The following is a 535,342-nucleotide window of genomic DNA, read 5'->3' as shown; positions in this document are numbered from 1 at the left end:
AGCAGCTGTCCACAAGATCCACAAAGTAACAGCATGAGCTTCTGCAATTTGAAGGACAGCACTAACCATCTCAATGTCATTATTCAGGAATGCTAGCAAGACACACCTCTGCACAGCACAATCATGAAGCTAATCTATCATTCGGTAGCACTACTCCCAGCCTCTGAGTTTCTCTCCAACTACTGTTTTGCTGCATTCTTCACTCTTTACTGCACCTTATCTTAAAATCGTAAATCCATTCTTTTAATTTGCACCTCTCCAGTACCTACTAAACTGGAACTTAAGCCTCACTAGAGCTCATTGGAACTACTGGAAACATGCAAAGAACAACTACTTAAATGTGTTCCTCCCAGCTCTTTCTCTTCCACTAGATGTGCACCTTCTTGCCACACATACGCAAAATTCTTTTTGCATAAGAATGTCATTATGAGCTGGTCTCCATAATCTTTGAAAACCTGCAGAAATCGCATGATGTGACAGGGCAAAAGGGCAGTATATCGTGCCTCTTTCTAAAAAGGCATTGAGGACCACCTGGGGAATGACAGACGAGTGAACCTTACCTCAGTCCCTCGTAAGTTTCTGGAGCAAGTTCTGGAAGCCATTTCCAAGTATCCAAAGGACAAGAAGGTGACTAGGAAGAGGCAGCCATATTTAACGAGGGAAAATTATACCTATTAATCTGACTGCCTTCTAGGATGAAATGACAAGCTCTGTGAATGAGCGGAAGGCAGTAGATGCTGCTTACGTGGACCTTAGCAAGCCTCTTGTTGCAGTCTCTTAAAGCATCCTCACAGCCAAGTTGGGGAGCTATGGACTGGACGCAGCTCAGTAAGAAAGGTCAGCAAGACACTGGCTGAACTGTCAGGCTCAAAGAATAATGAACAGTGGTTTGAAGTGTACATGGCGGCAAGTTATGAGAAGCATGCCTCAGAAGACAATACTGGGATCGATGCTGTTCAGCATCTTCATAATGATGTGGAGAACAGAACAGAGCATACCCTCATGGAGAACAGGAAAAAATGCTGTATACAGGGGGAGCTGCTGATACGATAGAGGGTGGTGATACCACCCAAAGGGACCTTGACAGACTGAGCAGACAGAATCCTCCTAAATTCCAACCAAGGTAGATGCAGATTCTTGTACCTGGGACAGGTTTAAGGAACCTGCCTTGGAGGAAAAGAGATGAAGCAACGTACCTAGTTCATTCATTTAAGAATGCTGCAAATATTCAAAACTGAACGAAGCTACTGAAGTATGAAGATGAATTTAGATAAACACCCTGGAGGAACAAGATGAAACATGACATGTGATTCATATAGCTTGTCTGCCAGTCAGGAGAATCAAATTTGGTTGAGAGCCTGACTGACCTACAAATGGATTCCAACATAGAAATAGGAAAGACAGGGAAGCTACAAATTTAAGTCTCCAAGCACTTCCAGGAAGCTGCCATAGCCGGAAGCATGATTAATCAAGACAAGGCCTGCTATAGTTACTCTTCAGTAGCACAACAGGTACATTCAACCTTTAAAGGCAAGGAGGACCTCCTAGGAAGCTTACAACCTTACGGCTTACTCAGATGAACAGTGCTACTGACCTCAATAGGAAAATCTGATGATAATTTATCTTTCACTGCCCCCAGAGAAAAATCATGTGAAGTCTGGTGTCCTTCCTCCCAAGAAGGAGATGAAGGCTGTCGATTCCCTAACACCTCTTGTAAAGGTTTTAAACTGTCCTGCCACCACAAAAGGAACAGTATTGCTCTGACGAATACTTAGAATATATCTTGCTGTATCAGAATTGTTCTAAAAAAGGGCAACATAGAAGATCAGATTTTAAAATTTCAACTAAATGCTTGGTAACTGGAATGAGTCTGTTAAATAGACTCAAACCAAAAGCGGTTGTGGAAGAGCCTTCATGAGATAAACACTGAATTGCACAAATGCTCTTTCAGGGGACCACTCTCTGCAAGTTGGGTTACAAAACTCTAAACCAAAAATTTATTTGCCAGCTGTCAGCAGAATGCGACCACCATTGCCTTCACTGTGCTCACAAGTACAAGATAGACAATTGACTACTTTTCAGGTTTCCTTCCTCTTTATAAATTCTAGATCACAGGCCCTCCAAGTGTTGAGACTTTGTCCACTACCTCTCAAGCATCACTGAGCCAAGTGCTCCAAGTACAAAATAAGACAATCCAAGGGCTACTTTAAAACAGGAACACTCCTCATTCCACAAAGCCTTCACTGCTTGTCCCATAAGCCAAACTGACCTCTGTACACCTTTGGCAAGGTAAAAAGGCTTTCCCTGTTCTAAATAGTTCTAAAATGTACCACTAAAAAGAAATAATATTTTGAGGGGGATTTGCATGGGCAGATCTGACAGTTTGCTTGGGCTGCAAAATACAAATCCAATTTGGATCTCTCCCCAAGAATAAGTAGGTATTAGGGGATCAGACACAGGCCGTTGTGTCTGTAATATAACTGTATTTGTCAATCATGATTTAGACTGAGCCGTTCAATTTTTTGTTTTGAATATGTTATGACCATTTAGAATATTAATACATAATTAAATATAAAACACTGCCTTATAGCTTTGAAATCAAATCTGTCCCTCAGCTATTTGATTTATAAAGGAGAGGCAAACACTGTAAAACCACTAAAAACACTGCAAAAACCAGTAAAAACAGTGCTAACTGCACCTCCACATTCAAAATGAATTTTACGAGCTTCAGTTGTCCTGTCTGGAAGCTCCACCCAGAGAGAAAAGCAAAAGTAATTGTGTGCATACAAATATATCCTATTTTTAAAGGACTTGGGAACCCATGAGGCCACTGGCCCTTTGACACATGCTATACAGGTATATATCCTAAAAATTTAGCCCAAAATAAACTCCAGGCAGAGTAACTCAATAAAAGTACGTGTAATGTGATCAAGAATAGATGAAAAAGAGGGGAGAAATCACTATCCATATTTTTTGCAAGAGAGAAGGTAACAGAGGACCAAGTGAAAGCATTACAAAGAGAACAGAATCTCTTCTGTGTATGCTGCAGAGTAAAATACAATCAACAGCAGGTGGAGACACCTCCAACAGATAGAGCAGACAATACTTTTTTGAAGGGAGGGAGAACATTAGACAGAAGTGGTCTGATCAGCACCAAGAAGGCTTTGAACACAAGTGACACTTTAAATGTTTTTTGTTGTTGTTGTTGTTCAGTTACATGGTAACTTTGATGGAAAATGTCCTGGGAAATGCAGACAGTCTCTTTTGAAGTTAAACACTGAGAAACAGAAGTTTGGTATAACCTCTACCATACTTGAAGGATATTCGAGGGCCCAGGTTCCTTTCCATGACACCAGCTTGCACATTTATGTCCAAGTGGTTCTTCCAAATCCTTATCCAGTAGGAGATTTAGGAAAGAACATGCAATACACAAAGCAAGACGAAAGACATTCAGAACAAGGAAGAAGGAAATGGATCGTGCTGTCAGTGAGCCTGGGGCAATTTCTGAATGGACAAGCACTGTATTTGCTTCACTAGAAGCAACATGGTTTGAGTTCATTCACACATTGCCTAAAAACATTCTGCTACTACAGAATTCAGGTTCCATGTTTCATCTTGTTAGCATTCCCTCCCCTAATTCCCCAGTCAAGAAATCTTCAATGGCCTTGGAGAAAGCAGGGGAAGGACTTTTGCCTCTTTGAGTGGCAGGGGGTACTTTCACACAGAAAATGCCAAATGCAGCAAATAAGCAACATGTCCATGGGTGAATATAGATCAAGATCTGAAAATCCAAAAGATTCTGTATACAACCCAGCACATAGGAGCTGGCATCAGGGAAGGAGATGAATGCATAATAAATACAGCAATAGCAAGAACAGTTTAAAAAGTCACTGCAGTCCCAACACTGATTACCTTTTTTTAAACACAGATTCACAAACATCGTTTAGATATGTGGGGCACGCAGATCTATCTGGATGATGGCACACATCACGTGCCAGTACTGAAGATATCACTACTGCCAAACAAGATGTTTGATGAAGACATACACCAGAGTCAAACACTTCCAAAATCCTGCAAGCTTTTACAGTTGCAATGGTTTCTTTTAGCTGTATCCGGGGCTCTTCTCTGGCGGCATTTTAAAAAAGTTAGTGGAGGGAGCAATAGTGGCTTTCTCAGCTGCTGGTATTTTCCCTGTCCACTCAGAGTTCTGGGATCTCAGGGATGTTGTTGCTGGTAGGTCTGACTCTGCAGCATCCGTGTGCACAGATAAAGTCGCTGGAATATAAAATTGCAGGAAAAGGGGAACAGAGGAAGAGAATAGGAAAAGGAGATTAAAAAAAACAAGTTAGAACAAGTGATTTCACGGCAAACTCCTCATATATATCATTACTTATACGAGGGTGTTATTGATTGAGTTCCTGCAAGTTCTGCCCCCTCCAAATTCTTTTGAAATACAGGTTCTTGATAGCATTAGCATCCTTGCCCTGATGATTCCCACATTTAGAATTCCAAGCTACCAGTCCACTAAGCGGTTCCCTTAGTCAGAGTTCCTATTGAAAATCAACAAGTCTCTGAAAGCTTGACAATTTTCAAGGTTGAAAAGCTCAGTTAAAGAAGAGAATATAGGTCACCACCAATACCAGTGGTACCATGAACCTCCACATATACCCAACATGGTAAATCAGCCTATTAGAACAAGAAGCTACTTGGCTAAGATAGGCTGGAATCCATTCTCATTTTCTCAATACAAACACTGCTTCAAAATGGGACAGGCTATAATTATCGGGAAGGATTTGCAGATCCACAGCTCAACCAAACAGTAACCCAAATTTCTAGAATGACTGCAAGAAAACCTAGAAATATGACGGTTTGCTCCCATTCTCAGTATACTGAATCATGAGCAGAATAATGAAATAACTGTTTGTTTTTATTACAAGCTGCTTCTGCTGCTCTGTAGTGGATGAAGGATAAAGAGGCCATAATAAGCCTCAACTAGAGGACTGACTGCTTTGAAGTTTAAATAAAAAAAATAGTATCAATGGCTGAGGTTCCACACTCAGTAGACCTGGAACCCAACAGTCTTGCTCCTGCAAATCCAAAAGAGTGAGTCATTTCCACACAACTACAACAATACAGCTGATAACAGTATATGCTGTGTTTTACTTGTAGCCCATTGATTTCCTCCATCTGAACATGCAAAAAAAGAAAAAGTAAGCAAAAGCCCTTGAACTAATAATCACCACCGATATTACACTAAGGACCTTCACTAACAGCCTCCCCACTTGGGCTCTTCATCCTTGATCAAAGAAAAAAATACAGGCTTCTTATTATGGGGTGCCATCACAGCATGGCAAAGAGCGAATGTATAATCAAGAAATAAAGGGCAAAATTCACTAAATTGCCACTACTCAGACTGTTCTCTAATACGCAGTTTCAGAAGCAGTTGTTACCTTTTAGAATTTTTTGAATTATTTTACAAGTATGAACGCACGTCAAGACAGACAAAATCTATTTATGAGGATTTTTCGTCCAGACTCCCCACTGCAGTACCTGAATAAGATGTGAGTTACCACACGCACTGCTACGTGTATAGGTGACTGAAGCACACAACTGCTGAACACCTCAGTGGAAAGCTGGACAACCGTTCACTATATACGTCATGACCATCTATACTTGTGGTCTGCTCTGACAAATGGAAGACAGATGTGACAATCTTCATGAGATCCCTTTCAAGCTAGAGAATAACTACAATGAGAAGGAAGCTTTAAAAAGTATTTCTCAAACAAGCTCTTCTATGCCCCAGGGGACATTATTCCAAATATATCTCACTGAAGCTGAGCCTAACTGAACACAAGGACACTATCCTTGTGTTTTGAAGCCCCTAGCCTTAGATCACTGAAAGTCTGAAGGATTTTTATCACCACAGACTTTCCTCTTCCGTAGGCATGGTTGTTGGTCAATAAATTGGATGAATTTTTCATCTAATCCAGCACAGCCAGTCTTTCTCACAGCCAGATTTTCTTATTCTACTGCCAAACTACACCAATCAGACTTTTGTTCTTGCTTTGTGGAAGCTTCATGCTTTAGGGCTCACACACTGCTGAATCATGCAGCACAGACAGTACTAACTTTAATTTTCAATATCTCTCAACACTTGCATGTGACAACTTATTTTTGGTAGTAACAGTCACTCCCTGACATGCAAGTGAATTTTGAATTTTCTGACTTTTTTTTTGTTGCTCTCAACATTCAGGCCTTTTTCCAAAATGTTTTTCTTCAACCACAGCTGTGGTATTTAGGCTAATTAGTCTCAAAGGGTGGACAAATAATGGAAGTTTAATGCTATAACAATAGAGACCTAGGCACTTCTGCTACAACAATACATGTTTTTTGATGTTTACACAAAGGTCTCTAACAAAGCATCCTTTACCAGAACCCATAACTACTGTCATAAAAGCATGTGAGAAGACATGGAATAAACCTAGTTTGCTTAGCTCCCAAATAAACCTATCTCCAGCTCCCTTCTCTCACTCCTGCAATTAGAAGTGAGCCAGCATCCACATCTCATATTCCTTTTATTAGCATCTTCTGATTTCAGCCAAATTCAACTCAAAACTTTCAGTGGATGGCGGTGGCGGGGGAAGCGACAGGGGAAGATTTGTAGCTGCATGTTTAAGAAAGAAGCTAAATTCATCACAATGACAGGGGAGAATGTTGGCAGAGATTTGAGCTATTTATTCTTTTAGGAAAATCCTATAAAGAATGACATGAGGAAGCCTCTATCTGCAGTCTTGTTCATCACAGTAGTGAGGAGTCCGATAACAGATGTATGCAGTAGCGTGATTTAGTGCCGGGAGCTGGCCCCTGATGTGTATTAATACAGCGGCAAAGCGGAACGAGCCCCTCTTCATCACTCATCTCTATAAAAGAGGTGGAATCCGAGATGGCCCGATGTTCGGCAGAGCAAGCCCATTTGTTCTGCTGACTGATGGAGCCAGCTCAGGCTGTGTCCTTCACCTCCATGGGGCACTCAGGTTGCAAAAAAGGAGATCACTGAAGCAGGACCTGGTCAACAAGTGAGACGGGAGCAGTTGGACTCAGCTAAGAATCTATTTAAAAGTGAAGAAATCCAACACTGTGTACGCCTGCAGTGACAGTCATTGGCTTGCGTTCTGATTCACCCATGTTTCATATTTTGAAAAAGGAATAAGACACCACAAACAGAGCCTCTGTAGTGAGAAAATGAGGCTGCCATGATTCCTCAGTGACAGGGGAATTCAGGGTAGGACATTTATGTAGAGATGAGTAGGTGTATACAAGGCAGAAAAAATCTATATCTGCCTCACCAATGTCTAACAAGTCTAAGAGGCTTCAGTTAATTCTACATTACTGCAGAGTAATCCTGGGTTATTTCTTCAGGCATTTAGTCATTCTGCAGTCAGATCACCTTCAATGGAAATAATATCAGTTTTTAGAAGTTTCCAAGTTACGTGCCCAGGTTGTACTCCAGCTGCATTTGAGAGACTGCTGTAGAAAGTTAGCTAGGACTCAGCTTCAGTTACCCTATCACATGAGTTTCTTTCTGCAAGCACTGTAGCAAACCCTGCCCATCTGTTAACATTGCTGGGGCTGTTTAGAAACAGGGTGTAAGGCAGAGCTCTTTACCATTTCTGCCTTTAAAGATCCTGCAGCACTCTTCTCTTGATGATCAGCACAAGCTTGTCCAGATTCCAGCAACTACACTCTCCTTCCTTAATTTGCAATACTGTTTTTCACCCTCTTCCTCCCTAAAAGATTGTCAGACATCTGTGCTATATTCCATTGCTGAGTTCCACTCCAGATGCAGCTTCAGCTCTGTAAAAAGACGTTCACTATACACTTTGCCTAGTCAGTTAAGTAAAATGCACATAATATTTTGAAACATGCATGCATAAAAGTAGAAGCTCTCCCTATAGAGCATGACCAGCAATGCAGTACAGAAATTACACTTTGAACAAAAGATACACAGATAGGTAAAAATGTCTCATAATGAGACACTTGCATTCATACCAAGAAAACCTAATACCTCAGAACTAAAATTCTGTGGCTACCATATACAATTTTACAAACGATTTCACTTCAGAAGTTTGAGTACCCTAACACGGGATGCTCAAAAGCTAGGAAAGGACATCCTAAATAAACTGTCAATAACAAGTACAAGTAACACTTCTGCTGAGCAACAGATTGTTAATGTTCTTTTCTCTTCTTTTTTAATATGAAACCTTTTAGGCAGTCTGCACTCCAGACCTATGACCTGAAGAGATAGTACAACATTCATCCTTACTTCTTTATTCTACTGTCTATTACCAGCCCAATGAAGAAACCCAAACCTCATTTCCCCCTATTCATCACCAGTTTCTTTGGCCATCATGGTTTTCACCATCACCATTTTTCCCATCAGTTCACCCAATTCTTTGTCACTGGATTACAATCATAGTTTCCTAATGAGCTAGTTGGGAGAACATCAGTCACTGATAGCAGGCAAAATATTTTAAGAGGTGGGGTAAGGTGAAAGGCCAGAAGGCAGTCTCCTAAAACCTTCTGTGTTCTGTGGATTTACACTTTTAAAGATTCTGATGAATAATCACTTTCCAGAATTAAATGATAGGAAAACACTACATCCCCAGAGCAAGAAAAAGAAAAAAAAAATGACTACTTTCACCCACAACAGTAAGACAACTCCAAGGGAGTTAGGTCTTCTCAGCTAATGATCATATAAAAATTACCATATTTCTGCTCCTGCCAAAGTGTCCAGAGGCACCCTGAAAAAGGGCACAAAGCCACCAGCTAATGTCAGCCCAACACTGAAGGCACACACTGTGTACACCAATCACCTTCTTATTACCATATACTGCATAATTTAGGAACAGTGGAAATAACACCTTCTGGCAAAACAGATTATTAGCCCCTGCACAGTGGAGCATTAAGTTATGTTAACTTACTATAGCCACGTTATAAAAGATTAGTTTACTTGGCAGCTTTTGATGCTCCACAAAAAACACATGATATTCTCTTACATGTTGCCTTTCTCTCACTTGTATTTTTTGTTCCAAATCAAGGTAATGCTATTTTTGACTGTTCTGACTCTGGCACTCTGCCCAAGAGGGACACAACTTTAGACATGCTGGCAGACAGATAAATCCAGGTTACCTGATGTTGGGCTGGATGTGGAGGCTGCAGCTGGCTTTCGTTTCCTCTTGATGTCCCTTGAACATGGTGGTCCCAGGTGTACATTTGCTTGCCTACAGAGAAATTAAAACAACAGCCAGTTAAACTCTGTTCCAGGGTCACCTTCCCACAAAACTCTGGCCAGTCATCCCTCCAACCCTCCTCCGCATCAGCCTCTTAATCAATAGTCAATGTGAACCAAGAGCTTCTCAGGGAAGTTTTCCTCAGATTTTTTGTTAACATAACATTATGCTCACACTTCTTTTAAGAGCACACAAACATAAACTGAGCAAAATAATAATTCTTTCCTAGCATTTTAAGGATCTAGTTTTGTATTCACTTTTAACTAACTTTTGCATAAGTAAAGACAAGATCAAGCAGAGATATGAGACACCCTATCATTACTTCTATACAAGTCTAAAAAATGTCTGCAAGGTTGCACTGAAGAAATTACAAGATATTTATTCCCTTATTCAGAAACTAGCTTACAACATATTTAAAACTTTAGTCATCTTACGAAGTACCTATAGTCCAAGTGTCCGTGAATACTATTTCCACTATAACTGTAAGTTCACGTAGTTAGAAATGCAAAACTGTTTCATGAATTTTCAAAATGATGACTTCCTTATAGAAAGTGCAGTGAAAACAGCTGAATCTGGCTTGCAGCATCATAGCCTTGCTGCACCTGTAAGATAGCTGAAAGGCTTAATCTGTCCCAGTCATATCAGCTGTGGAGTCTGAAGCCTACCAATGACCACTTCAGTTTAACCCTTTGCCAACTAAGAAGAAACCTGCCTTACTAGGACTTGCTTGAACAGAGCAACCCTCCAAGTTCTAGACTTAGGAAGAAGTGAAGTTTAATTCAGAAAAGACAGCCTTGGCAGCAGTTCAGAGAACCTTCTCAAATACAATCCATAATGAATACAAATGGATAATTTAGCAATGATGTTGGATTCAAACCCCTGCTTTGTCTGAGATAACAGAATTTCTTTGGCGAGTTGTTTGGTTGCTCTCTGCATCAGATGTGATGTGACAAATGCAGAACTACTGTGCAAATAAAAACCATTAAGGACTGTGAGGTGTTTACATCATGTAAAGATTGGAACCATATACATTTTGACAATTAAGTGATGAAATGCTTCTGTCTTTAAAGCTTATTTTGATTTCTTTTCCTGAACATTTATCAAGTGCTGAACTTTTACAAATAGCAAGAGGGAAAGATTGCAGCTACATACCTCATGCCAAAATTTATTTTAAAAAACACCATATTTGTAATATATACAATTTCAGAAGCTGAATTTATGCAAATAGGAAGTTTCCTGTTGTAGCTATACAGAACAGGGTAGGGAGCACAAAAAATTTCCTGTACAAGCCAAAACTATAAATTGTTTGAATACTACTGGGTCTACCTACTTACCTGTAACAAGCATGCAATCACAAAATAAGAAAGAAAACAACAAAATAGCTACCATTCTGTATTCTGAACTACAATTTTGAAGTTCTACAAGATTTGTCATCTTAATTTGACATTAAGGAGTAGCTTAAAATTTTTTAACCTGTGTTAAATTCCACTGAGGGCCAATTTTTCAAATCCTTAATTTCTGGGAGCACATATTAACATAATCAGAACTAAGGGCTTGGAAAAATACCAGCACACCTGGAGACTGCACATACAAATCCTTTGTTTATACACATAGATGACTAACTTGTAAGTGACCTCATATATGCTAAAAAAGTGTTTTTGTACATGGTTGTGATAGCAGCCAAATAGTGTTTTGGCACAGTTTTACAATGTATTCTGAAACATTTAGGCACACATAGCCCAAGGAAAATATAGTGTCAATCAAGTGGAACATCAGGTTTTTATTTAGCATCACTGTTACAAGATTAGATTACTAACTAGATGACTTTATGATTACATACAACAATCCAAATAATCTTATTACATAATAAAGAAAAGGTTCACTTTTAATTTTATGAGCTTACGCTATATAAGCTAACTGATCCTTGGCAGATAATCACTACAAACTACAAAGAAAGTATGCACAATCATTTCTAAGTGACTTTATGCAATTTTTCCCTGTTCACAAATGTTACAGCTAAATTTAGAATTAGAGCTCCTGGTTCTCAGATCCATGCTCAGACCATATCTACCTCTACCTCACAATTACACAGAACGAAAGAAAAAAAAAGAAAATCTGAGAATCTCAAAATCCCTTCTTGTACTAAAAATAAGGGCAAATTGTACTCCATCTGGAGACTAGTAGCAAGGATGCTGAATCTATCAGCCCTGCCTCTAACGCACAAAGGCTCAGAGGTCATAAATTGTCTCTGTAACATGTATTTCATTCAGGTTTATCCCTTATTGATCACCCAGACTCCAGTCAGTAAATCAGGAACCTATTGATTACTCACTGGCTCTGACTGCCCTGGTGGTAAAAGTGTCAGTTTCAAGTGGTTGGTGCACTTTATGGGCACCGTAAATCTGCATACAGGGAATCTCCAGGTGGTAGGTACCTTGGTAGAGGAAGAAAGAGAAGAACGCACACAGGAATGATAGACCTCATTAAGACATGGACAGGAAGGGTATCTGAGGCACATTTTATGAAATATGCATTCTTTGGTAGCTAACACACCTTTCAATTTCTGATTATGGTCACTAGTGGGGTCCCTCAAGGCTCCATTTTAGGGCCAGTCCTCTTCAATGTTTTTATAAATGTTTTGGATGGAGGACTAGAAGGTGTTTTGAGCAAATTTGCCATCGACACCAAACTTGGAGGAGTTGTGGACTCAGATGAGAGTGGAAAGGCCTTGCAGAGAGATCTGGACAGATTGGAGAGCTGGGCGATCACCAACCACATGAAGTTTAACAAGAGCAAGTGCCGGGTCCTGCACCTGGAACGGGGCAACCCTGGCTATACGTACAGACTGGGCGACGAGACGCTGGAGAGCAGCCCTGCAGAGAGGGATCTGGGGGTCGTGGTTGACAGCAAGTTGAATATGAGCCAGCAGTGTGCCCTGGCAGCCAGGAGGGCCAACCGTGTCCTGGGGTGCATCAAGCACGGCATTGCTAGTCGGTCGAGGGAAGGGATTGTCCCGCTCTACTTTGTGCTGGTGCAGCCTCACCTCGAGTACTGTGTGCAGTTCTGGGCACCACAGTACAAAAAGGACATTAAACTGTTGGAGAGTGTCCAGAGGAGGGCGACGAAGATGGTGAAGGGCCTAGAGGGGAAGACATATGAGGAATGGCTGAGGTCACTGGGCCTGTGCAGCCTGGAGAAGAGGAGGCTGAGGGGGAACCTCATCGCAGTCTACAACTTCCTCGTGAGGGGGAGTGGAGAGGCAGGTGACCCATTCTCCGTAATCACCAGTGACAGGACCCGTGGGAACGATGTCAAGCTGAGGCACGGGAAGTTTAGGCTAGACATCAGGAAGAGGTTCTTCACCGAAAGGGTGGTTGCACACTGGAACAGGCTCCCCAGGGAAGTAGTCACTGCACCAAGCCTATCTGAATTTAAGAAGCAATTGGACTGTGCACTTAGTCACACGGTCTAAACTTTGGGCAGACCTGTGCGGTGCCAGGAGTTGGACTTGATGATCCTTATGGGTCCCTTCCAACTCGGGATATTCTATGATTCTATGATTATTAACCTGAACACAGGTGCTATATTGGTAAGAGAATAGGTTGGCAAATACCAGTCTAACAGCAGACTCCTAGAAACACCAGCACCGGGAATGTAAGGCAATGGGTACGCATAGCATACCACCTAACATCAGACAGGCTGAATTATGAATTGTGAAAATCTCAGTTACAGGCTGCAACAATGAATTAGTTGTTCTGTGAAAGGTGAGTTTTAACAACTCCTCTGAACAGTTCAAAATGACTCAGAAGTAAAACAGAACAAGACCAAGAGCAAAGGATGACAGCAAATACACGTTGGTACACTGTCACAAGCCTCTGCGAAGAAGTCAGAGGTAAAGAGTTTGGTGGGATGACAGATTTGGGCCTAAACTGAGAAAAGTAGAATGGTACTTACTCCATCCTTACTGGCTTTCTATTTCTTCTGCTAGGATTCTATAATTTCCTTGATGTTGCACAAACAATAACAAGTAAATAATTGCCTGATAACTTTTGGACGATGGCTGGTGGATCATAAGTAAAAACAAAGTTGCAGTGCTCAGTCACTCTTGGATCTGATAGGTGACCACAGAAAACCTACCTTATAGTCCAGAAAGGACTGAAATTCTACCCTGGGAAGAGAAAAAGCAGAACACATCTGGAGACACAAAGTAGGCTCCAAAGTACAGCTACCTGGGTAGCCACAATATATACAACCAAACACTGTGGCCTCTCACTGACAGTAGTTAATGAATGAAAAATTACATATGTACAGAAAAAAATGGTTTTATATTAAAAAAATATAGTTTGTTTCTGACAGCGATGTGCCTTTTTTTTTTTTTTTTTTTAAATCATAAGCTAAATCCGTATTTCCTGGGTAATTTCTTATCTTTTGTTTGTACCATAGCACTCAAGGTACCTGATTCTGCATGCAGGTCACACTGGAGAAAAAGCAGGCTTTGCTATGCACAAAGCTGGGATTCATTGTTGTCTTTAATGTGTCAGAAGTATTTTGAGCAATGCTTCCTTTCTTTTCTCTTCGACATATTTATTCTATGATGTTTTATTTTTATTTTCTTTAAAGGAACTGTAACTGCATACACTGGAGTGTCCTATTTCACTCCTACAGTTCAAGCTGACTGCATGTTGGACTACCAGGGTCATTTGAGCTTGCTACTGTTTAACCCTGTCATAGATGTAAAAATGGAAAATTTGTAGGTTTTAAGACTGGCAAACAATACAATCTGTGGAAAACAATGCAGAGCACAAGCAGACATCAGTTCACAAAGAACCTGACTGAAAGAATCAGGCCCCTCACACCTTCTCAATCTGTAAAGAGAAGTCTAGATTGTAAAATGATGTCCACTCAAAATCCAGGGTAAAATACACCTCAGTCTCATAACAGATGCCTCTAAGAAGAGCCTGCACAGCTAACTGGGACAGTCTGTGGCCTTCTTGGAAAGGGGTGGCATTATCAGACACCTGGGGGTATATGCCTCTCACTGTAATCTTAACATTATTCAGTTTCTCTGCTGACAATCTTTATTCTACCCCTATCCCTGGAAGATGCAGAGCACGTGGATTGTGTAGTGAAAATAAGGTAGCCATTAATCTACTGTCATACAAACAAGGGGTGCTATTATCCTCATGTTAAAGTAAATGTTCAACAAGGAAACCGCTACCAAAAGAATTCCACACAGCCCAGCTGTTGCAGTTGCGATGCTGAATTCCCAGCAAACATAGGCCAAATGAAAGGTTCTTCCTCTAAGCCCTGAAGTGTTACCTGAGGCTGTTTATGGTGGCTTCACAAAATTAATAGTAAGAGCAGAGTTCCTCATCCTCTTTTAAACTATAGACCCAGCTGGGCACCAAAGTCTGATCTGCACACAACATTTGTAAATCAATACAAGTTGCTCATCCAGTCTGCATATAAAGCTGCCATTCAAGTAGCTCCTGTTACCATATCACTACGCTGATATTTGTCTGCAGCAGTCTCCTCTGCCCCGCAGAGCCTCATGAGACAACTGCTAGAGCACATTTTCAGATTTCAAAATCACTAACAGGTCAGTCCACTTCTTAAATCATCTGAATGTCACGGGCCTTCATGCAGCTGCACTCTGTTCCCCAAGTAAGCATTCTAACAAGAGGGAACGCATTTTTTTCTAGTTTCCCAAGTAAGTGTTCTGAATAGAGATGATGCGATCCCATATATTGTGTTCACTATTTTCATACTGACTCATGATACATGTGCCAGAAACAGCCCTAATATTTGCCAGGCCTACTGAGTACATGGATTTCACAATGGGAACATGCTTCATAGAGGAAGAAAGAGAGAGTAAGTAAACAAGATTCTGAAGCCAAGGGGAATTTATTTTTCACTCTGGAGAATTAGGATTCACCAAAATGGAAGCATTAGGCCTTACACAACTGCATATGACACTAGGCTGATAGCTGCTGTTCACTGTATGCCTGTCAGAAGAATTCAGTTATATCCCCAACTGGAATATTAGCTAGGCTTTAGAAGCAAAAGAAGACATGAAAGTGTTCCGGCTAAGTGGTAAAAAAAAAAAAAAAAAAAAAAAGGAGAGAAAGATGCCTAAAGCAGTCAGCAGCAAAGACAGTTTTATATACAGACATTCCAGGAAGATGAAGATGTGTGGATAGGTCACATGAAATGAGCAAGACACTGTCCTGGTCAAGTGGGACAACACAAACCTGTGAACAATCATTCACTCATTCAGCTATCTCAGGAAAGGCTTGACATTGCAGGCAATCCCTATACTTCCACATGCTTGGGTAAGAGGCAGAAATGCCAGGATCTCTGCACAGAGGCAAAAAAAAAAAAAAAGAAAAAAAAAGGAATTTACTTAAACATGCATATTTCTAGAGCTAGAACTAGAATTAGAGACCTCTAAGCCTTTTCACTCCAAAAGCACCAACAAATGCAGGGTTTGGGACAACTGGCAGTTTACTAGAAGATGATCACCAACCCTTTTGGATTTCTATCCCATGTTCCAGGCAAGATTCAAGTCTTGCTTCTAAACCCAATTAAGCCTCTAGGTTTATGGTTAATATTAGTTGAGAGGGCGTGCAAATGATGTATTCCTCATTTCTTTGAGGATTTAGCTGAACTGTTCAGAGGTCTCTCTAACATAATTCTTCAAATCTTCATCTTGAACATCTACTTGCCATCTCACTGGGCACTGAGGTCCACTTTTCTTATAAACCCCGGTCAGAGCATTTAATTAAGTTTTTCACCCATAGCCCTATTTTCAAGGCTAGACAAACCACAAGTGACATTAGGGACAATTTATCATCTTCTACCTTCCTCTCTTGTTCTACCTGTTATTAAAACTTAAATTGAAGGGAACATTGGCTCTAGGCTCTTTTGAAACTCTCATCCTGCCTCAGTGGAATAACATTCCACCAACCCACAACCTATAATATCTTTCCACTGATAGAGCCATTGGATACCCAGAATCCAATAACATTCTGCTTGAGCCTGTACAAAATCCTCTTCAGGAGAGTTAAAGACTTAAAGAAGAAAATTCTGTACAGACCACTCCTTTCACCCAGAGAGGCAAATGGGTAGAGGGTAAAGAGGGGAATGATCACTTGGGCTGTCCATACAAGTCTCTGCTAGCCTGCTTTTAACAGCCTGCATCGTCAAGCAGAAACCTTAACAGACAAGACATGATTAGCAAACGCTTTGTGCTCTTAAAGGAGAGTAATTATAGGCATGTGAAAAAAGGAAGAGATCCCCGAGGTACTCTTCCTCGCATGCCTCCCGAGAGGCAGCAGGGCCATTAAAAATTCCATGATGAAGAGGAAAAACAGCCTGGGAACAGCCAGGAGGCAATACAGCAAATTAATACACCAGCTGTCCCTTGGGAGGACTGCAAGAAAGCAGGAAACTCTCCTCGCTTCACAAAATAAAATTATACCACTAATGATAACAGTCACCACACACACAGAACTGCTTCTAATGATGGGTGTGAAATTCCCAGTGCTATGCACACACTTTGAATGAAATCTCTTCACATCACAGACATAAAGCAAGAAAGGTAATCTTGGTAGTGTACAATTCACACAGCCTTTCAAATAAGACTTCCCAAGGAACCCTCCACATACATAGAACTTCCTCCTTGACACTGAAAAGCCTTTCTTGAACACCCCCATCTGCGCTCAGTATTCTGAGCAACAGATCTGGTTAAATGAAGCACTGGGTTACCAGTGACATGCTGCACGTCCAGATGAACTACACCAAAATCCACCACAGAGGAAAAGAAAACATTTCCATTGGAGGGGGCAGACTCCACCTGGTAGTTATACTCCATCGGACACATTTGTGTTAGCAGAAGATTAGCAGAGAGGTAATTTTCCATCACACAGTTGGCATCAAGTTGAAGAAACAATATTAAGACGGGTTCTTCTATTTCACATAATTCTCAGGGCATTAGTATGCCCACCCCATTCTGACAAATCTCTGAGTAGAGTTTCTTGAGGACAAGATGCAAGCTATTAGGACCTTACTAAAGCACAAACTGCTGGAATTGACTCTGTCCATGAAAAAAAAGAGGAAGAGGTTAACCGGGGCAATGGTTGAACAGAGCTTACAGAGATCACCTGAAGTTCCTGTAAGCAAATGGACTGCCAATAGACTTAGCTCTTGAAGTACCTGAAGAACTACTATTGTTAAGAGAATATACCTGTGAAGGAATCGATTTCCTTCTGTGCCCTTGGCAGCATCTTTACATAAAACAGGCACCTTGTACTAAAGAATTCAATCCCTGCCACATTATGGGGCCATATAACATTTTTTATTCTTACCATAGTTGCCCTCCACTCCCCCAACCCCACCAAAGATGAGCACATTTCACACTATAATAACGAAATGCTTTCCCAAATGACAGGCGCTTAAAAATGCAGTCACTGCTAGGATGAGACAAACAACTTCTCTGCCAACATTCAGTAAAATTCATCAGGGATATTGTTTGTCAGGACAGCAGTCACCTGCTCCTTAGAGGAAGGAACCAAGCATATGTCCATTGGTTAACTAGACTATATATGCAGTAAAACCAAGCAAACATGATCACTCCAGCTTCAGAAATCTCTTGCAACACTCAGTAGTTTTGGAAAAGCCCTTCACTGATCATCATAAAGGCAGAACTTTGCTATGTTCAAATTTGTGGGCAGGAGCTGTCCAGATCTCCTTTCTAGAGGACAAACAGGAAACAGCTGGTCTCACCTGTAATTTCTGCATAGCACAAAGTGAAACACCTGAGGCACAAGAAAGGTTATCCTCACTGCAGATGAAGAGGTCAATTAATCTTCTTGCTTCACAGGCACAAAACATCCCCAGACTGGGGCAAAAGCACAGAAAGGAACCAATTTGCTGATGCACAATCTTCTGGATTCTTTTTATTCTCATCCAGCTGACTGTTTAAGAGTTGATTTCCCTCCCTTCCCCCTACCTCCCCTTCCAGCTTTAGCATGCTGGCTACAGCAGCATGAGGTCATGGTGCGACATCACAAAATTCCCTGCAGTAGCCAGTGGGAGGAGAGGCTTTGCTGGGTGGGTGCCAAGCTTTCGTTTAGACACATACAACCTCAGTACATTTTTCATGCTCTATTTGCTAATTAACAAGGGGGAAAAAAAAACATGAAGCTTAAAGTCCAGACAGTTCTTTCAGATTTGGTCCTTCGTACGAGCACGTAAGCAGAGCTGCCCCCAAGCAAGTCTGTCTCCTTGTACAGTGAAAGAGCTCAACCTTACCTTTAAACAGTCACCTGCAGCACAAGAACAGGAGTCACCTCCAAGACCAACGCTTGGATTTCATTTAGGATTAGTCAGCAAAAGGTACCCAAAGAGCATGTTAACCCCAACCATGCAGATTCAAATGTTAACCCCAACATTTGGCCAGACCAGATCTAAATTGCAATAGAGAAAGATACCAAGCCACTGGAGGTCACCTCAGGTGAGTTCTGAATCTGTTGAGAGAGTCTATTTTAGGCACCCAGGATACCAAAATGCCTCAGCAAGGCACTCACACTAGTCTGTCAGCACTTTCCCTCTCATCTTGTTCTGATTTGAATATTGGGGAACAATACTGTGCCCATTTGCACCTACACAACAGACTCGCAGCAAACTCGTTGCACAATGAGAAACAGATCACATTTATTTCTAAAAAGACAGTATATTCTGCCTGTCTGTCACACACTGTTTCAATATATCCTGAGTGCTTAGAGTACAGAGCCTGCCAGCTAAGCTGCATTGGTATGTTCTATGCTAAGTTTGAACACAGGCCTTGCAAGGAAAAGCGCATTAACTTCCAGGCCTGTGAGTACTGTTCAGACTGCATAGTACTCCTGAAGGGAAGTATGGGAGGAAAGTCAGACAACCCCAACAGAGCAGAGTTACCTGGCGGTGCAGTGTGCTGGTGAGCATCTTCGGTGGGAAGCATCAGCAAGCACATCCAGAGAGTACAGAGGAGATAATGGATTGAACTGGAAAGTCAAGAGATTTTATTTAAGCAAGGCATTAAAGGAAATAGTCTCCAGATACAGCTGCTCAGACCTACTTCAGATCTATTCCCTGTAGTTGTTCATACAGTATAAGGAAACCTTTTCAGAATACCTTTTCAGAATACCAAGGGATGAGGCTAGGTGAGAACTGACTCTCAATTCAGATAAAAAGCTAGCACAGGGTGCAACCGAAAAACTCATAACCATCTTCTCCCAACAGACAGCCCTACAAGAACACTCCTCTTCCAACTCGTATTATTACATATGCTTGTTGACTGAGAGCATGCTTGAAGGGCTCCACTGCTGCACTGCTTGTGGTAACAACCACTGCTCCACTGCTTGTGGTAACAAGCAAAAAGTTCACCTCCGTGTAAGTGAAGTCCCCTGTCCACATTCATATTGCAGAATGAAAAGTCACTGCTACAAACAGTGCAATCATAGAACTTTCCAACAGTGCCAATATTCCCGGTGGCCATACATGTCACTGAAACATCTCTAGAAGGCTCAGGCCCACGAGGCTCAGTTCACAACGAGCTCCCAATTCATTCCACAGCAAGTGAGCTGCTCCTCCCGCTCACAAGCTTCCCTTGCAAACTGCTTAAAATGATTTTCTGAAACCACGTGTGGTCAGGCTAATCTTGCATCCTTTGTAAGATAGGCACTAGACAAACCCTAAAGGCATCAAGCCTGTTTAAGACAGTTCACTGTAGAAAACACAACTCTAAAATATTTTTTTACAGGAAAGATATGGAACAAATCTACTCATACAATGCACAGCAAAAGCTTTGTTTGGTACACATAGAAGATTTAGAGTGGTCTTTAGTCTGGGGTGCCCATGTTACACTTCCATTCAGGGTCTCCTCTGTGTTTATAATTCACACCACAAGCAATTAATTCATTCCCATCTGCTTTGCAAAGTGCTTCACCAGTTTCCAGAACACTTGTTCTTGTATTACTAGGGTGACTGATACATGCATTTCTGGATAGGGATAATCCACAGCTGTAGAAGACCTCTCGTCAGAAATGCTTTATGCTAGTCTAGAACTCAGTACTAGGCCTTTGCCTTCAAACTTTCTGACAAAGAAGAGGTACTAAGTACAACAAAGCTTCTGTTATCGGGGAGCTCCTCCTTAAATTGGACTATAAGTTTACCATCAGTGAAATAACACCACAGCTGCACAGTAGGGAAGAATCACCAGTAACTCTCTGCAGCTGATTCAAGTTCAGTTATGAAAAATAAAACTGATTTATATAGGTCATTTTAAAGCTTACAGAGTTATCATTCTTAAAAATATAAAAGTGGTATGTGAAATGCTGCCATTAACAAGAAACGCACAGTTGCACAAAGGCCTAGAAATTACTTTGCAGAAAGGCATGGAAATAATTCCTTGCCACGTATGTATTTATAGTCACTTGAAGGGTAAAACAACTTTCAGTCCTAGTGTTCACCAATCAAAAACCAACTTGCAATGGAGCAGAAGGGAGTATGCATTACTAGGAACACCATTACAACATGACTGCTCAATTGGAAGTTGTTTTTTTTGTTTGTTTGTTTGCTGCTATTGGGAACCTGTGCTCTTACACTGTAAGTAAAACAGCCTCCTACCACTGAAGCTATGCAAGATTTACATACAGAGAATACAAAGCAGTATGAGTACCTACACAAGAGCTTCAGTCAATTACAAAAGTGCCTATTTCTCTTGCTAATCACCTCTTACTTTTTCCTGTTGCAGTTGTTTATTTAATTAGTCAGATGACTTTTTTTCCCCCATTCTCTGTTGAAGAGACTATCAGGTAGAAGCCTGAGCCAAGCAAGGAAAAACAAAGCATTCAAAAAGAGAAAAATGTTCCAATTATTATAGAATTTTGTGAGGCCAAAGTTCCTCCTGCCAAGAGTTACTCTCCCTCCCACTCATTATTGGAGAGGTAGGCATATGCTAACCTGAAACAGGGAGATAAACAAAAGGAGTTTGTGAGCTATTCAGTTCAAACAGACAATATAATGCCAGTGACATGAGTTGCATTCAAAGCCCAGAAGACATCAGTTACCGAAACAAAAAGGGACAAGGCTACCTTACCTCACGTGCAAACGCCACAGTGTGAGGGAAATCAGAAGCCAGCACTTTGTTCTTTCTAGAGAGAATGAAACCAAGAAAATAAAAAAGGTAGAGCACAGTCAGCTTACCTGGTTGCGATCTCTCTTCCCCATGGATGGTAACCAAAAACTGGAAGGAGGCAGAGTCGGAAGGACAGGTGGGAGCATCGCCAAGGAAGGAAGGAACGCAGAGGGAAAAATGAGGGTTGAGGATAAGGACAGAAGGGCAAGAGAAGAACAAAGATGGAGGGAGAAAGAGAAAGATTAAACGTCAACAGGACTCATTAAAAACAAGGAATTTCAAACCCAGGGAAAAAAACTGGATACCAACTGGTGATGAATCAGGCAGGACCCACTGCACTACACTCAGGAGGAGCCACCTTTCCTGCTTTTACCTAGCCATAGCCCAACAAGAACAACATTAGAGAGATGCCAAGGAATAGGAGCCACGTCTATTTCCATTGGTGAATACGATTTTAAAACACAAACTGGGGAAGGAGACAGAGAATACCAAAGAAAGAATACAATTTCACTACTGCCTTGTCAGCATCATTTCTATAGTCTGGGTATGCAACAATAGTGTGAGTCCACAAAGAAGCTTTTTAAATAACTAACATACAGGGCTCAATCTTCTCACACTGTGCAGGAGATATGCAGTTATTACAATGGCACAGTATAAGAGAGGGGAAAAGAAAAAGCTGACTGGATCCAAAAGGACATTTGAGCAGTGTCAACATACTGGGGCAGCCTAGTAACTAAAATAGTCAGCAACTGCAAATAAGAAAACAGAGAAGCTGTCAGCAGAGGCCTGTCTCCCATTCAGCAGGTCACTGCATTCTTAAATTACCCCAAAGCTCTTCATTCCCTTCAATCACAGAAGGGAAGAGGACCCCATAGTTCTTCCTCCCCTCCCAAAGCTCTACCCAACAGCTGTTAAGGGCCTTACTCTTTCTGGCGCGGATCACTAACAATATGACCTAGCCTCTCGGTGCCCACAGTGCTCATGGAGGTCTCCTGAAACACAAAGACAGGTAAAAGGTTGCAGACTCATGCAATGAGCAGACCTAAAAGTTTGCTACTGCCCGTAAGAATAGATCTTGCTCCCCCAGCCCACTCTCAGCTAAACGTATCCACCCTCTCCTTTTAGAACCTCAACTGAGTTGATTTAACTACTAATGGCAGAAGACCATTTGGTTTTTGTTGTTGTTGCCATTGTTATTTATTTATTTTACTGTTTTAGTTACTACATTTGCTTGCACAGGGGTGCACCAAGGACTGAACCAGCATGAAGTATGCAGCACAAAGATGCAGTGAAGAACAGGGAAAATGGTTGAGGAATACTTGTTTCCAGTTTGCTGGCGTCAACTGAGCCAGACACAGGCTGAGAGGTCAGGACATCACACTACTCACCCTACTAACAGAAATCTTCCTCACAAAGGTGCATCCAGCCTCTCCAACCAAAGGAGAAGAGGATTCACAAAGAGCAGGTGAATGAAACAAGGAGGAAGCATGAAGTTTGCCCTTCCTGAAACAGCAATTTAGCATGAGGACATCTAGCATCTATAAAGAAAACGTATATCCTAGAAGAAAGGACTTGCTCTGGGAGCATGTTTTTCCCTGTGAGACACTGCCCTGTGTATGTGCTTGAGGCTGGTGTACACATACACACACAGCCTGAAGCACCAGCTGTTCATATCTGCATAGCAGCTCCCTCCAGGAAAGAAACACATTTTGTGGTAAGGGTCTGAAGATGAGGGTAAAAGGTTTTCTCAGTTAGGAATTTTCAGTTTCACTCCGGGTTACATAAGCAAAACACATTCAAAGTTTAGGGGGAGTAGTAACAGCAGGGGTAAAAGATGGGCTATTTGTTATAGCAGGAAAATTATTAACTGAAAGTGCCGTAATGTTTAAATTTACGGTTTATTACTGTGTAAATTACAAGCCGTACTTTTGGTAATTAGCAGCTCGCTGGCGGGGAGCTCTGAATGAAACTCATTATTTATGATTACAATTTAGAGAGAGATGGGGAAGGGGGAGCAGTGACCTCCGCTGCAAATGACAAAGATCCCTTTAAGGTGATGAAGATGAATTAAACAAGTAAATATTATCCTTCTCATTTGGATCATTAGAGGTGCTGCCAACAGGCCCAGCCACTTGCAGGTGGCCTGAGGAACCCTACCCAAAGCCAGTCTCTTGCCTGCTGAGGATTCATATTTTAAACACTTGTTACAACTAAGCAAGGTGAGTGGAAGGAAGAAGGGACAAACAACGATATTGAAGTATGACAACAGCTTCTGAAGAAGAAATCACACTCGCCTAGAATCCAGGCCCCTCTAACACACCTTACAGTTAACAAACTCTCTAAAGCCAGCCAAATCAGAATATAAGCTGGTATCTTCCAGGTCACGTCCTAGTAAAACCTAGCACAGCAGACTCTCAGAAACATCTTTTATAGTACACAACTGTACTCCACACTCCAAGATCCAGACCAAGCATCCAGACCATCTGCCAAGTATCATTTATTCCTTTAAGAATGGGATTAGCATTTTGTTTGCCCTATGCCTAAAAAAAAATGGTTAATGTCCACAAAGAAAAAGTCAATGGCTTTGGGTAACATTACTGTATATACCCTTTCACTCTATCTCATCACTAAAAATGGAACAGCTGAAACACCCTGCTTCTGCAGCCATTTATGTCAGTCTGCTTCCCAACCTAAAATTTTACCTTCCTTCAGCTTTTGCTTGCCTCTCTGCCCTTGTACTCCCAAATTACAGGCATGTACAAGTCTCATGCTATCATTATTTTCCCCTATATACTGTCTAAATCTTCTTGATATTCATGTTCTCTGTCATTCATCTTCAGACCTCCTTTCATACTGATTTTAGCACTAATCAACTCTCTCTGCCACTCCAAGCCTGTCTCAAAATCCAGTTGGTTACTCAATCAACTTTCAGCAGTGAAAGCTGTTAAACCAAATCAAAGACTATAAGAAACAAAAATGTACAGGGCTCCCTTTCTGCAGAAAAGTATTCAAGTGCAGTCTTAGAATAGCACTTCAGCAATAATCAGCATTGGAAATACAAATGAATTATCTTGCAAAAGGGAATACCTTGCCAACAAGCCTCCTTCGACCTTTTCGGAGACAACGGGCAGCAGCTCCTGGAAGGCGATTCAGGCGAGCATGAAAGCCTAAAAAATCAAACACAGGAAAACTGAAAATTCTTCCTAGCAAAACAGCCAGGAAAAATAGTTGGTTCAGTGGTCAAATCAATATTTCTCTCTCTGTGAGGAATAAAGAGTATTTTTGTGTGTTCTCCATCAGTGCAGCTATTTTTAATTGGATTACTACAGAAACAGATCACTAATATCAGTTTACGTTGCAGCACCTGTGAATAAAATCTACTCATCATCACATCAAAAGTTAACAATCACAAGTCATTCCTTGTGGAGCTCACCTCTCTGAGCCGGTCGCGAGGGCAAAAGAAATGTGGAATCTGAGAGCTTTTCCAGTCCTGAGTCAATCCGCTCCACTTCAGATCGGTGGTCAGCTCCCCACTTGGGAAGGAGGTTGGGGACAGTGAATCCCGGGACACATTCTCCTTCATAAAACCAATCGCTCTGCTCATCGTCTCCTAAAGAAACAGGATAGAATTATCAATGAGAAACACCAACATGCCCTGTGACTGTCCCACGAAGTACTACAGGTAGGCATTTTTGGATGTGGAACAACAGCTGAAGTCTCATTAGGAATTCCTTCCTGAAGAACCTCATATTTGTATTCTGTTTCAATCATCTGCAGTAACTATGGGGCCTCACTAAATGCTTTAAACTCTACAACTCAGTCTACAAAATTTCCCTATAGAACAAAGCCTTCTTTATAGACCTGCCTAGGGCAGCTTTAGCACTCTGTTGCGGCTGCATCTCATCAACCTTAGTTCAATGCTGTGTGATGTCTAATGCACAACTCTTTCTCTGAAGTAATTACTGTGACAGAAGTAGAGGCCAATCATTTGGCACACGTGTTCTAGGCCACCACAGGAAAGATTTCACAACAGGACACCAGGCTCACAGAGTAAGCAAAAGGAGCACACTCACTGATGATGCAGATCCCTCGTCTCCTAATACAGCAGCAAACAGGAAAAAAATAAGGCTTTGAAATGGTCACTCTGAGTGTAAATACTAACCATACAGTTAGTCTGGCTCAATCAAAATTCCTTAAAATCTGTCAGAACTACAACCTCCCTGCAAAACTAGAGCAGCAGCAGCAACAGAAGTCATTACCAAAATGACTCCATAAAGCAGGGCCACTGTAATTAATAGTTGTAGTCTAATACTGAACTGCATCGGACACCATTCAGGGTAAACCTGCCTGGCCAGAAATCCCCTGGAGGCAGTAGCACGTGAGCAGTGTAAGAAAAAAGCAGGAAGATGACAGGGACACTTAGCTCTTCAGCATCCCATCTAAGAAACAGTCCTGTGTAATTGCAAGGTATTTTACCTTGCCTTAAAATATTAAGGCACCTGACTTGGGGAAAACTCTCATTTGCTTAATCATTAAGACACAAGGATTCCCAGTTATTCTCTCTCTCTCTTCACCAAGTCACATTATCCCTGACTGAACTCCATTATGCCTACCCACACACCTTGCCAGCCAAAAAAAAGCAGAAAAAAACCTCATCCTAGTATGAATCACTTCACACATAACAGAAGAAGCAGCACCCAAAACCGACTCCAATCAGCAATGGTGAAGATAGCCAGAACATTTCAACCCAAAGCTATCACACTGCTTTTTATTTCTGTGATATGTCAGTTGATCAAGAATGCTTATGACAAATATCTTTTGAAATATAGACATACCCCTACCCACCTTACATCAAACAAAAACTTAGTAATGTTGTCTAGGTCTTCTAAGTGATCATAACTTAGGCAAAAATATCCCTTACAGTTTTGGCTCTGTGAGCATAGAGCAATGTAATACCTCAAATCACTACTTCCAGAAGACAAACATTAACAACCAGGATCATATACTGATAGCTCTGCAACATTTGCCTTGAGAGACTTCTGTGCATTTAACAAAAACTTGCAATCCAATTATACACTAGGATAATTCTCCACTCACTGCAATTCCAGCTACCAGTGCATTTCCAAGAAAACTCATTTAATTAGCCACAGCAAATATATATTACACAAGATAACCTCAAAAGAAGGGGAAAAAAGCTCTATTCAACTTAAGTACATTGCTATTTCAAATTACTCAGTTTGGGATTGCCTAGAAAACTATCTTTGATATGATCTATGACAGAAAAAAAATGTTTTGTGTTCTCTCCACCTCGCTAAAGCAAAGACCTGTTATTTACTTCTTTATGACCAGAAATTGTCAAAAAGGGGGGAAAAAAGTTGTTCCTTATTTAACCTGAAAATGCAACAACATCTGATTTTCTAAGATCTCATCAACCCTTTTAACATAAGTTAAAACGTCTTTTACCCACAAAACTGTTACAGTATAAACTGTTTAAACAAGCAGAGGTGACCACAAACCTCTTACAGGTGTGTATACATGCACACGTGTATACGTGCATATCATCCACACCAATCTTGTCTTGAGCGATGAGGCAAAAATGCAACACTTCAGTTACCACACTGCTTCATCACCTAGTATGCAAGTGCTCACTAATTTCAGCTCCCCCAGAAGAGTTACCAGCAAAAACAGGGGACAGGAGATTTGACCTTCCTGTTGATTTTGAAGTATGGGAAGCTGGAAATAGTTATTTCTGAGCAAAGGCAAAGCTCATCTCTGAAATTCACACTCTCAGGGAAAGTACTCCAGCCATCTACGGTCACAACAAATCAGCCCTACAGCCTAACACATCATCATTACAAAAGTGTACGTATGCTTGCTAACATCATACTGCCTCACAGAGACACCTGGGCTGGTAACAACTCAGTGGAAACAATATTTTCCTACTGAGTTACTGGTTCTACTTCCTTTAGCGCTCACATATTCCCAGAAGAGATCTCATCCAAATCTTAGCTTTTGAGATGTGACAGAGTGCACACCTGCACAAGCTGCATGGCCTTACAGGTCTCTAGGGTTATATCCCACCTGTTCCAAGCGTAATAGTCCTGAGTGCCTACGTGCCTACTGCAACTGCTTTTGCACTTACTTCCACCACATCCCCCAGAAACTGAACACTATGCTGTCACTGATAAAATCACCATACAGTCCACACTCAAAACCCCTAAGAAATCATTTCTGCAGTAGACATTGAAGATATTAGGCTCAACTAATGCACACAAGAGCAAGGGAAGAACAGATATTTACAGAAATAAAATCTATCACACATTACTGGTTTTCTTAGTAGTGAGTAGTTGCCTAACAAACTGGTAACTGATTTTTTGGAGTTTTCTCTTCCTACCCATAGAGAAAAAAATAACAGATTCAGGATGTAGTGGTATGGAGACAACATCTAAAACACCTGCAGCAATAGATCTTGAACTTTGTTCTTTTACTAGGGAAAGCTCTAAAACTTCTCTTCTATTTCCAGGCCTTGCCATAATAGTCATTTCTTATGTATATTAAATGTTATAGATCTGATATACAAGAGTGTACTGTTACCAAAATCACACCTTTCTAGCTCTCTCAGATCATTTTCTTAACTTCTAGCACCTCTCAGCCACTGGCCTCTCCCCCTTACTTCCCTCTCTGTCTGTCTTCAAACTTAGATCCTTCTTTGTCTTTATAAATTAACAGAAATTCTCCAGTAACACTTGAGGAAAATCACAGGACGGTTGTTACCTTGGCGGCCCTCATCATTGGTAAACAGGCCAGTATCACTGCTGCTGCATACACTGCTGGTTTCACTGCAACAAAAACAAACAAAAAACACTAAAAAAAAGTTACAATTCCAGCAGATACAAAACAAAAACCACTTTCTTACATTTTACGAGCTTCTCTGAGCCCAATATGCTATACATATTTCACAGAAATTAGGTATCGTTGCATTTCAGATACGTGGCTGGCTCTAGGAGGGGATATAATATCTTTCTGTTAAATCCTAGCAATGCTGCATCACTTGAAAAAGAGTAGAATCCTGTATCTAGTCTAGTTCTAACGTATCAAAAAGTAATTAATACAATGGCATTTGCCTCGGGTACTAGAGTTAATAACCTGACTCTGACATTGTCTGGAATACTCACTAGGAAATTAAGTGCAGTTAACTGTCCTTGGGTCACTTAACAGCTACTGAAAAACATCTGAAGTTTTGTATTTCAGACTTCTTTTTCTCAGATGTGTTACAGAGCTACATAAAGCCCCCTTCAATCTACAGCAACTTTTATTTTCTTTAGAGGGAAGAGCAATGGGTACATTTGTAACTCCCTGGCCAAATACCTTAGCACAGCACGACTTGCTACTGCTCAACGCAACCTTGTCACAGCACGCTTTGCATTTGCTGAAGCGGTTACAGGAGACTTAATTCCTGAACCAATGAATTAAACTAGAAATTAATGTGTAGAAAGCCGTTAATTGACTGTAAAACTAGATGAATATTTGCAGCAGAAGTACATGCTCAGGTCAGTCCCAAGCATCTGATGGCTTTAATGCTGATATTAAATCAATCTTCAGACACTTCGGGCAGTACTTCCCCCGATTTAGCTGAGAGATATAAGAACAAGCAGAGCTACTTTCTGCCCACCCCTTTAGCACTAAGGCCTTACAGAAGATGTGAACATCAGATGTAAGTCAGCATCCCAGTCAATCCCCAGTCGGGGAGAGTTGTTAGAAAGCATCCCTTGCCCACTCCAAGGGGCTTGGGTCATACTAGACACAAAACCCCTCTGTTTTCAAAGCAGAAGGATGCGTTATCACAAGAAGTGTAATCCCAAAGAACTGCAGGAACATAATAAACCTATTCTTGAGTATATTATTGCTCTTGGAAAATACACTCTGAAGTGTAACCAAATTAACTCATCATGTGTGGTATCTATAAACTCCGCATCTTCATCATTGCATAAAGGCCATTTAAACTGAAAGGATGAATGGTCTGTATATTATTCCCACATTTCAGTATGTAAGTTAATATCAAATTCCCAATCAATTCATTACAAAGTTTGGCCATCCACTTGCCCTCCCACATAAACACAATAACAATTAAGGCCAAGGACTGATAACCACGAGTCATTTGTTTCATTCCTAGCTCTCCTACCAACTCACTGTATGACCCTGGGCAAATCTCTTAGCATGGCTGCTTTCCCTTTTGAAAGCCTGGATTAATAGTCCTCACAAGCAGCAGATGCAAGGATTGAGTGACTGCTACATAAGGGTTTTAGCATCCTCAGAGGAAAGGTGCCTGAGAAAGGAAAACGCATTAAGTCAAGATTCCAGATCACGTTAACAGTACTTTTAGCATCCTGTTGTACTGAGCGCTCTTTAGTTCCTTACAGATAAACATGACTGCCAGTGCCTTACTTGAATGAATTTTTGTGGACCTCACTCACCCTCTTTACTGCCCATTTTACACTTCAGGGCTGAACACAAACTAGACTCCTCCACGAGCCTTTCTGCAGGTCCAGTAAGCGCTGATTAATGACCTCCACTTGCAAAGGAGGCTACTTACCTTAACCATGAAATAATGAATCCTATTGATCCAACAACCTACTGCTATAGAGTGTTATTGATCACCCAATCTTTGGTTAAAATGGTCCTCATTTAGCAATTTCACTGTCACAAACACCTGGAGCAAAGCATGCTTATAATTAAATAGTTTGGGGGAGTTAAAGTGAGAGGTGATGGACAGAGATCTCAGGTTTCCCCCATTTATTCTTTCTCCTGAGCTATTGTTTGTGTCAGGAGAGATATTGATTTTCTATAAAAATAAGAAAACAAGAGGCACCGAGGGGCTGCAGAAGGTCAGGCTGGGCTGGAGAAGGAGGGGATGCTGAACACTCTGTCTTTGTCACTTGCCTTCCAAGAGAGGAATTTTTTCTTTACTGAGAGACTGGCCTCCAATTCATCAGCGTAGCCAGGCTCTCGAGTGCCACTGCAGGCTGTCATCAAAACAGCTCCCTTCCAGCAGCGCTGGTTACACTCCCAGGCCAGAATATATCAGCATCAGCCAGCGAAGTCACAGCACTGGTGGGTCAGTGCAATGCAGTTTGAAAAAGTCAAGTTACAGCACTTGATAGCAGATTAGCCAAACCAAACATCTCTCACTAGCCAGCACATCACTCAAAGTGATCCGTCAGACAGCTCTTGTACCATGGTTTGTTCTGTCCTCAAGCTGAACCCAGACCATTCTGAGAGTACTCAGCTTAGATCAACAAGAGAAAGAACTTCAGCACTCAATATATAATTTCCCTTTGCTTTATTATGGCTGCAGGGAATCTCAGAGCATTAGAAGAGAGAGAAGGTTACTTCTAACAGTCTTAGCAGTTAATTCTCACCCTTGTACAAATATACAGATGACTATTTAAACTAACATCACTTGCTTCCTCTGTTGTTTCCACAATTATTTACAAATTAGGCTTTGAGTCATGTCATTACCCAACTTAGAAACATCACTTTCCCTCATCATGTTCCTGCACATCTTTCCTTCTCTCAGTTCACCTCTTGCCACATTTGGCAATTTCAAAAATTTCATGCACAGTTTGAACCACAATGATGCAGCACATCTTCTTCCACAAAAAGATGAGGTGAAGCCTTACAAGCAAACTGGAAGTACTACCTCCCAGTTAAGTATACATTTCCAAAGCTTTCTCAATGAATGGGAGTTTATCTACTGAATACAGTAGGCTTTTGATCTGACTTAGGATAAGGGGCTTTGTAGAAAGCAGAGAAAATGCAGGTATGTTAGCATTTAAAGAGATTCTTTCCTACATAACAAAGAAAAGCAAGTGTCATTGGAGTGGAGGAAAAAGAAGGTGAAAGAAACCATCAGTTCTGAAGGTACAACTTAGTTGTCTAAAAACACATTAGTTTTGTGAAACTCCCCATCACCAGGGGTCTCTTTTCTCAGGTGAAAAGCAAAGGACAGGAGGCAGGGAGGTGGTGCAGTCAACATCCCTGGAGGTATTTAAGAGATGTGTGGATGTGGTGCTTAGGGACATGGCTTAGCAGCGGACTTGCAGTGTTAGGTGGTTGGACGTGATGATCTTGAACGTTTTTCCAACCAAAATGATGCCAAGAACAGCACCGGAACCAACACAGTACCAAAACACTCCATAAATTGCTCGATCACGATGGGCTGTTTCCAAGTACCGTGAGTTTTATCAGTCACTTTCCCTCCCCTCAGCTTGTGATGACACCCATATGATCCTCTCTCCTAGGCATCCAATTTTCTTCTCCTTTCCTCAGGCTATGTCCTTGTTACACATCTGTGCAAAGTACTCCTCTCATGGTACCAGGAAAAGCAGCTAGAGCAGAGTAAGAGCAGGGTGAGCACAGCCAGCTTCGCTCTGCTAGCAGCTATATTTGCAGCAGCAGAAACCAAAGCGTGATCCTTCACTGCTGCGAGGGATAGTCTGCAGCGAAGAGGGTTGCGTGTGTTTCTCTCCAACTTTGACCCTCCCTAGTGAGTCACAGCGCAGATCACACATGTGGTGTTGGAGACATCAAATACTCTGAGAAATATTTGATTTCTCAGAAAGAGAATCCCAAGGATTTGGCAGCAGATGGTAAGTGTCATTTGATGCAGACACTTGCACAATAATTAGTTTGAGAGCAAGGGACAACTGAGACAGAACAAAGCGATATCCTCAGCATGGTCCTTAAGTAACAGTCCAGACAAAGCTGTTTGCTTACTCTTTTAAAGTCTGGCACAAATAAAGGCTGGATGAAAGCCTGCTGGTTTAAGTTCAAGTTTGACATGATGGAACAGGCTCTGACTGGTGGAAAAAAAACCTCAAGGAACCCTGTCCATCACTGCCACATCAAGTAAGGGTATCTCTCAGTCCATCACCAGTGACATGCAACATTCAGGGGCTACTCGGCGTGTTTCCTTTCCTGGACTACCAGCAACAGCACTGAAAAGACTGAAGTGCTTTTAACAACTCATAACAAAAACACATCCACTGGTCTCTTGAAAAGGCCCACTCTGTACTCACTTTTTAACCTAAAGAGAGCCACTTTTCAAGAAAAAAAGACCTTTTTTTTTTTTTTTTTTTTTTTTTGCTACTTCCATCCTCTAGCAGTCACATACAAACCAAAAAAGCAACAGTGGTTCCCGGGATCAGGACAGTGAGGACGTATCACAGCCTGTGCTTTTCAGAGTCTCGCAGAAAATACCTTTGAGGAGTTTGCAGCTATTACCCACAAAGCCCTCGATAACCAAGTGCCACTTGTCCGTTCTGACAAACTGCAGCAGCTAGACAGCCAGAACACTTAAATGAACCCGAACATACGAACAATTACACTGGAGCAAACAACTATACTTGTCAAATTCACTGTCCTCTCTCTGACGGTGCCTATTATAGTGGATGCCCAAGGAAAGAATATAAGATCATAACACCAATTGACTATTTCCTCGGTATGATCCTATAGCTTCCAGCAATTTCAGGACTTCCTGAGCAAGATCTTCCACCTGGGCTATAATGCTTAACAGCCCCTGATAAATCCATCCTCCACATGCCCCTTTTGGATACAGAAAAGTTTCTCCAAAGTGTCCCACAGCAGAGTTCCAAAAATTGTGTGTATGAAAAGTAATACAATTTTTGTATTGAACGTCTCCTGCTTCTCACACAATGACAGTCTCTATTCCCTTTTAGTATGCCATTCGTTAAGAAATCTCCTCCATTTGACTCTCAGCAGTTGTTTCTTTTCTAACCTGAAAAGTCTCTTTGTACAGAAGCAGCATTACAACCCCAAATATTCTAAAAATGAAACTCAAGGGAAAAATTCTCAAGAGCAACACAGGAACAAACTCAGACCACAATATTTACATTTCTTATTTTCATCTCTTTACATTTCTTATTTCATCAAAAGTTCTTCAAAACTGGACACTGGACACAGACTCCGCTGCTTGTGCGGACCTATCCTTTAAGTATAAAGAAGCTGGGTGAAACTGAAATAATCTTCTCACTACTTTCTCCCAAAGCTAGCTTTCCAGGACCTGATTCCAGATCCACTCAGAGATGCAAAACTGTAGACAAGATGTTTTGACTGAGGTCCATACAGTACCTGCACAGAGGGGTAGTGGTCACGATAGGAGATCTGACCTGTTCTCTGTTACTTATGGTAAGTTCTGAAAACAAGAAGCTAAGATCAGTTCAAATCAATCAGACAACCCAAGTGCCCGCAGTGGATTTAGCTGCCAATTCTCAAGCCACAAGCATGCTACTTTGTAGCAGCAGGGCCACAGACTTTTCAGAGGGGTGCTTGTATAATATAAGTCAGAAACATAATAACTTCGCCAACTTTTCAAAGTGTTTGGGTCATCAGTACAGCACTAACAGGAAATGCTGCTGGAAAAAAATCCACAGTTTAAAAGTAGCTGAGGGATTTCCCCTCTTCAAAAAGAGAACAGCACTGAATAATTTTGATAAGAACTTATAAAAGCAAAGCACAGGATTTACAAGCAGGTGCAAGCAAGGCAGCCATCTAGCTCTAACACAGGGAAGAAACTGAGATCTCACCATTCAGACATATTTTCATCTGAGCCCTGCTTCTGCTCATCAGCTTCACACTCCATCCGCTCCTTCCTTCCCCCTTTGCTGAGGAAGGGCCTGTTCTCTCCTGTTTCACAAAGGCCACGACTAGATGATGTCCAAGGGGTGTTTTCCTTCCAGCGTGAAAGACGTTGTTTCTTAGCTGACTTGAACCTGCAGCCCCTCTCGTAGTTCCACTCCGACACCCTAAGCTTTTGCTGGAGACTGGCAGCCACCTCTGATGTCACGCGTTTGACTTTCCGACGGCGCCTGAGAGGTCGACACGGCGCGTTCTCTGTAAAGGAGTCTGACTCATGCCATGAGTGTTGCTTGCTCCTCAGGGTGGCACTGAGAGCTGGATGTCGTTTGACCACTGCTGTGTCATCAGAGTCACTGAAATTGGCTGTCAGCACCTCCCGGCAATCCTTCACAGCTTCATCCAAGCTTGACTCTGAGGCCTCGCTGTAGCAGCAGGCATGCTCTGCCTGATGCGTGAAGTCTGAGCGTCGTTTGCGACCCCGTCTCTTGCGAAGCTGACGTCGCTGCTGCCGTGGGCTTAGGGCCATCTCTTCCCATAGCTCATCCAGCTTGTTTTGTTCTGAAGTCTGCTCTAAGGCTGAAGCCAAGTCATGCACCAGTTCATCCATTGGCAATACCTACTAAAAACGACAGCAAACAATTAGCACCAGACATAAGTGTCACTACTAACACATTGCTAAACCACAGTATACTATAGCCTTTGTAACATTAACTGAGTTACACACTTACTTTGAGCTGCCTAGGAGAAACAATGCAGCACAACTGCTGTTTCTTGGGCTAATGTTCACTCCTTCCTTCCTTTTGCAAGAGTTAAAACCCGCTTCTAACCATGGTGGCAGAGACTTCGCTACTGCGGCAGCTGGGTCAAGTGTTCTGCGTCTGGAAAGGCCTTACGGCTGCATCTTTTGCTTTGAAGGAATGTGCTTTATTACACATCTTAAGGGCAACAGAGCCTGCAACTAGCTCTCTACCTGATGTGATTGTGTTGGTTACTATAAGCCCCAGGGATCAGCCTGCACGGCAAACAGACTGAAGTCTTCAAGAAAGTAGACAGGCAGTAAAGCTGGGAGCAAAACAAAAAGTAAAACAGGCAGTTTGCAAGTCAGCACCAAATCAGCAGCAAAACAAGACACACGGACCCTGTGCTCCTTACAACAGCGTGGGTAAGACCAAGCCCCACTTGCCACAGGAAGAATTCCCACCCGCCCGCCCGCCCTACCTCTGGGCTGTCGGTGTCCTAAGCTCCTGGCCAAACTCCTAACCCCACCACAGTCACCTCCCCCTCCGTGCCACGCCGAGGCGGGATTTCCCTCCCCAAACTGAAGGTTTCACACTCAGCCACCGGGCCCGAGCCTGCAAACACCCGCAGCCCCGTCCCAGAGCAGCCCCGGCTGCCGCAGGCCGCCCCCGGCACCCCCCCCCCGGCCGCCCCACGACGCCCCTCCGCCCCGAGGGGCAGCCGGCGCCCTCCCGCAGCCCGCCGGGCAGCCCCCGGCCCCGCAGCACGGGCCTGCCGCGCACCGAGGCCCGGCCGGGGAGCCCACCGGGGCCCCGCCGGCCCGGCCCGGTCCCTCCCGGCCCGGCCCGGCCCCGCCGAGCCGCTCTCGGCCCCGCCGCCCCCTCCCGGCCCCACCGCCGGGCCGCGGCCCCCCGGCCCCGCTCACCGGCCAGCGGCCGCTCCGCCCGCCCCTCGCAACGGCGCTTCCGGCCTCCCCGGGCCGCTTCCTCCCCGCCCGCCCCGCCGAGGGGCGGGCCTGGCGCCGGGGGTTGGCCCGGGACGGGGCCGCGGCGCCTCCCGGCCCGCCCCTCGGGGCCGGCGGGGTGCTGTGAGGGAGCGCCGTGTAATGGCGGGGAGATCGGACGGGTGTCCCCGCCGCAGTGCTCCTGTTACTGGGCTTAAGCTCGCGGAGTTGTGTCCCCTGGTCCTCTTCCAGGCGCTTTTGGGATAGGGTGGACGTGAGGTGCCTCAACGTGGCACTGCTTCGTGGCGGGGTGTCTGTGAGGTGCTGGGGCTGCTGCCACGCCACCGAGGTTCGCTGTCACCCCAAAGCACGACCACAACTTGTCCCACATGAAGATCCCCCCGTGTTTTCATGTTTCACCCCAGTGACCACTGAACACCTGCAGACACATGGCCCAGCGTCTGAGGTCCTTCCTGAAGCTCGGCACCCAGATCTCTAATCTCGACACATCCCTTGATTTAGTGCGTGTATATTATCAGGTGCCGCGGGTCGGTTTATGAAGTTCTTATTTATGGAAATATCAGCCACCGGCTTATCTGACCTCTGGCCTGCTTGCGAATGAAAGTAACATCTGCCCTGTAGAAGGCCCGGTGTTCCTTATCGATTTTCTGAAGATTTGTGCTTTGGTAGGTCCTGTTGTCGGAGTCCCAGCCCGTGTCTCTACAGATCATTAGCTGCTAATAGAAGCTGTATGTTCGCAGCTCTTGTCATGCGCTCACTCTTGCGCTGCTTGATTTTTATTTTTATTTTTTAATTGTAAGATGTAGGTAACCAGTAAACTATCTACCAAAACTCCTCCATTTCATTTCAGTGCTGACACACCGATTTTATATATCTGGATGAAACTTTGTTATTTCTCAAGTTAAACCTCTCTGTGTAATTCCCTTGTCCTTAAGAGCTGTACCTCACTTCGTATTGTCACAGCATATTCTTATAATCTTCCCCATTTTCTAGATCACCAGCAGCCATCAGTAAAGCCAAGTGTGTCCCCACACTCACGTTTTACTTAGCGTTTCCTTTTGTTTCCGGTCTTTCCGTTTATTTAATCCATGTGGCAGCATTCATATTCAAGACAATATTGGTTCATTTTTCAAGTAACATTTTACGAGGCAGTATATTAAAGGCTTTGCTGAAGTCCAGATATATTATGTACATGGCATTCTCTTCATCTGCTAATTTTGTAAATTAAATCAGAGAAAGTAATCAGGTTTGTCTGACATGATTTGTTCTCTATAAATCTACACCGCTGCTTATTGCTCATGGATCTATTATCTTTTGTATTTTTGCATATTTTTTTCTGCCTCTATTCTGTCATGTGGCCAGGAACAGAAGTTATTCTGAAAGGGTGATAATTGCCAAGATCGCGACTTCCCCCTGCTCCCCCCTAAATGACTGGTACTGTGCTTGCTCTTCCTCAGTCCTCTGGCACCCTCCCTAGTTTGCTAAGATACTTCAGAAATAACCGTAAGAGAATCCTTGAGCTCGTGGCTGATTCCTACACCCCTCTAGGACAATCGCCATTTAGCTTCATCAAGTTCTCTCCATGCCATTTCTCCAACTCGTCCTTTATTTTGTTCTGAGCTGTCATTTTAACATTTTCATTACCTTTTAGTTGTCTGAGAAATTTCCGTGGAAAAAAATATTAAAAGAAGAAAAACAGTCATTCAGTAGATCATTTTTATCCAATTCTTAATGTCTGACTTCAGTTAAGTTACTTTCTCTGCATCAATTCATCTCTAAATGTCTGTGCTTTTGTCTTTTTAACCCTTTCTATGGCATTAACTCACTCTATTTGACTGCAGCATTTTGTTTTCCCTGTCAGTTTCCTATTTCCAATACAGGGGTTTTCTTTTTACTCTCGGATCTGAGAGCCAATCCCTCCTAAAATCTAATCCTGTTTTACCACTGCAATCCTTTTTCATGCTTCAGGATATAAAACAGCTACAAAATGTCTGGGTTAGAGAGAAACGCCCCTGATGGGAAGGTTATTCTGTAAACATCCACTTCAGAGCTTCTTACCCCTTCATTTCGATCACTCCGTGCTGGCTGCGGTTCCGGGCAGGACAACAAATTAGACAAACAGTTGTGTAAAAGCATTCCTGTGTTGGTGTGTCCTGGGCAGATGCACAACAGCAGATGCCCAGTCTAATTTCTCTTATTTTCCATTTGTTTTCCCAAACAGCTCTCTGCTGTTCTGTTGGTCAACAAGCTGTTTTGCCACTGATATAAATTTTATTTCACCTGTCCTTTTTTTTTTTTTTTTTTAACAATTTTCAGCATTTTAAACTAAATTTCAATAGATGTCAGCAGCCTTTTTCCTGATTTGGGGGAGGTGGGGTTTGATTTTCTGGAAGAAGGTTAAGGGTAGCAGAAGTGTTTTTGCAATTTGCAAGAGTCACAAGAACTACTAATACAATCCAGAAACAGTTCATTCACAGTACAAGAAAGAAAAAAAAAAAAAAAAGGCAGGAGGCGTTGGAGAAATATAATGGGGCAATTGGAGTAATCTAGTTTTGAGCAGTTTATGATATTTCTGTTCTGTCTCACAAAGTCGAGAAGTGAGACAGTGACTATAAATTCTGAATCCTTGCCTGAGTTCAACTCCATCCCGCATCCCTGGCAAACTGTTTTATCTTTGTGTAGTTTGTGGTTTTCCTGCGTGGACAACAGGAACTGACCCAGCTTCTCAACACTAATTTTGTTTGTGAAATGCTCTGGGGGTGTAAATGTTCAGCACTCTTATCCTAGCTGGACTGTTAGCCTTTCTAGTTTGCACATGTAGCTATTTTTTTCCTGCCCAAAGGCTGTTGTGACCAACACCAAACTGTTTCTGGGACTAGAGATGGGAGCGGAGATGTTGGTGGTGAGGGACATTCCTGAGGTGAGCAGGAAAGGAAGGTCCGTGGGATGCTTACAGCACATTGTTGCTGCTTCTTTGCCCAGCTCATGCTCCAGCTGGCAAAGGGAGAGGTATGGCCTGGTAGGACGGGAAGAGTAAAGGGGTCGTTGCTCTACCCCAGCAAATGATCTGAGTGGTCCCATGGTGCTTCTCAGCAAAACCTTCCAGGGGTTAAAAGGAAAAAGAGAGAGACAGAAAGGGGACAAGAGACAAAGGGAGGAATAAAGTCAAAAAATGTGCCGTGAAGCTTCTTGCAGCAAAATGCGGAGAAAGTCATTTCCAACTTCTTTCATCTCGGAGATGAAGCCACTAAATAAAAGGGCAGCGCAGAACACAAGGGCTTTTAATCTGTCTCATCTCCTTCATAATAACTGCAAATTTTCCCTGGGCTCCTGGGAGTGAGCCTCTTTCCTCTGTCTTTGCCTTATCTCCCCCCTCCATATTTCACAGCCGGCTCGGCTCCCCTCACTCGGCTGCCCCCGGCCTAGTCTCCGAGAGGCCTGTGGGAGCCGCCAGCTCCCAGGGCCGCATTGTTCCCGGCTTGGGAGGAAGCTCAGGGAGGGAATTGAAGGCAAGTCAAAGGGAAACGGCATCATCGCTGCTTCATTAATGGGAACCTTTCAGCAGAAAACATATCAGAGCGAGGTCTTTTCAGAGGCAGTAATTAGCAATTTGGAGCCTTCCCCCCTCAGGAGATGCAGCTGCGATCTAACAAGTGGGAGCAGTGCTCGCCTCCTTTTACGCTTCGTATTTATTGTTTTTCATTTTCTCCATCTTCCTCCCATTGTCCAGCCTCCTCCTCGCTGCCAGATAAGGGCCCTTTATTAATCGCTCCCTTTTAATTCTTCATTAATGATAATAACTTTCTCTGGCGCGCGGAGAGGAGTTAATCTTTCCTGGGTATTGAGAAAGGACAGGGCTGAAAGGGAGGGAGTGAAGAAGTGCATGGTGGACAAGGCTGTACCACCACGCTTCCCTCCCTCCCCACCACCCGGAAGGAGTTTCTGGAGACTTTGGCTCTCAAGCCATGAGATGCCCATTGGAAAGCCCTGGGCTGACAGTGTGGCTTTGGTAGGACATACCCTGGCTCAGGGAGCAGGCCCTCACCAGAAACAGGTATACTTGGGCCAGATGGAGGCACTTTCTCAGTGTCTTTGCTAAAAAGCCAGTGGATTGGTGTAACTGGTGGCCTGTGCCTACTCATCTTGTAAGAACAGTCCCTCAGGCACCTTCAAAGCCCAATTTCCAAACTGCCAATATTGCCCAAATTTAAATAGCACCTGAAAGTGGAAAAAGAAATTGTATCTGGGAGGCTCTGCACAGGACAAGACCCTTCTTGGTGCCTCCCTCCATCAGATGTCAGAGTCTGTTCTTTGTGAGCACTGAACGAAGTTGCAGATCCAACCTCAGTCAGGATTCATAAGGGATTTATGACTGCAAGCAGCTGGCTGAGCAATGACCACGTGTGGGGGACGTGGTGAGAGTTGTGACAAGGGGCCAGTCCTGCTGATATGGCCAAGTCAAAATCCTATCTACTGTGGAGAGGGCGCCTTAAACAAATAGGTGTAAGACAGCTTAAAGCAAACATGATTATTTCTGTGATAGGCAAGAGACAAAGTGTCATAGATGCAGAGTTCCCCGGGAAAGAAATTTAAAAATTAAGAGAAACCAGTTTTACTTGGATTCTTCCATGGCAAGGATATTTGTATATAGTGTGCAGGGTGTTAATAGTGTTGTAAATTGGAAGTAAGAACTAAATAAAAAGAGAAACTGAGGGCAAGAAAGACAGGAACCGAAGAACCACTAAACAAGTTACAGGAATACCCCTAGTCTTACAACCAAAAGCCTGATCATGAAGCTGCTCATCTCTTATCTAACTCATTTTATTTGGTGATTTGGCGATAGATCACTGCCTCCTGTATAACTGTAACAGTCTGGGTTCTCGCTATGGCTGCCTGTCCCCCAGCCATCACTGGTTTAATAACAGTGGCCTCTGAGCCACTCAAAGGGACACTCATCAGTCTCCCAGCAGGCCTCAGGGGCCCAGCTAAATTCTCTGAGGATTATTTGATGCTCAGAAAAGAAATATGTTCACTGTGGAAGCAGAGACCTGGAAGTGGCACTGGTGATGCTGGTGGGCGCTGGAACATCATGGACATTAATGTCGGGTGGCAGGAACTGGATGCTAGCTTGCCGTCAGCAAGAGCAAGCAGCATTTCAAAAGCTGCGGGCCTCAAACACAGCCAGCAGAGCCAAATGCAGGGATCACCCACAAGGACTGGTGAAGCCTCGAGGAGAGTAGAATGATGACTTTTTCAGTTATAATAATTGCAGGTTTTGCTTCCTGAAGGCCCTCTTGCTCCTCTCCTGTTGTCCTTGCACCTTGTCATTATCTGCCTGTTGCAGTGAGAGCAGCTGGAATACGGGAATGCAGAAGGTCTTCGTAGATAGCGCTGCAGGGCATGTCCCAAGTCTGCATAAAGCAGCCAAGCAGAAGTGCCAGAAGGCCTCACTGGTTGTACTGTCATTCCCAATTCAAGGGGAAGATGAATATGTTCTGCTAGCTGCATGTATGAACAGGGCTGGGTGTTTCAGCCAAGGGCACACTTGGTGGAGGAGCCCTGCAAGTTGTCTGGCATCTGTAGGTTGGTCTGGGCCTGGTGTTGCTCTTTACACGTGGATCTCTTATGCATATGCGTCTATAAATGCACAGCTTTAGAAAGCAACCAAGATGACAGCGATCCCTGAGTCACAAGTGTTACTAACACCTTTGCACACAGCAGCAGCTGTATCCCTGTCCCAGGATGTACCAAACCTCCCTCTGCCCTCCAGTCCAGCCTGCAGCCAGGACTCCCCTCCCTTGTCTCCATGTGGGTGCTCATCCCTTCTACCACTGCTTTCTTCCTGCACCGCGCATTTTCCTGGTCCTTACCTCTTGTTGCTCGGGTCCTGAGCTGATCTGCGAGCCCCCGCCCCTTGAGCAGATCCTGCTCACTGCCTTACCTGGCTTTTGCGTGCTGGGTGCTGTGACTTTCCATGGCTGTTCCCAGCATGGAGCCCAGGCACCCCCTCCTGCTGCCCCGTGCAGCGGCCAGGGGAGCCTGCGGTGCTGACATTGCCAAGCCTTTCGGAGGTTTGAGAGCGCTTCATGGTAAGGAAGAAGGCGGCAGCATGGATCTGCGGGGAGGGGGAGGGGAGCAGCCTGACAATCCCCTTCGAATTATAAACATATCCTCTTTAAATACATTTCTAAGGATAACATTTGTATTACTGCGTCCTGTGGCTGCTGATAGGGCCCTGCTTATCGCCTTGGTCTCTCCTCCTTTCTCTGGGCCCTGCTGGGAAAGGTCCCTATCTGGAGCCGAGCTGGCAATCCTCCGCCAAGCAATTGTTTCAGTCCAGGGGAAAAATTAATTTCTGCCTATCGTTAATTGAGAGAATTGTGTGGAGAGCTGGGAGGGGGGCTGGTGCGGGGAGTGGGGGATGGAGTGGGGAAGAGAGAGATCGTGTTATTAACAGTGTCCCTTTCATAACCAAATACCCTGATTTCCATCAGTGAGATGAGAGGCTCATTACAGCAAGAAGGTGATTAGAGAACTTGGAGGAACTATCAGGCTAAGCAGGAGAGTGGCAGGGAATTCGGGAGGGACTTGCAGCAGAAGGGCAGCCGCACCAACCAACCATCCCCTCTCACCCTCACTGCCTTCTCCTCCACCCCTCTTCTCCCTGTCAGGCCGTGACCCCCTGCACACATCGCAGGAAAAAGCCACGAAGAAGTTCCAAAGATCAGCAGTTTCAGTGGCTGGAAAGACGCTTTATGTGGGGGCAGAGCCTGCACACTCATAACTGAAAACCCACTGGAGATGACCAGGTCCTAAAGGCCCAGCTGAGAGTTCATTTGAATGCCTTTTGCTGGTAGTCAAAGAAGAAGATGTAAAAAACATTGGCCTCCTTCCAAGCTACACGGGGAGGTCGTGCATGGCCATTCAGGGTGTCTCTCAGCTGCTTCCTCAACAGGTGGCTAAAAACTAGGACTCCTGACCATCTTGCTCACTAAAATTACATACAGGTGGAAGAAAACTAACCCTGATACTACTCTGATCCAGTTTTTGCACCACTCTTCGCATGCGTGTCCCCTACAAGATATTTCCCCTATTTTAGAGGTATCCCTGCTGTGATACAGCCCACCAGCCCCCAAGCCATCTCACGCACCATGTGTATGTCTTCATGAATTTGCTGTCCTTCAGCTCAGAATTGCTCCCCTGACAAATAGCTGCAGAATCCCCTTGATTCCTGACATTGCTAGAAATAACTTTCTCCCCCTTCGGGAAGGTAAGCAGCCTTGAAAATTCATCCAGCTCACATAAACATTAGGGGATGGGACTCGGATAAAAAGTTGAACTTCTCCCACCCTGCATGTAAATGATGCAATGAAAAAAAAATCCATCAATTTAATTTTCCTTCTTTTTTAGTATAAATCTTTGGCATCCCAGAACAAATTTGTAGTGGACAAGATGATAATATTCTACTTAATTAGAGCAATCTATCTAACCTGTTGCTCCCGTTGTTAATACTAGTTAATGCTTTAGTTATTAGGGTTTTTCTGTTATTAGTCCATTGCCAACACTGCACTTAAGACTGCTAAAAATCCTGTTCTGAGATGACAAAGAAGTCTTTGGCAAGTTCCAAACTGGAGAGAAAGGGTGCAACAGAGAAGTCAGAGTATCAACTGAGCAGACACAGATTGAAAACATTATGGGGACTGAACTCTCCCCTTCCTTTGATGAAAACCACTCCTCTAGGGTAGAGAGAGGAGCAGAATGTCTCACTCCTGAGACTCCAGGAAACTCAATATAGTATGGCACTCGCAATAAATTGATGTGAAAACAGAAATACTTTTAGAAGGTAAATGGACTTCTTTTCCTCTAAATCACACAGGAGAACATGAAGGCAGACAGAAGTGTTCGGTTTCACAGTACACAGAGCTCTCAATAAAGTAGCACAAACAACCTCTCCTAGCTCCCACCCCATGCAGATCTCCTACCTCTTCTTAGCCTAATCCCATCTACCCATGACCATGTGTTGAGCTCTAGTAATCTCCAGCTCCTCAGGGAGATCCAGACAGAATCCAAAGCAGACCCTCCACACAAGGCAAACCTTCCCATTTGAGCACTAAGTTTCATTGCTGTCAATAGAGGAAACACCCAGAAGTATATGGTCTCTTGGAAAGCTAGTTGGAGGGCAGAGTGGTCACCATGGTCCATTCGATCCTTAGCAATTTCTCTTTGTTCACTTATACCCATGAGACAATTACCAGCAAACGGCAAATTGTTAAGACTGTCTGTGCCAACGGTTAATAGTAGGCACAGAGCCAGACTTAGAAAACTTTGAAGTCAGAATGATTTGTGAGAATCTGTATATATAGCCTTTCCTCTTCAGCAAAGTCCATTTCTTGCCACTTTCTTATGGAAATCACCAGTAAAATGGAAATGGAGAAGAAAGCCTGTTATAGTTTTTTATATTTGTTAGTCATGTCATCTTCTTCTAAAGATGCTGAGAGCTCTGCCTTGAATTTCTAGTTTTATCAGTCAATTAATGAATAAAGATGATCCCAAATTCGTAGGTAGCTTTGGTCTAACACAACTGATAATTAGGCCAACACAGACTTTGTGGCTTTTCAGCTACTCTGACCAGAGGGGCCCTGGAAAAAAAAATACACTCACACGACTGGCAGTACTCAGTCCTGGGCAGTTGGACACAAGCATCCTCCAGCCAAGCCATAAAGAGCTGCAAGCTGGTGGTAGCCTCTGGCTGTGGATGCCTAGCCTGAACTATTGCTCCACACTTACATAACTGAGGTTGCCTTCAAGTGGCGAAATCAAGGACTTACATCTCAAACCAAAAATGATCAGGCACTTGGAAAAGCCCGAGCTGCTAGCTGCTTTCTGCCTCAGACAGTATTCTGGCACCAGATTTGTGAGGCTGCAGCAATGAGGTCTGAGGAACAGCCTGCATGGCTGCCTCTCATCCTCTCACTCTCTGCAGCACATCAGGAAAATGGTAAAGAGGGGAGAGTGCCTGCTCAGCCTCCCACTAAATCCATCCCAGTCGATGGCTCTGAAGTGTCAATTAGACTGACTAGTGTAGAACGAGACCAGGAAAGGGGACAACTGGAATACATAAATGGAACAGAAAGGGAAGATGTCTGGAGGAAAAAGATCCAAGTAGTGACAGTGAACCAAAAGCAGTGACTGAGATAACTCCAGAAGATGGATGGGAGAGAGAAGAGAGGATTACAGCTTCTCAAACAGGAAAAAGTGCTGAAAAGGAGAAAAAGAACAGACAGAACTTTAATATTAGAGATATAAGATCTATGTGATCGTTTCATTAAATGGGTCAATGAGAAAACAAGATAGAAGTTGACAGATGGTATACAAAGAGAAAAAATTAAAAGCAAATTAACTGAGGGAAGGTGGGAAACCAACCAAGAAAGTACCTGCAGCTTCAGTGCTACTGAACTGAAATGACCGACGTTCCTATCTATTTTTACTTTCTTGGCCATCACCTGTATCTAACTTCTCTTTGCTTCTTTTTGTTGAGTCCGTCAGCATGGGATTCAAAAGGGACAGTGATTATTTTGACCATATCTTTCTGCATTATCATGAGTTACTCTAGATCTCATAATGAGACAGCTAAAGAAGAAAGGAGAGCATAATTGAATGCCACCAAAGCATGCTGAAGCATCTCAGCAATTAAGAAGAAAGCTCCTTCCCACATACACAGCTGGTCCTGCTGAAACACTTCTTGGTGCTCACAATGCTTGGGTGATGTTGAGGGCCAAACTGCAGTTAGCTGGAGCCCTCGGAGAGAAAGGGACAAAGGTGGGAGTGCTGAAATCCAGTTCTTAGGGCAACTCCAAGATGCTCTGATGATCTCTGGCATCCCAGGGAGTCCCAGGGCAGTGTAATCTGGGACAGGCCCTGCTCTGTCACAGGGAGTATGCACTTCCCAGCATCTTTCCTCCAGAACATTAGTTCAGCACAGAGAGAGAAGTGAGATCAGCCAAATTCATTGAACGAAAGAGAACATGACACCTGTACAAAGATGGACAGACAAAAAAGCAGAGCTACAAGCAGAGAACGTGAGAGAATTTCAGGAGGAAGAGTTTGAAAAACAGAAATGTGACTACAAAGAGAGGAGAGTGAGGGTGAATTAGACAGAGAGAGATGGAGACATGGGTCTTGTTTGGAGGAAAGAGCACGGGGGGAGAAAGGAGGGGGCAAAGTCCGAGACACTCAGCGAGTTCAGAACGATCTCCATTCTCCGCAGCGCTTTCTGTTTAAAAAAATAAAAAAGGAATGATGGAGAAGGGGAGAGAGTCAGACAAGTTTAATGATGTGTGTTCAAAGCTCAGATTGGAAAAATGACAGAGAAAAGCAGCCTGTTTCGGCTCTAATAAATTGTTCTTTGCTGTAAGAGACGCCTGTCGCAGCATTAATACAGGGCCCTAATACACGGGTCAGGGTTAAGTAATTTTCTCCGGCAACTTAAGCGAATAATGAAGCTGGCAGCGGCTAGTGGCGCGGTGGGAGAGATGGCCCGGGCCGCCAGCACTTTGTCTTCATTTATTATGCCAGCTCTCATGATTTGGGTACTGGCTGCAGCAACGGGAAGCCTCCGCCGAGGAGATATCGCTTCATTTCGGCAAGGTAATGAAAGCTGGGATGGGGGGAGGATAAACCAATTTGCTGGCTGACATGGGAAGGAGTGATTTGCAGACCTGGGTGAGGGAGGGGGGTGGCCAAGCAAGAGGAAGCACAAGGCTAAACCAAGGGGGGTGCTCAAGGCCCTTCCCTGAGGTAACAGTACCGTGTGTTTGTGGGGAGGGCAATGGAGGACTGGGCGGGAGGGGATGGTGGGGCTGGAGCCGGGAGATACCAGTGCCTGAGGGGGCAGGGAGCAAGGAAGAGCCACCAGGAAGGACAGCAAGGGTAGGAGAGAGGCAGAGGCTGCTGGAAGAAGCAGTGGCTGGAGCAGGTTCAAGGGCTGGTGGAGCAAAGTTGAAGAGCATGCAGTGGTGGGATGAGGAAAGACAAGCAGTGAGCAGCCATGTTGGGGAAGGCAAGCACAAGAAGCAGGGTGAGAGGGAGAGCACAGGAGGTCATCCTGTCATTGATGGTAAGGGAGACTCATCCTTGTCTGAGGCATGGACACTCAGGAACTCGCTGAAGTTCACCCCCACCAAGCTCATCACTCCTGTCATGAGGGAGAAAGTCCGGATGAAGCAGGAGGCTACCCTGCAGCCACAGCACTCCAGGGAGAAGAGGGAACTTGTGTCTCCTGGACTTTCTCCCCACCACACGGGCTTAGGCAATGCTGCTCCAAGCCTACTTCTTCAAAGCAGATTAGCAATGACCGATTTGGTGACTTAACTCCCCAGCCGTGGGCGTCACTCAGACCAGGCCGGGCATACTGTTTGCGTGCTCTGAGTAGCTCTGCACTGCTGTCTTCTCTTTTCATCCTACCTGAGAGGATATATCCCAGCAGCTGGGATGCCATCTTCATCCCTATTCCAAAATACCTGCACCTCTCAGAGCACATCCCTACCTTCTTCAACCCCCATGCTGCCCGCTTCCAAAACAGCAAAGGGAACAGAGGGGACAGAGCCCTGCCAGAGTCGAGTCTGGGACTCTTGCCTTTCCCCCCTCCTCCCCCTCCTCTTGATGTGGGTTAAGGATTTTCAATAAGGACCAAGTGTTGGAGGCTTAACACTGCAGTCTCTGGAGAAGCAGGCCAATTTCACACTAATCTTCCCCATGAAGGGAGAGCACATCGGAAGCAAGAATTACATCAAAGAGAAGTTAATGCTGAGAAGCAGACGACAAAAAGGAGCTGCTTTCAGTTTCAAATGAATACACACAGCTGGATTAAGAGATCAGGCAGCTCAAAGCCTGTATCACAAGCTTTGGTACCCAGGATTTAGCCAGCAGGGAAGAGTTCTGATCTGGGGGCTCTTTTGAAAGGAGAGGAGGGTCTTTATGGAGCGCTGCAGGTATTTCAGAAGAGCTGGGTAGAAGACACAGAAGGCTGATCTCTTGGTCTGGCCTCTGCTGACCTCTTCTAATAAATATCATGACAGACTCAGATAATGAGATGGGCTTGTGCAGCCTACATAGCTCCTGAAGCCTTCTTTCGGTAAGCAAGCAGTTACCCTGCTATTTCCCCCTGCCCCATGTGCTGGCAGACACAAAACCAGGGTCTCACAGCCCTCCCTCTGCTTTTAGTCTGGGGCATTTCAGCTGTGTGGGGAATAGCCCTTCAGGTCCTGAGATGCAGGCAGTCCTTTCCCTCCTGGCAGGAAGCACATTCAGCTTCAAGTGTGAGTAGCAAAGGCAGCTGAACTCCCTGTAATGTAAAATGCACCCTCTGGAGGAAAGGAGAGCAGAGGCTGATTGCAGTAATGTGTCTGTTGTCCCATTTTAAGTGGTGCTGAAGTGAGTCCCAGCACGCTCCCCCCACCGGGAGGCTGACAGGTGTAAATCCCGCGATGAATGAAGGCACCGAGCCCTATAAAGCTGGTGTCTCTCCACGCATCTCCGCTCTGATTGACTTGTCCGCTCTCTAAGGCTGCCTCTATCAGCTCCTTGCTGCCTCCAATTCCAGGTGTGATTTAGTTTGGAGATGAGAGGTGACAGTTAACATTGGTACTCGTCAGTGTAGATCAGACACAGTCACGCTGTCTTCTCCTGCCTCACTCACTTGCCTCCTCCCCCGTGCTCCCCACCCCTCGGGTATCTCCCACTCTTAGCTGTTGCTCTCATTCTCCCTGCCTATTCTCATCCAATCCCTCTGTTTACCATCATTTCTTTTTGCCTCCCATCACCATTGCCGCAGCTCGTCTTCAGTAAATCGTCCCCTTTTGCTTCTCTTTTCTGACCCAGAATAACAGATTCTTAATGTCTTCTTCAAGGAAACTTCTCTTGTGCAAAGACTAGGAAAAGCTGTTTTGGCTTGTCCTTTCCAGCCCCCTGTAAAGCCAAGCAAGTAATATCTCACAAATACTCTATTTGCCGAACTTAACCTATTTCTCCATTCATGAGTTGCTCATTCAGGTTTAATTTTCAAGTATATTTGCTGTTTGGAATTCACCAAACAGCTTTGAGGAATGAGTCTGGGCTTGATGACAGAAGAAAAGAGGGGTTTTGCACTTGGTATGTGAGTTTATAACTGCCTTCTTTGGTTTGGAAGGGTTTCTTGTAGTCTACGTGCTGTAATATCCTACAACAACCCTAGGACCAAGGTTTCTGATACAAATGCTCAGATTTCGTATCTGGAACTTCTTAATTTAAAATTTCCAGTTCACCAAACAGTTCCTGCCAATGCCTACTGTCTGTAACCCTTATGGAAAGGAACACAATGGAAAGCAATCCCACTTATTAGAGTTAATAACTGCAAAAATGTAATCACATAGCTCCTTTTAACCCAATTAACTTAATAACTCTATATCAATATTGGTCCCCCATTTCCCACTCATGTTCTATTTCAGTCCCTAGTACTTTGCATGAGAGGTTTTCTTTAAGCCACACTAAAAAGACAACAGCTCCAGTATGATCAAAGAGGAGATGACTCAGTGGACAACGCACTGGTTAGGTTCATCCTTTTTTCTTCCCACCGTTATAATTTTCAATAAGTTTTGTAGCTGATTTCCAATGATGTATACTCTTCTGTTTTCCAGATGGTGGTCACCCATCATCAAGAGTTTTATCACAAAATAATAGAACCATAAATTTACAGAAGACAAGCTGGAAGAGACTGCATGGACAATGGAGAACAGGCTAAGAACCTCTCTGGACAGTGAAGTTCAAAAAAAAAAGTGAACCCGCCAGAAGGACCCAGGGAAGCTGAGCAAGAGTGATCAGAGATCTAGAAAATCTGGCCAGCAAGGCAGATTTTTTAGTCTAGATGGAAAAGACGACTGGCGGGGTACATGATGACCACCTTCAGATACATAGCAGGGTGCTTCAAAGAGGCAGAGTCCTTGAAGAGTGGAAATTGTCCCCTTAAACTTCATGAAGGGAGATTTAGAAAGCTGGGAGAACTTCTTAGCTGTCTCTGCAGCAAAATCCTAAAAGAAAGTGGTTAGAGAAAGTGGAGGTAGTGCCATCATTTTCCTAAAGACCAAGTTGGGCAAGCATTTGGAAGGAATCACATAGGTATTTTGGGACTGGATTAGATTAATTTTCCCACTGTAATTTCTCTGAATCTGCAAATATATTGATGACACTGCTAATGTGACACAGACTACCCATAACTCACATAGTCCCTTCCAGAAATAAACACACTGCTGAAAATCTGCAGTGGAGCCACATTAGCGTGGAAATTATAACAATATGAGGCATTAGGTAAGTTCCTATCTATGATTCCCAGCATGGTTATGACAAAATGGAGAGGAAAAGGAGAAGAGCCACTATACATGTACCATGACACTGCCGAGAATCTGGAGGAATGTGTCGTCTTCTTTGCAGGAAAGACCAAGATGTATAATTTGGAAACTGTAGGTTGCCTGTTCCAGGTATTGCTGAGTTTCGTGATTCTTTCTAAGTTTAGGTATTTTAATGATAAAGTAAATTATGAGCCCTTGCACTTCAATGTGGTGTGACAGTAGTTCTGTCCAGGCTTGGTGAGAAAGACACTTATCCTTTAAGAATACACTTAGCCTTTAATTCAAACTGGATGAATAATATTTACTCTTAGCTTATTCAGTGATATTTCCTCTAACCATAATTTATTCCTCTGGTTGAAGATCTGCCCTTAGAGCTATACCAGTGTGGAAATAGTGATGCTATGAGAAGCTACTAAGGTCAGTTGATTCCTTCACATTTGGTCTATTTTGGATTGGTTTCATTTTATTACATAGATTTTGTTGACATCTATATGTAACCACTCATCCTCCTATAATAGCGGTACCACAAATAAGATCTATCCCAGCCCTATGGATCACCAAGAAGTCACATCTCTTCCTCCTGACCCATATGTTTGCCCCTTCAGTCTGAAGGGCTGTCCTTCCCTGTACTGTCAAACAAGACGAGGCAAAAGCTCAAAGTGGCACTGTGTACAGCTCTCCCCATCACCACCCTCAAACTACAAAAGTTTATGGGAAGACCTTAATTGTGGAACACAACAGACCTGTGGACAGAAAGAGGAAATTCAAAGGTCATTCAAAAATTCAGCCTACCTGGTGCATCTGGAAGACTACTCAGGCAGCCTCAGCTTGTCCACAGAAGACTCCAGACATAGGAATTGCAGAGGAAAGTGGGCAGCGCCAGCACTGGGTGACTGAGCCTACCAAACTCTGTCAACTGAGCCCCAGCAGATCTTACAGGCCTATCATTTCTGTACACCTGAAGACACTCCTGCCAGTGTAGTGTCATCAGTGTTGGGATGCAGCAGCAGAGAGGACTTGCAGCACTTTAGTGACCAAAAGCCTCTCCAAACAGAGGGCTACCTCCTGATCCCAACAGAGATCCCTGCAGCTTTCCAAATGCCCTTTCTCTCCATCCTGCCCTTCAGAGGCAGGAAGTTCAGTTCTGGGGAGCAGACTGGCTTTTACACTTCCTACTTTCTCTTGAAAACGCAGAGCCCGTTTCGCATAACTCGCTGTATGTCCATCCGCTCCCCCTCCCTGCTCCAGCACCTCTTTCCCTACCTCCAGCCTGGGTGACGATCCATGAAAGCCCCCAGCAGTATGTCACAGGAGTGATAATTACATCCCCCACTCGCATCATGCTGCCTGCTGCTGACCTCTCACCCCTCCTCTCTTTTAATCACCCCCTGGCATCAGTCACTCTGACAGGGCAGCGGCACGGCACACGTGACGTGTCAGCCTGGGGACATGACTTATAGGGCCCGGCCAGTGGACAAAGGGAAGGGAGATAGGCAGCATAAATCTCCAGGGTGAATAAAAGAGAGTGATGGGGCACTCTGCCGGGGCCTGCGTTAGCAGATTCTCGGCCTCTTGTTATTCAGCCCAGAGTTATGGTGATGAGGAAGTGGCCGAGAGTGACACGCGCTGGTCCCAATCAACCTTGCGAAACCTGCGGAGACCTGGAGGAGCCTTAATGTCACACATGGCTGGAGGGCCCCAACGAGGCACAGGCACATGCAGGCCAGGGGAGCAGCCGGGGCAGTCCCCAGCCACCAGAGGCATCTGACCAGCAAGGGCTTCATCTGTCAGGGCAAGGCACTAAGTCACGCAGAACAAGGACAGAAGACCCCAGGTTGTACCTCTCCACCTTGACTGAGCATGGCTGGGGCAGGATCTGCACATCAGAGCATCTGCTGCTGGCCCAGGACACTTTTAGCTTCTCCCCCAGCTCGCACACCAGCCCTCTGCCCACTCACGGGTTCACCTGCCACACAGCTCCTTTCCACCTCCTCCTTGCACTTACCTGTTGCTTGGGATTAAATCACCAGTGCCTCAGTCAGCCGCTGCCACTCTGAAGACTTAGGACATCCAGGGTTTCCACCAAGCAGCAGTCCCACACCACTCCTCTGGTGGGACAGAATTGCTCCTCTTGGGACTGCAGAGAACTTTTACTTCTGTGCAGTAGAGTGTGTTGCCTACCTAAACCTGTTAAGTTGGGTGCCTCAATGGAGGAAGACCTCCATGAGGAGGTGTCTGGACTGCCATCGCTGTACCATGACAGTCACTCCCCAGGGTCCCTACAGGTCATTGCATTACCCTCATACATCTTTCTCAGGAAGGACAGTGGCAAGGCAGAGCTGATGTCCCCAGTAGCTCTGTGACTCCTCTAGCACCACACCTTCAGGGAGGAGGGAGAAGTCCAGGAGTGCCTACACCAGCACGCCCCAGGTGAGGGGTCTCATTGCAGGGGGCTCAGCACAGCCACAGCAGCATCCCGCATGTCCTGTGGGGGATACCCTCTCTCCCCATTGAGTGTCCCCATCTGGGCTCCCCTCCCTGCCTACTGCCCCCCAGCAGCATGAGAGGAGACTTCTGGTTGGGCTGGGACCTGCTCAGCCCCAGAGACGAGACTGAACATGGCCCCACACCTCCCACCCCGTCCTTCCTGAAGGCCCCATCCCTGCATCACGGCTTCTCTCTGGGCTGACGGGGAAGCCCTGCAGCCCCCTGCCTCCTCACCAGCTGGGTCCTAGTCTCTGAGATGGGAACACACCGCTCCCTACCCTCCTCCCCCCCATCTGCCTTTTAACAATGATGGAAGCTGCTGTCAGCATGCAGCGACAGTAATAAACACTCTTCTTAATAACACAGGGTGTCCCTCTTATTAAAATGAATAGACTTCTGTGGTGAAGCCGGGCTGCCTGCCTTGCAGCCTGGTGGGGACAGCAGCCCTCGAGCAGAGCAGTTTATCTGCTGTAATTACTACAGCAGCTTCAGCTCCAGGACATCCCTAGTTACAGCACGGTACTGTAGCCCCAGACTGAGGCACGGGCACGCAGACAGACCAAGGTACCTTCCAACACATGAACACAGAGAAATGCAGGCAGATAATTACCTGCATGCCTGCAAACACCTACAGTAAGTGCCAGGATGCACAGACACAGAGCAGGGTTAAATGCACTCACAGTCAGGCTTGTAGGCATCCTAAGCCCCACTCCTTCCTCTTCTCTCCTGCATAACAGGTATATTAACACACATCCGTAACCACACTGCACTGAATACAGGTGGAAGAGAGCAAACACTTGGCCCAAGGGTGTGAATCCCCTCCTCCAACAGCTCACAATATGTGTGCTCAATCTTTCCTGTCCCCTGGTCAATGAGAGGCACAGGATAAATGTCCTTCAGGTTTTATATACCAGAGTTTCTCACCCGTATGGAAGCTGTCCATTTCCCACCCACTAATTTCACAGGATCTCTGTATCCCAAGCACCATCTTTCACCCTGCATGCTGCAGCCAGACACCGAGTTGGGCAGTCATGGGACAGGCAAGGAAAACATCCGATATGAAGCTCGACAGCAGTTCTTTTGGAGGTATGTTTGGACTGGCTATTACAGAAGACTTCTTGCATGCTTTCTGGCCTGGGAAACCAAAGCATTCTTCTCCTCTGACTATTTTCACAGCATTTTCTAAGCTCTCTTGTTCTGCAGATGTGCCCAAGGGCTACATGCATGTGGAAGAGCTGCACTGGGAAGCACTTTTTCCTCCTTTGGAGGATTATCCAAGGGGGAAAAAAAACTACCAGAAAGACAAATGACAGTAGCACGTCCCCAAATCCAACAGTTCTCTGGACTGCAGAGACCCAGCAAGACCAGTCCAGGTCCACTGTATCTCACCCATCCAGGAGTAAGCACAGGAGACCAGTCCTCATCCACTGCATCATTTCTCTGCACCCCCAGTGCATTCAGGCAGCTTTCTGCATTGCTGTCATCATCAAGCCCTGAACAACTCCCTCCCTCGCATGCCTCAAATGTTGAGGAACACCTAACCTTGCAGTGCTCCTCACAGAAGGCCCAGCAGCAGGCAGCAAATCCAGCAGTTGTCAATTTAGCAGATCCTTACTATCTGAGAGACTGGCCCTTCCCAGAAAATATGGACATTGCAACCTTGCTGTTTTCATTGGTGTTTGGTACAGGAAGAGAGACTAGGGCACTGGAACAAGTAGGATAAAAAGAATGCAACAAATAATGATGAATGAACCAGTCTTTTGCAGCCAGTGGTTTCCCTGGGTTCAGAAGCCAAATGCATCACAAGAAAGCTGCAGACCTGCTGCTTATGCACATTTCTTAAATCACTCACGTGTCATGTCCTGAATTATCTGTATTTCTGCTCAGAGGAAGGTTGGCAAGGATATATTTTGGGGGGTAGCTGATGAATGCAAAACAAGACAAGGATCTAATAATGCTTCCAAAGACTCAGTAGTACCCCAGAATGAATCAATCTCTCTACCTACTTGCAAACAGACTACAACATGTTTGTCAACATTACTTCCACCTTCCCAAGTTCTGGCATGGACATTCCAAAGCCCACTTCTCACCAGCAGACCTAGATTTCCTAGATTTCCAGATTCACACAGCTCACCTCGCTGCCAAGGGCTGCTAGCCAGGGCTTTCTGAGCTGCAAGCCTCTGCTGGTGGAGAGGCCTGGAGCAGCAGGGAATGGGCACCCTGCAGGGAACTCCAGGGACCAGAGAGGTCCTGATGCATCACCTACATAGCAGTAACAGCTGCTGCATACCACTGCAGTTGAAAAATAAAGCAATATAGGAATATTTTTTCCTTCCTTCCATTCAGAAAGCAGTTGAAACTTCATTCACTGCAGCACTTGGCTCAGGCACTGACATCAAAGAAGTGCTAGTCTCAAGTCACCGGGCAGTAGCTCATGGCCTGTCACCACACAGCGTATGGAAAACATATGGAAAAACATATGGGAAGCATAGGGAAAGAGGCTGCAGTGTCCTGAGTGAAAAGTTTCTCAAATATGGATACTCCAAGTCCTGAACAGGCCTCCTGCTTCATGTAGCCTGCAGAGGAAGTTTTTGCCTGAGGACATGGTTCACCATTGCTACAGTGAAGTGAGTCATATGGGACAGCAGAGAATCAGTCTTCCAAAAACCTCAGCACCAGTGACACCGTTTGCAGTGACACCCAAGCAGCATCAAGGTTTTGCTGCTGGTGCTCCTTGCTGTGGGATGCTGGAAGACTTCATCACACCCATCATCACACAGGAGTTAGAGGCATGCACAGAGAAGAAGGCTGAGACCTGTGGCCAACAGCCTGGCCAGAGGACGAGGAGACAGGAAAGGACCAGCTCTTACTTATCTCTAGAAAGTTCAGACCATGGTTTTGGCAAATCAGTTTCTGAGCAGGTGCCTTGGTGGTCGGACAGAGGGCAATGGGTGCCACCCAGCTGCAGAGCTCTGTGGTGCTGAGCAGGGTGCTGGGAGGAGGTGGGCTCTGGGGAGAGCTGAGCAGCAGAAGGCACATCCCAGACAGAGACTCTCAAGTGCTTGACATCCAGAGAAACTGAGCCATAAGGATTCAGCCCCATGAATTCACCAGGTTCACATGCTCTTCGAGGCTGTGATATGTCAAGAAGCAGATGAAGAAATTATTCCGAGCAAGTGTATTTTTCTCCCATTACCCTGCAGACAAGCACATACAGATAAAGAGAGACCTCTAGTGATGCTGGAGGGACTTTGCCTGTCCTCCCCCTCCAAGCATCCCTCACAGCCAGAAACAACTGTCTCGGTTGCTCTGACTAGTGCAGTAATCGCCTTCCTCCTGAGCCAGAGAAAAACAGGGGCTGATCGTAAGAATATTTGCTCAACCACAGAGCCGGAGAGGTGCCACTCTGAAAAATGGGTTCAGATCCTGGCCACCTCTGCTTCTCCAGTTGCAGCCTCCCAAACTCCAGCACAGTCCTGGGCTTACACTTCAGCAGGCATGTGAAGAGCAGGTAATTGCCAGGGCCGGGAGACATGCACTTGGGCTGCAGTTTTGAACATGTGGCTGAAGCTTGCATCTGGTAGGACAGGGAGCTCAGCTGCTGGCAGCTTAGCATGGCTGGAGGCAGGAACAAGTTCTGGCTGAGCTGTCACACCAGGAGACACTGTATCCCCCTTGCACAGCTCTGACAACAGCAGCATCACATACAGCTGCAGGACAGAAGAGCATTTTGGTTCTTGCTGGATTCAAACCCAAATTCCCAGGGTGCAGCCACACAGAGGGTGATGGACTGTATGTATGGGCATGTTCATGCCAAGCTCCCCATGCACACCATAGAGAGAAGGCAATCAAACACCACCATTCACCTCCTCAACTCTGCCCAGAGAAGGGCAGGACAATAGCCAATAAAATAATTTCTAAGTCTATTCAGAGAGCAAACTACTACATCAAGCTTTCCAGGTATGAAAAGGATTTGAGAGGAAACACCAGAAGAGGCACAAGCTAGAGGCACACCTGGCTATGGCAGAGACACGGCAATTGCTCTGTACAAAGTGAAAAGGCAGATAAATATAACCTGTCCTGTATACCCGTGGCAAGAAAAGAAGGGAAGAGCTCCTGCCACCTTCTCCTCAGGTCAGAGCCTTGATTGCTCAGTTAGTACCTCCCGTAGTGCCTGCCTTCCACTCCACGGTCTCTCCTGTTGCCCAGCCAGCACATAAATCGAGAGGGAGCAGCTCTTTTCCTGGGCTTCCTTTCTCTTGTGCTAGTCCAAGCCCTGGTGACCTCCTGTTGGGAGGAGGGGGGCAGTTCACTGGGGCTGTCGTATTTTGCTGGAATGTTTTATTTTCTGTGCCGAATGAAGAGTAATTGTGGAGGGGAGGGAGAGTGCAAGCACAAGAAAGTGCGTGTGCTGCCAGCCAGGCTGATGTCCTTGTCCCACAAGGTTATGGAACCATTTTAGCTCAAATAATAATAAAAAAGCCTCATAGAAGCAAGGGATTCATAAAACAAAATATGAGCTGGGCATTTGGCAGCAGCTGCCCACAAAGTGGGAAGCACACACTGAAATCTGGAAGTAGACAAACTCTGTACCCTCTCAACAGCTCTGCAATTTCAGCAAACTGGCAGGGTTTATCATAGCACGTGCACGTATGTGTGCACACATGTAGGAAGACATAGCTGGCACAAGCCCGCTTGCTTTCCTTGCATACTTGACTAATGTTACTTCAGATATTCAGTCCCAGAGAACTGAGAGGCGCTCAGACTAAGGAGCACATCTGACCCATGTGTGAGCAAGGTGAGAGCAGCTTGCCCAGGGAGCTCCCCCCCTGGGTCCCAGCACACTACACAGGCACAGCAGAAATGAGGCTTTAACGACTGCAGGAGGCACTTGCACTGAACATTTCTTTCCTATTTAGAGGACAAACATCACGAAGTACAGAATAACAAATCAGCCTACACCAGAGACAGAAAAGCCTCCCCTATTAGAATTCAAGAACTATGGGGACTTGCAAACTTGGGATGAAATCCCAAGAGATATAAAAATTCTTCCAAGTGATAAATAAGGCCCTGAGGACCAAATTCAAGACTTTCTAGGGAAAGAAACAACAATTGTACATTTTATTTTGGTGAGCTATGATAATAATTACTATTTCTTTGTTGTAACAGGCCAGGCACACGTGAAGATTTCCTGACTACAGAGGCTATGCTGCTTGCTGTTCTCTAGTCTGTCAAGACAGATGTTTAGAGCAAATTCAAAAGGACTGGGGATGAGCTAGGACTACCTGGTACTTTGGAAGAGTCCATTGTTAATAAGTGATGGTTTAACAAAAAAAAGCATACTGAATAATATAGAAAATCAACCTGTGTTGTTAAAAGACAAGATCTATTTCTTCCTGATAGAAGTTCTTACATTAAAAAGCCTACAGTTAATTATGAAAGCTGAAGCAACCTGAGCAATCAGGTGAGTTTTGAGTTTACCACTCAGAGCACAAAAAACTAGACTACTGACCAGCAACCACCAGCCTACACTGTAAGCAGCTATGCCCATCAACTCTCCAAGGTCAACGACTCAAGACCAGAGAAAGCAAACCATAGGAACAAATAGCAAGAGAAAGTAAGAACAAATCAGAAATGCTTTTCTAAAAGAAAACCAGCTATGATTAGTCTACAAATAATCTTGAGCAACATTACAAGAGAAAGAAACATTACCAGGACTTACAAAACAAGGATGCCATCTTGAAGAGGCCAATGATAAAGCTGAACTACAACAAGGTGAAGGCAACAATGAAATTTGAGCAGGAATCACAAGGAATAAATTGCAAATTTCAGCACAGCTGACAAACAGATTTGGGATGCCAGGATGGGAACTCTCCAAAACACCGCTTGATGCATTTTTCATGGACTAGGGGCTTAGTAGAGCAGTGGCAAAAATCATTGGCTAAATTTAACTATATTAGCAAATCCATGCCAGAGAAGCAGTAAACTTCAGAGACGGAGAGCAGCAGGCATGCACAGTACTGAGGGATGCAAGGCCACACACATTCACCTGTTTGCTGTCTCCAGACCAACTGCAACTGGTAATCCATGTCAGCAAGCAGTGAGGACAAGCTATTCCTAAGGGAGGGTGACCCCAAAACCAGGGGTAACACCAGCCCAGGCAGGGTCTGGACCAGGGCACAGTCCTGTAGCACAACAGGCAGAGGCAGGTACTGGTAGCAGGGCCCATCAATAGGCCCAAGCAAGGCAAAGTGGTGAACCTGGCCCAGCAGCCATCCAGGGATCGGGGTCTGAAGCAACAAAAGACAGGGCTGAAGTGACTGCTGCAGTACAAGCATAGGATCTATCCAGGAGAATAAGTCAGACACACAGCTAGAGACACATAAACCTACAGCAAGACTCAAAAAGCAAACATGACCCCAAGCTGGGCTTAAATGGGCCCATGGGCAGAGGGTGGGTGGGGGTGCTCCAGGTGAGACCACTCAGGGCAATTAAGGCCTGTTGGTGCCCTCAGGGCTTGGCCAGTTTTGCTTAATCTACAGATGCTCTTCACATGAGGTAGGATCATCCACTTAGGGAGCTGATGTGGCATTGCACATCCTCACAAGCTGGCCCTTAGCGACAGCCTTCATTATGTGCTCCTGTAACATGTCTGCTTGAACTCAAATGTTCAGCAGGAAAATGTACGGGGGAAAATGTATGCTCAGTCTCTGAGGAAAGGATTTAACAATATTCATGCAATAACACTATAAAACAAACAACTACATATATATATATCCCCTCAAACTGAATTAAAAGTAATACTACTGTATTTCAGAGAAACGCAGAATGGCTGAAGTTGGACAAAATCCCACTTGCTCCGGTAGCCCCACAGTCCGCTGGCCTATGTCCCCGATCTGACGCCAGTAATGGCACTAAATTCCACCCACAATGCTCCCCCAGCAGCTGGTTTCTGGACATAAAGTCTGCAGGACCCTTCCGGATCCACAGAGCTGTACCCCCCCAACTACTGATGCTGGCACCCCCACTCACGCCAGTGGCTGCACCACAGGCCAGGGGCGTCCGCTCCTGGCTCCTGCAGCCGTGACCAACCTTCACTCACACACTCACAGCCCGCGCCTGGAGCTGGCATGTGGTCTTCGCAGCATGCAGACACGTGGGAGAGAGTGTGAATACACAGAAAGAGAGCTAGGAAAATGTTTCAGGAGAAAAAAAAAAAAAAAAAGGAAGACAAGACAGGCTGCAGAGGACCCACACAGGGCTTGGCCAGACAGGCGTCCCATCTAAACTTCCCCTTGGACAGTATGGCTTCTCTGAGATGGCCTCCTACAGGACAGGAGAGCTGCATCTGCCATCTGAAGCAGACTGGTGGTGGCCACGTCACACCTGCAGCCACGGCCCTGATAAAGGGCTGCCAGGCTGCGGCCCTGTGTTGGCGCGACCTGGTGAGGTGAGGAGGGTGCAGGGGGCTTCGGCTGGTGGGGCTGCTGAGGGAGGAGGGGGCCAGTGCTGCAAGCCCACCCTCATCCCGCTTCTCCCTCAGGTTTGGCAGAGGAGCGTCTGGAGAAGAAAGCAGGGTCTCTCCAGTGCTTGCTGTCAATGTGTGCCATGTTCCCAAGGAAGCAGAAGGCCTCTGACTTGAGCGAGCCAGGTGAGAGCACATCACCCCTCCTGCAGCTCCCTGTAGCCAAATACACAACTCCCCAGGGGGTCAGTTGGTCTGCCTTGGGCACAGGGGACAAAACAGGAGGCTCTTCCAGAAAGCGCCTTTTTCATAGACTTATAGAATGGCTTGTGTTGGAAGGGATCGTATAGATCATCTAACTCCAACCCCTCTGCAAGGGCCCTCCTCTGGACTCTTTCTAACAGGTTGACATCTTTCTTGTGCTGTCAGCCCCAAACCTGGATGCAGCACTCCAGGTGGGGCCTCACGAGGGCAGAGCAGAGGGGCACAATCCCCTCCCTCGACCTGCTGGTCACTCCTCTGTTGATGCAGCCCAGGACACAGCTGGATTGCTGGACTGCAAATGTGCAGTGCTGGCTCGTGTTGAACCTTTCGTCCACCATAATCCCCAAGACCTCTCCACAGGGCTGCTCTGAATGAGTTCGTCTCCCAGTTTGTACTCCCGTCTGGGATTGTGTCGTGGCCTTTTTTACCTGTAGTCTTCAACTGTGGCCACCTAGAGCAATTCAGCACTGGGGGATATGTCCGTTCTCATCCCTGCCTGGGCAGTTCACATGCTAAGGGGGGGGCAAAAAGTGCTACAGGATGAAATATCAAAGAGAAGCAGCAGGGAGAAATAGTGGGGATAGGTTGGTGCTGCGAGGGTGCCTTGTGCTGCGAGCTGCACAAAGCCCCGTCCTGATACCAATAAGCTGGGTGAGACCGAGGAAACACAGTGTGGCCAGGGGAGCTCGGGGTCTGCTGTTCCCCTCCTTGGCACCACGCTCTCCCCATCCACCCCATGGGCTCTGAAGGAAGCAGCATAGCAACTGCCATGCCCATAGGCGCATTGGTCACTTATTCCCCCGCTGCATCTAGCTATTTATTTATTTGATGTAGAAGCTTTCGCGTGCTCCCCCCCCCCCAACCCCTCGCCTCTTTTCGCCATCTGTCCGTTCTCTTGGAAATCTGTTCCATCTGACCTCGAGCTGACCAGCGCATCCCTCGTCCCTCCATCCTGCCACGGGCTCCTCCAGACGTCCCCAGCTCAGCTCAGGGGCTTTTAGCTGACTATGCAAATGTCGCCCAGCCAGCTGGTGTCTGCCTCCCAGAAACACATGTTCCAAAGCCCCCCGGACAGCCGGGGGGGAGGAGGGACAAGTCCCTGCGCCCCGGCCCGGGGGCTGTGCAGAGAAAGTTACTTAGCCAGGAATTATTCAGCAAGCAGATGGGAGGAGGGAGGGAAGGAAGGGGAGCAGAGAAAGTAAGAGCACGGCGCCTCTGCGCGAGCACATGTGGGTGTGGGTGTGCAGGGTCCCAGGTAAGCACGTGGAGTGTAAATGAAACCACCGTGTGAGGGTGTGGGGTGGTGGAAAGGGGTGTGAGGGAGGCGCGCAGGTCAGGGGAGGATGTTGCCGGTTGTTTTATGGCCCTTTCCTCCTAATGACAGCTTGTGCAGCATGCAGAAGGGGCTGTAATAGTGCAACATAAAGGAGCTGCAGCTGTCAGAGCCAAATATCAGGCCCTCAGAAAGAGCCCCCCCCAGAGAGGTACTAAAGCATGGCAAGGCCAGAAGGGGTCATTTAAATTATTCTTCAAGATCTCTCTTTTCTCCATCCCCTAGTATGTAACCAGCCACCTCGGCTCTCTGGGTCCCCATTCACACAGAGGGAAAAGGTAGAGATGTTGAAATGTGAGCTGAGGGTTTGGGGAGGGTTTTGGGGCTGAACCAAGTAGGGAAGAGAGCAGGAGGTCATTGCCACAGCACCCCACCAGGGCTGGTAAACACGGCAGGACACATGCCCAGCCAGAAAGCCACCCATAGGTAGAAATCCAGCTCCTTTGGATATCTTTACAGGACAAAGACTCTGACACAGGCATTTCCTGAGGTGCTGGCAAGGAACAGGATTAATGTGATGATACTTGCTAGGTCTTTGCCATGCGTAAAATGAGAGGAAGTATTGGAGAGACAAGGACAAAGCACCCACAGTGCCTCTTGTGGACCCCCTTGGCCAATTTGGCAGCTATGCTGCTACACCCAAAGGCTAATGCATCCCATTTCTCAGGCAGAAAGGAAAGGTTGGGTCCGTACATAATCACACGGGGCTTGGCCTCCCTTTCTCCACAAAGTGCAGAAACTCCTTTTCTTTACCTCTTTCGGGTGCACTCCCTCAAGACTTCAAGCTTCTGCATATTTACTTCTGGACATTTACTGATAACATTTGAACAAGGGGAAACCAAGTCGCATTTCACTGCCTCCTCTAGGCTTAAGACAGATCAGGATATTGGCTCTTGAAATTTAACAAGATTCTTCTTTGCAATAACAATTAAAACCAGAAGCCAAGGTACCTCTCTTTCCCAACCTAAATTTCTCCTGTCACAACAGCAGTTCTGTCCCTCCGATAAGGACCCCTTGGGCTCCTGGGGAGAAGGCAGGATGGCAGCTCCAGATGTAGCTGACAGATGATGCTCTTCCTGGCCATGGGCAAGAAGTGCGAGATGGTGAGCTGCCAGGAGCAGCTTAAGGAAGAACTGCAGTATGTGTGTGCAAGGGAAACCAGGAGGTAACAGCATCTATGCAGTGCACAGGAGAACTGCTGGATGATGGAGACGTCTCCCTTGTATCCTGACTACAGGCGACAACGAAACCTCTGTCTCCGAGTCAAACCCAATGGTAATGAAAGTGCCCATTGTGTGAAACAAGCCCAAGCAGTGCCTTGTGCTCCTTCTCAGCAAGGCTAACAGGACACCAACCAAGGTAACCAGGGCTGAGTTTGTTCCCCTAAATGTACTCAGAGTGTGGGGTAAGGAGAGCCACCATCCAGAGATGGAACGGACTGTTCCTGCCTGCATTTGTGGCCATCCGATCTGGATTTGAGAATATCACTGGGTTTTACAAAGAGCAAAGTGAATGTGAATGGATATTGCCAGTCCTTAGGTTATGTTGATGTGTTTGGGTTTGGTGTAAGAAATAAAAGTGTTTGTTGGTTGTTTTTTTTTTTTTTACTGAAGAAGAAATAAGGATTATGTTTGCTCTACAGCAAGGCTCAACAAAGGCAAAGCGAGGGGAGACCATAGAGCAGGTCAGCAGATCTGAGCATGCGGCCAGGTTTGAGCACACAAACCAGGCTCTAACTCCGGCACTCTGAACGTGTGCCGGCTCCTGTTGGGGTGTGGGCCCCCACCAGCCAGTGTCCCCCCGGCCCTGCCCGACCGTGGTTTGCAGGGGAGCACACTGCTACCGAAAGGAGAACAGATGGGGCCACGTTGTTCTGTGGTGGAAGAGGTGTGGGGACATTTCAGTGTGCGCCATGCCACACAGCTTGAATTTACTCGTATAGGCAGCACTGTAGAAGCCCATCAAAGGGTACCAAACCCCATTTCAAGAGAAACTCAGAAACTATGAATCAGCACATGCCCTCCGATCCTCAGTGCACAGCCGGACCCACCAAGCATGAGCCAGCACCTGGGCCTATAAATCCTCATCCTACCCATAAAAACAGAACTTGGGCATCCACTTGGGTGCAGCCTCGAGCAGTAGTCCTCTCCTCCTGGCTGCCAGCGTACGGCACCGGCTCGGCCACACAAGGAGCCCAGGGCCAGCAGCGCTGCTGCCACCCGTGCCACCCCAAGGGAGCGGGAGCGGGGCCGCGTCCCCACCGGGCTCCCAGCCTCCGTGGGGAGGCTGCGAGGCAGAGCGCAGGCGAGGAGGGGGAGCGGGCTGCCTCACGTCTCCTCTCCCTTTGTACGTACCTCCCGGTACGATTATTAAACGCAAATTACAAACGATGTGACCCAAGCGATCTTTATTTCTTCTTTCACCAAGTGGTGCCTGCGGGGTCCTGATTCTGAATTCCGTTTCAATTACCGATGCCATTTTAACACAAAGCGGCTTCTGTCTGCAATTACCGGCACCGACAGCAGCGCAGAGACAGCTCGGGTGGCAGAACACAAAAGCCTGGCATCTTCCGCCTGTTTAGAAACTTTCATTTGCTGTGATTAAAGGCAGGAGGCGCGGGAGGTGTCTGTACGCAGCAGCGTGCTGTCGGCTGCAGCGCTCCTTCGCGGTGAAGTCCCTGAGAAACCAACCCTCAGCACTCACCTCCACCAGTCGCTTGAATTGCTTGCTAGGAAGGACTTCAGCTGATGTTGCAGCCGATGTTATGCAGAGGGACTGGTGGCGTTAACCCCACCGTGCCTTAACTTAGCGAGCAAACTCTCTGCTTTCAATGCTGGTAAAGCCAAGCAGCCTGAGTGGCAGAGCAGAGGCGCCAGTACAGGCTGGGGAGCAGGTCGGTGTAAAGATGAGTATTTTTCCTTTACGCTGGCAATCTCAAGCACTTAACACTTTACAAAACACATTCTCCTCACCTGCACAGGCAATGCAGCCTCCTGTAGGTAGAAGGGTAGGAAATGCCACATATATTCCTGGCACGGATTAGCACAAGCAGAGGTGAAGAGGAACCCCATACCCATTGATACCGGTACCAGAGCCACACACATTTGCTGGAGTTGGCAATTGCTTAAAACAATGGGGATGACCCCAGGACTCAATGGGACAGGAACCCAGCCTTACATTGTGTTCCAAAACCAGCAGCTCCAGCAGCAGGGCATACCCTGATCCTCAGCAAAATTCAGAGTGGCTGTGGCTTTGACAGCCCAAGTCAGACGGCGGAATTGGAAGCGCGCATCCCTGCGTGTGGCTCCCCGCAGCCGCACGAGAGCCCGGCTCGGCCTTGAGCCAGGGCTCCAGCTGAGCGCCGACCCCCAGAGAGCCGCAGCCCCAGGCAGGAGTCAGGTAACTCCTCTCCGTTGCCCCAATCACCCCGTTTTTGCTGCTGCTTTGGTACATCTGCCTGTGCCCAGCTCTCCGAGGGGGGACAGTGCCCAGTCAGAGGAGAGGGAGCAGAGGGACCCTCAGGAAGATGCTGTCATGCCCTTCAAAATACTCCCAGAGCATGCATGGAGCAAGTCTTGAGGCTCCTGGACCAAAAACCAGGCTTAGGTAAGCGGTCTGTGGGGTCAGGAAGGCAGCTGGCCCCCGGGTGCCCGTTTTTGAGCAAGCCCCCAGCAGGGAGTTGAGTGGGTTGCCCTTAGGGTAAGCCACTAGAGAAGGGGAGTTAAGTTCCCCTTCTCTAGAGGTTCGTTAGGAGTTGCTAAATCCCACAGCCTCCTGTGAATGCAGCTGGGACAGCTTTTGTCCCATTGATGGCTGGCAACCAAAGACCCCCTGGTTTTCCCCACCCCACGGTGCCGCGCCGTGGGGCAGCAAGCGCCGCCCAAGCCCCGTCCCCGGGAGCCGTCAGGGGGTGAGGAGGGGACAATTTACAGCCCCGGTCGCAGAGCCGTTTGTCACGCCGAGCCCTGGCACCTTGTTCTACCCGTGTTGTGCGTGTTTTATTGGTGTTGAGCAGAGGGAGGCCGGAGCAGAGGGGAGCCTGGGAGGAAAGGCACTCAAGTGAAAAATGAACCAAGGCAAACAGGATTGAGAACGAGAGAGAGGGAGAGACATGCAGGAGAAGGGGGCGAAGGGGCCAGATTATAAAACACAAGACAAATGTCCTCACTGGCAGCAGGGTTAGGGAAAAGAGGGAGAGGGAAGAAATGAGGGGGGCAGGGGAGGGAAAAGAAAGAGAATAAAGACGGTGCCTTGTGGCCAGCGCTATCCTAGTGGGATCGGGGATGCTCGTGTAGTCAGAAAAATAATTCTCAGGCTAACAAAGCAAGAAGAGGGGGGCGGGAGGGGAGGAAAGCTACAGATCCAAATGGAAAGTGCCCCAGGGTGTCCAATCTGCTGGGTTTAAAAAAATCATTTTGCCTCATCCCCCTCCCTCCCCCACCGCGGAGCCAGCTCCTTCCCCGTCCCCCCGCCGCCGCCACCAAAAGGAGCAGGCCCAGGGAGGGAGCAGAAGGTCTGTTTAGAATTTCACATCCCTTCCATCCTTCTCCCTCAGTGCTAAACTTTCAAGACAAAAATCATAAAACGAGGCGCTTTGTTGGCGAGGCAGATTCAGAGATCTTCCTGTTAGGAACAAGAAAGGGAAGAGAGAGACAGAGAGAAAGACAGAGAGATAGCTAGATGGAGGGCTGGCTTTGTGCTTGCAACAAGCCACTAAAGGTGCATTTTTAATTAAATTTATACAAAATGTGTCAGTTTTATCTCTATGTTTCAAACCTGACTCTTTTCTATCAAAGTAAAGTATTGATCTTCACTGCCCCGAAGCTACCTGACTGAATTAAACAGAATAAATAGAAGAAGGACTGAAAGGGCTTAGAAACAACTGCAGAGAGGCGAATGTTTAATGGCTCCATAGTCATTTGCTGCAATTAAAAAACAAAACCGTTTAGAGGGGCTGTTAACACCTTGAAGTCTGAAAATCCTCACTTCAAAAAAGCCCCAAAACAGCTCCCAGGCAAAACATTTTAATTGCCATAAATACTTCCAGCCTCTGCCACCGCTGGTGCGTGCGCATGTTGTGCAGACAGCCAAACAGAGCCCTGGCCCCAACAGGACAGAAACGTGGAGCTGGCAGGGTACAGGTAGGCTCTGTATGGTGCAGGCACCCCCAGCCAGGGAAAGGAGTGTGCCCAGTGGGACCAGACACACATCCACTCTATGTAAGCAAAAAACACCATTAATTGGGCAAGTTAAAGGTGGATGTTTTAGACCCACACACACATTCCAGGGCCATTTGCCTAATGTGATGTTTTTCTCAAAGCTGGCCATACCCAACTGCATATCGTGTGCGTCATGGGTGCCTTACAGGGCCCTCTCTGTGCCTGTCTCATGTCACAAGAAGCTGCCACGGACTTTGTGCCACAACTGGTCCCACTCGGTCAAAAACTGAGCTGGGACTGGGACCCCTGTGACGAGAGCCCCTGGGACAGGCAGGCCCAGCAACTGCATTAAATGCTCTTGATCACCACGCAACTTACGAAAGAAAAAGAAAAAAAGAAAAAAGAAGGAAAAAAAAGAAAGCACATTTATATTTACTTGGTTAATCTTAAGGAATGTGCTACTTACCCAAAAAAGAATTACCAAAGCCTTTCTGAATGGCCTGCGCATCCCTCAGCATGGAGATCTCCCATCCCTGCTCTGTGGTCCTGCTAGGGTTGGGCTCAGCAGAAAGGCTCGATTTGGGGACTTTTTAGAGGGAGACAAGCAGGCTGAAGAGCCCTACCGGCTTTGGGCTTCCAGAGTTTGCACTGGAAGCGTTTGGCACCTCGACAACTCATCCTTCTCCCTGGGTATTTCGGGGACAAGAAATGGCATACGGCAGGCAGCTGTTTTTGCAGGAGGTGAGCGTGGTTTCCTGTCTCAGCCAGGGTACCACCAGGTGGGCAGTGTGCTGTGCTGCTCCTGGGGAAGGCATTTTGTTTTGAAGTTTTATTTTGTGTTTGCAGTTCTGGAAGGAGCTTCACAGCCCGAAACCAGCTTTTGGTTGAAAATCAAAATAAACAAATGCACCAGCCTTGCACATCCCACAGCTGGAGGAGTAAGGTGGCTGAGGCACTGGATGGCAGCCCGGGGGGACTGGCTTCAGCTCCCAGCTGTGTCACAGTCTCACTGTTGGACCCTGAAATTGCATTATTAGTCCATGGCTCTAGTCCCCATGTATGAAATGAAGACCAGCCAGGATCTTAATTCTGAGGCAGCACAGGTTTGAAAGCCATGGAAATGAATAAGAGTATCTCCACGGGGCACAGAGCAATTGAGAGGAGCTACATCTGACCTAGCTTTAAATGAGCCAGCTCAGATCCCTGAGGAAGAGGAGCCACGGCGCTCAGCTGGGCAAGTGCAGGCTGTTCTCATCCCTCTGGGTTAGATGGAGCTTGCTTTCTGTTAGCTGAGGTATGGCTACAACAGCCTGAACTGTTACCACCCTTTTATTCAGTGGGTTGATTCACCGAGCCACCCGCACACATAACCCTGCAGGCCATGGGGCTTAACTCCACTTTGGCTTTGGAGCTCGAAGCGCTGAGAAAGTTGCTTGATTCGGACCAGATCCCCTTGTTAGTCTCCCAGGACACTTTCCTGGCTTCGTGGGCAGTTTCACTGGTCGGGGCGATGATCAAAGCAAGCCTCCAGCCTATCGCACGGACTGGAAGTCCGTCTTTTTCACTGCTTCAGAATGTCCCACAGCACCAAAAAAGGTGTCCCCTGTCATTTCTGTGCCAAAAAGCATCCTGAGAATTTCCCTTACTTGGATCTGGAGCGGGATGACTTTTGCTGGAGGAGCAGGGTCAGATAATAAAAGCTCAGACCAGCTATTAGTGCCTTATTAGTTTAGGCAAGTGAACTCCGCATCTTCTCGTCTTTCAAACATTTTGTTCGGTTCAGTAATTGTCACTCGTTGTCTGCCATCAATAACCGGCTATAAAACAGCCACACTCTGTAGTTTATTTTCCCGACATTTTCTTGGGTGGAAGAAAAGCGAGGGAAAAGATTTCCTGGGAGTAAGAGGACATTTCACCTGGAGGCTACAGCATGACTGTCACCATGCACAGCTCCTGCCTGCCGTTGGTAATGAACCCCGTGTTTTCAAGGCTTAGCCATACACGCGGGTCTGTACTGCTGCAGCTCCTAACCAGCACCTGAGCTGCAGGTGAACGCTCATCGCAGTCAGCTGAGACGCTGAAAAGCAACAGAAGAGCAGGGACAGAGAGCAGCCCGCTCTGCTTGACAGCATTTCAGAGCTGTGCTCCCACCTGAGCACCAAGTTCTGCCCCGTCCCCTTCACGGGCCTGCAGCCTCTCAGGGGTGGAGCAGCCCTACAGATCTGAGCCAGGTGCCATACTCTGTAGCAGAGGGTACATACGCGTTCAGTCAACACCGCGGCGTGTGCATCCCAAACGAACCGTCTGGGAACCAAGGAATGCACGTTCCTAGCGTTAAGGTTGAATGCTCCTGCTGCTCCCAGCCAAGCTCCCGCTGCTGCACTTCAGAGCGTTTTGCTTCGTTACGGCCCCCTGATTAACACTTTCTAAGCATTTCAGCCCACACTCCGGTCACTTTACAGGTTGCAATGAATGCAGATTTGAGTTTATGGGTTCATAAAAGCGTGAATTAAGTCAACAATTTTTCCCCCAGCCTATTTGCACAGCCCTTCCTCGAGTGACCCGGCCCTTCAGACAACACAAATATTTCAGCTCAAGCGAACTGCCCAGCAAGGCATTTTTAAGAGGCCAGCCCCAGAGCGGTGCCCAGGAAGCGCTGTGCAGCCCGGTGCTTGCAGCTCTTCCAGCCTCTCCCCCGACATCCCCTATCTTTGGGCTGTGGAAAACGCTGTCACCCAGTAATCTGCCCCTTTTCCTGCTCACCACGTATCACTGCTGTGATCAGCCCTATCTCTGCTAGGAGGAGGGGCTGGCTGACCAAATTTCTTTAATTAAAAGAAAAAGGATCAGGTTTATTCCAGATAAGCAGGCAGGATTAAAACAGACAGAAAGAATAGACAAGGGGCAGCTGTCAGCACTCCAGCCGATCCAGCGCGATTATTAATAACGATAAGCAGGAGAAGAGGGCTAATAAAGGGATAATGAAGTGGTCCTGAAAGTGACAGGAGATGCAGCCCGATAAGGGGCCATGTGGCCCGGAGCTGCTCGAGCCCCAGAGAGGTTTGCTGCAGAGCATCCCGTTGGGGCCAGCTCGGGGAGCAGACACCCAGAGGAATGGTTTCAGCCCCCTGGGGACTGCAGCAGAGACATCAGTGGGCTTGGGAGCTCTGGACATCCTTGCTGTGCAGCATTCATACTGAATCCATCAGGATGCTTGCCAGGTGCAGGAAAGACTGGGAGCATCTGGCTGGGCTCAGCGACCCCTGGGCTTTGGAAGGTGCCGCAGACACAGCAAGCTCTTTGTATCTACGAGACCTTCCCAGTGAGGGATTTCTGCTCTCAGCTCTTGCAGTCCCCCCATACTCTCTCAGCACATCCCCAATACGCAGGCTGCCTGTGTCCTAGTTCACACTTGTGGTTGTCCGAAAAGGTGGAGGGATGTGGCTGGAGAAAGAGCGGCCAGTGGAGGTTTGGCTCTGGGTGTCCTTTCCCGAGGGAAAGCACACGTGCAGGGCACAAAGCACAGGCAAAGACTGCTGCAGCCTGAAGGCAACACACGCACCCACCTGTACCAGCTGGGTGAAGGTCCTGGCCACAGTGCTGCTCGTCGGAGGGGAAATACGGTGGGCAAAGTTCTTTCCTGGGAGCCATTAAACAGTGAATGAGAGCCTGCTAACAGCAAATCCAGTCTCTGTCCTCTCTGTTGGGGAGGGGCTCAAATCATCTTTTGGGATACCCAGCAGAAATGGGAAACAAGAGGGAGAATGAGGAATCGGCGCCTCACAGCAAGCTGCAGAAGGCCAGATGGCTGGAGAAGGGTGGGCTTGCTCAGGGAGCGCTCTGGGAGGAATTAAGGCTGTTTGGGACAAATTTGGTCTCTCTTCAGTTCAAGCATCCCCTTTTCACCCCCAAGCCTAGAGCATCTTCGTCAGAGAGAGGAAGACTCTGGCCATGGGCTGAGCCCCCCCTGCTCCGCCGGGGCTGGTGGGGAGCAAGGCCCCAGCGAGGAGCGGGAATTGGGCTCTGGCTCGCGCCGCCTCGCTCCGCGCTCCTGCCACTCCAGGTCACCGCAGCAGATGCTGGGAGCATATGCCATGAATTAATTCCGCTTTCCCTGAGACGCTCCGGCAAGAGGAACGGCAGCGCCTTTCCAGCTTATTAACATAGGAGCCCCTCCACCTCCCGTCACTTTGTCACACTTAATAAAACAACCAGCCAGAGTCCCTTTAAGAGGCTCCAGGCTGGCAGGCAGGCTCTCTAATGGAAAGTTGCTAGGTCTGGCCTTTTTTCAGCTTTTATTTTCTACACTTTCTTCCAGAGCTGTGTGTGCAGACTGTCCCAACACCCCCCCACCCCTCCCCAACAAACTGTACTCTAGTAAGGCATCTCCACTAAGAAAGTCTATAAATACTGTATCTATTATAAACAAAACCAAAGATTCCTAAATATGATAGGACCTAGAATTCTTTTTTTTTTTTTTTATTATTTGTGCATTTCTTTTGCATTGTCTGTGATGAGGCTAACTGTCTGCCCTGAATAGAGCGCTGAGCTCCAGGCCTTTCAGGGGCTCTCTGGGGGCAGGTACGTACAGCAAACCCCTCGGCACACACGCAGACCAGCTCAGTACGCAGGACTTGCTGTGGATGGTGCACTTCGTTGGGTTTGCACCACTCCCTCAGCAATGTAGGACCAGAGCAGAACAAAGAGCAAACAGGACACAAGGCCCTCCACAGTGAATTACCACCTTCAGACGGAAGATGGGGAACACTCACCAGGTCTCGGAGAGGCAAGTGTGAATTAGGAACTGAAGGGCACACTGCTACACCACACTTCACCCTCCGTGATGCAGGTTTGCGGAGGCTGACAAACTTCACAGGATGGCTCTGCAGCCTTACTCATCAGCACTTGTGAAACACGGAGAATCTCCCTTGATAAAAGTGGTAAAAACCAGGATTACTGCTCTATTCCTCAGCTAGGCACAGCCCAGATGGCTGAGGTGAGCAGGGCACACGGCTCTGCCCTCACTTCACACTATGCCTGAGGACCAACCAGAGCTACACCTAGAAAAAAAATTTACACCTGCTATTTCCTCCTCTGCACACTCTTTCCACAGGACTTTTCAGAGATGCTGAGCAGCTTTGTGGCAGCCTGCACACACTGGTGCTTCACCAAGAACTGGCCTGGGCTTGCAGAGGCACCTCCTTGTTTCTTTCCTGCAAGGAGAGTAGCAGGAGTGGGTTCTCCCCTGACTGCACCAGGACCTGAGAGGGGAGAAGGCACGATCTCCGTCACTTCCCAAGCACTGCAACCAAAACACAACTGCGGAAGGAAGGCAAGAGGGAACGGCTTCCTGGAGAAAGGCGAGGAACCAGACAGCTCACCTCCCTTCCTCCAACTGGGGAAGTAAATGAAAAGACACGGAAACAAGTCTCAGTCTATTGAGTTTATTGAAGGAAATTAAAGAGACAACTTGATCACGGTGCACATAAATACTTGAGCAAGTAGAAAATACCTGACAGCATGGTTTAACTGGGAAGGTGAAAGCATAATCAACTCGGGGAACAGAAGATGAAACAAAAACTGAGTCTAGAAGTAAAGCAGATTTTCAATCACAAGGGCAGTTACCTGCTGGAATAACGAACCAGGGAAGACCTTCAACGATACTGCCTGTCTTTCTAAAAGGCAGGCAAAGCTCGGCCACATCTCACTGGACTCTGCCATGGCCTGTATTATAGCAGGTCAGACTAAATGATCAAAGCCACTCATTTTCCCTTAAAACAGATGAGGCTGTGGTTTTTTTCAGGCCCCACTCTCAAACTGTGCCCAGGTACGTGTCGGGCTCCCAAGGTCCCAGCCTGGGCACAGCCTGGCCCACGCACTCTTGTCTCCCTCCCGCCCCAAGGCCCCGAGGCAGGGGGATGCTGACAGGACTCTGCCTCAGGCACACTCCTCTGGGAGATTTTGAGCAGCTTTAGAGCAGCTCCTCCAGCACGAAGTCACCACAGCTCACCAGCAAAGGGCTCGTTAAATCCCACTACGCTTCTCTTGTGCTCTGTTCTCTCCCGCCTCTTCACCAGCACCTGCTCTGCCCTCACTCCCCTCCAAAAGTTACACAAACTGTGTTCCCAGTCACCCACCCTCCTTACTCCTCTTGCCTCTACCTTTGCTCCAGGCCCCCCCTGCCCAGGAAGATCTCTGGGGGTCCCGTATCGCTCCTGCTCTTGCTTCAAAGGGTGCTTTCCTCTTCCTCTTGATTCCTGAAGGGCCCGTGTGCCCTCCGAGGGGCTGAGCACCGCTGCAGAGCCCAGCTACACTTCTCCTCCCTCCCTCCTGGGGCAGCAGCCCCACAGGGGTGCTCTGCCCGCCCAGGAAGCTCAGAGCAGCTCTCAGAGGCAGAAGGTGAGAGAGGCAGGATGGTTGGTGCCGCACACGGCTGCTGGAGGAGCAATGGGCTTGGCATGACTCCTGCCTGGAGCACTTGTGCTGCCTACATCAGTGGCTGCCATCCTAAATGCTGCTCAGCTTTCCGCTCTTAATGCTCCGAGTGGCCAGCAATGCCACCTCGCCAAGTCCCTAAAGAAAACTCCACAAACAATATGCCATATGTCACAGACCCAGTCTCAGGCTGGACAGCCAGAGAGTTGGATTCGCAGTTCACCCACTCTTGTGACTCAGGCATCAAGAGGATGCCTGGGCATCCTCTCAGCTTTTGTGCTCGCTGAAAACTGGCTGATTTGCACTGAATATGGTGAAACCAGGCGAGCAGCTGAGAGGATCAGTGTGGATTAGTGCCTCAGCTCAAGTAGAAGGGAGAGAGCTCACGCTCGATGGTCTGTCATTTAACTGAGAGGAGAGAGACTCTGCTTTCTCTGTTATCCTTGAGATAGGAACTGCACAAATCTACATCCCATTTCTCCCTCTCTTTACCATTCTTTTCCTCTCACACAGGCTTGTAGGGCTTGTCTAATTTACTAAGCTACTTTAGTTTCCTAAGCTTAGTGTTTTGGTTTTTGTTTGTTTGTTTGTTTTGTTTTGTTTTCCAGGAATGTAGGAAGAATCCTAAATTCTCTTTGGCCAAGGGCCATGGGTGTCAGAGAAAAAGAGACACTGGCCCAGCTGGGAAGTTTCTATAAATACCAAAACAGATTTCTCTGCTCATAGAAAGATTTCAGGACTATCATCCACACAGTGGACCCAAAGCATCTTTCTCACCTAATTTTCTAGTTAGAGGGGAGATTTCTTGGTTTTACCAAACTTAGCATCTCCTTGAGACAGATGATCCTTCTATTTTGGTGGCCCCAGACTGGGACCCAGTTGCTTCTCTCTTGCTGGTAGATTTTTTTTGGCCTATCAACTCCGATCTGAAATGTTGCAGAGTACTGAGCTGTCCTGCTCTCAGTGCAAGAATAAGAATGCAGTGCTCCATTCGACCTACCAAACAAGCTAAGAAAAGCAACACAATAAGCCTTCCTCCCAGCACCTGCACTGCCCCCAGAAGTATATAGCGATATCCTCCAGCGGGACAAGGCTCTGAAGGACATTGGCTTAGAAGTAATATTACTGTTTCCTGCAAATAATGACCACAGTTCTGTGGGGACAGGGCATTAACAGCTAAATGGATTTTTTTTTAGGTGACAATGAGAGTGGGTTACTTGGTTCCAAGGAAACACACACCAGGGAGTTACCCTGTTTCAGAGCAGCAGGCTTCATTCTTTCACGTGTGGAATAAACGGTATTTTCTTTGCAAGCTACCTACTGCCTGGAGCCATCTCCTTTCAAAACTGCGATCTCATCTGATTGCAAAAGCTAAGCAGGTGAGGCCTGGTCAGCCCTTGGCTGGGATTCCTCAAGGGAAAAAGAGGTGCTAGAAGAAGCAGTGGTGGCAGTTCAATCCGTGATGCTGTTTTCTTCAAGTCAATACAGAGGTGATGTCCCAGGGGAAGGTTAAACTAGCAAGGGATGGCTGGAGGCTGCTGGATGAAATGTAAAGCACATATCCTGACAACTTGTGGCATCTGTTGTGGGCAGATGATAATCTTGATGTCCTAGGCAAACAAATTGTATCAACCTAAGCTCCTCTGATAGCTATCACAGAAAACCACACTCCATTCTGTGGCTTTGTAAGACAGTCCCCCAGAGAGGCTGAAATTTTGGTTGAAGAAAGATTGACTGCTGCAGTTAGCTGCAGAGGTGCTGCAGTGAGGTGGAAGTGACTGCTCATAAGCAGATATTTTGTTGTGTTTGGAATTCTTCATCTCTTTGGAGAACAAAGAGTCTCATTATAAAATATCCACAACTCCTCCCGAGCCAGTTTTCCTATGGAGCAAGCTCCTATTTATTTCCAGTCTGAAATTAATTCTCAAATACAAACACATGAATAGAAAATTAAAGTGATAAAATATTTACAGTGAATGTGTGTATGAGGAGATGTCTGGTGTGCCAATGCTCTAGGGCAGACTGAGGTGGTCCTCTCTCTCAGACTGTCCCAGCTCCCACTCAGTCACTAGTTCTGAGGATACCTCTGTGAAGAGATGGTCCCAATCCCAGCTGACATCATCCTACCAAGAGGAAAAAGATTAAACATGCTGTAATGTTGCTGGTGACTCCCAAACTAGTGACTCGCTCTGAATGATGCCCCTGCCATGGAAGGCAAAGATTTTGTTGGCTAGGATAGGAACCCTAGTGAGAATGAAAGGTGAGTCCATGCTACAATTTAAAGATTCTGACAGAATGATTCATGTTCTCAAATTCAGTAAAGGATATGTTTTTGATATCGTTAAGCTTAGATACTCTCAGGCAGAGTACAAGGAGAAGCCATAGAAATCTTCCACCCTTTTACATGTCTACTTAAGCATCTGCAGTTCTGGGCTGCAGAAATCCTTTGTTTCGAGTCCCGAGCTCCTGCCTGTCCGTTTGTATTGAGGTTCTTCTGTTCTGCTTTAAAACTGCCCTCTGCACCAACCCTAAATGCCGCCTGCCTGGTTCTTCTGTACCACTCTGAAGAACCACCTGGAGAGCATAGTGGCTACCGAAAGACTATACAACAGAGCACTGTTTCTGTAGGGATCTGTGGCAGTACCAGGCTCTTCACATGCTCCTTATTACCTCTTTAAGACTGAAGGAGGTCAATCACAGTGATGCCATAATCTCACACAGAGATTTTGTCATCTCCTACATACAGACCTACATCAGCTTTAACAAGCTTCTCTTCACAGGCTCCTCCTCACATCTCCCTCCTCCATCGCACCAAAAAAAACCTAATTTCCGAGTACAATCTGAGACATATAAGAAGCTTTTATCTTACTGGTGTTTCCAGAAAAGTCTCACCTCTCGTAGTTCATGTTCTGGAGCCAAAACTTTGGTGAGAAGCTTCAGGTCAACCTCGCCATCCTATGAAAACACACACAGTCATAGCTTTACAGATGCAGAGAAAGCATCATTTCACCAGAGATGGTGTTGCTAGAGATACAGACACAGTATTTTGCCCCATAAGTTATATAAGCCTTATCTAGAACAGCACCTCATACCAGGTACCTCATACAAGCAACAGATACTATAACCACACAGTCTGCAGACACTAAGAAACTAAGAAGAAAAGACTTGCAGGCAGACCAGAAGGTGTTTGGATCATTGGCTGTGTATTTTATGCAGCTGAGTATCACTGTCGAGGATGAAGGGGAACTGAAGGAGAGGGAGTTGCACTGGTCACCCCACTGCAACAACCACTTACCAGAGTCTGAAAGGCAGCAAACTTCATAAGATCTTTGTCCAGGTCATGGTAGGTCATCACTCGGTTCACCTGCACACTGCAACCAGATATAGGCAAAACACAAGCCTGGGTAAGTGTGGAATCACATCTGAGGAGAATGGTGGCTTCAACAGGAGTCTTGGGGACACCCATCTCAAATTCACCACCCAACATGGACACTTGAGGTCGGTGTCCACAGACAGAAGCACATCTCATTCAGCAAACAAACAGTCATTGACAAATCTGTGTGCTGGGTTGTACACGTGCATAAAAACAGGACGTGGAGCAACCAAGGACTTCTTTGGAGAAGCTGGCATGCCAGAGAGAAAATCCACAAACTAGATGCAAGGGCCAGAAAGAAAATAGGAAGGTAGTGAACATTCAAATATACATACTCAGCACAAAACAGCCAAAATGACTCTCCTAGCTGGGAAGTAAAGCATTCCCTAAGAGCCTCGCCATACAAGCTATAGAACAGTAGGGACTTTGAAATTTCCATGTCTGAGCTGAGTAACAGCTATCAAATACAATTTCTTAAAATGTAGGCTCCAAAGACAGTCAGGGGGTAGGAAGGCAATATACTGGCATGCCATGCTTCCCTTTGCAGGTTATGCAATGCTGAGAAGACCTGTATTAATTTATCTTCTGCTTATGTTTGCCCGTGAAAATTACTTGTCTTCTATTGCAGAGTGACTATGGATACAGGAAGAGCAGATGGGATTATACAAAGAGAAAACAAATAAATGAACTCCGGTGAGAGAAAAAGTAATTTTTGATTCACTACTGTAAAGTGCCACTTAATTATAATAATCATAGAATCATAATAACAGCTATTTAATTACAATACCCACTCCATACTTGTAAGAGAGGCATATGTTGTCAGGAGTAAGATATCCACCTCTTCCAGACAAAGCTCAACAGAAATCCTAGGCCATGATCTTGGCCATAGGCCCAATAGCAGAAAGAAGAATTTTCTGATACTTTTAAGATAAAAGACCCCAAACTTTTTTTTTTTTTTTTTTAAACTGACTGGTCTCCTAAGAGCTAATCCCAAGACTACTGTGATAACACCTTCAATAACACCTTCAAACAGGATTGCACTTTGCAAATTAACCAGGCACTTGAGTGAGAAGGATATCCTGTGGAGGGCAAAACAGTGTGTAAACAAAATGTTCGTGAAAATACGTGTGTACCGGAGGCATTTGTTATACATGCAACCTTAAATCAAGCAACTCATAACTTTTCAGTTAGATTTTGCAATATCAAATGTGTTGCTCTAATGTATTTTTTTGTATATATAGAGAGAACATGCAGTAATTTCTATCTCTGTGTAGTAGGAAGCAAGTTTCCCCTGTTCAGCCTGGAGCCCCACCGCCACAACACACAGCATCAGTTGCTGCTGAATGGCACTGCCACCAACACCCACAGCACACGAGATAAAATGGAGTTTAATTTCACCAGCCATTTCGCACTGCAGATGAGAGCCTCCAGAGCACCTGGCAGTGCTTTTACCTGGGGGGAGCTGCCACTTGCATGGCCAGATCTTCCTCCTGGACTTCCTCCAAGTCGGGGATCACAGGAATGTCTGCAACAAGAGAAAGCAGCAGCTGTAAGTGGGAAGTGTTGTGCTCTCTTCTTGCTAGAGACAAAGGCTCCCTTGCTTCACAGATATGAAACAGCCTGTCTCTTATTAGAGGAAAACATGAGGCAGTTATTTAGCAATGATTAAAAATATATTGTTTAATATTAAAGGAAGGTAAAGCTTTAATGCTTGGAGTCAAAAGGAATCTGACAAGAGAAGCAGATTCAGGCTGGGTAGCACTCAATAGCCATGGACTGAATTTGAAGACAACCTTGAAGCTGAAAAAAGCTGGCTGCCTACCTGCCATTGTCCTAAGACTGGCAATAACTTGCCTCCTATGAGATGCGTTATCGTTTGCTTAGCTCAGCCACCAGTTTCCTAGAATCAGTTAGAAATGAGACATGAGGCAGAAACTGGGAGAAGCCATGTGAACCTACATGTTGAAAGAAATGCTGGCTGGGACTCAGACTGTGCAGAGACCTGTGATCTTCATGATAATTGAGGAAGGAAGTGCTGGTGGTCCAGCTGATACAAAGCCTAGGGAAGATGCACCGAGTTGTAATGTCATAAATCTTTTATTTTTTTCCAGTGTGAATCGGGAATAGCTGATAAAGGTCACTAGATATTCCCAGCATGAGGACCATGGCTGCTCCACCAAAAAAGGATGCTAGAAACAAAAGAAGGATGGAGAGCAGGAAAAACTGGGTGCACAGTGAATCCTGCCAAAAGAGCAAGGCTCAGGGAACACTGGATGCTTTTTGGTCTGTCCTGTAAACATCTGGAGATAGAGAGGGCAAAAAAAGAGAGAGGAAGAAAAAGGAAAGTAACTGGAGGAGCAAAGGACAGAATATGCCAGCGCAGAGCTCCTTTCAAGACTGAAGGCTACTAAAGTTCTCCATGGTCCCTGAGCACTCAGACCATGGAGATGCTGGTGGTCAGCTCTGGGAAGAGGTTTCCCTCACACATGGTGGGGACAAAGCTGGCCCCTCCAGCGCTGGGGCAGGCAGGCTGCTCCTGCCTCTGCCAGCAGCGCGGGGCCGTGTTACTGCCGGGCCACAGCAGCGGCCGGGCCTGACTTTGCCCAGTTCTGCAGCCCAGGCTGAGATGAATATTCAGGAGCTGGAGAGACGTCCCCACCTGTGGCGCTCTGGGCAGGGTCTCTCTGAAGAGCCCCTTGTCCGGCCGCCTGTCAGAGCTCCGCAGGCTCTCAGCTGCCCTCTCCTGCCTGCCGTCCCCTCTCCATCCCCCAGGCTCGCTGGCCGCCGGGGTGGGAGGCAGCCGTGGCCCAGCTGCACGGGCCACGGGTCAGCCTGGGCTTCGTCGCGGCGGCCGTTCGGCGCCGGCCACACAGTGGGATTTCTCACTAATTGGCTGCCTGGTGGAAGGGCTGAGCGGGACAGCGGCTGCGGCGAGAGCCAGGCCGAGGCGAATGGCGGTGACAGCTTGGACGATCTCAGCAGAGCTGTGCCTTCGAGCTCCCCAGCCACCCGAGGAACAGGTGTCTGCAAAGCGGCTTTCTGGCTACGGCGAACTTCCCAAAGACGTTTAAAGGAAAACCGCAGCAACAGGCCCGCAGGCTGTCCCTTAGATGGTGCATGCAAGAAATGCCTCGCCAGCGTGTCCCTGTGCCTTTGCAATAGGTCTGCCCCCCTCTGCATGTAGGGACATACCCAGCAGAAGCTGCTGTCCCGCCGGCTCTTCCCTGCAGGGGCTCCCAGCTCGGGGTAAAACTTGTAACAAAATGCAGTTACAGGATAAAAGTATCTCCATTGTCTGAGAGACTGACCTGTGAAAGAAGCTGCTCTGAGATAATGTGGGAGAAAGTCCCTGTATACAAGCAATAAAGACCAAGGGGGGTACAGACCGGTGAGGCTGGCCCAAGGGCAGGAAGCAAGCACTGTGCCTACGTGCCCTGCTAGGGGCGGGCAAATGAGCATGGGGGTGAGAAACACCCTAATCTCTCCAGATCTATTTCACCCCTTTCATCGGGAGACTGTGAAGGGTGCTCAGCAAACAAAAGTAAATGAAGAGCAACCTGGGAGCCGAGCTACTCTCAACCACCGGGCAGCATTTCCTGTAAAAGGAGAGGGTCAGATCCTTATCCTCTTTTGGCAGCACAGCTGTGGAAGGTGTTCACAGCAAACTGAATTTCTTCACTCAGTGCTCTTTTTGGGGTCCCTTCTTCCTGTTTTTTTTTTTTTCCTTTTGTTGATCTCTTTTTGAACTAGAGAAAACCGTAAAGTTAGTGTGTCCTGATCAGTGATGCACCCTCCATTTTTGCAGGTTCCTGAAGAGTCCTGGATTTGCCAGTGCTGACTTTATCTCATTGCCGCTGAATTCCATGGAGAGATTCCCAAACTCTTTGCCCAGTATCCTCTACTCTGTATTACCAAAATGCAGGCAATCACATAGAAATTCTTTCCAAAAGAAATTCAAGGCTCCAATGTTTTATAGACTCTTTGAAAATACTACAGACAGAAAAAGTAGAAATGCTCTGGGGGCTCCTTCCAGCCCCTCCAACAAAGGCAACTGCACGATTGTTCTTACTGCAAAGTGCAGGCGATTTTGTCCATTTCTAGGCTGAGGCAATGCCCTTTAGGACTGACAGAGACTGACAGGAAACAGAACAAAAACATGGCAAATTATAAGAAAATATCAGCTCCATAAACTAACTGCTATCAATAGCAAATCAGGCCTGAAATATCTGGGTCTTAATTTCACTTGTTACTCATAACCTCCCCTTCCCTCTGCTAATTCCTGTGGTGCCACGTCTCCACAATTCCTCTCCTTTCTCTCTCCTTACAGTTCTCAAAATGTCTTCTTTTTCACTTTATCAACAAGTAGCCAACCTTCCCCCTCACTCAGCCTCCAGCCCCCTGATCGCTCTCGTTACTCTTCTTAGGGTTTACATCTCTTCTTTTTTTTTTTTTTCCAGTAAGCTTTTTCTGGTAATGCAGCCAAGTCATGGCACTATGTCAACTGTACCACATGGGCTACAGTGCTGCAAGAATATAGGTATATTCTTTATTGTAATATTCCCATTAGGTGTAGTGAGACTACTTAAATGTAATAGTAGTACCTACAGAAACGTTCACGGGACCATGTTCTCCCAGTCTTGCAGTGCAGCATGCATTCAGCTGGAAAAGGCTTTAGCTTTTTCCAACAACAAGGCTCCATTACAAACTCCCATTCTGTGTACTTTGCCCTGTGACCCACTGTTCTCCCTCCTGTTGAGTATGTGGGTTTCAGCTCATTCTCCAAAACACTGACAAGCCTGTGTTTCCGGTGAGGAATCTTACCACATAATTTACTGCCAGGCTCCTGTGCCTGGATTCAGTCCCCGTGTAAGTCCCCATAAGCTTTAGAAATGATTTCACAACATACCTACATGTTAAGGAGCTGCCTGTGTGCAAAAGGGAACACCTTCACGGCTACCACATCACTGCAAGCAAGTGAACAAATGGCCTGGGCATTACGAAAACAAAATGTTTTGAACTTGAAAAGAAGGGATAGCTTCAAAACCTGGAAAGGAAAGTGATTCTCTGCAGACTAGCTTTAGGTTTTTCTTTTTCCTATTTCTTTCTGCGTAATTTGGCTGCATTTGGAGAAGAGAGAAGACCCCATATCATTTTAAACAACTATTTTTTTTATCAAAACTGTAGGCAAATCTCAGAAACCACATGAAAATCTTACAGCTTCAGCTTTTCTTCTCTCACTTCCACATTCTTTCCTGCAGACTTTGAAATCAGAACAAACTGATATGATAATAATAGTAAGAAACATTAAAATAAAACTTGAGTTACTAGTAAAGAATTTAAAATAGGGAAACAAACTGGGTACAAACCACATTACTGACCTTGGTCTTCCAGCTGGCCTATGAGCCCTGTGCTATAGGGGAATGCTTCTTCCTATGCAGCCTCCCTCAGACGGTCTTCCCCAGACAGAACTGTGAATCCCAATTTCATATGGCAGATAACAGAGAGAATGCTCCTAAAAATAGCACTCAACTCCCCCTGAGTATCCTAATTTCATTTTAGTTGAAGGGAGGGGAGAACTGGTGGGCACACCTGCCAGGTAGTGCTTTAGAAGCAGAAGAGATGTGTATGTAATAGAAGGTGAAGGGGGTAACAAAAAACTCAGTGTGTACAGTGACCTTAGAGAGAAATGGATGAGGCTTCTCCTTATTGCTCAAAATGACTGGGAACACAATAAAACAAAGCCTTCCCCCACAGACTTCTCGGCCCAAAAAGAAACAAGATATTAGCTTCAGAAACAGCTCGTGGTAGAGATGTAAAATACTGAGCACCAAATGCTGGATGACCATTGCAGACTCCCCTCTGTCCCCTAGATATGTTGAACAAGAGTAAACTATCAAGAAATGAAACCAAAATCAGTGCATCCACGAAGCGTTATGGTGGGGTAGGAAACACCAGGACCAATTATTGGCTAACAGGGGAGTTGTAATATACTGTCTCCAAACACCTAAATCCCAGGGTATAATTAAAAGTAGTATTTTTATTACAATAGCTAGACTGAGGTAGATCTTACCCAAAAACTTCATGGCTAAGTTACGGCAAGACATTAATAACATAAGGCAGAAGTGTACAAATGGAAGGAGGAAAAGATGGAGGGAAAAAAGTGAGGGTGATCCATGCTGTAAATGGGTGGCGAAACAATAAACAAGGAATAGCCATTTTTAAAGCATTTTTAAAGCAGGGCTCTGTGTGTTCATGCTAGAGTGCATGCAGTGCCAGCACCATCACCTTTTTGCCCCTTGGCAAACGACTTACTGACAGCCGAGGACAACAACGGCAGGAAGTGATGAGCAGGAGATGGAAGAGCCTGTACCACCCTACAGCCCAGTTGCTCCTGCAGGTTGTGGAGTTGCACTTCCCCTCCCAGGTCGAGCTGATTTTTGGTTTAGTAGCAACACCTGCAGGCTGGGTCCCTCAAAGTGCTGCAAGCTCACGGTAAGATCTGGTCCTAGCCCCACAGAACCAAATTCTTTGTTAGAGACAAAGCGGGGGCAGATGGAATCTGTTCAAGGTCAGGCAATAAATCGGTGTACGTAAAAAGCAAGTCCCGGGTCAGGCCTGCAGTTATTCAGCTGTGTGGCTGCCACTTACTTGCTCACCGAGCTGCTTTAAGAGTCACCTGAGCCAAAACCCTGACACACCTCAAAATGCCTCCAAAAGAATGCCTCCATCGCACTTCGTCTGATCCACTTCTTCCAGCCGTGTGCATCTTCCAGAGGCCAGCTCAGAGCAGGCATTCCTGCAGCAGGGACTGAGCTGTCCTCTCTGTCTGCACATTGCCACCTCCAGAGAACAAAAAGGGCAGCGGCTTCTGGAGCTGGCAGTCCCCTGCCGCTAAGCAGGCATGAGAACGAAACTAACTTTAGTTTAAGTTACTTGCTCCTAAAATGTAAAAACGAGATAATTACAATATCTCTGCTGCTGCAAAACTTTGTTTTACTGAACGCTGTTACCTTCTGCATCACGTTTGGGGAATTTTAAACAGGCAAATGGAAGAAGGTCTGATTGAAGATGAAGTTAAGTGAAAGAAATTGGTCTCATTTAGCACATGACAGGATTCATCTGTGTTCTCAAGTCCACTGAGGTAGCATCATGGGCGTTTCATATTCATGAGCTGCTGCGACACTGTGTCCCCTCATTTACAAAGCACCGTGTTCAGCAAATTCTGTCCCTGTGGACACTCCGTGCATTTTATGGTCTTGTCAGAGAGACATCAAACACTTCAGTAACCAAATACCAGAAAATGGCTTTAATTAGCGCATCTCAATGCAAGAAATAATTTTTCTCTCTAAGTGGAAAAATGGAGAATTTAAAAAAAAAAAAAGGATTTTTTTAAAGAAAAACGTGAAAAGCAACAGGCAAAAAAATCTTCAAAAAAACATAAGGAACAAGGGACACATACAGCTTCTGCTGAACACACAAACAAGCTTGAAGCCTCTTGGAAGCTTTCTCAAGAGAGCAGCAGGCAAATGGAGAGGATAAAGAATACATCTTTGGACGCTAGGACATTAATTTCACAGGGATACCTTTCCCTGATTGAAACTGCCCTAGCAGCGAGCTGATACTGAATGGCGTACGTGCCTGATCAGCCAGCAGGGAGATGAAAACAGCAGGGTAAAAAAGCAGGCGGTACCACAGCTGCCACGGCGCTGCCTTAAAAGCTGAGACAAGCAGAGGATAACCTGACTGTCCCATGCCCCAAAACACCCTTTTGAGAAGAGAACAGTAACAGCACAACCTAGGCAGCTGAAAGGGAAAAGTCACCCAGTGGGCATTTGTCAGGGGATTCACAGGACGTATGTGGGTCATGCAGTAGATGCAGTGATGACCGTCCAGCCTTGCCTTACAGAGGCATCAGACAAAATCATTTTTAATTCAGCCACAACGCTCTGAGGATATTGCTAGCTAGATGGAGGGCTGCCTGGGAGGTCGGGTGGTTCACTGAGACATCCGACTTGCTTTGATAAAGCGCCTTGCTTTCTCAGACTGCTCAGCACAGTATGACTTCTGCCTCATGTGACACTTTGCTGGGACAGGCGGCAGGCACATTTGCTACTGCCACAAAGCCTCTGCTCGGTTTCAGCCCCTGGGAAGCACGAAGAGAGATGCAGAGATACACTGCTGCAATGCCAGGAGCAAACCGAGGAATGGTTCGCTACAATGCAAACCAAGGAGCCGTGGCAGATGAGTCCCTGAGCTCTGTGCTGGGCTTCAACAGGCAGTAGCCTGTGCTGTATTGTGCAAGAAGACCAGGCACTGGCAGCTTTAAAAGACGAGGAACCTCTTAATGCACGGGTTTTTCACCAGCAGCATAGGACAGACGGAGTGGAGGCCAGGCTCAGGACCCAGAGTCCAACATATTCCTGAGGTTATCAGCATCTGCAGTGCCCAGACACCGCCTAGCCTTACCAACAGCCCACTGACAGAGTGCTGTCCCTGCCCTCCTTTCCAGTAACATCTGCTTTCCTCTTTTCAAAGCTGTTCCCAGCTCCTTTGCAGTATTCCCCCGCTGGAACACACTTAGGAGGTGGTGGGGCAGCAGATGAGAAGGCATGAGGTACCGAGGGAGGGTCTGGTGGACTCAGGAGCACAAAATCCTCCCCAATAACACTGGAGATGAGTGATTTTGTGTTAGAGCATTAGTGTGGCAGAGAAAGAAGCTTCTCAAATGCTCCCGTGGAAGTATGTTCAGGAGCAGCCGTATCTGATTCTATTTCATCCTCTTCATGTAACGCTGGAAAAACAAGACAAACTACATTTCTTTTATGCTAAATCCTTAGGTTTTTTTTATTTTTTCTTATATATATTTATTAAAAAATGCCTCTTTGATCGGCAGCACCCATGACATTTCCACATCCAGCAACTCCTCAGAAGCCTCCCTCCCTCCACAGAAGGCCACCGCTGCTGACAGCCAGCTGGGTTTGATCAGAGCCACTCAGAATCGGATTTTCATAAGACAGATGAGGAATCTTACTGCTGCTCTCTCTCATATCAGATGAGAAACTAAGGGGGAGGGGGAACGGGTCCTGAGGGAACGACACTACAATCAAGGGCTACGCGGTTCTCTCTCTGTCCCTCCACTGCTGCAATTTTCAAAGAAGTTTGCCCTAGGCAGTTTTAAATGATGGTGTCTCAATTCTGTAATCATCTTTCAAGAGGTTTTTCTTAAAGGGTGTTTTAGGTAAACCTAGTCCGTCAACTACACTTATGGACTCAGCAATCACAGGACCAATATGGCTCTGTATCTACCATGTCGCAAAATTAGTGGTGGAAGATGCTCACCCAGACCACCTTTTTCAGCCCCAAACAAGCTGTGCTTGCTCCCTTGCAATTAAACTGCCCACTGCCCCCCTGACAAGTGGTTAGCCACTCCAAACAGCACTTCAGCCACATCTCTTGGGATATGTTATCTGCTCCACCCCATTCACTGTGCCTGCCAAGGCAGAGACTTCCCCGAACACCAGAGGCTCTAGATCCCAATGTTGTCAGCAGTCCCTGGAGGAGTTCAGGCTGGCCTGGACGAGCAGCAGAGGGGAAACCTTCAGGTTGGTCTGAGTTTGCCCTTCACTGCCCTTGCACAGAGATTCAGGGCAGTGCTGTACAGGAGCAGCCAAGGGGAAGGGTGCTGGTGTGCTGACAGCGCCACACACAGAGTCACAGTGCAGAATCCAAGAAACCCAGCAGTTTCTGTCACCCTGCCCCAGGCTCCTCTCAGCCCACTCACACAACGTCCCAAACACCTTGTTTTCCTCTCGATCTCCATTGCACTGATGCACAGTGCTTTGAGTCCATTTAGCTCTGCTCAAACTGTTCCCAGTGCTGTCTTCCGAGCGTCTGAAGCTCCCACTCACCATCTCCCTGACAGTTCCTGCAGTTCCTCTTACCCTTCTGCCTAATGCTTGGCCAGTAGAGCTGCTTTCTCTGTCACAAACTCCTTGCAGTCACAGTCCCTGGAATCCACCAGCACTTGGTGCGTTCTGTAAAAACAGCAGCTCTCCGGGGAAGCAACCAGCAAACTTTGTCAGGAATGATGCAGGCAGCAATAACCCACACCCTGCTCTTACTCTCAGCTCTGTTTGGAGCAATTTCATCATTGGTGCATACCTGCATGCAGTTTGTGAGGTGTTTGGTGTTTTATGGCTCTATTTATTCCAAGTGCCAGATATCCCGTAAGGGCTGCCTCCCACCTGACAGGCAGATGTCACTCCCCAGGAGGATGCAGGGACCATGGCATGTGCCCATTTCTTTCTCTCTCTCTCCCTCTCTCTCTCTCTCTTCCGTTTTTTTTTTTTTTTTTTGATTCTGTTCAAATGCAAAGGAGCTACTGCCACATGCTAGAAGGGTAAGAAGTCCTTCTAAAAGTTTGACATTGTATAGAGAGGTCTCACCGTTAGCTCTGCTTCCTTGAGGAGGCTTCCCAGCAGGCAGGAAGGGGTTTTGCCTTGAGGGCACAGATCTAGTGACTGTCTCCCTGCAGCTTTCCTCACCTGCAGGTCAGGTTCAGGTTGTCTGCATAGCATAGTCAGGCTTTCATTTCAATCAGCTCTCTCATTCACACACACTATCAGCTTTAAAATAACAAGCCGTTGTTCCCACAGACAGAGAATCGCACGTGTCACAGCCCAGTCCTCCGAGAGAAGCCCTGTACTAGGAGCTGTGCATCCCCTGAGTAACAGACAGAAAAGGGGAAGGGACTTCTGAAGACGGGGAAACAGTCTGTGCAGGAAGGAGAGCTTGCAGAGAGGTGCCGATCTCAGCTAACAAGCCCCCACTGCAGTGCTGAGGGGAAAAGTCCAAGGGCAATGTATTGAAGATACAGGCGTTGGGGGAGTGCAACCCAGCAGTGCAGAACAGGTGGACAAGAAAGGAACAAAGGGGAAGCTTTTAGCCAGCATGGTGAAGTAGTTTGCTGGCGGAGAGGCAGAGAGAAATGCCAGTACTTCTCACCCCAACAGGAAACAGCCCGTTGTAGCTGCATGTCAGAATGAGACACACAAACCGAGTAAAGCCAAATGAAATACCCAAGCAAAGCAGAAGCAGACACTCTACTGTCCTGCTGGAGAAAGGAGCAAAGGGAAGGGAAAGCCCTTCAACGTGAACTCAATTGTCTGTTCTCCCACTTTATGACAAACAGTCTGTACTGGGGAGAAGCAGATCTTGAATGCTGCAGAGAAGGAAATGGCGCTCTGCAGACAGCACTTCTTAAACTCTGCTGATAGTCTCCCATCTCCCATCTCACGCAGTTTCCCTGCTGCGCAGCGCTCAGTCACTGCTGCCCATTTTCCCTGTTGACATGGACAGAAAATTGAGCAATTACCCTTAAACTCCTCTCTCTCAGATTGCCCAGATTGCTACATACATAGCATTAAGCCCCCAATTGCCCCTGGCCAAAAGTGACTCAACTAGGCCTGTCCTCTAGGAATTAAACACCTTTTTGTTGCTTATGAAGGTTTATTATTCCTCAAGTTGTGCTGCATTAAATCCTGTTAAAGCAGGAGCCCATGGTGCCGAGGAGCTGGGCCCCACCATGCCAGGGTTCAGTTGGACACGCATCAGCCTAGCAAAAATATGTTGTCCATTTTCTATGCCTATGTACTAACAGGTCCCAGTGTCTGTTCAGGAGGATGGGCGCTGAGCTCAGAGCAGGTGCTGTAGGAAACCCAAAAACCCGTCAACTGGACACACCAGAACTATTGCTGGAGAGACTTTTTCAAATCAGTCTTTCCACCTTGGAGTTTTACAGGAGCAAATGGTGCTTTTAGTAAAACACATTTATTTGCTTCCTATAAACTCAAAACTGGCTCCTTTTTAAAATGGCTCTCTTGGCCTGGATAAGAAGAATTGCTATATGAATTCCTATCTTCCTATGTGAAGAAAAAATATGGATTAAAGAAAATGAATTCTGAGCAAAGCCTGAGCCAAGGTACTTACTGCACTTGTAGGATTTTGACAGTCTGTATTGTGCATTATAGATGACTTGCACCTTCTGGGTTTCCCTGTGCACCTGCAAGGAGTGGCTAGAACTGCTGATGGTTCCATGCACGTCCCTGTCTGGACCACTCACTTACGACCTTCCAGGTTATTTTGGTCTTTCCTCAGCCTTCCCACAGTCTGTGAAGCAACTGTCCTGTCCCAAAATCCCATGGAGATGAGTAATCAGATGCTATTTCATGCACAGTACGAATGGTAGTGAGAGAATTCTAGTTTTACTTCTGAAACTACAAGGCGTAATAAAACCTAAAGTCTCCACTTGGTTGTGACACCTTCCCTCCGTTCTCCACATGCCGAACCGTAGGCTCTGTCCAGGGCCTATGCTTTTTTAATGCTTCCTCCAATAGACTCCAAATTCTGAGCCTCTGGTCATTAGTGCCATACAAATGATCAAAACTGAGCACACTTCAGATACATAGCACTATCATTTTAAGTGCACACAGTTTTGTCTTTCATTCTTTCAATAAAAGGTTGGACGGGGGACAAGCAATGTTAATGGAATGGTAGAGCTAACCTTTCTAACAGGTTAAAGGAAGGCAATCCAAACGTCTTGGTTGACAGCAGCAATCAGCAGGCAACCACACCTGTTCATATTAAGGCGTACAAGCTAACACATTATGCAGCACAAAATAACCATGACCCATCCTTGAGGACCCCCACACCAGGAAGGTCTGCGTGAAGGCAGGCCTATATGGCTCAATTTACAGCACAACTGCGCAGTGCTGCTCCCTGCCTTCTACACTGGGCAATTATTTATATCTCTCAGCTTATTCACAAAATTAATTTTAATTAGGTTCTGGAGTTTGTTTGTACATCAGTTTTCTTGACTGCAATTACTAAGCCCACACAGAAAGCAGCTCTCCCAGAATTAGCCTGTTTGCACTCCCTGTAGAAATAGGACCGCAAGCATGCAATGCACTGATCGTTTAGAGATTTTCCATCTGGAAATTAGATCTACAACCCAGCGTACCTGACTGTACTAGAAACTGCCTGGGTAGGAACCACAGCAAGATTAGCAGGATCCTTCTAACACATACATATAATCTAAAAATGAATTCTGAATAGCAAACAATCCAAAATCAACTATTAACCATAGGTTATGTACAGATAAATAAGTGTATTATGACTTACCATGTCTTCATGGCACATTCTGTATCAATTCTAGTCTGTACTTATTACCTGAGGTGTGGGAGCACTAAAAGTCACATGCTGCTAACATGTGGCAAGCATTTTTACACTTAGTTAGCAAAGAAAGTTATACTCTGCATATAAGCCCAAGTTTCAGTGAGAAGGACAGCACATATGCAAACAGTCAAAGGGCTATTCAGAACAGGCTATCAGCCTCACTGATGTATGCTGAAGTCTATGAAGCCCAAGAAACTTCCCAGAGGGGAAATTAAGTCTATTCTGATGATGCCAGTGTTGTGAAGGTGCCACTTCTGGCAGTCATATGTTGTAATGCTTAATTTGTCTGGAAGACCCAAATAAGCCTTCTACTCAGTCTCATTAACCATACTGATGTCTGATCCTTTGTGACTCCTACTAATTCTTCAAATACTTGAAGATATTTTACAGATGCAACATTTTATACACAGTATAAAATTCTTAGCCTTTGAAAATTTAGGAAGCTCCTAGAGACTTTAAAGAATTTCTATGTCCATAGTCTTATAGTACTTCATACTGTGGATTTTTCCTGAGCATTTTCTTGGTTTATCCAGTGCTAGAAGAGTAAGTGATATAAACTATAAAGAAAACTAGTGGTAAGTCAGGAGTCCAGTAGATTACACAGCAGCCTGTAGAGGGATGGGGTGGGATAACCTACCAGTACATATGTTTAGCTTATGCCCTCAGATATTGCATTTGGCAAGTGGATTCTTTAAATGAAGAATTCTCTCATGACAGAGGCCCCAAGAGAACTGTGCAGGCACTCGTCCTGACTGGCACAAGACTGGGGTGTTATCATAAAACACAAGAGGGGCTTTAAGTAGAGCCTGCTCTCACCTAAACTAGGGGACAGCAGTGCTTTCTATCCCTGCTCTTACCCTTTTATTGGTCTTTTAGCTCTCTTCTTACCCCAGTGCACTATTCTCCATATGGAAGTAATCACAGAGAAAAGTGTCCCCTTGACGCTTTCCTTCTTCCCCAAGGCTTTTTGTTATTCTGTTTTAATGAAGAGCCAGACTTAGACTGCAGGCTCACTTCCTCCTCCTCCTCTCTATCTCCTTTGCTCTCTCTCCCCATTTCAGCAGCTGGGAAACTTAAGCAGCTACCACATTTGTTTCCCTCCAGGGTGGTTCATTCCTTTGCCATTTCTAACCAGATGCCTCTGATCACTTTACTGGAGAACCCCCAGACATGCATGAAGGCAATTCTTGCAGTCAAGTAGGTAATCCTTACCTCCTCCATCACTTGATACCTCCAGGCTCTGCTGTCTGAGACGATGGCTGCAGCAAAACACAAGAAGGAAATAATTTCAAATGCAAGGCCAGAAAAGCATCCTGTGACCCCTTTTTCCCCACAAGCCTTGTACCTGAGACAAACCCCTAGGTTATCACAATGGCTTAGACAGCAGTGGCTGGTGTGAATCTGCTGGGAAAGCAGATGCTTCTCCCTCTTTCCATTATATGGGAGTGACAGAGCCGTCATCTTACTCCACACCCAGGGAACTACAGAGTGACCAGTCCTGACCCATACTGGGACACACGACATGAATTCATGCCAGGTTCTGCATCCTTCCCATGTTCCAGATCTTGGTGTACATGAATTTAGAGTTGCATGCCCCTTCTCCATGAAAACAGATATAAAGTTGTAAAAGAAGTCTTAGCAACAAGGGGAACTTACTCTTCTACTTCTTCCACATGCTTTTTTCCTGACCTGTAAGACAAGGAAAGGCTTATGTTTAGAAAAGGCTAGAAAAACTTTTTAAAAAAGCACACCTTTCCCTATATCACTCTTAATGTGCAAAACAGTTCCTGCACCTGGGTCTGATATCACACAATGCTCCTTTAAAAAGTAGTTCTGAGTAACCACTGAACCAAAGTCCCTGAATGCATCAGGTTAAAGCTGAATCATTTAGATCCCAAAAACAGCCAGACACGGGTACAGTGAGAGCAATACACACTGTTTTTTTGTTGTCTTTTTTTTTTTTTTTTTGAGTTTCTCAGATCCTTTTTCATCCTCTCTGCCATCAGCTGTGGGTAAAGCTTGCCTTACCTGAGTACGGAGGTCAGCATATTAGGAGTGAAGAAGAAGGCATACTTTGTCTATCTACCCCCGAGAGATCGACAGGTTCTTCCTGCCCCTGGTTGTGCTTAAAGATTATCTGGTTGCCTTTGCAGGTTAGGAGCCCCACTTGAGCTGGCCAAGTTCAGGTCAGACACACTGTCGCTGCAGTAAATCAGGGTTGATCCAGCTGAGTTAACAGGAGTTCATAATAATAACGTTGAGGGGGGAAGGCACTGGCAAATGGCAGCTCCCTTGCTCTCCACCCCAGCAAGCCCAGAAGTAATTCAGTTCCGATTAGGGACGCTTGTTCAATATTCAAAATGTAAAACATGGAGGTTGCTGAACCAGCACTTTGAAAAGTTAATTAAATGCCAGGTTTCTTTTTAGCAGATACTCCATCACTCGCTGATTGCTTTGGCCATTTTGCAGAGTGAAGTTTCATCTCTATGTGTTGGGAATAAATATTCTCCCCTCCCTTAAGTCAGGGCACCATGACAAGGGATACACGGGGCTCTCCCCTACCACATGCACTGTCCCAAGACACACCAAGATGCAAGAGAAGCTGCTTCATTGCCTTGCACAGCTCCTTTCAAAGCAGTTGCGTGATATGGGGCAGACTTTTTATCAGTTCTCTGTTCTGGCAGGCCACCATCCTCATCTAGTTCTCCTGTGAACAGTCTGCTCTTGTAAGAGCAAGGAGCAGGATACAGAGGATATCTAGCTATGAGAAGGAGAAAGCCCTTTGTCTCCACTGCTCTCCTTGGAGCTTGCAGTCTGTGAGAAGCTAAAAATGAGACCAAATCAGTGATCTGAGCTCTATAACATCCACTGCTATGGTCAGAACTGCAGCCATATAAGTGACATCTGCACCCAAGCTTTCAGCTACATCTGCACCCTTCGGTTCATGACAAAGCAGAAGTACAATGGAGTTGGGGAATTCAGGAGCGTTCTTTCAGTGAGGAGCAATTGTCCAGTTGCATCCTTTTCCCCAGTTTTGTGAAGCCCCTGATACTATGGAAACAGGAAGGAATGGCTCTAGAGAGCCCACTGCCAGCTCATGCTGGTGTATGGTATCTGAAAAGACAGATATGAAAAGATGATGCAAGATTTATCTTATCTCTCCCCCTTCTGCCTTCACAGAACTGCTTCCCACACCCTGTCTTCGGACCCTTGCCCTCACAGTGGGATCATTTCCTGGAGGTTCAATCTAGCCTCTTCTTAGCATGATCCCATACTCTTGATAATTGTCCAGCCCCAAATAACCCTTTTCTTTCCATCAGTACTCACACTTCTTACATCCTTGCTCATTGCCTGTCCCCAGGCAAGAGTGCAACACTCCAGATGCTTCTACTTCCCAGGAGAGGGCCTTGCTATCCCCGTAAGCAATTTCTGTTTCTTTTTCCTGAGCTCCCTGTCATGGCAGAAATCCAGGTGGCCCAATGGGAAGGCAGTTGTAAGTTAGTCCTAGAGGCAGAGACTATTACGCTCATTCTCAGACTTAAAACGTTCCCAGCTTTTCCTGGTTATGTTAGAAAAGGATTCATCGAGGGCAATAGGCAAACATACACAGTGAGAATTCACCTTACTGTTCGAGATGACTCCAAATCTGGGCAGCTTTGCTGCAAGTCCCAATGCCCTTGCTTAGGTTTAATCTTCTGCTCTCACTCACATTTTCATATTTTGTACAATACACTCAGACTTCTACACATTTCAAGTAGTGTAGTTTCAGCATTCCCAAAACTATCTGCAGATTTGCCAGATAGCTTTACTTCATTATGAGATAGCTGCACTGTACTGGAGAAAATGGTAATTTGGGGAATAAAGTCATAAGCAAGGAAAGGACAAGAGTACTGCCCACTTTAATGCTAGAGTCTGGGTGTTAGGACTCTCTCCCATCAAACAGGACAGTTCTCTCCTGGGCACGCTAAAGCCCCAGTGTCAGCCCCTCCAGGGGAATACCCCAGCCCCCATGCTTCAGGGCACAAAGGTGGCAGTGGATGATGCCAGCCTCTCGTGTTGACAGTACCATGGTTTACACAGAGCACTTAACTGCCAGGGGAAGTAGAGCAGGAGCTAGAAATGACTGCTGTTCTGTTTAGGAGAGACATCTGCTTTCAGTCGCCTGCACTACAGAGGTTTGTTAATATATGACTTGGAACAGCATCAATTGATGAAACTGGCATTTCAAACCAACTCACAGGTAGAGAACTATCTGGGATTTATGGTATGAAATTTCTGGAGTGCCAGCAGAAATTGCAGGAAACCCTATGTGGCCTTGATGACCAAGCTACTAGGTAAAGAAGATACCGACCAGCTTACTATTTCCTTTTTTTTTTTTTTTTTTTTTTTATGGAGCCTTAAACACAGAGTCTTCCTTTTGTTTTGTTTAATGACATGTTACTATTTAATTCCTTGTTTCAGGCTGGAAAACAATTACAAAATATTTTTGATTTGTTCCTGACTAATGTTTTGCTTTTTTGGCCCTACTGCATTATCTAAATCTACCTAACAAAGTGACCCTGAGAGAAAACACAAGCTTTGCCCCATGTCTTAAAGTTAAAAACCTTCAAGGCAGCAAGGAAAGAAAGGTGTTAACAGACCCTTAAAATGTGCTCTGCCTCCAACCCTGTGGACTTCATAAGCTTAGCTGAGGGCTAAGCAATAGATGGAGATACTGTTCTGGCAGAACCAGCCACCTGCCTGTCCCTTTGGTCTCCAGGTGCTGTTGAAAGCCCTGCAGGCATTCTTTGTGAAGTTACCATGCTGCTTTAAGTATAGTGGGGTACCCAGTCCTGAGAAGTGTCTCAGCTTATCAATGCCAACTGCAACATGCTGAGACCAACATTTCATCCTGTAGGAATACCATGCCTGGCTACACAGCATCCTCCCCATCCACCACAAGGGCACAGCTTTCTAGTGATGAGTGGAAGCAGGCACTGAAGAACCCAGACTGTAAACTCAAGCCAATATCGATAGATTTCCTACCTTTTTCTTGTGCTCTCAGCAGCAAGTGCACTTGCCCTGGTCTGTTTGCTCCAGCAGGAGGCACAGCACAGGGAAGGCAGCAACAAGCATCCACAAAATGAACAATTGTGTAAGAACTACAGAATACAACACAATACAACAGTTCCGCTGGAAGGGACCTCCAAAGATCATTGAGTCCAACTGCCTGACCACTTCAGGGCTAACCAAGTTAAAGCAGATTATTAAGGGCATTCTCCAAGTGCCTCTTGAACACTGACAGGCATGGGGCATCAACCACCTCACTAGGCAGCCTGTCCAGTGTTTGACCACCCTTATGGTAACAAACTTTTTCTTACATCCAGCCTGAACTTCCCATGGCAGGGCTTTGTGTGTATAGATACATCCATTCACGTAAGGGCAAACAAAATAAAGCAATCTTGCGAGCAGTGCTCAGAAATGCATTGTCCGCTGTATTATATACCAACGACCATCAGTTTTTGCAAGAGCGATACCTCTGTTTCTCTCATTCCTTCTGATAGGCCCACTGCTTCTGGATGGCCAAAGAACATGGACTGACCCTGTCATCTTTAAACTTTGTTTCATTTCAGGGCTGTCTGTGCTCCCAAACAGAACCAAAATCCTAGAGTATTCCCTCAGGCTTTGGCCAGCTGCTGATCCCCTCTCTGTTTCAGGGTGTCGGACGGCTGAGAAACTGGGCAGAAGACCCCCGACAGACCCCAGTTCACCTTGCTATACAACTCCTACTACGCAGCACCTATTTCTCTCCAAGCTGTGTGCTGCGGCAGAAGATACAAATCCGATCTCACTCTCGAGCGCTGAGTTAGCTCAGTTGTGGCCAGCAGCAATCCTCCCTCCGTGTTAATGCCAGGGGGCTGAGTCTCAAAAACGAGGCTTTCCCCCAGCGGCACCCCAGCACCCAGCTCAGCCGGCTGGGAGCTTCCTAGAGCCGTGCTGAAGGGTGAAAGGCAGGTCTAATGTAGACATGATCTCCGTTAAACTGTTTCTTTCTCATTTAATGGCCTACCACGGAGATCTAAATGGAGATAAAGTAGCAAGGCTCAGAGAACAGCCAGGATGCTATCTTTATGCGGCATGACAATGTGCAGTGCTTAATTACACACCGTTAACCTATTTTAAGCAGGGGACATAACTGGGATGAATGGGGGGAAACGTCCTTGAAACCTCCTAATGCCCACAGCTCGCGGGGGCCGCGGCTGGCTGAGGGGGGCCGGAGACCGGCACCTCACCGCATAGGGTTCCCCCCAGCTCCGCCCCGGGGCCTGGAGGCAGCGGGGCCCCGGGGAGGGGGGGAGAACCGGGCCGCGGCCGCTCGGGGCTGAGCCCCGTGAGGCGGCGGGGGGCGGCGGAGGCCTCAGGCGGGCCGCGGCCGCCCTCTGCCGGGCGTCGGCGGCGGCTGCCGGGGCCGTGAGGGGACTTGTTGCCGCGGGGCGGGCGCGCCGAGGGCGGAGGGTGCGGGTGTTTCACAGGGCCTGGCGTGTCTGAACCGCTTCTCGGCGTGAATCACGCGGAGCCAGAAAAGTGCTTCAAGCTGCCCTCTTGCTAAAAGGAAAAAAAAAAGGGGGGGGGGGGGGGGGGGGGGGGGGGGGGGGGGGGGATGTCCTGGTGTTGGAGATGTGTCTTGTTTTGAGAGAGCAGGGCGATCAAAGGGAGAGCAGAGAGGGGCTGTGTTCTGGGCAGCGTTCTGCCTGCGTGCTTCCGTCCCGAACCATACCCACCGGTATGGCTTGGCTCGGTCTGCAGGGAAACACGAAGCCTTTTGCCTCTGGGGCACTGACTGTAATTCAGGTCTAGGCCTGAGGGAGGGGAAAAACATGATTTAAAAAAAAAAAAAAAGGACATTGTACGCTCTTGCTCAAGTATTTTTTTAGTGCCCATCACCGCAGCAAGTGGGTGGTGAGCCACGAGTTGCAGCTTGTTCAATAGCCTAAGGCACAGCTAGTTACACATCCACAGTGACGCACAGGCGTGAACTGATCGGCTCTCCCAGCTCTCCAAGTGTGGGCCTCGGCCACTGCTTGTTTGCTGAGGCACAGGGAGTGAAAAACACTCATCAGAGCTGTACAGGACCACAGCCCATGCTGGAAAGGAATACCACAGCCCGTCTTCTCCCCTATTCCATTTCACCTTCCTTGGGGCTCCCTTCAGTTGTTCAAGTTTCTACCCCCTCTCCTGTGGCAGCCTGGAAAAGGCAGGTTTGTCATGATAAAATCAGGGAGTTAAATCTCTACATCTCCTAAAATCAAGGCAGGCTTTGCCGTCAATTTCAGCAGAGCCAGGACTACAAGGAGCCTTTATTTCTGTCACTGCGTGGCACCTCACAGCCCTCTGCTTCCAGACACTGGGACACACGGATGTATGTCTGCATCTCCTCAGTGGGGTTTTGGGCAGACACACGTGTGTGGAACCTGCAATGGTCCCACAGATGACTTTCCAGCACCTCACAGGCTCCCTGGGGTGCCTGGCCCACATGTTGAGCACACTGCCCAGAGCACTGCATGGGAGGAAGAAGGACCCGATAGATGCTGTGGCTAACCAGCTCCAGCTGAAAGGAGCTTATGAGGCACTCATTATTCAAACTGTAACAAAAAATGTTCTTTCTCCTCATGTCCTAATACACAGGCTTGCTTAACAGAAGCAAGTAAGGAGGAAAGCTCTGGCAAGCAGGACTTTAGGAACTGGCACAAGGGAACAAGCGGACAGACGGAGTTCACAGGGGTCACTGAACCTCAGCCTACTCAGTGCAGCGGCCCCGTAACAGATGTTCCCAGGGCTCCCCAACTCGCTCACTGGTAAAGAGCTGACCAGCAGAGCTGCTCAGAGCTCCCACCGAGCAACAGAAAAAACAACAACACTCAATACAAATTCCTGCTGTGTGGGAAAACAGCGCTGCAGTTTCTGGAGGTATCCACCACACATCTTCGTTCCCTGAGAACAGGGGCTCCTGTCCAAGAGATCACGTCTTCGGTCTCCAGTAACCACCAGGGCCAAGTCTCACACCAAATGGCTCCTGAGGTTACAGGAGCATTGCAGTTTCCATTTAAAGGGAAACATACACTGCTGATCCCCATGGTTACACAGAAAAACTGACTGCTAAAGGGGACAGAACTAGAAAGGAAAGAAAAAGAACCCAAGCTTGCTTGCCTTTTTTTTTTTTTTTTTCCAAATCCCACAACAGAAAACAAACTCTTCAGTCTGTAGGACCTGGCCAAAGTCCTTTTATTTGTGATTGGCCTCACTGAAAACATTTAAATTAAAAAAAAATCCAAAGAACTAGGCATTTGTTACCAAGTGCCACCTTGTGCTATCATCTGAGAGCCACAGTTCTGAAAGAAGGCATTTTAAGAACTTGGGTTAAGGACTTCAGAATAGTAGAGGGGTGATATGGGGATAGGGGAGGACAGAGAGGGAAATAGGGTCAAAGCAGCAGATCAGATCATCTTAGGTCTCTTTCCACAGGTACACTGCATTAAGTCAGACTTCACAGTCAATTTAGAGGTGACCTACAAAGGCCAAACAAGTTTTTAGCCTTGGCTTTGATGTATACAAAAGGGTTGGTTGCAAGTTGTCTTCAAGAGGATTTTGGTTTTTTAAACTCAAAATATTTGGGAGAGCAAGAATGGTCTCCCGTGGATGTGCTGGTAAATTCCTTGGAGATGCAAAGAACTAAGGAAGGAAAATCAGAGAGACTTCACTGTGAGCACACTTTGCCACCTCAGCAGCTTACCTGGACTGTTACCAAAATGTCAGACTCCCAGTTTTGTCATGCAAATTCCATTGTCTAGGGTAGGTAGACTTTACAACCTTATTAGTTCTTCAGCTGCTTAGTATCTTTCAGGAAAAAGCCAAAGAAAACTTCACTAATAAAGAAAAACATCAGCAGAAATATAGCTTAAAAAAAAAAAAGAAGAAAAAAGCCCAACTCTTTTTCGAGGTTCCTCTGAGCATTGCAAAGACACAAGTATGGGCATAAGCCTAGCATTTTCCCTTTGCAGGAAACCCTTGCAAGTCACACTGTGCAGGATTAAAAGGAAAAAAAATCCCCCATCACAGCCATGCTACTGAGGGATTCTCAGGTGACTCTTTTGTCTTTTAGGGAGTTTCATTTTTCTGCCAGTTATCTTTACTGAGTCTAAACAGAAACACCAAGGAGAGCTCACCCAAGCAATGACATGGAGGGACAAGAGGACAAGAGCCTGTTAGCATTCCTGGAACATCCAGCTTATTAAAAAAAAAAAAAAAAAAGGAGGGAGAGAGAAGGAGAGGAAAAAACCCACCCTGGGCCTGCAGCTTACCGCCATCTTGATGTCCTTGATGCGTGCTGATGGTGTGGAGGCGGCTGGCACCAGAACAGCCCAAGAGAAGGAATGAGAGGCCAATGGAGATTTATGTGAGGAGAGTGAGATGGACAAGGTAAAATTGTCAGGAGGAGTTGTTAGAAAGTAAAATATATTGTGACAATTCCACTCCTGCCGTTCATCAATAAACTGACAGATCATTTAGTGTCAATTAGGAGTGATAGATGGACAAGTCCCCATGATCCTGGGCCAAAATTAATGGCTGGGAGGGAGAGGGTGATTGAAAATGACGGCTGACATTGAGAGGAAAGTCCTGAAGGTCCCCAAGGGGCCATTACTTGCCTCATTCCCTTGCAGATCAATGCAGGGACAAACCCAAAAACAGACACTTCAAGACAAAACTTAATCAGACTTCCTTTTCTTTCGTCTCCTTCTAAGTTGTGCCCCCTCACTTGGTAGCCTCAGTCCTTTGTACCTCTACTGTGCTCATCTCTGAGGACATCCACAGATGGCTGCAGGATGCAGAGGGAAGCTGCTGTCTTCCCCACAGCCAGAAGCCTGGCTCTGCTCCTAACATGGCAGCGTCACAAGGAAGCCCAGCCTGAGATTTATCTCAACATTGCTGGACTGGGAGTAGAGGGCAGACACAATGACACGAGCTTTCCCCTGCCATGCCAGATAGAGAAACTCATGAGCACTTTACTACTCCCACTTGCAAGACAGGGATGGCCAGAGGTTCTATAAACCAGACACTCTTGAGGATCATTTCATATAGATACAACACAGGATAGTTTAAGCCCATCTTTTTGAAACAGGAGGTTTTTAACTTTAGCTACCTCTAGAGACCTTGAATCATAAAAAACCTTAATCTCTTAAATAACTTTCCTCCAGCTCCAGGGTGCAATCTCACCACTGCCCACCCTCCAGAGCCCTAAATTATGTCTACACATTGCTTGGGTTACCAAAACTGTTCCGCTCTAAAGGTCACCCCAACTGCATCCACTTCCTTCTGACAGGGCCTTGATATCCTGTGAAATGCATTCCTGGACACTGCACCAACACACGTTCCAAATTGTTCTGGTCATTCTCCTAAACAAGCCTTGATTATTCCAACTCGGTATGACCTACCCCTCAGAAAGGAGAGATTTCAGCTGTGGCTGGAGCACCTGTTGCTAAAATGCCAGGATCCCTACAGAAGAGAGGAGATACACGTGCAGGCGCTGGAAGGGATTTCCTCCTGAAAGCAGCACTTCCTTTTTGCTTGGAGGGCCACCTGAAATGAGCTGTGTTTATTCCACAACAACCCCAGCTGCTGCCTGGAGAACTGCATGAAATTTAAGGGGCTCACCACAGGGAGGTTTCAAGACCAAAGGGAACAAGGACCCAGGTAAACTGGAAGTGTCCCTAGAAGAAAAGAAAGAAGAAAAAAAAAAAGAAAAGAAAAAGAAAAGAAAGAAACATACTAACAGGGACAAAAATGGAAGAAATTCTGCAAGGATAATCAGCTATAAGTAAAGTCTGATAGATGAGATCAGCACAAGCTGGAATTAAACGGATCTTGGAAGCACCTCTCCTTTGTCAAATCCTCACTAGTGTGCAAAACTGAGTTCCCATTTCCTTTTCCCATTGGCAGGCACTTTGTGTTTCTTCCTTCTGATGCAGGAGATAACTCGACAATAAAACCTCTGCTTTGCTTGTCACAAGTGTCAACACTGATGTCATTAAGGACATCAGCACAGCCTTCAGAATGGCACTTGGGCTCCATCCAGTGGTTGGAGAGCTGCTTCTCTAGAAAAAATCTGATGTAATTACTGTTATTTATATAATCTCAGCAGGGTACTAGGACCCAAGTGGCTGCCTAGGTTCTTGGCTGGTCCCCTTTCCTGTAACGCTGCGGCTACAATATTGCTGGGGCAGCAAGGGGACTGCCTCTTCTCACAGAGAGCTGTTGTCTCTCTGTACAAATTAAAATAAGTACAGCAGCTTCAGTTGCAGAGGGCCCTCTCAGCAAGGAATAAAAATTCTTCTGTCACTATTTTGCACCATTTATTTGCTGATAGCAGAGGCCAAGTCTGAGGGTTTGCTCAGACACTTATCTGCAGCACTCATTATTACCCATATTTACAAAATGGAACTCCTAGTAATGACAGATGTTTTACAGAGGTTCTGGAAGTTCAAAGAAATCTCTCCATGCTTGACTTTTGAAAATTTATCCAAAAAAAAAAAAAAGACACCATTTCAATAGTTCAATAGTTGGGAATTTAGATATCTGACACTATGCTATGGGGACTTGTGATAAAATTACCTTATCCTACTTCCACACAATCTGTGCAAATTAATTTTAAAACCAGTTACAGGCTGGAAAAGTTTAAGGGGTCTCCTCCTCTTCTTATCTTGGAATAGTCTGAGACAGCACTAGTCTGATGGAAGGAACCAGCAAGATGGTGAGAATATCTGCAAGTTTACCTAGGTATGACAAGATCTGGGCAGGTAAGGGGACTAGAAAGGAGCAGCAAAGGTAGAAAAAACAGAAAACCACATTGCAAATGAAATTCTACTCTAACACGTCCCAAATGGAAATACAATTTCAAATCATCATTTCACACTGATAAGACTTTGAACTAGAAATACAGCAGAAAAGAGTTTAAGTATCCCTGCAGGGAAAGCAACAAGTATGCAGTTGCAACTGGCTGAATCTGTCAGAAACAGAACTAAAAGCTTAGACCTCAAATAGGGAAGAGAACACACAGACAATGACAAGAGTACTTCACAAGTGGCTGCAGTATCCCATCTGACCTACAACATATTCACACAACATAGAAAATTGAACTGCAGCCACTCTGCTCACCCTTTCTTTCTAAGCAAAAGATCACGGATTTCAATACTGTCAGTTTGAAATTACTTAAAATTACTGAAAGCAGTATGCTTCCCAAGCGTAGGCTCAGTTACACTGGCACAGGAGTCCTTATAGCTGCACCAGATATATCCAAAGAAGCATGTTATTCTAGTGTAATTACATCTCCCCTAGTGAAATTGGAGCAAGTCAACACGATGGGCTTCCAAACTGAGTCAAATTGGTAGAAAAGCTGTGGGGAGATAAAGCCTGAGAAAACAGAAACAAGAAAGCTGCAGCAACATTGGTATGACATCAGCCGATGACTCAGACTTTTCACATGAGGGCTTTACTCTGGGATATGTCACAAAGACAGCCGCACAGGCCAGCATCTCAGACTTTTCTGAGGAAGAGAAGGAGAGAGGGAGAGAGATCACCCTGTTGAGAATCCGCCGCTGAAGGAAAGAACTGTCAGGGAAATGGTTGTACAAGTCTCATCCCTCCTATGCCTAAAGAAAGTCAGAACAAGACTTGCCATCATAAAATGCATTCCATAAAAGCTCTTAATACAAAGGAAGAGAATGCTGTCAGATAAGGCATGATACTGTATGCGTGAAAGAGCAAGGGGCACGTCTTCATCTCACATCCCACTGGGCAGGGTCATACAGGTAGAAAGGTCTGCAGCCCCCTAGCTCCTGTTCTGCTTCTTCAGCTGAATTGTGTCCAACCTCGTAGGAGCGTTTACTCCAAGCACCTGCTGTATCTATAAACCGTGCAATTGGGATGCTAGAGAGGTATCACTGACAGCTACTGCAATCTATCAGATGAGGCTGAAGTTAAACCATGGAAAACATCCTAGAGTAGCACACAGCACAGTGCCATTACATTAGGAACCCACACACTGTCCTTCAGGGCACATTAGGCTCAGTCTTGAATAACTATATTAGCTCCTATCCAGTCCCTCACGTAGCCACCAATTACATGATTTATTTTTCCTAAGCAATGCAATTCACCCTTGTTCTCTGCTATCACATTTCCATAAAGCTTCTACTTGGTTCTACAAAGAGCTGATTTATTCTTCGGAGACAAACAAAGAGCGATAATTTTCCCAGAAAAGTACTGTTTTCCAGAATATCGACAACCTTTCTCACCTCCTAAGAAATACTGACTACGTAACAGGTCTCTGGATGCTCTGTCCCATTCTCAGGGTTCCAGGAAAGAAAATATATGACTTTTCCAGAAATCTGAGTGCCTCCAAAGCACATGTCCAGACATATACACTCTTACTATAGGCCTTAATGTATACAAGCGATCTCATACCGCTCCATGGCAGAGGCCTTCAGTTCAGTGAATAGAAAATATAACACCAGCATAACTTCACAGCTTAAAAAATAATTAATAGATTGAAATCTCCTCCTAGTCTGAACTATCTTTTGGTTTTGATACCCATTCTATTAGCATGTCTGAATATTTCCTTTCTATTAGATGTCCTTCATAAGCATCAGGCTTCTCAACATACATTACACCATTTGTACAGTTTTTTCTTTCATCTCTTCTCTCTGACCATCTCCATCCATCTCCATTATAGCACAACCCCATACACACATACACATTGACAAATTTGACCTTTACTGTCAAGGCTAATCACTAAATCCCGAACTGTTCATTGCACGCTTGTAAGTGGGACACTGTCATGTGTCACTCTCCTGGAAAGGATGCAGGCAGTCAAATCCCACCCCACCAGCTCCTGTATTTAACATGCTCATTATGTTCTTGGGCTCCTTGCAGTTACTACACCAGGTGAGGAACACACCGACTCCCACAGACATAGGCGTGTACACACTTCTGAGCCCAGCCAGAAGTGTCAAATTATAAAGAGCATTTGCTAGTGGAACCGTGCAAGAGCAACACTTCAAATGGTTTCAAGGAGTTACAAGGATAGTGGAGATACAGGCCATCTGCAAGATTCAGAATATTTTTTTCCAATGCCTGCGGCAGTAAAGCCCAACCAGTGATGTTCAGTTAATCCATGCCTAAGCTCTTAATAAAAAAAGAGGTGAGTACTCACTTGGTAGGTGCCAGTACAGGATCATCTGCCCAGCCTCCTTGCCGGCGTGGGGGTTTGGGTGGTGGATCCTTTAAAAGAGGAGAGACACGTTACAGCCAGCTCCAGTCAAGCTGAAGTCAAGCCATTTCTGACACCAGGTTCGCACATACTAAAGTGACAACTTACCAAACTGAGAGACAATGTTTAAGATGCTGTTTAATCATAAATAAAAGGAAGAGATATATTGCAGGACAGTTTTTTAAGTGTCTTTGTAAGCAAAAGATGTACCACTTGTCAACATCTTGACAAGTTGCAGGTCTGTGTGTCTTTGACTTGCCCAAGACACAAAGGAGATTTGATCCGCAGAGGACGCCCTGTTCAAGGCACGTTTCACGGGGAACACCTTCATTACCTACACTCACATTTCAGCTAGGAGCATTGCATTTTACATGTTTGCTAGGGCACAGGTCAGTCAGCACACCTTTTAGACAACTCATTTTAGATGAGGAATCGTTCCCTCAAAGTGTCTGCTTTTCTCCATGGGCTAGAATAGGAAGTTAGACAAGTTCAGATACGGACAGACACACCAAAGACCTCTAAAATTAGGGGAGACGAACCCTAACACCACCACCACTTCTGAAACACTAAAGGGAAAGTTCATTTGGAGCTTAAAGACACTCCCTGCTATGTTCTTGCACTGTCTTGTGTGGCACTCCGCCACATGGCAAGAGAAGACAAGCATTCAGCTTGGGGCTTACGATGGGAATTTTCAAAGACTGGGCGCACCGTGTGGGAGCTGCCCATCGTCTTCTGTAGTCTGGGGCTCAGACCCCTGCCTGAAGCACCTCGTACAGCAGTGTCTTCAGTGTTTTGTGTGGCAGGCAGTGGTGAAAGCAGGGGAGCAAGGTGAACCCCGTGGATGAACTTAAGTTTATGTAGCTTCCAGTTGATGGTGCCCAGCTGCACAGACCTGTGAAAGGACCATTGGAAGAAGGGATAATTGGGTAAAAGTGATGTCTGAAAGTGAGGAAAACATGGTCAATGCAAAGGTGTCTAAGCTAGAGAAATGGAGAGGGGACATGTGGCTCCCACAGCTTTTAAGAAAGGGAACGGACTGGGTGACTCCTGAGGGTTTCTGACTTCACAGAGGGGAGCTTGCATGTGTGGTGGGGTCAGCCCCGAGCCAAAGCCAAATTGTCTCTTGCCACAGATGAGGAAGGGGCTGAGCTAACCCCTGATGGTAGGGGTCTCCCGTGTTTATTTCTTGAAGCAGAAGCATTGTTTGTGAGTGTGGGAAATGAAGAGAGCCTGCCAGGGGCAGCCGCTGCCTGCTGCAGGGAAGGGGCACGACCCTGCATAGCTCCCTGATAGGAGCAAAAATAGTCATTCTCCAAAAATAAACAGGGAGCAGGAATGAGGCAGGAGCCGCAGTCCCAAAATACCAGCTTTCTTCGGCAAAGGGAGCACAGGAGGGCAGAGGGACAGGCAGGGAGCGTGAAACGCAGGAAACAGCCTCCTTATATGGGCTCATCCGCAGGGGACAGAGCTCAGCCGACTGGAATGGCCATGTCACAGAATGTGAAGCCTTCGGGGGCCCAAGTGAATGGAGTTTTCTGATCTTTAAATGATTCCCCCAGATTCTTAAGATGCCAAACCAGAGAAGAGGCTGCAGTGCCAAAAAAGGAGCATTTTGAATTCGGTTGATCTGGACACACCCAGAGCCCAGGAAAAAGGGGAAAAACACACCACATATGGGCGTGCGTGCCCACATAAACATCCCTATTCCCATTACACACACCCCTACCTCAAAAACACACTCCCTCCCACGCTGATCCTTCCCATGCAAACAACTCTTCTCCCTCCTCCCCGCACGCCATCCCCCAGATCAGCAGCGGCCCACGTTCCCTTACAACTCCTCGCAAAGGCACACCGAGGTACACACGTGCTGCCAAAGAGCTTGGGCAGAAGGCTGAGGGAAAACAGCATCTCCAGAGCATTCCCATGTACTTGCAAATTCAAAAACCCCATCCCCAAAACTAGTCTTTAACTCCAAGATAAGTCAAGCTGGGCACTCCAGATGAAAGGGTGCTGAGAATGACTGCCCCAGTGCTTGCGCAGGACATGGCTCCATTGTGATTAGGGGCTTGATTCCAGCATCCTCCCAATTTTATAAAGTTTTCCCAACGATCATACGCATCAGGCAACCGCGAATGTCTGTCAGACCCTGACAAACAGCTCACATATACCTACAGGCCTTCTATTCCTCTTGCAATAAATCAGGCAATTCTTTTCGAACTGCCCACAGGAGCACTAGCAACAGGAAAGGCAATGTTAACTGTCAGCCGAGGATAAATAGTTTTTCTTCGTCGGTTGCCTGTAAAGTGCCATAATAAGGTCACACGCCACATGCACTTTTGTCAAGTAAATAAACTTACCTTCATATGCCTTCCCGTTTCTAAAATGTAATTTACAATTGAGAATGCAACGTCGTGCATGGCGATAATGTGGTCATGGTTAGGGACCTTGCAGCTGCAAGCAAGAGCTTGAGGGAGAAAGTGAGAAGAATGTCAAGCCCAGAGGGAGCAGGGCAGAAATGGCAGATGTAGTTCTTCTGTAATGGAGCAAACAGGCTCCTGAACACACTTTTCTGATGAAAAAGACTGTGGGCTTTAAATGATTAGCACCTGTTGGTACTATGTGCTATATCTTGGGCAAGAGTTTTATTATATAAAGCTATGAACCCAAAGCAATTTAGCATTCAAAACACTGAGACTCCACCAGCTCCTGACAACAGTGTCCTCTCATGTCCTCTCTCAACCACACCACTAACTAACCACTTGTTTGCTGTGGTTTGCTTTTCTGCTTAAGTTTTCCAGTTATCTCCAGAAGATTTTCCGTACCTTAGTTTCTGCAGATTGTCTGCTTGTATGGGCATGTTGCCATGGTCTTATTTTATTTCTTCTCAGAAATTCAGTTCAGTGCCATTTTCATGAAGGCAGGATTTCCCAAGCCTTCTTCCCAACACTTTCATACTACCACCGTAATCAGGATTTTATCTCTCCCTTTGAAAAATGACTGGCCTTGCTCAGTGAGCCTGAATTCCATCTCTCTTACATTAATGCAGAAACGCTACCTTCTTCTTTATCTGTAGTCAGGCCCCTTCTTATCAGACAGGTGTTCGATTCTAATTTGGCTTCCTCATTAAGACAGAAATTTCCAACATACTTGTCAGATCATGTCTGCTGTTTTGAAGGTGCTAGTTGGATATCGCTTCCCTCACGGAAGCAACTAACCCGTGTCTCTGTGGGTCCTGAGGATCCAGCAAAGTTTCTGTTAAGACCCACCACAACGCAGGCAGATTACGGACACGTTGGGTCCCTCAGATTCTCAGGAGGGTCTGGAAATGTGAATTAATTTACCTTCATCAACACGACAACTCCTTTGTAACAGCAAGCACCCTGTGCAGGGAAGCAGGGACTCAAATGACATTGACAGTATGCAACAGAGGACATACAATCTTTCTGCCATGCTGTACATCTCCTTAAAATGTGTAGGATCTGTGGTCTGCCCCATATGAAAACACGGTGAGATTTGTGTGTGGTTTGTGTCCTGTTTTCACCTAGTCATGACCATGGAGCAGAAAGAAAGAAAAGAGTATGTCCAGACTAGAGCTTCCTTTTCTCCAGTAGGTTGCCACAGTTTCCCCTGACTGAGGAAAAGCAAATGTTCACAAACAAGCCTGATTAATTAGTTTTGACTGTTGCCAGTTAAGGAGCTGTAAGTCAAATAGCTTCTAAGCAGCTACATAACACTCACAATCCACACAGATCTCAGAGCACAAATGATATCAAAAAGGGTTCAATTTCCAGATCTAGGCAAGCCCAGTTTTTTTTGCAAAGAGCAGCCCATCTCTGCTAGCCCTCTTTATCACTTCCATAGACAGTAGAAATAACACATCTGATTGTGATGAATCCCCTCCAAGGACTTCTGCATGTCTTAAATGCCTAGTAGAAAAGACTGGATTTTCATTTCTTTCATGATGTGTCATTCTTCATAGTCACTGACCTTCCTTTATAAGGGAAACTGCTACTGAGACGGAAACATTTCTTGGGGGGGCTTCAAATATTCTCCATTATCCACCACAGCAGGTAATGGAGGAGCTCATTGTTAAACAGTTGTCAAGAGTTTCTTCCCTAAAACAATGGTCAGCTCCATCTAATTAGTCCTTTTACGTGTGTACCTGCTGAGAAGTTGGCACATTGCAGCATACGACACCTTAACCTGCCACAAGAGTTATTGCTCTTTCCTGCATGAAACCACCACAGCATCACACAACAACCTGATTCTGTGAACAGGGCATTACCAGGTGGAAATCCCTCAAAACCCACGGTTACAGGGCTATGCCCCTTCTATCCCCCCTAGAGGTAAACATCTCTCACCCAATTTGCTCCTACCTTGTGCTACCTACTAACAGAAGCGTTCCCATCCATCTACACCACTTCTACAGTTCTTTTACTTCCTTCAGTTGGGTCTGGGAGAATTCAAAGCATGAAATAGATGTGTGGAAAGAAAAGGAAAAGCTTTCAATAAAATTATTTCCTATGCGAGTGTCAGGGTCTGTCCCTAATCCACATCAAGGTAGCCAAGCAGGAAGGACACGACTAGAAAGGCTGGGAAACACAGCTGACCAGAAATGCTATTTCAGTAGATGTCATCAGAAGGCTAGCAGATAACCTCAGAAAGCTGAAAATAACTGCCCTGCCTGCCAGCCACTTGGGGTGCACGGGAGAGAGGCAGCGCGAGGCCTTGGGGAGCTCCGGGCCACACAGTGCTGGGGCTCACACTGGGGAAGTTGGCCTAATTAGGGAACAAAAGTTCAGCTGCATTTTTGAGATTCCTCCTGGAGAATCTGGCCAACTTCCAGCTGAGCGGTCCCCGGGAACAGGCTCGGAGTCTGGCATTTCTACAAGCAACCAGAAGACCACTGGAAAAAAAAATGAAAAAGAAAAGACGCAATCCCTATAAAAAGTAAGCAGGTAAAAAAGCCAGTGCTTCCTTGGATGCCGGTTCCCATCAGTGGAGGGTGTTTATTAACAGAATCCAAACAGAGGACAGAGACTCTTGGACACAGAGGGACAAATTCAGCCGAGCCCAGGACAAACACACAAAAATGGCATTCAAAACGTGCACCAGCTACAGGAAAATCTGCCTCAGAGAGCCCTCCCAGGTTCCCAGAAAGGCCTGTCACTTCAAGAGCTACCTACTGCCAGTCCACCCCACTCCCAACTGCATGCCTAAGAAGGCAAACCCTGGCAACAAACCATACAGAGAAAGTAGCTATTCCCTGGTGAGAGCTGTTCCACAAGCTGAAGATCACAAGAGAGAACAGGATGCTAGAGAAAACACAGTAAGACCGCAATGTCTTTGGGATGTGAACTATTTGTCCACCATTCCCTAGATCTTACTGCCACACAAGCTATAGATCCCAAAAGGGCTACAAGAGACTGTGTTATTATTATACAGGTCCTTTTAGGTCTTCTTAGGTAACGAACTCTCTAACTAGAGTGGCTGGACAGTGCCTATTTTGGCCTAAATAATGTCCCCCAGTGAACACACAGCTGAGTGCATCCAGTGTCGGGTTCCTCCGTCCCACGTCTCCGAGCCACAGGCAGGAAACATGGGGAAGATCACCTGGGGAGTGGCTGCTAGGCAGATTGAGACCAGACCAGACAAAGCAATGAGAGTTTGGAGCTGGGTGCCAACCGCTGTGCGAGGGTAAGAACTGGGTCAGGAAAATACCGCTCTGATTAAAGGCCCTGATCATACAAAGCCCAAGGCCATGTCTACACCACAGGTGCAGACACACCTGCAAGCAGGATCCCTGTGAGTCAGCTCGAGTCTGGAAAGGCTCTGGCTTGAGTTGCTTCTGGTAACCACGCTTGTACCACCCCACAGCACTGCCCAGCTGGTGCAGGTTGCTTCTCACCGGGGGATCCGTGTCATCTACCCTGTGTTTTACAATGCAAACACACAAACCTCACCAAATAAGCCCACCACTGGCTTCACATTTCAGGGACTTAAACATCTGATGACTGTTCTTCCAACAACCACTCACTGAAAGCATTTGCTCCTGACATGTCTTCTTAACCTAAAAAGCAACCACTGGGACCTAGAGCTCCAGAAGGACTTCACTGCCCCTCTGGAAAGGTCAGATCCTCAAATTCTCTTTGCAATTGTCACTTTAAAGCATGTCATCGCTCAAACTTTGAGTGATAAAGAGGCATAGATGTCAGCATCCACCTAGTTACGGGGCAGAAATCAGGTGTTCTCCCTGCTATAGCCCATGAAACACCTCAAGGCTACCTATGGCATGCCTGCCAGAAAAGAACTATAGAGCAAAGTCCCAGCTGGATTCACTAGGACTAAACCAGATGTCTTCCTGCTCAAATGTTGTTATCTTGAGATAAGAAAGTCCTTCCCTGCGGCCCAGAACTTCTTTCAGTTCCCTTCTGCAAAGCAGAGCAGCTTCAAGAGAAGGGACTGAGAGCCTTCTCAGACCAGAACAGCTCACAGGTTTGTCATTAGACATAATATTCTCTAGGGAAGTGGGAAACATGACTTGATACATCTGTCAGGAGGAGAAAGAGGGGAATAAAATCAGTATCTTCCAGCCTGGAAAGGAGATGGTGGGTTTGATCTTTGAGTTTATGCATAAAACATGTGGCTTCAATGTCAAAATCAACACCTCCATCCCTGGTGCTCCCTGAAGAAGAAGGTCCTGCTCCACTGCTGATGGCTACAAAGCACCAGGATGGGGACCAGGATCCCTCCTTGCTAGTGCAAGGACTTGCTCTCCTACAGCTCTCACAGAGATGCCAGGACTCCGCAGAAGAGCAGGGTTTCAGCCACACTGCAGTCCCCAGTCACTCTTTACCACCTTAACAGATCCATGGTCCCATCCTGATAGTCTACATACCACACAGTTTGGGGACCTAAACGGGATAAAATAGTGGATCTTGCTGTTAGGGTAAGGGATCTAAATCCCTCCGTGGATCTGTGTTTAGGGAATCCCCACTGTTTTCCTGCACCAAGTTCTATCCCTCCTTTCAGGCAGGAGCTAAAGTAAACTGGAGAAAGGACTTCTCCAAGGCCCCAGAGCAAATCTGTGGCAAAGCCAGGAAGAGAACCCAGCAAAAATCTTGGCTCCCAGCCACGTTCATACTCCTCCTGCTTATTCTGCCTCTGCAAATTAACTGAGATATTAGGATACACCCTTTATTATACCATTGATCAGCCTTACAGCCTTTGGAAGGTGCAGCCAAATGAGTGATTCAGCTGGCAAAAATTCAGATGCAAGATGAGTGGTTTGCCAGGGGATGCAAAATGAGTCTCAGAGCAGGCAGATGGCTGGAGGGCAGGACTTCAGCAGGTACGTTCACATCAACAGCACAGATGGGGCTGCGTGCTACTATTCGGGCAGCCACAAACTATCTGCACAGCAGCAAGAGGAAAGGGACCAAATCCAGGAAGAGTTCAGATTGTAACACTCAGCACAGCCCAAAGGGAGTTCAGAAAAGGGTTGCATGAGCCATCAGGGGGACAGAGGGGCCAACCTCGGACAGATGATTCAAGAAGCCAAGTATTTCAGCTTGGCCAGGCAATGACTAAGGGAGGGATATACTGCAACTAAACAAGTTTTGGATCACACTTTTTATTATAAAGTTCCACTAATAATTGGTTCAGAAGGGGCTTGCGATACAATTAATAGAAGTTAGGAAGCATTTTAAAGTCATAAGTATTAAAAGTTACAAGTCAGATTTCTCAGTGTTCCATTAACCATTTTGTTACCCTTCACAGGCATGTCCAAGTGGAAAAATACTTTCAAGGGTGACTGTGCTGCTTAAGAGCATAAGCCTGAATAAAGGGTGCAGGAATTATTCAGACAGGAGGGGTTTCAAAGAGGAGATCACTTCATACCAAGGAAAATCTCCTTCCCAGGGACCATTGCACAACATCCGTGAAGCAACAACAATTGCTCATGCAGAAGTCACATCAGTTTAATTGTTTTGAAGAAATTCAGCAGCCAGGAGCAAGAAGACACCTGCAACATGTGACCAGCCACCACTCAGTACAGCAGACTTTGGGAATCAAAGAATTAGGACAAGGCAAGGAGGTGGAATTAGTTCCAATGAAATGACTGTAAGGACTGGTTACAGCGAGGTAAAAAAATAAAAAAATAAAAAAGAAGGCTTAGGTCAAAATTAGGAAAAAATGAGGAAAAAAATCTGTTGGGTGACCAGTCCCCCAACTAGACCCATCCACAGATCTGTTTGTCTGATAAATGGAAAAGTGCGCTAGATATAGTTGTGAACCATCCGTCATTGATTAATAAACTCAGTGGATCTTTCTTACAGTATCATCTCCGGCACTACCGAGAGAAAACTGAGCGTATCTGAATAGTCCTAACTCCTTGTGATAAGTATACCCCACCAAGGCCAGAAATAATGAGATGGTCGATACAGGTTTCTTTTCTGGGCTTTGAACTTCACAAATGGACCTAGTACGCTACCACTACAGGGCTGGTGCTTCAGCAGAACGAATCAGTGTGTGGGAAAGGATGCTTTAATTATCTAACTTATACAGAGAGCTACTCCAGCCAGGAAAAGTCAGCAACACCAATTCCATCCCTCAGAAGAGTGCAAGACTACTAGCACAGAGACTTTAACATAAACAGACACTAGTTCGTACTTTGTTCTGAACAGCACCACCTTGTCTCCTAATGCCAAATGAATGCCGAGATGTATTTTAGCTTTGCAGCATGACGAGAAAGGATAAGTGTATTCCTTTCCTCTGTGTAGCGGGAGGTAGTAAGAAGCATTATGCCATCCCGTTAACCACAGGTATAAGCATTCCAGAGCAGGTACAGTAAAGAGGAAGGGCTCACAGGAAACAGACAAGCACACATCCCTATTACTACCAGCTGGCCTTCTCGTCTGGGGCACCAGCAGGACTCCATAATCCCTTAAGACAAGTTTTCATGTTATGGGAGCGAGCTAAACATAGTGGACAGGGCATCTAGGTAGGCTCAGATAGGTTCTGTACTTCATTAGCTAATTGTTGCCCTGACTTTTAAAATGAAAATAGAACATCTTTCCAGTGGCCACGTGTAGGTCTGTGACCCCAGTACAAGATGCAGCAGCTGATAACAGCAGCTGTTAGAAAGACAATTAAAAACAAAAACAACAACAACAAAACTGTCAATAATAGGAACAGAGGATGCAGGAGAGGTACTGCATCTCAGGCATGATTTTTTCTTATTCTCCAGTGCTAGAGTCCCCTCCTAAGGTAGTCTCCAGACACATGGATAGGTTGGTCCTACTAGTCCCCTTCAGAGGAGCCAGCATCTATCTAGAAAGCTTCTAGTCTTACATGGTCAACCTTTTCCTCAGGGTCTTCATCCTAGAAGGATAAGGAGGGAAAAAGAGAGAAAGAAGTTAAAAGGAAAAGCTACAGAACTCTATGCAAAATAGCATGGAAGATCGATGTGAATGGCTGTTCCTCAGCACACACTTAGCAACCTTCATCGCTTGAACGAAGTACAAAGTTGATCCCATTGTTGTAAGATTTTATATCCACAGTCATCTATGCGTATACAAACTGTAATACTACAAAGCATGCCTGTTTGACTGCAGAGGCAGGAAAGTCTGCCAGCAGTCATATCCTTGAAAGGAATACTAACAGGAAAAAAAAAAAAAACACAACTACAAATGAAAGTGAGAGGAGAATAAACTTAGTTCTAGTAGCATGAGAAAACCCAGATTTTTCAGTCACATAGGATGCTAGAAAGGTTTGAATGGACAGACACTGCAACCGTGCCAGAGCCCACAAAGGATGCCAGACCAGTCATGCTGGGGGTTATACACCATAGCAGGTTGCACCTCTATTTTCAGAAGCCACTGTTTCTCAGACCAAATTCAGATCCTCCACTGGGAGCAGGAGCTGTAGCCGCTAGCATAAGTTAGACTTAGCTGACGATAGTGTTGTGTAAGTGCATGAACTTCAGTTAACCCCATTGTATAAGGGAGCAGCTTAGTTATGGGGCAGATGAGTAACTGCAGTAAAGCAGCCTCTTAATCACTGCGAAACTTGTGAGCTGGTTGAGAACCTTCTGATGAGCAGACTGCCAGAACCAGCAGCAACCACTTGTTAGGCACCAAATACGAGGAGGAGGCAATTAAGAATCTGGTAATCTCTACACAGTCCTAGAATAACAGCATTCACATCATTCAGGGAGAGACTATAATGTATCCCACAACCCTGCACCAGAACTAAGCACAGCACGGCTGGAACCACTATGCTAACCTACCTTTCTTCTGGACTGCATCTTCTCTCCTCTGGAACAGGGAAGTCATGTAATTTACAAATTCCTTGTATCTCTGATTAAAGTGTTTTGGTATTTGAGTTCACCTGGTCTCTGTGCTGTCATTTGGCCTTATGGTCTTACTGTGACAAGAACAGAGGGAGGCTACATGCAGGTTAGGGCAGCAGGCATACTGAAGTGTCCGTATCAGTGAGCAGTGTAAATGAAATCGGATTCACCTAACTCGTAAAATCTGTCAGAACTGTGTATCTGTCAACCAGGGGCCCCTCGTTCTCCCACCTGAGAGCAAAAAGGCTTCTGCAGGGCCCAACGTGACCTAAACTTCTCTGGACGTACAGATCCCAGGCAGTACAGGACTCACAGTCGCACTGAAGGAAATCCAGCTGGACAACGCGTGTTGAAAAAGCATTTAAATAAAAGCATTTAAATAACCACCTCTTTGAGCAATCTTCCATCTGGATTTCACCCTCAGCAACTGCTGTACAGTTGTTTGTTCACTTGGGTTAGATAACCAGAGTAACATTTAAATGCAGCTTGGATGTCAGCCTCAGGAACGTGGCCAAAAGTCACTACCATGAGTGTCTGTAAGCTGGGTGGTAGAAATCCAAATAGCTGCTCTGCAAAAGCTACCTGCGGGAACATCCTTCCAACGTGCAGTGGAATCACCTCGAGCTTTTGTCTGTCTGCATGAACCTTGCCTATATTTTTGCAGCAAAGAAATAATCATTTTTAAGTATCACCCATGGACCAGAACTGTATAAGCAGGCTTATAGATATTAGGTAGGACAATAAGCGAAGAACATACTTTCAGAAGTGAGAGCACAGAGACTTTCTGCAGGCCTTGGTGAAACATGTGGAAGAAGCCCATCAGGGATCTTAAATGATTTTGAACAAACCGTGACATTAAGTGAAAGAGACCCTCTCCTACCTGTATGGAGATATCCTCAGCATAGCCTGGAAAACCCTCATCCTTTAGGCTGATACACTGCCTGTTAAAAGCAGAGGATCTACAAAGTGCTGCCAGAGGGACATCAACAACACCATGTTGAATTCATAAGAGGCAGAAACCCAACGAAGTCTTGGACAAAGTCCCAAGAGAATCCCGTCACTGTAGGATAAAAAGAAAACTGACTGGAAGCAGAATAACATGAAAATCCTTTTGCATACTAATTTCTTATGGAACAACAAATAGTTCACTCTTGCTGAGAGGAGACACAGAAAAGGAAAAAACTGCTGATATATCTAAATGAAAGGGTTTTCCACTCAGCTTTCCAAATTAATCCCATCAAGAGCTCCAAACCTGGCTGAACAACTTCTTTTGGTGGATGTCATCAAGCCAGCATCCAGGCTGTTGGACATAGCAATGCTAGAGCCAGGAAAAAGGTTTGACTTTTATTCTAGACAAGCGTCCAGAAGTCCTGGTAGAATGCGAGAGCAAAGATCTTCAATAGATCTCATTATGTGATCTGCCCCTCCCATTATACAAATAACATGGCCAGCTTGAGTCTGTCTGATTTTGTCAGAAACCTGATAGCATCAAGATGAGTGAAAAGTAACACAGCAAGCCAAGGGATGGGAAAGGCCTCCCAATGGAAAAATGGCTATATTACCCCTCTGAAAATGAATGTTTGAAATGCAGAGTTCTGGCATGCTGCTAGCAGATTTATCTCTAGGAATTCCCATTTACGGCATATTCCCCAGGGTGCCCGAGAAGTGCCTGCTAATTTGCCAAGGAGCTCTAAAGGCCAGGAACGCACACAGCCATTGTTGCAGAAGGATGCTGACTGCACCAATTACAGCAAATAATCATGTTCCTTCTTGCCTCTTGAAATAATACATAGCTGCAATGTTGTTTGTTAGTACTTGTACTTCTGAAAAGGCAGGAATGCTCTGCGTGTCAATGGCAGGCTACGAGCTTTTTGACACTGAGCTCTTTGAGGAGCCAGAGGTCTGAATTTGAAGGTAATGCAGATGCTTTCACACAGGAATGGGAATAGAGTTAAGGAATTTATTGTGGGAGAGTGAACACCATATATATACAACAGACACTCAAAAGACACTAAAATACTATATTTTTATAGAGCTTGAGGGACATATAGCCTGCTACAAGGCACAAGAGATTGCAGCTGTGCCCTAGGAAAAAGGTTTTCACAACACAATTGTGAAAGAAGACAGACAGGTGATGAGATGTACCATTGTTTGGGGTCTCTTTTGGAAGACAGAGTCCAGGTCAACAAGAAATCAGCAGTAATCTGATAAGATCTACGCTCCAAGTCAGAAGATTTGCATATCGACTTGAAAACAAAGATCTTTTTAATTATGTTAAATGAGTTGTTCACATCTCAAAGTGATTTCCTTGTAATAAGCCCAAATGTTGAAACACAGATAGACAGACAGGTACTTTCTGCTTCCTTCAAGCAAGCTGCTCTGACTAGAAAACACATCCAGGATGGTTCTCACTGTCAAGAAAAGACCAGAACATTAAGACAAATGAGATGTTCACATCAAAAGCTTGAGCTAAGTGGAAGCTGAGTGGATTGACATGGAAATATAAAAAAATAAGAAGTCAAGATGAATCTTAAAATAGTTTTAAAACCCTGAGGAACAACCAAGAACTGAATCATTACCCTGAATGTGAAACTGCCCATGAAGGTGTCAATAGGCAAAGGTTTAGGACAAATCTCTTTGTCTTCAAAATCACTAGTAGGAATAAACCCTCTTGTGATGAAATTAATTACTGGCCACTATGGCCAGTTCTAGTAAAAGTATGGTTTTTATTTAGTAATTTTATTTTGAGTTTTTTTGGGGAAAGTTCCTTGAAAGGGTTTCAGGATGACCAGATGGTTGTATGAGACATCCATTGTAACGGCTGACCCCACCATGGAGGCAAGCCAAGGCCAAGCTTCCAGAAAAGTAAAAGGTGGCTGCCAACCCATGGTGAAGGAAAATGCAAGCTTAGATCTATTAAATGCTCATTTTGGTATCAAATATGACCGTGTATGAAAGGCCTCTGATTCTGAAGCAAAGGAAAAGGCTGAGGCTTATACATAATAGATTTTGTCTCTTCTCCAGTAGCTCCAAGGTTTCCAGTTAACAGCAACACTTAGCAACAAAGAACTGTCTGAAGGGAGAATATTGACACAAACATTTCTTCCTGGTGGTTAAGATCCAGTAATAACATATTTGAATCGTTTAAGGCGTGGAAGGCCTCACCCTTCTGCTGCTGAAAAGCTCACTGCCTTCAGTCAGAAGATTCTAACTATTTCTTAGGCCTCTCCAGGGATGCCCAAGGACTGGAACCTTTATGATCTCTTCACAGCTATTAGGATGGCTGTGATGTGAGACGCACCAAGTACAACTGCAGTAAGGTACAGTCAGTCGGTACCCCTACAACATGCTTTGGTCACTTTCTAACCAGGGAATCGGTCCATAAATGAGGATGGGCAGTTCCAGCAGAGAACAATCTGACAGTGAGCTGCCTTCATCTGGAGGTTAACCAAGGTTAACACCCACGTGCAGCACCGGCTGTTTTTTTCAAGGCTTTCTTTACCTATGGGCCCCACTGTTAATTTGATTGCTTAAATTACAAAAGATCCTACTACTGGATGTGGATAAAGAGCTCCATTTGCTTTGCACAGACCTGGTATTTCCTATCAGGTCTTTCCAGTGCTGCAAGGACGGATGGAAGAAAGCAAAGGCAAAACCATCTGATGTCAGTGTCCCTGTGTCCCTTGCTTCACAGGAGTTTCACAGGGCTCACTGATGAGGCACAGAGCCAGCCTGGGGGATCACCTCAGATCTCCTGAACTTCTTCAAATGTATATTCAACTTCTTACTATGCAGGAGCTAAAATTTCAGTATAATTTCTGCCAGTCACATTAAACAGGCTGGGCATCACATCTAGGCAAGTATCAGTTACTCCACTTACTGTAAATGCTCTTCCTCATTCTCTAGTACCCACAACTGTGCCAAAAGGAGTTGGTTTGATTTGCCTGTAGAAAGGGATTTAACCCTAGAGACCAGAGCACTCCATTTTGGCTAACGTGGCAGAGAAGTACTGCTACATCAAAGAGGATGAACTCTGCAGAGTTTAGGTGACCTCTGAGCATGGGCCTTTTGCTCATTCCAGAAACTCCCTCACAGGATTCCTCCTGAGCTCCTAATACAACCAGGGAAGGAAGAGTGCATGGGTGGGAGGAGATGATTCTCTGTTATGCCTATTAAAAGAGAAAACAGCATACTCTCTCCAGTGGGGAATAAAAAAAAAGCTACATGAAGTGTAATTGTAAGAGGAGCTGTAACGGTGTGTTTTCAACAGCATAGCAGGGACTCCAGGGAAACAACCCCTAGAAACACATTTTGGCACAGATGACTGGGACACAGCTACTCCACGTGAGAGTTTTGTCGTGACACAGAGTATCAAAGTAGCCACTCCTAAAACAGACCATCCCACGGCTGGGAGCACAGAAGCTTCAAGTACAGTTGGTGCCAGGGTAGTCAGCAGGGCAAAGTGGTTTTGCAGTTCAAAGAAACCAAGAATGCAATATGTTGGAGAACGCTACTGGTATTGCAAAAAGCTAAGTATTATCTCATATAAACAAATGCCACTGTCAACGTGCTGGAAGTCTGATGACCCTTTTATCCATTTGAAGGTGTAAGGGAGAACTGTCTGTATGTCATTTCCTGACAGATAGATGCTCCTTTCAGCAGGAGATGCCTGTGGGGAGCAACAGAGAGCAAACCTCCAGGATTTCAGGATTCTGCAGCAGTAAGCAAGAGAGTGAATCTAAAGGGTTCAGATCTTATCTTTCTGGGTATTCCGGGATGTTGCTTCACCCTCCTGTGAAAGAGGGGTTCTATACAGTCTTCTGTATTTCAAAGAGGTACCAACAGAACAGAACCTGAACAAAAGTCTTTCTCCAGAGCCAGGTGGGAACTGAGTTTGCACATGACTGCCCATGAGACAGAGTCTCATGCTGCGAAGTTGGCTCCTAGCATGACCTTTGTGGCTGTGTGTGGACGAAAGTAAAAGTAATGTTGCTGCACAAACCTGATACTGACCACCAGAAGCTGTACTCTGGCTCTAACAAAAGCAAAGTTCAAAGGAAAGGCATCTGCTTACCTGTACTCTGCCTCGCTACCATGGATGGTGACAAAACTGGCAACAAAATGATGACCCTGTTTATATTTGATACCCATGGGAGATACGCATGTATGGGAGGGAGAGGCCCCAAGGCTGCTTGATACAACTCTCCATGGATCTGAGAAACCACAGCCGCAGGGAAGAGCCTGCGTGAAAACCACGCATCCTGCGGAAGGCAACACGGGGAAAGGGGCAGGGCAGCCACTTGGGTACTGGCTCTTAGCACAGACTTCAACAGGGAAAGCCCCCCGTGAGGGAACAGCTCTCGGCCGGCACGGGGACCCTCCCGGGGGGACAGGAGCAGGACCGCAGACGCCGCCGGTTCCCCCGGGAGGACACCCACCTCTCCGGCAGACGCAGAAGAGGAGTTCTTCCTGCTGACATTCTCGTCCTGAAGGAGGTCCTGGCGTGCCCGGCGGCCCATCCTCGGCACCTGTGGCGGAGGGGGAAGCGGGAGGAGCACACGGTTACCGACAGGGACAGCTTCGGGAGCCGGGCACGGGACGAAGGGGCGGCCGCTCCCCTCCCGCGGCCGCTCCCGGCCCCGCTCACCCCCGCCCGGCGCGGCGCCGCCGCCCGCTGCCGCTCGGCCTCCATCCGCCGCCGCCGCCGCCGGTGCTTCCGGCACACGGCCCGCCCCGCCGGCCTCCAACCGGCCTCCAACCGGCACCGGGCCGCGGCCGGAGCCCCGGAGCCGGGCTCCCTGCCCGGAGTTTCGCTGCCGGGGCGGGGAGGAGGCGGCCCGCGGCCGCCGCTCCCCGCAGGCAGGGCTGCTCCTGGCTGTACTGTGTTAGCAGCGACAAAGAGCGACGGCGTAGCCCTACAGCTTTAAGCCCTGCAGGAATACTTCGTGCCGGAGGCAATGCAACGCGCCCCGTACACCTGCTCAGCTTCAGCTGGGGCTCGTGGTCTGGCCGAAGAATTTAAGAAGTCGGAACAAATTGTGACAAATAATTCTCCCCTTTTCCATTCCTCACCGGCATTTTCAAGTAGTCACGCGGTGACTGTGATGATCTAAGGATTAAGTGAAGTAAGATTTGTAGGCAGAGGCAGTAACTTTTTATTAGATATAACCAGGGAAAAAACATACAAGAAGAGTTTCTGTGCCTGAAAGCTTGTCTGTTTTTTCCAGCTGTATCAATTGGTCTAATAAAAGATATTATCTCTCTTTACAAACCTTGACATGTTCAAAGAATTCAATAAGTGAGAGGTTATTTTCCTTTTTTGAAGCCAGGCTGGTTAGGCTCTGTGAAGTCATCATCTTCCAGATATTTGGCTCTTCTCTTTTGATTACGGATTCGGGTACCCATCAGGTAGAGCGGGCACTTCTCACCCAGCCCCGTGTTCCACCACGCAGGAATATGGCCCTGCACTTCCCATCCACTCCTCTGACGAGCTGCGGCTGTGCAGACACAAGGAGAGGGAAGGGACTGCAGCCCCCGGGTTGCATTAGCGACTGCAGGATGTCCGAGTACAAGTGTGCCATCACCACTGGCTTCTTGCTCAGAAAATGGCACCCAAAGAGGAGTGTGACTGTATCCACAGCAATATCTGCTTAAGTGGCATTCCCTGGGCAGTTGTGACCCCAAACAAGTATCTGGTGGGGTGTTGCTACTGGAGGAAGGGCAGGAACAGTAAAGGGTGCCACCTCGAGCTGACAGATCACAAAACAGCAGGACCCATGGGTTCGCTCATCCTGAATTGTCCCTTCCCAGCCCTCCTCGTGATCTCTCCCCGGTCCTCACCCCAGGCACAACCCCACCAGCACATCCCAGCCCTTCCCAGAGACGTGGGGTGCTGCCCACTGCAGGGGCACCAGTCTCAGGCTGACTGAAGGAGGTGATGGAAGCAGTCCACACGCGGGAAAGAAAACAGTTGAGCAGTTGCGGAACTGAGCCTTGCCCCAGAACTTTGACTTGTGACTTCAGAAATTCTCCCTGGGAGAGAAGAGCAGATATGTAGAAAGAATGAAGCCTAAAATCTGTCCTGCCCTGCTTCTCTCTGTGTTCCCACACAGATGCATCCACTCCTCAGAATGGGCTTTGTCACCCGCGCTATGTTTTTGCCTGCTTGGGGGAGACAACAGAGGAGAAAGAGTTTTCATCCCTCGTTCTGTGTTGTGGTTAAAATGTATCTTGCTTGCTTTAAACGTCGATGTCACTCATTCTGAACAGCGTAATTCTCCTCTGTGTTTGATCCTGGACCTAGACTAGCCCCTACTCAACCAAGAAGGAGAAAGAATGAACAGGACAAACTTCTGTTCCTTCTGTGGCTGTCTAAAACCACCTTCTGCACTTGCTTTTTGTTCAGCTTAGGTCTGTGGTGGCTGGGTTTCTCTTTTCCAGTGTATTCTCAACTCTCACCCTGCCTTACTTGTTCGGTTTTGTCCCCACTATAAATCAAAGTACTGCCACCCCCTCTCCTCTGAACAGCAAGTAAGAACTACGTAAGCATTCCTTTCACACACAAGTTCTCACACCTAAGCATGGACTCCATCCATCTGGTTTCAACCCAAATCCAATCACACAGAATAGGACTAACAAAGTCCCCCGCTAGCACTGTTTGCTGTTGATTACTTCTTGACTGGGCCTATGAATAGAGCTTGTGTCTAGTCCTCCTTCTGCCTAAGAGAAAGCCTGGAGAGTCTGGGAAAGCAATCACGCTTGAGCATTCCCACATGCTTCTGGTCCTAGACCACCTTTAAAGCAAGTGCACACACATGCAGTTAAAGCTAGAGCCGTGGTGGAAAGCTCACATGGTAGCACTACAGTGGGAGAGAACAATGACAACCTTATTCAGAGCAGGTAAAGGTTTTGTCGAGCAGCTCACAGTCAGCTGCAGAATTTATGGGATGTGGGGCACCTCCAGTAGCAAGCAGTGACACAGAGCACTGCACCTTTCTTCCTCACCCCTCGCATGAGGCAGCCAGCCAGACTCCTGATTTTGGCACAGGACAGTTCACTGTAAATGTTAAGCTCCCACTGGGAAGCAAAGCGCCGAGCAAACGGTAGCTGCCAGACCTGCTCCACCCTAGCACCACCCTAGCAGCTCCAAGCACCTCACTTTGATTTTTTTTGCAATTTTTTCTCCAAGCACTTGAAAATACGTGCTCCATCTCTAAGGGTTTTTGGTGGAGGAGAAAAACTACAAATATTGTTATTCACAGAGGTTCTGGGCCAGTACCTCCTAACCATTGTGAAGCTTCAAACACAAGATTCCTCCCTCTGAAAGGAGGCAGGGCCTTTGGTAGAGAGAAAAGGCCCACGCTTTCGCCTGTCTTGATCTCCACGAGAACAGCCGCTGTTCGAGTTACATCAGCCCCAGCTCAGACCGACAAAACCCAGGCAGGGTTGCCAAGTGTGAAATATTTCCTCCAATACTCACATGCTCGGTAGCCCTGTCAGGCTCTCCCTCAGACCAGCTGGATTCCAGCACATCCAAGATGTGCAACCTGTTAGCGATTGCTGTTTGCAGCCACCAGCAGCGGTTCCAGCGCGTGTCAGACCATGGAGCTTCTTCTCCTCGTCTTTACAACCTAGACAGAGCAACATGCCGAGCGGGAAGTGAGCGGCCCGATACTGCAACCGGCACCGTTCCCACATCCTTCTCCTGTGCTACTACTCCCAAGCGCTAAGACCCCACTGTCCATTCGCAACAGCAAAGTCAGCTCGCAGCCATTAGCAGCAAAATCGCGCATTTTCTGCTATTGAATTTCATCCCATTTTTTCCATCTCAGCCATCAGAATTACCCACCCCCTCCTATAGGACATCGCAGTCCTCCCCTGTATTGACAAAGCCTCCCGACTTTGGACAAGCAGCCAATTTCATTAGCACATTCATTTCAGCATGCCAAGATCATTAATGAAAACTGGGCCCAGGACCAGCCATTGGGGAACTCATTTCATAATCTTTTATAATTCCTGCACTTATCTCCATCTTAACTAATAACTCACCATGTGGCACTGGAGCAAATGGATTACTGCAGTCCAAAGCAATCAGTTCTACCGCATTTAGCAATGTAACGCGTTGCTTAGAGGAGTTCCCAGAGTGGAAAAGGATCCAGAATTCATCTCAGAAGCACCTCATGAGCATTAGAAACATCCGTCCCCATCCCCATCCCGCAGACAGTTAACAGCAGTGCTCAGAATTTGCAGTCTTAGTTTGCCTGAAGTCATCTTAGAGCCACCAGACCTTGTTCCACCTTTGTCTGCGCAGCCTTCTGAGGAACCATCTTCCCAAAGTGCTCTTCCCAAGCAAAGCACACACAAGCTGTGGCCAGCTCACCCTTTGGTCTCCTCTCTGAAGGGTCACACAGCCTGTGTTCCCCAGGGAGCGCTCCTTGTGTCCAACGCTCCCAGCTGCCCCGTGGACTTCCACTGCACCTCTTCCACACTCGGCGTCTTCACCGGGAGCTGGCTGTGCTCACCCCACAGCAGGACCCCAGGCATGCCCTGGTGTTTCCAGCCCCGCACCTTCGCAACTCACCCCCCAGTTTCTTTGGGAAGGCGGCCAGCGGGCACGAAGCCCCCAGCCCACCCCAATTCTCCAGGACCCTCTCCAGCTGCCCCCAGCATGTCCGCAGAGCAAGGCCCGGCGGGGGGCTCGGGGCACGTCCCACCTCCCGGAGAGGCCCCGTGGAGCCGTGGCAGGAGCGGGGTGCGGGCAGGGGACGGGCGCTGACTCCGGGCAGCCCCAGGCAGCTCCGGGCGGGCCGGGGGCCGACATTTTGTCTCCTGGCCCCCTTCGGAGGGCGGCGGGCGGAGCGGGGCAGGTGCTGGGGGCTGCCACCGCCGGGGCCCCGCGGCCACCTTCCCCCTTGGGCCAGACGCCGCACCGGGGGGCTCCGCGGGGCGCTTTCGGCCGCTTTTACCGCGGTCCGGCAGCGGTTACCGGGCGGGGCGCCCCCGCGGACCACCGCGAAGGGTCCGGCCCGGCCCTGCCGCTGCCCGCCCGGCTCCAGCGGGGGGCGCCCGAGCTCCGCCGCCGCGGAGGCTGCGGCGGCCACGTCGGAGGGCGCCCGGTGCCGCCCCGCCGCCGGGGGGCCCGGCCGCGGGGCTCCGGGGGTGCCCGGTGCCGCCGGCCGTGCGGGGGGCGGCGGGACCCGGCGGGTGGTGGTGGCGGGGGGGGGGTGGCGGAGGGCGGGCGGGCGGCGACCGCAGTAGCCGCGGTGCTGCGGGCGAAGGCCGGGCTTGGAGCTCCCCCCCCCGGTGCCGTCCCCCCCCCGGCCGAGCCCCGTCCCGGGGACGTCATGGGAGGGAGGTATAAAATCGCGGCGGCGAGGCCGGCGGAGGGGCAGTGCGCGGCGGAGGGCAGGCCGGGGGACAGCGGGGCAGCCCGGCTGCAGCTGCTGCTGGTGCCGGTGCCGCCGGCGGCGGCGGGGCGATGCCGGTGGCGGCGGGGGCATGAATGGTGCAGCGAGAGGGGCGGGCGCCGCGCTCCCCCCGCGGCGGCGGCGGCGGGGCGGCGCGGCCCGCTGCTGACACGTGCGGCGGCGCGGCGCGGCGGGGCGCTCCCGGCTCCGCGGGGCGCGGGGCGGCGCATGGGGAAGGAGCCCGGCGCGGCGAGGCACGGCGCCCGCCGCCGCTTCTCCCCGCGGAGCGCTGCCAGCTCTTCCTGGAAGTCGTGAGCGGCGCGCGGCGCGGTGAGTTCATGCACCTCCTCGCCAAGCCTCAGCCCGCGGGATCTGGGGAGGCTGCCGCCGGAGCACCGCCCGGTCCCCCGCGCCCGCTCGCCGCTGCCCGGGGGGCTCTCCCGGGGGCCTCCGCCGCCCCCTCGCACATGAAGATGTACGTGCAAAGGGCTCTGGTGCTGCTCTCGCTGCTGAGCTTCGCCACCGTGAGCCTCGCGCTGTCCTCCTGCACCACCTTGGACCTCGACCACATCAAGAAGAAGCGGGTGGAAGCCATTCGGGGGCAGATCCTAAGCAAGCTGCGGCTCACCAGCCCCCCGGAGACCGTGGGGCCGGCTCATGTGCCCTACCAGATCCTGGCCCTCTACAACAGCACCCGGGAGCTGCTGGAGGAGATGGAGGAGGAGAAGGAGGAGAGCTGCTCGCAGGACAACACCGAGTCCGAATACTATGCCAAAGAGATCCATAAATTTGACATGATCCAGGGCCTCCCCGAGCACAGTAAGTGCCGGGCTCCCGTGCGCGCCGGCCCGGCGCGGGGTGCCGCACCCGGGGGCAGCCTGCCCGCCGCACCGGGAGCCGAGGAGCGGCGGCCGCCGGGGATCGGGGAGCTCGGGGCCGGGGCCGGGGTCCCGGCGGGGCTGGGGGGCGTCCCCGCCCGGCTGCGCGCTGGGGTGCGGGGCTGAAAGGGGCCGGGGGGCGCGGGGCTCGGCCCCCCGCAGGTGGAGGAGGCTGGGCGCTGGCAGCCGGCGGGGCAGCCAGAGGGGTCCCCGGCCGGGGAGCTGCAAGGGAAGGCCGGGAGGGGAGGGAGGGTGAGGTGGGGAGGCGGCAGGAGGGGATGCAGAGGGGGCTTGGGGTGTGTGCGGCGCATGGGGTTAGGGAAAAGAGGCCGGTCCCTGGTGCCGGGCAGGTGGCCGGGCTCGTCCCTGCCGCAGATCCAGGCAACCTGTTCGGTCAGCCGGCACCCGAGCCGGCTCCAGAGAGGGTGGCGAGGCACTCGCTGGGAAGGCTCCCGCATGGAGGACGGCCGTGGAGGATGTTACGCTGACAGCGGCGAGGGATCGGAGAGCGAGAAGATAGCAGGGATGCCGAGCAGGTGCAAAGCAGACAGTGATGCACAGGGGACCCCCTAGGGAACACAGGCACTGAGGAAACGTGACAGATGTTGAGCAGGTGCAGAGCAGATGATGAGCAGGCCCAGATGCAGACACTAAGCAGATTCAGGTGCAGAAGCTGAGCAGATGCAGATGCAAAGACAGAGAGTGAGCAGACATGAACCCCGAGTAGACTGCAGATGCTGAGCAGATGTAGGCACAAGCAATGCTTTCGGTCTGTGCTTTGGATTCTTTAGGGTTGGAAGATGTTGGTGGGCATGCAGTCATACCCCCATCCAGGGTGTCCTCCCGTGATGTAGTGCGGTGTTGGGGACACTGCTTGAACGCCTGCAGTTCTGGGGAGGAGCTGTGACTCGGTGCAGGCAGCCTCAGAATGCAGTTACTCTGCCAGGTTTATGTTAATCTTGACATATGATGAGCTGGAATAAGAGCTACAATGTGGTAATGCAACAAATTTCACTTAATCTCTAGCAGACGGCACTCCATATGGTTATATGATTAGCTCTTAGTTCAGGAGGCACCAAGACTCGAGGAACAGAAAGTGCACAGAGTACTAGCAGCTTACCCAGATTTCAACATTTTTGACCTACTAAAGTGAAATTCTAAAAATATGTGGGGAAACCAAGTGTCTGTGCAAAATAATACGGCCGCACTACGAACTGGTGTGTTTTGGAGAAGGATACTGGGAAAGCATAACAGTGGGAAATGAAGTCGGAGGAGTGGATTTGGATAAAGTGGAGGGGTAAGGTGAAGGAAGATGCGCTTGGGAAGGAGCGGGGAGGCAGTGGGGAGGGTCTGTGAGTGAGTGCAAGGAGAGCTCGGGGCAATAGAAGTGGGTGCTGCAGGTGGGCACGGACATTGCCATAAGGAAAGTCCCACAGGCTCAGCCACTGTCCACCACGTGCAGAGTAACATCTCCATGCCTATGGAAATGAACGAACCTGCCCCATGTCCCTCTAGGACACCACGGCAAGACCAAGCTGTGCTGAGATTAAATTCCTGGGAGTGGGCAGAGGAAAGAGAAAGGGGGAACTTTGGAGTTGGGTCCCAGCAGGAGAGAAGAGCTGCAGACGGGCTGTGGTGTCAAGAGACATGCTCCTTTTCAGACCTGGGGAGTTTCATCTCGTACACCATGGCTGAATTTGGCCCCGTGTCTTCAAAAGTGGCTGATGTTCAACTTTCCCATGACTCTGTCACTGTGCCAGGCGGTGATCTCAGAGCACGTTCAGAGCCAAAGCCCGTCTCCTCCGGGGGGGAAGGGGAGCACGGCTCCATTGAGGGAACTGTGAAGATGATACAGGCAAGGCTGAAATGTGCGCGCGCGCACAAACTGTTCTAGATCCAAAGTATTAGTTGAGCAGTTTGTTGGCTCAGAGAAGTCATCCTTCTCCAAGACTTAAGGCCCAACAGTGAGGAAAGTTGAGGAGCAAAAACAGCAGCAGGGAGAGCCTGATCCTTCTAGGAAGGAAGGATTTTCAGGAGCAGGTCCCTGTCCCCACCCTGAGCTGTTTGGTGATTCAGAGAATGGTCCTCATGCTGCTGTGCCTCTCAGGCACGTTGTCTAAATTATAAGGAATATTCTTTGAGAGAATAGCTCCCTCTTGATCAACCATTCACTTCAAGGATCTCCTAAAACTCATGGGGGTTCAGGCCCCCTTGAGCACTGATTGCTGGTTAGATTCAAGCTCAGAAAGCATCTGCAACGGTCCTGCAAAAAGCTTTGCTTTCCTTCCCAAGGAAAACCATGCCATTTTCCAAGCCAGCAGGAGAGACAAGGCAATTAAAGCAATGGGTCTTTGGGCCAAGCACCCCTTCCCTCTAAACCTACCACCTGCAGAGTTCCAGAAGGATTTTTTTTTTCTGAGTTCTGCAGCTTTGACAATAAGCAGCTTGAAGTACAGTGCTATGATACTGGATACTGATACAGCTGGAACCACACAGTGATCAGCTGCCTCGAGGCTGGCCAGAAACAGTAGCTGTGTGGGATTGGTGGCACATGGAGAACCTGCACCTTGCTGAGAGCAGTTGTAGGAAGAGGGGATTTCCCAAAGAACACGCTCCCTGCATCCTACCCTGCGCTCCAGGAGGCTGCTGGTCTCATCGTTTGTTCTGTCAACAGCTCTGAGGCTGGCTGGGCTCCACAGTAATAGCAGGGCCCGATCGTGAGGATGCATCCTGTCGTGTCAGACACAGAGTGGCATGGGTACACAGGTGTCACGGATTCCCTGCCTCTAGGCTTTGTTACAGCCACTGACTGTTGTAGACTTGCAGGCATATTGCTTCTAGGCTTTGTTCCTTGCTGGTATCTGGACAAGTCGAGATTCCAGCACGGTTAACGCACCACGAGCTGGGACTGGACCAAATTCCCTGAAAACATCACCTAGCTGCACTTGCCTGTGACCTCTTAAAATGAAGACTTTTCCCCAAAGCAGACAGCTTTCTAGGAGTGAGACCTGTGTTCTGGACCTCCGACTGTGAGAAGCAGGCTCCAACCTTGCAGTGCTGAGAATGAAACAGAATGCAGCTCTACTGCCCCATCGCAGAGTGCTGGTTCCCAGGGTATGAAGGCAACAGGCAGCTTCTCCTTAGGAAAGGCAAGATAGCCGTTATCGTTTCCACTAGGAAGGTCTCCACAGACACCTCTGCCTTACTGGTGAAGGAAGTAGGTAGGTGGCAGTGTGGAGATAGCAGGGAAGTGCACGAGATGGCCATCTGTTACCAGCACAGCTGCCTCACCTCTTAGCCAAAACATTTTAAGGAGTTGATGAACAATAAATCATTTTGTCTCTCATCTGCACTGTGCTGTAGGACCACATTTGCAGTCTCTAAGTAGATTATCAGATAAAAGTGCCAATGTTGTAAAAAGATCATGGGCTAGCCTGACCACTGGTCTGATCTAGAAAGGCATTTTGATGGTTACTGGGACACCCCTCCTGGACAGGCAGGCGGCTCTGCAATGGAAGGGCAGGCTGTCAGCAGCACTATTAATAGGGCTAGGATTACAAAACAGCTTAAGGGGGTATTAAAACGCAGTATCCACCTAGCTCTATGACTCAGAACAGTTATGAGTGTTAGGCTTCAGCTACGAAGATGCTTTGGGGCATTTAATGAGATCAGAGCTTGCTGATCTGTGCTTTTCTGTGGCACAAAACCTAGAAGTGGTCACAGTGGTGGAGTCCCCACAGTGGGTGTCCTCTCGTGGCTCGGTGCACTCTCTGTGCTGCAGGGCTGTTGGGCTGAGCATACCAGCTTGCAGCTGCAATGGGGTCCAGTCTCCTGGGGCTACCAAATATTCATGTCTTTAATAGCAGGCAGAGATGTTCCTGTACAGAAATGCTGTTCCATTCAACAGTAGAAATGGCAAAAAAAAAACCCTCCAATCAAACCTCAATGGGAGCATCTGGTCATAAGCTTATTGAGTAGAATTTTTGCAGCCTAAGAACACATCTTTGTAAACTGTCAGGCTCCTGCTTGCCAAATCTGGGTGTAGCACGAGAGGAAGACGTTCATCTTCATGTAGATGACTCCACAAGTGCATCAGCATTGCTCAAAGCAGAATTTGGCACAGGAAGTGAACTTCTGCTCTCAGGCACTGTTCCACACTAGTCCATCTTCAGAATCTATTTCCCTTGGGAGACAGTGGTGCTGTGAAGAGAGGGGCCAACTCCAGGAATATAACTTCAAGGTTACCAGGACTTCCAGCCTATTTGTCACGGAGTGGAACTGTGGCTGGGAACAGGTGATAGTTTTTCTTTTTTCTTTTTTAATATAAAACAAGAAAGGAAAAGAAAAACCACAAATATCAGCTGACATGAGAGCCTCGTGTTGCCTTGGACAACAGCCAGAGGTCATATGAGAAGCTTTGTAGAACTGCAAACAGATCTGCATGTGGGTGTAGAGCAGGAGTTGCTGTGCCTTATCTGCAGGAAACCTTAAAGCCTTAATGATGCTGAGCCTTGAAGGCTAACAGGTCAACAGGAGAGGAGCAACAGGAATCACAGCCTTCTCCATGGGACCAAAATGGTCCCAATGAAGTTTTTTTTTTTTTTTTTTTTTTTGAGAACTCTTTTGGACTTTGTGTTTTTTACCCACTGTCTTTCTGGGCATCTGCAAAGTGGATTTCTCTGCTCAGCAGGCACACATCCAGGCAGAGACTTGCTGTGCTATTTCCTGCCCATGTGTCTGATCTCCGCAGGCCTCTCAGCACTATTATTCTGTCCTTGAAGAACTCTGTATCTGGTACTATCCATGAATTCCTCCTCCAGGTCATGGGTGAGAACTGACCTTAAGACCCAGTTCTTTTAGTACGCACTGAACAGTCACTGCTCCCAAGAAGTCTTCCACACCTCATGCTTTGTGGACGCTTGTCTGGCTTTCATTTTAGGAGACAATGTCAAGGTTTGTAACAGGATCACCTTCAATGTACCTTCATCTCTCCAGCATGAGCACAGGGTCAGAGTGACGCCACCATGACGACTGAGAATGGGTCCTACTAGCTGCAAATGAGGCTGCCCCGTTGCCTTCGCTGGGATTGTTGCTTTGAATGCAGGAGACTTAGGAGTACCAGCAATGTGCAATGAACAGTTAGAAGAGAATTAAAAATACTGTTGATCTCCACTGATTCTCCAGCTTGCAGCATTGAAATAATGGTGGCAGTAGTGGGAAGATTTTGCAAAATACTCCAAATGTAGAGCAAATTTGAGTGAATTCATCCTGTCTTACCTCTAACCATATAATCATACTTTAAAGGTGGTGAGATGTTTGAGTGGCAGGCCTCAGCTGGGAAGCTCTTTCTCAGTCTGTTTATTTGAGATCCCTCACCTCTGGCCTGAAGTTCTCAGTCTTTCCCTCTTTCTTTCTCCTAGATGAGTTGGGCATTTGCCCCAAAGGTGTCACCTCCAACGTGTTCCGCTTTAACGTGTCCTCAGCAGAGAAGAACAGCACCAACCTGTTCCGGGCCGAGTTCCGAGTGCTGCGTGTGCCCAACCCAAGCTCCAAACGCAGTGAGCAGCGCATTGAGCTCTTCCAGGTGGGTATCCTCCTCACCTTCCCCAGTGCCTGAGGCTCCTTAATCACTGCCTCAATTGACATGTGCAAGGCCACAGAAGAGAGAGAGAAGAAATCCCATGCCTTGCCCTCGGCTTCTTCCAGCACACGCGGTGATACAGTCACCTTTCCTCCCTGTTACAGTGTGGTGCTGTCCTTTTTCACACTCACGTTGCCCAGCTGCTCTGAGCACCCCGGTGTGGTGCTCGCTGCAGCTCTTTGCTGCACTGAGAAGGGGGTTGGAAGAGGCACCCCTCACCAGTGGAGGATCCCTGACCCTCCTGTCACATCTGCACGCGTAGGTCCCTTGGCAGTTTTGTTCCCCTGACTATCGCAGCACAATGCAGTTGGTGCTAATCCAACGGGTGGAGCTCTCTGACTTGTCACAGGCTTACCGGAAAAGAAACGCTCACTTTCGATGTTCCTTTCACCAGCAGTTGGGGGCACAATTCCTGGCACCTTTAGTGTAGATGCTTATCTCAAGTTTGGTTTGAACTCTTGGGCTCCCCTGGCACAATAAGGCCTGGCTCAGGTTTGGAAGTGGTCTCAGGCCAAGCCAAACTACCCAGCTAACGGTACAGTTTAGCATCCAGGCAGCACATTCCCACAGGCTGCTGTCTGTCCACTTTGTAGGAGGAATACAGCTGAAATTGTCTTTGGCTGTTAGCTCTTCAGGTCTTCCTGGAACTGAGCTTTAAAAGTCAGAGCAGTTCTCCACCAGATGAGACTGCTGACAAGAAGGCAAGCCCCAGGCTTCTCCATGGGTTCAGTGTCCTGTGGAATGAACCCAGGGTGCTGCAGCAAGGTGCACCTTGCACAGACTGTGGTTGCCTGTCTGGAAATGGCAGGGGATATCAGAGCAGGGGGGGAGTTCTCCAAACCTTATCAGCCCTGGTGTGTTTTGGTAGAAGCTGAAGAGTGGAGGACACATGAAAACACCACTTTGTAGGACTCAACAGGCTTGCTGGGCAAGGGACCCATGGCAAGGTGTTCTGTTACCCACAGCTGGGTCTACTTTGAAATCCAGACCCACATCCCACACATTAATACAAAAATAAAACCACCCGTTACATCTGTTGCTGTATGCTTCTGCCTCTGGATATGTATCCCGAAGCACGGATGGGCTGGAAGAGGTGAGCTGCTTAGGACACAGAAATAGATGCTGTGTAGATCTCTGGAGTTCAGGTTGGTTGTGAAGCACGTTCCTCTCACATGTGCCAGGGTATTCCTGCTGTCTCGTGTTGGGCCCCACCTTCTGAATTTGTTTGTAGCAAGCTGTGGAAGAAAAAAAAGACACAAGGCTGTTCCTTCCTCATGCATGGCATTGGCTGATTCTCTCTACCACTCCTTCTAACGCAGATACTTCGGCCGGATGAGCACATAGCAAAGCAGCGCTACCTCAGTGGCAGGAATGTGCAGACACGGGGCTCCCCTGAGTGGCTGTCCTTCGATGTCACCGAGACTGTGCGCGAGTGGCTCCTGCACAGAGGTAGGGGTCTTACCTCGACTGGGTGTCAAGACGTCCATAGAAACATGGATCAGTGTTGGCAGGAGCATATATTTGCTCCTAGTTTTGCAGGAGCACTGCTCAAATAGAGAGCAGCTTCTTTCAGCTTGAGAACAAACCTTCCCCCGGAGAGCCACCTCAGTGTGTGTGACATTTGCTAGCCTCCTAGCTTTGGCCTGGAGTCCCCGCTGTGCAGCTCTGTGGGCTGAGTCGGAATAAGGTTTCATCCTGTGGAGGAGGAAATTGTTTTCACTGAGAGATGCTGGAACTTCTTTTGTTTCTTTGATTCTAAGCCCAGGGGGACCTCTCCGCTGGTCTAATCTATCGTCTGCAATTCATAGAAAATGAGGATTGCTCTGGTTTAACTTTCTTGTGAGCTAGAGCACATCTAGTAGGAAAAACAGCATGGATCCTGATTTCTTTAGCTGTTTACAGCTTGGCAGGTATAAAGGTGAGGAAATACCAGAGGCTGACACACCTAGACAGAACATACCTCTGCCACCACTGGGCAGCCCTACAGATACTTACGGGGCAGCTCCCAGCAAGAACACTGACCCCATTCACAGCTGGAGCATAGGCACCGTGACTCACAGCTGGATTGGCCTCACAGATAGAAGCTAGGTGCCACTGAAAACTGGAATGCAGGCACTGGCAAGCAGCCGCTCCCTGGAAGGATAAGCTGTGAGCTTGTAGGCTCCTCCTTTTTGAAGCGCTCCCAGTTGTGTCCCGATGGCTGGAGTTCAGCGCTGGAACTGCGGCGAGCTCTGGGCAGGCACGCTGGCTGACAGACATCACAGAGTATGCTGTGCTTAGGAAAAAAGGTGCTAGGCACCTTGTCAATGCCCCAGGGAGCCAGATGTTTCAATTCATGACACAACATAGAAAAAAAGAGCTTTCATAAGAGTCTTATGTTCCCTGGGTCAGGCCCACACAGCATGACTGGTCCAGGAAGTTATTATGAAAATAGACTTGCCTCTGGAAAGTCTGTGTGAATGAGACCGCTAGCGGCTCAACAAAACAGGAGGCTGCAGCTGCTGAGAAAAACGCTTCCAGTGAAATTACTTGTCCATATCCAACTTGCTTATTTTCAGGTCTCTCCTTCAGACACTAACCAGAAGCCAGATAGCAGACAGGTACTGAGGGCGGCAAAACTAATTCAACACAGACACCACAGGCCAACTCTTTAAAATACTTATTTTCCAGTGGAGCTCTTCAAAGCTCACAAATGTTTTTGGGTGCTGAATAGACTAAAAAACGTAACCAGGAACACCAGGTTATCAGGAGCATGGCTTTTGGCACAAGTGAGGCCACAAGATTCTGCTTCCCATTTTCCTTTCCAAGTCAGCTCCTGTGCCCCAGCTCTGATAGCATCCCTCACTTTGAGACGGACCCACAGCCTAGGAGTTCAGCACAGTCCTTGTCCCCCATGGAGCTTCCCTGTGACAGAAACTGCCCCAGCCGAGGAAAGCTGTTTCTTACAGAGTCCTCTCTTTCTTTGCAGAGTCCAACCTTGGCCTGGAAATTAGCATACACTGCCCTTGCCATACTTTTCAGCCCAATGGGGACATCTTGGAGAATTTGCACGAGGTCTTGGAGATCAAATTCAAAGGTGATAAAGAGCTGGATTAGGGGAGGCCATTGGAGAAGGGAAAGCCTGGAGCGTCTAAAGAAAAAAAACAACAAAGTCTTCCTTTGCATAGTTGAGGATTTTACCTTGCATAACATTTGTTGTAAAGAATACAGCTCTGGGTTTGCATGTTGATCATACAGGTATACCCATTTTGTAGATAGGTTAGAAATGGGAGAAAGGAAGCGCCGGCTGGGTGGGTTTGCATGCGTGTCTGCAGAAAGGAGTAATTTTGTATTTCAGTGTCTCTCTGGGAAGCTCAGCTTGATGCCTTCTCAGATTTCCACAGAGGCTCTGCTTTCCAGTTAGGGTGACTGGAACACAAGGAAGTCAGGCATCCTGTGTGAGGTGGCCCAGAGAGTCAGTGGCTTGGCTGGCCTAAGAAGTAGGAACCTCCTGGCTTGCAGCCCTGGGCTGCAGCCACTGGCCCCCACAGGCTTCATTTCTGAGGCTGTTCTGCAGAGTGCCAATGATCTGACATCTTCTTTAAACCATTCATCTTCCTGCCTGTCCTGGGACTGAAGCCAGGAGCGAGTGGGATGGATTAATGGCCCCACCAGCAGTTTACAAATGGTAAAACAGGTGGCCCACAAGACTCTATTTCAGGCCTGCAACAGTCAGATTCACCGGGAATAAGGGGGTCCCTGGGAGGGAAGAAGTCCAAGCATAAGTGGAAGTGGAGCCTGAGTCCCTTTTGCTTTGGTCCAAGGGCAGGCATGAAAGCGTTAAATGAAAAGCCTCGTTGTGTCATCTGCTTCCGTACTGACATCTTCTCTGTGGATCCTGTTTCTCTCTGAAGGCATTGACAACGAGGATGACTATGGCCGTGGGGACTTAGGGCGCCTGAAGAAGCAGAAAGACTTGCATAATCCCCACCTCATCTTGATGATGTTACCCCCGCATCGCCTGGAGAGCCCAACGCTGGGGGGCCAGAGGAAGAAACGGGCCCTGGATACCAACTACTGTTTCCGGTAAGTGAGAATCCTGCCGTTGTCACCGGATCCCGGGCCTGAGGCTGGCAAGCGTGGTGACACTTCACATCTCTGGGAAAGGCAGCGTCCTCCGAGGGGGTGCTGAGTCACCGTGGTGCTGCAGGGGCCATGTGAGGAGCGCTGCTCAGCTGACTGCTCCTTGTGGCCTCCAAGAAGGGGACACTGGCCAGCTCAGCAGTCACTGTGAGCTTCTGGCTGAGTTGCAGCGGCCCCTTGCCAGCCCCGGGTGCGGGACAGCAGGGAGGTGCTGCCCCCGGGGCCAGCGGCAGAGTTTCCTGTAAGTGTGTGGGCAGAGCCAGGCAGCTGGCCTGCCTGCCTCTGCCGCTCCTCCGCTCCCAGAGCAGGCCAGCACCGTGTCCCACCAGGTACTGCTGATACTGGCCTTTCCCTTCAGGAAGCTGCATCATGCAAGCACATATAAGGCCCTTCTCTAGATTCACTGTGTGCCGATGCTGTGTTTCAGGAACCTGGAGGAGAACTGCTGCGTGCGTCCTCTTTACATCGACTTCCGACAGGACCTGGGCTGGAAGTGGGTCCACGAGCCTAAAGGCTACTTTGCTAACTTTTGTTCGGGCCCTTGTCCGTACCTGCGCAGCGCTGACACCACTCACAGCACGGTACATCCAGCGTCTTTTCCTTGGGGCTCTGACTCCCCCTTCCTTCCTCAGTCTTACCACATCTGGTCTCTTCAAAACAGCAGAAGCAGTTCAGATTAATACTTGTAGAAAAACTCCAAGGAAACTGCAGGAAAGAGTCTAGGTGGTTCAGCAGGGGGGATGTTCTTCGTATGGACTCAATACAGAGTCCATGCTTCCAGCCAAACGTTGAGGAGTATGCTGCATCTTGGATGAGATGGGAAACAGCAGGACTCACAGTTTTAGGGTACCTATTTGGTAAGGGCCAGAGTGTTAACTGAATCCCTCAAATCAAATGTCAACCCTGGTCATTTTGTTCTGCCTATTTTTTTCCTGCATTTTTCAATGGATAGAGGATTTTTGTACACTCCGTCAGGTTGTCATGCAAAGCTATTGAGCCTTGGCACACACCTGCTGTCTACTACTAGAGGGGCAGCTGTAGTCCAGAAGTAATGGGGAGTCCATGTCCAGAAGTGAACACGGCTGTGCAGCAAGCTTCCCCTTTCTGCACTGGCATCCTTTCCAGCTGTATAAATCCCACCTGACCTATGGTTTGTTCTCACTAGGCAGTGAAATTAACATATATAACTAGCAGAAAGCAAATATTTTCAGGTAACTTTCACATAACCTCTACTTAACATATGTACACTGGGCAGTCTTTGGGAAGAGTGCCACCTGAGCCCCACTACTGTCTAGAGCATAAAAAAAGAAGGCAATAGAAAAGCATGCCAATGGAAGAAGCACTAAGAGGAGAAGACAGACTAATCAGCTGACAGTCCATTGCTAAAGCAAGAAAAGCCAGAGGAGAATCCTGTGCTTCTGTCCCCAGAAGAGAAAAGGCAGCAAGTCAGAGAATGCAACAGCTCACTTAGCTTCAGGTTTCACTACAAAAGTCACTGGAAAAATGCTGACTTGGCAGAAGAATAATTAACTGGGTAAAGATGATATTGCAGGAAAGATGTTAACATATTCTTGACAGCTTAAGAGTCTGCAAAGCAGCAAGGCTCGCTAAGGCTAAAGGACTGGTATGAGTGGGAGCAGTTGATCTAAGGGAATGAAACAGTGGACAGATGCTGGGCAGGGCAAGTAAATGAACAGCTTAGGAAGGGTAACATGCATGCAGTGTGGTACATATACCATCTAGTTGTCCTGAGAAACTCCCTAATAGATACTGGGATGAACGAGCATGAGAGAAAGGAGAATTTAGTATGGTCCCTGATGTTCTCATCTTGATCAAGAAAGGAAATGCTCAAGCAGTAAGTTCAGCTGAGTGATCTGAGCAATCTTCAGAACAATACCACTGCTGACAGCTTGCCAGCACCACCTAGGAAAAACATGGCAAAAAGCAGATTTCTCACCAGTCTGTTTAACTTTGCTGAGTACAGCAGCCCCAGAGGATGTGGTACCCATGTGGTACAGCCAGGGCCTTCGCTCAGTATTCCAAAGAGCTTCTACCAAAATAACTGGAACTACATGGATCTGGATGATAGAACAGGATACCTCCTTAGAACCTCTGATCCACCAGGACTGTAGTTAACAGACAAGGTGCTGGACCTTGTCATATAACCCAGAGAAATGCTAACAAGACCGCAGTAGCACAGGTGAGATGATATTTTGGCCCCATGATTCAGCAAGTTGCATATCACTGAAAAGTGGCCACCTCTGGGAAGAAACATGGCAATTCTTTTGTGGGGGCTGCATGGCCAGAGTGTACAGTCATCTGTGGGACAGGGCCAGCTGGGAGAAGGAATCCAGTGCGGTCCCACAGGACACTGTCCTGGCTCCAGCATTATAGTGTAATGACTTGGAGGAGGGAGTGGAGAGCGAGAGCATGAGACAGTTCAAAGCTGGGAGGGAACTGTGAATACTCAAGATGATGGGCATCCATCCAGTGCTATCTAGAGATGTTAGCTGAAATAAGCAGCACTGAGTTTCTTTCTTCTGATTTCTGTAACGGAACCAAAGACAATGCAGCCCCAGGCTGGTTATACCCAGCCTTGTTATAAGCAAAAATTGTGACACTATACCCCATAGCCAGTTAAAAATTAAAGGAGTGAATTATTCCTTGGACTCTTTCAACCCTTAGGCATTGGCCAGGGGCTACACTAAAGTTAAAAAGAAAGATGTCTTTGGGTCAGGCCCGGGTAGGTGATATCCTTTAGGAGCAGGCCATGGTCAGGACATGATGAGAGTATTACTCATTTCGGGGAAAAGCCCTCTGATGAGCATAGTCCAAGTACCTAGACCAAATACCTTCCTGTCCTCAACCACTTTAAATGGATTCCTGGCTTTGTCACCACATTTACATGTTTCCACAGGTGCTGGGCTTATACAACACGCTGAACCCTGAGGCGTCTGCTTCGCCCTGCTGTGTCCCCCAGGACCTGGAGCCACTCACCATCTTGTACTACGTCGGGAGGACCCCCAAAGTGGAGCAGCTCTCCAACATGGTGGTGAAATCCTGCAAGTGCAGCTGAAAGGCACCCTGGCCCGCCCAAAGCCAAGAGAGAAACTGTCAGCACCCACTCTCCTGCTCCCAGGCTAACACAAAAGGAACCAGGGGTCAGAGACTACGCATGCAGAGGGCCGAGCACCAAACCATGGGGCTTAGGGTCTGGCAGCCCTTGGGAACCTCTTCTGGAACATTTCTCAGTCCTGTTGGCAATGTCGCCTTCCCTCTGGGAGCTACTTTGGTGTCACGAAGGCCACACTCTCCAAAATGGCTGGACAGTTGGTGCAGAAGAGAAGGACAGAGTGGAGGAACTGCTGTGTATTTGAATGCTGGGGTAGTTGAACTGGGAAGGCAAGGAATGAGAAAGAGCAGTTGAAAGGGGGAGTGGAAATGGGGCAGCATTTTCTTTTCTAGCTGTAGCTATCTTGGGACCTCAGCTCTCCCCACTGGCCTGAAGAATTATTTTCTCCTGCAGGAGAAAATCTTGGAATTTTCTTCAGAGAAAGAAAATGCACCAAGAAGGGAAGCTGCTCAGAGAAGCGATGCTCAGAGATACACACAGACTTTTGTTCCTCAGAGCTGTGATCCAGGAGTCTTGCACTTGTCACTGTGCTTCTGCCAAACCTGTAAGATCAGATGGCAGATCCTGGCTATTGGTTCCTGAATGCAAACTGCAGGGCTCCCAGTCAGCCTGCTGAGGGTGGGCAAATACAAGCAAAGAGGGTGCTGAGTCCGTTTTTAGAAGGACTGATGTCTCCATTCAGCTCTTTTCCCTTCCTGGAAGTTTCTGAATGATGGTTTCTGGGTCAGGGCAAGAGCGATATCTGTGGGTACCTGAAGTTTGGGCCCATTTGCTCATGAGCTGATACATCCTGAGGATCTTTTGTCTGTTGTGGTTTGTGAGGTGCTTTGGGGAGTTCTGCACCTGTTCTGCACAATGATCTCAATGTGGCCCAGGCCTCACCTGCCAAGACTTAAAAAATATTAATCTCAAAAACATTGTAAAAAATAAATATTTTGGGGGGGGAAATGGTCTCTTTTTTTTTTTTTTTTCCCCCACAAGGAAGTTGCTTGTTGAAGGGCTAGATGGTTTATTGTTTTCAAAGTGCTACTGATGTGGCATACTCAATCACTTTGAAATCTTTCCCCTTTCCAGACTGTCTTTTCAAGGAAATGGGCACAATTTAGGTTAGCCAGGGAGCCCCAGAATGGAAATTCCTTCATACCTTCAAACAGTGCCTGGTGTGCATCTGCTCTGCCCTTCCCTTGTCCCTCAGATGTACACATCACCTCTGGCATCTGATTTTGATAGACTCATATAAAGCTCCCCTCAAATGTAAAACTTCTAATAGTACTGTTTAAGTAATCAGGGAATTGCAGTTGTCACAGCTGACGAATGCCCTATGCTCAGTGGAATATATATGGGCTGCCAGCACAGACTTGCACACAAAGGTAAATAACCCCCCTCAGATTTACCATAAACATTGGAGATATTCATAAAAAGTTCACAGAAGTGGCCTAGGCAAGTAATGAATATACTCTTTTTTAAAAGTATGTTATTTTCAGCCACAGATATTCCCAAAAGTACAAATCTCGAGTACTTGCATGTCACGTGAGATTCAGAGGCTGCCTCTCTGACTCCCTCAACCACAACTACTTAAAGCCATGTACTAAAGACCACAGAGGTTCCTTCCTGTCCCCTCCCAGTTCCCGGTCCCCAGCAGCTGAGTGTCAAGTGACACCTAGCTGCTTAATAGCTTGTGGCCAGGGCTCTCTGCGGGCAGCTCAGAATGCAGCCCTTCCATCCAGCCCTCCGCGTTTGTGGCTGCTTCCATACACCTCACTGTGATGCTGCCGTAGCATGTAATCTCAAACTTCTTAATAAAACCCTAAACAAGTCCTCCATCACCAGCTGGCTAGAGATTAGTAAGGGTGGGTCAGTGGAGGGAGCCTGCCAACCTGGGTGACATTTTGGCTGGGGCACATGTGCTCTGACGGAGGCACTCCCCAGCCCTCAGCTGTATCCCTTTCATCTCTCTGGGGCTCCTTGACCTGTCTTTGGCGTTATGATGAAATGTACAGCTCTGATCAGTCCTGCAGCACTAATTTATTACTGTACAGCTCTCCATACCCATGTTTCCCCCTTGCCTGCCAAAGGAGGGAGCAGATAAATGCGTTGCAACTACACTACTATGCTGATAGTCCAGAAATTTAGTGGCTGCGCTGAGGGGGGAGAGACATCCAGATGCCAATTGGCGCAGGAATTCTCTCTAATCTCCTTTTAGCAGCATTCCCTGGGGAGGTTTTGGTTTACAAACTGCAGTCTGTTCTTTGGTCATTGTTCCTCCTGAGCCCTGGGTTGGCTCTGCTGCCCATCCAATTGAAGGGCTTTCTCGCTAGTAAGGGAAAAAAAAAACACAGGGAGGGGGAGCTGCAAAGAGCTGAGCAAGAACATGAGCTTCACAATCATACGTGGCACTTGGAGCATGCCAGAACCACCCACAGATTAACCCTGGCAAGCCCCTTGAGGTGGGTCTGTCTCACTAGCCCTTGTTCACCGCTGCTCCTCAGGGTAGGGAGGGGTGGCAGAGGGATGGGGCCTTGTCTAACAGCTGCTTGGAAAGGAGAAAAAATGGGGAAGGGGGATCAGGGGAGAAGTGTCTTGGGGTGTCCAGTCAGTAAAGACACAGGTAACCTCTTGGGTACAGTAATCCTCAAAGTCAAACACTCCCTTCAGTTACTCCTGCCTCCAGACTTCAGCTTTCCTAGCTGCATTTGAGAATTAGATTTGTGAGACAGGATCTGAATTAATTTTCTTACAGTCAAAATAACTTCCCTAGGGCTGTTTTAGCTGTAATTCAGCAACAAACTCTACTACCTATATGGGGTTAATAACAGACTGAACACACTCCTGGGCCCAGGCTTACCAAAACATTTCAGGACACTTATGTGGGAAGGAGGAGAGGCAGAGAGCAGTTCTCTATATGCTGTGTTACTAGGTGGCAAACTGAGGAAGACAATGGGAAAGAAAAGTGGGCTCCTCGCTGTCAACAATGAATACAGCTCCCAACAGTTCCCTTTTGTTGCTCCCAGGAACAAACAAAGGCTGATGAAAACAATCCCAGTACACTTTCCCTCTCTTTAACAAAGGTCAATGGTTAGGAAGAGTGAAAAAAAAACACAGTTCTGCACTGCCATAGGGAAGATCCTACACAGCTGATCAAATGGCCATCTTTGTAGCCCCTGTTTCTCGGTGGCATACTCTGACAGCATGCCAGATGCCTAGACCTGAACTCGAACACCTTGTTTTTCAGGCTACAGTGTAATGTAGAGCTCTGCAAGGAACACTGCTTCAGCAAATACAGGAACATACACTGATATTTCAGCAAATAATACACTCTTTGCAGACTAAATGAGTCTTTATCCCCTGGTCTTTGTGATGGATGGTCTCTAGCTGTCTCACTGCCCTTACAAAAAAGCAGCAGCACATTCCCGTTACTGCTGTGTGAACTGGGTTATGGTGCTTTGTTCTTCACCCTTCCATATCCAACAGGCATCAGTACACACAGTAAACCAGACAGACCACGTTCAAAAGCAATGAAAGATATAAAAGACAAACATACCTGTCCGTTCCTCTGGTAACATCATGGCTCTGTTCTGCTCTGTCCTATGATGTCTTACAGATCCTTCTGTTGTGATGATCAAATCTCCATTCTCTCAGTTTGCAGACTCCTTACCTGTGACTAGGGTGTCCTTATCAGGACAGAAATAAAGGAGGCTTCCTGGCTCAGATTACTTTTGTCAATGAAATCACTACAGCCATCCCACGGCAGAAGAGCATCCATTGCCAACACTGTCTTGTGGTGCAGATGTCTTCAGCGTCGTCAAGGGTCCAGAGCAGGACAGGTTCAGTACCACAGGGTGAGCAGGATGCAGCTCTAGGGCCAGGTCCGTTGAACAGAAAAGGTTCCTTACGCACTGCAAGTGTTTCTAGTAGCATGCAAATCATCAACTCTATAGTACTGAGTTGTCTTCTCTTAATAAGTGGCTGGAAGACAATTAAATCTATCAAGAAAACAGTTCTCATTGCACATGGAACCAACAGGAGGTATCTACACACTTGCAAAACTATACTGATATGCAAATGTGAAGAAAAATAGATGGCTGTATGGGCTGCCTATAACCTACATTAATTGTGGTTTAGAATAACAGCAAAGATTTGAATAAAGTGCAAGGAGGAAGACATGCCTTATAATTATTTACAAATAATATCTATTAACATTTTTTACAATGAAAATTACTAGAATATATTGGTCAAAAGCTGTATAAAGTTAATAACTAGCATGTGCACTACGATATTTAGTAAAAGAACCTGTAGTTTCAGGTCCTTGATTTACAAATATTTTCTTTCATTTTTTATTTCATTTAAGCCCTGGTTCATTCTTGACACAGCTCCACAACTGACAGACAGAAACAAGTAAGTTCAGTGTCCTTTGTCTTCCTAAGAAGAGGGGCTTCAGATGCCCTATACAAATGTAAGATCCTTTATCATGCAGCAAGTCAAAACAGAAGAGGCAGCTTTACTCACTGGGAAACAGACTGTCATTGAAATGACTTCAGACACATCAGCGAGAAATACAGCAAGTGAAAATTGCTAATTAATGGTTGCCATTCTCACACTTCTCTAAATAACAGTATTGCACTTGAAACACCACTTATGCCCATAGTTTCAGAAACAACATTATACAGTACTTTGGATGTCACAGCGTGTTTCCTGGAAAGACCAATTTCAAACATTACAGACATCAGTATACTATGATTCTATGATTTAACAGCTACTCATCTGCTTTTCAAACATCCTTATCTAGGGCTAGGTTGCACAGGAAAGATGGCAGAGATGGTCTGAAGGCATTCAACCAAGCAGCCAGTCCTTCCCCGGTACTGGGCTATGATTTCATGAAATATACACTTAAGGATAAGGACCTTTATATCTAGTACAGAATAGAGGTTCTTTACAGCTGTGGTTTGTGGGAAAACAAAACAAAACAAAAAAACCAACACACACACACACATTATGGTTTCCCACTTCCTGCAGACTTAGTGAACAGCTTTCAGGCAAGAGCTCTGCTCCCTGTGGTATATGCTGGCACTGCTCAGTTACACCAGGGAATACCAATCTTTCAAACAGCATCTTCTGAAGACAGAGATTTATTTCTCCCCCTTTAAAGGGGGTAGTGTTCTTTGTGCAGGGTGATAGTTTTCACCTCTCATTCCACTTAACCGGCTAGGCAAGATGATGCCTCATTGCTGTCCACAAAGACTGATGCAAGAAGTAATTCCACGTAGGGGCTATGCATGTGGCAGAAAGCGAAAGTGACTTTCTTCTGTGGTTTATCAACACCCGGACATTTTTCACTAGCTGTGTACAGATGTTCATTCATCACATACAGAAATTAGCACGAGGCATTATAATAATGTGTCAGGACCACTGCATGTACCTGATTTGATGAAAGAAGCCAGGTGGGTAATATCAAACCAGAGATTTCCTGACATTCTTCAGAAAGGATTTCTTGTTTCTTCTGAGGTTATTAACACCTTCAGGAAGCAGACAAAGCAAAGATTTGCTCTACAGCCAGGTGCAAAACTTATAGGATCCATGCAATGCATGTAGTGTAATGACTGGGGAATGTCTCAGTATCCATGTTCTGGGCATTTCTTGAAACAAAATTATGTATTGTCTTCTGAAGTGCTGAAACCCTGTTACAGGTAGTCTACATGCTTAGGAGATCTCCATTGCTTTCAAGGATCTGTAAGAAACTTCACTTTTTGGAAAAAGCAGTAGCAGACAGCCTGACTTGCAACAACAGTCTACGGAAGATGTCCAGCTTGCAACAAGCTGCTTTGAGTGACACAATTTGATATTTTCCCCATCAAAGAATACTTGTTACAGAAATCTCTATACTTTAGGATCTGAAGATCCCCTATTATGCTAAGCATTCTCTTGTGCTAATTTGAAGAACTGTAATCAACAAGAACAGAGAGAAAATAAAGGACATGACAAGAGAATCTTGGGAAAGCATGGCTTTGCAGCAGTTACAATGTGCTGTCTACACTCATGAAATTGTCTTGCATCGATGTTGTCACCTGAACTCGCCCAAGTCATTCAGAAGACCTAAGAAAACTTCCACAGCCACAATTTGGCAGGAAGAGCCACCAGTCTTTATTCTTAGATATTTTTTCAAGAGAAATTATCAGTAGACATACAGAGACGTGAGTTTTGTATGTCTGTAGACAAGAAAAAAAAAGTTCCCGGCTGATATCAAAGACAAAATGTATTACACATTGAATTTCTAGAATTAGAAATGGTGGAGATCACACTCTTTCAGGAGGGAAGACATCCCTGATTTGAATGGGGGAAACAACATGCAACTGCAAGCATAAGATCTGTGACTAGTGACACTAATGCGATGGCTACAGCTTCACTTGCCCTGCTGGTAGATTCACAGCTGTCTATCTGCACACCTTAAAGAATGGCACAGACACCCCAGATGTAGTAGATGTATCTGATACAGCATGTACATTTCAGAAAGTCACATAAATAAGGCAAAATCACTTGAAATATATTAAGTGAATCCTATATAGTAATTACTGGAAATAGCGGGGAAAAATCCTTTCTCATTTTTCTTTGCCCATCTTAACAAAAAGGCATTTTTTTCTATAGTGGAATGAGAGAGCAGTGACAGCCAGACATTTGGACTTGGTAGTAAAGGAACTTCTCAAAGATCCCTTCACGACTTTGACATGGTAGTACTCATGACACAGTGATTATTAGATCAATAACCCCAACACATTTTTTCTAAGGAGACTTTATGACTTGAACATAACTACGCTGAGCACAGTAACCTGTCTCCTCTTAAGCCGGGGGAAGGAGCCTACACTTTACCATTGCTATAACTATGGTGAAATGATATTTTCTAAAATACTCTCGTAGGGACACCAAATTAAACAAATGTTCGGGGTTTGTCTTGTGTTGCACATCCCAGAATGCCAGTAGGCAAAAGGCTAAATACAATGCTGAAATTCCTTTTAGAGATGACACCACCTCCACCTGCCCCAAGTAAACGATGAAAATTCTTGTAATAAAAGATAGATTTTGAACTGCCCCCAAATTCTTAATAATTGCATTTTTTTTTTTAAGGCCAATTCATTTTTTTATTATTTTTTATTTTTTGTCCAATAGGTCAGATAAAGAAGCAATCCCTTTTCAAAGAATGTAAGATTTCTCAAGTTCATTGTGTGCACTGTAGGCGTGGACTTTTAGAGAAGAGGCCCTGTTAAGTATACTCTTTTCCCTAGGGAACCACTATGATTCACTGAATACCACTGGCAAAGACTTCACACCAGGGTCTCCACAGTCATCAGTGATTCTTTCCTTTAAATTGGAAACAGCAGTGAAAACTCATTTTCAACGAGTGCCAATAAAATCCTTTTTTGGTAAGGTAACAGACAAAGCAGACTCCTCGTGGCAGGCTTGGTGCCTTGTTTGTCACCTTTAGTTCAGTGGAGTTTGTCCTCTTTGTTGAAACTGCACAGAGGCTGCTTCAAAAAACTCGGAATCCAACAATTTTGCAGTTTGTGTTTCCTAACTACTCATCTCTAAGGCAGCAGGGAAACTTGATCTCATTTTTTGGAAAGGGCAGTAGCGCTCTAAAGTGAGAAGAAAAGTTACCAGGTACTGTAATTCTTTAAGATGTGCTGTGATTGTGCACATTCACCCTGAAGGTGCTTTGCACTCAAGCACTTTAGAAGACAAAGGCTGCAAGAAGTGAATGTGTGTATATACTTAAAGCTTCAGTTAGTGGTAACTAACTTTCTTTTTCCATATTAAAGTGCTTAGCTATTTACAAATGTCATATCATGGATGACTTCCGTACAGCAACCTACTTTCCTCCAAAATCACAACTGTTTAGAAGTGGACATTGCTGTCTTTTATGATCTAGCAGGAGCTTCACCATTCTGAAAGCCTCTGCAATGTACATAGCACCAGTCCAGGTGAAGGCATAGACAAGCTGCATGTGACAACTTGGCAGATGTCGGCAACAAAGACTTCTTAGAGAGCCCAACAGCACAGCAAATGCTGGTGGAGCATGCCACTGTCATGAGAGGCAGCCTTGACTTGGCTATTCTAGTAGGCTGTACCGCAACAGACAAAATAAAACATCCATACAAAGGCAGACTACGAGACCATCTAGCCCACACCTTGTTTCTGACAGTGGTCAACAGCATATAGTTCATAGACAAGCTAAGAAGTGGAAAATTTCATTGTGATACTTCCCCAGAACAATAATTTGAAAAGGCTTAGAAACGTTCTGCTTGTTCTTTGACGTTAATATTTAATATGCCCCAATAGATTTCTTTTTCATGAATTTGTCTACTTGCCTTTTCAAACTACACTTTTTTGCCTCCACAATATCTTGCGACAATACTGTCAATTATATACTGCGAAAGAAATCACCACCACCACTTTTTTTCTTCTTTCTTTGAATCTGTTATTTGCTAGTTTCATTTGATGATCCTACTTCTTTTAGTGGGCAAGACTGGAACAATCATTCCCCTTTTCACCTTCTCCTCACCTATATCTTTTCCAATTTAATGGTTTCTACCTGAAAAGAACTATGAATGCTAAGTTTTGTGCTCATGATATAACCAATCTCAAGGACTCTTTGACAGACCTAATTCTGCAGGGAAAAAATAAGGTTTCATTTATGATATCTAGCATAAGCAGGGATGTCTTAGCTCTAGAAACATGGGGTTCTAGAAAGAAGAAAAGGAGGTCAAGTCCCACATTTAAGTAAAGCTCAGAAGTTTCTTTTGGAAGAAACTCATGACAGATCCACAGGAATAATGTGTCCAGAAGGAAATAATACAAAGAGGATCAATCAGCCAGTTACTTACTGCAACAGCAAAAAAAAAAAAAAATCCAACTATTTAAATAGCACCAACTAACCCATACAGGTTCAAACAGTAAGCCCAGGATTATCATGAGCAGCAAATGTAGGACAGACTGAGAAAAAAAGTCCTTGGCAGTTTGATCAAGTAAACCTTAACAAAAATAAGTCAGCAGCCAGATTACTTTAGTTTCCAGCAAATAATCCAAAATGACTGGAACCGTTATATTAGTACAAGGTACAGGCCTGAGAGAATGCAAGCTGAGATTCCAGGCTGTTCTATAAACTCATCTATAAGCTGATGATCTCCTTCACAGCTCAAGAAGAGGAATGGTCTCTCACTGCCAACCATTCAAATCCATACATACAGAGACTCCATAGACACAGCACTGAAATTCCTTCTAGCAAACAGAGGTCCTGATACCAAAACTTCCTGCCACATCATGGAAAAAGTATCACAGATATGTATGGTGACCTTCAAGGCCTCAGAATGAGGAGTCTATCCAACAAAACATGCCTGTCTGAGAGAACATCTGGTCTTGTGAATGCAAATTCCAGTATGTCTCACTGGCATCCAAGTGGTCTACCTAGTGTTAGAACATGATCTCCCACTGATGGCACTCACACTACCCATAGGCTGTTGTAAAGGCTAAGATGAACAACCTAAATACGAGCTTAATACATCATGCACTTAGTACCAGTCAGTTGCTTCTGGAAGGGACAGCATCTCATATCTTTCGCTTAATATGTACATTGTGATGTGCTCCTCACCTGAATACAGTATAAAAGGCTTGTATGAACCTCTGTATGAACCTCTCCCTTCTGGCCTCTAGTGTGCACCCTACTCCGTTCAAAACTAACAAGCCCGATTGTCTGTCATGGAAAAGACTCTGTAACTTACAAGTGATGTGAACACCACCGAGTAGGAGAGAAGAGGATGCCTTGGTTACGTTATTTGGTCTCACCACCAAAGCAGATGCTGAATGATTGTTGGGGGCATTGTACTGGCAATTTTCTTTTCTTATGGTAAACAAAGGCACTTTTGATGAAACTCATTGGTGAGCACAGGGATGGTTATAAGGGTCATAAAAGCAGAGAGAGACACAAACTAATATCTACTTGAAGAGAATTTATATAATTGTACTCCCCTCATGTGCAACCATTATAAATTCAGAATGGTTTGCCATTCTTCTTTTGTCTCTCTTGTACCAGAAAACACTTTCCACAAAATGCATTCTCTCTGACACGTGTGGAAAACAGTTTTATGCCTCCCTATTGAATTACTTAACTGAAACACTCTGTGAGAGAGGTTTTTGAAAAGAGACAGACATGGAAGTAGGAGACCTGCAAAGAGACAAAATACGTTACATTCAGTTCACAGTATCCAGCAGGCACAAATACATATGTGGACTCCAGGCTGATGAGTATAAGGAAGTAGGAAAAATAACAAGCTGGAACTGCAGGATTTATTCATGATTCTCTATTGCATCACTGCACATGCTCTCAAGATAACAGCAGCTGTGCTCAGAGCTAGGATCAGCAGATGCCCAAGGCAAAGTAATACTGCCATTCCCTTTGAAGATCTGGCTGCCCTAACATATCTCGAGGCTGAACAGGAGTTCAAAAATGAAGTGTTTGGCTGGAGGTAAAGGACCAGTCTTGATATCTCTGGATTTTTCATTTGTTGGAAGCAGAAGAAAAATTTTTCAAGGACAAAGGATGCATGACTTCACTGCTCCTAAAGCTGACAAAACTCATCCCTTCAAAAGGAAGGTCTTAGACTGCAACATGCATTTCTCTGAACATTTAAAAAATCATACAGGAAAGATGTCTGATATACTGCTACTAAGCCATCATAGTTACAGATGTGGTGTTGGCTACGTTTAACATACAATGCACAGAAGTTCAGAAGACGTGGGCTACAACTGGGTACAACTTGTTATCCCAAAATCAGCGGGTGGGAGACTCGCAAAACTGACAAAAAAAATAACTTACTTTCATAATAAGCCAGCACTAACTGGTAAATTGCCAGACAAAGATATAAGAATGTTGTTTCTGTTAATGATACTCTGAAGACAATCACCTTTCCTGGGCTAACTATCTCTATCGTCCAAACCTCTGTACAGTTTTCAGTGGTGGCTGTGACAACCTGAATGAAGAAACTAGAGAACAAAACCAGATGAGAATTCCACAAGGATGCATACCCTACAGCTACTTGATCCTGCACATGAAACCCAGTGGAATAAAGGATAACTTGGATCCCCTGGGAGGATGCAAGGAATCGAATCAGTTATCTACTGAAGCTAAATCTTGTAGGGAAATAGCACGTTAGTTCTGGAACAGAGCTGAAGGCTATAGCCAACACCAAACATGGCAGAGTAGGCTATGAGAAGACAGACCCAAGATCTTGAAGCCCACAGCAGCTGAGGATGTGCAGAAGTTTGAAATAAAAAACAGCTGTAACTGAATTTTCACTAATGATGAGCCAATAACGTGATGCACCGGTAGAAACCTTTATCTCAAATATCCCTAAAAATTTGATGAGTACATAAGTGACATGATCTGGTAGTAATTCCACAAGATTCTACAGAACTCTTGGTCACTGATGATATATGATGGTGGGACACGCAGCAAACAAGTGCTGCAGTGATTCTTGAAGAACACAGCTGAAAAACACAGAGAAAGTGAACTAGATCATGACTGTCTAGGAACTGAAACATAAGCCAATGAATTAAGAAGAGGAACAGCTACATCAGAGAACTGGATTTTGGACAAATGAAGTATTTGTTCTTTGTCATATGCGTGAATGAAAGAGAAATAGAAAAATGCATGTTCTGTCCTATGAATTTATGCCTAGAACAAGTGATAGTTAAACTAATGGGGTACGAACCTAATTGTTTCATCCTCTCACAATTTATCTGGTCTTGAATGACAAGAAGTATGCACAACCCAAGAGCAAACATGAACACAAAAACTCTTTTCAAGAGAAAACACTTTTGCCCTCTGACACTGTTTCTGTCAGCCATTTGGATTGATCATTATCTAATTTGCCAGCACATTAGAATGATCTCTTAACACTGATTATACAGGGTAGGAATGACAGGGGAGCTGTGGAATAAGAAAACAGATGAAACAGGCTGTTAGAATCCAATCCCCGAGGGCTCCAACACAAACAATAGGAAACACTGTATGTACTCTTTGAGAATTGCAATCATACTGCTTGCTGTTTGACAAGGGAGAAGTTGGAAAATACCATGAAAATAGAGTTTTCCTTTAACCTGGCACCAACAAAGAGCCAGAGCTGAAGCTGCTTCCTGTTCATTTTAAGGATGGGTGGATCTTCTCTCCAATACATTTTCCAGCTGCTGAAGCTGTTTGCTAACACAAGCAAATTACTTTTCATAACATTAGGCAAATTCTAACTGGAGTGCTACACTAAGCCACTATTGCAACTGATAGAAGCCACCTGGGCCTTAGGGTTCAATCTTGGGTCTAAAAACATCAGCCAATTAAAAAAGTTTGTATAGCCTAAACAAACAGAAATCAAAATACAAAAATAAGCCACACAGAACATAAGCACCCAACAGTGAAACATAAAGACAAATTTTAAATCCTGTCCAATATAACAAGAGCAAATATTTGGAGGGTGTGAATTAATAACCAAAATTATAACCAAAACAAACAAATGATATGACTTTATTCAAATTGAGCATTTCCATGGCTCTGTGCCAAAATTCAAGACGGCAACTAACAAGGATGTCTCTGCTCATATGGTCTAAGATTTTTCTCTGCTGTTGGTTGCCATGTGATGACAGCAGAGAATATTGGCTGTTACTGGACTAGGACAGACTGAAATGGCTGAGCAAACAAGTTTGAGACTTTATGTTCAAATTTGGACCTTGGGAAAAAACAATACAGATAGTTGGAGGACCTCTGTCTTATAGAAAGATCTCACGGTTAGTGATCAGGAAGAGGTGGGAGGAAAGACTCCAAGGCTCAGCAGTAGAAGCTCTCAGAGGCAATCATTCACCTCAGCCTACAGCTGTATCACCAGCTTCTGCAGATGTTCAGGTACTCTCCTCAGTGGCTTGTCCTCTCAGCAAGGACTCCATCACCCTCCCCTGGGTGTTATGGGTGCATGGTGGTCTGAAGTCGCTGCTGTTTTTTTCTTTGCCCCGTACTTGAAGCAACACCCTGGATTCCTCACCTGATGTTCAGTGTTAGTCCTTCTCTGCAAGCAGAGGCTGGAAAAAAAACACAAAGCAAAGCTTTTGAGTAATCACAGGACTGTTTTATTTAAAACACTGCTGAACTGCTCTGCAAATCTCAGCCACCACCAGAATACTGGATCTCGCCACCGTACACCCTTTCTCTGCACTACAAGATGAGATCACAGTATGATAAACCTAACTTAATAAGCTACTGTCCGAAAAAGTGCTCTTGGTATTCCTCTCAACACTTTCTTTGCACTTCCCTAATCTAGCTCATCTCTTCATATACTCCTCCAGTAACTCTGAATTCCTCTCCCATACCAGCATGCTTTGCCTTTTTCTTTCTGCGTCTTTTATTCATTTGCTTGCAAGGAAATCTACTCCCCCACTCCAAAAGATGCTGAGTGCCTTGGTGCAGAAGAGATGGGGATGTGAAAAAGCTGATCTTTAAAAGAAACAAGATGGGGATAAGACAGATTTTCTTCTCATTATTAGCGAGACATACTGCATATAGAGACACAGAGAGAGACATACTGCAACTTTTTCCTTCTTAGGCATGTTATGGGAAAAAGTTAATGTCATTGTCACTTCTTTTATGTAAAAAAACTTAGATATTCCCTTAAAAGAAAAATTCAAAACACTTAGAAATGTACCAAGTTTATTTTGGACAGTTTGCATTGTCCTGTGTATTTAGCACATCAGCTTGCTCCTAAATACGAGTGACAGTTGTTGAGAGCTGAGTTTATTAAAAATATTGCTATATTTTTAAAAATACACTCTCCTTGAAATCCCAGTATAGAGCCAAACACCACACAGTACAGAGGATCTGGAAAGATGTTTAGAAAGCAGTATTGCCAGCTATGTCACTGCACAGAAAGTTTGGAACCTGAATTAGGAACCAAACTGTCAAATATGTGTACGAAGATAGGATACCAGAGCAGAACACTGTCCCTTGGCAATATGCTGGTATTAAGAAAACAAAGGCACATGAGAGAAGCAGCCAACTTCAACCTCATCTTCCTGTTTTGAAGTGGCTTTTGAGCCTTCCTTGTCTTACAGAAATGCACGGTACAGTTTGTCTTCTCTCACAAACTGAATTAAAATCACCTAATGTGAGTTCTTCTTGTGTGGTTACCCTCAGGACACAGCACAGAGAGGGGCATTCCCATGTCTACATGTAAATAGGTGCATTCTTACCATGAGTCCAACTCATGGCCATTGCTATGATTTAATTATTTCATAAATCTTAACGTAAATAACCCTATGAAGTTTTATCATTTCAAAGCTACTTGTGAGCACTCTACTTCCTTTTAAGTTCTGGTTGAGTAGGGAAAAAACTCAGATTATTACTGACAGCAGCCAACATGAAGTGTTGATTCCCTCTTGTGATGAGCGTCATTGCAGTGAATCACCGCATAAAACAGAATGAATTTCCTTTATCCCTTGCCTGCCAGAAGGTGTTAAAACAAAGTATCTGTCTGTATGTCTGTCCACATGTTTACATACTGTTATGTCATCCATGACTACATCTCAAAAACATTAACACTTTGGTACTTTGAACAGCCACATAGGGACAAAAAGTATTATCTCCACTTTCTGGATAAGACTGAGTCACAAGGAAATCACAGGAGTTGTTTAAATGTGATGATATGCGTACGCTATAATCCAGTTCCATATAGACTTTCTCAGCACAGGTTTACACAGTTTTGGACAGATACCAGCACCTCATCTACTCTGCTTCCAAACTGCAGGAATAAGAGCAGAATAGTGGGTTAGTCTGACAGCACCTGGTCAGGGACCTGTGCTAGGATTTATTTAGTGCTAGTATGAACTGTTTCATCATACCCATAGCAAGTCTATAGCAGAACTGAGAAGCATGTCCAAATCTCTTGAATCCAGCGTTGAAAACAGGAACTTCCTCTCTTCCTGAAAAGCTCTGATAATCCTAGAAACTCAGATCTTTTATCCCAGAGCAGAGGGAATTTCTAATCCCAGAGTGATGCCCAGCATTCTCTTGATAATATATAGTACAACTAAGAAAAGCAATAAATAGATGGGGTTTATTTATATCCTTGGGTGACTGACACTAGCAAGCCAGGACAGCTGACAACTGAAGACCAGCCTTCCCTCCCCCTTTTACTTATGGGCACAATTTCAAGTTGGCTTGCTGGACCGGGCAGACAAAGGAGAGCAGCAGTTCCCAGTCACGAAAAAGTACTGGGGGGACACACACAAACAGCACACACACAGCTGTATTCATTACAGTGAAGTCTCTCTGTATTAAAAGAGCAGTGAACAGCCTCATTAATAAATGGACACGTGGTGGGGGAAGCCAGCATGAGGCTCCCTCCTCCTCGTGTTACAGAGAAGAGGCTGGGGTGGGCTCCTTACCCCGACTGCTAACAGCATTCTGTATTTGACAGGCCTCATTCTGCTTTCTCTTACTCGGTTTCCTACTCCCTGGTTTGTTGTGGCTCTCTGTTCTCTGGCTCTTCCACACATTTCATTTCATAACTTCAGACACTGCTTTTACTCTATTCACACACAGTTTGGCTTCTATTTTTAGTCTCAATAAGGTAATGCCAGATTAAAACAAAATCCAATTTGGATGGGCAAAGTCATCCTCTCTATAGGTAGCTTAATGCCAAAGGGCCAGATGTGAGACAGACATAGCCAAGATATTATATAACCTCTCCCCAGCCTTTGCACACCTGATCTTGAATGACATTTCCAACACAGCAAGGAAATACAGGCAGTTCGCCATCACCTCACTACTGAGAACAAGCAAAGCTCAGCCTCCAGTCAGGCAAAAATGCCAGCTGCCTGAAGTCATTACTTATCCTGCTTAGGAGTTTTCTCTGAGTCTGTCAGAAGTGAAAGCTCCTAAAATTCAAGCTGAGCTCTAGTTCTCAAAAAGGAAAGCCAATTTCTAGAGGCTCTCCTTTCCTTTTTCTCCTGCTTTCCCAGTGTTCCTGAAACTTGGAATGGCCTTTCCATGAGGTTGTGGCATGAGACCAGTAGCAACAGGAAAAAGACTTTCTTTCATAAAAGAACAGCAAAAGGTTGACTAAAGGTGTGAGAGATGGGCTGTTGTCACGAGTTAAGCACTAAATGTAATTTCTGATCATTAGAAGTGAACACAGACCCTCAGCTCTAGCTGAGAGGCAATGGCTGAGTTGGCAAGATTCTTGTTAACACCTGAGAAGAGCTGAAAATGCTGCTTTCGGCAGGGCTTTATACTCTGCTGAGATTCAATGAGACTGCCACAGTTTTCTGATATCTGGATAAACTAAAACATAGTCATGCCCTGTTTAAAATTTTAGGTGTACACCTTTATGGTGCATCTATTCTGTAGGTATTTGTTAGACGTATCAATATATGCTTATTGCTAGTCATAAGGGAATGGCTCCCCGCTTCTTCAAAGAATACCAAGAAATAGCTTAAGGAGAAGGTCTTTCTTTACCTCTCTCCTTTCCCTTCTGGTAAATACAGGCTTATCTGCCATTATCTGATATGGGATAATTGCAACAACTATACTAGGGAGAAAAATTATCTTTTCCCCTATTCCATCTTTTTATCCCATCTTTTTTATTGTCGTATCTCCTAAAAGGGAGACACAACAATAGGATTCACCTCATTTTTCTTCTCTCTTTTGCCCAAAGAAGCTGTGGATGCCCCAATGCCTGGGGGTGTTCAAGGCCAGATTGGATGGGGCTTTGGGCAACCTGGTCTAGTGGGAGGTGTCCCTGCCCACGGCAGGGGGGTTGGGATTAGATGCTCTTTAAGGTCCCTTGAAAACTATTCTATGATTCTCTGATCCTATGGTATTTTACCTCAAGCTCCACTGCTTTTCAAAATGTGCTACAACAAACTGATTATGCTTCTCAGTAAGCCTTTCTCTGAGTGAAGATGGGACTACAGAGAGGACAGAGAAAGATGTTGACAGAACGTTATTGCTGCTGTTGCCAATGGCTGTATAAGGGGTGAAAAGCAGCACTGCAATTTTGATGGAAGGTGCTGGATATCAGACCAATGATCCCTTTCAGTAACCCACTGAGAGTTTCTCAGCCAGACAGGTGGTTCTGGAAGGATTTATGTGGAAAACTTTGTTATTCTATTCCTGGATGAGGATAAGCAATGAGATGACACCTACCAAAAGTTGCTCTTTTGTGTCACAAGATATCTTTTGCCTGAGTAGCCAAAGTAGTCTGAGGTAGAGGTTATTCGAGGTGCCCATTTGAAGGTCACCTTTCAAAGTCAAGACCACTTGTGCAGTCAGTCACAGCAACAAGAGAGAACCAGGAGGGTGGCAAACGAAGACTGGAATGAACAGGATTAGTGGGAGGGTGGAGGCGTACCAGCAATGCTCTGTGCAGAAACCTGAGTGACTTCTCCCAGCTGCTCCTGAGGAAGGATTTGGACAGTGTGGTGAGACCAGCTGAAATCGTAGCCAAGGTTCCTCTCGGGAATGTGGTATCAACATAAAAATAAATACATTGGTGCTCAACAATCTACTGTCTCCCCATGCTACAGGGGAGCCTGGCAGAATCTGAGGAAGCCTGGACAAGACTGGGCAGCTGGGAATTCCACCCTAGTGCAGCAAATGGCTGGGTGTCTGACACAGGCCATGCACGGTGGCAACAGTACACATCCCATTCCATCCCATCGCCACCCTTTGTACTACAGGAGAGTAGAGAGACAATGACTGATAAACAACTCTTCAATTTCCAGGCATTTTCTTTGTGGAGATCTGGCAAACAATAAAAAATGATTGTACATAATCATTTTAAGTGTCTGTTGCGTTTAGCTGACTTTTTTTTTCTTTTATTGGTGCAGAACAATTTTGAAGCTTGCACATTTTCATGCCTGCTAAAACGCCTTTTTTTTTTTTTTTTTTTCCACAAGCTTATACAAAGAGTCTGCATTTCAAGAATGATGTTAATTCAGGCAGTGGATAGCCAACAGCCAGTTACAGCTTAGCACCTCCAGCATCAACTCTAATTTCAGGTCTCCAATGACAATACGTACATGACCTTCTAATGAAGAACCATACAACAATACTAGATACAAAAAAAATCTTTAGAAATGCACAGTCTACCTGTATATTTCCTATAAAAAGAAAAATTCTGGAGTTGTGGAAGACGCAAAGAAGAGCAAGTAAAAAAGTGCTCTTTAGTATCACTGTGGCAAGCAGGCTCCATTCATTGCTCTACACCTGACCACACTGCTTGCACATTCATCTTACCTGGATAACATTCAGATACCAGTCTCCACCTTAATCTGAAGAAGGAAATCACTAGAAAACTAAGAACAGCAGCCTGCCTTCTACGTGGATGAAGTCCAGAACAACTTACCAATCCCCTTGTTCTTCCACTAATCTCTTGGCAGTGCAGGATCCAGTTCTAAACCCTTACAGATGATGATGATGTGCTATTTCAAAGAGTTGCATCCCTTCAGTTGGCAACTGAAGTTGGCATTTATGCACATATGGGGACCAGGTGAATGTCCAAAGGAAACAGCCAATTGTACATCATCCTGCACCTAAGCTCAGATACAGACCTAGGAACTACAGTGAGCAAAATCAACTGCAAAACACAAGAAGTTTTCTTACTAGCTTCAGTTTAGATTCTGACATTCACCTTCTCTATTAAGTATTCTCAGAGAACTCAAGCACATAAAAATCAGCTTGTGACTCATGCTGCTTTAAGCCACACTAGGTATAGATCTGAGACTTTACATGAACTGGCAGTCTTCTCTGCTGTCAAACATGGATAGCATATTATATTATTAACTTTCTCCCCTAATCAGTAGCTCTAATACTTTTTTCTTCTCCCACTCACTGAGCGCAGTGTAAGAGCCATGCAGACACTAGTAATATAAACATTAGCACAATAAAACTGCATCACTGTTAGTCACTGTTAATCAGCCTGAGAATGAAAAGGTGAATGTTCTGTCAAGGCTGAAGCCAGGTATCAGCCTTGCCCAGTTTTAACCATGATTCGTACTTGTTTGCAATTACATATGTAAGTTATTAGCATATTATTTATATTTTTGCCATAGCAAACCAGAACCCCATAAGCATTCTGTGTTCAGAAGCTTTTAAAATGCAAAGAAACACATAAATAAATATTTCATGAACACTCAAGAAGCTGGCAGCAAAGGAAAGAGAGAAACACAACAGAAGAGAGATTTCACTCATAGCTGCTGTTACCTTTATAAATCAAATCAGTTGGGGTCATTACCTTGTAGATCCACACCCCAATTGCACTGTTTAGGAGTTAACTATATAGTTAACGATATAGTTAACTGTATAGGAGTTAACTATACTTTCAAATCATTTCTGTGTCCAGGCTCTTGCATACAGGAGTCCAGCTTAGGTACAGAGAAACTGCCTGGAACTGTGCTGTTATTTTTCGAAAAGTAAATTTTTATTTTATCCTCTATTGTCCCTAAAACCTATTTTGTGTTAGCATTTACAAAAAGGATGAATAATAAATATATTAAGTATCTAACCACATGGTCTTTAAAGTTGCTACAGAACTTCCTGGATGTTTCTTGCCAGCTGTTCAAAAGCTAAATTCTAGTGGAAAAAATACACCTTTTTTTATCTAGAATTTCACTTATCTAGAAATTCACTTTCACTATGCCTCTATAGAGCAGTAGAAAATAAAAGAGCAAAACACCTCCATACAGCCTTGCATTGTTAACATACACAATAAAAAATGACCAACCCATAGGTTCCTTCCTTCATCATCTGAGCTAGCCATATCAAATACATCCTCATAAAGACATCCTGGACCCGAACAACCCACCACACTACTTAGTTTAGCCTTCTGTTACTCAGTGAACTATATTCTGAAGAAGACTTGAAAAAGAGAATTGATTTCTTAGTTTAAAATCACCCTATTGCACTAATACTAATTGAACTGTAAAGTTCCATGAAGCAGAAAGCAATCAGCATGATGCTGAGAGACCCTCAAAGTAATGCAGGATAGAAAGAACAAACAACAATGCGATCAGGGCTGTAAATACAGCTTTGTTTTCAGAATGACTGACAACCCAGTACACTAGGCAACTGGGTGTTCAATTTCAGTGAAAATCAGGTCAGAAGCATTTTGAATGTTCCCTAGTAGTAGTAATTCTTGGTATTTCTTTAGCAGAATAAATCCCCATAAACTTTCAGTAATGTTGATAGGAAACTGTTCAGACACTATAAATAACCCCAAACGATAGCTTGCAGCTTTTGATATTTAGACCTTCCCCTCTAGATCTAAATATCAACTCCCCTCTAGTAGATAGATACTCAAGAGAACCTCTGCCTTCTCTCTTATTACCCCAGTGGCATACAGCTCACAAAGAACTTGTTTGTCCATGAAATGAGGATGAGGCCATGGGGATGAGAGGCTGGGCCACTTTTCTTGTAACGGTGCTTTTTTTCAGAATCCTTAGCTGCTTTGCAGAAACGCTGACTTTTATTCTTCCTCTTATTTCACCTCAGGAAATCTGTACTTAAGAGCTTGAGCCCACTGCACAACACTATCTACTATTCTCCTACAGCTGCAGTACTAACCACCAGGGAACTGTTCTCTGAACAATTTGGTTAAAAGTCTCCGTACTACCTGACTCACTGTTCCTTTAAGCATCATCCTCACTTTCGGTTAGCTCATTTGTGACATCTTTATGCTTCTTCTCTGCAAAGCCTCAATATTTGCTATTCCTCGGACAGGCTATTAGAGTAGATGGAAAGAAGAATGGACTAAGAGCCTGAAGGGCATCTGCCAAAGTCAGACAACGGCCCAGTTCAATAGCAGACAAGCCTATGGTACTCAAATGACTTCCTCAGTCTCCCAGGATGTTTTCTTCACAGAAGCTGTCTGATACAATAGTAAGAAATGGTTGTGCCATCTCTGCAACTAATCATCCCGCAGACCTTTATTCAAATAAGGCCTATTCAAACTTCTCAAACATTTTGAGCATTCATGTGCATGTTTATATGGAGGTTCTGCCCAATTCTTCTTCTATCTCCACAACTTTTCACAGCCTGCTATCTTTGAATGTTTGCAGTTTATTCTGTAATCTACTTTATGACTTGCGCCTCCAATTCCTCTAGTTGGTATCTAGGATACCAAATACATGCAGAACAGTAACCCCAAGTAAGCTGTTGATGAGGGAAATCAGGGCCCTAGTGTAAGCAATCGATGAAAAGAGTGAAGAAGAAAAACAGCTGTTCCTGCAGGAAGGACCAAAGTAGTCTCTGAGACTCACAGACTGGGCACAACAGCCTCTGACGCATACCAGTGGCTTGGTGCAAAGCTGAAGAAAATATCATTCCCCCAGTTTCCAAGAACAAACATTTTGCTCTACTTACTTCATTTGCAGCAAAATTTAGCCCTGTTCTTGGAGCTATATACCTTTTCTAGGGACAAGCTTTGAGTAGCCTGACTAGATCCTGGTTCTGCTAGCCTACCCCTAAATTTACAGGGTGACAACTATGAAGTGCTCTTAAAATTGTTAAAAAGAGGGCAGAATTCAGCACACAAATGCCTTCACATAAGTCTACTTAGCAAACCAGTTTGGTCATATACTGAGAACTATGCTTTTACATTTACTTGTAAATTTGTGTGCAACCTTGCTTTATATACCGTACGAAAAACTCAACTTGAATGATGCAGTAAACCAGAACTTTTGTCTCAACTGCACATATACTACAATGTTGACAAAATTGTATTTTGATTATTCCATTATATTGCATTCCTACGCTGTCGTGTTCCAATGTGCTGTAGGGTCTTTTTTATTGACTCTCGCTATTCATCCTATAAAATCTCTGGTAGGATAGCTGAAGTTTTTGGCAGGTGGTAAAGCGTGGGAGGCAGTTTGGAATTGTACAATAAGTGCATTAGCTGAATGTTTGTGCTAGAGGATCAGCAATAAAATCACTGACATTAATACTGGAAATGTCATCTTGAAGTTTCAGAGCTAAATATCCACAAGATGAATTAGGCAGTTCACCCCTGTGCTAACTTTTGTTTCAGCTTGTGAAAACATACAGAACACTGCTTCAGTGATACTCAAGTCACGTTTTCAAGGTTTTCACAGCAAAACTAAAGGTCAGAAACATAATTCTTTCAAGGCGCTCTAGATGATAATTTGCCCATATATTCCATTACAACATCATCATAGATTACTGCAGGCCATGGGCAACATGGGTTTATCACAACTACACTCTACTGCAAATATGTCTGCGTCAATGAAAAATGGATCAGGTCCTCTTTTACTAAGATCCTCACTGAACAGATTAATCACTAGGGAGGGACGAAGATTTGATTCTATAGGCCTCAGTGATTTTTCTTTGGGAGGTTTCACCTCTACTGACTGACTTCACTATGTAGCTGATTCACAAGTCTCAACTATGTCTTCCTGAACTAAGGCACTTCTCTGCAAGACTGAAGAAAAATGTAAAGAATGTCCTGGCCCTTTATTACAGCCCAAGCTTAAACAACAGAGCATCTTTGAGCCAAAGCCTAAAGCAAACAGGGGCCATTATAGCCAAGTTTTTTCCCAGCCACATTTTTAGGGATCTTCCTCTTCCAACTCTACAAAATTCAGCCTTTGCTCCCTTCTGTTTAGTCTTCTTTGTCCCAGGAGGAATAAATTCCCTACACAGCTGAACCCAGGCTGTTACCTAGGAACCACTATGTGCAGGGTAGACAGCTGTGTTTCTTCCTCTTCCTGAGTTTTTTTTTTTTTTTCCCTGCCAGTTCTTGAGAAAGATAAAAGTATCCCAGCATGCCCACCCCCCTTTCCTGGTCTTCAGCACTGGCACTCACCTGTGGAATTTGACCCTGGCTCACAGGATGCAGCACTGTGAAGGCTGTTCTGGAATCCGTTCAGTTGCCTTTCAGTGGAAGTCACCCTAGCAGGTAAAAGCATCAGATTAGAAAGGATGAATGAGAAAGGATATACCAAGGAAGTGTAATGGTCTTGAGCATAAAATTTATCATTCTCCTAGTTCACATAATTTCACTAGGACTGCAGCTATGAACATGATATGAGATAGGCAGTGACAGCAACTGGCTCCAAGAAGGCAGGGGATGACAGACAAACACTCGAGCTGCCAGCAAGACTTCAATGTGCCTAAAGCTTTTGTCCCATGTGCCTTGGAAGATGATTCTGAAGGATAAAGGAGATGGTAAATAATATCAGTCTACGAACGCACAACTCAACTAGTAATGCTGTGGTATACTTTCTCCAATGAGTTGAAGCAAAATGATTAAGCAACCTTAAAACAAAAATGAACATGAGAAGGGGGCTAGCCACAACATGCTACTCTCAAAATCTAAGAAAATCTAAGTCCTTGCATCCTGTCTCAACAGAGACAACTAATTTGGGCAAGATTTCTCACTTGTCTCAGAAACTGAGACCCACGGGATGTGTATAGTCTCCAGCAGTGCAGCACAAGTCCTCTAACAGACGCTTTATGCAAATCCTTTTGCATTTAGCTCAGCATTTGAATTACAGCAAAACAATACTCTGTGGAGTACAACCACACTCTCTGTAGCTATTATAAATATTCATTACCAAAATGAGACCATTCTCTCCTACATTAAAAAAAAAAAGTGTCTACTCACAAAAGTAGGTCAAGTTGTACAGCTGCAATGACCTTTTCTGTCCTTAAAATCTATACAATCAATCCACCTATTTTTGGTTTATCCTCTCTTCTCTTAAACCTCCTTGCCTTTCCTCCCTGCCCAACTCTGTTCTGATCACTACAGACTTGTGCATGTACACTCCTGTCTCTCTGCCACAGTGCTTCTCCTTCACTCATTCACCTCTGCCATGAAATACAGTTCCTGTGAGCTCTTCCCCAGAAGAACACTGTGATCTCCAATCCCCACGTGATGCCATGATGACTAACAGACCCAGGCACATATGTGCAGTTGCTGTATTTTTTTTCTCCTGAAACATTCTGCCTTCAAATTTTGAAGTCAGTAAGTTGCCAGCAATCCAGGTGCTCCTGGCAGCTGAAAGGCCAGTGAGGGACTCCTGTATTTTATCTTAGCTGGACTTGAGTAAAATAAATCAGAGTCCATATGGGAAGGGAAGGGGAAGCAGATATGACATTTGCAAAGCACAACCCCTTACTTCAATCAGCTGTAATTTGAAATGCTGTTGTCAAATGAGGTGCCTGTTTCTATGTTTATTGCCTCTTGGAGAGAATTTTGGATCTGTACTTATGGTTTCTTTTGCTGCATGGATACTGCATGGTCCATCTGGGGGTGAAGAATCCAGATGGATCTTTATCCTTTTTACATAAACATTCCACGCTCATAATTAGCTGGTCCACTTCACTAATACAGCACAATTGACAGCCAAATCTAGTTCACCCTTCTGTAGGTAGAATGCAAGACTGGCAGTTGAAAATATCAAGGATGTCGGCCAGTACAACAAAAAATCTATCAGGGAACAGTTACCCTTCTATCTTTATGTCTGCTTTACATTTAGAGACTCTATTTCCCTCTCCAGACTTGCCCATCCTCTCTTCTTTCTGCCCACACTGTATACTGATTCTTGTGGTTTCAACTGTCACCTCCACACAGCTCATTCTCAGATCTACCCCACAACCTTGACCCCCCACCATGCTAAGCTCACCCCTCAAGTTCTCTCTTTCCTCAGCTCTCCTGATAGGATCTCCAGTCCCAGAACATATTTACTGCTTAAACTGAATTAATCCCTTTCCACTTTCTTCCTCCTTGGGTTAGCTGAAACCCCATTACCTTTCTAATTTTCCTACTTTTAATGTCTGCGGAGTTTTTGTTTCTACTTCTGCAATGAAATCCCTTGTTACATTCTCAATTTCCTCCTCTTTAAAATGAACAAAACCAGCCTTTTCCCCACTGTCCCCCCCAACTTAAATATCTGCCATTGGCCTTTTCTCTCTCTTATACAGCAAAGCTCTTCTTGAAATTGATACTGACCTTTCTTAATGCAGGCACTAAACCACCTCTAAGCTGCCCACAGCCTAGAGGGTGCTCTTGTTCTAGAGGTGACAAAGAAATATTTTCTTGACGGAATTTTGAACACCTTTTTTTAAAAAAAATAATCTTGGGATATCATGAAATGCATCTAATGTTCCGTGGGGACAGGACTGACACTAACAAATTCACATCACACAAAGCCCAGGTTTGACAAGAGGACAGCAACAGATGTGAAGAGCCAGAGCCAGGAAGGCTTGTTCCCCTGTTGCTCTTGGCCAGGGTATCTCCACATGTGTATCTGCGTGTAAGATCTGAGGCTAGCCAAGGGCTAAGAGCTGCAGGCCCAGTGAGCCCAGCTGTGTCAGGGTGTTAAATCAAGGCACGTCTCTCAGATGCACTGCTTTTGCTGCCAAAAATGTCTAAGGGTCAGGCAGCCTGACTAACCCAGATGCTCAGGAGCTAAAAAAACAAGCATGCCTCAGTACAGCAGTAGCAAAAAAGTAAAAGTGGTCTCAGTAACTGTTACATGTTTGCTCCCCTGATGCGTGTCCTCTTTTTGGTGGGCGCTCAGCTTGTATACATGATCAGCTCACTTGAGACACTTCACACATGCCTGTGAATAAGCACACATAGGCAACACAGGATACAAACCAGAACCACGGTGTTTTACAGAGCTTGCTCTGTGGCCATTCTTCTATTTTTGGCATATTTGCCAAGCTTGGCCAGCCTGTCCTGTAACAGCTGGCTGCTGCCGTATCTGACTGTAGTCAGCACTCCACCCATCTGTGGGATGGAGTTCCTGAGCTCTGGAGAAATGCATCACCTCTACCCTATTTCTGTACTAGTTACAATAGAGCAGAACTTTGGATCTTCTGCTGCTGACACCATGCAAAGCAAATATACAAGAGAAGAACAAGGTAGAAAGACTATGTGCTGTGGTGTTGGGATTTGAAGGAAATACTTGTACTGAAAGGTTTCCCGAGCAGAGTTGTTAGGAATGACATTTACAGAGAAGTTCAGTAAACATGCCATGAAGAAATTATGCTGTGTTGTTTAACAACTCCAATAGTTTTTGATGTTTCAGTCTATTCAGTCTACTGCTGGTAAAGTCAGCAATCTTCTTGGGCTTGCTCTCTTCCAGATAAAATATTGAACTATGTTCCTTTTCTCTACCAGGCATTTTCTTTCTTTGAATACAGTGATCTAACATTGACAGCTGTATTTTTTCTGAGATCTTTCCTTTGACTGTCTGTTTACAGGTTGTACAAGCCTTGCCCTACCTGATGCTTTTACAGTTAGAGAGCAGCAAGTTACTGTGGGAATGATGAAGAAATCTGTGTTTATTGTGATTTATTCATTACTAAAAGCAGAAAGATTTTCTATCTGTCACCTGTACCAAATCACTCTGGGTTCTCACAGTTGTGCTAATATATTTCCCTGCTTTGCATGCTGTCATCTGTAATGAAGGTCCTACCCACCAAATGCTGCTTCCAGGGACATCTGCTTCATCCTATGGCTTACAAATACTATTTCAGTGACCTCTGTCTCAAAATTTTGCTGTCATTTAGCAGCAGGTCCCTTTACGGTTCACAGACATGCCAGTAACAGTGGCAACACAAGCAGTAGAAAGGACCCAATCTGACTCTTGGAAAGAAAGAAGAGTTTGTTGTGTTAGCTGTTCAAAAAACTATCTTACTACTTGTAATCTGAATACATTTAATCAAAACTATGGAGCCCCAGGAGACCATTTCATGAGTATACATTTCTGAGCAGAGCTACATATTAAACCATTTCTCCCAGTTACTATAGTCTTTTTCCACACCTTAATGTGGGCCCCAGTTTTCCACTCTGTTAGCTTAAGCAAGGAGTCTGCTTTGGACACAATCCATTATAAAGTCAACCTACCACCTTTTACAAGTTGAGAGACTGGGAAACCAAGAGAGGCCAGGCACTGAAAAGACAAAACTGAATTATCTGACTGTTCCATTACTTTTTTTCTTCATGTTTTAACCAGAGAAATGTCAAAGTTACTAGACTCCTTTTGAATTAGTCAGTAATGTTCGTCTTTAGCATCTTGCTCTGTTTGTAGTCAAGCTTTCTACTACTTATTCTTTTCCTTCTCTTCTGGAAGCCATATGTGCAGCTAGGAGAGAAATGATAATGCATGCAAAGTAGAGATAGGTCAAAGAGACAAAGTTGATTTTAGTTTGTCTTCATGGTCCAGTCTCTAAAGGGCTTCTACAAACAACTTGAAAAAGAAGGTCTTTATTAAGATGTTAAACAAAAGCCAGGCAGTGCAAGAGCAGACAGAGAAATAAGGTCTGGCTTACTGAAAAATATGAAGAAAAGAAAAGAAAAGAAAAAAAAAGAGACAGAGGAGCTTTAACAGAACAGGATTAGTTTCAGTGAGTCTTGTGGAAATAATATATATCAGTGAGATCTTCTTTGAGGAAAGAGGTCAGGAAAACAGCCAACAAGAATTAGGGGGTGAAAGCGAGCAGCAAATCAAAGATGACCTTACAGAGGAATAAAGCAGCCAAAAGCCAAAATTAGATTAGATGTTATGGAGAGGGATATTTGCTATGTTATAACCTAAGGATACAGTAGTCCCACACTGGAAAAGTACAATTCTAGGTGCCACAATTGCAAGCATCCTAACTGAAGAAAATACAGTAAATTCAAGACAATTAAGAACTTGGCAGGTAGAACTACTATCTGAGGTTAACAAAACCTCAACAAGTCTAAACAACATTAGGAAACTCCAAGAAGCAGAAGATATTCAAAAGAAGGAAAGTATTTGCAAGGGAAAATGTTGAGGGTGGTTCAGGAAGGAGAAACAAGGTACAACAGGATGAAACAAAGGAAAAACTCAGATTGCACATCAGGAGAAACTTTCTAATAATAAGGTTATTTAGATTCTTAAAAGGTCTTACATAGCTTATGAAGGGGTTTCTGCCACTGGAGTTATTTGCAGGCAGGCTATACAGTGTCTGAAAATATTCTGCACAGAATAACCAGGGACTGTAAAGAACAGGCTGGAGCATGCAAGACATCTTTTTCATCTCTAATCTAGATTCATTTGAAGCAGCGGCTTGTCTTCACCAACCCTCATCTGTAAATGCACCTCTGGTCTATTGCTGACAACAAAGGATGGGTTAAAGTAGGCTGAGACACAGCAGTTTTTAAATTATTAGCTCTCAGTATGCTGGAAATATAGCTGGGCACTGCTGCTTTCCATGTAAGTGAAAAAATGTTACTGCAAGATCCCATGAATGGCAAGAATGGGTTCGGAGCCTCATACTGGAGTCTGAAAGGCAACTTGGAAAGTATTTCCGGAGTGGCTCCTTGCAGCCTTCAATACTTGGATTAGTTTTCTAAAATTCTGAAGGAATCTTTTGCTTTTTTTCCCCCTTCTGTGCATTTTTGGTGCTGAACTTTTTCCGGTTTTCCCACACTCCTGCCTGTCACAGAGCAGAAACCACAAAAATGCAGCAAAGTAAAGTCTGTCCAAGGAGCTGCAATTCCATCTCATAAGGATAAACATTTCTTCTGCCAACAAGTGAGCACAGCACACCGGCATCTTCAAATACACATCCCTGCTGCCCAGCAGAGAAACCCACTGACACAGCCTGTCACCTGTACTAACATGAGCTATCCAACATAAAAGACATCAGATAGCAAACCCACCAGCATATACCTGCCAGACGTTATGCTCACATCTGCATTTGCTGAGTTGACAAAATCTACTGTCATTTTATTTTCTCTTTCGATAGTTTTGGGGGATCCGGTTAATGTGCTAGCTCCTAGAATAGCAAGAGTAGAAGCAGGAAATACACAAGCTTCCCCAGCGCAGTTCTGTCCAAGATCCTTAAATATGCCTTGCAGTTCCAGATTTGATCCCCACACACTGACAGTGCCCCAGCATCTTCATAAAGTGTCTTTCATTTGTGATCTTTTACTAAGCCTCCCCTCTTTAAACCAGGAAGGAAACAAAGAACCAGGAAACCTCACAGGAACCTGTTAAAGTTTTACAACTCTTCTGGCCATACAGTATAAGGGAGGAAGTTACGAATGCAATTTTTACCCTTCAGCATTCAGGGATGAAATACATCCGAGGACATATGAGGAAAAACCTGCCAAAGAATTTAAATGGCAGAACTGCTTTAGACAAAGAAGAGATAAACAGAGAGCTGAGGGAGTTAACAAGAAAGGTAAAGAATAAGAAAAAAAGAAAACAGAAGCCTTGCTCACGTTCTCTCATAATGCACAGAAGAAAAGACACAAAGAAATGGAAAAGAAGAAAACTTAAAATCAGTAAACAATATTTGAAGGTGAGTGTTGTATTTTGTTTTTAAAGATAACACATGACAAATTCATCTTCTTTAGAATGTCAAGTGCTATAACTAAAAGATTAGTAAAAATTAGAAGAATGGTAGACATTTTTACAGATAATGAGGAAGGCTATCATTACATTAGACACATAAACAATTTGAATGGAATAAAAACTTGTGCCTAAAGGCATGAGTCAATGTTCATGTGTTAAGTTTACAGGAAAACTTGGCTAAGGGCAAATTAGCTTGTTAAAGATATTGGTGGGCTTAGCTGTTTGGTTTTTTTTTTGGCAGCCTTTTCTGACCCACCAGACTCTGGCCTCCATCAAAGATTAAACATGAAGCGAATGACTCAAGTGCCTAAACACAGCTGTCTAGTACCATACATGATACTCTCAAGTTTTTTGAGACATCTGCATAGGACTGGCAGATTCAACAAGATTTACAAAAGACTTGTGCTAAACTGGAGCAGCAGCTACAGTCAGGTAGAATAGCCTTAGGCATCTAACATTGCACTAGCAACCTGTGTTTAGGTAACTGAATCCCAGCCTGGACCACACACTTCTCTGATTCAATCTGGCAGTTATGTCCTTATGTTTGTATGATGCTACAGTCCTGTTTACCTTACCATTGTAAAAAATGAAAATGCACAATGGTACACATTTACTTCAGCTCACACAGGTCAAGCTGTTCTGAGATTTATCTTGAACAACACAACCTGAAAGGCCTATGTCTGAATCACACGTAGACAGGTTCTTCACCCATACTCCTTCTGAGGGGAACCAGTGCCAACTCCCTGTTGTAGATGGGAAGAGATAAAACTTACTTGGAAATCCTCTGGGCTGCAGCCTTTCTGGCTACTGTCTGTCTGTGGTTTGCTGGAGGCTTTGGAACCAGCTGAGAAGGCGTACTCTGGGATGGCATCACTTTGTGCAAACTGGCTGCCTTCTGGATACTAGAAGTGGCACTTGATGTCTTGCGGGCACCAAAGCCAGCTGGCATAGATATATGGCTGGTGCTGGATTGTGAGTAGTTGGCAAAGAGAGCCTGGTAAAAACAGAACAAAATAATAATAATCAGTGATCGTCTCTCTGAACACTGCTGAGAGAGCTGATGGAAGTGGGTGATGTTATCTGTCTGGTGAATGCAACCCCCAGAGCTCTAAGGACAGTCCCAAGCACAAAAAGAAGATAAAAGGGATCAAGTCAGTGAAGTGGTTTTAAGAACTGAATTGTATACCCTTGGAAGCTGGAACTAGCTTCTAGGAAGGCTAATTACTGCCATATAACAATACCATTCTGGAAGAAAAAAAATAAGAGGTCATATCCCCAATCTAAGCATGCAGTGGGCTCAAAAAAATAAAGCTTTTATTGCTTTGACTGACTTTCTGCACTTACCCTGGTAAGCTATTCTTTGTGTGGGAGTTGGGATTGAGACAAAGTTCAAGAAAAAAAAAAGATATGAGGAAGATGTTACAATGCCAGTTCTTCAGTCCAACCCTGCAGGTGCTTGGAATAACAGGAAGGCTCTAAGCTACCTTCTCTGAAAAAGGGGACTTGAGGTCAGCAGCTAACAAAATGGAAATCCCCCAGTCATACCAGGGAACAGAAAATATTTCTATTCCTAAAGCAGGTGGGAGAGTAAGGATGTTGCAGATTTGACCCAGGGAACAAAAGAATCTGCATTGTGTGAGACACCAGAGACCTGAGCAGCAGACTGGCCCAGCAGGGAGTGGGCAACGGTTCCCTTGGGGAGCTCTGCAAACCGCTAGGCTCTTTTCAGAAAGGAGCAACCTGCTGGGATTTCTGCCTCCTCTTTCCTCGAAGTTTCTTAGTCAGTTTTCCAGGGCAAGGAGGCAATACCATAACCCTGTAATTTGACAGCTAGAGGTCAGTGATAGGAGCCGAAGGGAATAGCTGAGCAACTGCCAGGCACCTCGGCGTGACCTTAGGAGCAGTGCACTTCACTGCAGTTGTCCTCAGTTTTTTCTCTGGTGAAAAACACAACAAAGCCACAGAGAGTGGGCTCCAGGCTCCAGAGAAAACCACAGTCTGAGGGCTGGCTGCGTCTCAGCACACAGACAGGAAAAGCCCCTCTCCCCCGCAATTCTCTGGCAAATGGCAGGGCAGTGGTGTGTGGGAAGGCGTTTCTGACAGGCAGAGCTCTAGGGAGAAAAGGAAGTGCGGGAGCCAAAACAGGCCTGTTTCCTAACCAGAGCTCACTGACAAGATCCCCTTGAGCTCCCAATCCTTTCTTAACCTCTCCCTCCCCTGAAGCCCTACCTTGATGGCAGCTTTCAGGTTTTGAAATACGTAGCTGGTGCAAAAGCAGAAGTCTGGAAAATAGCAGTCACACCCCACCTCTCCCCACAAAACAAACTAAAATGAAACTTGGTTCTGCTGCATCTTAGAGTCTCATGAAGTATGGGGTTGGGATGGAGACCCTCAACTCACTGCACCCCTTTGTTATTCAGGGGTGCCATTTCACTGTGCCCTGCTCGATATCATGCGTTATTTCCTGTAAGTTTTTATTTTTTCCTGTAAAGTTTTTATTTTTTTATGAAGATCATTATGATCCTGGTGTCTGCAGAGCATACAGTCTTAACCCTTTCCCTGTGTTAACACGCGTTGGCAGGGAGGTCTGGGACTCTGAAGAAAGAGCAAGAAAGGATGCTCTAATAAAGCCTGATCAGCAAAAGCTGGGCTGATACCTGCCTGAAGAAAGGTCGTGGATGTTTTTCTTGGGGTTAATGGTCTTCCAAAACAGCCTTTGTCTCCATGCTGTGCTGAGATTCTGGCTGCCTTCCAGGCAAGGATGGAGAGAGTGGATGCTGACACAGACCACGGCTTCTGGATTCAGCTACAAAGCACACTGCCCTGCTGTGAACTCCATGGGGACAGGACAGGAAACCAGGAGAAGCTACTGTGCAGACAAAAGGGGCAGCTGGGGAAAGCAAAGCCTGACCACACAAAGGAGAGGTTGGGAAGAGATTCCAGAGATAAGCAAAAAGTGGGAGACACACCTCATCGCTCAGGATCCTGACTGCTCAGGACCTAGGGAGAGCAGAAACCTAGAGAAACCCTGACAGAGGCATTCCTAAAGCAGGTAGCACCCTGCAACTGTTGGTGCTGCAAGTAAACAATTAGGACCCGCACTTTCCAGGCTGGCAGATTTAATTTTATTCTGAGAAGACATTTGCTTCCCTCACAAGTTCTTCAGGCTACAAATCTGAAAAGCCCTTAGAACACTAGCAGATTTTTTAGCTAAAAATCACCTAAAGCATTAGTGAGCTAACCCTCTTGCATAATTCTCTGGGGAGATAGGACCATTCAGAAAAGGACAGCATTAACCCTGTCGTGCACACGGAGCATGTTAGGCACTGACAAAGTAATTTTCCCCAGGCCACAGACTGAAGCAATATGAAAAGCTAGGTTGTGAGCTCAGAGAGGATCCTGAGTCCTGATCCCCAATTTGCCTCATTATATCTCACCTCTCCTTGCATCCACATCTACACACACACAGCATAGACAAAGTTATCTGTACAAAAACAGTCATTTTTAATTAGGAAATCTCAACATGTACAGCTTGTCAGTAATGACAATACACATCTAAGGGTATTATTAGCCAGTAGCAACTGAGCTTGGGCTGCTCGTGATTAAAAGCAGGGAGGTACTGTAGTACTTTGAAGAAAAGCGGATATATTACTGATCTTCAAAAACAGAAAGAATGTTCCTGGCACTTACCATTCCTGTATCTAACACCCATCCCTAGCACAGTAACGGAACAAATGTTGCAAGCAAAAACATGCTCATTCTGTGACCAGAGGAGCTAATGAAGCTCATTTCCTGTGAATCTGTCTTGGGGCTGAATCTTACAGTATATAATATAAAGCATGCCCCAAATTATGCTTCCCTGCATGGGTTTGAGGCATTCTTGTGTGGATTTCTGCTGTATAATTATGAGTGGCCCGATGCTGCACGTTTGCCTTAATGGAAACAGTAGCTGAGTCCCCTTCCCAGATTCATAGGTCTTTACTTTCATGAATTTGTATGAAATGTAGCTCTGAGATTTCTACACCGTAGTCATTCAGTTTAAATTGAATAAGCAAGACTGAAAGCGATGAGACTCAGCAGTGTGAGAATTGACAGATATATATGGACTGGACTGCACAAAGATCTGTGCAGCTAGGCAGCCAGTTCCAAATCACTACGTCTGGAAAGCAAGATGTTGATAAGGAATAAACAATGATGAGGATTTAGTTTAAAAAAAAAAATCAAAAAAACTTTAGAAATTTCAGAAATTTTTGGAAATTACATTTCTAATGACTTTGCAACAATACAGGTAATCAAAAGGCTTTGATGACCTTTGGATTTATACAAATAGTTTAGTGCAGGTTCCTTTGAATACCTATTAATATGTTCAGTTAAATCAGTTTGGATGCAATGATCAGTTGAGTTGAAAATCCACAAAATTGAGATAATAGCACATTCTGACCCTGTTATTTAACTGCCACAGTGTTAAATTCCATTAAGAGGAGCATCTTGGGGTTATCAAGAAAGTAAAGGAAAAGCAAATTCATGGCATTCACAGAATGCCTTGAAGCAAGTCTTCCTTGGTGAATTCTTCGTAAAGGTATTAAAATATACTAGAATGAATTGACTTGGTGCTTTCTTTGTCTCTCTTCCTGTATATGGTTTATCTTCTTAACCTGGGAGCTCTCTGGAGCAAGATTTGGGCCATATCATTGTATTGCAAAGACACTTAATACATCTGGGTGTTACCATAATTCTAATAATAGCGATGGGATTGGAAACATGGGGACAAAGTTTCAGCTGGTATAAATCAGCACAGACTACTGCTTTCAGAACAGTTGTTCTGCTTTACTTAGTCTAAGTCTTTGACTCATCAGTATCACAAGATTCAAATAGGAAAATGGCAGTTAGCACATCTAGAGGGAAAACAGTCTGAGGGAGAAAGCTGAAGAACCAGAAAGAACAAGAGACTCAAGGGGAAGAGAGACTGCAAATCTGACAGCAGTCCAATATATAATAGTTCAGAAAACAGTTAATGATGTTTAAGGCTGCACTCGAAGAGGCCCTGTATCCTCAGGCAGGAATAATGTAGTTCTAGGAATACTAGGAATATTATTTTAAACATCTATCAGTCCCAGAAAGGTTTAAATAAATGGCAGGAAATTCGGAGTCGCATATGTTGAAAGGAAAAATGTTTGCTGAACTTCACAAAATAAGGAATATTTCAGAGAACATACCATGACCTTTCAAATACTCAAATGATTAAAAGAGCAGAATTATTTAAGATTTATTTAGCCCAATGTTTCGTAGTATAAAATCTACTTAAACTTATGATTCAAAATGTGATAGCAACTGACCACACAACACATTAACATGATTTATGCCTTGCTTAACATGACCTTTTTTGATATAAGTAGGACTGATGGGGATCATTCCACTATACGACTGAACTTCTCTTGTTTTAATTTAGCTTTTTTTCCCCATGTGAAATGTTTGGCATAAAACTCTAAACCCAGAAGATGCTAGGCTAAGCAGACAGAACATAGCCACACAGAGAAAGAGGAACCTCCCTAACAGCTAATGGCATCTTTCCAGTACAGGAAACAATTAGAGAATAAACAATGATGGTATATTAACTGCCTTGCCAACTGCAGCAGTGATACTAACATCTAGGTCATAACATGTCACATGGAGCCTCCTTTAAACATTAAAAATACTGCTATAAACCTGTTTTTATTGTCTTTTGGTATGATTTTGTAATTCTTTTTCCCTGATTTTATTGATATCAGATTTAAGCTTCTTGTCTCCACTTTCAAACTCTGCCCCTTCCTAAGTTTTATTCCCTCAGGCTTTGTATTGTCTCTGTTCCTGGTCCCTATCACTGCAGAGCTTTATCCATTTGTTTGCTAGATTCTCATTCAGTCTGGTGCTTCTCTTTTTGTCCAGGGAACAAAATACCTATTCTGGCGCTGAAGGTTTATTTCCACCCCACTACATGGTATGAACTAACTTCCACATACAATGAGTGGAAATTATCGGTTATTATCCCTTTATCCACCTACATAGTACGTGCTGCCCCGCAAATTGTGAAATGCTTGGAGGAGAAATCATCATTCTTAAGTGTTTGGAAAGCACTCATCCGAGAGTGGGCGCTACCACAAAGAAATACGCAATAAGCCCTCATGATCAGATACATCCATCGCATGGCAGCGGGGAGTATTCCTATTACACAAATACTTGGCTACAACTTTTATGCTTCCCAACACATCTAGCTCATCTCCAACATATCGAACTGGTTAACATACAGGCAGAAGCATCTGGCTGTGTTATTAATCACAGTGCTTCTGTTATTTGTTCACATGCTATTCATATATATACAACCAGTTCATTTGTCACAGACAGAAGGAAAGATCGGCAACTAATGTTGTATGGTCATGCCAGACTTACAATGTACCTTGAGGTATCTTAATAAATGCACTTCAGCTACTGGCGAATGGCTAGTCTGCCTTCCAACAAGAACTTGAACAATCAGATGAAATGTATGGTTTGGAGATACCCTGCCTGCATTTCCCAAAGCAGAGAGATCATGACACCCTCTCAAGTAACAAGCCCTCTCCTTTTTGCAACATATTTGTTCTGTTGATGGAAATAAGCTTTCACAACTGCAAAGCATTTCATGGAGGGGATCAGTGTGAATCTGAGAAACTGACCACACAGAGTGGAGGTCATTTTCTAAGGATCATCCAGTAACTGTCTGACAGCAGCCAAGACCAAAACAATGGCCTCCCACACTCCAGAGCAGTACTCTGGCCAAGAAGCCTTTAATTCTTATCAAGATCATTGAGGAAAGATCGAGGATCTGCTAAAAAGGGTGAATCCAAATGTGTGGATCCCACAGAGCTGACGTCTATGGTTTTCTGTTCGTGAAATGGACAAGACTGAGTCCTTGTTTTCCTCTTTATCATTCTTTCCCCTCACAGCCAGTCTCTGACTATGGCACAGTCTCCCCAAATTGTTCTCCTAGATCCCCCTCCCTTCGATCACTTGCAGTGCTTTAAATATTTGGAGAAGCAATTTCCAAATGGATGTAGAATTTTTCCAAATCTTGTCCAATATATTTTCTTAGATCAGAGTAACTAACAACTGTTAATTGTGTCCAGACCAGTCTGTTAGCGATGTGACTGAAAAACGTAATCCTTACTACCCTGCTGAGGGTTTCCTATAAAAGATCCAACTTTTTCTAAACTCTGAATTCCCCCAGTGGCATGCATCTTACAGAAGACCAGTATGCTTTCCCCATTTCCAGCACCAATGTAAAGCTGCTTGGGAATAGTGAGTGGCAAAAAATATGATACCATATCAGGAAAAAGCCTTTATGGATGGCAATATACAGAAGATGAGAAAGAGGAAATGTATGAGAAAAGAAAGACAACAAAGAAGGAGATTCAAGGAGAAGCACTGAATTTGAGGTTCTTACGCTATGCAGAGCTCAGAATGAGAGACTTGCTTCTGGCTTCTCCTGTGTCCATGGTTGCCGCTCTGATTAAGGAAACTAGAAACACTTTCCATGCTTTCCTGACATGATTTTCCTACAAGGGAGGTCAATGCCATTGACACAAGGATGCTTTATCATGGAAGTGAAGATAAGACAACAAAAACAGAAGGCAAGTTCCTGGAAAGGTCAAGTCAAAGGACTGAAGTCTGAGAAGGAAGAGGTCAATAACAACAAACTTGAGAGGGAGATGGGGATAAACAGATGAAGATGAGGGTAATGCAATCACTGGGAGGGGCATCAGAGCACCCATGCAACTGTGACTGGAAGGGGAGGTGGGGCTGGCTCCAAAAGAGACAATCATGTTATTAAGATGTAGTTTACACTCCAGAAAGTCTGAGAGCCCCCATGTTCAGCAAATCCTTTTCTTCATTAACGGCAACTTCAGAGCAGCCTGAGCCCTGCGGTAAAGTAATGGCCTCAATACTGCAACTCTGAACTGCTTGGCTCAGAGAGAGAAGGGAGGGAGAGCCGTGAGGGGGATCTTGTGGGGGTGAGTGGAGGTTTAACAAAGAATCACTTTAACAGAAACTCCTGAGTAATGGCTCTACCCCAGGCCAAGAATAACATCAGCTCAATGTCAGCAATTAGAAGAAGGCTCAGCCAGGCCCCATGGCCAGCTCCAGCCTCCTCACAGGCACAAGCCAGCTTATAGTCCTTTGCTGAGCAGCCACTGCTGCCCACCCAGAGCCCCTTGGATGCAGATGAAAGGAAGACATCCTGCTCCTGCTGAGAGGGGCTGCAAGTAGACTGTAGGTGGGGGAATTCAGGCACAGAAACCACATGGCTAAATGAGGACCTTGAGAAAAGGAGCGTGAGGGGCAGAGGCAGAAGGGCCTCTCCTTCAAGACGCTCTCAGAAAAGGATGGGGGCAATTTGTTTATAAGCTGTTCTCAAGGACTCTGACTCGTGACTCATCCACTTCATAGAAGGGAGAGTGGGTGTTCATATGGTAGCTCCGTTCATGGTCTTGCTGAAGCCCAGTTCTGCCAGACTGTCCAGCAAATAGTTCCAACCTATTTGAGAGCAGTCTCTTTTGAGTGGAGGTTTGTTCACCCAAACACTTCTCTTTAGCAAGAAAGCCTTTTGGCCACCACTCAGAAGAAAAAACATACCTCCTTCCTGATAATAACAAAGAAGAGAAAAGAGTGCATCAGTGAGCTCATTGTGACTTCAGAAGGTTCTCCAGGCAGGATGGAAATGGTGTTCCAGACACAGTGGTCTACCCTTGACATCCAGAAATTGCCCAGAGCATCAATAATACAGAGCCATTTTTCATATTTGCTCTAGCTCTTGAACACTCAGCCCATCTTTTCTCCTTACAGTTGTGACAAAGGAGTCTTATGCCTGTCAGTGCAAAGCAGTGAAAGGAAATCTTAAATGTAGTAATAACAAAGTATGCAGGAAGCTTTGAGAAGATTTTCAGGGTTGCAGAAAAACTTGCACCCTGCATCAGGGTCAGTGGCCATGTCTCCTGCACACTGAAAGCTCTTAAAAGAAATTAACATATTTCTCCAAAAGAAAGATGAAGATTCTCCAAAATATTTGTTTTTAAGTCCACTAACATGCTATTTCTTTGGTAACTGTATCTTATGAGAAGACATACAGTAGGAGAGGAATTTAGTCAAGATGAAGCCTTGATGGGGTCTGTTTGCCACAGAGCGCACAATTGCCAACACAATTTCAAAATCCCACATTTGGAAACATAACAGAGAAATGTAACAGTGACCCAGCCTGTAGCACTACCCAAGAGGAACGGAAGTCGAAGCAGAACCATGTCACCCAGTGACAAGGCAAGTGACAAAGAACCGTGGAGACTATGGACAGTTCTAAGGCTGTCTGAGGCACTGGGAGGGAATGCCCTGAACTGGTGCAGAAAATCGAGCAGCAGCATGCCAATAGCCAAATGGAGGAGGATGTCATTGTGGTATAAGAGGCCGAAGGGAACTGCAGGTAATATATAATGCTGCAGTGATTTTAATAATAATTCTATTGTTGTAACACACTGGAAGAGCTACTTCCTTCACAAAAGCTGTGCCACATGCACTGTTTTGGGTTGGGTCTGCACAACTAAGACTCAAGTCAGTACTGCTATGTCCTAGGCAGGATTTTTCTGAGTTACCTGGTGCCGGGCTTGGCTTTGCTCCAACAGCTGTTGTGGCTGAAGTTTCTGCTGCTGAAGTTGCTGCACAGCAAAATGCAGCTGATAGTTGGGGTGTGCCAGTGGACTCCGTGTCACTGGGGTGCAGCCACTGTTCTCCATCTCTCCTTCCCAGGCAAAACGATCACTCTCTGGAGCCCTGAGAAATGAAAAGACATCATGCTTTCACCACTCTGCTTATACAGGCTCCTGCTTACAAGGCACCATTGCTTCCTAAAAACCCCTTAATACTTAGCCAGCCACGAATTTAAGTTGCTCTGACAAGCACAACACCTGATACATGTTATCATGTGCTAACTGCCACCTTGCTGAGGAGTGTTTTGAATTCCAGGCTAGGACTGCTTTACTAGCTGTAACACCATGCTTGAGGGAAACAAAGAAAGATAAAAGAGAAGAGAAATTCAAAACTGGAGCATGTTTTCTGTGGCTGATTAGCACTGAAAAGAGGCAGCATTGCAACAATAAAAGAGCTGAAGATTCCCATCACTAATGAGATAAGTATTTATTTGGATTTGTAGAGATTTTGTTAATACACTAACACAAGGCTTACACCAAGCGCACACATGCTACAGTGAGGGTAGAATAAAAGAGAGGCATGTAAAATAATATCCACAGAAGGGATAAAGGACTGGGAGGATGAGGTTGCAACTAGGGCATATTTTGACTCCACACAGTTACAATCCCCAAGACCTGAGGGGACCCACAGGTTCATTTCTTTCATCATTTGAGTAATACAAGCCTTTCCCAGAGGAGAAAAGGCCTCCTGCAAAGAGGTAGGAGTTCTTACAGCCTAGGCTTATGTGGTGGAAGTTCAGCTGTGGCCTGCAACATGATAAGTACCGCCAGAAACTCACTGGCTTGCTTTGAAGTTCATAAGCTGCGGCAAGAAGGCAGCACCAGCGCACTTACACACACGACCCAGGGGCTTTGCAGAGAACAGGTGGCAGACTGACAGGGCCACAAGGTGTCCTGAAGAGGCTATGATGGCCCAGCGACCCACACACCCTGTGCTCACAAGACAGGATGCCATATGGCCTACTGAATCCTGACACTCTGGCTAATAAAACCTTCAAGCCTCAATGCTTGAGCTTCCCAAGTTTCTGCTGATCTCTGTCATGTTTCTCTCAGCCACTCTTTCCAGACATTTCCTTCTGTTTCCCAGGGCAGACTCCCCTTGTATTTCCCACGTATGTCATAACTACCTGGGATGTAAAAGACACCAAAGTAATTCATGCCATGATTCAGAGTGCAGGTTATGGTTTTGGCAAGGGAGTCAACAGCAACCTCCCTGCTTCATGATACCATAAAAGCTTAGAACCTAGATTCTCTGAATGTGTCTCAGCTTCCCTTGTAATCTTCATTATCACACCAACCCCTTAAAATGCTCTGAAGAATGCTTCAAACACCACCAGAAGCAACTGCCAGCACTACGTACTCTCCCTCAAAAATAACTTAATGTGTGCCTTTCAAAGCAAATTGACGACAAGGACTCCAATTACTAAAGGGTCCCTCTCCATACTCAGCTCCTCAACAACACAGCAGTAATACAACCTTGTGGAAAAGAAGTTCAGCCATCAGCATTTACACCTGCTTTCCCTCTTATGGGCCATTGGCTGCAGGTAACCTTCTCTAGATTTCTCTGTTCAAGGGATACCACCTTTGCTTCCTCATTCCTTTGCTTCCACTGCAGCCCAGTGCAATGCTGGATGAATTACTCTTGTGCCCTGCCACCTTTTGCTACACCTCCTCATGATTTTCAGTCTTCCAATTTTTTCCTCTCACCAGCACTTGGAGAACTGTACTGTTGCTGGGAGTACTCAGGCCTTGAAACCCAAGCTGTAGAGGTCTGAATCTGGCTCTGAGGTTCACTCCCTTGGGAGAGTTTCTCCCCTCTTCTGAACCTGCCTTTCCCCTTCTGCCCTCCTTATGGAGCAGGGATCACCTCCTCTTACTGCTTTATAACATAACAGTTCTCTAACGTCATTTGATGTCTGAAAATACTGTTACAAAACTAAAATATATACACTTAATAAACATCTCCTCTGTTTTGCAGCATTCCTCAGTTTCCCCTCCTAGAAAGCCTAATTTTTTTCTCTTCCTTTCCTTCTAAGACTCTCTCAGGTGTTCTTTTTACTTTTAATTCTGTGAAAGAATCTCAGATACTTCCTCCTTTCTCTCTCCATCCTCAGACAAGATGAGCACTGGGTAACCTCTACAGTGGTTACATTCAGGACGTGTGTATTCTTTTAACCTCCCCTAGGACAGTAACGGGGTCGTGGTTCTCTGCTACTGTGCTTTCATCTGCAATTGTTCAGCTATGGATCCATGTGTGCTGCTGGCCTTCCAGCACTGTCCCCTGCTGGGCACAGGATGCCACAAAAAGCACAGCTTAAAAGAAGAACATGACGAGGCACAAGGAATCTCTGAAATACTCACCAGCTGTCTCCTCTCCAATCCCAGCAGCTCACCACATGGGTTTATCAGCAGGTTGGACCCAACTCCCACCCAAAGGATAATATCTGCTCCTTCCACGGCATAGATACTGCCTCCATCACCCACCCAGATATTAGAGCTCCCTGGACTTCTCCCTTGTGTGAAGCAGCTGCAGTGTGTTACCTCCAGTAAAGTCAGGGCACACTCACAGCTGAAAAGCACAAAGAACTGTGCTGAGACCGGGAGGTGCCCTTTGGAAGATAGCTGGCGGTTACTGCAGACCAGGCCTTGAAACAAACATCGACTGCAGCAGGTACAAAGATGAAGAGCATTCAGGAGCTTCATTAAAGTCACATTAGTGCTCAGTAAACCGTCTGATTAATTACTCATCAGCACTGCTGAGAGATCACGACCTTCAATACCTCTGTTTTGAACTAAACAACGTTCATTTGTCAATTTGCCTTGAGTAGCTTTATCACACCACCAATTTCCTCACTTGAGAAAAATTTGACAAAGTCACTCAAAACGTTCCTGAAGAAAGTAAGCCAACGTGGGATAAAGGGGATACCTCTCATGAATCTAATAACTAGTTAAAGCACATGAAACGAGCTAGAATAAAAGGACAGTTTCCACTAGGGTCCCATGGGAATCTGTGCTATGGTCTCTGATGTTCAAAACACTTAAAAATGATCTTGGAATAGGAAAAGAAAGAAATAAATAGAAGTCTGCTACTGGAAAACTGAAAGTTGCTGAGAAGTGTGAAAAAACATCACATTACTAAATGGTCAGGCCAATTACTAGATGACATTCAACTTAACTATAAAGTTGTGCACCCAGAGAAATGCAATCCTAGCTTTACACAGTGATGGAATTTGAACCATTAACTTATATTCATGAAAAGACATTGTAAGTACTATAGCTTTTTCTTTGAAAACATCAGTAAAATACACTCAAAAAGGAAATGCAGTGTTAGCAGTTGTTAGGAAACGTATAGGGAACAAAACTGAGAGCACAACTATGATACAATTTGGGCTTATATTGTAGCAATCTCTTGATACAGAGGATAATTCTTCCCCATGTTTCTCCTCCCATCTCAAAAAACATACAGTAGAACTGGAAAACTACAAAGAAATGATGTAAAGATGATCAAAGGTATGGAACAACTTATGCACTGGGGAATGACTAAATAAATAAGGACTCTTCAGCATGGAAAAAAAGACAACTGAAAGGAAGTATGAAAAGTATCTTTAAAATCATGAGCTTCAGGGAGAAGAAGAATGGGAAACAATTACTCCTTACACTACAAAACAGGGAAAAACAAATGAAGCCATCAGGTGGGCAGGTTAAAACAAACGAAAGGAGGCACTGTTTCTCAGCACATAATTAAACTGTGGCTGCCTTCTTACTACATGAAGTTAGACAAACTAATGGAAGCAAGAGCCACTAATGCTATTTCTATACAAAGATACCAACTCCTGGCCAGAAAACCACCGAGTCCCATAGAGTACTGAGGAATTATCACCATTAATGTCACCTACTGCTCTTCCCTTGGGATCTTCCATAGGGCACTGTCGGAACAGGATACTGAACCACACAGTACTCCTGCTTTGAGGCAATGCAGCCAGTTTTGTTTATGCTTCAGGGGTCTGAAACTAAACCTGTATCAGGTCTCAGTCAGAAGTTAGAGAATTCAGTCAAGTTACACAATTCATTCTAGAAACTAATATCTCTTCCAACGTCTCTCATATCTACCTCCAACTCAGAACCGGCAATGCATAAATTCAATCCTTTGATCCAAAAGAATGCTTGGGAAGCTAAAGATTGAGTCAAAATGAAAAGAAAGAGAAAAAAATGATGTAAACGAAAACTACACTGAAGGTGGACCTGCTGACAGCCAAACTGGCTTTGTGCCACAGATGTGGTATACAGTGACTGCAGTCTGTAGTACTGAGGGCCGCTGACAGAATGGCAAAACTGCAGTATCATTTCCTTGATCCTCATTTCTTTTGTTTTGATATATCAAGCTAAGGATTAACTGTTATAGGAAGACAAACAATGCAGACTGATGGTCCAGTTTTTAAAAACGCACTGAGATTGCTGCCTGGATCTAACATTTGTTCACTTAAATGGACTCTGAAATGCTTTCATTTAGTTTCTAACCAGTTTTAATACATTTTTTTTCTAACTAATACATGATTTATAGACTACAATAATTTTTTTAGGACGGAATATTGCTCAGGTAAGCTTAGTTTAAACTACCCGAGAGAACACTCTTGAAACTATGCCTCCAAATCTTTAGGAAGATCTAAATGAAAAAAAAAATAATTACACAAAACAAATCCCCCAAAACTGCCTAACCTTTTTGTGCAGTGTAGACAGGCTCATATGCAACTCCCTGCAGTTCCAATACTTCTATTCCACACAATGCAGCACAAAAGCACTTACTTTTTCCTAGATATGCTACTGAAAACAGTTGTTTGCCTGAATAGATTTCACTCTCATGGCCTGCAAAATCCTTCTTTATTGAATATGCTTGTTGGATACCATGGATTTTCCCTCTTTATAGATGGAATTCGATATAAATTCATTGTGCATAACTTCAAACTTCTATAATATAAGCATTAAATACTTGACAACAGAAAACTTGCATATTTGGAAGTCTTCAGATCCTTTTCATATAGAGGTAGTTCATCAGCAGTTTTGGAAGGTCCCCATATAGGATATTACCAAGTTGCTGATATTACATCAGAGTCCAAGCTTCCCTTGGTACAGAAGAACTGGGCTTATGGTCTGAGATTCAATGTGCTGCTGCCTGCGACGTGCTCCAGCCCTCAGCCTATTTGCCATGCTCACAGGAATGCCTCCATGGTGTGGATCCTCAGCCTCTGCCTATCAGATGATTTATTAAAGCATGATAGCACCTTTGTGCCCTTCCTGAAGTTAGCTTTTCTGCGGAGGGAAATCCGCAACAGACTCAGCACAGTAATGAAGGCTGGAAAAAGGCTGCAGAGGACCTCACAGCTTAATAGATCCCGAAGAGTTCACATGATAAAGAGACTCTAAAAATGCCCCAGCTGATGGAAAAGCTTTTTCACAACTCACACCTTTTTCGACAAAGCCAAAAATAACCAGATGAAAACTCTCACCCCCAGTGGAAACGAGGCTTCATTAGAGTCGGTACGCACAGGCCTGCTTGTTTTCGGTTGGGGATTATTGCTTGAACATTAACGATTCCCTGAATACGGATTTGCTCACATGTACAGACGACAGATATAGGCATAGATGCACATACACGCAAATGGGAAACAGAAATTCCTGCCTCTGCCACCAGAAGAGATTGGGTTTCATTCTGTCAGCCGGGCTGGTTGTGAGCAATCTTCTCACAGCTTGCTCAGGATTATTTATGGGTTGCTTAGTTTAGAGACCTGGCCAGGATTCAGACCTTCACTATGTACAGGAAATCTCAGCCTCGGCATTATGGCCCATCCTTTGTAAGCAAGATTTTGTCCTTCCAGCAGCTCTTAGGGCTACTCAGTATTTTTGGCAAGAAAGCCACTGTGTTCCTTTCTTTGAACTGTAGTTTTCATAAAGCCTGGGCCAGAATTCCCTCTTCCTCTTCACTGACAGTGCAAGACCTTTCTGCTGCAAACTTTCTGCCTCACAAAAGGCACAGGTTTGCTTTCCAGAGCAATTTCAACAGAACTCCATGCTATTATGAGCCCAGCCCAGCCTAAAAGTGCTAGAACACCACAGACCAACCTTCAGGTTCACTGCTTCCAAATTCCCTTTGCTGCTTTGGTTCTCTACAAGGACTCTTTCCCAAATCATTGGCTGTCTTCCGATGTAAGCAACCCTTTCACAAACAACTACCTACACCTAAAATACTACACGCTAATGCATTTCTTCTGTAAGGAAGAGATGGGGTGATCAGCTCTTACAAAAAAAGGAGGATGCTGGCTTCTGTCCCCACTTCAAATGGATTTAAAGGGAATACCAAGGATTGAAGCTGCATTCAGGACCTCAGAATCTCGTAGCAATCTTGCAGTTACTATCTGACATACAGCAAGACCCTACTGAAAGAATGACTTTAATTTCTATTTCAGCTGAAGCCTTCTTCCCATGTCACAGCTGGGCACTTATTTGATACTGACTCCTGTGTGGCAGGCTACAATACCAATTCATGCAGTATGCTGGTGTTCCCCATATATCACCTACTAAGCAAGAACTTTTGAAACATTTGAAAAGTGCCTACATCCTACTGAAAGGCAATGCAAACTATGCTCAAATTACTTGTGAAAATAGCACTTCAGCAGTCTTGAAAAAAAATCCTTTATGTTTAACCCTGCTTAGTTTGTAAGAATTGATAGGATCACAGCAGGAATCAGTAGAGCTGGAGGTCTGGCAAACAGAGAAAAAAAGTTATTCTCCTTTTAGATGAGGAAACAAGCTGACAATGATCTTTTACATCCTTTCCTCTAAAGGCTGGAGCTAAGGAATAGCAAGGGCCCTTGCTGGCAATAAGTGAACTCAGTGCATTTATAAATCAGTGCTCCCACCTTGCCAAGGAATGCAAGACAATCTCAGGCAGTAGTTTCTTGCCCACGGGGCATTCAGGTGGTATGACACGTCCAGGAAGCTTCCAGTACAAAGCTCTGGTGGGCACCAGCTGCTAGAAAGTAGTTGGAATAATAACTAATGACTCTGTCTAGCGTGGCAGCTCCCAGCATCCTGCTGACTTATGTTCAGGCACTCAGAAAAACACAGAACATTTTCTTTGGCACACTACAAGCTTCTTCCATCCCTAACAATAGGCCCTAGATTGGGGCTGGCTATGGAGCAATGATAAACATAGTGGGACAAAGCCCAGGACGCTGGGGGCCTGGCTGGGGTGCAGGACTGTCGGGCCTCTCACAGTGCCGCTTGCCTCAAGGCCTTTCTTTGTCTCTTCTCCCTCTTTCCCTCCCCTCAGCTTCAAAAGCAATAAATTACAAATTTAAAAACAGAGCAACAAGCCTTTCAGAGTGGTTTGCTCCTGTCCTTTGCTGTTATCAGGAGTGTCTATGAAAGTATCGCTTTGGTACAGTTTAGTCAGCAAGAGCCTGCGTTTTAGCATGGTCTGCAGGTGTGACTGCTGAAACGTGCCAGCCCTAAAACACAGAGGTAAAGAAAGTCAGCCTTCTGAAAATCCATGGGGGAACAAAGCATTTTTGATATTCCTAAGTGAGCTCTGCCTGGGACTTTGGAGGCCTCCTGAAGACCAGGGAGGTGTCCAGACCTCTCCCTGGCAGAGGTACCTCCAGCCGGGGAAGGGGGCAGGAAGCAGCTGGCCCGTATAAAAGGAAGATGCCATCATCTGGCCTGCAATCTGCTTTCACGCTCTGCAGGAGAAGCCAAGGAAAAACTTTCAAAGTTAATGAGCAGCCTGTCAAGGCTGCATTGGCACAGTAAACGTGTGGAACAGCATTTTGGGTTCAAATCCAGTTCAAAGTGACAAATACAATCTCCCACAGTGAAGGTGTTGCAGAGATGCAGAAGAGTTTCTGTCCCAGACCATCAATCAAACTTTTGCTTCTTAGTGATGAGGCACAGATGCAGGCAACTTGTAATAGGTTCAGCCTTAGCTCTTCGGCTCCCTGCTTTCTCAGCAGCCCAACCTGCTTCTGCCTACACAGCAGGTAAGAGAGGCACCAGGACATCTGCTGTCCCATGGCACAAAGATACAAGGCCCATGTGAAAAGCTGGTTTAGGGAAAGAACTGTGGGTTCTGTGGATTTAATACAATTCCCAGATCCAGATCCATTCACAGGTTAACTGTAATAGCTACCAGAGGCACAATTCAAACATCCCAGAACATTTTAATGTGCCTAATTATTAGCAAATGTCAGGAGTCCCCCTCTGCTATTCCCACAATTCCTCCTTTCCACTGAGAGACTTGATGTTGTTACAAGAATTTTATTCAAAAACAAAGATGTGAGCAACAGCATCCAACTCATCTCCTTGTGGTGCAAGATTAGCACATGTTCCAGTGGCTGGAGGAGCTCCTGTGTCAAACCCTCAGCTGCACAACATCACAGGCAGGTACACATTCAAAGTCCAGAATTTTCCCTGAGATTCCCCATTAAACTTAGATTTTCTCTGTTTTACTGTAAAACCTTCTTACTTTGGGTCCAGACCTTCCCTCCTAGACTGATGCCTCCTTTGAGCTTAGCCAGCCTTAGCAACCTTAACTCCATCTTCTTCCTTAACTCATTCCCTTAAAACCCTTGATCACATATTGCTTTTCTCTGCACTTTCTCCACTTTATCAGTATTTGGGGCTAGGAGGGTGCTCAAATCTGAACACATTATTCCAGATGTGCATACACAATAGCTATAGAGGGAAAGCCCTTTATCTTCCTGCTTCTTTATTTTATTCTACAAATACTATCCAAGTTACTGAGCTTTCTTCTTTTCTGGTATATGCTGCTACATAATATAATATAACATGCTTTATTTCCTGCTCCCTGGCTTCTGTAAATTTTTCCTGCTTTTTCCTTGCTATTAAGTAACCTGAGTTTTTGGAGCAAAACGAGGTTCTTATAACAAATACAAAGTACTGCCTGCTAAATTCTTCTGCAGATCAGGAATTAAGTACACTTTAGGGTCCTGGATCTCTGTGTACAAGCAAGGCCATGAGGGTAGCAGGTTCAAAATGAGATGCATCCAACAGCTTTGTGGCAGTCTAGCAGAGGAAGAACAGGCTGTGATTACGGAACACCAGCAAACCTCTGCAGGTGAGCCCTAATCTACTTCAGCTATTCTGAGATTTAGCTGGCATTATCAACCTGTTATTTAGAGGAGCATTAAACTTGTCAGTCTTAGTAAATGAAATGAAACATTTAACCTTCTGTAGAGCTATTTTTTTCTGCTGGGCCCCTAGCAGCATTTTTGGCTCCAGTCTCTCTGATCTGGGGAATATGTGGCAGGTAAAAAACAGCTTGTTTTTCTTCTCTTTACACATGGCAGCTTTGAAATTCACAAGTAGAAAGGCTAAATCAAGAAGAAAACTAGCAGCCAGCCGGCTGTAAAGTTCAATGCCTCCATGCTGTTGCGGTTCAGCAAGCCACTGGAGAAGCAATGAAGGCAACAGAGTGCATCTCCTCTGTGTGACCTAGTTTAACAAGATCACGTACCCTCAGTTAGTACAAACACTGGGGTGAACCATATTGAGGGGAAGGTGCTGGCCTCATGATCCCTGCACATACTTTCATACCTGCAAATGCAGGCAAGGCCTGCAAAAACATTTTAATAACAAGATATACTAACACAGAAGCCTGGTATCATTCTGCTCTTGTAAGGGGAATCTTGGTGAAGATTACCTACTTAAATTTCTGATATGAAATTCAGATGGAGCAGATAAACTCTGAGTGAATTCACCTCACTACTGTCTTGCTCTGCTTAGACTACAATACATAATTCAGACTTGGATAAAGGGCTATGTAAGTACCCACCTTAAATTTGCTCATTTGTCCTAGTCCAGGGAGTTTCTGGGGTGAATACACAAACACACACACACCCCACACAATTCAACACCACAAACTCAAATGCAATGCTGTGCCACTTACAAAGATGGGCAAGGTATTGCTTGATACAGACATTCCACTGTAAAATCCTAGCATGGATAATGGATCAAAACAAACCATGGCTTGCACAGGCAGTAGGTGAGCCTACTGAAAACCAAACTGGAAGAGACCGATGGGCTCCGATCCTGACTATATGTTTATTAGTGCTTTATCCAAGCAGATTTTGCATTTCAGGATAACAGCAGTATCACAAGAGGATGAAAACATAATAAATGGGCACCACTCTCTGTCTAGAATATGCTTATGACTGGGTCTGTAATTGAAGATACTACTCTGCCACTCTCCTGGAAATGCATATTCCCTACCTCTCTCCAGAGTTGCAAGGGTTAAGCCGGGACCAGTAGGTTAGCCCTGCACCCTGTAATGCCTCCTTTGAAAAGCCGCTCACAGTTTACAGGGAAAGAGTGAGTGCAGCTGCTGTCCCAGCCAACATTTGGTTTCTATTACACTGAATAAAAATCTCCCCCTCCCCCTTTTCTTTTTTTTTTTCCCCTTTTATATTAAAAGTCCATCAAACACTTTTTTTTTTCTCCTTAATATTTTCCATTAAGTTTCCTCCTGCGTAGGCTTTCCCAGAGTGCTGTGCTCCTTGCTCTATGTGCTCAAGCAGCAGCTGCAAGATCCCACTGTATTGGAGAAAGGGGAACGAAGGGAGCAGCTCAGGCCCCTTATTCAAGTCTCAGGAGGCAAATGAAAACTTATAATTGGGCTAAACTAGTGAAATCCAGAGCATTTGAGAAGAATAAACAAAACAAAACAAAACAGGCTGTTGGGTTTGGTAGGATTAGGATGCGTGAGATGGGAGAGAGTGCTCAAAGCACTCTGCCCCTGCTCAAGAGCAGAAATACTCTGCAGAGCTGAATGACTCCACCACTATCAGCCTCCCAGAAGATGCAGGACAGGATGGCATTACACTGCAGGGCTTCAAGGGTTCCTCCACGGTTGTCTTGGACAAGTCTCATACCTCTAAAGGCCCAAAGGATTTTCTAGTTGTGTCATATGACCACAGAGTAGAAATGTCATATGCTTTGTTACCTAAATATTAGAAAAAATACTCTAAAGACCATCACAAGCCTCTAAATTCTAAAAAATTTGCACTGAAGTTCATGAAAGCAATCAACTTTGTTTGGCATCCAGCACACCTATCATCTTGTTCTGTGGTAGATGAAGATACTCTGATGTGCTTCTTTTAGAGAAGCCTTGATAAATCTCATAGCTTAGAGGGCCCGTTTATGGGGACAAGGCATGCTAAAGGATGGAGTTTCCTGACATCATGCCTATAAAATTTCAAGGCCAAGAATCATAGCCAGGTAACAGAACTTCACGAGAGAAGCAACACTTCTATATTTATAATCTGTATTCCTAGAGGGAAGGCCAGAATCAGTTCTGCACTTCCAGAGCAAAGATGTGCAAATTCAGCTAATCAGGGATTATGGAAAGTGTCATCTGAAAGCTGGCTGGGCAACAGTAATGTTAGGAGGAACGCTCCAGTGAAAAGTGAGTAGCAATATGGCACCAGCAAGAGACATCTGGTGTAACATAAGTGAAGCTATATAACATTTAGCTGCTGAAAAACAAGAAAATAAGAAAAAAATACAAGATAAGAACTAAAGGTCATTTCTCTGAGTCCTTGCTGTGAGGCTGTATGCTTGTGGTTAACAGTCTCTTGTTATTCCCCAATCAGTTGATCAATTTCCCAAGCATTGATACATTGGCAAAGTAACGGTCCTCAAAAGATCTTTTTCCTAAAAAAAGAACAACCACACAACCAAACAAGAAAACTAAAAATCATCAACCTAGTTCCAATGTAATGAACCTAGAGGGATTTTCCAGTAAAAAAGATAGACTCACATAGTCCCATAAACCTGAAGTAGTTTACATGCTCACCAAAGAGGCATCTTGAACATTCCTATCTTCCCTGTGTTATACCTTTGTTTCCTTATGTAGTTTCTGCTCTCCTCATCCCCCAGATAGATTTAGATAATGTAATAAGGTACGGCAACAAACGGACTGGATTTCAGTGGCAACAACAAAAACCCTGCTGCACTGCTTTCTCAAAGCTGCCTATGGATCTGTCCACCATTACAGCCACCAGAAATTGGTGATGACATACCAGGTCTGGCCTATAGGGAACTGCAAGAGCAGAATGGAGACACTTGTTTTTATAAAGCCTCACCTGAAAAAGCAAGCTGTTCAAGTACTGCAGAGCAAGAATCTCCTTATTTCTGGCACCTTGTCCCCCAAGGATTAATATCACAGAAGCACGTTCCCTTGCCAGAGGAGACTATTCCAGTTTATGACAATTTTGGCCTCCTTGCTGTTCTTTTGTTTTAAGCTATACAGAAGGCAGCCCCCCATTCCACTCCCAATATTGCTCCATAAATTTCCAGCTCCTATTGGGAGCACCTACCTCTACTTCTGCTGAAAGAAGACAGATTGGAGAGCTTGGAGATTGGACGATCTTCTGGACAGACTGGAGAGCTGGGCGATCACCAACCACATGAAGTTTAACAAAAGCAAGTGCCAGGTCCTGCACCTGGGACGGGGCAACCCTGGCTATACGTACAGACTGGGCGACGAGACGCTGGAGAGCAGCCCTGCAGAGAGGGATCTGGGGGTCGTGGTTGACAGCAAGTTGAATATGAGCCAGCAGTGTGCCCTGGCAGCCAGGAGGGCCAACCGTGTCCTGGGATGCATCAAGCACGGCATTGCTAGTCGGTCGAGGGGATTGTCCCGCTCTGCTCTGCGCTGGTGCGGCCTCACCTCGAGTACTGTGTGCAGTTCTGGGCACCACAGTACAAAAAGGACGTGAAACTGTTGGAGAGTGTACAGAGGAGGGCGACAAAGATGGTGAAGGGCCTAGAGGGTAAGACGTATGGGGAGCAGCTGAGGTCACTGGGCCTGTTCAGCCTGGAGAAGAGGAGGCTGAGGGGGGACCTCATTGCAGTCTACAACTTCCTCGCATAGCAGTCTACAACTTCCTCGCAAGAGGCAGTGGAGAGGCAGGTGACCCATTCTCCGTAATCACCAGTGACAGGACCCGTGGGAACGGTGTCAAGCTGAGGCACGGGAAGTTTAGGGTAGACATCAGGAAGAGGTTCTTCACCGAGAGGGTGGTCGCACACTGGAACAGGCTCCCCAGTGAAGTAGTCACCGCACCAAGCCTGTCTGAATTTAAGAAGCAATTGGACTGTGCACTTAGTCACACGGTCTAAACTTTGGGCAGACCTGTGCAGTGCCAGGAGCTGGACTTGATGATCCTTATGGGTCCCTTCCAACTCGGGATATTCTATGATTCTATGAAAAGAACAGAGCTGAAGAACAGCCTACAGCATCTCCAGTAACCCAATGTCTCGATAAGAAGAATCACTGAGGAGTTCACATCATCATAAAGGAGTTCAATATTCAGTGGAATAAATGGAATTACAGCACATCCCTTCTGGCAGAGAAAAGCGAGTGAAGGGGAAGCACCCAGCAAACTGCCTCCAGCAGTGAATGGTGTCTGTCCCTGCTTTGACAGAGGCTTTATGAGGCCTTCGTTCAGCCACCACATTTCTCTGTCTCACTTTCCCTCACTGGGAAGAAGATCTGGTCCCTCTAGTTTCAGCAAGAAGTTCTGGGACACCACGGATGTAAAATTCTGCCTATTTTACATGGCCATCTCAGAACAAAACATTAAGATTGCTATGATTATTTAGGGGGGAACCACTGTCCTGGTGTAACTATTTAACTATTTCCTAGCTGGAATTGTTAGTTAAAGCAGAAGAGACGCAGGGAAACAGTAATTAGGAAAGCAAAGAAAACTAAACTGAAACAAATTTATTACTCTAATAGACCCAAGCAAGTGCAAGGTGCTTCACTGTGGCAAGAAAAACTCTAACCCAAAGGGTACAATAAAGCAACACTATTGCTAATAAGCACACTCTTGGTTTAATTAATTTTATTTCCCCTCTCTCCATCCTGGCATGTGTAAAGAAGAACGCAGTGCACGAAGCTGGGGGCAGAAGTGCTGCACCAGGCTGAGGCAGCATACCTGGCAGCTGCTAAAACAAAACTTCAAAGTCTCAGCTCCCTTTGAAAACCCATCAGGCAAGAACCACTCCACCCCTTCAGCTTCTTTAGGAGCTGGTACACTTAACCACTTCAGCATGTTTGGCAGTTCTACCGCTGCTTCCAAAGCAGGTGCTGCAGTGGAAAATTGTGGGAGAGCCCCAAATCACTCAGTTGTCTCCCTTTTTCCCCAGCTGGCAGCAGTGCGTGTGCTGACCAAGCAGTCCAGCTGACAGACCACAACTAGGTGCAGCGAACAGGGTATTTGTGATTACACCGCTGAAAACACAGAAAAAGGCCCACGCTCACCTGGGTTGGCAGTATCTTTCTCCAGGAAAACTGCCAAACCTGATGACAGAAATTCTGTCATTAATGGAAAGTAAATAAAAGGATGTTCAGATAGTTACATTGTATGGTACAAAGAACTGGCATGCTCTAGGAGACAGTTCCCAGACTTGTCTAGGATTTGTTGAAAGATCCCGCTCTGTCAGACCCTGTTTGCAGCAGATGCTCAAGTTGCACAAAAACTTATTTAGATCACCTAGCACTTGAAGTCTTACACACAAAAATTCTGCCTCTGCATACAACTGCAGGCTAGGAGACTAAGCACTGGTTTAATTTGCAGCACCTATAAAAAGGTTTTAGATTCAGTCCATTTGAGCAGGCACACATTTTTGCAATGCTTTCTCCTCCAGTGTGGCCAGAAGAGTCTACTCTACGTTTGTGCCAGCTCTGCTGGTCATCACAACTGCATACTACATCCATTTTTTTCCCCTCAGGGGTTTGAGAAGGATAGAAACCTAGGGATGATGCTGTTCTCTAGGGGATACAACTTTGTTTCCTTAATGACTGATTCTCAGCAGGCTTTCAATTGCCCCTAGGCTGTACATGGGTGTTGAATATTTCTAATGACAGTGAAAACCAGAAGCAGGTATCTTCAGAGAAGTGCAATAACTTTCTTAGGAATTTGTGGTTAAAGATGAAAAAAAGTTATGCAATCCTATATTCCAGTCCAACCCAAACCCTTTTTCTAGAGCCAAAATGGAATTGTTTCCTACAGCGTACACAGAAAATTGTATAATTAGTCAGAAGCTCCCAGACTCAGGAACACAGATGGGAACCATGGAATCAGTACCTCAGGAATTTCACCGAGTGATTGCATGTAATGCTAAGCATGAGCACATCAAAGATGCAGCTGCAGATGCTAAACCCTTATAAGGCCAGACTAAAATATCCCAGCCACTTAGAAGAATAACGCTCTTTCAAGATTCCCCTCCTAGCACACATAAGGCACACCAGGAGAAAACAACAACAGTGTCAAATGTCCAAACATGAAGTCTCCGCTACATGTCACTACTTTATATGTGATGCCTTTTGTGTTGTTTCAGCCCGTGTTCTAAACAGAGTAGGCTTTTCTCAAACCAGCAGAACCTCTACATAACTACAGACTCATTTTCTGTGAAAAGACAAACATGGCCTCCAGATGGCTTGAGCTGAACATAGTAACGTTTGCAAGGAGGATAATCTGCCAGTTGTGTACTGTGCTTATGGCTCTCTAGAGACTAGTCAGAAGATAAGACAGTAAGCCACCTCTCACAATGGACATAAGAAAAAAGTTGAAAGTAAATCAAAAGAATTGGTGTTACCTGGTTTTGCTACCTAACAACGTATACAAGCGGCACAATCTATGAAGTTATGTGATATCAGGAATTTAGATAATTTCAGAGAGAGACCTACAGAAAAAAAAAAAAAAACAAAAAAAAAACAACACAACAGCACAGTTCTTTCCTTCCACAGAAATGCTATTCAATAACACAAGCCTAATGATATCTATGCTCAGGTATTCAGTTTCCACAACGAGGTCATAATGTTTACAAAGAATTTATTCTACTTAGAAAACATCAATAAAGAAAATCACTGCACTACAACCCATATGCATCATACCAGTCTAGAAATCTGTGCATAACTTAAGTTTCCTTTACTAGCAGAGGATACTTTCATATTTAAATCATTTAGGTGAGCATCAGGAAAGCAGAATTTCACATAGAAATGGAAAGATGACTGACATTCAGAAAATAAAAAAATCAGGGACGCAAAAACAAAGTCCTGAACAGAAGGGCAAAATATTTAAAAAAAAATAAAATGGATTGGATCCAAATTTCTTGAAATATACCAAAATAACCCAACTATTAAAACTGGGCAGCCTTTTGTTTCATAAGGTATAAGCTCTAACTTCATTGGTATTTTGATAAGGAATTCTGAAAACAGAAGCCTAGTGGAATCACTGTCAGTAAGAATCAAAATCTCACCTTCTTGCAGAAAATTATTAGAAAAGTACTGCATACAGTAACTCCAGAAAGAGATGTGTGTATCAATGCACGACATCTTAAGAACAACAGCAAAGTCTCTTGACTATCTATCTCTTCTGGGGGTTCTTGGAGAGTTTCTAGAGCCTGTGCTTAGATCTTCCATATACACATTTTTCCATGTTTGTTTTCCTCACAGTGACTGAGATTGTGTTTCTCTTTACCATGTTGACTGCTGAAGTTGAACAGCCCTTGACTACCGTCCAAATTATCATCCACCTGAAGGTATTTATGAAGAAAACCAAGTCTTCAGCATCATGAGATTGTCAAAGAATCTTACAGCCAAGTGCCTGCTAGTGGAGCTGAGATCAGAAACATATCGAATACAAACACACTTTCAAACCAAAGTTACTTCAAGCTTTTTCCTTAAACCAGTTTCAGGTCTTTTAGGGAAGCAGCCATGGGAAACAGAAGTCACAACACAGCAAGCTGTATGTTGTCTTCATTAAGTACTGGAAAGTCTTCATTTGAAATTCAGAATTATTGCTTGTAAGTGTCACAAGCCATAAATCCTAAATAGTTATTCATCAGGACTATAAAAGACTAACATGGGTGTCTAACCTGACCTTCTGACTAATGCAAAGAACATTATTCCAGTTACGCTGTCGTGTGGCTAAAATCTGAAGTGTGGATGTAAAAGTTCAAAGACCTTCTACAAATGCCAAGCCTTCACTGGTATGAATGTTCCCTCATTGTGGATCTACACTCAGTCAGCAGCAACAGCAAAGAAAAATACTCAAACTTATTTCATTTCAGGTCTCAGCATCTGCAGCTTTTCAAAACACTGACTGAAGAGAAGCTGACACCTCTCTACTCATCAGCATCATTTTCCCAATACCAAAACCAAAGCAACAACAAAACAAATAAACAAACAAACAAGATGGTCCAGACCCGAGACTCTTCAGATAGCCTGCCAAACTGGAAGTTTTCTGAGATAGATTTTGACAAAATTCCATTTCCAACATGAAAGACATTCACGGCTCAGCCTGGCTACAGTCTTCACGGGGCAGATTATCATCAAATGTGTTTTTTCCCTCAGTAACAACCAAATAAAGACTTTTTTTCTGCATACAAAAGGTTAAGACCACATAAGCCACAGCCGTTTTGTTCAAAAGGGTGACTCTTGCCCAGGTTGAACACCCCTGACAGACAGCTGCCAAGTAGCATGCGCAGCACTGCCAGACACAATCTTCTTGGATTAACTTTTTAGTCAGGTCCCACGTGCCAGACAGCAGATAGATAGAAAGGGCAGTGAAAGACATTTACTGAGCCAGATACAATCTATAATTCAGGCAAAGAAGCCATGCAACATCATGGATACCAGCAGCTGGAAACAAACAGCGTCTCTGATAAGGCCTCTCACTTTGAAATTCTTCTTACTAAAGGCTGTTGTCCCAGGGCCAGCTTTCAGTAGACTTGGATCAGCCAGGCTGCCTTGGCCTCTCCCCACCTGGTTTGCTGTGGACAGTAATTGGATGAGAAATGTTAATAAAAGTTCAGAGAGTGCAACAGGAGAGTGTCTGGAAACTGCGGTATCTTTAAACATTACCTGGTGGGTTTGCTTGGCTGATGTTGTTGTTGTTTGGGGGATGAAGGGAGGGTGGAGGTGTTTTGTTTTGTTTTTCCATCCTCCAAGAGAGGATATGCATCTTTCAACTACCATTACAGAATTAACCCCTGGAAACAACTGCTTGTGATAAAGGACCCTGGATACATTGGTATTTCCATATAGGACTTACTTTATCCTGCCATTGCAGAGCCTACCTTTAACACAGCACTTAAAATCTTTGCAGCTGGTGCTGGTTCTGGACAGCCCAATGTCCAGCCTTCCTGAGACACTAAAACGCATTCTGGGTTATCACCAGTCAAATCCTCCTGCCCACAACATTTTGGTCAAACTACTCACCGTCTGAGAGCATACAGCGCTGGGTAAAGACTAAGAAAATACTGAGTAATCACCAGTGTTACTCAGTATTATAATTCACACTACTCCCTAAACAAAAATCTGGCATTCCACTGTGGAGTTCTAGTTGCCCCATCTTCTTCAGGTTACACAATGTATGTACAACTTCAAAGACCTATGAGCTAGTGAGCAGCATCTCCAACAAAGCTGTCGCCACATACACAGGAAAGCTGAAATACTTCCCAACTTCTTTATGCTTTTATTTTCCCCCCTCCTCTATTTTCAAAAGAGGTTTTTGTTAAATGCTGGAGCCCTGCATGGCTCACAAACAGCTGCTGACTGATACCTGCAGCCCAGAGAAGCCCCAGAGAATAACAGGCTGTCATGAAGCCAACAACATACATACTGTGTCAGCTACAAAACTTCCCCAGTCTGAAAGGTGAGGAAAATTAGGTGACAAAGCAGGATCTTCATAGGAAGGGCTGACTAACACTTTCATGGATAAGAAAAGGGTTTCTCTGTGCTCCTGGAAGGGAATTCCCATTTATATCACAGGATGAAACACCAAAAAGAGTGTTGTGTTCACCCTGAGTAAGCCAAGCCAAAGCATGAGCTTGGGCTGGATGGAAAATGTGAACATGCATTGGTGGTGGAAACTTCCCTGCACAAGGGAAGGTAGCCCCAAAACAAAGCCTAACAGGAAGAAGGAAAAGCCTTTGGCCCCTTTTGCTACCTCCTGCTCTGGCATTCTTACTTGGTCACTGAAACTCGATTTTATCTGAGCTTGACTTCAGGCCCTTCGGTAGCTGACTTCCAAGAGTCGTCCAGGGACTGCACCACATGAGGGCTGCCTTCTGGAAAGGCTTTCCACATGGATCTCAGATCGCACCCTGCTCCCAGCATCTGACAGGCTTCCTGAGATTGTAGAATACCAGTAGCTCCAACAAGACCAGAGAGACCTTTCAAGACCTTTGCACTTACCAGTAACCAAACTTTCAACAAACCTTCTTTCTAACTCTAAGACATCTTTTCTTTTCCTCCTCTAAGCATTTTCAGTTATTTATTTATTTAGTGAAAAGGTATAGGGCAGACCCAGAAACCTCCAAAACACAAAATACTCACAAGGAGTTCAGCCTCAGGACAGCCCTGGAGGGCATGAGGCAAATGAAGGAAAGGTTGCTAACCTGTCTTGTCCGTCATAAGACCGGTTTACAAAGGGACTTTCCATTTTTACAAAGCAGCATTCTGTTGTGTGTCTGGTAGGGAGGATACTGAACATGCAGCTCGGAGGTTTCGAGTGCCTCGCTGTGACCCACAGGAATAGCACAGTTCAAAGATGGGCCCGTTCAATCCCTCTGTTCTTAGGCCAGATGGACCTGCCCTGCAATCAATGCCAGAAAGGACACTCTTCTGGGAAACTTCCCAGTGCCCTTCTCAGCTGCACAACTGTGAACTAATTCCAGCGGCTATGGCATGGTAGCATGGCTTTCATTTCCACCTCACTACCTGCAAGGCAAAGCAATCAACAAAACTTGTGGTCCCTGTGTGAGAAAGAGCCAGGGATGGATAAAAATATTGCTGAAAAACTTAAGAAAGGGGAGAAACCAGACATTCGTGGGATTCCCTGACAGCTCCGTGCAGAAGGAAGGGCTGGGCTGGAAAAAACAGGGCCCCAGGTTCCTGCCAAGCTGTCTGAGGCCCGTCCTTTCCAAATAGCTCAAAGAAACAGCCAAGGCTCCCTTGTAACCCTTTCAGGGCTCCTCTAGAAAGAAAGAGTGCTCTGGGCAGAGCAGCCCCCAAAGAGCACCAGGCTACTGGGGTTCCCACTTTCCTAGAAAGCTGTGGGCAGCAGAGTTCTCCCCAAGAGCTACTGAAGTGAGAGGTACACCCACATTAACCCTCCGAATGCCACTCTAAAACAACTATTGTAATGGCAATTGGAGGTTTAACTAAATGCAGAGAAGGGAGATCTGCTGATCACTTGGCAAGATGAAATATCTAGAACCTACACAGGATATTTCAAAGAGATCAGGGATGGCAGAGGGCGAGGTTATGAGGCAAGTAGTGCAAGACACTAAAAGATTTCAACAAGCTCTATATTAAATTAAATGCTTACTAGAATGGAAAACAGCATGTGACTTCCATCACAGCCAACAAAATCCACTGGTGGCAGCTAAAAGCCAGGAAGAGGAGAGTTCACGGGTGAGGGATTAAAAAAAGAATTGTATCAGCACGAACTGCCTATACCTGTTGCTCAGTTTTAGGTGAACTGCAATAGTCAAAGAAAAACAACTGCATATTAATAAAATCCAGTGTTTAGCATGGTCAGAAGCCAGCAAGGTGTAAGCATATGTAAGTTATGAGAGATAAAAGTTAAAAAATGATAGTGTCACACAAAATCAATGTTTTACTCCTACTTGATGTACTGTTTTCATTTCTTGTCATCTCCATAAAGACAGACAGCTAATTATTAGAGGGTTGGAAGATTTCCATTTAGAACTTGAAGAGAATGGGACTGTTTAGTTTAGGAGAGACAAATAAGAAGGGAGATGATAGAAACATACAGAATAAATAGTGCAGAAAATAAATCAAGCATTTCTGTCTGCCTTCACATAATAAGGGGGCAGAGACTTTTAGCAAATTTGGAAAAAATCCAAAAAATGAAAAAAAATTTCTGCATAATATGAAATTTACCTGTGGAACTCACTGCTACAGCTCATGAATTAGGCAACAACATTCCCAGAAAATAAAAACACGATTAACAATAACACCCACAGCTAGACTATGTAGAAAAGAAAATATGGTGAGAACTACAAGTCAGCTGTTAGCAGCTGGGAGGCAAAAGCAAGCTTCCCCTAGAGGCTGGGAATTTCTTTACTGCCAATCAAAAAGGCTCTCTGCTTTCACTGAAGACATTGGTGGTAGTTACTCTGAAACACAGGACAGGAGAACCAGAAAGATTAGCAAATCCTACATTTACGCTGGGGTAAGGTCAGTTTGTGTAGGCAGCTGAAACAAGAAAACCAAGAACCATTCTGCAGTACTGCCTTCAGGGAAGGTGTGAAACCCCTGTCACTCCCCTCCACCTACCAACATGGGCTGCTCGCTGGGAATAACGGGAAAGATTGTCATACCTTCTCTGAAAGGAAGTCATGCAGTCAGAGCCAGGTGCAGGAAGAGAAACCTGTCCCCTCACCTCACTAGAACTACTTGCAAAAAGCACAGCTGCCCGGGCCCAGCAGACAGGTGGAGGCGATGCCGACACTGTGCCCACTTCGCTCAGCTGGAGCCAGCCCAAAGGAGGCCCCCAGGCTGCAGCTCCAGCGCAGCCTCCAGCAGCGGCCGAGCAGAGGCCACGCTCGCACGGGTCTGTTTGTGCCCTGCTCTGCCCTGCTGCAAGGCCCCAGCTCTCGCCTCCAGCTCCCAGCCCCGGCACTGGCTCCTACGCTCTCTCCCTGCACTCAGCCCAAACCCCCTTCGCCTCTGGAAAGGGTCCTGCGATTAATCTCACTTATTACCTCGGAAAAGTAACAGTGCAGCGGCTGCCAGCCAAGTCCGACTCAACAGCGTCTGGGGAGCCGAGGCTGCAGGGCCAGGCCTCAGACTGTCTGGGCAAGTCACGAGCTTTCCGCCTTTCCTCTCCCGGAGGCTCTAGGCAGCCAGAGCCAAGGCCTGGCTGTGGGAAGCAGGGATCCTTCAAGACGGTGCCAACCCATGGTGCGGAGGCTCAGGGCAATTTCCAAGCAGGATGGAGAGTAATTGGACCTGCCATCACAAGTTTCGTTAGTGTGACCAAAATCTCTCTCTATAAGAAGTAATACAAAGCAAACCATGTACTTCCGAAGTTTAAGTCAGCCAATTCACTTCCACAGTTAACAAGTTGTCACCAGTGACCCTGGGAGACACGTAAAAAAAGGTAAGAGGTTACCAGGGCAGGAAGGCTGTTATGTGTACAAATATGTGGGGATGGAGGAAGAACATGCACGAACTAGAGACAGGAGGAGCTGCAAGAACATACAGCTACACAGGCAGTATTTCTGTTTTTCACCCTCCCTCCTCATCCTTCCTCTGAATAAAAGGTGATAATAGATCAACCCAGTTTCAGGACTGTCAGAAATGCTGCTTCCCAAGAGCCACTAGCAGATGTAGTATGACAGAACTGCCAAGGGGAAGTGGACAGGGGACTGATCACAGAAAAAAAGGAAAATCACTACACCCATTCTCATTTACTCCTCCACCACGAATAAAGAAATTGAATTAACTTAGGCATTAAGATAGGACAGGCCTGTCATAGGGGGAAAAAAACAGAAAACAGGAACCAACGTCATGTGTCTGCCCTACTGCAAATAGCCACTCTGGCTGAAAAGGGACTTTTCTACACAAGTCTTCCTATAGCAGCACTCATCCGTGCAAGCAGCAGCCTAAAAGGACACTATGAGCTGGGGTCCCTCCCAGTGGTTTAACAACAGAGAAGAATCAAAGGTAGCAGCGTCAGAATAACCTGTTAGATTTGCCTCATGCTCAAGACTCTTCTGCCCTTCAGCAAGAATGAGGACAGCACATTCTGCTAGTGCTGGGTATTAGAAGCAACATCTTTACACCAGGAAGGAAAGAAAAAGACTGTATGACAACTATGAAGCCTGCAGAAAATGCAGTGTAGTGCAGATAGACTGAGCTCGTAACCAGACATTTCCTCGAAGAGGGAAAAGAGAAGGGGACAAGTGGTGTCAGGAGGAAGGAACAGACACATGGCAATGCTGGCACAGGACTGCACTCAGTCATGTCGGTCTACTGCTGCTCTGGCACTTCTGTGCTGCCTAGCTGGAAGCGTAAGGTCAGCACAGACTTTCCTGAAACTGAAGGCCTGTTGTGTAGCCCTCAGTGCCCGCTGTTTTCTCCCTTCGTTTCCTCCAGAGGTATCAGTACAGCACAGACTCTTCAACGTTAGCCTGCACACAGGCTCCAGCCACTTGGCAAGCAGGACACAGCACAGAGAATGGACAGTCTCTACCTGGCAAGTGACTGCAGGGAGCTTGAAACAAGCAACTTGGAAGAGTGTAAAGTCACTACTAACCCTTCAGATGCAGAACTGCATGGCAACAAAGAGAAACAGATCTATTCTTACAAAAACTTGTAATTAGCTGTCAAGATTACTAGCAATTCTCTCCTCCTTACTTTTAGCTGCAGGCCTATGTGTAGTTAGCTCTTTCCCAGAGTCCCTGCTGCAAGATCCGTGCTGCATCTGCCCACCTTCACCAAGCCCATGAGTCTTGCAAAAAGCAAGACAGTCCCATCAACTTCTCGTCCTCTAGCACTGTGAGAACCACCTGGTACATTAGCACATCTCTTGGCTATTCTAGTATGATTCTACTCGTAGCTCTTCGTACCCTGTCTAGTCAAGGTCCAAGCACTTGCCTGATTTCATATTTTACCTTCTACATCTTGAAAATTTAAAATAAAAAATTGAGCAAACAGTGAAGCCACTTTCGCCTTCCCTTTATGTAAAAGAAGCTATCCCTTTGACACAGAAAACCAGGATTTTCAGACCTGAGTCATACAGTTTGGGGTTCCTGAAAGCCTGAGATGCCAAACGTCTGTGTGGAATCTTCTAGTTTCCCATCCCACTCAAGATTTCCAGGCAAGAAAAAAAATTAAAATGAAAATACACAAAGTAGAACCTGTTTGGGAACCTGGACATATGGCCACTATATGCACACAGCTCACAATGCTCTGAGCTGTTACTACCATTAATAATGACAACAGAGCGAGTTCAACTTATAAACTCCTAGATCAGAAAATCTAAACTCTGTTTTTGTACTGTTTAACCCAGATTAGAGAGCCTGCCAACAAAACATCATTTTCTGATGAACCTGAGCACCTTGGCTCACACTGTGAGCAAAGAAGTATTTTGAGCATGTTAACCAACAAGAAGAGCAGAATCCTTTGTTTCTGACTGCAGTAGCCCCCCCAGGCTGCCTGATATAATTTGGACTGCCATTCTACCTTCTGAACGGTGACAGAGAAGCTTGCTTGACCAAGTTAGATAAATCTGTCAGAAGATCCAAGAAAACCATATGCTAATCTGGGTTGATCTTGTCTTTGGTTTTGAGAAAGATGTCATGAAAGAACAAGAAGCTAATGAAACAGAGATGTGGGAAAACAGTGACCGAATCACCGAGTTCTTGCCAACAGACTGTCTGTATGAATTCTAAAAGGTGAACCTGGGCAAGGATGGCTATTGTTGAGTCCAAGGTGCCTGCTGAAAACACAGAAATCTGTACCAATTAGAAAAAAAAATTATTTTTCACTAGCTTTAATCCAGGTCTTGGACAGAGAGTGATTTGCAGAGTCCAAGTGATTCTTTGAGGAGAATTTCAAAAACAAGTGACACAGCAGCTGCAGCTTCCAGTCACAGAAGCTTCTAGGAAAGCCAACCATCCTCATCACTAGCGATTATGCAACTATTTGCCAATGGGTACTGAGAAATTAGTTTAGGTTCTGAACAACAACTTTCATTCTCTTAAACACTATTTTCTACCTTTATCATGCAACTGAGAATGCTTTCAAGAGCTGCTCAATGCCCCAGTTCTAGTAAGGTCTTGGCATCCATGTCTGGAAATGAGTTCCAATGGATAATAAGGAATCATTTTCATATTTGTTGTCCTTAGGTTACATTATTAATATTGTGAAAAATTATCAATGGTAATCTTAAATTACAAAACATGTAACTGTAACATGTTAATGCCTTTACAGCAGAAAGTGAATAGGTGACAATCCTGCCTGATAGAGTGAGAAGCTGAGACAGAACTGAAAGAAGGCCCTCAGGACTAAGGTTATAGAAGGAAAGAGCAGATTTAGTATAGCTGCAGGGAGCTTCAAAGGGCAATAAAGGCTGGGCTGCAGCAGACATGGTAGAGGGCCTCGGACAGCCCTGTTATGATAGTGCAACTTTGGAACATCTCACCTCTTGTACAGCCCTGCAGGCTTCTTTGTCCAGGGCATGGCAAAAGCCTAAATCACAAGCTGAGTGGGAATAGAAACAAAGCTCACAGAAAGTGACTGAAACAAAAAAGTCTCAAAAGGGACAGCACTACAGATTCATACAATAACATTTTAATGTATCCAGAACTGTTCTCTGTGTATTACAAACTCAAGATCTCCTTTGCCTTTTGGCAAGCAGACTATTGATTGGGCAACCCTTCTCATACAGCCAAAGGAATTCAACAAAAGAATGGAGAACTAACTTCTGTTCAGAAAAAAAATTAGATAAATCAGTACTGGGAGAGTGGGAATTAAAGAGGAGGAAGATTTGTCAGTAATAGCCTGAATCCCATGGCTCACAAGCATCAAAATCAAATTTTCAAACAAACCTCAGAAGCACTAAGACGGCTCAGATTTACCACAGAGCCATACAAAAGCTGTAGGGACTGAGCTTCAGAGGCAGATGTTTGAACTGGAGCCAAGTGCAAGCCAGATAAGAGACCCATTGACAAAATATTTCCATCCCTGCTGAATTCTACAACTGATAGACCAGAACCTCAATGGAACAAAACAGGAAGCTTTTCTTCAAACAGTCATCTAGTACAGAGCACAGGCTGACACCCATCAGATGACCCTCTATGAACTGCTGAGCTGCAATGTAACAGACCAAGTAGCAAAAAAGGCGTTTGCAACACACGATAGCCGTCTCCACATGTAACCTTGATATTCCTTTTGGAATTCTTTCATTAAATACAAGTTCACAGTCCGTGTAATCCAGCACTGCCTCAAGAATTCATGTTTTTCATTTCCATTTTTATGTTAAACTTTTAACTCCCAGTAAATTTTGGCCATTTGACACAAGCAGCCACAAAGATAAAATAATTCAACAAAGGGTCTTAAGATATCTTTCTTTGTCTTGCTCTGAGAATAATAACGGAATAACTCAAGTACTGAAAGACCAAATGTTTCATCAAAAGTTTGAAGATGGAATCACCAGCTGTGGTCAGACACTTCTGAAGTACTTTTGGATCTTTGTAAGAAATAAAGCAAATTTCTTTGCTGAACTACAAATACAACGCTAGATGAGGCACGGCTCTGGAAATGGTTCAGAGTGGGGCTCTGGATATTAAAAGTTGGGTTGTGTCAGATCTACAGGTAATGACATAACAGAAATGGTTTCAGAAAAATGTGGTAATTACAATGCCTTCTGCAGAGATCCACAACAGAAGATTTTGACTGAGTAATTTCTTTCCAGCCATGTCTGAATTCATGCAGAGCTGCAAGCAGAGATGAGAAATGAACAGAAGCTCCAGGCCAGCCTGCACGCTGCTGCTTTCTAAAACTGTGTAGAAGGGGAAGGCAGCTTACACCTGTTGGATAGGTTCTTTATTTGGATTAGGTAAGCCCAGCCCTGGCTGATCTCCAAGAACAGAATCACCACCTCTCTCAATAACTCCAAACCCCAGAGGCAAACATTGTGCTGGAACAGAAACAGGCCAGGAATTCATTTCTCACATTCCTCTTCTCTAGGCAGGACAAAAAGCAGTGACTGATGAAATAAGAACAATTTTACTTGAGCTTTCCAAATCCCATTCCAATCCTCCTACTGAAGGACCCATTTGGGAAAGGATGACCACCCAGGTCACGTATTCCTTCTGTACTGCATATCTGTCCTCCTTACCTCCCTCCATTTTCCAGTAGCATTCAGGTACCAATGGCAAGAATCAATATTTTCATGTACACAGCACTTTCAAGTCCTAAACTTGTGTTGTGGAAGCCCTGCCTCATCATTCTATTTAAATGGACAAGAAGGCAAACTCAGGCAAAGGAAGAAATCAGAAATTTCAAGCAGTTCTGGGCCTGTGTTAGGCCCAGCCTTCTGCAGCAAGCTCACCTTGCTCCTAGCTTCCAAGATCCAGAATCCTTCCAGTAAATATTGCTGCTCTTTCAATCCCAGGAAGAATAGTTTTCCTGCAGAATCATAGTCCTCTGCCCTGAGTCCGATGAGTGTATCAGACATAAATAAAAATTCCAATATCCAAAATTAATAAAGAACAGAAGGAAGCCATCTGAAAAGGAAACTTAGTAAAATTCTACAAGATGTTGCTCTATCTTTGAACAACCTAAACTAGATATTCAAGGAAAAAGCATGAAGATGAGGCCTTGGTGCAGATTTCTGCAGTATCAGGAATAGGTTTGTACTCTGCAAATGTCTCAACAGCAGTGAACCCAAACTCACAGATACCAGGATGAGAAATAATCAGGGAAGAGAAACAGACATTTCCCTTCCATTCCACACGTTCATCTATTTCCTTATTTCACCATGAACCTGCCAGCACTGGCAACATAAATTTGGTTTTGTAGGCCTAGTTTCTAGGATAGACCTGAAAAGAACTGGTACTTGGCCCTTAGATGTTATCTTCTGAGCAAGAGGATAAACATAAGTTATGAATGAGCTCCTGAGTGCCAAGTATTCTCCTTCAAAATCTGGAACACCAGCTTTATCTTACCTGACTGCTGAAGAGACGCATCTTCTGTCAGCTGTATGAGTGTCTGACTGAACAGCCCACAGTGACCCTTTTCTGTTGAGTGTTGACCGGTAGCTCTGGGGCCCAGCTGCATTCCCCTTGGTTACAGCTCCACTTGCCAAGTTCAAGCTTGTTAACTGAAGAGGCAAAGAAAAAGACAACAGAAACTATTAAAAACCAAGAAATGAACAAAAGGTGGCACTAGGTAAACTGGAAAGAGCACATACTACAGACTGCTAAAGAAGTCAATCTTCAGATACAGAAGAATTTTGCTAGCTACATAAAGGAGCCAGAGATGACACCAACAGCAACCATGCTTGAGATGAATTCACGTATCCAGCATTAAAACTACAATCCTTCCATTCACAGAAGCACAAAGAAGGACGAGAACAAGAATCAGACAAAAATCCTAAAGCACAAAAGCATTTCCTGCCATGGAACAAATAACAAGGATACAATAAAAATTAACTCTACATTAAAAGATTAAATCTACAATCAAAAGCTAGGTGCTTATATATTACTCTTTCTGAGCAGAGCTCAGTGTATCTGCCCATTCATCATGAGCTGTGTCACCAAACCAGCCACATACACCTGTCTCCCCTCTACCCTCCCCATCTATGCACAGAGATATACCTTGGATATAAAACGTAGTATCAAACTACACCACACATGAATAAAACTTCTCACCCAAACCACCTTCAAAGTGTTCACGCTAGTAACTATACAAGTTAGTTAACGATGGCCTCTAATCATGTTTGGTAGATGTTTGTTATATCAAACTGTAAAGCAAGTATCAATGTGTTTTTAAGCATATAAAATGCATTCCATTGTTTCTTTCTCTGAACATTCCTGTTGTGTTGCTTATCTTCTAAAAAGATCAAACTCTGCAAGCATACACTACCTGTTGGTCCGTTGAAGAGAGACTACATTCATAAGGTAATGGTATCTATTATAGAAACTTAAGTGATAGTTTATGTTTAAAAAACAGTTTATGAAGGTTACAAAACACTATAAAGGTTGACAGTCTTTAATTACATGATCACATACTGCTTTTTTAGGAGCACAGAACAGACCTGGTTCTGCACCAAGATTAAGGTTGTATGGCAAACAAGACTTGTTTGTATTGCCCCTGCTCATTTCTATGGCAACTGGAAAGCACGTAGCCTGTGAGATACAGGACAACAAGAAAAGAAGAGCCTGAAGACTAGCCCTACATCTGCTCCAGGTCTCAAAGGTGATGCTCATTAAGTCACTCAGGTGTGACCTAACTTCCTTTAAATGCTTAAGCATAGCTTGTGAATTCCCAGCTTTGTCATCTTAACAATGCTCTTTTACCAGAATTCATGTGAAATTGTACTAAAACAAACACATACAAGCTTCTTTGCATAATACTACACTCATACCTACAACAGTCTTACACAGACAGGACTGCAGACTTCATATCCTCTGACTGAACTCTGGAATGTGAACTAACATTGTATCTGGAAACACAGTAGGTTGTCACCCCCTCTGTGGTTTCGTAGTAACAAGGCATCTAAGCTTTTCCTGACTTCAGAATTCTTAACTTCTACTTGAAATTCTGGACAGAATTAAATTGTTATGGTTACACGCTATTTTTCTGCCCACGTCTCCAGAAGGAACCCCTTCTGTCTCGTCCATTCCCAGTTCAATCCTTTCCCATTTGTCTTCCTTGTTGGTGCATCATTCTTCTCATCCAGTCCCAGTTTCCACACTTCATACATCATTCTCCTTTTTCTGCTCATTCCAGTTTCAGTCTTCCTAACTTCCAGCACTGGCATCCACACTATTACTGGCCTTTGAGCCACACCATCCCAGACCTAGGAACTTTCCATGGGAGTAGCTTATTTGATCTTTCTCCCCACACTTCTGTTCTTAGTTCCTCTTCCAGTTGCTCACGCACCCTACCCAAGTTGTTCTAGTTTTTATTCCCCTTCCCAGCCTGCTCATTTTGCCAATCTATTTGTTCACCCAGTCCTAACATCTGGATTCCTCTTTGGACCACATATACCACATGTCCTTCCATTTCTGTCTTTTCACCCGAATACTTCTCAGCATCCTTTCCCATGCTGGGCCCAGGTCCAAATTTTACAACACCCCTTGTCCGAGCTGTTCTCCACACCTTTGCAGAATTGTTCTTTATTCTGCATTCAAGTCAACTAGGTTGCAAGCCCAACACAGACCAGGTCACTGAAAACAGAGGAGAACAGGGTCTCAAGACTCAGTACTCAAGAAGTGCAAGAAATTCTAGTCTACAGAGAAATTCAGTTTAGCATCCTAGGTGTGGAGGGAACCTGTAAGACCTTAAAACAAAGTCTTATGGTGGGACATTGGGCAGGCTTAGAAATGGGCACCTTATACAGAAAACAGCATTAGGTGTCACTTTGGTGCCTCAACCTCACCCTCTAATTAAAGTCTTCTGTAGACTTTAATATAAAGCCTTTTCATGGCAACAATAAAAACCATCAAATTAGATCTAGGTCTAACTGTGCCAGGCACCACGCAAATACCTAACAGTTTCTGGCCACACAGAGTTTATGATGGAGAGAAAAAAAAGGCAAGAATGGCAAATGAGGCAGACAGAGGCCAACATAGTACGCGAAATAGGATCTATATAATTCTTAGATCATCAGCAACGGCAACCGCAACTTAGCGAACACAGTCATGTGTGAACACAGGACAACTTTATCCAATCTTCTGTCCTCATCATCCTGATACCGAGATGCATTTAGTCTGATGAATTACCAGCTCACCCCTGCTCTATTAATGTGGTATGCTTTCTTCTCTCATACTGTATCATTGTTTATTTGAAAGCTGTCTTTCCAACCAAAGCAGGTGAGCAGATAGCTTAGCATAGGTAGAAGGGACATTTCACACATTCCAGAGAGACAGGTGTTTAAATTACAGCAGGATTAAAGACAGGCAAGGGATTCAGAATGAGGGAGAGAAGACCAGCAAGAGAGTAAGGTTTAGCTGCAGCCAGCCCACCCAGATGGGTGTTACTACTTAATACTGTGCCATGTGCTGAGACGTTCCAGCTGCTATAATTAGCTCACCAGGATGTTCTGGTGGATTGCCAAGGGACCCCCAACACATCTGTACAGAGTGGCTTCATATTCCAGATGCTAGCCCTCCTGTCTACCTGATGCAATAGTATTCGTAAAAAGGCAAATACTTAACAACAAATCAATGGTTTCTTTGGCTTAAAAGAAGATAAAGTACAGTACCTGGACCAAAGCACATACCAAAAGCTCCGTATAGAATTGCTTGCAGCTTCAAAAATAGGAGTAGTGAAAAACAAACAAACAAACAAAAAGAAAAAAAGAAAGGCCGTGGAGCTCAAAAGGAAGATAGTTATTCATGAGGACCTACAACAAAAAAAGTTAGTGGTTTTTTTTTTCACAGAATCACAGAATCGTCTAGGTTGGAAGAGACCTCCAAGATCATCTAGTCCAACCTCTGTCCTAACACTAACAAGTCCTACACTAAACCATATCACTAAGGGCTACATCTAAACGTCTTTTAAAGACCTCCAGGGATGGCAACTCAACCACCTCCCTGGGCAGCCCATTCCAATGCCTAACAACCCTTTCAGTAAAGAAGTTCTTCCTAACATCAAACCTAAACCTCCCCTGGCGCAACTTTAGCCCATTCCCCCTCGTCCTGTCACCACGCACATGGGAGAATAGACCAACCCCCACCTCGCTACAGCCTCCTTTAAGGTACCTATAGAGAGCGATAAGGTCGCCCCTGAGCCTCCTCTTCCCCAGGCTGAACAACCCCAGCTCCCTCAGCCGCTCCTCGTAAGACTTGTTCTCCAGACCCCGCACCAGCTTCGTTGCCCTTCTCCGGACTCTCTCGAGCACGTCCATGTCCTTCCTGTAGCGAGGGGCCCAAAACTGAACACAGCACTCGAGGTGCGGCCTCACCAGAGCCGAGTACAGGGGCACAATCACCTCCCTACACCTGCTGGCCACACTGCTTCTTATGCAAGCCAGGATGCTGTTGGCCTTCTTGGCCACCTGAGCACACTGCTGGCTCATATTCAGCTGCCTATCAACCAGTATTCCCAGGTCCTTCTCGGCCAGGCAGCTTTCCAACCCCTCATCTCCCAAAATTTTGTTTATTTTTAATAACGTGTTTCAAGGTGAGCAATACATTTGCCCTCTTGACACTAGAAATACATAAGCTTAAACGAATCAGGTCTCTATGGTCTTGCTTCATTCAGAGAAATATATTTCTGAATAAATTTAAGATCGAAACCAAGGTCAGGTAATGATACCCAAAAGTGCCAGATACAAGAGCTGAGGGTTTTGTTTTTGTTAATCTGCTTTATAAGTGAAATGACAAATGTGAAATCTCCAAATATAGATAGGAAGAATGAAAGCTCCAATACAGAACTTGTTTCTAAAAATAATATTCTATAGACAAAGAACCTTTAAAATAAATCACAAGCAAGAGTCAGAAGAGAAGCTCAATATCTTTCACGTTCCTGATCTACATTACACTATTCTTTCAACAGTTTCCCATTATCACATTCAAGAACTTGAATAAAATGCATTATTTTCATTTTGATCTTGTTTCAAATAGGCTAAAGCATAAAGCAGCAGACATTCTGATTTTTCCAAAGTAGCAACTGTTAACAATGACACCAAAAAAAAAAAAAAAAACCAGCGCTGCAGATTCCTTCAAGGATTCAGGAAAAAGTTCGCAAAAGGTCAGTTGTTTCTCTTGCTGCTTTGCATGAGCCAAGCAGAGTGAATAGCGGCACATAATCATTAGATACTGTTACTCTGCCCCTCTTGGCAGTGGAAAAATGTCTTAAATTTTCATTACCAACATCCTGAACAGCAGATCCTGAGTTTCACTGGTCATTGTGTTACAACATTAAGCAAGCAATGCAGTACAAAAAACGCCTACTTCACACTCCCCAGTTGACAGTTTTAGTACTCTTCTGCCAGAGGCCAATCGTATCCTTTTGCCTATAAAAAGTGTGCTGAGGACTGGAGGTCTACAGAGTCTAAGGCTATTTCTTCTACTTGGAGCCACACTTGCATCTTCTCCAGTTCACACATCTCAGACTTCCATTTGGGTCTTTCTGATTAGTGAGGAAGAAAAGGGATCCAGGAGGTGAAGACGTATTTCAAAAATCAAGACTAAGATGGGCCAAAAAGATGCAGTCATCATAGTCCTACTTTATTCTCTCTTCCAGAAAAACCTCCAGTATGATGAAAATCTCTCTCTATCATAGTCTGAAACAGGAAGAGACCTAATGCCACAGTTTTTGGCACAACGTCTACTACCAGTAAGTTTCAAAGTTGGTTGGTTCAACAGTTCATTGAGGAAACCTTTTTCCTTTAAAGAAAGATTGGACAGGGATCATGGTAGGACACATGTAAGGTAGAAGAACATTGGCCTTATGATCAGACCAGAACATTTAAGCTTTGATGCTCAGATAGGAGAAGATAACACTATATCATAAGTTCAAAGAAGGAATCACTCCATTAGAAAACTAATGAAAAATATGCAAAATGCCTAATCATTTGTGGGATCTTCTCTTTTGTCTTTTGATCTACTTTTTCCTGTGCACTCACTCTGACTTCTTCAAGACCCCCCAGTCAATCCCTAATTTCCCATTTTATTACTTACTAATCCATTCCATCCATCAATGCCATCTTTATATCCAAAAGCTTGTAAAACAAATGTTTCTTTTCTTTCACTACCTGGCTTCCATTGTGACTTTATTTTCACCTGCCAAGCTTTCCTTAGACACACATCCCCCAGAGCTTTTGAGATCAGTGAAATATTTATATCCCCAGGAACTGAGGGTAAGAGCTAACAACTTTCCATTAAAAAAAAAAGTATTTTGCTACATTCTTTCAATGATATTTCTCTTTGTTCAGCCTTCAGAGATGACTGACTACATACTGCAATAACATAAATATTCATTTTAATCAGTCCCCTCATCAGCCTTTGTGCTGCATTTTCTTGTCTTCACCACAGAGCTCCCATGTACATTCGATCTAGCCCAGACCCACACAATGTGGTCTAACAAAGCACCCAGGTCTTCTAGAGCTATTGGACACAGTCCATCTGCCTTGCAGTCCATCTTCCTTAATATATTGAGAGGCTGGAATCCAACAGGCAATCCCGGTATGGGAAACATCAGTGGACCTTAATGTGCCTCTTTTCTGAAATGGCAAAGGAAACCCCAAACCACAATCTCAAACATGCACACTTTCACTGCCTGAACAGTGGCACAAAACACACCTACTACAGGTTCCTTGGAGAAACCACACAATACAAACATTTTTCTAGGGCCACCTTCTTGTGACCCAGGTCAGCTTGCTGACCACACCCCATACTAAAACAGCTTCGTTTCATGCACAAATTTGAATTTGCAGGAGCAGCCAGCAAGAAGGGAAGAACTGGGGCTAACAGCAGGCTGGGAAGTGTGAAATCTGTGTGTGTACCAAAGCTAATCTGGCCAAAGGCCTGTGACATTCCTTCTCTGCTTGCTGAGCTTACCAGCTTACAGGATATACATATGCATACAGAGCACAAGTGTTCCAGTCTCCAGAAAATGTTCCAGACAAAGACCTGCCAGAGACATTCCTGGGAAACCTGACAAACTTGCAAATTCCTTTGTAGTGTCTCCAGCGTATGCATCCACTTAACAATGAAAAAAAAAAGTTAGTACTGCTGCTGTGGATGACTGAACTCCCCTCCTCCTCCTCCTGAAAAAGTCAGGCTTTCATTTAGACACATTCTGCCTCAAAACTTCCCAGTGGGAGTGATTTTGATAAGACATAGTCCTGCCAAACATTTGATGACCGGGGTGTAATCTTTCCCATAAGATGAGTTCTAGCTGCTCAGCCTGGCCCCATTTAGATCTGCAAATGCTGCTGCACCAAAACAAAAGCCTCTGCTCCTATTCCCTCTGAAGTCTCAGAGCAAAAGGGTTCAATCCCTGCTCTGCAGAAGCCACACTGACATTTTTGCTTCCTACAGCCTCTGCTGTACCCAGTTGTAGTACTGGTGATGCTACAAGTCAGTAGCCTTAGAAGCAGTTCTAAATCTTGTGTCAACAGCCTGGGGATCAGGAGGAGATGGGGCCCTGCAACAGTGCAGAGAGCTGTATGAAAGACAAAAATAAAATAGACCTCAGACTTCATCTCCTGTCTTCTTGCACCTCTTTCTGGTTACAGAGTAAGATGCCTTTTTCCTCTACAATTCCCTTCCACTCTGTCAGTGTAAAGGTAAAGGCCAACCAAATAGTTATGTAAGGAAAAGGAATCAGACTAAGACTCAGATAAAGTGAGTTGAGTCAAAGCAAGGGACTAACCCGGAAAAAAAAAACACATTTGGTGGGGAAAATACCCCAAAGTTCTGAAAATATTTATTGTAGTCTTTGTAGTCACCATGTTGCACTGCTCAGATCCAGAACTGAAGATGATGACCACTGGGACCTGTACAGTGTTTTCACACACTGGCACTTGGCTTTGTGACTCTTTTGACACTTTTCCTCTGCTGAGGACAATGCAGGCCAGGGTGCCAAGCTGTGTAGTTGAGATAGGTAACTGAGGAGGAATGATAGGGTTCAAGTTATTGCTGTAACTGATGTTAAGCTGAAGCTCTTCATTTTGAGATTCCTGTGGCAAACAATTCCCACAAAGGCAATCTGGGGCACTGCAAACTGCCTCTTCCATTTCTTCCTCACTTTCTTCCTCTCCACTGTCCTAATGCTCAGTAAACTCACCTTCGTCCTAGTTTCCACTTCCTGTCCAAATTAAAAATGTAGAATGAAAAGAGTGCCCCGTCCTCCTATGGGCCCGTCAGCATGTTTGCAGGAATCCTGGCTGCTAGATTCTGGGCACTGACTGGTTGCATAGCTGAGATGGAGACAGCTGGGTCTAGCCCTTGCCTGGGTGGTCTGATGTTATCCCTATGATTGAACTCCCTGGCTAGAAGAATTGGAGCTATTCCTAATGATAGGTGGATCCTGAAATCTCACTCTCCCCCTCACAGAGAAGGGCAGAGCTCCCACAAGGCTTCCCCTCCTCCTTCTCTTCCTCCTCCTCCTAGCGAAGCTGGCCAATTCAACACATTCTTCTGTTCACTAGCATTAATAACCATAAAGTACTCCAGCCTGGCAGCTATCAGCTGCAGCCCCTCCACACCAGCCAGTGATAGGGACCTCACACAGACCCAGCACAGCAGGAGAAAACCCTCCTTTTACCCTACAGTATATTTCAGAGAGAAGTGGCATTCTATTCACAAAGGAAAGCATATACATATCCAGGATCCAGCCACCTGGCGCCGGATCTACACACGTGCTGTGCATTTTAACATCCTCCCTGTAGAAAGTCCTACAATACAAGCACACAGAAGTATTTTATGCTAAACACACGTTAAGTACAGACTTTAGGATTAATGCCTGGTACGGAACACAGCAGAGGAAAAAACAAGTCCAGGTTATTTTTGTCACAGCCTTCATCCACCAATTCATCAGGTAAGACCAATCACTAACAGTAGGTACAGACCAAAAAAAACACCTCTTAGTTCAGTTGTCCAGAAGTAGCATAGGAGCCAGTAAGGATCCTGCACTACAAGCCAAGACAACAAAAGCAATTCAGTCCCTAATACAGTCTGGTAAGCCCTTGTCACTGTATCTTCAGACTTCATTCCCAGATTCACTAATATATCTGGCTTCGTTCTCCAATACTACTCTTCCTATCCTAGGCTCACGCTTGGCAATGGGCAAACCAAACAAGCAAAACTTCTGGACAATCTGAAAATGGGAGTATTATTCTGAGATAACTATACCATTTCATATTGCCCACAAATACCTAATATAGCTCTGAATCCTATTAAGCTTTTTACCTTAATTGCATCTTGTTGCAGGAATTTTCAGATGATAAGCCTGTTCTGTGACAGTAACTATTTACTTTTATCAGTTTTTATTCGGATCTCTTCCTACTGAACTGAATACCCTCCTTCTTCAGAGAAACATGAATATAAATCAACATTATTTACCTTGTCATCCACTGCTCTGTATAATTCCTTCATACTTATTTCCTCCCTAAACAAACTATCTTGCATTTTTAATGAGAAAGTGAAAATAATATTATGTACTTAACCACTGCAGTCACCCATCTGTGCATCCCAGATATTTTCCTGAATTCACCTCAAAAACAGCAACCAGAACTGTAGACAGTTCTTTGAGGGAAGGAATGTATTAATTTTCACATAATTGCATACTATTTCCTATCCTGTTCCTAAAACAGGCAATTATTTTTGTTTGTTATTTTAAGCAATTGAGGTTATTGCTCATCATCTAATCAGTTATTTGTAAACACTGAACTTCATCTAGGATTGCACTCCACTTAATGAAGTTAGATTTCTCTTTGCTTTTCATATAATAATCAACAGAAGAATACAGATATACTGACAAATTCCAAGAGGTAGGCTAGAGTTCAAGTTTACAGCACGCACAACTTCACAGTAAATGAACGTCTGGACACTTCTAACCCACTTTATACAGAAGATAACAAGAGTTGCCTCACATAGTAAACATAAGCTGCACAAGTATGTGTTCACATGGATGAACACTACAGAGTAGTTAATCTACTGTAAATTCACACCCTATATTACCTTGCAATAACTTGCTTTTATATTCACACTTTAGGTAGTAATTTGCCAGTCATTATTAACGTCCTCCTTTCAAATTTAATTTTACACTCCATCTTGTGCATTCTGTATTTTGTAACTTCAGTTAGCCACTTGCTGGGCTGAAAAGGGGCCAGATATTCCTTTATTTGCTTTTTGTTTCCAATCTATATACCCCTCACCCTGAAGCACCTGGCTTAACAGTCCTTGCTGAAAGATTGCCAAAAACTCTTTTATAAGTGTAAACAACAAGACTCAGTTCCACAACTTGCCACTTTTCTCAGTTCAAACAATTTTAACAGACCAAGACATAGGAAGGTTGTTTTTGTTGTTGGTGGTGGTGGTTTGTTTGTTTATATTATGTTTGTGTGAATTAAAATTTCTTTATTTGTTTCAGTGCGTGGTCATCTGGTTCTGGAGCAAGACTCCTTACTTTAATTTATTGGAAACTTTTAGAGACTTTGTTGCAGAAAAGTATATTTGCTACATGTCTGTCTTCTGTAACAACATCACCACCAACCACACCTTTTGTTAGAAACTTTGTCACTTCTCGTGTTGCATTTCTTCATAACATCCAGCCACAGGAGGCTCACTAAACATTTTTTTGCCTATCCTATCTTTTCTTCTGGTAGGAGCCTCATTTAACTACCTGGAAAGAAAACGCATCTACTACAGTGAAAAAAAAATAATACAAAGGAAATTTAATCTCTCTAATGCCCTTATCCTCCAAGACTTGTTTCCACAGACCTAGACTATATTCCCAATATGTTAATAAAATAATCTACCAATAGCAGAATAAAGAAGATCTGATTTCTGTGGCATCCTTGCACATCTCCTTGGCCAATAACCATGTCTTTTACAAGCCTGTTCCCTGTGACACCTTCCAAGATCTCACCTCCTTACATCCAGTAACTTACAAACAAGCTGCAGCACGTGTTGCAGGTAGTTCCAAATTAGTCCTGTTCACTGCTAATTAATATATGCATTTGGTTAGTCAAAAATCCAAACACAACAGATACAGTTGAACTGCACTTCCTTGTAGCCCTTGACTGAAACATTCATTTGCCTTGTACTTCTACGCACTCAACATTTTCATGAAAGAAATAAGAATGCACTATTTTTAAGACAGATTTAGTTGAATCTCAGGGGATTTGGACAGAGTTTCTCAACTGCATACTTGTTTTCTTGTGACCTTTGTAGCTCAGATGCCCCCTTATTAGCTCACTTAGCCAGGAATTTATCGGGATAATGCTGGACCCTTGAAGGCACACATCTTCCATAGATATCTCCGCACTGCTTGCTTACAGGACTTAGTGGGAGATCGCAAGAGGAACACCTTGTTGTTCTTGTATACTGCGGAGTACTGAACTTAGATGGTGACTACTGCAAAAATCAGGAAGTGTTTGAAAGATTTCATATGGATGGAGGTACAGAATTCTTACTGTTTGTCATAACCTCACAATCAGCTTTATTATTAGACTTCATGTAAGCACAAAAACATTCTAAGTCTGCGTAAAGTAAATAAAATGGAATAAAACTCCTCAGAAGGCGTTAACAATGAATGTTAGCTTTATGTTTAACTATAAGGATTCTCCCTAGCAGCTTCAGTGTGTTACTCGTTTGTAAAACTGAATATTTATTTTTCATAACTTAACTTGAGATTGTCATTCTCTGGTGTGTCCTTAAGGAACATCTTTCCTGCAGTTATCGTTAATGACAGTTACACAAGTCACCCATCTGGTGTTTCAGAAGCAAATGGAGAGGACTGACAAGACAGTCAGATGATATAATCACAAAATCTTGTTTTCTGAAAACAGATGTTAAATTTGTTCAAAGTTCTTCAGCTACTTACATATAAAATTTGCCCTTTGAACATTGTCCTTTCAGCAGCCAATGGATTTAAATTAAATTCATTTAATACAGAAGATAGAATATAGGAGTGTGAGAGAAAATATGAAGCAGGGGCTGTGGGCATAGATAGGAAACAGCGAGGAACAGCAGGGATTAGAGAGAACCGGAGATGGACTCCCAACCAGAATGGCAACATCATTCAAATCACAGCTGTTGAGGCTACATTCCCAGGAACCCCAGAGACCCAGGATAGTACTTGGATAGTAGAAGCAATTCTCACAAGAACTGGAATGGAAAACAAGTTTCCCAGCTGCTCTTGGAAGGAGGTATTGGATTAGAGTACCCCCACCCCCAAGACACAGCTGGGTACAACACAGAGAACCAAGGCACAGTCAAAAGGCACCCAGCTCACATAGAAGTTCTTGCCCTTGGAAAAGCAGCAGCCCGCAGCAGTAGTTATATTTTCAATAGTCTTTCTCCCCACCCCACACCCAACAATCAATAGTATTAATCTTGCCATTAAACACCATTAAATCTAAATATCAAGTCCCTTTCGTACCAGTCAGGTACTTTCAAACCAGGTATACTAACTCCAGTTTGCTGGACTGGCTTTAAACAACTGTACTATTTTTATTATTTCGGTAAGTGATGTTCCCCTCCAGGGGTTTACATGACAATTTTTTTTAAAAATACTTCTACTTTAAAAAGACTATCATATTTCAAGAGGCTTAAATGGAAAAATAAAAAAGGGAAAGCATCAATTCAGAGTACCCTGACTAGAAACACATAGGAAGGTAATGCAGTACTATAGAATTGCCTTAATTGTAGATTGTACTTTGCCTTAAAAGAACAGAATTAAATTGTCCTCAACTAAACTATCCAAATTTTCATACTAAGCTGGCTTCAGATTTAATCTGTCCAGAGGGATTATTGCTAAAACATGGCCTAGAGAATTACAGTAGAGAACAGATGTCTAGAACCAAATAGATGCAAGCTTGGGAAAGAAACTCATTGCTGGACAGAGCTCCAGCTCTGAACTTTTCATTGACTCATGAATCCCCTTTTTCATTTTGACAGAAGACCACTAACACAACCCAAACCACTTTTCTGAATTTCAATATAGAAGCAAAGCCTATACAAACACTGTGTAGCCTAATGCAAAAATGTATCAAGGTCACTGAGAAAAACCTAGACCTCGTGCTACCATCTGAGGTCTTCCTTGTTTGCTTGTCACAAAGAAGGAGTTAGCACCTTCATTCTCCTGTCTATTTCCTACCTCCTGTGCAAGTATCTGTCTTGGAAGAACCCAAAAGTGAAAAGCAATACAACCAGTGTACCATGACCAACACATTCCCAGAGCTGCTACTGCACTTCATAGCCACTTTCAGACCTGAGCATATCCACACTGATTGACTGACTGGTGGCTACACAGTTTCTACCATCTACAATTTACTAGTGTGTGCCCCTTTGCCATCCAGTGCAGCTGTGCTCAGGAAGCTACACACTCCATGTCATGTAGATCTTTGTGAATGTCTCTCTGGATCCCCTTTCTATAATTCCTAATTTAGCTATCAGTAACTAGCTGCAGTAGGAATACAAAAGTTTAAAGTTTACAACTGTAGCATGCTGTAAGCAAAAAAAAAGAAAAAAAAGAACACTTGTGTAGACAGTCCTATAGGACATAACTCAAAGAAATTTGAAATTAGGTAGAAATCTACCAGAAGTCAATGTAAATTTCATATATACTGCCCTGTTTAGCAAGAGTTATCATATCTTCATTACTTCATAACTTCATTATTTCTCTGAAATGTTATTGGAGTATAGAATTTATAACAGAATCCATTCTGCAGACTTTCATTTCCAGCACTATGATGACACACTCGAGGAATAAGGAAGCAATTCTCATGGAAGCACAAATCTGAGAGGACTTAGTTTGTTTAATAAGACCAAGCATGGGTTTGTTTTTTTCACAACATATTTTCTAATCTTCTGCCCAGACTCACTTTCTTCTACAAAAAGGACTTTAGCAATGTTCTTGTTTAGCAATGTTCTCACAGAAAATCAAAATTCTGGTGACTGTAAACACTTCCAATTAACAATATGACAAAAATCTATTTTCATGAGATTTACTCTTTCCAGCGTACCTCATCCCAGCTCACTGCTGACACAGAAGTTTGTGACAGATTTTTCTGTTGTCACAGGGACTGCAGCGTACATACCTGCTGTGTAAGGAGACTGATGTGGCTTGGTGGGGAATACTGACAAGCTGCTTGCTTTTCTGCCAGCTGTTGCAGTTCTGCTGCTACCATACTGGGGCTGTAACGTTTGCCCTGAGAAGTAGCGTCTTCTGTATCTTTGTGTATCCCAGCTGGGCCCACATGCTGTCCACCTGGACTGCGATGGCACAAACCTACCAAACAAACATCTGGTCATGCTTAGTTAGCAGCATCATAAAGATCAAACCATTCTATGATTCCAAGGTCCCTTCCAACTCATCTAGTTCCAAACCCCGCCATGGGCAGGGTCACCTTCTACTAGATCGGGTTGCTCAAAGTCCCATCCTTGAACACTTCCAGGAAGGAGGCATCAACGACCTCTCTGAACAACCTGTTCTAGTATTTAACCACCCTCATAGTAAAGAGTTTCTTCCTTATATTTAATCTAAACCTACCCTCTTTTAGTATATTTAGTATATTTTAGTATATTATATTTGATCTAAAGCTACCCTCTTTTAGTTTAAAACCATTACCCCTTGTCCTATCACCACACACTCTAGTAAAGAGGGTATAGTCTCCCCATCTTTCTTGCAGGCCCCCTTTAGGTATTGGAAGGCTACAAGAAGATCTTCCCAAAGCCTTCTCTTCTCTAGGCTGAACAACCCCAACTCTGACAGGAGAGATGCTCCAGCCCTCTGAACATTTTTGTGGTCCTCTTCTGGATCCACCCTAATACTATGTCAGACTTTTTCTCAGCTTGCTGATCATACAGACAAAAAAGCAGGTATGATACTTCTTACAGATTTTAGGGAGAATACAGCTTTCTGTTCTGCACAGGTTTTATATATAGGTAATATATATTTATTTATATAATTATTATTATATATTATTATATAATATATATTTTATATATAGGTAATATATATTACCTATATGAGCTTTTGTCAATGCCAAACCCCCATTCTCCTCATTATAATGCATCTAATAGCACCCACTGCCAGAGAATGCTGGCTGGCTATTATGTAAGTTAAATCTATAATGATTTTCCTTGAAAACAAATGGATTTCTTCAAATAATGTACTCAATTGGGAAGTCAGATTTATTTTAATGCTAGAAAGCTTGTCACTATATAGAGTTGCTGTATAGCAACTCTAGTGAAAACGTGCTGACTGATGTATAATCCAAAGCAAATGCACATCAAAGAAATGCGTGTTACCGGGAACACAGCTGTTAGCCTCTGTATGCTTCCTAAAACTTTCTTAACATGTTACAGTCTGCATCCATAAATCTCTACAGTTTCTTCCACCCTTCAGATTCCTTACACTCTAAAGATGCATTGCTTAACTATGTCCTATCTTAGGACAGTAAACGCGTAGTCTCTGGGTCTTGTTTTTAGGATACTCTTGATCACAACAGTTCTGAAAGGTCCTAGAGAATGAGATACAATACCAATCCACTCATGTCTTTCTATTTTTAGAGCTCTTGCCACACCTTTAAGTATTAAAACATTATGAGGTTTCATTAATGGATTTCTGTGTGAGAGGAATACAATGAACGAAGAACAACACAGACCGAGACAGGACTTCTGCTAACCAAAACTAATTAAAAATCACTAAAGCTAAACCAGAGATCAGTAATGCAATCAAGTAAAAGTATACAATACTTCATTTCTAGCTTTTTCAGAAGAAGTTCAATTCTCGGTTCATCTGCTCAATAAAAGGGCATCTTTGGCCAACAAGGGCTGCTTCCTGCATTCTTGCCTTCCATGAGAAATTTATCACTATTGGAACAAGACTCATAATTCTAGAAATGTGAAATTACCACCTATTCCAGAAGAGAGATTACAAAATCTTTATAGTGAACTAGCTGGTTATTAAACAACATAGAACACTCACCTGCTTTTGCAGATGATGGGCGGGACAATCTTTGGCTGTAGATCTGAGCGGCTCTCTGCAAAGACGAGAATGGGCCAAGGGTGTAGCTACCAGAACGACAACGATGTAACCCTGCAAGGCTAGAAGCCTCACTGGACACTGGATTTGTGAAGACAGAAGAGCTGTCAGGTGCTGTGATCTGGCTCTGGGAGGAAGGTAGGGAAGATGAAGACTGAATCAGCCTGGGACCAACTGGGGGAACCGGCAATGAATGGTAACCAGGCACCTGTGGATTTCCAGATGCTGCAGGTTGAGATGGTAACTGGGAACTGGTACTTCTCTGGAACACGGTACCAGAAACAGAGGAAGAAGCACTAGAAGGGCTGCACCGAGGCAATTTCTGTTCAGCATTTAAGGAGAAGGTGGGTCCTTCTGGAACTAGAAAGAGATGATGAATACACTACATGAGAAAAGCTGCCTTTGAGGTCCTTTGGATAACAACAACATACTTGAGCTGCCCCTATTCATAGACCCACCGAAGCCGAGATGACCTCATCTATCAGTAAAGACAAGAGGCAGCTCTACATCATGAATATTCTCCTTCAATGACTGCCATATCTAGATTATTCCCCACAGAAGAGGAGCTAATTCACTCACTGCTCACTCTATGGTATCTGCCTTAGGTCTAAAATAAAAAAAATGCAGAATCTTCCCCAAAATTGGGCTTTCAAATACCTCAGTTTGAACCCACAGATTCTCACCTCTATTTACAACCATATTAAAAACAGTAGATTAATTCATTATTTTTTTCTTGATAATGAATGAAGCCAGTTCACTTACAGGTTGATTTAACTTCTTTGGGTTTATAGCCTCTTGCTCGTCCTTCTGCAGGCAAATCTGCAACTGAATTTTTGGGTTGATCACCTTTTATTTTTTTCATCACTTCAGGATGCTCTATAACAAAATCCAGGAGTTCGGAATTAGAATAATTCAAACTGGGATGCCACTGGAATGGGACTTTTTAAACATTGCTATAATGGACTTTCTTGCTAATATTTTAGACCACACAACTCTGTTGATCACAATTATGCTGTCATGTACAGTAGCATGGACTACTGGATGTGAACAGCCAGCACTGCACTGCCTTCCATGGAATGCCTAATTATACTCGAATACACAGGCTCTACTCTCTAGTGGGTATGCTCACTGTAGGCAGCACAACTTAATAAGCCTCAGTTTCTTTCATCCCTTATTTTGATTTCAGAATTTCACATATCAAATCTCAGTGTCTTCCAGTTTCCACATTTTGATTTCAGTCACGAGCCACCACATCCAGTTCCTTATAAAGCCTAGTCACAATTCATCCCATTTCACTTCACTAAAAGAAGATTGGATTGCAGTTACTCTAGTCTGCATCACAAAGAATCATTGGGGATTAAAAAGAAAGAAAAAAAAAGATACACAGTCTCCAAAACTCTGAATAATTTTCTGTAGGGGCTGTTCACTTTCCATAGACTAAACTGAAATTGAATTAGTCTGGGCAACATCATCTCAGAGCAGCCTGCAATACTCACCGGCTTGAGGCTGATTTTCTGACTGGTTACTGGTGTTCCTGGGTTTTGTAGTTCTGGAGTTTGCTCCTAGGAAGATGCTTGCTGACTTATTTTTCTGGGTGTAAAATGTCAGCACTTCCTCCAGCTCACTCTCACTACAATAAGGAGAAAAGAATGGAACTAAATGAGGTCTCTAAGATTTTCTGCCTTCACGGAACAATCAAATAGGAGAGACAATAAGGAGGTTAAAGAGAAAAGTGAGAAAATGGTGCGGCTATACAAGTTATTTGCATAGTTCTACAGGGTAAGAGGTGAAGCCTTGGTTAAACCTGAGTTTCCCACTAAAATACCATTCTTTTATGCAGTAGAAAATTCAAGGCACCCAGCAACCTACCCAGGATAATAATGAGCAAGTGAAAATTCTAAACTCATTCTGGGGGAGATTGATCCAACAGGAAAGAATCAATTCTCAGTTAAATTAGTTAATTTTCCCCAGGTGCTCTCTAGGACAAGCAGCTGTCATGTTCATGTGAGAAATCATCCCAGCCTGTTTAAGGTCATCATTAGTAGTTTCAATACAGAAGTAAAGAGAGAATAGGAAAGAGCTTGTTAATTAGCCAAAACTGCAGCACAAACAAGCAGAACAGTCAATATTTTTGTGAATCTCACAAAACTTGCATGTGTGTCTTTTATTATTTTCTTGACAAGAAGAGAGTAACTGAGAGTTTGGATCTTCAGGGTATGCTGTACAGTTCACCTATCCAAAAGCAATGAAAGTAAGGTGAAAAGGAAACATAAGAGTGAAGAGTTGGTGGAAAGATGCTTTCAGCTTTAAGTGAGTTTACCAGCACAAGGATACACTTTTGCATTGCAATGAGGATATTTAGAAGCAATTGTAACAGCATGTATATAACTAAACACAGTACATCCATGTAATATCAAAGTTACAGATTGACTGGGACAACCCCACTTACTACATGGTAACATTTATTACCCATCTTCTCCTGTGTGCCTGTACTGCAGAACACTCAAAAGTATAAAACTGTCCCGTTTTCTTGGCTGCGTATGACTAGCTTGATGATTTAAGCTTCAAGCATAAAGCAAAGTATAGCTGTCAGCTATCAGAGTTCTCAAACATACTTAGTACCTCTTAAGAAGCAAAAAGATAATCACTTGAAACTGTTCTTTATCACTAGGGCCAGCAAAAATCTCCAGCTCCAGCCTACACTGTGCATCAGGCCATGATGACGTGGTAGTCAATAACACAGAGTATGCAGTTCTGCCCTAAACAGCCATCTCTTTCAGCATTTCCGGTAAAAGGAAAATGGCCTGCCCTAGGAGACAACAGCAATTGTAGTGGTGAGAGATGTCAGAGAACCAAGAGCATATTGTGGACCCACGTAATCTGCATTTCTGCTGACAGGATAAGATATTATGATATATGGTAGTCATATCTTGAGTGTCATTCTTCTCTAGAACACTATTTATCTGAAAGGCGGCAAGTTTTTTCTTGGAGCCTGTAAATCTGTTGCTGTAATGACTCCAATTATATCAGCAAAATATAAAATTCATTGTGCTTGTGAGAATGTAGCAAAGGAGGTTGTGAAGCCTCCTGAATGTAGCTGAGAAGACTCAGCTATCACCCACTTTAGATCAGTCACTAAGAATGCTATTTCCAAAGAGCGGAAAACAAAGAACAATTTCATAATTGATTGTAAGAAAGAAGGAAGCAGTGACTGTGAACTTTATTAGAGAAGATTGAAATGCATTAAAAGGGCAGATGAACTCTAGCTGTCCAGATAGTAACACTGGTCCTTGCCAATATAAGCATATCATATATAGGTCAAATAAAGGAGTCAAAAGGAATCAGATTTTGTGCTCAAGAATCAGAAACTTGAGGAAGTAATTCTGGTTCACTGAATCATTTCAAACCTCTCCATAGTCAGAGGGCTATAACACCATTGTTTTTCCTACAATACCAAAGGGCACAAAGAGCAATTACCTGTTTTCAAAATACATTTCCCAGCAGACTCTTGTACGAAAGTCAGATAGTTCTGAGTGTACAAAGTTAGAAAACGTGGCGTTTTCTCTTGCTAAAGTAACTGCTTGCACTGAACTCACTTAGCAAGCCAAGTAAAAGGCTAGGATGATGACAGGGAGTTTAATTCCCTTTTTTCCTCATCTCAGAGGGTGTAGTCCTGAAGGGTTGCTGAAGGAGAGGCAGAAAGCATGAAATCTGTTTCTGGGATCAGAAATTTGAGAGCCAGAGCCACAACAGTCATTCCACCACAGCAGTTCAAGGTCATCTGAACATTAGCTCTAGTCTCCTCCTTGCAAATACTTCTGCATTTGCTCCAGCATCACTGGAAAGTAGACCATAGCTCACCAGCATCAGGTTAGAATTTACTAAGACCAGGGCAGTGTTGTCCTTTGGGGATCTACTTAATGGTCAAAACATCTATTGTATGCCCTTCTCTATGCACCAGATGCTGACTCAACAAGCATTTGGTTGCTGGAAGGGAAAAAACAGAAGAGACAAGTTTGCTGTCCCTCAGCAGGAGAAGGTGCTAATGTCAGTAAAGGTATCTAGAGGCACAATCCCATCATCTTCAGGGTTGCGAGATCCTTTACCAAAGGGAATAAAACTCATTCCTACCTTGCTCTGGTAATAAAGTTCTGAAAACCTTCAGGATTCACTCCCTCCTCCTCCTCTTCCTGTTTCTTTTTTGATTGCTTCTGAACCATCTGCTCTGTTTCCTGTGAATAAGCAGTATTAGTAAGTCTCTCTGTGTAGTTATTCTAGGTACTGTAGCATAGCTGCCACATAGAGAAGACAAAAAGCAATTCCACGGAATCTAAGAAGAAGAACATCAACTCCAAAGTGACAAATTATAAGTGTATTTCACTATGTGTGTAGAGAGCCCCAGAGATAGCAGGCTAAACATACACTACACCTCATTCATCTACCTGACATAACTTACTAGAGTTGACTTGCTGAGAAGATATGAAAGTTTGACAAATATGTGCTTCTACTTCAGATATATCCTTTGCTTGCACATAAGAGAGGATGGAGGGGAAATAAATCATTCTTTGCAGATATTAGGTCCTCTTTCTACTTTTGCTGTCTCTGTCACGAATAGAGTTCCTCACAATAGCTTTTATTTGAGCATCTGTCCCAGAAGGAGATATTCAGGAGGAGAGGAGAACAGAAATGTAAAATTAAATGGGAGAAACTAAATCAAGGAGGTTGCAAAGGGCATCTACATTCCCTGCTGTAAACTAAGAGTTCTCCTCTTGAGTTAATTTCTTTTGTCATACAGCAAATCGCTGAGGTCTTATCTACATACAAATAACATACTGCATAGCAAAAGCAAATACAGTAAAACAGTACAGCCTGTGACAAATACACACATACACTAGAATATACTGTAATAAAAGATGATAAACCTTTCTGAGAATGGGAGCAAGCTATCAGATATAAGTGACCCTTATATTTTACACTAGTTGTTACAACTAGAATTTGTTGGCACTAGAGGTTGTATACAAACACTGCTGTTAATAAAATAAAAATAATAAAAAAACAGCCTACAGACCTATCTGAAATACTAATACCAACATATAAGCTTTAGTTGACCAGACTTAACCTTAACTTCACTGCTTCTTACTGCTACTTCAAGCTTTCCCAGGACAAAATGGTCAGATATATCTTGTGAAAGATAATTCACGAATGGGGAGAAAAGGCCACTCTGGGAACTGTGTCTACGGTAGAAGTAGAAGCCTTGACAATATGCAGTTTGTTTTACTTAGTTTGCTGGAGGCAGTGTTTTTTCTTCTGTGTCAATACAGAAGATGCAGAACAGCTAGTAGGAGTCCCTTGCTAAATGCAAAGTTACAAGTCAGTTAAAGAATTCTATATGTTGAAATCAGACACCAAAAAACCCCCTCATAAGCCAAGAGTCTCTCAATAGCTTAAACAAGTACGTCCTAAAACCTCAAATGATCTGTTTTCAAGCGTTTTAACAAAGAAAATGTTTATGCAGTGATGTATTATTACCAGTTACACAGCTTTATTTTGTGAATTTATTTGAGAGTTGGCAGAAAATCCTAGTGTTTGAATACAATTCGAGTGGAAATTATATCCAAAGCAGTTGCATTCTTAACTCACCACTGAGCCACCTGAGTGTTTTGCAATTGCTCCTAACACAGTAATCCAGTGAACACTAGGCAACAAGACACTTCCTGGAATAGATTTGGTTCAATACCAACCTTGCTTTGACAGATCAAGTTACTAGATGTCAATTCTGAAAAGGTACTGCAAGTGAACACCCTCTACTAACAAGTAGGAGCTCGGAGGCTCAGCCTCTGAAAGCAAAATTCAAACTACCCTTGTTCTAACACCAAAGAAATGCAAGGGGAAGGGGAAGCTGTGTTTGCAAAACAAGGATTAGCATGAAACCACTATGCTAAGAACATCATCTTCAAAAATGAAAGAGGTGAAAATTATTAAAGTTGGGATTTACTTCTCCTTGTCACTTAGCATACAGAGCTCTACGCTATAGATGGCTAGCACTCCTTAAGTATACCAAATGAATGGTAAATATATATATATATGTACAGTATGTGAAATATATATTTAATCTCTGTAGAAGAATCATAAAAACAGGAAGAAATGGGAAGGGGCCTTACAAAACTCTAGAACTAAAGACAAACCAACGAAAAAGCAAACTGCCAGTTAAATTCCCATTCTTTGATTTTTATTATTTTGTTTTTAACTTTTATGGACATGATTACTGGACTACACATATAACATAGTAATGCTGTTGTCTATCTGACAGTTTGGACAGATAAACTGCCATTACTAGATGCCTAACTACAAACAGACTGTGTAAATTACAGAACAGAGCCCTTAAAACAACTTTGTCTTGACTATGACAGCAGCCAGCAGCAGATACATTAGAAGAAGATAATAGAAATCAAATCACTAACAGCACTATGGTAAACTGCCTCATAATAATTTCTTACACAAGTTAGATTAAAAAATAATACATTTAAACCAAAGGCATTTCCAAGGGGTCCTAAGCTTCAGAATTCCTTAATAACTTGGCAGTTATATATGAATGGGTGACTCATATCTATCTCCCGGCCCTTAATATGCAATAACCACAGTAGACACCACTGTTGGAACTGCTGGAGTCTAGCAGCCCTGGATACTCCACTATTTTTGTTCTAGAATATCATACGCCAACAAGATCCACTGTGGTACTGCAAAAGCAGCAAAGCTTGAAGGCACTGAAGTGAACTAAGTACCTTAGCCCTACCTTAGTTCAGTGGTGTAAACTATCAGAAGAAGAATCCAGAGTTAATCACCTTGTTATAATAGATTATGAACTTGCCCAGCTGGTGAGCCAGGATACGACGACGATCATTTAGTCCCAAATGCCGGCTGGGGAGCAACACTCTCAAGGACTGCTGAAGATTGCTGGCAGCTCGCTTCAGAAAGCGTACCACAAGCTCCTGCAAGCAAGGAAGATGGAGTTAAAAATGGAGCAGCTGCGAGATGTGGGGAAAAGAGAACAAAGGGACTACATCAGTTCCTGATTGGCAAGTACTAAACATACTGTCTGTGTCTAATGCGCTGACAACTGGCAGACAAAAGCTTTCTGTAACGTGCATTTTTAACATAGGCCTACAAATCCAAGACCGTGGAGAGGAATGATGCTGTGCCTTGTCTGAGGTGAGGCAGAACTGAGAACACCTGATGAGCATTTGTCTGAAAAAAGCACAAAGCAGCAACAACATAGAATAACCTGTGAAGTCCAGTGCTTTTGGAGAACATCTCCAAAAGACAACCTGTAATGTGTTAAAGAAGGCCAGTAATGAAGTGTATACACTGACATAAAACCCCCTGAGCACTATCACAGGGAAGGGAATCTTGGTCAGGTATTTCCACTATGGTAATGTATCCCCATTTCAGCACTTTTCATATATGTACATTATCACCATAGCTTCTCCACAGCAACAGATGGTTACATCTACAGCCGTGTAATTCCAGTCCCCCAACCAAGCAGGCTCCACGTCTGTGTGCAGCCTCCAGTGGGGGAAACTCATGGCATGTCAGATCCTAAGGCAAGATAGATCCTGTGGGTGTTTTGAACCCTTTCTGTCTCCCCTCTGGATTTTCTTTTGGTTAGAAGCACTGCAAATGCATAAATGAGCAGCCTCACATCCAAACTATTGGATTTCACAGCTCGCCTCTCACTGCCATTACTCCAGGCTGGTTTGATCTGTTATTTTAAATATTATTCCTCACAGCACAGCAGACAAAGTGACTCTCAAAAAGCCAGTTTTAATTTCTACTTGGAAGGAGCAGGGGTAACGTTTTCCACTGAGTCGACTGATTATTCCTGACACACACTTTTATCTCTGAACTGCACTGGCTGTTTCCCTGAAACATGCATTCAGCAAGAACACATTTGCATTTGCAGAAAACTCAAGAGGCTGTTGTACAAAGCTCTTTTAGGAAGGTTTTACAAGGGAATCTGGGCTTGCTGCACTCTAAGATGCATATATACCAAATATATGCATCTTAAAATATTTCCTAGAAAAATATATCACATTGCTTTAAAGCAAAAACAAACAAAAAATAAAAAAATCTATGCTAGACAGTAATTTTCTCTTCTCAGCATTTCTTACTTTTTCTTCTCTATCTAGAATACACAAAACACTCCTAAATGCAGATGCCCATGAAGAAAAAAACAGTCCATCAGAGAAAAAGCTTAACTGGATACCTGTTCTATTTGAGTGGATGTGTGGTTTGTTTAACGAATCACAGCAGGAACCAGATGCTGCTAAATAATCTTAAAGAATCTCAGACAGAAGAGTTCAAAACAAGTTCAGCTCAGAGCTGGGAGATCCAGTGAAGTAGAACCATTGAAAGATTTGAGCAGCTCAGGTGTCAACCACACTAGTCATCTAGTGTCTACTCTGTCACTTCTCAGATGTCAGTCAGCATTCCTACCTTGTTTTTATGTTAAAAATACAGCACTGGCAACTAGACAGGCAAGTATAATAATCTCAAGGTACTTTTGGACTTCATTTTTTCCAACCAACCTCAAAACTCAGGGTAGATTTCAGATTCTCTAGACCAACACAAAGCTTCTTACCATCTGCTCATCTTCTTTGGCAACCCAGGCAGCATTCTGGAACTGGTCACCAGCCTCCTTCATCAGTCGCAACTGAACATGCTGTAGATAGGCAGAGAAAGCCCTGCGAGCCTGCACTTTGCTGTGGACCAAGAAAAACACAGTCAGATACCCTCAGAGTAGTAACAGAAAGAAATACAACAGTCAGGCATAGCTTATAGAGTATATTCAGCAAAGACCTTGTAGGTACAAAAATGTTGAAGCTCAAGAACAGAAGAACAACTTCGCCCCACCAGTATTTTCACCCTACCAGTATTTTCTTCACCAAGATAGGTGACGTAGTCTAAGAGATACAACAGACAGCAGATGTCCTTTAAGTTCTAAGACCACCTCTAAAAACTGAGTGCTCTCCTTGCCTTCTCACAGCCTTAGCAACTCTCCTCCAAAAGCCAACATTACAAAAATCAGTAAAACTGTGTCTTTTTAAACCCAGTTCAAGGCTCTCCTGGACCTCTGTCTACACAAGCATTTTGAACACCACAACAACAGACCATAAATTAAACGAAGGGCATAACACCACTGCCAGAGTTGTAACAAAGGCCTTGCAATTCCCATTGGAAATGACAGAATTAAATCTGTGCAAGTGAACTCTTCCCCTGCTGGCCCAATAACACAGGCCAAATTCATTGAGCAAGGCACCACTGAAGGAAGAAAAAACATCAGTAAATCTGCTGTGCAGCTGGCTGAGCACATTGGGAAGCTGTGAGCATGAATTGAGGAGGACAGGAAGGAACATATTGATTCTCATTCCCTCACAATAGTAGTCACTTTAACATATTCATTTGTTGCAAGAGAAATTGCTGAAAGCTTTGGCTATTTCTGTTCAGTGTCATCTTGGCCGAAACCCTCTTGTCCAGCATTCTGCTCTCCCACTCCCTACTCTTCATCACAGATTCCTCTACAGTCACTGCAAGCTGTCCCTTGCATTGTCAAGCACACTTTCTCCATCCCTTTTCATAAGAGCATAGAGGCAGATGGGCTTTAGCATCAGTGACAGATTGCCCTTCTGTCTCAGGCTCTGACATAACCTTTTCTATAAAATTATCACATTTCATCTTAAAACAAATAAGATTTTTCAACCCATTACCTTCCTGGCATGTTATTCCAGAACTGTTTTAATAATAAGGAACCTTCTTTTACTACCCAGCCTAGCTGCATTCACGGACAATTTATATTTGCTTTCTCTTTTTTCAGCATTACCCTATATCTTAAATAATTTTATCCCTGATGGGTTTCCCACCTGGAATGCATTTATTAACAGCAATCACATCGTTTTCATTTTATTAGCATAAACTATTAGATTGTCAGTCAAAGAACCCTGACCACGATGAGACTAGCAGCTCCTCTCCACCTGTTCCAGCCACAATTCACCCTCCATGAACATGTAGAGGTTTGGAACTGTACACCGTACGTGAAGTCTCAGAAATATCTCAAGCAATAAAGCCTAGACCACATTCGGTATTTTCATGCATGCATGAGCTAGGGTTTCACAAACCTGTGATCAACAAGCATGGAAGGTATTTTACCTTATAATTCATTTTCACTTGAACATCCAGCCGGTACAATTTCTGCTGTAAATTACAAGCTTGTAAGAGCTTGCCCTTATATTTTGTGCTACTGAACTTCATCCTAGTTATATTATTCCTGTCCTCAAGGTCATCCAGTTCTTCCCATATTTATTCCACTGCTTTTCTCTCATGGTATAACTCCCAAGTCTTTTCCATCAGCAAACTTCATTAGTTGATTTCCACCTTTTACATCTTTCCTGAACTGATTATTAAAACCAGTCTCAAACCTATCCCTGAGGAACCTCACCATTTGTTGTCTACTTGTTCTCTGCTTCTTCGGAATCTTCTCAGACACTTATATGGTCCTCTTAACTCTATGTACACAAGTCCCTGAGACTTCATTAAAACATCAGCCCAGAAACTTAAATCTTCCTATTTTATATGCCTGTAAATTTCAGGAACACTCCTTTACAGTGCTACAGAAATCATACAACACACTGGTAACTATAAAGATCAATGCATCAATTGCACATCAAACGATGCACATCAATTTCACATATGTTGGGAAATAAGAATTGAAGTTAAAATGTACTATAAATACTCACGCTTCTACCTAATTATAAGCTTTTAATGCTTTTGGAAGACTATGCCCAGCCCAAAGAGGGGCTAAGCAAATGATGAGTTCACAGGTCTCAGACTGACGTAACTGACATCCTCTCCACTGGGAAAACTGTGGCAATAACTAAAAGAAATAACATGATATAACTGCCTGGTTACAATTTGTGTCTTCCAGTGACCTCCAGAATACACCGCAGGCCTTATTACACCTCCACGCTCTATATGCTGCTAGCCACCACAGTTACCTTCCCTTCCCAGGTGACATCAGGAGAACAGCCTGAACCCTGACTAATACTCTAATCACCATGCCAGCATATATCAGAAAAGATTCTCTTCTGGGGGCTCTGTAGGGCTTCCTAGCTTGTTTTAGGTGCAACTCAAACACCTCATGACCATGAGTTCAAGTCTGGTAGGACTTCAGGACCTCCACCATCAGCTTGAGAACAGCAGTACAATTCTTTACCTCTATCTGACACTTCTATGACTCCCTAAACAGGAAACTGGAGAATGTCTTTGAGGTAAATTAAAATGCTGCCTCTCCTCCAGCCTGTGGAATATTGAAACTTGAGGCTGTCTCAGGTTATTTGCAAGAGCAAATAACTCCCTTTACTTTCAACTTTCCTGGGAATGGTACAGTGGGGAACATGGTTCCCCCCATGGCAGGTAGGTTGGAATTAGAATATCTTTAAGGTTCCTCCCAACCCAAAGCATTCTGTGATTCTGTGGTTCATTCCACTGTCAACCTCTCCACCAATAAAGCCCAATGCAAGGAAGGCAGAGAACCTGCTTCACCAGGACAGCTAGAAGGAGAGAGAGAAGTCTTGCCATTTATAAAAAGCTGACTGGAACAGGCCTGGTTTCTTTTGGATGAAAATGTCATTACTTCAGCTCCTCAGCCTGTTGACCCGGCAGCAAAGCTTTCATCAATGACAGATTGGATGAGGCCAAGCCCAGCACAATCCTGCAACATGAAGTCACTGCAAGACTTACACACTTCTGTGGGGGAATCCCAACATCACTGGGTGCTGAGCAAGATTCTGCCAGGAACACCAGACAGAGCTTACGTTCTTGGCAAGAGTCAGTTCTATATATAGGTAGATGACAGCATTGCTATGTCCATCCTCAGAACAGGTTTCAGAATCTTCTGTCATTAGAGCAAGTGTTCTTGCCAGAAGAAAACCTCAAAACAATCCCCAAATCCATGTGATAATTCATAAATCCTCCCAGAAACTAAACAAAGAAGGCAGCAACAAGCAACAATTATTTTATCTATCTTTGGACACTTATTGTGCAAAACAGTATTTCTTATGTAGAAGATGTACAATCTTCCTACACAGATATGTATGATCACTTTTTGTCCTTCATGTCTATCTGCAAATAGGCAGTTTTACTACCCACATTTAAGGGGGAAGATAACTTCTAAACATTTAGCAGGATCCTGACTGGTATTCTTCTATACAATCTCCTCCAGCATCACCCTTTTTCAAGCAGCTGAGCCATGCATCGGAACATGCTCAGTTCCACACTGTCAAGCTCAACAGCAGGCAATAAAATATTTCAGTAACTTATTTCTCGCAAATGACCTTTTGTCTTGCTCTCAGGAGGTGCTGACCCTGAGCATCAGAAACTGCTGTTAGAGGTAAAAAATTTCATCATACAAAATATAAGCATAAAAAAATAAGAAAATTGTATTTTTATGGAGATGTGGCACTGATGTGTTCCTTCCCAACATTACTTGAATGGCTTAACATGTATTTATACCTATTTATTTAAAAATGCAGAGAATGAAAAGATAAATTTTAGAATTCAATAGCAGACATCTTGCATTAAGATAGCGGCATTTCAGAAGCCCAAGTTGACTGAAGAACAGCTTACATCACCTGATTAAAGAACAGCAATGGAAGCTACAGCTTATGCTTTACACTGATCTAACAGGTCAGGCATTTAGGTAAACTGTCAGTCTCTGCAACTATCTCCCTCCAATTAGTTACTTAGGCAGTCCACAGAGAAAAACCCAGGCCCATTATTCTAGGCTCCTCTTATCTCCTCACACCCATTCGTAATGTGGCACTAAGTCTATATCCCCCATATTTTAAACAGATATTATTTGCCAGTCAAAACTCAGGGCAATATGCAGAAATCTCTCACCTTAAATTTCCATTCTTTTGAAGAATCTGCAGCAAGTTAAACTGAGATTTTGAATCTGTTTTTTCAAGAAGTGGCTCTCCTCCATCTCCAGTTTTCTTATGAAGTTTTTTTGTCAACCGCTCCTTGCAAGTTGTTTTCACCAAGTCAGAGAGCTTTGGCTTGCTTTTCACCTGGGTGTCCGAAAGAGAGCCAATAGCTCCATCTAGCTCTTCATCTGCATCTGCCTCCTCTTCTTCCTCACCTTCTGTGTCTGATCTGAGGGACAGCTTTGTCGGTTCTGACATCCCTGCAGTAGAGAAGAAATCAACTCTGCTGGTTAAAAAAAAAGTAGACAGGGAGACTCTCTATTACCTTTGGTTTACTCCTCAACTCTTCTGCTAGAAGGAAAGACCACTACCATTTTAGAATATCACGGGAGCTATTGCTGCCGTTTATTATTCTTGCTGGCTTTCTGTTTGCACATTAAACAGCTGAGAATCCCATTTTCTGAATTTCACGAGATAAACCAAGGTTCTTAACTTTACAAGCGAAAAATAAAAGAAAGGCATTTTCCTAGGCTTCATCCTGGTTCTTTGGCAGGCCTTAAGTTCACCTTTTGGATTTTTGTGCGTCAGGAAAACCAAAGCTAAGAAAACTAAGCTTTCATGTGTGCCAATAAAGATCACATAACATAGCACCAAAAGTAACTGTATAACATACTGACTGCCATGGGAGAGGTTGTATCATGTAGCTACTGGAAAGAGTTTAGATAAAGGCTTAAGGAACAGCCACTTATGAGGATCATTCCTTTCTGTATCCTTTTAAGTCTTTCCCACATTGGTTCAAATAAAAAGGATTTCTCCTTCCAACAGCTTAGAGTCACTGTAATGCAGCAAATGCAGCCTGGAAGGTCCCAGGTTTTCATTTTTCTCTGAAAAGTTGGAGAACTATAGAGGCACATACATACTGACAAATAATTGTACCCAAAATGCAGCTATGAGCCCCTGTTCAAGAAAATATTGATTACATTTAGTCATATATGTGGGGTTGTGAATGGTGGGAATGGAATTCTTAGCATTATAGAACTATTTGGGTTGGAGTCATCTAGTTCCAAACCCTGTCATGGGCTGGGATACCTTCCATGAGACCAGGTTGCTCAAAGCCCCATCCAGCCTGGCCTTAAACACTCCCAGGGATGAGGAATCCACAAATTCTCTGGGCAAAACAAACAAACAAACCAAAACAAACAAAAATGAATTAACCACCCTCTTAATTGTTTTTGACTAGATGCTCATCTAACTCTCTAGTCATTCATACCTGACGATCTTGCCCGTGCTGCTCTAGCCCTGCCATGACATCGCCGGCGCTTCCGTAACTCCAGTGAGACCAGCTTTCTCTCATAAAACAGAGCATGAGAGTCTACAGCTTCCAGCCTCATATCCAGCCTCCCATTAAGACCGTCTCTGGAAAGCATAATAGAGAGGCATCCTCAAAAACTCTTTATACTTCTCTCCCTGATGATACAAAAACTCAACAGAGTGAGTTTCCTCAAAAAACAGTTTTCTTGACATGGGAAAAGAAAAAGTTATGATCAGTCTAACTTTGCTCCATTTAAAGCTTACGAATGTTTGAAGTGCATCTTGCAAGTACTTCATAGAACATCAGCTCTCAAAACCCCCAAACTCATCTATCTATTTTCATGCTTTAAGGACTAAACAGCATCTGTCCAATATACAGCAGCTCAAGGCAAAATTATTGAGGAAAACTTAACTGAACAGTAGGAATACAAAATAAGGGACAGGAGTATGAAGAGAGCACGTGGACTCCAATCCTGCCTGCAAAACCTTTTACGTAGATAGCTTGTTCTTCACTGTTAGGTCAGAAACAAGGATTTTAACATAATGTAGGTGAAAAGTGAGAACCTTTCTACAAGTTCTGACTAAACCCAAGAAGAAGCCCTGCCAGATTCCTTAAGAGAAACAAACACTAATTTTCTGCTAATGCAGAAAGATCCAGCAAAGTGTTCTTTATGATGCAGATGGGAACATCCACAGAAAATTTCTGTTGTTCCATTTACCTTTTGGATCTAGCAAAGTGAATATATGAGTATATGAAGTAAAAAATTCTCATGCATTACATAATCTTTTGATAGAGCTCGTGTGTAATGCTCATCAATACAGCAGAAATGCCAGAGTAGCAAACCTAAGAGGGGCAATTGTAAGGGCCAATCCAACAAAAACTTTAGCTTTCCAAATGCTGGGACACTCTGCTCACTGCCGTTTACTTGACAAAATTGGTTGTGAGAGGTGGGAGCAACACAACTTTTTCTAATTTTGATTGATTTCAGGTAGAATAGACCCAGGATTTAAGGCACAGTTGTGGAAATCTAAATTTAGAATAAATCCTAAAAATTCAAATTATTTCTCTAAAAGGAATTTACCGGGATCTCCCAGTGATGAAGTCTCCTTTCATCTTGTCCCTACAAAGGGAAAAAGGGGAAAAATTACCTTCCATTCTTGATCATAGACTGCAAGAAAAAGTCCTTCATATATAAAGTGGAATGGCCAAATTTACAGAATTTCCTCTTAATCCTATCTTAAAGGAGGAAAAAAGGCTTTAAAAGAGCAACTCTGAACATATGTTCTGCAACTTATGCTTGCATCTGTCTAACTCAAATTGGAGATGATGTCACTTGGAGCTAAACCTCTAGAAACATCCCTGAAATCACACAGTAAAAAAAAAAAAATTACAGTGCTGACCAACCTTACCTTTATTCTGTAGTAACCTTATTATAGAACTAGGATAAGAAAAACTGAGAAAGAGGAGGGATGCTAATCATACAGTGAAAATGCATACAACTCTCAATGGAAGTTCAACTAGACGCATGAACCAAAGCACAACCCAGAGAAAGAGGCATCAAATAACGCTCGCATAGGTCAAGAAACGGGGATACTAAACCTCTGGAGTAAATTTCCAATGTTTACTTCACATGAGGGAAAGCTCTGATGTGACTTTAAATTTGGACAAAAAGGTAAGCAGGGACCATCTATATCATCTCTTCATGGGGAAGCCTAGGTGCTTGGAGGTTCTACATGTCTGGAGTGTCATCTTTCCTACCAGTGACTCCCATGCCTTTTATGCATTGTCCTTTTTGCCCCTGGATTCAGAACTGAGTCATGTCAAAATGCAGGAAACCTCCACAGTCACTGGCACACCAGAAAAGAGATGTACAACTATTACTACCCTTGTAAATGACAGACTGGTGTTTATAACATTGGATGAGTGATGAATCAATCCTTTTCATGGTGTTTGTGTCCTTTGCCTCCCTCCCAAATCCAAAAGCTTTCTACCTGTCCTGAAACAGACGCGTGGCCAGCATGTAGTTCATTGATGTCTTGTACTCTAAAAACGATCTAAAAAAAAAAAAAAAACACAAAATAAATGATGTATCAAGCTAGAGTTCAACATATTGAAAGGCAGCATAATACAGAAAGAAGTGATCTATAAAAAACATCCCAGAAAGTCTATTGAAACAACATGCTGTACCATAATAGAAAGAGAACATCAGGAGAGCTACCAATTATTAGCTGAAGTTCCTGAAGAAGCAAGAGACATGAAGAAACATTACAGACTGGAAAGAAAAAAAAAAAAAAGTATAGTACCACTCACAGGATGAGTCCTATATTGGGTTTATGGCCCAATGACAGAGTACACAGGTACACAGTATATGCAGCTGCAGGATGTAAAAGCAGATAGCAGCAATAGATTATGGTGGAGACATTTTTATTCTGACAGAAAAGCAGTATTAGTACTTGTAAAACAATGTTTAATAGCCTTCTCTAAGGTGCAGTTAAGCAAAGTAGAAGTTAAAAACAAGGAATCAGGAAAAAAAGAATCCTCAGCACTAAAATAAACTCTACCAAAATCCTCAATAAGCTCACAACTGCTGACCTTGTTAATCTACATGTACCTAACACAGAATACTCCTCAATACAGAGCGTCAGTGTAACACTAAGCCATCCTAAAGGACTCTGATTCTTACCCATAAAGGTCCCATGTTACTGGGGTTGGGAATATCCGGATGAAACCTCCTCTCCGTTCATTCTCCTCTCTCACTCGACGAAGAACTCTTACCTTAGAATAAAAAGAGGAAAAAATAGCTAGCAAAATAGATACAATGAAAAACAAACCCTAGAAAAATCCTTGAATTTCAGAGGACAAGAATGCTGTTACTGCAGTCCTGGGAGTGAGCTCGGTACATATTACATCTTTAGGCAATTTTATCTTGCATTTAAATTCTGATGGAGTCCAACGTAGCCTGGAGCATATATATATGGTTGGCATGACTGAGGGCAGAGGCAATAAAACCCAGTAGTTCTGTTCCAAAACCTTTATACTTTTGTCATGTTTTTCAGGCATGTGCCCTTGCTCTTTGCTGAGCAAGTGATCCCATATATTGAGTGAAAGTCACAGTAAACAAAAGATATTTAATAACCTACTTACCTCCTCCATGGAGAGACCTAGCACAGAGCTGCCTTGCCTTCCTGTTGCTTTTTCCCTGCCTGAGGACATCAAGTTTTTCATTTCGGCATCACTGGCAGACAGAGGACGGGTACGCTGCAGAGACAGTGTGAATCCAAGTCTTTCCCTTCCTCTCTCAACTTACTTTAAACAACAAAGTTACATTCAAACTCCAGGACCCCATTTCCAGCAGAATCTACACTCCAGAATATTACAGCCAGAATTCATGCTCCTGCACTACAGCTGTTTAAGAATCTAATCTATCTAATTATAATAATTAAAAAAATGCATTAAAAGAGTTTATCTTAGAAGGTTTCATGCTTTTATATAAAATTCAGATTTCCTCTTAAGAGGAAACCAAACAAAGAATGCACTAGAGAGCCTTCTTAGCCTAGAAAGAAGTGAAAAACATGACAGAAACCTTACTTCAGAAAAGCTCAGGGAAATATCCCATACTGCTCATATAAAACTAAACTCATGGCAACATCAGGTTTTAGTTTTTTGTAAGGACTACTTGAATTGGAATTGAATTCCAGTCTCTATTTCATTAGAAATTGCACGCTATTCAGAATCTACAGATAAAGCAACAACAGCAAGAGGCATTGCACTAGAGTGAGTTACGCTGCAGTGGTTGGCAGAGAAAAATTCAAAGAGAAAACTGATGTAGCAGGTGCCAACTGAAACGTTTTGTTAATGGAAACCGATTAAATAAAATAAGACAAAATGAGACAAGAGGGCACCCTCTGGATGAGAGGGTAGGAGACAAAAGCACTTGTAGAAGAATAAAAAAAAATCAGTAGTCAGGTTTGCATGATGCAGTAGATGGCCTTAAGTGGAAAGGATTTTAGTCTTTCTTCCTAAACTTTCCTCCAAGCCAAAAGCACAGCTCAACAACTTTGCTTCAGTAACCTCCACTTCCTCCTTTACTGCAGGACTCTCTCTGGCTATAGCACAGAAATGTCTCCAACTTCATGAAATTCTTGCTTCCTCTTTGACCCAGCTTATCTTTAAAAGTACAGATAAATCCAACCACTTTGATTTATCTCCAAATTCTGAGAGCATCGTTGGTTCCCACATCATGATTCTCATTATACTAATCACTGACAGCAGTTGGCACAAAGATCTTTCCTATTCTCTGTGAAACCTCATTATTCAGTTAGACTTTTTTCTTCGTCTTATCTTTTCTCATAGCCTCAGCTAAACTTATACTGAATGACCTAAATGGCAGCCCATAGAATGAATTAGGATCTCAAGATGATTCCATCTGTGCTACCTTCTTTCCTGCTGGGAAACTGCAGAAAATTAGAATCAATCATCACTATTGTGCTAGCCCATGAAGCCCAGCAGCAAAATAATGCCTACCAAGTCCCCACACAGCCAGGTGCTTAGAATTGTATGCTAACATTGATTTGTCCATATGGCTTGCAAGGAGGGTGCCAAATTTGACACCTAGAAAGGTGGATCAGTCTGACTTATACCTAAGATAGTTCTGTGTTTTTCCATTATCTGTGAGAAATCTTTCTTCTAATCTCCTCCAAACAATTTGGACCCAGTTCACACAAATTTTTGTAGTTTCTTTCAGATAACGACAATAATTACTTCACTTACTGTGAAGCCTGAATTTTGGCAATACAGATTCACCTGTGCTATCCTTTTCATCCAAACTTATTCCATCCTCTGTAGTATATAGACAAAAATTCCTTGCCCTCTTCCTGTTTGATGCAACAATCCTTATATTTGCTGCTGCTTTCATATCAGCTCTTTGTTTTTATATTTTCCTTTTCAATATCCTACAAAATCCAGAACACTGTGCTGCCACTGTCTTCATCAACTGATGAAGAGAAAGCTAGCTTTCTTTAAACATCTCTATCAAATTTCTTAAAAATGCAGTCTAGAAACACCTGCAGGCTTAAATACTTTGACAGATTTGATGCAGCTGATCTTGCCTCTGAGCATACTTCTATTCTTTAAGCTGCTAGTACTGATCTAAATACTTTTCCAGCCTTTGCTCCTACAACAGGGAAATGTATTCCGAATGTATTCCAGTACCTATCCATCTCCTCTTTTCTAGGCTTCCCCTCCTTTCCCCCACCTTATTTTTTTCCTCTCACCCAGGCAACTTAGCTGTAAAATATATTTTGGGACCAGTTGTGCACAAGGTAATGTTTGAAAACACATCCTTTATTTTGGTGAAGGGAGTTGAATCAAGTCCAGTACTTACCAGTCTGGTGCTTGCAGGTTGGGACTGTGCAGACACAGGACGCTGCAAGAGATGCACAAAGGGAATAAAAACCTCGTGTTCTTCAAAACACTATCATCCCTGCCTGAGCTGCAGAGGAACGGTGAGTGCCCTAAAGCAAACAGGTATAACTGAAGTCCAGAGAAATAGTCAACAGATTCTATCACCTCATTTCAGATCTTGCTCAAATCCACCACAAATGTATCCTGTCCCCATTACAGACACAGCGCTAATGCTAAACTCAGATGTGCTCAACTGTTTGAAAATCCTGCAGAGGCATTGAAAAAGCACTCAGAAAAGAGCTCTTCAGAATGGATGAATGAACTCAACCCTCAAGACCAGAATTCATATTTTTGTAAGATAAGAGTTACCTAGAGGAAAATATTTATTAGCTATGTATTGAGAAGAAACAGATGCTGCCAAGTAGAATTGTTCATAGAACAGATGGGAAAAAAAAATAGTAAGAATCCTGACAGAAGCCATTTCATTTAAATGTCTCCACATCATTCCAGTTCTTGTGGAGAAACAAGATGCTATTTAACAACCTAGTACAGGTGTAGAAACATCAGCAGAATGTCAAAAAGTACCCTGTATTATTTAATAAGGATTCCTTTGGCATCAGGCCTACAAGCAAGACCAGGTCAATAGCAGCAGTATGTTCGAAAGAAAACCGTTATCATAGGAGCTTCAGTTCTTTTTGCCTTTAGTGGTATTTGGGCTGCCTTCCTCCTCTCTGGTGCCCAAGGGCATAGGAAGGGATTCTCAGGAGACCTATCTATCTTTTCTAGCTGTACTACTGCCAAGTTCGTCTCTATAGTTGGTCTATACAAATCAGGCCAAGGTCCCTTCATTGTTTATGATTAATTGAAAGAGTTCCAGACCAAATCAACAAGTTACAAAGGAAGCCACTAAATTGTTCATCTCTCTAGAGGGAGAAATGCTCAGAGAGTCAAACCAACGGAATTGCACAAGGAACTTGCAGTCTGGTCTGGTGAAAGACAGCAGAAGTCACCATAATGATCTCATGACCCAGAATGCTGGTATCAGGATTTCTTTCCCAGGAAGTGGCTATTCCTCTGATTAAAGATGGACTATGCAAACAATTACAACTTAGAAATCTTGAAGGAGTTTTTAAAAATAGGTCAAAATAACCAAGTAGCCACAACCAAGAGTAGGTATAGAAATATCAAGGATTCAACAAAACCTGAAATAAAACATTTTCAGCAAAAATCAGGCCAAAACATTCTTGAAGCACAGAAGGATCTACAGACCTACTTACCCATGGGATTCCCAATCACATTCTTAAGAAAACAGTCATGTAAAACTATCACAGAAGGCCATTCCCAGTAAGCATAGGTGAAGTAGACAAACATCCCAAAAGAGAATTTAGTCTTATCTTGTAACCACTGCTTGTCATGTGAATCTTTGCAGGTTTCAACTATCCCGACCTTACAAACATCTGTAGTTTTTAAGCAAAATAAATCAATAAGCTTAAAACCTCCTTAAAATTCAGTGCTTCTAGTTCAATTCTCTGAGACTTTTACATTTTTTTTTCAGATAAAAGACTTCAAGTCAAGGGGATCTGCATGAAACCCTATTTATAAAACGAGCCTCAGAAGCCTTGAATTCAGTCAGGCAATCTATAGGTGTTTAAATGTCACACTACCAACTATTTACATCTCCCAAGTTCCAAGTTTTACAAGAAGCAAAGTCTTGTGATTTCTGTAAGTTTTCCCTTAACCAAAAGGTGGACAGTATATTGGTACTCTGTCACTGAATGAAGATGACTTCTTTTCCCAATTGAGTTTGAGTTACACAGCCATGCTGTATGCTCCTCGCAGGATGACATCAGCTGCAGAGAACATCAAGATATTCTGTTCGTCTACTTGCCTGGTGAGATATATATTCATCTAAAACTTCAAAGGAGATTGGGGATCTCCCTGCCTTTTGTGGTTGCTCCACTCTCACAGCTATTTATGGGATCCAAGTGGAGCCAGAAGGAGATAGAGAACAGCTGCCCTTGAGCATTACAGTGCTACGAAAGTGCTGTCTCAGCAGAAAAGGTAATGTGCAGTCACAGCAAGCCACATGAGGCCTCAGTCCAAGGATCCAAGGGAAAGGAAGGGAGAGATTCCAGGAGTATATGGGCAATAAGCTTTAAATTTCAAATGCAAAAGCTCTTCCTGCCTAGGAGGAGGTCTTCAATACGTTCATAAAGCTCTAGGCTTCTGGAAGCTTGTTGTCCACAACAAAATGAAAATGCCTAAACAGCCATTTTCATAGCTCAGCTGCATTCTCTGAGGCTTTTCTGTAGTTTTGCTGGAAAGCCAGATAACCTCACTCACTCACGGAATCATAGAAGGATTTGGGTTGGAAAGGGCCTTAAAGACCATCTAATTCCAACCCCTCCGCCATGGGCAGCAGGACACCTCCCACCAGACCAGGTTGCTCAAAGCCTCATCCAGCCTGGCCTTGAACACTTCCAGGGATGGAGCATCCACAGCTTCTCTGGGCAACCTGTGCCAGTACCTCACCACCCTCTGAGTAAGGAATTTCTTCCTCATGTCCAATCTGAATTCACTCTCTTTTAGTTTAAAACCATTACTCCTTGTCCTATCACTACACTCCCTGACAAAGAGCCTCTTTCTTGTAGGCCCCTCACTCACTGAGTTTCTCACCTTTGAGCCAAATTCAATGTGAATTACTTTCCTGCTATCCCTCTTCAGCTCTGGCTTGTTGAAGTCACTTACCTGCAGCTTCTGGTACGGATTTCTCCTGCCAGATTCAGATGAATGATTAATGGCCCGGCCTGACCGCTGGCCTGGATCCTGGCATACAAAGCCTGTGAGAATCAGGAGCCATATGACAGTTTATAAAACAGGCAAGTCCTGAAACATACACCCAGCATTTCTGATCTTAATCTATACATAGCCTTCTTGTCCCTGCCCAAGGACCAAAAAGGATGCCTTTCTTTTTTATGTCCAGTGTCATTTAATTCCAAACTTTGCACACTTTTGGAACACATTTTCGGAATAAAATTGGATCTTGCTCTAAAAGCAAGTGCTTAAATCAGTAAGATGGGTAACTGTATAGCAGCATAGATATAGGCTCCTTTTCTCAAATAACTGTGCAGGCTACTTGATGACAATTCCATCTCTTTTTTTTTTTTATCATTAGGAGCAAGTTGCTCAAGTAACTGAACCAAGATGTACTACAGATGCCTAAAAGGTGGTGTGCCCTAGAAAGTCATGCAGCTTTCACAATCTTGACTCCACTTCTACAAAGCATAAACAGAACCCACATGTTCAACCTCAAAGTGCACAAACACTGATTCTGAGGATTAAGCAGAAGTTACTTGCTTAAGACAAAGAGCTGCGTCTTAAAATACAGAAAGTATAGACTCAATACCACCTAAAATCACAAACAATGAGATTATTTACAGGCTGAAGCTGAAATGTTGACATAAACTTCCCAGTGCTAAATGCAATTTTCCTCCTTAACTGGAATTCTCCTTTATTATACTCATGTAATAACCTAATGTACAACTGCTTTCTAACATATGCTCATGATCATACCTTTTATTAGTTTCAAATGTTGGAAAGATTCAAGGAGCTTTTTGTTACACTCACCTACAAGGGTGAACATATCTGAGAGCATGCTAGCTTTGATCTTCAGGTCCAAAGGAGCATCACTATCCGCACATGCAATAAAGAACAAGAGGAATTATTTGTCTGGTATTAAATGAGAGGAACATACCAGTAACCAAAAATCCATATTTGCTTTGCATTGGTCCTTAACATTGTCATAATCAACATGGGAGGAAGTCTAGGTGATTCACACACATATATGTAAATACCAAGCAGCAACAGATTTGTGTATGTCTGTTTATAGACATTGCATCTGTTGATTTTATAACTTTTTTACAGCTTTTGTCTCCTAATGCAGAAACATACAGCCTTGTTTTACCTCTGCTTGGCCAGAAACATTCTCTGAACGTATCTACACTGCGTTTAATAGAGGAAAGGTTTCTGTTTTTCAAATAATTCTTAGAATTCTTAAAAAACATAATTACTGATGCCTTTTCCATGTAAAATCATGAAAACAGATGGATTAACTCTAATAAATGGGAATAAATGGTTAGGGAAAGTGACAGATATGAAGAGATCAGACAGTGAGGTCGGGTAAAACACATCCATAATTTTTCCACTAGAAACATAAATAAAATTCAGGTCAGACAGGCAAAGTTGGATTCCTTGGGAGCAGAGAAATCATCCATTTTCTACTACACAGTGCAAGATGCCAACAACTGGGACAAAAAGGCTGGCAATCATAACAAAGCAGAGCAAAGGACGTGTGCATGAGTTGGAGAGTTTTAAGTGGTAAAGAATGCAAATAATCCAGTATGTACATATATAAGCACAGACCAACAAACACGTTAATTAAATGTTGTATAAACATTCTAGTTGCACCTGAAAACCAAACGGGTACTGTGGAAACAAGGGTGATGAACAGTGTGTTGAAGAAATTTCTATGCAGGATAAAGAAAGATGGGGGGGGGGGGCAAACCCAAGAGGAGTGTCAGATATGGCTAATTCCAGGAACACGCATATTACTTACGTGGCTGGAGATCTACTAAAATAAATACCAAGCTTTATTAGGGTATTGAAGGTCAGAGTAAGGGCCAAGACTGCATTCATGTTATGGATTTTAACTAAAGAGTACTAGATCAAAAAATTGAGCCCAAGAATATATCTGCATACGCAAGTCACACATAATGCCTGAACACTGCTTTGACTCCTAAACCTTAAAGCATCTACTTAGCCAAGCAGATGGAAACCCCACACAATAGTCTGGAGAGTTTCAAAATTTGTCTATGATGGGAGATTAAGAAGTGTTAACAATGATGATGGACTGTAGAGGAGAAATAATTAAAAAGAAAATGGAATCCCAACTGGGTTCTTTCAAAGCCTTTTGCTGCAATGAGTTTATTTCTGCAAAGGGAAAAGCAAAGGACTGTCCTGTCAGCTCTTAGCAGTGGAACAAATACTCTGCAGGCCTCATGAAATCATGCCCTCACATGGGGGCAACAAGTTTCAAGGACAGCAACATGTCCAGCAACAGTTCCAGCCTCATATTAACCTAGAGATCACTTACCAGGCCAATGATGGGGATAGGTTCACTTCCAGCAACCAGGGCTTGAGAGTATCATCAATAAGGACATCAAAACCATACAGCTCTGAAAACACAGCAAACATTGGAAATTTACCTTCCAGCACCTTTAAACATCCAGGTAAAGTCCAACATTAGTCTCTATCAGGTCATTTCTATCTACATCATGCATGTGAAACCCAGTGAACTCTCTAGGGCTGAACAAACAGCATTCCACAAGCGGGAAGTTTCACTCCCTCAGAATTCAGATTAAATATATTCTGCTTGTGGGGAAAAGAGAGAAGCAGAAAATGAATCTAGGGAAATAGAATAGAAAATGAATCTAGGGAAATATCATATAGAAAAAAAAGTCTTTGCCATCCACAAACTTCAGCTCATGCAGAACTTTTTTCCACATAGAATTTACACAAGCACAGCAGTCCACTCTGCTTTTTTCGTTGGATCCTGGAAACAACAGAACTTCATTCTCCTTTTGCTTTCTAATCCATGTATTTGTTGTTCCAGTCAGCTATAGAAAATTATGGCCTTCAACATCAGTTTCTTTCCAATTATTCCTGTATGTTTTTCTGCAATATCCTCACAAGAATACAAGGGTGTTCTCTGCAGTTCCATCGACATGGAAAACCTCCCACAGCTCTTCATCTTATTGACAGTTTGCCACTTTGCAGCAAGTCACTATAAAAATATTCTTTCCTTAGCTTCTAAAATGTCTCGCTCCTTCATAACATATTACATCTGCTAGATGTGTTCTGCTTAACACAGGCCAGACTGAAGCCAGCTTCCCATTCCAAGACTGATTTTACTGCTTCACTCTATACACACGTTCTCTCTAGTTTGGATACAGTTGCAAGAAGGATGCTACACAAAGACAACTGTAAATCAGAAGTTGGCATTAATGCAATTCTCTCTTCCAACATTAAGAAATACAGTTAATGACCACGAGGGCAACTTATGCACATTTTTTCAAAACACCATAGAACAGGGTATTGGCAGAGAAGAAGGATTTCCATGGAATCAAGCAGTTCCCTAGTGCCTGAAGTGAAAGCTGAAGAATTTCTTTGCTGTGCTGCTTCCCCTGAATTCTGGCCCTGGCCTTTTGTCGCCTGCCTGACGTTCACGCTGGCTCCAGGGAGCTGGACTGCTTGACAAGATCTTCCTAAGCAGACAGCTGTATGAGAGTTCATGGAGCTTATGATGGAAAGTTAATGAGCTGCAGGGGGGACTTGGAAGGGGAGGAAATGGCAGCAGGATTTGTGAGTGTTGCCTGCTCACTCTTCTAGACCCTGTAGCCAGACAGTGAGCGGGAAGCAAAACAACAGAGAGTTAAGGAGTTGGTTCACTCCAAAGAAATGAGGCTGAATCTACATTTGGCTCTCTTGCTCCCCAGACTGGGAAGGTTGCACTGTAGGAAAAAGAAGGAGGTTGGGATTATAAGAGTAAACATTAAGAAAGCATTTCAACCAAGAGAAACCTCTGGTGCTTTTAATATGTTATTTCAAAAGACAATCCCAGATTTAGTGAAGACCTGTGACTCTTACTGCACAGCAAACTCCAGTGGACAGGAATCTCATGCCCAGGGCAGAGAAGCAATGAGTGGGCCTGTGGCAGCTGCCAGGCTGCTGCCTCCCAAGCCCAGTCAGGAAGCAGAGCATTTTGTTTTGACTACCTTCTGCTTCTTTTGCTGCTGGCCATTCCCCCCTTTCTGACCCTCAGAGGACCTCTGCTAATAATTTGGCTCCTCTGTATTTGTCATCCTCCCACACTTATCTCCCTCTTCCAAACCACTTGCTCTTTAAGCCTCCCTCTTTCCCACCCCAGTAGTCCTAATTGCTCACTTACTCCATGCACTTTTACAAATACATATTGGATACCTCTTGACCTTGGCTGGTCCTGACCACGTTGCTAGTGCTCCATTCCCTTGTGACTGCGTTGTTTATTAGGAAGGTAGGTTCTTCAGGGCATCCCTCTCCACTCAATTCCATTGCTAAACACAGGTACCTAATACCACCCACAACACCTTAGGGTTTTCTGCAATACTCCACCACCACTCCACAATGGCTCAAGTCTCCCCTGTATCCTAAATCATATCTTCAGCACCTAGACAGATGTCTGCGCTACCTCAGAGCATCAGCAGTTATGCATCATCCATGTTCTGGCAACTGAATCAAGCCCCGCGGGTTCCCATACAAGGCATAGCATAAAAAGTTTTCAAGTCTGACTTGGATACTACAGCACAAGAAGAAGATTAATTACCTGTGTTTTCAATTATCCTAATAATCTTTCCTTGGCCCTCCTCCACATGTGGAAAATGCTCTACCTAGATTAAATGCAGAAGTAGCATCCTCCTACTATAAAACTCCACTGCCATTTGTACAAAATAAAATAAAGAAAAAATCATGAAAATCAAGGTTATGTGTAGGCAGTACAAAAATGTAGAATCACATGAGCATAGCAAAGACCAGAAGTATACCATCTGCAATTACCAGCTTCAGCAAGGCTGCTACTTCCCTTTGTAGAGAGGATGAAGAAAACAGAGTGGACAAAACAGAAACGCGTGCCTCAGGCTGCAGCAACAGTATGTGTACAACAACCCATCTTGCACCACTACTGTTCTTAACAGGAGAACAGAAGAAACTAAGATAGCAAGTTTCTACTGTGCCTTCCCTTGCTCCCCTTCTCTTGCTACTGTGATCCACAAAAGTATGTTTCACCCCTGCAGTTTGCTAAGGAGATTGAAATTATATCAGGAGGTATTGGCTATTGCCAAGACTCAGCAGGAACAGCCTCTGCCCTCCCGCTCCCATAAAGACAAGTCACTGCTGACAGAGCTTCACAATCCTCCCAAGAGAAGTGCTAGTGTTAGACTAAAGTCTAACAACAACAGCTCAGCCAGAGATTTTTATTTATTTTAAACCAATGTCATTATTTAAGAATAAGAGGAAGGTTTGAGATGTTGCCTCAAGCTTCTTGGTTCTAATAAATTACCTCGTGTTCCAAGTTTGGCTTATAGTCCTGTAAGAGACTGCAATGGAAATCCTTTTTAGAAAATATTCCCAAAGAATCTGCTATTCTCCATAAATCTAGCAACTAACTCACAAGAAATAGCTTATAGTGCAAACAATGTTTCCATGATTTTGCATAGAATAAGCTCAGTTGCTAGAAGGTCACTGTAATTTTAGTCTTTGTTCTCAGCTTGTCCACTAGGGAAAAAGCAGCAGCTTTATTGCAGAGGAGGTTTTCTGCAACTGAATGGAGGCAACCTGAGGTTATGAATTGACACATACACACTGAAAAAAGTTGCACACTATGCAACTTTTCTGCTTTTGCGACAAAAACAGACCATCTCATTTTGAGCAATAAACTCTTAAGTGCAAGGAACTACACCTGTGCCACTGGAATTCCAGTCTTCATTTTTTCCACCCTACTTCAGAAACTGCTAAGTATTTTGTAAATGAGTCAATGGACTCACAGAGATTGCTTTACCTAGTGATCGTACAGTACCTGCTTCGACTGTACATCTTAACAGCTACAGCACCATAAAAAGTCTGCATGTTGGGACCTATCACCACCAGGTCCTCAAGCACTCCTGTTATTCTACAAGAGGGCAGCATAACAGTTTAGGCTTTGGTAAGCAAAAGGTCATGGTGTCTCACACCAAGTGATAGTAGAGCGAAGCCTCTCTTCTGGACAGTGTTCTGGGGAAAGTATTGGTGCAGGAATTTGCCTTGCATTCCAAATAATACAGGTTCTTTAACTCCCTTCTTCAGAGGACTTTCTTTTAACTAAGGTAGGCTTTATCTCAGTGTTAACATTAGAAGAAAGGATCCAACAAGAGGGGAAACAACTATACCACATCTTGGTGTTCTTTTCTGCTTCACATAACATGCAGACAGAACCTGCTAGTCTGTCGTATTAGCTTGTCTAAAGGTGCAACTACCTCACTTAGAGACGGTTTCTCCATGACAGGTGATTAGAGAAAGTTCATTGGTTATGAAAAGGCTTTGCAACCTTTCTTCCTTCTACTGACGCCTGAAGGACATAGTCACATTTCCAATAAAATCCTGAAGTCTTCAAAAGTGAACTAATTTGAGGGTGCCTACACAAACCACTACTTTGGTGAAGAAAAGACCACAGTTGGGCTCATTATTTATACCAAGGCAGAATCAGAACCATCCTTCCACTCTGGGGTCAGAAAAGCTAAAAAGGCAATCTTCACAGTTAAAAAACCAAAGAACACAAGTCTTGGTGCAAACTGGGCTGCCTTTATAGTGCTAATCTTACAGGGTAAATAAATTATCCCCCATGAAGAATGTTTTTCAACTCAGTATGTGAAATCAGTCACTGAAGAGGTTAGCACCCCAATAACCACCTCATGACACCACTTAACTTCCCTTATGGGAAGGAATGGAAGAGTTGATATGTTGATATGTTACTTCCTATTCTTCAACAAATTTGGGTTGCCAAGTTAGGAAAAGGTAGTAGCAGGTAGATCAAAATAAAGACAACTGACTCCATAGATACCTGAAGTGAAGAAAAAAATAGAGCATATTTCCTGACTTTACTAACACAGGTTCTTCTGATTTCCAACTTCAGACTCCAAACTCCATTAACCTTAGCCCCAGCAATGCAGGAGACCTCACTTCCATATTCTTTGCTATCTGCAGAAGACCTTAACGTCACTGCAAAAACCAATGATAGTAAAAGATGGAATGAGAGCATAGTGTTGATTCAGACTTCGGTAACAAGTCCACTGATCATGAAAAGTTGACAGTGCTGGTCATTTCTTTATTACTGTTTTTGGAAGAGTTCATTCCTCCTACTTCTGATACAGTGCCCTAAGAAAAGAGGTCAAAGAAACTGGTGCTAGCAAGCTGAGAACAGTTTCCTAAAGGAACCAAAAACTCCTGTGGCAGCTGGGATTCTGACTTTCAGCTGAGCTCTGGGTGCTAAATCCATCAGTTAGGTACCATTTAGGGCTTTGAAGTGACAAGTAAGGAAAACAGTGCAGGGATAGATACTAGCTTCTAAGGGAGCTATCACTAGAAGACCTATCCCACAAACTCTTCTTACTGTTCACATTCAGCTGACTGTTTCAGTCAAATCTGAAGATATACATATATTAACAAAAACTACCTTGGCACGTTACAATCATCAGGAGACCTGTTCAGAAAGGTACAGCACTTCTGAATCTGATGGGAGCCAGAAGACTCAGAGGACAATCTTATTCAGATTCACGCTGGCATCTTTACACACCAGTTTTAGAGCACAGACTGACAGTAAGGAGCTAAGTTGAATGGATTAAGCTTTGCAAAAAAGATTAAGTGTGGGGAACACATGTTCTGCTACTAGTTTGACATATCTTATTCTGGTTTCATAGATGAAAACGTGTGTGGTATATGTAAGGCTGGCCTAAGTCTCCAAGCTGGGACTCTCCTATAATCATGTCAAACAAGTCAGTGCAGAAAACCCTTAATCGTACATTTTTTGTATCCTTCAAAATTCTTTATGGAGCAGGCCAACAATGCTCAATACTACAAAAGACTACCATTATCCCAAACAGGTCGACTGCTACTACTAGGAAAATTAAGTATTCACAAAGAGCAGTAATGTAGATGGTCGAAGACTGGTGATTAGATACAAATTAAGACTTTTTAAGTGTTTAGCTCCAGGTCAACACCACACAAGTAGTACAATAGTTTATCTGCTCTATACCATTTTCATATAGATTAGTAGCATAAGCCTGGCCAATTTCATCCTTAAGACAAAGAAGCAGTTAAGCTGGATGCTCAGTAATGCCTTGGTGGGATCAAGAAACATGCATATTATCCTAGCCTGCCATGCCTTCTTGATTGAAGAGCTCAGTGGTGTCACCGTTGGGTTGGCTAGAGCAGGGAGTGAAACAGAGGACTTAATGTATTGCTTCTCCAGGCTCATGTTTCAGTGAGTACACAAAGTGGTACTACACCAGATGCTGGCATAAATAAATGCTGCACCCAGTTGCCTTCATTCCATCTACCACTAAACTATTGTATGGAGAGAGTTTTCAGACTGTCTGAAAGCAGTCCTCACTGCCTTTTCCAGCCCACCCAGAAGTGCCTGCTCCAGGAGAGAACAACGCAGTCTTTGGTCAGCTTGAGTGTATGTAGCCCCATTGCACCTCCTGTTCACACCAAGATGTCATATTTTTCAAAGTCAGTGCAAAATCCAGCTTCTCTTAAAGAAGGCTCTAGCAGCAACCAACAACTTAACTGGTGACCAGTTTTAGGATGATGCACTGATTCAGAGTGCTGCAGCATGCCCTCCTCTGGAACTACCGGTTAAGTATATTTACTTGCAGCTTAATTTTAAATGAGGAATTATTGGCTAATCAAAGGGAAAAAAAATAAAGACCTGAGTTCACATTGCTATTATCAATGCACGAACAAGCTTGCAACAAAAGCACATGGTACTTACACTTTGTGATGCGCTTCCAAAGAACAAAGCTACTGAGCATCACAAGTCCTTTGAGAATCAATTATTACTAAAATGCAGTAAATAGCTAACATTGCATAACCAAAAGGGGACTCACTACAATCTTTCCACAAATTTTCAGCAGTACCACACTTTAACATTAGAAAAAGAATCATTCTGACCTACCACTCTCACTTTCTAGGCAAGCATGGGTAGCTGGAACCATACAGACAGTCTCACCAGTCTTGTTTTAGAACATGAGGAAGCCATGTAATGGAGTCTCTTCCCTCAAATCTAAAAGAAATGTATACTACGTAAAAAAAGTTTACTTGGGAAAGGAATGAAGCACAATGACAGATCTAAACTGTTACAGAAATAAAGTTGACAGTCTAATCTAAACAACTTAAGTATTTCTGATTTAATTTTTAGTAAGAAGGTGGTAATTGTGCTGTAGTCCTATCTCCCACAACAGCATGATAAAGACTACAACAGAACACACATTAAGTTACTCATGTTTTTCTATAACCTTTTCAAATAAAAGCTACTTCTGTATCTGAACCTCAGAAACATGTTTCAGAAGTCTGAGATATTCTGTAAGTGATCAATCTCTCTCAGGACACACGTGCAGCTTCATTGTTCACAGCCTAGAATGAAGAAAAAGGCTCCTAGGAGCCTCTGCATGCTGCCTTCAAATCTTCATTCCCAGTTTTCTTCCTCATGTTAACAGCTATGAACTCAGCCATTTTGACTAGAAAAATTGCCTTCTTTATTGTTTTGCAACAGGGTTAAAAGTGGCATCAGAACAGGACAAAGGGATGAAGAAGGAGCCATCCTGCATGACAAGGGCAGTTCAAAACCTTGGGATAAGAACCACCACTTCATTGTGGGGGAAGGTGGCAAAAAGCACAGAGCTCTGGGAATGCCTCAGGCTCCCTAGGGAAGCAGTATGGCTCCTGCTTAAGCTCTCTTTCCTGGGAAGCTCTTAATTTATGTTTACACTGAAACAAATGGAACAAAACAGTTTATTTGTGGGGGAGCATCTGAGAGGGTGGTTAGTGCAGCCCTGGGGAGGCAGCAGGAAGTGGGATAACCTCAGAGCCAGGCCCAGCAGAAAGTACATGAGGAACATTAGTTTCCACATACGCAGCTCAGTGGAATCTAGAGACACAACAGAGAGGAAAATGGGAGGATGAAAAAAAGAGGCAGTTAAGAGGGACTTTTTTTGTTTTTGTTTTTAATCCAGTTGTTGATATTTCTGGAGTAGCTGCTAAACTATTACTTCACTAAAGAGCTCATCTAACTCAAGCCCCCATGTACACTACAGTTCTCCAACTTCGAACAAAGGCAGAGTCACTGAGGAGAAGCTAAGGACTGAGAGGTAGCTGATTTGGCAGGTAACTGATCAGCCATGGGCCCTCCTTGGTACTTGACCATGACTCATCAGCCCAGGGACTCCAAAGAGGACAGCAGTCATGTCAGTGTAGCAGGCCGTACGGCTATAAACATCCAAGTGCAACGCAAAGACCACACAAATTGATTTACCTGTCACAGCTAGTTTAAACAGAAGTCCCAACACCCAAACACGGAATAGCCTAAGCAAAGCTTGGTCTTTGGTTTAAGCAATGACCGAAACACATTCTAGACTCTTTTCCCCTGCCCCAAGACTCCTCCCTTGTCCGTGCTTCCACGTGAGCGGAGGGCAGCTAAGAGCAGGAGGAGGCCTCTTTAGGGAAGGTTGGGAAGCAGCCACTGGAAAGCAGGAGAAGGCACACTCTTGTACCAGCCGCTGCTTTCTGGACCCCTTCCCAGCATCTGCTGCCAGCGAGTTCTCAAATCCCTTTGCCAGCACATAGCTCTGCATCCAGCTTCTGCCAGAAATAAGCTTTGACGCCGCCATGCGGTTCTGTCACACAAGTACAAGCCCAAGAGGCATTACCACCACTGTCATTCCAGGAACTGCATAACACATTTCTTCCTTAACCCTCAGACTCACATAGGGCTCTAATTCAGAACTACATTGAGCCATCTTGCCCACAGTATGAAATGCTCTGAAGGGATATTTCATTATCCACAGCCAACCTTTGCGAGGACACTAGTGGGTCAGTTACTTCAACCTTCCAGCACTTCTCCAGTTCCCTTTCAAGTCCCTTTTCATCATCCCCTTTTCTAGCACAGGACTCTAATGAATGATGCTGGCACAGGGGCAATTGTGATTCAACATCCTCCAACCTCAGAAGCCTATACTGAGAAAAACACAGAATCAGGCTTCCTTGCAATAGGAAATGCAAGTCTCCCTGTAGCACTGGAAAGATGGAAGTTTCAAACAGAACTCAAGAGCCAGTCAACAAACACGTCCCTAGTTCCTTACCAAAGCAGCTGCCACGATGTGAAAGAAAAGTCTTACAAGCTGTAGCAATGGCCAGTTCAGCAGAAACTACAGTCTTGATAATCAGGTCTTCCACATTGGCCATCAGTGCTGCAAGGAGGGGAGGGTGGGGGGAAAAAAAAAAGTAGATTGTGAAGCAGCACACAATATCTAGAAAAGCATGAGTATATGTATATGGACAGATACCTTTGTGAATCAAAGCACATGAGAGCCTATGGATGATAAAGCAATGTTTGTTTGGAAATCCATGCAAGCAGGAACATGTACATGCATAAATATCCTACTGCAAAAGTGCTCACAAATGAGTATGATAAGAAAATAAGTACAGTGCAAGTAAGCAGAAACATGTGGCAAGCACATCAGCACAAGTCAGCTGGAGTTTGATCACCACCCACTCAGAGTATTAGGAAGGATTAAACAAGAGCGTGCTAGTGAGGTGAGCCCTTAAACTACAGGGTATAAGCCACAGCCACTGAAGTACAATTTTTTTTTCTTGTGGACTTCCATGATATAACTGTTCTGTGATGTTGCACCTTCCTCTAAAGCAGCTGTTCCCAAACCATGATTTACAAATTATTTCAAAATGATATGATCAGTGATGTAATCGGCGGTATCTTCCTGTCCTGCTGACCTACAGACAATCTCCATTTTCAGTAAGGAAGCTCTCTCTGGCTCCTGTATAAACCCCTAAACAGAGCTCAGGAACAAGAAGCTGAGACGTGCAGCAAAAGGCAAGAAAAGATGCACATTAGATATAGACCTGGATCCCACACTGGGCTTGGGATGAGTCATGCAATAGAAAGAACAACACACTTAGCTTCTGTTTTCAAGGACAAGCAATAGAAAAGTGAGAGGAAGAGGGAGTGAGTAAACACTGGAGCCATAGTCTGAAAAATTAGTAAGGATGATAGCGCAGCCTCTCCCACCCCTCAAAGGCAACACAAGCAAACACACCAAAACCTCAGCAAACCCACGCAAACCTTTGGTAATCCCTGTCCCAGAGAACATCTAGTACAAACCACTTAACTAGAGAGTTCGATTTAGGCATACAATTACTATTTTTCATGTTCAGCTGATGACATGCAGGGGCCTGAATAATTACAAAGGATCATGCAAGCAAATTCAGATGTGAACTTCTGTGCCAGAGGAAGACTAAGTGGAAGCAACACAACATGGGAACGTCTAAGTGCACATAAACATCCCAGAGCACAAAAAACTCGCCAGTCAGACGGGGCCAGCACTTTCCAGCCAGCATTCTGCCTCCATATGACCAGAACCAGATGCATCAGAGAAAGGTGCAAGAAGCCTTGTGACAGACAGTTACAGGGCAACCTCCTTGCATTGCTCAGCAGTTTACCTATGAGCGCACGTCTTATACTTGAGGGGTAAGGGAACAGGATTTATCAATATTAATAGCTATATCTACAGAGCTGACTAAAAACGTATGGTACAAGTAATTGGCCAGCCATGCATACACATGATGGGGAAAATGTCTACTTCCACCTGAAAGCCAGATTCAAACCCCTTCCTCCGTCATTTATGTGTTCCCTGGCAACAATTGCAGGATGGGCTCAGCTGCTATCAGTAGTGTAACTGACAGCTCAGTATCACAGGTAATTTATCCCTTAAAGGATATACCTGGATTCTGCTCTGCATATGCATTTACTCCCAGCAGACCTGGCAAAGGTGGGGAAGAGGGAGCAATTTTGTATGAAACACAGACTGAAATGAAAACACTCAGCAAAAACCTGAGCCATGGAAAGATGACACCACATCCAAGAGTCATTCAAACTGGCACAGTTCTCCAGAGGTTGGTCACTCATCGGACTGAACAGGCCATGGGAGCAGTAGAGGGAGGGAAGCTTTTAGAAGGAATGGGATGACCTTAAGAAACGGGAAATGTAGGTAAAAATATTAAGAAACACACCCCAAGAAAAATTCAGAATATTATTTGCAAAAGGGAAGGGGATAGGCCTTATCTCTGGGGATAGGACTCATCTCTGAGGATAGAGAATAATTGCACAGCTCTAGAGAGTACGCTGTAAGGAACAATGCTTCCCTCCACCCTGCTCTGATGCTAAATGGGACTCACTGTGACTCTTCCCTGACTTCTTAGGATTCACACTAGTGGGATGATTAAATCCAATAAAGGAATAAAACAACATGATCTCTACTGACCTGCAGTGTCTCTCCCCTCCTGTTTTAAGTACCTCAGCATTGCACTCATGCTCCACTTGTTTCCATAATCCTCTACTTCAGGATCATCACAGCTAAAAGAAGCAAAAGAAGCAAGTTTACACCAAGTCTTATCTTTTACAAGTCTTACCCCTGGGGGCTGGTACCAACTTCAGACCAAGTTAGGTAAATTAACCCAGCCTCTAGAGACGAAGTTCCACTTTCCAGCCAAGTACCTGACGTAATCTCCACTCTTCTTGTTGACACTGTAGTTGGTCAGATGCATAAACTGGTTTTTAATGTTCTTGGATGCCTGGTCATACCTCACAGTTGCAAACCTGTAAAGAGGGATAAAGATTTATAGTGTTTCTGGAATGAGCGACATCCTTGCTAAATATGACCTACTACATGGACTGTTTGACTGCAACAGCTAGGGAAAGGATGCATGGAACGCGACTTCAAATGCAACCACTTCTCACACAAATACAGTTCAGGGCCACACTCTGACACATTTAGTCTCTTTTCAGTGTTTTAAAGCAGGGGGCTCCATTTGTTCTCTTGGAGTTTCTGTGGCCTAACAGTATACACTTCACATTAGGCACATTTTTTTCCTGACTGCTTAGATTTATGGTCCTCAGGCATTCTGGCTAGACAGGCCATTTAAGTTTTTGACAGTGTCACAGGCCCTTCAATTTCACAATAGGACCTACCATGAATATGTAAGATCCACTGGTGCTTGGAAAAGCACCCACATATAGAGCTGTCTTGCTACATATGCGTACCACAGTCAATATTCCCCGAAGTCTTTTACAAGCACAGTTCAGTCCTTGTGTACTCCGCAGATGCCTTAGGAAAGGCTGGCTGTGGGAACAGATTTCTATCGCTGACAACTGTACAGCCTACAGCCGTCAATCCCTTCTCAAGAAGCATTCAGGAAAACAGGCAGAACCTGCAGGCCAGACCAATTTGTCCAATGAGACAGCATCTGCTCCAGGGCGTTGTCATTCTCAGGGACAGTGCAACCCTTCTGTATCACAAAGATGTCATCTAACTCGTATAGGAGGAAAGGACAAAGGGACTGCAGGGAAGAGAGCAATCAGGAGCAAGCCACTGCTACAAGCTCACCTAGTCTCTGTTTGAACCCTGTTACAGCCAACAATGCCACAGTTAAATTAGACTGTTTATTATGGCAACATCAGCGGTGAATTTCTGATTAAAAGGTGTTAATTAGCTGTACTGCAACCTAGTGCTCCATCAACACTCCCTAAGCCATAAATTGCCATCAAAGATGTTTGCATTGAAATGAATCAAAGAACTGATCCAACTGAAAAATAGCCCAGATTTTGGTTTGTAAGGAGTTGGAGGGATTTTTTTTTTGATTTTTTTGCTTTTATGTTGGCAGTAAGGAGGCAGAGGGAACAGTGTGTGAGATAGAAGAACGTGAAAGAAGGAAAAAGGCAGACCAGCACCCAGATCCTGTCTACTGTACAGCTACAAAGAAAGTTGTAATTTCATAAGTAATTGTTTTCAGTGGCCCCATAGACTTAAAACTATCCATATTCTTTCCTCAACTACCCACCTTCATTCTACCTGCACAATACTGACACAAGAGAGAAGAGCGTCTGCCACTGCAGACATGCCATCTAAAAACAGCCTTTTTGTGCTCAGCTGTTTAACGAATCAAATCAGTTTTTTGCACAGGTACAGAAATGTTTGTGGTAGCAGAATACAATGGACAGCACGAGCCCCTGAATGAGCACAGGAATAAGGCAAAAAATTGCATTGAAGCAATGTAAACAATAATCTTATCAAAAACATACCTCCTTAGGAAGAGGTTAAAAGAATGCTGAAATAACAAGTTTCTGGGGGAAAGAAAAAACCTTTCCACATCCAACTGCTAGTACAGTTGCACATGCTACCCCTCTGTTATATATAGTTCATATTATATAGCCAGAAGGGAACCGATCACATACCTGTGTCAGGAAAGGAAAAGGTCAACAGGAAAAGGGGAACAGCAGCCAGGAAGAGTGCAGGACTGTTTCTTCCGATAGCCACACCTGTTTAAAGTGTTTAAAATTGTATCTTGTGCAAAAGTTACGTTCTAAACATGGAGTTGTATGATCAGCCTTTGTCAGTGTAAGGACACACTGCAGCTGAAAGCTCATCTTAAAAATGATGACACTTCCATGTTCGGGCCACTCTCCTTGGTCTGCTCCACAAATTGAGTAGACACAGGCAAGTCAGATCAGTTCATGGATCTGACTGAACAGCCACTTGAGTAAGTAGAGAAGGCTGCCAATTAACTTCAATCAGATACAGGTGCACCCTCTTCTGCATGTGACAAAGGAAGGTGTTAGGATGCACAGTCAGGACACAGAGTAGTGACTCCATTTTAGGAGGAGGCCACAAAATCATCTTAAAAAAGCAAGCATTAAGCAGAGGATAATACTATTTGTGGCCATATTTGCAAAATCCTACAAGACAAGGACCTGACTTCAAGTTGACTGCAAGGTAATCATTGTTATTCTGCATGTAATCAGTTTTCTTTTCAAGATATATTTTACACCTCAGATTTTGGGGAACAATACGTAAAACAAAAGATCAAGCACAGAATCCATGTCATCTGATTTGCAGAAATACCAGTGTGAGCCATTGCTAGCCACCACAGCTTGTAACAGCAGACATGCTCTAGTGGGAAGAAAAAAGCCAACCAAAAACAAATCCGGCTTCTTCACTCTGACCATTCTCCTATACCACAGTAGGTTAAGATGTCAACGTAGGATCATTCACAAGAAGAGTAAATTTGATGAACCCTCAAAGCAGGAAAAAGGAGACAGCAATCAAGAAAAATACATGACAGAAGGAGGGAGGGAAATCCAGAGAATCCAGCTGTGCAATGAACCTGGCATACACAAAATAAAAACACAACCCCCATCACTTTATTAAAGTCATCTCTCTTCATCCTTCCCTTATTTTCTACAATTCAGAAGATGCTGGACTATACAAGGACATCCAACAAGTTACACACACACACACACAAAAAAAATCCTCCTTTAGAAAGAACTGCCAAATATCCCATTTCTCAGTGAAACTGAAGCCACTAATGCCCTCGTTTGGTAGCCATTTTGAGAAATCTCTCTCCCCACAGGAACAATACCAGCAAATCCACATCAAATTAAAATTAAAAATAAATACACAGGTGGGAGCAGGAAAAAAACCTCCATGATGTAACTGAGTGCCGAGGTTAAAAAAGTGAACATGATCTTGCACCAGATTTTTCTGAGCTTTAACTATACATGAAGTTAGAGCAGTTGGCAACAGAAAGGAGTTTGGAAGTTTGAGTCCCCTTTCCAAATATTTCCACAGCTTAAAATATTTGCATTTCTTTTCAGTTTAACTGCAAGTTTCCTGGATTTAGCTCTTTGCTTTGAAAGCAATGACAACAGCTCCATCACGTATTTCGTTCTTAATTATGACTTAATCTCCACCTTAACAATCACTTATTAGCAGCATACTGTAAGCATTTAGTTGATAATATGCTTTTAACCAGATTCTAGAGGACACTGAGCATAAGGAGCAAGCTGTATCAGAAAGTCAAGGCTCCCTCAATAGTTTGAAGAGGAGAACAATTAGGTTCACCACACTCATCAATTTAATTTTGGTTGTTCTTGTTGCTAATTATGCACATAATCAGAAATATGAGACTATCAACCCCTGGCAGATATAAATGATACTTCTAAATAGTAGTTCTTTTAACTTTCAAACTGAACTCCATGCCCTAAGAACGATAAGGCTACTATAGGATTTACATTTCCATAGGATTGATTATTCAGAAGGGATTCCAGTGTGTTCAAGAGCTCTCAATACATAAAATTCTCTCTCTCCTAGTAGGATGCTGTCATTTTAAGGCATAATCATGGTTCAGTTCAGTAATGCAGCAAAAAAACCCAAAATGTTAAGTGACTCAAGTCTGCTATCAGAAAGACTCCAAGCTTTAAACAACAGAATCAAAGGTCAACTTAATACATTCTTCCAGAGCTGCTCTGATAGCCTTACTAGCCTTATCCAAAGTACAAATCTGCAAATTACAAATGGAAAACCCAAGTTATTTCTTCAGCCCCTATCAATACTCTCTGGATGTTAGAATGGCAATGGAACATAGGTACGATGCTGGCAATAGCCTACATCCCTTATATTGTGTTAGCACTTGCTTGCAATGGAAGAGTGTCATTATCACTGAAATACCGGTTATGATTACCTTTAGTACTCTCTGGTTCCACAGCTTTTCATACCATACATCACAGCACCTTCCTTCCATTGCAGTCAAAAAGCTATTCACCTGCCGCACTTGGTCTCTCCAGGAAACATGAGACTTGCACACTACAGAATGCCTTGCTTCAACAAAAATGTAGAAATTATTTTTACATACAATAAGGTCATGGCAACAGGCTATGACTGGAAAGTAGGAAAAGTTCAATGTTTGTAAGATCACCTAGTAAATTCTTCTGAGATCATAACAAAGTCATGATAACTCTTTCAGTCTTTTAAAGGATTATCAAGTTCCTGGCCACATCATTAAAAAGCGTAAGTAACCTTTAATCGATCCGAAGCATAGAACATTTATCAACAAAAAGGGCCAAGATCCTAAGAACAGTTTAAAAGCTATATGGGAAGGTGGCACAGAAAACAAAGGGCAAACCTGATGTTTTCCCTGTTACACAATTTACCATGAGCACACGCTGCAACTTTCTGTACAAGCTATTTTCCTAAGCACTAAAGGCTTCATGCCCAGGTATCTCATATTGCTATAGTCCAGCCAAATAGTGATGAAGGCACAAATAACTGAGGCCAGGTCATCATCCGCCAGGATAAGACCGTTTCCTAGCCAAAGTATTACTCGTGGATGCTGCTATGTGGGAGCCTGCAATCAGCCAGGAATCCAAGAGTACTCCTAAATTACAGGCCAGCCTGTCCGAACGGGGAGGCAAATCTTCAGCCAACGGAAACTATTTTACCAAGTGAAAATCTTCAGAAATGCCATCTTGTGTTCACTAACACCACCTTCTTGCTCTGTCTCAACCAACTCTTATTTTCCCTGCTCTGAACCGGCCCTGTCCAAGCTATGGACTACACAGAATGCTTTGCAACACGGAAACCCAACGCACTTGATATTGTTGTGTATTGCTGGTAGTTAAGTTGGTGTGACATGAACAGTTCAACCACTAAACTCACACTGCTTTGAGTTCTTACAATTTTCATGTAAGGCTTCTAAAAAAAACTAACAACCAACCCTCTCTCCACCCCCTTTTTTTAAACAAAATTAAGGACACCTACTAGCATGATATAGGAGATTAGATTCCAAAAGCTCCTAGATATAAGAATTCCGGTCGAGCTTCTATCTCAAAAATACACCTGGAAACAAGGAAGATGAAACTGAGGTTGACTGTGCACTCTTCAGTTTCCACTCAAACTACTGCCAGCGGTACAGCCTCCCAGGCAGAAGTAGCAGCGATCAGATTGTGAACAGCCCCAGCAGCCTCCATCCCTTTCACTGCAGCTTCTCTTTCCTCAGGACAGTGTTAGATGCCCTTTATTTCTGAATTTAAAACCTAGAAGAGGAAGTGGCACTCATACATTCAGCAGTTGTGACACACCTGCCTACATCTCAGCTGAAAGTCACAAAGGCACATCCAGCTTGAGCCAAAGGCAAAAACTAGGTCCCTTTAACCAGCAACTGCACTCTGCAACAGAGCTCACCTTCAACAAGAATAAATTTGCCTTCCCTCTGGCTGCACTTTCTGTTGGATCACAGAGGGAGGAAGAGCAACAAAAAGCAAGCAGTTGGATGGCAGGAGTGGCAGCAGGTAGCCTAGCCACCAGGAACAGAAAATTCAAAGGAGAATTTCTTGCTAATTCCTTCAAACTCCAGAAGGACCCACAGCCTCTAGACTAACAGTAAGTCACCCAGAGGCATCCCAGCCCTCTGCCTCCCTGTTGTGTTACACTTCCCCTGTTAAAAGTCACTTTTCAATAGAGAGACTACTGTCCTCTCTCCCCACCTTGTTAGACCACCATCAATAGGCCACCTACTCTACAAATGACGTGAAGCACTTCTGCCTCTTGACCTGGTAAACTACAAAACACATCATAGAGCCTGCACTTATCTCGAGAAATCCCCAAATCCACCATACCACCCCAGATTTTGATTTGCCCCTAACCCACACCCTTACATTGCTTTAACATAACCTACCCTTTTACTGTCACACATTCGCTACCCAAGAGGTCACCCGCTGCTCTTTGCCTTACTCCCAGTGCTACTTTGGGAAACAAACTGACCACAAGGTGAAGTTTATCATATGAAAGTCATTTTGCAAATACGTAAACTGGATCATTAAATATTTACATAAGATGTTACATGGTTTTGCATAAAACTTGGCAGCTCTGGAATGCTTATTTGAGACATCTAACCAGGGCCTGGGAAAAGGAAGAAGAGAAGAGAAAAGACCTTAGAGTGGGAAGAAGGAAAGAATAGTTAATCCCTTTTCTCTCAAACAAGTGCTACAGAAAAAGCACACATTACGATAGTCTTTTCCATGACTGCACATAGGGTTCCTGCCTAAATGTCCTGGAAATAACTAACGTAGCATTTCTATAAGCACGCTCCTCACATTTTTTGCTTGGAGTCACTTTTCTCAATCCCTCTTCCCTCCCCGCTGCTCCTCATGCATTAGTCTTTGGCTTCCCTGTTAGTCTACTGGCTGCCACTTTGTTCAGGGAACTAAGACCACATAGAAAGTTATTTGCACCACTCATTTCTCTTTATGGTTGTCATGAGCTGCTGCTAAAGTCAGGACTAAAAGAAACAAGATGCCCTGAGGTAACTGTTCAACAGACTAGAACTGGTAGAAGAGAACTACAGATGCTTCCAGTTTAAACAGTATCAAGGTCTGGATTCCAAAATGTCACCTGGGAGTTGCCTTGCAGTACAGGTCAAAAAATAAATACAGGAGTATGTAGGGACCATCACACTCTCCCCTGTTGTCAATATAGATTTTTTTATTTTTCCAGCATCTGATATGTCAGTTAGCAGAAGCTTAGGAATAGAAGCCAAAGCTTGTAGGGGAATTACAAAACTCAAAAAGGACTTTTGGTGATATATCTACTATGGCCGAATGTCCTCTAACCAAAGGTAGATAAAATTATTCATGCAGTTTTACTATTAAAGAACAAGATTCGGGAGCAATTCTACCAGATGCCTGCAGGGAAAGAAAAACACTTGGGTGGTGTTGTTTTTTGTTGTGGCATTTTTTTGTGTGTGTTGTTGTGGTTTTCTGTTTTTTTGTTTGTTTGTTTAAATCTTTTCATAACGACTTTGAGTTTCCATCATATGCACTGCCCCTAGCAGGCTATGGACAGACACAGGTTGTCTAGAGCGGTTGTGGACTCTCTGTCCATGGAGATACTCAAGGGCACCTGGGCATGGTTCGGGGCAGCCAGCTCTGAGTGGCCCTACTTAAGCAGGAGATTTGGACTAGATGACTTCCAGAGGTCCCTTCCAACCTTAACTACTCTGTGATTTTGTGAACTTCTACTATTTCCCACAGTTTCTAGTTTCTTATATATATATTTATTACACTTACATATATCAACACATATTTTAGTATATATAATCACTTTATATATAAGCATATAAAGATACGTATGTACATATGTGGTAATATAAATTTTATATATTACATATATTTGTGTATGCTTTATTCATATAAATAAATATACATCATACACACACTACTGTGTTATAGACAGTAACAGCCTGAGGTCCAACTACTCAGTTTTACACCAGCAAATTCAAGGTAAAAAACCCAGTCTAAAAGGAGATAACTGGTGCCTGCATAGGTAAGTTTCTATATTAAGAAAACCATATGTACATAGGTAGATCAATCTTTCCCCTTGGTGATTCAAGCCCTGTTCATCTCAATAAAAGAAAGGAAACAGCAGAACCCCTCCTGACTGACTGCACTATCCACCGCTGCAAAGTCCAGTGGGGATGCGTAGTGAAACACACTGCTCCTTAGCTCCTGGGCGAGCTGATGTCTACTGAAGTGGCTGCTGTTTGATCCCAGGTGTCCACACAGAAATAAGTTGCATTCCCTAAGAAGCAGAGGCCTGCCAGGCAGGGGTTACTGCAAGGGGGGACTGGGCTGCTGCAGCAGGCTCTGGCCTAAGCACAGGCTGTGAGGTAATGTGAATTCCTTGGCTCGCAGCAAACACCTGAATTCTTTGGAAACCACAGGAATCCAGCACAGAAAAGGTAAATATCCCAGCGGAGCCAGTGCTAATTAGGAAGCCAGGCTACCGAAGGAGGGGCACTGTGTGGAGGAGCAGGGTGAGCTCAGGCGGCAGAAGACAACTGGTGGCAGCGCTGGGAAGCCCGTCTGCCCCCTCCGCCATTACTGGCAGTCTCGTGTCGCTCTGGAAAGTTTCCCCCCAGCTGCTGCTCCTTGGGCCCTTTGCAAGAACATTTGGTTTTTAGCTCAGTGTTACTTTTTTTTTTTTTTTTTAATTTAAATCTATTTTTCAATTTCAGTGTAAATCAGACTAACAAATTCCTGCTGGACTAGGACTCTTCCAGCCACTCAGGCTCAGAAATAAGGCTGCCTAAATCTTGTAATTTAGGCAAGAAGTAGGCTGTGGAGAAGTATCCCAAAAAACAAGGAGACATTTCACTATGTGTCAAGTCTCCATTATGTCTGGAGGCACCAAGCAAAACAGACCTCCAGACCCCTTTCTGTCCCACTGGGAGATACACAGGAAGAGGGAAAGTCAGATGGGAAAGAGGAGCATCCCTAGATGGCAAAACGAGGAAGGCTGTCACAAACAGCATGGGCTATTCCTGGCCCCGTGTCCTCTTCAACTGTACTTCAAATACCAGTTAGGCTCATTCTCGTCATCCCAGCTGCCCCTCCAAAAAAAAAAAAAAATCAGCATAATGCATCAGTTCAATAGTTGCTGTAAGAGCTGCCTTGGGTCTTCCACTTGCTAATGCCCACATAACTAGTCACCGTGACATGAAGAAGGCTGAGGTACATAATGACTATTTTGCCTAAGTCTTTGCCGACAAGAGCTCCAGCACATGGCCCGGGCCCCAGAAGGCAAAGGCAGGGACTGGAAGAATGATGAACTGCCCAGTCTAGGAGAAAATCGGGTTCAAGACCATCTAAGGATCCTGAAGGTGCAAAAATCCATGGGACCTGATGAGATACATCCATGGGTATGGATATTCTATCACATATTTTAGAAGTCTCAAATAGAACAACACATTTTTAACATGAGACCAAATGATTGAGACTAACATGGGTAAGCTTGTCAAGACTACCTCCTTCTAGAATATATGCTTCATGCGGTCAGTCCAAACCTACAGCTTCAATACAGAAGTACCAGCTAGAGGTCTCCAGGCTGCAAGTCACAGATGGTCAATGTAGATGATTAAATACAGATATTTAGCAACTTGGTGCCTGAAAGGACAATTACCAGATGTATGCAAGCATGCTTCATCTACCTATTTTTGGTTTTTTTTTGGCACTTCCTAAGTTCTAACTCAATACCCTTTTGAAGAATAAAGGAAAAAAAAGCTTTACGGTCAACATCTGCCTGAAAAGTTGCACTGAAGAACGTCAACCAGGACAAACCAGACAGTTATTCAGTATTTCTAGCACAAATCAACCAGCAATAGCTGAAGGCTTTGTTACATACCTCTGTGTATATACCCTTCAGACCTCCTTCAAAGGAAACTTTTTCTTCACTTTTCCACATGGAAAATGAAATACAAGTCACACAGGCTTGATCCATAATCCCTTTCTTCTCCTCAGCATTGAGGCCTCAAATTCCTGTCTAGATCACGTCATGACAAGTCTAGTTGTGCCAAGAGAAACCAGGCCTAAGGAAGTATCTAGTCAAACATCAGATCACAAACGTGTATAGTAACAAGTCTGTCCCTTTGCAAGATCATTACATCTTATGGTTTCCTGATAACGCTCCTTTTCTGGTAGAGGTTCCAGCTTTACTGAAGCAGTCAGGTTCCTCTTGTATTTGGAATACACAAACCATAAGACTGGAGGAAAACATTACCTTTCAGACAGGCTAAAAGAAGAAAATAGAAGAAAAAAGTCCCTGACTACACTTCAGGGACTACCTATGCTTTCAGAAAGCAACCTCTGTACATGGAAATCACCACATAGTATCGCAATTACTAGCAAAGGTCCGTAGAATAGATTCCTTTGTTCTGCTGGTGGGTTTCCCCTTAGATTGCTCCAATACTGACTTTTATTCCAGGCTCCTATGTTACCTCTCAGTTCTCTGCTACAAATTGCTTCCACACTTAAGCACTGTTTCTCCTAAATAAAGAACAGAAACCAGCTTCCTCTCCCAAAGGTTAAGGCATTTCCCCCTGCCCCACACAATTTTTGTCCCAGCTTTAAACCAAAGTGTTACAGCATGTGATGCAATAAAGGAGTCTCTCCCAGCACTTAACACCGCAGCATTAAATGGAAGGCCAAGGAGCTAAACAAGAAGCCAGAATCCAGTAGCTCCGGGATCCTTACCTTTCCAACTGTGAATTTGGAAATCCAGAGTATGGGAAAATTCCAAATCACTAAAACTAAAGACCATTAGTGCCATCTGCAGGCCATACAGAACATCCCACCTCAAGTTTTCTGTCACCTCTACTCGCACTTGAGCATTGTGTTCCAAAGCAAGTTTGCCAACACTTGCTGCACAAATATAACTCTGCAGCCACAGACAAAGGGAAAAGCTTAAGAGTAATTAAGAATATTGCTCATAAATTTATACCTACCATGAGAAAACATTTAACTACAGGTCTTGTTGCAAGCCTTTAGCTGTAAGCTTGAGCACTACTCAGCTGAAGTTACTCAGTGAGCAGTTGAAATTCAGTAACAGAACTAAGACTATCCTTGGACCAGAGAAAACACATCTTGCTGATCCCTCTACATCAGTCCCACAACTGTGCAGCTGACATTATCATGTATCTAGTGCTACAGTTCATCTCCATATACTAGCTACCTCCAACAAAGAACTGTGAGATAGGATGAAATTTAAAGGAAAGGGTAACTATTTACCACATGCTATTAGTAATATCAGCGTCCTGTGCATACAGGACATATTTGTCATGTATATGGACACCATGTGATCTAGATTAGATTCCATGTGCTTAAGCTATAATCAAAACACAGTAATGATTTTAGAAAATTGAAAAGTAGTATTATTGCTTCATGAAATTTTACCAAGACAGAGTCCAGAATTCTTGAGACTGATGCTTCTGGATGCATAACCAGAAAGAAAATTTAAGTTCTTTGCTCAGGACTGACTACAACACTGTTTCAAGCTCTAAAGCTGAATATTCTGAACCTCAACAGAACAAAGAAATTCAGTCAGCCAGCATCCAGGTTATCAGGTAAGGATACCAGCTCACAAACTCAAAAAGTTAAGTTTCGAGCCTCCAGTACAAGAAGAATGTCAGAACTATTAAAATGGTCTGAAAAAAACACAGTGTATAAGGAGCAGCTGAAGAGACAAAGATTGTTCAGCCGACAGATGAGAAGGCTAGGAATGGATCTGACTGCTGTGTTCAACTACTTAATGCATGGCTATAAAGACAGAGTCAAGTTCTTCCCAAATGAGCATAGCAAAAGGACAAGATGCAACAGTCCAACTGCAAGGAGGGAAGTTCTGATTAGATAAAATTTAAAAAAAGACAGATTTACAGTGAGAAAGATCAAATACTGGAACAGGTTGCCAAAAAAGACTAAGAAAATTCCATTCCTGAAAGATATTCTAACCTTTATGGTATAAAGCCGCAGAGTACCTATTTGAACTTTGAAGACAGCCTTGGCTTGAGAAGGAAGCTGACTATAAACCTCCATACTTCCCTTGCTATCTAAATAGTTTGATGATTCAATCTTAATATATGCTGTCTGACCAGTATATTTCAGTCAGAGGAAGATACTGGCTTCCTTCCTTATTTCCTTTCCTAGACCTCTGATAGGAACAGAGTAGTTAAAAAATCAAACACCTACACCCCCAACACACAAACACACACACACCAACAGTGGAGTAACAAATTTGTCTTCAAGAGACAAAAATGCTACATATCGTGGAACTGGAACACTGGCTTCCTTAACAGAGCAGAAAATTTGTGTCAGATTTTTTTTTGTTTGTTTGTTTTTTATTTATTTATCCAGAAGCATACCTATTTTTTACAACAAGATCAGCAGAACTAACTTTAAGACATTGGTTATGATGCAACTCCTATTTTGGTGGTCTACTATAGATTGCTAAGACTTTCTGAAAACAGGCAATGCACATATTCAACACTGGATCATCTTCGACATGATTTTGTTCACCCCTCTTCACTTCCCAGTAACATCCAATATTAGCAATTAACAATTCCCGAAAGAGAAAACTTGCGTGCCAGATATGTTTAAGACTCCTTTTCCAAACTGATGACAGTTGTCACATTTTTCACCGACCAAAACGAGCCACCTGTTCCAGTCCTCATTTAGGGAAGTAACCTATTCACAGCATCGTTGCAGGCAAACGCACATCGCAACAAACCTGAAGGGAATCTGTTCATCAGTTAAAAGGAGTAGTGTATTACTTGTGGGATCATCATTAACACATCTTTCTGGATTCAGTATCTGCTTCAGATAAAAATATGCTGGATTCAGTACATGCCTCGGTCAGAGCCATGCAGGCCCAAACCCTAGTTATTGAATTATTCTTTCTGGCTCTATGAGGTGGACTTAGAACAGATTTAACAGTGCTCAGGACTGTTGCACAAGACAGCCCTATGATGCTCTCATCTTAAACAGTTAAGTTTATGGTCTGAGCTGGAACTAGCAAGGATTTAATTCTCTTCACTTGGAATTTTGGAGGGGTGATTGTTTTAAATTTATTAGTTGCTCAGCTATTTAGCTAAACTTCTGTGATGAAAGAGAAATGGGTATTTTTGGCAGATGAATGTTCCTCCTGGGAATCTTAAGTATCTTTCATAACTTAAATGCAAAAGAAAATTGACATCTTGCAGGATAAGAACAGTGAACCAATTGAGCTTCTTTACTTGATAATGCAGAAAATACAAACGCTGACCTAAAATTTAAAAGACAAGTTGAAGGTATTAAGACAGAAGATACCAACAACAGGTCTCTGTTTTTGCCTTTATGATTAAATGGAAACTGAGAAAGTTTAGATTCCCTTCACCCAGCATGCTCCTAGGCTGAAAGGAATGAGAAGAGGTATCAAGGCACCAATAGTTCACAATGGTTTTAAGAACCTGACCTTTACAACAAACATCCCATTAACGGTATGTGGCCATTCAACTCTTAAAAGTTGAATTTTTTTTTTATTATTTCCCTTTGTAATAAAGTCCCTCACTAAAGACCTTATAAAGTAAACTGACAGGACAATGCATAATGAAATATCATCTACAAAAACTCTGTGGAGCTCCAGAACTGACATTTCCTTCCCATTTGCTACCATCTCAGAAGTACAAAGGCAATCCAAGACATCTCTTGACCACTGAGTGCATATACACTAAGGAAGAAAAAAAAAACTCCCCTACCTGGCCAGCCCTTCCTCGTAGAGATAGATGACAAGTGGATCATAGGATGTAACCAGAACATACAGGCGCACATCAAATTTGAAATCTGAAATACAGTTGTCAAGAGTCAGTGACTGCAAATATCTTTAACATACCATATCCAACTGAGGAAATTCAACAGACCCTCCGAACAGTGGGAAGAATAAACCATTACCTGCTGCTGCCATACTGTGCTTGAAACTTTCCCAGTTTAAAAAGCTTCCTGATTGCAAGGAATTTTCTATTTACTTTTTTTTTTTTTTTGAGAACTACTGCAAGATAGACCACTTGATTATTCAGCTAAATTCCTACAAAAGTTGTTGAGCTCTTCACGTCCTAGAAACAAGAAAGAATGTGCAAGCAGGAAGCAATTTCTAAGCACACTCACCATCTATTAGCAGGGGGTTGCTGATGTAACGAGAAACCAGGATGTTGTCTTCTAGCACAATCTGGTTTGGCTACAGAAGAACAGAGAATCCAGGAGTGAGAAAACCAGGAGGCTCAAGGAGTAACAAGATGACTAGATCAAGCCTACTATTTTTCCAGCTTTCACCTACTAACACCACTCTGCACCAGTAACTATGTCAGGGGTGGGGGGAACATGACCAAAAAAAAATATCACCAGTCAGTCACAATACACTTAAGGTAATTAGATCCTGACCAGAAGCTTGGGAATGATTGCATTTCCAAAAGACACCCACTGAATTTTCCAGTCAAGCGTTCCTTAGAGTGAAATACAGGTTTAACAGACACATGGCTAAATAATATAAAATAGGCAAGAGAGAAAAATCTGAAAGTGACTGTCATTGTTTGTTTCCTGAGTGTTTAACCAGACACATGGAGGAGGGATTTTCTGGAAGCCACTGGAAAGAGTATGTAACTACAATTGGTGAGGAAGTCACAAGTGAAGAAAATTAATACTCATGAATTAATGGATCTATGGCTAGACCCAGAGCTGGTACCCAACCCTTTTGCCTACATGAATAAATATCTTCTACTGAGGATCAGTTCACAGCGGGGGCTAAGGTACGAGAAAACTACTCTTGTTGCACAGAACAGAAAGCTCTATCTACGACAAATACACATTGCAAAGTCATGGGACCTGCTGAAAAAACTTCTACTTCTTCGCTGTATCCAAGTCCTCCTTCTTGTAACCAGTTTTAACTACTCATGCAAACAGTTTCTTGCAAAACATTTTCCAGCCTCCAGCTTGCAAAAGAGCCAGAAGAACCCCATCATCCTGAATTTATTCAATTTTATGTGTATTCAGCCTTATCAGTGTCACAAGCAGGAAATCTAGGCATATAGAGTACGTATATACAACATGAGAGAACAAGCTCAACTTCCCTCAGCATATCACCAAAATGACAGCTTCTTTTACAATGGACCAGATAAACCGAAGAGGTTTTTTTTTGCCTTTAAAAAAAAAAAAAAAAAAAACACATTTGTGATGAAATTTTGGGAGACACTCCCTTAACGGAATCACACTTTAGGACACTGAAGTCTTTGGGCCAAACTAGCTAAAATGTTTCTGGAACATATGTACACAAAGGGAGATTGGTCCCGGAATGGTCTTTTCCCCAGTTCATGGCCAACCGCCATGTAAGCCTAAACTCGTTCCTCTCTTTCAAGCGGAGCAAAAGCTGAGTGCAGCTCTGGAAATACTTACTTCATACACTTGGCGAATTGCTCCCTTATTTTATGGGAAAGAATCCAGGTAGAGAACAGATGAGACAGCATGACCCCTTCAGCGCAGGGGAGGCTAAAGGGGTTTGAGTGAGTGAAAACAAAGTGACTCACCAGTCAGTTTTGCTGCTGAGAATACTTATTGGAATATCCTCATGTGTTTTGGCTCCTGCCCAGATATATTTGTTACCTATGACAAGCTAACTCCCTGCAAAAACCCCAGAATGGCAACAAAACACTGTAACTAGCATATTGAATTCAAAGAATCATTCCTATTACTCAATAAAGGCACACTAGCATTTAGATTACAAAATTCTAAGACTGATACACATCTTACTGTGTCATATAGTTTCATTTTATCTAGTCTTTTACAGGGGTGACAGGGAGAAAAGGACACTGCGTGAGGACTATTTAGGCTGCCCAGGGCAAACAACCAAGGAGAGTTCTGGGAATCTTCCCAAGGCCAGCCTACTGTCAGCCACAAGGAGAGCATGAAGTAGCACAGATTCCCAAACGGTTTCAGGGAGTATGAACTTGTACCTAGTAAGCCAAGACTTGAAAGTACCATATAGATTGCAAGATACACACAGCATATAAAGAAAGAGCTTAGTTTTGGTTACGCAGTATAAGCCAGGGCAGACTTTGCCAGCTGCTCAGGACCGTTAAACTGCTCACCAATGTACTGTTGAAATCCAGAGCACGGCCGTTGCCTGCTTAGATGTTTGCATGCACCTTGCCTGGAAACCTGCATAGCTTTGTAGACCTTGTTACTGAAAAGCAGCCTTTTTGATGAACACTTACGTTATTTATCAGGTAGACTCCTCGACCCCTGGAAGAGGCCACGGGCTTCACTATCCATGGGCCCCTGTCCTTAGAATAGGTATCTGGTTAAAAAAACGACACCACAAGTCTGAAGCATCTTTAGTTTCGCTTATTTACAGAGGAGCAAGAACATTGCCTACAGTAAAGCCCTAGAGAACCCCAGTAAGAGATCAAGGCCTACTTTCTGATGTCCAGTTTTACCCCTCAGGACGCACTGCAATTATTACAGTTCCTCCTGCTGCTTTGATATATTCTTTTCTCTGCTCTACACCTCCTTTTGACATTTCTCTCTTCAGTATGCCCAGATATTAGTTAGGGATATTATGAAGCTGATCGTCGTCAACACTGGGCTCCAAAACTGAGCTTTCTTTGCGCACAAAGTCCACAATCAGCTTCTTGAGGACTTATATAGGCATGGAACAGGCAGCACAGTGAAAATGATATAAACAAATGATGTGCACCTTTTCTACTGTCTTTCCAGCTTCAACAACACTGACGTGATCAACAAACTGGAATATTAAGAGTGATTCCCTTCCCCCTACCAAGTTATTCTGCTTTAAGTCTGGGCATCAGCAGCCATTCACTTACTGCAGAAGTCCTGGTACTCTGCTGGGAGGATGAAGGTCTGAGGTAAGATATGGAATGCCTTGAATCCATGGGCCAGCTGCATACGACTGACGTTCTTGTACAGCCTGTCCTTCCGTGTCAGTTCATACGACCTGAAGTCCCAAAACAAGAGACTATCCATTTTCCCAGCATAAAAAACAAAGAAAACAACAAAACACCACCGCACTGCAACAACCTCTTGTCCTAGTTACTAAAGGATCTGTAGCCCTGTCAGATATCTCAGCCCTAACCTGCAACTACTCTTCAGTTTTACTGTCTCTGCTCTATGGCTGTATTGATAATCACCCTCATCTGTAGTGCCTCTTGCTATTCCCAAGAGGGACTGAAGCACAAACTGTTATAACGGTGTTTGCAAACTTTAACAGGTGATACATGACTACAACTGTAACGAAGAACCCCAAGCCCCAAACACCTTACTTATACCATCAAATAAAGGGGGGGTGCAATCAGTTTTTGGGCTATGGACAAGCACTTCAGCTCACATACTATCTCCCCTAAACCCCTAAAGACTGTTTAGAATGAAGACAGTATGTGGCACACATCCAGCATGCTGGGACTTCACAGTATCATTGTCACAAAAAAAAAAAAAAGGCAAGCTATCTATACTCACATTTCTGCAAACCACGACAAAGATGTTCAGCAAAATATGATGTCAAAGCCTTACCTAGGGAAATGATTGACTTTCTGAATATCTGTAAGGGAACGCAGCAAGTAGGGCTTCAAGTGTGATCCCGTCCACATAAGATTATAATCACTGCTACTAGGGTGCACCTAAAAAACAACATGGAAAAAAAAAAACACGTAAAGCAACGGAAATAGTGAGAAACACCACCACTTGTCCTACAGACTGTGCCCTTCTGTCTGTGGGGCCACAGCAATTCCGGTTTAAGAAAATTTCCTTTATTCATCTCTAGTACTAGGGCAATTCTACACAGACTCCTATCTTAAGCTACTGTACAGTGGTGCTTGGAAATAAATATATCAGTTTTCTATACAAGCTTACGGCTTTGCTCTTTTAATAGACCTTGTAAACCCAATTTATAAAGCATTTCAGATTTTCCCAGCAAACTTGGGAGACCAATTCCCCAACTTTGCCCTATTCAGAAGAAAATTCACCACCCAAACACTTCGCTCAAACTGTCACTAGCTGCACTTAGGACATTCTTTAGAGCAAGGAAGGTGCTAGAAGAAAAAGAAACATATGACACCACAACAATGCTTCCGTGAGCTTGCAAAGGCTGAAAGATTAAATCCTTCAGATCTTCCCAAGGGCGTGAAGCAACGCTCTAGAAGCAAGAAGAGAAATGCACAATAACCTTAAATTAAATATCCCTTTTAGGCTTAAGTCTGCAAAATTAGGTAAAGGATAATCCTTTCAGAGTGAAAAATCACAACATTTTTCCCCAGCTGACAAAATACGGAGAAGAGCAGGGGAAAAAAGAAGGAAAAGAGAAAAAACACAAAGTGGGTCCAAGGGAACTTCCTGGCTCTAATCCTGCAGAGTAAACAACAAAAAAACACCACACACATAAGACATGTACACATGGAGACACACCTTGCAGCTCAGCACAAAATCAGACTTGCCAACTTGCTGGTAATCCCGAGCTTGTTGCACTCACCTCGTGGAATCCATGGGCAGTCAGTATGCTTCGGACCAGGCGGCTGTCCGTCCGTACAATCTTATAGGACAAGTGGTAGTGCTCTGTTAAGAAAGCAAGAGACACAACGCTAGAGTCTGCACACAGAAGAATAAACCCAAGTTACCCATGCTACCAAACCACAGAGAAGAGCACCATAGGACTCGGCACAGAAGAGCTGCACTTAATCCACAGTAGCAGCACATAACAGACAGGTACTTTCTGTCACCATTTGCCTACATCTTGAGGCATTAAATCCCATGATGGCATTGAAGCAAATTACATCTGTCATCAGGTATAACATTTCTACATCGCTGAACGCTGTCCTATCAAAATAAAAACCTGTTCATTTGTTAGGATGTCCTGATATATGTATTTATATATTATTTTTTTAAACAGCTCTTCATAGCCTGCTTTATAACACTCCAAATAATGATTTCAGCTCCTTCTTCTCAATTCAAGATGAGTATTCCTAGCTAAAAGCAATCATGCCATATACCCCTCATTGACACAGTTAACGTATGTGACCACTTTTAGTGTTTTATTTTGGTCTTTCAAGGTCTATGAATTTTTGTTCATGTCTCATTCAACTGTACTGATCTTCCAATAAATATCTGCAAAAACAGTTGAAAAATAAAGTAAATAGGACAAGTATTAAATGAAAAAAAAAATATTTCCTGAGTAAAAAGTCATGATTAGGTCTCAGAAAATATGTTATACCAGTAAAAATAAGTCTAAAGAAAAGACTAAGAAGCATCATCATCTGGGACTAGACAAAGGTCTAAAGGATATTTAAGAAGTTGCACTGTACAGTAGTAGACTTGTTAAATAACAAAAAATCCTCTACTGCCTGAGAAAAAGCATAAGAAACACCACACTCCAATTAGGACACAAGTTACAGTCAGCATCAGCTTCTGCCACCATTCAAGTACGTTTGTAACTCACATCAAAAGGATCAGGAGTTTTTACACACAAATCACCTTCTCCACCCCTTACCCAAAGGAGCCAGGAGCATTTCTGCTTGGCTAGGACATTAGAAATGAGTGCACCAATTATCTAAGAAAGGGAGAAGCAAGAGAAGAAAGAGGTGTCAGCATCTACACAAGAAAAAGCTGAGTGGATTTTAGTTTTTCCCCAGCTCAGCACATCCAGAAAGAGTTCCCAGCCATACACACCCACAAGCACTAACTCTCGCAATCTGGAGTGACTCTTTGTAACTTTGCCTTATTTAGAAGCTCTCCCTTGTTTGACACTAGACAGGTTTAGTCTGACTGCAGTGCTCTTATAAAAGCAATCATTTTGCTTACAGCCTTACTCACAGTTGTGAGGCTGCAGAAACAGAGACTTGTTTTTAAAGCTTACTACTATTAATACCACTGTAGGGCTGGCGCCTCTGTTTCGTGATGAAACCCTCCCAAGACTCAAACTGGAAGGATTGATTTTAAGTTCTCAGCTACAAATTAGTGCATTTATCTTCTGGTCATAAGTTCTAGCACAGCCTCCAAATCTGATTTGTTCCAAATCAAAGCATTCCAGGACCCATGAGAGGGCCAAAGATAGGCACTTGTCACAAACTAAACGTGATAAACATTCACCGATTGACCAAGTGTTTCTGAATGTCTCAGAGCTCAGAGACAAGACTGTAGTTTCCTTCCTATCAATTCCTCTTCCCCACAAAGAGAAGGGAACATCTCACTGTGAGACTTCTGCTTCACACCTTCAGGCCAGAAGCTGTCGCCTTGCTGCACCCACCTCCTATTAGGCGGAGATAGCTGTCGTTGGTCAGAATGGCATCAGCATGAAAGACGAAGATAGGGATCCGCCTGCAGCCGCCACCAGTCCACCTGATGCACGGGTGATCCCTAAAATAGCAAGACAGTTAGCATTAGCAGCTGCTGAGCCTCACACACACAGCAGTTACTGACTGGGAGGACGCAGCAGTTCCCTGTGCTTGCCCATGCTTGCTCACCTAGCCCATGGGCAGGACACACGGACACACGCGAGGTACCCTGGTTCTCAGCTAAAAAGGGAACCTTCCAAATGATCCTCTTTGTGGGTCAGCCTTATCATTTTAAGTAGGAGCTTCGCTTAATTTGTATTGATTTTATTGAGTATAATTTGGGAGAAAACCCTTGAATTTTCAGCTACATTTCTCTGGATTTATAGCGCATCCGAGAACAAGATCCATAGCTCAGAGTAGGCTGTAACTACTGATAGCCACACAACCAGACCTTACAACACTGGTTTCAGTCTCTAATTTAAGACAAGAGATGAAAATCTGTGTATACTGCCTGGTTGTAATCCTGGGCTCTAAAGTGAGCAAAAGGGCACTCCTACAAAATTTGACAGACTAGAGAAGATTTGGCTCAAAACAACGAATTTGTGTGTTCTTCCTTTCTAATTTCTGCCAGGCGCAGTGGAACGTGAGCCCAGAATTCAACAGCGATGCCCCCAGGAAGCCACTCAAAGCTCCTCCAGGTTCCAAGATTTGTCCTGCCTAAAACAACAGCCCTACATTGGGAACTACCAGCTGCTCAGGTAGAGGAATTAAGGACACGCACACACAAATAAAATTTATGATACAAAATCCTAACATGACAGAAAGCAAACCTGTCAACTTGCTGAAGCAAATAAGACTCAGACTACTTATTACTCCTTGCTCAAGGCAACAAAACTATGAAAAAGTTAACAGAAAACAGAAACCAAGGAGTTGGAGAGACATATCTGTATCTTTCTACACAAAAAAAAATGGAAGAGTGGCATAAAGCAAGAAGCAGAAAGAAGCATTTGACAGAGAGAAGCATTTAACATGCAAGATCATTGCCTGCGAAAAGTTTGGAGACACTACAGAAGACAAAACACTTCCTACACTTCGCACAAGGAAAGTCCTTTTTAGCGTAACCTTGGTCCTCTTAACCAAGTTACCCCTGACAAGTCAATTCCACAGCACTGCCATCTGCTTCTGCTGCTTTCAGAAACCAACTGGTGGGGTGTAATGAGCTGTTCAGATGGAAGGGACCCAAGAGGATTCCAGAACTTACACGACCAGAGCCAGAGCCTTATATAAGTGGGAAATGAGCTGAGGCAACAGAAGGGGAGGTTACGTTAAGCCTGCCCCGAGGATTTGCAGTAAGGCTACCAGGGCTCAGACAATCCTCCAGGTGACGGTCCTTCATTCCTAGCGTGACACTTGGCCACTTAACACAGGCAGGCTGTTAGAAAGACATTGTAGTCACAGGCAGCTCTTCACCTGGTGGTCCATAAGGGTCTGGCAAGCCTGAAGCAGCTACTTCGTGTGAAGTGATGTTTCCCTAGAGCCCTAAATCCCTGCTGCTTGCAGCTGGGCACTCAGAAGAAACACACAGTGATAAGAAAACAAAGAGGATGCGTTAAAGTAGGTGCAGCTGAAATACAAAATAGGGATTCCAGTCTGGGGAAGAGGAAGGGAGCAAAAATAAAAGAAGCTACCAAGCAAGGATGGAACAGGCTAGTAACTAGAAGGGAGTTCAGAAGCTGAGGAGAAATATGAGAGCTGTCATAAGCCAGTTTTAAGAAAGGATATAAAACAGTGCACAGCAGGCCACTGTAGAGCAGGCCCTCCTTCCCTGCAGGAAGTTAAAAACTAAAGCTAAACAGCAACAGCGACAAAAAAAAAAAAAGCCGCGAATTTCCCTCATTTTCTCACGTGCCCCCAAGAAAGCTCCCAGCCTGCAAACACCGCAGAACAAGACCCCAGACAGAAGCAGTTCTGGAGCCCGCGCGGAGCGGCCCCCCCCCGGCCCCGCCGAACCCCGCGGCCCCGCTCACCTCAGCCCGTCCGCGACCCCCTCCTCGCCTTCCTCTTCCTCCTCCTCGGCAGCGGACGAGCCGCTCTGCTCCGCGTCCCGCGCCGCGGCGCCCGGCATGGCCTCAGGCGGCTCTCGCGGAGCTCCCGGCACGCGCGGGGGCCGTTAGTGGCCGTCAGTGGCCGCCAAACGGCCGCGGGGGGCCCCAGCCCGGCCGCCTCAGCCGGCCCCGCTCGCGCGGCGCTTCCCCGTTACTACAACAACCGCCGCGCCCGGCCCCGCCCCGCCTCACCGCGCAGCCGCAGCCCGCCGCCCGCACTGCGCAGGCGCGGCAGCCGGCCTCCTCTGGCTGAGGGAAGGGGGCGGGACCGAGCGCGGCGAGAGAAGGAGTTGATTGGCGGCTGCCGCTCTCGCGCCGCGTGGCGCGCGGCCGGCGGCCAATGGGAGCGCGGGAGCGCGGTAAGGCCGGGCCCCGCCGGGGGCGGGCGCTCAGTGTGCCGCCGACCGGCTTGGCGGCAGGATGAGCCGTTTCTTGTGTGTGCTGCGCAGCTGGCTGCTCATGGTGTCCGTCATCGCCGCCGGGAACACCCTGCAGTGCTTCCGCGACTACAGCTTCGTCTCCGAGAAGCTCTACACCGCCAGCCCCGGCCTCGGTAAGGGCTGCGCGCATCGCGGGGCCTGGCAGGGCCGCGGCTCCCCGCCGCTGCCGGCCCCGGAGGGGCTCCCCTGGGGAGCGCCCCCCGCCGACCTCGGTTCTCTCCCCCCCGTTTCTTGCGCAGTGAACGGGCTCCAGGCCCGGACGTTTGGCATCTGGACCCTACTGTCCTCCGTGGTCCGCTGCCTCTGCGCCCTGGACATCCGCAACCAGACGTACGTGAGGGAGGCAGGGCGCCTGCCTGCTACGGGGCCTGGGGAGCGGCATGGGGGGGGGGGGTGGCAAAAGCTGCTTCTGAGGGACTGGGAGCGTCCGTCTGAAAGGGCTTTGGGAGCAGCACAGCGCTTCTGCATTAGCTGGTTCTGCCTCCTGCCTGCGCGGGGAGAGCGTGCTCCTTTGTGTTGTGTTACCGGGAGGTCCGAGGGGATTTTGTGTCACGCATTTCTGAGCTCCAGCTTGGGAAGCATCTGCAGGTGTCGTTGCTGCTCTGTGGATGTTAAGCTAACTGCTGACGCTGATCCCACTGATACCTGGTACTTCTTTTCCTATGACAGCTCAGATAACGGCTGTGGCAGGCTGAGGGAGCCCTTGCTGTGGTCCTCACACTCCGCCTTCTGTCATATGCTTTTACCTGGGGCTGATGACAAGGCTTGAGGCACAGTGTGTAGCTGTGGCAGGTGTGGCAGGAGGCAGACTGTCTCTCCCCTGTGGTGGCAGAAGTCTTTCTGAGCGGGATTTTCCTGCAGTGACTCGGGTCTGTGCTAGGCAGAGCCTGTGCTGGAGGCTGGTGGAACTCACTGCTCTGTCACTGCCTCCTGCAGCCCCGGTGACTGCCCAGGCTTGTCTGTGGTGGGGAGGCGCAGGGACTCCGACTACCTGTATTAATCTGTGGCTCAGGGGGTCGTGGCAATGGCAATTGCAATAAAGCCCCTTGTTTCTCAGAAGGATTTTGTATCTTGCAGCTCATGGACCTGCTCCCTTTCTACAGCTGTGGCCCCTAGAGGGTAGCAGAGCGCAGGTGGGAAGATGTCTTCCTGGGCAATGCAGCCTGTAGTCAGCCATGTCCTCTTGCCCTGTTCCTCAGCACATCCAGTTCTCACCTCTTTTTGCATGCACACTTGCTTCTCACTTCACCAGTTCCCTACCTTTGCTCTCTCCCTTTTGCATACCTTCAGGCCAGACAGTGACAGTGGCTTTCAACGCACCAGCAAAGATGCTGCCCTGTTCTCCTCCCAGCTGTTGCCTGTGGAGCTTTTGTACCTCACTAGGCTGGGGACCAAGTGCCCTCTGTGCTCCCACAGCGAGGACGGACTGGGCAGCATGCAGATTTACTGCTTTTCCTCTCAGCCATGCTCATGCTATGGGGTGTGTGATAACCTGTTTCCTTCTGCTTTCCAACAGCCTCTATTACATCACACTCTTCACCTTCTTTATGGCCCTTGCTCACTTCCTCTCGGAGGTCTTCATTTACCACACCGCAGCCTTGACAATGGGAATTATGGCACCCCTCATGGTGGCGAGTGAGTAGAGCTCTGCGTACTTCCTTCCTGCCCCCCAGACTCCGTGGAGCTATCAGCTCCCCCAGAACTGTCCATGGGGCGGTGCAGGTGACTATCTCATCCGTCCAGCTCTTTCTACATGACTTAGACCATATCTCCATCACAGGTTTCTCTATCCTGGGGATGTTGATCGGGCTGCAGTACCTGGAGGTAGAAGCACTGTCACAAAACAAGAAGAAAAACTGACACCGAGTGTCTTGTACAGGTCAGCATTGTCTCCTGTCTTCACTGCCAGACTTCCACGGGAGCAATGTTGAACGTCCCCAGGACACCAGTCCCACCGGCAGATCGATGTTGGACTCTGTCAATCATTCATTGCTGAGTGTTTTTTTCTTGTCCAGGCAACACTTCGACTGACCAATGTCAATGACCAGGCCCCAGGGGAGCTCATGTCAAAGCTTGCTGGGGGCGTTTGGTGAGCGCCTCCCTGAGGGGTGGCAGGGAATGTCTCTGGCATGCCCCATGCACTAAGGACTGCTCTCCCCGTGCACCTGTGGGGAGGAGGTGTAGAGCCACCTGGGATCCACTGAACACTTTAGACAGGAAAGAGGGATAATGTGCTGCCCCTGGCACTGCTGTGTAACTTGCATGTGCATGTTCTGCAGGGGCTGTTTCTAATAAATGACAGAAAACTGCAGGGCGTTGCGTCTGTCTTTTCAGCTATGCAGCAGGGAGTAGAGGGTGTATGACCTTGGAACAGGCAGTTTCTACTCCATGTTGCAGGAAAAATCCTCTCTTTACAGCAAGATGGAAGCCTTTCCTTGACTCCTTCCTTCCAACAAAGCTCCAGGTCTGACTGATCTCTCTCCCTCTCACACACAACCACAGGTTGTAGCTCTCCTTTCTGCAGCATACAAGTGACAGCAAACCCCATGCATCTGTGAGCAAGGACTTTGCAGTGAGCTACAGCTACAACGGACAGAAAACACGAACAGGTTGCTTAGACCTAGATGAAATAATGCCCACAACAGATGGGCAGTGCACAGAAGGCAGGATGGAACCAGCAGGAGCTGCTAGCTGGGAAGCCTGTGCATGTGAAGAAGAAAGGGAAAAAAAGAGAAAAACTGCACAACAGTAGCAGTAGGCAGAAAAAGGATTATTCTGCAGAATATTTCAGACTATTAAACAAAAAGCATCTGTAGACAGTTTCAAGTATTTAATATGAAATTGTCACCTTTCATTGTACACGTAATGTTTTTTAATATAAAATTCGTATTTAAAAGCCATTTTAGACCCCCATCCCTGCTCAATCCCCAACTATCAAAGAAAGGACTTTTATTTTGGTCAAAAGACTGCACATTTTCACTTAAAAATGTTAAAAACTATGTTAGAGAAGGCTATTTTTATCTATTCCATATTTGTGCTTTGTTTCTGTTGTTATTCCAAAATGGTATGTAGATCACCACATGATCTAAGTATAAGGACACTTGATGGCTCCCACCAGGGGATGGATGCTGGAAAGGAAGGCAAAGGGATATACGGGTCTCTCTCCCTTTGTGAGCGGAAGCTAAACAGCAGCATACAGAGGGGCGGTGTCTACAAGACACAAATGCTGGTGAGAGGGCTTCAACCCCCACCCTCTCCTCCTGTTCTCTGTTACAAGGGAGAAGTTTCCACACGACAGCACCTTTTTGTTCCCATCATGCTCAAAACACCTCCCCAGAGCAATGCAGGGCAACACAGCCCTGGCTGGTTAGCCCAGAATCGTACTCCACAGACTTTTATGTAGTGTCAAAAGCTGCAAAAGGCACTTTGTCATGAAGGAGGAAGATGTGATCCTCAGCCTGGGGAGCCTGTGGTCTGACTGTCCTGGTGCTAGTGCAGTGTTGAGCTGGGCTCAGGCTGTAGCTTCAACATCTGCCACCGAACTAGACCTTGCCTCCAACAGGAGACACATGGGTATCTCTCGATTACTCCCACTACATAGGAATGTCAGAGCAACTTAAATTCTTGGTGGAGGTTTATCCTCAGCCAGATACAAAAACTGGTGCTGGCAGCAGCAGCTGCGCTGATGTGCTGAGGCTGAGGGCCCTATCATCACCTGTGCAAGACACAAAAGAGCACAGGCACTCCGAGGAATCCCTCTTCCTCAGAAGGATCACAACTCCCCCAGGGTTACTCACAAAGTAAGCGTGGTCCAGCACCTGCATTTCAGGTCACACCTTCCCTGCGAGAGGAGACCACCTACAAGGTGCCACCCTCACGCGACCAGGCTTTTCCGAGCACATGTGCTTTTCTTCCAAGTATACGCAGTGGGGGCAGCAGGGGCTTTTCCCGACTTCTCCTCTTAGCACGGTCTCCAGAACAGCAAGACGCAGAGGTGTAACTGACAAGAGCAACTCCCTTCTCGTTTCCCTCTTACAGTCTAGGAGCAGTTCTCAGCAGCCCCCCACCAGAATTGACATGTAACAGGAGGATGGTGTAGGTAGCAAAGGTGAGAATGAGGGCGGGGGGAGGCAGGTCCTCCATCTCCCAGCTCTGCCACCCCTCTTTTTTACAGCTTTGATTCCTTGAGGACTATGGGAACAGCGCAGGCTTCTGGCATCACTTTCTGCAAGTCAGACAGAGGAAAAAATACGGTTAGGATCCCGGGTGGCCAGACCTAGGCTTCAGAGACCAGCTGGCCAGAGGCTGGCTCATTCACAGCCCCCTGCAAGTGTGCAGACATCAAAGAGCCATAGAATGGTTTGGGTTGGATGAACCTTTACAGATCATCCAGTCCAATCCCCCTTGCCATGGGCAGGGACATCTTCACTAGGTCAGGTTGCCCAAACCCCATCCGACCTGATTTACATCCCCAAAGGAGAATCACCACCCTCAGAAAGCTCAACCCGAGTGCACCTGGCTCCCTCCTCTGCCTCCAGAGGATTTTAGTGCTCACACAAGGGACACCGGGGCAGCAGGGCAGAGCAATGATCCCACTTCCCTTAAGCTACTTGCTGCAGTCCTCAGACAATGCCACTGTGATGTGAGGTCGACCTCAGAGTGGTGGAAGCTGCAGGGCCAGTTCTCTGGGCAAGGGAAGAAACTGGGAACTCCTCCTTCATGCCATGGAGAAGGGCAGTATCCGTGCAAGTGCCACAGAACCTGTATCCTATGCACCCTCCGAATTTTACAGCAGGAGGCTCAGCACAGCAACTAGCTCCTCTCTTCTGTCACATCAGAGGGCCTCTTCATCTCCCAGACAGGTTTCTGGTAATGCTCACCTTCAAGCCTACTCATCCCCACCCCACCCCCGTTCAGCGCTGGCACCCCTCTGCCTACTTTCTTCCCTGACCCCAGCTTGGTCTTAAGGCTGGGATAATTCCCTAGAGTAGTACAGATAAGGCCTTCTTCAAAGTTCATTACTCATATCCTAAAGGGCCATAAGAAATAAAACAGAAACCTCTCCAAGTTCTGACTGCGTATAGTAAGACACCCCAACTGTCACTGATTCAGAGAATAGCATGCAGACTGGTAAGGGTAAATGTGGAGTCTCCCAGAGCCTGGCCTTTGAGTTCACTCACTGTGGGGCAAAACTCAGATCTGAGGCAGGAGTCAGAGGTACATGAGAAAGGCTCACATCCCCAGTGCAGTTCAAGAGAAGTCCACGCAGCATGGAGGCAAGAGTTACAAAACAGTTTCATTCTGAGTAGCATCTTGCACAAACTGCAGCTGAAAAGGTTGTACAGAGGGCAGCAGCAATATTCCAAAGCACAGGAGTGAGGTCAGGAGAGCTTCAAAGGGATGCCTCGAGGCAAAAGCCAGGCAGTGCAGAAAAACCTCCTGCCAGCAGGAGGGGTTGCAGGAAGTAGTGCCAGAGGCAGGAATAATGGGAAAGCTGCATTCAGGCTTGGGAAATCCCACTAGAATGAATCAGAGAAGCATGCTGGCAGCCCTGAACAGGCTCCCCAAGTAGCTCTGGGGTCTCAACACCACTTACCTGCCGTGGAGCTACAGGAACAGTGGTTTAGGAGATCAGCCAGCCAGCCTGCAGGGCTCCCCCGCCTTGGGAAGGGAAGGCTGCTCCCGCAGGTGGGAGTGCTGCAAGGGGATGTGCAGTTGGCCTGCCCGTGGCTTAGGGAGAAGAGTGCTTGCCACAGTAAATACAGGAAGGGAGCATGGAAGTTTAAGCAGGAGATGGCATGCACACTGTTTGTTCCTACTGTGCAAGATTCCAGCAGTTCTGGTTTTTTGTGGGTTTTGTTTTGGTATTTTTTACTGAACTAGAGCACGCTACAGCTTGCAAGGTATAGAGGTAGAATGCTTTCCCTGAGGCCCTAACCAGCCTCTAAATCACACTTCCTTGGGATGAAAAGGAAACACACTTATGGGTATTCCACGGAGATTCATCACATGCATCTCTGCAAATAAACAACCACCAATACAAGGTACTTAGCCCTGAGCGAGTCTTGACCTATCCTATACATGGCTTGAGGACACAGCAGAACTTCAGTCCTGCTTTAAACGAATCTCTTCTTGTGGCTGTACATCCAGAATGACCCGTGACCTCAAAATCATATATATGCATCAGTGCTCATCTCTGCTGCTAGAGTAACATTCCAGATATTTTTTTTTAATTTTATTACAATTCAAAAACCAGGAAAGAGTCAGAAAGCACTCTACTCCATACTTTCTGCTATCAAGAATAAGATTTTGACACACACACAAAAAAACGTTAAATTTATCTTCCCCTATATAAAACCACTACAAAGTGCCCTGAATACACCTTAATCAGATTTGCTATTTTCAAAGAGATCTAACAAAGCCCAGTTTGGAGGAGAAAAAAATAAGACAGTCCTGCCATCCTCTATAGGAGCAGATGAGCACAGGCTGTACGCAGCATATACATGACTGGTATGTATCCTGAATCAACTGGCAGTACCACGAAGCCTAAAGGCGGAATGTTGGAATGGCTTCAGATACACCTACGACAAAGGTAGCTCACAAAGGGACTCATCGTCATGCAAAAAGGGCATTTGATCCAAGTGACCTGAGATACAGAAAGCTGACCCTGCTAACGCTCTGGAAACTGACAGAAACAGGAGGATTGCTGGAACCAAGTTACAGCTTTCTTAATAGAGGACAAGGTGCTCACAGTGCCATTAGGCTAATTTAGATCCACTACGGGTTCTATTAATTGCAACATCTGATTAATTATAATCATAAGCAGAGAAGAGCACTGATGGAAGACGAAGTGCTTGTGAACACGAGGCAGGTCTTGCAGAAAGAAGGGAAGAACATCCCTGCAGTGTGAACGCCCTCACCAAAAGCTCTGACAGGTGGCTGCTTAGAGGCTGTGATCCCTGGGCAGAGAGTCCAGGCTGATAAATGCTCGCTCTCTTCACTGAAGCTGCGGCACGATACACTCCTCCCTGCAAAGTCAACGGTTCAGCCAGATTCTCATCTTTCCATTTCGTCACCTGGACAAACTGCTAGGTGAAGGTCTCTCTGTGTAAGAATTAACATGTATGTTTTTCCCTTGTGTGTCTTAATACACTGGGAAATCAGGCTGTTCTGCAGTCCCACTCTGCACCAAAACTGAACATCCAGTTTAAAGTTGTGACAGTTCTCCACCGGATCATTTCTATATCTCCACCAGGAAAACTCAAACCTTGCTAGGCCAATACTCTAGAGGACGGGTTCCCACAGAGAACAGTAAGCCAGCCATCTGCCTCCACCTGCACCTCCACTGGGTCAATACAGGGGAAAGACACGCTGTCATCAACAGGGCCATGCAGCCCTGCGCAGTATTTCAGTGGGAAGGATGAGTCCTGCACAGCTCCACAACTCTGCATCCTCTGGAAGCTCTAATCCGACTCTGGAAGCCTGTCCTCTCCTTGCAACAGCCATACCGCAGCACGCCTGAGCCTCACACCGTCTGTTTTGCCGCTGGGATGTCAGCAGTAACACTGGCAGCTGTACCAAGGTAGGGCTGATAGCAGTGAAGGCAATAACGTAAGCTTCAGCCATCAAAAAAATTACCAGCACACCACCGCAGGCTCACCCAGCTCACACAGCTACAGTTTCTCAGTTACTTGGTCCCAAACTAACACCATACATGAATGCCTGCTAAAAACGCTATGGACTGCAATGTGGGAACAGCACTAGAAGTGTTCAGCCTAGAGGCAGATCTTTCCCTGCCCGTGTGACTGTTCCTCACGCTTGCATCGAAGCGTGGCAGCTTCATGCTCCCTGTAGCGCACACACTCCAATCTTTGCAGGATCACGGTTGTTTTCTCCAACACTCTCACTGCTGTTATCTGTTAGCCCTGTTGGCAGTGGCCACTAAGCGACAGACGCATTTAATGAAAAGCAAAGGGTAGTAAGGTTAACCTGACAGGGCAGCCAGCCAGCACAAAGCAGAGCACAGTGAGTAATAAAGCACTACACCCCAAGCAACAGCTGAGGAAATGCCAAGTGCAGCTGAGATTCACAGCAAGCACAGAGCTTTACAATTTTCAGAGATTCATATACCAAAAGGCACCAACCCAATGACTTCCTTAAGACAAAGTGTTTTTGTTTTTTGTTGTGTTTTTTTTTTTTTCTTAAATCCTTCACGTAGTTGGCCACACACCCTGCTTGTGATGAGAGCCAACTCTTCTACAGAGCTCCTGGTATCACTTCCAGCCAAGAATTTGGGCAATAAAAGTATCAGAGAAAGGTCTCCACATACCTGCGCTTCCTCTCCCCAGTAACTTACTGACACTTCAGTTCTTCATGTGCTCCGATACCAGGTTCCGCCCTTGCCGCACCTCTCTGAATGCCCCCATCTGATGCGAGTCTGGGATCTTCACTGTTCAGGAAAGCCGTCTTATCTTTCCTCTCAGACCTGCCCCCAGGAAGGCCAGCACTCAGCACTCTGTGGCTGTTGTTGCTGACCCACAAGTGTCATTGGCTTGGTGCCTGTGCCACCCGTGAACGTTCAGACAGGCAGATTAGCATGATTCTCCTACCTTTGCGTGTGAGCTAGTGAACAGGAATGGGAATTGATGGGGTTAGGGTTACAAGCTACAGTCCATAATCCGTGATCTGATTGCTGCCTTGGAGTCTCTGTAACAACAGCCACAAGTCAGATCCCAGAAAAGATGGAAGCAAGTAGGGAGGGAAATGAGGGGAGAGAAAAAAATAAAAGAAGAGGAACAGGTAAAGAAAAACCCGTAAAAATCACCCAAGCACGTGTAAGGCAGCCATGCCATGTAGCAAAGCTCCAGTACATGACTCCATCGGAGCTCTCCACAAGGCAGCACACAGTGCCTAAGCCCAGCTGACTGAGGCACCCATGTTAATGCAGAACACCAGGTTCAGCCCCACTTCAGTAGGTCAAGCGCCCAAGGTTGTTTGTTAAACCTGAGAAATAACCAGATGAGCTTAGCCATTCGGAGGCCACATTTGGGGTGTGGGGTGGAAGGGGCATCCATCATGACTTCTACAGAGCATGGCTCCTCAGGGAGGAGGAGTTGCCCATGAAGTTTTTGACTAACTGAGACCTATTACCTGACACACACATCTCTGGTTCTTACCGCAGTCAGTTCTGGAAGCTTTTAGGGTTATAGAAGTGAAACCTATACTACCTTTTGCTCAGCAGCAAGATCTTACAACTGTATTTTAGATTTATACAAAAAATGGTAAAAGCATACAATTCATCTGGTAAGAGAAGTGTCTGACAAAGGTAAAGGACCTTATTATTATTATTAGGGATCATGTGCACTGCCAAAGGACCTTGATATTTCCTGGATTTCCACAAACATGCTTTGAATTAACAAGCAGTGTCACCAGCACTTCTCCCCATGGCCCTTGTTACCACAGGGTGTGCAGAGAATGGTTTGGCCTTAAAATTTATCTTCTGCTTCATCACTCTAATCGAGGGATACAGGCAGTTTGGTGTGCATCAAAACAGACTGCTCTTTACCCCAGCTCAGCTTAGCTAAGTGTCTTCTAGTTAACTCCACTCATGCCAGGGTTCCAGGAGAGCAGTAGTCTTCCAGCTCAGACCTGTAGGCCCTGAGGCTCACCACTACTAAAATCAACCCAAGTTGACAGCCTCAGAGAAGAAAAAAAGCAGGAATTCTTCTTAAGTTATGGCAATGGGAGGGACTCCTTTACCCAAACTAGATCAACCATGCAGCCTTTTTTTTTGTCTACTCTAGAACTTTATGTGCAACAACCACCCAAGGCAGCATCAGTTCCCTCTGCTTTTCCTACCCTCTGCATTTGTGCTCAGATAGTTTTGTAAAAATAAAACAAAAAAATTAAATTAAAAAGCGTATATTTTGTAATTGAAAATCCACCTTCCTGAGCAGCCAGTTGGAGCAGGGCTGCTTCTTGGACCTTCTGGTCTCTCTCCAGATTAGATTGGCTAGATTATCTGAAGGAAGGCAGCACTGTCGTCTGAAAAGAGCTGACTTGAGCAAGCAGAGAACAGAGCTTATGCACTTTGGTAGTCATGGTCGTTGATGGCTTCATGAACATGGAGTGGATGGCTCTGCTAACATCCTAGAAGAGGAGCCCAGAGCAGTAAGAAGCGCCCCAAGAAACCACCCATCCCCTCTCTTTCCCTACAGGGAGAATTTCTGAGAACATCCACTGCAGTTCATTCACTAGAGGTCCTCTCCCACATGCAAACAGCTGCATTTATTGCACAGCACACCACAGGAACTTAGTACCCTGAATTCTAGTGCTCACGCATGAACTAGCAGCCCTATCTATAGGGCTGCACGAAGCATGAGGAGGCAGGCTGCTCAAGCCCCAATTTGGGCTTTGCTACTCAGTTTCCTTGTGTCCCAAGCAATGAACAACACTTTGCAGCTGAGGACAGGAAATGTGAGGAACAACCTGCCTCTCTAAGGAGCTGGAAGAATGGTTACCCAGCTCTAAACAAGGGGAAAGCACTGAGTGAGTGCATTATTAGAGAGAGGCCAGCACAGCATTGCCCCACATCTCTCCTTAGGCAATACCAACACGTGTAAAGCCCTGCAAATTCCCAGAGGACCAGAGCCTACAGAGACTGCATGACATTAAAGCAAGCAAATATAGGCTCCCAGCAGCTGGCAGAGCTGGGATTACAGCCACCTGTCTGAAAATGCCAGCAAGGAGCTTCCCCATAGGCTGGGCAAGTGGTGGGATAAGAAAAGAGAACCACAGCTACAGCTGTAACTCAGAAAGGGCCAGCCCCATTCCTAGAAAGGAGGAAGGTTGGGGGTTGTCCTGAGCTAAAAGCAGGGGTGCAACAGGGATTGAAGGGGAATTACTCACTGTACATTCACTTTCCGCATTGGCCTGCTGTCTTTGGAGATCAGCCTTAATGAATGCTGGGGACAGAGGGAGGAAGAGAAATGTAAAGGCAGTTCAGTTGCCACACAGACCCCACATCAATATCCCCAGGACTCTAAGGGGCAGCAGAGGAGAATGCACAATGACAAGCAATGGAAACCACTCTCCCGGAGGAGGAAGACAATTCTCAAACAGGCAGGGCACATACTCCTTATTGCAACACACAGAAAGCACATCTTGGAGACCCCAGCCAGCAGCCAGGGCAAGAAGCCTTGGATCTTCTTTGTAACACAGGCCAGACGCTTGAAAAAGCACAATAGCTTTGCTATAGGGCTGCCATGTGGGTCCTGCCCTTTCCTGAAGGCACCACTACACACCAAAGCCCTTTAATTCACATGCCAAGCCCAAGGGGAAGAGTCACAGCAGAACACAGAAATTTAATTACCTGTCATAATGGTCCCCAGGAGCAGGAAGGAACAAAGAAAGAGGTTTCCTGCCTTCGTCCCATAGTGATCCATGATCTGCCCTTGGCTGATGGTGAAGGCAATACCGAAGATCTACAAGCAAAGGCAGGGTCAAGCTGTAGTGTTATCATGAAGCAGCCTGAACAGCTTCCCAGCTTTATCTCAGTATCTGAGCATAGAGGCCAGACAAGCTGTTGGCCTGCCTAGGCTGAAGTTTGGTTATAAACACATCCAGGGGCACCTCCTCACAGCTAATAGAAAAACAGGTGACCCTTAATGCTGGAATCCCATCTCTCACTGGAGAGGAGGCAGGTCCTGGGCTGCTAGGAGCAATGTTGGAAAAGGCAAGGATGACTGCTATCCTGACGGACATTCTCCTTAGCAGAAACAGAACAGAGAAATGCCACAAGGACTGTCACTTGAAAAGCCACGTCCTGATGCGCTTGGATTTGCGGTTCAAGACAATAATCACGTACAAGAAATGGGGGTGAGGGATGGGAGTTTGATATATCTGCTTTTAAAGATGCAAGAGAAGAAAAACCAGACAACTACCTGTGCTGAGACATTAAGGAGTCCTGATGATGTTCCCTCTGATTCTGGGTATGTCAACTCTGCAGCAAACTCAAAGCCCAGGGGAAGGTACCCTGTCATGAAAAATCTGTAAAGGAACACAAGGAAAAGGCTCAGTAACTGCTAGGAAGAAGACTGAGGAGGCACAATGAGCCCAAATCCCTGTTGGGATGCTTGACTGACTGCACGGAACATTTTCCCCCTATTATTGCCACAGCCCATGCAGCTGAGTCCCTCTTCACAGCATAGGTCTCCCTCCTACCCACAAATACTTTTGCCCACGGCCTCGGGGCAAAGGACCTGGCAAAAATGAGGCATTAAAAGCAACATCTCCCACAAGCAGCTCTGAAGGGCATCACCCCCAACACAGTCCGTCAGCCACCCAGGCCCACATGCTTTTCATTCCTCCACCCTGGCCATCTATGGCACCCCCGTCCCATTCACTTCCCAAATGCTTTGCCTTGATTACCTGGGACATTTAAGGCAGCTGCGAGCATGAGCAGGCTGTGCTAATGCCCCTGAGTAACAAAACACGAGAGTGATGGGAAGCATGGATCTTTTTGTCCTTATCCCATGGGGGAGCAGGCTATGGCTCTTCCCAATCCCTCCAGGACCGTGACTCCTGCCTCCCTGCCGTATCCTATTAGCTTACATACAGAGAAAAACAGCCTGCACATGAACTTACCCCAGCACACCTGCAGTCACAAAGACCACCCAGAGGTGGCCTAGACTCAGAGTGAAGGTGTAGACTATCATTCCCACCAGAGACATGATATAGACCACTAGCGTCGTCTGTCTGCAAGGAAAAGCACAGTCAGGGTTTTATTTAATTAAATCCTACTATTATTTTCACCCACAGATCTTGGTATAGTTTGCAGCACATGGTAACAAAAAAAAACTTGCACAGCTTTCTCATATCCTTACAACAGACAGAGGAACTGGACTGCTACAGAGCCCAGCATGGTCTACACACACAGCAGGAGAAGCAAAACCAGGACCTAGGAGTTCCCATATCCCGACCTCACAGAGGGTTAGCTCTGCGTGGGGTCCGGGCATCACACCTACGAGGAGGCACCTGTGGGGCAGCCAAGAAGCTCAGGTCCCCAGTCCAACAGGGGACACCAGTCTGGTCAAAAGCGGGCTGACTGCAAGAGAGGCTCAGGGCAAGAATTACAGCTCATCGTGCTGCACAGACCAAGTCCAAAGCAGGTGGGGTTTCCATAAGCAGGAGTCTCCAAGCCATGCAGGATTCAGTGCTAAAATACATGCTCAGCAGCATGGCCTCCAGGAAGCACCTGTGACCCTACAAAGCTTAGTCTCTGCTAGCAGGGACAGTTGGGACATCTGGATAATACTTTACACCCAGCCCAACTAGTTTTGGTCTCAGTGCAGAGGTCTCAGGTTAGTCCTATGAAATCTCACCCAATTTCCCAGCCTCGTGGCTCAAGTACTGTACGCAGTTTGTAACTGATTCACAGTCTTGACAGTTGCCCATATTTGCACTTTGTTCATCTCCAGGCAAAGAGGATGAACGAGTTAGTGACCAGATGTGGTCAGGACCTTGTTTCACATTGATGCTGTGTCATTAGTCAAGCTGCAAGAAGGAAGTTCCCAGAACACACGATCCCTCACTAAGAACTAGAGGAGGCTGGCTCAGAAAAGCAAGCAGCTCTCGCAGGTTAAAGCAAGTGGTGCTTTCCACTGGAGTTGCAGAACTAGGGGGAAAAATGGAGGAAGCTTTTCCATCTTGTCGCAGATACTGCATCTACCACACATTAGCTGGCTGAAGGAGACAACAAGCTTTCCTCGTTAATCTGTTTCCCCCACTCATTAGGCTTCAGCAGTACAAAAGGAACTGACAAACACTTAGGAAGGAACAAGACCACAGGCTTGCGTACTGTGGAAGTCACTCACCAGGAAGGACCCTAAATCTCTGCACTGAGCTGGTCCCTGCCTGCCACAGTCCCTAAGTGGGACTTCAGCAGACAGCCCCATTGCACCTCTTGCTGCAGGAAACAGCCTCAAGCACCCAGGCAGACTTCTGCTAAATCGGACTTCAGCAAGACCACGCTCCCCTGAGTATACCACTGATGACAAAAAAGGAGATTTAGTGCTCGGCAGTCTACACAAGGCCCAGATTTTTGCATACAAGCAAAGGGCTTAGCTGAGACATGAGTAGATGGGGCACAGGGAAAAAGGAATCCCCCGGGAAAGGCACCAACACAGCACTTGCTCAGGAAGTGGTCTTTTGTCACCACATTCACTGGGCAGAGGGCAAGGAGAACGCTCTGTGGCCCTAGGGGCACCAGGGCATGGCAGAATGCCTTGTTTTCCTTGATAAGCCTCTTCTCATAGCCATAAATATCTTACGGGAGAGAGAAAAACGTGAAGAAGAAAGACTCACAGAGGACATCTGGAAAGCATCCTGGTGTTTTTAGCAATCTGTGCCCATGGTGGCCTGGCAGGGACTGAAAATCATCCTTGGCTGGGACAGGCACAGCCAGCCTCCCCTGAGAGGATGCCCACTGTAGTGAGTGCACGGTGGAAGTTACACATCCTGCTACATCACCTTAGGACAACTGGGCTTAACCTATCTCTGTGCCACAGGGTGTGGGAAGGAAGCTCGGGCACCAACACAGCACCAGCTGGTTTTGCATTTCCATGGCAAAGGGAGCTCCGTGAAGGAGCTGACACACTGATCATTTCAGTGAATCTGTGCTGTCCTGACACTTACCTGCCCCACAGCCACATTCACTGCCTTTTTAAGAGGTGGACTAAAGAGCTTGTACAAGGGACTGGGAAGAAAGAGAGACCCTGGGGAGGAAAGGCAACCAGGGTCAGAGCCAGCAGGGCACAGGACTGAAGTGGAGAGCACCACCTCTGCTGTTCAGCCAACTCCAGAGGAAGCTCTCAAGCAAGAAATAGCCATGGCCCAGCTCAACTGTGTCTCACAAGGTCACACGGACAAGGAAAGCCAAAGGAGCAGGACCAGATTCACAAGGGATCTGAGCTGCAGGAACACTGGAGGCTTATCAAACAGCACCTGAAAGAACAAATGAACAAGGGGCAGGTGGGCTCGCAGCTCACTGTACAGCTTCAGCTGCTCACTGGGATGTTCTGTGCAGCTCCAGTGCTCTCTGCTGCATGGGCTGGGATGACAGACAGCCTCTGCAGGCTTTACCATGAGGACAGCACATATTCCAGGCTGAACAAGACCCTAAGTAAAGGCTTTGTTCCCATACTCCCAGAAGGATCTCACTGTTGAAGACACAGGCATCAAATTCTGGAAATGGGAAGAACTGGAGAGCGCTGGCTTGAGGTTTTTTTGCTGTTGTTTTTTTTTTTGTTTGTTTTTACCACCTCCTTCAACATTTAGTTTTATAATACTTGTGACCCTCATATAAGAAAAAGAGGACAGCCTCGGTAAAATATTTATGTATATGGCACGATACGGTGAAGGCATGTTCACTACACAAGGAATGGCCTGGAGGCCACGTGAATACTGCCCTTAAAAGCCAAAGAGAAGCACTCATTAATCCAGTCCCTAAACCCCTGATTCTAAGCCAGGCTCCCCTACAAATACCAAGGCACCCAAAGCAAACCAGCAGTCTCCAGGTGTCAGAATCCCATCTCTCCTCTCGGCCAGGAACCTGAAGGATGCACGGGGATCCCTGTTTAACTCAACGTCAGAATGTGTTCTTTTAAAGAGGTGCTCTGCTCTCAGCCCGACATCCCACCAAAGGCAGCCCGCGCTCTGGGACGCCTCGCTCGTCACATCACTTGCGTATTTGCATGGGCCAAATCTGTGCCTGTTAATTCCAAAATAAGAACAGTGCCGGGGCTGCTGGAGGGACTTGCCTGCCAAATAAAAGCAAGAATGCAAGGCCATTTGGTGCCTGAGCACAACAGATGGGGGAAGCCTGACTTAGCACAGCCTCACCCTTGTACAGAACTGCTGATGGGACAGTAAAGATCAAACATCCACGCAGTGCTCTGCAATGCCTTGTGTTATTAACCTCCCCCTGCTCCTCTCAATCACAGCTGGATCCCATTGATTTGCTCCTCTCTCTCTCTCTCCCCAAGCTGACTAAAAAAGGACTTGACATCTTTCCTTCCTGATTTTCATGTGCTTACCATTTCATTCCTGACAGTATCTGAGCAGCGAAGAGAAGGGGGAGGGTACCTACCTAGAACATCTGGCATCTTGACAGTTTTTTAAATAGACTTTTAAATGAGGCTAAATAAAGACTCTGTAGTATTCAGAAAAAATTTTGCTCATTCCACAGAAATCCCACTTAGTGGGCTGCAGTGGAGAGCAAGTTCTTCGCAGTGTTTTTGCTCACCTACGGCTAAGTCTATCCTCAGATACCCTTACGAGTCTGTAGGATAAAATCCATGGGTGGCAGAGGCCTATTTTTCTGCACTCTCAGACAGCTCTGCCCGCCTACGTGGTCCCTCCAAGCAGGGACATTGGAACAAATCCCAGATTTATTTTTCCTGTGCTGCCAAATTGCAAGTCCCGTCTCTGCCTCGTAAGCCACAGAGTTCTTCAGCGTTCGTGCTACAGCCAAGCTCCATTTAGGGAGAGTCAGGAGGAGCATCCACCCCAGCAGTGCCAGCTGAGGCTACCTTGCCACTAGCCCCGGGCTGGGAAGAGCCAAGTCAGACTGCACAGTTAGCTAGTGCAGCTCACAACATCTGTGTTTCCACTTCCTCGGCCTGTCAAATGAGAAATAATCGATGGTACACGATCTAGAAATGGCAACGAGCAACCTGCTGGTCTCTCTATTAGTCATCTGCTCCTGTCCCCCAGCACCCCCAGGAGTCCTCGCGTACCATTCTTCTTGTCACAGGAGCCCAGTTCCTGCCCGTTTTTGGCCTCTGTACTTGACAGCTAGGACTGCAGGTCGCTTCAGAAGCTGCGAGCCCACAGCTTGCCAGATTCACCCAAACTGCAAATAGCAGGGTATGCTGGCCAGATCTGCTTTCCCAACCCACCAGGCAGCAAATCCAGAATCATCCACCCACAACCTCAGCACCCTTTGCCCCTGCCCTGAATACAGCAGCGCACACTTGCACAATGCCTCTGGGCACTGGATTCAATGCGTCTTTCATTATGCAGGACAAAGATTCACAGAAGCTGGTTTGTAAGGGCAGAGAAATGGTCTGGTACAGTCATTACTCTGCTTGTGCCAAGAACTCTCTCATCCCTGGCAAAGGAGCTGCCAGGCCATCTCATCCTCTCCCTGTGCTTCCCTAGGGAGCATTAGAACCAGACCCTGTATGGGTCCAGCACAGACAAACACGCTGCTCCAAACTTCACTTTAGACTAACTGGATTTTCAAGAACCATGTCTTTTTTTTTTTTCCTACAAACCTCTCCCAGCAATTCAGTACTTCGACGGCTGAGTTGCAGCTGCGCTGGGTTGCTCCTTGCACAGAATGGGAGAAGAGCAGATTCACTAGGGGCACAGAGGCAAATAAGGGACTTACTTGTAGGTTTTGGTTCTGTCCAACCAGAGGCCAGAGAGCAGAGCCCCAGCCATCCCCGACAGTACAATGGTGAGTCCGATCCTGCCAGCATTCACCTCCTTCCCCTGTGGTAAGACACACACACAAATGCAGGAGCCAAGTCACAGCCAACAACAAGTGAGGTGTGGAGAACCCAGACAGGAAGAGAGAGAAAAGTTAGTGTCCCACACACATCTTCTCCTGTTAACATGCTAACCAGAAGCAGCATTTGCAAGAACCCTTTTGGGCCTAGGCACTTCCCTATGAGCCAGCCCAGCACGAACAGGTACTCTCAGGGGAGTCAGCATAAGCCCTACAATGCCTGCTGGCATCCAGATTGGGCCAGACCAGCCAGGGGGACCCGCTACAAGGCAGCATGGACAAGCTGTATGGCACATTGCCCCAGCAGGAAGCACTGCAGGAGCTCAGTTCAGCTGCTGAGGCACTCCACCCTTCTGCCACAGGAGCGTAAGCAGCCTCCAGGCACAGTTGTGCCAGCAGAAATCACTGTCAGGAACAGGGCAGAGCAACTGATGGGAGAAGAAAACACACCCTCATCGCTTAGGGTGTAAAGGAGGTGTCTTTGCTAGAGCTCACCTGCTTCTCACAGGGTGTTGTAAAGAACAGAAAGAACCAACGCTCTCAAGCCAGCCCGCCAACCTGCGCCAGAGGCAGGCAGAAGTGCTGTAGTACTGTATTTCTCACAGGCTCCTTGAGCAGCTAGCCCAGCTGGACAACGGCAGGCTGGAGAACAGCAAGCATCAGAGGGCCGTGAGAACTGGGTGCACTTACTGGGTAGTGATGGATCACCATGCGGTTCAGCAGAGTGGACAGGGAGTAGAAGCAACCTGTATTCAGACCTGAGAGGGGGATAAAAACGCAGCACATTCAGTTGGCTACTCTCCTGCTGGGTTGTGAAAGGGCAGGAACGCAGCAAGACCTTTGGGACAGTGTCCTCTAACAAGGCAGCAGAGTACCAGGAGAGCCAGCTGGACTGGCTGGACAGAGGTTACTGGCAGAAACGCAGACCAAGGACAACTAGATCTCAGCATGCAGGAGGAAGCACCCTACGGTTTCAGGATGGTTCTTACCTGAAGAAGAAGAAAGGCTGTGCATATTTCTAGTACTGAAAGGTCATGCAAGTCCTTCATACGGTCTCAACCCTCCTCTTATAGCCAGAGGCATCTTCAGCAGTGGAGCTTTCTCCTCTCCCCAGCTAAAGTAAAATACTGGCAAAGCATCCACCTCAGCATCACACCCCTAAAAAGGGCCTGGGATTCAATGAACACCAGTGCCATTGACCAGCGGGGTTTCCTTCCCAAAGCACCACCTGACAGCATTCTCCCTGCTGACAGGCAGTGAAGGACAGCCTCCCAAAGCCAAGAGATACCAGAAGGCAAGTGGGAGCAGAGCTGATGGCGAAGCACAGACAGCACTTCCCCCAAGCACCTGGCATGTGCGTCTGCATGGGAAAAGGCTTACATTTTTACAAGACATCACTGAAGCCTGAAAAACAAAATAAAAAACAACTGTGAAAGTAATTGTCTTTCTGAAAGGGAAGTTAGATTAACTGTTACAGGCGTCAGCCACCTGGTGAAGGTTTCTCAGTATCGCCCAAGGTGAGAATGGAAACCGTTGGGGGAGATACTGGTCAAGCCCCATTCAGACACTCTGTTTCAGCATTCAAGCAACTTTGAGCTCAATGCCTCCCTGAAGGTCACAGAACACAAAAGCCCCCCCCTTCCCCCCCATGGAAACATCCACGTGGAATATCCATGTGGGCACTGGAGCAGCAGTACCGCAACGGCTCCACTCTCACCTTGGGTGATACTGAGAAACCTTCCCCAGGTGGATGAGGTCTGTAACAGTCAACTCAACTTTCTTCTCAGAAAGTCATTTACATTTGCAGTTAGTTTCTCTTCAAGGCTTCAGTGATCCTGGTAGGGGGAGGGACGGGGACACATTTCACCACTGCAGCTCACACATCTCTAGGCTCCAGAAGGTGGCATGGGTTTTAAAATTCTGGCTCAGACGTCTGAAATCCTGACAGCCCAGACACACGTCAAGTTCCCACTTCCTGCTTTTCCTCTTTCAGCCTCAGCTAAAAGCAGAAACATGGCACTACGTGATACAGAAGTGCAGTCTAGCAGGCAGAGCCCTGACAAAGGGAACAAAATCCTGAGCTGTAACTCCAGTTCCCCTGCCCCTGAAGCCCTGAGCGATCCTGCTGTGCCCAGCCCACTCCTCCACTGGGAGGCTGCAAGCCCACTGCCCTGCACAGCTCCTGAAGTGCTCCAAGGAGCCACCAGGTTGACAGCTGGAGGGGAGGTCACACTTCCTTCACACACCCTCCCCAACAACACTAAGCAGAGCTAACTCCACAGCTCCACGGGACAGAACAGATGAAGAATCTTACGCAAGTAATCCCGTAAGCCGATTGCCTGTAACAGGGGTCCCTGCTCCAAAAGCACGTCTCAGCACAGACCAGCGCAGTCCCTCTACCCACTACTGCTTCACCTCAAAGCTGGGCATAAACATAGACCAGTCATATGTGCGCCTCTGCTTCTCACCCAGCCAAGAGGACGGCAACCTGGTGGGGACAGCCAGGGACAGCCAGACTCCGACAGCTGATGCTGTCAGGGCGCCAGCTCCACAGAGGCTCGGTGATGTATGTGATTTCCCAGAGAAAGAAGGGCCCCTTCTCCCAAGCTGGGTAGAAAGAGATGCGGAGTTGGCAGCAACACTTGGCACCAGAGTCAGACAAAATATTCTAAGAATCGAGACAATGTGCCCAATTTGCATTTGTGAAGGCTGGCAAATGAAGTATGCATTTTACATGTCACAGTTGCTCGGTGAAGTTTCTCTGTGACTTACAGCCAGCTGTTTGAATGCCTGTACAATAGGCGAGGGATGTTTCCAATGGCAGTGCCCAATTGCCCACACAGATGAGGAAACCAGGACTAGAAGCTGAGAAAAGAACAACCAAAGATCCAATCCCACCTGATTCATTAGTTAGTTACCATGGTTTGCTTGTAATGTGCTGCGTAACAACATTTTTGAGACCTCACAGTGTCTCCTCTATTTTACAGAGGCCAGAAAGGGGAAGTTTATTGCCCAAGGCTCCGAAAGGAGCCCTTATTAAGCCCTGGACTAGAACTCAATTCTCCTGTAACTAAGCAGCATAGTGCCTACATGCCAGGCTACTGCTCTTCTTCTTCTTCACCTTCATCATCTTCCAGGACAATGGTTCCTTGTGCAGATCTCCTCAGTTGCCCTGCCTTCTCCTCACCACCCCATCACCTTTCCAAATGCTGATTCTTCGGAACTGTCCCATCACTCCCACTTCACGAGCCTTTCCCAGCCTTTCCCACCTTTTTCCTTCCTGCTGTCTCTCCGTAGCTACACACAGCGTCAGTGCAAAGTCCAACCCAGTGAACTCAGAGTTCCTTAATGCCCACTCCATGTCATGCCTCAGCTTTACTGAAGCAATGCCAACGGTCTTTGGGAAAAGGCAAGCTGAGGGTTTCCCTGAGAAACAGTTGACCCACACTACACAGATGCAGTGCCACCGATGTTTCCAGCACTGCAAGTCTTCCCGCAGGAAAGGAGTCGGCAGGTGCTGGTCGTATCACTTTACCTTAGAGATCTGCAGCCCTGTTCTGACCTGGCATCATGTGAGGGCCCCCAATCTTTCTACAGCCAGAGGAAACGAACCAGCAGGCCATTTCCTACTCTCTCTACTAACAAACACTATGTTAATATAAAAGCTACAAGAGGCTGTAGGTATCTTTGTGCGTTAGATGGGGAAGATGACTCAGTTGCACTCACTTGGCTGCAGCTGTCTTAAATCTTGTCCAACATAACTTTTGACTTGAGTAGGAAATATTGTCCCCATTTTAAAGCCAGACTAGTTAAGAAAAAAAAGTTTCTCTGCTTAGTTCCCTCTCTGAGTAGCAGTCACCTTATCTTCACTGCCAGCAGCCTGAAAGTCAAGTTGGAGATTGACAGGAGGCTGACATAGGCAGGAGCAGAATAAATGCACAGACAAGTGGAAGACAGACGGGATTATGAGCCACTGAATGCTTTCCACATCATTTGTGACTGCCAGGAGGGAATTATCCCACGGAGATCAGATTCTAAACATGCTCTTCGTACTGGGAGCCTGCCTCTCTCCTCCAGGGCCTGATTACCACTGTTAGAACTAATGCTTTCCCCTTTCTTTTCCCCAAAGCATGTGAATGAGCAGATGTCACAATCCAGCTTTTAGCCAGTCTGCCTCTGACAGTTTCTCCTACCTCCACTTTCACAGAGGTCATCAGGTACTAGGGACGGGGAGTGGGGAGCAGCTGCAACACAAACCAGCATAGCCTAAGGGTGGTCTGATGGGCATTTCTAGAAGCCTACCGCAACGGGAAGGGAGAAGAGATTTCAACAGGTCCAAACACCATCAGTACTCCCAGAAGGTACAAAGCCACCACCTCACTCTCTCCTACCTGACTTGTCACTCACAAAGTTCTTTAGGCACAGCTGCTAGGGGAACCACAGAAGTTCAAGAACTATTTATCTTTTCTCCTGAGGAGCTTCCGCAGCAAGCAGGTGGGAAATGGGGACAGACCTCTCCGCAGAACGGCTGCCTAAAGTATATCCTATCCTATCATACAGGTGTAGGCTGCAGTGGCCTCCCCCGTCTCTGCTAAAGAGAAGAATACTTCTCCATATAACAATTCAGCATCAGAAACAGATTCAACACATCACACTGCCCTCACAGAAATACGGCAGAGAACAGATGGCAGAAGTACATAGTCTCCATCCCTCCCTTTCATTTGCTTCGTAAGGATTGCCAAAGAGGCTGGTGCAGCCTGCACACCTACATGCTCCACATCACCTCTACTGGGAGGTCTGCCAGCATACGCTTTTCTTGGGAAGTAACTTGCAATCAGTGCAGCAAATTGCACTCAGACACAGCTCCATGTTTCTTAGGTAAGCATTTAGATTAGTCCAAGTTATTAACCAACTAGGGAAATAAAAAAAAAAAAGGAATAAGGAAATACCCTGAACAGGAAGTGGTCAGAGGCTGGGAAAAAAAACTAGTAGGACACATTGTCCTCTGTCCTCTAGGTATTTGCTTGTAACCATTGCTGGAGGGTGCTAGAAGGACCCCTGGTCTGCGGCAGCACAGCTACCCTTACATTCCCCTACCACAACTTTGGCCAGTTACTGCCCCGGCACAACACAGAGAGGGAGGGAGAAGCTAAGCATGTCCAGCAGTGATGGCTGCACAGAACAGCCAAAGCTTACCATACGTGACCATAAGCAGCACAAAGTTGGCGTTGCGGAGCAGACGAAGGATTGATTGCACGTAGGAATATTCCACTGTCGGTCGTGACTGGATCAAGGCCTGAGCTTGGCTTGGAGGGTATGGGGGCTTCTCCTTGAAGACTGAAACCAGACACAAAGCAGACCTGTTTGTAACAGCGCAACTGGGGAGCCTGGGCACATGCTGAGGATTGAGATGTTCACCGGACAGCACAGGGACTAGTAAAAAACAAGTGTATAAAACACACCAGCATCCCTAAGCTTTGATCTCTGTGCACAGAGTTAACCAGGAACAGAAGAAGATGGGGTCTCTCCAGTAACAGCTCCTGCCAGGGGGGAAACACCTTGCCTTCAGTTAGCATTTTGTGTACACAGTGGCGGGCAGCAGCAAAAGAGTTTGCAAGACTAACAACAACTTCGTCTTCCAGAAGATGGACAGCCAGCTGCAAAAGTGTTGCATGGCCATACAAATGCAAAAGTGGAACGGGAAAAGCCAGCCGACAAAGGAGGCCTCGTGCCCTGCACTGCTCAGGGAGCAATGGCCTATGCCAGGTTTTACTCCAGGCCTGACCCCTCTCAGTCTGGGCACACTGTCTGCTGTCTCTAACTAGCACTAAAGCAGCATCCAGGAATCCCAGTTGCAGGTGATCCACTGCTGTATTAGGGGCAGCACAGTCACTTTTGTACTTGTCTATTCCCCACCTGTGAATCATTGAAGTCTACATCTGACTCAACGATCAGGCAACACGAACAAGCTGGCAAGAGGAGTCCACACAGTCTACTGCCTGTAATGCTTTCTTCACCCCGTTCACAACTGGTTACCTTTTTTTTTCCCCTCCTGGGAACAGCATGTTCTTGTGATGCAAGATAATCTACCTCCTTCTCCCTACCCTTAAGATGTAATCAGCCCCAAGCATCCTGTCTGCAGGCAAGAAGGATGAGAACCTTGGAATATTTTTAAGACTGGCTTTTAAAGAACTTATACATGCCAGAGTTTTATTGTGGGCAATCAAAGGATGAAATGAACAATTTGGCAGGCTCACTCACAACCCCATGCAGGCCCCTCACACTCAGGCTGATCGTCTCAAGTTCCACTTGGTTTCACGCACACGCCTCCCACCTCCTTACCTATGACGACCAGGATGAAGAGGGCTGTTGCCACGCCTGCTGTCATGAAGAACATGATGCTTATATGGTAGGCCAGCTTCTCCACATCTTCCACATTGGGAACCAGAACAGGAGGGACCAGAAAGCCCAGAGCAATGCCAAGCTGAGCAGGAGAGAGAGGGGACACAGGTGTGACATGGAACCACAACACCACCACCAGCTCAGAGCTCAGCTCTTTGACGCAATCCTCCCCCACACAGTAAGACCTCAACTTGGCCTTCTCCAGCTTCACCTACGAGGAGAAAACCCCCTTCATCACCTAACAACTGAAAGATAAAAGCCAGCTAACTAGGCCATGAGAGGTCCCCCCCACCGAACTCACAACTGTAAGGATATTCAAGGCAAGGTTTTAAAGCAGAATTGAGTAGAACTAATGCTTGCCTCCACCAAAGTGGAGTTCTTGCTTCCCCTGTCCTCCCACACACACGTTCCTGTGCATGCACACATCCCGCTCCTTATCTTGCATCTACGCTGGTGCTGACCTGATCACCTGCTCATCTGACTTGGTTCATCAAAAACAGCAGAAAACGACACCATCAAAAGACACCACAGTTCTCTACTGGGTTAAGGAATTGAACCTATTTGTCTTCAGGTCAGACAAGCGCAAGGGTTGACGCAACACAGAACCCTGCCCACTCGTGATGAGTGAGATATCAATCTGTCTCAGCCACTTTGTGACGCTGTTTCTGAGTGATCTCCCTCCCAAGACAAGGCTCACCCTGCTACCACTCACGCCTTTCCCACTGCAGCAGGAGAACCTAGAAAAAGATGAAGATTGAGAGCAAAGGAAGTGCTGACAGCACGTATCCTGAATGTGGAGGTTGCGCGATGGGGCTTGGCAACTGCCCAGCTGAAATGCTTGGCTCTAAAGAGCTGCAAGAAGAAACCCTGCAGCTGTGGCCTCTGCTGTGCTGAGAGCCCCGCACGTCCAGCCGAGGAGCTCCTGCCACGACAGCACACGCTTCGGTGAGGACACTGGAGCTCTTCACTCGACGGCTGTTTCGTCCAGGAGAGTAACAAGGAGCTGCAGCAGCGCAGGTTTTGCCACGATGACAAGCAGCACTAAATGGCACAGACCTTCAGTGCCAGCCCTCAAAAGAGGAGAAAGAGCTGCTTTGATGCCTGGCAGCACTCTCTTCATAAAGTTGAAGCCAAAGTGCACTCATCGCATTTGGAGTACTCTAAAGACAAGAGGAGGCCTACAAAAGCCTTCCCCCCTGCTTTTTCCCCAACCTCCCCTGTGTTAGTTTCTCTTTACAGCCATGTTACAAATCACCATCTAGTTCCCAAGGAGTGTATTCCCCTGCTCCTCTGGCCCTTCTCAGCACTTGCAATCCTCTCAGACATCAGAAAACAAGCCATACATGAGCTCAGCTCTTGCTTGCTCTCAGAGAGGTTTTGCACACTTAGCCCTGCACAGGGCAAACATATTTTTTGTTTAGTAACACTTGTTTTTTTTTCCCCCAATTTCCTGGTTTCATCCTACGTTTGCTGTTGTGGACAGTAAAAAGGCACGCACAAGAGCCTATAAGTGTAAGGACTGAGAAGGCACCCAAAAAAAGAGACAGCGGGTGGCCATGCAGCCATCCTCATCCCTGCTTGAAACAAAGATTTCCAATCTCCTTTGCAGGCTGTACCATTAGCTGGGAGGTAGAAAAGCACTCACATTACTGGTACAGTGCTAACTGAACCAATACAGACCAGCAGTATAAAAAATATACTCATGCTACACCAGTGCAGCCTCTCTAGCCACTGCCCTCGTCCTCACGCTGAAAGGAGGTAAGAATATGCAAAGCACGGAAACAAGGATATATTCAAACTAAGCCCATTGCATGTAACATTTCCTCATGGGAAACACCAGATAGATAGGAATCTATGAGCAAAATCAAGACCTGTTGCCCCACAATAATGCTGCACAATAGAAGGATCCAGTGCTCAATGTCTTCAGAGTCCCTGGAGAGGGTCAGTTCGCGTAACTGGTCTTACTCTACAGGTAAGGAAAGCAAGGATCAAGAAAAGCGAGGACTGTGGTGCCCACAAGTCACTCCCAAGCATGGCAAAACATAGAGCAGAACAACCCCCGAGCCCTGTCCCTGGCACAGGCTCAGACGTGTCTCCTGCCTTGCCCTCTAGCAAAAACTCCTCGTGCTTTCTGCATGCTTTCGCCATCATATCTCCATGTTCCTGGGATGATGATGGACTCGTTTTGGAAGAGCCACTGCACGGGCCAGGATCAAGATCACAGAACAAATACATCCCAGGTGCCACAACTGCTGGCTGGGACAAAAATGGGCTTGTGCTCTCTAACTCTCCACAAGCCCTCCTCCTCCATCCAGCTGGTGGATCTTTGAGACGGGGAGAATGCTTATAGTTCAAACAGAGCCATCTGCTAGACTCAGAGACGGCATTTAGCCTAAGGACATGTACCTTTCAACAATGTCTGACCAAACTCTTTCTGTGTCCAACTGTGCCCTCCTCCACTGGGAGGCTGCAATAGCCGCGGTCAGGATTGCAGCAGACTTCTGTGCTGAGTTCACTCCCAGCACCGGGGCATCCCAGGACCTGGTGGGAAGAGTCACCAAGAGACTACAAAAGTTCAGGCCGTTTTCAGCAGTGAGAACATTCAGGGGTTCATTAAGCACAGTGAAGTGAAACACAAACTGGTATGTCCCCACATAGTAAGCCAAGGACTGGAGGAGTTAAGAGACAACTTCAAATACCACCAGTAGCAAAGGTAAGCCTTCCCAACACCCACGCGGCGCAGGCAGCCTCTGACGCAGGACTAAACTTGCCAGAGCTCAACTTTGTCCAGACACAGCCTGTCCCCTCGCTGTTACAGCTACTTAAGTCTGCTCTGCGTTAGCTGCTGACACGGGAGACTCGCTGACTACCTGTGAGCTTGACCACCAGTTGGCTTAGAGGCTGGCTTTAAGCCCTGATCTTCATTAAATTGCATGCTTCCCTGTTCTCTGTACAAGGGAATCAAGCCTGTAGCTTCACAGAGAAGGTACTTACACTGAATCCAGAGCACACCCAGAAGGCAGAAGCCTGTTTGTCTCTGCAGCAAATGTATTTTGGCCAGAGTGCAGTCCTGCTGCTCCAACATGCCTGCCCAGCCTAGGATGCAGCCATGCTTCAGTATTGCAGCCACACTGGGCTTCTCAGCGTTCCCAGAAGTTCAAACTTCGAGGAAAAGACTCTCAACAATGCTCCTTTCCAGTGGAGGCTGGAGTCCTCCTAGTCCTCACCTACCACGTTCCACGTGGGCTTCTCCACCTTTCACCAAATGAGATCTATAAATTGCTTCCTGGAAAGTGCTGCCTTGCCTTATTGCCCTTTCATTCCTGGAAGAACCGGGCTGGATTCCTGTGCTAGCTGCTGCTACAACATCAATCACATGATACTCACATGAGTTGCTGAGCCACAGCAAAACATGTACAGGAAAAAGGGACGTTTCTCTGGGACCACAGTCAAGATTCACTCTTTTTCAGGTCTCCCTCTATCCTTTCCTACCTGAAAAAGGATATTGAGAATCTGTTCTGCAAATCATTCGTAAATCCATTTCTGAGAAGTCCTATAGTTGCTGCCTATCAAAAAGGACTTACTCAGCTCTCTTGGGTACTTCTGTTGTCTTTTCAGAAGACCTGAACAATTTTTCCTAACCACAGAAGGATGCTTGTCCTCACTCTTCCCCTTCCAGAAAAGGAAACTCTTGTCCACTGGGAGTTTCTTAAACCTGTGAAAAAATAGGTGGTAGAGAGGAAAAAAAGTGCCAGCATAGCAATAGGATACATTTTCTATTTCAGGGTCACTGACATTATTAATCCTATGAAGATCCCTCGACTTGGCTAAAACTGAAGATTTCCCAGGGGATACCCTGGATTATTCACTGCACTTTTAGCAACAAAGACAGGCTCTCTACATCGTGATGAGTATTATATCGCACGTACTTCACCTTTCACAAAGAGATTTTCAGTTTGGTTCTCAGCAGGCCAGTACCCACTTCACCACCAGTCCAACAGACAACAGTGTAACCCATAAGCTAGAAAATTTAAACATTCCTTAACAGATAAACATTTTTCCTCCCTTCTCCATGGTTCCTACATTAGATCTGGGAAACTAAAGCAAAGTAAAAACAGAGAAGGCTCTGCAACGCTCTGTGCGACCCCTCTTACAGAGACCACCAGCCATTAGGGCTCATAGTGCACTCCCTCTCACCAGGGCACAAACTAGCATCTCCAGCCTCTGTGCAAGCAGAAACATCTCCAAGACCTATACAAATAGGGGCTCACTCCCAAAATTCAGCACTTCCAAAACATGAGAGCATCCCCACATCCATAAAACACACAGCACTGTCCTGATCCTCATGAATCTCCCTGCAGGAACCAGCCTGCTGGCACTTTATTTTAAGGCTTTGGGGTGATTTAAACAGAATAACAGGGAAGTCTACAACTACAGCAGAGTCCGCTGTATGGATGAGTTTTTTTTGTAAAGGCTGATAAAAAAACCGCGGAAAGAATCTACTTCCTACCTGAATTTCGTCAAGGTGCAGTCCCAACACTGACTTCATATTCAAGATTCAAACATACACAAGAACAGATGATAAAATTGAGAGCAAGTGGCGAGTAAGATGGTATACATGTACCTGAGGTCTTGAAATGCACAATGGGATGTCTAATTTATCTGATTATATACCAAGAGTCTGCTGAAGGATGATAATTAGTGCAGAATCAGCACAAAAACTGTAAATAAACGATTGATGGAGGAATGGGTCTCCACCTTAAAGAAAACTGAGTCAGCAACAGGAATACAGAAACCCAATAAAATCCCCAGGCAAGCAGGAATATTGACAGAAGAGACCACCACACCAGGAAGGTCAATTAAAGTGTTAAAAGGCAGAAAGAGAGATGCTGCAAAGGCAAAAAATACAACACAGAGAAATTGTGACAATGCCCTTGCAGGCTATGTAAGTGTCATGACAGGGATGCTGCAGAGACTGCATTTTTAGATTCCATAAACATCCTCTTCTGAGGAGAACCTACAAGAGGCAGCACAACTCATGATTCAGGCCTAGGGCAGCACAGCATGCCCACGATCAGCGTTAGCAAACAGTTCTGCACTGCACTCACATTCAGCTTCCTTGCAGCAGCGAGCTGGGGGGTGGAAACAGCTCCAAACCACTACGGCAATTTTAACTTGCAAGAGGGAACTGTCTAAAAGGAAAGCTTCTTAAAAGGAAATTCAGAAGACAAAGAAACTAACTGCTTGCAGGTGGCATTGAGACTGCACAGAGACACTGAGACACCGCATCAGGGGCTCAGAGTAAGCGTACAGAACATTATCAACACTTTTAGAACAGTAGAAATAAAAGCAACCACGGTTAAAGAGCAAAGAAGGAAAAAGAAAAACCATCACATACCTCAAAAGCTGTACTTTATCTCCTCAAGCAAGAAAAAGAGGAGACAGCAAGCTGGACAAAACTAAAGTAAAAACTTAATTAGGCCAAAAATGACTGCGGAACAGCTTGACAAACTAAGTCAAAACTTGAGGCGCTGCACAATCAGGAAGCCTGCCAGGAAGTCTGGAAGGCCAAAGGATGATCACCACGGAAGGAAAACATTCGAGACAGGGAGAACTAAATGAACTCTTGCATCAGCACTCACTACGTGATTTTTTGGGGAAGTTTCCACCTCGATAGAACCTCTTCACATGGCAAAAAAAAAGTCTGAAGTGCTATCAGTGGAAGACTTTATTCAATTTATTGCAGTTAGTTTGTTCTATGAGGTGTCAGGACCAGATGGGATTCATCCAAACGTTGAGAAGAACGAGACAACAGAAAACCCACGCTACTCACACACAAACATACCGAACCGTTAACTCTGGTCCCTTACCAAAATACTCAAATCAGGAATGCAGGAAGGCAAAAGCAATACGAATTTTTTTAAAGATCCTGCAAATGCAGCACTCCCAGGAAACTCAGGGACCAGCAGACTGCCAGTTTGGCCAAATTGGCTGAAACCGTAACAATCAGACACCAAGGGTTTACATGTGAATACATACCAAACCAGCGGGCTTTTCAGACGCTGCGATTTGAACACAACCTCAGCAAGTTCCCAAACCGAGACTTTTTTTGAGTCAGTGAAAACAGAGCATATCCTCCTCTCTTTCTTCTCCTTAGCACTTACCAGGGACCGCTGACTGCCCCAGGGCTGCCTGACCTAGGCCAAATGCTCCTACGCCCTCATGCACTGTACCTTTCCAAAGAATTGTTTCATGGGGAAAAAAATAATCAAGGGCTTCACCTGCTCTCAGCAAAGAGAGCTCGTTGCCTTTGTCAACACACCACTGGAGCTCTTCTACCCTTCTAACCCTTGACATCCACAGCAACCAAGGAGAAGAGGAATCGTCTAGAAAACCGTGAGGAGTATCATGCTTTAGAAGAAAACAAGGGACACTTGATTCTTTTTAAGGAGTCAGGCCCACTGCTCACACTGATTTACTTGTTTTCTGGCAGATACCTTCAAGCATGTAGGGCTTCACATTTTCAAGATGTTCCTCTCCAGACACAACAGTAAAAATATTTTAGATTTTTTTACTACTAGTATTTGATTATCATCCATTCTAATACAAATGCCTTCAGATACCAAGACCTTAAAACAACAGGTGTGAGTCTCCCCAGCTGAATGATGAGAACTGACCTGACAACACTGACACCACAGAAGCAACGTTTCCTAGTGAAAAGCCTACAGAGCAAGCCTGTGCACAGCAACCACCACTCTTCTGGAAATCCCCACCTCGGACAACCACCAGAACTTACCAAGTACCACCGTGTCTCTCCAAAAGCCTTGCAGAGAGAACACACGAGCCAAGTGCGGCAACACCTGTGCTGCCCAGTAGTAACAGACGAGACCAGGTCAGGATGCTGCATAACCCACGTTAGTGGTCTTCTGGTACAAACCACTGCAAAGGTGCAGAATGTAACTGGTAGTGGCAACAGGACACGTATCTGACTGGCAAGAGGAGGAGGAAGCAGCACAGTTTGATGGATCTGGACACCACATGTCTGGCCACGGCAGGAGAGCCCTTAGAAAAGCGAACAGAAGGGCTCTCCTTCCCGTCCACTGCTCTTGGACATACGGGAGTGGGACTTTGACCCCCACTCGGTACAGACACCGGACAGTTCTGCCAAGGCAACAAAATGCATCAGACCAGGATCTCCACTCACCCTGGGAACCCGTCGGAAGAGGCACGTGTTCCAAAGTCCTGGGCACCACAGCCTCTTCCGTTACTCTTGTCAGCGTGTCACAGCTCTGCCCTGTAGCATTTCCTCCTTTTTTAACTACAGGTGTCTCCCATGCTATAACCACGATATTTCACCTTTGCGATAAGGGAATTATAGGGTCATAACCTGCAGAGAGCAGACAGCCACCCCCTTCCACACCCTGTGACTCCTACTGCACATCAGCCTCCCAGCCCCTTGCTATTAGCACAGGTTCCAGCTGCCTTCCTGCAAAAGACCTACAGTAGAACTGAAGATCCACAGCAAGAGATCTGTGCAAAGCAGAAGCTGCCACTTCCTACCCAGTATATTTTTATTTGCATTGCTGCCCAGAATATGGTTCTTCCATGCCACTGACAGAAATACTGAAACCCATATGGGCCCACTGAAATCCAGGCCCATTGAAGTCAATGTACTTAAATGTTTGCACACCACAGTTTAGTCACCTTTTTTGCAGTGTTTTAAGAAGCAGAACGGACCCAAGTGGTGAGACGAAATAATGTAATCCAGGCCTCGTGAAGAGGTAAGATAGACCTTAGGCTTTTTTTTTTTTCAAATCCATTCACACTGATACGAGAGATAAAGTTATTTCTTCGAACTGCACTTGCACAACCAAAGCTCTTCCGGAAGCAAAGTAAACTCCTTCCTCATCATACTTTTTCTGTGGCATCACCTCCTCATACTGTTTAACGTGATACAATGCCAGATAACGAAGACCACTTCTCCAGGCAAGTCACTCAGGGCCTCCCAGCACCGAACACACCTCCTGGTTTACTGGGGAAGAAATGCAACGCAGTAAAACAGCAGCGGCAGATAAGAGACAGTAAAGCAGAAGAGGGGTTTCGGCTCCAACAGCCACCTCAGCAGCTGCTGAAGTACTCAGCCGGGATGACACTTGGGTCAAGGACCTATTACAGTCACATAACAGAGCCAGTCTCCAAGGATCCTGCAGGGCAAGTACTAAGGGTGCCATAGGGCAGCCCCTCCCAGCAAAAACACTGCTGTCATTCATTTAACACCCATGTGAGTTAAGCTCAGCAAAACCCAAAAGCCAGCTGCTTCTATGAGGGAAAAGGGTGAGCTGCTTTGGGCGTGTGGCTGGGGAGGGAGCACCAGACGAAATGAGCAGAAGGCAATAATTTCAGGTTCCTGTGACCATTTATAGAAGCTCGGGCATTCCTGGGAAAGCCACGTCGCTATTTGGTCAGCACGCCCTCCCGCACTGAGCCACGTCCAGGACCTCAGAGCACTGCCCACACAGCACTCCTTGTGATCCCAGTGGCCTGATCCACCCTGCCCTTCTTTGCAGGAAGGGAAAGGAGCCAGGGCTGGAAAATAGCACCCCTAACTATTGCCACTACTGGCTCCTCAGTAAAGTCTTCACTGTCCTAAGAGCTAAAACCCCAGGAGATGCAGGGCCATGACTACCACCTGTCCCTATTTCTAACAGGGATCAGATCTCATCTGAAGAGATGGGGAGACCCTCAGCAGGGAGGGAAGAGCAAGCGAGCTCTAGAAAGAAGTCTGCTTGAAGAGATGAATCCCACTGGACATGCTCCATTTCCACAACGCTTCTTGGACTTTCAGAGGCTGCCTTACCTGAAGGGCAAACAGCACAGAAGAGGGTTAGTAAGGAGGCAAACAGCACAAAAGCAATGGCCATTCAGATGTTGCAGACCTGATAACTCACAGACACCCACCCCGCACCACCCCCTGCAGATTCTTTCCCTCATTTCAAAACACAAGGAAAGGACCTACCAGGAGAGAGAGAACATTTCATTCATGCTTTATCATTCACTTTGCCCACTTCAAAATCCATCACCTCATTACTGCTATACTAATGCTCCCAGCACTATGCAGATAGCACTTAAAATCTCCGCCTCCGGCTGTCTCTTTAACAGAAGTCCTAAATCACTTAAGTCACAGAGGCATCCCAGCTCCATCTGAACAAGGACAGACCCCACCCGGAGCTCAGTAAGCTGCTGCATCATTTTTCCCCCGCAGGCAGAGACGAACGTGAAATTGAAGTTTTCTTTCCTCCTAGTCCATCAACAATTTTTATCAACTCCTGCTAAAAAATGAAGCATCAAAATTACAGCAGAAAAGTCATCCAACAGCCTGAATCCTTACCCTAAGTCCCTCAGTCAGAATGGAGAGAACCAGGAAAAAGGTTGATTTTGATTAAAACAAAACAAACAAAAAAATACGCTGGTGACAGAGCAATACAAAGTCACAAACACAAATGTCTTTCATTGCTCCAGCACAACACAGTTAACACAGCGCTCTTAACGCCAACAGGCCTGAATAAGCGTTGCCCAAGCATGGCAGTCCAGCACATGCCACGGAGGCTGATGCAGAGCGCTGAGGAATTCCAGTACCTGACCAGCTGGCTCCAGCTCATAATACCTCAAATAGTCACAAGAATTCACCTCATTACTTAAACATCCCCACCACAGCAGAGACGAGTGCCGTCAGGCCACAGCACTATTTCCTCACCCCCAAAAGGTAGCAAAGCAAGTATTTTAAAGAAAGGGACAAGGCCTGCTGCTCCAGCAAACCCATACTCCTGCAAATGCTAGCATCTCAGAAGAGTATTTCTCTTCAACTGCAGTCTTGCTACCAGAGAAAATGACAGGACAATCTCCCTCTGAGGTGGAAACCAGAAGCCCAACTGCTGGAAGCAGCACAGCCCTGACGCACACCACTCTCTCCTACCCAACTCTCGTGCATGGGACTAATGCAGACATCCAGCACCACGTTCCTCCACAGGGGACACTGCTGATGAAGTCAAAGACCCACTACCACTCACGGCTGCATTTCTGATGCATATCAGTCAAATTCCTCACAAATTAAAACACAGCTGAAGGGCATCAGTCTCCTGTTTCCTTACCCTAGAACTTCAGCCTGAGGAAAGGTGCCCATGTGGATTTTTCTTGCTCTTTTAAATCAATAAGCTGCTAGTAATATTTTAATAACATTAACAATCTTACGTCAAAGTATCCAATTTACAGGTAAATCCCATTCTATACTAACCCATATATGAACTTGCAGGGACAAGGAAAAAGAATACAACAACCTGTGCATTCCCCTTAAAATAGGAAAAAGTACAATGTAATGTAAACCAGCAGTGGGTAGACAAAGAGACTGTGATAGCCTCTGCAGGTATCCATACTCTCCTCGTCAAGTAGCTCATCAGCATCCCATAGAGAGTGCTCTATCTAATCCTTCTTTGCACTTCAGATACCACAGCCAACACAACATGACCAGAAAAGTGTGAGGAGAATCTGGTATTATCTAGGTTTTTTTGGTTGGTTGTTTTTTTGTGTGTGTTTTTTGTTTGTTTGTTTTTAAGATATTTAACACACCATCTGGCATTTCAGTAATTTACTACTGGGAGCTAAGCTTGAACCTGAAGGTTACTGTCACACAGCAAGCAGTCACCGTGTCCTGAAGGGACATCAGCCCAGCAGTCACAGATGGATGAGCGGAGCAGCAGGGCTCCCCTCAGGACAGCACTGCTGAGTGCAGTTTAAGGTGGATAGCACCGTAAAGAGGGCAGGTGTATCAAACAAAGAGGCAGTCAAACTGCTCTGCTCACCCATGTAGCTGCTGGTACTTCTGCCAGATAGGGATCTTAGTGCTTGGCATTTGATAAATAACCATGTCAGAGATGTCAACCTTGAGGATCTTTAACCTGGACTGTAACGAAGTAACGTGGTTCTGAAAAGAAAACCATACAGTTGTGAATGAATGAGCAGAGGGAATAATTTGCCATACTGGCATGCTGAAATTACAAACCCACCATACTATGCCTTCACTGTCACTCACTAAAATACACTCTTTAACTACAGACTCAGGAAAAAAAGGAAGCTTCTATTTCTTCCCCCTGCTCAACCTCACTGCTAAGCAAAATAGCTACTTTTCACTCACTGTAATTATGCACATCAGGACCCTTGATTAAGGGAATGAAATGAATAGGTCCTTGCTATGGAGTACACCCTGCCTTTAGTCATTGCCATTTCTTGTCTCCCTGATTCTCTAAAAGGAAAGTTTGGGCTTACAAAGCAAGGGTTATGTACTGACCCGTGGCCTTACTGCAATGTCAGTTCAACCCCCAGAGCAGTGCAGAGAACCAAACGTTTAACCAAAGTTTGCCTTTCACAATTGTTAGGCTAACCCGCTCCTTTCAGGACGATGAAGATACTACCTACGCACATAGCACAGGCTGAAAGCCTCATTGTTTGGATTTCTTATGCACACTATTGAGTAATTCCACCTGAATAACAAAAAAGGAAAAGTCTGACAGTGAAATGCTCAGTTACTTATTTACTCCTAAATCAGCAGTGTTCATACCAAGTTAAATGCCTTCCACTCTAAAGATTCATTTAAAACACATAAAAAACAGCCCACTAGCTTGGGTGGTAAGAGTGAAGAGGGAAGCTTAGATTCACTCGGAGAAAGACGAGCATGATTTCTGTTTCCAAAAGCTGTAAGCCAGAGTCTGCCTAACGCAGTTCCACAAACGTCAGTTCCTCAAGTGTTATCTCCGAGCATTCACCTCTTTTTGCTACAGCAGTATCTCAATCAGTACAGAAAGCCAGGATCTTGGGGAAAGGAGACCTCAAATCTTGCTGATAGTTTTGTGTGCTGTAGGAAGAACCATGCTTTACAAACTACCCAAATTGCAAGAAACACTAAAATCTGAATGGAGCCCACCCACAGCCCAAACCAGAGTCAGCTGAAGGAAGTGTGCAGTCACGTGGAAAGGATTACATCAAGTGTTGGAAGTTAGAGGCACGGGTCTAGCTAAGCTGCTAATGCCAGACTACTTCCCTCTTCTTCATGTCAGTGTCACAGAGCTGGCCTCACTTCTCTTATGCCACGCTGCATCAGCATTATTCTATCTGCTTCAAGCAGCAGGGATCAGTGGGTGTTCCAATGCAAGGGTCAGCAAGTCATTTCCCTGATCCTTTCAAAACTGTGAAAAAATTATCTCCTCCAATCACTAGCTAGCTACCAGAAAAGCACGTTACAGCTTGAGCAAGCGTGAGCCACTGGCCTCCCTGACCTGCCTTTATACAAGAGTGCTCGGGGACCTTACCTCCTCCTAGCCTGGTGGAAGATTCACTTCATTTCAAAACAACTGTTTGTGGAGACTCCGTGCCTTACTTTTACGGGAGAGAAGTTGGTTAAAGGCCTTTTCCCCCTTGGCCCAGTCACAAGCACTGTCTTCTGGAGACAGCTATTCTCTTTCGTCCCATCTAGTAGCCAGCAGGAGTAGGATATTGCCGTGTCAAATCCCAATACAACCACAGTCCTGAGATTTGCTGGACACTCGGCTGAAAGCATGTTTCTCAGCACCGCGCTTCCCTCTCCAGTCCATCCCCGGTGCTACCCAACCACACCGCTGGAGCAGAGACTCGCAGACAGGGGAGCTGGAGGGAAACAGAGATGACTTCGAAGCCCAACACTGCTTGATGCCAACCCTTGCACCGCCTCCAACTTCGTAGACGCAGGTCCCACTCACCTTGGCCACCACACCCACCCCGCAGCCAAACCGAAGCCATGTCCCTCCCCGTCCAGGCTCCAAGGGGAGCTTTGTCCAGGTGCCTCTTCCCCCAGCTGCGGCCCGCCAGGAGGGAGCACACACAGGCCCTGTGTATCTCCTCCTCGGCTTGTCGCTTGGCCCCTCGGCACTCCCTAGTCCCCTCCAGCTGACACCCAGCCCCACCTGGGCAGCAGCCATCCCTTACCTGGTTCCCAAAGACAGCGATGGAGCAGGCGGTGGAGACCTCGCGCGAGCCGAACCAGACGGAGGCGATGTACGAGGGCATGCCCAGGATGAAGACCTGCGCCAGGGAGCAGATGACCTGCCCCAGCACCGTGACGGGGAAGAGGTGCGGCCGCAGGCTGCCCAGCTTCACCCAGGCGCCCAGGGCGTTGAGGGCCGAGCCGGTGAGGGCGATGAGGCGCAGACCCCTCTTGTCCAGCAGCCAGGCGACGGGGAAGAGCAGCGGGATGTAGGTGAGCATGTAGCTCATGGACAGCCAGTCGATGGCGAAGGCGCTCACGCCGTAGAAGCGCATGAAGACGTTGTTGATGCTGCCGTACTGGATCCACTGGAAGGCGTTACACAGCGAGTAGCTGCTGAAGAGCAGCAGCACGGCCCAGCGCCGCCGGGACACCCGCACCTCGCCGGCCGCCCCCTGCCCCTGCTCGTCCCCGCCGGGCTCCGCCGCCGCCACCCCCGGCGCCTGGAGGCTCTCCTGCCGCACCATGCCGGCCCCGCTCGGCTCCCCGCAGCCAGCCCCGGCCGAGAGGCCGAGCACCTGCCCGGGAACCCCCACCCCGCTGCCTGCCTGCCCCTGCCACCGCCCCCGGCCCGGCCCGGCCCTCCCGCCCGCCCGCCGCCCCGCCCCTGCGCGGGGCCGCCTCTGGGCCGCGGGGAGCGCCGTGTGGAGGGGCGGTGTCAGGGCCCCGAGGGCTCCGGGTGGCCCCCGGTAGTCCCGGAGGGGTGGCCGGGGTGGTGTTTGCTCCAGCCGCCGTGCGTGTGCCCAGAAAGCGCAGCACCTTCCCCAGCGCTGTGGCACGCTGCGGCAGAGGCGGGCTGAGCGAACGGGGAAGTGTTCAGCCGCCAGCCGGGGTGTTCAGCCCTCAGCCTTGGTGTTCAACCCTCAGCCAGGGCGTTCAGCCCTCATCGGTGGTGTTCAACCCTCAGCCAGCGTGTTCAGCCCTCAGCACTGCTCACCTCACAGCAGGGACAAAAGACCCCCCCCCCCCCAACACCGAGGTGCCCGTCTGCAAATCGAAGGCACCGGGCAGTCCATGGCCTCGATGCAGCCCATGGGGACACATCCCCACACAAAGCTGGCTGCCCAAGGCCCCTGCCAGAGCCCACAGATAAGCACTGGTGGCAGGGACACAGTGTTCGAAGGCACAAGGGAGGGTATTGGCGTGCTTACTAAGGCCTGGTGCAAGAGAGGCCGCAGTAGACATAGATAAACGGGAGTCACAAAAAGGGTGCGGATTGGCCCAGAATTTTGGTCAGGGACAACGCTGTTCATGTGTGTGTAGCCTCTGACCCAGTCTGAAATGCTGCTGTGGATATTTGGAGAATGAAGCGTTTTTGTTTTTCACTTGAGTTGGCTTTCAGTGAGTTTTGATGATGTGGCACGCTATGAAATGAAAACACGCAGTGAAGTCAGAATTAAAGCATTTCAGTTCGACTGAAGCAAAACAGCCAGAAGTGATGTTTGTTTTCATCCTCACAGGGAACTCTCAGTCAGTGAGTCAGCTTATGTTTTCCAATTGCTTTAGGAACATGTCACCATGGCAGATTACTGCCTAGAGATCATTTACGATCTGTAGCTCTTTCAATTAACATTGTTATCTGAATTGTATAAAGATTGCTCAGCATAAGCGTTAAAACATGGACTTGATTGCACGCTAGTGTTGTTCAGCTCTCTTCCAGCATTAAACGAGAAGCTCAAAGTTCACTTGAAAATATGTGAGTGATGACCTGTCTTTAGGACGTCATAATCCTGACACAAAATCTTAGGTCAGAGATGAAAAGGTGATGTTTCTTTGGCTTGTATTTACTTTGTGGACCACTATCAGAAGTTACTGGCGCCATCCTCCACATTATCCACCTGACTGTTGACAGGATCTAAGGCAGATGCTCAGCTTTGGTGCCTTTTTATCATTACTTGCTATGCAATCAAAGGAAGAGAAGCTTTGGACAAACTAATTCCAAGGAGAGCAAAAGTCACCTTAAGTGGCTCTTGCTGTCTATCCTCACAAAGGTCATATCTTGTCATCTATGGGTTTTCTTACCCAAAGGAGTGGCCAGAAAGCACAGCTGGAAGCAAGTAAAACCAGTGCAACCCCCTCTGTGTAGTCTGCTGAAAGCACCTCAGAGCAGAGCTGCAAACCATCCTGTTCTGCTCCTCCAGGCCACCTGCCCATGGCTTTGCCAGTGAGCCTCCAGCCTCACCTGGGGAGCTCATGGTATTGGTACAACATACAGCATTATTGGCCTTTTAAATAATAACCAAGAAAGGCAAATTTAGAAGCAAGAGCCAGAAAAGAGCTTTTCAGTTCCATTTATTGTTAGGTTAGGCATCCAGATTTACTCCAAGCTCTGGACTGAGAAAACAGAAAGGACAGAGGAATTTGTTCTCCTGATAAATAAATCTATAAATTTATCAGGAGTGTGATGAGTGATAGTGGTGAAGAGAGCACAGAGGTGAAATGGAAAAGAACTGTCATGGACCAATAGCTACTTAGTCTGGGAACTTTTAGGATAAAATAGTACAGAAATTTACCTTTTAGGTTCATCAAATCTTAAAAGATCTATACAAGATTCCCCACACTATTACAAAGGAATCAAAGTTACCCAGAGGTTATGAATATCATTGGCTAAAGAGTGGTCGAAAAAGAAAGATCGAGACTAGAAATAAACAGACAATTTTAGCATGACAAACTGCATTTGCTCAGAGGAGTGTCATTTGTTAATAATCCTGAAAGCAGAGGGGGGAGCAAAATTTGCAGATGGCAAGACATTATTTTTGTGTTGCTCAAGACCAATTTAAATGTCACCTACATTTTGTATGTAGGTCATACGACTTCAGGACTGTAGCTTTAGCTGTCCAGAACTGAAAGTGTTATCACAGTCCTTGGCATCTTTAATTTGTAAGCCAGGAATAACCCAGAATAATGGAGTTGTGTCCCATATGGAAACCTGTAGACAAAGAGCTCTTGGCAGCAGAAAGGAAGAAATCAGTGACCATCCGGGACTGAGCATTGTTTGCAGGCTTGGGTCACAGAAAAGAGAGGGAAAAGAAAAAGTAAAAAGAGTGTAATTAAAAAAAAAAAGTTTTGATACTGGCATGCATTAGGAAAACATTGAGGGTGGATATATTTGTTCACATGACTAAAGGAAGGAAAAGGGCACACACAGAAAAATCTTTAGATATATGAGGGGAATAAGAAATACACTTAATACACTTTGGTCCTCTTCCTCCTGCCAGCCCTATTCCAAAGTAGAGTCAGAAACAGTTTGTCATCCTGAGTTGCCTCCTAGTCCCACCTTCAGCTCCTAAATTTCTCCCTAAACTCCTCAGTTTTACCAGTCGCCACCAGAAAGTTCATAGTGGAGCAGAGCCTGCCAAGTAGGAAGCCTTCTGCTCAGAGCAAACCACTGCCTTAGTCCAAACAGCAAAGTCAAAGAGTAAATTAAGAATGACTAAAACACAGCCCCTACTGAAAATAACAGCTGAAAGCAGAAGCATGAAGGCCGCGCTCAGACCCTGGTGACTGGAGCCTGTCAAGCCAAGCAGCCCTGAATCCCCCACAGTCAATTCAGTCAAGTATCATTCATGTACATAGGCCCACACTTCCCAGAACTCCTCTCCTCTGGTTTCAGGGCTGCTTGGTTTTGTTTCTGGCTTTATGAACTCTTCAATCACCCCTTTATATCACTCGCCAATTTCTGGACAAAAATAAAACTCCTATGCTTTGCATTTCTTCCCCTCTTCATTGCCGCATCTGTTTCTACTCAGATAAACCTCTCTCTCTTCTAGAAGCAGCACAGCAGCTGCCTTTGGATTTCCCCAATCACAGCCTCTTTATATAAAAATTTCTTAGCCATGAAGAATTATTTATATTTCAGGACAACCCCTTGAAGTGAATTTTAAAGCTAGAGGGAAATCTCCTGTGTAGCGAGGTTGGCACAAGTACTAACAGAGGCTGCAGAATTCTGTAGCCAAAAGCATCTGTGAAGGTTGGAAGGCTCTAAACCGTAGGCAGAAGCAGGTCCCAAATTAAATGTAACTTGTTAGGCCATCAGATAGAGCCTAACATCTCTGGCTTCCTTACTGACCTCAAGAAAAAGCCAGCTTCTGGCACTCTTGGAATACATTCTGCCTTCGTGACCAGTGAGGATATGCAGCTTACGTTCTGTAAGGGGTGAAGAATATGCCTTGGAATGAGCTTGGTTTTCTCAAAGCTCCCCCAAAAGACAAGTCTAGGGATGATGTTGGCTGTGATAACACAGCTTTCTGATTTCTGGTGGATAACAACAGGCAAAGATGTTGAATGGGTGGTGGGAACTGACTTGGAAAGTGTGAGGAAGGCACATCAGAAACTTATTCAGGAGAGTGATTCCTTGAAGCCTTTTCCCTCTCAAATTGGGTCAGAGGCCCAAGGAGTAGGTGGCCAAAAGGTGGAGGTTGCCAGGGGCAAAGTGGGTGCTCGGGGATCTACTGGATCTTCCAACCACACAGATCCTGCAGGGACGTCAGAGGAAGCTTGGGCTTCTTCCAAATGGGAAGTGTGTGCAGTCACAGGATCAAAAGATGTCCCTTGCTCTCAAATTCACAGCAGTGATTTGTGCCTCTTAAATTTTATCATTGCACTTGAAAGATTTAGTTAGCACAGCTCTTAGGTGGCCTTATCGCATTTTTGACTGATGGGATTAAGGCCTAGAAACAATGTCAGAAGACCTCCCCTTTCACAACAGGGAAGATTGCAAGGTCTGTGTCAGGGGAGGCTGCCACAGATGAGTTAGACATTAAAACTCAGTGCCTTTATCAGATGAAAGGAAAGAGGGAGAAAGCTGGGCCGCACATGGGTTTAGGCTGATAAGGACAGCGGCTGCGGAAACATTTTGAAGGTGTTTTAGCTCCTGACCTTAGAAATTGCAGAGAGAGGGGCATGTGTTTGTAACCGCAGTGCTGCAGCAGTCCCGGCAGGAAGGACAAAACTTCCACTGGGTCCAGCGCCCCAAGGGCTTTAGTGGAGGTCTTCAGAAGCCACCACTCCTGCCTCCAGCCCCTGCAGCAGGACCCGAGCCCGACCCTTGTTCCAGGCCAGAGCAGGGAAGGCTGCGAGCCCTCTGCTGGCACCTGTGGCTTTCTGCATCCCACCAGCCTTCAGAAAGCAGGAGCCAGCACACAGCTTACGAGTCCCGTGGGTTGGTGTGTTACCGTGCGTTAAATAGACGATTATTTTGATACCCTAAACCTTTATGAGTCTTTCCTGTTATATTTCTTGTGTAGAGATCCGGGGACACAGTGGCAAAGGGCTACATTTACAACTGCAGCGTGCAGGCCCTGCAACATTCAAAATTATGCAAAAATTTCCTCTACACAAAGCAGGATGGCTCGGGTGCACAACCTGGAATCTCACCTAGGGAGACTGCCGGCCTCAGAGCCACCGGAGCTGGTCAGGGAACGACTCTGAGCACCCAACCTCAGGTGCTCAGGTCCAGCTCAGGTGTGGTGTTGTACGGAGGAATCACGCAGGCCTGAGCTGCAAAGAGTACACGGGGCTGCACAACTGGCGTGCTTATATTCACGCCTTCCTTCCTGCAGCGAGAAAAAGGCAAAAGAGGAGTGTACAGGGTGGAAGAGCACTTAGAGCCCTGGTTCCTCAGATGTGCCGGTTGTTGGTTAGCGTACACCCCTCGAGATGCAAGGCGGTTACCCTACCTCTGCATGGCCTTCTGCAGACAGATATCATCAACTTGTCTGCCCCATGCTCAGATCTGGCCAGATGAGAACCAGCTCTCATCCAAAAGTGTGTAGCTGTGGTTAGTGCGCTGTGCTGCTTCAGCTTCTAAGCCCAGCTCTCAACTTCTTCCTGCGAAAGGCCGTGGAGACAGCTATGCATGGTCTCTGTTGGCTCTGTTATTGGAGCAAAACCACCTCCCTTCTCTGCTGTGCACCAGGCACGCACATGGAGCATGAACACCTCTCTGCTCAGTGCAGAATAAAAGAAGTGAAAAAAGAGCCAGCTAGACTCAAAACTCAGCCACAGTCTAGATTTACATCCCCAGTCCAGATCAGGGTCACAGATTAACCCCAAATGCCAAATTCTCGAAGTATATAAACCCTTCTTACTCAGCATCCTCCAGCCTTGATCTCAGTGAGTCATACCAGTTCATGCCAATGACACAAAAAAAAAAAAAAAAGGTTTTCATCTCCTAATGCTTGCAGCTGGCATTAATGAATTCATAATTAAAGAGTGCTGGAAATGTACATAGCTGAGTACCAAAGTCAGGCATGTTCCTCTTCTTCCTCCCACTCTCAATTCAGCAAAAAGGAGAAACCCAGGACAAGTACTGGGGACCAGGGTACCATCACTGGGTTTCAGAAGAGAGTAAAGAATTGGTGCAGGGGCTGGGAGGAACACCCCTTGTCTCTGCGTGGATGTCTCTGAAGTGGTAAGAGTCTCAGCAGCTGGCATCTGCAATATCAACTTCAAGAAAAATGATGTTATGTAGGAACCTTAACACACTGGTTCTGACCCTGCTTTGGCAGGAAATGAATATACATTGCCTACGGCTTAGTTTGGTAGGCTTTTGATTAACCTCATAAACCTTTTGATTAACCTGATTTTGATACAACCTCACGTATACAAATGTCGCTGCCTCCCTGCTCAGATCCCGTCCAGAGCATTAATAAACAAGGTGGCAACAACATGGCAGAGCAAGAACACAGAGCACGCAAGCACCATGTTGTTTTCTTGGACAAAGTCTCACTATTTCATGCCACATGTGCATTCTCTCTCCTTGCTAGCTTTTGATTTGTTTCTCAGCAGTGATTCCTGATCTTCTTTGAACTCTGAAATATCAGCATCCAGACAGTATTCTTGTACAACCAGTGCTGCTTTGGACACCATGCTCATTCCAAGAGACAGAGGGAGGGTCCCTTTTGTGTGCTGTTGCTTCGGTTCAGTGTGCAGGAGATGATCCTCTTGCTGATGAGGGCTGGCAGCGCTAGCAGAAGTGACTTCTGAGACAGGCTTTGCAAAAGGAGTGTATAAATACTCTGGAGCCACTGCAAAGTGGGCAGCAGAGCTGCCTGGTCTGTCCTTTGCCAAATTAAGACATATGCCTTGACTTCTCTTCTGGCTCCTTGCATACTCTGCTTGGGTATTGCCCCTTTTTCTCCCCTTGAGAGAGAAAACTGAATAAATTGACCTGCATAAATTTGGAGGGAGGACATCACAGTGATGACAGCTGGGACCATAACAGCAGCATATAATAGGAGGAATGTACTTTCCCCTGGGCTGGCTCTGTTTCTCCCCACCTTGACACCGACCCTATCAGGAACCTGCAGCTGAGCTGAGGAGGATGAAGCAGAAAGGGAATACCAGGCATAAATAGTGCCCTGGGCTTCCCATCTGGGGAGCTACGTTAAGCTTACGTCAGCACCGGGTGTCATATCTTTATTTATCTTACTGTAGAAGCAGCCCTGAAATGCTGAGCCTGGATCCTTGTGAAGTGCTGAGTATGTGCTTTTCAGGGGGATGGAAAGGAAGAAAATGATTGCACCTTCTGTATTTCGTGACTTGCTGCCCTTCTGCGGAGTCGCCTGAGCGCTGTGGTCTGTGGGAGGTGCCGAGGTTCTGCGAAGGACATAAGGGAAAACACAGCTCTCATGTCCTCCTGCTCCCCTCTCCAGCCTCTGCCTGTGTCAGCAGCTCTGTGCCTCTGCTTCGTCCTGCTGCAGAGAAGACACCGGGCAGTACGTAAATCTGGAGACAACTTTTGCTAAGGCTTGAAGGGCATCCACAGCGGCTGCCACCCGGTGCCACCTCCTCCCTGCCCTCACTGCTCTCTCAGCCCCCACGTGTCAGGCTTTCAGCTGGCTTTGCCCAGGATATATCCCCAGCAGAGCCCAAGCACTTTACAAGGGCTTTCCCGGGTATCTCAGTGCTGAACTCCACCATTCTCATCTCCTGCATGACAGAGGATCAGCGAAGTTATCACATTTCCACTTGGGGCCTGACCATCCCTCAGCAGCAGCCCTCACACAAGTTAATCTTGATCCTCCCCGTTTTTTCCACGGGGTCTGGTGCCAGCCAGGCTAAACTCAAAGGCACTGTGCCGTACAGGAGTGCAACCAGAAAGGTTTCTGGGCTGTGAGGCGAGCAGAGCTCAGCCTGCGCCCAGCAGAGGTCGGCACAAACGCAGCGTTTCGGCAGGCTGTGACAGCAACGAAGAGCAATCTTTCCACTTGGCCTTCCTCCGCTCAAAAAGAGCCTCTCTGCCTGCTGCAAACCCTCATCACTGCTTTGAGAGAGCTCTTACTTAAATGAGGGACAAGGTGGTGCAGCAGAAAGGCACTGACAAATGGCCGCAGCCTGCCTGGAAGGAAACAGGCCCAGCGGCACCCCGTTTCTGCGCCCAGACACGTCCCCTTCCCGGGAGCAGCACCCTGCTCCTGGAGGCTGGGCATGGCCACGAAGTGCTCACAAGGCCCTTTAGAAGTGCAAAAGACCACTGAAATGAAATTCAAACAGAATTGCAATCAAAGCAATGGAAGATGACTGCCCTGCTGGGCCACCACCCTGTCCTTCGCTCCTGGTTTGAGCTTGTTAACAGCCCATTTGGTGACAACAGGGAGGGCCATGCCGGAGGACAGGGATCAAAACTACTCGGGTGAGGGGCCCAGGAGCCTGGGAAAGAGAAGCTTGAGCAGCAGAGGTACAGCAGTGACGGGATCTCCTCACCTGGCCGGAACAAGCAGCTTGTGCAGCATGGCCTTGGGACAACACCTTTGTATCAGCTACTGGCTGAAAGCCTGGTGACCCTGAGCGGATGTGCTGTCCCCGTTGTTTGGGTGCTCGGGTCTGTCTCCTAGGCGAACCACTCCTCACAACACAGCAAGACAACCTCTGAGACACCTAAGAATAACCAGCAAGAGCGGAGAGGTCAAAAACCGCTTGAACCATGTAAATCATCTTCTCTGACTGAGACTGGGGCAAGGACAAGTCAGATTGGAAGTTGCCTGGCCTAGCACCAACGCCGAGTGCTTGGCCGATGCGGCCGAGCACAGAGCTGCCTGGAGGCCTTCCAGCTCGCGGCCGGCCGTGCAGAGGAAGGGCACCCTGGCTGATGATGCCAGGACTATTGTTTAGGTTCTGGAGAGGATGTTGTTGCAAACCCGTCTCCCAGTCTCACCGCTTACCACTTATTTTCGTTCTGAGTTGCAGTAATAAGCCTGAGACGTTACCAGTGAGTAGTCTAGCAATTCTGTGGGCATTTCAGAGAACCCCACCCAGCCTGCAGGATCTCAGACCTTGATAGCTCTGCAACAAAAATAGTGCCTTTGTGTCTGTGCGGTACGCGTGCATAAGCCTAGGACCGTCTCCGTCTGCAGCTAAAACCAAGCTTCGCATCTAATAGCCACGGAAAACACAACGGCTGGCAGCAGGGACGGCGGTTTCACGTTATTGTCAGTGATACTGCATTGTAAGTCAGTGCAGGCTTTGCTGGTGCTGTGCTGCATCCTTCAGTGAGGAGAGAGAGCCTATGGTGCCCTGCACAGCAACCCCAAGCGAGGCAGCAGTAGCTCTTCTCTCTGGTTCTGCATCACCCCGCAAGCACAAGTGCATCAGAGCCCTGAGGAACAGCAAGGAAAAAATCCAGGAGCAAACCCAGTGGAAGCTGAAGGAGCAGAAGTGGAGCCTTGTAAACCCCCTGTAGAGCTCAGGACGGTCGTCACTGCCAGGCTTAAAGGTCCAAATCCCTGAGAAATGCAGTTTGGGAAGGGTCTTTGTAGCCTGGGTGGCTCCAAGCAAGGCCCGTGCAGGGGACCAGCAGCTCTGGCTGCTGCGTGAATAGATGGCGTGAAGCCTCCTGGTGTGAGATCTAGCAGAGAGAGGAGGTGCAAGATGCTGAAACTGCTCCTGAGGCTTTGTTTTTTCTAACATGGAGCCTGTAGGTGTATTCTGGGTGTTTCATACCCCAGCTGCCACCATCCTCTCCTGTGTGTGAGCATCCCAGCGTGATCTCCCCCCGTGCCAGCACTGCTTCTGTAGGGCACTGACACCCGGGCTGAGGAGCTGACACCCACCCGGGCGTCCCCAGCAACGGTGCTTCCCATGCTGGCTCTCCAGCTGGAGGCAGGAGGTTCTCAAACCTCTTCAGAGGCCACGGCTGGAGAAATCGCTGTGCTTCCTGCACCTCTCCTGAGGATGGCTCCCTCAGGCACGACAACGCTTTGTTACCACTCCGCTGGTGAAAATGGGCACAGCACAGCATACTACAGGCTTTTCCTGACTGCTCTCAGGGGCTACGCTGATGGGCCTAAACCCATCTGGAAATATGCCCTTTCTCCTTGCCTGAAAGAAGGGTATGTAGAAACTGAGGCATTTAGCTCAGTTCCTCAATTAGAAGCCTGCTTGTGGTACCCTATCCTGAAAAAATGGCAGCTGATGCTCTTCAGCGAGGCCAGCAGACCCAATATTAGCAACAGGACCTGTGCTGGCAGGGGGGCTTCAGCCTTGTGCAGGGGCTGGGGCTGCTGGCCAGGCTGCTGGCCGGTGGGGGAGTGAGGTGCAGAGCCCGTCTGTGCGGACCGCTGGTGTTTCCACGAGGTCACCCCCAGCAGAGCCTCGCTGCTTTGCAGTGCAGGAGGTAGCCCGGCATCCTCCTGGGGAGGAAGAGCTGTGGCAAGGCAGGGGAAACAGCGCAGGCTGCAGCCGTGTGCCCCTTGGAGCAGGGCTCCTGCCAGGCCCTGCTTCCCCATCCACTCCTGCACAGCGTCACCGCCCCCCTCCATACTGCCGTGCTCCTTCCCGGCTGCGCTGCTTGTGCAGCCCACAGGCCACCCCACAGGCCCCTGCTCCTCGGAAATGGGACGGATGAGACGTCAGCAGACATGGGGCTGAACTCCACGCTCTCCCCTGCCACCGCCCCGATCCCACCGTGCCACGCAGGGCCTTCGGAGCGGCTCATCCTGTTTTGAGAAACAAAGCGCGAAGCATTTTCATTCTTTATTTTACAAAAATAAACCAGTTTTGCCCTGGTACTCTATGGCCCCCAACATTCCCCTCCGCCCCTGCTTCCGTTCCTCTGCCCGGAGCTCCCGCCGCCACACGCCGCAGCCAGCCGCTCGCACGGGGGCTGCCCGTGCCCACGCTCCCGCGGGGTCCCCAAGCAAGCACTGGGGAAGGGGTTGGTGCCCTTTTGCGAACGCTCCTCTTCCCAGGATCCAAGCTGGAAACTGCCCGAAGATGCCTCCTGGTGGCCCTGCCATTTCTGCATGGGGAACAAGTCTTGGACAAAGTCACTCAGAGTACACACTGTGAGAAGGGCCGTCTGTCTGTCTGTCCCTCTCCGGATGGAAAAGCGAGCCCCGCGAGGTTGCTTCTTGGCCGCCCCACCGGCTGGCTCAGTGCTGGAAGCGCGGGGAGCTGATGTGGGGCTGGTGGAAGGAGTGTGTGGCGTAAAGCACCTCTGGGGGCGGCGGCGGGGGCGACGCCAGGATGGAGCAGAGCGGTTCGTGGGAGCTCAGCACCGAGGTGAAGTGCTTCATCTCCTCCGTCAGTTGCCGGATCTCCCGGCGCAGGGCCGCGTTCTGCCTCTCCAGGTCTTCGCTCTCCTGGGGAGACAAAAATGGCGGGGCTTCCTCAGCTGCAGGCATGGGTGGGGATGGAGGGAGCAGGGAGGCCCTGGGGTGCAGTGTGGTACCCGGATATTGTGCGTGGGGGCTGTAGGAGCTGCCCCACATCAGGACACACGGCAGCATCACGAGCCGCAGCCCTCCCTGACCCCCCATCTCCTTGCAGGAGGTGCCCACCAGCACCCCACCAGCAGGACGGGAGCAGGCGGAGGAGGTGGCCGTGCCGGGGCTGGGGTCCCGCACCCGCACCTCTCGGCCCAGCAGTTTCCAAAATGACAAGTTTCCGGCAAATTCTGCCCCGAGCAGCGGCTGGGCAAACCCCCCTCCTCCAGCCGGCCGGGTGCGGGCGCGGGTGCAGGCGCGATGCTGGCGGCCCCGCCGCGCTCCCCGGCCCCGGCTTACGAGAAGTGACTGGGGTGTGCGCCCGCCCAGGCTTTCTCGCTCCCTCTCACGCACACGCACGCCGTCGTCCGCTTCCCGGGCCGCCCGGCCGGGGGGAGGGCGCGCTGAATAACCGCCGTCTTTAACCAGAAAACCACCTGCCACAGGAAACCTGTCATTGCCCTGGAAAGAAAAGACTCACTGCTTCCTGCTAGCAGCCGGGGAAACCAGCGGCCCGGCGGGGAGGAGGGGGAGACGCTTGAGTCAGAAGAAAAGAGAAACCGAGGCCTGAGAAGAACCGAAGTATTGCTGCTGTTAATGAGGATAACAACAAAGGGCCTAATGGTGATGCCCGGCCCTGCCTCGAGGAGCAAATCACAGCCTTCGCTACCCAGAGGCAGCCGGCTCCAAGCTGGAGCATCCCAGGCACCGGCAGCCGTGGGGCGGGCAGGACCAAAGGAGACAGGGAAGACTCAGTGTTGGGCTCCACAAATTCAACCAAAAGCAGGACCCAGGGCTCCGAGGCCCTGGAGAGCTGCACCCGGTCCCTGGCAAAGCAAAGCTGTTGCCCCTCCACCGTCATGCTGGCTTTTGGAGGTTCGTGCTCTCTATGCACAGGGTAAAACGCGGCTACGGCACCAAACGAGCATCTCTGGGACGTGACAAAACGCTTTGGAAATCATGACTGACGTCAAACGTGGGAGCTGACGGGAATCACCCGGGGGCCAGGAGCCCCAGCCTCCCGCTGACTCATTCCCCTCAAAACACAAGCTGGGAGCCCTGGGCAGGTGGAGATGCTGGCTCCTGCAGAACCAGCACAGCCCAGGCTCTTCCGGGCAGGACTGCACCAGAGAGGCACGGCCCACGGTGCTTCTGCAGTGGTGTCCCTGCCTCCCGCCCCTGGGGAAGGAAGGAGTCTGTGCTGTTGGTGGCATCTGAGCACCAGTTAGCTCATGACAAAGTGGTTTGTTGTCTGCCCTGAGAAGAGTGGCTCAGTTATTGGTACACAGCAAGTCAGGATTTTCCTGAGGGAAGACGAGCCCATATCCAGCTCTAGGATGGCCTTGGACAGAGCACCAGCCCCAAGGAAAGTGTCTCCCTCCATCCCTCTCAGGCACGGTCTCCCAGAGCCATCGCTGCTAACAGTCAGCCCAGAGCCGTGCCTGCTCTAGCATGACCAGCAGCTGCTCAGGAAAGAGTGAAATCTCAGCTGTAAACCCACCTGCGAGCATGGAGTGAGGGCACGATGTAAGGGGAAAGCTCAGGGCCAACTTCTCAAGAATCCATCCCGAAAATGGGGATTTGGGGAATACGAAGACTGCTAAGTCAAAGGATGTTTTTCTGAACACCAGCCTGACTGTCACATTTCAAGGGGCAGCCAAGCCCTGTGCAGGGACACAGACGGTCTCTGCCCACTGCAGGCTGCACGTTCTGCATCCTGCTCACCAACGGCCCAAAACGCACGGGATTGCACCTAGCAAAATGCAAAGCGCCCGGCCCTGTGCCCTGACACTGCCCGCGCACACACAGAGCAAGAAGTGGCCATCCCTCCCGAAATGCAGCCTCCTAATCCTTCACGCTGGGAACAGCCACCAGGGTTACCGTGGTGCCACAGGAGGAGAATAGGATAGTGGGGGTGAAACCGCAGCAGGGAAAATCCATGCCGTGCAAGAGGAACAGCCCCCAGGTACTGCACAGTGCTCAGATGTAGGAAGGGATGCAAGTCCTGCCATAGGGACATTTTAAATATTACAAAATGATTAATGTTTATTTATCTACGCGGTGTGGTGCCTCAGAAAACAGATCGGGGCAATGCCCGTTCAGCTCTGCACTGCACCTTCCTCCATACCAAGGGACACAAAGTGCCACCGTCTCAGAAGGGCGTCCCTGTGCACCATGGCATTGCTGTGTGGGTGATGGCATGAAGCACAAACGCAGTGAGCGCCAGCCCGGGTGAGCCCAAACGTTTGAAGAGCTTCTGGCTGAGCCAGTCAGGAGAGGTTTGGAGAGGAAATTGGTAATGTCAGACTGAGAGATCGGTCTTGTTATTGATACTAAACCGCCTGCTAAACTGAGGGCTTCAGCGGCAATCCCCCTTTCTGACGGGTGGTGACGACAGGACCTGCCAGGCATGAATCCTGGCAGCAGACCTGTGTCTGCCAGAGAGGACACCCATGGGGATGGGGGGAACGGTACCAGTGACACAGGACGAGTCACTGTGACATCGGGTGGATGAACGGGAGGATTTCGCTCTGGACCTGCTGAAGGAGGACTGTGCCCGGGCATCTGGGGGGAGAAAACCTGCCCGCGCTGGGGCTGTGTGCTCTCAGCGATGGCGCTGCCGCCAACATCCTGCCCTGGCCCCCTGTTCCTGCCCGCGCTGAGCACTTCTCTAAGTCCCCAGGGTGAAAGCACGTTGTGCCCGGTGTGAGCCCTCAGCGCCGGGGACGGGGAAGGACAGGGAGCGCTCACCAAGTGCAGTGTGTCTGCTTTCTGGGTCTGCCGCAGGCGGCTCTTCTGGGCAGCTATGCGGTTCTTCTCCCTCCTCTGGACTTTCCTCATGTCATCAGAAGAGTCCTAGGGAAACACGAGGCATGGGAATGAGTGCGACATTCTCTCCCCGCTCCTGCTGGGCAGGAGGAGGGGAAGGGGACACAGCAGGTAACGTTGTTGAAGCACAGGACATGGGACACATCCCTTTAGCAGCTAAAGCCCTGCCCCAGGGACATGTGAAGCTCTTGGCATCCCAGATGCCAGGAGGGGCAAAGCTGATCCCCTAAACTTCCTGGCACAGCTGTTTGATGACCACTGTCCCTTCAACCAAGACACTGGCCTGGGATGTGGCTTGAGGGACCTCTCTCCAGAAGAGAGACAATTTGAATTCCTTGCCCAGAAAACCTTTTTGTTCCCCGCCTCCCTGCAGGGATATGGCACTGCAGTCCTTCCAGCTCTTGGCTAAAGCATCTTTCCAGATTCAGCCTGTGCTTTCCTCCTTCCATCCCTGCAGGTCCCAACCCCTCTCCATCACCCTTCTCCCTCAGCCTTTACTTTAAGGGTTTTGCAGACCCTTACGGCGTGGCGCGGCTCCCTAAGACACTGCATGTTTAACTAGGCAGGCTCCAAGCTTTTGCCTTTTCCCCAGCTCTCCTTCGCTCCAGCTCTCCTGTCTCTGTGCTTGCTCTTTTCTGCAGCCCCTCGGCAGCAATGCCTGCAGCGCTTCCAAGCCCCTCGGGCAGAGGGGAGCTGGGTTTCCCGGCGCCAGGTCACGAGCTCCGTGCAGCAGCCCTTCTCTGCTCAGATCTGGTCCTGCTGCTGCCTTCTGACAGTTAAAACCGTCATACAGACTCTTTCATCTTCTATTTTCATATGGTACTGCCTCTTTTGTGGACTCTCTAACATTCACATCACTGCTCCCCCACAGGACTACGAAACTCAGCCACAAAATTTATCTTCCCAGCCCATCAGTCTGTCCACATCCTCTCCCCCCCTCCACCCCGCCCAAGATCTTTTCTCTTCTTTGAACTTAACCGTTTTATCCTTGCCTTCATTGCCCTGCCAGCTCCTCAGCTGCAGCAGCTCCCAAGTCCTGCACCAAGCCCGGTCCCTAGCCCTTAGCAGCCTCTGTGCTCCATCGCCTTCTCCACCAGGAGGCATCCCCATCGCGGGCTGCAAGCCCCAAAGCACCTGCCCTGATCATCCCTGAGATTCCTGAGCAAAGTCTTGGGTAGGTGCTGGTGGTGTCAGCCCTAGGCAGATGGCAAACGATCGCTATAATAAAGCTGAGCCAGAAAAGGCGATGGAAGTTCTGTTAGCAGCGGGGCTTTGCCCGGTCCCTGAGCGCTGTGCGGGGCAGGGGGAAGCAGGCAGGTCCCCCAGTGCCACCTGCTCCAGCGAGGCCAGACTCCCCAGAGCACCAGCACCCTGCTCACCGCCTCCCGCCCAGCACCCAGCACAGGGCCCACGGTGCCCAGGGGTCCCAGCACCCCCTCGTCTTGTCCTTGGCCCAGCCCCAGCTCTCGGGGCTCCCTCTCCGCTCGGCGGGCACTGCTCCCGGCTCAGCCCCGCATCCCGCTCTCCCCGCCGCCGTTCCTAGAAAGCCCCACCACAGCTCACGGTGCAGATGCCGGGGCTGGTACACTTCCTCCCGGCCACCCAGGGCCACCTGCCCTCCCTGGAGGCCAGCAGGGGAGAGCTGGGGAAGGCTCCCTGCTTACCTGCTTGCTGGGAGGGGGAGACTGGCTGGAGCTGCTGGAGTCGCTGCTGTCGGAGCTGTGGGGCATGGCTCCCGTCTCTGGCTCCCAGGGCCTCTTCAGCTTCCTTTATGCTCACGGTGTGCCCGGCTTCTCTCTTTCCCCCTTGCTTTGTCCCCTGTCCTCCTCTGCCTGCCCTGGGATGCTCGCTGGCCTCCCTGTGCGAGCCCGTCCCGGAGGCACGCTGTCCTCCTGCCCCGCGCTCTGCTACTTTCTCTGCTCTCCGCTCAGAGCTCTGCACCTTCCCTTTAGGTCTCAGGCCTCCTGTGGTTTCTCAGAACCTAGGGGATGTAAGCTGAAAGTCACGTGGCCGGAAACTTTAAGGCGAAGAAGAAAAGTTACAGAAGAAGAAGAAGAAGAAAAAAAAAAAGCAGAAAAAAAAAAGCACATCTGGGAAAAACGAGCTTCAAAATAGCCTGAAAAACCCCCGAAAAACACCTTCAAGCGGTAGAAAAACAGCGAGATGGGTTTTCTCCGAGACAAACAGCAGAGATGTAAAGGGAAGAAAAGCCCCGGCCCTGGCTGGGAAAGTGGGACCCTCAAAGGAGGGCAGCGCGGAGGAGGTGGTGCCGGGAGCCCCAGAAACTCCAGGGGCAGGAGGAACAGTGCGCCCCGGCTGGTCCAGCGCCACCCCAGCCCCTTCGGGAAGTCCCTGGGCAGCCTTCCCCATCCTGCAGCCCACCCGCCCCGTCCCACCACCCCCAGCATGTCCCAGGAGGAGACCAGCACCCTCAGCAGGCACCAGTGGCTTGTGTGTGCGCGGTGATCAAGGCCCACCTAAGAAGAAAGGCTTGGGATGGAAGAACGTTTGGGCCGTTTTTGGGAGGAGTGTAACGGCCCTGTGGGGCCAGCAGCTAAGCCTGAGACATAATTCTCACTCCACACCTCAGTATGAGCATGCCCGTACTCCACGAGCCTGTCGTGTACGGGTCTGGTTCCCTCCTGTCCTCCTCTAGCCCCCTCTATCACAGCAGGCAGCGCAAGGCGGACAGGACTATGGGAAGACGGAAACACGCTGCGGGCACTCAGCCTGGGGCACGGCCCCTTATTTCTCCCCTGGTCTGTAACGGCGGTAACTCGCCGCTGCGGAAAGCAGCGATTCCCAGTTCCCACTTACTGGTGTTTCAGTTGAGTTCCTCCCACTTTCTGACCAGGAATGCTACAGCCCAAACTGCTGCCCAGCCCGCTGCTGTGCCTCCAGCCCCAGCAGCCCACAGTTTAGAAGCACAGAGTGGTTTGGGTTGGGAGGGACCTTAAAGCCCATCCAGTTCCAACCCCCTGCCATGGGCAGGGACACCTCCCACCAGACCAGGTTGCCCAAGGCCCCATCCAGCCTGGCCTTGAGCTCCTCCAGGGATGGGGCAGCCGCAGCTGCTGTGGGCAGCCTGTGCCAGTGCCTCACCACCCTCAGTGGTTCGGGGAAGCCACCTGGCCTAGCTCCAGGGGCACAACCGCTCGGCTTTAGCTATGCCCATGTCCTGCTTCAGAAACGCCCTGTGGCACCGATGCACTACCCTTGGCCCTATTACCTGAACAACTCACAGCCCCGAAGGATTTTTCTCTCAGTGTGCTTCAGGGAAATGCTGGGATCCACCCCCCCAGGTGCAGAGGCACAGCCCCTGCTTGCAAACGTGGGCTTTGCTTGCCCAGCAGGACCCCGCTCCCTGCCGTGCTGCCTCTCCCAGAGCTCCTCAGAGCCCAGGAGCGGGGCAACGCAGGGTGCTGGTGAGAAGAGGGGTGAGCGGGGCAGTGAATTCGGGGCTGCCAAGCTGCTGGCTGGCAGCTGAACCATTGAACCATCCATCTGCTCGCTGCATCGCTACACTTCCTCTGAACCCTGCAACCCCACACGGCGCTTCCTTTCCAGGAAGCAGACCGTTGGATTCCCGCTGTCCCGAGGAAACCCATGCTCCTCCCGCGCCGAGCAGACCTCACGGACTGCCTCGGCTCCCAGCCACCACCGCTCGGGCATCAGCGGCTTCTTCGAGCCCTCCTCAAGGGCTCTACAAGCTGTTGTTGCTCAGGGCAGGATGGAGGGAGCTCCTTCCTCGAGGAGAAATGTCCTTGTTCCATCGTTGGGCAAATAAGCTTAATCCCCTCCTCTGGCATCTAGCAGTCCCAGCGGCAGAGAGGTGACAGCAGGCAGCGTCAGCAGGACACGGCCCCGGGAAGCTGGGTGTCCAGGTGGGCAGCCTGCACAAAGCTGGCCCCGACTGTTCTGCAGGGAAAGCCTGTTTGATCCGCAAGAGGAAGGTCTGGAGCTGTGCCACAGCCCGCTCTTAGCTGGGCTTTTATGGACAGCCTGGGGCTGATGGAGAAATCCCAGCTGATAGCCTGCTCTCCCAGCCCAGGCTCTGCCCTGCTGGTGGGGGCGGCTCAGGAGCCAGAGTCCTAATCCCCGAGCCTCATTTAGGCGACTAAATGTACACTGTGAATAGCATCCCCTGACTTTCTCTCTGGGATCATTGAGGTTTCTTGATCGTAATCGCAGCAGCTGTGAAATCATTATCAGCAGCACTGGAAAAGCTTATAAGGGTTAGGTCACTGCCGTGGCAGCAGATCTACAGAGCAGGGATAATTCTCAGAGGAGTTTAGGGGAAGGGAAGGGCCACCCAGTTCTGCATCGGTCCCTTGTGAACAGCAGCGGACCCTGCCGAAGGGATCCCAAGGGATCTCAGGGTGTGCAGGCGATGCCAGGCCAGAGTGCACGACCTCGAATGCCGGAGAAATGGTTTGGCAGCAGCAAGGTGCAGTTCAGCAAGAACAAATGCAAATGCAAAGTGACACGAGGTGTATGTAGAAGAACTGGGGAATAACCGGCCAGGCAGCAGAATGGCAGGGAAATATCCGGGGGTTGCAGAGCGTCACAGATCGCATCTGGGGGTGCAGGATGCGAGGGGGCGACGGCTCCTCCCAAGCCCTGGAGCAGAAAAGCCCAGAGGAAAACAATACAAGGGGTGAACACACCGAAATCCTGTGCTAAGAGGAAGGAGTGAAGACGTTGGGTCTGTTTAGCCTAGAAAAGAGAAGTCTTGGGGGCGGGCAGGGGGCGGGGGAGGAAGGAGCCGTCTTTGATATGTTGTAATGGAAAGAGTGGTCAGCTGTTTTCTGTGCAGCCACACCGGGCTTCAACAGCAGCGAGGAAGATTCAGGTCAGAGGTTTGAAACAGGTTAGGGTTGGGAAGGGCTGTTCAGGAAAGTTATTCTGTCCCCTTTGCGTGAAGTAGCAAGGAACAAACCTCTGTCAGAAAGGGTCCAGGTTTAATCCTGCCTCTGTACGATGGGCTAGAGAGACATTTCCAGAGTTTAAATAAGGAGACCTATTAAAAATAATAATAATAAAGCTGGTAAGAGAGCAGAATCAGCCCTTAACTGCAGCCAGTCCCTGCATCCTGCCTGTGCACACAGGAGAGAAAGCTGCAGCTGCAGCTTCCCCATAAACCTACCGCTCCAGCCCTCCCACCTGCTGCAGGCTTCAGCAGCAGCATTCAAACTGCATCTCACCTCGTCCCTCTCACTCACCTTTTTTGCATGAACATTTAGTGAATAGTGCTATTTAAAAATCCAGCCTAAAGAAGCTGTCAACTTCAGCCTCCTGTAAACCACCGAGGTTGCTTCTGCTTCGTGTGTAACATTTTATGCAAATACTTTCTCACAATATTTGGACAATCGCAACAATTTGCATATCATTCCCCATACGAGCTCAAAGACTCTTGTGTGGGATACAGTACTGATAAGAGATGAGGAGCGAATGGTGGTGCTGAATGAAGTCCTTGCTCTTCTAGCAGACAAGATCCTGCTGCATCCCCTTCTGGTAGCACACATTGGTCCTCTGTGCACCATGGGAGGCTTCCGCAGCTGGCAGGAAAGCTTCTCTCCATCCCCGGGGCTTTTTATATCATGCTGGGCTCCACAACTGCATGATCCACAAAGGTTCCTTCCCTGGCATTGCTACATTACCTTTATCACTGTCCTGTGGTCAGATCCTGCTTCAGCATCCTGCTTTTCGCTTTCTCCGCAGACCCCTTCTAGGGTCCATCACTCCAGCATCTGAGTGCCTCAGCACTGTGAGTGAAGTTGTTTTCTCAGCCACCTTTCCAGGTGAGGGGGTAGAGCTATCCCTGTTTCACCACTGTGAAACACAAGACAAAGAGGGATTTAGGTCATTAGTACTCTTTAATTTTAGACACACAGTTTTAACCAACTAGAATCTAATTCTTCAGTGTTTTGGGCTTTATACAGTAATTCATTTAACCAACCCCCAGCTCCCAATGTCTGCGACTGCAGGTGCAACCTTTTAGCTCTTCTGTAACCCAGACCTGGCAAATGAGGAACAAGTGGCTGCTCCTGTGAAAGACTTGCTTGTGCAGCTCACCGAGTTACTCTGAGGCAGACGCGGCTCTCCAGGGAGGCACTAAGGGCCTGCCCAGGAAACCTTCTTTCTTTCCGCAGGCCCTTGCTTTCTTGCCTGGTAGCAGCTTTCCGGCCCTGGTAAGAAAGGAGGCAGCCCAGTGGGCCAGCTCTTCGTTCCCTCCGGCTGCGGTCCAGCCTGGGTGATGAAGAGGTGGCCATCCAAGGCAAAAAGCAGGAGGTGATCGTATGTGCAAGATATCTGACACTAGGTTGCCCAGGCAAAGCCATTTCTGGCAATTTCTAGCTCCTCAGTACTCATCTATGCCACTTTCATGATTATTATTTTTTTAAACGTCATTAGTACTCTTCTGGTGTGTCACTGTCTATGTGTCAAAAGGAGCAAACCATAGAAAGAAAACTCCGAATGTGTTCCCTAGTGGAGAGGGGAATGCCGCTGGCAGAGCCTCAGGCTCAAGATAGAGATAATTGGTGTTCGCCCCAGGCTGCTGAGGGGGTCAGCCACAGTCTGCCATCCTGTACATACCATCGGGTTGGGTAATTAATTGAGCAACCTCTAATCAGTTCCTGGCAAGGACTTGCTCAGGAGCAAGCTCAGGTGTACGCGTACCCGACTCTCCAGGTCTGCAGATCCCAAACCCTGGCAGAGTGCTGACAAAACAAGGCTGAACATTCTCCCGTGGCCTCCTTCACAGGCCCTGGTCCATTTCTGGCCAGGAACGGGCCTGACTGCCCAGCCTGGCTGGATGAGCGTGCCCTGGGGGCTCCGAAAGGCCTCACGTGCAGACGCCGCTGGTAGAGCAGGGCTTCTCTGCTTCCGCCGCGCGGGGCCGAGCCCACCGGCAGAACTATCCAAGCGCATGGACGCGGCGTGCGCGGGGCCGCAGATGTTGTCTGACGGTTTGACTCATCTCGGTGGCAGTCTCGTTTGGCGATGATGGGGAAGGCCCAAAGAGGAAGGGCAGTGACCCGTTTAACCAGAATGGCTGATCCACCCATGGGCACGCTTACCGGTGCTGGCAGGGGGCCGCAGCCCCAGCTTCCTTCGTGCGTTTCCAGGCCACGCGAGGCCAGCAGGCCTTCCCCACCGCCGTGGCAGCAGGACCTCAACTTGGACCTGTGCTGGTGCTACAGCACGTCCAGCCACAGAGACCAAATAGCCAATGTTTTGCTCCCGTGGGATGGCTGCAACCTAAGGGGTGTCTGCTGCTGCCATGCCCCGTGGTGTGGGGGCAGAGGGGTGAATGCATTGCTCATCTCCCAAATTAATGCATAGCTCTTGAGTGTATTACTTGGCTGCTGCATGACTCTGTTTGGAGAAAAGCGTTCGTCAGCGCAACCCGTCACCATAAGATATGTCCAGCCCTCCCAAGGACTGGGCTCAGCTTCCCTAGGGCATGTCCCTGCAGATAGACTCAAGCCACCCCTCTCAGCAGAGGCTGATGAAATGGCACAACTGCTCATAGCCTGCTCCCGTCCCAACAGCAGCTGCTCTGCTTTTGGCTTAGGGGCCGGATACGCCACTTCTCCCTTTCTGCCCCCATTTCTCAGGGCCTCGTCCCCAGCAGTGCCTGGGAGGTGGGACGAGGGAGTGGGGCCGCAGCCTCAGCCCTGCCTGCAGTGGTGTCATGAGTCCCTGGCACGAGGGGCCCTTGATGCCCCCAACAACCCCAACTGTGGCCTCAAAGAGGGGACAGGAAAAGGCAGAACCCCCTGAATCCCAAAGCCATGTCATTCCAAGAGCCATGCCATTTTCCAATTTTTTTTAGTCAAAGCCTTTGACCTGAGCTGTGGGCATCCTTGTTTTCCACGAGCACGTTATCCTTCGTGAGCCCTCTGCAATGGCTGGCCGGCAGGCACCTTGTCCACCTGTGCAAAGCAGTTCGTTGCTCTGTAAGAAGCGTGTCAGTTTGCCAGCTTGAAATGAGTTGTCTTTCCATTTCTTTGAACATCTTGTGAGGGGGTGAACAGAGGAACAGACTTATCTCTAAGCCAGGCATTGCTCTGTACATCTCTATCACACGGCATTTCACTAGTTTCCACTCTAAACTGCTGGGACTTTTAGTCTCCGCATAGGGAAATTTCCCTACACCCCTGATTTAGGTCAGCACCCATCTTTGGAGGTCTCCCGTTTTCGCAGCAGGGCAACCAGAAGCAAACGCAGCACCCGAGGCGAGGTGTCCCACAGCCATCTACACTAGCATTATAAAATGGCAGATGTGCTCTTCCATCCCGTTCTTCAGGTACCTTTCCTCTTTCCCCACTGCCGTGCAGCTGGGTGGGCATCCACTGAATTTGGAGCACAGCCTGGCATCCTTTCATGCTGTCACTGAGCTACAAGCCACCAGTCCCCAGCCACGGAGCAGCCCCAGCACGTGGAGGCCTTTGGGCAGAGAGATGTGCCCGTGGTGCATCCCAGGTGGCCAGGCCCAGCATGGTAGTACCCAGTGCTGCTCCTAAAGTCCCATGCACATCAGCCAGCGAGCTGGCAGTGTGGCTTGAAGCCACATTTAACCCACATTTAAACCACTGCTGCAGAACTTGGCACCTTGGCTCATTCAGACACATGCAACAGCTGTGGGCTAGAAGTGATGCACGCTTTGGGTCACTTCGGTAACAGGGAAGGCCTTCACCGAAGAAGAGGGATGCCTCACTCTGTAGGTGACTACGTAATCATGTCAGCGACTCTGCCTGGCACCCACAGGGCTTGCCTGTGTTGCAGGACCCATCATCCACACACTGCGAGGCACCCGCTGATGCCCACAGACTCGCTCCTGCACAAGCTCGCTGGCCTACAGCATTCAACAGCACCTCACAGCGAGATGTCGGCAGCAACCAGGCAGCTGGCGTTAGCCTGCCCAGAGGCTCCACCAGCTCTGGGAGCCCACGGGCCTGCGCCAAAGCCTCGCTGCCCCTGGCCTCACCTGCTCCAGCAGATTTCCAGCGGATCTGCCTGGCCTGGGAGGTGCTGCTGGAATTGGGGTGCTGGCGGAGCAGCCACAGGAACTGCAGCGTCAGGAGTCAGGACTTCCCCTGACAGCGCCACAGATGACAACTCAGCAAGTTCATTCTGCAGAAACTAGATAACATCAGCGCAAGGTGGTGGTTACTGGCAAAGGATCCGTTCCTGAAGCTTCATCTGAGACGTGACAGGCGGCAGCGAAACCTCGCTGTCACACAGACACAAAGTGTGCTTTTGCTTCGAGCCACGCAGGCTTCTGGAAGCAGCGCCTGGCTGGTACATCATGGGTGCTCCCTCTCGTGGGGCTGGGACTGTCCCCTTGCTCCTGGAGAAGCCAGAGACGGAGAAACAAACAAACGCCCAGAGGCAGTGGAGAGCCAGGCGGTATTTCCAGGCCTGGGGAAGCAGCAGGAGGGTTTTCTCATTGCTCTGCAGCCATCCTGGTGGCACTTGAGCCTTTCCCGGCTGCTGGCCCTGGTGCCAGCCATGGGCTGCGCTGGTGCCACGCAGAGCACGCTGGCACCCCTGATCATGAAAGCAGTTTCCATGGCTCTTGGTAAATATCAAGGCTGGGGATTTTCAGGGGTTGTTTTCCAGCAAGATGAATAGAAGAGCCAATAGAGAGAAAGATAAGTGAATACCTGCTGGCCTTGGCTCATAATGAAACGAGAGTGGCAGGTCACTGGCAAAGGTCAGCTGATAACATGTACCGCATGTCACAGAATCACCCTCAGGTCCTGCCAAGATGGGCAGAGGAGGTGAGTTTTTCAAACACAGGATGAGAGCGATGCTATCAAAAACTGCAAAGTAATGGCCTGCGAGCCTGCTCTGCCCAAGGGGCGCTGGTGGGGCGGATGCCCTTGGTGGGAGAGAGCCCTGCAGGCACGGGTGCCAGGGCAGGGGATGGGGAGAGGGCGAGAGGAGGAGGAAGGGGAGGGAGCCATGAGCAAGCTTTGGACTGCTCGACTGTCCTGGGATGGTTGCAAGAGGGAGGGGTGAGGAGCTGGTGGGCTTGCAATACTGGGGAAACTGGGGTTCTGCTGCCCAAGAGAAGAAGGGAGGCAGGCAGACGGTGCGAAGCACTCACACCGACCCCCAGCCCATCACCCCAGCACTGCCTCAGGCCTGATGCGCTGGGTCAGAGCAGCACTCACCTTCCCCTTTGGGCAGGGGGAAGAGGCGAGAGAGGCTTTGCCGTGGGGCACCAGGGAGACGGAGGCAGGAAACGTGGTCGGGCTCATCCACCTGGGCTTCAGACAAAATCTGGGGTCGGGCCCTGGGGACAGCTCCTGCTTGCACTGGGCAAGGTGGGCCCACTCGCAGCCTGGCCGAGGCCCCCCAGGAGCAGGAGGTGTGCGGCGCTGTGGCCGTGCAGCTCCTCCTGCTGGTGGCAGCGCCCGAGAGGCCACCAGGAGGGAGGCCCATGGCCTCTGGCAGCGCTGGCTCAGGGCCCTGGGTGCCATCCGCCCTGCAAGTGGGAGGATGGGTGGCCTTTGAGACGTGGCCTTTGTGTTTTCTAAGTAAGTCCCACATCATCGGCCTTTGTGCGAAGAGCGCCGTGGGACACAGGTGGGAGGACATCGCCACCGTTTTGCCTTGGGTTCAGGAGCACCACGCTGGTACGGAGCCACTGGTGAGAGTGCTGGGCTCCTCCGAGGTGCAGTCACAGATGGGGCTGCATGTGCATCCCTGGTGGTCTCTGTTCCTAATGAGGGAAAGGTGACAAGAAAAAACATAAATAATTCAAGCTGTGCCCCCAAAGAGCTGATGCAGGACTGCAGAGCCCCGTGCAGCAGCCACTCATCTCACCTCCTTGTGGTGTGACAGGGATTCTGCCCAAATTTCTTTGACTCCATTCAGTCCCTTAGCTGTCGGCAGCCTCCACGGCCCCTCTGAGGGGGTGGCTTCTCCCTGTGCCCCCTGGCATGGCCGAGCTGTCAGCAGCATCCAGAGCCCCACCGCCAGCTCCAGGATCCACCACTACGCTGCTGCTGCCTTTGCTGGCTGCTTTCGGTGTGCTTGGTTTCAAAGGGCATCTTACATTTCTCTTTGAAGCCAGCTGTTTTCATAGCAGGAAGTTTTACTGCAGCGTAGCTGTTTGCCAGAGGAGGGCCATTGCCTGCACCCACGGCACTGCCAGGGCTGCTGAAGGTGTGTGGCGGGTGGGTGAGCGTCACGGCAGGTCTCCACGTGAGGATGAGCACACGGGCTGTCCAGGAGAGCAAAAAGCATGAGGTGCCTGTGGCTGGACCATCCGATGCCCCACTGACCAGCAAAGAGGAAACTGATACTTGCAGGGGTCTGGAAATTCCTTACCTTGTACACTCTGCAGAGGGAAATAAAGTCCCAAAGAGAGAAGCAGGCCCAGGAAGTGCTCTGCATCCTTTCGGCAGAGCTCGATGGGAAGCGTCACATTCCTCAGAATTATCCAGACTGGCTCCAGACAGCAGCAAGAAGTGGGTCAGGTCGGAGCCACCACGGCAGGGCAGCAGGAAGCAGGGAAGGAAAGCTGTCCGGCTGCCGAGGGCTGCACAGCAGGCGGCGGGAGCCAGGCCCCACACTGCTTTTCTTCACCAGCTTTGTTTCAGATCCCTTCCCTGCACAGCCCTCTAGCACACCTCTGCCAACAAATCCTCCCATGGCAATAATTTGGCTGTGACAGATCCAACATATTTTACACTAAATAAGGCAGCTGGCAGCATTCTGGGAGGTCCCAAAGACAGAAGTTATAGAAAGGGAGGGGAAATCCAGGAAGACAGTGTGGGACAGGCAGAAGACCAATGTAATATATCACTGGAGGCTAGGGGATAGAAGAGGAGCCTGCAGAGATAAACACGCATTTGAGAAGCAGCCATGCTCAGGGAAGACCTCCTCCCATGCTATTACCACATTTAGGGCAAACTCATCCTGTCCCCACCACCACGTCAGTGCTACTGGCTGGAATGTGCATCTGTACCAGATGCTGAAAGCTTCTTTCACTCACAGTTCGCATCAAAGTCACTTCATCCGCACTGGGTATGACACCAGGCTGGGAGATGACTGGGTTCACCACTGCCCCATGAGACATGTGAGACACCACAGCCCAGCGGTGTCCCTTGTGTGAGACGGGGCCTGCCTACCCCACACTGAGGTACCTTCCCGCTGCCTGTGGATGTAAGGCTCAGAAACACACCAATGTAGGGACAGGGCTTGGTTATACACATGGGGATGTCCTTTCAATCCCAGCATCCCCTTTAGTCCTAGCACCTCAACATTGCCCAGCTGAGTACCTTCTGAACCTGCACATCCCTGTGCCTGGCACTGGCTGATGCCCAGGGCAGGGGTCGCCTTTCCCAGAACATCAGTCAGGGGCAGGGCTGGGACCCAGAGGAGGCCCAGTGGTCTTATACCTCCTTCCATGAAAGGGATCACCACCACCGTGACATTGCAACAGCTCCCCTACCTTTTGTCTTCCTTCCAAGGAGTTCAAGCTGCTGCACTCCTGCTGAATCCAGAAGGAAAAGGCAAGGTGACCTCCCGTGTCTCACACCTCCGTGCTTTCAGCCAGCGAGTCGTGCCCTGCCTGCCCTGTTAGGTGCAGCTTCCTGATTGACAACGCTCAGAGCCACCTCCAAGGCTCTCAGCTTCCCCAAGATGAACTCCTCTACTAACACAGAGAGGCAGCAAGACGGTCCTGGAACCATCTTCCCAGTCCTGGTCAGCCAGAGGACATGCAGCACAGCCAGAAACCCAGCAGCTGCTGCCACGATGCCAAACTCCAGTCAGAGCCCACCACGGCCTGGCCCAGACAAAGCACAGGAGGACAGCGTATGTAAAGGTAACATTTACTGAGAGATACAGAACTGAGTATTATGAAGGACATACATGGATGGAGATGGCAGCGACACCACTGCAGAGGGCTGCTGGACCCCCTTCCCAGCATGCTGGGGGAAGGAGCCGGACGCTGCCGGACAAGTAACACAATGGAGATAACTGTGGCATATGCATTTGTAACAAACAGACCATCATAACATACATTTCTATGGGATCACATCTAGTGATTATATAAATCCATATAGAGATCGCTGTATAAAAACTTTGTAAAAAATATCTTAAAAAAAGTGTAAAAATGTGCATTCAAAAGCACGGCCGACGCGGACAGCTGGGCTGTAAACATTATACTGAGAGTGTGCTTGTGGGGGGCGCCTGCGCCACCGAGCCCCGACAGGCCTGCCCACCAGACGGGGCCGCGTCAAGTGTTTGCGGTTCTTCGGTTGGGGTTTCCGTGCGGAGTGTGCGCCAGGAGCGGCGGCGGCCTCCGGGGACGGCTCCGGCACGCAGCGGGGCGGGAGTGCTGCAGGCACCGCTCCGCTGTCCCGCCGCCGTCCCTCCTGCCTGCAGGCCCCGCTCCCCACGGACACGCTGAGGGGCTGTGGGGAAAAGAGAAGGCGAAGCGGGAGCTCCTCCCGTGCCTCCTCCTCTCCTCCTCCTCGCAGGACATGCCGCCGTGCCGTGGGTCCCCGGGGCCGCGAGCAGGCCGAAGGGCCGCGATGAGGTATCACAGAGAGGTTGCCCTCGCCCGCGCTGCTAGCCCTGCTCCCGGGTTCAGCCTCAGAGTAGACGGTTGACAGGTTCCCAATCTTCTCTGCCCCCAAATTTGTTTGGTCCATAGTTCCCAAGGAAGCCCACTGGGTCCTGGATGCACCAGGCCTCGGTGCACAGTTCTTCATACAGTACATACATTAGAGACCCTGGAAGACCCTGCGCCACTGTCTCCTCCTCCTGGCCCAGTGCCACCTTCACTTCTTCTCTAGCTGCTCCAGCAGCGGGTTGGCTTCGCTCTCGGGTGTCTTGATGCTGTCCGTCCGCACGATGCAGGTCGGACGGTGCCGGTTCAGCATCAGGATCAGCTGCTGCCTCTCTTGTTTCAGCTCTTCTATCTGGGCCTTCAGCTCCGCGTTCATGAGCTCCAGACGCTCAGACTCCTAACAGGGCAGAAACACAACTGCATGTGACTGCTCCAATGGAACAGATGCAAGAAATATTTGTCCAAAAAGCCACCTCTGCTCAGCGCTGCTCCTCAGCCCTTGCCAGGAGCAGCCTGAGGCCATGCTGAGATACCAGGTTCCTCCGGGCAGTTCCTACCCAACCCACAGCCAGCTCCTAGGGCTGCACCACAGCGAACACCCTGCCTGGCTGCTTTCCATGGGCTGGAAGGACACCAGGAAACAAACCTGCCTTTTTAAATTTTGAAAGGTTCATCCTGCTGTCAGCAAGGAGCTGCCTTTGTGAAATGGCTCCTTGTCCCAGCTGTGTCATTTGCCTGCATCCCCCCAGCCCTTACAGAAAAGCAGTAAGGTGGTGGGAGCGTTCTTCTGCCTTGGGGTCACGGCCAGAGGGCACCTGGCCTCTGAATGGGGAAACCTCCAGAAATCTGGGCAAAAGGCCCCTGTCCTGGGCCACATTCCCAAGGGTGCTCCTACTCCAGCACACAGACTGGCAGACTATCAGAGCCCTCTTTCCCCATGCCCAGAGCCCACCTCCAGGTCAGGGCACCCACCCGCTGCAGGAACTCTGTCCTCTCCTTCTTCTTGTTACGACATCGCGCTGCTGCTACCTTGTTTTTCTCCCGGCGCCTTTTCCTCCTCTCCTCTTCCTCATCAAGCTGCAACAAGATGGAGAAGCCCAGGTCAGAGCCATCAAGTGGAAGAGGCTGGGAGCCCCTGGCAGCCCCACTGCCGCCCTCACCAGTGGTCACCAGTGACGTGGTCTAACCCTTACAAGGAACCAAACACATCGCTGCCACAGCCTCTAACGTTGATGTGCCTTCAATGCCGGGGCCAAGCCACCGGGCCACCCCAGTAAGGTGGGGACAGGTGCTGCATCTCCGATAAGGACACGGGACACAGCAGTGCCGGTGCTGTTTGCCGTGACTCAGTTGCTCTCTGCTATCTGATTCAAACCGCACAGACCAGGCTAATAAGCCCTATGGGCTGGAAACCCATAATCAAAGTATTTAGGGATATTTACTACAAAGCCTGTGTAAGTGGCCTGTGGCACGCTTACAGCCGAGAACCCAAACCAGTTCCTTCTCCAGAGAACTGTGAGTGCTGGAAAGCCCTGCGAGCTCAGTATCCAGGTGACACCTTGCAGCAGAGCTGTGGGAGAAAAGACCCTTTGGGCCTTTAAGACCCACAAACAATAACCATAAACATCTGGCCTGGGACTCTGATGATTGAGATGTCAGACCGAACTGCCTTATTCCTATCAGCTGACAGCATACATCTTTTCAAATACAGTGGCAGCAACATTTACTTTATGATCACTTCCACAGTCTACTTGCACCTTCTTCAAGGGCAACTCCAGCCTGCCAAGGCGGCCACATCCTTCCCTTCGTACTTCCCCAGGCCAGCGTGGTCGAGGGACGTATCTCCCAGACAAGCCTCTCGCAGCACACACCATCTGATCAGCCTCGCTGCTCTCACACCTGGGCTTAGGGACCTCATAAGGAGCCAAGAGATCTCCAGCACCACGGGCACGAAGTGGTGGTGGGCGTGGGGACCACCTGAGTATCCTAGACATAGATACATCAGTGGTGCCTGCAGGAAACGAAGGCCACAGGTGCCACCACCCACAGCAAATTGCACAAGCTGCTACCATTTACAGAACCAAAATTCCTCTAATCAAAACATCCCAACGTGATGTGCAAGGACAGAATGAAACATTGACTGGGCAGAGTTAAGTAAGCTGTATGTCTAGTATTTGGAGGACAATGTCCGAGTTTTATAGCACTAACAGCTTTTGCATCTTCTCTATGTTATTTCCCAAGCATTATATCAAATTTGTGATTTTAAATGGGAGTAAAATATCAAGCAAAGGCAGCACAAGCTACGCACAGACTTCCCACAGTGCCAGGCTGCAACCATCCCTCTGCCACAGCAGCTCTATACTTAGCAGAACCAGGATGGGATCTGCACCGACGGCCCCATGTCCCACCAGCTGCCAGCTCTCACTACATGCACACAACGCAGATGTGGTGGGCATTTGCAGAAGTGACCAAGCAGGCTCTAACTCCGTGCTCTGCTGCCTTTTCCTGGAAGAACAGCGACAGCACCAGCCTCACTGTCCCCCTGTGAACTGCCTGACACATTGCCATGCTTAGTTGCTCTTCTCAGTTGGGGTCAAAGAATAAGCGTCCCTTCCCTGTCCCCTTCAGCTTCCCCTACACCCACAGAGGGCCAGGGAAGGGCCATGCCCTTTAGATGGTGCCTACAGGTGCTCAGGGAGAGTGGCTCAGCACAGATAGCGGCAGCCTGAACTCTTGGCTCTGCTTTTTGTTGGCCTACAGCTCCTGCCACTTCAGGAAAGCAGCTTATCTCCTTTCTGCCTCTGTTTCAGTTCAGAAAGGTGACATGGCCCTGGTGCTGGGGGTTAGGACTCGGCTCTGTTACAGGCACGAGGGATGGTAACAGTGCCTCCACCACCCGCTACGTGGGCTTTGTGTGCGCTGCCATGGACAAATACCCCTGTGCCAGGGGAAAAGCTGCCTGTTCCCCGGCTCTGCACAACACATGGCACGCCAGCGCCCAGCCTCCTCAGGCTCCATCTCCCTGCAAGAGGAAAGCAGCTGCAGGCTGCATTGCAAAATTACGCGTGGGTTGCTTCTTGGCTACTCACGGAATAAGCAGCTACTGCTTCAGCTCTCCCAGGCTTTTGCTGCAAAGCCCATGCCAGAGGCAGCTCCATTTGCCATCCTCAACTCCTTGGCTCCACAGGCCGTGCAAGGGAGGAAGAAGCTGCAGGGGAGGCAGCCATCTGGGGGCTGCTGGTGGGGTTCCCCTCGTCTTTCCTCCACATTTCCCTGGAATCTGCAGATCAAGCTGCTACAGAAGTAGCAGACCAGGAGCTTGGGACCACATTTGGCTTTAGATACCAACTCATAACTGCTTTGCCCATGGAGGGACCAATGCCTTCAGCACCTCCCAGGTCTTCTGCTGGCTTCCCACAGCTCCCAGTCCCCAGCTCCATCGTTATGGAGCTGCCAAGCCCCTTCCCAGGTGGGCTCCAGCCGGCCCCCAGCACGGTGTGAGCTGGCAGGACACCACTGGACACAGGGCTTCACTGAAAGGTGCCTGAGGGGCTTGACCACAGCGGTTCTCCCAGCAGGAGTCCACCACAAGGGGTGGGTGTAAAGGATCAGGAACCCTCCCCATGGGTGGGCCTGGATGCTGCTGAGCATTTACCATAAGATTTGGGTGAAACCAAGTGTCAGCACTCATTCGGAGCTCCCTGGAGCTGCTGCTTCATCTGCTTCAGCTCACAGCTCACCACGGACAGCCTCTCACACAGCCAGCACCTCTGCACTGACACCCCTGACAACGCACAACGCGCCATCCTCACACAGCGCTGTCTGAAGAATTCTCCAGCAGGAGCAAGAGGACGGTTCAGTAGGGTCGTTCACCGAACAGTCCTTCTGACAGAAGCCACCACTCTCACCACTTTGGGGCCTCGCATTGATGGACTTCCAGCTCCGTTTGCTGGCACTGCTTGACGCAAACAGCACCAGTACAGCAAGGTTCAAGGAGCCAGCCAAAACATCAGGCAAGCACACAAGGAAAACGCTGTGCAAGTGTCTCCCAAGCCCCTGTAACACAATCGTGACGTGACAGCCCGTGGGACCAAGCAGCAGCCGCCCACCATCCCCTCGCCAGGAGCCCCGAGATGAAGCCGAGGCCCCGAGCAGCGGCTGTGCCAGACCTAGCTCCTCAAAGGGGGCTCGAGTTTAGCCGGCTGCCAAAAGCTGTGAGGGACCGGTCACGTCTGGGACACCGTGGCAGGGACAGGGAGGAGGCAGCCAGCAGTGCAGCCGCCAGCAGGCAGCGTGACACGCTGGTTAACCACGCTGCCGGCCTCGCTGGCAGGCCGCCCGGGCACAGAGCGACCTGGGCAGCGGTAGGGAACAGCCCCTGCGCCACCAGCGGGGCCGCCCGCAGCCAGCAGCCCCCAGACTCACCTCACTTTTCACGGGCTGGGGCCTCTTCCCAAGCTTCACCTCCAGGAAGTGGAGCGGCGAGATCATGGCCCCGATGTTGCGGATGTCGGCGTACTTCAGCTCCTCGGCGGTCAGGGCGGTGCCAGGCAGTCCCGTCAAGGGGCCGAGCCCAGGCAGCGCGCCGGCCGTCAGCGACGGGTCGGGGATCTGCCCTGGCATCATAGCAGGGGACACGGCTCCGCGGGCTGCAGAGAGAGAGACACGGCCCGTTACTGCCCGCTCGCAACGTGGCACAAAGCCAGCCGACTCCGCAGGCCCAGGTAAAGCTGCCGCTCTCCCCCAGGGATGGCAAAGGCAAGGACTGAGCAGAAGTTGGGTGGCAGAAACCAAAATACACAAATCCTGCTGGGATCCACTGGCCTGTAGGTCAGGAAGAAGAAGAGACCTGAGCGGCACAGCACCAGAGAAACAGGCGCTCGGTACAGGGACTGACAGGATCAACAGCGATGTGGTCCCACGGGCTGTTGGTCTTGGCACACCTTTCTCTGGAGTGCCGAAGATCAAGGTTTGCTCTTACTGAGTTTTGATTAACGCGTAGGTATTAGGACGAGAAGAAAACAGCATTGTGAGGGCCGCACCGTGCCTCAGGCTGGCTGCCTGCTGGGCAGGCTGAGCCTGCTGACCGGGGTCGGGGCGCAGCACACGGGGACTGAGGATAAAACAATGAAAAGCTGCTGAGGGAGAAACCTGCCACTGAACAAACATCTCCCAGCACAAACACGAGGAAACAAAGGCTGGAGGGGAGGGGAAGCGGAGCAACGTGCAAAAGGCTTCTGCTATCAGGAGAGAAAAAAAAAATTGGAGCTTGAGAGAGAATAAGATTGGGACAAGCTTTGGCAAGTCGCTTATAGGCAGAAGAAAGGGAGTTACCAGGAAACGTGCAGAACAACTGGCTAAGAGATACAGAAATAAAGTTAGACCTAAACTGAGAAGCCTGTAGAGCTGGCGCTGTCCTATCAGCCAAAAAGCAGAGGGAGCAGGTGGCTGTCGGCTACCACGTAAGCACGTCTCTGCTTGCGTAACAGCCCTGGGACACTCTCTAGCGACCCAGTTACAACACGCGGAGTCACCTTCTGTCCACGCAGCCACCATTCCCCCGCCCCGAACACAACCACACGTCGCTGCGCCGCTCTGCCCAGCCGGACCGGTCCCAGCACCCACGGGGAGCCCGGGGGCGGCCAGCCCATCCCAACCCGTGTCAGGAGGCACCCCAAAGGGGGAGAGGGGCTGCAAGCTGGCAGCACCCGCTGCCGGAGCCAGGAGACGCATGAGGTGAGGGGTAACGTGTGCTCGCCCTGCTCCTTCCCAAGCATCCACTCTCTCACGCTGAGAGACAGGGCAAGGGGTGTTGCAGATTTTTGGTCCAGGCGGTATGGCTGTGCTAAGTGCAGGCACACACACGTTAACAAGCCACGGCTGCCCAGTACTAGCCATCCCAGGTGACAGATCTGTCACCACCAGACTGCGAACGTGCGCGGAGCCGAGCGTGGGATAGGAGTGACGGATCACTGAGTCGCACAGGGACCTCTAGAGGTCACCTAGTCCAACCCCCTGCTCACGCAGGGTCACCAAGTGCAAGTCAAAGTCTTAACCATGACAAGCAGAGAAGCTAAGGACTTCTTGGCACTGGCATGTCTCTCTGCCCAGGAGATTATTTGATGTGTTAGTTAATGTCAGGGAACAGGAGATGAGCAGTGAGGGGGAAGAAAAGCCAATCATACAGGTTAGTCCAGACCAGAGAGGCAAACAAAAGCTTCCACAGCTCCCAGCACGAGTGCTGTGCAAGCCGTCCTGATGTGACAGACCAAGGGATTTGCATCAGGGAGCACCTACAAGCTGCAATGTGCCGTGAGCTGCCATACACTCTAACCTGTCACTGAGACCCAGGTGTCAGTGTGAGCTGTCCCAAGGCAGACTGTGCTCGGCAGACAGCAGTGGTAACCAGCAGGACTTGAGAAAGAGCGTGGAAAGCAAATGCAGCACCACCATGACCATACAGAGGCAGTGACATGCAGCGAGCAGGAAGCAAGCCCTCTGCTGCGGTCATCTTTCAGGAGGAGAGACGAGAAAGGGGAGGGCAAGCCAGAGCTCACAGTGCTGGTATGCGGGGGGAGGATGCTGGGCTGGGGGGAGATGACCTGCACAAGGACATAGCAGCCTGAAAAGGAGCAAAGACAGGAGAGATGAGTAACTTCTGAAGGGAAGTGATGCTACCTGATGAAATGGACTCCTGCCCGTCTGACGATAAAAGGGAAAAAATTTGGTAGTGACACTTGACCTCAGAAGAGACCACACGTCAACTCAGTGAGATTGCAGAGCACTAAAACAATGCAAAGCGTTTATTCTCCCAGAGCAATCCCCAAAGCGGACAGCTGTAGCTCCACGTTGCGGAGGTTGCGCTGCATGGTGCCAGCAGTGCTCTGAGGCTGCAGCCACCTCCCTTCCCTGCCGTCCAGGCCTTACACAGCAAAGATACCCAGAAACCAGGCACCGTCCTGCCCTAGGCTGTGCTCCAGTTCGGAAAACACAAGCAGGTATTGCCTAAATCCCTACCATCTTCCTTAGAAACTGTCCCACCCCACAGGGCAGTGCCTGGCCAGTGAGGTGGCACGGCAAAGGGGAGGGGACCTTCCCCGGACACATTGCCACAGGATAGAGCAGCGGAGTTATCTCACACTGCCGTGTGGGGATAACTGCATGCACTGCATCACGAGCCCATTCCCAGCCACCACCAGTGAGGTGACACACGGTGGCACTGGGAAGAGGCCCGCTGACAGCGCCGCAGCCGGGGCCAGCTCCTGCACACCCCCAGCAGCAGCCCCATGGACATCCACCCCCAGCTTGAACAGCCGAGGCATAATGAAACACTAGGACTCCGTGGCAGAGGTATACGAACACCCTGAAGCCTCCTTCCTGCAAATACTGTGAGCTGCACTGGCACACACTAATTTGGGGCCTTGGCCCACCCTTTCGTATGGTTCAGGCTGGGACCTGACTCGAGCCCACTGCTGGATGCTTAAATTCATTTTTGATTTGGGGAACCTGGTTTTAACTCACTGTTTTACATCACGACAGCAACTGTACCTATGTGCCGGGCTGGACAGTCCAGGTACTCAGCTACAGAGAATTCATGGTCAATATAATTTATGAAATAAGGAGGGAAAAGAATTTTTTTTTCCTCCAGGCTATGGGACTACCTGACCACTGAGTGCCACCCTGCACTCCAGCTCTGAGTAGCTACCCAGGGAAAGCTTGCCAAGGATTTGAGAAAACGTTGTGCTTTATCTCATCCACCTTTTCCCTCTGCATCTTTGGTCTGGTGGCTTAATGTGCCTTGAAGGAGCCTGAGTGAAGGAGCTGTCCCAGTACCTATTTTGCTCTGTAAACTTATCCTGAGCCCAGTTACTGCATGGGCAAGCCCACATCACACATGCATCAGCTTAAACTAAATCTAAAGCAGTTCAAACCAAAGCACGAGGAGCTACCTGGAAGAAGGTGAGCCTGCACATTAGGACGAGCTGAGAATTAGGCGAGAAGGAAGGCTCCTCCAAATGAGGTCCTGCTCAGGGGTCAGGAAGCTCAGGAGCACACCGAGAACTGCCAAGAGTCAAGTTGTTAGACCTTGGAGGGGAATGTAAACCATTTCCAGCAGAGCTGTAACCGCAAGAACAAGGGAATGAGGAGAGATGCCGCCCCTCTCAGAGCAGGGTGCAGGGAGCATTAATCTAGCCCAGTCCCTGAAGCGCCACAGCCGCAGGCACCATCACTGCCGATCACAGGGACTCTCATGTCCAACTACTTCTGTTCCCAGGTACCCAAGACCCAAATACTTTCACCTGCTTTCCTGCATAACACTACAGGTAAGAAATTGTACTTTGATCATGTTAAAAATGCCAAAGTATGTCACTTTATTTAATATTTAGCCTTATTCCTGAGGCCATTACTCTGGAAGACACCAACATGCCTGCCTAGAGCTCCAGCATATTTCTACCACATTTGCACATTAGGGCAGAAATAACTTTGAGGTGCAAGATCTGAGTTTGACCTTTAAGTTGCAGCTTTTCAATAGCCAGATCTTGCTGGAAGTGGTGAATACAGCTGGTGCATTGCCAATTTGTAATTCCTCCCTGGATATTCCCTTGCAGTGTTTGTTATTTCTAAGGAACGGGAACCAACTCACCTCTGATTCCTTCGCTTTCTAACACCATGCTTTAGCTAGAATTCTTATTAGATTTGTTCTTTTCATAGCTGGTTATTAACACAAACTTTTTTTTTCCTCTTCAGCGCCAGGCAGTCTTTCAGTGACTCCTTACATGAGCTGAAAGAAGTTGCATCTTCAGTAAGACCTAGCTTTCCGGTGTCCTACTGCAGAACCACACAATCCCTGCATTGTATCAGCTATGCTTCTTCACATAATGAAGCCAACAGCAAAGCAAAGCAGTAAGGGGAAAGAGAATGTGTAGTCTTCCATCTGACACTGGTATCTGCATGACGCCAGCTGCTCCAGTTTACATTCCCTGTAGCTGTGCGTTCTGCACTGACGCTATTCATCATTTTGTGCCACAACATCTCAAGATGCTCCACAGTGAATTATGAGACAGAGGAGGCTTTCTTAAAACTTCAGCTCAGCGATGCACAGCTTGTGTCATTCAATGCTCTCTTCAGCAACTAACCTTACAGCAAAAGTCTGGTCAACACGTGATTTCACGGGTCAAAACCCAGTTTGTACTTCTTCAGCTTTGCTCCTACCCTCCCCTTGTTCTGGGTAAGCACTGGAACACAAGACTTGACCTTTTGCCAAAATGTCTGTAAACCCTCCTAATTATTGCAGTCACTTTTGCATCCTCGCTCTGGAACTGCAGGTCTCAGACCTGCAGTCTGCTGGCAAGCTCAGTTATTTTATCTGCAGTCTCATCTCCAAAAAGCTGACAACAGTACGGCTTCCTTTTCTCACCTTTTTGCTGCATCTTTCACAGCAGTGAGGAGTGGTTCTGTCCTTTGTCCCCCAACCACGTCTTTATGGTCAATGGTCTGTGACACTGGCTCACTTAATGTTTTATCAAAGGCAGCATGGAGTACTCCTTGTTTTTCTACTGTTGCTGGGGTCTGCTCTTTTCCGGAGCCAGCTGCCTAGTGGGAAGAAGCTTTACTGAGCTGTTACTGACCCACACATTTGCTCAGCTTCGCTGTCCCTGCATATGCTCCTGTTCTTTTTCTTACACTTTGTCTTTATTTCCTCGTGATTTTGTTGTTGTTGTTGCTTTGTTTTCCATACTGACTTTGCTGTTGCTTTTTCTGGGGACTCTGAGTTCATTGTTGTTTTTTTTTCCTTTTTCTGAGGTAGCTGATGTTTGCGCAGCAGTTACTGCATAAATCTAACGTGCGTAGGCATAATCCACGTAGCCCAGGGTCCCTGGGGGCTTGTATTCTGGTTGCTAGCCTATATTCATGCCCCTCCTGCCACCTCTTCAGTGCTATTCTTACCCACAGACTAAAACCAGCACAGGAATGCCTACCTGTGCTGAAGTCACACATTCATTTCCCTGTGCAGAAGCTCCCTTAGTTTGTACCTGCTATTCCCCCAGGAGCATCCTCTGCATCCTCACTTAGCCCAGTGCACCGTTTGCTTCTTTATAAGCCAGATGCAGTTGCTGCTTTGTCAACAGCACCATCCTACAGCGAAGACCACAATATCTCAAAGCAGCTTCTGACAGACACCCTTCACTTCACTCTAAATTGCCATTGCTGCCTTATCTGTGCTGTCAGCTTCCTTGGTGAGAGTGGGAGCTGTTTACAACCTTATTTTCAGTTTCTGGTTAAAGTGCTGGCTATAAATCACGGTTTCTTCCAGCACAAGCTCTATCACACGCTCTGACATCTGCAGTGGTTGACCCCAGCACCCTTCCGATGCTCAGAGAGACCGTCTGGCACCTATTGCCAGCCAGGGGGGTTTGCTACTGTAAATATCCGCCTGTCTCTCATTTTTTCCAGGCTAACAAGCAGTGCCATAAGGCAGTCTGTCCCGGCAGCCCTTCTCCACGCTGCCTGCAGAACCAAGGCCCTGCCTGCCTGTTGTTCTGCCACACCAGGCCCGACCTGGGTGCCTGCCATTACTTGTCAGCTGCCACGCATCGGAGCGCTGCCAAAGCCTGCAACCTACCGTACGAAGCTATCTTTGATCTCTTCATCAGTACGTTAGCACTTAGCATACTGTTGCCATTTGTTCGTGCAGTCCTGGAGCCCTGGGCTCTAAGTCAGCCCGTCATCTGTTCATGGCCAACAAGCAAGAATTCTGCTTTGGAGATCAGAAGTAACACTGCCATCCATGAGAAGCTAATTTTGGTCCCTTAGAATTTATTACGGCTTAACCATCCTTTTTTACTTTTGTTTTTAGCTCCTGGCTATCAGGTTTGCTCAGTCTGTATGCTCTACACCGCATCTTTCCAGTTCCTTCTCATTGGCAGAAGGATGATTTATATGAAAGCCCTTTCCTGACATGCCCGACTTCTCATGCCTCAAGAATGTAACTTTCTAAACAAAGACAGGGCAATTGGCTATCACTTGTTTTCTGAAGCACAGAGCCACTTGCTTTCTCCCCATCTGGACTTTTCTGGCTGGGGGGCTGCGGGTCAGTGGAGCCCACAAACATTATTCCACATCAAGGTTCAGCACCCCACGAACGCTGTGTTAACACCACCACGCTGAAGGCAGAAAGCCACACCTCGTATGCCCAGTGCCAAAAGTACCTGAACATGCAATAACTTTTTTTTTTCCCGTTTTCTAAAATGTGATATGCTCCCATTCCCAGGCAGCAGCCACCAGCTCTAAACGCTAGATGCACCTAGTTGGAAGTAGCTCCTTACAGCAGGTCACTCTGTAACCTATCCAGCTTCTTCTGCTCTGTATTTTTAAGAGCAGTTACTTCCAGTGCCAAAGGCCACGCCGATCAGTATCAAAGTTATTTGCCAACCATCAAAACACAGCAACAGCCGAGCCCTTTGGTTGTAACCCGTCCTTCAGATACCCGTGCAGCAGCGCTGGCAAACATGGACTTTAACATGCGCTGTGCATTTATTCATTCATCTGCTGAACCCGTGGGCGCGCAGCCCAACACCTGCGGTGCACTGAGGCGCTGTAGTGACACCCACTGGGATTAAACTGTGCATGCCCCTCCTTCAGCAAGGACGCAGTACTGCTTAGTGCTACATGGCATTTGGGGAGGTTGCCCCTTGTCTAAAGACCAGTTTAAGGTCTCACCGCGTGGCTTACCAGGTGTGCTGAGCTGCCGCGTGCCACCTCTGCATGGCAGACACCACGGGGCCTCACTTACTGCCACTCCACTTCCATCCCATGAGGTTTGCAGCCAGCTCCTGCAACCAAGGGCAAAGAAGAGCCCTTCCCACAGCCAGCCCCAGCTGCCCCCCTGTTCCCTTCTCTCCCACAGGCAACGCGGTGGACAAAGAGCTGCCGGGTTTGTGAGCACCCTTCCACGTAGTGTCCCGGCCCAGATCCCTGAGCTCCACCAAGAGGGCTGCAGGGCCACGATGCTGAAGAGAGGAAGGAGCTCTGGAGGAGGAGATCCTCAGGAGATGGAAGTCTAGACTGATTTCTTGAGTGGGAGCAGCCTGGCTCAGCCCTGGATGTCTGGTTTCACACAGATGGCAGGAAGAACGCCCGAGCCGCTCACAGCGAGAAGGCTGCGAGGAGCACTCTGAGCGCAGGAACGCGGAGAGCCCTGCTGCTTCCCTCCTCTCCTCCACCAGGGAGGCACCCAGCTCCTGACGCTGCACCCAAGGGGCAGCCCACAGCAGGCAGCCTCCCCGGGGCACACGTGCAGCCCCCGCCAGCTGAGTGGCGCCACCACACGCCTGCCTGTCTGCTGCTTTGGATTCTTATTGCCATTACGAGAAGGCAAGAAATCAGTCCTCAGCTTTAGAAATAACCCCCCTTTGCCATCAGCAAAGCAGTCAGCTCACAGTCCTCCTCCTTCCCCCAGCATTTTCCCCCGTGCCTTCGCAGGGCAGCAAAAAGCTCCAGTTTAGCACCACACTACCCCTAGCACTGCAATGCAGCACCTCCAAGCAACCTGTAACAGCAGGGGTCTGTACAGCACCCAGCATAGCCAAGGCTCCTCGCAGCTACTGCATTAAGAGATTGCCGTTAATTACGGCTTTGGCATGGAGCGTGGCAGACATTTAATAATGCTGCACCACTCACCGGACGGCAGCACAGAACAGGAAGGTAGCAGCGACCCTATTCCTGCCCACAGCAGTTCAGATGGACTTGGGGAGGAGGGAATGTGCTGATCTGAGCTAGGCTGCAGCTCAGGCACTGAGGTTAACAACTGACTTGTTAAAATCCCCTAGGACCTTCCACAGCCGCATGTGGTCAGGGCTGGAATCTTCTTCAAGAAGACAGCCCTCCCCTGGCACAGAGCTCCAACCTCAGGGGCAAGGGTGGCCTCAGAGATGAGAGGCCCCCCTACAAACTCCTCAGAATTGTGCCCTGAATGCCAGGGTCATCCACAAAGACCTCTAAGCCATATAAAGACCAGCTCTGGCTAGCTTGCAGCAGCCCCGCTCAGCTGAGAGGCCCATACAGACCTTCAGCTCCCAGGCTGCATGCTAAATAGCCTGCAGGGTTTGGACTGACGCTCTGGGCAGTCCATGCAATGGAGAAACCCATGCCAGCAGCCAAAGGCAGATGGCACCAGGCTTGCCATGCCCGCTCCTTGCCACACGGGCACTGCGGGACACGTGCAGGCTGCCACACACCACGGCTTGTTCTTGGGGGAGCTGGGGCCAGGTCAACGGGGCACGGCCCACCGCAGTGAAAAGAGTTTCTGGGCAGCTTCAGGCTCTCAAGACACTGCGTGCTGCCCACTACCTGACCAGGCAGAGCAGATGAAGTAGCAAACGCCAGCACGGGGAAGGAGACCGCACGGCAGATGCTCGGCGCTGCCCGCTCTCAGACAGCCCAGCTGGGCACGCTGCTGAGGTGGAGGAGATATCTACTCCTCCTCGGCCAGGGCCACAGCAGAGACCTTGGCATCCTGTAAGGAGGGAAGTGCTCAGCTGTAACGAGGAGGGAGAAGCAGCCGCAGTGTGCAGAGGGAGCAGCAACCTGCCGTGAGCTCCGGCCGCCCCGAGAAATGGCAGAGACCCGAGGAGCGCAGCAGCCAATCTCCGCCTGACACAGGGACGGCTCCGACGGCGGCTCCCGCACCCACCCACTCGTCCCCCAGATGGGCAGGCTTCTTTTCTTCCCTTTTTGAATCACCAGGAGTCATCCTGAGGATGTGAACTCCAACAATTGGCATTCCCAGATGTCCCCGTGAAAGCGGTAACCGCCAAATTCCCAGCGCGGGCTCCGGCACCGGCCTCCAGATAGAGTTTTTCATGCGAGTTCTCCTGAAACCAGCTAAAAAATCCTGCTCCGAGCTGCTGAAGCATTTGTTTCTGCTGAGCTCTCGGAGTCCAAACACACGCGCACACACACACAGTTTGGCAGTGGTTGTGTTCCAGGGCTGGTAATACAAGCCATGCAGCAGGCTGCCAAGACAAGCAACAGAACGAGCCAGGCCCCGTTTCATTGGCCACCATACGCTGCATATGGCCCTGGAAGCAGCCAGCGCAGTGTTCTCACCCTCCTTGAAGGCATAGGAGACCCTGTGTTTTCAAATACACCTCCACAGGGCCTTCATTAAAGGAAAATGGAAACATAATGTGGCTCTTGCTCTCTTGGTATTTCTCCCTTTCCCCCAGTTTGCTCTCAAACCTATTTCCCTACCATGGAAAAAAAAAAAAAAAAAAAAGAAAAAAAAAAAAGCAAAGTGCCTCCCGGAGCAGCCCGTGCAGAAGAATGCAACTTCCACTCGGCCCCACGCCTGGCTGCCCCTGCGGGCTCGGCACGGGGCGGCGGGGGGTCCCGGGGGCCCCTCTCCTCCCGGCACCCCGCACGCACCCCAGACCCCCGGCACGGGGAGCGGGGAGCCCCGCAGCCCCCCACCTGCGCACCCCGCGGACAGGTGGAGCGCAGCTCGGCCGCCCCTCCCCGCAACCCCCCCGGCACCCCCAGAAGGACCGGGGGGCTCCGATCCGCTCCCCGGGGCCCTATCCCCGCACCCCCCAGCCCACCGCGGCGACCCCGGCCGCCTGTTCCCGGCCTCCTCCCCCCCGGCCACCCCCGGCCCCGCCGCGCCCGCACCCACCGTGCACGGGGAGCGGGCCGCCGGGGTGCCCGCGGGGCCCGGCCGCAGGGGCCGGCAGCGGGCTGCGGGCTCAGCCCCGCCGCCGCCCGGCTCGGCTCGGCTCGGCTCGGCTCGGCTCGGCTCCGCTCCGCTCCGCTCCGCTGCCCCGGCCGCCTCCCGCCGCTGCCGGTCCCCGCCGGGCCGCCTCGGCCCCCCGCCGCCCCGGTGCGCGCCTCCCGCGGGCTGTGGCGGGCGGCGGGGTGGGTTGCATCAGCCCCGGTTATATAGCGGCCCCTGGGCTGCGGGGAGGGGTCGGGAATGCGGAACCGGCCGGGCTGCCAGCGCCACACGTCAGGGAGGGCGGGCGGGCGAGCGGGGCCGCGGGGCGGGGAGCGCCGAGGTGGGCTGGCACCGGCACCGGCACCGGCACCGGCACCGGCACACCCCCCCCCGGCACCCCCCCCCGGCACCCCGCAGTGCCCGGCCGGGGAGGCGGAGGACAGCAAGGGCGGCCCTGGCGGCCCCCCAGCGGCCTCTCTCTCCCCCCTGCCCGGTCACAGCGGTGAAGCCCAGGGCTGCCGGCCCTGCACCCACCGGCCCCTCACCGGGATGAAGCTGGGGGAGAGGAAACTGAGGGGTTCGGGGAGCCCCCGCCCAGCTGCTTTGGGCTCCTTCCCGTCTTGTCGCTGGGGTGTCCCGGGGGGACGTTGCCCGAGGCACCTCCCCGGCCTCGTGCCCTAGCACTGAGATGGCAGGTGAAGACTGCGGGCTTCCTGATAACTTATTTGCATGGATTTGAATCGTTTCCTTCCTCTTTCCCTCTTAACATCGGCCCTTTCCCGCCTGCCAAAGTGTTGTGGAAGCGCAGCTCTGCAGGGCCGCGCAGGACCTGCTGCAGGTACTGGATGCGCCGCCGCCGCCGCTGCTGCCACAGCAGCTCCGCTCCAGGACAAAACGCCTTTTCCTCTGGGAAGGAGAAACAGGGCAGCAGCTGGGGAAGCTGCCCCGCCGAGCCCCCACGAGTCCGCGCACAAAGTAAAGGGGGGAAGCGATGGGAGGTGTCCCCCAAAGGGGGTGAGCCACAGCGAGCAAACTCCTCGGACGCCTCTTGTGCGCCTGCGGGCCCCACGCGCAGGTCGTTGCAGACCGAGGAGTCTGACAGAGCTGGGCACTCCTGCCAGCTCCTTGCCCCGTCCTTCCCACCATCCACCCCACCTCGTTTTCCTCCTCCTGGCTCGCCAGCCATTGTTTCTTTCCAGCGTTCACAGAGTCCATTTCTTTTCACCGCTGGCAGTTCATGCTGTTCATCACCCGCAGGCTCCCACCACCCGTGCGGCCCCGCTCTCCCCACCTCTGTCTGAGCAGGAACAGGGCACCAGAGCCACCGTGTTCCACATGGGATGTTCCTTGCCCAAGCTTTCCCCCAGGACACAGCCTGGTTCTGCAGGACACCGCACGTGTGCCTTCCTCCCCACTCTCCTCGTGCTGGTAGCCTTTTATCTTTTTGTTTCCAGAGAGGCAGAACACTTTCTGCACACCTTTGCATCCAACCCCAACGTTTCATTAATCTTGGCACCTCATCCCAGGGGGGAGGGCGACGTGCACGCAGGAATGTATTTTTCCCATACGCATTCCTTCCCCTTCCTATATCAGATAGGACAGATTTTTGCAGTGCCTTGAGCTGGAAGGAGCCCAGTGTGGTTGACAAACAATCTCTCTCCAGCAATTCACACGCAGCTGCCTTCAGGGCAGACCACAGCAGCTCCCCTGCAACTGCTGCATCCCAAGGGGAAGGAGAGGGAAAAGCACGGGGATTTCAGAGGAGGCTGATGGCCTGGCTGGGCCACCCAGGGCAGCACGGTTCCTCCTGCCCCCGGAGGCGGTGGGAAAGTGCCATTTTCCCCCCTCATTTCGGGGCTGGAAGACAGTTTCTTCAATTTTTCTAGTGGGCAGAGCTGAGACATCTCACTGCAGCGCAGATATGTATGGCCCCAGCCTCGCGTGCTGGCCTCTTCATCGCTGCTCTTTCCCCCCAGCCAGCCCCGATTCCCTGATTCCCCTCTGCAGGTCCTGGTGGCAGCTGAGCCTCCGTCATGATGACAATCTGAGTTATTCCTGTGATTTTTTACTCTTAACTATTCAAGGGCTAGTTCCAGGGAAGCATCCTTGCCCAGGACAGCGCTTACGCACATGCTTAGAGGGACAAACTTGCATCATTCTTTCTCGAGTTGGGAACTCTCGTCTCACAGGGGAATTTTCCTCGTTCTTGCAGCCACTTGTGCTTGAACTGTTCTTTTCCCAAAGTGGGTTTTGCCTCATGTAAACACAAAACATGTTTACTTTTCAGATACGGTTTCACTTGGGCTAGAAAAGGCATAAGAATTCATTGAGAATTTGTGGCTTCAGTGGGTAAAAGTGAACAGCAAAGTCTCCGGCAAACAGACTGCTTGCCGAAGGATGCAGAGCGCTCGGGTAAACACGGCCGTCCTACCGGGGCTGGTCAGTCTTGCCACTGCTGTGGAAACATGTGCTGACAAAGACAAATTAACCAAGCGGGAATGGCAGCATCTGCAACGGAGACAGGAGAGGCTGGGGGAAAAAAAGCACAAGTTCCACTGCACGAAATATAAAAAGCTGTCAAGCACATCGCCGCTTGGAAGACGGCTTTCTCCTCACACGGAAGGGGCGATGTGCATATTTCTGTTCAAAATGAAGTGTGCAGAAGGTGAAGGCTCATGGGTGTGGAAACACAGCCCAGCAGCACAACACGGGGGCCAAAAAGTTATCAGGAACAGCGCGAACTCTAGAGCACAGCAGAGCTGCACCAGCACGGGGGGTTGATTGCAAAGGAGTCGCTCTCAGCCCTTGGGGAAATCTTTGCTTTGTGCCTTCACCATTTTTTCCCCTCTCCTCCCGACTGCCTGCTGGCTGTCTCGCAGTGGGACTGGGTGCTCTGGGGCAGGCCCATGTCCTCCGAAGCTGGCCAAGGGAGGCAGAGCCGGTCCCAGTCCATTTTGGCAAGTTTCTCAGCATAACTCTGTTTGTTACTGCTCTCTCTGCGGCACAACGATGACAGCAGTGAGGAGGCTCCGGATGGTCACCGACATTTAGTGTGCCATGTCCTCCAAGAGCACTGAAAGCACATTTAAGACCCCAGTAATAACAGCCCTTTCGCACCCTCCTGACACCACCATCAATGGAGATGATCTAGCGAGAGCCTCACTCACTGGGACACGCGTGTCCTTGTCACATCCCCGAGCACAGTTTTACACGCTTGGTGTTAATTCTGAACCTTCATCTAATCAGGACGCTAGCTGCTCCAGTTCATCCCCTTTCCATAACCTCTGTAGGGCTGACAAGCACAGCAACACGCACGTGGGACACGCATGGACAGACACAAGCGCACACTGACGTCCTGTGTGTAAAATTCCCTTGGCATGGCCTCTCTGTGCAGGGCTGATGAGGTTACGTGGCTCAGAGAGCTGTGCTGTGGCTCTGTTTAACCCGGTTTCCTCGGACGGGCTCCTTGCTCCCGCACCGGCCATCTAACATTTGCTACATGAAGCGGCGCTTTTCATCTGTCACCCATCTCCTAAATCACCCAAATCCTCGTAAACTTGCTTCCCATGCTCCCAGCTCCTTGCTTTGCCTTCAGCGTTAGGATCATCTGCTAGCCTGATGGACAGCACCACAAACCATCTGCTGAACGACGGGTCCTAGGAGGTCCTACAGCCGTTTCTGGCTGCCCTTCAGCCACCTCTGGCTGCGCATTGCACCATCCCCACCGGCCACATTCATTTCTGATTGAGCTGTTCCCTTCACCCAACCCTATCTAGGGTCTAATCTGATTTTTTTTTTCTTAATTTTATTTTTTAAAGTTACTCCCAGTCACTTTGCAGAATAGGGCTGGGGATCAGAAAGACGAATCACACAAGCAGTAGCTGCAAGAGGATGGCACACTGTCCCCAGGTCACCACTGGGAAGTTTTTGGGGAAAGTGGCCAGGTCGGGGCTGGAGATGGTCAGTGCTGAGCCCACAGGGGTCAGACATCGCCCTGAGGGACACGGACTGTCAGGCTGATTGATCCCCAAGCTGCTTGTTTATAAAAACAAGGCTGATTAGATACCAGGGCTGGCAAATGTTGTCTAAGAGCCTGCCTCTGGCAGGGCTGGATCCTTCAGTTAAATAATCTTTGTTGGACAGTTGTGGAATAACCTCTCCAGAGAGGAATTTCCTTCTTATCTTTGTCAGCTAGGCATTGGCTTAGACTTTGAAGTATATAGCCTCTCCTAAAAAAGTTATAGTCCCATCCAACTCATATCCTATTACCATTTATCTTCTCTGTAAACTCAAATGCTGTGTTTCTTGCAACCTCTGCTCACATGGAAGTGTTTTCATCCTCCTAATAGCTTTCGTTATCTGCCTGTATCTCCCCTATTTTTCCCAGCATGGGTGTTGAGAAGCATACAGAGAATTATCCCCAACGAAGGTGCATCCCAGGCTCCCCGAGTGGCTCTGTGGTAACGTCTGGATTAGCTTCCATCCGACTATAAAACCATCCCTGCACGGTTCCCAGGCATGAACCACTCTGAGCCTTCGGGGCCTTTGGCTTCTCCTCCTTTGAAGTATTCCAGCAGTGCCCGCACAGATCACCTCGTGGCCACTTAGCCTCGTCGAGAAGTTCCTTTGAAAGACCCTGCTCACACCCCTTTTTAAAATCCGTGCTCTGCTGTACTTCCTTCAGCAGGAAACGCTGCGTAACTTCCAGCAGCTCCGGGAGCACCACTCTCCTTTGCGGAGGGAAGGGAGCTGCAGATTTTTCTTGCTGTGTAGCAGGGCAGGTGGGTGTGCCGAGGGGACACGCAGACCCTGAATGACCGATGTACCTGGCACTGAAATAAGACCTGTGTCGGCAGTTCCTTGGCTCACTCTGCCCTCCCCTATTTCTGTGCACAGCTGCTGGTCCCCATCAGTCATTCTGTTCCCGAGGCGCTGGTGCCTGATCCCGGGGACTGCTGTTTTCTAACACACCAGCATTTCCTTTTATAAGTTCTCCTGCCCGAGGGTGCCTCATCTGTACACTGAACTGCACTGTTATGGGGGTTGTGTTTTTTTCTTGTGGGTATAGGAATGATTTAGCTTCTCTGCAGTGTCCTTACTTCCCTCAGCTGCTCTACTTTCTTCCCTGTTCGCAGAAAGTCTGTCAGACCTCTTCCAGGCTTCTCACTTCCAACGGACTTATATAAGGTCCTATATATTTTTTTCCTGGGTCTTTTTGCTTCACGTTCTCTCCTTACCCACCAAATTCCCATCCTGCATTTTCCCTGCTGCAGTCTGTGCTCCCGCTGGCTGCCCTGGGCTTGGATGTTCATTTTCTGAAGGATGTCTCTTTGCCTTGAATAACCTCTGTGCCTCGCATCCCAGGCAGACGGGGGGTTCCTTGCCTTCCTCGGGAGATTGCTGTCCGCTGCAGCGGCGTTATTAATAAAAGAACCAATGAAAAACCTCTCCTGGATATTTCCCCCAAACTCCTTCTTTGCACAAGGCCCTCTGTCCTCCTTCCCCATTGCATTCCTTCCCCGTGCCTTCCTCACCCTGCTCCCCTGCACACTTTGCCTTCTGGCTTTCCTGGCTTCCTCCGTCCCTCCCCCTGTGCTCCCTCCTTCTCTCTCTGCCTCCCTTCTTCCCTCCCTTCCTTGGCTCGGGCTCGAGGTCCCTGCCCATAGCGACTGAGGGAAAAACAACAACACAACACTGGGGAGGCCGGGGCACGGGATTCCTTCCCAGAAAACTCCGAAACCAGGGAAAAGAGGGAAAGCAAACAGTGAGACCGGGAAGAGGGCTGAAGAGCGCAAAGGGTAGTTCGAGGGGGAGGGATGAGCTGGTATCTCAGGGAAACTTGGTGGGGTCTGAGAAAAACACAACGCAGCAGAGGCAGCCCTGCTTTCTGGGCAGAAAGAGCCCCAGCACACAGCTGGCCGAAGGACGGAGATAGCCGCACAGATGGGGAGGGAAGGAAAAGCGGGGACCTGCTCTAGGCAGCGGAGGAGCCAATGCCCTGGGCCGCAAACAGAGGAGGTCTCTGCGGCAGCAGGAGCGCTGGTTTCCCCAGGAAAACCAGGTGGGGGATTTGCCGCGCCGAAGGAAGCATTTGGAGGGTTAATACCCCACAGGAGGGCCCTGGGGAATCCACTGTAAATAGGTGTGGTTTTCGCTGCAGCTCCAAGAGGCATTTTCTCTCTGTACCAGTCTGGACAGGTGAGAAATCGGAAGAAGTTGGAGCCTGTGCTTCCCGCTAGCACAAAGCAGGGCTGTTAGCACAGGTCTCGCTGTTTGTTTGCACACTCACAGCCCGGCTGCTTAACTCCGTGGCACCCGGTGCCAGGAACCTCTGGCAGTCAGCATGGTGGTCCCCCGGGTACAAGCACCTGCCTGTTAATGGAAAGCCACAGATTAATGGTGCAGCACAAGGAGCCTTAGTCAGCTGCCCGCTGCAGACGGCATAAATTCAGCGATAAGCAGAAGAGCCAGATGCGGCGTGCACAAGAAAGGCAGCCCTCTTCCCTTCTCCTCCTGCCAGCCGTATCTCATGGACCTGCGCCCCCCGACACCCCCTACCCCAGCACAGCTCTTGGCCCTCCTTCCTTGCCCCATCACTCACCGTTTCCCTCCCCAGGGCCCTGCCTTGCCCTCCCCACGCCACGTCTCCTCCCCAAACCGCAGGACTTCTGTTCCTTTTCACAGGTCAGCCTCCTCGCTTGCCCTGGCTCTGCAGCTCGCCTGCTTCTAGGCAAGGATAACCAAGAACCGAAGTTTTCAGTAGTCTCTGCTCAATTTTCCTCTTCTAATTCAGAGCATTTGAACCTTGAGGGCAATTTTCCCATCTCCAAGTGAATTTTAAACATAGCTGGCCCCAGAAAGGTAAGACTGGGAGAGATGTGAGATCACTGAACCCAGCCACAAGGTCTAACGCCGTCACTTACTTAATCCTCGTCATAAACTAACCAGGCTCAATCTTGAAACCAATTTGGGTTTTGCTCTTACTGTTCCCACTAGACAGCTTCTCAAGGATCGTACTGCTATGAAAGGAAGAAACATTCTGCTAATCTCCAGCCTAAATTTACTCATTCCCACTTGCTCTGGCAATGAAAGACAGCACCCGGGCAGCAAAGAGCTGGGTAGGACATAAGCCTCAGAGCAGAATTCAAACAAATCAGACTGAATCACAAAGAGTAAAGCCAAAGAATGAAAACAGAACTGTTTGCAAAGCAATTAATCTCAGGCTTGGAAGTGTTCATTCCCCCAGCCATGTCAGATCCCCTGGGCTCCTCAGCCCTATAGAGTCCCCACAACTCTCTGCTTCCCCAAGTGCTTATTAGATTCATGACCCCACTGTGCCCCAGTACCAACACTTCTTCTGAAAACTGCTTCCAGGAAAACACATTTGCATGAAGGCATATCCCCCACCCAGCTCCCCGAGTCCTACCTCACACAGCCAGCGCCAAACTGCAGCTGAGCTTCAGCCGAGGAGGGCTGCAGGTGACGAAACGCAGTGTCTGCAGGGAGTACGGGGGTACATTGTCCAAAGTGCGACATACGAAATAATAAAATGAGCTTGCAGAGGGCCGAAAGCTGAAGAAGAGATACTACAAAGTCCTGGGAAACAGAAACTGCAGGTGCCAAACTTTCTTTCTGCGCTTCAGTCGTGGACACCACTGAAGTCAGCAAGAAAAGTTGTTTATTTTAGGGTTTTAGTCGAGTTCCGCTTACAAGAAGCCAAAATGGTGATGCTAGACCCAAAGGCATGTCACATCCCAGCAGAAACATGGCTCCCCAGTTTACATTGGTAGCTAGAGCTGGGCCACGGACACTTGCGCTGAATCATAGATTCCTGTCATCCAACTGCGGACGAGGACAGTGGGAAATAAGACAGAGGAGATGGGGGAAACCATCTGCTCCTCTTGCGGGATTGCGCTGCGAATCTGTAGGCTCTGTTTGGGATAAAACAGCACTTATTTCCAAGGCAACAAATTGCAGTGTCATAAACAACAGAGGTCCAGGAGATGCCTGCAGGTTGGAAGCTAAGAGAAGGAACATCGGTCACGGAGGCACAGGCGGAGAGAGCGAAGACAAGGCAGGCCCCCGTGTTGCTGACCAGAGCACTCGTTTTGCCAGTGCTGCCGTTCAAGACCTTTTCCCTGCTCCTCCCATTTACAAGGCACCTACAGGGACACAAAACACATACTCTGTTGTGCCTGCATGGGGTAAATGCTCAAACCCTAGCAGAGGCCCACAGAGCTGGCCCTGAGAGCCAGACGTGAAGAAAACAGAGCTGTGAAGCTAAGACTAAGGCCCAGAGAGGCATAAGGTAAGTCAAACATGTTATATCGTTGTGACTTGCTGTAGGATTGCTCAGTGTGGCAAGTCCCAGACTGCCAGAGGACAGAAGAAGACAAAACGCAGCTGGACCTCGAAGATGGATAAAAACTGGAGGCATAAAACTGCAGCAGAAAGAGAAGCCTTCGTTAGGGAAGGAATGAGGCTGAGCAGGAGGAACAGGAGTGACAGGCGTAAGTGACACTGATTTAGGTAAGCCGCTGAGTGCTCGAGAGAGAACGAATGCCCTGCTGAAGAGCACAAATGATTCAGGAGAAAGAGATAAAGGGCTATTTGCGGGGGATGGAGGACGTCCTTTCCACGTGGACCTGGAGAAGCACACATAAATTCACTTCGTGGCACTAACGTGTGGGTACAATAAAGACAGGGGAAGTCAGTGGGTGAGGAGAGGGAAGCCAAAGCAGGAAGAGGAAGTAGGAGTGAGGCTCCAATAACAGATAGTAGAAGCTGTAATCACAGGAAATATGGGCTGCATGGATTTTGACAGCTTAGGTGTCTGTTTAAAATGTAGACTTGGGATCCAAAAAATTTAGTGAATTGGTCTCTGTACCTCCACCTGTAAAACAGGGATTCCCTAAATGCCAGGGGGCTTGAGGACCAGTGTGCATCTCTCATGCAGCACCATTGATGCAGCTCCTGGGATGCTTGCCCCATGCCTTCCAGTACTCCTGGGACTCTCAACCCTAACGTACAGCACAGGCGTGCCCAGAGGGGCTGTGAGTTGTGCTCCTACAAGGCAGAGAGCAGACCGTCTGAATGGGCATGGGAGGAATTCCCAGACGTGCCAGAGCGTGACGGAGAAGGGTAAGGGGCAAAGGCTCCAGAGCTGACCTGCCAAGACTGTAAAAACAAAGAGAATAAGCTGAAGAAATGGGGGGATGAGAGAGGAAAGTGCAGGGCTTGCTACTGCCCATGGGAAGACAGCTGGCCAGGGAGAAGGTGGAACTTTACTGCAGGCTTCTCTGAGAGAGGCATTGGTAGCAGAGCTTCCGAGTGAGAACAGCTAATGAGTTGCAGGAGAAACCCCGAGGCAGAATCAGGATGGGGCGAACAAAAGATCCCAGTGTGAGTACTCAGTGGGGCAACCTACAACTCCCCGATGAGTCTGACAGTGGAACAAGGGGCAGAGGAGAGAAGCAGAGTGGCATCCCTCGAGACCCTTCAGTGATCTGCGTGCTCCAGAGCCGACAGGCTGCCAGTAGGGCCTGCGCGAGCCAGCGCTGTTGTACGAGCTGGACTGGATGTTCCAGGAACCGAAGAAAACCACAAAACGCCTTTGTGACGTGGACGAAGCGTGTGCGGAGCGGCCTAGTGCACACAAATGTCCTGGCTTGTCCCAGCCGACTGGCATCAATCAGTTCCCCCGAAGTCTGCTCCACGTAAAGCTGGGTTCTCCAGTGCCACAAATACACGAGGAATCACAAAGCCAGTTCGAGCCCATGATTTTTCATTCCAAAGGATGAAGCGGCCCCTTGCAGGCTTGTCCCCTGAGAGACGTGGTACCTCCATTTTACAGCGGGACAGGTTTCTGCCCTTCATTGCTCAGTTCTCCTGCACAAGCACCTTCCCCTGTGCACTCCGTGACTCCATCGGGGCTTCCTAGTAACAGGCACCGAAAAAAGGAAGTCTTCCTTTTGTGCACAGTCAGCCCCGTGTCACTGCTGCTTGGATTTGTATTCCAGCAGCCCTGAGGAAATCCAGCCCGGGATGGGGCCGGCTGCTATACAGCGGGATAACACAGCCCCGAGAGCACAAAGCTTGCCCTCAGGTGTGTGAGGGGTTAAGTCCACCAAGAAAATGCTTCTGCTGCTTAAACCAAAATGACTCTTTTTCTTCTCTCTCTTTTTTTTTTTTTGTTGAGAAGTTCATGAAAAGGGAAAAAAAAAAAAAGCTATTTGTTTTGCCCCTGCTGGAGCCATGAAGGGAGCTCTGCAGCGCGGACAGTGCAGTCACTGTGGCATCGCAGCAGTGAGGGAGCTGAACCGGGAGCTGCGAGGTGAAGGTCCCTGTTTAACAGCTTTCCGTTTGTTTACCAAAAAAATATTGTTCCATCATAAAAATTCCCAAAATAGTTCGTGTCTTGACAGACTGACTGGCAGCTGCCCAGCTCTGCAGGATCCTGCTAAATGAAAGGAAATAAAAAAGAGCTAATCTGGTACCCACGGCCCAGCGCTTGCAGCTCGGGAACCTGCGGAGTCTTGGGGCTCAGCTGCCCCACGAGGTGCAGGGGAGGGAGGAGAGCCCCGAGGCTGAGGGGCCAGCTTACGGATGGCAAAAGCTTTTCCGTGGGTGCTGCGCAGGCTGATGAGGAAGCCAGCGCTTGCCTTGCCATAAATGGCCAGCTTCTGCTTTATTTTTAAACCAGTTTTTTTTTTTTTTTTTCCCTCCACCCAGCTCTGTAAGGCTTTACCTTGACAAGGCAGGCTGCCCCACAGTAGTGGCTCCTAGGCCTGTAATTCCTGAGAGCTGTCAATGGCTCCTTTGGGAGCACTGTGCATACAGGCCTCATCCTGGACCAGTGCAGGCCCTGGCTGGCTAATGTACGGCTTGTTGCTCAGAGGGTTTTCGGATGACAATCTACTGTTGCTGCGGATCGTGGTGTTCTTACCAGGCAGAAATGGAAAAGCGTCAAAGAGCTCACGGCACCCAAGTCACGGAGAGCCGTCCTGTATGAAGAGCAAAAGGCCACCGCGAAGCCCTGCAGCCCACCACAGCAACCAAAGGACCGTGCACGCCGTGAGTCACAGCGCAGAGGACCAGCGAGCCCAGATTAGGTCATGCAGAAATAGCAGGCTCTGTGGAAAGAACCTCTCTCCGCCAGATCACAGATGTCTCCCCAGCTGCAGGGCTAACTTCTCCACGGCCCTCATGGTGCTCGGGGCAGGTCTGCTTTAGGGAGGGGCGAGGGGAAATGTGCACTCCGGATCGATCCCAGCATCGGGGGATGAAGGGAGTCCCTCGGGGGACTCTCCCTTCGTCCTTCGGACATTTCGGGACTGGGTCCCCAAAGCGGGCCAGGCTCGAGCAGCGGAGTGGGGGAGGCTGGAGGGACGACCCTCCCCATGCCTGCCCCGGGCAGAGGCCCGCACAGCCAGGCTGGCTGGTGCTGTAGGAAGGGTCAGGGTGGACACGCGGGGACATGGTGCTTCCTCTTCTGGAGGCGAGATCGGTTTGGTGTCCCACTGAGGGACATTCCTGAGCAGTGTCACACCAGCTCAGCAGCCAGCGGTGGGAGATGTTTTGGTACGGGTGCGCCCAGCACTACCCACACTTGCTTATTTTAGGGACTCTGTCACAAAAGGGAGGTGTGCTGCAGCACCGCTGGGGCTCGTTGGGATGGGACAGCTGGTCAGCTATCAGCCAGGTCATCCACAAGCAACATAAAAGTGACAGGGGACACTGCCAATGGTTCTCACGTGACTCTGTGGTTCCTTTCATAGTGCACGTGGTGTGTATGCTGCTGACGGGGGCTCTTTCACCCATCTGTAGCACCTGGGAGGAAAGCTGACCGCCAGTTTCCCACTGGATGTACACTGCCACTGCAGGCTGGCTCTGTCCCGTGTCGACCCACCCTTCTTTGCACTCGTTGTTGTGGTCTGTGATCCATTTCCACGTACTGAGCTGTCTGAGGGAGCCGTGGGGGTCCTGACCCGAGGGCTCCTGGTGCTACTTTTCTTTTCAGCTTTAAGGACAGGGGGAGCTGAACCCTCCACAGCACAAAGAAGCAGCGAGTCTTTACCTGAGGAAGAGGAGGTACGACCTGCACGCCAGGGCAAGCTGGAAGCATCCTTAGAAGCCCCTGCCTGCAGCACGCAGTTTGCAGCCATGCCATGCACACCAGGCCAGGCTGTGCTGGGGTGAGCCTGGCAGAGCAGGGAGCCTCCAGAAGAGCTTCCAGCTGCATCTCCCACACTCTGCCAAGCAGGTGTGCCAGGCTCCTCCTGCCCAGGCTGGCCACCCCATCCAGCCCAGCACCAGCTCTTCATTCTTTCTCCTCTGTGCTCAACTCCCCCAGGCTGGTCACAGCAGTTTGACCAGTGCATGCCAGGAGCATGCTGGGGATCTGGTGGTTGTGTGAGCGCAGGGTGACTAGGGGAAAAAAAATCCCTTTTTCGGGACCCCTGTGGACAACGATCTTCCTCATCTAGCTGTTGAAGTGTGTACTTGGACAAACCTGCTCCAGGACAAACAGTGACTTCAGCCACCAGCCCCTTTTCTTGTCTGCCTTCCTCATATCTCACTTCTACATGGTCAAGTGCCCTTTGGTTTGACATTTCCACGAGGTGGGTTCCTGTAAGGCAGGGCTGGGAACTCCTCTCCCCGAGCCCTCCCAGAGCTGGCTGGGGGCAGAGGCTGACCCCTGTGGGCAGCACTTCAGCCCTCTCAGCTGGAGCCCTGCAGGGCAGCTGCCCCTCCGTCCTGCCCCTGCTGCCCTCCCAGGCCCTGACTCACCCGTTTCCTCTGTCGCTGCCGGGGCAGGTGATGTGCAGGGCTGCCTCAGCCCTCCCAGCACCCTCACAGTCACATTTTCCCTCTTATCTTATGACTACCAGCTAGGAGATAATCATCAACAGACCAAGTGGTCAAGGGCACAAGCAGAGGGTGTTCCCCTTTCGCATTTTAACCCTCCAGAACTGGCACTGCAGCCCACGCTAAATGAAACCAAGGTTTCAGGTTTGCAAAGAAGACAAAATGCTGCCACCTTGCTCCAGCGTTACCAAATTAAACCAAGGATTCATCATGGACCAAGTCAAAGCCTCAAAACACTGAAGAGCCCTGGCCTTCACCCCATCTTTCTGAATGGTGTATAAATAGGACATTGTTACTAGTCTCTTGCCAAGAAACTAGCCGCAGAGGAGCCCTCATGCTTGGCCCTGTAATTTGGTGTCTGGGGATCACTTGGGCCCACAGATCCAGTTGCTCATCTCGCCGACAGCTCTGCCTGCTCTGTAGTCAGGGCTCCCTTTGGCCAGGGCATTTAGGGTCTTGGCCACATCCCAGAGGAACCGCTTCTCACATACTCCTGGATCTGACTGTCCACTCGAGTCCCTACTCCAGTCCCTGGCTCATACCACAGAGCAACTCCTCCAAAACATAAATTTGCTTTTCTGCTTTCTCTGCTGGGAAATCTTTTCCCTCCAAACAGCAAGAGAGTGACATAAAGCTGTGCAGGGGTCCCTGGGATCCCAGTGCCAGCAAATAAAGCACAAACTGATTGTTGCTGTACCGCAGTCCTCCTCCTTTGAATAAAAAAAAAAAATTAAAAAAAAAATCTCAGAGAAGGGGCCTGGGAATTGAATTTACCTCTGATCCAAAGTATTGAGTGAAGAAAAGCCTAAATACAAGCTTTATGGCTCAAGGAAGTCATCAGAACTGCCAGGCACACGCTGCCAGCATCAGAACACCCCACGTCCCACCCTGCTCATGCCCCCAGACTCTGCATTTGGTTGTTACCAGGTTGTTATCTAGCTCTTTATCAAGGCTCGTTCTGCATTATTTGTTATCATTACATGGCAAGGAATTAGATTTGTCATTACTTATGGCCGTTCCCATCTTGCCAGCTATGGGACCCCCACCCCCTCCCTGGGGAGACACAGTTCGCTTCTAGGAAGCACTTTCCTGTCTAAATTTTCTCCTTTGTTAATGCAATCTCCATCTCCTCACAGATGTTTGGAGTCAACAATCCTTCCTCCACCTTAGTCATCTTTTGGCTAAACTGGCTAGCATTTTGCTCCATCTATCTTCCCAGTCTGTCAACAGCTCCAACTACCTCAAATTCAGCTTACAATATTTGGTGAGCTGTTTGGAGGAAGACTCTCGCTCTCCTCCTTGGAGAGGAAAATTGCACGGGTCTATCCTGCAGCCATCACACGACAAAGACTCCCTCCCTAGCTTGCTCCCCACTGCTGTCCGCTGCGCTGCGCTCCAGAAAGCCGCAGAAGATACTGGGAAATCAATTCTACCTCTTAGCTTTCTGGTTCCTTAGGAGTAGCACCTTGCTTGCTACCAAACTGATGCTCGCAAGCTTAAACAAATCCTCACAGCCCTGTTCAGCCAGTCTGCCAACAGGTGTCCATGCTGGAGTAGGTGAGTCCGGAACATTAGGTTTTACGACAGCCGCAGGCAGGGATTGTTATCTGCCTTGCCCTTTCTCAAATTGCATGTGAAGTTGGCTCTTTCTTGAGCAGGAAGGCAGGAGCTCCACACTGATCTCACCCACCACAGGTGGCAGGGGAAGAGCAGCCCATGCTACTGAGAAGCCCACATTACCATGCTGGAGAAGAGGGGAAGCAAGAAGACTGTGCACCGGCGATGGGCAAGTGGCTAAGAGAAAAAGCTTTGCCTGCCGAAGCAGCTTACCAGGCCCTGCTTTCACTTTTCTCAGTGTGACAGCTCCGTTAGCCTGCAGGTCTTGCTGCATGAAACGACAGAGGGAAATATTTCACGTACGTTCTCCCCATCTTGGTTTGAGAACAGTCACAAAGATAATTGCTCGCTGCGGCAGCCACTGCTTGACATCATTCTTCACACTCCCTGGGCTATGCAGGACATCGCTCGCCTAATTCACATGAACTGGCTCCAGCCTCAAGCTCCTCCTTCCCACCCTCCCAGTGATACTGCGGCAGCGGGAGGGTCACGCCAAAAAAGCAGATCCGAGAGCAACCAAGCATTCCCCGCGTGGTCTCACTCCCCACCTCCAGAAAGAAAGGCTTTCTGAAGCAGGAGGGCTGTGCTGTGCAGGCCACAGGCAAAAGGTACCGGGAAGGTCTTGCAGTCAAGCAGGACTTGGTGCAGGACAAGTCCTGCTGGCTCAGACAGCAGCTAGGGGCTGTGGAGGAACACAGGGGACACGGTGAGCTGCAGAGAGAGAGCAGCCACCAGGAGGTAGCACGGGAGGGCTCCTGCAGAATTCACCTCTCAGTGATGCTCCTGCCGAACTTCACCTCTGTGGCAGCAAGGAAAGCACCATTGCTTGTTTACCTCTTCAGGAAGTGGATTAAGCGACATTGCAGGATGGTATGCAGAGTTCAGCGTGCAGGGAGCTAGTACAGAAGAGACATTGCTCTCACACCCTCCGCCCTCAGCCCTCCCTGCTACATGTGGCAGAGGGATGGCAGCAGCAAGGAGAAGAGAAAAGAGAAAGAGCCGTCTCTTTGGATGCCTGGTCATGAATGAAAGCCATTTCCACGCGGTGTGGTATGTATGGGAAGAAGGAGCATTAATTCCTCTCCTTACAGATTTGGAAAGGACTCGTGAACGTTTCCTTTCCTGCACTCTGCCGCTAACAGTTCTGCAGGGTGATATCATCGGGGCCTTTTCCAAGCTCAGACTGTCTCAGACATTACAACACCAGGTTTTGGCTGCCTGTACATATCACCAGCTACACCCACTCCAGCCCCCTCCCTGCAACACCCCCGAGGGACCAGCGAGCCTCCCACTGCCAGACTCTGAGCTCTGCTCAGCATCTCGGCAGCCACGAGCTGCTCAGACATCATCCCCAGCGCTGTACCTACACCTCCTCAACTGCTCGCGCAAACAGCTCGGCTAAAAATAGAGCCTGGCTCCTCCAAAGAGACTAACACTCTGAGCCCCATTGTTTTTAAGGCTGAAAGAGCAAGGGGCTCGTGGTGATAGGTACCAGGATGCCAGCGAGAGGACTTGGAATCAAAGAGAGGAAAAAAGAAGAGCGGGTGCCTCTGAAGAGCTTCTCCAAGCAGGCCGTGGGCGACGCAGAGGTGTATTTCCCTGGTGCTGTAGATGATGTACTGGGGAAATCGGCAGCCCCCAGTTGGAGGCTTGCTCTTGAAGAAGCCACTCGCGTGCCAGAGGAAGGCCAGCTGCTCTCCGGTCCCCAGCAGCCGTGTGCTCGTGTTCTGCATTCTTGCAAGTTCACCTCTGCTGCGCAGATCCTGCGAGCTGCAGCGGGGGAGAGGTGAAGCTCTCCGCTCTGCATGGTGGGGCTCTCGTCCAAACCAGCTCTGTGCCAGTGGACAGAGGAAGTATGTCCACCGATGCTAATGAAATTACTCCGGAGTGTCGAGTTAGGCCGAGTGAGAGCAGAAGCAGCGTACTTCAATACGCTGGAGATTTGCAGCTACAGGACGGCCTATCAGCAAAACAGACAAAAAACAGTGCTGCGGGGAAGAAATTTTAGTTTCAGTTTGTCCAAGAATCACAATGAAGCAGTTATTTAAAAAATGCCTGAGCTCGGTTCCTCAAAACAGTGGGAGTTTCGTTTAGTGCTTACCCCGAGCGGTGCGTTAGCAACGCACTCAGGCCTTCTTCTGCAAAGAGCAGAAGAGCCAAGGGCCTAAGGAAAATAAACAAACCGAATGCCTGGGCTGCTCCACTGGCCAGCCCAGATGTCAGATTTGCTGTTAACACCGCCGATGGTTTGAGCTGCTTCCCCTCCTGCAGTCCTGTCTAGGAAGGTGCGAGGAGCCCCCGGAGATGCAGATGGCATGTGCTCCAAGCGGGAGATGTCCCCCCGTGGCTTCTCACGGCAGGCTGGCAGCTCTCCGCTACAGATGTGCTCTGTCAGGATAAAACCTCCCAGGGCTCTCAGCCTGCTCCCATCAGCCTCCTCCACTCCCCCTTGTGCTTAAAGATCACGGAGCTGCAAGGCTTTCTTCTGTTTACTGTAAGGAGATGTTGCCTGGATCCTTTTTGGATGGAAACTCTCAGCGACTTTGCTCTCTAGCAACCTTGGTCGACGTTCCCCAGAGCTTTTTCCAGCCCACCGGACGGTTTAGTTGCTCCAGAACAGAACGGGCTTGGTTCAAATCCAGCATTTGATCCAACGGCTCAGCCACATTCCTTTTAGGCTGTTGCCCTCAGTATCGCCACTTGGCCTGTGTAGCGAGCGGCCCGCTGATGAGAAGGACAAGCACATACCGGTGGTTACAGGGCTCACCAAAGCAAACTAACCACCAAGGTCCAGAGCTGGCAGCCTTTAGTCAGGAAGAGATCTGCTCCTCTGCTATGCCTTTGTGCTGGTAGCTCTCTGCCGCTGTTGTTTCCCCTCTTTGAGATTTATTTTGGTACTGGCAGGGCCACTGCAAGGACCTCTCTTTCCTTTCTCCCCGCTAGGGAGTTTTTTCTTTCTCTCCCACCCTCTGTGTAGATGACAGAGCCTGTTTCCCTGTAGTGATTAACTCCTTTTGGCCCTCAACGTGCACCTTGCATCATATAGAGTGGCTCCGAGCACTTCCCTTTGGGAACATGGGTTAAAATCCAGCCTTACAGTGGGCACTCGTAGAAGGACATGGTGGGTAGGGGCAATGGAAGATACTTGATGCCAACATGCAGCTACGGTAAAAGCGTTACTTCCCGGCTCTAAAAGGGTTGTTGAGCACTGGGGAAAGGAGTGGGGAGAGAGACCCCAGTGGCTGACAGCTGCTCCATCTGCCCCACAGGAAGTTCCACCTGCTTCGCCTCTCAGACAGGAGAAAGTGCCTTTATGCCACTGCAGTCCCACGGAGTAAACACGAAGCACTCAAAAAGTCTTTCATCTCCTGAAGAAAGGAAGAATGGCAACCACAGCCGGATGCCATAACCGGGCAATTCCTGATTAGAAATAAAACGCTGTTTTGTGGAGTGTGGCTGCTCAGCCGGTGGAAGCGGTATATTCCCTGTCGCCAGTCAGTTCTGCACCAGGGCTGTTTAACTTCCCCAAAGCACTGCTGGCAAGCACATATTATTGGGTGTGGGACAGGGGTAACTACACGAAATGAAGGGGCCAGTCTTATACAAGAGGTGAGGCTGGATGGTTGCCTGTCAGACCCAGGGAGCATGTGAATTACCAGAGCTCTCGTTTCGCCTGTGGCATTTCTGTAAACCTGCCGCAGTTTCTTGGTGCTGGTTCAGCGCTGGCTCGTGGCCTGGAAGCACACCTTCTCCAAGCTGCTCCTTGTTCCAGGTTTGCTGGAGACTGAATTCGCTCCCCCACCTCTGGCAAGAAAGTTTTGTCTTTCCTCACATAACCTCGCAGGAGCAGGGGCACGGCAACCAGGAGGGAGCTGGCTGCGCCCGCTGGTCACACACACGAGGCCGCGCACTCCCGATTCAGAAAAAAAACCCACAGGATTTCTGCTCAAGGTGACCCCGGAGTCACGGGGCACACAGACAGCCCGTCAGATCAGCCCAGGTGGGAAGCACTGCGGCGTGGCACGGATGAAGGAGGACGCCCTAGGGCGTGCAGTTAATCGTGAGCATCTACTGGCATCGGCTGTGCTGCAGGAGATCACCTTGCAAAACAGAGCTGCAGCCCTTTCCAAAGTAATGTGGTAAGATATACCATAAGGCAAAAAACACGGCTCCTGCTTGGGTGTGAGGCCATTTGTGCCAAGAAATGTCCCGTGAGCTTTCTGCATAGGCAGTACCCAAGGAAAACTTCACTGCGGTTTCACTTGCCATGGAGCATCCCCCTGGCCTTTGTTATCCCATACTTGTGAGGGGTGACGGCACAGATAGGCAAGGCACTGAGAAAGTGCCTTTTTCCAAGAAAAGAAGCTATGCCACCCTGGAAACCTGCCAGGCGCTGCTGGGCTGCGCCTAAATCCCCCAAAGCCCCTGAGGATGGAGGCACAGTTTTCAAGCTTCCAGCCCAGTAACGAAGCTGCTCAGGATGCAGCCAACCGAGCGAGTCTCACACCTCAAACATGGAGCTACTGAGGCGTTTCTAAGCCTCTGCCAGTGAGCACAGACCATACAGATTTCTTTACAGAATTAAGCAGCATGACCTGGCATGGCTAAGGATCTTGAAACAGATAAAAATAGCCAGTGAGCCCTGTTCTGCATTTGTCTCCTGTGCCCTTGTATGCCTCTCCCGCCCTGCGCTAATCCCCGTTTTCCCTTCACGCCCCTTTCCCTCCCTGCTCTGGCCAGTCCTGACGTATGCGTGTGCTGGCTGTCGCACCAACACGTGCACCCTGCATACACAGGTCACAGCCGCCAGACGAGCTCTGTATCGGCTGCACCCTCCCTGCCTCTGCTATGGCAAGGCGCTGACCTGGGCCCCACTCTCCTTCCACCCTCAGAGCATCACAAAATTGGTAGAAATGTAACAATCTTGGACATCTCTAATCTTTCCTCAAATCTGGTTGAAGCTGTCCTATACGCTCAGAAGTTGCCAGGAGGGCCCCAAGGTAAACAGCACAATTACGTAGGCTTTGTCACCTTAGGAAACCAGCCAGGAGCAGCCAAGGGGCCCATAAACTCCATCCGCAGCCCTACTGGTATCTCGCTGCCGAAGAACGTGGTGAGGAGGCACCCCATGTGCACGCAGCGAAGGCAGCTGCTCGCCAGCAGTGCTTTGCTGCCTCTCCAGCTCGCCTGCACATTGTCACTTTGATGAGAAATAAACCGCTTAATTAAGCAGCGAGCCCCAGGTTTGCCTGGTTTTGTTGACGGTGGCTGTCGGTCCTCGCTGCGGTGATTCATGACTTGACACTCTTTTCTGTGCTCCCCTCCTGTCTCCAGCTGGAGCGCCCGATGCCCTTGGCTCTCGGCCAGGGTGCAGGGCGAGCGTCTCTCTCTTGTTTATAGCAGGGCTGGGGGATGTTTAAACGAGGCTGCTGATGGGAATCTTGGGAATTTCGCAGCAGACGTAACTGCAGCTACAGTCATCCTTGCAGCGAACAAGCTGCTCACAGGGCAGGGTACAAAAAATTCTTTATCTAAGGAGAAAGCCACTGACCAGCTACTTCTGGAAATGAAGGCGCTCGAGGATCACACTAGCTGCAAAGCAAATATATATAAAAAAAAAAAAAACATAATCGTTTATGGGCTGGTCTCGAAAAGGCAGGAGTCCAAAGCAACAGGAAAAGCCGTGCATGCAGCTGCACGCTTAGTTGACACAGAGCTGCCACGACTGCCTGCATGAAGAAACACTTTGATAGAAGAGAGAGAAAGAGCCTGGCCCAGCCGCTGTGGCAAAAGCCCTTCGGAAGAGCAGGTCCGTGCCATAGCTGTGCAGAATCGGTGGTGATGGTGTCAGAGTACAGTCACAGCTCAAACAAAAAATTCCCCAGTCATTCATTTGCTAAGGAAGCACTACAGATTATTACTAAAGCTGAAAGAATTTGTTTAGATCCACGCTGGGTTTCATTGCGAATGTTTATTTTCTTTCAGCACTTCATTCAGCTTGGACAATGACACCAGGATAATTAGTTTCACATTTGCCCATGCTTTTAAGCCCATCTCCTCTGCCACATTCCATGGCTGCAATACCAAGGCTGTAAGCACAAGGGGCAAAGGCACATTTGCTTTCTTTTCCTGGAGAAAGTCTTCAGCTGATCTTTATTTTTGATCATCAAGTGATTCCGATGGGTTTGCTATTACGTAAAGCCTAAACTGGAGGGATAAAGCTGACCTGATCATGTTTCCTTTCAAAAAAAATAAATTATTACAACTGACACCTAGCTTAGGAGACTGAAAAGTCTGCAAGCAGAGCAGCTCTTTTTTCATGACGAATCAACTCTGACCTGTTAAAGAACTATTTATTTAATGCTTACTCCTCAAAGGACAATGATGTACTTGATTAGAGGAGCACCAAATGCCAGGACCCAGCAACTCCATTCCTATCTACAGTTCCAGTTCAAGATAACAAACACTTTCAGGATCTCTGGCGGACTGGCTGTTAACAATCCTTTTCTAGTAAAAGTGTTTGGACTCCTTACGGGACGTTCTCAAACACAGCAGTTTGGAGAAAGTCTGCACAAACAATTTCCATGCGCACCAGTGCCTGAAGCTCCTTTCAGGCACTTTCCAGTGCCTGAAGCTCCTTTTCGCATGGGCAGTTTTGCCTGGAAGTGCAGCTAAGCACTGGCTTTATGGAGCATACAAAATTTGGCCCTGACAAGAAGGGGATGAGTAGCACAGGCTCAGAGCAGACAGATGTCCCACATTATTACACCTGAGCACCATTCCAGAGGGCAAGGGTGGCCAACGTTTCCACATCAAAGGGAACAAGGATAATAAAAGGGACAGTAACAAAGAGCATAGCACCGAGTTGAATTTCTGCTTTCACCCCCACTTACCCAGCAGCCAAAATAGCCACAACCCTCTAAAACATTTTCCAACTGTCTGTTAATTGTCAGGATTCATAGCTAACACCTTTCTGAAAGCTGGGGCCAACCAGGAAGCAAAAAATAAATAAAATAAAATTAGCTTTTCCTGCTCTTAAACCTCTCATGTGTTTGTCCACACGCAAACATTTGGAGGAGGCTGGACTGCGTATTTTCTGGGGATGCAGCACCAATTACAGCAGACCTAAATCCAGGTGCCTTGCACGGTACCAGTTAAGAATTTGAGAGGCAGGAGGGGCCGGGTGGCAGCGTGTGCCCTTGCTGTGTGTGCTCCTGCACCAGCATCACCCCTGTAGTCCCAAAGCTAGGAAAAAACAAGTAACGACACCACTGCCACTGTCAGGGGCAGCAGCCCACGTGCTGAGCCTTGAGTCACTTTCCTGGGGCCGGGGTTCCCCTTGCCACAGGCCTACCTCTGATGGGAGCCCCTGGGGCAGAGCTACCACACAACACCTCACAGTGCCAGAGTGGGTCAGGCTTTGCCCACGTAATTCTGCAGAACAGCAACGTTCCCAGCGACCTGCTCCTCACCAGACCCACACCAAGCGAATGTACTCCCCGTAAAAGCCAATGTCACACCTCCCCTGCTCTCCTGCAATTATAAGATTTCATTTTCTCTTCTCTCTGCTTCCTTCCCACGTTCTGCCCCAGCTTCCGTGTCTAGCCTTCATTAATTTCTGTTGATGGGTAGCCCTGCTATCCATCAACACCAAGCTTTTGATGAATAAAAGCCAAAGCCAGCTGCATCACAAGCAATGAGAGGACCTACATTGCACTCACGCAAAACCCCGGGACCCAACGGTTGCTGCTCTCATTGCACCCATCACAAGAGCCACTCCATGCTCTAACAACGCACCTGCCTGCATGTCCCCCACATCTTCAGGCTGGGGGCTGCTGCTGCTGCTGCTGCTGCTACTGCTTCACCGCGCTGCCTGCTGCCACCGCTCCAAGTCACTCGGCTACAGCTTACTCACAACAGCAGTAGGGGTGGTGGGCTGCACGGGGAGACCACTCTGGGTAAATTTGTAACAGCTGAGACGGGGGTAAATTGGAAACACAGCCTAACCTGGGTGTCACTGTGGTGAGGATCTGCTGAAGCTCTAGAAAAAAAGGCTCCTGCTGACTGGCCTGAAAACCCCTTTCCTCCTCTTCCTTCTCTGCTGAAGGCTAAAATAAAGAACAAGAAAGTGGGTTCCCTATAACAGGCAGCAAGAGACAAAATTCCCCCCAGAAAAAAGAGCAGCATTTTCCACACCGGTGGCTGTCTCATCATGGAAAGACATCTGAGACACTTCATTAGTCACTGCCTGCATCTTGCCTCTTCAATCATGTCCCCGAAGCAGCAGAGACCAAAAATACAATGAGAAAAGAGGAATCTCTGCATCTCCTTGCAAATGTGGAAATAACCGAAGTGACAGTTTAGATGCCAGGCAAATAAATCCCTTGGCATATTTTACGGGCCAAACTCCGACCTCTTCTCCAGCACTATTTTCATCTGTAGGTAACTCCTCCAGAACAGGGGCCAGGTCCAGAACCACGCTACTAAAAAAAGGCCAGAAGTCGATTTGTCAAACAGATATATTCACAAGCAAATCAAAATCCTGCAAATCACTTAAGGCTGCCAGCGCCCACCAGAGCTTCTCTCCTAAGTCTGGAGTTGCCCTGGTAAAGAAGCCCACGTGCTGGAAGCTGGGCTGGATGTGAACGCTTCCCAAGGGTCCCTCTGGAAGGGGTGGAAAGCCTTCACCAGCAGGGTCAGCAGAGACCACTGGGAGGAGCCAGAAGAATGGAGAAAGCAGAAGGGACGGAGGAAGGTACTGCAGTGCCTAAAACATGTCTTCGCAGCTCTAAAACGTTAAGAACCAGCAAGGTACGGCACAGATCTCCCTTTCAAATCTGCCCCTAGCCTGCACACCATCTGTACATGAGGGTGCACGTGACACACAAAAGGAAAAAGGCCGAGTACAGAAAATGGCTCGGCATCCTTTCTGAACTCAGGTAAAATCACGGTGCTCCTGGCATCCTGTTGTTGTCGCCTGTCACGCCCTCATCACTCCTGAGTCCAGCAATAAAACAGGACTTCTCCTTCCAGCTCGGGCGAGGGCGCTGCCCAGGGAAGGCATCTCCAAAGCACCGGCGCCGAGGCAGGGCAGGCTGCGGAGCACCGCGCGAGGCCCAGCAGGAGCAGGGCCCGGAGCCACCGGCCTGCAGCACCTGCCGGCCTCCCCGGGCCACCTCTCGCCCCGGGCCAGGCCGCTGTAGGGCCCCCGGCCCCCCGGCAGGCCATCTGGCTGGCCTCGGCCTGCGCTCCCTGCGGGACCAGCACCTCCAGGCAGACCCGGCCGAGTCGCGCCAAGGCGCTGCTTTGCTGTCACACCGGGGCAGGATCTGGCTTTGGTGACCCAATGGTGGCTGCAGGGCTCTGCTCCTGGAGCACACAGCCTGTGGGACCTGCTAAAGCACGAGGCCTTAAAGGGCGAAGCTCCGGCCATCAGATCAAGCGTGTTCATTTTGGCACAACAGCCCTCGTGAGCACAAAGCCTGAGCCTCTGCTCAGGTACCTGCAGTGCCCTCAGCGTGCTGCAGGCTCAAAACACGATCCAAGCAGCTTACAGAGAGGGAACACAGCCACAAATATTCCTAGAGGGCAAGGGAAACGGTCGTGAATCTTTTTTCTGGTGAGCTAGCAGCCGTCGCTCGATCAGCTCCAACTTTCTGGGATTGGCGGGGCGCAGTAGAGGTGCACAGCACTCCACGCAGTGGGCAAGCCATGGTCACTGCAGGACAACGTGCTGCGAAACACACTTTATCAGCTTTAACACACAAAAAATACTTCCCTTTTTCCTCACCCTTTCTTCCACTGGGAAGCTCTTAATTCCCAGATCCAGCTAAGAGTAGAGAGTCAGTTATCTGGAAATGACTGGTTGTGGTTTCAGGCTATGGTAGATGGCACGCACTGTAATCCCTCCCTTACTCTCAGCACTAATACTCCTCCTCCCTTCAGTTACCAGAAAATGCAGCAACGCTCCCTTCTGCCCGCCCCTCTCTCCTCCCTCCAGGCTACTCCTTTGGAGAATTGGCTCCACAGCTGGATTGTAAAATAATCCAGCTGTTCCTATGACAACGTGCTGGCAGTGGGCAGAGATGACGCCAGCACACGGTGTTGGCCCATTCACTACCAACACCCAACTCTGTTTGTTTTGGTTTGGGATGCATTTGTTTTTCTATGCGGGCAGCTCTGCTGAGTACATTTCTGAAGGCCGGAGGGGCAGGAGGAGCCACAGTCCCAGAGACGCCAAGAAAGTTGCTGGCTCTGTGATTTACCCTTTTTTTTTTTTTTTTCTTTTGCCCCAGCTCCATCTGATGTGAGGATAAAAATCCCTCCAGGAGTCTTGCAGCTGCACCCAGTCTTTGCAAGACTTGATCCAGAGCCTGAGTTGAAAGGCACAGTGCAAGACTTTGTGTGCAAGGCTTCCAAGGAAAAAAAAAAAAAAGGTCTCGGGTAGAATCAATAAGAGCTATGCAGCCTTTATTTTAACGTCTCGCCTGTCAGCAGCAGGATTGCTATGTAAAAAGAAGCAAAGGAAAAACTTCTTCCTCAGGAAGTATTAGCCAAATGCTAATGCACATGAATGACGCATTAATCTAAGTGTGTGCAACAAAACGAATGCACCTCAAACTGCACGGGCTTGGTTCTCTGACGTGGCGCGGTGAGTAGCGGGACATACCAGGCTGTCAGGTACAAAGGGAGTCAAGAGATCGGGTTAGCTTAAACCTATAGATGCATCTTTGGTGACAGCAATGAAACCAAAGTAACCAGAACCATGACTGTTTCTGAAAATGCCTTGGCAATTACAGGCCTGGCAAAGCACCAGCACTTATCACACTGTGGCCAATTGGGTTTGGTCGGACCTTTGCACGTTCAGGAAGCTACTGGTCTAAAACTACACCTGGCAGGACTGTAAGTCTGCTGCTTCTGGATGTCTCACCTCCTCAGCTCCCCACAGCCATTTCCAAGTCACTCAGCGTCTGTCCCCGTCCCACTCTTCCACCTACCCACTCTCTTACCCATGTCTTACTCCTAACTCCCCTTCTCACCACACAAGGATTTCTGTTCTGGCTTCAAAAGCTAAGACATAAATGTCATGAGCCATTTGTGGACTTATGTTTTCTCTTGCCATCCATTTTGCAGAAGGACTTAAGTAACTTAGTGCAGAAAGTGTTGAGGTTCCTTCCTGCAGGGCTGTATTTCCCTGCCCGTTTACTTACTTTGGAAGTCACCCCAAGCACCGCGCAGCATTTGAATCCAAGAAGCTCTACATCCTCCTCTGTATCCAAAGAGCCCTTCAATTCTCGGTGCCACCTGAACCCCTCCTGCCAGCATGCTAATTGCAGCGAGACATTCCTTCGAGGATCTGGCTTCTGTCAGCCAGGCAGCATTAGGCTCTCTGGCCCAAAACAGGCTCGGCCCAAGATCTCCCTGAGTCCTTCCTGCAGTACACGGTTCAGAGAGTCAAAAAAACAGACTTAGCAAAATAAACAAAGGCAAAGTTCTTCCCCTAGCATAGCCTGCGGGAGTCCAGACTCCTTGTGTGCTGCACTTCAGCACTTCTCCCAGGTGCCAGATCCTATCCCCGCAATCTCTGCCAGATCCCAACCCCACAATCTCTCTCTCAGACTTTTTACCATTTCCTAGGGCAAAATCTGATAGGAGGTTGCCGGGCCCCAAATCTGCACGGTATTTACAGGAACAGATCACCTTATCCAAAGCTTCATTAGGTAAACTGCACCCAAGATCAGCACATGCACATATTTGAGAGGATTAAGGACAAGAGATTTCATCAGAAATTATTTCGATTCTCAGACTGCACAGCAGATGTGCGGCACGGCAGAGAACTCCAGGGCAAGTCTGGCCTTGTATCAACAACCTGTCCTTTCTACAAAAAGTCTACCTGCCTACCTGGCCCTGCCGCTAGGAAGCGCCCGCGTGATGCTAGGCAGCATTTGGAAAGCAGATGGGAGAGAGTGAAGGGGGCAGCCTAAGAGCAGTGTTGGTGCGGACAGGAGACGGGCTCGGGAGAGGGACTGGGTACAAGTTTTGTGGAGAGAACTGGGGGGTTTGTCTGGGGCAGCTGGCAAAGCAGCTGCTGCCCTGCGTGTACTGCTGCACGTCAGCCCCTTGGCCCTGACTTAGACAGCAACCTACCTCGGCTTTAGTGGGGCTTTCAGTGCCACCTCCCCCAGTACCCTCACAGCCAAATCAGTGAGATATTGACCGGGTACATAAATAATAAATAAGGTAGGAGAAAAACTGGCTGGACCACCAAGCTCAAAGCTGATCAGCACTACAAAGTCTATGTGATGACCAGCAGAGTTAAGTCGCATCACTCACGGGTCAATAGTGGGGCCAGTACTCTGTGATTATTTATTTTACTTATTTTATTTTATTTTATTTTATTTTATTTTATTTTATTTTATTTTATTTTATTTTATTTTATTTTATTTTATTTTATTTTATTTTATTTTATTTTATTTTATTTTATTTTATTTTATTTTATTTTATTTTATTTTATTAACGCCCTGAACAAAATGACAAAGCACATGCCCAGCAAATTCATGCACAATACCCGATCAGGGGCAGTGGCTGAAATACTACACAGCAGGGTTACTGGTTGGAGGAACCCCAACAGGCTGAATTAACGGGCTGTTAGGAAGCTCATTAAGATCAATATATATATATATATATATAATTAAAAAAAAAAAAAAAAAGAAAAAAGAAAAAGAAAGAAAACAGTCCTGCACCTGGAATGGAAGAACTGCAAGCAACAGGGTGCCAAGTGGCTGAGGAACACCTTTCCCGAAAAAGTGTTAGGAATTTGTAAAAAGTTTGGGGGCGCAGTGGAGAAATACTGACCCTTCAAAGCATGAACTCAGGAGCCTCATTTTTTTATTTTTTTTTACGGTGAGGACGGCCGACGCACTGAGTCGCCCTTAGGCTGTGCCGTCTCCGCCGCCAGGGATGTTGGACCCCAGGCGGAGGGCGCTGCGCGAAGCCAACCCAACCCCGCCGGACGGCCCCGGGGGTCAGCCCCCGCCGCCGCTCCTCTGCTCAGCCCGGCAGGCAGCAGCAGGGAGCAGCGGCGGGCACACGGAGCGCTGCCCCGCCGGCATCGCCGCGAGCCTGCGGGACGCGCCCGGCCCCGGCGGCGGGGCAGGGAGGCGGGCGGCCGACAGAGGGCAGCCGGAGCCGCGGTGACTGCCGAGACGGGCCGGATGCCGCCGCCGTCGGGGCGGAGCGCCGCTCCTTGCCTCCAGCGTGCGGGGCCGCGGGGCTCGCGTTGCTCAGCTCCCCTCCTCGTCGATCCCGAGATCTGAACGGGCGCTTGGCCAAAACTGACATTCAGCTTCGTACCTAACCGCCGGCCCCAGGCGCTCCGGCTTTCAGAAATGCGCAGAGCGTTGCGGGAGTAATGATGGAATCAGGGAGCACCGAGACTTCACTGGTGCAGGAGCTGGAGGGGACTGCGGAAAGCCGGGGGGCATGGGCGGCCTTGTGCCGCTGTACGGGACGGCTCTGCTAGAGGGTAGGGTCCTGCTGCACATCCGCCCTGAAACTAAAGCCTCACAGACACTTTCTCGCTTCGGTCAGTTCCAGTAAAAACTATAGCCCATTTCCTGAGATATGGCTCTTTGTACACGCCTGACAAGTAGGGGAATTCAGACATGGCAGGAAGAATGCCCAGCAGATGGGTGATGTTTCTCAGGACCCCAAAGACGTGGGCTTAGAGGCGGCTGAGCCTAAAAGCGCTGCCTCGGGGGTCTGACTTACAACACGTAAGTTGCAACCAGCTGGGGTGGTTTCAGGCATTCCCATGCCAGTCTCTCCACCCCGTTCTCCTGGCCAGGATTAACACACGTGTTCCAGGAGGTATGGGAACTTCAGCCTTCGCCACTCGGCATCTGGGAACTCCGCACAAGCCCTCCTCCACAGCTGCTAACAGGGTTAGGGACTGGGGAGGGTACAGCACGGACTCCTTTCTGTCACCAAAGAGAGCTATAAACCCACTGCAGAGCGCAAAGATGGTATTTTAAACTGCTACAGTTAGGTCTCTCCGCGTACGTCATGCAGATTGCGGAGGTACTCAGAGATGTTTCACGTCTCCGGAACAGTTCCTCATTACAAGCCCTGTGCCTTACCACTGGGCTGCTCTCACACGCACCGCCGCCACCACGTTACTCCTGTAGCTCTCCTAACGCAACCGATCCCATTGATCATAGACTCGACGTATCGCATCAGCAGGCAGGGGTCTCTGGAGGCGAGCTAGCCCAGCCCTGCTCAAAGGGCTTCGTCGAGTTTTGACTGCCTCCAAGGCTGGAGGTTCCACAACCTCTGTGGGCAACCTCCGGCAGTGTTTGAGCACCTTCGTGGTAAAACATTGGGGTTTTGGCAGATGCTCTGAGGAGTCAGGATTCCCAAACTGAATTTAGCCAAATCACTTCTGTCCTCAATGTGCTGCCCCACACACGTCGATACAGCCGTCAGCTGCAGGATCTGCCATTGCTCTGTACTAGCATTTGACTGATTCTGCAGTAGCCTTGGTTAGGGACCAAGTGCAGCTGGAATTTAACCCTTCCACATAAAAACATTTTTTGGTGCCAGTGTAACTTCCCGAACCATTTCACTGAGGGGTCAAGCAAGTAACTGTGCAGAAGCCAGGAAGGGAACAGAACCACACGAATCAGAGTAGCGAACACAGCAGGATCACCAATGCAGATTCATTTAAACTATCCTGAAACTGCAGTTTCAGTGCCTCAGTTTACCTGGCTGCTAACACGAATCACACTCTTCACCTACTTCATGTGTTGCTGGAGGGCAGCTGAGTCAGTTAAACTCGGTTCTTACCTTCGAGGCACTTGGTGGCCTGGCACCAGCGTATCGAAAACAAGTCACCTGGGACACCGAGATAGACTGTAATCAGCAACTACCTGTGGTGCAAGAGCACTCTGCAATAACGTAATGCTTGCCTGTGCAATAGACCCCATTTTCCGGGGACCTGTCCAAATTGGGAGAATGAACTCCCCAGGGACACTTCAGGACCTGCCCCTCCAGATCGCAAGGCACGCTTCTTCCACCGGTGTTGTGAACACACTGCAACCCAGAATCCACCGGGGAGAGGAGGGGGGAACAAACCACACATTTGCGTATTAGTCACATTTGAGGTTAATGGGAAAGTACTCGGATGCTACACTGAGAAAGCTCATGGTAAGATGCAGAATAGAACAGAGCGCTGTAATCATTAGTGCCCATAAGGAGCAAAGAGATCCTCAGGTGGAAATCGTTATATAATAATAAATACTTTGTCCTCATAAACACAGATGATTATTCCAGTGCATGATGTATCTTAAAAGGAAATACAAACCTTTGGTTAAGAGTCAGAGCTGGTCTCTACCACGTTCTGTGTCTGATCGCCTGCAGGGCACAATCTGTCATTCAATATCCAGTAATTAAGCTGTATTTATGACAAGATTGGAAGCTGTGAGGTCACTCCCCGTGCAACTACACGTGCCTTAAATTAGCTATGGTAATCATTCTCACATGCATGCAACAGTTCAGGCCTTTAGCAGCAGCCACTGTCTGATGTTACAATAGCAAGTGAGAATGCGGCATGGAGAGGAAAAATAATGCAGACTTTGGTCCTAAAGTTAAAGTGGTTTGGAAGAAGATTTTGCTGGGTTTTGACTACATGGCCTTATATGCACTTCCACATATCCAGCAAATGGAACTGGTTGGCACTTTGATCACAAACGCACAGACACTGACAGTTCCAGAACTGTCTTATTCATATCTCCTCTCCAGAAGGAACCAGCAAATAATCTACGTGCATTTTTGCCATGAAGATAGTTGTGAAGCGTTTCTCGTATTATAGGTTAGAAAAATTCAGAGGAAAAATTAAAACATTGCTACTCTGAAGTGCTAAAATCTTCTTGGCAAAGAAGTTTATATACATTATAATGACGGGTTTATCAAGAAGCCATGTTAAAACTGTCCAGGCGTAAGGAGCAGAAGTCCTGCGCTCCTGTCATGCCTTCACACAAAAAGGACTAGAGCTACAACAAACGGTGTTTCATGAGGAAGACAGTTACGAGTTCACGTCTTGACTAAATGTACTGGGATCAGGAGCCAGAAGCCATGCCCAGCGAAGCGTTTGCCCTCAGAAGGTCCTTAGGCAAGTAGGGGTATACAGACTATAAATACAACTTTTCTCATATGGATGTTCCTAATCAGGAACGTGCCTCCTGGGGGAGGCAGCCTGTTTGAGTATCATTCTGCAGTTCTGACAGCTGTGGAAACCACCCCATCAGCGTGCCATGCCCCTCAGCTCAGCTTGCAGGCTGAAACAAAGATCTGGAAGATAAGCAGTCAGGCAGAGTATCATGTTTTCTTGTGTGCTATTTCACCATATTCATCTCCAAACACAGCTACCTACCTACCTTTTAGTGAAATACATTATTTCATGTTTCCCTTAAATCCTACCCAATAAGTCGGATGATTTGGAGGTAGTTTGCCAAGCTCTTTTAGACACCGGGGTTATTTTTGGAGCATTAAACACCTTACACAGCCATGAGGTAAGTCAAGGACTTGTCATATGCCAAAGTGCAATGAAGTAGGAAACGCAGTATGAAACCTGCTAGGGTATTGCTGGATGACCAGGGAGAGCGGCGGGAGCCCAGCTTCATTGGCACAGCCCAAAAGTATTTCAGGGACTAGGATTATTACTGTGCAACAGAGCAGGATGGAAAATCAGCAGTCCCAAGCTCTCTGCTACTTACCCCCAGGCACAGCTCGGGAGCCCAGGCTTGTGGCACCTGACCACCTGGAACTTGCTGACAAACCTGGGGGGAGGATCTGCAAGTCCTGTGAAGAGTTAAAGCTGTGAAGAGCTGAATTCTTTGAAAGTCTCAGAGAGAAATCCTTATCTGTGCCGAAACCCCATTCTTGGCTTTGCACTCAACTCTTATGTAACGACAGCAAATTACCTCAGTTTATCTTCCTTTGTGTCCTCGAGGTTAGTGACACATCATGATTAGGTTACGCTACTGTTTTAATTGAATTGCCACAGCACATGCTTAAATGCTGTAACAGTGCTTGTCCTCTCTGCTGTGTGCTACTGGCAACTGCCATTTCTCCTACTATTACAGTGCGAATGCTTCATAGCAGGAACTACATCATTCTGATGCTGAAACACCCGCTATACATCAGAGCAGTGTCAAAATAATGTTTTACTTAAACCCTCAATGATCTGGTAATATCCGAACTGTACACAATTTAGACCATGTGCTTTAGGTCTGACACTGCTACTGTATTTTATGGACTTTGTAACACTGTTACTTACTCAAAACAAATACTTCCTTTTGCAAACAACAGATAAATACTGTACGATGAGTCTGTTTCATTTCCCTTATTTCCAAGCATGAGAAAATTCAAGATGGGCTATTTAAAAGGAGCTGAATTCTTACCAAATGGAGGCTGTGGTGCAATTGGAATTCAAATGACTGCTTTAAAGTTGCACCTGGTTGGCTTTAGCCAACAGGATCAAGCTACAAAATATTTGTACAAAAACAAAGCTCCAATATAATCAGTGAAGAGGAGCTAAAAATCTGTTGTTCTGAAGAAAAAAAAAAAAAAAAAGAAAAAAAAAGAAAAAAAAAGAGCTCCATAATTGGAAACAATAAAGATATTTTGTCCACATGTTAGTTATGACCTTCTTTTGTTTTCCCATGGTATCCTGTTGATATAACATCCAGGTCCCTTGTGGATATCCGCTGTTTCCATATCAGAAGAATGAGTGTTTGTTGGTTTCACTTCAGCGTCTCACCGGGTCACCAGTATAACCACTATGACTGGAAAGCTCACCGGAAGCCACAAGAACAACCTTATCAGCAGAAGATCTGAACGGATGAGAAGCACAGACATATGAGATCACATTTTGTAATAATTTAAACAAATTTCAAATCCTACCTCAGTAAGGAAGCACAGAGTAAGAGCGAAAGTTTAGCTAAGTATTTACAAAACAATAGAGGAGTAGTCATAGCCGATCAGACCAAGTTTCCCTTCCTCTGCTTCTCCCCCTCTGCTGTCATCCAGTCTTCTGACGCTGGCTGACAGCTACCACCTAAAGAAGGCCGTAAGCACAATGTAAGGGTGTAACGCTGCATCCTCAGAATATTCCCCAACGACCCTGAAATTTAGAAAAATCAAAACTTCCTCAGCCAAAGGAGCTATTTTTGTATTTAACAGTACTCATTGGCTTTTTCTTGTTTGTTTTCTGGACTCCTCTTGAGCTTAAGCAAACTTCTGTTATCCACAAATTCATGCGACCAGGTTTTCCACAAGTAACCACGATATGGAACGAGCAAGCCCCGTAAGTTTGTTTTCAACTCACATTTTCCCTAATTTTCATTTGATGTCATCATTCTTATCTTGACAGGTGTCTCTTTAAGGCTGAAGAGCCCTCATTAATTTAACTGCTCCTCACCCGGGAGCTGTTCCACACCTCCGAACACCTATTTACTTCTCTGCACCTCTCACAGCTTCGCATCCTTCTGAAGATAAGATCAGAACTGTACACAGCATTCAAAGCACGGGCACACCGCGGATTTGCACTGTGCTTTGAATGCTGCTTTCTGCTTTGTTCTCTAGGTCTTTCTTGACTCTTTACATTTGATTTGTTTATTTACCAAGCCTTGAGCTGAGATTTTCAGGGAACTAATATGATGCCAAGATGTTGTTTCTAAGTGATAAATCAGCTTATAGGCTGTTTTTGAATATGTAGAGTAAGGATTGTCTTTCCCCTATTTGGAACACTTCGGATTTACCTACATAGGATTGCATCACCCGCAGACTGTCAAGTCTTACTCGACTTCCTCTCAGTCACCTCACTATTTACCACCTGTTCCAGACCCCAGGCTCCAATTCAGATCCTTGTGCAACTTCACATGAAGACGCCTTCCACCTAGGAAAACATTTTTTTGTTCTTAGTGTCCCATCTTTTAAACCAGCCTCATCTACTCATGTGAAAGCTTCTATTCTTATTCCATAGCACCTTAGTTTCTTCAGAAGCTTCTGCTGATAGAAGTTAAAGAATGTTTTCTCAAAACCCAAGCAAATGACATCAGGGGAATCTCTTTTCCATACGCTCGCTGACTCTTCACAGGACTTCAATGTGTGAGGAATGCTTTAGAAAAGCTGCCAACTCACCTGGTACACTTTTTTTTTTTTCCTTGTGCTCAATAGTTTGCCTTTTTAAACTGCTTTCGCTACCTTGCCTGGTACAGATAGCTGGCTCGTTGGTCGGCAGCTCTCCAGAACGTTTCTGGGCACTTTAACTGGCACATGAACTATCTTTCCATTCCCAAATACTGAAGCGCTTCTAAATGAGATGCTACACTTAGCCGCCAGTAGGCAGCCCAGCTACTTAAATCTTAACTTCTCTTAGAAACCTTGCATGAATATTACCCAGTTGTGCCTGTTCGGTGTTTTTTATTTGTTTCATAACCTTTTTGTGTGGACTCTTTGGCTTTAAACACACCCTCTGGTAAATCTCTCAGAACACTGAGCACAGGAACCTCCCCAAATTCCTCCACAGCGAGCACTGAACTTTTTTTTTTATTATTTTTTCTTTCCCCTAAACCCTTATCTTCTCTGAACAATCCATTTATTCTCAGCTGCCCATTGGCTCCGGTGACCGTTTCTGGCAAGCTTCCCGCTCTATTTTGAGTGAAAGTAGAAGAGTCAGGTTTATCGGCGAAACAACGACAGCGCACCTGGCTGGGGAACCAGCAGAACCAGAGTTCAAGGACGCCGGTGCCTGGTCACCAGCTGCCCTGAGGCCGGCAGGTTTCACGGGCGAGCTGCAGTACTGCAAGCGCGGTGAATATGTGCGTGTATATATATTTATATCACTATTTTATTTCATCTGGGGCCGTGCGGAGATTAAAAGTGTCACAATTTATCATCTCTGGCGCTAAGCGGAGCCAGCCCAGCAGCACAGGTGGAGCCAGGGCTGCCCACGGAGCCGCGGGCCCCTCGGGGAGGCGTAATGGCGGCCTGACAGGACTAATGGCGGCCGCCGTGGGGCCGCCGGCCCCGCCCTCGCGCCCTTCTGGAACCTTCCCGCCGCAGCGCCTCACGCGCGGCCCAACGTCCAGCGCCCGCCGGGGGAAGCCGCCGCCGCCGCTTTGCCATATATGGGCACGGCCGGAAGCTCTTGCGTCATGGCGCTGGCTCGCGGCGTCTCCGCGGGGAGCCGGGCCGGGACGTCACGTCCCTGACGCGCCCCGCCGCGCGCCGCCCTGGCAACCAAACAGTAAACACGGCGGCGGGCGCGCATGCGCGGGGCGGGCCGCCCTGACCGGGGGGGGGTGAGGAGGAGGGGGCGGGAGCAAAATGGCGGCCGCGGCCCTCAGCGGTGCGCGGGGCGGGGGCGCTGCTCCCGGTGCGCGGGGGGGGGGCCCTGCGGGGCGCCCACGGCCCCGCTGCCCCCCGCGTCGTGCCCGTTGCGGGGAGTGCCGTGCTGAGCGGCGGCGGGGCGCGGGTGCCGCTTCCCTCCGCGCCCCGTGCCCTGCCCGCAGCTCGGTGCCGCGGCTGCGCCCGCTGCCTCCGGGACGGGCGGGCGGGGACCCCCCGGGTCAAGCGGGATTCCTCCCCGCAGCCCTCACGTACGCGCCGGTCACACCCGCAGCACGCCAGAAGTTGTACGTGTCGTTACCGGCTGCGTCCCGCGTCCTGCTCCGGCCCCGGCTGGAGGCGAGGGGAGCAGGGCCGCAGCCCGGGGTGAAAGGAGCGCGGCCCGCGGTGCCCCCCCGGGTTTGACAGCGCCTCAGAAGCAACGCAAAAGCTGACACCGGCGCTCGGCGGCTGCTGTCGGGGGGCACGAGCCTTGATACGCGGCAGGAGGGCTGGGGGAACTCAGCCCCAGGTTTGGCGTTAAGCTGCCCGCTGGCTGGGAGCGGCGGTGGGGCCGGGAGCACCCCACCCACCTTCAGGGACTGTCTGGTTCCTGGGGAGCGCTGCTCCTTCTGCCTCTCTGCTGAATCCAGCCTCACACACCTCCCTCTCTAACACCTCTTGACTCTCCAGCTACGAACCCGCCGGCCTTTTCAGCAGAAGGCACGTTGTGATTCCAGACCTACCGACTTCCCCAGGTTACCCGTCACGTAAGTCTCTTGTAGCTACACCTACATGACTGCTTCAGGGGTCACTGCTATTGTGCGTTTGCCGTGCCTGGGTGTTGCCCCTGTAAATAGGAGCGGTGATGTGAAAGTAGCTGCTTCTAAGTGGGCGGCATCTCGGTGGCACTGGGGTCATTCTTTGTCAGCTGTCAGCGCTGCCGCCAGCTCCACGCTGAAAGGAGGAAGCTCCACGAGCAATGTTGGCTTTTGCACAGGGCGGGCAGAGTTGAGCAAGCCCCGAGCAGAGCAATACGCACTACCGAGATGAGAGACATCCTGTGCGTGTTCTGATTGGGGAAGGGGTGAAGAAAGCAGAGCTTGCAGCAGTGACCAGGAAACCTGCACTTACACAAACCCCGAGCGCCAGAGAGTCCTCCAGCCTGCAGAGATTTCCTGAGAGCACGGTGTCAAGGCAATCTTCAGCCGGATGCAGGTGCCAGCGCAGGTGGCACCTTTGCCATCACCTTGAGAAAGGCACTCCTGAGAGCAAGCAGGCTCACACAAGCAGGAGAGAGGGAGTGTAAGAGCACTGTGCACACAAGGGTGATCTGCCCCAGCCCTGTGAGGCATGCTGTCCTGACAGAGGGGCATGTTTTGCTGTGCAAAACGAAATGACAGAGGGCTGCAGCTCCCTTAAACTGACTGGAGGAAAAAGCCACGCTGCACAGACCCCAGTAGGAAGAGCGTTACCAGAGCACGCAGGCTGTTTGCCATAGCTCGCATTCATTCAAGGACTGAGCAAACTTTAATACAAAGTGAAGGGCAAGGGGAATGTCAGTGTTATACCATACGCCGCTCAGCTACAAGACAAAGTGGGAGCATCTCCCCCCGTCCTTATGGCTGGGAGAAGACTCTCAGTAGCTGCTCCTAGAAGAGCCAGACCAAGTCCAGGGACACCTGGAGCCAGGGAGTGTTCCCAGCCCTGCCCATGCAGGAGGAAGCTGGGCTGTCAGCCACATGCTAATGACAGGGTGGACCCCAGCCTGGAGCCAGCTTCTGATTCAGAGGCTGGAACTCCCCTGCCCTTTACCCCCTGCAAGAAAAGCCCCTCTTTCTGCAAAAAGGCCGGGGCAGGCAGAGGTGCAGGAGGGTGCCAGTCCCAGGGCAGGCAGCCCCAGGCAGAGGGGACGGGGTGGCCAGAAGATGGGTGACCCTACTGGTAGGCGGGAAGGGCGTAGCCACAGCCAGTCCTAATTAATAAAAGGGCAGTGACAGATTTGCACTTAATGGTTTTCCCACCCCAGCGCGCCCTGTGCCTCAGGCAGCTTGCACCAGGCTGCAGTTTGCAGAGCCCAACCCAAATTAGAGTTCAGGGAGCCCCTTTAGGGTCACCGGAGCGATGCAAAAGGTAAGGCAAGGACAGCTCCAGCACTCAACTTAAATGCTTTTATTGACAATGTCTCTGAACAATAATAAGCAAACAATGCTTAAGTTTCATCCAAATTCACTTTCCACATGTCAAAAAAGACCTCAAGGTAGAAAAAAATAAAATAAAAATATAAATATCTGAGAATCCATCTTAATAAATAAATTAAAAACACAATAAAAACGTTTTCATGGAAAACTTATGTCGGAACATTCAGACCACCTCAACAATGCATGATCAGTAAAGTTACAATGAACATCGATGTAGAACTACAGTACATGGATATAGCTAGTTATCTACCTACTAGAAAATAAAATAGAGTCTCTTTCCCCCCCAAGTAAGATGGGTCATTGCTAAGTCATCAGAACACGATATTGCCAGGAACACAGTAGTTATTGTTAATCAGCTGCACTAGATACGAGTTGGAGATACCCAGCACCAGGTTAATTCCAATCATTTAAAACCAAGGGATTAATTAGTTAATGCTAGTGATACTAAGGAGGGGAGGGAGTCACCAACCCAGCCATGTGGGACATGCTACAGACTACCAGCTCTCATGGGTGGGCCGTTGGGGACAAGACAAACTCCATGCGGTTTGCTACATCTCTGGAGGAGGTACGCGGCCTCGGCACGGGGCGCTGCGCCAGGCCCCGGGGCGCCCGGCCAGACAGAGGGGGGGGCAGCGGCGGCGGGGCCCTCCCCAGGCCCGGGGAGCCCCAGGGGGCGCGGCGGCGAGTCCGTGGGGGTGCACGGGCAGGGGAGGGGGCCCGGCAGGTCAGTCAGTGCGGGGCGGCCGAGCCCCTCACAAGGCCAGCAGGGTGGGGGAGCTGAGGGAGTCGGACGAGGGCTCGTTGCTGCTGCTGCCCTTCCGGTGCGCGGCGGCGCAGCTGGGGAAGGCGTCCGCCTCGGGGTAGGTGAAGACGAAGGTGGAGGTGTAGGTGCTGGGGCACGGGGTGCAGGTCACCACCGGGGTGCAGAGGGGCTCCAGCTCCACGCCGCTCCCGGCGCCCAGGGGCTCCCAGTCCGACGCGTAGAAGGAGGAGGCCCCAGGCAGGTCCATGTCAGGCACCGAGCGGGAGGCCTCCCGCGGCCCCGTGGAGAAAAGCAGCTCATCGAAGGGCTCGGCCTTGAGCTCCAGCCCGCCGCCGCTGGGCTCCTTGGGTGGCACGGCCGGCGGCGCCTCGGGCATCAGCGGCAGGGTGAAGGCAGCCTCCTCGGCCGCGGTGGGGCTGGGGGCGCCCAGGTCCAGCGCGGTGGCGGCCGCCAGCTCCTCGGAGAAGCGCAGCTCCTCGGGCATCTTGCAGGCTGGCCGGTGCGCCGCCAGGATGAACTCCAGCTTCTCCTTCTCCTTCAGCAGGTTAGCGATCTCCGCCTGCAGAGCGGACTTCTCCTCCTCCAGCTGGTCTGTCTCCTGCAGAGGCAGCGAGCGGGCTGTCAGCCGGGGCCGGCCTCACCCCAGGCGGGCGCGTTTCGGGGAAGCCCCCCCACTTTCCTCACGCCCACCCCCCAGGACCTCCCGGGCAGCACTTACCGCCTGCAGCGTGTCGGTCAGCTCCCGCCGCCGGTTGCGGCACTTGGCCGCTGCCATCTTGTTCCTCTCCCGGCGGATCCTCCTCTTCTCCTCCTCCTCCGGGGACAGCTGAGGGCAGAGCAGCGAGGGGCCCGTCAGTGCCGCCGCCAGACCCCCGGCCCGAGCAGCACCCCCGGCCCTAAACCCCAAACCCCGCTCCCCAAACCCTCTCCCCCCTCCCACCCCCCCCCCCCCCCCAGCACCCCGCTCCCCTCTCACCTGCTCGACTTTGCCCCTGCGGCCGATGCTCTGCCCTCGGCCTCCTCCGGGCGCCTTGAGCACGGCGGGGCGGCCGTAGGCGGCGGGGGCCGGCGGTGCCGAGACGCCGTAGGGGTGCCCGCGGTTCTGCGAGGGGGCCACGGAGGAGATGAGGGTGGGCTGCACCAGCCACTGCAGGTCGGGGCTGGTGGAGATGGCCGTCACGGTGGGCACGAAGCTGGCGCTGGACACGGCCAGCTCGGAGCAGAAATCCTGCGGGACGCCATGGGGAAGGGGGGATCGGTCAGGGGCGGGGGGGGTGGCGGCAGCGCTCCGGGCCGCTCCCCGCCGCCCCCGGGGCCGCGCTGCCAGCGGCGGCTCCGCACGAGAGCGGCCCGCTATAAATAGCTCTGACGTCCGCGCTGACGCAGGCGCCGCTCCGGAGTCTCCTCAATGAACTCGCGTTTTTATCAATGGAGCCGCTTTACGCACCCGCCGCCCCGCGCCGCCCGGCCACGGCTCCCCCCCCCCCAACCCTCTACCCCCGCACCCCGCCGCCACCCCGCGTCCCAGCCGGCACCGGGCGGCCCCCGGCGGGGCTGCGGCCGGCCGCGAGCCGCCGGCACCGACCCGCGGGGCTGCCCCGTGCCGTGCCGTGCCCCGAGCGGGGCTCCCCCCCGCACACCCCCCCCATTCGCGGCCAGCCCCTCACCTGCGGGTTGACGGGGGAGCCCATGCTGGAGAAGGAGTCCGCCGGGGACGGGTAGTAGGTGAGGCTGTCCCCGGCCGGGGAAGCGGAGCTGCAGCGGGAGGAGGGCGCCTCGTACTCGCCGGTGAAGCCCTGGTACATCATGTCGGCGGGCTGCGCTCGGCGCCTGCGGTGCGCTGCGGAGCTGGGAGCGAGGAGCAGGCGAGGAGCGGGGAGGGGAGGAGAGGGCCGGCTGCGTCCGCCTGTCCGGTGCGCGCCGCGCGTCTGCCGCTCCTCCGCCGGGGCCGCCTCTGGTGCCGGGGTACCGCGCCGCGCCTCCCTTTTATACCCTCCCGCCGCGTGAACGCCGCACACGTCACGCGGCGCGCGCCACTCCCGCCCGCGGGGGGGGGCCTCCCGCACCGCCTTGCCCCCCCCCCCCCGCGGCCCGCCCCGCTCCCCCCCCCCGCCGCGCCGCGGTGAGCGCGGGATGAGACCGCACCGCGAGAGGGGGCTGCGGGGGGCAGCGGGGCGCGGGGAGCCGTGCGGCTTCCCCCCCCGCCCCCCCCGCCCCCCCCCGCGGTGGGAATGGTACGGGCGGGCTCGGGAACCCACTGACGCAGATATCCTTATATGGGATACATCCTGTGCGGGGGGGCGGGACTGACGGGAAGCGCTCCAGGGCTGCAGCCAAGTGCGGCGGGACGGGACGGGACGGGACGGGGCGGGACGGGCGGGGAGGGGAGGGGAGGGGCGGGGCGGGACGGGGGGCGCGGGACGGGGCCTCCCCCTGCGCCCACGGGTGCCGCGGGGGCACCCCACGCACCCCCCCCCGGGGCTGCCCCCGGCGGTCTGCGGCTGCCCCCGGGGCTGCCGGGGGGGCTCTGTCCCGTGCCGGGCTCCGGGCGCTCGCCCCGCGGGGCAGGGGCAGGGGCAGGGGCAGGGGCAGGACCCCCCGGGCGGCGCGGGGCGAGGCTCGCCCTCCGCCCCAGCGCCGGGTTTGTTTTGGTGCCGGCCGCGGCGGGGCCCCGGGCCGCCCACCCGCGGCGGGGCTGTGGGGCGGCCCCGGCTCGGGTCAGGCGGAGCCGGGAGAGCCTGCCCGCGGCCTCGCCTGGCGCGGGAGCCAAGAGATCGCGGCTATAGATAGTAACAGGGGAGCCGCAGCAGCGCCCGGCCGTGTTTACGGCAACAAAACAGAGCCCGCGGCGCGGTCTCCAGGCGGGAGCGTCACCCAGCCGGGCCGGGATCCCGCTGGCAGCCTCCGCCGCTGCCTGAGCTCACGGGCTAAATGCAGCGCCTGGTGCCGCCGCCGCCGGGCGAGCGGCTGCCGTTCTTCGAGATCTGGGCCGCGGGGGCGGCGGGACCGGGCCAGCCGCTGGTTTTGAGCCGCCCGGCGCGGCGCGGGGGACGGCCGAGGGCTGCCGCAGCGAGCGGCCCCGCCGTCCCCGGGCAGGGACCCGCGGGGGGACCCGCGGCCTCTCGCCCGCCCGGCGGCCGCCCGCCCTCCAGGGCTAGCATCAGACCCCCCGGACCCCCGGGGCTCCTCGCCCCGGCCAGCGCTCGCCCCGGCCGGCTCCCAAAGCCGCAGCAGGCCGTGCACCCCCATAGTCCCCGGGGGCCAGCTCAGGTTGGCAAACCGGTGCCCGGCACGGTGAGGGCCCCCAGCGCACTGAAATCCCACACGTCTTCCAAGCACGCTGCTAAAACTCCCTGCTCAGCCCTCTGCCTGCCCGCAAAGCGCTCCTCCGGCCCAACTGTACCCCCAAGGGAAGCTTCTGGAAAGCAAAATGGGGGGCCCCGCTTCGCGGCCGGCCCCAAATATTTTGGCCGTGTCCATGCAAACTGCCGTTGCCATCCCGGCCGGTGACCGAGGGCGCTCTGTTTGCACCAAACGGAAAGCGCCCGGGCGCTGCACGCTTCGAGCACGTGCCGGCGGAGGCAAGGAAACAGAGAAACCAAAAACACATGACGTGGGCTTGTTGTTTGCTCCGAACGCGGGGCGCGCGGCGCTACCGCAGCGGGTGTGAGAAGGGGAGGAAGCGAGCGGGGACCGAACACGGGCAGGGCACGAGCCCTCCTGCCTGGGGGACGGGGTTGTCCTCGCTGCCACGCCGTGGCATGGCCACAGCTCTGCCCGGGCGCCACAGCAGTGCTGGCAGGGCAAGGAGGGCACGTGCCTAACGGGGATCTTGCCCTGGGGAGCCCCCCAGCTGCCCGGCCCCCCGCTCACCCCCTGGAAAGCTGCTCCCAGGTTGACAGCGAGTGCCCCCACCTACTTTCACACCCCGAGCCGAGCCGAGCCGGTAAACTGAGCCTGGGCTTAGAAAGCCACAGCAGAGAAGCGCCCGAGGCGTGTGGGACGGTGCAACCCGCACAGCCAAAACCAGCTTCTGGGGCAGGAGCCGGCTGTGCCTAAATTTGGCTGCTCACCAGGGGAAAGTTCATGCCAGCAGCGCGGCGTGACGGCTCCGGCCCACCCGCCGCGTTTCGCTTTCCGTGCACGCACCGGGCGCCTGCCTCCTGCGAACGTGGGGCTGCCGGGGGTGGGGTGGGGACCCGGCGGTGGGGCTGGCACAGGGGCACGCTGCTGCTGGGGGCACCAGCGCATGCCCACGGATGCACACACACGCACGGCTGCCCGTGTCTCGCGTGCTCCCAGCACAGCGTGGGGCATCCTCGCCATCCACCTGGCCCCTGCAGAGCTGGGCAGAGCAATCAGGATGGAAAAGCAGGGAAGGGGGGCGATAAAGCAGTTTTGGGGCCCTTATCGCATCGCGGGGCTGGGGGCTGAGCCCTCCTCCTTGCATGCCACGGCTTGCCGCCGGCCTGGGAGCTCCCAGCAGGGCAGGGTTCCCACCTTTTCTGGTCCGTAAAGCACAGCGCATCCCCACAGCGAAGCATAAATAGTAATTAACGATCACAGCAGCCGGGCGTGTGACGGGGCTGTCCTAAAGCACAAACGCTGCCAGCAGAGACATCCCGGCACCTCGTGGTCGCGCAGCCGCGCGCCGCCAGCCACGAATTTCGCCCTCCCACCCGCTCCCCTCGCCCTGCCCGGTGCTTTAGGCCACTCCACGCTGGGTAAAACCGCCCCAGCACCACGGCTGCGCCTCGCCACGCGTGCTGGCTCCGCGGCGCCCGTCGCCGTGCTCCCGACCTTGGGCCCCAGCCTCTGGCGGCCGTGCCCCCGGGAAGGGCGTTCACAGCCGGGGACGAGCCGGGCGCGAAGTCCTCGTGCCGCCCGCGCCGTCCCGCCGGGTGCCTCTTATCTCCGCGCCGTCTGGGCCGCGCCGGGCGCGTCCCGCTGATACCGTCCCAGGGCACCGACCGGCCTCGAGGGGAGAGGGAAACACGTGGGGCCGGGGCGGCACGTCCAGAGCCAGCGGCCCGCGGGCGGCGCGGCTGTTTTCTGCCCAGCAGGCAGGATCCAAGCGAGGCGGGCACGGCCGCGCTGCCCTCTGCGGACCCCCGCAGGGAGCGTCCGGTGACACCCCGCAGCGCCCAGGGCGACCCCGGGCTTCGCGCTTCACACACGGGCGTCGCGGGGAGGCGGCGGTGCCGCGCACGCTGCTCTTCCCGGGGGCCAAGCCCGGGTAATGCCAGCGTCAGCCCACCCCAACCCCACGGCGGGGTGTGCTGGGGCGCGGAACCCGGCGGCACGCGGGGCCTGCGCGGGGCTGAGCCCCCCTGCCCCGGGGGCGGCCCGGGGGGAGCCGAGCCCCAGCCCCCGGCCCCGGGCCCCCCGCGGGGCTCCCCCCTCAGCCCGGGCCCAGCCCGCCGCGGGCAGTGGGCGGGGCCTCCCGCCGCCAAGCCCCGCCCCTCCCCGCCCCTCCCAGCCAATCCCCGCGCTGTTGCTGGGGCCGCGCCGACCGCCTGACGTTGCCTCGGAGACGGCGGGACGTTGAAAACACACAACGCGGGTGACGTCGCTGCGTGGTTTCCGTAGCAACGGGGCGGCGACGTCATCGCCCTCCCCCTCCCTCCCTCCCTCCTTCTACCACCGCCGGAGCTCTCGCGGGCGACGCAGGCGGCGGCGTCAGCCGCGGCGGGAGGGGCGGGGCGCGGTCGCCGTGGCAACGGCGGGAGGGGCGGGGCGAGGTCGCCGTGGCAACGGGTTGGGTTGTTTGGGAGGAGGCCGGGCCGGGCCGGAGGCCGCGGGCGGGGGCCTGAGGGCCGGGGCCGTGCCCCCGGGGGGGGGGCGGGCGGGGGGGGGGGGGGGGAGTCCCGCTGGAAAAGGCACAGGGGGGCGTTGGGGGCCCGCCCCGGCCCGGTGGGCTGCTGGCAGCGCTGCGGTGGGCGCGGAGCGCCCGTCCCCAGCCCGCTGTATCCAGTGTCACCTCACAAGCACGGCCACCACGCAGCAGGGACAGACCCCACACGTGAACCCCGAACGTTTCATGGCCCCCCACGGGCGGCCCTCCCGTCCCTGCGCACCCCACACAGCCCGGCCCTCCCCCGCCGCCAGCAGGCCTCGCCCCGTCCCGGAGCACGGTGTCGGCCGGTGTTGTCCCGCCACCGGCGGCGAGGCGCCCAGACGCCCCGTGCAGCTCCCTGCGCGCCGCGGGCAGCCCCGCTGGCACCACCGCCACCACCACCCCCCGCCTCCTCCCTGCCTCCCGGCGCACCGGGGTGCCCTGCCCGGCCCTGCCCTCGACGGCGGCCTCCTCCCGTGCCACACGCAGCAGCCGAAGCCGTGCAGGTGGAACGCCCGCCCGCGGCCGGCCGCCCACGGGCATTCCCCCGCGCAGCTGGGCCAGGCGGGTGGGGGACGCCGGGCGGCCGGGGGCTCCCCCAAAGCCGCGTGCTGCTGCGGCGGTTGCACAAGCGCCACCGACAGACACGGGAGGAGGGAGCCACATGGCTGCCCGAGCCCCGTCCGCGGCATCGGGCACCCCCGGGGGGGTGACGACTCCCAGCGCCTGCTCCTACCCCTTATCTGCTGAGGCCAGCAAACTGGTAGCCAGCCGCTGGCCCAGCCCTCGCCGGCAGCCAGGCTGCTGTCACCGCTGTTTGCTGTGCATCAGCGCTGTTTGATTTGGCAGGCGGAGGGCAGCGGGTTCAATCCCGGCTGTTTTACGAGGGCTGGTTCCTGTCCCACACCCCTCGTCTGCGAACGCGGCGTACGTTTAGGATACCCTCGCCTCGCCGCCTGGGGCAGGAAAGGGTGGGGCTGAAATTAGTGTTTACTTCTCAGGGGCAAGCCCGTGGTGCCTGCCTTCAGGAAGGCAATCACTGCCGATGAGAAAAGGCGCGCTGCGTGGTCACGGCACCCGTCACCGGCACTTGGGGACAGCCGGACGCGTGGGAAAGCGAAGGAGGGGGGCAAAGGCAGGATCTGTGCCGGGGTTTGGCCAAACACAATGCAGAGCGTGTCCACGGCCACCTGCTGGGACTTCACAGTCGCTCCCCTCCTCCTTGCTGGTCGCTTGAGGCTAATCCTGCAAGGGTTGGGACCGGTGATCCCAGGCAACAGGGCTGCTGGCACGGATGCTCAGCAGGGAGGTGAGGCCCGGCAGCCCGGTGTCCCCTGCTCATTGCCTCCCACCTCGTCTCCATCCAGCAGCCTGCCCTGCTCTCCGCCGGCAGCCGGTGAGCCCGCAGCGGCGGCTGTGTCGCACCCCGCTGACCGCAGGGCCTCACCCGGGGAAGGAGCAGTGGGGCAAAGGACGGAGTTCACCGTGCGGCACCGCTTCAAGCCCAGCCCTGCCCCGCCGCTGGTTCCCAAACCCGCCCTGCCCCGCGGCGTGCGGGCCGGCTGAGCCGTGACGTGGGCCGGGAGGCTCGGGAGGGGCGAAGGGGCGCCCCGCAGCAGCCCAGCCACCGCGGGCGCCTCTGATTCAGCAGCACCGGCGGCAGCGTGGCCAGGCATCACCCTGCTGCCCTCCTGCCCGAGCTGCGCGTTTCCGCTCCTTCTCGTGCACTGGCCTGGGAAATCCGAGGCCTTTTTTTTTTTTTTTTTTGGCCAGGCTGCACGCCAGCTAGGGTGGCTGCCGCTCAGTCTTGCCGTGGGCCGCCAGGGCCCCCTCCCTGCCAGGGAGCCCCCTGCCCTCCTCGCCGTGCCCCCGCGCAGAGCTGCTCTCTCACGCTGCCTCAGCAGAAAACCCTTTGCTGCTGTCAGTCAGTGCCCTGCCAGTTTAGCAAGGTGAGACAGCTGAGAGCAAAGTCAAGAAGCAGGCCGGGTGCCGTGCCAAGAGGGCCGGGAAGAGCGAGCCTGCAGCGGCCGGGCTCGGGCCGCCGTGGAGCTGCAGGCTGGGAGGGCCGGTACGCGGCGGTGGTCAGTGGCTCTGGCAGGAGGGCGGCCCTGCACGAGCAGAAAGTGATTATTTTTCTGCCAGATCAGCTCCCAGATCCGGTTCGCCAAGCGGCTACGTTGTGCCGGCGCAATGGGGAGGATGTGGGTGAGCGCTGAGGAGCTGGGATCGCTCAGACCGCTTCAGACAGCCCTGGCACCGAAAAAATGTAACCATGGCCACAGAGGGACCCCGCGTTAATAGGGCTGCAGTTACCTGCAGAGCCTTTGTGAGGCCGAGCCTGATTCAATCCCTTACTGAACTGCCTCGCTACGGCCGATTTAATGAGTGCTGGATGTGAGCTAGCAGGAGGCATGGCGGTGCTTTCACCTGCCCTTCCGCCGTAATACCTGCACTCGTTTGCACTTTCAGGCAGAGCTGAGAGCGAGGATGACTGCCTGCTTTCCCATCACGATTTATCCCAAATGTGTCATGTTTTCACTCCCAGAAGCATTTTAGTTTCTTCTTAGTGCCTCTCGGCTGCCCACTGTGGGTCCTGGCAGTTTGGTGGCCTCTGCCGCCCTGCCCGGCGTGCCCGGCGTGCGCGGTGAGCTGTACCCACAGCAGCCTCACCCGGGGCACGCGCTGCCCGGCCAGCACCGCGGGCGTTACGGAGCCACCAAGCCCTCTGCCCGCTGCTCTCAGGCTGAATCCACCCGCATCATCTTCCAGCCCCATCCCCGTCCCGCGGGCTGGGGTACACTCATTCTCCCTGCACTGCTTTATCTCTCCCTCCCCGGCAAGCAGGATCCCTCCGGAGTGAGCCACCCGCTGCTATCGTGACTGTTGCGAAACAGTTTAACTTCCTACCGGCGCGGCAGTCCCTGCCTGCCAGCCTGCGCCGGGTGCTCACGCCTCCAGCGCTCACATCCCTTCTTCCTCCTCAGTGACGTGCGCACATGCATGCTCCTGCATGCACGCCCCTGCCCTCCCCTGTTGCGCCTGGTGGTTTCCCAGGGGCGAGACCCTGCCCGGGGGAGCGCGTGGCCCGGGGGAAGCGACGGCGAGGCTGTCAGCACGGACGGGGGATGCACGGGGTGGGCACAGGTCCCGCCGCCACGGAGGCAGCTATGCCACCGGCACCTCCGCGTGCAGGCGGCGGCGATAAGGGCGCTACAGGCCCCTCGTCCGGTGGCCGACCCGCCCCAGCGTGGCAGGCGCTGTGCCGAACGCAGGGCAGCGACGCCCAGCCAGGAGGCCGTGGAGAGGCTGGCGGCAGGGGCACAGAGGCTGAGCCGGGGCAGGAGGAGGGTGCAGGTGACCCGGCGGGGCAGGGCAGGGCACGGCGGGTGCTGCGCCAGCCGCGGAGGCTCAGCCGCCTTCCCGGGAGGTGACTCTTTAGGAAGTGGGTGCGTCCCATGGCGTGGGAGCTGCAGGGGAGCAAGGGGAGCCGCGGGACGGGCTGGGCCACGCTGTGACCCCCCCCAGGTCACTGGGGAGGAGTGAAGCGGCAGCAGGGCCGGGCTCAGAGGAGCACAGGAGCTTGGCGGGGGGGGAGCGGGGCTCCGCTGTTTTCAGGGGGGAATAGGATCGGGGGGGGGGGGGGGGGGGGCAGAGCTGGAGCTGGGGAAGGGCAGGAATCGCTGCCGATGGGCCGTGTGCCGTTGCATCATGACACGTCGGAGTTACTTTAGCTTCCAAATCCACATCGCGCTGTTAAATTCGCTGATTGCACAAGAAACAAAAGCAAGAGGCATTCCCTAAAACTCCCTCCGGCGTGTGACCCAGATGTTGGCAGACCTGCCTGTGCCAGAGAGAGGAGGAGGAGGGAGTCCCAGTCACGCCGCCTCCTTCCAAAAATTCCACGACCCGGCTAGCCTACGGCCCCCTGCCCTGCCTCCCAGCCGCAGACCAGCCACCGGTGCGTTGCTCACAGGGCCGCAGGAGGGGCCAGGCTGAGCTCCCTGCCGATGGGGCGCAGCCTTTTGCGTGGGGCCAGGCATGCGGTCAGGGCCGGGATCACCCCACGGCGCGCGTGACGTGCAGGAGCTGGGCAGCGGGAGAAGCCCCTGGGGCCGCACGCCGGAGGTGCTGCTGCTGCTGCCACCTAACGGAGCCGCTCCCACGCCGGGTGACGGTGTGGGTGCCCCACGGGGCGGGCTGCTGCGTGGGGAGCGCCCGTACCGTGGGCACCGGCACGAGTGAAACCCCAAGCGCACGTCATGCGTGTAAAAGCAGCCAGAACGGAGCACCCCGTCCCCCCCCCCCGTAGCTGTCCACCCGTGGGTCTCGCTGCCACGCAGGTGCCGCACGCGTGGGTGCCACGGGAGCCCGGGGCGAGCACCCGAGCTGGCGTTCGGCGGCGGCGGCTGCGACGGGGAGAGCGGAGCGGCTCCCGAGCAATGCAGGTCACGGCAGGATGCTTTATATAACCCAGAGCCACAGAGAAAACCAAAATAGCTGCCTCCCCGCTGCTCAGTTAGTCTCTTCCATCAAATGCGGATAAAATTAGAGCAGGCGGTGACGCGCGCCTACGTCTGCACAGGGACTCCAGGGAGACGCAGGGAGACGGCTCGGGGCTCTGCCATCAGCGGCACGGGCTGCCGGAGCTTTCAAGTAACGTCCGTGGGCCAGGCCGGCGTGTGGCCGCGGGGGACAGACGTGTGGACGAGGGGGCGGTGGCGGGGGCCTGGCTACCGCAGGCTCCCCAGGGACTGCTCCACGCCTCGCCTCGGCCTTTCGGGGAGGCAGCGCGAGCGCTCGGACGCGGGCCGACCCCGAGCAGGGGGTGCCGGAGCTGGGGTGTTGCTCCGAGGGCTTTCCGTGGTGCGCAATGGGCTGGCAGCCAGAGCTGCTGGCTGTCCCCTGGAGGTGACCCGCGCTGGCCAGCCCCGTGCTGCCTCCGCTGGCTTTGCGGCTCGGAGGAGCCCCGGGCTCTGTAGTACTGGCGGGCGGTGAAAAGCTGACTCAGAAGGCGCTGCCTGGAGGCTCAGACCCCTTGGAGGAAAAAAAAAAAAATGAACAGAAAAAAAAGAGCCAGGACAAAAGCCTAGGCGAGGAGCTGGAAAAGGGGTGCCTACATCTGTGTTTAGACTCCCAGATAAGGTCTGAGTCCGTCACTGATAACACAAGAAACTGCAGTTGCTAAAAGCCTCTGCATACCAGAGACTTTTATTGTTTGGTTTACCGGTCTGGACACAGGGGAGGGAGCCAGGAACGCGGTTTTCTACCCCATGGAGACACTGCCCTGGTCTGTGACCTTGGGCGCATCTTCTCCTGACGTTCGTATGAAGATGCGGCTGCTTCAGAGTCCCACCCTCTTCTCTGGAGCTAATGCTCTCCGTCCTCATTCCGCTGACAAGGTAAGGACCGGGGAAGGTAAGTGAGTGAGTAACATCTGTTGAACACTCTGAAGGTGATGGCAACAGCCCCGGAGAAAACCTTCCTGTTAATTATTATTTATAGAAAAGCGAACTAAAAATAATTAATTAAATAAACAAAAAAGTCAAAAGGATTAAAATTGCTTCCCTGGTCTGAGAGATGTGCCCACTCACCAAGGTAATTTATGCCCCGTCCCCTGGAGCTCAGCCGTCTTCCCCCGCCGCCTCCACCACACGACTCCGCTGGGTACCTCTGCTCTCGGAGGGGCGGCTCAGATCCCGGCCAGCTCCTCAAGGCAGGAATCACATATATATATAAATACATATATATATATATAGCAGCACAGCACGGAGCAAGCCAGGCAGCCACAGCAGCAGCTCCTCACTCGCTCCTCGCCAAAAAGTACCCCAGCGCGCACGCAGAGCAATGGAAGCTGTTCGTCCCTCCTGTGAGCTCCTGGGGTTGAGTATCTCAACGGGGACGAGGGGAGGAAGAGGCGGGTGAGAGGAAGGTACCTGCTGCGTGCTGCGGGGTCCCTCCTCGCACGGTCCTGCCCTGTCCTCAGACTGCTGAGGCCTCCTGGAAGTCATTACCTTTTCTTGGGGACATTCTTTGCTCAGCCGCCATCTGTGCCCGTTATCTTATCTCGCCGATAGCTGGGCTTTCTGAGGAATTACCCTGGAACCCAGAGGTCAAACAAGGCGCTGCACAGCGCTCAGCACGTTGCTGTGCTCTCTTATCTTTTCCTCCTCTGGCCGGTGTAAGACCGAGGGTGTGCTCGTGTGTGGGGGCACACAGCGGTGCGGGAATTGGCGTGCGCTGGTTTGGTGTGCTGTGAAGCAGTTCAGAAGGGGTGTGTGGGAGTGAAGGGACTTCACGTGACCGTGTACCGAAGCCCACCTTCTGCGGGTCGGTGCTGAAGTCTGTGTGTCATCCACAGCCCCTTCAGCTGGAGCCATCTCTCGCCCTTGCGAGGCTGAGGCCCCGCGCCCCTCCTCAGCCCCTCCTCAAACCACCCCTCCTCTGCCCCTCCATCCCTGCCGCGTGTTGCTGAAGGGTCGAGAGGCACCAAAGGCGGGCGAGGCAGCCTTGAAACAGCAGCCGGGAGGGTGAAGAGAGGGTCCCACAGCTCGACAGACCGGACGTGGGAAGTATTTGGTGTTTCCAGCAGCGCTTCCGCTGCACTCACACCTCGACCACGCCTCGTCCTGCACACCAGCTCTTCAGGGATGGAAGAAGTGGCACGACTGTTGAATATCAGGGGTATTTGTTAGAGACGAGCAGGGGAGCACGATGATACAGGCTGGGATTCCCCTGGGGTTGCTCAGGAGACTGGTATTTACTGGTGGGCTCTCCGCTGGGATCAGCTGAATGGGGAGCAGGATTAATTTGCAATCCTTCTTACGTCACTTGACGGGAGAGTTAATGACTGGGATTTCCCTCCAGTTATCCCGGGGGGATTGGAGTTTATTTTACGAGCTCTCGCCCAGCGTCAGGCAAGGAGCCTTTCTCAGGCTGTTTGAGTCTCCTTAGAAGGTTTTAGGAATAAAAAGTCTTTCTCGTGAGCAGTGGCAAGGAGTAGCCTAGTACAAAAGTGGTCTGAAAAGGATACTTACAACAAGAGCATCGTTTTCCTCAAACCCTGAGCACACTGCTCTTTCATAACTGTTCTGTAGCCCAAAATAACCTGTCCTGGCAGCTGATGTTACTTGCACAAAGAGGAAGCAGAGGCCCCCAATGAGGTCAAAGGGAAGAGCACCCTGTCTAGACTGACATCCCTGGGGATTTCAGCCTCGGGCTCCTGGAAACCCCCCAGGTCCAGAATTGCTCCGGTGACTCACAGACACTTGCACAAAGCCGGCACCAAGACAAACTGCAGAGCTGTCCCGCCACCTGACACCTCTCCCGTGCCCTGCCCTCGTGAGAGGGCTTCTGGGGGTCTTCTCACTTACGCTGCAGGGCAAAGGAAATTTCCGCTGCTCCTTCCACTTTATGCTGATCAGCTCTTCCTGGACGTGCTGCAGGATGGGTGAGACCCACCCTGCACATCCTATCTATCCCCATCACGTATTTTCCCCTCCCTCCAGCTGGAAGGCCTTTCTAGTGCTGCTCACCACAAGGCCTGGCTGCTAGCACTCTTTCTTCCCCATCAGGTGTTGCGTGCAACCATCAGCCGTGCCTTTGATGCTCACCAAGCCTGGGGCACCAGCAGGGCTGGCAGGGCCCACCTGTCTTCGGCGTGATGCTCAGGAGGGACCTTTTGCCTGTGGCCAGCAGTGAAAAAAAAAAAAAAAAAAAAAAAAAAAAAAAAAGCAGTATCCCTGAGGTACCTCTTCCTTGGTTTTGGGGTGCCTCCTGCACCCCCATCCAGCCCGGTGGCCCAGCTTGGCCCTGCAGAAGGAACCCTGCAATGCAGAAGTTGCCCATCTGCACCCGGTGGCTACGGAGGCTGTGGTTTCGGTGAGCCATCCTGCCCCGCAGAAGTGTTGCCTTAGAGGAGTTATTAATATTGCTGCTGCCCACGTGCCATGCTGACTAGCTTCCAAGGATAAGTGCTCTTCTCATGTGCCTGTGGAGAGAGGGGACTTCCCGGGCCTAATTCAACGCTTCCCATCCCTTCTTTCTGACACATCAATCTCGGCCGAGGCTATGAATATGTCCTGCTGATTCAGTGCTCATCCAGCCAACTTCCCCTTTTCACAAGGGGAATTATTTATAATCTAGCACTCAAGCCACCACACAGTGCAGCTGGTGGAAGACATCCAATAAACATCCCATCTAGCTGCCTCCTCTGCTGCCAAACCTCCCTCCCGAGTCCTGGCGACTTGAGTAGCGTTCAACCTCTCTGTTGTTGATATATACAACTCTGTGTTTTTTTTTTTAACCCCTTTTTTTTTTAACCCTTCAAATAACCAATAAGGCAGTTCTGAGAAAAAAAAATAATAATAAAATAAAAAATTGGCAATCCAGAGGAATTCATTAAGGGTTGTCTTCGGTGGAGAACTGAAATTGGCACTGTCCATTGCAAGTTGTTTGTCCCTAGCATGAAGATATCTTTGAAATATGTAGTGTCCCCGTACACAAATCTTCTCTGTTTATCATTACCAGGTAATATGAGGATAATATCATTCAGGAATAGTGGCTCCATAGCTACAGCTGAGGTTAATTTTGTGTTTCAAATAGGGATTCACGTTCTCTCCTATCTTGGTGTTTCCTCCCCAGCGTTCTTCCACTCACTCGCTGTGTTTAAGGAGGAAATTTCTGAGAACAGGCAGATACAAACGTTACGTAGCTGAGAAGAGTCATTAAAATCAGCACTTGAAGAACTACAGCTTCTAGTAACAAACCTTTTTGACATTTAATCGTCACCATAGTAGAATAATATAAAGACTTCAAGCTTCCTACGCTCCTACACAGTAAAGACTTACTGCCATCGCGTGCAAAACCTACACAAGATTTTTTTTTAAATTCCTAGCTATTTTCACATTACTTCAGAACTGTTCTTTTAAAAACGCTACTCAAGTCACAACTGGTCTTAATTGGGGATCATTTGGGAAGAGCTACTTTTAAACACACTCCTACATGAGCCCTTCCTCATACCTGCTCAGGAATTTCTCTCGGTTGCTGTCTCCCCACACCTTGGGCAGACATCTTCCTTCAGAGCAGTTTCGGCTACGTTCCCTTCGGGAACAAATTGAGGGCTAAGTTTTGTGACAGATAAGCATTCAGGTAGGAAAAGCTCAAACCGACTTAAGGAAATACCTTCACAGACTTTGGAGAAGTAGACCATAAGGCATTTAAGTCAAGAATTCAACGATATTAAAAAACCTAGCATGGCCAACCACCTCTTATTTAAGGTGCTATTCATTACATGTTTGCTTTATCTCTTTATTTCCCTCATTTGTTTCATGGGTGAAGAGACTGTTAAGACTTGTGCAGAGCAGCAGCATGCAATATAACTGCTGATTAAACCGTGTTTTCAGCATAAATTCAGTTTCAAGAAAGCTGGATGGGATTTACCCCACAAGTTTTAGAAGCCTAATACAGGGTGAGACAACTTCCCTAGACCAATCTCTTTCCTTCCATCTCTTGGAAAGGGGCTGCAGCCCCAGGCCCCGTCAGCTGCAGAGGTGTACATTTGATCAGATGAATCTCAGCTCTAGACTTTTCTGAAAAAGTAACCGGAAAGTCATGCCCCAAAACTTTAAATGTTTTCTTTTATGTTGCCCTGAGACTGCACCGAGTTTCATAACTGGAATAAAAATAATGGCATGACATAACGTTGGAGAGTTTGCCTGTTAAAACATGGCGGTACCCCAAGCCTCTGTTTTTTTCAGACTTGTGGCTTAGGTAACAAACTTGCATGCAATGTTTTGTGGAGATTCTTGAAACTTCAAGCCCTCCCCGAGCAGTAGCACGCTCGTTGCAGAGGTTAGAGGAGGGCAGTGCCAGGCTGGGAGAGAGTGGAAGTTTCCAGGTGGATTTTCCATCGGAGTTCGCAGGACAAGTTAATCCCGACGCAGCCGGCAGCCAGCAGAAACGGCCACCGGGCTCCGCCGGCTGGCAAGCTCCCGTGTTACACGCCGCTGAGGTAACTGGAGAAACTGGGCTCTGGAAATGGAAAGAGGAACAGGCTCGCCTTGAACTTCAGAAGGGCAGTAGGTGAAAGTTCCCAGGAAGTGAAGGGGAAGGTTTCCTCAAAAAGCTGGGAAGGAGCCCCGCAGGCCACGCTGCGGCTGCTGCTGAGGGCTGGGAGCAGATGGGAGAAGTGTTCTGAGTCCTCGCTTCCTCAAAGCGGCTCGTGTGTGATTGGATCTGTGCTATCTTTGATGAAGGATGTTTCATTTCCCTAAATGAGCTCGTGTTTGAGATTAAGTCCCAAATATTTGATTTCAGGCAAAACTCGGTGAAATGGAAACAGATGCGTGTAAATATATGGTAACAACAGCTCGTCTCCTCAAACAAAATGCGGTCAGAATTGCCATATATGCTGCCTCTCTTGATGTCTGAAGGTTATTTTGTCCCATGCCTCTTATCAAAATGTGATTTATTTAGCTGTATGACCAGGACACCATATCTGGGGTCTCTAGGACAGATTATACAGGAGGCAGAGCAGAGCAATGCTAATTTACGGCTGTTCAGCTACTGCTTTATTTTTAGTTGATTGAATTATGTCCCACTCTGGCTTGTGACCGTGATGGTAACTGTGATGGCTATATCTTGGCAGTGAGTTCACATACGGACCCTTAAAATAAGAGGCCTTGTGCTTTCCAGAAGTGGCTGAATAATTCTGCATGGTTAGTAAAACTAGAAAATTGGATCGTAAAACTTATACAGTTTTTACAGAAGTTTCTCAGTAGCTTGCAGTAGGTTGCCAGGTGCAAGGCAGAATGCAAACGGATTAGAGCATAAAAGTAATTCTGGAATAGTTTTTAAGAACGACAAATTGTTTTAACTTTTTATTGTTAAAAACAAGAAAATGCTGAAATGCCAACGCAGCTGACGCAGAAAGAGGGAAAAAAAAGTCTAATTACCACATTCTCACACATTCGTATACATTGTTTCATGGAGACAGACAATTAGTGTTGTTTTCTGCGATTCACCGTGGATAAAAGAAATATTTTGTTACAGCAAAAATTGATTATTGCCAACAGTCTGTGAACTTCTTCAGTTGAGAAAACAATAATGAAATTTGTGGGAATGGCTTTTTTTTTTTTTTCAGTGACCATTGCTGCCTCAAACTACAGAAATACCAAGTTTTCCAAAGCTTCTTTGTGACTGAAGGGTTGAAAGCTAAACAATTCGTTGCTTTCTTCATTATGTTCCAGACAGCAATGAAACTGTATTAGGGATATTTGAAAATACAAAAAGCATATGAGAACAAAGTGGTTTAAATTTTGACTATGTATAGGCAGATGAAAAGGCAATATTTACTTTGGGGACACACCCATTTGTCTACAGATTAATGGTAGAGAGAAAGGATACCTGCTTTTACCTAATTGCCAAGCTCACACAATGTGTAAGACAGCAAATTACACTAAAATAGGTCATCGTTTCATCTTGAAAGTTGTGTAACAAGTTATCAATCTCTTCTTCTCATCTGTTAAGTGTTTCAGAATTGCAGGAAGTATTTCATCTTGCCAGCCTTGAATATGTGGAAATGTAAAGGCATGTCCCTGCAAGACTGTTATTTCTAAACCTGCAGCTGAAAGGATCTCAAACTGCTTTCCATCTGCTATAAGTTACTTTGCACATGAAACGAAGATTGCCCCATTGCATTTTAAGCACTTTAAAGAGTGAAGAGGTGGGGATTGTAAAGAGACTTTCAGCGGTTCAGTGCTACTTTCTTTCACAACACGCTAAAGCACTAAAGCATGTATGATAATATTTTATAATTAGAACTGAGTGTGTGTGCTGTGGTTTAAAGCATAATGCATTCATTACATGAGAAATTTAAACAGAAACTCAATGACCCATTTGTTGGTCATAAATGCAACTCTTATCTAAAAATGTACCATGACAAAATGGACACAATTGGAAGGGATCGTATTTAGTTATATATTTGCTCGTCAATAGTTGACCTCACACTTTGATTTTAGAAAATGAGGTTGCCTTTGCATGAATAAGCCATTTTCTCCAATATTTGCCCCAGAAAATAAGGCATTATTGAATGTTTTAAACTTGCTGGAAGACCGGGCACATATCATTGGTATGAGGAATGTTCTGCATGGAGGAATTTGTTGTGTTGTGCATGTTGCATCAGGAATTTTGTGGCAGAACATTACAACATTTCATATCTTCAGATTCTAGTAATCTATGTTTCTTAAAGCTTGTGAAATAGTATCTATTTCTGCTTTAAGTGCTGCAACGGAAAGAATGTTTTCATTGTGCAAATATACTTTGACATACTGCAGAAACAGCTAAGCATTTATTTTATTAGGGTTGAGCTTCAAATTAATTTGATTGTCCAAGTAGGGAAAAGTTTGTGAACTCATTAGAATAAATAAATAAATAAATAAATAAATAAATTGTATTGAAATGTGCAGCAAGTAACCAGAAATCCCATTTCAAACAATAAATTGGAGTTAAAAATAAAGTAATTGACTGAATATTTGAGCACAGTTGACTTTCATTTAAAAGACATGCATTATGATAAGAAAAATTGTGTTTCCCTAAAATAGTGTTTAAATGAAGGACAAGGGTCTAGTGGCGGGAGGTTTTTATTCCTGAGGGTTCTGTTTGTTTCCCTCAAAGAAGAGGTTGCTCTATCACTGTACAGCTGGGCTTAGTTTCCATTCCTTCATGTGGAGGGCTTCATCATATTGCCTCAGTAAATATGAGCATACGGACGTAAAAGAGCAGAGGTATTCTTTAAAATACGGTGGTAAAGGCTTGGCCTATCTCAATCGAGGCGTGAAGTCTGCTGGTTTTCAGGCTCTTAAGACTGAGGTTTGTCGTGATTCCTGATTACTGCTTGTTGCTAAATACACGGTTTGCCTAGAGAGAGGAACAATGACGTTTAGGAAATAGAAGCAACACAATGGTTTATTTTTATTTTTTAAACTCCAGTTAATAGAAATAAAAGAGCTTTTTATTATTATATAATTTTCTAGCAACGTTACTATTCATTTCTTTCTTCCCACATTTCCGTATATCTCAACACACCCAAACATTTGCAGACAATCCCAGGAGCTGTGTTAATCACAACCACGCGTTTGGGAAATTTTCCTCCCGCCTTTCCCCCTGCGTCAAGCCAGCTAATACTGGAGAGCACAGCGGAGGCCAAAGGAATACAGAGAGGACGTGACTGAAGGATCGCAGCCAAAAACTCGCCGTTCTCCAGCGTGCCCTTAGCCGCCTGCTTCTGCCACAACTCGCACGTTTTCCCCCGGGCGCTGCCCCGTGGGAGGCGAGGTGCCAGCAGCCAAGGGGCAGGCAGGGAACGGGGGAAGCCGGGCCTGAGGGGTCGGGGGGAGCGACCACCAAGAGCCGGTACGGCTGCGGTGTGGTTATTGTGGCTATATTATTATTATTATTTACCTAAAAGTAAAATACTCGAAGTATGCGTGACCAAAACATATTAAAAAAAACGTAGGTCTGAGCACATGCTGGAGAGGGAGGGGAAAAAATGCCTCTTCAGAAACATCAGAATTTTATTTGTTGTCAAAAACACCCGCATGCCTCTGCCGCTATCATACGGTATTCGCACGGCGCTGATCCAAAGGAGCGAGACATCTGCCAGAACAGCCCTCTCGGCTGAAGATGACAGGGCGGAATTACTCAGGAATTCAAAAATGTATGTGTAGGTAGGAAACAAGCGCGTCTTCCAGGGCAGGGCTTGGGAGGCTCCCGGCTACGGGGAGAGCTCTGGGAGTCTGTGAGTTCAGGCTGCGTGCACGACTGGTGCGCGCCTTCGTGTTTTAATTTCCCGGTAACGCCCCGGGCACGGCCGAGGGGTGACGGGGAGCCCCCGCTGCCCGCGCCCCCCCCGGCCCCCTCAGGGCAGGCCCCGCCCACCGGCGCCGCGCGGGCCCGACCCGAACGCCAACGGCCCGGCGGGCACCCGCACGGCGCCGCGCGCTCCCGCGGCGTGACGCAGGCGGCGGCGGTCACGTGGGGCGGAGCGGGGGCGGAGGCCGGCCCCGTCGCAGCCCGAGCCGCCGCCATGCCGCTGCCGCCGCCCGGCCGCCCCCGCCCCGGGCCCGGCGCCGGTGCCGTGCCCGTTCCCCGGCTGGCCCCGCTGCTGGCGCTGCTGCTGCTGGCCGGCCCGGCGCGGCCCATCTCCTTCCAGCTGCCCGGCAAGGCGCGCAAGTGCCTGCGGGAGGAGATCCACCGCGACACGCTGGTCACCGGCGAGTACGAGATCGGCGCCCCGCCGGGCTCCTCCACCGGGCCCTCCGCCAACCTCAAGGTGCGACCGGGAGCGGCGGGACGGGGCCGGCACGGGGCCTGCCCCGGGGCCTGCCCATGCCCCTGCTCGGCCCGGACGTGGCGCGGGGCGGGGCCGGGGCGGGGCCGGGGGGCGGCGGGGCCCGGCCCGGTTTGGGGGCAGGGGGCCGGGGCCGGGGCCGGGGGGCGGCGGGGCCCGGGCAGCGCGGAGCGGGTGTGCAGGTGCTGCCCGCTGCTCCCGCACGCGGCGGCGGGAGGGGGGCGCTCGGAAATGGGGCCGCCGCTCGGCGTCCCGCAGCCGGGCACGTGGAGGCCCTGCGGCGGCCGTCCCCGGTTGTGGCGGGACGGGGCCGTTTCTGGGGTCGTGCTTTTAGTTCATTTATTTTTCTTAATTTGTTGCGTCGTCTGTAAAAGGGAACTCGTCTGTGGACGGGCAGATTCACACAGCTTACGTGCTCGAAAATCTTCGCCTGGTAAGGCACGTGTACTTCAGGTTGAACACATGCCCCTGTCTGTCCCTTACCAAGCGTCCTGGTCCGCTGGGTGCCCGCTCTGACCCCGCAGTCTCTTCCAAAACTGCCCCTCGTTACAGAGGCCTTGCCTAGGGAGGCGGTGAACACTTTGGTCTCGCTCTGGCTTTGCTGCTGAGGCAGATACCCAAATAAGAACACTCATGGGTGCTCCATTTTACTGGAACTATAAAATCAATTTAATGTAAAAGTCATTAAGTGAATGTCCTATGCTACTCTCAAAGCCTACAAAGGACAAATAACGCCCTATGCCATTCTTGGTTCCTATCTTCCTGTTCAGGTACGGCCACCCAACGCGCTGGGCCTGCTGTGAGTGCAGCAGCACCTGGGCTAGGTGCACGCTTCTTTCTCCTTGTGTCCCAGCTGCTGTGGGAAGATGTAGCTCTGGACATCAGCCTGCAGCGGCCTCGCTCCTTCCGCACTGGCTGGCCTGCTCCGGTCCCCAGGATGGGGCCAGCCGAACGTGGGAGGCTGGTGGTTAATTCTGGCTGCGCTCAGCGCGGCTCCTGTCCGCGAGCTGAGCTCCGCGTTTGTGGTGCTCCAACACCAACAGTGGCACCCTCTGTTCCGAGGAATCCGCGCGCTCTGCCAGCTGGCTGCAGGAGGGAGCCTTCGGGGCGGATGACGTCCCCACCGGGCCCGGTCACGTGCGGCTGTGCCATTGTTGGGCCTGGCGGGCTGGGGAATTGCTGGGCTCTTTGTCAGGGGCGAACAATGCCCTGTCTGTGGAGGACCGTGTTACTGTAAATAACGTTTGAATATCATGAAAAATCCCTTTCAGGTCAGCTTCTCCCCCGCAAAGTGTTCTGGCTGGGCTTTTAGCAGCTTCTCCCACCCCCGCACGCCCAGCTGAACTTGGCTGATTCGGGTAACGGCGCTCGGTGCTGGTGGGAGCAGAGCGCGGCTTTTGCCGTCTCAAATCCCGATTGAGAGCAGGCTGTTGGAACTGTAAAGGACAAAACCAGATCAAGCAGCGCAATATCCTCTAGCTAAAGATTAGCTCTGCTCTCTAGAAAGCCCTGAGGGAATAATGCTGAAAACAACGGGGGCATTTGAGGGCTTTCTTTGCCATGTTCTTGTCGCCACAGCTTGGCGCTGAGAGCCCAGTGCCGGCCCAGATGTGCAGTCGGGCAGGCGTCCTGGCTAACCGGCAGCACGTGGTGACAGAATGCGTGCCGTGTTGGCGCGGCCAGGTGCCGGCAGCCTGTGCCCGGCTGCGTGGCGCGCTCCCATTTGTGCGCGGCTCGGACGCAGGTGGAGCTCTGGGAGGGAGCTGCAGCGGAGGCTCCGTGGTGTTCTCAGGTGCAACCAAATGCCGTATGGCGCCGGGGCAGCGACTGCAGGTCCTGTAACGGACAGTTATGGAGTAATCGGTATGCAGAGGAAGTTTGTTCCTTGTGCCCTAAGGCTGCAGGATTTATACCCTTTATTATTTTTCCTGCCTAGTGTAGCAACTCTCGATATCCATGCAAAAGTCTGTATCTGCTCCAAATACGAGCAAGTGGATGGTCTCGGTGCTGTCATGTGGAAGGGAGTTAATTAGGTGTTGAAATAAGTAAAGGAGTGTTTCCCTAAAATCATTTAGGGTACCTAGTCTTTCCATATGGCTCTTTTACAGGGAAACAAGGTTGTAGATTGCACAGTTGTTTTTCTGTTGTAAGATGGAGTGAAGGAGAATGTCTGATTTATCTGTTCTGTACCACAAAATGTTTTGTGCACCTCTGTCTTCTGTATCTTTGAGATGATTCCCAAGCTCTTCAGGCATACCTGCTGAGGGAAACTGGGAAACAATGCGGAGGAAGGCAGGCTGTTGCCTTTCATGCAGTATGGCAGTGCCTGCATTTTTTCACCCAGCTCGTCGGTCAGTGTATTTCGAGCGGCTGGACCTTTTAATTGAGCACAGTAATTGTCTCAGTCCGTGCCACGGAACGTGTGTCCTTTTTTTACTCTTGGGTGAAGCATTTTTGTAGACCTCGTACAGTTTTTACCTATTCTTAGTAATTTCAGAGACGTAGTGCAAAGCAGTCATTATTCTGTCTGTGTAGTCTGAGTTGTCCTCTGAAGTGGCTGCTTCTATGGATCTTGGCACCCAGACCTTGTGTAACTTGGGGCCACGCTGATAGTTCGTTTCTGCAGTAACAGATACACCCTTCTTCGTGTCGTCTTCTGGGGAATGAGCCTTTTTTGTCCCGTAAGGCTTCCCTGCGTCTGCTGCTATGGGAATTTCTGAATTTTGCTTGCAAAAAGGAGGCAACGAATGGCAGTTTGGCATAGCTAGGGTTCCTAAATGTAGCCTGTATTCAGAGGTTATAGGAGGAAGAGAAATCGTCGTGGTTTTCGGTTTTGGGTTGGTTTTCATTTTTTTTTTGGTTTTGTTTCTTTTTCTCTATTTGTTTTGTTTATTTGTTTAAGTGTCAGTAGTTACGGAGAGGCACTCTGACTTTGTCAGCTCGGCGGGGATCCGTAGGGGAGGAGTTGGTACAGGTGCAAAGAAGAGGAGAAACTGCAGAAATCAGAATGTGGCAGATCCAGGAGGGGAGGCCAGGAGAGCTCTAACAGTTCTCGTGCTGCCCGAACTCAGCAGCGTGAGCGTTCCTTACCCTCGCCGCCTCTCTCTCGTACAGATAACTGACTCGGCGGGACACATCCTGTACGCCAAGGAGGATGCCACGAAGGGCAAGTTTGCCTTCACCACTGAAGACTATGACATGTTTGAGGCCTGCTTTGAGAGCAAGCTTCCCGTGGGTAAGTGGAAGGTCCGCTAGCTTCTGATGAATTCGTGTGGACGTGTGCATGAGAGGTGCGTGGACAGTGGTTCTGAGCGTAGTCTGCCCAACGTTTTGCCTTTTAAAGCTGTTTCTCGGGAGTTTGTGGACAATCTCACCGGTGCAGAGCATCTGCTGTGGTGCATTTGGAAGTTAAGTATTCCCCCGTGGCTGCAGTACGGAGTGCTCAGGTTTCTTCTGAAAGAGGCCTAAGAAAGGGGGATTGCGTGTTCCTCCTACACAGGTCAGCACAGTCGCAGCAAATGGCAGTACCAGGGAGCAAACCACGCCTCTCTTGCTCTTTTCATGCTCCTCATCCTGCGGTTGAGCCAGGACGGAGCACGATGCCATCCTTTCCAGGACCCGGCCTTTCTCCCCTGCTGCCCATCGCTGCCCATCTCTCCCCATTTGCTGGAATGTGCTCTGCAGAACGTGTGCTTGGCAGCAGTCCCGTTAGGTTAGCAGCGTGTGGAGGAGAACGTGGCCGTGGTTTGCAGCCACAACTGCTAAGCAGTCAGTAAAGGGAAGGGGAAATGAGCGGGACGTCAGCCTTGCATTTGTGCTGCAGGGATGGTTGCCTAACGAGCGCCGAGGCTCGTTTCCTGTGAGGTGACGCATGTGCTGCTCCGAGTGCCTGGGCTCATCCTCGGGACAAACGTGCCGAAAGCAGCCAGCACGTGGCTTCCAGTCTCGTTTGGTGTGGGTGAGCCTGTGCAAGCTTGTAGGTGCTCACGTCTTCTCACAGTCACTGAGTTCTGCTCCCTGGAGCTGACTCTCCCGTGTCTTATCCGAAAAGACCCTGAAGAGCAGTCGCTAGCAGCGTTCCCCGTATCTGCTGAAAGGCAGCATCTGTTGCTGCGTTGCTCCGTGTAGAAGGTGCAGGTAATTTGCAAGCTGAAGAGAACTTTCCAGAAACAGAAGGCTATCTTGGTTTGGGGAGGGATCTGGCATGTAAAACCTCTTCTATCATATTTTACAGATGAGACAGTGACCCGAAATGCTGAGGGTTCTGCTTTTATTTCACTGCGAAGGTAGGGATTCCCAGTGCTCCTTAACGCATCGAGACATGCAGGCGCTGGTGACTCATCTGGGAGAGCTGCTGCTGCTATTTACTGTCCCACACCTGGGTGTTTGGGAGGTCTCCAGACAGTGCCACAAACCCTTTCATAGCTTCCATGGGATCACGCACTGAAGTGGGAGAGGCTTCTTTCTTTAGTTGTGTCTAGACTCTTACTTCAGTGCTTGTGACCAGAGGCTTCTTGCCCAGCCAGAGCCCCATGTGGCTCTTTTCGTTGCATCAAATGTTTGCTCCTTGGCTTCCCTGACGTGTCGCAAGTTTGTACTGGAGCTTTTGGTACCAACAAGGATAACAAACTTGTACGCACGGCTTCTGCTCAGTGACTAGTGGGGGACTGAAGTGCCAAAATCTAGAGTTGTTCAATTGAGCAGCTGAATCCTCTTCCATAGGCTTTCCCGTTAGGGTCCTTCAAGCTGCCGGTTTCTTTTTTGACCCAGGGGCCCCATAATCCTTGCTGACAATTTATACTGCATGATGGGTGTCTCCAGATTTCCCCTGCTTGTGCTGGATATTAAGGAAATGTTGAAGCAAGGGAGGTGGCACCGTGAGGCCTGATCAATGCAGGACTCGGTTAAGGTGCTGTGGAAGAAGTAACCGTGTCACAAGGAAGTGCCTTGTTTCCTCTTTATTGCAAGCAAGGGGATGGGGCAACTGACTGAGCTCTCTTTTCTCCCCACGTTTCTCCTTTCTTTTTCGTAGTTTCCTCAAGTAGGTGGTCAGGACGTGTAGTGCTGCAGCCAAGGAGGACGTTGGAGCTCTGGAAGAGGAGAACTGTTGGTAGAGGAAGCCCAGAGCCGTTGGGCCCTGAGAGATCTGAGCGACTGGGATTTCTCAATCCTTAACCGCAGAAATGAGGAAGAGGAAGTGAGAAGGAGATTCTGTGTGGAAGGTCCACGTTAAGAGAGTGAAGGAGTTCTTAGAGTGCTTCTTGAAGCTGTGCACGTTTGTACGATGGGCTTTTTCCCCTCTTCCAGGGTGGAAGGATCCTGTCTTACTGACCAGCGATCTGTTCCCAAGTGCACGTACTCTAGCATCATAAGCCAGTTTCTGACAAGAACAGCATAGCCTGCGCGCCCCTTTGTAGGGCTCTTCCTGTGTCCTAATCATGGAACCACAAAAAGGTTTGGGTTGGAAGGGACTTTAAAGATCATCTAATTCCAACCCCCCTGCCATGGGCAGGGACACCTGCCACTAACCAGGTTGCCCAAAGCCTTGAACACCTCCAGGGATGGGGCATCCACAGCTTCTCTGGGCAACCTGTGCCAGTGCCTCACCACCCTCTGAGTAAAGAATTTCTTCCTCATGTCTAATCTATATCTACCCTCTTTTGATTTAAAGCCATTGCCCTTTGTCCTATTGCTACACTCCCTGATTTGATTAAAAGTCCCTCTCCCATCTCCGTCTTTACCTCTCTGCTCCTTCCATAATCCTACATTTCCCAAGTTGGGGTTTAATATCTTATTTTTTCTGGCATTCCTCTGTGAAAAAATTTGACGTCCAGTTCAACCACCTTGTTTTTAAATTGACTTTACAAATTAGGATCTCCTTTAGTCTCCCAGGAAACAGCTCTGTACTTGTATGAGATAATCTCTTGAAGACCCCGGGGGTTGTAGCTATCAGCTGGATGGCTTAGTTAGAGACCTCTGGGCCTTACTGCTGTTTTTGGTTTGTTTTTTACTCTGCTGCTGATCTGCTCTGCTCTGGTGAGCCCCAGCTGCAGGAGGTGCAAGGAGTCACTGAGGATCTGATGAGCTTAAAGGAAGCTTCTGCTTGTGCCTCGGGCTCAGTAATCTTCTAGAAGAGCAGCTTGAGGTTTTCCAGGGCGGTCTCTGACAACGTTAACCTCTTGCAGAATGTCTGCTTTCCATCCCCTTGCACCCAGCAGCTCTTGTTTTTCTGCTGTCTTGGCAGCTCTCCCCTCCAGCCTGACAAATGAATCCTTCCAGTTCTGTTCTCCTCTTCACTGTCCTCTTCATCTTTCTCAGCTCTTCCTGGAAGCTCAAGCTGTCCAACCAAGTTGCTGTAATTTAAACAACATAAAAAAGCCCCTCTCTGAACTGCGTGCTTTGCATTTTATTCTGCAGCTACTGTTGATCGCCCTACCTGCCAGTCTCCAGGCATACTGATACGCAGCAAAAGTGGCCAAAATTTGTGGCCGGAGGAAGGAGCACCGCGTGGTTGTATGCAACATGTCTGTTAAAGAACGGTGCTAGGTTTTAAGTTCATTTTTACAGTAACTGGTCTTTTATACAAAAACAAAAAAAAAATCCTGATTCTGATTTATCTATTAGGCTTTTACGTGGCCGAATGAGAATTTTGAGCTGCAGTATCCCTCAGGAATTAAGAAACAGTTTGCAGATGATATGGATGATGTTGTTAGTAGATTATTCCTTGCTCTGACAGCAGTAGAAGGTGGAGGTGATTGCAGTCTGCTGTTGGAAGAGCTGTTCAGTGGATAGAGAGAAAAACTGGGGATGTTGTCTTGAAGATCTGGAATGTGTTGCTGACTCTGACTGGAGTGACCCTGTGTAACCTGTGTATTGAGTCTGCTTGTGGACTGAGGGAATGTCCGCCTGGCAGCTACCTGGGGCTAAGTGTGAGTATTGGACACGCTCCTGGAGGAAAAGCTCTGAAGTTGGTGGTGTAAGTGAATTCAGACCTTGTGCGGTGCTGGCAGCTAGCTGGGGACAACTGCATGCCCCGAAGTGCTGGGGTTTGGGAATGTGTTGTGTACAGAGATTTCCTTGGTGGGTGGTAGAGTGCAATATGATGCTCAGGTCAGCTGATGTGCTGCATTCTTTAGAGTGTCTTAAATGCATAGACATTTTTTCCTCCTCTTGTGAATATTCTCATATTCACATATGAAAGTTTGTAGCAGTTAAAACAAACAAAAAAAGTAATTAGCTATAGGCTTCCCCAGCAAGGGGCCACAGCCTTAAAAGATACTTGTGCTGTTGACTGCACCCTTATCCCCCTCACTGTTTATGTGGCTACAGACAGCAGTTCTCTGAAGTGCCGGGGTGTCTTCCCAACAAGCCTCCTGACATCTCGGGGTTTGCATTTGCAACGTGGGTCTCGGACCCGTGGGTCTGGTCAGTTCTTTCCCTGAAAAGATACTTCAGTAAAGATGCTGCCTTCGTTTCTGCAGATACTGCAGCATGTGAGGATCGCTAGTCCCCATATGCCGCCTTCCTCAATTAAAGCAGCTTTCCTTCTTCTTTTCTAAATATAAAATCATTTCCAACCTCAGTAACCTTGGTGGCTGTTGGTGTACTTCCTGCGGGGAGGAACACGGGCTTCCCAGTTTGCAGAGTTGTCCCCCTGGTGACTTTAGCCAGCCTGTCTCATAGCAGCTGGTGTTCATCTTCTGGTCCTCTGCAGTTTTTACAGTGATTTGCATCCTACACACACTTAGCACTTTTGGTTACAGCTTGTTCCCATTATCTTTGGGAGGCTCTCCCTCAGCCAGGATTTATTCTGAAGCCTCTGTATTTTTAGGCTGGACTGTGCTGCCTCCGCACTTAGCAGCAGACACGGAGGGGAGGGATGTTGTGAGTCCTTCCTCAGCGCTGGAGAGAGCTGGTGATTTCCTGGCAGGCTGAACGTTTTGCACAATGAATCCTTTCATTATGCTTCCAGGAACAGGGAGGATGCCGGACCAGCTCGTGATTCTGGATATGAAGCATGGAGTCGAAGCAAAGAACTACGAGGAGGTATGTCCCCTGGCTGCCTGCGCCTCGGACTCCCCTTTCCCAGCACTCACGTGATGCTATTTGTAGATCTGGGGCTCATGATGGGAAGCTCTTTTCCCAGCGGTGATGAAAGCCTGTCTGCAACTTGCAGTTCCAGTGAAGCTTTGTCTGCTAGGGCAGGAAAGAAAAAAGATAAATATCAACTGAAATTCGTTCTGGGCTCTGGGAACTGGCGCCTAATGTGTGAATTTTTATTTTTGCCAGGACAGCGTGACCCAGCTTCTGGGCATAGGTATTACAAGCAACAAGATACCGAGATGTGCAGTTTCCCGTGCCCCAGCAGCTGAGGGTGTTTTAGGTTAACGTCAGATCCTCCTAAAGGTCAAGTTGCATCGTTACTGTTGCTGCCTTCCTCACTGGAAGATGTGTTGGCTTGACAGCCCTGAAACGGTGCTTGTGCACTTCTAAGAACTGGCAATACATCAGTGTAAAGCTATTTGGCAGAACAGTAGTTGGTGTGAAATGTGTATTTGGTTTGAAGGCGTGACATTGGGAACAGGCATAAAACCCTGAACGTTCTGTCTTGGGAGGACACAGCTTTCTTAGACCCAGGAGCAGCTGTGAGGAATAGCAGTTGCTTTGTGGCTGGGACAGTCTGGCCGTTTTGGATGCCGAGTTTCGATGGCTGCTGCTGTGCTTCTGGCTTGCTAGAATTTGGGGTCGAGCAGCCCCCAGCAGAGTTTGAGAGTTGGTAGAGGAGAAAGGTTCCTGCAAATTCCTGCTCTGCCCACTGCTTAAACCAGCATGGGAGATGCCTTAGGGAGAAAAGGGCAACAGAGGAGACCGCGTATGGTGGCGGTTAGAGAACTAATGAATTTCTCAGATGGGCATGCTGGAGTTCTGATATCCTTCTGAACTTTGCGCTAGCTGTTCCCCCATGGCTTACGTCAGTACAGTCACTGTACGTGAAGAGTAGAAAAACTGCTTGGGGTTGGGGAAGAGCAAAGCAGTTGTTGGGCCAGCTCTCTGGCTAAACCAGCTGGTGGAGGATTACAAGATGGTGAAATCTCACGTGGTGACCCTTGAGAGTGTAACTGGGAGGAGTTTGGTGACTGCATTTACAGCGTCTCTTTAAATCAGCCCTGCAGCATACTCTGAGTTACGTTATCATAGAGCTACCTAGCAGCATTGTCCCTCTGCAGAAAGGTTCTCTTTGAACAACTTGGTACAACCCGCTGGTTGTACTGATACACCTGTCTTGGAATAAAAACAAGTACGCGTTACTCTTGTCTCCAGTGTAGCTCTACCAATGGAGAAGGTCCAGGGACAAACATAGGAAAGGAAGAATTCAGACCTGCAGTCTCACCTGGTTGGAGATCTTGGCGCTGCCAGCAAGCATCCTTGCCTTGTGGGGACCTCTGAGGGACAGGCTGTGTTGAGCCTTGTTGAGCAGTGTGTCTGCAAAGGACTCGAACCCACCGAGTGCTTGTAAAGCTGCTACTGATGTTTAGTCACACTGTTTTGTAGTGGTTTTTCTTTTTTTCACCCTCTGCCCCAGGTTGCCAGAGTACTTGTGTTTTAGGACTTGACAGGTTGTTGTAAAGCCTCAGGGGGAAGGCTGCTGCCAGATTTCCCTCCTGGAATTGCTGCCTTTTTGAACCTTTTGTTTGTGTCCTCTGAGCCAGCAGTGACTTGTCCTCCCCCCGGTGGTTCTTGTTGAACTCCTACAAGAGTTGATGCAGGGGGTTGAATTAGGGGCAGTAACACTGTCCTGCTTGTGCGTGGACATGGGCAGTGAGAGGAGGGATGATGTCTGAGTCTGGCTTCAGAAACTTTCACAGGTGCAGACGTTTTTGGAGCAGAGGAACTGGGAGAGTGATCCAGGTTAGAAAATCTTACTGACCCGCTGCATGGCAGTGACGGCCCTTAGTTCTCTGGGATGGGGAAATACGCCTTTCTTCAGTCAGTAAGTAGGAATGAAAGGACTTTTCAGAGGCCACCAAGAAGGCTTGGAGATCTAAGTTCCTTTCCGGATGAGCAACTCCTTGCCAGTTCTTGGCTACAGTCTCTCTCTGTGCTAGCTAGGCGTTGATGCACCTTTAAGTGGCCCCTGAGAAGCTCAGTGAAGTTGTTGTCTCAGCTGTTTGTTTGGTACGGATGTTCTTCTGCCTTCCAGGATCGTGGTGTTCCACCACCACGGAGGCTCAGTGGGCTTTTTACGAACTGCCTTGGAGCAGCAGTGCTCTTTGGTTTCACTCGAGCTGAGAGAAGTCCAGGATGTGTGTGTGAGAGTACACGCAGGACTGAAATTGGCTGTCGCGTTTTTCTAGCTACACCTATTAAAAGCAGCTGAAGGGATGCAGGACGGAGCAGAAAAGCCAGAGTTTTTCCCAGGGGAGCCTTTCAGGCCTCCTGTGGATATGGAAAAGTGCCCTCCAGGAGGATAACGGAGCCAGTCAGCTCAGGGTTGTTTTGTCAGCAGAGGTCCCTGACCCCTTGTCCCTGGTACAGACCTGCTGCTATAGCTGTGTCAGCAGAGTCCAGGCCATAGGCACGCTCATGCTGGTGCTAGGTTTTTTTTAGCAGAGATCTGCTGGCAGATGTGCTTCCTGGCCAGAGTTTTGTCAGTGCAGCCTCTTGACTAGAAAGCGGGAGGGTTTTAACCTCGCATTTCCTACGCCCTCTTCGCATGTGCGCTCCAAACTGACACTGCTGTGCTGGCAGATTTAATATACAGCTCACCTCAGCATAAAACCACTCAGATGACTGCTCGAGAGCCTGCTGCTTACCGAGAGACGTGTGTCATGCGAAGACCCTTCAGCTAGCGGCGTCCTGGCTGTGAGAGCCTCAGCAGCGCTGCAGGATGCCCGCTCGGGGAGCGCCACCTATTGCCTGCCGGAGGGGCCTGGACAGCTGAGGGATGCCTCCCGGGCCTCCTCTCTGAGTCATCGTGGGGAGACCCGTGCTCCACGGCCAGCCTGGGCTGAAAGCGCTCAGTGTTTTCTGTAGCGAGTCTTCCCTGCGTTGCGTTACCTCAGGACACAGAGTCTGGCTTCCTGGCGGGGGCCGGCCTGTCAGTCGTGGTAGTGACAAATTCTGTGCAAGAACCAGGGTTATCCAAAGCCTACGTTGCAGCTGTGGCAGGAAATGCAGTTAGAAATGTCCTTGTCACAGATTTTACATAACGTTTAGCCAGGTTATGGTCAGGATCAGGGCAGGGACACGTGCTTATACGCTCAACTTGAAGTAGTTGCTGTTACGGAGTGTGCTCTCTAATTGAATTCCTTGTAGATTTTTCTTTTATATACAAGTCCATGACTTGCAGGTTGCTTGATCCGCACGAAAAATGATGTCTTTATAAAACCAGCTTTTACGAGGGAAGCGTATTTTTGTCTAACTGGCTCAAGTGGAGCCCATCCCGTAGGTATTCCAACAGCGGCATCTGGCGGCTTGAGGCAGCTGCAGCGCTGTGGAGCTGCACAGCCCTGCCAGGAGCATGTGCTGGCCTTGAGCTTCTCCGTTCACAAGCCCCGAGCTCCTGTGGGTGTAATCGAACCGCTGCTGTCGGGTTCAGGCTGCCCTGACTTTCTGGGGCAACGTTTAGCCAAGTGAGTCTCGGTGCTAATATCCAGTGTGCACAGAGAGCAATACAAGCACACGCATGTAGGTTAAAATCGCTTTCTCTTGGGCTGTGACTTCTGTTCACTGGAGGTGTAGCCACGTGGCAAGCTCCTCTACCCACTCGTCAGAAGCCAACTGTGAGCAAGCTAACGTTAGGCCGAATACGGAAGAAATGTGCGTGTATGCATACTGAGCTCCTCTGTTGAGTAGGAGGGGTAGACCTAAGTGTGCTTCAGCAAACAGGTGGGAGAAGCGATAGTGTTTTATGCAATGGGAGTTTCTGGCTCGTAGAGGTGTTTCCCGAGGGGGAAGGATGCCCCAGATCTGGAGTGTGTGAGAAGGAGTGGTTCAAGCTGGCAGTAAAAGCCCGTGTAGGAGCTTTTGGTTTTGGTTCAGTGACTGCCTGACTCTCCTGTTTTGTAGATTGCTAAAGTGGAGAAGTTGAAGCCCCTGGAGGTAGAACTGAGGCGGCTGGAAGATCTCTCAGAGTCTATTGTGAATGACTTTGCCTATATGAAGAAACGAGAGGAAGAGATGAGGGACACGAATGGTAAGAGAGTCTTGTTTCCCATTTCTAGAAACCATTTCTTCCTGTCTCCATTCCTAATGAGAATTAATCTTACCATTTCATGTCGTCCATTAACCAAAGTTTCACCTTGTTCCCTCTGCGTTTATTCTCAAGTACTGCTGGTGCTTGGGTGCCCTTGCCTTCATGGTGTTTGACATCTTGCCTTTGACGTTTCGCAGGGGTGGGGAGAGAGGAGGGCGAGGCTCCCAGGATTTTAAGGAGCTTCCTGTTATGTCACACTACCAAGCAATGGTTTGTTGTCTCTTTCAGAATCGACAAACACCCGGGTTCTGTACTTCAGCATTTTCTCCATGTGCTGTCTCATCGGACTGGCCACCTGGCAGGTTTTCTACCTGCGTCGCTTCTTCAAGGCCAAGAAACTGATTGAGTAAAGGAACAGGTCCTCCTCCCCCTCCTCTCAGACCCAGCTGGACACCACTGGGACCAGCCGTGGCCCCCCGGAGCCATCTCACAGATGATACCCACTGACTGGAGCTTTTCTGCAGGAACTTGGACCCCGAAGGGGGAGGGGAGCATAAAAGTTGGAGGCAACCGGGGACTTGAGAAATCCTGTTGGATGTTGAGGGTGGGGCAGCTTGTGATGGGTTTGGGGATTCCTGGGGCAGTGATTAAATAAAAAATGTTTCCATGACAGCTGCAGCGAGCTTTTTGCGCTGTCTGTTCTCCTTTTGTAATCTTGATGTCTCCCATCTGTCTGTGACTGTGGTGTTCCTCTGAGCCACTTGGTCCTGCTGAGCTCTGTAGGTGCCATGCAGCCAGCACCGGGGCAGAGTGGGGGATTCCCTGTTCTGACCAGCTGGGATCTAGGCCTCATGCAAACGAAGGTGAGGGCAAAGAAATAGGATTTACCATTCCAGAAAAGCCTGAGGAGAGGGGGATCTGAGGTTTGGTCCCTGTCGTGGACCTTGGTGTTTCTCCCTGTGGGAGCTGATGGGTCAAGGCACTTGAGCATACGATGGTTCGGCCTGGAGGAAGGGGAGCCTTGGAAGGAGGGCTTTGTAACGTGCTTGAGCTTGGAAAGGAGACCCCTGCTCTGCTCAGATAGGCTGTCCAGCCGTGGTCCTGCCCTTACTCCAGGTGTTTGTCTTGGATTTGCCTCTCTGGTCCTGAAATGATGCAGCAATTTTCCTGAAAGCCGTAGTCAGTGGCGACCTTTCGTGCAGAGAGAAGGCCTCAGTCAGATACAGTCACAGAGCAAATAGGAACGGGTTATGCTAGGGAACTTGATCTTAAATTGAGCAGGAGACTTTTTTCAGCTAATAGTGTAACGTTTATTCAGCAGGCAGCTGGCTGAATCTCATTTCCTGAGACCTCAAAGCAAGGTGAGCTGCTGTTAATGTGAAGCATGAAGGCCTGTACCCTGCTTTGAGGTCTGAGGATGCAAGGGGTGCTTTGAAGGATGGCAGAGGAGTTGTTGGAAGAACACGGATGATCTTGAAAAGCAGTACAGGGTTGGAATAGGCTAATGCTACATCTGAAGGGGGTCGGAACTGTGCCCTCAACAGAATTGTTCTTCTGTGCGGTACCGCAGAGAGAGCAAGCAGCCTCACGGTTCCTCAGCAGTCCAGATGGAATTACAATGAATAAGCCAGGCTGGGGAAAAACAGGCAGGTTAACTTCTGAACTTACTTACTGCAGTTTTTAGGCAGTGATTAAAATTCTTTCACCTCCTCTGCATTCCTTCAGAGCAAACGGTTCAGCAGCACAGCGTTCTGGTCTCACGTGCCTAGACCCTTCTGGCTAGGGAACAGGTTATCATGGCCCTGGGTCCAGCCTACCATTTGGAAAAAAAAAAAAAAGCATGCGTTAATAATTGACAGCCTGAATCTGATCTATTGCCAGGGGGAAAATGGTTGGCCAGGGTGAGGCTATGGGAGAGGGTGAAAAGATGACTTACTGTCATCGAAAAACGTTAGTGTTTTGTTGCTCCTTTGCCATCACCAAGGTCCTGAGGTTGTTAGTTTCACTGGCAAGTGCTTATACTGCTTTTTCTTTTTTTTTTTTTTTTTAATAAAGCCATATTAAGAATCCAGATCCACTCCTCTCCCTTGATCCTTGTACATTTTTGAAAGCTGTTAACGCTGCAGAACAGCAGTGATGCCACAGGACTGAATTACAGAAGTCATTTGAAGGTAGCTTTAGGTCCTACAGTTTGAAGCCTGTAGATCTGTTAAGGTTTTTGCTTTTGTTTTTATATGAATTGAAAAGACAGTACAAGAAAGGGGCCTTCCCCATCTTGTCTGTCGTGATTATCTTCTCCCCGTCCTTCTTGGAGTATGAAGACACCGTTATCTCAAAAATGGTGGTGAGGCCTTACGTTCTCCAGGTGACTGTTACAGTATCATCGTTCTGGTGTTGCGCCTTGGTCCTCACCGTACCGGTGTGGGTACTGGGGAACAGATGTGGGGGACTAATGGATTTCTCTGTAATGACTGCTTGGGGGATTTTGTCCATTTTCTCAAATAAAATTGCTTTGGGGAAAAACAACCCACCTCAGTTGTGTGAGTCTTGTCCTCTTTGTTCTCTTTGTGGGGTTGACACAGCCAGTGATGGTCATTCCAAAAAACATCTTTACTAGAAGTTAGCATTTGTTTCCTTTTTTATTTTTTTTCCCTTCCACTCTTCCTAATCATCTTTACATTGAGGGGTCTTGAGACTACCAATTTGTCTTGTGCTTGGCAATAGTGAAATAGTGCTGTTGCTATAAAGCAGAAGGTTTGATTATTTTTTTTTTTCACTGCCAGCTCCCAGGGAGAATTTACTTCATTAAGACAAATCAAATTACTTTCAGTTTCGTGCTTTAGAAGAAGATTTAAATTGTCACAAAGATGAGTTTGTCCTTTGCGAGTCACAGATGCTCAGTGAAGGGAGTGATTTGCTATTTACCTACTGCTGCTGCCAAATCTCTGCTGAGCCTGTGATCCTTGTGTCAAGCAGGGACCAAGTGAGATGGCACATAGCAGAGCTGAGGCCGTGCGAGAGCTTCATAACTAGTTAGTGTTATCGGGGAGAGTTTGGAGAGCGGGAATTCCCAGATCTTTGGATAAGGATCAGTGTCTGCAAGTTCTTGCATGGATGAATACTTGAGCATGTGAAATCGTACAGCTGTTTTCATGCGGTAGGTTGGAGGTGGGTCTGAGCTGAGCTGCGGATGTGGAGCTGCTGTGTTCGTTCCATTTTACTTCTGGGAAACGGGCAAAATTTGATCTGTTACAAATACTTGGGTCTGAGCCCATCCTTGTGTGTGACAGATGCATCGCTGGTAAATCTGTAACTGCCTGTAGCAAATGGCATCAGACGTACCCAGCCTCTTCCACCCACTTGTCAATGTGACTAACAATTTAATTATCGCACCGCTCACACAGCGTGTGAGCATTCCTAAGTAAGGTATAACGCCGTGTGCTCCCCTCCTGCTGTCAGCCTGGCTGCGCTGCGTGTGCGTGCCTCGAGAGACGAGCAGTTCGCACTCTGTTGCTCATTTCTCGCAAGTCGGTCAGATATTTGAGAAACAACCCGAGTGTACAACACCTGCGCTGCCTCCGAACTGGCAGATCAGTGCATTTAACGGTGGAGCAGCTGCTGAGGGACTTTTGACTCAAACTAGTTTGCCAACCGGTTGGCAAGGTCATTAGGGGATTCCTGCCTCTGCTTTTCATAAGGTCCTCCAGCAAAGATCCTGGGAAAGTAGTCTGTTCTCTCTTACCCGCTGCAAATCCATTTAATGAATTTGTCTCATCTCTCTAGCTGTGCCCTCTGCTGGGCTCGTCTTGCTGTGGCTGGAGACGGTTTTGCCAGAAGTAAGAAAAATCTTTGGGAAATGAGCTTCCCGTAAGTCACTTTAAGGTTTCTTGGTGGGGAGGAGAGAGCACAAAGCTGGACTGGATACATCTTTCACAGGAAAAAAAGCTGGGTCAGTGAAATGTGTAGCAGCTCAGGGTTGGTTGTGCTGTCTGCTGCCCTTCCTCCACCTGAAAAACTTCTGTTGGGCCCATCTGCTCGCTCTGTTCTTCCTACCCCGAACAACCACTGATGTCGGTCTGGTGACCCTGGGAAAAACTGCTTGTTGGCATTTCCTGGACCTTCCTGTAAGCCTGAGACCAATGAGCCCAAGCTTTCGCTGCAACACAAACATACTTCGTTCTGTGTTGCCTTTAGAAGCCTGTTTTTCTTTGTGCTGGAGGTCTGTTTGCGCTGAAAGGAGCCAGGGGTGGTTGCTCTGTTTCAGCTGCAGCTGAAGTGACAGACTTTCAGCAAAATGCTGGTAGTTGATGCTTGGTTATCCCTTATGTTGCAGGTGGTGGTTTATCACCTCAAACTAAATGCATTACCTCAGCCTTCTGCGTTTCCAGCTCACTGAAATAGCCTGTCAGAGGACCCGTGATCTCCAGGTATCTGTACCGGTGATCTCAGCTGTGAGGATTGTTTGCTTAGTTCATCTTTGGAGCAAGCTGCCGTATCCAGGAGGACCTATCTGACTTGTTTTATTTCAGGGTTTTACAGTAAAATGTTGAATAACTTCTTCAAAAAAAAAGGCAGGGATAGAACCACTCTTGCATAGCTCAGTCTCACTTCTGTGCTTTCCTCTGTCACTCGATTTCCTTTCGTAGTTGACATTCCCGAGGAACTTTTCCCCAGAGCTTTTAAACCATTTACATGATGTGATCTTCGCATAAGCTGCACCAGGCGGTTTGGTTAGTTTTAATGAGATGAACTGTTCTCCTGGTTCTTTAGGGCACGCTGTTCCTACATCTGCTGAGCAGATCATGTTTGTGTTCTCCAACTACACTGCACTGCAACTCGAGTCTGGTTTGCTGCAGAGCTTTACCCTCTAGGTTTTTTTTCCTCCCATACCAGCTGCTCATTCCTTTCTTTCTTTTTTTTTTTTTTCCCCTGAGTATCGTTTGGATAATCTTCCCTCAGGTGTATGATATTTGGTATACGTATTTAACTGGAATATCATTGTGTTGTCATCTTAATTACAATTAACCACACAGCTGACTTTTCATTTCTTCCTTCTCAGTGTGGGCTGTACTTTCCTTATGTTAGTAATGTAATTAATGTACTGCCTTGGCTGCTGAAAACCCTTAATAACATCTTTGGATTAAACTGATATTCACTATGGTATAAATGACAGTATTCCTCTGGAAGTCCGAAGTCGTCCTTCAGCAAGATTTTGCAAGAGACGGAGCGGCATATTGCCTCCAGATCACATGGCTGCTTTCAAGGCTGAGTGAAAAATTCAATGTGAATTTGGGTGCGTGTTCTCCATCCACATTCCAATGAACCTCAGTGGGCAGCATCTGTTGCTTGCTTTAAGTGCATCTTGCTGTGAGACCTACTGCATGACTTTTTAAAGTGTAGTGAAGTGAAAAGTGTGTGGGGTGGCTAAACGTGTTGTAGGGACTGCTGTGAGCATCAGTGTGTGGAAGGCTGTGGGTGATATTGCAGATGATGGACACGATAACTCTACTTTTCGAACATAGAAAAAATGAACATTGACTTTTTCAATTAGTCTTCTGGTTTTCTACAGCTGTTCCGGACTCCTTAATCCCATTTCCATGAGATTTTGGCATTGATTTTTTTTTTATTTGGTCCATATCACATTTTGCCAAGTACTCCCTTTATGGTGGAGGGATCGAATACTACTTAGCAGAACACACCTGAGCCTTTTTCATGTGTTCCTGTAAGCTGGTAAGTTGTTTTTGTTTTTTTCCCTGAAACTGAAATAACATTTTTGCTGCTTGGAAGAATGACATCTTTGTATGGAAATAGTTACGATGCACACCAATAAACCTTGCTGGACAAATAGTTCACTTTTAAAACAGGTGCTTATAATGGAAATACCGAACGGCTCTATAACGTGTACTGCGTTGCAAGGAACCTCCCTCATTTCCGACTGAGCACCACGGCCTCTTCTCAAGGTGGAGATAAAAGCCAGCCAGCTTTGTCGTGCTTGGTTTTACGGATACGTGCCTCAGCTCCTGAAGTCTCCGGTAACTTCAGGACCAGGTAACCCAAGGGGACGTTCCCTGGCATTACTCTGCTTTCTGCTCTGTGGTTATGACTGTTGAACTTCGAAAACAAAATACTGACATCGCTATGACGTACATTACCTATAAAAAAATAAATAAATCATTTCTCTGAGGTTAAGGTTGTTAATGCTTCCTTCCGACAGAGCGGTTAGCGGGGTCTAGAACGTTATTTATGCAGCTTCCACTTTTTCCTCAAAATGTCACGAACCATGAGCGGCCGGGTAAGGAACACTCTTACGTTTTGTTAAGTGTGTGAAAAGGGAAGCGGCTGACGGATGTAAGCTGGGAAACACTTGTTATTTTTATCGGCGTCCAGAAATCTCCTCTCACCGTGCTCTGTGAGGTGTGTTTGAGCAGAAGGAAGAGCTAAGGCAACAGCCGCGCCGTCCTGGCTCCCTCAGGCGGCTCGCTCCCTCCTGTCGCCGTGCCACCGGGCAGCTCCCAGGGCCCGCCGGTGACCAGGCCCGGCGCCTCCCGCTGCCTGCCGGTGCCGGTGCGGGCGGGCTCCCTGCCGGCGGGGGCGGCCGCGGGGAGGTCAGGGCTGCGGGCGGAGCGGTTCCGGGTCGGCGGCGGGAGCCAAGATGGAGCCCGCGGGGCGCGCGGGGCCGCGCTGAGGGAGCGGCCGGGCCGGGCCGAGCCGAGCCGGGCCGAGCCGGCGCCATGTCGCTGGGCGAGTACGAGCGGCACTGCGACTCCATCAGCTCCGACTTCGGCAGCGAGTCCTCGGGCCGGGCCGGCTCCCGCGGCGGCGGCGTCGCGCCGGGCGAGCAGGAGGAGCTGCACTACATCCCCATCCGCATCCTGGGCCGCGGCGCCTTCGGCGAGGCCACCCTGTACCGCCGCACCGAGGTAGGCCGGCGGCGGGCCCCTCCTGCCCCCTTCCTCCTCCTCCTCCTCCTCCTCCTGCTGCTCCTCTTCCTCCCCTGCCCCCGAGGAAGGCCCCGCGGGTGCGGGGGGGGGGCCCGGGGCTCCCCGCGCGCCCCCTGCTCGGCCCCGTAGGGTGTCGCAGGGAGACGCCGCGGCGGTGCAGACGCTAATAGATTGCTCGTTTCTCTGCGTTTTCTTCCAGTCACAGAGGACATGGGGGCACCTCATACAGGTAACTCTCGCGCGGAACCGTAACTTTAGCGTAAGCGGACGGAGCTGGCCGAAAAGCCGGGCCTCCCGCGGCTCCCAGGTCACGCCGTGCTGCCCGGCCCGGCCCTCATCGTGCTTCAGAGTGCCCGGCACAGAAAAGCGCTGGTCCTGGCTCCCGGGGAGCTCTTGGGGGCTCTCTGGGGGACGCCAGCCCCGAGGTCCCCTTAGGAATTCACTCCAAGCGTTTCTAAAGGCATGGGTGGGCCCAGCAGGGGCAAGCCAAACTTGGTCTCGTTCCCTTGCAGTTTTTTAGGAATACGTGGGTGCTTGTATGGCTAGGGATCTCGTACAACATCCTGTAAATAGAGGGTTGGAATGGTAGTATTGCCCTTTTATCGAGCCACAGTACGTTTGGTCTTCACTGAAACAAAACGAACTCTGCATCCCTTCCCTGGAATACTTGTTCCCTTTTTCAAAAGGAGTGCCAGCCAGCTAGAAAAACGGCTTCAGGCCGCTACTCCTAGCGATAAGTAGAAAAACTCAGAGCTCATTGTTGTGAAGAATCTTTGTCTGAAACCTTTAAGAGGCAGGAAAGCCTGTTTGCCTTTCCTGAAATTTTAATTTCCTGCCACAAAGGCACATGTTGTTCTCTTCGGAGTAGTGTGTTTTTAATTAAAAGATGTTTTTGTGTTTCAGGATGACTCACTTGTAGTGTGGAAGGAGGTGGACCTGACCCGTCTGTCAGAAAAGGAGCGTCGTGATGCTTTGAATGAAATCGTTATCCTTGCTCTGTTGCAGCATGAGAACATCATTGCGTACTACAATCACTTCATGGATAACACCACGTTGCTGATTGAGCTGGAGTACTGTAATGGTGAGATCCCTGCTCCCACTTACAAACAGGAGGCTGCTACGTTTCTGAGTTACCCTCCTACAGAGCCTGCAGGGAGTATTGCTGGGGTATCCCTGGGGGAGTGGAGGAATGGAGGTGAATTCTGCTGCGTAGCTCTGGAAGAAGAGATTGAGAATCCTTCTGATTGATTTGTGTCTCAGGTGCACAAGAAAAGCCCAGTAGTTAGCGCAGGCATTTCAGGCAGTAAATGGTTTCTTGCATGTTCTGAGTAGCTGGTGCAGTGGGGGTAGTGGGTTACTGCTGGCGTACGCTTCTAACGTGCCCTCCTTCCCTCTTGTAGGAGGGCGGTGGGAAGAGACTGTGGGGATATTTGGGCCTCTCTGCCAGTACAGAGCGGGGCTGGTTTTCAGCAGTGTTGCTTAAGCAGACCCCTTCATTTGGCAATCATAAATCAAAGCTTGAAAATCTGTTGGCACACCACAATCAGGACTTTTTCCTGTCTTACGCTATCAGCTTCTATGCTTACTAATAAAAAAATAATAAAAATCTAGTCCTTCTGGCGTTGGAGAAAACTTCCAGGTTTCATCTGAGAGCAGATCAGATGGTGTCATTTGGAGTTTGCAGGGTAAACAGTCCCAGCTGGGGAGGTGGAAGGACTTGATGTGAGGGTCTGAGCTGCCCTTAGACAGCTGGAAGAAGAGGTAATATTCAGCCGATACCCCTGGAACAGGGAACCTACCCAGGCCTGCAGCCTGCTTCCTACTGGGGCGCGTGGGACAGCGCACCTGGCCAGCTGTCCTGTGCGTGCTCGGGGTTACCCTAAGCCTCGGGTTGTCAGCAGAAGCTTTTTCTGATGGCAAAGACTGCCGACGTGGTGTCATCACCTTACACAGACAGCTTCCGCTGGGGGTGGGGAGGATGGCAGACCAGTCAAACACCCTGGCTGACACATTGGCCAAAGCTGGTTTTGCCTCTCGAGTTCACAGAATCACAGAATCATCTAGGTTGGAAGAGACCTCCAAGATCACTGCGTTTTGTTATGCAGGGTGGACTCGAATGCAAGAGTAGGGATGCTTTAGCTCTTTGATTTAGGAGTACTCTGTGGGTTATTTCCCTGCCCCAAAATGGCTGCACGCTTGGGGCCATTATAAATTCGCTGGAGGACATGGAGAGAGGGTGTGTGGTTCTGGTGCCTGTACGTGTGTGTCAGTGTTTCTAAACTGCTTGCTTTACCCTGGGACAATAACCAAGAGATGAGTATATAGCCTGCATTACCTGAATATGTCCGAGTGGTACAGAAGTAGGGACATGAGAAAGAGGTTATCATGTTTGCCAAGGGTTGCTCTTAATAGTTTTATCTGCCACAGTATGCATTTCTGTTTGTTACAGTGTTCAAGCCCAAGATAATTTGTGATTCGTAAAGTAAGGCTGGACTAGTTGCACTTCTCAGAATCCAAAAATATAGCAGGGACAAAAAGTATAGCTAAATATCCAGAGTTTTTACTGTTTGATTAACACTTTTTTTTTTTTTTCTGGAGATCTGGGAAAGCCTTTCAGATCCAGGTAGATATTAGCCCCATTTTACAGGTGAGAAAGCTGAATTACTGACCTCTGTACAGTTCTGTCTGTATATAGTGGTGCCAGAAGACTCGGATTGATCATGGAAATAACATAATTGAATACATCTGAACGAGATTTGGGGAGAAGTATTCTATAAAACATCTGTTGAAGAGAGAACAGTCTCAAAATTTAGATGTGATTAGATGAAACAAAAAAAGAAAGTAATTTGGTTTTCTTTCAGTATGTGTGCATAGAGGTATTGATTATCTGAGTCAAGAGCTAATTCGTCTCCTTGTGTAGGTTTTTGGTGATGTAGTACTTGGTGTGCTACACTTTGGCTCAGAAAAGCAGAAAAAAGATGAAAAAAAAATCAGATGAGGAACAGAAGTTGCTAAAAAACTGTAGTCTGAATCACAAGGAAAGAGGTTCATGAGAAGAGGCAGCAGCAAATACTTTGGTTAAATTGTGAATGTGAAGAGTCATTCGTAGATCATTTACAAGCGTGAACATAAGGCTGGAAAAAAAGCATGTTGGAAGATTATAGCTAGGCAGAACGAGAAGAAATTATGCAAAGTGGATCTTAACCAGAATATCAGAAAAATCTTCTTAATGTGGAAGTGCTGAAAGTCCCTCAAGGAGGCAGAGGAGCCATTGCCACCCTTTCTGGACTTCTACAACTTGACAGACCGGTGGAAGATACGCAGCAGGAAGCTGCTTTGTATTGTCCCCGTGGGAATGGGCAAGGGCCTGGTGTTCTGTTACTGGTAGGATGTAATATACAGTAATGGGGAAATGGAATAGCAACAGGATATGACCAGAGATTTGGGATTTACTGGTAAGATGCTAATCTGGCAGGGAGTCTCACTGCCTACAGCACCCTGCATCATTTCTTGTAGCTCTCCTTGATTTTTCAGTCTTCTGTCTTGAAGCTGTGAGGTGCCCCGAGGAAGCTGTGTTTGCTGCCTTCAGGCTTCTGTGGCTCGCGCTGCTGTTGTCAACGCTTTGCGACTTCTTCATCGATCTATTTGGCAGCGCAGATGGAGAGGCAGGTCAGAGCTGGGCAGTACGTGGGGAAAGGCAATAATTTGTGTTTTCAGAGACTTGTGACTTGTGTTGTTTTGGTGCTTCTTTTTAATATACTATCTTTTTTTTTTTCCTGCTGAGCAGGACAAAGTCTCGCATGATTTGATGTACAGGTTCTAGATGTCTGCATATCCCAAGAAGCGCTGACAGGTTGGAAAAAAAACATAGGGACTGCTAGCCTACCTTAGTGATTCACTTTTCAGAGTATTGAATGGTGGTGTTAGAAAAAGAATCGCCTCTGCTTAAGCTTAGGTATGCTAGTGAAGTTCTTAGGTGGAAGAAGAACTTAGTTTTGTGAGTGCCTGACCAGTTGAAGTGCAGAGTAAGGAGGCAGAGCTGTACTGATTCATCGGATCTCTTGTGGGTTTTGAGCATTTCCAGCAGTAGCTAGCGGAGTAACTGCTGCCATTAACTAAGATGGTCCTTTCTGTCTTTCTCACTCACTTATAATTACAGGAGGGAACCTCTACGATAAGATCCTGCGGCAGAAAGACAAGTTATTTGAAGAAGAGGTAATTTGGACTGGTTTGAGGGAGCGGTGGGGTTTGCTTAATGTTCTGGCCATCTGGCTGGTTATATGAGTGTGCTACTTTTTTTTTCCCTCCTATATTGCTCTTAGAAATTTTCTGTATAAATCTGGGGGCTGCCATCCTTCCTCTCTTATTAAGTATTGCAGATATTTATGGACTATCAGAAACTTTTTTATTTTCATTTTTGGCTGTCTCTAGACGGCATAAATTTCCAAGGGAGGAAAAATTAAATAGCTCAACTGACTTTGGTCACCTTATCATCTTGGCTAAAATTTCACTTTCAAATCTTTATTCATGGTTGGCACTGTTTGTCTCTTAACCATTTTCTATTTTTCAGAGTTGTTACTTTGAACCTGTCTCACCATGGTTTGTTGTTTGTTTTTTTTTTTGTCCTATTTCTTTTGTTTCTTTTTTCTATACATATTTTCTGCTGTCTGCTTCCACCTCATGATGGAGATGGTTGATGATTACACTTATCTTATATAAAGCATTTTAAGGCCTTCTGGCTCATGGTGAATATTGAATGGTCACAGTTCAAATTCCAGAGACCCCAGCTGTAGATCTTTGCCATGTGATCAGTAGCAGTCATTTCTAATTCTTTTTTTTTTTTTTAATTGAACTCAGTGATGTTTATCAGGTCAGGCACTGTGAATTACACTAGACCAAGCCACATTTTGGAATATCTTTTCAGAAATTTCCATAACAGGAAATTCTCAAGGGAATGACACATTTTCATATTCCTTAAAGAGAATCTAAATGGTATGGTCAGGTCTTCTTGCTGTGCCTCTCTGTGTCAGGGATGTTGGGATTTTTTGTTTGTTTGTTTTTGAGCCTCCCTGTTATTCTTACTTTTGCAGATGGTGCTTTGGTATCTCTTTCAAATTGCCTCAGCTGTGAGCTGCATTCACCGAGCAGGAATTCTTCACAGGTAAGTGCGGCCTGGAGTAAAGCTGAGGTAATGATCTCATCTTGCCATTCCTGGATGTAAGTTACTCCTTTGAGTAACCTTTGCTTCTGTGTTTAAAGGAAACACAGTTTCTCTGTTCAGAGCATAGCTGGACTGTTTAGATGCTAAATATCACTTCTGTAAAGACTTTTTTATTGGGGTAGAAACAGTAATGTAATAAACATGGAAGAAGTCTTTTATTTGAAAATGGAATGCTTGTCTTTGCACTTCTGTGAACGAGGAGTTAATCCATATGGGAATGGAATAATTTGGCCATTTATTGCCACAGCACATAAACGATGTTTGCTAAAGTGGGTAGGAAGAACAGTTACTGCTGGCACTTCCCACCTGCTCCACAAGTAATAGCTTCAGACTGTCGCGTACATCCTTATGTAGTTCCTGGAGGGTGAGGAGGGTGAAGACTTTGCATTGATGCTTTGTTATAAGATCACGCGGGTGAAGGTTTGTCCCAAATTTGGCTAAATCCCATGTGTTTGGCCTGTTATTTAAGGAAGTAATGATAGCTTGTTAGCAGGTAGTGGTAATTTAGACACTGACTCTGAGATTTTGATGAGGAGCTAGTTAGCTTTTCCTGTTTGGAAGGGGTAAATTTCATTGCTTATGGGTGCTCCACGAGTGCCCAGTGCATGGGCAGAGTGAGGAAGCTGTGGGGGTCTGGGAATACCGCACACAGACAGCCCTTTCCAGCAAGGCTGGGTTGCGTGCTGCACAACGTCTTTCTGTGACCGTGTGAGGACTTGTTCTTTGAGACAGCATCCTTGCTGCTGCCATTCTCAATCTCGTAATTAGCAAGTCTTGATAACGAAGAGTTGGTACCTTACACTCCACAAAGCAGTGCCTATGCTTTTGGCCTAAAGCGGATGTCGTGTCTGTCCTGCTTTGCTGTAATTTCCTGCTTATCACCTCTGGTGCCCATCTTCACAGCAGGGATCGTGGTCTAGGAACATGCGTGGCCCCAAATCCTTCCCTAACAATGAATTGAACGGTTATTTAAATGTTTGCAGTGATTTCCTTCTGCTGCAGACATTGTCAGAGTGACCCAGGACTTTGCGATGCCCCAAGTGGATGAATGCAAAGTGCTGCTTTACTTGGTGTTGTCCTGATCTGCACTGGGAAGTTGTTGATGGTACGTTAGGAAAAGGGGGTGTTAAGAAGCATCGGCCATGGGAAGCGTATCATGCTGTGGGGGCTTCCTCTCTGTATTGATCTGTGAATCTACGTATAAGCTATTCCCTCTAGGACAAAATGTTTTCAATGAGTTTTGGTGTTCCACATTTTTGTGGCCATCAGACTTGATCTTTGGGGTATAGTACATCATGCTGTAATTATAGAGCTGTTCCTGAGGTGTGAGGTAGAGGGATGTTATGCTTAAGATCTAGAGTGACATCTGTTTCGCACCTCGTGTGTGTGTGTTTTTATTTGCACACCTACATACATACATGTTTTTAAGTGAGCTCAGAGACACCTGGCTTGGGTCCTTTTATTAAAGCAGGGAAAATAAGACTTGTTCAATGGTCTTCAACTGAGAAGAGACTGAGAGGAGGAAAAGAACCATCTTTGCTCATGGCTTTTATGTAGGTGTCTGAAAGCCTGAACCTTTTAGACTGTGTTGTGTTTTGTGGGTAACTCCAGTTACTGCCCCAGTACCTGGGGTCAGATTGCTGCTGGTGTGAGAGCCTGCTGTTAGAGCAGAAGTTACCTCATGGGGAGGGGGAGTATGTGGAAAACTATGAAATCTGGAAGTATATTTTTAACGTCTGCATTTTTCTGTCTCCTTTCAGAGATATAAAGACATTAAATATCTTCCTAACCAAGGCAAACCTGATTAAACTGGGAGACTATGGGTTGGCGAAGAAGCTGAACTCTGAGTACTCCATGGCTGAGACCGTGAGTATCTGCTGCCTTCTGTGCAGAACCCAGCGGGTTTTGTTGTTTTCCCTTTCATCTCTGCATGCCTTGCAGAAGACCAGGAATGCTGAACTTTCTTGCTGCTTGTATTCCGTTTTTCCTTCTCCTCTCTACCTAACTTATCTCACTGACATGGGCAGATTTGCTGATGTGTTGCAGCCTACAGTTATCCTTGCTCCCAGGTTATCTTTTGGAGGTCTGTCTGCAAAGCAACAGCAGACTAAAGATAAGTGACACTGTGGGCTTGGAATTGTACCAGAGCCAGCATAACTATGTTAGAGAGCACTCTTCTTCTTTCCCTGGTACCTAGTATGGGAGTTCCAAAGGTGAATCTTCATAAGATGAAGGTGATGGTATCTGAGGGCACACAGCAGCATAGTCACATCAGTAAACTCTCCCTCAGTGCTCGTTAAGCCCATCTTAGCAAGTTAAGTTAACCTGGTCATGCTGCCGTGCTAACGGGGATTTTTGCCTCAGCTGGGTCTGAGATTGCTTGGCTGTGTTTGCCTGAGATTGCACCGTGCCTCCTATCTCTCTAATATTTAGACTCTGAACTGAATTACAAAGAAGCAAGATAGGCACGTGTGCTTCTTATGGTAACGAGATAGTTAGCATAGTTTATTAGTAATGCTCTTGGGGGGGGGGGGAGGGAGACAAAGCTTGCACAGGAGATTAATTCTACCAGAAGGCTGTCAAGTTTGGCTTAGTTCCAGACCCTTCCAGAAAGCAGTTTCACAGCCAGAGTTATGAAACAGGATAAGCTGTGTTGCAGGTACCTGAAAGGCTCAGCTTAGATTTCTCAGCTCCGTTAATTTCTGTGTTGAGCACTGGGCTTGGAAAGGAAGGTATTGTCTGGAATTCCTATCTGCTAAAGGCTTTAATTACAGTTTAGGATGCAAGCCAGGTTGCATTTCCCTTTACCAGGCCTTATAATTGGACTTAACGCAAGCTATCTGTGTTCTGTTAGGATGTGCAGTTAAACACTTGCCAACTTCCTTCCAGAATATGAACGTTATTGTGCAGTCAGACGGTAAATGGGAACTCAGGGCTACTGCATAAAGCACTTCCTAAGCTGGGCTATAGCAAAACCATTTCTGTTGCATCACATTTTTCATGGCTTTCTGGCTCTCAGAGGAACTGTCATCTGTGCTATAAATTTCCTGGTGTTTTTTTTTTACCTGTGTTATGTATGTTTATCTACGCCTATGAGCTTTTTATCCCCCTCCTTCTTCACTAATGAAAGATTTTGAAGTAAATACTTTCAACCATCTTTCTGTTTATGTTGTTGGTGCTGTAGGCTGGCTCTTCGATTTGTGATGTAATGACCAATGGAGTCGGGAAGTTATATGTTGCAAAATGAGTGCAAACCAGTTATTGTTACTGTTTTTCATTACAAAGTTTGTAATTGTAACGGTCAAATTATGATTTTATAAAATTTTTATGTCTTTATGATTTTGTGAAACACATACATGCTGCTTACTAACTGATCATTTTTAACTTATCCCCCCTTTCTCCCAGTTACCAGGAAAGATACAGAAAAACGTCTTGCACGTTTTTTAAGCACAGGACAGTGTAGGTGCAGTGTCCTAGTTCTCCCTATGCTATTCCAGCTAGCTGGGTTTCTAACCCTTCCTGTGGCTAGGACTCGTGCAGCTCTGTAGCTGTCATGCTGTGTAAAAGGAAATGGAAGGTAGGCGACAGATTCGGAATGTGCCCGTTAGGTGTCAGGTGTACTATTAGAGTCTAATGAAAGCCACAGCCTTTGTAATCCTTGGAGCTTTGCTCAGAGAGTTGAAGAGGGCAACTATAAATATTTCGTCCTCTCTTAAATTCTGTCTTTTTCACTTTAGTTCACTGTCTGCTTGCTTGCTAGGAAATGAGCTCCATTCGTGACAGCTTCACTCTTACACCTTTTGTCACGCTCTTTCTATATCTCCTGATTGTGACTTTGAGCTCTGCCACTATTTCTGTTGTAGCTGGAAGGGCTTCTCTGTTCTCTAAGTGCTGGGTTTTTGGATTTGGGGCATTTTTGGATTTACTTAAACCAATTGTTCAGGAAAGCGCACTTCTGAAGTGGAAGTCTTTCAGGTAGGACCCAAGCCAGCTTTCTAGATACTGACCCCAAAGTAACTTTGGTCAAAGACAGTGGTCTCTATCCCTGCAGTGCCTTATGATCAGAGAGGCTCCATAGGCATGGGCTGGCATCTCTGCAAGATCCCTTTTCATCAACCTCTTGTCGTGGTTTCTGTGTATCTGGTCAGTACAGGAATCCCTGTTTGCCTTTAAATACCTCTCATTGCCTGTATATGTAAGAGAGGGGCAAGTCCTTGCCGTGTTGTAGTGACTGCTGCTCCACTGAGAACTATGTGCCACATCAGAATCTGAGCACAAGTGTCTAGGAGCTTCTAAGAAACGCAGGCCCAGGGTTGTGGATGAGAAGGGAAGAAACGTGCTTGTTCCCATCCCTCCAGCACGTGTTGGTGGGGTGAGTCACCTGTGTCACTAGTGCTGCGTGTCAGGGCTGTGCTGAGCCCTGATGCTCGTGGGCCTGTGTGATCAGGATGGATGCAGAGCTTCAGAATTGAAAGATGCTGGATTGTTTATGATTTTCAAATGTCCTTTTTTTTTTTTTTCTAGCTGGTGGGAACTCCTTACTACATGTCCCCAGAACTCTGCCAGGGTGTGAAGTACAACTTCAAATCAGATATCTGGGCTGTGGGCTGTGTCATCTTTGAGCTTCTTACTTTGAAGAGGACCTTTGATGCTACTGTAAGTCTGCAAACCAGGATGGACTGAATAACCTTGTTTTTATCACCCTGTGTTATACACTTGTTTTTTTTTTGTTGTTGTTTAAATCTGCTGATTAAGAAAACAGTGGCTTGGGATTGCCAACAACAGCCAGAGATTGTCTGCAAGATTTCCTCTACCCTGCACTCCAGGTGCCTCTGTGGCCTCTGCCACACCCCCCCTTGTCTGCAGCTCTGGGTTTACCAGATGCAGAATGTAAACGGTGCTAATTTGTATCCTGGTTGTGAGTGAAACATCCGTTTCTCCACAAGGGGGAAGTTTGTGATTGTGTAGGGCTGGCTGTTTGTTTGTTTTTCCGAAGCGTTACTAGCTATGAATTTTCTGTGCAACATTCTGTAGGGAAAACTTCCTGCCTTCAGGTTTCATAGGATTTAGTCCTGTTGCCCTTTCCCAAAGTTTGGGTGCAAGAGAAGAGTGGTCAGGCTGGCAGGGAAACGGTAAAAGGGAGCGTTGCTGGCTGGAATATGTGATTTGCCTGCTTGTGGCATGAGGTGGGAAAAGCTGCAGGCTGACATAGTGTATGATTCTGTAGCTCTTAGTCATGGGAAAATACGTCATTTTCTGACTTCCTCTCATCACGGCTACTGAGCGAGCAGTGACTGTGCCGCTGTGTGGTGTTTTAATGGCAATATGCTATGTAGGAGCTTGCGTGCAGAGGGGAATCTGTCCTCCTTCCGCTGTCAGGGGATTTGGTGAAAAATTGGATGTTGCCACCAAGTCCTAGCTATCGGGGTACCATTCCTGCAGGAATTATCAGGATTCTGGAGAACCTCCTAGGTGGGGAGGAAGAGGGATGTGTTCTGATCAGAGAACTGATAGTTTCTGGTTTTGTTTGTTTGTTTTTTTGCCTAGAATCCCTTGAACCTTTGTGTGAAGATTGTACAGGGGAATCGCGCCATGGAGGTTGATTCCACTGTCTATTCTCGGGAGTTAATCCAGATGGTGCATTCCTGCCTTGATCAGGTTGGTGAAATACTTCTTAATTTTCAGAAACCGCTGCCCAGCTTCCTAAGCCACGCAGTTCAGGGGTGAAGGGGAATGATGTGCCTGTTTCAGCATGAGGGCTGTTGATACAGGGCGATTTCTATGAGGCCTGAGGCATCGCTAAGGTTGGGCTTCCTCCGGTTCTATAAGAGCATCATCTCAAGCTGCCTTTCAGTCCTGCAGGCTCTGGAGGGATGCTGATTTTGCTCTGATTACAATTATCGTACAGGCTGGCAGAAGCAATTATTTTCTCACGCAGTGTTGTGGAGATGAGAGCATCATCTCAGCACAGCCGCTTAAGGTTCTGGCTTTTTGACTGTAACTCTGGGTTTCTGTAGAGATTCAATTTTTTGGAAGCAAACATAGTATTGATACCTTCAGAGTGGGGAAGTCTGTACTGCACATGCCTGGCATTTATCCCTATTCGTTCCGAATATCTGACCAGTTCCTTTCCCTTCTGAAAGGAGCCAGGGAAGAAGGTCCGTGCAACCTTGGACCAAGGTTCAGTCATCACGGTAGGTGATGAGCGTTCCCTAGAGAATGACTTGTTGCTCACCTCTTTCAGGATCCAGAGAAAAGACCTACTGCAGATGAACTGCTGGAACAGCCCATCCTCAGCAAGCGGAGGAGGTAACGGGATGGATGGTGTTGCCTGAAACCTGGACAAGCCGGGTGGCAGAAAGGGGTTGTGCAGACCAGTAGCATTTACCATTTTGAAGCAAAGTTCTTAAGTTAATTTGGCCTGATGCGAGGCAGTTGTCGAAGTACATTTCATCTCTTTAGGAAAAAAGTGCATTTTTTCTGTCTTGTTTCCTCATCAATCCTTGTCTGGTTGGTACGTGAGAGGTCTCTGCACCCTTTGTCTCAGAAGCTGTTGTACTGAGAACCTTGAGGCCCTTTCTGACAGTCCTTTGAGGAACGCTGGTTCTTGCTCTTCAAGTCCCTGAATGGAGTGTTAGACTTAGGTCCTCACATGCTCATTGAAAAAGGCCTTTCATAATATATGTCTTGTACAGTGTAGACACTTGCACTTTTTTTCCCGTCCCTCCTTTTTCCTGAGCATGGAGTTGCATGGAAAGTGGTCCGTTTTAGCTTAGTTTGACAACCAGCCTGCACACACTGTCTGTTTATGAATGGTGGAACAGAATTATGGACTGTTTGAATCCCACTTTGGTTGCCTGGAGGGCATAAAGGCTTAGTCCTTTATGCTGAGATTGGTGACCACCAAGTAGCAAAGTTTGAGTTTTGTCTTGCTGCGTGTACTATATAAACATAAATCCCAAATCCTGATAATATGTAGTCTTTTAAGATCATTCTAATGCAATATAAGTATTGGTTGGTCAAGTTCTGGTAATTATCTAGTTTGTCCTCTGCACTCCTGGAAGTTTGTTAGCTTTAATGGCACATTACTTCTGCCCTACTTCGTGTATTGCTAGGAGGTGGCAATAAGCTGCCGCGTTTCCTCCAAGAGGGAGCAGCATTTTATAGGAGAGGAAAGCAGACTGTGTATGCTGCTCGTCAGTAAATTGCTTTGGGAGATGTGTTGCTGTTTCCTAAAATGTATTTTGTCCTTTGGCAGGGAGATGGAAGAGAAAGTCACACTGCTTAATGGGCCAAATAAGCGACCGAGGTAATTATTTGGGCATATGTTTGAAAGGAAGTCAGGATAGAACAGCTCCCCAGAGAGGAACTTTGCCGAGAGTGTTAGTCTGTGGCAACCTTAATGGGATGGTGTTGTTTAGAAGATCCCTAAATGCTAGGAATTTGACAAATTTGTTATGTGGTTGTTGTCCCACATTTTACTCTGCCTTTTATATCTTGCCTCTATGTATGGCTGGCTCCTTACCTCAGCAGGTCCCACACAGCTGTAATCTGCCCTACTGCGGATGTAGTCATCACAGCCCACATATCTGAGGCTGTAACGTAAATCCCTCCTTTCAGGCAGATTTCCTTGAGCAGGAGAAATATAACTGTCTGAATGTTGGCTATGAAATGAACATGAATATCTTTCATAAAACTGGATATGTGCAGAGGTTCTATCCAGTCCCCAACAGGACTGTAAGCGGGGTTGCTCCATGAAGCAGATAGTTTCTGTGACATGTAAAGCTGCATACATGTGACATATATCTCTTGAATTATCAGATAGTACTTCCAAGTTTATCAGGAAAAAAAGGTCAAATTCTACCCGAGCACTTTAGGTGAGGTTGTTCCAGCTTACGGGTTGCACACAAACTGTTTACTTTGATTACAACTTCTTGATTACAACTACTTGATTACAATTGGTTCCTGTCTGCATTGAAGAGTTAAATTTTTCCCTCAGATGGAATGCCTGTAATTTAAAGAGGAGATAGAGGGAATTTATCAGCTTTTGGATGTTTCTGGGTTTTGAGCAAAATTTCGTGACTATTTTTTTCAGAATTGAGAACAAGTCCATGGCCACTCACTGAAAGCCCGGGTGTTTGCTTTTTTTTATGACCTCAGTTGGACTGTAGGTTTCCTGTAATGCTCACTGGAACCTATTTTCTCTTCTGCTCTGAGACATATTTGATTCTGAGCCTGTCTATAGCAGTTGAGGCACCAGAACAAAGAGAGCATTTTGTGGAAATACACACCATGAATGGTTGCAAAGGGCTGCAGCCTGGGCTTTTAGAAACTGGGAGAGAGCAGTAGGAAACTGTGTAATGACAGTGATCTCAAAATCACTAAAAGCGTGTGTGTTTTGTGGGGGGCTCCTTGTGCAGGTCGAGTACCATGAACGAGGCTCCCATTGCAGTGGTGACTTCGCGCACTAGTGAGGTGTATGTTTGGGGGGGCGGGAAGTCCACCCCCCAGAAGCTGGATGCCATCAAAAGTGGCTGCAGCGCACGCCAGGTGTGTGCGGGTAACACTCATTTTGCTGTGGTGACAGTGGAGAAGGAGCTCTACACCTGGGTGGTAAGTGAGAGGAACTGCAGGAAGGGGGTAACGGGGGGGGGGAGAGTCCTGATCCACCGCTCACCACTCATGGTAGAATCAGATGGAAGCGCGGCATGGAAAAGGAGAAATTTGATGGCAGTGGGCACTGCTGGAGGCCATCTGCTTCGACACTGACCCAAGTCTCAGTCTCCCAAGACAAACGTGGTTTTGGGTGAAGTTTTCCATCGTGCCAGGAGGTGTATTGGAGATTGTGCACTTGAGGATTGTCGGTGGTGGGCCCGTAGGCCCAGACACAGAGCTAAACATCTCTTCTTCACCTTCCTGACTACTAGAAATGCAGTGGAGGATTTGTATCTGTTGACTTGTATATTTTTGAGGAACGTTTTTCAAGATCAGGAGGGTTGGGATGGGTGGCTTCACTGTAATAGAGATGTCATCTGTGAAGCAACTTATTGATGAAACCAGAGCTGTCTTGTACGAAACAACTCTGCTTTTTATTATGAGTAGAAATTCTGCAGTAGCTTAAAGTGAACGAAGTGGTGGCATCTAATGCATTTAAAACAACTGAGCTCAGTCTTGGACTGAGATGGTCAGTGACGTGGAGGTACTCTGCATCTCCAGGTTTACACAGGCTTTTGCAGTGATGATACAGAATATGTTAAGACAGACCAGAAAATTCTAGTAGATGGGTAAGAGAAGAAAGATCCAAACAGGAAGAGAACAATTTAGTGTCACTTGATGGATGTTCCTACAAGAATGGCCATTGAAAACTTTGAGCTGGTTATTAATTTTCTATTTTCAGCTTCAACACTACTCAAAGTTGTTGTTTTGATTTTTTTTTTTTCTTTTTCTCTGTAGACTTGGTAGATCTGGCCACTTTGGTGACATTTGTTTAATGTTACAGGTTTCTTTGCAGCCATTAGAATTTAGAAACGTAGATTAAAAAGCTGAAGGATGAATTGCAGTCCTGCAGCAGAGAAGTGGATTCTGTAGCCTGGCAGATGAGAATAGGATTCCTCACCTCTGCTTGAACCCACCAGCTGCTGTCCTGACACCACATCAGTCATTAGTGCACAACTGCCTGAAAATTTGTGCTGCTGTTTAAAATGTTGCCTGCTGTTATTGCACATAGCTAGCAGTCTCTTCCCTAGAGTAGTTAACGCTTTCTCTTGCTCTTTGCTGTCTTCTGTTGTTCCTTGGAGGTGTTGTGATTATTGGCACCTTCTCTGGAGCTGTGGATGCTTACCAGATGCTTTTGTCTTGCAGAATATGCAGGGGGGCACCAAGCTGCACGGGCAGCTGGGGCATGGAGACAGAGCGTCCTACCGACAGCCAAAGCACGTGGAGAAGCTTCAAGGAAAAGCCATCCGCCAGGTGTCCTGCGGAGATGATTTCACAGTCTGCATCACAGGTGAGAGCTGGGAGGGGACCGCCATCCCCTCGCTTTGCTCTGCTGTGGGCTTGTTTGCTTTCACAGTAAGATGAGGAGAAAAGGAGAAAGTTCCACGTGTTACCTGCCCTGCAGTTTTGTAGAGCACAGATGCAGTAGTGGAGATAGATGAATGTTATTGTACAGGGGAAAATGTTGACTCCCAAGAAGTCTGAGTGTATTTTTTTTCCAAAGGATGCACCCCTATTTGGTGATGAAGATGGGTGTTGAGCACAGCTCCTCATGGCCATGCAGAGTCCTTGCTCTTAATGCTATGGATGTTGCCTCCACACATACTCTGTATTAAAGGCAGGGGGGCCTGAATCTGAGATGGCAAATGTGTTTGAAACTCTTTTTGGAATGTGTGGGTGAAAAAGCCCCCCAATGATGAAAGAAGAGTTGTATCCAAGATTTGCTATTTAATTCAGAAAGCTTGAGATACCAACTAGTCATTTTCCAGCTTACTTTGCCAGTGCTGGGAAAGCCCAGGCTTGACAGGGCTGAACTCAGGTGCTCAGTGTGCTGGAGGAGTGATTTAGGGAGCCACATGTCAATTTGTGGGTTTCTGTAACAGAAAGTGGCAGGTTCTGCCTGAGGGTTTGTTTTTTGACACTGGTGGCCTGAAAACGGTGCGGGTTGTAGTGCATGGTCATCCATCCTGCTGTCGTCAAGAAAAGACTCCATAGCTTCCTGCTGACATTATTCTGCACAAAAAACGAGGGTGGTAACAGAAAATAGGTTGCTCTGGCCATGTCCTAAGAGGTTAATGCACGGCCTAATACAAGCTCTGTGTGCTGACTGAGCTTCTGTTGCCTCCTGCAGATGAGGGCCAGGTGTATGCCTTTGGCTCAGACTATTACGGATGCATTGGCGTTGACAAGGCTCATGGCTCTGAAGTACTCGAGCCCCTGCAGCTGGACTTCTTCCTTACCAACCCCGTGGAGCAGGTCTCGTGTGGAGATAACCACGTGGCAGTGCTGACCAGGAACAGAGAAGTTTACACGTGGGGCTGTGGGGAGTACGGTAAGGTGTTTCCCTGGAACATAAAGGCGCTGCTCCAGACAGCAGCTTGGCGCAGGTGTGCAGTGCTGGGCCTGGTGAGGGCTGTCTGATGTGCTGGGGGACAAAGAACATTGTTTCTTTGGGACTTTCTTTCCCAAATGAACGGGAAATCCTTGTGGATAGGGCAGTCATTGTGTGAGCGGGGTTAGATTGCCTTCAGGACTGGCAGGCAGCGATGTGTATAGGGGGCAGGTTTCTAGTTCTGACGGGAGATTTAGAACCAGGGAGAGACCATACCAGTTCTTACGGGTGGGTACCTTCTGAGGCCATTTCTAACCGGTCTATTTTCACTGATGCAGGGCGCTTGGGCTTGGATTCAGAAGAAGATCACTACACACCTCAGAAGGTAGAGCTCCTGAGACTGCTCCTTCCCAAAATCTGCATGGGCATAACTCCAAATTAGTTGCTGTTCAGAAATATTAGCTGCCTGAGGCTCGGGCATGTTTCGTTTGTTTGTTTTTGAGGTATCGTAGAGTTTGCAAGGGTTTTACCTTCACTTCATTTTGCTTCATTTGTCCCCAGAGATCATGGCAAAGGGATGTGCTTCTTCCAAACTAGCCAGTATGATGACTTAGAGCTGATCTCCAAGCTGAAACTGGAAATGCTGAACTTAGTATTTTAGAAATCATAGTAGGAAGTACTAAATTGTGTGCCTCAGGTCTGTACAGGAAACTCACAGCACTGCAAACAACTGTGAGTCTTTGAATTTCACATAATATGAGTTCAATAAGATGAGTTCAAAGTAAAAACCCTCTTGAAACACAGTGCAAGAGATAATCGAGGTAAGCTAACCCGCTGAGGGTTAGAAACCAGGAAAGGTGTGCCTGGTAGCCAAATATCTGCAGCCACACAGTGTCATACCCAGCCCTGCTTGCCTCCTGGGTCTGGTGCTTGCAGACCCCAGCTGGCTGGGATGCCTCTCCACCACACTTCTGGTTCCTCTGCTGGCTTAGAGGTGTCTGCACACAAGGTCAAGAATGCCTTGAATTTCTGCACTGCTACCAGCGCTTCAGTACGCTACAAACTTTAAGATGCTCTTAGACTTTTATTCAAAGCAACAGAATTAGGGGCTGTTAGTGCTCAGACTATCGGAACAACTGCTTTCCAACCCAGTATGTTTTTTCACTGCTGGCTTCTGTGTAGTAGGTGTTGGCATTTTGATTTTCTCAGGATGTGTTTCTTCCGCACAGGTGGATGTTCCAAAGACTTTGACCATTGTGTCCGTTCACTGTGGCTGCGATGGGACCTTCCTGCTCACCCAGACAGGCAAAGTGTTGGCATGCGGACTCAATGAGTTCAACAAGCTGGGCCTGAATCAGTGCACATCGGGGATAATTAACCATGATGTAAGTGCATTTGGGACCCGACTTCAGCATCCAGCAGTCAGTAGTGTATAGGGAAATTAAGGTCTTGTGACAGTTCATTAGATTAGTGCCAATTTGTTAGTTCCAGTAAAAGACAATGGGTGCTGGTACTGGGGGGAGAGGCAAATTGTTCCTCAGCTTCCTGTCTGCCGTGTGGGCTTGTGCCAGATCTGAGGTAGTGAAACAGGTAGTGAGCTGCTCCAGGGGAGCTTTGGACAGGTTCCATGTCACTCATGAAGTTTCCCATACCTGCGTTGGGACTGTCTAGGTTAATGTGGTCTGCCAAGACCTGCTTGAGTAGGTCTTAGCTGGCGAATGCGTGGTCCTTCACCCTGTGCTCACCCTTCTGTCCGTTCTCAGACGTACTGTGAGGTGCCCTATGCTACTTCGCTTACCCTGGCCAAGCAGCTCTCCTTCTACAAGATCCGAACCATTTCTCCAGGGAAGACGCACACAGCTTCCATTGATGGTGAGCCACATGCGTTAAGGAATGAATACCGGTTGCCTGTTCCTTTATATCACCTTTGCCCTTGCAGCCTGGCTTCTCTTGGTGAAGCAGTGCTATCAATGCTATGATTGCCAGCCCTTTGACACTGAAGGTTATGTTCTTGGTAGTGGGGCTCGTGCCTGCTCCAGGAACCAAGCATATCTGTTTCTCAGCTGAAGCAGAAGCATCAGCTGCTGGATTAACCCTCCATTTTTTGTTTTTTCTTCTTTTAAGAAAAAAAAAATGGGGGGAGAGTTATGGGATATCTGTTATCCTCTGGGATAGTGGAGGAATCGTTTATGACTGGTGTCACCTGGGCAAAGCCTAACTCAGTCAGAGGTTTGCGAGGAGTCCCAGTCCTCAGCATCAGAACAGGGGAGCAAAGGGAGAAGGAACTGGGGCGGTGTTCCCAGGCTGCAGCCGTCCCTCTCGGCTGGCACTGTTCCCTCCCAGCCTGGCTGGCTTCTCAGCAGAGACCTTCCTGGTCGTGGGCTGTTGCTGCTAGCTCTCTGCGTGAATGGCTGCTTCCACGTCGGGCCCTCGCTGTGACTGTCTCCTCGTTCCTCCTCTCAGAGCGAGGCCGCCTGCTGACCTTCGGCTCCAACAAGTGCGGACAGCTTGGTGTTGGGGACTATAAGAAGCACCTGGGAATTAACCTGCTGGCAGGCCCCCTGGGGGGTAAGCAGGTGATCAGGGTTTCATGCGGCGATGAATTCACCATAGCTGCTACTGACGGTGAGTGGGTCTTTACGAGGTTGCGGTGGGGTCTTTGGGACTAGATCTGCAGGGTGGTTAACGGGCTCCCACTGTGCGTTTCCTGGGCCACCTCCACAGCAATGCTCTGAAATAAAAAGAAAGAAATCTTCCTAGGCTGGGACTGTCTGTGACCCGGCTCTGCGTTGTCCTGGTGCAGCAGCAAGCATTTTCTATCCCTTGGGCTGCAGAGTGCTGACTTGGAGGCTGCCTCTTAGATTTGTTGTCAGTTTGTCCTCCCATTGGCAAAACGGAGCTGGTAGATCAAATGCTTTGGGACAGCACTTACAGCAGAGGGGCTGTGATCCCTGTAACGATTACAGGCTGATAGGGAGCAAGTGAATCGAGTCTCCTGAATTTCTCTCTCCTCAGACAACCATATCTTCGCCTGGGGTAACGGAGGGAATGGGCGCCTGGCGATGACACCGACTGAGAGAGCGCATGGCTCGGATATCTGCACCTCGTGGCCTCGGCCAATATTTGGATCGTTGCATCACGTTCCAGACCTGTCATGCCGCGGCTGGCATACCATCATCGTGGTTGGTAAGTGTAGGTTTGGGATGAAATCTGGGGGGTCTTGGTTATGATGATGTGTTGCTTGCCAGGGCTAGACTCTAAAACCTGCCTGGGGACGGGCCAGGTGGCTTTGGGGAAATGTGCCATGCTGCCCGGAGCTCTAGGTCTTAAACACCGCCCTTGTTGTGTGCTGTTTGCAGGAGTTCCTTTGCTTTCTTTATGGCTCTCTAACTGAAATGATGTTTGTTCCCCCTGCAGAAAAGGTATTGAACTCTAAAACCATCCGCTCCAACAGCAGCGGCCTGTCCATCGGTACTGGTGAGTAACCTGCCCCGGGGAGCTGCGTTTTAAGTTACTTTGGTGGTCAGCTTGGTTCCGCAGCTCCGTGTTAGAAAGGCCTCACGGAAGAGCTCAGAGGGAGGAAAAGTAATTGCTGCTCTGCATTGGAGAGGAAGGCCCAAAGCTGGGGGGAAGGAGAGAAGTGAAGCAGAGGAGGAAGTACATGGATGCAGCGAGGCCTTTGGAGCTGAGAATCTTTGATTCGACCAGAAAAAGCTGAGAGGAATTTGCTGAAGGGAGCTGATAAGAGAAGGGGCGTTATGTGCCAGCTGCTGCGGAGATGGAGTCCCGCTCCTTGGACCTGTGGGAGGGCTGGGGCCAAGACGCTGCAAAAGACCGCTGTGCACAGGCCCTTCTGGGGAGGCCTGCAGGGAGTGGTAGGAGATAAGCAGCTACTGAGGGAGATGCCACCAGCACGTACTCTCGCTATGGCTTTGCAGCCCTAATTTTTGCATCTTCTCTGCTCCAAATTGGGTTTGGCACCAGAGGAGCAGCAGGGGTGGGAAAATGTAAAGTTGTCGCTGTTGTTTGCTAGTGACTCAGAGCTGCACAACTGGAGGAGGAGAGGAAGAGGAAAACGAACGTGAGGCAGAGACCCCGGATCCCAGCGGAGGCTTTCGGGGAACCATGGAAGCAGACCGGGGGATGGGGGGCTGGATCAGCACCACAGAAGCCAAGGGAGGCAACAGTGGTGACAGCAGCTCCTGCCCTGGCTGGCTGAGGAAGGTAATGTGGTATCTCAGAAATGTCCTAAAGTGGGGTTTGAGGCTGGTGAAGAGCAAGTGCCCTGCCTGTAGGGCATGCTCAGAAACGTTCTCAGATCTGTGCTGCGTGGGGAGCTTTTTAGGCCTAGCTCCTTTTTTACCACAAGAGGGTACTGGTGCACTGGTTGATTAGGCCAGTAAGGAGAAGGGGAACATACCTAACAGTCCTGCTTTGGTGTGTCCAGGAGCTGGAGAATGCCGAATTCATCCCAATGCCTGACAGCCCTTTTCCTATGAGCATGGCGTCTTCAGAGCCTGAGAAGGAGACTCTCCCTTACCAGGAACTTCAAGGACTCAAAGTGGCCCCTGAGGAACCTGCTGGGTTCAACAAGCCAAAAACAGAGCACTGGGTAATGGTATTCAGGTCTTCCGCAGTGAATGCTTAGCCAGAAGCTCTTGGGACCATAAATGGTGGTGTTTGAATTATGGGGAGAGCTGGGAAGAGTTCTTGGATTAGCCTAATTCATCTGGGTGAGGAAAAGAGGGTTGTTGATAAACAGAGACAGTGCTGCAAAGATAACAATTCATGGGGATCTAGGACGTGAAGCTGGGCTTTGGTCAAATTGCAAATAATTAGATCAGTTTTATGGAAAAATGCAGTTAATGTGATTGAAGAAAGAGAAAAGCAGAAATTGCTGTGATGGTCCCTCTTCTGTGAAGAGGGACCGACATAAGAAATTGCTGTGAGACCTGTGAGACTACCTTATTCCAGGGGTTTTCTGTCCCAAGAGGAGGTGCAGATCCCAGGCTTAGGGAGAGGGAGGTAGACCAGATGGATTTTGGGGAGGAGAGGTTAGGGAGGAAGGAGGAAGGGAGTCTTCCTTCTTTCCCAGAAGGAAGAAGAATGTCACTTTGTACCGATGACATAATGACTGGGAGCTTGCTGACCTGGCTGCCAGAAGTTTGGGAAGTCATAAACTGGGATGGGGTAACATTTCCTCTGCATGGTTTCTTCTCGTGGCTTACAGAAGTGGCCTAAAGGTTCCCTGCCTCCCTCCCAAACCCAGCCTGACTTCCCTTCTTGTCTCTGCAGCCTCCTTGCCTGAGTCCAGCCGTGCCGTGCAGTGAAGGAAAGGCTGTGCCTCCCGCCGCGGGCTGCATGTGCAGCGCTCTGCAGGCAGAGGTGGCGCACCTCCGAGGCCTGGTCTTACAGTGCCTGGATGACCAGAAGAAGCTGCAGCAGGAAACTCTTCGTCTGAGTGCCCAGCTCCAGAGGTTCTGCAGGGGGACAGAGGGAATGCAGCAGGTGAGGACCCACCACCTGGGTGCCCATCCATGCTCAGGACTCGGTACTCTGGTCCTGGGTCCTGTGTAGACTGTGGAGAAGGAAGCAGCTCGAACAGACCCCTCTCTTAAGAGTAGATAGAATAGCGTGCCTGATTCTTGGCTGAGCTGCTGATTCAGCTCTGGTAGTAACAACAAGAACGAAGCCAAGAAGCTGGTTTCTGGTGAGGACATGCCGGTCCTTGAGGGACCTGGGATTCCTCTTTATTTCTGCTGGTGAGAAGGGATAGGCGGTCAAATGTTGTGGAGAGTCACAAATGGCTGTGGGGAACAGCAGTCGTGCCTTGTGCAGCTCCTAGCTTGTTTGCAGCTAGTCCCGGAGCTGTTGAGAGTTGCTGTGTGTTTTGGCAGGTGGAGGTTCATTCCAAAGGAACCCAGACAGCCAAAGAGGAGACGGAAGTGGATCCGAAACCTGACCTGGATTCAGATTCCTGGTGTCTCCTGGGAACGGACTCGTGCCGCTCCAGCCTCTAGTCTCCTGAGCCCACTGGGATCCATCTAACTTCACAGCACACTAACCGAATGCAGAGAGCGGCTTTCCTGGCTTCAGGTCACTCGCAGACAAGGAGCGAGGCCGGAGGCTCCAGAGCAGCACCCACGGACGTTTGATATGAACTAGGAGTGAGTTTGAGAGGGGAAGGGCCCCTGAGCTCTCGGCCAGCTCAGTGATTGAAGCGGCAGCAGCTCCTCTTGTACCTTACCTGTTAACTCTGCACGTGAGGCAGAACGGCCCCGTTACGGCTCCAGTAGCAGCTTGTGGCCCTTTCATTGTTTCACTGCTTCCTGGGAGCTGCCTTTGGGACCCCAGTACTCATCACTGCATCTCTAGGTGAGAGGAGGAGGCGCGTTTCGTACTGAAGCTGGCTGAACCCTAACGCTCGCCACCTTGGCTTTAGGGGGCGAGGGGCTAGGATCCTCTCCCTGCCAGGCAGTAAGGGGAGGCGGCTCCGCTGCGGCGCAGAGGGAGCAGAGAACATCTCATTCTGGAGGCAGTGGGGATCTTGCCGCGAGGGAGATAACGGCAGACAGCGTGTCCCAGGCATCGAGGCGCAGCTTCTGGCCACGAGAAGCTGTGGCCTCTGTCCGGTGGCCTGCACAGACAGAGTTTAAGGGCCTTATTCTGGGTGCCTAGAGCTTTCCAACTTCAGGCAGCGATGAGCGAGTTGGGCGCAGTTTCCGAGAGCTGCAGCAGGGACTGATGAGATGGGATCTCTGGCGCTCGGCTCCAGACCACCTGCTTCCCAACCAGATGACGAGCGTCTGGTCCTCAGACTAAGTGACACGTTTCTTGCTCCAGCTGTCAGCTTGGTTTGGGTGCCAGAGCTGCTGGTTTCTTGGCGTAAGGCTGTAGCTGCTCCCTGCTTGGCTTCTGTTCTGCTCAGCCCCCGATGTGGGTGTGGGAAGAATCGGTATTTTTCCGCTCGATGTTTTGATGAAGCTGGAATGCGTTTTCCTACCCAGAATAGGTCATTAATGCCGTGGTCACAGGATGCAGCCTTCCTCCATGACCACGAATGATCATGTCCCTGTCTGGAATTCACCTTCTTTCTAGAAGCGAGAGGCTTTCCCAAGGCAATTGGCGATGGGAAGAGGCATGGTCTGATGCTCAGGATTTCCTCATTTCCCATTAGAGAATGAGGTAAATTTTATTTCCCGTAAATTTTTTAGCAAGCTGATCTTGAGCTAAGCTGTTGGGATCGGTAGGTTGCCTGGGAGCAGCTAGCCTCCCCCCGCCTGACGGGAAGCCTCTAAGGAATCCTGAGTCCCTCTCACCTTTGCAGTGAGAGCGGGGTTATGATTTCGTTAGACTTAAACCGTCCCCATCGATGGCACGTCGCTAGAATTGCCTTAGGTCAGTTGGAGTTGGTTACCCTGTCACCTCTCCTAGACGTCCTCCTTTGAGAGACTGTCCTCTGGGAGCCAGCGTTCCCCCTCTCTCTCTAGAGGTGGATGCTGAAGCATTCTGCTTGTAACTTACGCTCCTTAAATACTTCCCCGGTGCCTCTTGCTAGAATCTCGGAGCTAAACCCAGCGCGGTCTCTACGGTGCAGCGTCCAGGGCACGGGCAGTAGTGGCGTGCCCCTCCACTGCCACCAGCGGGGTGGCGGCGGCAGGAGGACAGCCCTGCTGGGAGGTGGCGTGGCCGTGGTGCTCGGTTGCCCTCGGGACTCTGCCCTCCTTCCCCCTCGCGTGCGTCGGAGCCAGTTCTCAGGTTAGGGGCCCAGCTTGAGGGCGGTTGTTGCGTGTGGAAGCGGTGGAGCTGGGCACGCTGCGGCCGTGCCTTGGAGGAGCGAAGAGCTGAGCCTGAGCCGTGTCCAACAAGCAAGCACCAAGCTGATGGGAGTCGCTCTCCTGCAGTGCACTGCTATCCTCATTTCTCAATGCTCTGCAGGTGGGAAGCTAGGTGCACAGACTGGATTCCCCTTGGATCTGGTGGAGGAGCAGGGCCCCCGACAGAGGCTGCCCTGGCCTCCGCAATCTCATATGTGCCTTAGAGGGTTCACGCTATCCAGGTTGTGCCTGTTACAGACCACAGATTTCACACCAGCCAGCTATGCAACCAAAAAAAAAAAGCAGTTTAAAGCCAGCACCTTTGTCTGGGGCTGAAAACGGAAGGGCAAGTGGGCAGAAGTGCCTTTGAGCAGTTTCCAACCCCTTTGACTTCTCCCCTTCTTGCAGCGCTAGCTCCGTACGTGTCAGTCTCCTGCTAGTATTGCTGCTGAGTTGTTATAGTGGAACACAACTTATGCCTGCTCTGACACTCTGGCTGAAAACTAGTTTGTCGTTGTCTTTTTTTGAAAGGTTAAAGGGTGGAGTGGTTTGGAGTTTCTGTTTAAATAAATGTTTAAACTCATTCTCCCGTGTTCTGATTTTTTTTTCAGAGGGGGAAGGGGAAATGCTTCGTATATGATCAGATGGATTCAAGGCATTGTCTGTTGTTTTTTTTTTTCTTAGAGTGCCAAGGGGCTTGCAGGTTCTTTGCTATGGGAAAAAATGTCAGGTTCTGTGTCCCTTCGAAACAAAACAACAACAACAAAAAAAGGCTTTTCTTTGACTGCTGCATCTCCTCCTAGTGACGTCAGGGGGCCTTTGTGTGTGGTTTTTCAGCAGTCTCAGTGCCAAGTGGGAAATGAGTAACAGGAAGAGAGGCTCACAGGGAAGAAGCACCTGTTTCTCTTGAACGGCTTCTACTGAGCATTGCGGTCTGCGAAGGTGAGAACCTGCCTGACACCTGCTCAGCAAACTGCACGCTGTGTTTAACGTCTGGCTCTGGCTTTTTACCAGGGTTTTGAGTAAATTGTGAAATGCCTTAAGAGGGTTTTTAGTAAATTGAGAGGCAGAGCTGCTTTAGAGACTCGGGCACTGGAGAGAATCAGAAAGTGAAAATGCAGCACGTCTCTGAGGGGGATCGTACAGCAGCAGCAGAGGAAACTGAGCCAGCTTGAATAAAATATCCCGAGTGGTATCTGAGTTAATCTACAGTTTCAACCCCAGCATTAGCTGCTTGCCTGTCACGTAAGGGAAGTCTGCAACAGATGGATTTATTTTAACAGTATCCAAAGCCATGTTGTATGTACCTACCTCAGTGACCATGTGCATTCTGCCGACTTAAAATCCGCTAAACAGTCAAAAAACAGTGCAAGGGAAATGGAGTCAATAGTACAAGACAGGTAGTAGTACTGAATTTCTTAACTACTCTTTAATTCAGTTAAATTTTTCATTAATTCAATAAAGCGGGCATAAATCTTCAAGTTTTTCCCTTTCCTGCCTCTTTCCTTGTCACCTCCTGCTATCCTGTATTACCCTGTGTTAACAAGGTTTGAAATTAAGGCATTGGTTTCGCTTTTCTGTTCAGTTTGGATACAGTGACTTCTTTTCCCTTGTTTTCCGTCTCTCCTCTCTGGGTTTGTACGTTCTTACCCATACCTGGCTGACAGTGCGGCACTGACCCTTTCTGGGACCTTCGTGTTTTTCTAGGGTGTGCCACGGGATTGGGATCTCTGCCCACATATCTATAGGGCAGAAGCACTCCAACTTCTTTCAGGAATCTGGTCCACCCACTGCAGGCTGGAGTGTTTCTTCGTGTTCAGCTTTTCACTAATCCAGTTCAATCTGGTTGCTTTTTAGCTTTTTTTTTTTTTTTGACTCCTGTGAGCTGGCACTGCGTTACTGAGGGACTTGCAAAAGGAGCTGCTGGATTTTTTTTGTTGTTCTTTGTTTGCTTCCTGTTGCAACTTTCTCATACAAAGTAGTCATTCTTACTTTGAGAACAAAAAGCACTCTGTGACCGTTTAAAACAACTTTTTACACAACAGAACTAGTCTAATATTAGAACTAGTCCAAAAATCAGAAGCTGGAAAAATAACTGACTTAGAAATGGGCAGCAACCGTTGCCAGCTTAGAGCAGATGCATCTCTGTGAGGGTCTATAGGACATCTATCTCCCCAGAAAAGATCCTTTAATAGTGTGTGACAAACTAAGACATTCAGCATAAACCCAAAACCACCAGGAACTATCCTGTACCTCAAGAAGAAAGCAAGAGAAGGGGCATACTTTTGTCCTAATTCCCTACTATTGCAACAACCAAGGTGAAAACGAGCAGACGAGTTGAGGAAAGGTGAAAGCCCTGCGTGCTGGAGGTCCCTGCCGCCTCTGCCTGCAGGAAATCTCCATCTTTTTCAATGTTAAATCGAATTGTTGATTTAGCTCTGAACATTAGTGCAACAGCTAACAAGTGTTCTGATGTGAAATTCTTCCGTGTACTGCGTGGTTGTTTTATTTTACCTGAATTTTTAGCCGTAGCTGTTGTTAAACGTTTTGGATGGGAAACAATCAGAGGCCACGTTAGGAATTGGGTGGAGGTGGCTGTGAAAAGGAAATTCCTTCTCAGCTCCTGAAAGTGATGCACTGAGGCGTGGAGCTGTTGCTGATCTGCTGTTTGTACTTTTTGCCACAAGCCCAGAGAGAGGCACAAATGCTCTGTATCACGGTTCTTCTTTTCTAGCTGATGCAGCACAGTCCCGTCCGAGATCTTCCCCAAGTCTTGTGAAACAGTGTAGGTTCCTTGCCCTCGCTCCAGTCTATTTGGAAGGATTTTCCATGACCTCACTCCTCTCCTGGTTGGAAACCTCACTTCCAGACTAAGCTTGTTCATCGCCTATTTTTGATCTCGTGTGGCGCTATTCTTTGTTTCTTCTTCTGCCCTTTCCCCTTTCTGAGCCCATTATTGTACGTGGTAAGCAAGCACTTTGGGATGAGCGTTCTGCGGCCTGAAGGGCCTGGCTGGCTCTGAGCGCTCTGAACGCACGTGAATCAGCACACGGGCTTGGGCAGTAAGTGCCTGCTCCTGCTGGCTTGTCTACCCCCAGGAATTCCTCAGCCTGAGGTTTACGTGCTGAGGAAGCATTTAATGGTATCCCCACCTCCTTCCTGGTGGTCCTGCTTCAAATAACGTCATCAGTCTACCTCCAACTGATAGTGGTGGTGTGCTACTGCTGGTAAGGAATAGTCCCCGGATTGGCACTAGCATTTCAGAAATAAAAATCTGAACGAAATAAAAATCTAAATAAAATTCTTGGGCTTGAGCAGAACAAGAATGCAGTAAGCCCACCTCCATAACTTTCATTATTCAACTGCCCAGGGCTGCACCAAATGGGACAGAGCACGAGAAATGGCCAACAAGCGGCTTTGGATCCTGTTGTCTAACAGACGAGGGCGGTAAAATGCAGCAGTCTGTAGGCTGCTTTCAAGCTGCTCACATAGCCCCCTCTCCTCCCTCAGCAGGACTTTTCCAAAGGCTCTGTCTAAATACCAGCTAGTATTGAATGTAGAGTGTGTTCTGTGGCCAAAAATAAGCAACTCCTCGCACCCCTGTCTCTGGTAGGTAATTGCAATGGAAACAGCGTGGCAGCCAGAACCCGTGTCACTGTTGGCACGCTCAGCGGCGATTAGCTGCACCTACAGAGCACCGAAATGAAAGGCAGATGCTCTCTTTGGCCCGGCTGTTTGTCTCATCCACTGCACTTCTTGCTTTTGTGGAAGGAAAATAACAGTGTGCAGACAGTGATACGCTAAAGGAGAGCAGCTATTTTCATGTCAGACACCGCTATTTTCAAGTAAGGAAAGAGCCAAGCCTCTGTAGCCTACATGAAAAGAAAATGTGAAGAACAGACCCTTTCTGATGGCTGGCTTGCACCTTGTTGCTGTCCTGGGATAGCTCGTAGCAACACCCTTTCTTCTCTGCAGTGACATCCTTACACCTACACTGTCTTCTTGCTGAGGCACTGGATGGGGGGCGCAGGCCCTCAGCGGGGCACCACAAGTGGCACAACCCAGCACAGGTCAAAGTACAGAAACTTTAATATTCTGCTTCTGTGTCCTGAGCCGTTTGCTGGCTGTAAATAACAGCTCACCGCTCGCAGCTGGCGTTGGGAACAGGAGCGAGCGTGCAGGGAACTGCAGCAGCAGGCACAGCTGGCTGCTGCCTCAGCAGCGTCTCCTCTGCGGCGGGGACGGGGGCCTGCTCTTGATGGTTTTGCATTTGGGAACGTGTCTCTCGGCTACCTGGGGCGCAAAGCGGCGTCTGCAGTAGGGGCAGGCCACGTAGTCTGGATTTTCAATGGGGGGCAGCGGCGGCACGTCGGACGCCTTCCCGCCCTTGGAGAGCACCTGCTGCACCTGCCGGGCCTGGCGCAGGGTCTGGATGAAGACCTCGTGCTTCTGCCGCCAGTTGTTCCTCCTGGGTGGCTTATTCTGCAGAAGGGAAACGCAGTCAGAGCAGCTGGTGCTGTCAGCCTCTGTTCTCAGCCTCCCTCTCAGGGTCCAACGTGGGTCACCTCTCCCTGAGCACTCCGTGTTGGTTAAATTGTTGATCCCACAAAGGGGATCACAAGGACCGGCACCAAGGAGGGTTTGAGGGACTCACTGATGGAGATGGCAGTACTTGGAGAGGGGGTGGATACAACCAGAAAAGCAAGCAGGGGGACCAAGAAAGCGAAGAGAGATGCTGTAGGTGCTCGGCAGGAGCAGAGCTGCGTGTTTCCCCTCCCCTCACTTTAACAGTCCATTTTATTACCCATTTTTTCAGTCTGTTCCCTGCGGTCCCCCCAGTGTCACAGACCCACTCTGCCCTGACACGAGCATCCTGACTACAGCAAGGAATGAGTCTTCTCCTGGAGTACACCCACAACACATTACAAAGACATGTCAGCTAGGACTGACCCCCAAAAAACATCAATTTCATTTTAAATTGATCCAGCTACCCATTTGGCAAGTGCCTTTTGGGGGCAATAGCTGCACTGCGTCCCCCAGCCCTGTGTACACGTGAAGATGCCCCCGTCCCTGTCAGAACTAGATCTCAGGGCAGGAGGAACGTGAGCAGTACATGTGGGCTGAGGGAGGCAAAGGGACCGCACGTTACCTGAGGCCTCTCTGAGCTCTTCCACTGCTGATACTCCTCCAGCTCCGTGCCCCTAGCTCTGGCCTTGCTGGAGTCAAACACCTTCCTCTTGGAGCCTTGGCTCTTGCTGCAGATACTCGTGTGCTTCTTGAGCCTGCTGCAGAGAAACTTGCGTCCGCAGAAGCTGCATTGCCCAAGCTCCCCCTGCTCCGCAGCGCTGGCAGCCTGCACATACAGCACCTCTGCAGGCAGGTGCTCACCGTAATCACGGTCTGGGAGGGTGGAGGGAGGAGGGCTGTGCTTTGAGGCCAGCTCTGAAAAGGAGGCTAAGCCCTCCACGGGTACACGGTCTCGAATTTTGTTGTTGCTGGCCACCAGTCGTTCCTTCTTGAGCTTCCCCATCGCCAGCTCTTGGGGATGGAGCGTGGTGCTGGGCCTGGGGACAGTGACCTCTGCAGACTGCACCCCACTGCAGTCCCCATCACCCGTCCTGGCTGTAACTCGTACAGTTTTCTCTTCAGAGTGCCTCACAGCCTTCCGCACATGAGTCCTCTCCACATTTCTGGCTCTTCTCTCCTCTGCCTCCATGAGCTCCTTCTCTCGTTGGATCCTCCTGAGCTCCTCTTTCGTTCTCCTCAGCTTCTCTCTGAGGAGGGCCTCCTTCTTTCGGATTTCCTCCTCCAGGCTCTGTCCGTCTGCCTCCAGCCTCAGGATGTAAGCCAGCTCCCTCCTGTGCAGATGGGAGGCCGGCTGCTTAGGCTCTGCTGTCCAAGCAGGGAGCACGGCAGCTGGCTGAGACCTCCCTGCCGGAGCCTTCCCTTTGCTCTTCGAGCCAGCCCTACCGTTTGGCAATTCCTCCATGCACGGGGAGCCGCTGGGCTGTCCCGCGTTGGCTGCTGGCACACTCGCAGCGCTGAGGTGCAGGAGCGGTTTCAGAGGGTACGAGCGGTCCACTCCTTCCTTCCGCCTGGCTGCGGATTTAGGGGGCAGCGCCTTGGCCTGGCCGGTCACACGCCTGCCCTGCGGCCCCGCCGAGGAGAAGCCCCCGTGCCTGGAGCCGTGCTGGCTGCCCTCCGCCGACACGCGGTACGAGCAGCTCCGGCCCTTTGGGGCAGGGAGATCCCTCAGGCCCCGTGCCGGATCCCCGCAGCCGCTCCCCGGCTGCTCCAGCCGGGGCTGGGGGACCTGGGGACCGCACCGCTCTGTCACGGGGAGCTGAGCGGCTGCCGCCGCAGCGCCCGCGCGGGGAAGCGAGGCCACCTGCAGCTGGGCCATGCAGCGCCCCGGGGCCGGGGGCTCCCGTCCCGAGCCCCCCTGAGGCGGCGGCGGCGGCGGCGGGGCTGTGACAGGGCCGGGGGGCGCTGACAGGGCCGGGCCCGGCCCCGCCGCGCGCGCTGTTGGCGGCCGTTGCCTGGAGACGGCGCGCGAGGGGCCGCTCTGGCCGCTGGAGGACCTCGCCTCTATGGTCGGGGGGCGGGGCGGTGAGTGACGCGGCTCCCGGCGGCGGCCGCCATGTCGGGCAGCGAGGGGCTGCTGTCGGTGGACTACGAGGTGTCCGGCAGGGTGCAGGGCGTCTTCTTCCGAAAGTACACCCAGGTGCGGGGCGGGGCGGGGCGGGGCGGGGCTGCTGTCCTGTAGAGCCGGCCCTCGGGGGCGTTAGCTGCGAAATGGGCGCTGGGGGGGTGCCAGGGAGCCTTGTAGAGGCTCTGCAGAGGCTGGCAAGCCCTCCGGGATCACCTGCTCCAACCACCCCTGCCCCCAGCGTCACCGTGTCCCTCAGCACCACGTCCGGCCTTTCCTTGGACGCCCCCAGGGACAGCGACTCCCCCACCTCCCTGGGCAACCCGCTCCAACACCCTCCCAATGTCATTAATTACACCTAGCTCATTACTGCCAGCTCTCTCGCAGCCCAGCGCGATCTCATCCTGCTCTGCATTTTCTTCCCAGGGCGAGGCCAAGAGGCTCGGGCTCGTCGGCTGGGTCCAGAACACGAGCCATGGCACCGTGCAGGGGCAGGTGCAGGGCCCGGCCGACCGCGTGCGGGAGCTGCAGGAGTGGCTGCGGAAGACGGGGAGCCCCCAGTCCCGCATCAGCCACGCCGAGTTCAGCAACGAGAAGCAGATCGCGGCCCTGGAGCACGCGGACTTCAGGATCGTGAAGTAACTTCGCCCGGAAAGCGGCGACGCCTGGAGCACGAGCCGCCCGTGCAGAACATGCCCTCCTCCCTGCTCGTCCAGTCAGCTGATGTTCAACTCTAGAGAACTTTATTTTGTTACATGTCTAATTTATTGGTTTGTTGTACTGTTAGCGTGACTAAACCACTCACCGAATGTTGGCAGGCAACGAGCTGTTGTATCTCTATTGAAGGGGCTGTGTAGCAGCACGGCCTGTTGCTCTGAATGCGTGCGCAGAGTGAGTTTTGAGTTGTTGTATGTGTATGAAATGCAGAATTTGTGTAACATTGTGCTCACGTGAAGGAAGTCACAGAGCCAGTTTGATTGCTAAAAGCGCTGCTTTTGTGACCGAAACGTCTCAGAAACAACTTATTTTGTGCGTTATCTGCCAAGAAGTTTATTTTCTATTTAGAATAAAAGTGCTTGCAGCTTGCTTGTGTCCAGCGTGCCGTGGCAGCCCGGGACTTGTCACCTTGCAGCCTTTGTGCCCCGTCGGGCCCCCCCCCCCCGCGCCCTTCCCGTCCCCCTCAGGCCTGCGCAGGGACGGCCGCAAACTACACCCCCCATCATGCCCTGCCGCCGGCGCAAGGCCTGCCGGGAGCTGTAGTCCCGGCGCGGCGAGCCCCTGCGAGCCTTCGCCTCGCTGCCGCGCATGCGCCTCCGGCTCCCTGCCGGGGTCCCTCAGCGCCGCCCTCCCGCGGGGCGCCCCGCGGCCGTTGGGCTCGCGCCGCGGCCGTTGGGGGGGGGGGGGGGGGGGGCTCGCGCCGAGCCTCGGGCGGGCGGCTGAGGGGGCAGCGCCGGGACCGGGGCTCGACAGGGACAGGGACAGCACCGGGGCAGGGGCAGGGGCAGGGGCAGGGGCTGGAGCAGGGTCTGGGGCAGGGACCAGCGGGGAGGCGCTGCCCGGCCCCGGGGGTGGAGGGAGCAGCGAGGGGAGGGCGGCCCCGGGCTGCTCCCGGGCGGTGCTGTGCGTGTGCGGTACTGACGGAAGCAGGAGGCCTGTGGGTTCGGCCTCCCCGGGCCGGGTTTCCCTCTAGTTGCGTTGGATTTGGGGAGCAAGTGCGTTGTTAGGGGCGCACGCTCCGGTTCTGGCCGTCTGCCTTGAAGGCACCGGCTGACCTGTAGTCCAAGCCTGAGCGGGGTGGTAATCACAGAAAAAAAACTACACAGGAGAAAAACAGGCACATTATAAGGGTGAGTGCAGCACAGCTATCAGGCCTTTAATCCTTTAATTATACCTTCTTCCTCCCCCGCCCCCAGGTAACTGAAAGGACATGGCGGTGTGATCTCCCCGAGTTCCTCATCCACCCGGCTTTGACATGATCAAGCATCTGGGCGAAGATGTGCGCGCCAGGCTGCGCTCCGGAGTGACCATCACCTCGCTGGGGCAGTGCGTCGAGGAGCTTGTCCTCAACAGCATCGATGCCAAAGCAACGTGTGTAGCTGTCAGGGTGGATTTGGAAGCTTTTAAGATCCAGGTGGTGGACAATGGCTCCGGGATGGGGAGAGATGATTTGCATAAAATGGGAAAGCGATATTTCACTAGTAAGTGCAGCTCAGTGGCAGACCTGGAAAACCTGATGTACTATGGCTTTAGAGGGGAGGCTCTGGCAAGCATAGCTAACGTGGCCAGCGTCGTGGAAGTTTCATCAAAGACGAGCAGGACAGCAAAAACCTTTGTGAAACTGTTTCACAACGGGCATGCGCTGGAAGTCTGTGAAGCTGAGCTGAGCAGACCAAGTGGCGGAACGACAGTGACCGTGTGCAATCTGTTCCATCAGCTACCGGTGAGGAGGAGGTGCATGGATCCTGTGCTGGAATTTGAGAGAGTGAGACAGAAAGTAGAGGCAATTTCACTGATGCATCCCTCTGTTTCACTTTCTTTAAGAAATGATGTTTCTTGTGCCATGGTGCTTCAGCTCCCTAAGACGAGAGACGTTTACTCTCGTTTTTGTCAAATCTATGGGCTGGGCAGATCACAGAAGTTAAGAGAAGTGAGTCATAAGTCTGGAGGATTTGAGATAAGTGGTTATATCAGTTCTGAAGGACATTACAACAAGAACATGCAGTTCTTGTATGTGAATAGGAGGCTTGTTTTAAAGACAAGACTACACAAACTAATTGATTTTTTATTAAGAAAACAAAGTGTCATTTGCAAAGCAAAAAGTGGCCCTGCAAACAGACAGGCTTGCTCAAGTCCTGGTCGCCATCGTAGTGGCCCAGAGCTGTACGGGATCTTTATTCTCAATGTGTCCTGTGCGTACAGTGACTACGATGTGTGTCTGGAACCTGCAAAAACTCTGATTGAGTTCCAGAACTGGGATGCACTTCTAGCTTGTGTAGAGGAAGGAGTGAAAATGTTTTTGAAGCGAGAACATTTATTTATTGAACCATGTAGCGAGGACATCAGAGAATTTAACGAAGATAATGACTTTTGTTTGTATAATGCTCCAGTTCCGAAGCCCTCGCTTTCTGAGAAGAGCATCCAAGAAAACTTTAAGAAAGCATGTGATGAAATTTTGGATTCCTATGAAATATGTAAGTTGCAATCAAAAGATGTCAAAAGAAAATCCACGATGGGGAAAACATCTTCAAATGCTACAGAGCCAAATAAAAATCCACAGGAAATTGAAGTTTCCTCAAATCAAAGGACTGACAAACCAACTGATCCGTGTAGGAACAGTAAAGCAGAGATTCCGCTGCCCAGCAGAGATGACACAGCTTCTAATTTCACTATATCAGATATCTCAGAACAGGAGCCAAAAGACGCTAATTGTTCCCAAACAGTGCCTGATGCTCACCTCAGATCTTCAGAAAATCTCCATTCCTGTTTCACTGAAGGGGCCAGATCAGCAAAAATAAAAATAGACAGTCGTCGTGACCTGCAGCGTTGTGCAGACAACTACGTAAAAGATGTGGGAAAGCAAGACAGAGTAGTGCAGAAAAGCAACACGGTCCGTAACTCGAATACTGATATTATTCGGTGGCTGTCTGAGAGAAAAGACCCTACTGATACAGCAACAGAGTCTGAAACTGTCTCTGGAAGTTCATTGATAAGGCTGTCTAATGCAGGAAAAGGAGACAGGGAAACAACTGAAGTGGTGGATGATGCCGGAAGGGGAGCTGCTAGTTCAGTACCCAAAAAAATGAGTTCTGTAGGCCTCAAAACACATGTTGTGCAAAACGAACCCTCACGTGGGCGTGAACAAACAGAGACAAGTCTTGCGTTAAACATGCACAGTAGACCTGGCGCTGTCACTGCCAAGCACACGTTTAGGCACAAAGTGAGTTTTCCCACTCCAGCTTTAAATGCTAAGGATATTTCCAGTAATACAAATAAAGAATACGCACCTCTCTGCAGCAGAGAAGTATGCATGGCTGATGGAAGCAAGCAGTCAGAGAACAAAAGTTTGTCAAATCAGGTGGCCGAGGGGACAGCCGTGCCCACTGCTGCCAGTAAAAGACATTATGAAACATCTGATGTTACAGAATTGCCACTGGCAACATCTTTAGGTAATCCTCACAATAAAGCTACAAAAAGTCCTAGAAAACAAATAGCTGAGCCAAGACCGCAGCCCTGTAAGAAGCTGAGCCTATCCACACAGCTGGGCTCACTAGAAAAGTTCAGGAGATATTACGGGAGAGTCAAGTGTATGCTGCCAACGCCGTTAGCAGAGCAGAGCAAATCTGGTGTCCCCATTTTTAATTCACAAGCTAACCGTGACTTTTCCAAGAAGCAGAATGATGGCCACGGTGGCTTGAGTATTTGTGAGACTCCGACTTTGGAACGCACGGATTCTAATAATAACAGCCAGCCTGTGAGATCTTTGGATGAGACTTTAGTCTGCAGTGGAGAAGTTTCACCAGACAAACGGGCCGTTTGTCAGAGCCCTTTGACATTGTCTGATTACTCAGAGGTTAGTAAAACAAACATAAGTAGTAGAAGATCTCCAGGATCATTATCATCCAAACTGTCCAGAATGAGAAGTGACCACAAAGAAGTAAAACAACTTGGTGAGCAATTCCAAACAGATTCCAGTGGAAAAGATAGCCACTCTTTTGTTCTTGAATCTTCAAATAATGATGGTTTGTATAACGCACGGCAAATGTGTAAATCAGCAGTGGAAAACGTGAGGGGTTGCAGCATTTCTAAGGGGGATGCTTGCCAGCCATCAGACGATACGAGAGCAGAACCCGCGAAGCACACTGTCAGCTCATCACCACTCAGCAGCACTGAAGGGGAATACGCAGTCTCTGCAAGCAGTGTTTTACCGTTACCAGCAAAAAAAGATTATCCTAATGTGATCTGTGAAGATAAAAGCGTGTTAGCTGAACACTCAAATCAAAACCTGAAAGATACCGAGGTTCCCTGTGTAACCTTCCCAAGTAACTTGGCGTTCTCTGCAGACAACACAAGTAGAGGCGACCCCAGAGATGATTTGCATTGTTCTGACTGGCTGCAAGATTTTGATGCTTCATCGGGTAAGACGATATACATCAATACAGCAACTGGACTGAGCACCTACAGCACTCCTCCTGCTGAAGGATTTCAGGCTGCCTGCGTTAAAGATATAACGACAATGGCTGTGAATGTTGTCTCAGAGAATGGTAAGAGGGTGCGTTGGGGTAAAAACAGAACGAGAAAAACAATTTGTGTTCTGCTAGGTGCATAAAATACTTTGCTGGTAGCACTTGGCAATCAATATTGAAATACCCACTGTGTTAGGTGTAATAGCTGTATGGAAAACAGAAGAGTGTTGGAGACTGTGGAGACAGAAAAACATTAACATTCAAGATGTCAAAAAAGTAATTTTAAATAAAACAGTAGAAAGAAGTGGTAACACCTTGTCAATTAACAGGCAGCTGCCTAGTTTTCGCTGGGCATCGTGGCATTTACTGTGATCCCAATTATATATAATCGCTGTTGTTTATAAAGCAAGACCTACTTCAAAATAAGTGTACCAGAAATATATTGTGGTTTTTTTTTAACATTTTGTCCTAAATGGTTCCAAGAATGTGTTGTTACTGTGAGCCCCATATTAAACCACAAAAACGACCCTTTTTTCAACCTGCCTGCAAAATTAAAAACAACCCTTGAAGAATGAACAAAAATCTAACATTTCATTGAGAATGCTTAGTCTGTTCCACGGATGTTGGAAGGCTGTTCCTTCACGCTTTGTGTTGCAGGAGATGTTGTACAGCATTGTTGGCAGTTTGATGGTGGAGCTTTTCTTGAAGTTACAGGGCGCTGCATTGTATTGTTTTGTCAGTGGTGGAACATTTACAAGTCCTCATTGATCTCGCTGTTGGTCTTGGCTTTCTGTGTCCTCCGTATCTGGCTTGGTAGAATAATGTCTTTGATAATTTTCCCTTCCATTAATAGATCTATTCAAAATTGTTCTTCATTCTGTCTATAGACAGAAATATTTTGACCAAAGATGCAGCCATTCCACTTGAAGGCTATATTTTCTTCTATGTAATTTGTTTTGAAAAAGTAGCTTGGCCTCGTTTCCAGTAGTTCTGTGAAATATTTGGCTAATCAATTGTGATAGCCTCTGTTTTGTTCCCCTTTTTGTCTCTTACTTCCTCATCACCAGTCATAGAAAATTTGGTGCAATAGATGTTTCAGGTGTTGTTTCCTTTTAAGGATAATAATTGATGCCAATAGTTCTTAATATTTATTGTATTCCATTAAAGCAGATTTATTACAAGGGGAAGAACATCTGTGTTTTCACTAGGTAAAACTAATTGGAAGTGCAAATGTACGTTCCCTGACTAACACTTTCTTTTAATTTCTGTGGTTTACCAATTTCCGCTGCCCCCAGAGCTGTTTGGTAGCGAGCCAAAGCACGGAGTCGTGGAGCTTGATCTTCTATCCAAAATGTTTGTATAGTGCATTCCTGATCGTGTTCACTTGCTATGGATACTTTCATTTTGCTTTTTAGAATAGTGTCAGTAACCCCCGGTGCTGACTTAGAATTTCAAGGCCAGGTGACTTACTAAGATGAGTGTCTTGCACACAAGTTCAGGGAAATTACACTGGGTGGTGGCAGGTGGAAAGAGGTAAGAATAATCCGTGTCCTCTTACGGATATCCTCCACAGCCATCACACCAGTGGCTGGCTGCCATCTTGTCTCGTCACATCCCATCTACTCCATGTGCTCGACAGAAATGCTGGATTTCCCCAGTTAGACTTAGGGGTCTTTGTTCAGATTAAGCTGGCCATTCCAGGAAAATTTATCAAGCTTTGTTTCATTATCAAATGGCTTTCTGAATAATCTGATGCTGCGCGTTTGTACTAGGTTAATATTCTTTGTATTAGGTTGACATCCCAGTTCAGCTTGGTCTTTGTTGTCAGCTATATCTGCATTTTTTGTTACTTTTATTACATTATTGATCGATATGTCCTGGCACCAATATATTTTAATAAGCTAATTGGGGCAAGTGAAAATCAGTATTCTAGTGTGCTAATTGTATATGGTTTGCATGTCTGAAGTAGATGAGTTCTCCTCAGCACCTTTTCTGATGTAACCCATCAGAAGAATCATATTAATAATATCCTTGCCAGCTCTGAATTCTCACTGGCTGTTGGGCAAGACAATCCTTTGTGAGCTGTGTACGTCCTGCTCAGGGTTTTCCGGCAACAAGAAGCAGGGAAATGACCCGTTGTTTGTTACATGTGTAAACACTGGGCTCCTGTTCACAGAAATGACAGATGCTCCTGTGAACTCGAGGGGTAACACCTTTCCATGGCAATAGCTATAAGAGTTCTACCAATGTCTAAAAGAGATGGAATTCCTCATTTTGTCCCGGTTTACCGGAAATCACAGCAGGCCATCTTGCCCTCTGTTCAGTAAGAATCAGTGACTAGGTGTTGGGGCACTTGGACGCCGAGTTACCTTCCTGTGTGGGACTGCCGGTTTGGATTCTTGAAAGGATTCTCAGTCCCCAGGGCAGAACCATCCCCGGGCTTTCCTGGGCTAACGCCAGCAGTCAGGAGTCTATGAGCTGGCCGTAGGATCTCACAGAGCTTTTTCATACCGAGCTTATCAGCACACAGCTGGTTTTCTTTGGCTTTATCACTGCCACTTTTCCTGCATGCACACCCGTAATTTCTTAGTAGAAAGGAACTTTATTAATTCGTTATTATTTCACAAAGAATAGAAGGCTGAATTGTACCAAAGGAAGGGTGAAATGTTTACCGCTGTGCTGGAAATCAGAGCCACTTTTCTTAATAATCTTGATAACAGTGCAGGTTTATAATATCAATAAATCATTTCTGGGTGGGTAGGAACATGTTAGGCTAACTCTGATATCTCATGCGGTCTCACCAGCTTGTAGTTTGTAGTCTTACAAGTTGCTGATAACTGCACCAAGTATTGATGGGACTGGTGATGGGCTGACAGTTTGCCATTCCTGAAAGTCGAGAGTGTTTTGATATCTGAAAGATTTTACCATATGCCCTCTCCTTCCTGTAACACTTCTGATTGCACTAATTCTGGAAGTAATTCTTATGTGATTAAAGCAGCAGCCAATTTTTAAGAAGGGCAGGCTTGCAGAAGCCACAGTAATATTTTAAATAAATTTCCACATGCAAGTGTGTCTGATAAGTCTCAGTATTTTACATATACGCTGCTATTTCACAATGTTGGATGGCAAAATCTGTGAAACACTCTAATTTGCCTGAGCTAAGCACACACTCATTTATAAGAATATAATAAGCTTTTTGTAGTTTTGCATGTTGATGAATCTGCAGCAGTAAATTTATGTTCTGTTTAGGGGTTCAGTGCAGGTGCCATCCCTTTAGAAGTGAGATTGTGCTACCCTTCCTTCCTAGACCTCGAAAAGAGAAGACCCTAGCAAGCCAGGATCGGAGAGGTAGGGCCAGCTTTCCAGGACACAGTGTTCTGTTGTAAAAACAAATCAAAGAATTCTCCCAGATGTCCCAACAGGAACCCAGAATTACTCAAGGTCTGTTAACAATGGGACTGTGTGAGTCATCTCGGATCTAGAACTGGAAAAAAAATTCTTTTAGGGTTGAAGGCAGGTTAGGGGGTACTTATTTACAGGATGAAATACCCAGTTCTTTGTTGAATTATGTCAGAAGTTTAAAGAATAATTACCTAGCCCCTTCTTTGTACTCATTCCAACCTTGGAATGTGAAAAATAGCTTCAATCCTCACTATTTTTTTCTTTTTTTTTTTTTTTTGTGATGGAAAGGGTGAAATCACCTTTTTGGTATGTGGCTTTGTCCAGGGGCAGTGGGTAGCTAAGCAGGTGCCTTTTTTTTTTTTTTTTTTAAATTTTCCTTGCCACTTCAAGGGCCTGTTGAATTGTGCTGCAGCATGCTCAGGAGACAGCAAGCTGCACAGGGACCTTTCTAGTTAAAGCAGACAATAGAGAAGCCCATTTCTCACGTTCCATTATTTATCTGTACGTTCTCCCCCTTTTTTGAAGGAGAAAAAATATAATAATACTTGTGTGAGGTAGAGGTACCCAATGTACCTTCTATTGATGGCTGATGGCAGTCCGTGTATGTTCTTTCCCAGACGCTGAAGGCGAGTCTCTCCAGTCATTGCTTTCAGAATGGGATAATCCTGTTTTTGTTCGCTGCCCAGAGGTAAGCATTATCTTGCATCTCATGCTAAAACAGGAATCATTTTAACCTTCTGTTACTTTCTGACATGGGGACCAAAATTGCAAATATATTGCAACCGTTGTGTATAATTTATTCAGTGATATATTAGACTACAGACCTTGCAATTATATTTTTTTATAGCTGGTTTATATGTAAGTCATTTTTGTGCATATATTCAGACTTTGAATAAATATCAGGCTAATCTTTTGCTTTTCAAAAGCAAAACATTCTTGTAGGCTGTCTTTCCCTCTACAGAAATGTTCATCTTAAAATAAAAAGTTTTCAGGTGGCAAAATTGTATTTTACTGCAGTTGTTTGCGTAGCCTGGCAGGGCTCTAGCATGTGAGAGGGAGACAATGTTTGAGCTTTTATACAGACTTCTTTTGTTGTCGTGATGTAGCATTATCTTTAATCATCATGTTATTTGTGTGTGTGTGTGTAAACATGCGTATGTAACCACTTCCACCTGCAAACAATGGAGATGGAGTAGCAAACCACCTGCTGGTGAGTTTCTGCAGAGGAATGTCTGTTTGTGTGTTTGTTACAGTGAGGTACTCTGAGTCATCTCAGGGTAGTTCATCTCATCTACTGACAGCTTGCGTCGGCTGATTGTTAGCTTCAGGTTTTCTGGTAGGTAATTGCAAGTAACTGAATGCCTTGAAGTTAGCAGGTAATAGCCAGATGGGAAAGTATATGGGGGTAGTAGCAGAGGGATTGCCAGATGGTATCTTCAGCTAGTGCTGTTCTTATGTAGAAAGCTTGGTTTGTCAAACTACAGAGAGAGCAACCTCCAGAATGTTCTTTCCTAAATCTGATATTTTTTTTCTTATTCTCCACGGGCTGCATGATACTATAAACTCTCCACGTAATTCTCTTTTTACAGATTGCTGTGGATGTGACCAGCGGTCAGGCAGAGAATCTGGCTGTGAAAATTCACAATATCTTGTATCCCTATCGTTTCACCAAAGACATGGTCCATTCGATGCAGGTACAATATCATCTATTTCTAGTTTTCATGCCAAAATTCCCATTCAGCAAGTGGGGTTTTCTGAAGTTTCTGCCTTGTAGCAGAGAGGTCTCCAGGGAAATAGATCATATCCTTAATTTTCACAAGCACAAACAGAAATTTCGGTTGGTGTGCAGTACTATCAGACATGTATGTCATGTGAGATCTTAGTATCTTCTAATGGATAATCAGCTATCTGCAAAGCAACTAAAAGTCCTTGACTGTATGGTTAAATCAAACCAAGAGGCAGCCTTGTTGCCACTGCTTTGAAACACTGCTAACTAAATGATCATTCAACAGGCAGGTTTTTACATTCGTTGAAGATATTTGCTAGTTTGTATTCCCCTGAAATCTGTGTCCTACATGTTCTATATTTATTGACCTTAGAAATTTAATTCTTCAGCACAGTGGTTTCAAAAGCAAATCCCAGATTTCCTGGAAAGACTTGAAATTTCCTTTTAAGATTTATAGCTGCTCTGAGAAGTGATTCTTCAAAATGGCATCATGGCATGAAGCTGAACTATTTTAATGCTTTTTTATTGAATGTTTTGGTCGTTAACTTAAAAGCTGACGTAAACGTATGGCTGCAGCTTACATTGTTTGACAGTTTGCCTGGATAAAAATGTCAAAGTGAATTCTCTCCGTGTGTTACTTATTAATGACTAAAGGCTTGTAAGCCAAATTAGCATTATTCTCATGTGATCAGGTTGCTGACTTTGAGACTGCAGATTCTGACGGATGGGACATGGTAATGTTAAGCTCCGGGGTGGAGAAGAACGTAAATGATTCTCACTTATGTTGTGTGTACAAGAATAACATGGGTAAATAAACTTATTACAGGAAACGGGTTATGTTTCAAAAAGACCAGAGAAGAAAGCTGTAAAGCAGAAGAATCATTAATGTCCTGTATCCCTTCAAAGAAACAGGATCATCTATTCATTTTTACCTAGGGCTGTACAGTGTGTGGATAGTGAGACAGTATTCCCAGTGAGCTCTGGCCATGTGACTGAGGGAGAAATTCTTCCCTAACCCTTTATCTGTTAATTTAAATATAAAAATTAGATACTCAAAGCATTGTGCATCACTGCGCAGTATTCCATCTCTAGCTTAGGTTGATTTATGATGCTTGAAGAGAAGGTGGAAGCAACTCTCAAAGGCAAGTTAGGCAAAAGAAAGAGGCAAAAAAAATGCTTCCTGGCTCCTACAGATGGTCAGCACAAGCTCTTAGACACAGCTCAGATTATAGAAGGTTGTTTATGCTTTTTTTTGGTGATGTCAGCAGATCAGATACTTAGAGATAGTAGAGATACGTAGAGTTCAGATACGTAGAGTTGCTGTGTACAGCTTCGATTCCCAAGGAGGCTTCTACACCACCGTTTAATCCATTCTGTAAATTTCCAGCCCCACCTTGCAGTTCTTGCCTTTACAACTGTCTTTGAAAAGACAGATCCAGAATTGTTTTCTTGGCTATTTTGCAACTTTCTTATAGTTCCAGACTAAACTGTTTCATGACCAATTTACGGTCATTTGACCAGCCAGTGTTATATTTTAGCCAATTAATTTCTGCCTTTTCCATATTTAGCCCCTCATTTTATTATAAAGAATAATTCTATATCTTCGCGGTTTCAGTTTTGCTAGCTCAAATTCCTTGAGCCTTTGAGATTAGAAAAGATGTGATTCCCACTCCCCTAATCATCGTAATACCTGTTCTGTGCGTTTGATCTATTTTGATTGTCATCTTCTTTTGTTTACCTTCATTTTAAAAATCATTTTACCACTGGGTAATGATTGTTCTGAGTATCTTACAGGTTCTTCAGCAAGTGGACAACAAATTTATTGCTTGTGTAATCAACACTAGGAATGAAATGGATAAAAAGGAAGGTAAGAGTAGTTATTAAGTTGAGTTAGGTTTCAAATGTAGTTATACTGCAGAGGGAACACAGTCCTGCTTGTCCTCTTGTCTTGGGATGATATTGTGAGTAGAGCAAAATGTTAGCCTTCACATGAAATTGCCTGGATCTTCTTACTCTTTATTTTGGATGTTGTTGAACGTTCCTACTGCCTTCAGATTAGTGTTATAAAAATAGATTATACTCAAATTACTAACGTCTTTCAGACTGTGTTCACATTGTCTGGACATATTCATTGCCACAGCCTGCTGAAGCTGTACAAAAAAGGCATTCAAAATCAGTAGTTTTTGTAATGTTTTTAAAGACTGTATTAAATAGAACAGTTTGTGGGTGACCTCAGCTCTCATTCTGAAGTTAGATGAAGACGTCAATAGACAAGATTTTTTGACTTAATCTAGCTACCCTTAATTTAAATGCTCCATTTGGATCACTGAATTTCAGTTCTGTAGTGACTTTGTTCTGCCTTCTCACTTCATTTTTGTAAAACTAGTGGGTACTTAACTTCTAAATGCGGCCTCTAGGGAGTGGTCATTCTTCTTTCCAGCCTGTGCAGTTGCTGGTACCAAGTTGCCTATTTCTAATCTATTGTGCTACATTTTTAGGTGGAAACCTCTTGGTTTTGGTGGACCAACATGCAGCACATGAACGGATCCGCTTGGAGCAGCTTATTGCAGGTGAGGATTCAGGTGGTTTTAGGAAAGGTAGTGCACAGGAAGGTGCAAACAAGAGCTATCTTAACGGGAAAGCTTGCTAACTAACTTGTCATAAGGATAAGTCTGGGATATATCGAACCAGTAGGATATTGATTTGTCATCTTGACCCTGATCCCTGTCAGAACGCAGCCATTCAGTATGGGTAGCATTCATAGCATTGGCAGCTGAAAATTGTTACAGCATTTCCAAAAACAGAAGGTATGCACCCTACCCACAGAACTATCAAACTAAAATAGTCCTGACATAATGAAAGAGCAGGAAGACTGATAGGAAAAACAATGAACAGGAAATAGAACAACATCAATAAGAGCATGTGGTTATGCTGTGAAGAATAAGACGTGGGGTGCAGAGTAAGGAGCACAGTTAATTTGGTTCCTTTTTAGCTGAATACCATGCTTAAAGCCTAACATTTCTTCACTCTGAAACTGGGGGGGATAATGGTCTTTTCTGTAAGCTCATTAGCCATTAGTTTCAGTATTAGAAAGCACAATAGCTATCCACCAAGTACTTAAAAATCATTGACCTTCTCTTTCACTGAGAAATACTATGCAGTTCCTGCAGAGAGGATTCCAGGAAATCTGCTCTCTTTGGTCAGGTACTGAAAAAAAGTTAGACTGAAGGGAGAGATGCTTAATGAATAGTATTTTAATGCCTTTTATGAGAGATTTTTCTGTGGAAAAAATGCTCTCTGTGAGTTGAACTAAATATATCAGTAGGGTTGTTGGGTTTTTTGTTTTGTTTTGATTTTTACTTTTTTTTTGTTTTTTTTGCTATTTAGGGTGACTCTTTTTTGGAAATGGTGGGAAAAAACAAAGTGGCATTAACCAACCCCTCCCCAGAGACTAGATGTCTGGTTTGTGACATTCCCAGTCCTCCACAAGTTTCAGGAGAAGGCATTCTGTGGTCATTTTTAAATCCAAACAGAGGATTACATGCCAAACCATAGGGTCGTTAAGGGTAATGCCTGCGTAAATATTCAAAGAGAGATACTTCCAAATGTTTCATTCACAGATTCCTATGAGAAGGAAGCTGCAGCATGTGGCAAGAAGAAATTACTGTCCTCCTCCATCTCTCCCCCTATGGAGATTGAAGTTACAGAAGAGCAAAGAAGAATTCTACGGTTAGTAATGGCCAGTCGCTCTAAACTTTGGGGGAAGGCTCTGCTGACCAGGAAGATCTCTCTATATAACTTAGGTCACCATCACAGCTGTTTGTCCTTGCCTGAGCAGAGACCAGTTGGGTATATCTGTTCTGTGGAAAATAAGTGTGCTTCTGGTGTGCCATCTCTATGCCACTGCAATACCCTCTGGTTTCCCTGGGAAGGTGAACCCTGGGGCATGAGCCAGGAGAGTACCACAGCAGTCTGCAGCAGATCCTCCTGGCTAGGGACCAGGACTTGGAAGTGCACGCTGCAGTGCAGTGCTCCCAGTGTAGACATAGGCACCGACTTAATAGGCACTGTTGGAGAGGAGGAGGATGTGCTATGGAAAGCTTGTGTTGTGAATCCTTCAAAAATGCATTCCTTAATCCTAGGTGCCTGCCAAGAGTAACTAATGAGCACTGTTTCCCAAATGTTTCAGAATGGTAGCCTGGTTGCTATTAGGATACTTAACTTTTGTACTGCAGGAGTTTAGGCTAAGATGCAAATGTTTTGTTGGACTACTATAGACCTACTGGACACTAATCGATCATTTTTGTTTCCCCCAAATATCCCTGACTGTCTCCTGCCACGTGCATTTGTATTTTTTCTCATGTTCTTTGTGTTCAAAGTTCTCTGTTAACTTCCACAGGTCTACCTCATTGCTATTTTCAGACATCCCCCCCCCCCTTTTTTTTGTGATGTCTGTGTCAAACTCGTCAGCATTTAAATCACTCCTTGTTAAGATTGCTGCCCTTTATAGGGATGCACTTGTTTGGTGTAAAGCCCTTTTTGTGTGTATTCTGATCATAATGGTATCACTGCTATGTCTGCTTGGTAACTCATGTGTGTTACGATGGCTAATACCAGAAATTCCAGAGGAAAGGGTAAAGCACTATTATTCACCACCTGCTGTATGGAAAAATGTGAGAATGTAACCGCTGCTGCTCGTAGTTCAACAATATTTGGATGCCTTTGTTGTTCCTATCTTTTAATGATATTCTTGCCAACATCACCATATTTTTAATGCCTCTTGTTCAACTTGGAATTATTTTTACACTCATCTATATCTTCCGTGTTTGACATACCTACTTTTGAGACTGGGTGGCCAAAACTGAATACAATATACCAAACGGCAGTATCCCACTGGTTTCAACAATAGCTTTACAATTGTTCCCATATCTTCTGTTTGTTATACATATACGGGTGCATATATACACCTGGTATTTTGTCTACTTTTTTTTTCGGCTACTGCTGCTTACACGAACTGCTTGTTTATTGAACTGTTGTGACAGTAAAACACTTTTTAATTTTTGCTGTTTAATGTAGAAACCAACAAAATATAAGCATAGATCAAATTATTCCTGGTACTTTGCATTAATTTGCCCTTATGAGCAGTAAATCCAGTTTTTCCATTTTTCACTTAACATTTTAATTCATCAGACTTGCATTTCTAGCCACTTTCAAAGGCTTTTTGAAGGCCCAAATAAATTCTCTGAGACACTGCTTTTCAACAACTATATCACAAGCATACTAAAAAAAAATCAGTAAGATAAAGTAAAACAGAGAGGCATGGTTTTCTTTTATGGAAGCTGGTTAAATTATTCAGCATATTGGAATGCCAGTTGTGATCTCCTATTGCCACATAAGATAATTGATTCAAGAAGCTTTCTGCTGATGGCATATACTGCTCTTGGCTTACTGGTGTTTTTTTGTGTTGCTCTTTAGTTTATCAGTATTTACAACCAGTCTGTGAGATTAACTGTACTAAAAGTTATTAATTAAAAGCACTATGGAAAATCTAAATGCTGATGTTGCTTGCAGAGTAAAGGTCAATGTATTGAAATATATCAACTTTCCTGAAAGATCTTTCTCTTCAGCTGTGCTTGCTGGTGGACTTCTGGTTCACCTGCAGTTTTGATTCTGTTATTTGTCTACTAATTGTTGCAGTAATGCATTGTTCTGCTTACTCTCTTGAACTTCCTTTTTTATTTAAAAAAAAAGGGGGGGGGGGTTCTGTTGACTCCACTAGCTCCGTGGATTCTGTCATTTCACCACGATGGACTTCTTGACTTTTTTTGCTCTCACTGTAGGCTTATACTTGGTCTCCTTGTCCTTGTTAGAATTACACAAGTCATCTCTGTGTGGAGCCTGGTAATTGCATTATTCTAATGATTGATTTCAGTAAGTTTGGAATAGCTTCTTTTTTGCTCAGAGAATCTCTTTTCTATAACTAACCTTCACCACCTTTATTTTAAGTGAATGTTCCCTGAGTGAATAAAAATATATATATATATTGTTATAATTTTTTTTACTATTGTTGATAATAATTGCTGGCTATTCCTTTTCTTCAATGACAAGTTTTCATCTGACTGCGAAGTCCAGTTTTTGTATGTGTTTTTCCATCCACAGGGTGACAAATGTCAGATTAACTAAAAGTTGTTCGTTCCTGGGCTCTCTTTGTTTATTAACAGGACGCAAGTTCTTTAAACCAGCGTAAATTTCTTGCAATATTTTTTCTGTTGTAAGCATTTGCTATTACATGTCAATTGAAATCAGTTTTTTAGGTTAGACTTAAAGCAGTCTTTATGATGTGCAATTCTTATATTTGAAGGGGGTATGTGCATGTTCCTATTTGTACGATGAGCTGGTAATTTTTGCTTGAACCAGACACCTGCTGCATCTTTAGAAAAGAAAGATTTATAAATTTAAATACAAAGTTCTCTGCATAATAAAAGAACTCTTAGATCTTTTAGCTGTGGAGCATGCAATATGTACAGTTGATTAGAGTGAAAAGCGTAGGTGAATGTAGAGTGGAAGGGCAAAATTAATTGGAATCTTGTGAGGTGTAGTTTTCAAGATTGGAAACTGTTGCAGGAAAGAAGAAAAAAAAGGCAGAAATATTTAGGCATGCTGTGGAGATGTAGCTGGTTCTGTCATATTTCTGTTGTTTTGCTTTATTTTTCTCCTCAGATGCTGCTACAAAAATTTGAAGGACCTGGGCCTTGAATTATCATTTCCTGAGACCAACAGCTCCTTGATTCTAGTCAAGAAAGTGCCGCTGTGTTTTATAGAAAGAGAGGCCAATGAATTACGACGGAAAAGACCACCTGTCACTGAAAGCATTGTGGAGGTTAGCTATGGATGTGGATCAGAGCAATTTGTGATACTGGCTTTCTGTGTTAATCACTGTTATGAGAGAGTTACAGCCAGTGTGGGTGCCATCTCTTTTAGTAGCTGAATAGTCCCATACTGAAGTCCCTGACCTTTAACAGCAATGATAGGAGTCTGATTCAGACTCGGAATAGTCAAAAAACTGAGAAAAATAGTAGGCAGTTCAGATATTTCATCAGTTTACTGCTCATCCTTCTTGAACGCTTGAAAGAACAGTGAAACAATTATTATTGCTGGTATGGAAATATTTGTTAGGATTTTCATGAAATCTCTGCATGGGCAGTTCAGCTTTCTAAAAGCTGCTGTTCCAGATGTTCTGCGGTTTGAAGAAAAAAAATGCTGAACTGATTGCTTGCAGTTTCTATTGTAAACAGTTGTCCACAATTGTCAGTGGAACAAGGACTCTCCTTAAAAATTGTTTCTGGAGTACCATATTCAGCCACTAGGCTGAGCCATTGTGAATCAGTCCAGTCTTGCCACTCATCTCTTGATATGAAAAGAAGGAAAAAAAAAGACAATTCATCTGATTGAATTCATTTTTCCAACCCTGCTAGAATCAGGTAGGAGTCAAAATGCTCTCTCCCAGTGTGCCAAGAGCCCTGAAAGTGGTGGCAGAGTGCTTTTTTTTGTATTATTTTTTTTTTGAATGGTAGCTGCAGATCATGTCTGTCCTTCACCAGCACTCTTTCTTAGCTGAAACTTCAAGATCTCATGAGTGTTTTGGCAGACCTATTGTGTGGTCCTTTTTATTTTAATTAGGCCTAGTAGCACCTATTCATGATTAAGAGTTCTCTATATCTTAGACATCAGAAATTAAATCCACATGGACTATTATTCAAAGAAGAAAGGGCAATAATTCAAAGTGAGCATGTATATATTATACTGAGGTATGAGAGTTCCATTATATCCATTTTGCAAGTATATTTATATATATTTTGTATATAGAGGGTCTATTATATAATATTCTATATATTAGAGTATGTTTCTACAGGAAACTGATGCAGAGAGAAACCAAGTGATTAGTGTCAAGGCTGACAAGATATTTGTGAGATGTCAGGACTTGTGCTGAGATCTTTCACACTGTGGTCAATGTACAAGCAACTGCATCATTTTTCCTGGGGAATATTGGCATTTATGCATTAAATTATACACAAACGTGGACAAAGCGGGTATGGGCAATGAAAGGGAGAAATAGCAACTCATCATTTTACCTTTTTCTTTCCAGGAGTTTATTCAAGAACAAGTGGAGGTGAGTAGCTGTCTGCTTCTAAAGTTGACTGGTATAATGCAAAGCTTATTGCACAAACCAGAGGGAATAAGCAATAAGCACCATAAGAGAGATGTGGACTTAGCTCGTTTTTAGCTCATTCTTGTTATAGTTCTCCTTTTCTTTTTTTTCGTATTAAGTGGAATGTAAGATGATGTTCCCTTACTACTTTTAGCTAGTGCAGACCACAGGACGAGCACGAGGGACACTGCCTCTGACGCTTCTGAAGGTGTTAGCTTCCCAAGCCTGTCATGGTAGGAGAACTGTACTTTTTCTTTTCTTGCATTCCTTCTTTATATTTATTTTTTTAACTTGTTTCTACACAGCATTCTCCCTGGGGCAGTAGTTTCAGAATGTTTGCAGGAATTCCAGGATTACAGTTTCATAGGGATGAGGAGATAATGGTCTCTTTGTGGACAGTACTGAGGGACAAACAACACTGCACTAGTTTATTTGTGTGGGCCTGAAGTACTTTCCAATCCACATGTGAAACACTGATAAAATAGTGTTTGATTCACTGAGACGCACTCATCCATGGGAGCTCTCAGCCAAGTAACAGTTCTTCCTTACAGGTACTTACTGCACTAGGTCTAGCCCCTTGTGGCAGTTTCTGTGTTATGTAAAGGATTAAGAAGATTATGCTGAAAGGGTAAACGTGAACCAAAAGCATCTATTTTCATGCTGTATCATTGTATTCTACAAATGGCAGACAGTATAGTCCAACTTCTTACATCTAAAAAAGTCCCATGGCTGAAAGGCAGGATGTTTATAGTCTTGCCAATCTGTGAAGGCTAAAGATTGCAGGCACCTCTGCTCTGACTCCTTAACGTTCTGCTTTGATTTCCTGTGGATGCCGCTAAGCGTCCCCTTGTGAGAAAGGACTTAGGAGCAGGGCTGGCATTTGGGTCTGGAAGTGATGCCTGTCAGTGGCAGACATATAAAGCTGATAAGGCCTATGGAACTGGTAGTAGCTGTCTTCTAGTTTTACTGCCTTTATGTGCATCTTCAGTCCTTAGGGAAAAAAAAAAAGCTCCTTTGCTTCTTGCAACATCATCTGAAAAGCCAAAAATCTAATAATCCTGCCATCTATCAGACTTGCGTGAGGTGAAACAGTTTAGGCTTTGGATAGCTGATCCTCATGCAGCAGCAGGAGGTGGTTTGAATTCTCTCAGGCAGCACATCCAAGAATTTTCTCTTATTCCAGGAGCTATTAAGTTCAACGACAGTTTGACTTTGGAGGAGAGCTGTCAGCTCATTGAAGCTTTGTCCTCTTGCCAGCTGCCCTTCCAGTGTGCTCACGGAAGGCCTTCCATGATGCCCCTTGCAGACATCGACCATCTACAGCAGGAAGTTCAGGTACTGTGTGGGGCACTGAAAGAAGGCAGCATGCCCTGGATTATGAGGCTTATCCTGTATGTGCGTGTTAGAACTAGAACAGAGCAGCACTGTCTGTATCTTACATGAACTTTCACAGAGCTGTTATCAGTAAAATAAAAAATGAGAAAATTAAACCTCTGTCCTGCAAACACTTTAGACTTTACCATATTCCATTTGAATGGTCACACCGACTTGAAGGAGGTTCACTAGTGGTTGAAGTTGAGCATAGATCTAAAGCAGTTGTGGTTTTTAAGTGTAAAAATTCTACACGTAAATTCTGATATTCTGCTAGTAGCAAACGTGCTAAAGATTAAACAAACACCTATTCTCCCAAAGTTTAAGACGCCATAAAAGGGGGAAAGAAGCAAAGAAATAGCAACATTTCTTTAAAGTTGGAAAAAAAAAAAACCAAACTCCTCTCCTATGAATACTACACTATATTAGGTTATTAAATTAGATTCTGTTGGAAGTCATGTGGGACTTTGAATTAGATATGACAAAAACTGGGAACGTCTGTATTAGGGCAAAGAGCATGGAGGCATTGAAGTTGATTTAGTTATGATTTAGTGCTTCTTCATACTTTTCCCTCCAGCCTAAACCTAATTTGGCTAGACTGCGGAAGATGGTTCGAGCATGGCACCTATTTGGGAGCAAAGACCCTAACCAAAACAAGTACTGACCTAGGAAGCAGAGAGCAGCCAGGAGAACACGGCAGAAGCCCAGCTCTGAAGCCTGGAGAAGCATCTTCAACATTAAGGAACTGTGTTGTAAACCTGGGTCACGTCACTGCTTGACTATCAAGGGCAAGTTGCAGCCACTCACAGTTACTGCAAGCACAGCAGGATTCTGCATAATAGAGAAGAGACTTTTAATTAATGGATTTTATAGTGCTTTGAAATTGAGGAGGTATTTATTAATAAAATTAACACTAAACTATTTCTGTGGGCTCCTGGCAGTGGTTGGAATGAGGACTGACTGGCTTCATAGTAAACAAGCCAACTTGGGATCAAAAAAAAGTGTCTCTAGTTAAGTAGGCAGTCAATGACACACCCAGCTGTTTTCTCCATCTCCCTGCAGTTTGCATTCTTGAGTAATGGATTCCTAAATCCTAGCATAGCCCCACTTTCACAGGGTACAGAAACATACCCCTACAGAAAGAACTAAATCCCTCACAGCATTTCTTACAGTAGGCAGGTTTTTTGTTGTTGTTTTTTTGAACATGTTCCTGTTCTATTTTGCGTCTCAGCCTAGGCTAGAAAAGAGATTATTTCAGAACAGTAAGAGATGCCTTTTATTTAAATCACAGACATCCTTGTTCTGTGTTAAAACCTAGTTTAAAAAATAAATCACGTATTTACATCTGCTGCCCCTCACAAAAAGCAAGAGCTTTCAGAAGGAGACAAGATGCCTGCCCAAGAAGAATCATCACAGTCGCCCACCAGCAAACAGGAAGGAAGCCCCTCAGACCACAATAAGCAAAGCAAGAGCTTGAGCTCTGCCTTGTGACGCAGAGGCGAACAAGCTTGCTGACAGGGCTCCTGAAAGCCTGCCTTTCATCAAGAAGGGAATTTCTATTCCAGCACGTTACAAAAAGCTGGGTTGTATTTCAGCAGCTCAACAAAAATTGACAGAAAATCCTACCAAAATGCTCAATTTTGAAGCACATCACTAATGGATTTTTACTACATTCGTAAGCAAAAGCACACCTTAAGCTTCCTACTGCAGCATAGGTGCAGGCAGCTCGCTACACTGGTAAAACTCCTGCTAGTTATGGAAACAAACTAATTCTACGTGGAAACATGATTAACCGTGAGGTCACTGTGAACAGCCTTTATTACAGCACACCTTGAAATAACAGCTTAGCTGCCCCAGAGAGTGACTTGGATGTCTTGCTATTTCAAAATTGAAGTTGGTTAGCAGCTCCGTGTGACTTGTAACAGCAGAGGGTCAAAACCTGTACAAGAGATCTGTCTTCTGGTCTTTCCGGTAGGGAAGACATTGCACCGAGCAGATTCCCCACAGCAGCTCATCTTTGCAACACAGGCTTTAATTAGCTGATGCATCTTTCTCTTTAGAAAGATGGGAAAAGTCTGGAGAGTGACAAACAAGCTTCTTGGCGTTAGAGTTCATAGTCATCTGGGTGGTAGAGCTCGCTCATGAGGCGGTAGATATAGGAAGGCGCGTTACCCCCGATGTTAGAAATGAAGAGAGTAATGAGCTCTGGCGGGACGTAGTCAAACACTGGGCAGTGAACATTGATCTTTGCCAGGATCTCTCCTGAAAAGTGAAGAGCGGCAGGATCAGACAAACAAGCTAAAGAAGCACGCTTAGCTTTCTGCGCATCTTGCTGAGCCCCTCAAGAAACTGGCTATGCACATGCCACCCTCAAGTCAGTACCGGGACATCTGTAATCCTTTCCACCTTTTCCACCAATGTCCTTGAATCACACATATACAGCAATCCTGGATGAGCAGTAGCATTCTCTGCTCTTTTGGTAGTTTTTTTCCCCCCCAACAGTAACCCTAAGTCCACTCTGATGCAGATTTACAGAAAACCTGACAGCACGTAATCAGAATACAAGAATCCCAACGCTGCTAAAGCTACTACTTAAACTACAGCTCAGAAGGCCAAAACCAAAAGCCTGCTCCAAGTCTGATACATTTTTTTCAGAAGTCTGATACATAGAAATGGGGCATTGAGAGAGACATTACTGTCTGAGGGGGAGCCTGCGAGCTGCCACCTTGCTAAAGATGGTGCTGGGGTGAGAAGCCCATTTCAGAGATACTGGGTTTCAACAAGCGGATCACGTAACAAAATTTCGAGAAGTTACACAAGTTGTGGGAAGGAAAGCAGTCTGCCCCCAGTGTCGGGCATCTGCTGCATCCCACAGGAAACTGCCACCTGTCTGGCACCATTAGCATAATCCTACAATAAAGTGCTGAACAGCCCAGAGCAGAAGCAAAACTACAAAGATGGATAGTGTTCAAAAAAAATAAGTCTTGACCAGCCTGTGTAAGGAAGAACCAGTACCTTCTGTGAATGGCAGCACTTCCTGTGGTGACACAAACTTGTGGAATGAATCTTCTTCGTTAGGGAACTGAATGAGACAGAGTACAGAAAGGTCAGGGGAAAAAGAGCACCATATTATCCCTAGTGAAAACATTCAGGGTGCTGGAAGGAACTAAAGCAGAGGAAGAAGACTTGCCAGCAGACAACGCATCTGCTTACAACAACTACATAGCAGTTGTGGCCAGATGTTCTGTAGCCCCTACAAGTGAAAGGCTTTCCCTAAGCATTTTTAGAGCTATGGCCAGTATGTCCTCCTGTAAAGCCTAGGGAACTGGAGCAGAGACACGACTTCCTCAGTCTGCCACTTGATCTGACAACACCGAAAATACTCAGTGCAGGAAACAGAGAGCATTTCCATCTACCTCCTCTGTAGGTACAGAGGGTCTTTCACCACTAAAGATATAAACAGAAGAAGAATGACACTTGGTATAGCAGGGAGTGCTTCAAAGAGACCCTGATGCGTGACAGATCTAAGTGAGGATCTCCTACCTGAAATAACAGCACCAGATGGGGGAGATGCCTCATTTACCAATCCCCCCCGGGACAGGTGGTGCTCTCCACCCTAAGCTTCCACCAGCAGAGAAATCCCCCCGTTAAATCCGTTTAAGGTAGGTGCAGTACTGAAGAGGTGCCGCGCTTACCTGCGGGGAGAGCTTGAACATGGGGGCACACACGATGAGCGGCGTGGAGTGGTGTTTCGCTGCCAGCGCCAGAGTGTGAGTCCCGCTCACGGCGATCAGCGCGCCGTTAGCCAGGATCGTCTTCGTACCAATGATGACCTGAAAAGGCAAATTAGCATTAGATGCACGCTCCGCAGCAAACCGAGGAAGCAGAGCTTCCTGGCTCAGACCCTCCCGGATGAGATTTGAGGAGTTTGTCAGGACAAACGTACTCTCTGCTGCAGGGAATGCCAGGCAGAACCTGGGCTGCATTCCCTGTTCTGCTACAGGCCTACAAAGTAAGCTTGTGCGAGAAACTTGACCGCTGACCGCAATGACTGCCTTGCTGTAAAGTGGGAATACAGTAAAACAGCCTAAAATACAGAGATCAGAGGTGGTGGGACTGGATTTTATTAATTAGGATTACTTTTTTCTGTTTGGGGTGTCAAGTCTTCATCTTGCACCTCAACAATTCCCTTCACCACCCATCTCATGTTCCAGGCAAGAGGAATTCCTCTGGAAATGCTGCTTTTTGTTCCATTTTCTTTAATAACTGGGCAGTTAATCCTTTGAGGCTCTCCTGGCTCAGTTTTTTGCAACTGTTCTGCCCACTACCCACTACAGCAGCAAAACTACGCAGTTAGTCACCATACCGATTTGGGGTTGCACACTGAATCTCTGCCCATCTGTAAGCAGCGATTATTACACTTTTGAACCTTCACGGAAGAAACACATCCATCACAGAGGGAACCCGCAGCTGGTTTGAGGCCTAAGCACCAAACCTGCCGGCAACTCCCTCATGCAGCAGGGCCCTACTCACCTTGTTGACTCGAGACATGACAGCAAAAATAGCTGCATCGCTCATGACAGTAGTCTCGATGTTCTCTTTAGACAGTCGGACCGCCATTTCGTGACCCTGAAAAGAGGGAGAGCCTAATTGTTTCCCTGGAACACAGCTCCCAAAGTGCAGATGTACAGATATTAGCGCTCAATTCTTGTCCAAGCCACAATGATATCAAGGATCAGAGCACAAACACAGCTCCCCAGCTGAAGGACACAGGGCAGGACAGCGAGCCGTCTTCAATCTCCAAACTGCAGCAGAGGCACTCCTGTAAAGTTCCCCTTGCACGTGCTGTGCCAACGGCTCGTCTCCAGATGCAAGAATTCAGCGAGCACCCACGTAACACAGGGCCCTGCCTCACCTGGCAGAAAGGCGCGCACTCTGCCACGATGACCTGGAATTTCCGCTTGCGGGCAGCCTCCTTCAGGAAGGCCTCAACAGTGCGCGAGTAGCCAATGGTCATGATCACCTCGTTGGAGTGGATGTGCTCCAGTGCCTGCATAGCGATGTTATCAGTGGTACCCTCTGGAACGGAAGGCAGCCGTGAGCGGAAAAGAAGCCGGGAAAAGCGACACTTGTGAAGCTGTCCTCCAACAAGATCATGTTTTACTTAAAGCAATGCTGTGAAGACTGGTAGAGCAGGAGCAGCGTTTCTCCCCGTTCCTTTTACCAGCGGGGAGGGAGCGAGAAGCTGGCCCTTGAATGCTCTGTGCTTCCAAGCTACTGGGGGAAATGGTCATACCGGCAACTCCACCACTAGTGGAGTGGGCTGGGTCGGCACCAGCCAAGCACCGTGCCCACACGTGACAGAAATTCCAGTTTTACAGCCCAGTAGCACTAGAGCCACCTGGAAAGGAGACATGGGGCAGCCTGGGGGAGCAGCGGGTGCCTGATCTGTCACAAGACTGCAGGAGAAGAAAAACGAATCCCAGCACTATGTGCAAGGCCAAAATTATGCTCGTAGGGGGTAAGCCCACCCTCGGCACATTGTTCATCCTCTGTTTCACAGGGCTCAAGACTTCTCAGAAAACCAGCAGCAGTCAGACACACCCCCGTTTCCTCCATCTCTCAAAACCAACAAGCAAAGGCTGCTCCCCTAACACACATTCCTTCAGACTAAGCCTCCCAGCTCCTCACTGCCTTCTTTCCACCTAAGAACAGGGAGAAGCATCAGCCCCATCCCATAAGGAGCCCCACTCACAGAGCAGTAAAGACCCCTCCATACCTAGCTCTATTAGCAGCTCGTTAATAGCTTCAATAACGTTAGCTTTGAGGGTAGGGTAGGAGGTATTGAAATCCTCGTTCAGTCCTCCAGAAGTCAGAAGTTTGTGCAGGGATTCTTGCTGGTCGCTTTCCTCACTGCGCCCGCGCAGCCTGCAGAGAGAAGGAGCCCTTCAGCCTCGGGAGAGCGCGCAAGGCAACAACTTGACACAAGGCAGCAGGAGAGCTCCCGAGCTTGTGGCCCCACAGCACAGCACGTGGATGTGAACAGAGAGGGAGGAAAACTGCATGCAGGGGATGCAGGAAAACTGCATGCCATGACAAAGTTTCCCTAGGAGTCTCTGTCAGAAAGACACGTGACGCTCTGCCACTAGGAGCTTTCCCAAGTTGTGTCTAAAAGCTGCAGCAGGCACGTGGAGGGCAGCACTGAAAGGCACTGCAATAGCAGAGCAGACCCTCCTGGGAACACAAGGGGACGAGTGGCCAAAGTCAGAGCCCAGACTGCTCTGCTGGGGACAGGGAAGCTCACACGTCCACAGCGCATGCTCCAGGTGGAGTTTCACTAGAAGAAACGTCCTCAACTACTTTGAAAACTACAGATCCTGCTGCCTTCCCTCGGATGTTAAACTCATTGAATCCCTCTGAAGGTGGAAAAGTGAAGGAGAAGGGTGGAAACCAACGCGGGCTCACAGACGCAGCAGAGCGCACTGCGTGGCAGGCCCGCCCTGGGCTCCCGAGAGGGGCACGGGAAGCACGAGAGGGGCGCCTCACCTGCCGTACTCCTCCCGGATGACCTTCAGCACTCGCCGCACCATGTTGCCCACGGTGGTCTCGGACGGCTGGGCTGCTGCCATCCTCCGGCCCTCCGCCCGGATCAGCTCCATCAGCTCCCCTGCAAGAGGGCACAGCCGCGTCACCGCCGCCCGCAGCCAACCCGCGGCGGGGCAGGGCGCTCCCACGGCCGCAGGCCGACCGGCAGCGGCACCGCACCGCCACGAGCGGGCCCCGGGAGGCCCGTCCCGCAGGACGCCCCGGTGCCGCGCACCGCGGGCACGGCCTCAGCGCACACCACGGCCCGTAAGGCCCGCGACGGCGCGGCCGGGCCGCGGGGACCAGGCCGCAGCCGCTCACCGGCCGAGCCCCAGTGCCCGTGCGCGATGATCTTCCGCAGCAGCGCCAGCGTATGCCGCGCCGTGTCCTCGGAGCGCGGCCGCCCGCCGCCGCCCCGCAGCCGCGCCACGAAGGCCTCCATCTGCTCCCGCAGCTCCGCGCCCCGCTCCGCCGCGCCCGGCATGGCTGCGCCCGCTGCCCCGCCGCCGTCCGCTTCCGCTTCCGCCGCCGCCGCCGCGCCTCCCCATTGGCGGAGACCGAGGAGGCGACGAGAGGCAGCCAATGAGAGGCGCGGGGCGGGGCTGGAGGGCCCGCCCTCGTTACCCGGGAGACGGGCGGGGAGCCCCTCGCTGCCCCCCCCACAGCCCGGGGCCAGGCGGGCCCCGCCGCGGGGGGTTGTGGGAAGGCGGCGGGGGGGCGCCGGGGGTGGGGGGCGTGAGGGAGCTACGGCTGCCCCTCACACGGCTGCCCCTCACGTCTCGTTGTGCCCCTCTCACATTTTGCTGCCCCTCACATCTCATTGTGCCCCTCACAACTCCTTGTGACCATCACATCTCCTTGTGCCCCTCACATGGCTGCCCCTCACGTCTCGTTGTGCCCCTCTCACATGGCTGCCCCTCACATCTCATTGTGCCCCTCACATGGCTGCCCCTCACATGTCCTTGTGCCCCTACATCTCCTTGTGCCCCTCTCATGGCTGCCCCTCACATCTCATTGTGCCCCTCACATGCCTGCCCCTCACATGTCCTTGTGCCCCTACATCTCCTTGTGCCCCTCTCATGGCTGCCCCTCACATCTCCTTGTGCCCCTCACATCTCATTGTGCCCATCTGATGCCCTCAGTGCTCGCTCCATGGCCTCCTTAGGGCCCTGCCGTGCTGGCCAGGCACATCCTTCCCTCCCTGCTGCCCCCTCTGCCCCTTCCCCCTGGCATCAGGTGTGTGTGCAGTCTGCCATCTTGTGCAAACCAGAGGCTCCATGTAGCAGTGCCCGCCCGGCTGTGTCCGCACCACGGGCAGCGCCATTCCCCCGTTTTTGCCCCTCCACACACGAGCGGTGAGGCAGAACGGGGCTGCCCACTTCTGGTGCCGTGTGCCGGGCCGTGGCGTGCACAGACCGCTCCCACGCATGCACCCCGGGACCTTGGCACGCAGGGATTTGGCCAGAAAAATATATCATTGCTTTGGAGCTTTCCTTTGTTTGTTTACTTGTCTGGCTCGTAAATAGAGCGGCTCTTGGAGATTAGGCAGGAGGGAGCAAGAGGAAGGGAAACCGGACTTGGGGGTTATGACCTCCGTGTGGATGCTGGGCTGTTTACATTCCCTGCTCTGGCCCCAGTGACCATTGCGGGGCAGTTTCTGCTCAGCCTCCCGTCCTGCCAGCCCTCGGGGTTTGCAGCTCCCTGCTCGCGCTGCCCCTGCCCTGTTCCCTGCAGCACTTCCCGCTGGGCACTGCTGCCACAGCCAGCCTGAAACGGCTGCCAGCCCGGTGTCCCCGAGGGGCAGAGCCCTGTGTTTAGCCTGCTGCCTCACGTTTCATGAATGAAAGCCTCTGAATGGGGATTTCAGGATCTGCTAGCCTGGTGGCCCCGTGGAGCCAAGCCGAGCCAGGACCCGTGTTCCTCTGGAGAGCTGAAAGGCAAACACCGGGCTCTGGCTGCTCAAGGGACCGCGGCTAAGGGACATCTGGTTGTCGTGAGCCAGCAGCTGTGCCAGGAGCTGGTACATTGGGCCAGGAGTGCCCAGCAAGCGTGAAAAGGGAGGAGGGGGAAGCGGGGTGGCACGGTCCCAGTGAGGGCAGCCCGGGGAGCATGGGGCACACGGAGGAAGCAGCTGGGAAGACGCCTCTTGGTGTCCTGGTACACTTGGCTAGGATCCTGCTGGCTTGCAGGCTGTGCTGGCTGCTGTGGCAGAGGCAATGAGGTAGGGGCCCATGTGTGGGTCCTGGCTAGCATTACAGAACAGGAGCTAAACCCTCTGACCCCACTGTCTTGCCGCAGCCAGCTGCCTCCTGCACGTCACACCCCTCTTTCTTCCCTTCCTTTCCTGGGTGTACGCGAGTCTCCCCCAGGAAAACTTGGCTGCTGTGGCTTCCCAGCTGGTGCATGAGCAAACGCTGTGGGCAAAGGAGCTGAGGAGGGGATGAGCTGGCCGGCAGAGCGAGGCTGCTGCGCACGTTTTCTTTGCCTGCGGAGGAGCTGCAGTATGGCTCATCTCACGCCCAGCACGGCGTGCTGCTCCTCGCTCAGGGATGGCAACTGGGGACACTGCTTTCCCTCTGCCCAATGAATTCTGCATTTCAGTTAGCTTTCCCTGGGGGCTGAATGCAGTCCCCTGAGTGCTGGTCTGAGGGAGGAAAAGGCAGCAGCACAGTGGCTGGGTAGAGTCCGGGAGTGCTGGAACATCGTGTGCTAGGAGGCTGTTTGGATTAGAAACTCTCTGCGGATCAAGTGGGCTGGATGAAATGCCAGGGAGGGGAATCAGAGTTTGCTGAACTCTAGTAATTGGACTCGTCTGTAACACCCGGATAGGAAAAGTGAGCTGCTCACGCTCGGCACAGATGAAGGGAAGGAGCCAGCAGAGACCAGCCCAGTAGGAATAACAAGGCAGGCTGCTGGTACAGGAATGACTGCGCAGGCTGGATAGGTGACAAGGGGGAAAGGAGCAGAGAGTGATCGCTGGGTGCTGAAGGGATTTTCTGAGCATGAGTGGTGGAGGAGGAGCAGTTAAGGACTGGTATGGTGCAAGGTGTGGGGGGAACATGAACCACGGCCTAAGGAGAGGGGTGCCCCAAAGGTGTCTCTGGTATAACGTGGTGCACTTTGGAAGGTCCGTGTTCAAAAACTTTGGATAAAAACAGAGGGGACGGCTCCAGCCAGAAGCTATAACAGCCGCAGTGACAGATGTGGCTGTATGGCCGTGGAGGCAGAGCTGTGAGGAAGCAGGAACAAATCTGCTGAGGGAGCCCAAAGCAGTGTTTTCTGCGTGTTACTGGGAAGAAAATATGTCACGTAGTAAGTGAGGGGACTGGAAATGAGAGGCTGAACCAAGCGCTGAACTCATGTTGAAAACTTGAGCTTTCAGGAAAAGAAGACAAAAACCCCAAACAAACAGCTGATGATCAAAAGCAGGTATGTGAATAGCTGGAAAACTCAGCTCTGTGCATCTGGAGGAGCACGCAAACGTTGCCTGAGTCATCGGCAGTTTTAGCATGCTTGAAATTCACGTCTGACTCTGCAGGTACTGGGGAGATGTTCTGCTGGTCTTTGCAGACCTGGTAACCGTCCCCTAAACTGGCCATCCTTAGGAAAGAGTGGTTTCTCTATCTGGGTGGACAAGGAGGAACAGACAGGGCTTGCTGGGGGTGCTTTAGCCAGGATCGTGCAGCCCTTCAGTGGGTGCCCGATGGGAGAAACAGGACCAGCTCGGTGCCTCGGGCTGGGCGCAGGTCCCTGCCCGGCAGCTTGCACCTACGTGCGCCGACCTCTGCCTGGCAAGCAGCTGATGGCTCACCCTCGCATCAGCGCAGCGCCCGCGGGCAGGCCCTGGCAGTACTGACACACTCCGTGATCCCTAAAGGAAACAAGTAGGCGGTTCTGAATCCGGCCCCGGGATCATCTCTTCTGCCAGCAAGTTCGCCATTTGCCCCTCTCTTTTTCGGAGCCTTAAAATAGAGACCGAGGCTGGGAAGCCGGAGGGTTTTTGTAGGGTTTGTTGTGGAAGCAGCCCACGCTTGTGTCCCCAGTGGGCTGTGCAGGCTGGGCTGACCCCTGGGGACAGGCAGGAGAGGCGCGGGAAGCTGGCATCGACATGCCTGCACTGGACATGGAGCCTTGCTCCTCTTCTTGTTAGTCTGCCGCGGTTCCCCTGGTCCCCTCTCGGGATGCAGACAGCTGGAGGCAGCGAGTTCAAAGGCCGGGCTGGTCAGGAAGAGGCGCGGGAAGTGCGGGAAGTCACTGGCTGTCATGTAGGAAAACAAGCCCGAGCGAGGGATGAGGGAGCATGGTGCAGGGACGGGCAGGAGATGCTGGCCCCGGCATCGCAACCGGTGCATCGGCCCCGTCCCTGCTCAGAGGGCACGCGGCAGGCTGGCTCGGCCGGGGAGGAGGTGATACGGGGGGCTCGCCAACATGCATTCCTCCAGGATGGGCTCAGGGTAGCCCCCGAGCAAACCTGGCATCGCCGCTGCCTCTCCAGGAAGCCGGGCCCTTTGGGGGAGACAAAGCACGGCCGGCCACTTTGTGGTCACCGCGGGGTCCGTGACACCAGCACTCTGGGCTGCTTCCTGGTCACCGGCCAGCTCCGCGCAGTTCCTCCGCTCACGCGCTCCCCGCGCTGCAGCTGGCCGCGGGCTTTGCTTTGCTCATTGTCTGCCGTGGGTGATGTGAGCTATTCAGCGGCTGCCAGCTTTCAGGCGGAGAGGGAGATGAGCCACTCCTCCACCCACGCCATGGGAAAGGGACGAAGCCCTGCCGATGCACACGTTCGCTCCTGCCGGGGTGAGCCCGCTGCGGAGCCCACACGCACCGTGCCCGGCAGGGAGCACAACCAGGGAGCAGCCCGGGCTGCTGCCCGGTCCCGCACAGCAGCGAGCCTGCTGCTCCCCTTCTTCTTGTGTGTTTGCCTTCCAGAGCCAGACGGAGGCTTGCCGTCACTATTATTTTGCTTTGTGTCAATATTATGACAGCTAAAAGCAGGAGAACTGCATCTACACGATAAGCAGCCAGAAGCTCTGGGCTGGGCGTGGATCATGTTAGTTTGGCAGGGGAGAAAAGTGCCTGGCAGCCCCTGCCCGCGGGGCTGCACGGGGAGGCGACGGGCAGCGGTGCAGCATGGAGGCTGGCCCACGCGCCTCTCCTCCCTGTTAAACTCTCGCTGCCTTTTTTTCCAAGAGAGGTGAGGCACGACAGATGTGTCTGAGGGGAGATGAGAGCAGAATTCACTTGGTTTTCTGGTGGAAAAGTCACCTCTGGCTCTCACGCCAGCCCTGCTTTTCTGGGTAGGGGGCTGCACGGGGCAGCTCGGGAGCGTCTCCGCTTCTCACTCCGGACTCTCAGCACCTCCTGCACAAGGGGCTGTTGTTTCGGCACGGTAACTGCACGCCCCGCGGAGGCTTGCTCTGGGAAGGTGCTGATGCAGTGCTTACCTGTAGGCACCCACGTATGCTCGGAGCTGCGGTTCGGCTCCCTGGTGCCTCACCCTGCTCCTGCAAACACCCGCGTCCCAGCGAGTCCCTGCCGGCCGGCCGGCAGTATGTGCTCTCCGTGACTTCCCCACCAGGCGCAGCCGACTGCCGCGGGCTTCCCTGGTGCTGCTGCGTCACGGCCGGGCTGGGAGACGGCCAGCCGGCCTTAACCCTCCCTGCCGCCGGCATCGCTTTGCCTGCAGCTTCGCCTCCGTGGGAGCAGGGCTCAGCCTCGGCATTGAACAGGGCCTGTGCTGAGAGATGAGGACCAGTGCCTGGTCTGCTGGACACCGACCCGAGTAGCTCAGGGCCCTGGGGGAGAGAGCTGCTCTTCGGTGACGTGGCCACTGGCCCCCTGAAATCTCCAGGGGGATTTCAGCTCTGTGTGGGAGCAGTGGCTGGGTGCATTGCTGGGCTTGCCCTCCTGTGGGTCTCCTGCCTCCAGCGCTCGCAGGCAGTCCCCACCAAGAGCTGTGCCATGGGCGGGCTGGCCCCGGTGCCCATGACCACAGACAGTGTGGCATGGGGGGGGGCTCGCATGCCAGCATGGGACCGGGCCATCAGGTGTCTGCGGTTTCGGCCAGCCCTACGGAGAGGCCACAGGTCCCCAGGGAGGCCGAATCCACCCCAAGGAACCAAAATAAACAGCAGAGTTCCTGCCACGTGCAGCCGGGGCTGACTAAGGGCAGCCGCTTCCGCCTGCCTCGGGCAGCAACAACAGGCGCCGTGAGCCACAATGTTCGGGGTGCGCAGCACGGCCCATTTCCCCCTATTGTCAGCCTCCTCCTCGGCAAACACATCCCCCTGCGCACCTGGGCTGGGAGGAGCGACCGCAGCACGGCGCAGCCTGCGGCCAGGCATGGACTGCCCGACCCGGTCCTCGATGGTGCTTGGCAGCACGGCCGCTCCGGGGAGTCCTATGGGGCCCGGGTGTCTAGCCTGTTGTTTGCAGGTTGTTTCCTTTAGCTGGCGATCCAGGGGTTGCTGTCCTGCTCGTCCACAAGGACACTTGACAGCTCCGTGACAGTGTCCTGGTAGAGAGACCTGGGTGTGCCTCCGCAGAGAGGCTGGTGCTGGGGGTCCCCACCACAGCGTGCCCATCCCCACCTCCTGCTCTCTGCTCCAGCCAGGCCACCTCCGCCTCTCCCCTTAAATCTCAAGGCTGCAGAGACACAATCTGCAGAAAACCGAGCTGGTTTATCTCAGTGTGAGGCACTGAGGGTGAGGCACAGGCGCTCTGGGATGAGACCCAGGTCTAGGAAGCCTGGCACATCACATCTCTGTGACATTTGGCCATGGACATCCTGTCCCATCTTCATGACATTTCACCATGGGGGTCCTGTCACATTTCTGTGGCGTTTGGCTGTGGGGGTCCTGTCCCATCTCCATGACGTTTTGGCCATGGGGGGTCCCGTCACAGTATGGGGCTCGGTGCCTGAGGGGCTGGCTCCACTGGGCACCGAACAACACGGGGTGTGGTGTGTCCCCGGGTGGGAGCCTCCAGCCCTGGTCAAACTGGCTCTGGTGTCAGAAATAGCAGCACAAAAATAATGACCTGAGGTTTTCTGGGTGTTTTCTAAGGGCTCATCGAGTGACGCAGGAGGGCCCGGAGACAGTCGGCTTAAGAAGGAAGTGGGGATGTTTTTTTGGGGCTGTTTTCACCTGAGACACTGAAGGTGGGATTTTGTAGGGGTGAAGACTCCTGTGAGGGGATGTTGATCCTAACATGGGGCTGTTTTTGGAAAGAAGGACAGCTCAGCAGGGCAAGGCTTCACAGAGGAGAATGGCTGCCCATGGTGGGCTGTTCAGCAAGCACAGGCAGCCCGTGTGCCTCCCCAGAAGGTGGACAAGGCCTGGAGGGCGAGCCCTCATCCCAGCGGGGCCACAATGTGGCTGTCCCCCGCTGAACCGCCGGAAATCCCCACAGAAATGAAGCAGAAATCCCACTCGCCTCCCTGCCCAGCCCTGTGAGCAGAGCAGGGAGGTGGCACAGGCACCCGTTCGAGCTGAGGCTCTCGGCCTGCGGCCGCCACATCTGTCCCGTCAGGAAATGTCTCCGTGTGCCTTCTGTCCCCGGCCAGTCCCCTGAGCCCCGTCCATCTCCTGTTCCCAAAGTGCGTGGCTCCGGACCCTCGTGGGAGGCAGTGTGAGAGACACCAGGGCACATTTATAGCATCAGCGCCCAGCCCTGTCCTGCAGCTGGGCAGCATGGAGCGCGAGCGGCGCGGCCCCGGCCAGCTGGATGTTTCTCCCATCCACAGGAGGACATTGCCGGTCACAGGTTACCCGCGTCCAAATATTATTTCTCCGCTCCTGTCTCTGCTGCGTGCTGCCTAGAAAGGGGATGCTCGTCCCAGGAATGTAAACTCTGCCCAAGGCCTCTGAGGAAATAGCTTCAGACCAGGAACAGGATTGCACTCGGCAATTAAGGGCTGGTCTCCCCAGCCACACGGCTCCTGGGGGAGAGCCCTTTGCTCCAGCGCCAGAGGCTGGCCTTGTGTCTGAGAGGTGGCCCCAGGGGACCTTCCTGCAAGGACAGGCGGGAGGCCCCGCGTGGTCACGGTCTCTGCAATAACAGGATTCTGTCCTTCCAGCAAGCTGGCAGCAGCTACCGCTCGGGGCAGGAGGAAACGCTCCCTTCACCCCCCACCCCAAAACTGTCACTGGGGAGGAGGGGGTGCTCTTGGCCAGGAGGGTCCGTGAGGCAGCAGAGGGGGAGCACAGGCCGCAGGGGACATCACAGCAGGGACGTCACCGGCTCCTTGCTGCCCGGCCGGGGGCAGGAGCTCGGTCAGGCACCGAGTGCTGCTGAGTGATGAACTCCAGTGCACCCAGCCCCCCGGCCGCGCCGGGGCTTTCTGTGTGCTTATCTCTGCAGCATCTCCCTGCTCCTTGCCAGGACCAGATCCCGCGGCTTTCTCACGTGCCCAGCGGTACCAACGTGCGGAGGCTCCAGACGGAGCCCAACGCCTGCTGACGCCTGAGCCACCACCACCTGCGTGGCCCCAGGGGGCTGGGGACAGCCCACCGGCGTGTCCCTCATCCTGGGGACAGACCGCATGGGGCTGGGAACGAGCCACTGCTGTCCCTGCGCCGCAGGGACAGACCCCACACAGAGGTGGGCAGGGAAGCCCTGCAGCAGCCTCCCTGCCCTCCCGGGAGGACGGAGACGTGAAGCCTGGCAGGGACGCAGAGCCCGTTATTTCCCCGGGACCTGCGGCCCACGGGGGATCGTGTTGCCCGCTGGCACCCCTTCCCTTCACACCTCCCGCAGCCACAGCTCTCCTGGCCACCGGCACTTAAAAATAGCACAGAAAAGGCCACAGAGCTCCTCTGGGTTTACTCCCAGCAGCGGGGTTTGGCCCGGCCTCCCCCAGACCCGCTCCAGGCAGAGGCTCCACAGCCCGGCTGCACATCCCGCTGGGCTCTGCCCGCTCCCCGGGGACCCCCGTGCGGGCAGGACCGGGCCGTGACCGCGGGGCTGGGGGGCTGCAAACCCCCCGGGGGCTGCCAGAGCCGGACCAGATCGGGGCGGGGAAAGGGCTGGAGGCCGCGCTGAGCCGTGCCGGGAGAGGCGGGGGGGCTGCAGGCGGGGCTGCCCGGCGGCTCCCGGCGGCACCGGCCGTCCCCGCGGCCGTCGGGGCCGGGCACCTGCTCCCGCCCCGGGGGCGGAGCGGCGGCGGTGAAATAGGGGCGGCGGAGCGGGGCGCGCTCCCATGGCCCGGCGGCGGCGGCGGCGGAGCGGGGCCGGTGCCCGTACCCGTGCCCGTACCCGTACCCCGGTGTCCCGGTGGCGGCGGGGCGACATGCCGGGGGGGGCGGCGCGGCGGCGGCGGCGGCGCTGAGGCCGGCCGGTGGCGGAGCGGCGATGCGGCTGCTCGGAGCCTTCCTGCGGCTGCTGCTGGCCGGGGCGCTGGGGGCGCCGCCCGCCCCGGTGAGGACCCGGGGGGGGGGGGGGGACGGGACCGGGATCGGGGGTCGGGGAGGCGCCGGGGGTCGTGGCGGCGGGGTCCCCCCCCCGTGCCGCCCCCCGCCAGCGCCCGCCTTTCCCCCCTGCAGGCCCCGGAGGCGCGGGGGACAGCCAGCGCGGAGGCGCCCGGTGAGTTGGCAGCGGGCGGCAGCCGGTGCCCGGGGTGGGAGAGGGCTACGGGGGGGCGGCTCCGGTGCCCCGGGGCCGTTATCTGCCCGCCCGGAGCCTGAGGGCGGGGGTCCCCGGTCGGACCGGGGGGGATCCCGCCGGTGGTGTCAGTTCTCGGAGCCCCGGGGCTGTTTTCCCCGTGCGCAGCGGGGTCCCGCTCCTTGCAAGCCGGCAGCGCAGCCTGGCCACGGAGGGGATGGGGGGGACGGAGCTGGCAGAGGCCCTCGGGGGGTCCTGGTGGCCGTGTGAGCCCCCGCAGCAGCGTGGCGATGGGCACGAGGGGTCCTCCACATCCCTGTGCCCCACGGTGGCTGCGTGACCCCCTCACAGCTGCCCCTGCGCCATCCCGTCCCCTGCAATGGGTACACCTCATCAGGGGCTCGGCTGGGGTCCCCCCCTCCCCGGGGCACCTCCTTAGAGCCCCCCCGGTCTCTTGCAGTCCTGACCTTTAAGGAGATCTGGAATCGCAGTTTCTGCCGGCCGCTGGAGCAGCTGGTGGATGTCATTGCCGAGTTCCCCAACGAGGTGGAGTACATCTTCAGACCCTCCTGCGTCGCCCTGCAGCGCTGCGGGGGGTGCTGCGGGGATGAGGGGCTCCGCTGTGTCCCCGTGGAGACCAGCACGGTCACCATGCAGGTAAGCACTGCCTCTGGGGGGCTGGGGGCGGCGGTGGGCTCCCAGACAGCGCCGGGAGGTTAAACTCGCAGCCTCACATCCTCAAGATGTTGCCGCAGCACGGATAGCAGGGCACTTGAGCACATGCCCGGCCAGAAGGGTCCCTCTGCCTGCCCTCTGGGCTTGTCCCTGATGCAGGGTGAGACCTCTGGTGGTACCGACCTCCGTCCCTGCTTCCCTGCCCTCTCCTCGGTGCGCAGTCCAGCTTCCTGGCTGCTGTCACCTTTCCGGGCTGTCCCTGTGGGGCCGGGGTGTCCCTGTTGCTTGTGATTCTGCCTGCTTTGGGGACAAAGCCCTGGAATCACAGGGGAAAGCCGGCAGAGTGATTGCTGTCTTGTGCCAGGAGATGGCTGTGGTGGCGCTGGCAGCAAGTGTGCGATGGGGAGAGGGTGAGCACAAGGGGCTGTGTGTGCTGCGCTTCCAGCCCTGTTATGGGAGCTGTGTGAAGTGGGGAGGGGAACTTTAGGATGTGAGCGAGCTGTCGGCTTTTCCCAGTGTGCTGCACAGCCCCTGCGCTGCTCTGCTGGCATCAACCTGCTGCTGCTCTGCTGGGGGTGAGGGACTAGAGAGAGCCTGCAAGAAATCAGCAAGTTTGATCCTGCAGAGATTGAAAGCATGTTGGAAAGGGAGGGTAGGAGTTCCCAAATAAAAAGTCTTGACTTAAGCAGAGCAAAAGTCTGAAGTGATGAAGTCTGAAGTTCTGAGCTCCTGCTGGGCTCCCCTCCACACGTGGTGTGCTGATGCCAGGCACTTCTGTGGGGTTAGCGTGGATCACAGCATGGATGAACACTCACAGTGAAGCCCCTGGATGTCCAACCTGCCCTCCGGGCTGGGCTCTGGACTGACACGTGGCAGGGCAAATCCTGTGCCCCTGGGCTGGGGAGGCACTGTGGTACCGGCTCCAGGCTGGGTGCGGTGGGAGAGGCGGCAGGAGGAGACAGCAGGAGGAATGGCCTGGAAAACAGGGCTGGGGGGATATTTCCTTCAGAGAAGGAAGATGCACAAAGCAGTCAAATATGTGAAAGGCCTCCACAAAAGCAGAGACAGGAAAATCTGCTCTAAGGCTGGGAAATCCCACGACTAGGGGATTTAGATTACAGACCCAAGATGCAGGGCGGTGGGAGCAGAGCCTCCTGAGCTGCAGTGCCTGTGGAGGTGGGGTCTGTGGTGCCGAGGACCGGGTCTGACGCGTGTCTGGCCGAGGGGCTGGGGTGGACGCCATCCTGCGCTGTCCGGGAGGTAACCTTTGTTCCTCTTTCAGCTCCTGAAGATAAAGCCCAACGGGGAGGCACCCTACGTGGAGATGTCGTTCACCGAGCACAAGAAGTGTGAGTGCAGGTAGGGCTCGTTCTGTGTCGCTGCGAGCCTGCCAGCTCGCCTGCCGCCCCTCTGCGGGGGGGCAGAGTGGGACGGGGATGTGCTGGGGGCACCTTGGCCGCGTTGGGAGCCCTCCCTCATCTCTGTTGTGCTGGGTGCTTGTGGGGCAGGCTGCCCCATCTGGGCATGGGGATTCGGGGTGTACGTTTCTGGAGTATTGTGAAAGCTGGGGAGCGTGAGTCCTGCTGGGCAGCTGTCAGGCGTGAGGCTTGCCTGGAAGAGCGTGAGGATCCCCGTGTCGGTATTCCCCTGCTGTGCAGGCGGCCGTGCTGGAGCAGACCCAAGGGCCGTCCGGCTCCGCGCTGGCTCTGGGGCCATCCGTCAGTGGGAGCGTAAGGAGGAGCGGGAAGAAGCACGTGTGCTGCTTCCCCCTGCTTCCAGCTGTTTTCCGTGCAGGGAATTTCCTGAGCCTGTTGTGGGTTTCCTACCTCGGGTAACTCCCAGGGGAACTTTCTCAAATGCTTGTGCAGCCCGCCTTTGGATCCACGTAGGCTTCTTGCATCTGCAGCACCTTTTGTCTTCTCATTAAGCAGCCTTCAACACTTCTGTGGCTCCCCTTATTAAGTTTAGCGGAAGCGGGGTGGATGTCCCGGCCTTGGCTCCTGCAGGGGATGCCTGAGCCAAGTATGTTGTGGCTGGTGTCATACAGCCACTGCTGAGACTCTGAAGCAAATCCCATGTGTTACTTGGGGCCCTGCGTCGTCTTTGACCAGCTGAGTGGTGAAAGCTGTCACTGAGAGCAGCTAAAAAATGAGCCTGTGCTTCCTGTCCTCACGGGCAAAATGGCACAGCCCCCAGGGGAGGCACCAAAGCCTGGGTGGAAGAAGTCACTGGGTCTGCTTTAAGCACGAGTTAAACAGGGTGTGCTGCGCGCTGAGGTGCGTCAACACCCCGCAGCAGCTCACCAGGTGGCACTGACCACGTAACACCTCCGCTCTCCCCGCAGGCCGCGGCAGGACCTGGTGAGGCTGGGGAGGTAAGTGGCGCTGGGGGTGGCGCTGCCGCCCGGGGCTGTGGCCTCGTTGCCCATGCGTCAGTCTCTCTTGTGCTGCTTTCCTTTTGAAGGAGGAGACCCAAGGGCCGAGGTAAGAGAAGAGGAGACAAGAAGAGACGTAAAGACTGTGAGCTGTAAGTGAGCAGGGGCAGGTGTGGGTGGTGCCTTCCGAGTTCGCTTTGCAGGGAACAGCAAGTTTTTAGGTCTTTATCTGGTGCTGTGAGTAGCGATGGGTTGCTGCAGGGAAGAGCAGGACGGAGGGGACAGCAGGTGGCTGGGGAATCACCCGCTCACTGGGGGCTTGACAGATGCTTGGTGGTCTTCAGGCTGAGATGCTCAAAGCTGGCCAGTCCCACCCAGGATGGAGGGCGTCGCTTGGCCGTGCGGGGCTATATTGCCTTCACAGACTGTGCTGGGTCTTTGACCCATGAATTTCCCGTTTCAGCCTCCTTTTGCTGCCAGCCGTGTCCTTACTGCAGTCCTTGGCTAGCTGCTGTTTGGGTTACTCCCAGCCTTACCCACGTTATGTTCTGCTGACTCTCACAAACAGCCTGCTGAGGCCGTGCAGGCCAGGCCCTTGCAGGGGACGGAGCCTGGGGCTGGCACTTCCCTGTTGCACTCCTTGTGTTGTCCGAAGCTCGCTGCTCAGTGCTCTGCCAGCATCTACAACCCCGCAGCCCCCTCCTCGCCGTGAAGCCCCGCTTCTCGCGATCCCTTCCTGCGGGTTGGTGGGGAGGGAGGGGCCTGGGGGGCTGCGGGGGGCGACCCCGGTGGTGCTGACCCCGCGTGTGCTCCCCTTGCAGATGTGGCATGCCGCGCAGGTAGCCTCCGCTCTGCCCCCGGCCTCGCTCCTGCCTCCGGGGCCTGATCCAGTCTCATTCCTGCCCGGCGCGGGGGACGTGCGGAGCTGAGTGACGGTGGCTGGGGAGCAACTGTGCCGGGGAGCAGGTCGGCAGCGGGAAGGAGCCGGCAGGACTCTTGCTTGGCCCTGGAGCCAAGGATTCCCTCGCCCTGTCTGCACCGGTTGCAGCAGGACTAAAGGACCCTTAAAGGAGGATGAGGAGCTGGAGCCGCACTTCAGTGCTGAAGGGCGTCCTGGGGGCCACAAGGAACGGAGCTGGTGGATGTGCTGCTGGGGGTGGCACGGGGTGGGGGCAAGCAGGGCTGCAGCCACGGAACTGCCCTGTCCTGCCGGGCAGGGGGGAGGAGGGACAGCCGGGACAGGCAGGGCTGCATCGCTCCCAGCTTGGCACGGAGCAGCTCAGGAGGGTGCCAGGGTGGGTGGGGAGCTTGTCTGGTGGGCACGGGGAGGGAGCTGGGGTGCTGTGGCCCTTCACGTACTCATATCCTCATCATAGCCTCCCCCTTCTCAATAAAAGCTGGGGGCAGACCCAGGAGCTGGCCGGGTGAGTGCTCCTCTCCTTTCCAGCAGCTGCAGGGCGCTTCCCCGGGGGTGCCCGGGCTGTGGTGGTCCCCGCACTGCTCCTGCAGCGCCCCGTCCCATCCATGGTGTGATGCTGGAGGTGGGTGACCTGGGGTCCTGGGAGCCACTCTGGGGAGGGAGCTGCCCCGCTTCTTCACGCTGGTGTGTGTGGCTGGAACCTCTCCCTGCTCCCCAGCCCCTTCCTGCTCCGACCCCAGCCCCTCTGCCTTGCTGAGGGCTGACGCAAGGGGAGCAGGCTCCCCGTGGGCTTCCCCACCCAAGAAATGCCCCACTAAAGGTTATCCGGCTGGCACGGGGGCACCATTTGTTGTTGGCAGTGTCCTGGGGCATGCAGGGGGGCTGCGTCCCTCACCGGGGTGGCTGTGGGCAGGGCTGGGTGGGCTCTTTGCACAGCCCTGAGCTCCTCCCGTGGGCTGCCGTGGCCACCACAGCTCAGCCAGGTCCAGGGACAGCCCCAGCCCTTGTCCCTGCTCGCCTTAAGCAGCGCCTTGGGGACTTCTTGTTTTTCCACTCCTGCCGTGGGAGGGCTGGGTCTGGCTGCTGAATGCACCCCTGCTCCTCCATCCCCTCCTGCAGTGCACAGATCCAAAGGATGAGTTGGGGCACCAGCACCCCCCTGGGACGCCCACGGCACCGGTGCCCCCAGGGCCGGTCCTGCACCCAGCGCCACCTCCTCGGGTGCGGGGCTGGCTCCTGAACTCATCCAGCCTTTCAGTAGGTCCTAGCAAAACACAGCCAAGGTTTATTTTTCCAGGCGTGAAGCAGAAGCCTGGGTAGGAAGATGTGCAAAGGCTTAGCTGTTGCCATCGGCCAGGAAGAAATGCAGTTTGTCCCGCCCGGGGTAGCCTGCTGTAGCAGGTGGGGGGGGTTCAAAGCGGCTTCCCCCAGGTTTGGCACGGTGTGTGTGACGCTTTGCACTGAGCTGGGGCCCTGGTCTGGGCAGGTTCGCCTCCTTTCAGCCCGTCTGGTTGTGCTTGTAGGATAACGAGAGTCACGAGCAGCACGTGAGGGACGGCTGTGATGGCTTCTGCATTTGTAACAGTACAAGTTCCACCACGGTAGCATTACACCTATAACAAGAAAACTACATAAAAATGAGGGTGTTAATTAATTAAAAACCTGCCGAGCATGGTTATTAGGGTTAGAAACAAAATAGCTCTATTACCTGTGACTTGGAGTGTTTTGCATCCAATGCTGCTGCGTTTCCCGAGGACTGCTGGTGTTTCGGGTGGCCTCGGTGCAGCTCTGCTGCTGCAGCCTGCTGGAGGAGCAGCTGGGGCAGCGTCGCACGGGCAGGCAAGGAGACGGAGGGCAAAATCACCCAGAACTGGGTCCCGTGGTTCGTTTTCTCCCCGGGACCTTGCTGCTGACCTCATGGTTGGGAGCCCAGAGGGAGGTCGGCCCGGTGATGCCCCCGGGGAGCAGCAGGACCCCAGCCGGCCCGGCTGCCCCCGCTGGGTTATCGGTGTCCCCGGGCTCACCGCTCCTCCCGGTGCTGCGGGGCAAAGGTTTGTTTAACGAGGCTTTGAGAGAAGGGCTTGGGCAGGAGGGTTTATAAAGGGTTGGAGGGGAGGCGAAACATCAGCTGGGCTCCGGGCTGCCGCAGGACCACAATCGTCGTGTATTTTGGGGGTGCACCCGGTACGGTGCTGGGGAGACCAGCCCAGGGAGACGATGTTAAAAGACTTTGCTGACAGCTTCGTGAGGATGCAGGGGAACCGCGTGACCTTTCTGCTCGCCGGCGTTAGCAGCTTCGGGTGAGATCGAGGCATCTTCAGCCCCCCGGGGACCACCCGGGCACCGGGTGACCGCAGCGTTGCCCCCACTGAGCCCTGCCCGCCTTTGCCAAGCTCTGCTCCCCGTCAGGCCCCGCTGCGGCCCGGGCCCTCCTCTCGCAGGGAGGCCGCGGAGCCCGGCCCCACGGCAGGCACGGGCCGTGCCCGGGGCTGGGGGGGCGCCGCCATTTCCCCCCCCCCCCCCCCCAGGTGCGAAGCCGGGGCGGGCTCGGCCCCGCGGCCCCGCCCTGCGGGTGCCCGGTGCCGGGCGCGTCCCCGCGGCGCGGGATGAGCTCACCCGCGGCCAATCGGCGCCGGGCCGGGGCGGGCTCCCGGTACCGGGGCCGGGGGAAGGGGAAGAAGGGGAAGGCGGGGGGGGGGGGGGCGATGCCCGATCGGCGGCCCCGCGCCTCCCCCCCCGGCGCCCCGCGGCCATGCTGAGGCCGTGCCGGGAGGCGGGCGGCGGGCGGCGGGACTACCTGCTGGAGGCGGCGCGGCAGCTGCGGCTGGCGCTGGAGCGCGACGTGAGCGAGGACTACGAGGAGGCCTTCGCCCACTACCAGAACGGCGTGGACGTGCTGCTGCGCGGCGTGCAGGGTGCGGGGCGGACGGGGAGCGGGGCGCGGGGGGGGGGGGGGGGCGGTGCGGGGGTCCCCGGGGGTCCCCTGACGCCCGCCGCCGCCCGCAGCGGACCCCAACAAGGAGCGGGGCGAGGCGGTGAGGAGGAAGGTGGCGCAGTACCTGCGGCGCGCCGAGGAGATCTTCACCTGCCACCTCCAGCGCGGCCTGGGCGACGGCAGCCCCGCGGGCACGGTGAGCGGCCGGGGCGGCGAGGAGGGGCCGGGGGCCGAAAGGGGCGCTTGGAGCCCGGGGAGGTGGCGGAGACGCCGTCCCTGGGGGCGTCCGTGGGAAGGGTGGAGGTGGCGATGGGGGACACGGTTTAGCGGGTGGCGGTGGTGGTAGGGGTGGTTGGACCAGATGATCTTGGAGGGCTTTTCACAGAATCATCTAGGCTGGGAGAGACCTCCAGGATGACCTAGTCCAGCCTCCGACCTAACAAACCAACCTTTCCGACCCTAATGATTCTGATCCCCTCGCCCTCTCCTCGCGCTGCCTCGCAGGGTTACAGCAGCCTCCGCTTACGGCCCATCAGGACGCTGAGCGCGGCGGTGGAAAACCTGCGGCGGTGTAAGGTGGTGGGAGTGATCGACAAGGTACGGGCTCAGGGAGCTGGAGGGCTGAGGCTGGGGACACGCCGCGGGAAGCGTGACGCGGCGGGCCCTGGCAGCTGGGCCGGGGGTGACGGCTCACCAAGGAACGTGAGGGTCTCCATCCACACCATTCCCACCAAGGAAAATTCACAGGGGAGGGTGCCAGAAACTTTGTTAGCTGGGAAGTCCATTAATTTCCCCTTTGCTTTTGCTTACGAAAGCTCCCAGGATACTTATGAGGAAGCTGCCGCATCCAGGTCTTTCCCGTGTATGGGATCACGCTTGATGGCTAGGTAGTGTGGTGGTGGGTTCCTGCAGATAACCCAGACTTCAGCAGCAGACCAGCTACCTAAACGAAAAAGCTAGTTAGTCGTTCGTGATCTTGGAGCGAAGATGCCAGGCTTACTGTCTCTATACGTGCACTGGCACATTGCTCCCCTCTGCTGTTCCCCTCGCATGGCGGTTTGTCAGGGCTGGTGCGCTGCAGAGTCACGTCCCTGGGGTTACTCCTGTAGGCTGCGTGTCAGGGGTCGCCGCGTCTGAACAGCTCTGTGTACGCTGCTCGCAGGTGCAGATAGTCCAGGATCCAGCCACCGGAGGGACCTTTATCCTGAAGGTGGGTGTTTATGGTTTCACAGCTCATCAGCTTCCTCATTGTTAGGAGGAAATTCTTCACTGTAAGGGTGGTGAGGCACTGGCACAGGTTGCCCAGAGCAGCGGTGGCTGCCCCATCCCTGGAGGAGTACAAGGCCAGGCTGGATGGGGCCTTGGGCAACCTGATCTAGAGGGTGGCATCCCTGCATTGGAGTTAGATGATCTTTGAGGTCCCTTCCAACCCCAGCCATTCTGTGACTCTGTGATCTGCCTCCATCCCCTGTGCATGACCTTGGGGCAGGAGGTGTCTTGCAGCCGATGGGGCCATGTGGTGAATATTCCCTAGCTCCTTTTCTATGCAGCTCAGCAAAAAGAAGCTTTATGAACAACAAACTTCCTCTAGGACCTCTGTGATCTCCTATTTTTGTGCACTCGCCTCCCTCAGCCACCCTCTGTTACCAGAAGGGGAGAGGTTCTCCTTGTTCATTCGTGTGTTTCTCCGCTGGGCCGCGGCCTTGTAGCGGGGCAACCCGAGCCCAACACCCGTGTCCATCTGGGTCCGAAACTGGTGGCAGTGTGCTCAGTACAGGTGGCAGGGCGTTTTCCAGTGCCCTTAGAACTAGCTGTGTGTAAGAATAAGACTTGTTTAGCCACTGGCAAGGCTCTGGCATGATGGAGAAGCACCATTTCCAGGGGGAGTGTAGAGGTGGAGTCCCACTGGAAGCGAGGGGGAAGGCCGCTGCGCCGGGAGGCAGTGTCCCTGTGTCCTGTGCTGCACTGCAGGAGCTTTGCGGAGCCCTGTGCTGTCACAGCTGGGTGCTGGGGATGGATGGACAGACAGACATACTGCCGCGAGCTGCAGGTTTCCACAGCGTGGGGCCCGCAGCTGTTCTGGCTGGCCTCCTGCCCTGCCTGGTCCCAGGAAATCCCAGCCCCTTCCGTGCTGTAACCCCCCTCTACCTGTACCTCCTCAGAGCCTCCCCAAATCCCACGTCGAGACCCGTGAGCGACAGACCATCATCCCTCATGGCGTCCCCTTCATGGTCAAGCTGCTGTGCTACTACGCGAGCGAGGACTCCATCTTCCTCCACCTGGAGCACGTGCAAGGTGAGCGGGGACAGCGCTGCCTCCCATCCGTGGCACATCCTGCTCTTACCTATTTTATAGTGTCAGATAGGTTTCTCCCAGTGGCTTAGGACTGTTTTTTTTCTAGTGACAGCACAAAAACTTCTCAGAAGGGTGGCAGGTGCCAGGGCTTGGAGACTTTGTGGGAGTTGCTGCTCAGCTTTGTTGGGGATTTGATAAGAGCTGACTGAGGAAGTAACCTAGAAATGGGTCTGTGGAGACCTAGGAGGAGGAGGCTGGGGGGGCAGGGAGTGTAATATGGAAACTAGCTCTGGGGATCGCTGTGTCCCATGGGAGGGAATGGTCATACAGCCATGCCTTGCTGTAGGGAAGTTGATGTGGTCCGGCATCTTGAAAAGAAAAACCTCTCTGCTTTATTGGTGGTGTTTGGCTGTGACAGAAGTGTTGGAAAGGAGAATCCGAGTGAGGTGGTTCACTTGGATGTTGTAGAACAAGAGTCTTTTGGCAAGACCTTCATAAAACATTACATGGTTACAAAAGAAGAGGCCATAGTGGATTTTGAGATCAGACCAAAGAGAGGCGATGGAGGATTGGGGGATGAAGGGCAGGGAGCACAAAGGGCTCGGGCACAACATCACAATTTACCTGCTGTCTGAGCAAGGAGGCAAGCCCTGAGCTTGCCCAGATCCCGGTGAAGAAGAACGACCAGGGGGAGGCTTGCCACAAGGAGCCGCTAAAGAAGGGGCAATGAACCTTTGATGTGCTGGGTCCTGTGCTGGGTGGTGATGGAGTTAGGGACGCTGTGGTTGTAGGGCTGGGGAGCGTTCGGTGTGAACTTGAGCTTTACTGCAGGAGACTTTAAGGCCAGGTGATGTCCTGAGTGGGTGGGCCACGGCCTGTGCCCCCAGGGGCAGTGTCTGCGGGTGGGACCTGGTGCACTCTCTGCCCCCATCACTTTTTTTTCTCTGCTTTCCAGGGGAGACGCTGTGGTCTCACCTGCGTGCCAAGTACCGTGCCCAGCAGGGCCCTCCCCACGGCTCTGGCTCCCTGCATTCCAAAGCCGCCCCGGCCCCGAGGGCCCGCAGCGGAGAGGACGGTGAGGGAAGCGCCCCGGGGAGCAGCCAAGGCCCCGTCGAGCCAGCAGCATCCACCAAAGGCCCCAGCCGCTGTGACCACCGCGGGCTGGTCGCCTACCCCCGGGACTCTGTAACCGCCGGCGAGGCCGGGGGCTGCGTGTCGGCGAGAGGAGCCCCCCGGCACGATCCCAGGCCGCCGGGTGGTGAAAGGCTGCCCCCGATGCCCGCCACCGTGCCCAAGGCTGGGAGAGGGGAGCCCCTGCCTCAGCAAGTGGCTGAGCCCCTCCTGCCCTCCTCCTCGGGTCGGCGGCAGCTTGACCCAGCCCTGCAGGAGCCCTGGCAGGGGGCGAGCCTGACCTGCGGCCGCTCTGCGGCCTCCTGGGGACTCCGCAGGGCTCCGGCTTCCTGGGGGCACGGCCGGAGAGCTTGGGCCGTGAAGGAGGAGCAGGTGCAGCTGTGGGCAGCAGAAATCCTCTTGGCCCTAGAGGGGCTTCACCAACAGGGTGTGTTGTGCCGGGACCTCAACCCCAGGAACCTGCTGCTGGACACGGCCGGTAGGTGGTGGCCAAGGTGGCCACCTCGAGGGGGAGGCTGGCCTCTGGGCTGGGAGACAGCCGCTTGTCCCGTTTCCAGGGGGCTCAGGCTTTCCTGAGCCTGCTGCGGGAGAGGGTGGGAAGCTGGGGATGTTTGGATGTTTCTGAGCCTGGAAGTGTGGTCCCAGCTGGGACTTCCAAGAGGTTATTATGAGAGATGTCCCTGCGGAGGGAGCGTAGCTGCAGGAATGTGCTGCTTCTGCTCCCATGGGGGTCTGGCTGCCTGGGAAATCCCAGCACAGGGCAGCTGAGAGCAGCCGAGCTGTGCCTGAGGTTAGTGGGATTGCTGTTTTTCCCCTGCTTGTACTTGTGCCCCCAGGGTCTCCTTGAGCCTGCCCAGCCCTTCAAGCCACGGGCACCACTTGCAGCACAAGCTGAAGAGCTCCTGGTCGGCTGGCAAGGGCTGGGGCAAACTGGAGTGATACAAAACACCTGGGAAACAACAACAAGAAGAAGCAGTGTCCTGGCTGTCCCTACTGAGGGCGTGTTGCCAGCTGAGGGGCTGGGGCTTGGCTTTGTGCTCCCACCGTCCTCACTAGTTTTGTCCTAACCTCTTTGGTGGTGCTCTGCAGGTCACGTCCGTCTCACCTTCTTCGGCCAGTGGACAGAGGTGGCACCTCAGTGCTGCAGCCAGGCGCTGGAGGAGCTGTACAGTGCCCCAGGTAAGGCACATGTCCCCTGCCTTCTGCCCAGTGCCACCGACCAGCGTGGAGGGCCTTCTGCATGCAGCGAGACCGGCCTGGCATGGGGCTGCCCAGGTCCCCTGCCTGCCTCCAGCCCCAGTCCCTCTCTGTCTCTCTCTGCAGAAGTCGGGGGGATCGCTGAGCCAACAGAAGCAGCCGACTGCTGGAGCTTCGGGTCGCTGCTGTACGAGCTGCTGACAGGAGTGGTAAGAGGCAGAGGCGCTGCGCAGCGCCGGGATGGGGGGACAGAGGTGACACCGTGCTGCAAGAGCTCCTGTCCGCACCCCATTGCTCCACGAGTGCAGCTCCTGGTGCTTGTGTACGGTCTTTAGGTGCCAAGAGCCTTGATTTTACATCCTGCCATGCTGGGATGGGGTTGGGTGGTGACGAAGGCTCGGCCGGGTATTACTGCCCTAGTCAGTGCCGCTGCTCACCGTCACCCTCCGCCACTTGCAGCCGCTGTCCCAAAGCCACCCGTCGGGGATTCACCCTCACACCCAGCTGCACCTGCCAGAGGGGCTCAGCCTGGCGGCCGCGTCGCTACTCACCCAGGTGAGGGGCTTGGGAGGGAGGACAGGGCCGGAGGCCGGCCGAAGCCCACCCTGGGCAGCTCTCCCAGTGCTCCCAGCTCTCCCAGCTCCCCTTCTGTCTTTTTCCCTGCAGCTCCTGCAGCACAACCCCAAGCGGCGTTTGGGCGCTGGCGGCGGCGGCATCGCCAAGCTCAAGTCCCACTCCTTCTTCAGCACCGTCCCATGGAACAAGCTGGTGGGCTAGGCAGGAGGGGAGCGCAGCCGGCCGCGGGGCCGCCTCCTGTCCCCAACCTGTGAGCCCACCTGGGGGCTCTGCCCGCGGAGGGGGGAGGTTTTCCTGCCAGGGCTGTGCCGTGTGTGGGTGCGTAGGGGGGAACAGCTGCGTGCATGAGGTTTTTGCAGCATTCGATGTTCTGTCACCACTCGTGCGTCATAGCATCTCCGAGAGAGGAGGCTGTGGTCCCTTCCAGTCGGTCCCCCTGGTGGGACGGGAGCCCGTGCCCTGAGCCCTGCTGTGCCACCCTTCCCACCCCCAGTGGTCCTCGTCTGGGGCTCCCTGGGAGACACTGAGGGCCCTCGCTCTGCTTAGCACCGTGCCTTGGGAGCTTCTCCCTGGGGTTTTATCTCTGCTGCTACCACAGTTGACCTCCCCCACCATTATTTTTTGTGGCTTCCAAGCGCGTTTCCCCCGGGCCCCGCTGGCTGGTGCCCGAGCCCGTGCTCTGTGCCGCTCACCGGCTGCATGTGTATGGGCAGCACCTGCTGGAGGGCGGGGGGGGGATGCAGCCCCCTGGTCTCCTCCCCCCCCCCAGCTCTCTGAAAAGAATAAACCGCTTGTGACTGCTTGCAGACGTGTCCTGTTTCTGAGCTGGGCTGAGCGTGCCACGTGAGGGAGCCCCCAAAGCTGTCTGAAACCTGCCCGGGAGCCCGGGGTCGGAGCCCGAGTTTTACCAGGGGCTGCTGCTTCCAGGGCCTGATGCCACCAGGGGCAGCACCCCCCTCCTGGCCCGGCCTCACCTCCCTGCCAGCAGCAGGGCTCCTCCAGCAGAGGGAAGCAGAGCCCGCGAGAAGCTCAGCTCCCAGGGCAGCCGGCACTGCAGCTGGGCGGATTAAATAAGCCAGGTTGCTGTCCTGCAGCTGTCTGAGGGCTTGTGCCCGTACATTTCACTGCCTGGGTGGTTCCTCCTTTAGTGCAGCTCCAGTACCTAGAGGAATCACCTTTCCCCAGCCTCATTTATACAGGTACCGTGGGCCCACTGTATTCTAAAGGCGCAGGGGTGCTGGGTCCCAGCAGCATTTTGTCATCAGAACCTTAACTCCATTTATTTGTGCAAGAGCAGCTCGACATGCTGCTCTCCCCTTACAGCACACAAAGGTTTTCCCCTTCTCCCCCCTCCTAACCTTCTCCCTCCCTCAGGGACGAGGGAAAGCTGACTCCACAAACATGTCCCCATGGCTGCCAGGAAGCAGTAGGGACCAGTCCTCGAAAATATTCTCCCTCTCAGCGTCACAGCTGTGGGTGCAAGAGTTTTCCCTGAAAAGAGGCTGCCTTCACTCCTAGCTGGAAAGGGCAACCCTTCTCTGAAGCTGATGTCAGAAACGGAAAAACCCTACCACAATCCAGGAATGATTTCTTAACGCCCCAGCAGGGACAGCTCCCTGGGAAAGTGCTGCTAGCACCACAGCTGAGAGACAACTTTAGCTTTACACCTCCTTGACCTTGCCTCCTTTCTCTCTTTCCAACCCCTTGATACCCTTTGTCTCACTTTCATGCCTTACAACACTTGTATCAGGGAAAAACTGACCTGGCTCCAGCTCCGTACTTGTCCTGAACCATGTCCCGGTTCTCCCTCTTGGCCCTCGTGCCATTTAGCAAATGCTGGGATTTCCTTGCTGTCCGTAAAGGTTCTGGTGCTAGACCGGGAAAATGATGACTTCCAGGCCCCAAACCTCATCTTTACTGGGAAGAGCCACTTCTGTGCCAGAGGGTTTGAGAACAGGAGAGTTCAGTCAGAGAAGCCTCAATTTACTGTCCCCAGCTCCCATTCCCTCTCACCATCAGGTACCAGGCTGCGTACGCTGCCCTGGGGAGGCTGCCGATGCCCGAGGCCTCGCCCCAGACCTGGCTCTCCTCCTCACACACACCCCACCTCGCAGTCGTTGCCCAGTTTTATTTTGTTTAAAATCCGCCGTGTTAAATATTTTAGTTACAAGTTCCGTGTAGAGAGGGTACGAGTAATAGACTCCGCAGGCACTAGCGACCCCCTCGCTCCCCCGTACATGTGTGCGCTATTGGATTAAGGACTGCCCCCCTCCCCCCCAAACCAGCAGCCTCGGGCTGGGATATACATTACACTTAGAGGCCTGCCCCCCCAGCTCCCTCCTCGCTGGTAGAAGGCCGAGCCCTCGCACGCAGGAAAACAGCAGTCGGACCCACCATCAGTGTGCTGTGATTCCAGGACAGCTGCTGGGGGCCGGTTCTTAGCCGAGTGTCGGGCAGGTAATGGTGAAAGGGTTGCCCCCCCACCCCCAGGAACAGTGCTACCCCCCCCAGAGATCGTGTGCTCTGTCCCCCCGGCCAAGAACATTCTTGGCCAGGCTGGAGAGAAACAAAATCTCCACGGGAAAGCAGGGGAGACGTAACCACCGCGTTCCTGTCCGAGGTGGGAGTGTAACTAGGGCACTGCCAGAGGCATGACACCTACCTCAGCCCTGCTCTGATCAAAAACTCTGCTGCAATCGGCCTAGGGGACCCCAGACTGCCCTTGCAGAACAGACGAGTGTGAAATATTTTCAAGCAAAACAGGGACAGAACAGCAGCCTTTCCTCTCCTCCCCCCCCAGGAACCTCAGTGCTAGGAAATAAAGCTGAACCTGCCTCGGAGGGGCAGGGAAGGGTACCCTAGCACAGCAGCAGCAAGCATTTTCCAGTGGTATAGGACAAGCTAGAGGTGAGAGGTTGGTGCCACGAGGGAGAGGACGCCATAGAGACGGTTCCGGAAAGGCAGTGCCATTCGGTGGGCGGCCCACTGCACAGCAGTCCTCGTGAGAGACTGAACCATCCTTGAACAGAACAGGAAAGGAGGTAGGAGCTATCCTCGCGATCCCCTCTGGGACACCTCCGATCTCGGGGGAGGGAGAGAGACTGGAATGACCCCTGCCAGTTCCTGAATGCCCTGCGTCGCCCCTGCTGGTGCCGCGGCCCTGCCCTGGGTGGGTTGCGTGGGGGTGGGGCTGCTCTACAGGTCGAGCAGCAGCACGCGGGGATCCTCCACCGCTGCCTTGATCTTGCGTAAGAAAGTCACTGCCTCTCTGCCGTCGATCAGCCGGTGATCGTAGGTCAGTGCCACGTACATCATGGGCCGCACCTCGATCTGAAGGGGAACAGCGAGACGGGCGTTAGCGTGCTCAGCACCTGCCTGCCTGGCGCCCTCCTCTGAATTTGGGAGGACCTGGCTTTTTCCCTGTCCTGAATCAGGGGCTCCTGGGAGCGTCCTGCCTGGCACTGCACACCGCACAGGACTCGGTATCTTTCTGGACAAGCAGATTATTCAGTCGTCCCCCTTACAGATACGGCAAGGCCCCTGCACACCTCAGGCAAGTACCAGGGCCAACCAAGCAGCCCTTCATCCATTAGCCTCTGCTCCTCCTTCACCGTAAAGCCTTGTAGAAAGTGGCATCTCCCCCTTGGAAAAAGCATGTGGGCTGTGGTCCTCAGCCCTCTGAGCCCTCCCCTCTGCCCACGGAAACCTCCTGTGCAGCTCTACTTACTTTGCCTCCAACAGCCACAGGCCTGTCGAAGATGGCATGCATGCCCAAGATAGCAGACTGGGGTGGGTTGATGATAGGCGTCCCGAAGAGCGACCCAAAAACCCCTCCGTTGCTGATTGTGAAAGTGCCGCCATCCATGTCTTCGATGGCCAGTTCATTCTTCCGTGCCTAGAAGAAAGGCAAGGTCTTAGAAGGCCACTCACATCACAGAAGACAACGGACAAGGGTTTGGATATTCGCCCTCTCCAGGAATAAGTGCTGACAGCCAGAGCTTCCCTTACTAATTTGTTCAGCTGAAAACCAGCATAAATTACTTGAAAGTGAATTCTGTTTTTAAACCCGAACATTTCTGTCTTTGGGGAAGGACTTTCCTGCCTTTGATTCCAACTCCTGTTTTTGCAGAAGACTTCACAACCCAGGGGAGTTCAGCCTTGGCCTCCAAAGACAAAGGCGAAGACACACCATGCCACTAACACAGAGCTGCCCTTCCAGAGGCCTCAAACAAGTAGACAGATCTGTCCTGTAAGGCACGGCACGGCTGCAGCTGTAACCGGATCACTCCCCGCAACACAACTCAGTGTGTTAGAGGTCAGAGATGACACCACACAGGGACTGAATCAATTCATGCCTGTCGAGCACCCTCAACTCCTTCCCTTCCTCCCAACCCTCTCCAAAACCACCTCCAGCTTTACTTACCTTCTCCCCCAGCTCATAGATAGCTCGCTCTATGTCAGCAAAATTCATATTTTCTACATTCCTAACGACAGGAACCACAAGACCCTGGGGGGAAGCAAAGTGCACAATCAGCACATTCAGGGCAGTGACAAACAGAACTGCCGCTGGGCAGGAGCCTGGCCTCAGCCCACAGCAGGTGGTTGGCACAGCCGCCTCGCGCCCTGCCAGCCCGTCAGGAAACCTGGCACGGCACCCACAAAGGGCCCGCAGAGTAAATCAGACTTCATCTTTGCATAGAAGCCCACCACAGACAGGACTGTTCATATCCCAAATCAACATCCATAAAAGCAGGTGAGACGATGGGAAGGGTTCAGCCGTCACTCTTCCTCTGGGAGAAGAGCGCAGTCCCTTTGTGCAGGACCTCCCCATGACTTCGGGAGCAGTGACAGTCCTGGCCAAACCTCTGCCTTACAACAGAAACAACTCATTCAACATGCGCATCTCCATCCCACACTCTCCCTGGACAGGAAAATATCTTTGAAGCAGCAATATGATTTATGGAAATGGTGGGACAGTACAGTAGGGTTAGTCCAAGGACACACCTAGATGAGCAGTTTCATCAGTTTCTGCTGCAGTGAAGCAGTGAAGTTTCTGCTGCAGTGGAGCTCAAAGCTGAGTTGACTCAAAGCGAGCCAATAACCGTCCTAAGCCTGAGACTGTAGGGAACACGGCCAAAGCATCCAAGGTACCTACCCGGGGAGTTGCTACAGCAACGCTGATGTCCACGTAGTCCCTGTACACAATCTCTTTGGTCGTGTCATCAATCACTAAGAGACAAAAAAAGGTAAAGCTGTGTTACACGTACAGCACCCAAGATTGAGAGCTCAAAAGGCCAGAAATATCTATTAAATCGTAACAACTTGCTCATCTCTAGCTCGAGCGTAACTCCGGAGAAGACTGAGCCTTTACTGCTCCTGCAGGAAAGGTGTCGGGACGGACAGAAGGCAGGTCAGATAGATCAGTGCCCTTCGGACATTGCCTTGGTTATTCTCCTCTTCTGGGTTTGAGCAAAGACCTCTGGCAGTCCCCAGGAACTGCACTGCACCTATAGCAGCTACACCAACCGGCACGCTCTGCCTCTTCAGGCTGGGTGAACACCTAGCATGCACAGCCCCAGCCCCGGTCCTGGCAAGCCCTTGCTAACAGGGCTCTTGGCAAGGTGTCATCTACCTCTGTTAAGTGGCATTAGCAACATCAGGTGCAGCCCAAGGGACTCTGTCCCCCTCTTCCCTGTGTATTTGACCTGCTTGTCCAAGCTAGTAGCCCTTGACACTGGCAGGATGTGCAGCTCTCCAGTGAGGGTCACCACTCACCTGCATTCACAACGGGCTGGTCCTGCAGAGCAAAAGCTGAAGCTTTCACAAAAGCTGACATGAAACCTAGTTTTAGGTTGTGCTTTTTCAGGAAGGGATCCTTGTGTACAGCTCTCATCTCCCGGATGTTGCTGCAAAACAGATTACAACAGTGGTCAGTAGGGAGTCCATGAAAACATCGTTCCCTTGCTCTGTAATATATCTCAGTGCCACCCCAATGACTGCAAACCTGCACTACCAACGGGAAAAACCCCAGTCTCCTGAAAAATCCTTCAAATGTCATAGATGAAATGGGCTGAGGCTCTAAGGCCCCTGCCAAAAGATCTAACAGGACCTGGTCCAGGACCATAAACAGAACAGGATTAATCCGCGTGAGCTGTACTGCCAGGCGCCCAAGCAAGATGAGGCACGGTGTATTTCCTGCTCAGGCCCGATAAAGCTGCAGACATCCCTGCTGATCCTCTGGAGCCACCACTGCTGGTACCAGCACGGCACTGCAGATGGCAATTCCAGCTGTGTCAGGGCTGACCCTGAAGAGTAAACGAAATGGGAAATGCCAAGAGAAGAAGAGATGCAGGCAACGAAAGAGGCAAAAGACTTCAACCGCTGCACAAGTCCAGCACCAGCCAGCACAATAACGCCTCTGAACCCCACTCCCTGGCTCCAGGAGTTGAATGAATATAAAAGAAACCTTCCCAGACGCTATGCCAGCAGGTGCTAGTTCACCCACAGTCCTCAAGCAAGTAAGCCATGTTTCCCCACCGCTCATATTTATTAGAAATGAGAACATTTACAAAAAGTCACCCAAGCAGTGGCTATGAGCTCTGCCTCTTCTAGGCTAATCCAGATGCTGTGGAATTGCACGGTCCATCCCTCCCGCCTCCAGAGACCTTAAGTCTTTGAAGAGACAGTTTCAGCAAGGGGCAGGGGTCTTTGTGGTTTAGAGTGTTTGTTTTCCTGCACCTAACCTTGTTTAGGGCTAGGATTACTGCCCAAAGACATTAGTGCCTCCCAAGACACAAGGACTGCAGCAATGAGGAGGAGGTTTGCTCTGAAAGTGGCTCATTAAGGCTTCCTCCTTTCAGACGCTGACCCCCCACGGGAAGCAGGAGGCCCCAGCTCAGGCCCTCACGAGTCGACAGCACAGCAATCAATCCAAACCAGATTACCAGATGCAACGAGAGCCCCAGGCCAGCGTAAAGCGACACCTCAGTGAGGCTCATAGAGGAGATAAAGCTGCAGCACTTCCCCTCCAATCAAGACTATTTTGCCAACCTTATTGTTCTGAGACCCAAATATTTACATGTTTTGTCTTAAGGAGCAGAATAGGATTTCACAAGGCAATTTGATTTGGGCACAATTTCCCCTTAATGCACTGTAACATAAGCTGCCCACCCTCCAAAGCCATTAGTGTGCTCAGCCCATGCAAGCACTTGAGTCAGGAGACCCCCACCTGCCAGGAGGGGAGGGGGAAGGATGCTGGTCTGTCTCTGGAAAGCTGAACCATCTGACAGCAAGGGCCTCAGACCTGTGTAATGCCCATCTGAGAGGCCGGTGAGCCCCAGGGAACCACTTCATGGGAGGCCAAATATGCCCATCTCCAAAAAAAGTAACCTGGTGGAGGGGCAGAAAGCAGGTGATACACTTGGTGTCTCCTGGTAGCCACTCTACAAGTGACACCAGTTACTCCTGCTCTTCTGCTCAACATCTACCAACGCTCAACCAAGAACCACACAGATGAGGAACTGAGCTGCCCCTTTAACAAGCAGCAGATGACTCCCAAGGAACGGGACCCTCAGGAAGCTGCACGCCCCTCCTACTGCAACACCACCATAGCCCTGACGAAGATGTACAGGCGGTGGTACTCACCTCAGGAAGATGTCCCAAAAGATGTATTGTCAGTCTCCCCAGAGGGGATCAGTAAGGTCTTGGCTGCTATTTAAAGACAACTGCCTGCACCCGTTTATCCCAGTATAGGGGAAAACAGAAGGTCTGCTCCTCACCTCATATCAATCTCATTGAAAGTGGTGAGCATGGCACAAGTGTTCTGAGCCTCCTTCAGCCGCTGAGCAATACGCTGACGCATCCTATTCATTTTCACCTGAAAATTAAACAGAAATAAGCAGAGGCTCCCTCAAGTTCATACAAGAGACAAAACACCCAAGAAACTCAAAAGACTCTTCTTCTCGCCACCTTGCTGATCAGAAATGGGGTTAAGGTTTTCACCTCAGGTCTCCCTGAGGAACACAACAGGTTGAGGAGCTGCCCATTTCACTATGGAGCTGCCCGTTCAGACCTGTGTTCCTCAAACTCCAAGCACGGTTAAATTTCCAGCACGAGGCTAATATGAGAAGAGCAAGACAGCTAAGAAAGCAGGCTGCTCAACCCAATTTTCTTAGGAATGCACAAAGCATCTGTAGCACCCTCAGGCCCTTGCTGAGGGCTTGTGGACAGACCAAGCAGACCGCATGGAGCCGTACGTTCTCTACCAGCAAAGCTCAGGATGAGACTTTTGCCTAGAACCAAGATCAGACCTGGCTCTTTCTCCATCCCACCTCTAAGTGGTGCCCTCACACAGAGCATTCCCCAGTCCTGCCAAGCTGGGTGCGAACAGGTAGATACGGCCCCATCCCCGAGTTCACAGCTCGTGCGAGAACAAGGTGTCACCTGGCAGCAGGAGCAGCGGCAAGGCCCCTAATCCCGCAGCTTACCCTGTGCTCTGATCGGGCACCTTTGCTGGGCGCTGCCTCCCCAGGAGGGGCTGCCACTGGAGCTGCAGCCGGCTTCACTGCAGACACTGAGGGCAAAGAAGACATCAGTCAGAAAGGGAAGCCAGGGCCTGGAGAAAATGCTCGGGAGCCCCATGTTAAGCAACAAGGTGCATAAGCAGCTGCAAACTGGGCCAGGCGGATTCCAGGCATAGCTGAGTCCTCCAGCCTGCAGCATCCAGAGCAATAACACAGGGAAGCTTTCACACTAAGTGCCAGCCTGTTAATTGCTTTTAACCTTACGAACTCTCCCCAAGGAAAAAAGGAGAAAGCAGCTGTTGCCTCACCTGGTTTGCTGTCGATGGGCTGAGCTGACACAGGCGGCACTGGTGGCATTGTAGTGGGGATTGGTGCTGCAGCAGGGGGAGGAGCAGCTGCAGCTACAGGTTCAGGGGCTGCAGGAGGAGGAGGGGCTGCTGCTGGTTTGGCCTTGGCAGGAGCAGCTAAAAGACAAGGAAGAACAATCATCGTAAGAGCAACCACGGTTTCTATAGTCAGGGATCTGCGAGTCCAACCAACCTGATAAAAGTTAATCCTCTGACAAATTGCCTGTATGTTCTCAACACTGGAGAACTGCTAGGAGCCCCCACAGGAGGATCCCATGGAGTTTTAGATCTCCTCACCATGCAGGAGACTGGATGGCAAAGAGAAGAGGGTGGAGAAGAGAGTTGTGTCAGGGGAATTCTCAGCTAATTTTAGCCTACTGCTGCCGTTTCCTCCAGAGGGAGCAAAAGGCAAGTTTTCCCCTCAGAAGGGCTACAACTATGCTTTTTCTTTTTTTCTGCCTCTATCAGGATCCTTCCAAATGCCTGGCTTCTGTCTTCAGAAAAAGACAGGTTGAAATATGAAAGCTCTGTGCAAGTTATATATGCCTGACTTACCTCCAGTTTTCCTGAGTTTGAACAGAGGTGTCCCCCCTTCCACTTTGCCGCCGTCAGGTACCAGAAGGGCTTCGATCACACCAGCTGCTGGGGCTGGAACTTGCACCGATGTCTGCAAAATGGAAAATCTTGAGATTCCCCCAAATACTTGATGGGGAACGAGTGCCCAAGTAAAGATGCCGATATGCACAGATACACATTGTAATCTGGCACAGACAGCCCCTCTGTCTTGCACCATTTCCACCAGTTTGCACAGCCTCCACTGGGACTTTGTGCCAGTACTTGGAGCTGTAGGAGATGCTGGCAGTAGAATGCATAGCCTGATCTTCCTGCCCCGGGGTACAAACCAGAACTGATTGTATTACTGCCAGCATCCTCCTGACAGCAGCACTGGAAGCAGAATGTGGCCGGGAGTTTAGCAAGAACTTCAAAACCTAGGAGTTCTTTAAGGGGCGAGTACATTTAAAGGCTGAATTTAAAAACTGTCTGAAGACATCCCACGGCTCTGCAGATTTCTGTTTAAACACAAACAGGTTTCCAAGCTTCAAGCACCCAAGTGGGAAGAAGGAGTGGAATCACAGCTCCCACAAACATCAGCACCATTGATGCTTATTCAAATGCATGAGGAGGGAAGAATTATCAAACAACTCTCACTTAAGGCACAGCCAGATTTCATACTAAGTGAGAAAAGCTTTTCTCTGTGAAGGGGGCAGGAGAGACAGGCAGGGCCTGCAGGCTCGGCTGGAGAGGAGCCATACAGGGTACTCACTACAGAACTAGAAAAAGTTTTGGTCCAGAAGACTCCTACCTTGTCTGTTTCAATCTCACACACCACTTCATCTTCCGCCACTGTGTCTCCAACAGCTGAATGACAGATACGAAGAGCTCTGTGAGGAAGGAGGCTCCAGCCTCCCCCTCGTAACCCACAGCAGTCTCCCACTAACCCAGAATTTTCTCATGCCAGTTCTCCACAACTTCTAAAGAAAAGTCTAACTCAACCTGCTGCAGAGTCCGATTCCAGTTTAAACACCTCCCTTCAACATCACCCAGGACAGAGGTAATGAAGCAGTAACTGCAAACCGAAATTAACCTTAACTACCTTGTTTGTCACAGGCTGAAGGACACAGAGCAGGCTCTCAGCCAGTGAACTGCAGTCCACCCCTGAGCTTTCCAGTGCAGAAGCAACGCTGCTGAGAATCGCAGGGAAGAGGTAAGTACTTACCTTTCTCCCACCTGACATCTCCTTCTGTGACTGACTCTGCAAAGGCTGGTGTGTTCACCGTAACCACGTCATCCCCTGTGAGAGAGACAGACAGACAGACTGGAACACATTCAGAGCTCAAAACGTTTGGCACTGCTTTATTTGTGTCACCAGGACTCTAGTAGAGCTGGCAGGTCAACAGACATCAAACGTTAGCCTTCTTACTTCAACATCGATTAAGATTTGAACACACGAGAAATTCCCACCTGGCCAAATATCACACTGTGACAGAAACACCAGACAAGAGCTTTAGGGCCCAGAGGCAAAAACTCAGCCACCACTGAACCACAAGGATGGAAAAGGCAGCTTCAGCTGTTGTCAGAAGAGCAACAGATAGCACAAGAGTCACCTCTCTGACTCCTGACTTCTTACTTACTATGTACTGCTGTGGTTCTGAAGTAACGGACAGCGAAGACACTGGAGCTATTTACTCTGCAGAGAGACAGAGAAAAAGATATGAACACAGAAGAAAAAGTACATTCCTCTGGAGGCTGCCAGCCCCAGTCTCAAAATTTACATTTGCTTGTTTAACTGATCTGAAGGCTGCTCAGCTGTTCGGATGTATTTGTTCCAAGAGACTCCTACTTACTGGTTGGAGGTGCAACAATCCCACTAAGAAGCAAGGAATAATTCAGTTTACAATCACTAATGCTGTAAGAAATTCAGTGAGAATTGATATTTATGAAATCTTAATTTAGGGAGCCAGCCCAACAGATCTGCTGTAGTTTAAATACCGATAAGAGGCTTACCTAGCCATACACCCAAGATGAGCACGAGGAACCATTTTTTACCTCTAGATCGGGACTGTCATGCCTACAGAAGTTGCTAGATTGCTCCAAAAAATAGAACGCGCCATTAATTGCCAACGTCAACACAGCCAAGAGACAGCTGCTTCCCTCCACCACGTCCCCTCACAGGGAGCTGGCAATCACAAGCGTTCAAAGGATTTTTTTTTTATACCTACTCACACTGTATTTGGAAACCTGAAGTAAAAATGCTTTAGCTTTCCTCCAACACAAGCTGCTTGGTGCAAACAGACCAGTGTTTCAAGCTCTTATGGATGCGCTCTTAAGGTAAAAAACGTACCTGGGGAATAACCTGACTACCTCAGCAGTGCAAACCTTGTCGTGTCACTAAGAGCTCCCCGAACCATCCCACTTCTCCCGCAGGAGACCACCTCTTCCTGCATCTAGCAGCAATCCTACCACGATGCCACCATAGAGCAAAGGTTTATAGTCAGATAAACACAGGATAGAGACTCATTTATCACTGGTCTCCTCATTCCTGCCCCTATCCTACCTTGCAACCTACTTCCAGACAGACCTTATTTTCTTGAAATGTGCCACAGTTTCTGACCTGCAAAAGCTAGAGAGCCCAGATTTTTCTAGGGCTGGCTCCACGCTCCTATGAAGCGCACGGGGATTTTAAGACAGCTGACTATACTCAGCCTCCCAGTTTCCAGGTCTTGTCAGGGCTAGAGCAGCCTCTACATATCACAACTTTCTGTGGATACTTACACGAGCTTCCTGCTGTTGGTGTAGGCCAGTCCCTGGCTGCCAGCCACACCTGTGAACGAGAACGGTGTTACCCCACGGGAACATCACCCAGCCCGGGGACGCTCTTGTCAGCAAAAAATAAACAAAAACTGCAAAGGACACCACTATCCAACCTCAAAGAAACTTGGGACTAAGAGGGGACATACGGCCAGATAGAGGCACCTCAGCAAACCTGCCCAGAGCCTGCCAAGAACAGTGGCCTTGTCTTCACTTCGATTTAAAGAGATGGGGAAAAAACAATTCAATCTTGACCTCAGAGCTAAGAAGGATAACTCTGGAAAAAAGCAAACAAAGCAGCAGTTACCCCGGTCAGAACAAAAAGATAACAGCGACAAGGGACATCCCCAGGACTGCTAAAGCCCCCGTTGCTGGTGAGTTATCCCCAGGGTTAAGGGGTTCCTGACAGCAGCAAGGCATCAGGCCCCTAAGAGGTGCTCTCAGCAGCCCTCACAACCGCACGGAAGGATAAGGAGGACAAAACCCACAAAAATGGGGCGTAGGGCCAAGCAGCAAGCCACTGGCATCCCTTTCTATTCGCCACCTGGCCCAAGAACGCTTCTTTTTTGAAGCCCACGATAGGGAATGTAGGTGCACCGCTTGTCAGAGTTTCATGCACCTCGATGCCCCCTCCCACCCAACTCGCGTTCCCTGACGCTGCAAGTTTTGTTACGCCCTGAACTCCCGTCCTTTGCCTCTGTCAGGGCACTGGGCATTTTTCCAGGCTGATCTGAAAGAGAATCAGCATAGCAATTGGAGAACATAATTATCTCGATTACACAGGGCCAGGAGGATTTATTTGATTTTTAAAAGAGGTGATACAGCGTTGACACCACCCCCTACTAAAGAGCTAATAATCCTGGAACTCTATAACCAGAAAGGTCAGCAGATGTAAGTGATTTCTCACAGCAGAATCAGAAGCGAGTGATGTAATCCGACATAAAGGCAGTACAACCAGAGAAGAGAGCTCTGGGAAAATGCAGTTTAAGTACTACAGCACTTCCCAGGCACACGAGCTTTGACATTTCACTTAGCATTCACCCATTGTTTCCGAAGCGGTTTATTAGAGGGCTGGTCTTTGCAACAGCGTGTTTCCAGCACCGCAGTGCCTGAAATACAATGCTGCTGCTGTAAAGTCTTCACCACAGCCGAACGGATCGGGTGGCATTTACGCTAGGCAAGGGAAGGCACTCACATGGGAACGCAGCGCATGCATTTCACCAACTGCTTCTTCGTTGTATGATTGATAGACGTAACCCCCAATCGAATCTCCTCTCATTTTCCATAACCAGCTCTGTTCTGGCTAGGTAGCTTGAAAGGAAACAAAAAGGTAAGACTCACCAGACAGAGAGCATCTTGCCAGAGTGCAGTTCCCCTGCCAGAGAGAAGAGGAACCATCAGTATCACGAAAAGGAGGCCTGCCCCGGGAGGGCTTGGGCTTTCCCAGGAGACGCGGACCAGAGACGGGACCCACCGCTCAGGGTCCAGGCACGCCACCTTCCCACAGCACGCTGGGGGGGAGATGGTGACAGCACCTACACCTGGGTGCTTCCCTGCGGAGTGACATTAAGCCTGAGAGACTGGGCTTTCCCTTGTAGCTCCTGCTGCTCCGACCTTGGCCTGCACACATCCCTCTTCAAGAGGGAACACATTTCTAAAGGCCCATTCACCAAGCTTGCTGTGAATGGAAGGTCAAGGGTAGCTACCGGGTATAATAAAAAGCTATTCCAAGATGTTTAATCCTACAATCAGAGCATCTGACCTGTAGCATCTATTTTTCAGTTACTGGTTTCTTTGAAGGCCACAGAGCCTTTGAACTGCAGAAGGCCACAATTTCCCTCGATGGTACAACTCCTCCTGCCATCTGTGAGCCAGGAATCCCACCTTCTGGTGACCTTTCCCTTCACGCCCAGTAATCATTGACTGCACTCCTAGGTCAGCATAACATTCTTCAAAAGTAAAAGACATTTCAAGATAACCTGGTTTCTTTACCCGCTGCTATTCTACCTTTTGTTGGTATTGAACCTGCAGATCTGGAGAACCTAGAAATTCTTTACAAGCCATAAGGAAAAAACTCTCTGTAACCATGACTAAAATGCAGTCGGCTACGGTTTGGAACCGCAGCTGCTCAGCAGCTCAGAGCACCCTCATCCAGCAGGAAATACAGAGGGTAAAAATTAGACTTCATTCAGGTCTTCAGTTTCTGAAAGGAAGTTTGCGTAAAAACCCCAATTTCAGCTTCACCAGAGCAAGCAGGGTAGGACAGAACTGAGCTGAAACACCAAAGTTACTTTTAGAGATGCGTGGGAGCACAAACATGGAGGCCCAAAGAGATGCTTAAACCTGCCACACCACCTGCAGGGCTGTAGACTGCAAAAGCACGTCCAGCGAACACTTGGCACCGTCAGAACGACCAGCAGCTCCGGACGGGCCCCTCCGCAGTTCAGTTATCCAGACCCACAGACAGACGTGGCTTCCCAGATAGTAACTCCGTTATCTACGGGCTGCGGCCAGCTGTGCTGAGGACACCCGCAGCCCGGCTGCCGAGCCGGTGGGGCCTGCCTCGGAAGGAAACGAAGCTGCATTGGGGTCCAGCAGCGTCCGCAGAGCCAGCCCTGCTGGGCCCGGCACGACAAACGCCACGGTAACGCCGTTTGGTCGGGAGCCCAGCGCCCCGTGATCCTCAGCGCTGTACCAGCACCCGTATTGATCAAATCCTGCCCGCGCTCCGCAGCGGCCCAGATAACGCGAGGTTAATCGCAAATAAAACTCCAAGCAGCCTGAGCTCACCTCTATCCATTAATGTTTCCCTGGGTGCTTTATAAAGTTGTAAAGGTAATCCTGGCATCTCAGGCAGTAACTTATTAAGAAAGAGGTACAGCCTTAGTGAACGTTTACTGTAAGGTTAGAAAAACAGCTTAGAAGGTCTGTGCTAAAATAGAGGGCTGGGAGAAAACACATCTGTGGTTCTCTTCCAGGAGAGGTGCCAAGTCTGTGTTGCACAGTCACGGCAAAATTAAGGAAAAAATTAGTGTCTCTCTGCCCTTCTGCCTTCTAGCTAAGTGAGGGAAGAGCTGGAACAGGAGGAAGAAGCTACTAACGAAGGACGCCGAGACTCCTGCGTTCCGCAGAACCGCCGCGTGTCCATCCCTTAACCACAGAGTGCCAGCACACGCAGCTCCGAGATGCCCAACGGGGCTGTTTCCCGTTCCTTTTTTCCCCTGAAGGGATCACTGTGATTGTACCTGCTCCTGAAATCACCTGGCTAAGCCTGCCCTGCATCCGATCCCGGAGCTTCTTCGGAGGAAACAGCAGCACGCAGGTCTTGCTAGCTGGCGTCGGCGCCCTGGGTCACTCTCAAGTCACAGCGTTTGCCTGGAGAAGCCTCGGCCTGATCTGCTAGCGCCTCACGCACCAGGCGATTAACTTTTCCCCCCCAGTTTCACGTGACTTCTCAGAACTGCTTTCACACCGCTATGTCAAAGTGACCCCGGCACACCGCATCCCGGCCACACCTTTAAGGAGCTGTCTCCTTCCAGCGGGTCACTTCACGGTGACATAAGCCACGGAGTGCACCTGCTAAAGCGGCACCCCGCGTGCTACCAACCTCTTCTGCAGTGGTGGAAGGAGGCAAGGACCCGAACTCAACAGGAGCGTACAGTTCATGTCACAGAGCCAAAACGGGAGCCCAGCTCTGACGACAGGCAAAGCAGCAATCAGTTTGCCAGCCCCAGCTTCCCCAAAGCCACGCGGCTGCTGCTTTAATGACAAGGATGAGCGCAAACCACTGCCCCACAGGAGACCCTCTGCGTGTCTTCTGGGGGCTTTAACACAGCTACGCACAGCGTGGCTGGGCAGGTGCAAAGACAGACCAGGGGTAACAACACAGAGCGGGCAGGGGATGCAGTTAACAGGACAACAGGTGACACTCCTCCAGCATGGGGAGAGGATCAGAGAGGGAGGAAGTTTTTATAAACTTGTCCCCAGATAAACAGGACTCCACTGTCCCAGCTCACAGCTCCTGATCAAAGCCCCCTGCTTCAGAGCAGCTCGTGGCTGGACTTGTTCAGGCCATCCTTCAACAGCTGCCTGCCCCCGGCAGTGCCTCACACCTCCCCGACTCCAGCTCGATACAGGAGCGCAGAACCTCCCTCCTCTTCCAGGAGAGCACCCGGGTTCAGCCGTCCCTTCCCCGCCGGTTCCCGCTGACTCCGCCGTTCCCCCGTCCGCCCCCCACTTCCGAGTTTCGCACGCGCCCATTGTCTCCGCTTCTCCCGGCGGAGCCGTGCCAAGATCTGGCGTTTTTGGAGGGTTTCAAAACACCCCGTGCCACCGGCCAGCACTCGCTGCCCTTGTCCCTGCCCCGGTGGCGACCAAGCCGCTTCCAGCTCCAGGGGGCAGGCGCCGCTACGCCCAGCCACCCGGGTGCGCCGTGCCCCCGGCTGGAAGGTGCCGACGGCGCTGCGCACCCGCCGGACCCGCGCCGCAGACGCGCGTGGGGCGAGGGCCGGGCGGAGGCCCGGAGCCCTCGGAAGCTGCCGGCCGGGAGCAGCCCCGGCTCCGGGCCTTCACCGCGCCGCGGGGCGGCGGCCCCGGGGGGACACCCGGCAGGCACGGAGCCGGCCCCCAGGGGGACAACCGGGGCGGCGAGGGGGGCACGGAGTGACCCGGGTGCTCCCGGCCCGGCCCGGCCGCCGCCGCTCGGGGCCGGCCCCGGGCGCGTCCCGGTGCCCTTGGCGCCGCCGTCCCCGCCCGGCCCGGCACCACCGCCGCCCTCCTCCCTCCCTCGGTTCCCTCCCTCGGTCCCCGTGTCCCCGCGGCCGTACCTGCCGCAGAGCGCGCAGCGAGCGGCCCAGCGCCCGGCCCAGGCAGCGGGACCGCCACAGCTGCAGCATCGCGGCGGCGGGAGCCCGAGGGCGGACGGCGGAAGCAGGGCCCGGCGCGAGGGGAAGTGCGCGGGGCGGGGCGGGGGGAGGGAACGGCGCGGGGGGGCCGGGGCCGGGGCTGGGGGAGCGGGGCTGGGGCCGCGGGGTAGGGGCAGGGCCGCGGGGCTCAGCCCGGGTGGTGCTGCTGCGGACGGCAGCCGCTGGGGCGTTGCGTGGGTGAAGCAAGGAGCCCATCTCGCCGCTGCAATCAGAGAAATAAATCTGCGCATAAGCCCCGCTCCTCGCGTACAGCCTGGGTGTTGGAAGTGTATAAGCACGCCCAACCTTCTGGTTTCTGCCTGCTCCCAGGCAGGGAGCCGTTTCTGAAAGAATCACAGGATCATCGAGGTTGGAAGAGACCTCCAAGATCATCTAGTCCAACCTCTGTCCTAACACTAACAAGTCCTACACTAAACCATATCACTAAGGGCTACATCTAAACGTCTTTTAAAGACCTCCAGGGATGGCGACTCAACCACCTCCCTGGGCAGCCCATTCCAATGCCTAACAACCCTTTCAGTAAAGAAGTTCTTCCTGACATTCAACCTAAACCTCCCCTGGCGCAACTTTAGCCCATTCCCCCTCATCCTGTCACCAGGCACGTGGGAGAACAGACCAACCCCCACCTCGCTACAGCCTCCTTTAAGGTACCTATAGAGAGCGATGAGGTCTTCCCTGAGCCTCCTCTTCTCCAGGCTGAACAACCCCAGCTCCCTCAGCCGCTCCTCGTAAGACTTGTTCTCCAGACCCCTCGCCAGCTTCGTTGCCCTTCTCCGGACTCGCTCGAGCACCTCCATATCCCTCTTGTAGCGAGGGGCCCTACCCAAAGAACTCATTGCGGTGTCCAAAAAGTACCTTGGGAAAGCCATAAAAGTCTGTCTGGCAATCAGGCATCTCCCAAGGAGCCAGGTCTAGATTACGCATACATCCTTAATTTAGCCATTGGTTAATAATACATCATTGCTAAACTGCAACCTTCAGAAGAGTCTCCTAATATAAGTTTGCAATGAATATCCTCAGTGTGATTTTCAAAAAAAAGGTTGAAGAAAAATCAATAGGGTGTAGTCTCTGAGGCTTCAAAGATGTGCTGACAGCTCTAAAGCAAGGCAGCTGTGCCAGGAAGGCTCTCTGTCAGGGATTTCTCCGTGGTCTGTCTATAGAGGGCTGATATCCTTGAGCAAGGCCACCCGGTGTCAACTGCTTCTAACCACAGCCGCCTGCCTACCAAGTGAATAAAACAAGCATCACGGTGTTAGTTAGGTGTGTGGAGGTGAGTTAGACGGAGACCTAGGAAGGGTAGGGGCAGCTCGGTTTTGTCTAGCTCCAGGGAACTTCCACCTGCTCCTCGCCTCCTGCGCTGAGCATCAGGCAGATCGGTCCTGGGGGTGAGGTTGGGATGTGCTGGCGGTAGGAATGCCTCTGACATACCCTACAATAAACAAGGTACTGAATTTGGCTGCTTTTCCTATGTTGTTCCACTTCCCAGCCATTTCCTACATCGCAGACCCCCAGTATCCCCATGGCAGGGGATGCTAGAAGAAACTGGGCGCTTTCAGCAGGAGTTGGGTGGCACCTGGATCTCCACACCATAGACACCACTTGTGCCTGGTGTATTTGCGTCATCTCACAAACAATTCACCATCCTGGGTCCTGGATGGGGCCTCCAGGCCAAACCACAGCTTCCCAACCCTCTCAAGGTGGTGCTAGGCGGTGGGACAGCCCTGCAGGTGTGCATGGAAGGGGCTGGTCAGAGCTCTCTGGGCCAGAGATTGCCTCCGCGTGAGCCCCAGCTGCGACCAGTCCCTTGGCTGCTACAGCACCGCCAAGCCCCCGGCTCCCCTGGGATGGCAGAGCGCGGCAGGCGTCACCCAGCGAGCATCGCCCTGCTCTGCCACGAGAGAGGCTGGGGACCGCCGGACAGAGCAAGCCCAGCACTGGTGCTGTGTCTGTAAGCCTGGGAGACAGCTGAGCAGGGTGGGAGCGGAAGGTGGACGGACCCCTGGACCTCCATCTGCATATTCAGGAGTCATTCCCAGCCGGTTGGCTGCCTCCAGCCACCTCACTCCCTCTTTAAAGGACCTGAGCACAGCGGGAGGA

At 48.4% G+C, this 535,342-nt stretch overlaps 18 protein-coding genes and 4 long non-coding RNA genes across 49 annotated transcripts; 8 read left to right on the top strand and 14 right to left on the bottom strand.

Annotated features, from left to right (window-relative positions):
- Positions 1-2,900: 2,900 nt before the first annotated feature.
- Positions 2,901-35,906, bottom strand: GPATCH2L (G-patch domain containing 2 like). 9 transcript variants are annotated; one of them, XM_048059843.2, is made up of 11 exons: positions 35,789-35,906; positions 34,854-35,187; positions 34,074-34,744; positions 28,243-28,307; positions 24,902-25,078; positions 24,556-24,635; positions 22,393-22,460; positions 21,430-21,484; positions 19,248-19,333; positions 9,190-9,281; positions 2,901-4,275 (listed from the first exon to the last, which is right to left on the bottom strand). In XM_048059843.2, exons 3-11 carry the CDS (start codon positions 34,730-34,732, stop codon positions 4,103-4,105), a joined length of 1,455 nt encoding a protein of 484 aa, XP_047915800.1. In that variant the 5' UTR covers positions 34,733-34,744; positions 34,854-35,187; positions 35,789-35,906; the 3' UTR covers positions 2,901-4,102. The 9 variants fall into 9 exon arrangements, with proteins under 9 accessions (XP_047915800.1, XP_047915801.1, XP_047915803.1 ...); XM_048059844.2 differs by lacking the exon at positions 34,854-35,187 and having other exon boundaries at positions 35,789-35,892; XM_048059846.2 differs by lacking the exon at positions 34,854-35,187 and having other exon boundaries at positions 34,074-34,741; positions 35,789-35,872.
- Positions 35,907-75,223: 39,317 nt separating this feature from the next.
- IFT43 (intraflagellar transport 43) lies at positions 75,224-124,269 on the bottom strand. Of its 4 annotated transcripts, XM_048059786.2 has the most exons (11): positions 123,656-124,269; positions 123,087-123,237; positions 120,046-120,135; positions 113,608-113,637; positions 104,200-104,267; positions 91,614-91,646; positions 91,170-91,216; positions 78,177-78,249; positions 76,647-76,722; positions 76,244-76,306; positions 75,224-75,474 (listed from the first exon to the last, which is right to left on the bottom strand). In XM_048059786.2, exons 3-11 carry the CDS (start codon positions 120,124-120,126, stop codon positions 75,364-75,366), a joined length of 582 nt encoding a protein of 193 aa, XP_047915743.1. In that variant the 5' UTR covers positions 120,127-120,135; positions 123,087-123,237; positions 123,656-124,269; the 3' UTR covers positions 75,224-75,363. The 4 variants fall into 4 exon arrangements, with proteins under 4 accessions (XP_047915743.1, XP_047915744.1, XP_066854226.1 ...); XM_048059787.2 differs by lacking the exon at positions 113,608-113,637 and having other exon boundaries at positions 123,656-124,245; XM_066998125.1 differs by lacking the exons at positions 123,087-123,237; positions 123,656-124,269 and adding an exon at positions 120,255-120,491.
- Positions 124,270-124,991: 722 nt separating this feature from the next.
- TGFB3 (transforming growth factor beta 3) lies at positions 124,992-139,735 on the top strand. The gene is made up of 7 exons (XM_048059947.2): positions 124,992-125,832; positions 131,312-131,475; positions 132,852-132,981; positions 134,501-134,608; positions 135,426-135,597; positions 136,082-136,235; positions 138,572-139,735. The coding sequence occupies exons 1-7, from the start codon at positions 125,109-125,111 to the stop codon at positions 138,728-138,730; spliced, it is 1,611 nt and encodes a 536-aa protein (XP_047915904.2). The 5' UTR covers positions 124,992-125,108; the 3' UTR covers positions 138,731-139,735.
- A 3,370-nt stretch (positions 139,736-143,105) lies between these two features.
- TTLL5 (tubulin tyrosine ligase like 5) lies at positions 143,106-279,854 on the bottom strand. 5 transcript variants are annotated; one of them, XM_048059940.2, is made up of 33 exons: positions 279,607-279,851; positions 277,552-277,661; positions 275,782-275,864; positions 274,827-274,933; positions 274,124-274,254; positions 273,515-273,597; positions 271,416-271,485; positions 271,010-271,094; positions 257,610-257,711; positions 257,377-257,468; positions 255,181-255,288; positions 246,348-246,429; positions 244,823-244,884; positions 243,944-244,035; positions 241,176-241,217; positions 238,937-239,050; positions 238,476-238,567; positions 237,784-237,846; positions 236,874-236,912; positions 235,751-235,896; positions 234,455-234,740; positions 230,142-230,262; positions 228,346-228,492; positions 225,635-225,735; positions 223,000-223,133; positions 222,266-222,379; positions 221,447-221,863; positions 219,555-219,745; positions 205,780-205,934; positions 177,877-178,054; positions 168,997-169,217; positions 161,692-161,777; positions 143,106-151,897 (listed from the first exon to the last, which is right to left on the bottom strand). In XM_048059940.2, the coding sequence occupies exons 1-33, from the start codon at positions 279,702-279,704 to the stop codon at positions 151,857-151,859; spliced, it is 3,993 nt and encodes a 1,330-aa protein (XP_047915897.2). In that variant the 5' UTR covers positions 279,705-279,851; the 3' UTR covers positions 143,106-151,856. The 5 variants fall into 5 exon arrangements, with proteins under 5 accessions (XP_047915897.2, XP_047915899.2, XP_066854224.1 ...); XM_048059942.2 differs by lacking the exon at positions 255,181-255,288; XM_066998123.1 differs by lacking the exons at positions 277,552-277,661; positions 279,607-279,851 and having other exon boundaries at positions 273,515-273,583; positions 275,782-275,832.
- A 198-nt stretch (positions 279,855-280,052) lies between these two features.
- On the top strand, positions 280,053-282,435 carry ERG28 (ergosterol biosynthesis 28 homolog). Of its 4 annotated transcripts, XM_048059949.2 has the most exons (5): positions 280,053-280,237; positions 280,364-280,454; positions 281,641-281,759; positions 281,905-282,003; positions 282,140-282,435. In XM_048059949.2, the coding sequence occupies exons 1-4, from the start codon at positions 280,105-280,107 to the stop codon at positions 281,982-281,984; spliced, it is 423 nt and encodes a 140-aa protein (XP_047915906.1). In that variant the 5' UTR covers positions 280,053-280,104; the 3' UTR covers positions 281,985-282,003; positions 282,140-282,435. The 4 variants fall into 4 exon arrangements, with proteins under 4 accessions (XP_047915906.1, XP_047915908.2, XP_047915905.1 ...); XM_048059951.2 differs by lacking the exon at positions 281,641-281,759; XM_048059948.2 differs by having other exon boundaries at positions 281,905-282,435.
- A 502-nt stretch (positions 282,436-282,937) lies between these two features.
- On the bottom strand, positions 282,938-317,749 carry FLVCR2 (FLVCR choline and putative heme transporter 2). Of its 4 annotated transcripts, XR_010831879.1 has the most exons (13): positions 317,110-317,749; positions 304,039-304,180; positions 302,893-303,033; positions 298,387-298,454; positions 297,577-297,680; positions 292,770-292,880; positions 292,067-292,172; positions 291,496-291,607; positions 291,033-291,088; positions 290,069-290,273; positions 288,734-288,830; positions 288,454-288,609; positions 282,938-284,349 (listed from the first exon to the last, which is right to left on the bottom strand). XR_010831879.1 is itself a non-coding variant. In XM_013185640.3 (10 exons), the coding sequence occupies exons 1-10, from the start codon at positions 317,632-317,634 to the stop codon at positions 284,293-284,295; spliced, it is 1,422 nt and encodes a 473-aa protein (XP_013041094.3). In that variant the 5' UTR covers positions 317,635-317,748; the 3' UTR covers positions 282,938-284,292. The 4 variants fall into 4 exon arrangements, 1 of the variants encoding a protein (XP_013041094.3); XR_010831880.1 differs by lacking the exon at positions 290,069-290,273 and having other exon boundaries at positions 317,110-317,748; XR_001208849.3 differs by lacking the exons at positions 288,454-288,609; positions 290,069-290,273 and having other exon boundaries at positions 317,110-317,748.
- A 10,379-nt stretch (positions 317,750-328,128) lies between these two features.
- Positions 328,129-344,408, bottom strand: BATF (basic leucine zipper ATF-like transcription factor). Its single transcript, XM_066998129.1, has 5 exons — positions 336,924-344,408; positions 336,641-336,721; positions 333,366-333,682; positions 331,624-331,728; positions 328,129-328,749 (listed from the first exon to the last, which is right to left on the bottom strand). The coding sequence occupies exons 3-5, from the start codon at positions 333,429-333,431 to the stop codon at positions 328,540-328,542; spliced, it is 381 nt and encodes a 126-aa protein (XP_066854230.1). The 5' UTR covers positions 333,432-333,682; positions 336,641-336,721; positions 336,924-344,408; the 3' UTR covers positions 328,129-328,539.
- Positions 344,409-344,542: 134 nt separating this feature from the next.
- On the bottom strand, positions 344,543-360,228 carry JDP2 (Jun dimerization protein 2). 2 transcript variants are annotated; one of them, XM_066998127.1, is made up of 4 exons: positions 359,976-360,228; positions 349,727-349,950; positions 346,274-346,378; positions 344,543-345,698 (listed from the first exon to the last, which is right to left on the bottom strand). In XM_066998127.1, the coding sequence occupies exons 2-4, from the start codon at positions 349,925-349,927 to the stop codon at positions 345,513-345,515; spliced, it is 492 nt and encodes a 163-aa protein (XP_066854228.1). In that variant the 5' UTR covers positions 349,928-349,950; positions 359,976-360,228; the 3' UTR covers positions 344,543-345,512. The 2 variants fall into 2 exon arrangements, with proteins under 2 accessions (XP_066854228.1, XP_066854229.1); XM_066998128.1 differs by lacking the exons at positions 346,274-346,378; positions 359,976-360,228 and adding an exon at positions 354,720-359,569.
- A 31,474-nt stretch (positions 360,229-391,702) lies between these two features.
- Positions 391,703-394,624, bottom strand: LOC106038769 (uncharacterized). Of its 2 annotated transcripts, none has more exons than XR_007161802.2 (3): positions 394,265-394,624; positions 393,317-393,453; positions 391,703-392,389 (listed from the first exon to the last, which is right to left on the bottom strand). It is a non-coding gene; the product is annotated as an uncharacterized lncRNA (long non-coding RNA). The 2 variants fall into 2 exon arrangements; XR_001208830.3 differs by having other exon boundaries at positions 393,321-393,453; positions 394,265-394,623.
- A 2,419-nt stretch (positions 394,625-397,043) lies between these two features.
- Positions 397,044-399,825, bottom strand: FOS (Fos proto-oncogene, AP-1 transcription factor subunit). The gene is made up of 4 exons (XM_066998124.1): positions 399,518-399,825; positions 398,827-399,078; positions 398,569-398,676; positions 397,044-398,448 (listed from the first exon to the last, which is right to left on the bottom strand). The coding sequence occupies exons 1-4, from the start codon at positions 399,656-399,658 to the stop codon at positions 397,840-397,842; spliced, it is 1,110 nt and encodes a 369-aa protein (XP_066854225.1). The 5' UTR covers positions 399,659-399,825; the 3' UTR covers positions 397,044-397,839.
- Positions 399,826-408,581: 8,756 nt separating this feature from the next.
- On the bottom strand, positions 408,582-410,048 carry LOC125182329 (uncharacterized). Its single transcript, XR_010831876.1, has 3 exons — positions 409,620-410,048; positions 409,278-409,393; positions 408,582-408,720 (listed from the first exon to the last, which is right to left on the bottom strand). It is a non-coding gene; the product is annotated as an uncharacterized lncRNA (long non-coding RNA).
- Positions 410,049-417,721: 7,673 nt separating this feature from the next.
- TMED10 (transmembrane p24 trafficking protein 10) lies at positions 417,722-432,764 on the top strand. The gene is made up of 5 exons (XM_066998121.1): positions 417,722-418,015; positions 421,148-421,268; positions 426,006-426,079; positions 430,103-430,229; positions 430,518-432,764. Exons 1-5 carry the CDS (start codon positions 417,770-417,772, stop codon positions 430,637-430,639), a joined length of 690 nt encoding a protein of 229 aa, XP_066854222.1. The 5' UTR covers positions 417,722-417,769; the 3' UTR covers positions 430,640-432,764.
- LOC136790945 (uncharacterized) lies at positions 432,255-436,793 on the bottom strand. The gene is made up of 2 exons (XR_010831878.1): positions 436,631-436,793; positions 432,255-436,381 (listed from the first exon to the last, which is right to left on the bottom strand). It is a non-coding gene; the product is annotated as an uncharacterized lncRNA (long non-coding RNA).
- A 56-nt stretch (positions 436,794-436,849) lies between these two features.
- Positions 436,850-461,838, top strand: NEK9 (NIMA related kinase 9). 2 transcript variants are annotated; one of them, XM_048059791.2, is made up of 23 exons: positions 436,850-437,149; positions 437,370-437,399; positions 438,074-438,251; positions 441,330-441,385; positions 442,261-442,331; positions 444,152-444,257; positions 446,916-447,047; positions 447,939-448,049; positions 448,636-448,700; positions 449,650-449,700; positions 450,812-451,004; positions 452,253-452,397; positions 453,238-453,438; positions 453,777-453,823; positions 454,668-454,823; positions 455,202-455,310; positions 455,902-456,063; positions 456,454-456,624; positions 456,856-456,915; positions 457,472-457,662; positions 457,886-458,050; positions 458,734-458,946; positions 459,336-461,838. In XM_048059791.2, exons 1-23 carry the CDS (start codon positions 436,961-436,963, stop codon positions 459,456-459,458), a joined length of 2,925 nt encoding a protein of 974 aa, XP_047915748.1. In that variant the 5' UTR covers positions 436,850-436,960; the 3' UTR covers positions 459,459-461,838. The 2 variants fall into 2 exon arrangements, with proteins under 2 accessions (XP_047915748.1, XP_047915749.1); XM_048059792.2 differs by lacking the exon at positions 437,370-437,399.
- Positions 461,839-462,645: 807 nt separating this feature from the next.
- Positions 462,646-467,771, bottom strand: ZC2HC1C (zinc finger C2HC-type containing 1C). Its single transcript, XM_048059794.2, has 2 exons — positions 466,405-467,771; positions 462,646-465,737 (listed from the first exon to the last, which is right to left on the bottom strand). The coding sequence occupies exons 1-2, from the start codon at positions 467,656-467,658 to the stop codon at positions 465,471-465,473; spliced, it is 1,521 nt and encodes a 506-aa protein (XP_047915751.2). The 5' UTR covers positions 467,659-467,771; the 3' UTR covers positions 462,646-465,470.
- Positions 467,772-467,821: 50 nt separating this feature from the next.
- Positions 467,822-468,990, top strand: ACYP1 (acylphosphatase 1). The gene is made up of 2 exons (XM_048059797.2): positions 467,822-467,979; positions 468,331-468,990. The coding sequence occupies exons 1-2, from the start codon at positions 467,896-467,898 to the stop codon at positions 468,544-468,546; spliced, it is 300 nt and encodes a 99-aa protein (XP_047915754.1). The 5' UTR covers positions 467,822-467,895; the 3' UTR covers positions 468,547-468,990.
- A 330-nt stretch (positions 468,991-469,320) lies between these two features.
- Positions 469,321-488,718, top strand: MLH3 (mutL homolog 3). Of its 2 annotated transcripts, XM_066998110.1 has the most exons (12): positions 469,321-473,165; positions 476,337-476,435; positions 477,107-477,177; positions 478,079-478,183; positions 480,010-480,082; positions 480,714-480,785; positions 481,836-481,944; positions 484,936-485,095; positions 486,362-486,385; positions 486,579-486,657; positions 487,608-487,759; positions 488,373-488,718. In XM_066998110.1, exons 1-12 carry the CDS (start codon positions 469,877-469,879, stop codon positions 488,457-488,459), a joined length of 4,320 nt encoding a protein of 1,439 aa, XP_066854211.1. In that variant the 5' UTR covers positions 469,321-469,876; the 3' UTR covers positions 488,460-488,718. The 2 variants fall into 2 exon arrangements, with proteins under 2 accessions (XP_066854211.1, XP_047915747.2); XM_048059790.2 differs by lacking the exon at positions 476,337-476,435 and having other exon boundaries at positions 469,322-473,165.
- An 877-nt stretch (positions 488,719-489,595) lies between these two features.
- Positions 489,596-494,895, bottom strand: EIF2B2 (eukaryotic translation initiation factor 2B subunit beta). 2 transcript variants are annotated; one of them, XM_048059795.2, is made up of 8 exons: positions 494,702-494,895; positions 494,342-494,462; positions 493,575-493,723; positions 492,711-492,874; positions 492,329-492,424; positions 491,491-491,628; positions 490,811-490,877; positions 489,596-490,057 (listed from the first exon to the last, which is right to left on the bottom strand). In XM_048059795.2, the coding sequence occupies exons 1-8, from the start codon at positions 494,862-494,864 to the stop codon at positions 489,900-489,902; spliced, it is 1,056 nt and encodes a 351-aa protein (XP_047915752.1). In that variant the 5' UTR covers positions 494,865-494,895; the 3' UTR covers positions 489,596-489,899. The 2 variants fall into 2 exon arrangements, with proteins under 2 accessions (XP_047915752.1, XP_066854216.1); XM_066998115.1 differs by lacking the exon at positions 490,811-490,877.
- Positions 494,896-503,559: 8,664 nt separating this feature from the next.
- PGF (placental growth factor) lies at positions 503,560-508,450 on the top strand. 2 transcript variants are annotated; one of them, XM_066998122.1, is made up of 7 exons: positions 503,560-503,797; positions 503,923-503,962; positions 504,441-504,637; positions 505,938-506,014; positions 507,000-507,029; positions 507,119-507,138; positions 507,851-508,450. In XM_066998122.1, the coding sequence occupies exons 1-7, from the start codon at positions 503,732-503,734 to the stop codon at positions 507,913-507,915; spliced, it is 495 nt and encodes a 164-aa protein (XP_066854223.1). In that variant the 5' UTR covers positions 503,560-503,731; the 3' UTR covers positions 507,916-508,450. The 2 variants fall into 2 exon arrangements, with proteins under 2 accessions (XP_066854223.1, XP_047915646.2); XM_048059689.2 differs by having other exon boundaries at positions 503,569-503,797; positions 507,119-507,181.
- On the bottom strand, positions 508,315-509,785 carry LOC136790944 (uncharacterized). The gene is made up of 2 exons (XR_010831877.1): positions 509,657-509,785; positions 508,315-509,575 (listed from the first exon to the last, which is right to left on the bottom strand). It is a non-coding gene; the product is annotated as an uncharacterized lncRNA (long non-coding RNA).
- An 814-nt stretch (positions 509,786-510,599) lies between these two features.
- Positions 510,600-516,888, top strand: RPS6KL1 (ribosomal protein S6 kinase like 1). The gene is made up of 10 exons (XM_066998113.1): positions 510,600-510,863; positions 510,955-511,079; positions 511,388-511,480; positions 512,046-512,093; positions 513,046-513,178; positions 514,134-514,787; positions 515,399-515,488; positions 515,633-515,715; positions 515,966-516,061; positions 516,173-516,888. The coding sequence occupies exons 1-10, from the start codon at positions 510,701-510,703 to the stop codon at positions 516,281-516,283; spliced, it is 1,596 nt and encodes a 531-aa protein (XP_066854214.1). The 5' UTR covers positions 510,600-510,700; the 3' UTR covers positions 516,284-516,888.
- Positions 516,889-518,195: 1,307 nt separating this feature from the next.
- Positions 518,196-533,281, bottom strand: DLST (dihydrolipoamide S-succinyltransferase). The gene is made up of 15 exons (XM_048059798.2): positions 533,147-533,281; positions 529,662-529,695; positions 528,285-528,333; positions 527,144-527,199; positions 526,729-526,803; positions 526,315-526,370; positions 525,507-525,618; positions 524,913-525,068; positions 524,569-524,654; positions 523,861-523,958; positions 521,858-521,988; positions 521,238-521,311; positions 520,506-520,589; positions 519,810-519,977; positions 518,196-519,412 (listed from the first exon to the last, which is right to left on the bottom strand). Exons 1-15 carry the CDS (start codon positions 533,213-533,215, stop codon positions 519,278-519,280), a joined length of 1,383 nt encoding a protein of 460 aa, XP_047915755.1. The 5' UTR covers positions 533,216-533,281; the 3' UTR covers positions 518,196-519,277.
- Between the last annotated feature and the right edge of the window lie 2,061 nt (positions 533,282-535,342).

The sequence above is a fragment of the Anser cygnoides genome, chromosome 5 (genome assembly GCF_040182565.1).
Source record: "Anser cygnoides isolate HZ-2024a breed goose chromosome 5, Taihu_goose_T2T_genome, whole genome shotgun sequence".
NCBI classification, from domain to species: domain Eukaryota; kingdom Metazoa; phylum Chordata; class Aves; order Anseriformes; family Anatidae; genus Anser; species Anser cygnoides.
The sequence above is the reverse complement of the archived record's forward strand: the minus strand, read 5'-3'. Positions and strand labels throughout refer to the sequence as shown.

Excerpts from the sequence above, each read along its gene's own strand:
- TGFB3 (XM_048059947.2), top strand. The coding sequence starts at position 125,109 with ATGGTGCAGCGAGAGGGGCGGGCGCCGCGCTCCCCCCGCGGCGGCGGC. Across the intron at positions 131,476-132,851 it reads AGCGCATTGAGCTCTTCCAG|ATACTTCGGCCGGATGAGCA; the intron begins GTGGGTATCCTC and ends CTTCTAACGCAG. Across the intron at positions 135,598-136,081 it reads GATACCAACTACTGTTTCCG|GAACCTGGAGGAGAACTGCT; the intron begins GTAAGTGAGAAT and ends GCTGTGTTTCAG.
- PGF (XM_066998122.1), top strand. The coding sequence starts at position 503,732 with ATGCGGCTGCTCGGAGCCTTCCTGCGGCTGCTGCTGGCCGGGGCGCTG. Across the intron at positions 503,963-504,440 it reads AGCCAGCGCGGAGGCGCCCG|TCCTGACCTTTAAGGAGATC; the intron begins GTGAGTTGGCAG and ends GGTCTCTTGCAG. Across the intron at positions 507,139-507,850 it reads GAGGAGACCCAAGGGCCGAG|ATGTGGCATGCCGCGCAGGT; the intron begins GTAAGAGAAGAG and ends CTCCCCTTGCAG.
- RPS6KL1 (XM_066998113.1), top strand. The coding sequence starts at position 510,701 with ATGCTGAGGCCGTGCCGGGAGGCGGGCGGCGGGCGGCGGGACTACCTG. Across the intron at positions 515,716-515,965 it reads ACGAGCTGCTGACAGGAGTG|CCGCTGTCCCAAAGCCACCC; the intron begins GTAAGAGGCAGA and ends CGCCACTTGCAG. Across the intron at positions 516,062-516,172 it reads CCGCGTCGCTACTCACCCAG|CTCCTGCAGCACAACCCCAA; the intron begins GTGAGGGGCTTG and ends TTTTCCCTGCAG.
- ACYP1 (XM_048059797.2), top strand. The coding sequence starts at position 467,896 with ATGTCGGGCAGCGAGGGGCTGCTGTCGGTGGACTACGAGGTGTCCGGC. Across the intron at positions 467,980-468,330 it reads TCTTCCGAAAGTACACCCAG|GGCGAGGCCAAGAGGCTCGG; the intron begins GTGCGGGGCGGG and ends TTTTCTTCCCAG.
- EIF2B2 (XM_048059795.2), bottom strand. The coding sequence starts at position 494,864 with ATGCCGGGCGCGGCGGAGCGGGGCGCGGAGCTGCGGGAGCAGATGGAG. Across the intron at positions 494,463-494,701 it reads CGGGCACTGGGGCTCGGCCG|GGGAGCTGATGGAGCTGATC; the intron begins GTGAGCGGCTGC and ends GCCCTCTTGCAG. Across the intron at positions 492,875-493,574 it reads CGAGCTGCTAATAGAGCTAG|AGGGTACCACTGATAACATC; the intron begins GTATGGAGGGGT and ends CTTCCGTTCCAG.
- JDP2 (XM_066998127.1), bottom strand. The coding sequence starts at position 349,927 with ATGATGCCAGGGCAGATCCCCGACCCGTCGCTGACGGCCGGCGCGCTG. Across the intron at positions 346,379-349,726 it reads CCCAGCCCGTGAAAAGTGAG|CTTGATGAGGAAGAGGAGAG; the intron begins GTGAGTCTGGGG and ends ATCTTGTTGCAG. Across the intron at positions 345,699-346,273 it reads GGACAGAGTTCCTGCAGCGG|GAGTCTGAGCGTCTGGAGCT; the intron begins GTGGGTGCCCTG and ends CTGCCCTGTTAG.
- BATF (XM_066998129.1), bottom strand. The coding sequence starts at position 333,431 with ATGCCCCACAGCTCCGACAGCAGCGACTCCAGCAGCTCCAGCCAGTCT. Across the intron at positions 331,729-333,365 it reads CTCCCCCTCCCAGCAAGCAG|GACTCTTCTGATGACATGAG; the intron begins GTAAGCAGGGAG and ends GTGTTTCCCTAG. Across the intron at positions 328,750-331,623 it reads AAGCAGACACACTGCACTTG|GAGAGCGAAGACCTGGAGAG; the intron begins GTGAGCGCTCCC and ends TTGTCTCCCCAG.
- ZC2HC1C (XM_048059794.2), bottom strand. The coding sequence starts at position 467,658 with ATGGCCCAGCTGCAGGTGGCCTCGCTTCCCCGCGCGGGCGCTGCGGCG. Across the intron at positions 465,738-466,404 it reads AGAGCTCAGAGAGGCCTCAG|AATAAGCCACCCAGGAGGAA; the intron begins GTAACGTGCGGT and ends TCCCTTCTGCAG.
- NEK9 (XM_048059791.2), top strand. The coding sequence starts at position 436,961 with ATGTCGCTGGGCGAGTACGAGCGGCACTGCGACTCCATCAGCTCCGAC. Across the intron at positions 441,386-442,260 it reads ACAAGTTATTTGAAGAAGAG|ATGGTGCTTTGGTATCTCTT; the intron begins GTAATTTGGACT and ends TTACTTTTGCAG. Across the intron at positions 453,439-453,776 it reads GTGGGGCTGTGGGGAGTACG|GGCGCTTGGGCTTGGATTCA; the intron begins GTAAGGTGTTTC and ends TCACTGATGCAG.
- GPATCH2L (XM_048059843.2), bottom strand. The coding sequence starts at position 34,732 with ATGGATGAACTGGTGCATGACTTGGCTTCAGCCTTAGAGCAGACTTCA. Across the intron at positions 21,485-22,392 it reads AGTGATCCGCGCCAGAAAGA|AAAGAACAAAGTGCTGGCTT; the intron begins GTAAGGCCCTTA and ends CATTCTCTCTAG. Across the intron at positions 9,282-19,247 it reads CCAGCACACTGCACCGCCAG|GCAAGCAAATGTACACCTGG; the intron begins GTAACTCTGCTC and ends ATTTCTCTGTAG.
- TMED10 (XM_066998121.1), top strand. The coding sequence starts at position 417,770 with ATGCCGCTGCCGCCGCCCGGCCGCCCCCGCCCCGGGCCCGGCGCCGGT. Across the intron at positions 426,080-430,102 it reads AAGCAAAGAACTACGAGGAG|ATTGCTAAAGTGGAGAAGTT; the intron begins GTATGTCCCCTG and ends CCTGTTTTGTAG. Across the intron at positions 430,230-430,517 it reads AGAGATGAGGGACACGAATG|AATCGACAAACACCCGGGTT; the intron begins GTAAGAGAGTCT and ends TGTCTCTTTCAG.
- ERG28 (XM_048059949.2), top strand. The coding sequence starts at position 280,105 with ATGAGCCGTTTCTTGTGTGTGCTGCGCAGCTGGCTGCTCATGGTGTCC. Across the intron at positions 280,455-281,640 it reads CTGGACATCCGCAACCAGAC|CCTCTATTACATCACACTCT; the intron begins GTACGTGAGGGA and ends GCTTTCCAACAG. Across the intron at positions 281,760-281,904 it reads GGCACCCCTCATGGTGGCGA|GTTTCTCTATCCTGGGGATG; the intron begins GTGAGTAGAGCT and ends TCTCCATCACAG.
- FOS (XM_066998124.1), bottom strand. The coding sequence starts at position 399,658 with ATGATGTACCAGGGCTTCACCGGCGAGTACGAGGCGCCCTCCTCCCGC. Across the intron at positions 399,079-399,517 it reads GCTCCCCCGTCAACCCGCAG|GATTTCTGCTCCGAGCTGGC; the intron begins GTGAGGGGCTGG and ends GGCGTCCCGCAG. Across the intron at positions 398,449-398,568 it reads TGACCGACACGCTGCAGGCG|GAGACAGACCAGCTGGAGGA; the intron begins GTAAGTGCTGCC and ends CTGCCTCTGCAG.
- MLH3 (XM_066998110.1), top strand. The coding sequence starts at position 469,877 with ATGATCAAGCATCTGGGCGAAGATGTGCGCGCCAGGCTGCGCTCCGGA. Across the intron at positions 480,083-480,713 it reads TGAAATGGATAAAAAGGAAG|GTGGAAACCTCTTGGTTTTG; the intron begins GTAAGAGTAGTT and ends CTACATTTTTAG. Across the intron at positions 487,760-488,372 it reads ATCTACAGCAGGAAGTTCAG|CCTAAACCTAATTTGGCTAG; the intron begins GTACTGTGTGGG and ends TTTTCCCTCCAG.
- IFT43 (XM_066998125.1), bottom strand. The coding sequence starts at position 120,299 with ATGGAGGCCGAGCGGCAGCGGGCGGCGGCGCCGCGCCGGGCGGGG. Across the intron at positions 120,136-120,254 it reads CGGCGCCGCGCCGGGCGGGG|GTGCCGAGGATGGGCCGCCG; the intron begins GTGAGCGGGGCC and ends CCTCCGCCACAG. Across the intron at positions 91,217-91,613 it reads CATGTGGAAGAAGTAGAAGA|CCATCGTCTCAGACAGCAGA; the intron begins GTAAGTTCCCCT and ends GTTTTGCTGCAG.
- FLVCR2 (XM_013185640.3), bottom strand. The coding sequence starts at position 317,634 with ATGGTGCGGCAGGAGAGCCTCCAGGCGCCGGGGGTGGCGGCGGCGGAG. Across the intron at positions 298,455-302,892 it reads GCTGCTTATGGTCACGTATG|GTCTGAATACAGGTTGCTTC; the intron begins GTAAGCTTTGGC and ends TCCCCCTCTCAG. Across the intron at positions 291,089-291,495 it reads CCTGGGGACCATTATGACAG|CATTCATTAAGGCTGATCTC; the intron begins GTAATTAAATTT and ends CTCTGTCCCCAG.
- TTLL5 (XM_048059940.2), bottom strand. The coding sequence starts at position 279,704 with ATGCCGGGCGCCGCGGCGCGGGACGCGGAGCAGAGCGGCTCGTCCGCT. Across the intron at positions 275,865-277,551 it reads CTATCTCCGCCTAATAGGAG|AGCACTACCACTTGTCCTAT; the intron begins GTGGGTGCAGCA and ends CTTTCTTAACAG. Across the intron at positions 241,218-243,943 it reads ATCCGTACCAGAAGCTGCAG|CGTCCTGTGTCTGCACAGTC; the intron begins GTAAGTGACTTC and ends CATCTCTTGCAG.
- DLST (XM_048059798.2), bottom strand. The coding sequence starts at position 533,215 with ATGCTGCAGCTGTGGCGGTCCCGCTGCCTGGGCCGGGCGCTGGGCCGC. Across the intron at positions 526,804-527,143 it reads CAGAACCACAGCAGTACATA|GGGATGACGTGGTTACGGTG; the intron begins GTAAGTAAGAAG and ends TCTCTCTCACAG. Across the intron at positions 519,413-519,809 it reads CTGTGGCTGTTGGAGGCAAA|ATCGAGGTGCGGCCCATGAT; the intron begins GTAAGTAGAGCT and ends GTTCCCCTTCAG.